This window comes from Neofelis nebulosa, chromosome 3 (assembly GCF_028018385.1).
Source record: "Neofelis nebulosa isolate mNeoNeb1 chromosome 3, mNeoNeb1.pri, whole genome shotgun sequence".
In the NCBI taxonomy this organism is placed as follows: domain Eukaryota; kingdom Metazoa; phylum Chordata; class Mammalia; order Carnivora; family Felidae; genus Neofelis; species Neofelis nebulosa.
Window position 1 is genome coordinate 201,442,699 of NC_080784.1, and position 460,874 is coordinate 201,903,572.

The 460,874-nt window shown below is 47.1% G+C and overlaps 2 protein-coding genes and 1 long non-coding RNA gene across 8 annotated transcripts; 2 read left to right on the forward strand and 1 right to left on the reverse strand.

Moving 5' to 3' along the window:
* Window positions 1-6,951: 6,951 nt before the first annotated feature.
* LOC131507847 (uncharacterized) lies at window positions 6,952-11,756 on the forward strand. Its single transcript, XR_009259744.1, has 3 exons — window positions 6,952-7,429; window positions 9,492-9,577; window positions 9,851-11,756. It is a non-coding gene; the product is annotated as an uncharacterized LOC131507847 (long non-coding RNA).
* A 1,626-nt stretch (window positions 11,757-13,382) lies between these two features.
* Window positions 13,383-17,154, reverse strand: CYTL1 (cytokine like 1). Its single transcript, XM_058723110.1, has 4 exons — window positions 16,967-17,154; window positions 15,352-15,396; window positions 15,090-15,218; window positions 13,383-13,952 (listed from the first exon to the last, which is right to left on the reverse strand). The coding sequence occupies exons 1-4, from the start codon at window positions 17,114-17,116 to the stop codon at window positions 13,869-13,871; spliced, it is 408 nt and encodes a 135-aa protein (XP_058579093.1). The 5' UTR covers window positions 17,117-17,154; the 3' UTR covers window positions 13,383-13,868.
* A 25,238-nt stretch (window positions 17,155-42,392) lies between these two features.
* On the forward strand, window positions 42,393-433,489 carry STK32B (serine/threonine kinase 32B). Of its 6 annotated transcripts, none has more exons than XM_058723112.1 (12): window positions 42,393-42,553; window positions 132,497-132,552; window positions 165,543-165,694; window positions 298,376-298,549; window positions 354,653-354,690; window positions 372,744-372,833; window positions 398,858-398,961; window positions 407,487-407,603; window positions 409,625-409,750; window positions 412,730-412,861; window positions 413,556-413,620; window positions 415,809-421,054. In XM_058723112.1, exons 1-12 carry the CDS (start codon window positions 42,502-42,504, stop codon window positions 415,945-415,947), a joined length of 1,245 nt encoding a protein of 414 aa, XP_058579095.1. In that variant the 5' UTR covers window positions 42,393-42,501; the 3' UTR covers window positions 415,948-421,054. The 6 variants fall into 6 exon arrangements, with proteins under 6 accessions (XP_058579095.1, XP_058579094.1, XP_058579096.1 ...); XM_058723111.1 differs by lacking the exon at window positions 415,809-421,054 and adding an exon at window positions 431,590-433,489 and having other exon boundaries at window positions 42,395-42,553; XM_058723115.1 differs by lacking the exons at window positions 42,393-42,553; window positions 415,809-421,054 and adding exons at window positions 50,523-50,625; window positions 431,590-433,489.
* Window positions 433,490-460,874: the final 27,385 nt, after the last annotated feature.

Here is a 460,874-nt window from a genome sequence, read left to right on the forward strand (position 1 = left end):
TCAGTGCACAGACTGTAAGCAGCACAGAAGGATCCCTGCTTTTTCTTATCCACACCAGCGGTTGGTATTATGAGACTTTATCTTTTTCCTCTTTGGTGGGTATAAAATTGTACCACGCTGTAGTTTTCATGTGTCCCTGTGGTCGGTAAACACACTCAGCATCTCTCCATATAGTGAAACAGCCATTGTGATGTTCTCCTGATCACACAGTACGAGTTCTGTCCGTTTGTCTCTCGCTTTGTTATTGATTTACAGGCAATGGCAGAGTTAACACATTATGCTTCCCGTTGCTTGGGGGTTTATTTTAGCTCTGTTTCTTGTGTCTGTTAAAGCCTTACCCCATGTTCATCCATGTTTCTCTTTATCGGAGGCACTCTTTGGGTCTTGTTGAAGAATTCTTTCCTTATCCTTTCCTTCCTTTCTGCCGGGTGTTCTCAGCATTTGAGAATATTGCTTTATTTATTAAGTCTGTCAACCCTCTCAAATTTATTTTTGAGGATGGTATAAGGAAGGGATCAAATTTCCATTGTTCCTAAGTGGATGTGGGTCATTCTGGCACCTCCTATCACGTTGTCTATTCCTTTCCCACTGATTTGTCGTGGGTTCTCAGAAGCTTGTCACATTTCCATGACTTGGTTTTTTGGGCTCTCTCTTCTGTTCCACACTGGTCATTTACCTATTTTTACTTCTACAGCAGTATCCCAGCACATTAATTTCTATGACTTTCTAACAAGCCATGATACCTGTTAGAGAAATTCCCTTGCCCTCCATCCTTCTTTTTCAAAATTTACTGACCTTTTATATTTTTCTATACATTTTAAGCTCATAATATCAAGAGCCGTCCTGTTGGGATGTTCACTGGATATGATCAACTTATGTTAATTTAAGATTCATAGCTTATCTCTATTTATATAAGGTATTCTTTTATGTTCTTTGATAAAGTTGTGGAATTGTCTCTATGATGTTGTAAACTCTTTTTTTGAATTTTTTTTTACAGTCCACGGGGCGCCTGGGTGGCTCAGTTGGTTAAGTGTCTGACTTTGGCTCAGGTCATGATCTCACAGTTCATGGGTTCGAGCCCCGCGTCCGGCTCTGTGCTGACAGCTCAGAGTCTGGAGCCTGCTTCAGATTCTGTCTCCCTCTCTCTCCGTCCCTCCTCCACTCATGCTCTGTCTCTCTCTTTCTCTCAAAAATAAATATTTTAAAAAATTTTTAAACTTTTTGCAGTCCAAAGGTCTTATTTTTTTTAACTTTTTTTTTTTAAGTTTATTTATTTATTTTGAGAGGGACAGAGACAGTGCAAATGGAGGAGGGACAGAGAGAGAGAGAGAGAGGGAGAGAGCGAATCCCAAGCAGGTTCCACACTGCCAGCACAGAGCCCAACGTGGAGCTCGAACCCACGAAGCTGTGAGATCATGACCTGAGCTGAAGTCGGACGTTTACGTTTAACCACCTGAGCCACCCAGGTGCCTGAATGGGGTTGATTTTTAATTGTACTTTCCAATTATTTTTAGATGTTTTATGTGAATGCTATTTATTTTTATTCTTTATTCATTATTGACAAAGTTGTGTGTGTGTGTGTGTGTGTGTGTGTGTGTTTCTGAAGAGTGACAAAATATTGGACCCCCTTGGGGCGCCTGGGTGGCGCAGTCGGTTAAGCGTCCGACTTCAGCCAGGTCACGATCTCAGGGTCCGTGAGTTCGAGCCCAGAGCGTTTGAGCCCAGAGCGTCAGCGTCAGGCTCTGGGCTGATGGCTCGGAGCCTGGAGCCTGTTTCCAATTCTGTGTCTCCCTCTCTCTCTGCCCCTCCCCCGTTCATGCTCTGTCTCTCTCTGTCCCAAAAAAAAAAATATATATATATATATATTGGACCCCTGGGAACCCACCGCTTAGTTGAAGAAAAAGCACGTATTCTTTTCAAAGGCCCCTGTATCATCCTTGTCCTACCGTCCCCTTCCTCCGCTCCTCAGGGGGATTAGCTCCTGTCCTGATTTGTTCTAAACACTCTCTTGAAATTCGTTAAAGCTTTATCCCATATGCTGCTATCCCACAAAATATCCTTTAGGTTTTGCCTATTTTTGTTCTTAGCATAAATGAATCGTACCACATGTTTTCTGCTCCTCAATGTTGTGTACCTAGAATCAGCTGTGTAATTACACGCCACTGGGATGTATTGACTGTCATTACCATTAAAGGACCCCAACCACTTATTTATCTGTTCTGCCACAGATGGACTTTTGCATCGCTTCCAAGATGTTCCATAAACATCCTGTCATGAACATCCTTAGGCATATTTGTTGGGGGCACATGTGCAAGAGTATCTCTAGGATATATTCTAGGGTTGGAATCGCTGGGTCACGGGTCATGTGCATCTTCAAATTTCCTAGGTGATGCCAAATCATTTTTGCAGGTATTCCCCTACCGTGAGCAGTATGTCAGCTGCTCTGTGGCCTCATCAAGGCTGGGTGTTGTCAGAGTTTAAAATGTTAGGCATGTTTGTGGGTGTAAATGGTACTTAATTGAAGCTTTGCTTCTAAATCTGTAAATGGAGACAAATATCTTCATCCACCCATTCGCTGATGTCGGCATAAGGACTGAAATGAACAAAGGGAAAATCAGACACGGGAGTATTTCGTCAATTGCAAAATTCTCCACGTGCTGAAGACGTCAGGCACATCCGTGAATTGAGAGCATCTCGGAGCATCAGTGGACAAGGTCAGAGCGCAATTCCAGATCCTTCCTCTCTGGGCTGAGCGATTCCCAACATCAGAATGTCCATAGCACGGGGGCCAGAGGAAGCTCACTGCGCTGTGAGAAACGCGGTGGTCTGAGCCCGTCTTCTGAAGAAGGAGCAGCTTCTGATTTCATAGCATCTTGAGCTGGGTTGACGCTGGAGCCCTGGGACCAAGACAAAGGAAATGAAAAAGCTGTAACCAGAGCGGGTCTCCCTGTCTGTTGGGCAGCCAGAAAATTCCCGAAGAAGTAGAGCTGTGTTTTAGGCGCTCGACCGTGAACGTTTTAGAAATGGACATCCTTCACTAGGAAGGGATGACAGCGGACTGGCCCGCTTTCTGCACGGCTGTGCTCTACTTTTCTATTTTTTCCTTCTCCTCCGGCACCTCATCAATTTCAGGGCAGTCCCTTTCTCTTTCCCGTGATCTCTACACCTGACCTGACAATCTACAGATCCGAACGTTCTGCAAATGCGGGAGGCAATTTCACATCATCAGCCCTTTTGCAAATCAGGTAGGCTTAATCTCCAAGGATTTTCGCCTAGTAATTCTGTGGGTTTAAATCGCCCCTGGGTGTGAAGGCGCAGGACTGGCTTCAGCAGGCCAAGGGCTCCAGGACAGCCGAAACCCATGATTAAGCTTTTAGGTGTTCTCAGGAAGAAGAGATAAACGTTTTGTTCCGGTCTCTCCACTGCTGGCTGAGGTCCAGACAGTCATGTTTTAGGAAGGGCTGAGTCAGAGCACTGTGAGAACAAGCACCCATACGATATGGGTCTGTGTGTGTCACTGTGTGTGAGAGAGAGCTACCAAGATTTAAAAAAAATTTTTTTTGATGTTTATTTATGAGAGAGAGACAGAGCATGAGCGGGGCAGAGAGAGGGAGACACAGAATCCGAAGCAGGCTCCAGGCTCCGAGCTGTCAGCACAGAGCCTGACTCGGGGCTCGAACCCATGAACCGTGAGATCATGACCTGAGCCCAAGTCCAGCGCTTAACTGACTGAGCCACCCAAGTGTCTCTGGAGTTACCGAGATTTTGACGTTGACCAAACCTGTAAGAATCGGCCATTCCTGAAAACAGGAATGAAGACAGGTATGCTCCTATAAGTTTAGGAGCCTGTGCGTATAGTGTGTATTTTATGAAGACTGAATGGACCCCGACCCCTTGGAATCACAAGATCTCGGCCTCTCTTGGTCTTCCTGGGGAGCAGTATCCAGTATCCATTAACGTCCAAACTATAGTTATGGAACATCCACTAAGTGTCAGGCACTGTTAGAGGCAGGAGACAAAATGTGACCCAGAAGGGCATGGTCCCTGCCTCCCTGGAGCTTATACTCGAGTCGGGGAGACACAGCAGGTAAGTAGGCAGACCAGTGAGCCCTGGATGGAGAACCACAGTGCCCCAGGGTGCCTTGCGGAGACTAATGGCAGAGGCCGTCGGGGGTAGGCAGGACTTTTGCAGACCCAGGTGAGAACTTCAACTTTCCTTCGGAGTGGGAAGTGTTAAAAAGAAAACCACAGGCCCAAAATAGCACTGCTTGGGCCAGGCCAAGTCACTAAACCTGAGCTTAATACCTAACCTAATTGCTAGCACCCTTCCCCGGAAATACGGGTCTTTACCTGCCCGTCAGGAATTTTCTGTTAAGCACAGTGAGGTAATCCCTCACAGGCCTTCTCCATCTCCCAAAGAAAGAGGAGGTAAGCTGCATAGTAAAACCCCTGTCCTGCCTCCTAAGTTGGGGGAGGGGGGTGTGGTGATCTTCCAGAAACAATCCTTTCTCATCTTTTCCTTATAAGGCCCTTGTCCCAACCTCCGTCGTATAAAGACCTTTCACTTTGTACAGCTCACCAGCGTTCCCATCTACTTGCTACATGGGGTGCCGTGTTAAATAACGTCAATTAGGTCTTCAAAATTACTCTGTTGGGGGCGCCTGGATGTCTCAGTCGGTTCAGCTTCTGACTTTGGCTTAGACCCTTGGTGAGTTCGAGCCCTACATCGGGCTCTGTGCTGACAGCTCAGAGCCTGGAGCCTGCTTCAGATTCTGTGTCTCCCTCTCTGTCTGCCCTTCCCTGCTCATTCTCTCTCTCTCTCTCTCTCTCTCTCTCTCTCTCTCTCTCCCTCTCTCCCTTTCCCTCTCTCAAAAGTAAATAAGCATTAAAAAAAATTTTTTTTAGCTTAAAGGTACAAAATTACTCCATTGAATTTTCTTTTTTAACAGAAGCCATAGGACATTTTTCAACAGGGGAAGGACACAATCTAATTGATGTTTAAAGCAGATTATTCTTGGGGCGCCTGGGTGGCTCAGTCAGTTGAGCATCCGACTTCAGCTCAGGTCATGATCTCACAGTTTGTGAGTTCGAGCCCCGCATCGGGCTCTGTGCGGACAGCTCAGATCCCGGAGCCTGTTTTGGATTCTGTGTCTCTCTCTCTGCTCCTCCCCGGCTCGTGCTCTCTCTCAAAAATAAGTAAACATTAAAAAAAAAATAAAATAAAGCAGATTATTCTGGCTGCTGTGTGGCAATAGGATGGGAGGGGCTAGACTGAATGCTGGGAGCCCAGTAAGGAGGCAGGTGAAGACAGTGCTCCAGATGGGGGCTCCTGATGACCTTGGCCCAGGGAACCGGCAACAATTATGGAGACATGAACGCAGGTTCACAGGACATGGTCAGGCTTCTCCAGTGTATTTTTTTTTTTTAATGTTTATCTATTTTTGGGAGAGAGAGACACACAGCGTGTGAGCAGGGGAGGGGCAGAGAGAGAGAAGAGGGAGACGCAGAATCGGAACGAGGCTCCAGGCACTAAGCTGTCAGCACAGAGCCCGATGCAGGGCTCGAACCCACGAACTGCGGGATCATGACCGGAGCTGAAGTCAGATGCTTAACAGACTGAGCCACCCGAAAGCCCCTGTAAAGAGTTTTATTATCAGGAAATGGCTCACCAGGTGATTAGGACTGAGAAGTCTCCTAATCTGTTGTCTAGCTGGAGACCCTGGGAAGCTGGTGGTGTAGTTCTAGCCTGAGTCCAAAGGACTGAGAACAGGAGAGTCAGCGGTGTAAGTCCTGGCCTGAGGGCAGGGCAAGGCCGATATCCCTGCAGGCAGTCAGGCAGAGAGAACAGAATTTATGTTAGAATTCGGTTGAATTGTGACATCACCCCCACCCCGGGGCTGATGTCAGAGAACTGCTCGTTGGTGTGAACTCTCCCCCCACACAACACATGCACCTTGGAATTGGGTGCAGAAGCTTACCAGCCTGCGGTCTGCGTGGAACCAAATGGTGCAGGACGGGACCATGTTATTGAGACAAGAAGAGCCCACGGGCAAAGTGGAAGGAGAGGTGACAAGCTAATTCTGGGCCACGTGGCAGATTTCAGATAACAGGGTAGTTGGGGAAATTAGTCTGAGCCTCAAGGGGAAGTCTGAGCGGAGGGAGACGTGGGTTTGGGTGCCGTAAACATGCTGACAAAGTGGCAGGGGCAGATGAGAACCGGGGAGGAAGTGCAGGGAGGGGCGCCGGTCCGGGACAAAACACGAGCGGAGGAGAAGGAGACAGTCAACCAGAGGAAAGTGCAAAGCCAGGGAAGTGTGCGGTGCAGCCATCCGGACAGACACAGAGATGAGTGAAGGTGAGACAGAAGCGATCGCCTCACACCTGTCAGAACGGCTGAAAGCAACGCAGGGAACGACAGGTGTTGGCGAGGGGGCGAGGGGGCGGAGAAAGGGGAGCCCTGGGGCGCCGTTGGTGGGAGTGCAAACTGGTGCAGCCGCCCTGGAGAACGGTCTGGAGGGTTCTCAAAAAGCCAGAAAGAGAATTACCCTGTGATCCGGGAGCCACGCTACTCACCCAAAGAGTACGACAAGAGTAATTTAAAGAGACCCATGTTTACAGCAGCACTATCTGCAGTGGCCAGACTATGGAGACAGCTCAAGTGTCCACCGACCGATGAACGGATAGAGGCCGTGGTGGAGGTATGCAGTGGAATATTACTCAGCCGTAAAAGAGAATGAAATCTCGCCGTTCGCAATGACGTGGATGGAGCTGGCGAGTGTTATGCTAAGAGAAGTAAGTCAGAGAGAGACAAACACGTGATTTCACTCCTATGTGGAATTTAAGAAACAGAACAGCCAAGCAGAGAGAGGGGCAAACCAAGGAACAGACTCTTAGCCCCAGAGAACAAACTGATGGTCACCAGAGGGGAGGGGAGTGGGGGGATGGGTGAAACAGGTGATGGGGACCAGGGAGGGCACCTGTCATGATGAGCTCTGGGTGAGGTATGGAAGGGTTGAATCACTACATTGCATGCCTGAAACCAACGTCACAGTGGATGTTGACTAACTGGAATTTCGAGAAAAGGAAGAAAAAGTGACCTTGGATTTGACAGCATGGAGCTCACAGATGTTTTAAATTTTTTTTTGGCTTTATTTTTTGAGAGAGAGACAGAGACAGAGACAGAGTGCAAGCAGGGGAGGGGCAGAGAGAGAGGGAGACACAGAATCCGAAGCAGACTCCAGGCTCCGAGCTGCCAGCACAGAGCCCGACATGGGGCTCGAACTCACGGGCCGTGAGATCATGGCCTGTGCCGAAGTCGGGGTGCTTAACCGACTGAGCCACCCAGGCGCCCCATGGGTGCTTCATAGGAGTGGTTCTTTGGGTGTGATGGTGAGAAGTCAGACCGCAACGTTTAAGGAATGAATTAGAGGTAAGAAAACTGGATTTTATCCCAAGGGCGGTGGGGAACCGCTGATGAGCTGTCCGTGGGTGTGTTACCTGCTCAGATTTGCTTGTTCAGGTAGTGCAAGGACAATGGGGTCGGGGGGGGGGACAATAAATCACAGGTGAACGTGCAGAATCAGAAGGCACGTCGATGGAAGGGAGAAGGGCTCCACAGTTTGCGCCTGTACCAACCCCCCTTCCCCCTAGGATGTGATGTTCATCATGACCAGGACGAAAGTGAGGATAATAGTAATAACAGCTGCATTACTGAGTATTTGCTAAATGTCAGGATTGTGCTCGGCACTTTACGTGACTTACTTTACTGAGTCCTCAGCACTGTCTTCTGGGGCGGGCACTCTGACTGTTTTCCAGCTGAGGCCAGGAAAGTGAGGACAAATTGAAAGCCCGCAAGTCATTTGAAGGCCACACTGGCAGAGGGGAGATGAGGCCAGAGAGACAACAGAGGGGGTGGGGGCAGCTGATGAAGGGTCCCGTGACCTTTGTCAGGACTTCGGCCTTTACCCCGAGTGAAATGGGGAGCCAGCGAGGGGTCCTGAGCGGAAGAAGGGTGTAAGGCCACTTGCATGTTAATGGACCACTCTGGCCGACGTGCCAAGAAGCTCGATGAGGCTATTGGGGGGAAGCAGCTATTGCGATAGGACATAAATGGGAGTGACTATGGGCCAGGTTGCTAGAAGTGGAAGTGGTCAGATTCTGGGTCTATTTGGAAGTCAGAGAGAGCGGGAGTTTTGATGCATCGGATGTCGATTAAGTGAGACAGAGAAGGGCCAAATTTGATTCCAGGCTTCTTGGTTCCAGCGTAAAGATGGCGTCTACAGCCGTGACACCAGGATGGTCCCCAAGATAGTGAGAGCAGACGAAGGAGAGGGAAGGATGGGGGCTGAGTCTGGATCTCACTGCCGCAGAGTAAAGAGGAGGAGAGGGGAAGCCCCAAAGGAGATGGAAGAGGGGGCCGGTGAGATGGGAGGGAAGAGAACCCGGGGGCGGGGTCCCGGGCTCCTAAGTAAGGAAAGCACGACAAGGAGGAGGAAGTGGGCAACTGGCTGGAGCCTGATGGCGATCGTGATGAGTATAAAAGCATAAAATAATTGCACGCGCGAGATGTCGTGCGGAAACAAGTTGCTCCTTCCAACCAGGGCTTCATAGAAGTTGCACTTGAGTGGATGGAAGAATTCTACAGGTTTGCAAGACAGCTCAGCGTCTGAAAAGATTTGCAGCATTTGGGAAACGCTGAGGCGCAAAACCTAAGGAAACGTGTGTGCGCGCACGCGCGCGCGCGCGCGTGTGTGTGTGTGTGTGTGTGTGTACCAGGGGGTGGTGCAGAAGAGCAGTGGGTGAGGCCAGAGAAGATCAGGATCAGGAGTACCTTATGGGGGGGGCCACTGGGGGGGCACCCAGAATAATGGAAGTAGGTTTTGTACTTCATAAACACCACTCTGGCTTGTGGCAGAGGGACTTGGAAGTAGGGAGGGGGAAGTCAGGACACCACTGGTGTGGTCTGGGAGAGGGGCTAGGAGAAGCGTTCATCAGAAACTGTGGTTTCTTCTTGGGAGAGGGAGTACTCAGACTTTCGCACTGCAAAGTACTCTGATGAGCAAAAGTTCGTCGGTTTTTATGTTTCTAAAATTGTTTCAGAAGTTCGTAAGTTCTTAAGCAGTGACTGTATTTGCTTTTTTTAAAAGTTTATTTCTGAGAGAGAGAGAGAGAGAGAGAGAGAGAGAGAGTGAGTGGGGGAGGGACAGAGAGAGGGAGAGAGAGAGAATCCCAAGCAGGATCCACGCTGTTAGCACAGAGCCCGACTCGGGGCTCAAACTCACAAGCCATGAGATCATGACCCAAGCCAAAGTCAGATGCTTAGCTGACTGAGCCATCCAGGTGCCCCTGTATTTGCTTTTGATGCTATTAGGGCTAATTAGAAGTAAGTAGAAACCTTACCAGGGGCCAGATAAGTGCTTTGAAAGCGTGAATTTGCATTATCCCCTAAACAAGCCTATGAAGGTTTTATTAATATCATTCCCATTTCACAGAATGGAAAACCGAGGCACAAAGAGGCTGAGTAAACTGCCTACTGACACACAGCCAACACGAGAGCGGCTCTGCTTTGTTTCCCCAGGTGAGTGAAGTCAGTTGAGGAAACAGCACACGGGCTCTGTCCACCAAGATGTCGAGGCTGTAAAACAACCAGAAGCGTTTATTTGAGGTTTTAGGGATTGCAATCCAGGAGAGAGAGTCAACAGACACGGCAAGTGTGCTGCCATGAGGGGGTAGTGTGGGCTTAGGAAGGCAATACCCACAAGGTTACATAAGTTGTTTTGAAAGAATTATGATTGGTGCTGGCAGTCTTTAAACTGACCATCTAGCACACGTTGGACTATTTGGCTAGCAGGCGTCCAAAGTAGAAGGATGCGTTCCAGGAGGTGGTGGAGCTTGCGACTGACCAAAGTCAAAAGTTCGCGGTGTTCCGAGAATTCAAACAGGAGAGGTGAATACGCCCTGCTTCCTCAATATCCTCTCGACTCCCTCCCGACTCTATTTTGGGTGACTCTCCGAGCCATGCTTACTCCATTCAGAATCTCCTTTCACAGCCATAAGCATTAACAAGTCCATGAGGAAAAAATCTCTTCTGATGGGGAAGCCTCAGGGGAAAGGGCCAGTGACAGCCAGACTCTGACCTGGGACCCAAAGAGCCCATAATGGATGAGACCCGACAGCGGTCTGAGTCTTGAGCAAAGACTGTGTGTCGTGTTCTTAGAAGGTTCTGAACTGATGCTGAGGTGGTAAAGAGGAAATGGAGAAGTCAAGAGCTGCGGAGAAGATCGGGTTGACCAGTTGGCTGTGGAGAAAGAAGGAGAAGGACGGTGCCCTAATATCTGGCTTGGCGTTGGGCTGGCGCACAGTGGGAGTAGCAGTGTCCTTGATTTGCTATTTTTGAAATCCAAAGCAAAAGGATCCCTTCTGGAATTGATAACTCCCAACCACTGGGTTCCAGTCTCTCCACCTTGAAAGGAATTCTCCTTACGTGACCCTGGTTATACAACTGGTGTGGGATAGACACCCCACCGAAGTGTCCCTGGAAGACCTCCCCATAATGAAAGTCATTTCTATTCTGACCCCACAGCGTCTTCGGCTTTATTTCTCATCTTCCCCAACCACACGTTGGGGTTGGAACCATCTGACTCCAACTCCATTCTCGCCTTTGGCTGTGCTACGTCTTTCTTTCCGCATAACAAGCTCCCAGTCATATTTCAAGAGCCTGCTTACTTTCTGAACCCTACAGAAACCTTTCTGCCCCATCTCAGGCAGAATTATTTACTCTTTTCTCTGCCATCTTCCTAGATTTTGCAAAGGTCTCCTCTGCTAATCAAAGGGGAAGAATTCTTTACTTTTCATCTCAGTATTTGCTGAGTTTATAAATAAGCACTTGGTAAACATTGAAGACATAAGCAAACAAATGAATGTCTAAAATGCGTAAATTAGTCCTTGTCTTCAACGGCTTATTTTGCTACTTAGAAATAGCAAAGGGTTAGTAGAGCCATGAAATGAAGGCTTCTAGCACTTGGCTATTTGTCTGGAATGCCTCCGTCACCACTTGCCAGCTGTCAGGGGAAATCACATCACCTTTGAACCTGAGTGTGTTTCCTCCGCTGTAAATCTGGGTGGATGACACCCAACCAGGGGTGACATCGTTGTGAAGGTTCAGCTGGTAAGCGTGTGCAGGGTGCATGGCGCCATGCATCAATACTGGGTATCTGTCAGGAAGTGGTAGATGGTGGCGGTGGTGACAGGGATATAGTTGCATGATTTTCTTCTGTGAAGGGGTTCTCTCTTAAAAGAATGGTTATCGTAGGTTGAAACCTATCTCTCAAAGATATACGTTGAGGCCCTAACCCCTCAAATGTGTGACTGTGACCTTATTTGGAAACAGGGTCTTACAGATATTGTCAAATTAAGATGAGGTTATCCTCCACTATGGTGGGCCCTAATCCAATAATTGGTGTCCTTGTAAGGAAAGTGGATTTTCTTTCTTTTGTTTTGTTTCTTCAGCTTTATTGAGGTGTAACTGACAAATAAAACTGTATGTATTTAAAATATATAAGATAGAGGGGTGCCTGGGTGGCTCAGTCAGTCCAACATCTGACTCTCAGTTTTGGCCCAGGTCATGATCTCAGGGTTGTGGGATCGAGTCCCGCTCAGCATGGAGCCTGCTTGGGATTCTCTCTCTCTCCCTCTGCTCCTCTCCCCTGCACTCTCTCACTCTTTTCCAAATAAGTAAATAAATAGAGTGAGAAATCCCTGCTTTGTTCAAGCCCTGTTGCTAGTACTCTGTGCCATCGCTCAGACTTCTTGTCTACATAAAAATAAAATATATAATATGGTGATTTGATATCTGTTATACTTTGTAAAATATTTACCACAATTCAGTTAATTAACACATCCATCACCTGACAGAATTACTTTGTGTGTGTGTGTGTGTGTGTGTGTGTGTGTGTGTGAATACTTAAGTCCTACTCTTAGCGAAGTTCAAGTATGCAATATAGTATTATTAACTAGGGTCACTAGGCTGTGCATTAGATTCCCCAGAGCTCATTCATCTTGTAACTGAAGCCTTGTACCAACATCTCCCCCATCTACCCCCTGGCCCCAGGGCCTGGTAACTACCATTCTACTCTATCTATGAATTCAGTCTCCCCCTTTCCCAAAAAAGTTCATATATAAGTGATATCACACAGTATTTGTCTTTGTCTATCTGGTTAATTTCTCTTAGCGTAATGCCCTCAAGTCAAGGTCTATCCATGTTGCTGCAAATGGAAAGTTTCCTTCCTTTCTCATGGCTGGATAGTATTTCAGTGTGTGTGTGTGTGTGTGTGTGTGTACATATACATACATACACACATCACATTTTCAGGCATTCATCCATGGATGGACACTTAGGTTGTTTCTGTATCTTGGCTATAGTGAATTTGCTATAGTCAGCATGGTGCAGATATCTCTTCAAGATATTGATTTTGTTTCTTTCAGCTATATATCCTGGGATCGCTGGGTCGCCTGGTAGGTCTACTTTTAATTTTTTTAGGAACCTCGATACTGTTTTCCCTAATGGCTGCACCCATTTACGCTCCCACCAACAGTGTACAAGGTTCTGCTTTCTCTACATCCCCACCAATTCTTCCCTGTTGTCTTTTTGGTAAAAACCACCCTAAGAGGTATGAGGTGATGTCTCCTTGTGGTTTTGAGTTGGATTTCCCTGATAACTCGTGAGCATATTTTCAGGTTCGTTTTGGCCATTTTATGTCTCCTTTGGAGAAGTGTCTATTCAGGTCCCTTGTCCATTTTTGAAATTGGATTACTTGTTCACGTTTTGTTTTTGTTTTTGTTTTTGTTTTGCCATTGAGTTACAGAAGTTCCTTCCTCAGTTTGAATATTAACCCCTTATCAGATACATGGTTTGCAAATATCTTCTCCCAATCCCATAAGTGCCTTTCATTTTGTTGATGGTTTCCGGTGCTGTGCAGAAGCTTTTGAGTCTCGTGTAATCTCACGTGTTTATTTTTTCTTGCTGGTGCAGCAATCAAGGACCCAATGACCTAGTGTTTGTGATAAGTGCCAGACATTGCACTACCTGTGGGTATAATACAAGGTACAGTCTGCCCCCAAATGTATATGGTGGGCGTGTCTCAATGCTTTAAGGACAGACATTCATGCAGGTGGATTGAAACAGACCCAGAAACACTATGCTTGATGGAAAGAGGGAGAACAGTGCACCTCGCGAAGAGCGGCAACTTTCAGAAAGTCCGCGAAATAAACAATTTCATGTCCACCTTGGACAAATACTGCAGGACACGTGTTTCTCCCGGTGAAGATAGTGTCTATTTGATTTTCGTCACCTTTCAAAGAAAAAGTGGTCCCCATCAGCACTATGTGATTATGAACCTTGCAGATACACTTTATTTGGCAGTGAAATTTCTTTAAAAATGAAAGTTGATGGTGGGAGAGGGTAAGAAATAGAAGATTGGCTACATGTACGCAGATACCTATCAAGAAGGAAAAATGTTACTGGTACTACATTAAAGCAGTAATACAAACCTACTGTTTTGCTTGCTCTCAAGCTAGACGTTCATACAAGAGAAGCTGGTTTCCCCTTTCCTTCTCAGTGATCAAATACACATCCTTGTGCATCTAACCATCCTGCCAAGACAAAACCAGGCAGAAATGAAAGCAAGACTTCTGTCTTCAAGGTAGGTTCTGGGGGAGGCGCACGCACCTTGCTTTCCAGCAGGTGGAGAGACGTGACAGTTTCTGATACTACAGTGACAGAGAGACCTGCCAGGGCGCCTGGCTTTAGCCCACTGAGTCTGGGCAGCTGACATAACTGTGGTCCCCTTGGGCTCTCTTTCTGGATTGTCCTATCTCTGACGGCCTGGCAGGACCGTGGTCACTGGGACTGGGTATTCCAAGGCATCGCAGTCATCGGAGAGGAACACCAAATCCTGAAAAAGATGTGCAATGCGCAAGAATGTTACCGAATGTGGCCCCAGAGCTCGTGCATGACAGTAGGACTCCTGGTTATCTTCAAAGGCTGTTCGGTTATTTCTTTTTGTGTGAAAACTTCTCGTCCCTTATTCTCCCAAGGAGAACCGGCCACGTCTTCACGCTCCCAAAGAACGTGATATAATACTGCATTAGAAATATAAATAATCCTGTATTATAATTGTACCTTCTCCCTGTCTTCCCCCACCCCACCCCACAGACCAAGGGCAGAGGGGAATGAGGACGGAAATGGGAGTGGGGAGGAAATCCATGGCAAATCTTTGATTCACGAACAAATGGAACCAAATAGCTAATCATGTATCCTGAGAACTTACCCTGGGCCCAGGCCTGGTGCTAGGAATTCTCTGAGTGATCACTTCGCTAACGTCTTAGGACCAATGGAGTTCCTATAGCGACCCACACCCATGGTCGGGGAGTCGTTATTACCAGTATCCTTCCAATGATGGTTTGAGGTGGGCATCATTGTGTCTCTGGTTCACAAATGGGGAATGTGTGGCTGAGAGCAGGGACGAGTGGCTCCCATCTGGGAAGCAGGAAGACGGACCCGAGCTCAGGTCTGTCTGATGCGGAAGCCTGTGCCCCCGGGGATCACATGACTCTGCTTTCTACGTCTAGTGCTCAGGCTTTGGTGTTCTACGTTTTCTGCATTTTTCTGCCTCCTTCCCCTCTCCTACCAGAAGCCTCCTATCACAGAGCATCTGAAGCCCCTCTTCTGGAAAGTCTCCTCTGACCCCAGTGCTCGGAGCTCCCCGAATTCATAGCCTTCTCTTCCCATCCCTGCCCCATTTGGCTCCTGGCCGAGTCTGTCTCATAGGTTTAGCATACGGCCCTGGATGTTGTCCCCATACCAATGTGACTCATGGAGGGGACTGCCTTGTCCTGAGTGCCCGTCACTTACCAAGGGTGGCAATGGTAGAGGAAGGGCTTTGTGAACTGAAAGCACCCCATAAACGTTTCTCCTCCTTTCTCCTCATCTCCGGAGCACCCCCGTCCCCCGCCCTCCTCTTCTAAGAGCCCTGGGCTGAGCATCTTGGCTGATCACAAGCAGAGAAGGAATTTTCAATAGTGCCACCTACTCTCCTGCAGAAGGAGTTCATGATGGTGTAGAGTTTCCGCACTTTGTCCTTCAAGGCATCCACCTGGGCCACTTTCCAGCACTGGGGCGAAGCCACAAAGTCCCGCATCTTGGCCAGCACGCAGTAGTTCTGGGAGCAGACAGCAGGGGTAGGGTCACGGAGGAGTCAGCAGCCAGAGGGACAGGAGTTGCTGGCCCCTGCGCCCTTCTGCACAGGCTCTCTCCCCACCCCATGCCTCCCCCAGGCAGGAAGACCCTCTTACGTGTATATCCAGGTATAGCCTGGGCAGGTACCTCACACACGCCTCCTGCGGGAAGGGATACGGGTTACCATGATGCCCACGGGCACACAACATCGGCTGGTCACAGAAGGCTCCCTGCCACCCTCCCAACAGCCATACAACCCCATACACACCTTCCTTGATCTGATTTTACACACACACACACACACACACACGCACGCGCGCGTGCATGGATTTGATTACCTATGCATGGTCAGAAAGCTATAATACTATCCACGAGAATGTTAGGGCAGTTGTTACCGCTAGTGGCAGAATGGCAAGTGATATTTATTTTCTTCTCTGTCCTTTGTGCTTTTTCCAACTGTTCTATAAAGCACAGTATTCCCCCCCGGCCCCACTTATACGTGGGAGATATATGCCAAGACCCCTGTGGGTGCACAAAACCGTAAATAGTACTGAACCCTATAGATCATATTTTTTTTCCAATACATAAGTACGAGCCCAGATAAAGTTTAACTTATAAATTAGGCTCAGTGAGAGATTAACAGTTACTACGAATGAAAGAACAATGACAACATACTAGAATAGACTGACCCTCTGACCATACGTCGGAAGGGGGATCGTCTGCTCTGGGGCCGCGGCTGACCGCGGTTGACCGCAGGTAACTGAAACCCCGCAAAGCAAATCCACGGATGAGGGGGAATCTACTATATATGCCTTTTATAACTAGGGAAAAAATACACATTATTTAAGTTTTAAAATAAAATAAAATAAAATAAAATAAAATAAAATAAAAATAAAAGGTGTCAGGGTTATCATCATCCCACATCTGAGAAACATTACATTTTGTTTGAAGTGTTTACGCTGGGTGAAGAGACACTTTATATTTTTTCAAAGCTCTTAATGAGGTTTCATTTGTTTCTCTACCGGACAAGCGGTCAGGGGGCCCGGGTTCTAGCTCTGGGCAGCTCTTCTGGAACCTCCTGCCCCCACCGTGCCCTGGGTCTGCCTGTTGAAACAGCAGTGATAACAGCACTAACGTTCCCGGGGCGACCCCCGCCCCGGGCACTGCGCAAGCCTGTCTCATTCACGCCTTTACCCTTGCAGTGCCCGAAGAGGGTGGCGGGCTCTCTACCCGCCCCCCCCCCCCCCAGCCCATCACACTGAGATTCAGGGGCCGAGCGATTTGCCCAGGGTCCTGCAGCAGGAACCCGTTCTGGGGGTCACCCCCTCAGCCCACGCTCACCATTGCCAGGCTCGGTGAGGGCAATGAGCTTAGTTCTGTGTTCCTCCTCAACTCCGGAGCTCTAGGCTCCTCGGGGAGCTTTTATTTCATTTTACAACAGATCCTCTCAGTGTTGCTGGCAACTTACAAACAAAGACCTTGTGAGGTCTCGGACAGATTTCCCTTCTAGTCAAAACAAAAGAGATGCAAACCACTGTTATCTTACTTAGTAGGATGGGAATAAAATGCAAACCCTTGAGATAAACATTGACCAGAAAAGAAAAAAAAAAAAAGAGCGTGTGTGTCTGTGTGTGTGTGTGTGTGTGTGTTTTCCTGGCCCAAAGGCACGTTTTGGGAGACTGGGTCTGCAGGGAGCCTCCGGGCGGGGGCGGAGGGCAGGTGGGGACTCACCGAGGGCTCCATGGCCTGCAGGCGCCGGGCGTCCCCAGTGACCTCCCGGCTCAGGCTCAGCATCCTGGAGTAGCAGGTCGGGGGAGCGGGCTGTGCCGCGGGGGGTGCGGCCAGAAGCAGCAGCAGCAGTGGGAGCAGCCGGGGCGTCATGGTGCTAAGGCAGCCTCACTGCGCCCCTGTGGCCGGCAGGCGCCCCTTTAAGCGGCGGCTTGGGGGTGGTCCTCCACACCTCCTCCACTTCCTGTGGGCCCCCGCCAAGGCCACGGAGCACGCCCACCTGGCCCTGGACACTGGATCCTTTCAGACCTGAAGCCCCCCCCACCCCCCACCGCCTTGTGAGAGGAGCGGCCGCCTGGGGACACCTGGAAAGGATGGGGGTGGGGGGGCCCTTCTTCTCCCACACCTTCTCTGCTGGCAGGGGTGCTCCTGAAAAGGCAGGGCCGGTTGGTGAGGGGGTGGGGGAGCACAGGAAGACAAGGACGGAGTTTCCCTCGGGGTGAGGGGTGGGCATTCGGGGCTCGTGGTTGGGGTGGGGACCCTGTTGTTAAACCAGAGCAGAGCCGGGGGAGGGAGAGGGGCCGGAGGTGAGGGATTGAGCACCAGTGATGCAGGGGCTTGGGGTCAGGCAGCCCGGTGTCGATGTGTCCAGCCACCACTGACCGCCCAGAGGAAGCCTAGGGGGTCACTTACCCTTGGAGTGGCTGCGCCTCTGTGTCTGCAAGACGGGCTCTTTCCGTGCCTGTGGTTGGGGGGATGTGTGAGCACCCGCAAGCCGGGAGCACTTCAAGCCCCTGGCTCAGGCCTCGGTACAGAGCAGACCCTCGGGAAGCGTGGTTTCTCCAAATGTGCAGTGGCTCCTTTAGTGACAAGGCTCTACGGGTGACGCTCCTGTACGGAGACCCGGTTAAGGATGAGCTCTCCCCTCAGAGAGGGGCCCACTTCCAGTGACGCCCTTGGGCAGGTGTTTTGGCTCTTGCCTCCCTCTCGTTGTCTGTGAAATGATGACTGAGCTAATGTCACTGTCTCTACGCACACGAGTGTCCCTGTGGGGGCGCGGGCGCCGAAAACAGTCCCATCTTCCAGGTGGGAAAACTGAGGCTCAGAGGATTCCAGCAACTGGCCCGAGGTGGCAAAGCTGGAAGCAAATGGGTCCAGGCGGGACTTTGTGCCCTGTCCTCCTGTGAGAAGCAAGATCCTCGCGGTCAGAGATGGACTTGGGGCCCTTGGGCTGCCCAAGGGGGACCAGAGAACAGGCAAGGAGAGGAGTTGTCACAGAGAGGAAGGTACCTACTCGACACCGAGCGTCACTGCACACCGTTTCTGTGACAGCTATCCCGGCTGTTGTCACAAGTGCCATGAGCCCCGCGGAAAGTCCCTCAAGTGGGTGGGGTCATTTCCATTTCCCAGACAAAGAAACAGAGGTCTCAGGGGACATGAGACTGGTTGAGGTCACAAGGCTCATGAGGAACCCGCGCCTGTGTCTGTAGGTCTCCCAGGGCTCTCGGGCTGCAAGGGAGGGCACAAAGGAGTGTGGTGTCCCGCCCCAGCCTCTCCCTGCGGCATCCGCCCCGAGAAATCCCATCCGGACCGGTACCCGTGCATCCCCTGTCCATAAACAGAACCACCCCCATCCCTTCCAGGCCCGAGGTCTTGTTTATCTAGCTTTCCGGTGTGAAAGCCCTGGGCTGGGATCACAGCCACGCCTTCCTGTTTTGCAAGTGAGAGTGGATTCTCTCACCACTTTTATCGACATGACCTGGGGACAGTCTCTTGGGCACCCTCCCGGACAGGACGGGACTGTGTGGGTTTGGAGCTGGGCGGGCAGCAAACAGAGAGGTGGTTTTCTTCTGGATGAAGGAGTCCCTCACTCCCCGCATGGAGTGCCTACGGCGTGGGCCTCCCTGGCAGACCAGCAGGCCCAGCCAGGGACGCCAGGCCTGCTTTGAAAGGCTCCAGGGCTTCTGGATGGGTCCATCGAATGAGCTTCAGATTCAGAGCAGGGAAGAAAAACAAGCCCAGGCACCCAAACAAGTCCTTGGACCATTCTGGTGGAGAGGACGGTGTGCTGGAAGACAGGAGTCGTCAGTGCGTTTGAAGTCCAGATAAACATGTCCCTAGGAGATCCGCCCTTGTCTCACCCGGGACGCGGTGAGCGAGCGGTTGTGGATGGGGCCCCTCGGGCAGATCAGAAGCTTCTCCTGCACCCTGAGCTCCAGATGCTGAGCTCACCTTCACCCCCTTCCTGTCAAGTGCGCCTCCAGAGTCTGCTTGCATACCTCCCTGGATGGGGAACTCATTGCCTGATGGGGCCAAGGGGGAGGTGAGTTGTGATGACTCCCCTGTGCCGCCATCTTTGGCTTAAAACTGCTTTCCCTTCTTCCGCAGAACAGCCCTGACCCGATCCTCAGGCCACCCCGTTCTTCGGTCTGTGCTCAAGCACCCATCCTTGCCCCTCCAGACAGAGTCGGCTCTCTTTCAGAGCAAACATCTCCATTTCTTGCACCCTTTCCCGCGGAAGTGGCTTCCGGATCTTTTCCCACAATCGCATCATGATTAACGTCTTTCTGCCTGGAGCAGAAACCCTCTCTCGCCAGCCCGTTTCAAGGGCTCCCCTGGGTCCCCGAGGCCTGGAAGACCGTCTGAGGTCTCCGGCCACCTCTCCAGTCTCTTCCTGGTGGCGATGATGATAACTAACTCTGGAAGTGCTGCCTTGCTCTGAGGCCAGGGCAAATGTCAGTGCATGTATTTTACCGTCGTCACTTGAGGGCACCGAGGCCCAGAGAAGCCGAGTGACTTACTCCAAACCACACAGCATTAGTAGTCACAAGGGTCTGTAGTCACCATACCCAAGTGGCCTTTATCTTTCCAATATGCTGTTCCCTCTTCTTGGAACACCGTTCCCTCACCTACTGTCCCGGTTTGCTACTTCTCACCCTTCCATTCACAGCTGAAATGCCGCTTTCTCCAGGAAGCCTGCCTTGACCCACAGAGGCTGGACTGGGTCCCCTCTGCCCGACCATCTCCCACAGACCCATCACCCTCCCCTGCTCTGCCACGGCATTGCCCACTCTGGGTGCTGTCTGTCTGCTTACCCATCCCCCGTGGGCAGAGCAAGTGTCCACTGTGCTTTATGTCCACAGCATGGGGCCTGGGGCCAACACGGAGCACGTGTTCGGTAAGCATCTTCCTCCAAGTGGAGACGGCCACCCCTTTATTCACCCTGGTGTGTGTCACTGGGTTTCATACCATCTGGGACGCAGACTGGAGCAGCCCTTCTTGAGAAATTTGATCAAAATGAGGCTATCACCTCCTTATTTTGGGTCCCTCTTGGGTCAGTTAGGACTGTAGGTGGCACGTTACAGAAGACACAGCTTGAGAAGCCAAAGGCTAAATTTCTGGAAAGTGTACCTGGAAAGTGCGATGGTAGCATGGAGCTCAGGAATGGTTTGATCTAGGGACTCAATGACGTCATTAAGAAATCATCTTTTCCTGCTTCCCTATTCCACACTATGATGGCCTTCTGATGGGTCAGCTTCTTGAGGCTACTGTTCCCAGTTATTCAGTCAAACACAAAACCAGGTGTCTCCGTGAAGATATATGTGGATGTGATTAAAGTCCATAATCAGTCGGCTTTAAGGAAGGGACATTGTCCGAGATATTCTGGGTGGCCCTGATTCAATCAGTTGAATGATATCAAGAGTAGAATGGAAAATGAAGAAGAACTTTCCTGAAGAAGAACAATTTCTGCCTGTGGAGCAGCCTCAGCCCATCCTGTGAGTTCCTCTTTGCCTTTCCTGATGGCCTGCCCTATCCCTTTTGGACTTTCTTGTCTGGCCTCCACAAGTGTGTCAGCCAATTCTTTATAGTGAATCCCTTACTATGTCTTTCTTCTGCCTCTTTGGTTAAACCTTTTCTGACACGCATATCGTCTGCTCCATCCTGAAGCCAGGCCCCCGCGTGGTCACAAAGTGGCTGCCGATAGAGTGCAGGACACATGGTACGTCATCCCTGTCCAGAGATGTAACGTCTGCCCCTGACTACTAAAGAAAGGCTGGAGCTGGTAGCCGACCCTGCCCTCGCTTGTCTTGTGACCTAGCACCTTGATAGCCTGGGGCCCCTTTTGTAGCACTTCTAGATAAAAAGGATGTAACCTTTTCCTTCTCGCTGTTCAGACTGGCAGATTCCGATAAGTGATGCAGGTAATAACCAGGGGAATGCTCTTTGTTCCTGGCCCCAGGGCTTATGGGAGATTCCTGAGCCAACTCGCTGTTTTCCTGCCCCCTTGTTACTTGGCTCTGATGCAGAATCGCACCTTTCCTGAATGTTCCCTATGTTCCTGTCCTGTGTCTGCGACGGCAGCCGAGGTTGAAATGGCCGTGGCCGTTCTCAAATCCCCGTTGCCTCGCGTCCAAAAGGAAGTGCCCAGGGACAGCTTCTTCAGAAAACAGAGTCTGAGATGCTAACTTCAGAGGCTAGCGTTGGAGGCCACTTCTCTGGCAAAGGGGCCACCTCTGGGTCTCCGCGCTGCCTGCCTGCGTTCTGAGGTCAGAAGCCAGGATCCGGGGACGCCCGTGCTGCCCTGACCCGGCAGTGACAGCCAGGAGGTATTTGAGGTGGGGGTAGGTTGAACGACTAGCCAGGACGTTACCCCCAGCGTTCCTGTTGATGTCAGTTTTCCTTTGATTAAAAGCAACACTTGTCCCCCTGTTTAGGTGATGTGTTTTTGAGCGTGTTACTGGTGATCTTGGCAAACCCGAGAGGAAAGTTGGCCCACATGGTCCCGAGTGAAGGAATGAAGACAAACACTAAGGCAGGGCTTGGCTTTTGGGCAGTGAGTATAAAAAGAATCCCATGTTTTAGACAACAGGCTCCTCTATAAGCCTCCAAGACACGGAATCAAATTTTAATGGGATCCAGTGTACCGGACGAGTTCTCCCAGATGTTTTCCCCGGGCCTGTTTATGCAGAAGGGACTCAGAAGGAGTCTTTTAAGGAGAGTCCCGGTTGGCTTAGCGGAAAGAGCAGAGGCTTTGGAGTAATACAGACTTTCAGTCTCACTTCTGCAATGATGTGAACAAATGGCATTATGTGTGCAAATCTTGTCATCCCTCGTCTGCCTCTGACGCGTGGGATTTATAACATTTACTGCCGAGTTTCCGTGAAGATTAAACATGAAGCAGCTGGGGTGGCTGTGGGGGCCGGGCTGTTCTTTTTCTTTATCTTTCCTTTCTTTTCTGCTTAGATAGGCCTTGCTCTTTCTCTCCGTCTTGGGCCAGCTCCTACTTCGCCGCCCTGGCGCTGGTGATGGGCACGGGTGATGGGCACGGGACCCACGTGCTTCCCTGGGCTCGATGGTCGGGGACAGGGAGAGAGCTTCTCTCTCATCCCACCGAAGTTTCCACTGTGGCCGCGGCAGCTGTGTCTCCCGCCCTGGGGCCGGGGTCTCCACCAAAGGGGCAGGTGTGGCTAGAATGTGCATGAGCAGAGCGGGCCGGTGGACGGAGGAAAAGTCTGGACGGAGCTACATCCCTGATCCGGGTCCAGAGGCAGAGTCCTGCAATTCCTGGGTGGACTCTGTGAGCTGCCTGGGCTCATTTCCGGCTACGGACCAAGTATCGGGTTTTGCTAGCACTGGCTTCAGTGAGGCTTCCTCTCTGTCTCGCAGATGGAAGCATTCTGGCTAACACAGTCCCGACCCGAGTGCCCAGCACGGCGCCGATGCTCACGACCATTGCTCTCTCTCCATGACTCACTACTTACGGCTGTCATGGGTGCTGGTCACCAAATCCGTCCAGGCTCCTCTCTCTCTCCCAGACCCACGCTGGGACTGAGCGTCCTGCCCCCTTCAAGTTGCGCGTGGCCATGTGAGTTATTGGGTGCGTTGGCACAGAAGAGGACGTGATGGGCTTTACTTCTGGGCAGAAGCTTCAGAAGCCGGTCCATGCTGGGTGACACTCTTCCTCTCTGCTGTGGGACCGCCTGAGTCATAGATGGACGGTGGCTGTTCTCTCAGGCTCACCCCAAGGTGGAGAGGACCCAGGGCGGCAGCCCAGCCCACCGTGGTGTGGACTAATGCTTGCTTGTTACCACACAAGACCTGGCCCAGCCTGACCACGGTGGGTGGGCAGAATCCTACGATGAAACCCGGCGACACCTAGGCACCCCCTCCCTTGGAGCCCGGGCAGAGCCTGGGCATAGGACCAGGCGTCACTCCTGTGGCTAGGTGAGTTACAGGGCCAAACAGGTCTTGTCGGTGTCCTGGAGGGGACTAACCAGTAGACTGTGAGCTCATCAAAAGGAAGATTACCCAGGCGGGACCGATCCAATCACATGAACCCGCTGAAAGCAGGGAGTGTCCTCTGGTTGGTGGCCGAAGGGGAGGTCAGAGAGGTTCCAAGCGTGGGAAGGACTGGATCTGGCATTGCTGGTTTGAAGGCAGAGAAGGAACGTGGTGGCCGTTAGGAGCAGATGGCCGCCGTGGGTGATGGACAACAGACAAACAGGAAGCTCAGACCTACAGCCACAGGGACTTGGGTTCTGGCAATAACCCGAATGAGCCTGGGGACAGCTTCTTCCTCAGAGGCCCCAGATGTGAGTCCCTGTCTGCGAGACCCAGTGAAGAGATCCCAGCAGATTCCACCCAGACGTCTCTGTCCTCCTGAGCTGGGAGCTAATAAATACGGGTGTTGTTTTAAGCCTTCGACTTTGTGGGAATTTATTGCCCAGCAACGGGAAGCAAAGACACTGAGCAGGACACTATTGTTGAAGGCAATTCGTAGGGTGTTATAATTTTTCACTTAGTTACACACGTGTAATATTCCCCCCTGCTGCCTTACGATGCTTTTTCTGTCAACGTCTTTGCCAGACGCGGGCTTCCTGGTGGCCCGAGCGGAGCTGGTTCTGTCTATATTCCCCGGGCGGAGCGCAGGCCCGGACGGGAGGCTTGGAGATGTGAGGGTGACCCTCGGCAAAACCACAAAGCTGATGCAACTCTTCCGTCGCCTCCCACGTCCCATGGTGCCTGCGGTGGGGACCCGGGAGCGACCAACAGCAGACAGCTACAGAGCTTGCTGAACGCCCGGTGCCCGTGTTAGGGCATCGTGACACCACGGCGATCCTCGTAAGAATCCTGCGAGGCCAGTTCTGGAATCCTCACATCCCCATGTTACGGATGAGACACTGGCAGGCGAGAGGTTAAGCAACTTGCCCAAGGTCACATAGTGAATGAATCGTGTGGTCCGCGGGCCGGTTCGGATCCGTGTTCCTACACACCTCCCTACGCCACCGCCCGAGAGAAGGGCCTTGGTAAATATTTGTTGAGGGGCAGAGAAAAGGCAAGAAGGAAGAAGATTGTTTACTGAGATGCCAACAAGCTGTGTGGCATGGGGCAGCCCCCACCCTATTTTGGAACCTCGATTTCCTCGAGAAATGACGGGTGACTTCATTTAAGGTGACATTTGGGATTTTTCTCCATTCCAAATGAGGTGATTCACTGCTTACCAGGGACCTCTCTGCCCCAGGCCGTAAGGCTCCTCTCCCCCGCCTTGCAAGGCGATTGACCCCCCGGCTGTCAGTGTCCTCAGCCCCCACACAGAGGCGGACGTGAGGATTCAGGCACAATGGGGGACACTCCCTCAAGAGTCCTCTCCCTCCCCAGATGCTGTCTCTAGAGCACTTGGAAAATTCCCTGCTGCTAAAGGACAGCACATTGTATGAGAGCACGTTGTGTTACCTTCAGAGGCCCGGATTTTCCCCCGTGGTTTTGTTGGTAGGACCCTGAATGCTTCACTTAACACATTCCCCCCCCCCCCCCCCGCCCCAACACATGAACAGAACTGACTCAGCTAGACAGTGAACTGGTTATATCAAGGGCTCCCAGTCTACGGAAAATCTATACCTCAGTTTCCATCGCTAATGATTCCTTTTATAATGAAGGAGGACCCATTGCCTGTGCAATGCAGCGAACATTTCTAGAGCTACGCTAGATTCCCCTGTACCTGTGAAAAAAAAACTTTTTCTATTGTGATAAAATCTACCTCAGGTAACTTTTTTACCCTTTTAACCGTTTCAAAGCGAGCGGGTCAGTGGTATTAGGCGGTTTGTCACCGTGGTGCGGCCGTCCACCTCCAGAACTTACTTTCCCAGCTGCCCAGACTCAAGCTCCGAGCCCCCAGGGGGCCCTCCCTACCAGCTCCTGGTACCCACCACTCAGCATTTCTCTGAGAGGCCCCGCTTGATTTGGAGGTTTGAACGCAAACCAGAGGGCCCGACTCCGGGCTCACACGCTAGAACTGGGGGGCCCGGCACGTTTCTGGCTCGCAGAGGGGGCTCCGTGCCCCGCGTGGCTTTTACTCTCCGGCTACCTGACTCGACCTCTCTGTTTCCTTGCCTGAGGACAACACTGGTGGCCTCCAGGGCTAAGAGAGGATTAAATGGTCAACTATGCCAAGCCCTTAGCCCGCCGTAGAGTAAGCAGTGTGGGTTGGCCACAGTTATAATTTATGGGACTTTCAGCTCCGGAAACACAGTGTGCATGCAATACACGCGTACAGCTGGGACCCCTCTCCACCCCAGGAAGCGGCCAAGGACGTGGGCCTAGTGGAGGACCGAGAATACGGGGGCGCTGAAGGAATACATGATGCCCTTTATTGCGCACACACTCCCCGCCCCTGCCCCGACGTGGCAGGCCACTTGGAGTCCCGCGTCCCCATCGCCAGCAGGAGCCTGCATCACCAGCCGGGCCTGGGCCCCCACACCCCCTCTGCCGTCCAGTGTTCCCGGGGCCTCCAGCTTCTGTGAAGTCAGTCTTCCTCCCTCGGGAAGCTCTCTGAGTGCTTTGGCCTGTCTCCCTTCAGGAAGCCTCGCAGCCAACACGGCCCAGGCAGGAAGCGAGTGAGCATAACTCAGCTCTGGGGCGGAAAGTGTTCCAGCCCCTTCAAAACCATTTCAGAAACTGGCTGAGCCTCCTGGCTGCTGGCACGGGGAGCCCACCGGTGAGCCATGTCAAGGATGCCCGCCTCCTTTTCCTCTTTCTTTTGAATAGTTCCCTTTTTCCTCCACGACGAGGCCCTAGTCTCCGCGAGCGGGGCTTGCTCAGGGCACAGCGCGAGGAAAGGAAGAGGGCAGACGCCGTGTGTGAGGCTTTTGGATGCTTCTCCGGGGCTTTCTCCCTCCACAGCCTGCCTGAGAGCTGAGCACCCGATCCCCGTCGACACTCAGAGCTCTGAGGCTCAAAGTCGCGCTGGTGGCGACCCGTAAGCTGCTGACAAAACCCGGGCCTTCCGAATCCCAGAGTTGATGCTCTTTATGGGTGGTCTATGCACTGTCTTCATTTGCACGCGGTGTCTACGCATCACTGGCGTCTAAAAGGCACGGGGTGTTTTGTGAATTGAGAAAAAGTCACTGTGGCACAGGAGAGGCAGGGCCCTAAGGACGCTATAAAATTGTACCGTCGAGACGTTTCGGAACAAAGATGGGAAAGGCAAAAAAGGCAGATTGAGGAATATGTTTCCAGACCGGTCACGGAGATCTCACACTGTTTACGTTGCTTTTCCTAAATGCATTTCATCTTGCTGGGGCGTCAGACTCTTGTTTGGTTGCTAATTCATTCGTTCAGTAGGTAATTGTTCCATAGCAACCATGCCTCTTACAACTACAGAGTTGGTCTTTTTTTTTTTTTTTTTTACATTTATTTATGAGAGAAAGAGAGGGAGAGAGCGAGGGAGGGGCAGAGGGAGAGGGAGAGAGAGAATCCCAAGCAGGCTCCGTGCTGACAGCGCAGAGCCCGATGCGGGGCTCGAACCCACACACCGCAAGATCATGACCTGAGCCAAAATCAAGAGTCGGACCCTTAACGGACTGAGCCACCTAGGTGCCCCCAGAATTGGTGTTTTGAGAGAGGAGCCAGAAAATGTATGGAAATTATTAGTCTTACGGAGGGCACTATAATAATATCCTCTTATTTAAAAAAGATTTTTTAATGTTTATTTATTTTTTTGAGAGAGAGAGAGAGAGACAAAGTGTGAGCAAGGGAGGGGCAGAGAGAGAGGGAGACACAGAATCCGAAGCGGGCTCCAGGCTCCGAGCTGTCAGCACAGAGCCTGACGTGGGGCTCGAACCCACGAACCGTGAGATCATGACCTGAGCAAAAGTCGAATGGTCAACCGACCGAGCCACTCAGGTGCCCCATTATACTATTCTCTTATACATGGGTATCAAAAGTGTATAAAACACACCTCTCAAAGGTATCATTTTCCCTCTGACACCTGGGCTTCTGACATGCTGTTCCTGTGCCTGGAAAGCCGTTCCCGGCAACCAGACTCAGATTCCTGGGCATCTGGATCCTCCTTTTCCTGACAAGGCATTTTCTGACTTTAAATAGGACGAGCCACCTGCTGTGTTCTCCCCTAGATTCGGGCACTTCCCTGTCCTAGTGTGAGTCATGGACCTTTTCTTGTTTACAATTCTGTACCAGCACACCTACGCTGCTCCCAGCTGGGTTCTGAGCACCCAACACAGGGATTCACCCCAGGAATGGTCCAGGTGCTCCCTCCCTGCCAAAGAAGAATGAGTAACAGAACAGGCTTTACCAACAGCCTTAGGAAGCACCACGCCCCTACGGGGCTTCCCCACACAGCTTTCTTGTTTTCGCTACCCACGTCGCCCTGGTTTCCCCTGACGCTTGCTAAAACTTGATCCTCACCCCGATAAACAACTTGGTGTCGTGTCAGGTGTTCTCCCGGGGGAGCTTCACATTTTCCTGCTCGAACCATCCTTCACACACACACAAAGCTGTCCTCCTAGGCGCATACTGCTTCAGCCGGTTCTTGAGTTGGCCGCTGCCCTTGACCTGACGCCAGAAGGGACTCCTGGGTTCTCCTCCCAGGCCCCATCCTCCGACTCTGTTTCTAGACGCATTTTGCAGCCTCATCACGGGAGTCTTAACAGTAAGCTCGGAAGCACGGGGCGTAGTGAACTTTTTTGTCTGCTGGAGTCAGCTTTCTTCCCACTGGCCAGCAGTGGCCCCCTTCCACTGACGCTAAACGCACACCTTTGTGGTTAGACATGAATTCGGTTAGAGAGTCCCAGGAGCACCTCCACAGACCTCTCAAAACTTCTGCTTCCCTTTACAGATGCCCCCGGGGAGAGACCTGAGCGCACGGCTGAGCACGGGGTGGGGGGTCGGGACCCCGACAGCCTGGTCTCCATCACTCGCCAGCTCGGGGATTTCAGAGCAAAGCTCCTCATGTCACAAGCAGATTGCGAGCCCCACGCCTTTCCCTCTTGATCTGATTTACAGGAGCCGGCAGGGGCCGCTTCACGGTGGGTCACCATCCTTGTTCACCGGAGAAGTGGCGGGTGAGCCGGTTCCTGAGTCACGCTGTTCACACCTTAAAGGTGGGAAAGCAGTCTTTTTACAGGACGGTTACGACAATCACGTGAATGTTCTTAACGAGCTTCTTATGATGCTCAGCATGTGATGCTTGCTCAATGAATGGGAAAATGGTGGCTAATGTTCTCAGTTCCTTGTAGGGACCGGAGCAGTGAGAGCATGCCAGGCAGACAGGAGGGAGAGGGGACAAGGCTCCCCGTGTGCCTTGGGCTTGACTGTGGGGTGTCCCCACGGCTGCAGGCAGGTAGAGGAGGAAGTCTGCACGTTGTCAGCGTAGGGGAGTAGAATGGGGGCATTTCCAGATGGCTGAGCTGGGCCTTGGGGGGTGGGTAGGGGTCCCTGGTGGCTTGCAACCCTCTTGGGAATTTCCCGCGTGTGATGTGAAACATGGAGGGAGGGGACAGATGGAAGAAAGAGGCGGGCCACTCCAGGTTTTGTTTTAGGTGGCAGGATTTTGTTTTTTAATGTTTATTTATTTACTTGGAGAGAGAGAGAGAGAGGGAGAACATGAGTAGGGGAGGGGCAGAGAGAGAGAATCCCAAGCAGGTTCTGTGATGTCAACCTAGAGCCTGACACAGGGCTCGAACCCATGAACCATGAGATCATGACCTGAGCCAAAATCAAGAGTCAGACACTTAAGTGACTGAGCCACGGAGGTGCCCCGGTAGGCGTCCATTTTAATAAGCCGGGGAACTTCCATACGATGCTTGTCTTGGGCAGCAGCAAGACAAATGGACCCCTGCACCCACCCTTCAAATCTTAAGTTTATTTAACTAGGTTCAGTCACATATACCGTGCAGGTATTCTCAACACAGCATCACTATGTCAAAGCTTTATCCTTGGAGTAGCCTCTGGGAACACAGCAGGGAAAGCAAGAGGAACCCACATTTCAAGGACAGGGGAGGGGGTGACAAGCCTCTGAGTGTCCTGGGCCAGTTCATGGGCCAACAGTGATCATTCTTCTCAGCAACCTTCCCTACGGCCCCCCCAGTCAGGGCAGAGGGGCTGGCCATTCCCAGCAGATACTTGGACTCATATACACTGAGCTAAGCATCTCTGAAAATATTTGTATTCAAAGTATACAAAATTACCATGTATTTGCGTGAGAAACACAAATTCATGTCATTGTAATTTTTTATTTATTTCTTTTATTTTTTTAACATTTATTTATTTTTGAGAGACAGAACAAGACAGAGCACAAGTGGGGGAGTGGAAGGGGGGCGAGACACAGAATCTGAAGTGGCCTCAAGGCTCTGAGCTGTCAGCACAGAGCCCGAGGCGGGGCTTGAACCCACGAACCGCAAGATCATGACCTGAGCCGAAGTCAGATGCTTAACCGACTGAGCCACCCGGGTGCCCCTGTAAAATTTTTAAAAAATTACTCTCCATGAATGTTTTCAAAGTTTTACTTTTCTTCTATAATTCTCAAAATTGTCTATTAAAACTAAAAGGCAGAAAGTCCATTAAATGAAAGAATAAAATTTTTATTTTTTTTTTTAAATTATTTTTTAAATGTTTATTTAAGAGAGAGAGAGAGAGAGCACATGAGCAGGGGAGGGGCAGACGGAGGGGAAGAGACAATCCCAAGCAGCCTCCGCACCACTAACACAGAGCTCGACTCGGGACTCGAGCTCATGAACCGTGAAATCATGACCTGAACTGAATCAAGAGTTGGACGCTTAACCAACGGAGCCACCCAGGCGCCCCAAGAATAAAAATTTTAAGTAAAAATTTTGTCAATCAAAATTGATTCATTACTTTGAAAATGTAACAAAATCTCACTGAATACATTTATAAAACGAAAGTTTTCGGTAGGTAGCGACTCAAGCGTTCAATGCCCATCTAGTTGCCAATATAAAGAATCTGGATCACCCTTCAAACAAATTATACCTACACTTACACATACCCGGATATAAGCGTAAGATGAATTTTAATAATGCAAAATGTTCCTGAACCATCCGGCCAGTTGTGGCTCGGTCCTGGCCGATGCATGAGTGCTTCTGGGTCTGCTTCTTGGAACAAAAGGAAGCAAGGAAAAGTTACCCCGCACTGAAGGAAAACACTGCTTTGTTGGACAGGAACCTTGCATTCGTGCCCTCCAGAGAAGAGAGTCCGCACGTTAACTAATTTATCTTTTCTTGAGACAAAATCCTTAGGCTGCTCCAATCCTCCTTACACTTCAAAGCGGTCTCTGCCTCTTACAAATCTTGGAAGCATTTGGGTGCAGCCACACTTTGTGTTTAGGAGACAACGCTGGAGATGCCCAGAAGCGTTTCCAGGTTCATGCTGCGGCATGCTGTGCCAGATCCTGAGTGACCGAGGCCCCCGCAACTTCTTTAACACGCTGAGAGTGTGTCTGTGATTTGCAGGCCCTCTGAATGGGGGGGGGGGGCAGTGCAGGAACCCCTCTTGTCTTGGCCGAAGGGGATACCTTCTTTTTTACTAGATTCTGATTGAGGGTAGTTACTGTATCCCTAGATCAGTCTATTTCAGCTTAACTGGGTGATAAGCGTGATTTGTTTTTCAAAAACAAACAAACAAAAAAGACTGCTTTATTTTCTACCCTCGCCTTTAGAGTGTAAACTCTAAGAAGGAAGATTTTGTTTTGCTTTCTTCCCCCCCTTGAACAGCCTGTAGTAAGACCTTGAAGAATATACAGTGGATGACTGCACAAATACACAAAGTATCTCGATGGCCCACCATGTGCCAAGGTGTGACGGCTGCTTAGGACCCCACGCAGAGCCTGGCATAGCCCAGAATGTGAGAAAGGGTCAAATACATTATCCCCACCGTGGAGGAGTTGCCATTTTGCTTGTCTTGTGCACAAAAGAGCCATGGAGGTCAGGGTCCTTCCGTTGGAGGGGAGACGCGGTCCAGCTGCCCAGTAGAGGACCCCGGCTCAGCACACCTCTCTGAGGATGTCACCTCTCCGGGCTGACCTTGGCTTTGTAAGTTTCACTTTCTCCAGTAAGGTCTGTTCCTTCACCCACACCATGTAGCTTTGTGGAACTTGTCCAAACCTGGGTACACAACCTTTAGGATCTACCTGGTATAACGGTCTGTCCATCATCAACCCCCCCCCCCCATCTTATCTACCGTCTCAAGAATTGAAGAAGCAAATGCTCTTCAAGAACTTGGGCTCTTGGGCTAGTGGTTCAGGGGGCAAATGTGTAAGGCTGCACATTCTAGACAGCATGATAAATTCTGTAATATGGAGGTGAGCACAGTCTGGGGGGAAGCCATGAATTGGAGATAAGGACTTACTCTGTCCAGGTCAATCTGAGAGGGCCTCACCAAGGGGGTGATATCTGAGTGTTCGCACCTGGACACCTTCTTTTCCTTGGTTCACTCCCTTATTCCTTTGTGAGGGTTTTCTGGGGTCACCTCCCCAATAAAACACTACATTCACATCCTCTTTTCAGGATTGTTTCCTGGGGAACTGGCCTAAGACTTACTGTTTCTTAAACACCAAATTGATGTCATGGCCAACAGAGTGCCATCATCGAGAGCTGTGCTGCAGAAATCCAGTTTGGAGAACACCTCTAAAGACCTTCCTGCCTGTAACACTTCTTACTGTGCAAGGCAGGGGACCAGGCCATGCTAAGGGGCTGGGTTTAAGTTCAGACTCCGTATCCGACCAGCTGCGTGACCTTGAGTGATGTATTTGTCTCCAGTGGCTGCCATAAAAGTACCCCAACCTGGTATAAAAACTTATTTTCCTGCAGTTCTGGATGATGTGAGTCCAAAATTAAAATGTCAGTAGAGTTGGCTCCTTTCGGAGGTTTCTGAGGACGAATCTGTTGCGTGCTTCTCCCCCAGCTTCTGGTGGCCGTTGGCAATCTTTGATATTTGTTGGCTTGTAGATACATCACTCCAGTCTCTGCCTCTGTCTTCACACGGACTTCTCCCTGTGTGTCTCTGTCTCTTAATTTCCCTCTTACAAGAATGGTCATTGGATCAGATCTCAATCCAATACAACCTTAACTTGACTTAATTACAACTGCCAAGACCCTATTCCCAAACAAGGTTACATTTATGGTTCCAGGTCCTAGGACTCGACCATACCTTTTAGAGGGCACGATTCAACCTTTAACAGGCAAATTGCCTAACCTCTCTGGATTCACTTTCCTGTTTGGTAAAACAGGGATGAAAATAGGCTGTTAAGAGGATTGAATGCTAAAATATGTGTCAAATGCTTAGCTCAGATCCTGGCACACATTAAGCACTTGGTCAGTGGCGGTCGGGATCACTGGTGAGCGAAGGTGTCAGCCAGAATGTCCAGGGCCCTGGTTCTGCCAGATGGTCCCAGATCTTTCTAAGGCTTTGCAATAAATGAGCTGTCATATCAGGGGCTGTCACACAGACATGTAGCTCGTATAGGTCAGCACTGTCACTAATGATGATGGAAAAGTTCAGGGGTTCCCTTCTTTGAGTTGGGAAATGGGGTTCAGGAAGGAAGAGCTGGAGTTCGTTCCCAAATAGTCTTGGAGGCTTAGCCGAGGTCCTCATGGAGAGAAAAAAAGGCATAGAACTGGGATCACAGTGGTCAGGGTTTGAACTCTGTGCAGCCATTTACTGGGTTTGTGCACTTGGGCTAAAAGCACCCCCGGGCCCTGGTTCCTTCCCCTCCCACACCTGTGATACATCATCCATTTCATTATTCTCAGGCGGCCATCAGCCTATACATTGTTCTAATTACTTCTTTCAACAAACAGTGCCTTTTCAGATCAATGAAGAATAAGGAAAATAAAAGATTTTGTGGGTTTTTTTTTTTTTATCATTCGTTCCTTCTTCAATCTTCTTCATTTCTTTCTTTTTAAAAAAAATTTTTATGTTTATTCACTTTTGAGAGACAGAGGGAGACAGAGCACAAGCAGCGGTGGGGCAGAGAGAGAGAGAGGGAGGCACAGAATCGGAAGCAGGCTCCAGGCTCTGAGCCGTCAGCACAGAGCCCAACCCGGGGCTTGAACTCACGGACCGCGAGATCATGACCTGAGCTGAAGCCGGACGCTCAACGGAGCCACCCAGGCGCCCTTTCTTCATTTCTTTATGTAGAACTGGGTTTCTGACCTATAACATTTTCCTTCTCCGTGAAGATCTTCTTTTAACATATTTTGTAGGGCAGGTCTGCTGGTGACGAATTCCCTCAGTTTTTGTTCGTCGGAGAAAGTCTACTTCCTTTGCTTTTGAGGGATGATTTTGCTAGCTATGGAATTCTTGGTCGGTGTGGGTGGGAAATGCAGAAAAGCGTGAACAAATTGGAGGCCATTGCCGCAACCATCTACCTACTTAACCCCTAATGGCCCGTGCCTTGGTCATCACAGGATTTGGGGCTCTGCGTTGTGGATGTGCCCTGCAACTCGACCTATGTCATAGTGGTAGCTGCCCAGGACCTTTTGAATGGGGGCAGGAAACTTCCCCTTTATGAATCCTGCTTACGTCTCCAGCAGAGAATCAGAACTCCATTTCCCAGCTCCCCTTGCAGCTAGGATGGAGGCATGTGACCAGATCCCACCAATTAGGACCAAGCAAAGGAGAGTTGGCTTCAGGAGAAAGAAAATGGCGGCAGTAGTTGTACCTTCTGCTCAGCGTCTCCAATGCCAGAGCCTGGACGCAATGGGCTCGTGTTTGTAGCCTGTTCAATGGCGTGTGACAGTCATGGCTCCTGGCTGCTTGGTGCCCTGTTCAATTCTCTCGGCATCCCGGCCGTTACGAAAGCTAATGACTATCCCTCAATACTTTCCTTTTATGCTTATGGGACCTTGGGTTCGCTCTGTTCTTTGTGACAAAGAATCCTGATAGTGTGCTTGTCTGCAAGTGTAACTTTGTCACCTGTGACAAATACCCTCCCTGCCTATCTCAAAGGTTTGTGTAATTACAATAACGCATGCTAAAGCCACCTGGAAGCAGCTAGGTGCAAGAAGCCAAGGGACCGTGTGTGTTTTATTCCTCACCGAATGCCCAGCACTTAGCATAGCGCTTGGAAGGTGTAGGTGCCCCATGAATACTGGCTGAAAAAGAAATGCCATAACCCCCACAACTCACGCCGGTAATAATCATCCTGAACACCCTGCTTCTTCTCCACACAGCAGGCCCCTTACGGCTCTGATTATGTGAATCGGGTCCAGGGGTCTCTGAAGTCAGAAAATAAACTCCCCAAGTGTGGGCCAGACTAGAAGATGGCAATGTGTCTTGATGAGCAATCAGGTGGACCTTGAACGAGGAGGATCAGGTTCTGCCAGCACCAATTCATTCAAGGACAGAAGGAACTGAAGCTTGCGGCTGGCATTTTGAGGCGAAAGCTTCTAAAATTCCCACTGATGGTCACGGAAATACTGGTTTACGGTTATACATTCAATACCACGGCAAGGGTGGCATTTTAAATTGCGCACTACAGATCCCTAGCAGGAATGTGAATGTATCGTGGTGAAATTGGTGTTGAGATGGACATAGCAGAGTCACCCAGTGATGGGGGCTGTCCTGTGCTTGTAGGGTGTTGCCCAACGTCGCCGGTCCCTCTCCACTAGAAGTCAGTAGCACTGCATCCCCCCACTCAGGACAATCAAAAATGTCTCCAGATGGAGACAAATGTCCCCTGGTGGGAGATCACCTCTGTTGAGAACTGCCGGACTAGAGTAATATATTTTTTTAATTTCAGACAAATGTGTCTTATAATTAAAAGGAAGGGCTGTTCCCAAAGGTGTAAAAAGTGGCAAGCCATTTTGTTTCCATGTGTAATGTTCTTAGACGAGACGTGCCATTTGCTAAAGTATGCATATTTAGATCTGATGGATTGTGCTCGTATATTTGTATCACCCTCTTATCTCACACATAATAGCCATGGCTACTTGCTTTTTACATGTTATATCAGAGTATTTGCATGTTTTTTTAGAATCATGGGGTAACCGAAAGCGTTTGAGTGAGCTTCCAGATTATCTTCCAAGTGTTATCAAAATACTTTCACTAATATATCGATCAGTATTTCAGCCTGTTCCATTTTCCTGACAAGCCCATCAAAATGTCATCAAAACTTGAAATCTAAACCTCCTTTGTTTTGAATCCATTTCTCATTGCTTATTCATAAATAGTCGTATCAAGAACAGCTGACCTCTTTTACTCATCTTTGGATATACTCTTTTTTTTTTTTTTTTTTAAACCAAATCAGGAGCATGTGTATGTCTTGAGCCTTGGGAGGTAGCAGGACTCTCCTGGGTGTTTTGGTTTGAAGTTCACAATGATGTTATAAGATAGGAAAAGTTATCCCCACTTGGCAAACAAGCTGAAAGGAAATGACTTGCTCAGGCTGAATGATGGAACCATGAATGAGCGGCCCAGCAGCTAGAGGTGGGTCTTACTCCAGCCTGGAACCCTGACCCTGCCAGAACCCCAGGCTCGCCGCTAACAGGTGAGCAGTGCAGAGAGAAGGAGCGGAGCCAGACCCGGATGCTTTGAGGATTCTGAGAATGAGGTGAACTTCCCTAAAGCGGACCAGGAACTTCTGGGTGGTTCTTTTCTAGAGACCAGCTCTGGGGAGGCTCTGAAAACTCAGAGCTGAAAAACGTCTCCACGTTTCAGCCTGTTTCAGCTTGTACTCAGTCATAGTAACACTGCTTTTCTTTCGTGAGGGTTGGTATGGGGACTTGCCCCTTTCGGTACCTGCCGGTGCCTGACAGGTGTTTGTCGAGTGAACGAATGAATAACTGAAAAGGCGCAGGACAGATAGTGAGGGAGAAGAGCGTACGTGCCGTCTCTTTGGTCTCTCTCAGAACCTCCCCTCCCTATCCTTCATCTGAGACGATGCCAGTCGCTGCTGTGTTCCCGAGTGATCCTCAGTTCTGAGAAACAACATAACAGAATTCTAGCATTGGAAGACTACTTAGACATGACCTCATCCACGTTCTACCCGGTTCGTGAATCATCCTGTAGCGTTTCTGACATGCCCGTTAAACCCATTCCCCGGTTCATTTGCTCATTGAATCTTTCTGTTTGTGGGATGCCTGTTATGTGACTAGCTTGTTCTGGATGTGAGGATGATGATAATGACGATGACCTTGGCATTCATCGCGTCTATATTGGTTAAGTAATGAGCTGAACCAAAAGAAACCCTTCAATTAATTTAACTCTGATAGTGGACTGTCCAGGAGTAGGCAGGCCATCCAAGTCCAGCAGGGCATTTGGACCACATGAGGTTACCAGAAACCCAGGCTTCTCCCGTTTGCTCTCTTACTTCCTAGGGCGTGGTCCTCCCCTGAAGCTGAACTTGGCTCAGGCTACCATGTCTCCATCACAGCCTACAAGAGGGCAAGGGGGGGGTGCAGCGGTTATGCACATCACTTCTCACATCCTATTGGCTGGACCCTAGTCACACGGCCATTCCTACCTGCAAGGGAAGCTGGGAAATGTAGTCTCTTGCCTGGTAGCCACGTGCTTAGCTAACACTGGCTATGTGTGTTGTAGTTTTAAGAAGAAGGGACAGATGGATGCCAAAGATCAAGTCATAGTCTTGGCCATACAGCCCGACTCCTTCATTCTTTCCGTTTACCCATAAGGAAACTGAGGCCCCCGGAGGGGAAGTAGCTTATCTGAGGTCCCTCAGTAAGGTAGTGGCCTGTTCCCTGCCTTGAATGCCACACACTTTGGCATTCTTTGGTCGGAAGTGGTGGATTCGTGGAGCCTTTGGAGTAACTACAGAAGATTTTAACTGTCTCCCCATAAAAATACTCAAACGTGTGCCTGCACACACATAGGTTCAACGTCAGCTTCAGAGCGTTCGTGTTGACTCCCCTGAGCCTCTAGGAATCCCTATAAACCCACGTGGGAACACAAAGAAACGCACTCCACGGATGCTGCATCTGGCAGCTACGGGGCTTCCTGATTCGGCCTGGCTCACATTACAGCTAGAACTCTCTGCAAATGCATAATTCGAGGTCACCATGGAACTACCATGCAAATTGTTTTAACACGAGGAGGAGGAGCTCGGGCTTGCTGGTCTACCACGTTCCAAAGTATGAAAATGCCTGCAGGGAAGTTTTGCAATGCCAAGAACTGCAGACGTCACCGCATTAGTAGCAATTTACGGACCCTTATTTTGTGTAAGCGCACACAGACACACACCGAGACTCTTAACGATAAAAAGGTTACTCTGGAAATTACTATTTTTTTTTTTTTTAATCATTAGGGATAATTTGCTCTCTGAGTGAGATGGTTCCCAACAACGGAACGGGGTGTGCAAACCATCCCTTATCTTGGTGTGCCACAAAACAGCCTTTATCATTCTTTTTTTCCTTTATAATTTACAATGCTGCCAAGCAGAACATATTGAAACAGAGAGCAAGCAGACGGTATTTACTCTAAGTGAACCAGAATCAAGTTTTAAATAAAATAGGCTTAACAGAAATGATAACAAAATCTGATCTAGCAGACTCTAAAAAAAAATGGCTTGGCGCAAAAAACACATTGCCCCGGGGAATCACATTAGCCTCTCTAGCACGATCGTGTTACATAAAATTAAAGGTTACAGCCGCTGGATCCAACTATGAATGCTTAATCATGTTCTCAATGAGACGAATAGCAGCCTCAGGAATCTACTCATGAAAATTTAAGGCAGAAAACGAATCCCAGTTCTTATTTCTGTGCTTATATTCGGGATTCGAGAAGTAACATAGACTCGTGTGCTCAGCCCCTTGTCAGGTTCACGGGAGCATCCCGAGGACCGTAACCGTCATGATCTTTTCACAGCTGACCTTCTGGGAGAGCCAGATAGGCTTGGCACAGAGAAGCAGATGGCTTTTATTTCATTTATTTATTTTTGCACGGAGTCAGAAGACCATACGAAGCCTTATCAGTCTGTGAGCCAGGCCAGAGGCAATACCCAGAGCTGGCTTCCTCTGGAACACAGCCGAAACCGAGTTCAGCCATCCTCTCTTGAGGGGACTGGACGGCACTCGACATTGTACGGGAGGGGGACGAGAAAAGTGCTCGCCCCAGAGTAATTCAGCCAGACCGTGTCGGTCGTACGTGACCCGTTCCTTCGGCGATGGAAGAGTCCCGACTAGGGTTTCTGGAATCTTCCACCCTCAACTGTCTGTGGGGAACTGCGGGCCCAAGGCCAAGAATGCCTGCGGCCGCCAGAGGCTCAAAGCCCCCCTCGAAGCCTCCAGAGGGATCCCATCCTGCTGACAACTTCATTTTGGATTTCTGGCCTCCAGAACGGTGAGAGAACGTATTTCTGCTGACTGAAGCCAGCGAGATTGTGGTAACGTGCCCCGGCAGCCGTGGGGGGTGAATGCAATAGCTGGGGCATTGTGGATGAGCCATCTGATCCTCCCAGCTCCCCCTTTTTTGGTCTCTCTGTAAAGCGGGATGACAGTAGTGCCTCCTGACGTTACACACTAAGTGCCGAGATCGGCTCTGAAACACGTCTTGCAAAGTCAGGTGCGAGTTAGCGTTTGCAAGACTGTTTTTGAAATGAAAATAGTGTTTTTGTTTTGTTTTGTTTTTTTTACTGCTTATTAAAACAGTGTGATTATAGAATACTTCTTCATAATAGCAATTATACAGTAATACAAAAGCCCTTAAAAGAGAAAATAAAGGGGCGCCTGGGTAGCTCACTCGGTTAAGTGTCCGAATCCTGATCTTGGCTCAGGTCATGATCTCGCAGTTCGTAGGTTCGAGCCCTGCGTTGCACTCTGCGCTGACAGCGTGGAGCCTGCTTGGGATTCTCTCTCTCCCTCTCTCTTGGCCCCACCCCCCTCTCTAAATAAAGTTAAAAAAAAAAAATAATCTGCTACGACTCCAGAAATAACCACTGTTCCATAGGTCCTTTCTCTTGGTTTTGATGTGACGTCAAACTTATAGATTTAAACCTTGGGGGCACCTCTTTGCGACCGGTGGGCCTTGGCATAGCTTCTCTGTCCTTCAGTTACAGGGATGACGGTAACGTCCACCTGCCAGGTTTGCGGCGAGGACTGAAACGGGGCAATCCACAGAAGAACTTGACATAACAGGGCCTGCCACCTTCCCCGCCAGTGGGGAGAGGAACCGGGAAGGGCTGGCCCGGAGGGCCGAGGCTCCTTAAAGTGGAGGCTCAGAGCACGGCAAGCCGAGAGCGCTCGATACAACACGTGCAGTTGTTGTGATCCTGGCCATTCTGCATACTGAGGCCGTGTTCCAGCGACGTGCTCGCAATTTCTGCAGGATGCCCTTCTCTCTCGGCCACGGGGACTCTGCAGACGCCGCCTCTCTCCTTCCCCTGTGGCCTTCCGGACTCAGCTCGTGCACCATGTCTTCTGGGATGCCCTCTTTGACCTGGAGTATGCTTCAGCTGCCTCCCTCGTGGCCTCACAGCCTATGGTTCTATAGCCTCTGCACTGCCCCCCATCAAAGCGTGACCCACTCTGCCCTTGTCCTTGCCCCACACTAGACTTCTAAACTTCAGCTCCAGGAAAGCAGATCCCCTGTCTGACTCATATCCCAAGGCCCGGCCCATAAGAGGTGCTCAGAAAGTGCCCACTCGACAGAGGTGGAAAGGGGAAAGAATGATGTCCTGACTCCTCTCCGGGAGACCTTCTGCCTTCCCTGGTTCTCAGGGCTGGAACAAGTGCCTGCTGTGTTCCCACAGCCTCCTGGGCTTCCTTCCACCACAACACAAACCCCAGTTGCAGCCTTTGCGTGTGGGACCATTCGTATATGTATTAGTCAGCTCTCTCTGTGATAATGCTGTGGCACAAACATCCCTCACACCCAAATCTCAGTGGCTCACAGAAACACATATTTTTCTTACGAGCCTTGTGCTCTGCTTTGGGGATACGTGTGGGGTTCAGGCCTATTCCTTGGGTCTCTCATGCTGGGAACAGAGGATCCCAGGACCAGCTCTTCTCATGATGGATAGCAGCAGCACGAGAGAGCTGAAACATGGGCCATCTCTTAAGGCCTTCACTCTCTCAGAACTGGCACACTGACACTTCCTCCCATATACCATTGGCCAAAGCAAGTCCTATGGCAAACCCCACATGAGCAGTGTGGGAGAAGTAGGAAACACCTTATCCCAGCGAGCCACGGAAAGGACAGGAAGAGCAGGAAGAATTGTGAGTAGTCAGTATTTACACAATAGCTCATTACTGGAGATAGTAAACACCTCTTGTGCTTATTATGTTTCAGGCACCAACATCAATTCATTTATTCCCCATAATAACCCTAGAAGGGGCAGGTAATATTGTCAGTACCCATTTTACAGATGAACAAACCGAAGCCAGAGGAGGCTAAATAATTTACCCAAGTTAACTCCCCAGAGAGTAGCAGAGTGGGATAAACCCTGAGCGGAACAGGGCCCGGAAGCCAGGCCTGTGAACATTTCCTCCGCTAGCCTGTTGACCTAGATAGAGGCTGTATCGCTTTATGCTGCATTCAGTCTGGTGCCTGGTTTAGACGGGCCAATCCGTGCTTGTTGGCAGAATCAAAGGCAAGAAATGTTTACTGGTCATTTATTACATACCAGGTACCGTTACCTGCTTTTATAAATAGTTTCTGACATAATCCTCGCAGCAATCCTGGGGAGTTAATATCAGTCTCCCCAATTCACAGATAAGGACTCCAAGACGAAAATGAGGCTTGTCTGACCCCAAGGCCTGGCAGTTTGGGCCAATCTTAAATCTAGCCGGGTCGTGCTGGATGGGGCGGGCTCCATTTTTTCAGCTTTTGGCTCTTGTCTCTGGGGAGTTTTTCGCTGTATTAGAAGGGAGACAGCCCCTGGCCCCCAGAACGCCTGCCAGAGAGAGAGACAGAGCGCGAAAGATGGGGGTGGTCGGGGGAGAGAAGATTGGGGGGGGGGGGGGAGTCTCAAAAAGAACCCATTCTTTCTACCAAGGCCCAGACAGTGACTCAAGGCGGCCAGCAGATGGCAGGATGTGGCCAAAGATCCCCCGAAGCCAGGCGTGCTGGGCGGGCTGGCTTGCAACGCGCGGGTAACCAGCTCGCCCCTCAGGGAGGCTCCCCGGGGGTCTGCGCTCTCCCTACGAGCCTCGGGGTGCACTCAGAGCACCCAGCACTTAGCACCCTGGTCCCAGGCTCGTCTCCTTCCCCCATCTGGGCTCCCCAGCTCCCGTCGCCAGGGACCCACGCACCCCGATGCGAACCCGCCCTTTCATCAGACTCTGAGGCCGCGCAGTCCTGGGGAATCCCGAGGTGCAAGCCCGGGCACGCGTAGGCAGAATGGTTTGGGGCAAACCACGCCCCTGTGGGGGCCTCAGTTTCCCCATCTAGAACGAAAGGGGCCCTAACGGGTCTAGTCTTTACTTCCGTTTATTAAATATTCAGAAACACATGAAGAGGAAAGGCGTCTGTTGGGAGAGCCGGCAGACACCCCCACCGCCCGTGTGCCAGCTCGAACGGCAAAATAAAGCCCAACGGGGCGTCCCGGGGGCTCCCTTCGCGGCCAGGACGGACCGAGAGCTCCTCTCCCTCCAAACCTCAGTCCACCTGACTCCACAACTGGCGGCAACGATTTTTCTAACCGTTGGGGTGTTGAGAGGTGACGTGGAGCGGTGTTTACGAGGCGAACGGGCTGGGCTCGGCACACAGTAGGCGCTCACAAACCACTCAACGGCGCGTCGGGAGCGCCCCTCCCCCGGGATCGCGATTATTTCCCCCGCCCGACCCACCCCGCACTCCGCTCCGCATCCCCCGCCCCCCGGCTGCGCACCTCCGCCCGGCCGGCCGCGCCCCTTCCTCTGGGCGCCCCCCCCGCCCCTCCAGGGGGCTGCGCTCGCCCCCCGCCCGCCCCGCCCCCTCCGCCCGCCGCGCCGCCTCCCGTTGCCCCCGCCCGCCGCAGCCGGCGAGGGGCGCGGCTGGGCGGCGGGGCGGCCTCGGGGAGCTCCGGGTTTCCGGGCGGGGGCGGAGGGGGCGCCCGCAGGGGAGGGGGCGCGGCGGGCGCGGTCCCGCCCCTGCGCGGCGCTCGGCGCCCCCCCCCCCTCCCGACCCCTCCCTCCGGCTGGCGCGCGCGGCTGCAGCCTGGGCTGGGCGCTCGCAGCGCGTCCCGCGGCCGGTTCCGCGCTCCCCGCTCCGCGCTCCCCGCTCGGCGCCCCGCGCTCCCCGCCGCCCGCTCCCCGCGGCCGGGCATGTAGCAGCGGCCGGCGCCGCGGCGGAATATGGGCGGGAACCACTCCCACAAGCCCCCCGTGTTCGACGAGAATGAGGAAGGTAAGAGGCGAGGGGCGCATCCCTCGGTGCCCCTTCGCGGCGCGGGGTTTTGGGGGGGGGGTGTGTGTGTGCTCGTCCCGGGGGCCGCTGCCTCCTTCTCCTCCCCTCCCCCCTCCCCCGGGGCCCGCGCGGACGGGGTGTGCAGCCGGGCTTGGGGAGCCGAAGAAGCTGGACGCGGGTCCCGGGGGTGCTCGGCTCCAGCTTCCCAAGCCCAGGTCTCCATCAGAGCCTGAGGCAGAAGGAGGCGGCCTGGGTGTGTGTGTGTGTGTCCACGACGCGTTTGGTCCCTGCGCGGGCAGGTTCCACGCTGCTTCCCTCCCTCGCCCAGGACAGCCTAGGGAAACTTTTCTTGCTTAAACTCCGTGGTTCCAAAGAAGGCGTCTCGCTCGCGGCAGCCTCCCTGGCGGGGTTGTTGGGGGGGTGGGGGGCGCTGGTAGAGGTTGTCCAGTCTCATCTCAACTCCAGGGCTGGGCTTCCTTGTGGCGCGGGGCCGGAGGGCTCCGGATGGGAGCCGGCAGAACGCCTGTTTCCAGTGCTGTGTGGCCGTGGGCAAGTTGCTTAACCTCTCTGAAACCTTTGTTTCCTCGCCTGTGAGATGAGAGTGATGTTACCACCTCCCACCGTAGGATAGAGGATAGTTTGAAGCTCAGCCAGTGGTCATCCGTGTGCAAAGTGCCTTAGAAATATAATCAGCACAGTAGGGTTGGTGAGCTGTTAACTCTGCCTTTAAAACCCTGTGATGGTTTTCTCCAGGCTTGTCCGTGCCCCAGAAAAGAGCTAGGATGTACAGAGCACATACTATGTGCCAGGCACTGCCCTAGGCTTTTCTGTGGGTTCTCACAGTTTTCACAGCAACCGTATGAGGTAGGTACTTTTGTTCCATTTTGCTCTTGTAGAAAGGGATGTGGTCTGGTTCCTAAGGAGCGGAGCTGGCTTGGGGGGTGGATAGTCTGCCCTGGAGACAAGTGGATCTCATCGACACCCAGGCATAGGCTTGTGTGCACAGATCGTGGTTTCTAGAATGGCCAAGGCTATGTGGGTGGTAGTCACATGCTGGTCCAGATAGCCCCTCTCAAAAGGATACGTGAAGACAGTTAACATGAGTTCAGGGGGTCAGGCCTATTTGGTCCTTTTCTGAAGGAATTCCTCGTCTAGTGGCACTGAATGATCCATGACCATCCGTGGTGATAAGGGCAGGGAGTGGGGCTGGTGTAGGCACTTGGGCACCCAAGGACACCTGAGGCCTTCCCGGTTCTGTAGTCTGGGGCACAGGCAGGCCAGGCATGGACAGAGGAGAGGTAGGCAGGGAGGTGGCGGAGGCCCTTGGGTGTCCCGGGAAGAGTCTGGACACCAGCTGAACCCACGCCCCAGCCAAGTTCACACTGACCCTGAACTTCTCCATGGAAGTCAAAGGATTCTTGACACTCAAAGTGATTTTGACACTGTAGGAGTACTGTGCTGTGGGGCAGCCTGCTTGGGGTGGCTGTGGGACAGGCCTGTCCCCTTTTTGGAGCACTTTTGTCCTTCGAGATTATATTCGGGGCTGCTCACATCTGGGAAGATATATACTCATTGACAGGTGGAGAGCATGACTGGCGTCAGAAACCTTCTATTTGCAACAAGTCAGAGCTCTCCCATCTGTTTTGGTGAAGGGATCTATATTTGTCTGCCCAGGCTGCCATCACAAAATACCACCGATGCTTAAACAACAGAATTTGTTGGTGCTGGTGGCTTCAGTAACAGAAATTTGTTTTCTCGCTGTCCTAGAGGCCGAAAGTCCAAGATCAAGGTGCTGTCAGGGTTGGTTTCTGGTGAGAGCTCTCCCTGGCTTGCAGATAGATGGCTACCTTCTCCCTGTGGCCTCGCATGGCCTTTCCTCCGTGTGCTTGAGGAGCTAGAGAGAGATCTCTGGTGTCTCCTTCTCTTCTTTTAAGAATGGCAGTCCTATCAGATCAGGGCTCCGCCTTTATGACCTCACTTAACCTCAGTTATCTCCTTAAAGGTCCTGTTTCCAAAGGTAGTCACACTTGGAGGTTAGAACTTGAACATGAAGTTTGGAAAGGACAACAAATGAGCCCGTACCAGGAGCCTTTCACGAAAGCCATGAACTTCCTACATAGAAGAAAGCGCAAACTTAACACATCAGCTCCAATTATAGGGGTTCGTGGTTCTGGCCTGGATCAAAGCTTGTACTTGAAGTAAGGCTGTACTTTAGGGTTCTTAGCATGTTTCTGTCTTTTTTTTTTGTTGACGTCTGTGTCTGTCCTTTATCCCAGAAAATGTGCTGTATACTATTGATTGGCAAAATAGTTCTATCTGGTGTAACCAACCTTTTGATTTTCCTGCTGTTGTCATTCCTCGTTCCAAAAGCAGATTGGGCCCAAGGTCGACTGCCTGTTTCAGGGCTTGTTGAAATACAAGGTTAGGACTCTCCTCGTTTTGCCAGCTTCCAGCCCAGTGAAACATTAACTTGTTTGATTTTGCCAATGTATGCCTCAATTATTTTCCTGTGCAAATAAAGCACTGTATTTGCCACCGTTTGAGTCAATTATCCTGGAGGCATTTACTGACCATCTTTTCTGCACCCACCCCTATGATGGGCACCAGGAATATGAAGAAAATGAAGGCAAAATCCTAACCCTCTGGGAGCTTCTAGGGCAAATAAATGGCCAGGACGATGCAGGGAGCTCAGAGAGCTATGGTATCTTAGAAGAGAGTCTTTAACCCCGGGGCAAAGGGGAGAGGCAAAGAAGACTTTCTTCTGTTGAGTCTTGTGAAAATGGTAGGTGTTACCAGTAAGGGTGGGTTGGTGGAGCAGGGAAGGGTATGTTAGAAGGCTGGAACAGGATGTGCTAAGGCAGAAGGTGAAGAGTAAGCATGGCTCAATGGGGAGGTTGTGGGGCATGGCTAGTACTCCTGCCGTGTGGCCTGGGAGGCTGGGAGGCACAGGAGATATGAACCCCGAGTGCTGGACCAGCTTTAAAGGGCCAAGTGGCCATCGGCTCGGGCTTGATCATTTAGGCATCTGGAGTCACTGAAGAATTTTAAGCAGGGAGCGACATGGTTCAGTGAGTGAACACGCTGTCCCAAACCAGAGCTGGTGGGTGGTTGACGACAGTAACACCTACCCAGGCGAAGCAAGTCCGGTTTGTAAGTAATTTAATGCTACCCCCTGGCTGAAGCTTTGCCATTGCATAATTGTCCCACGGCTCGCTACATTCTGATGGCAAAAGTTTAACTCGCGTCTAGGTAATATTAACGACTGTGACTTACTAATGCCTTGCACGGACTACTTTTCTTACCGAATTGAGAATCCTCACCAACTCGGCCCGGGAGGTCTCAGAATCTGCATTTTACTTAGAGAGGTAAGTGAGGACCTCAGGAAAATCCCCTGGCCTGTGTGTGTGGGGGGGAGCTGGGACTCACACCCAGGTCTATTTACTTCTAGAGTCTGGCACCTGACCGCGTTCCCTGTGCCGCCTGGAGGCCCAGGGGAAACTTCGCTCTCCCAGATACATACGGCCACACGGAATGAGTCCAGCACTCAGATCAGGCTTTGCGACGGGGCTCTTTGTACAGACGTTGATAGGAAGATAGTAGCAGTGTATTCTGACGGTACTTGCTTGTTTACAGTAATCATCTCACGTATGGTCTTTGCAAAAAGCATTTGTTGGGCAGTTACGTCACAGTACAAATTCTGGGAATGGAAACAAAATCCTCCCCCGTTCCAAATTCATATAAAAATTGCATTGAAGTTGTTTTTCCCCCCTCGCTATCCTTATCCACATCTAGACGTTTTTGTATAGGAGTGTATCTGCCGCAGAGACCAGGATTTCTGCTTTTTCTCCTAGCCTTGTGTTTAAAGAAGCTTAAATCGCAACAGTGTCTTCAAATCGATATTTTAATGGGCTGTGATATCCCACCAAATGGAACTATTATAATTTACTTAAGTATTTTCTTTTTGTTAGACAGTGAGGCTACTTTCATTTTTCCATCTTTATAACCTAGTTCTTGAACATTTTGCACATTTTTTCCTTCTTTTAAACGAATTTCTTAAAATAAAGCATAAGGGGAGAGATTATGGGATCAAAGGGACTGAATACTTTTTGGAACTCCAGAAACGTCAGTTATGTTTCCGAAGGGTTTTTATCAACGTGCTATAAATTTATGGCCAGCATTCACATTTGCGGGGTATCGATTTAGCAACCTCATAGCCAGCTCTGGGCATTCTCATTTTAGAATGTCATAAATTAGAAGGTCATTTAAGAATAAGCGTTACTTCGGGGCACCTGGGTGGCCCAGTCGGTTAAATGTCCGACTTCAGCTCAGGTCATGATCTCGCGGTCCGTGGGTTCAAGCCCCGCGTCGGACTCTGTGGTGACGGCTCAGAGCCTGAACCCTGCTTCGGATTCTGTGTCTCCCTGTGTCTCTGCCCCTCCCCCACTCACACTCTCTCAAAAATGAATCAGTGTAAAAAAAAACAATTAGAAATAATCAGTGTTATTTCTATATTATTGGGTCAGGTAATTTCACAGGCAGCTTAGAACGTGAACACATCTTGGTCTAACTAAATACACAGCAAAAGTTGCTCTTTCTTCTGGAAATATTCAGACACGTAAGGCAATTAAATAATCACCCCCTAGAGTTACAGTCATGCTTTAGCTGGAGACACTCTTTTGAACCTGGGGTGTCTCAGTCATGTGTGCTTCATCAAGTATCCGATGTCTTTGCTGCGGGGTTCACTCGTGAATTTGCCTCAACTTTCTTAGTACTTTAGGCCAACTCCTTCATGTTACAGCTTGGTTTCCATACTTGTAACAACGGTGGCTTGGGTATGAGGTGGAAACCAAAAAGATTCCGAGAAAGTTCAGCATTGCATGCAATAAACTTTGCTCTTCTAATTAGAGTCTCTCTAGAGGTGGAGGCTAGACAGATGCCATGTAAGGGATGTGGGTTTAGGGGCTCCGTGTTCATACCTGTATCTGGCAGGTGCATATTTAATGCAGGAGTCTAGGATGTAAACCTTAGACTTGAAGGTTTTTAAGATCCGGACCTCACTTGAAAATGTGTTTTGATTTGTCTTCTACATGGGGGATTAAGAAAATAGCCATGAACCCGTATGAGGTGGTTTAGTAGAAATGAACATTAGGGTCCACCTCTACCTCACAACACTCATAGAAAATAGGTATGAATTTTATAAGCTTAAAACAGGTGTCAATCATCTCGATAAAGTCAGATGTATGTATGCCAACTATCGTATTTCATTGCTTCTAAGGCATTCGTTTTTCCACGTTTTCAGTCTCTGAAATTGGGGGTGCAGTTTGGCTAACGTGGTATTTGTGATGGAGCGCCTGCATTTTTTTTTTTTAACTTTTATTTATTTTTGAGAGAGAAAAACAGTACGAGTGGGGGAAGGGCAAAGAGAGGGAGACACAGAATCCGAAGCAGGCTCCAGGTTCTCTTGAGCTGTCAGCCCAGAGCCCAGTGCGGGGCTTGAACCTACGAACTGTGGGATCATGACCTGAGCCAAAGCTGGACGCTTAACCGACTGAGCCAGCCAGGTGCCCCTGTGATGTGGCTTTCTTATGTGCATGGGGTCGTAGCTGTTCACACTAGTGTGGTACATAATAGGGCTAACCGAGCTTTTTCAAGTGACTAGAAAGATTCACATCGTAGATGAATTGGCCGCATTTCCTTCTTGGTGGCACATAAAACCATGTGTACGTTGAACGTGGATGGCACCTGAGATCGGGTGGAATGTGGCACGGTAGACGAGCCTCCTTCTGTAGTAAATGACAGAAAACCAACACGAGGTCCTTTGAAGGGAATGGATCGGCTCTGGTCACTTGTCACCACCTCCATCACTATCATCTGGTCCAAGCCTTGGGCTGGGCCATTACAAGAGCCTCCCTCACTGGTCTCCTTGCTTTCGCTCCTGCCCCCCTGAACATCACCTCAGTGCAGCACCAGAGTGATCCCCTAAAAGTGGGCGTGGGGCACGTCGGACCCTGCTCAGCCCCCTCTCCTTCTGCCGCAGCAGCAAGAAGCAGCAGAAGGTCTTACAGGTGCCCATCAGGCCCGGCCTCTCTGACCCCATCTCCCTCCTTTCTCCAGCCCACTTGCCTCCCTGCCGCCCCTCGGACGCACGGGCGCCCTCCTGTCTCTATTCTGTCTTCACACAAATGTCACCTCCCAGTAAGGCTGTCACTGACCACCCTGCTTACGATGGCACTCCCAACCCACCCTCCTGGCCTTGCCTTGCTTCACGGCAATTGTCGTCATCTGCTGTACGGTTTATTTTACTTCCTTCCTTAGGTATAGTCTGTCTTCCTCCGCGCGGTCACAAGCCCCCTGAAGGTAGGGACATGATGGGATTTATTCACTGCTGTGTGCCCAAGACCTAAAAGAGCATCTGATACACAGCAGGTGCTCAATACATTCTCGAAGGGTGGATGAATGAAGGTGTGCGTCTCATGGCGGAACGAGGTTCTCAGCTGATGTCATCAGGGCTCTGGCTCCTTGGATTCTCTGCTCTCTTCTGCATGGCTTTGGGCCGGCTCTGTCGTCATGGGGGCCCTACCACCTCTGGGCTCGGAGCCTCACGGAAGAGGGAGCATCTCTTTTCATAGCTGTTGCAGAACAAAATCCCAGGGTTCATTCTGACCTGTTGTGGTTAAGTCCTGAGCATTCTGGAACGAATCACTGTGACCGGGGAGAATAAGGCTCCACGTGGCCAGACTGGGTTCCTTGTCCGACCTCAGGGCGGGCGTTGGTAGCACTTGGGGCATCTGGGTTACGAAAGTACGTGAAGGATTTTCCCAAGCATTGCCGGCTGTCAGCAGCAGCAGAAGGGCAGCTGGACGAGGGGCAGGCAGGTGAAACGGCCAGAAGCACCTGTTATTAGCGTGGTCTTTGAAACAGGTGTGGGACCCTCTGGCTCATCTCATTTAGTCATCTGTCTGATCCCATGAGACCTTCCGACGAGCAGCAAGCACTTCTTTTTCCCCTTTGTGCCTGCAAGGCTGAGGACAGGGCCAGTGAAGGCGCATAACAGCTATTTGTTGAGTGAAAGGTGGAAGGTAGAGGGAGGGGAGATGGCTTTCCCACAACGTGCGCTGGAGTGAAGAGGGTGTTAAGACGGAGACAGGGTTTCTGGCGAGTCTTGAGGGAAGGGTTTAAATGCCTTGAGAGAAAAAGGATCTGTATTTTAGGAGGATCAAACAGCATAAGCTAGCACTGAGCTTAGGCATTTTCCTGAGAGAATTGGGAGGAACAAAATATTCCTAGCAGTTGTCTAAAATCTGGGCTCGGAACAATCGCAGATGGAAATGGAGAAAATGTTCTAGAAGGAGCAGCGAGGCTAGAGGATCGTGACACCCTGGAGGAGTATTCTCGTACAGAAAGCAACGGGGCTTCCTCTCCCTTGCGGCATATCTGGGAGTTCCTCGGGACCCAGCCCTTGGACCTCTTCCTTAGCCCCTTGTCCTGTCTCCCTGCTGATCTTGTCATCGCCTGCATGCCTGTATCAGTCACCCCGTATCATTCCAGGTACAGTCGGGAGACCGAAGCCACACGGGTTTTCAGAAAGGAAAAATGTACTACAAAGGATGGCCATCTAGTAAAAAGGCTAACTACGAGAAGCAGTCAGAGAGGACTCTGGGAGTCCGGAAGTAGCAAGTTCAGCAGGACGGCTGCTCCCTGCAGGGCTGAGGGTGAGGGAACAGGGAAGGGACTGGAATCCCAGAAGCCTTGTCTGGACAGGCTGTGTTTCCATCTTTGGAGAGGGCCCGGGGGCCAGAGGAACGGGCAGCCTACTGGGGGGCAGAGGACCTTTGCGGAGGGTGCAGCTCATCCTTGAGGGCCACCGAGGGGAGGGCCGCCAGGCCCCCTGCACGCTGGCCTGCCAGTTGCCAGGTGTGGACAGTGGCTGCAACAAGGAAGGAAGCCCCTCCCCCTGTTCCGGTCTGGCAGTGCCTCTCGTGCGCCCTCTGTTGGCGGTTCCGGGCGCGAAGCACCACCCCCGCGTCACAAAGCAGTCGATTTGGAGCCGAGAGACAGTACATTAATAACTGGTGTGCATTTCTTTTTTTTAACGGTAACTCAGTAATTTATTTCCTTCATTCATATTTCTCCTCTGGGCTCCAAGTCTGTGTTTCTATGTAATCCCACTTGGATGTCTGGAAAGAATTAATGCCTTAGATTCAAAATAGCCTCAGTCGAACTCACGTGCTTCCGGAGTTTCCCGGCTTACCGTGTAGCGTTATTATCTAGCCGGTTGCAGAGGCCAGAATATCTTGGCTTGTCCTTGACTCTTCCACCCGCCTTATCTCTCTCCCCCCCCCCCCCCCCCGCACGTCCAGTTAGGCACCTGGCCGTGTCGATTTTACCTCCAGAATGTCTCCCAAATCAGCCCCGTCTTTCCAGCTGCACCCCTGCCACCTCCCGCTCAGACATCGCCCCTCATCGGGCCCCCATGCCGCCTCCTAATCTACCTCTTGCCTTTCAGCACATCTTCTACCAGCTTCCATGACCTAGAGCTGAGACTTCAGGTCCCAGCTATGATGGTCAGCCCTCTTCAGTGGCTTCCACGTGGTCTCCGAGGCCCTGTGGGGGCCTGAACCTGTGTCCCTCTCCCGTCGCGTCGTGCGCGTGCGTTGTCCCTCGCTGCAGGAGTTAAATCGCTCCGCACCCTTAAAGGTCTCAGCCCCAAACCCGGCACTTGGTTACTTTGTTTTTTTTAATTTTTATTTCTTATGTGAAACTCATCGTCAGATTGGTTTCCATACGACACCCCGTGCTTATCCCAACAGGTGCCCTCCTCAACGCCCATCACCCACTTTGCCCTCTCCTCCACCTCCCATCAGCCCTCAGTTTGTTCTCAGTATTTAAGAGTCTCTTATGGTTTGCCTGCTTCCCTCTCTGCAAGGTTTTTTTTTTTTCTCCCTTTTCCCCTCCCCCCTGGTCTTCTGTTAAGTTTCTCAGGACCATGCAGATTGCTACTTTTCTTCTGCTTGTAGTCCGTGCTGTTGTTTACACTCCTGGGCCATAGGGCATCCTTTCAGTCTCTGATAAGTTTCACTGCCACTCCTGCCCCAGGGCCTTACCACGTGCTGTTCTCTCTGCCTGAAATGCTCCCCCAGCCCACCCCCCCTTGGCTTGGTTATCTTCCACTCAGTCCTTCTGCAAGGTTCCTTATCTGATTTCCCACACGGGGGGTGGGGGGTGGGGTAGGGGTCACAACCCCCCTCAAATTACCGCATGCTCCTTTGTGGCATTTGCCACAGTTGTAATTCTACCTTCAGTGTCTGGTCCAGGTCCCACCGCTTTCCGAAAGGTCTGTCCTCATAGCTGCTTGTCCTTAGAAAACACAAAGAGAAATCACTGTTGTAACTTAGGAAAAGCAACAGGTTCCCTCCTGGTATGTGAAGAACAACGCTGTAAGAGAGGGATGGTTGGCTCCGTTTCATCCCTGGGGATGTTGTGGTTTGGAGAGGTTAACTCGGTGCCTTATGTGGTAACATAAGGGCTTGGTCTCGCTTCTTTCTGTGTCACTGGAAAGCTGTTTCCCTGATACCAGGCTTTCCCCAACTCGATCATTTGCATCCCACTTGTGGAATTATTTAATTTTTTTAATGTTGATTTATTTTTGAGAGCGAGAGAGAGACAGAGTGCACTCGAGTGGGGGTGGGCAGAGAGAGAGACGCATAGAATCCAGAACAGGCTCCAGGCCCCAAGCAGCAGCTATCAGCACAGGTGGAGACTTGGGGCTCCAACCCACGGACTGTGAGATCGTGACCGGAGCCGAAGTCGGACGCTTAACCGACTGAGCCACCCGGGCGCCCCAGCTGGGGAATTATTTTTTACCATGGCCGTATTGAGCTGTACTGTCAGTGTGGAGGCCGATGCTGTGGGGGCTCGAACCCACGAACCGTGAGATCATGACCCGAGCTGAAACCCCAGAGTCGGATGCCTAACGGCTGAGCCACCGAGGCGCCTCATACTATCTTCTATCTTGACTGGTTTTACTTTAACAGAACCTTTTGCGCAGGAACTTTATATTTCTAGCTTACATTGCAAACGGATTAAGACTTCTATAAATAGGAAGCAAGATAGAGTAGTGGATATAAAACAGTGGTGCTCAGAGTAGCAAGACACGCGTACCTTTTGTAGATCCTTAGCTTGTGACTTGCTCGCTGGAATTTGAAAATTTGTTTTTAAATTCTTATTTATTTTTGAAGGGGAGAGAGAGAGAGAGAGAGAGAGAGAGCAGGGGAGGGGGCAGAGAGAAAGAAGGAGACACAGAATCCGAAGCAGCCTCCATCCAGGCCCCGAGCTGTCAGCACGGAGCCCGACATGGGGCTCGAACTCATGGACCGAGAGATCCTGACCTGAGCTGAAGTCGGAATCTTAACCCACTGAGCCACCCAGGCGCCCCTCTGTGGATTTTTCTAATGGATTTATAGTGGATGGATTTTCAGCGGTGCCGGACAGCGGCTCTGTGGATGCAGGGCCTGCCCGGCTCAGGTGCTGGCAGGTTCGTGGGAAGGTTACGTCAGGCCCCCGAGGACAGATGAGCACCACAGTCTGGCCGTCAGGCTGAAGCTCCAGCCTGATGCTCTCTCTCTCCGTCAGTTCTCCTCCCCTCTGGAGTCATGCCCCAGCTTCCAGCCCAGCGCAGAGATGGGGCGTGGGCCTCTGGGCTTGTGTGTGTGTTTCTGGGACACCAGGCCCCCTGCGCGGCTCCCTCGTGGAGTCTTCCAGCAGGGACGCCCCTGGCCTAGCATGGTGGTTAAGAGCACAGACCCAGGGTCAGCCTCCTTGGAGCCCTGAGCGGCTCTGCTACCTATGGGCTGAGTGACCTTGGGTAAGTTTCTTTTCCTCCCGGTCGGTTTCCTTGTCTATCAGATGGGGATTAAATGAGCCTTGCTCCATAAATTGTTTTGAAGGATAAATGAGTTACTCCGTGTGAAATGCATACGACATCGTCTGGCAGATAATAAGTGCCGTATAAAGTTTAGTAAAGAAGGTTACACTCCGTGACCGAGGAAGGTCACTACCCAGAGGTTAAAAAGCAGGGATCGGGTGGGTACACGGGTTGAGACCCCGAGTTTCCTGGGTATTGTCTGTGTGACTGCGGGCCGGGGACTTCACCTCTCTAAGCCTCAGTTTCCTCCTCTTGAGAATGGGGCTGCAATGTGGGGTTGCCATGGGAATGGCGTGAGGTGATGTCAGCACCGGGCAGCGTAAGATAGGACGAGTCTGCGTAGGGAAGTCAGGTGAGAGCTGCTGCTTCCTGAGCCCGAAGGAGGCGGTGACTTCATCCCTGCTGGCTGTCCGTGCCGCTGTCAGGACCCTCCTTCTCATTTCCATTCTCCTAGGAAACAGCCCATTCCGACAGCCTCTGCCCTCAAAGCTCCCTTGCCCGAGTCCTTATTACATCTGTCAGGAAGGGCCAGGCCTGTTTTCAGAAGCCTGGCTCTGGCAGGTCGTGTGGAACAGCGACCGCGGACCAGGCCCCTCTTGCTGGCGGTCAGGGCCACTGACGTGGGTCAAGCCGCCTTTCAAGTCTTCTGTTGGTTAAATCCCTACAGAGGGCTTGGGGGCTGGAGTGGGGTTTTAGGGAGATTAGATCTTGGGCCCCTGCCTGGTAGAAAACATCCATCCTCTTAGGCATTTGAGGGGAAAGAAGAAAAGATTTCTGGAGGCCTTAGTGGTGTGGATTGAATGGAGTCTTGCAAAATGAGTAAACTGAAGCCCCCACTACCTCAGAACGTGACCTTATTTGGATGCGGAGATGCGATTAAGTTAAGACGAGGCCTTTAGGGGCGCCTGGGTGGCTCCGTCGGTTGAGCGTCCGACTCTTGGTTTCGGCTCAGGTTATGATCTCATGGTTTGTGAGTTCGAGCCCCGTGTCGGGCTCTGCGCTGAGAGTGCGGAGCCTGCTTGGGATTCTCTCTCTCTCCCTCTCTGTCTGCCCCTCTCGCACGCTTTCTTTCTCTCTCAAAATAAATAAACTTTAAAAAAAAAAAAAAAAGAGATGAGGCTATTAGTGTGGCCCCTAATACAGCAGCATTGGTGTTCTTATAAAAAGGGGATATTGGGGCACACAGGCAGACACGCACACGAGGTTAGAAAGCCACGTGAACTGAAGGCAGAAGTTGGGATGTTGGGTAATGTACGTACCAGCCAAGGGGCACGGAAAATGGCAGGCCGTCTCCCGGAAACTAGGAGAGAGGCAGGGATGCGATGTTCCCTCACAGCCCCGGAAGACATGGCACCTCGATTGTGGTGCCTGGGAGGGAATACACTTCTGTTGTTTCGAGCCTCCTCAGTCTGGGGTGTTTTGTTATGGGGGCCCTGGGAAACAAATACGCCTAGTTTTACCATTAGGTAGTAACTTCAATGTGTCATTTCAGATAAGGCCCCAAACCACGTCTGGGAAGCGTTTCCAGAAAAGCCAATTCTGAGACCAGTCCTGAGGGAGGGACAGGTAACTATGGGAAGGAAGGAAACCACCGGGACCACTGTGCCGGGAGAGGCCCTTCCAAGGCAGACAGGCAGCAGGTGCAGAGGCAAAGTGGGCAGAGAGAACTGGGTGTTCGGTACCCCAGAGTTCATGGGGAGCAGTGTGAGGGGGTAGGGGGACGTGGCCTTAGAGATGGAGCTGGAGACGACGGCCAGCACCAGGCGTTTAAGAGCCTACAATGTGTCTTAGCTCCAGCTGCAACAACAAATACCCCACACTTGAGACATTTGTTTCTTACAGCTCTGGAAGCAGGGAGTCCCAAGATCAAGGTGTTGATGAGAGTTCTCTTCTGGGTTGCAGACAGCTGTCTTCCCCGTGTGTCTTCACTTGGTAGAGAGGGAGGGAGAGCCTGTCTCTTCCTTTTCTAAGGACCCTGATCCCATCCTTGGGGCCCCATGTTCATGACCTCATCTAATCCTGATTATCTCCCAAAAGCCCCACCTGCAAATACCGCCCCATTGAGGGTCAGGATTCCCATATATGAATTTTGGGGGACACAATACGCACAGATCCATAACACTGAGGAATCTGACTTCTATTCTTAGTCGGGAGGGCTGACTACCTAATTTGTGGGACTCAGTGTGGAAGAAAAGGGTGGGGTCCCTTGTACAAGAACCACAACATCGCCATTAAAGGTACAAAAATCTGAAGCTTTTTCCTTTCTGTCATGGCCTCTCTTTCTCTCAGTTTGTTGTGATGTGTTAAAAAAGATTTTTTTAATGTTTATTTTTGAGAGAGAGAGAGAGAGAGAGAGAGAGAGAGCGGGCGCATGCGAGTCGGGGAGGAGCAGAGAGAGAGGGAGACACAGAATCTGAAACAGGCTCCAGGCGCTGAGCTGTCAGCACAGAGCTTGACACAGGGCTTGAACTCACAAACCGTGAGATCATGACCTGAGCCGAAGTAGGACGCTTAACCGACTGAGCCACCCAGGCACCCCTGTGGTGGTGTTTTTAATCTGCTATTTAGTAACTTTCTAGGCAAACAGTATTTACAATTTTAAATTGTCACGGAAAGAATATTGTGTAAGGCGGGTTTTAAATGCAAATACGCACTTTGCCCATGGGTGGAACTGTGAAAATTGCACAGTTCACGTTTCAAAGCATGTGCGTGCCTCTGTGTTTCGTTCTTAGAACAGTGGAAACACTATGCAACATAAGCTCAACAGTTTCCATCTCACTCCTGGCTGTGTGCACGTGTGCTGGCCCTCTCCGCCTTCAGCCTACCAGCGCGGAAGGAGAGAGAGAAGAAGGAACCTTGGCTGTCCCCTCTTTTCCTTTCCTTTCGGGTCTTCATCTCAGTGTCCGTGGTTGGCTCACGCGTGGACGTAACGCGGGGAAGAGGGTATGATGGCGTTCCTTAGTGGCTCATGCTCCTCAGAACTGCTTCCTTTCCGCCTCTGAAGCAAGGTAGTTCTGGTGGGAACAGAATGCGTGGTCTCAGGGCCGTGAGTGCCCCTCACTACTCAGGGGTAGACCACACACATCTACCTGGGTCCTGCTGAACCCGCACACATTGTGGTTCCATCCACGGAATTCTGTGCCCGTGTGGCATCACAGGTGCTTGGTGTGCATGGGAGCGGGGGCGGAGTGGGGGGGGGGGTGGGTCCACATTGGGCGCGTAACCTCTGCTCACGCACATGAGCGTGAGGGTCGTAAATGCTTGCGTGAGTGTCGATGGTGAACTTGAATCACTGCGTATTGATGTACATGTTAACAAAAGTACAGCTAAAGATGCTTTACAGATCTTCTAGCCCCGTCGCCCCGTGGAAAGTGCCAGTGAGTTCCTGCTTCCAGGTGATGTAGCTGATCAAAGGTAACAAAATCGTGGCACAGCTGAATTTCCTGCAGTTCACTTAAGTGGTCTGAGATATTGATGAATTCCATTTAAAATGTAATTATTTTTAAGCACACTTTTTAAACAAAATCGAAAAAGTCGCTGCATGCCATGTTTAATAAGTTCCAACACAGTTTCTTAACCCTCCTCTCTAGAGTATAATTACTCCATCAATCTTCCCGGAGAATCAAAGGGAGCTTAAGGGAACACACCTCTCATGCGTTAAACCAGAATTGTGCTTGCTTTGGATTTGCATTTGAAAGTGATTTGCATTGGCATTATTTCTTCCCGAAAATAACAAATGTTTCTGTTCTTCCCTAGGTATCATGGTCTTAAACTGAGATCATAAATCTTTCAGAGCTGCTATTTGTCAATCCGTTTAATTTCTGTGGGGTGGTGGGTGGGGAAGGAAAGAAAACTATGATTTAGGATTATTTTTCTTTCTGAGCCAGCAAATAAGATACAAGATTACAACCCCCCCCCCCCCGCCCCCAGGCTCAGGCTCTGTCTTGCAGACTTAAATTTTCAATTGCCAACCCAACCTGAGGGTTTTACGGGGTTGTCTAGGAGGACCCCTACCCTGAGTGCTTCTCAGTTGAGCTCTTGCTTCCTTGCCTGATCCCCAAATCCTCCTCTTCCCGACTTCTCTACTTGAGCAAATGGCACTTCCATTCTTCCAGTGGCTCAGGCCAAACCTTTGGAGTCGTCCTTGACTTACACCTGCTCATCCTTGACTTTTCTCTTGTTGGCACATTACACCTGCCCGCTGACCCATAGTCCTGTTCTGTGCCCACCATTTCAACACCAAGCCACTGAGAAATCTAGAGCAGGAACCCACCAAGACTCAGGTCTCTCATTTGTCTGAGGCTCCCGCTCCCAGTTCTGTTTTTCTCAGTCTTTTGGAATTTATTGAGACGTACTTTGGTGAACTTGCCACGTGTTCTTGAATACGTGTCCTGAAGTGCTTGCTGCCGTGCTCTGGAAGTGTCGCTTAGGGACGTTCACATCTCTTGTATCTTTAATGAGTTGTTGCTTTATAATAAAAAAAAAATGATTGCTGAGAGAGGAGTGTCAACATCTCTAGATATGATGGTGAATTTTTCTATTCTCCATAGTTTTGTCAGTACATATGACTTCTGAAGTATGTTAATAGTTAGATGCACATTGAGGATTATTTTGGTTTGATGAACGGATGCATTCTGTCTTAAAGTGCTGCTTGCTTTGACTTCTGTGTGGTTGCGATTAATATAATCAGACCAACTTTCTAGGCTCAGTGTGTGTGTCATAAATCTTTTTCCATCCTTTCATTTTTAATTTTCTGTATCTTTGAATGTAAGCATCAATTTAAACAGTTTCTAGTTGAATCTTCCTTTTGTTTTGTCTGAAAAACTATGCCTTTTACTTGGGGTGTTTAGCTTGCTTACATTTAATGCAATTTTTGGTGAGGTTGGGTGTAATTCTGTCACGTTGTTATTTATTTGTTCCTCCTGTTTTTTGCTCTTTTTTCCCCTTTTATATTGTTCATCTAGTATTTTAATATTGTACTCTATTTTGACTCTTGGTTTTTTAGCTAACCCTTTTTATATTGTTTTAAGTAGTTGCTGTAAGGACTACACTATGTATTCTTAACTTATCACAGCCTAATTTGAATTAACATTATATAACTTCATATATAACGTTAGAATCTTAAAGCAGTTTGATTCCATCTTCTGATTTTTGTCCTGTTTTTATCATATGTTTTTATTTCTGCATATAATATAAAAACCATGGTACCTGGTTATTATTTCTGTTTATGTATCGGTTGTCTTTAAGAAAAGAAAAAATGTTTTGTGTTTGCCTACATGTGTACTGTTTCCAGTGTTCTTGGTTAGAACCAATCATGTAGATTCAGAGTTTTACCTTATGTCGTTTCCTTTCTGCTTGAAAAATTACATTTACCCCTCTGGTAATTCAGGTCTGCTAATAACAAATGATTTTCACTTTTATTTAACTAAAATACCTCTATTTCACCTTCATTTTTGAAAGGTATTTTCATTAGACACGTAATTCTAAGTTGACATTTTTGTAGCACTTTAAGGTATCATTCTATTATTTTCTTGATTCTTGTTTCTGATGAAGAGTCAGACATCATTCAGATCCCCATTATTCTGTATGTGATTTGTCTTTTTATCTCTGGTTGCTTTGAGTATTTTTCTTTATTTTTGATTTTATAGTTTGCCAGTGATGTGCCAAGATATACTTTTCCTTGTATTGATTCTGCTTAGGGTTCACAGAGCCTCTTGCATTGTGGATTGATGTTTTAAATCAAATTTGGAAAACCTTTGCCCAATATTTTTTCTGTTTTCCTCTTTCTATTTTCTAGCACTCATATAACATGCATATCATGCCACTTGATAGCATTCCACAGATTGTTGGGGAAACTGTTCATTTTTTTCCTATGTGTGTATTAAATATGTTTTCTCACTTTGTTTTGCTTTGGGTAGTTTTTTATTGGTCTGTCTTCAAGTTCACAGACTCTTCCTTCTGCATTATCCAGTCTACTCTTTCAGTTAAATGAATTTTGAAAATTAAGATACTGTATTTTTCAGTTCTAGGATCTTCATTTGCTTTCCCAGGTTTCCCATCTCTCTCCTGAAATTCCTCACGTGTGTGTTCACCATATTCATTTTCTTTTCCTTATAAATTCTTTAACAGTTCTGCCAATTTCAACATTTTATTTGTGTGTGTCCACGTCTATGGGCATTGTTGTTTAGACCATGGGATACATTCTCTTGTTTCTTTATGTACCTAGTAATTTTCTTTATGTGCTAGGCATTGTAGATGGTACATTGTAGAAGATGATACATGTAAGACACTAAACTTCTCTCAGGCACAGTAAATAGGAGCTAGCATTATTATTTTAAAATGTTTTGTGAATACTACACCATTTTATTCAATGAACTTTTTATTTCAGATGCTGTGTTTTTCATTTCTAGAATCTTCAGTGGGTTACTTTCTTCCCGTGAAGAATATGAGTTTTGTTACATCAGTACAATAAATTGCTGACTGTTCATTTTGATCTTTAGAGTTTTGATTTTAGGCTGTGTTAGGATGGGTGTCTTTTGGTTTCATTTTTCATTCTGGAGTATAGCCTTTGCTTCTGGGACTCGGTGCTTACTCTTCCTGGACCTCTCTGGAACTCCAGAATTTGTGTCCTCACCTCTGGGAAGCTTCTGGAATTTTTTATTCCACTCTTTCAGTTTTCCACCTGTTGTTTCACTGGGCTCCTTGGAGTCTCACTCCTGCCCATGTTGAGAGTCATCCAAGGACTCCAGGCAAGATGTGTAGGTACATTGTGGGGCATTGCAATTAATTGTGTTGTCTTATTTCTTTTTTTTTTTTTTTTTAATTTTTTTTTTCCAACGTTTTTTATTTATTTTTGGGACAGAGAGAGACAGAGCATGAACGGGGGAGGGGCAGAGAGAGAGGGAGACACAGAATCGGAAATGTGTTGTCTTATTTCTTGAATATAAATTCCCGGTATGATGATTGAAGTAAAGAGCTTGAATGTCTTTGGAACTTTATAACTCGTAAGACGTTGGCATTCCAGAGCATTTGCCCTAAGTTTTGTTGCTGGGAGCACAGCACAAGCATAGCAGTTCCACCAGAATTTCTCTCCAAAAAGTGTCAGCATTGTTAAATTTGTTTTCTCAATTTAGTAGATTTGATACGGGACTTGAGAGTTTCGTGAAAGTCCATGGTATTGATGCCTGAGAAGAATGAACCCCTTTTTCATGTCTTTATTTACTATTTATAAATTCTCTGTGAAAATTGTCTTTTTATATGTTTGTCCATTTTTTTCCTGTGGTATTTTTGAGTGAAAAATACATCCAAATAGGCTCTTAATTCATGTAAGTTACTATTTTTTGTCCAATTTTATTTTGTCCTCCTTTTAGGATTAGATTATCATGGGATACATTGAAAGCTAACCCAATTCTGTTCTGGTGCATTATTTTAATTATTTTTACAGTTAATACATGCTCATCATAGAAACATTAAAAACTTTAGAAAACTTGAAGAAATGGTTAGCAATCTTTATTTCGATGGATTTCCTGGTGTTTTCTTTCTGAGCACAGGGTCCCCTGTCCTCCACGCTCAGACTGAAATAGCCATTTTTCTTCCACTTTTCACTTAACAATGTCTCATAAACATTTTTCTCATCTTTTGACAAATATTTACTACTGCATCGCTCCCTGGCGCGGTGCAAGATTCCACGCAGCTACAAGTTTGCTTAATGTTATCAGTTTTTATGGTGTAACATGCCAACCCATCATTCAAATGCATACAGCAGTAAGCGTTCGGAATTCTCGCCCGTATTTCTGACGCCAAGGCTGGAGATGCAGGAGCAATACGGGCCAAGCCCTCATGGCAATGGCACGAGGGTAAGAGGTCAAGCTCAACGGTACAAGTGCTTCATGCTTCTGCTTGTTTAGGACACCTGTTACTATCTGCTAGCTGAAGCAAGTCACATGACCAAGCGAACCCAAAGTCAAGGGGTGAGGGTACACTCTGCTAACCATGAAACCAACGCATCGCATCCACGTGTGTCTAATGCGACTGTGGGGGAGTGAGAAATTGAGACAAATAATCCAACTTACAGCAGTAAGAGATAAATGTTATATTTCGACCAGTGTATATCATCCTGCTTATACACTATATCATGTGTATACAGTATATCATGTGGATATACTGTGATTTTCTTACGTTGTCTCTTATTTTTGGGTCTTTAGGGTTTTTTTTGGGACTGGGTTTTTTTTTTTTTCTTATTGACTAGTAAATGAAATTTACTTGCATATTCACGAGGCTGATCCGTACTGACATAACCTGCATTCGCCATCTACCCCTAATGCTGTGGGACAACGTGCTAGAAAAATGTTGAATTTTAAGCCGGTGAACTGTGTACACAGTCATTGCAGGTTGCAAGATGGTAATGATGCTCGCCTCTGCGTGTGTAAACCTTTGCCATGGTTACAGTGGCCACAGCCAGGGGAGGAGATATTGGTATCATGGGCTTCGTGGAACTTTTTGATAATTAAGTCTGGGTCCGAAGGGAAATCTTTATTTTTTCATCATTCACACTTCTCCTGGGCAGTCATTTTTCTTTCTCGGAATCGTTACGGGAGGGCGAGGTCCCTGGGGGAAGCAGGTCAAGGGGGAGAGAGAAAGGGGGGCTTACTTGCTCAGACCTCACCGTCGCCACCGTCTGATGCTGGAGGGCGCTCGTATTTCTGGGCTGCGGGTCTGGACTCTCACTCCACCTCCGGACAATTGGCAACTAGAAAATTGTGTAGTACTCTACGTAGTAGTCCCCATATAATATTCATTGAAAGGATCAGTGAGCCTCCTCGTGTTTGTTACATACACATTTTTATTTTTTTTTAGAGAGAGCACGAGCATGAGCGGGGGGGAGAGGGCCAGAAGGGGAGAGAGAATCTTAAGGGAATCTTACGCAGGCTCTGCTCAGCACAGAGCACAACACAGGGCTTGGTCCCATGCTCCCCGGGATCATGGCCTGAGCTGAAATCCAGAGCCGGACGCCTAACCCACCGAGCCACCCCGGCACCCCTAGTATTTGCTATATTTAGTGTGGTCCCCCCATATCAGTTTACCGATGGCATGAGAACGTCACGGCTGTGAGACAGGACACCGAGTGTAGGCAGAATCCCAGCGAAAGTAAGAGAATGTGTCACTGCCCTGTCTGTTTTCCTGTCCTCTTGTTAGTCCTGCCTTACTTCCCAATCCCACCCCAGCCACCAAGAGTCCTTGTGTGCCAGCTTCCCCAGCCGGCTGTGAGGGCAGACACCCCTAATTAATTAGGGCACCACTCTCACCGAACCCACATCAGCTGCAGAATCTTCCCCAAGACATCTCCAGGGAGCTTCTCTCCAGGGACCAGAGAAGGCACTCCTGGTCGCGAACCTCTCCCTGGTTGATCCATTGTTCAGCCTGCACTGTGGGTACACCTCTCAAGCTGTCTTCAAAAGATCTCCTCTCTTCTCCCTTCTGCCCATGGTTAAATGTTCAAAATTCCTCTTCCCGACCTATTTCTTCGCCTAAGACATTGAGAAGCTTTGTACAATAACCAAAATTTCGTGCAGTGCTTAGCAGGGAGGCTGCTTAGAAAACAGGAAATGGGGTTCTTTTCTAACATCTGGGTGTCTTAGGGCCCTGGAGGACCCACACCCTTGTAATAGTTTCAAGCCTACTTAAAAAAAGTTTTTTCATGTGTATTTACTTTTGAGAGAGAGGAGGAGAGAGAGAAGGAGAGAGAGGCGTGAGCAGGGGAGGGGCAGAGAGACGGGGAGACAGAATCGGAAGCAGGCTCCAGGCTCCGAACTGTGAGCACAGAGCCCAGCGCAGGGCTCGAACCCACCAACCGCGAGCTGAAGTCGGACGCTTCACCGACTGAGCCACCTAGGTGCCCCTCAAGCCTACTTGAGAGCAGACTCTGTTGGGAGCTCCTTTTACTAAAGAAACCAAAAATATTCAAAGATGCTTGTTAAATACAGTGAGGAAGACCTTATTCCAGGGGAGCACTGTGAGACGTGGAGGTACCATTGCAGTGGGGTCTTGCAGAGAGAGAGAGATTGGACTCAACTCTGAATGTATCGCGGGCAAGCGGGAAGTGACAGCCAAGGAGCAGGGTGGGGGTCAGGGGACAGAAAATTACTGAGCGGAACCGTGCAGGCTGAGCGGGGGGTAGTCTCACTAAACCAAGCTAACAGGACTCTTGCTGGAGGCAGGCCAAGGGGGTCAGACGTGCCCTGGAGGATGCTGGCAAGTGAGGAACCCCGTCAGGTACTGAGGGTGATCAGACGTGTGGAGGGTGGGGGATTCTAGCTAAAATTGGATGCTGCAGACATGAACGTCTCAGCTCAAAAGTCAAGCGTCAGTGAAAAGTTCAGAGGTGCCTGGGAGTTTGGCGAAGGAGAGAACCTTTGTCCAGTAGGATGCTTGTTAAGTAAGGAGAACTCAACAAATGTTAACTAGAACTGTAAATACATCTCTCGTGTTATTTAAGGGGAAGTCCAGAAGGATGTGGCCCACGATACAGTGACGTCATTGAGATCCCGGCTCCTTCCGTCCTGCCCCCCCCCCCCCCCCCCCCCGCACTCCCAGCTCTTGGCTCCTTTTCACGGTCTCGTCTCTCAAGGTCTCAGGATGGTGGCTGAAGTGTATCCCCACATGACCTATCCCCAAATGGCAGTGTCTAAAGCAGAAGAGAGTGAAGGAGGAAAGGGGGCTTTTTCTCCTCTGGCCTCTTATTAGGGAGGACAACCCATCCCAGAAGCTACCCGCACATTTCCCTTTGTAGCTCACTGGTCATAAGTAGGCCACATGTCCATACTCTGGATCAGTCACTGGCCCAAATGCCATATTGGTCCTGGATTGACAAGGATTCACTCCCCAGGGCTGGCTCACGAAACTGGAACTTTCTTCCAGGAGGGAGATTGAATGGCCTTAGAAAAGGCAAATTATTATGTCTGGCACAGTCTAAAAAAATATACTGTACCTGCCATGATGTGAAAAGTGGAGGCTAACAATTTAACTGAGTCAAACGTAAGGCCACATTACTGTGAAGTTTTCCATTAGCTATGTAGTGGGAAGTTCTGGGGGTCCAAATTCTCGGGTGGGGGATCCCCTCGGTCTGTGTCTTTCCAAGCTCCAGATTCCGTTTGCACCCCCCCCCCCCCCCCCCCGGTGGCTTTTGTTTCCTCTGGATGAAATATCAGCCGGGACACTTCCTGCTGTCAGAGTGAGGGCCAACACTGGGGGTGTCGGGAGGCACTTTCCACCTCCCAGTCCCAAGTCAGGGACACCAGCATTCCCTGCCTGGCCTCAGTCTCCCCTCCAGGTCCCCCTGCCACCCAGTTCTCCCAGGAGGTCAGGCCCTCTCTGCCTTTGAGATGAGGGCCAGCATAAGGAAGGAAGCTGTAGTGGAGACGGGATGACCATAGTTTAGTGTGCTTTGTTTTATTTGACAGCAACTTCTGAGATTAGAATAGCTCTCTCTGGGGGGGCTCCGTTGGTGAAGCATCCGACTCTTGATTTCAGCTCAGGTCATAATCTCACGGTTTGTGAGGTTGAGCCCCTTGTCTGGCTCTGCTCTGAAAGCACAGAACCTGCTTGGGATTCTCTCTCCCTCTCTCTCTGCCCCTTGCCTGCTTGCACGCTCTCTCTCTCTCTCCCTCTCTCCCTCTCTCCGAATAAATAAGCTTAAAATGAAAGACTATCTCTGTTAACAATGAAATGTTTTTCCTTCGTGAAGTTAAAATAATGAAGAGACTGCAGTTAGAAGGAAAAGACATTCTCATCACCCAGAGACAACTGCTATGCCTTAGTAATTTTTTGCCAAACTTCTTTTTTAACTGGTCTTTTAAATAATGTTTTTTACACTGTGGCCATACTGTATTACTTTTTATGCTGCCATTTTCTTTCAAAACTATGCTTTAAGCTCTTTATACAAACTTTTGATGGCTTCACAATATTTTATCGTGTGGCTGGGCACAAAAATGTGTTTCACCACATCTCTATTGTTGGACATTTGGGCTCTTTCCAGTTTTTTGTTTTTAGAAATAATAATGTATACACAGGGTACCTAAATCTTTGCATTTTTTTTTTTTTACAGTTTTCTTAGAATAGATTACTTACAGGAAAATTAGCAAGGTGAAATTCACGAACATTGCTAAGAGTCTTAATTTTTATTCCCAAACTATTTTTCAGAAAATTTAAGCCGGTGGTTTGTTTATCCCATCTTAGCCAGCAAAGAAAATTATAGTATTTTACATCTTTGCTGATTAAAAGGGCAAAAATTCAATCTCCGTGTTTTAAATGGAATTCTCTTGCTCAGTGAACTAGAATATTTTTACACACGGTTGTTGGCTGTGCATCTAAAAATTGGAATTTTGATCTTCACCCCTAAACAGCCCCTGTCTGCAGTTCAGGGCTACCCCCACTCTTCTAGATGCTTCGTCCGAAATGTTGCTCTGATCCTTGGCATTTCCGTTTTCTGTCCCAGACCTGAGCCTTCAACCAGTCTGCAGCAAATCCTGCTGTCCCGTCCCCTCCGCTGCCACCTGGCCCAGGCGTCCCACCTCTTCTCTCAATCGCTACAGCTCCTGATGGTTTGCCTGCGGTCAGGCCTCAGCACGGCAGCCACAGTCATCCCGTTAAACTGCAACTCCAGCGCACAGAGCCCTCTGTGGCTCCCCATTGCAGTCAGTGACAAAGTCAGAGGTTCAAATCCTGCAAGACCCTTCATGAATCAGACGACCTGCCACCCCTCAGACATCATTGTCTGCTACTCTCCCATCATTGTCTTTTTGGCCCTTGAGTATACCAAGGCCATGCCTACCTCAGGGTCTTTGCTTTTACTGTCTCCTTCTGCAACATTTGCTTTCTTGTATTTAAACAATCCAGCACAGCCTCAGGACCTTTGTACCTGCTGCTCTGTCTGCCTAACATGCTTTTTCCCCAGATACCTGCATGAGTTGGTTCCCTTGCTTCCTTTAGGCCTTTTCTGAAATGTCATTTTCTCAGTGAGACTTTCCTGGCCTTCTTTTTTAAACTTCCCATTCCTCCTGACACTGGCCTTACCCTTATCACTAACTGGTATATGATTTACTTATGTTAATTGTTGTTGGCATTCCCACCAAAACTAATTTACAGTAAGGCAGGGATTTTTTTCTTTCCGATACGCCCCTGGATCCCAAGGATCTAGTGGCTGGGAATTTACTAGCAGCGCTAAGTATTTGAGTGAATGCATGTGAATTTCCTCTCCAGTGCATTGTCTACTCAGATCTTTTGCATTTGTTTGTTTGGGGTCCCTGTTAAAATTTTTTTCTATCATAAAATTAATACATGTTCATGATAAAAAAAAATTGGGAATAGTCCAAAATTCACAGGGGAAAAAAATTACTGCTGTGATCCTAACTTTGAGAGGAAGCCATTGTTAATTTTTTTTTGCTATTTTTATTGAATTTATTTTTTCAACTTACATCCCAGTTAGTTAGCATATAGTGCAATTTTTACTTTATTTCCTGGGAAGATTTTTTTTTCTCTGCATAACTATTTACAATTTTTTTAATGTTTATTTATTTTTGAGAGAGAGAGAGAGAGCATGAGCAAGGGAGGGGTAGAGAGGGAGGGAGACACAGAATCCGAAGCAGGCTCCAGGCTCCGAGCTGTCAGCCCAGAGTCAGACGTGGGGCTTGAACTCACAAACCGTGAGACCATGACCTGACTTGAAGTTGGACGCCCGACCGAACTGAGCCACCCAGGTGCCCCTCATTTTGTCACTTTGAAGGCATCCCTTGGGGAGTTCAGGAGACGACTAAAATTCAGCTTCAAGTAATAGTTCTCTTTCAAAACATATTTAGAAATCTGTATTCTGGGGCACCTGGGTGGCTCAGTCGGTTAAGCATCTGACTCTTGATTTCCTCTCAGGCCATGATCTCATGGTTTATGAGATCGAGCCCTGCGTGGGGCTCTGCAGGGACAGCGCGGAGCCTGCTTGGGATCCTCTCTCTCTGCTCCTCCCCCGCTCGCTCGTGCCTTCTCTCTCAAAACCAAACTTTAAAAGTTCTGTATTCTGTTTGCTTCAAGTGCTTTTTTGAAAAAAAAAAAAAATGTTTATTTTTAGAGAGAGAGGGTGCAAGCTGGGGGAGGGACAGAGAGGAGAGAGAGAGAATCCCAAGCAGACTCCATGCTGTCAGCGTGGAGCCGGACGTGGGGCTCAGTCCCACAGACCGTGAGATGATAACACGACTGAGCCCAAATCCAGAGCCGGACGCTTAACTGACCGAGCCACCCAGGCACCTCTTGTGCTTTTCGAGATGTTTTCATTTCTCTTTGTGGAGTTTGTCAAAGAGAGGCCACTTGGTGTTGTGGGAAGTAACAGGCTCTGGACCGAGATGTGTTTTCGGCGTGGACTTTGTCACTTGTCACCGAGAGACCTCGGGCCCGTCCCTCAACTTCTGCATCTCATCTTGTGCCTTAGTCACTTGTGCGTTAATTCTATCCGCTTTGTGGTAAGAGTGAGATGAGATGACCAATGAGTGACCGAGAAAGACAGACGGCACATTCTCGACAAGTAGACACGAGCCTCTCCACTTCAGTTTAGACAGGTAAGGACGAGACTTAGCCCACGTCCGGAAATGATAATTGGAACAGTGTTTATTCAGTGTGTATTTAAATAGCGAGAGGAGGGGCTGGCATCCCTTTTGCTTCCGTGGATGTTGAGACCTTCCGTTCTCTTACCTGGTTTGTTGAAGTTTTGTGTGTCCATTTCTCCAAAAGACTATACTTTTCAGTAATAGACGCCACCCCCCCCCCCAACCTCTGCTCTTAAATCCTTGTGGTTTTGTGGGGTGTGTCATGTATCAGTGGATTCTTTAAATATTTTCATAAATCTCTCACTGGGCTGCATTTGTCCTTTCTTCCTTTCACTGTGGCTGGAGATGTGGCCGCCACCTGTCACTTAGCTGGCATTATTGCGTGTGCTTTACGTTGTACCCGCTGCCTGGACCAACCCTTTGTGTCATTCTTAGATGCTTGTCACAGCATTATTTAAAGCAGTGAAAGATGGGTAACACCCTAAAAGAGTCAACATTCGTGGAGGGATTCTGTAAATTAAGATACTTGCCGGTAATAAAATATTTAGAAGGCATGCAAAAAAGATATTTATGAAGACTTTTAATGGTATGGAAAATAACTATAATAATGACAATTATATTCATGGCAAGATTCCCAGGATGAAATGAAAATAAGATACACAAAATGCTAGGGAAACCTATGCTGACAAAAATTGCACCTGAGTAGACGGAATTAAGATTTTTATTTTCTATTCCTTTTACCTATTTTTATTTTCTTTTTAAATTTCCCTGTGTTAACAAATTATTTTCTTGGAAAAAATAACGTGCAAAAAGTTGAAGAAAGCCCGTCTTTTTAAGATGGACTCAGTTCACTTAGTTCTTCTCCAATTTCATCAATTAAAAGTATGTTCTTAAACCCTGCCTCAGGGTAGAATCTTCTGGTTTTGTTTTTGCTTTGCTTTCGGTGAGGGTCGACTTTAATGCCTATCCTGGAGGACACAGTAAAATTCAGAAGCTCCTATGTATTGATAATCTGTAGTGTGATAGCAAGGGTCTTGTGGCATGATTTATGACAACAGAAGCGTCGGGAAAAGCACAGACTGAGTCCCCGTTTATTAAGTGTGCTTTAGCTCAGCATTTTCCATAATGTGTTGTGAGCCACACTAGTTCTTCAAGATTCGCTGTTTCTCTGGTCCAGTTAGAGGAATCCTTCGGTATGGTTTACTCACTTAGGACACATGCGGGAAAGTGCTTGGATTAAGTGCCCAATTCTGGCAATTACTAGTTGGAATAGTTTGCTTAAATGTCCTAGGTCTTAGTTTTCCATGTCTGTAAAATGGCAATAATACATATGATGGTGGGACTCAAGCGAGATGATAAATAGAACTGCCTAGCACTTTTCTTGGTTTACACGTTACCTGCCGTTATCATTTTTTTAATATCCTCCAATCTCCTATACGTGCAGCGTCTTTAGGAGAGTGTGTTACAGAAATCTGAGGAATCCTGAGGTCAGGAGCCTATTTAAGCAGCCTGTCCGCAGAATGTAACACCGGCTGCCCTCCCGTGGAGCTGGTGTTCTGGGGAACATACATTGGAGACATAGCTCAGGATAATTCTGTGGGAACAAACTGTAAAAGCCCAAGGCCACCTTAGCCACGTTCAGAACAAGCGCCAGCGTGTCATGAGTGAAGGTGGCAGAGTCAGTTGGTGCGAATGGGCACTGGCGCAGCCGCTCTGGAAAACAGTCTGGAGGAGGTTCCTCGAAAAATGAAAAAGGGAACTAGTCCATGGCCCAGCAGTTGCACGACTAGGTATTTCTCCAAAGGATGCAGTAATGCTGATTTCAAGGGGCACCTGCACCCCAATGTTCATAGCACCACTGTCAACTACAGCAAATTATGCAAAGAGCCCAAATGTCCATCGATGGATGAATGGGTAAAGGAGATGTGGGATATATACACAATGGAATACTACTCGGCAACCAAAAAGAATGAAATCTTGCCATTTGCGACAACGTGGATGGAGCTGGAGTGTATGATGCTAAGCGAAATAAGCCAGTCCGAGAAAGACAAATATATGACTTCACTCATATGTGGAATTGAAGAAACAAAACAGGTGAACATAGGGGGAGGAAAGGAAAAATAAGATAAAAACAGACAGGGAGGCAAACCATCCGAGACTCTTAATGATGGAGCACAGTGGGGGGTTGCTGGAGGGGAGGTGGGTGGGGGGATGGGCTGGATGGGTGACGGGCACGGAGGAGGGCACTCGTCGGGATGAGCCCTGGGTGTCCTAAGGAAGTGATGAATCCCTGGGTTCGACTCCTGAAACCCGTACTACCCCGTATGTTAACTAATTTGAATTTGAATTTTAAAAAGTGGCCGAGGAAGGAACTCTGAAATTCTGAAAAAAAAAAAAAAATGGTCAAAAGCGTCCAACTTTTTGGAAGTCTGGAAATTAAGCAGAAATCTGTAGAACCCATGGGGGCGTTTATTCAAGAAAAAGAGTTGAATCTCAGTAAGAACAGCAAGCTCTGTCGTGTTTTAACTTACCATAGCCCCATTTCCCGCTTCCCATCTCAGCGCTAGCCTGGAAAATATCAGCCCGTGTTCCTAGTGCTGGAGGGAGCAGTCCAGACCTCATTTACAAAGAATCGTTATTTAAATCTGCTTTCTCCCCGGAAGAAGACTGGCTGGGATGCCTTATCTTTATTTTACTTGACTTGGAACTTTCCCATTGCTACCTGGGGTGTGATCAAAATCATTTATAGGCAGATGTTGTAGTCGTGGCTGCATGAGGCAATGGAAAATGGAGTGAATAATAAAGATTAACCCAGAGTCTTGGGTGGAAGTGCTGGACAGTGAAATGCTTTGGGAATGAGGGCTTTGGAAAGCTCCTACATGTTCCTGGGACTCTGGAAGGCCACACGCGCTTCCAGAGCTGTGCACATGCTCGAGGAGGACACGAGAAGGTCCTAAAACTCTTAGGACCTTCAGAGTCTGCACCAGCAGGAAGTGAAGGCTCAGGGAGCATCGTCAACTGCATGGCTGGGTGTTGCAGCTGTGCTTCAACACACACACGGGGGCCCGTCTGCAGAGACGGAGAGTTTTTTTCAGTCCAAGAGTGTAAGGAAATATTTTCCAGTCGTTAGCTGACCACTAAACTAATGGGACAGAGATTTCATGCCCACACATGACGAACGATAGACTTTACAGAACTCGTTCAGAGGAGTTGTGAAACAGACAACTAAAACAGTAACAAAAACAAACCTTAAGATGGTGAAAAGGGTCTGATTTCCAGTGTTGCCACAACATAATATTTAGTGTCCTGTTTTCCACAAAAATTAGCAAGGATCGTGAGGAAGTTAAGAACGTAGAGCCCCTACACAGGAAAATAAACAACGTAATCAATAAGAACTGTTCCAAGGAAGCCAAAAGATTGGGATTTCTAGGTAAAGGCTTGATTTAAATCCAGCCTTTAAAATATGTTCAGAGAGCTAAAGAAAACCACACCTAAAGAACTACAAGGAAGTATGAATATCATCACCAAACAGAAGTATGTTTCACCAAAGAGCATGTCAATAAAGAGAAATTATAACAATGAACCAAGTAAAATTATGGAGTTGTGTATTAAATATAAAAATTCACTAAAGGGGTTCAACATTGAATTTGAGTAAGTAGAAAAAAGAAACCATGAATTTGAACATAGGTCAGTTAAGATTATCTGGTCTGAGGAATAGGAAGAGAAAAAAATGAAGAAAAATGAACAGAGCCTCCGAGACCTGTGGGGTGCCATCAGGTGTATCAACGTACTCATATAATGAGAGCCCCAGAAGGAGACAAGGGAGAGGAAATGGCAGAAAGAATATTTGAGGATCTGGGGCGCCTGGGTGACTCAGTCAGTTGTGTCTGACTTTGGCTCAGGTCATGAATTTGTGGTGCATGAGTTCGAGCCCCGTGTCAGGCTCAGTGCTGACAGCTCAGCGCCTGGAGCCTGTTTTCAGATCTGTGTTTCCCTCTCTCTGTGCCCCTCCCCTGCTCACGCTCTGTCTCTCAAAAATAAGTAAACATTTAAAAAATTAAAAAAAAAGAGTATTTGAAGGTCTGATTGTCAACAGTCTTCCAAATTTGATGAAAATTTTTTTTTCAAATTTTTATTTAAATTCTAGTTAGTTAATGTATAGTGTAATATTGGTTTCAGCAGTAGAATTTAAATGGTTCATTACTTACATGGAACATCCACTACTCATCCCAACAAGTGCCCTCCTTAATGCCTATCACTCATTTAGGCCATCCTCCACCCACCTCCCTCTATCAACTCTGTTCTCTGTCATTAAGAGTCTCTTACGGTTTGCTTCCCAATCTCTCTTTTCTTCCCTTACCCTGTATTCACCTGTTTTGTTTCTTAAATTCCACATGAGTGAAATCATATGGGATGTCTTTCTCTGCTTGATTTATTTTGCTTACCGTAGTACACTCTAGCTCCATCCACATCATTGCAAATTGCAAGGTTTCATTTCTTTTGATGGCTGAGAAATATTCCATTATATATATACGTATGTGTGTGTGTGTGTGTGTGTGTGTGTGTGTGTGTGTATACCAATATATTCCACAGTTTCCATGCAACTTGATGAAACTGTTAATCTACACATATAAGAAGCTCAAGAACTCTAAATAAGATAAATTCAAAGAGATACATCTTAGGTTAATCAGACTGTCAAAGGTTTAAGATGAAGAGGGTCTTGAAAAGGGAAAAGTGACTCATCGTAGGCAAGGAGTCCTCAATATTAACAGACAGTTTGATCACAAACCATGGAGGCTTAAAGGCAGTGAGATGAAATATTCAAAGTGCTGAAAAAAACATGCTGTCAACCAAGCATTCTATATCCAGCAAAACTATCCTTAAAAAATGAAGGAGAAATCAAGATAGTCCCAGATAAACAAAAATTGAGTTTGTTCCCAGCAGAACTACCCTTCAGGAAACACTAAAGGGAGTCATTCAGAGTGAAATGAAAAGGGACGGCTGGGTGGCTCAGTCGGTCAAGCGTCCAACTCCTGGTTTCAGCTCAGGTCATGATCTCATAGTTTGTGAGTTTGAGCCCCCCCCCCCCCCATTGGGCTCTGCATTGATGGTGCAGAGCCTGCTTGGGATTCTCTCTCTCTCCCTCTCTCTCTGATCGTCCCTGGCTTGTGCGCTCGCTCTCTCTCTCTCTCTCTCTCTCAAAATAAAGCAAAACAAACAACAACAAAACAAAACAAAGTGCAATGAAAAGATGCTAGACAATAACTCCAGTCTACGTGAAGAAATAAAGAACACCAGCAAAGGTAACTATATAATGGAATACAAAGTGTAGTATAAATATATTTTGTTTGTATCTTTTTATTCCATCCGTACTAAAATACAACTACACAAACCCATTATTATAAATCTTTGTTGGTAGACACACAGTGTTTAAAGAAATAATTTGTGGTAATAACAACGTGAAAGCATGAAGGGGCAAGTGTATGAGCAAAGGTTTTGTATATTTAAAATTAAATTGGTATTAATCTAAGCTAGACTGTTGTAAATTAAGATTTTAATTATAATACCTAAGGAAACCACTAAGAAGTTGCTTAAAAATATATAGGAAGCAATGTTATCTTGATGACAGTCAGACCTCCAGGATCCTGTAAGTCTTCTTTAACATATGAAAATTCCTTTAGAGACTTCTTTATCTCTATCTTCCTAACTTAAAAGTATATAATCACTCACTCCTCACAATTGCAGTGCAACTCTTTCCTCCCATGGGTCCTGTCCCCATGCTTTACTCAAAACACCTTTTTGCACCAAAAAAAAAAGTATATATATGAAAAGAAATGATAAAAAAAGTAATTATAGTACACTAGGAAAATCTCTTTAACAAAACGAATGCAGTAATGGAGGAATTGAAGAACAAAAAAAGATATAAGAGATATGGAAAACAAATATTAAAATGGCGGAAGTAAGTCATATCTTGTCATAGTTATATTAAACAGAAATGGATTAAACTCTGCAGTTAAAAGGAAAATATTGGCAGAATGCCTAAAAGATATGATCCGCCTATCTTCTGCCTCCTGCTTTGTATTCAAAGACATAAATAGATTGAAAGTAAAAGGGTCAGTCCAGCAAGAAGATTTAACACTTGTAAACATTTATTCATCTAATAATAGAGACTCTAGATACATGAAACAAAAAGGGGCATAACTGAAGGGACAAAGAGGCAATTGAACAATAATAGTGGAGACTTCAGTACTCTCTTTCAATAATGGGTAGAACAACTAGACAGAATTAGAAAGTGAACTGAAGACTTGAACAACACCGTAAAACAACCACACCTTCGAGGCACATATAGAACACTCCACCCAACAACAGCAGAATACGTATTTTTCTCATTGTCTATGCAACATTTTCTGACATACACCACATATTGGGCAAAAAACAAATTTCAGTAAGTTTAAATGTATTTCAATCATACAAGTATGTTCTGGGACCACAACAGAATAAAATTAAAAATCAATAAAGGAGGAAATTTGGAGAATTCACAAATACAGAAAAATAAAAAAATATACTCCTAAATAACGAACATTGGAAAATAGTTTGATATGAATGAAAATGAAAGCCCAACATACTAAAACTTATAGGATGCAGTGAAGACAGTGCTCAGATGGAATTTTAGAACTGTAATACCTATATTTAAAAAAAGAAGAGGGGCACCTGGGTGGCTCAGTCGGTTGAGCCTCCGACTTCGGCTCAGGTCATGATCTCACGGTCTGTGAGTTCGAGCCCCACGACGGGCTCTGTGCTGACAGCTCAGAGCCTGGAACCTGCTTCGGATTCTGCGTCTCCTTCTCTCTCTGACCTTGCCCCACTTGAGCTCTGTCTCTTTCTGTCTCTCAAAGATAAATAAATGTAAAAAAAATTTTTTTTTTAATTTATTTTTGGGACAGAGAGAGACAGAGCATGAACGGGGGAGGGGCAGAGAGAGAGGGAGACACAGAACCGGAAACAGGCTCCAGGCTCCGAGCCATCAGCCCAGAGCCTGACGCGGGGCTCGAACTCACGGACCGCGAGATCGTGACCTGGCTGAAGTCGGACGCTTAACCAACTGCGCCACCCAGGCGCCCCGAAAAAAAAAATTTTTTTAATAAACTAAAAAAAGAAGAAAGATCTCAAGTCAGTAGCGTAAATTTCCTATCTAAGAAAATAGACAAAGAGGAGCCAACTGAACACAAAGCAAACAGAATGGAAATAAGTGAAATAGAGGATAGAAAAATAATAGAGAAAATCAACAAAAAAAATTGTTCTTTGAAGTGATCGATAAAGTTGTAAAGACTTTAGTTACAATGACCAAGAGAAAAAGAGGGAAGACTCAAATTTCTAAAACTGGGAATGACCTTATAGAAAGAGGATTATGGGGCAGTACTATGAACAATTGTATGCCACCAAATTAGAAAATCTTGGTGAAATGGATAAATTCCTGGGAACACGCAAACTATAAAACTAACTTAAGAACAAATAGAAAATCCAGCTAGCCTTATAACACACAGCATTTGGTAGTAATCAAAAATCAGAATCTTTGAATAAAGAAAAATTAAGGATCAGATAGCTTCACTGATGAATTCTACCGAACCTTTAAAGGAGAACTTATACAGTCCTCTCAAACTCTTTGAAAAATGTAAGAGGAGGAAATACTTCCCAACTCATTCTTTAGGATCAATGTATCCTAATATGAAAGCTAGACAAAAACATCACCAGAAAAGCAAAATACAGACTAATAACTCTTGATGAATATAGATGCAGAAATCCTCAAGAGAATACTAAAACCTGAATTCGTATAAAAAGAATCATGTACGACAACCAAGTGAAATTTGCCAAAAGACTACAAGTTTGGTTCAACATAAGAAAACCAATTAATGTAATATGCCATATTAATAGAATAAAGAAAAAATGTCTCACAGTCATGTCAGTAGACGCGGAAACATCATTTGCCAAAACCCATACTTGCTCATTATAAAAAACATTCAGCTTACTAAAAGCACAAAAGAACTTCCTCAACCTGATAAGAGGCATCTATAAAAAACCAAAGCTAACATGGTACTTAATGGTGAAAGATCACACGTTTTCCTCCTAAAATTAGGAACAGAAAAGGATATCTGCTCTTACCACTTTCTTATTAAGATTTTATTTTTAAGTAATCTCTGTGCCCGGTGTGGGGCTGAAACTCACAACCCCATGATCAAGAGTCACAATATCTACCCGCTGAGCTCTTACCGCTTCTATTGAGCATTTTCTGGAGATCAGGGCATTTGGGAAAGCAAAAATAAATAAATAAATAAATAAATAAATAAATAAATAAATAAATAAATAAATATTAAAGAAGTAAGCAAGTAAATAAATGGCATCCAGATTGGAAAGGAAGATGTAAACTTATCTCTGTGGATGACATGATCTTATATAGAGAAACCTCCACAGAATCTACAGAAAAAGCTCTTAGCATAGTTGTATAGTACAAGTATGGTACCATGCGATGCATATTAAAACGTCCTTTGTGCTTTTGTACACTAGCAATGAACATTCCAAAAATGCATTTTAAAAACAATTCCATTTAGGGGCGCCTGGGTGGCTGAGTCGGTTGAGCGTCCGACTTCGGCTCAGGTCATGATCTCACGGTTTGTGAGCTGAGCCCCATGTTGGGCTCTGTGCTGGCAGCTCAGAGCGTGGATGGAGCCTGCTTCCGATTCTGCGTCTCCCTCCCTCTCTGCCCCTCCCCTGGTCACACACTGTCTCTCTCTCAAAAATAAACATTTGAAAAATTCCATTTACAGTCACATCAAAAATATAAAAACACTTAGGAAGAACTTTAATCAAAGAAGTATAAGATTGCATACTGCACACTACAAAACGTTGAAAAAATTAAAGTATACCTAAGTAAATAGAAAGGTGTTCTATGTTCACGGATTGGTATACAATATTGTTAAGATGGTAATAGTTACCAAATCGATCTACAGGTTAAAGGCATCCCGTATACAAAAATCCAATCGCCTCTTTGGCAGAAATGGAGAAACTGATCTTAAAACATGTGTGTCGAAAAGTGAAAATTTGACTTATTTGCCATTTTCACTTTACATGGAAACCCCAAAAGGCTGCACCAAAAAACTGCTAGAAGTGATACATGAATTCGGCAAAGTTGCAGGATATAAAATCAATGTACAGAACTCGATTGCATTTCTATACATCAATAATGAAGAAACAGAACGAGAAATCAAGAAATGGATCCCATTTATAATTGCACCAAGAAGCATAAAATACCTAGGAATAAGCCTAACCAAAGATGTAAACGATCTGTATGTGTAAAACTATAGAAAAAGTTATGAAAGAAATTGAAGAAGACGCAAAGAAATGGAAAAGCATTCCATGCTCATGAATTGGAAGAACAAATATTGTTAAAATAGCAATACTACCCAAAGAAATCTACACATTCAATGCAATTCCAATCAAAATTGCACTGGCATTCTTCTCAGAGGTAAAATAAACAACCCTAAAATTTGTATGGAACCACAAAAGACCCCAGATAGCCAAAGTAATGTTGAAAAGAAAACCAAAGTGGGAGGCATCACAGTCCTGGATTTAGCCTGTACTACAAAACTGTATCATCAAGACAGTATGGTATTGACACAAAAATAGACACATAGACCAAGGGAATAGAATTGAGGACCCAGAACTGGACCCACAAATGTATGGCCAACTCATTCTTGACAAACGGTGCTGGGGTAACTGGACAGCAACATGCAGAAGAATGAAACTGGACCACTTTCTTACACCATACACAAAAATAAATTCAAAATGGTTGAAAGACCTAAATCTGAGACAGGATACCATCAAAACCTTAAGAGGAGAAAGCAGGCAACAACCTCTTTGACCTCAGCTGCAGCAACTTCTTACTTGACATGTCTCTGAAGGTAAGGGGGAAAAAAAAAGAACTTTTGGGACCTCATCAAGATAACAAGCTTCTGCACAGCAAAGGGAACAGTCAACAAAACTGAAAGGCAACAATGGAATGGGAGAAGATATTTGCAAATGATATATCAGATAAAGCGTTAGTATCCAAATTCTATAAAGAGCTTATCAAATGCAACACCCGAGAAACAAATAATCCAGTGAAGAAATGGTCAAAATACATGAATAGACACTTTTCCAAAGAAGACATCCAGATGACCAACGGGCACATGAAAAGATGTTCAACATCACTCATCATCAGGGAAATACAAATCAAAACTACAATGAGATACCGCCTCACAACTGTCAGAATGGCTAAAATTAACAACTCTGGAAACAGCAGATGTTGGCGAAGACGTGGAGAAAGGGGAACCTTTTCGCACTGTTGGTGGCAATGCAAATCAGTGCAGCCACTATGGAAAACAGTATGGAGGTATCTCAAAAAACTAAAAATAGAATTACTCTACGACCCAGCAATTGCACTACTAGGTGTTTATCCGAAGGATACAAAAATGCTGATTCAGAGGGGCACATGCACCCCAATGTTTATAGCAGCACTCTCGACAATAGCCAAAGTATGGAAAGAGCCCAAATGTCCATCAACTGACGAATGGATAAAGCCGATGTAGTTTATATATACAATGGAGTGTTACTCAGCAATCCAGAAGAACGAAACCTTGCCATTTGTGACGATGTGGATGGAGCTAGAGTGTATTATGTTAAGTGAAATAAGTCAGTCAAAGACAAATACCGTATGATTCCACTCATATGTGGAGTTTAAGAAACAAAAGAGACGGCAATATGGGAAGGGAAGGAAAAATAAGATAAAAACGGAGGCAAACCGTAAGAGACTCTTAAATACAGAGAACAAACTGAGGATTGCTGGAGGGGAGGTGGGTGGGGGAATAGTCTTGATGGGTGATGGGCATTAAGGAAGGCACTTGTTGGGATGAGCACTGGGTGTCATAAGGAAGTGATGAATCACTGGGTTCTACTCCTGAAACCAACACTACCCTGTATGTCAATGAACTTGAATTTAATTAAATAAATTTGAAAAAACAAAAACAATCAGCTATTTATTTATTATTCCTTTTTAAGAATTTGAGAGTGGTTGACACATAATGTTATATATTAGTTTACTGATGTGCGGCACAGTGATTTGACAGATTTATACCATATGCTGTACTCACCTCAAGTGTAGGGGCTCCCGTCATCTTACGATGCTGTTTCAATATCGTTGACTATATTCCTTGCGCTGTGCCTTTTATTCTCGTGACTTACTCATTCCATAACTGGGAGCCTGTGTCCCCCCTCTCCCTTTCACCCATTTTGCTACCCCCTACATTAAATATTTTTAATAGAAAATAAAAAGTGTCAGTAAAGTGTGGAGAATTGGAGCCCTCGTAAATTGTTGGCGCGATGTAAAATCGTGCAGGGGCTATCCAAAACAGTTTGACCGTTCCTCAAAACCTTAAACTTACAGTATGGCTCAACGATTCTACTCCTAGGTATATACCAAAGAGAACTGAAAACACATGTTCACAGAAAAATGTGTACATGGGTGTTCATAATAGCATTATTCTTAATAGGCAAAAAGTGGAAACATCCAGATGCTTATCGGCTGCTGAATGGATAGACAAAATGTGGGCTATGCATATGAGGAAATACTATTCCAGCCTTGATGAGAACAAAGCACTGACCCACACCATGGGCAAACTTTGAAAACATTGGGCTAAGTGAAACAGATTGGTCACAAGAAACCACATCTGGTATGATTCCATTTATTTAAGTAATCCAGAATTAGCAAATCCATAGAGACAGAAAGTACTGAGGGTTTGCCTAGGGAATGGGGAAAGGGTTGTGCAGGGGGAGGGGAGGTCAGGAGTGACTGCTGACAGGTACAGGGTTTCTTTTTGGGGTCTTGAGATTCTCTGGATGTAGAGGTGTGGTTGTACAACGTTGTGAGGGTACTCCAGTCCATGAACTCTATACCTTAAGATGGTGAGTTTATGTTGTGTGAACTATGTCTCAATAAAAGTATTGTAAAAAATAATCAGACGAGCATGATAGTTAATTTTATGTGTCAACTTGACTGGTCATGGGGTGCCTGGGTGTCTGGTTAAACATTTAAACATTTACTTCTGCGTGTGTGTTGGTGAGGGTGTTTCCAGAAGAGATTAACAGCAGTGGAGTGAGTATCGTGCATTGCCCTGCCCTACGTAGTTTGGGCAACATCCAATCCAAGGAGGACGTGAATAGAACAGGAGGATGAAGGTAGGATTTGTCCTCTCTGCTTGACTGCTAGAGTGGACATCAACCTTCTGGCCTCAGGGTTGCAGGTGCTCAGGCCTTCAGACACAGACTGGAATCTATGCCATCAACTCTGTGGGGCTCAAGCCCTCCCACTATATTGCCAGCCTTCCCGGGTCTCTAGGTTACAGAGAGCAGATTGTAAGACGTCTTAAACTCCATAATTGTGTGAGCTAAGGCCTTATAATAATAAAATTTTGTATAGATACGAATATAGACCTCATAGATTCTCTTTTTCTGGAGACCCTGATGAATGCAGCCAGAACAAAGAAAAGAAATCAGCAGCGGCCATATAGTATTTATTTTCTGCTCCCAATTATTTCTGAATCAATAGTGCAATCTTAGGGCAAGCCTTGCAATTAATTCCTTCATCCGGCCTGCATTTACTGCACCCACACTAGCTTCTAGCCCCTCTAGTGTAGACAGAAATGAGGCTTGGGCTCCCCCTGGAGGGGCTCACTGCTTGGCAGGTGAGACAGACATAAGTTGGGTCTCGTGGCCTCCAGGGCGGTGCTCTTGTTGACAGAGACCAGCTTTGCTTGGGTGGGGAGGGCTTTGGGAATGAGGAGTAGGGGCATTTTCACCAGGAGTGGGCAGTCTGAAGGCATGTGAGTGGTGTGGTTGGGGTCCACGCAGCCGTGGCTGAGGGCCCACTGGGAAAACATCATCCTGACCTCAGATGCCAGGCTGGGGTTTGAACTATAACTTAATGCTAAGTTGAAGGTTATATGGCTTTAAGAACATTAACAGATACGGCGTTCTGAAAACATAATGGGGTTTGTTTATTAAGATAGTATGTATTATTCTAGGCCTCCGTACTTGGTTTGGGTAAACACTGGTGAGTAAACGAGGCATCATCCTTTTCGGGACAGCATGATGTATGATGGGGAATATGAAGAATATGTTTCAGTAACCCATGTTTTAGTTTTTTAACTTTTTAATGTTTATTTAGTTTTATTTATTTTTTTAATTTTTTAACGTTTATTTATTTTTGGGACAGACAGAGACAGAGCATGAACGGGGGAGGGGCAGAGAGAGAGAGGGAGACACAGAACCGGAAACAGGCTCCAGGCTCCGAGCCATCAGCCCAGAGCCCGACGCGGGGCTCGAACTCACGGACCGCGAGATCGTGACCTGGCTGAAGTCGGACGCTTAACCGACTGCGCCACCCAGGCGCCCCATCTATAATTTTTTAAGTAGGAAACTAGTTTCTATAACACGTGCAGTCACATAGTTAAAAAAAAAATCCGTTAACTCACTGAGAATACTCCTAAAAAAGCTAGATCTTTGGATCTATACTACAATACTCTTCAAGAATTTTCACATGGCTGGTTTGAAGGATGGAGAGTACTGTCTTTGCACTTTTGAATTTTTGTACTTTCCTGTAAAAATAAGAATAAGATCTCCTCTCCTCTCTCAGCATGGTTAGCTGTTTGTGATGCTGGAGGAACCAGCAGGTGATCCGCATTTCTGCACACCCACCGTTGAGAGTGACCACGTTATCCAAGAAAATTGATCTGCGGGTTTCCCTCACTCCAGATGGCATTTTGACAATAAAGATAAAACATCCACACCGTCACGGCACACATCCTGCTCAATTACTCTCCCCTGTCTCACCCCGGATCAGTTGAAGGGGCTGCTTTATTTTTAGATTTTTCACTTTGAATTTGAGGAGTGCCTTATTTATTTATTTTTTTTAAATCAAGCTATAGGCCTGAGTGGTGTTTTATTGTGTCATAGCTTTTGGAAACTTGGCATCTTTGGCACCTGCAGAAGCCAGTTGGGAGCCCCCTGTGGTTTATCTGACACTGTGGGAAGAGGGAGGGTAGAGTACATGTGTCAGCCCATGGTCAAGACTCTGACCCCTTTGGAGATGGCCGCTTCTGGGCCACTGTGTAAAAAGCCTGGGTGACTGCCAATGGGCAGGAAAATAGCAAATATGAACACTCGTGGCACCTAAAATTACTTCCACAATGTTAGTGATTTGTGAAGGGGGAAGGACTAACATTTATTGAGCTCCTGCTAAGCGCCAGGCACATTGCATGTGGACGCTCATTTAACCATCACAGTGGCCCTACAAGGTGTTTTTATTCCCACTCTATAGAAGGTGAAATTGAAGCTGAGAAAATAAGGAATTTACCCACCTCGTAAGTGGCAGAGCTGAGATTTGAACCTCCATTCTTTCAATTCTAAAACCCTGTGTTTTCTTCTTATCCAGACTGTGCTTTATGTATATGAAATCTTAGTTAATCCAACTGGCTTTCTTACCCAATGGTACTTTTATTGTGGGATGGAAAAGGGAACATGAAAACCATTGTGTCGCTAACTGGGGAAGGCTGCCTGGTTTCTGCCTTAAGTGGATGTGGTCACACTCCATCAATGTTTGTTGAATGAATGAATGATATACTTCAAAGCATAACCCATAAAAATGGTACAAATGTTCCTTCTTGTTATACTCATATACATACGTATGTATGTATGCATGCATGCATATGTGTATTTAATTTTGTTGTTGTGATAACACTTCACATGAGAGCTAAATTTTAAACAAAATTTTAAGTGTATAATATACTACTGGTGGCTCTAGGTTCAATGTTGCATAAAGAACCCCAGAGTTTATTCTTCTGCCATAAATAAATTTTATGCCCCTCGCTTATAACTCCCCATTTCTCTCCTCTCCCAGCCCCTGGCAACCACCATTCATTCTACTCTTTGAGTCTGTGGATTTGACAATTTTAGATACCTTCTAAGTCAAATCAGTCAGGATCTATCTTTTTATGACTGGCGTGATTCACTTAGCATACTGTCCTCAAGGTTTATCCAGACTGTCACATATTACAGAATTTCCTTTTTTTTTTTTTAAAGGTTAGTATCCAAAATACATAAAGAACACATACCACTCAACACTGCCAAAACAAATAATCCAGTTAAAAAATGGACAGAAGACATGAATAGACGTTTTTCTGGAGAAGACGTACAGGTGGCCAACAGGCACCTGAAAAGATGCTCAGTATCACTCATCATCAGGGAAATTCACATCAAAACCACAATGAGATACCACATCATACCGCTCAGAATGGCTGAAATCAACAACACAGGAAACAATAAACGTTGACAAGGACGTGGAGAAAGGGGAACTCATACAGTGTAACTGTTGGTGGGAATGCAAACTGGTGCAGCCCCTCTGGAAAACAGAATGGAGGTTCCTCAAAAAGTTAAAAATAGAACTACCCTGTGATCCAGCAATTGCACTACTAGGTATTTACCCAAAGAATCCAAAAATACCGATTCGAAGGGATGTATGCACCCCGATGTTTATGGAAGCATTATCCACAATAGCCAAATTATGGAAAGACCCCAAGCGTCCATTGACTAATGAATGGACAAGGTCGATGTGGTATATGATATATATATATACACACACATATAATGGAATATTGGAATATTACACATAAAAGAATGACGTCTTGCCATTTGCAGTGATGTGGATGGAGCTAGACAGTATGATGCTAGGTGAAATAAGTCAGAGAAAGACAAATACCTTATGATCTCACTCGTGTGTGGAATTTAAGAAAAAACAAATGAACACAGAGGGGTGAAAAAAAAAGAGAGGCAAACCAAGAAACAGACTCTTAACTATAGAGAACAAACTGATGTCGCCAGAAGGGAGGTGGGTGAGGGGGATGGGTGAATTAGGTGATGGGGACCAAGGAGTGTACTTGTGATCAGCCCCGGCTGTTGTATGGAAGTGATGAATCACTGTATTGTCCACCTGAAACTAGTATTATAATACATGTTCACCAACTGGAATTTAAATAAGAATTTGCAGGAAAAAAGTCTGAATAGTATTCCATTGTACTTATATACTACATTTTAGTTTCTCATTCATCACTTGATAGGCATTTATGTTGTTACTGCCTCTTGGCTACTGTGAATAGTGTTGCAGTGAACAGGAGAGTGTTAACATCTCTTTGCGATTCTGCTTTCAATTCTTTTGGATCAGTGCCCAGCGGTGGGATTGCTGGGTCATATGGTAATTCTGGTTTCAACTTTTTGAGGAACCTCCATACTGTTTTCCATAGCAGCTATGCTGTTCTGCGTTCCTACCAGCAGTGGCCAGAGGTTGAAATTTCTCCGAATCATCACCAGTCTTGTTTTTTGCTTTAGTGTAACGGCCATAGTGACAGTTGTGAAATGGTATCCCATTGTAGTTTTGGTTTGCATTTACCTCATGTTTAGTGATGTTGAGTATTTTTTCATATATCTTGTGGACATTTGTATGCCTTCTATGGAGAAATGCCTACTCAAGTCCTTTGCCCATTTGATAATAGGGTTATTAGGGGGGCGCCTAGGTGGCTCAGTTGGTTAAGTGTCTGACTTTGGCTCAGGTCATGATCTCACGGCTCGTGAGTTTGAGCCCCGTGTCGGACTCTGTGCTGACAGCGCAGAGCCTGGAGCCTGTTTCAGATTCTGTCTCCCTTTCTCTCTGCCCCTCCTTTGCTCACACTCTGTCTGTCTGTCTGTCTCTCTCTTTCTCTCTCTGTCTCTCAAAAATAAACAATAAAAAACTTTAAAAAAGAAATAAAATTGGGTTATTAGAGTTTTTTTTTTTAACTATTGAGTTGTAGAAACTCCTTATATATTTTGGAGACGAGCCCCTTATCAAAAATATATAGTTTGTGATATTTTCTCCCATTCTGTGGGTTCTCCCTTTTCACTTTGTTGATTATTTGCTGTGCAGAAGCTTTTTATTTTTAATGTACTCCCAATTGTTTATTCTTACTTTTGTTGCCTGTGCTTTTGGTGCCATATCCAACATATCATCTTAAAGATTGCTGTTAAGAAGTTTTCCCCTATGTTTTCTTCTACAATCTATGAGTTTTATGTTTATGTCTACAGTCCCTTTTGAGTTGATTTTTGTGTATGGTGTAAGATAAAGGTCTAATTCCATTCTTTTCCATATAAATATTCAGTTTTCCTAACATCATTTTTTTTTAAATTTTTTTTTAACGTTTTTATTTATTTTTGAGGCAGAGAGAGACAGAGCATGAATGGGGGAGGGGCAGAGAGAGAGGGAGACACAGAATCAGAAGCAGGCTCCAGGCTCTGAGCCATCAGCCCAGAGCCCGACGCAGGGCTCGAACTCACAGACTGTGAGATCGTGACCTGAGCCGAAGTCAGACGCTTAACCGACTGAGCCACCCAGGTGCCCCCTAACATCATTTTTTTTAAGAGACTATCCTTTTCCAATCTCCATCTATTGAGATATCATAGATGTGTACTCTTGTCCTTGTCAAAGATCAGTGGATCATATGTATGGAATTACTTCTGGGTTCTCTATTCTGTTCTATCGTCTTTATGTCTGTCTTTATGCTAGTAAATTCTAGCTTTGTTCTTATTTCTCGAGTTTGATTTGGCTGTTTGTGGTTTCATATGAATATTAAAATTGTTTTTTCTAAAATTATTTCATATGAATATTAAAATTGTAAAAACTGCCAGTGGGATTTTCCTAGGAATTTTATTGAATCTGTAGATTGCTTTAGATAGTAAGGACATTTTGATAATAATGTCTACCAATCCATGAAACAGATGCTTTTCCATTTGTATCGTGTTTTATTTCTTTCATTCCGTGTTTTGTAGTTTTCAGGATACAAGTCTTCCACCTTCTTAGTTAATTTTATCCTAAGTATTTTATTCATTTTGGTACTGTTGTAAATGGGATTATTTCTCGAATTTCCTTTTCAGATAGTTCATTATTAGGGTATAGAATCACAACCGATTCTTGTATATTGATTTTGTATTCTTTAACTGTACTGGATTTATTAGTTCTAAAGGTTATTTTTACTATATAACCATAAAACTGTAGTTTACAAAACTTAAAATCTGTAAAACTTCGTTTTTTTTTAAATATATTTAAGAGCATGTCATCTGCAAACAGGGACAGTTTTCTTTTTTTTCAGTTTTGATGCTTTTTATTTCTTTTTCTTGCCTAATTGCTTTGTCTAGAATCACCACTACTCTGTTGAATACAAGTGGTGATGGGGGGTATCTTTGCCTTGCTCTTGATCTTAGAGAAAAAGCTTTCAGTCCCCCCCACCCCCCGCTTTATGTATGTATGTATCTTTTATTGAAGTATAGTTGTCACACAGTGTTTCATGTGTACAACATAGCAATTCAACTTTATATATTATGCTACGTTTACAGGTATAGCTACTATCTGTCATCATACAATGCTATTATAATACCATTGACTATATTCTCTATGCTGTATCTTTGATCCTCATGAGTTATTTATTCCATAACTGGAAACCTATGCTTCTCACTCTCCTTCACTCCTTTTTGCCTATCACCCACCTGTGGCAACCATGAGTTTGTTCTCTGTATTTATTGGTCTGTTTCTGCTTTTGTTTGTTTTGTTTTGTTTTTTAGATTCCACATATAAGTGAAATCCTACGATACTTGTCTTTCTCTGTCTGACTTATTTCACTTAGCATAATACCTACTGAATATTATGAGGATGATGTTAGCTGTAGGCTTGTCATGTATGACTTTTATTACATTGAGGTAGTTTACTTCTGTTCCTAGTTTGTTTATCAGAGCGTTTATTATGAAAGAGTGTTGAATATTGTCAGATGCTTTTTCTCCATCTATTGAGATATCATGTGATTTTTATCTCTCATTCTGTTAATCTGAAGTATCACAGTGGTTGATTTGTTTATGTTAATCCATTCTTATATCTCAGAAATAAAACCACTTGGTCATGGTGTATGATCCCTTTACTGTGCTGTTGTATTTACTGTGCTATAGTGTTTTGTTGAGGATTTTTTCATCCATATTCGTCAGGGATATTGGCCTGGAGTTTTCTTGTGGTGTCTTTGTCTGGCTATGGTATCAGGGTAATGCATGACTCATAAAATGAATTTGGAAGTGTTTCTTCCATTTCAGCTTTTTTGAAGATTTTGAGAAGGATTGGTGTTAATTGTTCTTTAAATGCTTGGTAGAATTGACCATTGAGGGGCGCCTGCATGGCTCAGTAGGCTAAGGGTCCAACTTAGCTCAAGTCATGATCTCACGGCTCATGGGTTCAAGCCCCACATGAGGCTCTGTCTCAACAGCTCAGAGCCTGGAGCCTGCTTCAGATTCTGTGTCTCCCTCTCTCTCTGGCTCACAGCACTTGTGCTGTCTCTCTCTCTCTCTCTCAAAAATAAAAAAAAAATTCAAAAAATAAAAAAAAAGGAATTGACCATTGAAATCATCTGGTCCTGGGCTTTTCTTTGTTTGGAGGTTTTGATTATTGATTCAATCTCCATATTAGTTATAGATTCTGTCGATTTTCTATTTTTTCATGACTTATTCTTGGTAGGTTGTATGTTCCCAGAAATTTATCCCTGTCTTCTAAGTTTATCCAGTTTGTTGATGTATGATTGTTCCTGTTGGTCTCTTCCGATCTTTTTATTTCTGTGGCATAAGGTGTTATGTCTCTTCTTTCATTTGTGGTTTTTTAATCTGACACTTCTCTCTGTTTTCATACTTAGTGTAGCTAAAGGTTTGCCAATTTTGTTTATGTTTTCAAAAAACAAATTTTAGTTTCATTGTTTTTTTTCCTGTTTTGATCTATGCTTAATTTCATTTATTTCTGCTGTAATATTTGTTGTTTCCTTCCTTCTCTTAAATTTGGGCTTCATTTATTCTTCTTTGTCTTGCAACTTGAGATGTAAAATTAGGTTTTTACTTCAGAGCTTTCTTCCTTTTTAATGTAGGTGCTTATTACTATGAACCTCAGTCTTAGTACTACTTTTGCTGCCTCCCATAAGTTTTGATATATTTTCATATTTGTCTCGAGGTATTTTCTAATTTCCTTTTTGATTTCTTCTTTAACCCAGTGATTGCTCACAAATATATTGTTTAATATCCACATACTGGTGAATTTTCCAGCTTTCCTTCTGCTATTAATTTCTAGTTTTCCATTTTTGTCAGAAAAAATACTTAATATGCTTTCAGTCTTCTTAAATTTGTTAGGACTTGTTTTATGACTTAACATGGGATCTATCCTGGAGAAAGTTCTCTGTGTGCTTGGAAAGAAACTGTATTCTGCTGCTGCTGGGTAGAACATTCAGTTTATGTCTGGTAGGTCCATTTGTCTACAGTGTTACTCGAGTCTTCTATTTCCTTAATGCTCTTTGGTCTCAATTTTCTGTCCATAATTGAAAGTAGAGTGTTGGGAGTCTCCTACAATTATTAGATGGCTGCCTATTTCTTTCTTCACTTCTGCCAATGTTTGCTTTCCGTGTTTAGGTGCTCTGATGTTGGGTGTGTATATATTTATAATTGTATTTTCCTTGTGGATGGACTGTTTTATCATTGTATAGTATTTAATCTTTATCTTTTGTGACAGTCTTTGACTTAAAGTTCATTTTGTCTAAGCACAGCCACTCCTGATTTCTTCTGCTTATCTTTTATATGGAATATATTTACCCATTTCTTCACTTTTAGCCTAAATGTGTCCTTAAGTGTAAAGTGAGTTTCCTATAGGCAGCATATAATTGTGTTTTTTTAAATTATTCTAACTGAAATAGGTCAGAGAAAGACAAATACCATATGATTTCACTCATACATGGAATTTAAGAACAAAACAGATGAACATAGGGGAAGGGGGATAATGAGGAGAGGGAAACAAACCACAAGAGACTCTTAACAAGAGAGAACAAACTGAGGGTTGATGGAGGGAGATGGGTGGGGGATGGGCTAGATGGGTGGTGGACATTAAGGAGGACACTTGTGATGAGCAGTGAGTGGGTGTTGTATGTAAGTGACGAATCACTGAATTCTACTCCTGAAACCAATACTCTACTGTAGGGTAACTAAAATTTAAACTAAAAAATTTAAAAAATCATTCAGCTCCTGTGTATCTTTTGATTGGTGAGTTTAATCTATTTACACTTAAAATACCTATTGATAGGAAAGTATTTATTATTGAAAGTTTGTTGGTTTTCTGTCAGTCTGGCAATTCATTTACCTGTCTTCCTCTCTTGCTGTCTTCCTTTGTGTTGTGTTGATTTTTTTTTGCATTGATCTGCTTTGATTCTCCTTATCTGTTGTGTAACTTCTGTAGGTATTTGTGTGTGATGTAGTTACCCTGGGGACCAGATAAACTATTTTACAATTATAACAGCGTTTTAAGCAAACGACTTAAGTTTAAGTGCACATCAAAAATGCTATACTTTAATTTATCCCTCTCCATGCTTTATGCTATTGTGGTCACAATCTGTATCTCTTCATACTGTTTACCTTTCAAGATGTTTTTTCATTATAGTTGTCTTTAATACTTTTGTCTTTTAACTATTGTACTGGAATGAAAAGTGATTTACTCACCGCTGTGTCGTAGTGCACTCATCTGTATATGTCTATGTATATGTCTATGTATTTACCTCTACTGACAAGGTTCATATTTTCTCATGCCATGGTGCACTCTTAAGTGTCCTTTTGTTTTATCTTGAAGGACAAAAGACATTAGTATTTTCTGTAAGGTAGTTCTACTGGTGATGAACCTCCTTAGCTTCTGTTTTTTTGGGGGAAAGTATTTATCTTTCCTTAATTTTTGAAGGACAATTTATAGTACTTTTGGTTGGAATTGTTTCTTTCCTTTGGACACTTTGAATATACCCTGCCACTCCCTTCTGACCTGCAACGTTTTTGCCAAAAAGTCTGCTGACTGTTTTATGGGAATCCCCTTGTACATGACGAGTCACGTTTCTCTTGCTTCTTTCAAAATGGTCTCTTTATCGTTGACTTTTGACAATTGGATTATAATGTGTCTCAGTGTAGATTTCTTTGGGTTCCTCTTATGTGTTATCTTTTGGGCTTCTTAGATCTGGATGTTCATTTCTTTCCCCCAGAGAGAAATCTTGGCGAGCTTTCAGCCATTGTTTCCTTGAATAATCTTTCCGGCCCTTTCTTTCTTCCTTCTGGGATTCCTGTAATGCATACATTACTTTGGTGTTATCTTATGAGTCTGTAAAGCTTGGGGAACCTGGGTGGCTCAGTTGGTTAAGCATCTAACTTCAGCTCAGGCCATGATCTTGTGGTTTGTGAGTTCGAGCCCTGCATCAGGTTCTCTGCTGTCAGCATGTAGCCCACTTCAGACCCTCTGTCCGCTTCTCTTCCTGTCCCTCCCCCACCTTGTGCATACATGCTCTCTCTCAAATAAAAAAAGTTATAAAAAAAAAGAACAAAAAATGGCAAAAATAAATCCCTAAGGCTTTATTAATACATACTCTTTTTCTTTTTTGCTTCTCTGATTGAATTATTTCCAATGACCTGTCTTTGAATTCACTGATCCTTTCTTCGGCTTTATCTAATTAAAGCTGTACCCCTCAGGTGAATTTTCAGGTAAGTTACTGTGTCCTTCAGCTCCGTGATTTCTGTTTGGTATTAAAAAAAAATATTTTCTGTCTCTTTGTTAAAATTCTCACATTGTGCATATGCTATTATCTTGACCTTGGTGAATATATTTATGACAATTAGTCTGATTTCTCTGTCAGATAAATCATCTCACTCTGCCTCATTATGGTCAGATTCTGGAGGTTTATCTTGCTACTTTATGTGGAACATCTTTGCCTGATTCTTTATTTTCCTTGACTCTCTGTTGGTGTCTGTGCATTACACAAAGCAGGCAACTCTCCCAGTACTTACCGACTGGCCTCATACGGGTAGGAGACTTCACCAATCAGCCTAGCCAGATAATCTGGGGGTTTCTACCCATTCTTTCCCTCGACAGGGAGAAGCTTGCAGCTGTGGCTTTTGTCCAGTTGGTCTTGTTGAGCCGGGAGATGTTTACCAGTCCAAACCACCGACTCTGTTCCTAGGTAACTACACTATACCAGACCTGTCAGGGCTTCAAGACTGGAAGGTCAGATGCCTGTTCTTTGGGGACCCCTGGAGAAGTTGGTGCATTTAATGCACACATCAATTGTTTCTCTCCCCAGGAGGAAGCAGAGAGATGGGATGCTCTGTTTGCACACTCTGTGCTGAGCAGAGGAGTGGGTCTCTGGTATCTACCAGCCCAAACCATTACCTTTATTTTCCCTCAGGTGGCTAGACTTGCCAGAGTGGTATTCAAGACTGGAAAGACAAAAGCCAGTTCTCCAGGGACCCCCTCCCACCCCCGCCTTGAGAAAGTTGGGGCGCTGGATATGTGAGTCAACCCTCCCATGGAAGAAACTGGGAGCTAGGTGGTCTCCCTGATCCTGTGGCGCCGTGGGGGAGGGGGAGGCATTCTGGGAAGAGGATGTTTCAAATCTCCCTGCCTGTTTCAGTGATTGTGGTGTCGCTTCTTCCCGGGGTACAGTAGCCTTTCAGTTAGTTTTTGGATTTATCAGAAAGGCAGTTTGCCATGAATTATTGATGAGTTAGCTTGTCTGTGGGCAGAAAGATCCAGGGAAGGATGCAGGACTTGCTATTCTGACTTGATGACATCACTTGCCGCGATTGTAGAATTTAAATGGTACCGTCCGACTCCTCCCTTGCTCAAGAAGACACATTAGCTCCACCTAGAAGGGGGCCGTTTCGGTGGGAATTCGTCATATCCACAAAGGAAGAATCTCCGACTGCCCCCCAGTGGACTGTTAGGGTCTTCCCAGGCACCCCCTGTTCCTGCCAATCCTGTTTTTGTCACCGATGCTCCAGACTCCAGGCACTAAAGTACAGGTGGAAGGGGAATCTGGGAGCTGGGCCTATTTTCATGAAGCGATACGTGAATTTTCGTCTCTAATGTGGTTGATTCTGATCAGATTCTTTTCAGAGGAGTAGTTTTTATAGTTTCTAAAGGCTTTAAAGGTTCGTATGCCAGTGGCACCCAGTCACTCAGTCATTAGTCATCTGGATATGCGATTTAGATGCTTCTCTAGTCACTAATGAGTAAGAAAGCAATGTGTATCAGTTAGCTATTGCTGCATAACAAACCTCCCCGAAACTCAGGGGCTTTTCACAATAAACTTTTATCATTGTGTAAGAATCTGCAAGTTGGCTGGTCATTCTTGCTGATTTGGACTAGGCTCAGCTCATTTTGTATGGGTTCACCCAGGTGTCTGCATTCAGCTGGAGGCTCAGCTAGACACTGGCTGGTCTGGGATGGCCTTGGCTGGGGTGAATAATCTATTTTACACGGTCTCTCATCTGTCAACTGGCTAGCCTGTGTTTGTTCATAGATCATGCAAGGTCCCAGGAGAAAGGGCTTTGTTGTATAAGGCCTCTTGGCCCAGCCTGGTGAGGGACACACTATGATTATCACCACATTTCATTGGCTGAATCAAATCTTCAAGCCCTCTCAGATGCAAGGAGGGGGCAGATGGGTTCCATCCCTTCATGGGAGGAGCCAAAAAGTTGCAGTGCAAAAGGTGTGCATGGCGATGGGTACAATGGGTGTTCAGGTCAGTGACTTAGAGCAGAGAGTTATTTTTGTCACAGTAGTGTAGGACAAGAGTCAGGGCGTTAAGATCTCCAGGTATTACTCATGTAACAGAAGGACCCATGGAATAAGTACAGCCCCAGGGCTAATCCACCACTCGAGCACGTCTTGGTTGAGAGGCAGAAATATTGCCCTGGTTACAGAACCCACTGTCAGCAGCAGAGAGTGGGTTGAAACGCTATCCTAGGAGTTTACAATGAGTATGTGGTGTGTATGTGGACGTGTGTGTGAAGCATTTGAAATAGATTTCATGGGTGTGCCAGCTACGTATCACAGTAATTCTCTAGGGAGTGCTGCTGGCCCCCTTTTACAGGCGAGGAGACTGAGACTCACCAGGGAAGAAACTCGACCTGAGGTTACCATAGGTATGACACGATGGGCCAAGATTCTAGCCTCCATCTTCTGAAGCCACATTGCACACACTCCTCCTGTTTTCCGGCTGCTCCCTCTGTTCCGAGTAGGTTTCTCATTAGTTCACTTGTGTGCCCTGGTGAGTCAACAGTGTGGGGTGAGGGCCGAAGCATCCTTGTCTTTGTGGGATTCTGGGACCCAGGGGAAGAAGATGCTGTCAGATTCAGCATCTGTAGGCGTATATTGAGCACCTACCATGTGTGGAAAGCGGGTGTATCAGGTTCCTAACAAGTTACCATCACCACTGACTTAAAGCAACACGAGTTAATTTTCCAGTAGTTCTGGTCATCAGGCGTCTGGAATGCGTCTCGCTGGGCTGGTATTAAAGCGTCAGCAGGGCTGCTGCCTTCCGGAGGCTCCAGGGGAGGATCTTGTTTCTTGCCTTTTGCAGCTTCTGTGAGTTGCCTGCATTCCTGGGCTTGTGGCTTCGTTCTCTTTTCAAAGCCAGCAGTGGCCGGTTGAGACCTCTCATGGTACGTCACTCTGACTTCCCTGCTTCCCTCTGTACATTTTAGGATCCTTGTGATTACCTCGGGCCCGCCCGGATAATCCAGAAAAAATATCCCTAACCAGATGTCAGCCGATTACCAACCACAATTCCACCTGCTACATTAATTACTCTTTGCCTCGTAAGGCGACATTCATAGATTCCAGCAGGTAGGATGTCATTATTCTGCCCACCATTGACAGATTGTGCTATATTGGGGAACACAAATGAATTAGAGCCTGTACTGTCCAGAAGCCTGTAGTCTGGTGTGTGTGTGTGTGTGTGTGTGTGTGTGTGTGTGTGTGTGTGTGTGTGTTCGTTCACGGTTAGGTGGGAGGTGAAAAGGGGCATAGCAGTGTTGAGTCTAGGAGTTAGAGGCAGTGAAAAGAGGGAGACTGCCTTGGATCTGGGGGTTACAGGGATAGAGGAAGGCAGTGTGGAGGAGGCGGTCCATGAACATGGTCTTGAAGGATGGCTATGCTTTCAAAGAGTAAAGTTAGTTGGAAGAACATCCCAGACAAAGGGATTGGTCCAGACACCCAGCTACTACCAACAGGATGAGGGTCGAGTGTATGTCACAGTCCCCAGCTCAGCTGCCCTCGGGACGGCACTCACAGGAATGAGGGGAGCCTCCTTCCTGGTGGTTGGTGCCTTTGTTTTCTGGAGGCATCTGTCCCAGCCGGGGCAGGCGGCCACCACCCAGCTCCGGCACATTGTCGCCCCTGGAGGAAACTGTCAAGGGTGGCCAGATCGTTGCTCTTCTGAAGAAGCCAGGAATCTGGGTTTTTATGTGAAGTGTTTGGATCTTACAATTGAATGTCTAATTCAGTTTTTTAAAAATGAAAACACCGAGGGGCGCCTGGGCGGCTCAGTCGGTTGAGCGTCCGACTTCGGCTCAGGTCACGATCTCGCAGTCTGTGAGATCTGCTCGTGCTCTGTCTCTCTCTGTCTCAAAAATAAATAAAAACATTTTTAAAAATTAAAAAAAAAAAATAAAACCACTGAATAGGCCAAAGAGAAGTCAGAGGGTTTCCATGTGTGTCCTCTGAGGTGAGGCACAGAGAGGTTGAGTTATTTGCACAAGGCCACACAGTTGTGAAGTGACAAGGCCGGTACAGCCAGTGGTCCCTGGGTTCTTGCTACCGAGGTCCATATTACATGAGCGGAGCTAAGCATCCTCTGGAGAGCTGGAAAGACAACTGGCATGGGCCACAGGAAGTGTCCAACCCAGAATGACCACTGATCAGAGAGGCGGCATTGCAGGAACACGGGTGCAAGAGGATGAGATTCCTCTCAATCCCGAGATGCTGTCATGCCAGGAAGATTCGGGGCATGCCCTGTGGCTTCCCAGGAGGGTCTGCACCTTTCCGCAGCAGGGGATCCGGTGCACGGATTCCGGACTTTATGTATTCATGTTGTTTCTCTGAAAAGTGGGGGGCGGGGAGGGAGGAAAGAAGGAAGAGAATGAAGAAAGAAAGAAACTAAAATTCCCTCTTTTGTGTATGCCGAAAGAAAAGGCATTTGGCTCACAAAAAGGGAATGAATAATTAAGACCATTATTGATATGAACGTTCATTGGAAACTCCGTTATTGTTTTCAAGAATGGAGCGATAGAAATGACTCCTTTATCATCATCTCTGATAGAATACAAATTTTATCCCATCTTGTACCCCAATTACAGATCATAATGACTTAGCCTTCTCAAAGAGGTTTTTTTAAAAATTGTTTTTCTTTAATTTACATTTCCACCCTCTTGAGCTGAATAACTGTCTGTGCAATGGTAGAATTGCAACAGAAATTCCTGTCTGATGGGAACTGCTGTAGAAAAGCCAGGAGCAGGCTTTTCTAGCAAAAGCCCCATGTGTTTGCAAATCCATCTTGCTAAGTGCTATGTGGTGATTAAGCTCTATACCCTCAAGTAGGACAGGTCCGAGTTCATTTCATTTGACAGATACTTGTTGATAAAGTAACCTTACTTTACTTAGTCCCAGTGTGCCCAGAGCTGCACTGTTTTTCCAGTGTCCCCTCAATGCAGTGTCCCTTTTTATTATCGTGAGTGTTCTGCTAACACTAAAAAGCACATGGCCAAAAAAAAAAAAAAAAAAATTAAAAACAAAAAAAGAGAAAGATCAGTCGGTCAAGCATCCGACTTCGGCTCAGGTCATGATCTCACGGTTCATGGGTTCGAGCCCCACATCCGGCTCTGTGCTGACAGCTCAGAACCTGGATGGAGCCTGCTTCGGATTCTATGTCTCCCTCTCTTTCTGCTCCTCCCCTGCTCCCGCTGTCTCTCTCTTGTCTCTCAAAATTAAATAAATGCAAAAAAAAAATTAAAAAAAATAAAAAGCACATTGTCCGTGGTAATGCTGGAGTTCCTCTGTGCCGCAGACAGCATCTAAGCCCAGAGGGAAGGGGTAGACAGGGCAGACGCATCCCTGCCCTTTGCCAGTATAGTCGCCCCACCGCTTTGCATGACTCTGGGCAAGTTACTGAAAGTCACCGTGACTCAGTTTCCTCACCTGTAGAACACAGCTGGTTGTATTTAACTTGCGAGGTTGTCATGAGAATTAGATATCCATTCCTTGCAAAACTCGTAGCAGAGTCCCTGGCACAGAGAGAGCGAGCTGGAAACATGTTAGTTGTTGTTGTCATTCAGTACCTGTCTTGGATGGTGGGGACTGTGCCTGATCCAATGTGTGGAGGAGAGGAGGGAACACAAAGACGTTCTGTCAGCCAGTGAAGGAGAAAGGAATATGCACCCAAAATGACAGAATCCAAGGCATTAAGACCTTTTTTTTTTAATGTTTATTTATTTTTTGAGAGAGAGAGAGAGAGAGACAGAACCCGAAGCAGGCTCCAGGCACCGAGCTGTCAGCACAGAGCCTGACGTGGGGCTTGAACCCACAAACTGGGAGATCATGACCTGAGCCGAAGTCGGACGCTCAACCTACTGAGCCACCCAGGCGCCCCTGCAAAGGCATTAGAAAACATTTACTCATTTGTTTAGCAAACAATTTACGTGGTTTCTACCAAATCCAGGCTTTGAACTGGGTTCTGGGGACTCACTCGTGAACAAGCAGCAGTCCCTCGTTAACATGGCCTGACCGTGCTATGATGTAGCTGAGGCCCCCATGCAGTCTCTGCTTTAGTCAGACAAGTTAGGGGATGTGTTGAATCGTATCCTCTCGAAATCCAAATGCTGAAGTCCTCACCTCCAAGGCCTCAGACTGTGACCTTGTTTGGAGATAGGGTCTTTACAGAATAGGGTTAAAGCGGGATCGGCAGGGTGAGCCCTAATCTGATACGTCTGTGCCCTCACGAACAAGGGAAATTTGGGCACAGACACGTACACAAGGGGAACCCCATGCGGAGATGAAGGCAGGGATTGGGGGGATGCTTCTACAATCCCCCAAAACACCAAAGATCACCAGCCACCTGCAGAAGTTGGGAGAGAAATTTGGGACAGATTCCCCACCCCCACCCCCAGCCCCAGCCCACACAGCCTTAGAAGGAGTGCATTCTGGGGCGCCTGGGTGGCTCAGTTGGTTGAGTGTCCGACTCTTGGTTTCGGCTCAGGACATGATCTCATGGTTCATGGGTTCGAGCCCTGTACTGGGTTCTGCTCTGATGGTGTGGACCCTGCTTGAGATTCTCTCTCTCCCTGTCTCCCTGCCCCTCCCACGTGTCTCTCTCTCTCTCTCTCTCTCTCTCCCTCTCTCTCTGTCTCTCTCTCAAATAAATTTTTAAAAAAAGAGAAGGAACTCATTCTGCAACACATTGATCTCAGATTTGAGAGAGTAAAGTTCTGTTGTCTGAGCCCCCCCAGTCTGCGGTACTTTGCTGCCCCAGGGCACTGACACACCCTCCCAGCGGACCCAGTGTCCAGGCAGGTGTTGCTGGAGGAGCCAGGAGCGTCTTCGGTGACGGGACCTACGACCTGCCACTTGGCTAGCATTCCTGTGGAGCTAGTCCGCTCTCAGAGCTGGAGTCCGGCCCGGTCCCTTGACTCGACTCCAGATCAGTGTTCCAGTGTGACGAACGCAGAAATCAGGCTCCAGACGTGTGTTCTGAAGGAAGAAGATGTAAATGGCTTTCCACAGGCAAGTGATACCACGGGAACAGCTGCGGGAGGAAGCAAAATCGGCTTCAAGCGAACCACAGAGTTGGAGTTCTCGGAAATACACCTGCTCTGTCCTAATAAGCCTTCGCCATTTTGGGCTTCTGTTCCCTGTCCTTTACCCTTTCCGGCATCATCTGGGGTTGGCTGTGGTTCCACCGACTGGCTGACTGCTGTGACCCAACTCGCAGAAGGGGAGATGCTCAAGGGTGTATGTACCACTCTCTCTCTAGACCTGTGTGAAAACTGTGACGCCTAAGAGATGACCAGATACAGCCGAGCCCGGACATTCCCAAGGGGTCTGTCTAGGGTCCTTCATGAACTTGAGGGCTCAGGAACAAGGTCGCTCTTTTGCTATTGATTTTTTTTTTTTTTTTTTTTGGTGAAATGTGTCAAACACAGGTATGGAAATAGTATAATGCACACCAGTTTCTCCTTCCCCAGTGTAACAAGCGAAACGTGGTAGGCACGTTTGAAGCCCCTTGCCTGTCACACTGGACAGCTCCTCACCTGCCCCACAGATGACCGCACACATTTCCATGGGGGTTTGTATAATTCGCCTAAGGTTATGTAACCCAAAGCAATGTATCCTATTTTTAAACTCCACCCAAATGAAGTCAGATCCCTCTGCGTCTTGCTTTTCTTACTTCCCATTATGCTTTATGTTTATTCATATGATGCAGTTCACTTATTTTAACTGCTTTACAAGAGTGTTCCCTGCGATTATGCTACAATTTATTGACTCATCCCCTTATTGATGGGAGATGCGAGCATTCTTCCTTGGGTTTCCTTGTGCGCACCCGTGGGAGTTTCTGAAAGACACATTCCACAGGATACGCACTGAAGAATTCTAGGATTGCTGGGTCGTAGGGTTTGCCATCTTGGAATTTTTAAGGTATTAACAGATCATTCCCCTGAAGGGTCATGGGCACTCCCACCCACAAGTCTTGAGAGTCGCCTACACCTGTCAGCACTTGGTATTATCAAACCCTAAATTTTTGCCGGTATGGTGAATTTTTTTAAATGGCATGTTCTGACGCTAGTGAGGTTGAATCTGTTTTGAGATATTTATTGTTTCTTCAGATACCCAAAATGAGTAAGTACATTGTCTATTCATACCCTTTGCCCGTTTTTCCCCCAATAGGTTGAATTGTTGCATTGCATCAGTAATAGAGGGCATTCTTTAAATTTTTTTTTTAACGTTTTATTTATTTTTGAGACAGAGAGAGACAGAGCATGAACGGGGGAGGGGCAGAGAGAGAGGGAGACACAGAATCGGAAGCAGGCTCCAGGTTCTGAGCCGTCAGCACAGAGCCCGCCGCGGGGCTCGAACTCACGGACCACGAGATCGCGACCTGGCTAAATTCGGACGCTTAACCGACTGAGCCACCCAGGCGCCCCGAGGGCATTGTTGCTAATTCCTGACTTCAGTGGAAGTGCTTCTAAAGATTTCACAGTAAGAATGATGTGTATTGTGGACGTTTGATCTTAAGTATGGCCGGGTTAAAGAAGTTCACTGTATTCTGAGTTTGCTAGGACTTCCATAAAGCTCTATGAATGGGTGCTAATTTTAACTTTTTAAGATACGTTGGGGCACCTGGGTAGCTCAGTCGGTTGAGCATCTGACTTTGGCTCAGGTCATGATCTCACAGTTTGTGAATTCGAGCCTTGCATCGAGCTCTGTGCGGACAGCTCAGAGCCTGGAGCCCACTTCCGATTCTGTGTCTCCCTCTCTCTCTGCGCCTCCCCCGCTCATTTTCTCTGTCTCTCTCTGTCTCTCTCTGTCTCTCTCTCTCTCAAAAATAAACAAACATTAAAAAATTAAAAACAAAGAAAATTTATTTATAGTAATTGCTACACCCAACGTGGGGCTAGAACTCATGACCCTGAGATTGAGAGTTACATGCTCTTCTGACTGAGCCAGAAAGGGCCCCTAAGTTTCACTTTTTAATTGAAATGTGAGACCTGCAAAAGTGCACAAGGCCTAAGTGGAAAGCTTGATACGTCTTCAGAAAGTGAACACACCCATGTGATCAACAGCCAATTAAGAGTAGAATATCAACAGTAGCCCTTAGGACCCCTTCACGCCTCTACCATGGGTCTGCCCCTCGAAGAGAATCCTTATTATGAATTATAAAGCTATAGCTTGGTTTCTCCTGTTTCCGAACCTTATGTGCATAGACTCAAGAAAGAAGTTATTTTGTGTCTGACGTCATTTCCTCAACATTGTTGGTAATTTTCATTCATTGGGCTTCATGTAGCTGTAGTTTATTTTCATTGTTGCCATGTTCCATTGTGTGGCTGTTCTACTTTATATCTTTCTATTCTGACTTGATGCACATATGATAATAAGATAATACACTTAAGATAATGACAGCAGTCATTGCCTGTCAGTTTTGATTTGGGCTGTTCTGGTACGTGTTCAATGACATTTCATTGCAGATTGAATTTACATCTTCTGTCATTCGCGATACGATTTTCTCATCTTTTTTATGAGTATTTTCTTCTAGAGAGCTTCTTTTGCAAAATACCTATTCAAGTCTCTTTGCCAATTTTTTTTTTGATTAAATTTGTCTCTTGCTGACCAATAGGTCATATACTCTGTATACTCTGGATATAAGGCTCTACCACGGAGGTTTTAGCTCTCTTACAGAAATAACTTCCCCATTCTATATTGTGTATTTTACCTCTTAATGGCATCTTTTGATGAATGGACACTCTTGAATTTAATCTAATTTATTAGTCTTTTTTTATGGCTAGTGCATAAGAAATCTTTGCTTACTGTAAGGTCATGAAGATATTTCAGATGGCAAAGGCTATTGACCATTGATATCCTTTGTCTTTTTTTTCTAGTAGATTGAATTATTACATCAGGGATAGAGGACATTTTTGTTTTGTTCCAGACCTCAGTGGAAATACTTCTTAAGTTTTAATATTACAATTTATGTTGTTTAAAGTTTTTAAGTTTATTTTTGAGTGAGAGAGAGAGGATGGGGGGGGTAGGGAGAGGGACAAAGTTTTTAAAAGTTTATTTTTGAGACAGAGGGAGAGAGGATGAGGGGGGAGTAGAGAGAGGGACAAAGTTTTTAAAAGTTTATTTATTTTTGAGACAGAGAGAGAGAGAGAGGATGGGGGCGGTGGTAGAGAGAGGGAGAGAGAGATAGAATCCCTAGCAGACTCTGTGTGTCAGCTGTCAGTGCAGAGCCTGACATGGGGCTCAAACCCACCGACTGTGAGATCATGACCTGTGTCAAAATCAAGAGTTGGACGCTTAATCTGCTGAGCTGCTCAGCCCCCCTAAAGTGTTTTATTGTTAACCTGTGATCACATTAAGGAAATTTAGTATAGTCCCAGTTTTCCTCTAGAAAATGTATGGTCTTACCATTTATGCTCAGATCTACAAGCTACTTGGAACGAATTTTTGCATAAAGTGGAAGATAGAGATCTTTACCACACTTAATAAAATTAACAGTCAGTACTTAATATCATTCAGTCCATATTCAGATTTCCTCCATTGCCTAAAAATATGGCTTTTGTAGATTGTTTGTTGAAATCAGGATCCAAACAAAGCTCCTCTTAAAAAATTACTTTTTCATGCTATTTACTCTTTGAAGGCGGTGAGTTGTCCTGAAAAACGTTTCGTGTATCAGGTTTTATTATTGCTTCATTGTGGTGTCATCTAATTTTTCATTTAATTCGTTCCCCCTAATAGGTCCCAAGTTAGATAGGAAGGGTGGATTAGGCATAACTCTCATAATTTCTGGCATGGATTGTTCACCGGTGGTGCTATGCCCCGTATCCAGTTTGGAGTTATGTCGTGTTTAGTGATGCTGAGCTTCGTAGGTGGGTTGGGTAGTGACAGTCTTATCCCTTCCTTGTGAAAGTCCTTATTAACTGTCTGCCTGGTAATTTTACCACCTGTCCATGACCATTGCCGGAGTCAACTATTGACTGACGAATTGCGAAATTGTCAATTTTAGGGGCGCCTGGGTGGCTCAGTCGGTTGAGCATCCGACTTCGGCTCAGGTCATGATCTCACAGCTCGTGGGTTCAAGCCCCGCGTCGGGCTCTGTGCTGAGAGCTGGGAGCCTGGAGCCTGCTTCGGATTCTGTGTCTCCCTCTCTGTCTGCCCCTCCCCTGCTCATGCTCCCTCCCTCCCTCTCTCTTTCTCTCTCTCAAAAAGAAATAAACGTTAAAAAAATGTAAATTTTAATTTGACCACTCCTTCTGTATTTAGTAAGTGAAAGAACTTTCCTTCATTCTCTTTCATACTTGGTTACTCTGAAGTAACATTCATATTAGATGGCAGACGAAATGTGTAACTCCTTCCCTCTAGCAAATCTCAGAAGAGTTGGTGTCTTTGCAAGTTTCAGTGTTGTCCTTCCCGTGAGTTTTTTTTCTCTCTCTCCATTTTTATTGAGGCTCATTATGAACTCACTGCTTTTCATATATGCATGGACAAAATGCATGGGCCTTTTGTTCATCGCAGTCTTATTTTTTATGGCTTTTTTTATCGAAGCATAATCTACACCTGGGTGGTTGCGTGAACCATTCATGTACAGCTCAAGGTGTCTTCACAAGGTCAACACACCTGTATGACACTGTTCATGTCCAGAAATACAAAATGGGAAGGCATCCTGTGTTCATGGGTTAGCAGGCTTAATGGTACTGAAATGTCTGTACTGTCCAAAGCAACCTACAGATTCGTTGTTATCCCTGTCAAGATCCCAAAGACATTTTGTACAGAAATAGAAAAACGACTCCAAAATTCATGTGGAACCACAAAAAGCCACAGATAGCCAAATCAGTCTTCTCAAGAACAAAGCTGGAGACATACTTTTTTTTTAATTAAAAAAATTTTTAATGTAATTTATTGTCAAATTGGTTTCCATACAACACCCAGTGCTCATCCCCACAAGTGCCCTCCTCAATGCCCATCAGCCATTTAGCCCCTCCCCTACCCAGCTCCCCTCCAATAACCCTCAGTTCTCTATATTTAAGAGTTTCTTATGGTTTGCCTCTCTCTCTGTATTTATCTTATTTTTCCTTTCCTTCCCCTGTGTTCATCTATTGTGTTTCTTAAATTCCACATATGGGTGAAATCATATGATATTTGTCCTTCTCTGACTTATTTCACTTAGCATAATACCTTCCGGTTCCATCCATGTTGTTGCAAGTGGCAAGATTGTATTCTTTTTGATTGCTGAGTAGTAATCCATCGCGCGCGCACACACACACACACACACACACACACACACACAGACACACATCTTCTTCACTCATTCATTCGTCGATGGACGTTTGGGCTCCTTCCATAATTTGCTCTTGTTGATGGTGTTGTTTTAAACATTGGGGTGCATGCGCCCCTTCGAATTTTTTTATCCTTTGGATAAATACCTAGTCGTGCAATTGCTGGGTGGTAGAGTAGTTCTGTTTTTAAATTTTTGGTTTCAAAATGTTATAAAGCGACAGATCCAAATAGGATGTTGATTTTCAGAGTTCTGGTCTTTCACCTCTTCGGTTAGGTTTATTTCTAGGTATCTTACTGTTTTTCGTGCTGTTTTAAATAGGATTGATTGCTTAATTTCCCTTTCTGCTGCTTCTTTATTGGTGTATGGAAATGCAACAGATTTCTGTACGTTGACTTTGTATCCTGCAACTTCACAGAACTCATTTATCCATTCTAGCAGTTTTTTTTTTTTTCCTTTGGTGGAATCTTTCGGGTCTTCTATGTATAATATCGTGTCATGCACAAATGGTGAAAGTTTTACTCCTTCCTTGCTGACTGGAAATGTCTTTATTTCTTTTTTGTTGTCTGATTGCTTTCAGTACTGTGTTAAATAACAGTGGTGAGGGAGGCATCACTGTCTTGTTGCTGGTCGTAGAGGAAGAACTCTCAGTGTTCCCCCATTTAGGATGATATTAACTGTGGTTTTCTCATATATGGCTTCCATTATGTTGAGGTGTGTTCCCTCTAAACCTCCTTCGTTAAGGGTTTTCATCGTGAATGTAGGTTGTACTTCATCAAATGCTTTTTCTGCGTCTATTAAAAGGATCATAGGGTTCTTACCTTCTCTTTTATTAATGTAGTGTATCACATTGGTTGATTTGCAATTTTTGAACCACCCGTGAAACCCAGGAGTAAATCCCACTCGGTTATGGTGAAAGATTTTTTTCATGTGTTGTTAGCTTCGTTTTGCTCGTATTTTACTGAGAATTTTTGTGTCTGTATTCCTCAAGGATATTGGCCTGTAGTTCTCTCTTTTTTTAGTGGTGTCTTTACCTGGTTTTGGTGTTAGGGTAATGCTGGCCTCATAGAATGAATTGGGAAGCTTTTCTTCCTTTTCTATTTTTTTGGAACAGTTTGGGAAGAATAGGTACTAACTCTTCTTTATAAATGTTTGGTAAAATTCACCTGTGAAGCCATCTGGTCCTGGACTTCTGTTTGCGTGGAGTGTTTTGATTTCTGATCCAACTTCTTTCTGAAAACTATAAAACACTGATGAAAGAAATTGACGACACAGAGACACGGAAAGATACTCCATGCTTGTGGATTAGAAGGACAAATATTGTTAAAATGCCCATATTACCCAAAGCAATTTACACATTTAATGCAGTCCGTATCAGAATACCAACATTTTTCATGGAACTAGAACAAACAATCTTAAAATTTGTGTGGAACCACAAAAGACTCCAAATAGCCAAAACAATTTTAAAAAAGAAAAGCAAAGCTGGGGGCATCACAGTTCCGGACTTCAAGCTGTGTTACAAAGCGGTAGTGATTCAGACAGTGTGGCACTGGTACAAAAACAGACACATACACCAAGGAACAGAATAGAGAACCCAGCACTGGACCCACACGTACATGGTCAACTAATCGTCAAAGCAGGAAAGAATCTCCACTGGGAAAAAGACAGTCTCTTCAACAAACGGTTCTTGGAAAAGTGGACAGCATCATGCAGAAGAATGAAACAGGGCCACTTTCTTACACCATACACAAAAATAAACTCAAAATATATTAAAGACCTAAGTGTGAGACCTGAAACCATAAAAATTCTAGAAGAGAACAGAGTAACTTCATTGACATTGACTGTAGCCAATCTTCTTACTAGACATGTTGCTAACGGCCAAGGAAACGAAGTCAAAATGAACTATTGGGACCTCATCAAGATGAAAATCTTCTGCAGAGCAAAGGAAACAATCAGCAAAACTAAAAGGCAACCTCTGGAATGTGAGAAGATATTTGCAAATGACCAATCGGATAAAGGGCCAGTCTCCAAAATCTGTAACCAACTTGTAAGACTCAACAACCCAAAGCCAAATAATCCAGTTAAAAAATGGGCAGGAGACGCGAATAGGCATTTTTCCAAAGAAGACATCCAGATGGCCAACAGACACGTGAAAAGATGCTCAACATCGCTCATCATCAGGGAAAGGCATGTCAAAACTACAATGAGGTATCACCTCATACCTGTCAGAATGGCTAAAATCAACACCACAAGAAACAGCAAGCGTTGACGAGGATGTGGGGAAAGGGGAGCCCTCATGCGCTGCTGGTGGGAATGCAAGCTGGTGCAGCCACTCTGGAAAACAGTATGGAGGTTCTTCAAAAAGTTAAAAATAGAACTACCCTATGACCCAGCAATTGCACTACTAGTATTTATCCAAAGAATACAAAAATATGGATTCGAAGGGGCACACACCCCCCGATGTTTACAGAAGCATTATTTACACCAGCAAAATTACAGAAACAGCCCAAGTGTCCACCAACCGATGAGTGGATAAAGAAGATGGGGCACACATATATATATACTAGAATGTTACTCAGGGGTCATTTGTAACAACATGGATGGATCTAGAGAGTATTATGCTAAGCAGAATATGTCAGAGAAAGATAAATACTGTATATTTTCACTCACATGGAATTTAAGGAACAATGAGCAATGGGAAAAAAATAGAGGAAAACCAAGAAATAGACTTTTAACTATAGAGAATGCACTGATGGTTATGAGAGGTGAGGGGAGGGGGGGATGGTGAAATAGGTGATGGGGATTAAGGATTATACTGGTCATGATGAGCACCGGGTGTTGTATGGAAGTGTTGAATCACTACATTGTACACCTGTAACTAATATTATACTGTATGTTAATTAACTGAATTTAAATAAAAACTTAGAAAAGAGTAAGTGGTTATTAGGGATTGTCAACAGATGAATAGATACAAAAATGTTGTGGGGGCGCCTGGGTGACTCAGTTAAGTGTCCGACTTTGGCTCAGGTCATGATCTCATGGTTTGTGAGTTCGAGCCCCACATTGAGCTCTACGCTGGCAGTGCAGAGCCTGCTTGGGATTCTCTCTCTCCCTCTCTCTCTCTGCCCCTCCCACACACTCTCTCTTTCTGTCTCTCTCTCAAAAGAAATAAACTTTCAAAAAAGTTAAAATGATCTGTATACATACATTTGAATTCTATCGGCCTTAGAAAAGAAGGAAATTCTGTAATATGTAACAGCATGAATATACCTTGAGGACATTATGCTAAGTGAAATAAATCAGTCACAGAAAGACAAATTTTGCCCGATTCCCTTTATGAGTTATCTAACATAGTCAAATTCATAGAATCAAAGAGTGGAGTGGTAGTTGCCAGAAGGTGGGAGGAGGGGGGATTTGGGCGTTACTAATCAATGGGCGTAAAGTTTGACTTTTGCAAGATGAGTTCTAGAGGTCTGCTACAACGTTGTGTTTGTAGTCAACAACAATATATTGTACATTTAAAAATTTGTTAAGAGAGTAGATCTCAGGTGAAGTGTTCTTACCACAAAAAATAAAAACAAACAGAAGAAAACTAAGTTGAGTCTCTGGCACACCAAAAAATAATAGCATAAATATAACGTTACTGGCCCCAAGAACCCCCCCCCCCCCGCCTCCTGCTCTCTTCCACTCGCCTGCTCCAAAAGGTGACCATTGCTCTGACCTCATCACTTTCATTTGGACCTTTCCAGGTTCGGAACTTTGTGTGAAAGCACACCTGTCCACTGTCTCCTTTTGTATGTGACTTCTTATTCACCATTATGTTTCTGGGGATCACTGTTACTGTTTCACCTAGTGGTAGATTGTTTATTCTTGTTGGTGGGTAGTATTTCAGTGTTTGAGTATGTTACAATCTGTTCTATTGAAGGGTTTTGGATTGTTTCCAGTTTGGGGCTGGAACAAGCCTTGTATATGTCATGCACCTGTGTTTTGATGTTTCTGCAGCTTCTTGGATCTTTACTTTGGAATGGAATTGGTAGGTCACATGCAAACGCTTAGCTCTGGTTTTCCTGAGTGTTTTACCAATTTCCACTCCCAGTAGCAACCTGTGAGAATTCTAGTTTTTCCACATCTTTGCCAACTTTGAGTGCGGTCATTCTTTATAAGTTCAGACATCCTTATGAGCATGTCATAACAGTCCACAGTGATTTCCATTCATAGCTCCCTGATGCCTAATGAGCTTGAGCACATTTTTATATGTATACCGACCATCTTTTTAAAAGAATTTTTTAACGTTTACTTATTTTTGAGGGGGGTGGAGAGACAGAGAGAGAGGGAGACACAGAATCCGAGGCAGGCTCCAGGCTCCGAGCCGTCAGCACAGAGCCCGATGCGGGGCTTGAGCTCGCGGAGTGTGAGTTCAAACTCACACAAACTGAGTGTGGGCTCAAACTCACAAACCATCGGATCATGGCCTGAGCCAAAGTCAGACGCTTCACCTACTGAGCCACCCAGACGCCCCCGGACTCTACTCTTTTTTATTCTGTGTGTCAGTCCCTCTGCCAATAATATAAAGCCTCAGTTCCCCTAAATTTCAAAGTTTAGATGTGTCATTTTAACTTCTCTCGGTTACTCTTCAAGATCGCAGTGGCTCCCCTTGGCCCTTTACATTTCCACAGAATTAGAAGAGCAGGTTGTCCATTTTTCTTTCAGAAATGGCTAGGGTTTTGTTAACGGGGTGGAAAAGTTCGGCAGTCGGTTGGCATGTTTAAAATGCTGAGTTTTCCAGTCTGTGAACATGGCATGTCTGTTTTGAAGTCTTACGGTATTTTTCCCCACGAGGCTTGTAGAGAGATCTTGCCCATCTTTTGAAAGATGTTGAATTAGTTAATGCTCCCTCAATGTGATTTTAAAGTGATACATAGGAATATAATTGCTTTTTTGCCTGTCGATCTATTCTCTGTCCTTTCTAAGTTTGCTCACTAAGTGTATTAGTCTGTAGATTATTTTTGGGTTGCTACATATTATGACTTATGTGAGTGAGAATGTTTGATATTTTCTTTTCCAAACCTGTACCTTTAAAAATGTCGTTTAATGTTGTTTTTTTTTTTTTTTTTTTTTTTTTTTTTTTGAGACAGAGAGACAGAGTGCTAGCGGGGAAGGGGGCAGAGAGAGAAGGGAGACACAGAATCTGAAGCAGCTCCAGTCTCTGAGCTGTCAGCACAGAGCCCGACGCGGGGCTCAAACTCACAAATCATCAGATCATGGCCTGAGCCAAAGTCGGATGCTTAACCAACTGAGCCACCCAGGTGCCCCCAAACCTGTACCTTTTATTTGTGTGTGTGTGTGTGTGTGTGTGTGTGTGTGTGTGTGTGTGTGTGTATGTGTGTCTGAGAAATTGTCTAGGACCTCTAGTAAAATATTGAATAGAAATGGTGGTGATAAACTTTTTTCTCTTTTCTAGCGTCTTTAAATGCATAACCATTAAGCATAATGTTTGCTATAGATGTGTTATAGATACTCTTTATCAGATTCAAAGGCAACTCTTAGATTTACTGTTTTACCATGAATGGGTATTGGCCGTTAGCAAACATTTTTTATTCATCAAAAAAAAATTCGTTCAAATGCCTTTTCCCCCTTCAGTCTGTGAGTGCTATCTCTTTCATTTCTGGGATAAACCGAATCTGGTCATGATGTAATAATTCTTTTACATGTTGCTGGATTCAATCTGCTAATATTTTGCTTAGAATTTTTACATGTATATTCATGAGCCAGATTGACCTGTAATTTTCTCCTTGTAATGTTCATCTCATGTTTTTGCATCAAGATTATGCTGATGTCATAAAACACATGGGGAAATGTTCCCCCTTTTTCTGTTCTCTGGAAGAATTTACATAATTTTGGTGTTCTTTTATACTTCCATGGAATAATTCACCATTGAGGCCATCTGGACCTGAAGTTTTATTTGTGGCAATATAGTTAATTGTAGATTCAGCTGCTGATAGATACAGGACTATTCAGATTTTCTATTTATTCTTTTGTCTGTCAACCAGTCAAGTGACTTGCAGAAGGTGTGATTCAAGTTCATGTTCAAATTCAAGTTCATGTGACATTACGCTTCTTTACATGCCAAGGCTTCAGGATCACCTGCAAACCTGAAATCTGCCAATGCTGATGGTGGTTGACTCCCAGGAAGCACGGTCATCTTTCTACCTCCTCGAATCACAAGTAGAAATCATGAGGAAAAAACAGGAGAGCGACCAAAACAGTAATTAGTAGAGAATAGTTATGTTTAAGTCTGAAACACTCATTAGTCTTGAAGAATGGAAACCTTAAAAGGCAATTTATATGCAAACACTCCCAGTGTTCCTGCTCCACACGCCTGCACTCCATCATTAGCCACCAAAGACCACCTCGAAGGAGGGTTTTTTTCCCCCCTCTCTCTTTTTTCCCCTCCTGATTGCCATCCCTCCCCCCACCCCCAGCTTCCTTGTCAAATTAATGCAGACGAAGCCACGTTCTTATCCAGAGTCTTGTCCGGCAACAACACCACGTGCTTTCTTGTCTCGCCAGCCCCTGACATCTCAGAGTCTCAGGATGCGAAAGCCAGAGCCAACTTCCAGATGCCACGTGTGACTGTCTCATTGTCCTAATGAGGGAGCCGAGGTCTGGGAAGAAGGCACATGTTCAGGCTTGATCCTTCCTTCGTTCACTTACTCGACAGATATTTATCAATGTGTATTGAACAACTAATTCACCTCGGGCATGAGAAAAACAAAAATAGGCAGTGTCCTTGTTGGGACAGTGAGCTGAGAAATACTTAAAAATGAGAGAATATGATACATGTTAGGGAGGAGATACACGGGGTGCTGTGATAGAAAATGGTGTGTATAGACCTTCTTGATGGGGCGTGGTTTAGTTTGGGTTTCTCTAGAAATTAACCCTGAAAGGAGGAACCTTGTGCAGGCGGTTCGTGTAGGAGATGATCTCAGGAAACCTGGGAGGGAGGGAAGGAAGGGAGGCGTGTTATTGAGCAAGTTAGCTACCACCGTGGGCACCTGCAGGCGTTGGGGAGCAGCATAGCCCGTGCCTCAGAGTCGTCCAACCCTGTGTTGAAGGGACGCGGGATAGTGATCCGCCCGTGCCCACCAGTTGTCGGTTGAGGGCTGCTCAGTTCTGGGCACTCCCCACCCGCTGTGCAGGGCAGGACAGAGTCTCCTCGCCCGAGAAAGCCCTCCAGCCAGATGATGCGGCTGTTTGCAGTGTGGACGTTGTGATGGTAAGGACTGAAGGGGAATGGGTGGGGCACCAACAGGGTCTGCTACAAGGTTGTATAATTCGGGGAACACAGAGCCCCAGAACCAATAGGATGGATGGATAGATAGACAGACAGACAGATAGATACAGGTTGGTAGATACATAGAGAGACTTATAAGGAATTGGCTCATGCAGTTATGGAGACGGAGACGTCCCAAGACTGCGGTTAGAAAGCTGGAGAGCCGGTGATGTAGTTCCAGTCTGAGTCAGAAGGCCCAAGAAACCAGGAGAGCCGATGGTGTAAGTTCCAGTCTGAAAGCCGGCGGGCTTGAGACCCAAGATCTGATGTATCAGTTTGAGTCTGAATGGAGGAAGGACTGATTTCCCAGTTCAACACTGTCATCAGAAGGAGTTCTCTCTTACTTAGGTGAAGGTTGGCTTTTTGTTCTAAATAGACCTTCACCTGATTGGATGAGGCCCACCCACATTAGGAAGGATAGGCTGCTTTACTCAGTCTGATGATTTAGTTGTTAATTTCATTCAAAACCACCCTCACAGACACACCCAGAGTGATACTTGACCAAATCTCGAGGCACCTCATATCCCAGTCAGTTTAACACGTAAAGTTGACCATCACAAATGTGGTCCAAGAAGGTTTTTCTGTGAACGAGAGATCTAAGATGAGACTGGAAAAATGAACCATAGGTGGAGTTCTCAGAGAGCTGGAGAAGAGGAATCTGGGAGTAGGAAGGGAGGAGCTTGGCTGGTTCTAGGGGCCAACTAATGACTGTGACCCACCGAAGTGAACAGGATTAATTTATTTAACAGATACAGTAGAATGCCTACTGTGTGCCAGCCACTGGGAAGAAGGGAATGAAGGAAACATGCAAATATGCTAGTTTTTAAGGACAGACGCAGACAATAGTGAAAGGGGTAGGAATAGAGTAGGTCAGACGCAGCTTCTGTCAGCCTAGGTCCCTGAATGAGTGCAGGAAACAGAGCCACTGGCTGATCTGTGTGGACACATATAAGTTAAAAAAAAACCCCACCCATTCATTGTTATAAGACATCAGGATTTGGGGTTTGCTTGTTACGCAGCAAAACCTAGCCCATGCTGGTGCGTGAGCCATCTTGCTAAATGACCGTTACTTCACTCCATCCCTTGAACACACACGCACACACACACACACACACACACACACACACACACACACAGCCCCCTCTGTCACGTAAAACCCTTAGGGTTTCCCATCACCCTCAGGATGAGGAACAGCATCTTTGTCCAAGCCTTGAAGATCCGGCATGTCGGTGCCTGCCTCTTCTCCACGGCCGTCTCTCGCCACTCCCCCCATCTCACTGTCTTTTGAACCCCCTGTTCCTTCTGCTTCCAGGAATCCCCTACTCTCCCCAGTCCCACCCCTCCTGCCTGACTTTCACCACTGCCCAGCTCCATGTATCCATCCAGTCTCGGTTTTAAATTCACTTCCTCGTAAGAGCCTTCCCTGCCCCTGTGTATATTCCTTCCCACAACATGTCTTACACCACTCGGCACTTCTCCGAACTACAGGTGAAATCCCTATGCAATGTCAGGACTCCTGTTGGATTTTAGGCTCCTGGAAGATGGGGATGATGTTTGTCTTATTTCTTCTGGCGTCTCAGCACAGAGCACAGAGCCCTGACAATGTCGAATAATTAGCGCCCAGTAAACACGTATTGAGTGAATAAATAAAACATCTTCCTGACCTTTCCCCCCAGAAAGCTTTTATTAAACGCCAGATTTTCTTCCAAAAGGAGGCTCGAGCAGAGACATCGGACTCCCTCTTGTTCTGTTCACATCTTTTCAAAGAACTCCCTTCCGGCTTCCCATAAAAAGACTTTAGTGTCTAAGAACCACATCCTCAGAACATGCTGTTCCTCTTGCAGTGGCCGGTGGGCGCTCTAATTGGGAGCAGCGCAGGCTCGTTGTTACGTGGGCTGGTGGCATGCTGCATGTCACAGGTCGGAGCTTGTCATTTGTCTGGGAATAATTGGCATCCCCAGCTCTTCCCACAGCCCGACGCCGTATTAATGAGCCACATCAGGGAGAGACCCAACCCTTCAAGCAACTTGGTGAGGCCACAGTCTGCCAGAAACATACTCTGCAAGTAAGAGAGTAGCTGGGGATCTTCCCTGAGCCGCTGTCACATGTTTTCAGGGATCATTATGCTTTAATTTGGTTGGGAGCGCAGGGATTTGGGGAGTTCTCAAGGCCACCTCTCTGTGAGTGTCTCATTACAAGCCGTCCTGTGTGGCTGGTTAGCTTTGTCATGTTGCTTTGCTGTCCGAATGGGCTCTTCTTGTGCCCCCCCCCCCCCCCGGCCTCTCCTGTTGATTTGCACACAGTCATCCAGTTGAGCCAAATCCAGTTTCAATTCCTGGACCACCAGATCTCCCAGACGGCCCCCTGCCCTGGGAGGAAACCGTGTGTAAGTCTGAAAGTTGTGTTCCTGGCTGATTCTAGAAAAGATTTAAGTTGGCTCAGCCGGCACCTGAAGTACAAGGGGATGGCAGCAGTGAAAACATAAGTGAAGACCAAGAAGAAAAACGAGGACGGGGCAGAAATGGCACCAGGGGCCAAGCTTGAAATGTGTACCTTCAAGGCCCCCATGCAGATTTCAGCTCCCTCATGGCCAGTGGGAAGGGTGCAACCAGGACTGGTACCCATTTCACAGATCTGTATGGGGAAACCAGACGTGGTGCTGAGGAGAAGCACAGGGGCTCCTGGCCGGGGGCGGAGGGCCGCCGGGCTCTCACTGTGGTGCTGTGGGTTTGCTGGTCACGGGAGCCTGGCCAGGTTGCCTGATTCCCCGTAAATCAAGGACAAGCATCTCTGCTCTGTGCCCCTCCCAGGGCTGCCATGAAGGTCAGACAAGGGCGAAGACACTTTCTGAAGCAGAAACAACCATACGTGCGTGAGACATCATCATCTATGAGAAATTGATGGTATTGATTCGCCTCTTCAGTTATCCTCATGTAAAATCAGTCACCATAATAATAACGTCAGTGGGTTTTTTGAAGGATGTAAATGGTCTGATTCATGGCCTGACTTCACTCATCTTAATTCTGTCCCTCCCCAGCTTTCTCTCATGAAGCAGGAGGGTCAGCCCCTCAGATTGAAGAGGCGAATGCATCCACAGTATAAGGACACGGTTTCTACATCAAACGTTGATTGATTCCATCACTTCCCCTGGCATTCAGGTTCACTCCAACCTGTATACATGGTGGCTGGTGTGGCCTGCGTGGACCTGCCTTCCTGCCTGTTGGATCTCGCCTCTTGCCTGCCCTTCCCACCACTCTGCTCCAGACACACATGCCTTTTGTCAGGTCCTCGGGAACACCAAGCTTGTTCCTGCTCTGGGCCTTTGCACATGCTGATCCTCGAGCTGGGCATGAATGTGCTTCCTTGTTTCTGGATGCCTGAGGCTTCTTTCCCTCTGGGTCCAGCGTCAGAGGCCACCTGCTCAAAGTTGGCCGCCCTAGCCACCTGGAGAATCACTTCCTCCGTGACTGGCTGACTGTGCCCTTGCTCTATTTTCTTTATGCAGCTTTTTGCCACTGGCAATACTCCTAGTTATTTGCTCGTTTCCTCTCAGTCTTCCTGCTTGGAAGGTCAATCCCACAGGGGTGGGGGCCCTGTCTGTCCTGGCCACTGTTCTTTCCCACGCACCCGGACTGTCTGCCTGTCTAAGGACTTGTGCCCAAAGAGCTAGCGTGACTTACGGACGCCTGGCCAGATGGCACATAGCTTCCCCTCCCCCCACCCCCCCGGACCATCTGGTCTCCAGAGGCCTGTGCGTCTCTACCTCTCCTGCACTCTCACTTCCTCACCCCTGCCTTTTGGACATTTCAGAGGCTTTTGGCACGTTTGCTTCCTGAATCCCCTCTCCTACTCTCAACGTCTCATGGAATGTTGGTACCACACATGTACCGCAAACCTGCCTATGTGCTGTGTACCGGCCGCGCTTTGCACGTGCAAGAGTAGGACTCTTTTGCCCCCAGAACCAACTTCACCTTGTGGGGATTGCATGCGGTAGGCCTTGCTGGGGGCGGAGCGCTTCTGCACCTTCGGCGGGCTCCATGCTTCCGTAAGCTTTTTTTGTGTCCTGTATAGGACGTCCTGTTGGCATTAGGAATGAGAAGTCTCATGCCCTGTTAGCTGGGAGAGCTCATGGAAGGAACAGGAGCACCTCTAACCACTGGGGCGTTAGGGAGATTTTATGCCAGGCGGGAACGGTTTCCATTTCCATGTGGCCAGAAAAGGAAATAGTTGGGTCTTTTTCTTAGCAGCTTTCTAAAAAGAAGGGCTTTGGAGCTCTGCTCGACAGTGGGAAACATGAGAAGTCCAGAGAGCTTTCCTTTTTTTTTTTTCTCTCAAATATTGTCCGGGTTTTTTTTTTTTTTTTTCCTTCCTGTCTTCTGTTCTCAAGGTTTTATCTCCTTCCAAGAATCTGACACAACCCAGGCGTAAGCTCAGCAGTTTGCGTTATGGCTGTGCGATTCTGTTACAAAATGTTCCATTTTTAAAATAAATTAGGTAAGGACACTTTCAGTTCTGAAGGAATGCACTCAGCTTATCGCTGGGAGGCAAGAACATCGTACATGAGGCGACCACGTCCCGAGTAATGTTTTTATATGCTGGAAATAACGTGGTGACTTGAGCACAGAAGTTGCTTTTTTTTTTTTGCACAGACTCCATAATTTCCTTGAAGTTTTAATGATGCCTGCATCCATGTGTCCGTGTTGCAATATGCAGTCGTTTGAGAATCCCCACACGTCGAAATGCGGGACTCACATATGCGTAGATGCTCGTTGACTGGATGCGTGTAATGTCTAGGGATAATGTGTGAAATCAGGAGAAATTCTGAGATTGCCTGTCTGTTGGTGACAGAACAACTAAACGGCTAGGGACAGTGATTGGGAACCCGCCGAGTGCTATGCTTGGCTCTGAGTGGCCTATAGATAGTAAATAATTTGATCTTATGACAACCTATTGTATACCTGATGCTCTCATTCCCCTTTTATAGAGGAGGCAGCAGGCCCCAGAACTAGGAAGGGAAGCGCTGGCTTCACATTCTGTGTGTGTGGTCACATCGTTAGAATAATGAGTATCAAGGGGGCGCCTGGATGGCTCAGTCGGTTGAGCACCGACCCTTGATTTTGGCTCCGCTCGTGATCCCAGGGTGGTGGTATCGAGCCCTGAGTTGGGCTCTGCACGGAGTATGGAGCCTGCTTAGGCTTCTGTCCCTCTCTCTCCCACCCCTACTTGAGCTCTTCCCTGCCCCTCTTCCCTAGTAATGATGCCAAGAACAAAGGACAACATAGAACAGGTCCCATCAGTCAGGCAGGATGCTGGATGTCAGCTTCCTAATTTTCACCGTGAGTTTGAAGGTAAATGATCTTATTTTGCAAACATGGAAACAAAGCCCGCAAAGGTTAAGGGAGCCCCAGGCCAAGCCGTGTTGATGGAGGGGCTGGGTCTAGGGGTTGTGCCTGCCTGCACCTGAGTCTGTGCTGGGTCGCCTTGTGAGAGCTGAAGAGGCTGAGCACCGCCCCCCACCCCCCGCCCCGCCACCGACCACAGGCAGGAGACCTCCATCCGCTCAGGAAATGTGTCCTACACACCACGTTGTGGCCAGCCACATCAAGGGGCCAGGGCAGCTGAGAAGGACATGCCCAGGCCTGTCTATGCAGATCTCCTGGGCCAGTGGAAAGGCCAGCAGGAGAAGAGAGAAGCATCCACAGAAATGTGCCAAAGTGGCTGTGTGTTCCCTGTGGCTATTCATTCATTCATTCATTCATTCGTTTGTAGGTCCATTTACCATCATTTGACCAGGGATGCTGACCAGCTCATGCCTTTGGCATTTGGCTTGATGGACCCTTCTGTGGACCCTCCTCCCCTGGGGTCTTTCATGGACTGAATCGTGTACCCCCACCCTGACCCCCAATTCATATGTTGAAGCCCTAACCCCTAATGTGATTTGGAGGTGGGGTATGGGGAGGTGATTAGGTGGAGATCAAGTCTGGAGGGTGGGGTTCCATGGTGGGATTAGTGCCCTGGTAAGCGGAGGGAGAGAGGAGAGCTCTCTGTCTCCACCGTGAGGCCATATGTGAGGCCGTGGTGAGGAGAGACCTTTCCCTGAGCCAGGGAGAGAGGTCTCACCAGGAATTGAACCTGCTGTCCTCCTGGTCTTGGACTTCCCGGCCTCCAGACCACGATTAGTAGATGTCTCCTATTTGTGCCCCCGAGGCTGTGGGGTTGCTTATAGCTGCCCAAGCTGACTACGACAGGTCCCATGACACTCTCCCGATTCTCTCCCACCCCTCTGGGCTCTGTTTCTCCTGGGGGTTCCTGCTCTCCATGCCTTTAGCTGTCAGCATCCTCCAGGTTCTGTCCCCAACCCCTGCTCTCGACTCAGAGTGCCCCACCGGGGACCAGCTCATTCCTTCCAATGGTGCTCGGGCTCCCTTCCAGGTGTGTCCTCCTACCGTTCTTTATTCCCACAGGGATCCCCAGGTCAGCGTCCCCCAAACCAAGCTCACTCCTTTCCCCTCACGTGGTCCTCTTTTCTCCCCCGGTCTCTGCCTCCTCTGGAGCCTTCGCTGTCTGCACCTCAGCAGTGCTGTGGAGCCAGAAATCATCATGGATCCCTCACCTGCTTCCCCTCTGGCCACATCCAGGGTTCTCATGATGTGGGTCCTGTGTCTTTCTCAGCTCTCCTTTTCTCTCCCCCTGTCCTGCTCCCGTCAGGCATGCCACTCCACTCCCTTGCCTGGGTGCTGCATGACTCCCTGCGCTCCCGGCTCTCTTCCTTGGACCCACTGTGGTGGGCATAGAGGATTACGGAATGCAGTTTCCCTTCCGTAAGCCAGAGTCCCTCAGGACGCCTCGCCCCGCGTCTTGCCAGCAGCAGCATCCACGTCACCATCGCTGTCGTACTAGCCTGCTGGGACCACCGTCGCAAAGCACCACCGACTGAGCGCTGAAGCAATAAAAGTCTATTCTCCCCCGGTCTCAGAGGCTGGGGAGCCCTGGCCCAAAATGTGGGCACGTTGCTTCCTTCTGAGGCCTCCCTTCTCGGTGTGTAGATGACCATCGTCACTCTGTATCCTCACGTGGTCATCCCTCTGTGCCTGTGTCCTGATCGCCTCTTCTTACAAGGACACCAGGCCTGTAGGATCAGAGCTCACCCCAGCGACCTCGTTTTATCACCCTGTCTCCAAACGTGGTCACATGTGCGGTGCTGGGGGTCAGGCTTCAACCCCTGGATTTTCGGGGGGCGTGGTTCAGCCTGTAACCATCACCATCGTCACGATCATGCCACCTTTGTCACCATCCCCTTGCCTCCCCCACGACCATTGATGGGTCGTGTAGTACGAGCTGGGCCTAAAGCTTTTTATGCACGATCTCATTGGATTTTCACGGCACACCCATGACCTACGTGCATTTTTCAGGGATGGAGAAGAGAAGTGAGACCAGTCCCCCATGTTGCCTACTCAAGAAGGTAGCTGTCTCGTGCCCCAGCTCTGTCAAAATGTCATTATCTCCTCAGTCTGTAGGCCGGGGGAGCCGCCATGCAGCCCATCAGCTTGGAAACCAGACTCATTTTTCCGACTTAATGTAATTTGGCTCTGTCAGAGGGAAACAGTTCTGAACTTTTGACTACGTTCACGAGATGTCTGAGCGAGCAAAATGTTTCCCTGTGCTTTCAAGAGATGCACAATCTCTATTCCGCTCCTTTAAAAATTTTTTTAAATGTTTTCATTTATTTTTGAGACAGAGAGAGACAGAGCATGATCAGGGGAGGGGCAGAGAGAGAGGGGGAGACACAGAATCCGAAGCAGGCTCCAGGCTCCGAGCTGTCAGCACAGAGCCCGACGCAGGGCTCGAACCCAGGCACCGTGAGATCGTGACCTGAGCCGAAGTCAGACGCTTAACCGACTGAGCCCCCCAGGCGCCCCTCTTTTCTTCTCCTTTAAACCAATCAGCACTTTCTTGGCCCCTCCCTGCCCCCACCCCAGAGCCTCCCAAGTTCCCCCTCCACCCCATTCTGGCACTTAGAGGGTGCTTGCTCACTCTCTTGGTAGGGAGGCCATGGTGACTAGCATCAAGTTTGTTTGTTTCTGGTCCAGGGCCTGGAATAGAACCAGACTTCCAAGAAGGTCCAGAAGGAAATAACAAAATAAACAAAGATCTTGTAAACCCAGAGGCCATGGGTTTACACCCAAGAGTGTCAAGGAGGCTTCTCATCTCATTATTCTGGTTTGTGTTAGGCTAATAAGGAAGCAAGACTGTGCACGTGTGTGTTTGAGGGGACATCACTACTCTTTAGCTGTTCATGATGGTGAAGTCATCATTTATTTGGCCCTGTAGGAGGCAGAATTTTACGATGGCCCCATGACCTTCTTACCCCTCCTCACTTCCATGATTATGTTACATTATATTGTAAAAAAAGGATTGCTTAGATGGATCTAACCTAATCCCACGAGCTCTCTAAAAGCAGAGAGTTCTCTCCTGACCGGTTGCTGAAAGGAAAGTAAGAGAGATTTGGTGCATGCGAAGGATTTAGTCTACTATTAGAAACCTCTGGATGCGGGGCGCCTGGGTGGCTCAGTCAGTTAAGCATCTGACTTCGGCTCAGGTCGTGATCTCACAATTCGTGAGTTCGAGCCCCACGTCGGGCTCTGTGCTGACAGCTCGGAGCCTGGAGCCTGGTTCGGATTCTGTGTCTCCCTCTCTCTCTGCCCCTCCCCTGCTCGCACACTGTCTGTCTCCCTCTCTTTCTCAAAAATAAATAAACATTTAAAAAAATCTTGAAAGAGCCAGGAAAGAAAGAAGAACCTCCATCCTACAACCACAAGGAACTGAGTTCTGCAAGTCTGCCTCCAGGCCACCCTTGCCCTTCCTCACACCTCCCTGCAGGGCCTGCCTCTTGTTCCTGTGCAGGCAAACCGCTCAGTGATCTGACCACAGCCCTTTGCCAAAAGGCTCTTGCCTTGCCTCAGACGGAGGGCCAGGTTTTGGCCTGTGGCCGTCCAGTTGGAGCTGTTTTCCTCCAGTGAGTTGCTTTTGCACGTTTGTCAAAAATCAGTTGGGCATATTATGTGGATCAACTTCCGGGGTCCCTGTTCTGTCCCTCTTTCACTACCACCTGGTCTTGACTTTTGTAGCTTGATTTTGTGGTAGGTCTTAACATGGGATAGACCGAGTCTTCCCACGTTCTTGCTCTTTATGAAGATTGCTTTCGCTGTTCTATGGCCAACACACCTCACTCCTCTTAGGATAGTCCTTGGTCCTGTATCTCTCTCCCTCCCTTCTTGCCTTTTTTCTTTCCTGTCCGCCTCCCTCCCTCCTTCTGTCCCTCTTGGTTTCCTTGTCAGTAATGCCATAGAGCCAACTGCCCCCAAACCGGTGGCTTCCACCAGCAAGCCTTGAACGTCCTCGCTACCCTGCAGGTTGACTCCGTTCATCTCAGCTGGTCCCTCTCGCTCGTCTGGGGATTGGCTGGGTGTCACTCTGGGACAGCTTCACCTGGGTCCTGGGCTACTGGCATCGCCAGGGTGTCATTGTTCGGAAGGTAGGCCCGCGTGTTCCTCTGGTGGGGGTAGATGAGTAAGGGGGAGGCAGATATGCACAAGCACTTTCTCGAGCCTCAGCTTGAATCAAGCCTGCTAACGCCCCGTTGGCCGAATCAATCCACGTGCTGTGGCTGAATGGAGAATGAGTGGGTGGAGAAGGACACTTTACCTCGTGAGCCAGAAGGTCAGCTTGCAGAGGACATGGGTACAGGGAGGGGTCAAAAGTTGGGTCAGTCAATGTCACTCTTCTGGAGCCCTCAGCTCCTCCCTGTGCTTCTGCCTTCTGAGAGCTATCCTGCACCTGCCCACCAGACCCTCCCAGCCCAGCCAACTTCGCCATTAAAAATCGGGCCCCAGGAGTTGGAAATTTAGAGTCTTGCCGTGGTGAATACCCAACAGAGGCACTGAGGACATTTAAAATTTCCAGGACCTCAAAGATATGCCCATGGAGAATGTTTGCTTACGTTTAATGAGAAGATAAATCAAAACATAATCAGCTGAGTACAAATATTGGCTTGTTTATTCCTCCTGTCTGGGGAAGTTCCTTTCAGTGTTCATGATGAGCAAAGCAGTTAGGCAGAAGCAGTGTCCAGGGCGCCTTTCTCTCAGCATTGAGCATTAGATGAGTAATACTATCTTCTGTGCGAAAAGGAGAGGCAGCAGACATTTTCTTGATTATTGGCTATCACCCCCTCCCCATTCTGCTGGTTAGTAGGTAAGTTGAAAAGTATCAGTGGACTCTCAACCACAAGTTAGGCTTGTAATCCTGCACTGTTCTTTCCCTAAAAAGATCAGGAAACTGGTAACTCTGTTTGCAGGAGAAATGGTCGTGCTTTAAGTACTTGGAAAGCGCCCTCTGTGGAGCATTGCCCTGAGAACCGGCATGGACCTAACAGATGATCTGGTGGTGTCACATCTTCCCAGGGGATTTGTTCTAAGGTTGCACAGCTGGAAGTTACTTTGAGAAGTGACTGAATCCTGGTTAGCTTTGATTCTGCCCTACCAGACTGAAGAGCCAGATGACACAGTGTGCCCAAAATATATTTTTGTTTCTACAACTCAGACAGATACAAGTGTGTAGGTACGGGTACACATGAATGTGGGCTCATTTGTGTGGTCATCCATTCTTTCATCCATCCATCCTTCTTCCACCCTTCCTTCCATCCATCCATTCATCCTTCTATCCTTCCATCCATCCATCCATCCATCCATCATCCATCCATCTCCCTTCCTTCCTTCCATCCTTCCATCCATCCTTCTATCCTTCCATCCTTCTTTCCATCCGTCCTTCCTTCCTTCCATCCATCCATCCTTCCATCCATCCATCCATCCATCCATCCATCCTTCCTTCTATCCTTCCATCCATCCATCCATCCATCCATCCATCCATCCATCCATCCATGCATCCATCCATCCATCCTTCTGTCCTTCCTTCCATCCATCCATCCATCCATCCATCCATCCATTCATCCATCCATCCATCCTTCCTTCTATCCTTCCTTCCATCCGTCCATCCATCCATCCATCCATCCTTCTGTCCTTCCATCCATCCATCCATCCATCCATCCATCCATCCATCCTTCTGTCCTTCCATCCATCCATCCATCCATCCATCCATCCATCATCCATCCATCTTCCTTCCTTCCTTCCTTCCTTCCTTCCTTCCTTCCTTCCTTCCTTCCATCTCTCCATCCATCCATCTATCCTTCCTTCTTTTCTTCCTTCCTTCCATCCATCTGTCTGTCCGTCCATCCATCCATTCATCATCCATCCATCTATTCAGCCATCATTTATCCTCTTCCCTGGGCCAGGTGCTGTTCTGGGTGCTCTGGGTTGAATATCATCCCTCCAAAATTCATGTCTACCCAGAGCCTCAGAATGTGACAGTCTTTGCAAGTAGGGTCTTTGCAGATGTAATTAGTTAAGATGAGGTCATATTGGACTAGGGCCCTAATTCAATGACTAGGGTCCTTGTAAGAAGAGAAGAAAGATGGAGACAGCAGCAGGAAGGCCATATGACAATGGAGTCCAAGCCCAGGCACGAGAAGGGTTGCCCGAGCCTCCAGGAAGCTATAGGAGGCAAGGAAGGATTCTTCCCTAGAGCATTTGGAGGGAGCACAGTCCTGTCAACACCTTGATCTCAGACTTCCAGTGTCCAGAACTGTGAGAGAGTAAATCTTTGTTGTTTTAAACGCCTCGTTTGTGGCTCTTTGTTATGGTGGCCACAGGAAACTGACACTGGGTGCAGAGGAAGCAGATTGTCTGAGACAGTACTGCTTTTGAGGAATTATTAAGCTGGCTCTTAGTCTCCTCTCTCAAACGCGTGTTTGACGCTTCCCTTATCACAGATTCCACATTTCCACCAGCATCCAAGTGAGCTTCTGTCCTGAGATTATTGCCATATAATATTTTCCTGTATGAATTAGGGATGTGATTTCCTAAATGTTTTTCGATACAGTGTTTTTGCTGATAACAGTGCAGAGTGAGGGAAAAAAAAGGCCTTTGGGCTTTCTGAAACACATTTATCAACTAGAAAACAAAACAGTTTTTAATGAGGCTAAAAGCAGTGACTGTAGCTCAGTTTAGCAGATGCCATCATCACCTCTGTGCTGGGGACACAAGCAAGAGTGTGTGAGAAGTCTGTGGGAACAGCAGAATGTCCAGAGCGGATACTGGCCAGGACCTGGGTCTGTGTCTTAAGCTGACTATGAGTCCTCTGCGTAACCATGGCTGAGACCTGCACCTTAGGGACGAGGAACCAGGGTGGCTGTGTACCAAGACGGTCCCACCCAGGCCCTGAGTGTTGGGACACACCCACGAATGGGATGCCATGAGAGTTCCCAGGAGCAACCAGTCGTCTTGGGTGTTTAGAGTGAATTATGTACACATGGTTCCTCAGTATACTCTTTCTGGGGAGGGGGCTGTCTGTCCCAGCCCTGGTGCAGCCTGTGAGCCTGTGGCCTTTGAATAACTAGCTTACCTGCTGGCGGAGGAGGTCACGCACCAGGGTGGTCGCCTCCTTGAGTTATGGGGAAGAGGGGAGCCTGGTATATCCACCAAATGTTTCCTTTTCAGGCACTGAGCTTTATCGTTCGGGATATTGTTACATTGAACTCTGATTTGCTCAGAATATTATTTGGGGATCTAGTGAACAGAGAGAGGTACTCATTTGATTTTTAAAAATTAGAAAAAAAATGTTTTTTAATGTTTATTTATTTTTGAGACACAGAGAGAGAGCCAGAGCATGAGCAGGGGAGGGACAGAGAGAGAGGGAGACACAGAATCAGAAGCAGGCTCCAGGCTCCGAGCTGTCAGCACAGAGCCCGACGCAGGGCTTGAACCCACAAACTGTGAGATCATGACCTGAGCTGAAGTCAGATGCTTAACCAACCGAGCCACCCAGGCGCCCCTAAAAAACTATTTTTTAATGTTTATTCATTTCTGAGAGACAGAGTGCGGGTGGGGGAGGAGCAGAGAGAGAGGGAGACACGGAATGCGAAGCAGGCTCCAGGCTCTGAGCCATCAGCACAGAGCCCGATGCAGGGTCTGAACTCACTGACCGTGAAATAATGACCTGAGCCAAAGTCAGATGCCCAACCGACTGAGCCACCCAGGAGCCCCAATTTTGTTTTTGTCCAGTAAGTAACCAATCCCTCCAGTACTGCTAACAGAATAGCTGTTCTTGTTTCTACTGGAGGCCAGCCAGTGTGTGTTAACCTGCAAGGCTGTGTCCCTCCCTCCAACCCATCCTAATTCCTTGTGGACATTCTTGTGACTCAGTTTCTAGTAGATTGCACATCACTAGGGATTATGTCTTTGCTCGCTGTGGGCATCTTGTCATGAGCAGCGTCTATTTGTGGGAGGAGTGAATACACGGTGTATTGTTATATCTGCCAGGAGAAGGCTTTGTTTCTTCAGAACTTATCTCATGGGACCTTTTACCCTATTCTCACCTATTTATTCTCCTAAGAATGACTCTGTCAATTTTGGGGAACAGCCTCAATTATGATGATGTTACGTGTGAACGTGAATTTGAGAAGGGTGTCCTGCTACCTTTACTGTATTATTGTCCCATTAACAACTCTACAAGACAGGTAGCATTGTGCCCATTTCGCAGATGACTGTGGGAGATGCTGAGAAGTGAAGGGCTGCCTCTTCCTGGAAGCTGTGCCTACTCCCCTGTCATTGTTCATGTACTCCCATGGACTTGTCCCTTTCAAGACTCATCTGTTCATGGTCAGTAGCTATTTACTGAGCACTTACTATATGCCAGGCACCGTGCTAGGCTCCAGAGATACTGTAGCGAGCGAAACAGGCAAACGCCTCAGCCCTTGGGGAGTTGACCTTCCAAAATGGGGGTATGGGCAACGAACAGGTGACACAAGAACAGATATTTCAGTTCTTGAGAATTACTAGGGAGGAGGTGACCATGGGATGAGGTAGGGACACCCGGGGGGGGAGGTCACCCAGGTGGAGTGTCAGGGAAGATCTTTTACTTCTCCAGGGGGGAGACACCTGAGGAGGGGAGAGAGCTGGCGTTGGGATGAAGCAGGACCAAGCATTGCAGCAGGAGGAACAGCAGGACAGTGCCTGGGTGGGTGGGAGGCTGACGTGCTTCTAGGGAAGGGAGAGTGCACAGGGGAGGCCGGGAGGCAGGTGAGGCCCAGGGTGAGGGGTGGGGATGTGTTACCTCTGGGATGCCCGTGAGCAGCCTAAACAGGACTTGGGGTGGGAGCGCTCGGGATGGCGGGCAAAGGAGAGAAGAAAGCACTTGTTTGGCTCTCGGGCCTGCGTGGCTCAGTTTAGTGTCTGGCTCTTGATTTCTGCTCAGGTCACCGTCTCGCGGTTCGTGGGTTCGAGCCCTGTGTCGGGCTCTGCACTGACAGCGTGGAGGCTGCTCTCTGTCTGTCTCTGCCCCTCCCGCACTCCCTGTCTCTCACACACAAAATAAATAAACATACTTTAAAACACCCCCCGCTGGGGCGCCTGGGTGGCTCAGTCTGTTGACGGTCTGACTCTTGACTTCGGCTCAGGTCATGATCCCGGGGTCGTGGGATCCAGCCTCGCATTGAGCTCCATGCTGAGTGTGGAGCCTGCTAGAGAGCTCTCTCTCTCCCTCTGCCCTCGTGCCCCGCTCTCTCTTTCTCTCTAAAATAACATAAAATAAAATACGATAAAATAACATAAAATAATGCAAAATAACGTAACATAAAATAACGTATCATAAAACAACTCCTACTGAACGCCCTGTGAGCCCGAATCGGCCCCTGGGAACCCCTGGTAAACAAGAAGATTTGGGCCCTTTGGAGTAATGCTTTTCCAGCCTCTGCTCAGGCCTGGTGCATCCTTGTCCTGAAGAAATGTCCAGTGAGCTAGTGCGTTAACCACCCTCCTCGTTCGTCTCCACTCACACCCTGGTCCTGCTGTTCTGGGGCCTCGTCCTGCTGGTTCATGCCACTGGGTTCTTGCTTTTCTGGGAGCTTTTCCTGGGATCTTCCCTTCTCCTTACCCCCTGCAGAACGCTTGTAATCCCTCAGACCCACACTCAGGGTCTTGTGCTTTTGAAAACTTGCACAGACCGTCCCTGCAGCCCGGAGCACGTCCCTCCCTAGGGCCTGGTCCTCACCCTGCTACTGCCCCGGCGCCTCCGTCAGTGTCGTCGGGACCTGGCCGTGTCCCCTGCTGGGCTGCGAGCTCCTCGTGAGCCGAGTGTGTCCCCCCCGAAGTCTCTGCTCCCACCAGGGCCAGCGCACCATAGACACAGAGGTGGACCTAGTAGTGGACGCACAGTGGGCCAGAGTCTCGTGACAGGAATGCCCCTGTCCCTGGTTCCCACGTGTGGACAGGCTGCTTGCTTGCTTCTCCCTTTCCTGGGCTGTTGGCTGACCACCCACTCCATCTGGTTTTTTGTTTCGTTTCAATAGACCTTTTAAAGAAGCAGGATGGAGGTGCCTCAAAAAATTAAAAATAGAGCCACCTTGTCACCCGTCACTTGCACTACTAGGAAGTTATCCAAAGGATGCAAACATGCTGATTCGAAGGGGCACCTGCACCCCGATGTTCATAGCAGCACTCTCAACAATAGCCAAATTATGGAAAGAGCCCAAATGCCCACCGACTGACGAATGGATAAAGATGTGGTTTATATATATAATGGAATACTACTCGGCGATCAACAAGAATGAGCTCTTGCCATTTACAACAATGTGGATGGAACTGGAGGGTGTTATGCTAAGCGAAATTAGAGAAAGATAAAAATCGTACGGCTTCGCTCATACGAGGAATTTGAGAAACGAAACAGATGAACAGAGGGGAAGGGACGGAAGGATAAGATAAAAACAGAAGGAGACACACCGCAAGAGACTCTTAGATACAGAGAACAAACTGAGGGTTGCTGGAGGGGAGGTGGGTGGGGGATGGGCTAGGTGGGTGGTGGGCACTAAGGAGGGCACTTGTCGGGATGAGCCCTGGGTGTCGTATGTAACAGATGAATCCCTGGGTTCTGCTCCTGAAGCCAAGACTGTGCTGTATGTTAACTAACTTGAATTTAAATTAAAAAAAAACAACAGTTCAGGTTCACAGCAAAATTGAAGGGAAGGTGCAGAGGCTTCGCACATGCCCCCTGCCCCCACACATGCGGAGCGTCCCCATCACCAGCATCCCCACCAGGGTGGCACCTTTGTTGCGGTTGATGAGCCTGTATGACACATCGTCACTCCGAGTCCGTAGGTTATGTGAGGTTTCCCTCTTGCTGTCGGGCATCCAGTGGGTGTGGACAAATGTGTGACGGGTGTCTACCCTCATGGCATCCTGCGGGGAATCTTTGCTTCCCTGGAAATCCTCTGTGCCCACTGCATCTGCCGGCGAAGCTTGCTTTAATTTAGCAGGGCTGTGACAGCTGCCGGGACCCCATGACCTGGATTACCATCATGTGGCAGGTTGGTCTCTCTGGGTTCACAACTAAATTGGGATCTTTCCCAAAGCCCTTACCGCAGCCCCGGGTGACCGGCTCCCCCACTGCCTCTTCTCCCCAGGCTGCGCTCCGCCCAGCCTTGCCTGCTTGCTGTGCCCGGGGACCGTCACGCACATTTCCCCCCAGGGCCTTTGCACTTGCTTTTCCCTCCACCGGCGGTAACCGTCCCCTGGGTATCCTCGGGGCCAAAACTCCAATGCTGACAGGGTCAGGCAGGAGGTAGAGATGTGTGAATGGAGCTGGCTCGGACAGTGGTGAATCAGAGAGGAGGCTGTTGTTCTCTTGCCAAAGGGCATCACAGGGCCGTTTTTAGTAGATCTTCAGATATTTGAAACGATGTTGGAAATCAGCATTTCTGGGTGAAGGCGTACGGCCACCCGTTTAGCTTTTCAGGGAGGCAGGAAAGGGGACGGTTTCTTGCTGTCCCTGCCTGATGCGTGTGATACCGAAATGCATATATTTTTATGGGATGGTGATTGGGGGTTACCTGCCATTAGAGATCGTTTGAAAGAGTAATGAGCCATCTTGAAAATTCACATTTGCCTCTGAATAAACTGCCTCGTGAACATAGCGTGTTGAAAGAAAAACGTGACATTCCTTAGAAATAATCGGTTTGATGGGAATGAGGAAAGAGCCCACTGGCTTGAAAGGTAGATCAACCAGGTTTACCCGGGGTGCTCGTCACGGTCAGTAACTAATGGGCGCTAATACAGCTCTGGCTTCATCACCCCTGTGATGTTTGGTCATGATTTAATGAGAGTCGTGTCTCATAAAAGCGAAAAATGGGGAAAAACCTCGCATGCAGAATTCTAACGGCGATAATAGCTAACTATTGGTTGCCTTTACTTCAGGGCCAGCACTATTCTAAATATTTTACCTGTATGGATTCGTTGTATTTTAGTATATCCATTTTATAAGTTAAGAGACTGAGGCACAGAGAGGTTAAGTGACTTCCCCAAGGTCACCCAGCTTGTGAGGGGTGGAGTCAGAGTTCATATCCAGGCAGCCTGGTCCTTATGTTTATACCACAAACAACTTTCTTCTTCTGCCTTTTAGTAAAATTACAATGAGGCTGGAAATCCAACAATAAAATAGTTGGCATATACCAAACCCCTGTGTGGCTGGCTTTGTGTATCAGAAAAGAATGCTTCTGGCTTCCATTAGTAGCAAACTTGACTCACAGGCACTTGAACAAATAACAGTGTATTTTTTTTTAACGTGGTAAGTCGAGAGGTAGGCAGTTGCTGGTATGGCCTCAGGGACTTTACAACAGGGAATGGCTTCTCTGCACCTTTGGCCTTTTGCTTGTGTTCGTTGTCTCATAACCACAAGGTGGCTGCTGCAGCTCCAGACCTCACATCCATATTCATGGCAGGAAGAGGCAGGAGGGCTGAAGGGCCACTCCACTTGTAACGGTCCCTTTTCATCAGGAAAAAATGCTTTCCCAGAAATACAGCGGAGGATTCTCTGCTGAGATTTTGTTCACTAGGCCTGTGTCACAAGGTCATTGCCAGTTGCACGAATGTCTGGGAAAGTGGGGTGCACCGTTGTCCAGATAAATGTGGTGGCCCCTGGACCATCCGTATCACCTGGGAACTTGTTAGAAATTCGGATGCTCTGGCCTCTCCCCAGAAGCTCAGGAGTGGGGGCATGATCTTTCTTGAGAAGCCTCCCCGTGATTCTGATGAACACCACTGGACTAGGCCTGTTGTGACTCATTGCCTGGGGCTGTCCACACTGATCCCTTGACAGACCTGAGGTTTCCTTATGAAGGAAGAAGAGAGAGTTGAGCTGAGCCGGGCAAACAATCAATTCTCTCTTTTTTAAAGATGTTTGTTTATTTATTTTTGGGACAGAGAGAGACAGAGCATGAACAGGGGAGGGGCAGAGAGAGAGGGAGACACAGAATCGGAAACAGGCTCCAGGCTCTGAGCCGTCAGCACAGAGCCCGACGCGGGGCTCGAACTCACGGACTGTGAGATCGTGACCCGAGCCGAAGTCGGCCGCTTAACCGACCGAGCCACGCAGGCGCCCCAGACACTCCTTTTTTAAGAGCGTACCTTACCGTCTCCGAGCTGGCTCCAGCAATGCTGTGACTTCTTTGGGGGGGGGGGGGGTGCAGCTTAATGATCTAGAAACGTGACAGGTGACCCAGCTATGCTGGTTTTCCTAGGGATGTGGGACTTTCAGTGCTGATACCAGGCGGGTCCCAGGCAAACCAGGACAAGATCTGAACTCGCTCGTCAACCCCTCCCATCCCCCGGCCAAGTTCTCCTGCTCTGGGCCAACAACCCTACATGACAATGCAATTTCTAGGCCCGTCTTTGGCTTGACACGGTCCCTGCAGCCATTTCAGACTGCTCACCAGCCACTGCAAAGCCCTCCCTTCTTCATAGTGTGTTCACGTAGGCACTATTTATGTAAGCACCAGTATACCAGGCCTCAGGGAAACGCCAGATAAATGGAGAACACAGGCCATATGCTCAAAGCCATTTAAATCCAATCTAGTCCAATAAGCAAATAAACATTAAACGAGTACCTGTTTGGCTCATGTTATTATGTTGGAAGCCCCCACAGAGCACCTGTGTTTGCAGGGGATCCGGATGAGTGAGGTTATTTACAGCACGATTAACACTGATTATTAAAATAATAACGGGTTTTGGCATTTGCCAGTTGGCTCAGTAGTGAACACCCCTCTCCAGTTAGGAGACGCGACAGAAGGAGAGGCCGGCGGAGAATCAAGTCTTACCTGGGGTTGAGGATTGCGGCCCAGGAGGGCAGCCGCGAGGGCTCCCTGATGCCAAAGCCCAGAGTTAGCCAGACTCCTCCCCCGCCCACCCTTGAGGGGCAGTTCTGGACGCTGCGGGCCCCTGCACATGGGGGCTGGCCCTAAGAAGCTTCTGGCAAGAAGGAGCAGAGGAAAAGCTTGCTCCCTGAAGACAGTTTCCAAAGAGAGAGCAGGATAAGCAGAAATACACAGGGGCTGCTCCTTGTCTAGCACAGCACTGGGCTCACACCACCTTTGATGGGCTAGGAGGCGGGGGGTGTGCAGGGAACAGCCTTCCTAGGAGGGCTTGGCTCTTTGGTCTTGTCCCCTAACCGGAGCGGGGTGTTCATTACTGAGCCAACTGGCGAATGCCTAAACTTATTATTATTTTCATAATTGGGGTTATCGCGCTGTAAATAATCTCACGCATCCGTACCCCCTACAAAAAAATGCGTGTTCCGTGGGAGTTTCCAACAGAAGACATGAGACACATCGGTACTTCTTTGCTTATTGGACTAGGCTGGATGGGAGGGAGGACCGCCCTTTGTCCCCCAGCACAAACAACGAGGGCTTCTTGAGACGTTGCACTGTGCTGGGCACGATTCTCTGCTTTTGTGGGAGGTGGGCACTGTCGCACCCACTTAACAGGTGGGGTAAGTGAGGCACTCGGAGGCCATGTGACTCACCGAGGGCTGTGGCAGAGCCGGGGTTCTGGACCTAAGCGGTGTGACTCGGGCTGGGTTCTCCTGATCCCTGGACAGACCGGTCTGCGGGAGGTCCAGAGAGAAAGGGCTGCATTGGAAGAGGGAGAGGCTTCCTGAGAGAGCACGTGAGCCACGTGCAGGCAGGAGTTACCCCCCAAATGAGGGGTGTTGTCCTGACGTCTCAGGGAGCGCTCGGGGAAGCAGGGACGTTTCCTGCCAAGTGGGGGGCGGCTGGCGAACCCTGGCAGCGATGCCTGCCCCGTGGGGCCTCGGGGCTCACGAGAGGATGCGCCCATCTCCCAGCTCGCTGCTGGGCGCCTGGCAAACACAGTCCAGGCACCTTGTTTTCTCTTCTTCGACTTTTGGTGAGGGGGCAGGAGGTCAAAGCGTAGGCTTTCCTTTCCTGACAAGCTATACGCAAAGGAAGCCAATCCAGGTCCAAGAAGCGAGGTTTTGCCAAGTTGACCATTGACTCCGCCTCTCTATTCCAAGCACGCTGGGCACCGGAGGGCACGCTGGATTCTGACTGGGGCTCTGTAGGGACACGGTTCAACCTAATTGTCCTCCTTGGCGTCCTTTTCATACACAGGGAACCGTGTTCATTCACTTCCCCGCATCCTCGCCCCCGCAGCGGAGTGAACGAAATCAATTCACTTCATCTTTTGTAAATGACGCGTCTTTCCGACTTACCGGAAACTGGCTGTAATTCAGCCTCATTAAAAACTGTTTCCCGAACACTCCTGATGCACGAGCAGTCGTGGCTGGTGTGCAAGTGGACGTCTGCTTTCAGTCAGCCCTTGAGTCGACGAGTATTTGTCGGATACTGACTGTGTGCTCGCACCGTGCTAGGTGCCGGGGACGCGGTGGGAGATGCAAACACGGCTTTTGACCTCAGGGGGCTTAGCGTCTAGTGGGGAAGAAGTGATCTTAATCAAATCCATGTAAAGTAATACAGAACCAGGTGTTTTGGAGGAAGGCCCCGCTGGGAGAGTGGGCCAGGGGAGCCGAAAATCTGGCGGGTGAGCCCAGTTGGCTCTGGACGCAGAAGGGTGAAGAGAGGGCAGAGTTAAGAAGCGTGCAGTCAGGAGAAGAGCGTTAAAAGCCCAGGGGATGACTGTCGTAGGCACAGAAAAGAAGCTTGTGTGTCTGGAGCTTGGAGGGTGTGGGGAATGCGGGCGGTGAAACAGAAGAGGCAAGTGTCTGGATGGTGTAGGAATTTGCTCTTTTGCTGGAAAGCAGCGATGGGGCATATTGGAGGGGAGTAGAGGATGGGCGAGACCCCCTCCCTGCAGCAAAAACATATCCCGGGACGGGAGGGTCAAGAGTGGAGGAGGACTGGACCACGGGTGGACAGATGGGAGAGAGAGCCAGGAGGTACAGCGGACCTAACCCGATGAAGGACTAATGGGGGGTTGAGAGAGAGGGGCAGGGGGTGTAGGATGAGTTCCAGGCTTTGAGCGCGTGAGGTCGGGTGCATGTTGAAGCACTCCTCCCATGCTCCATTTAGGACCTGTTGGGTTCAAAGTGGCTTTGAAGCTTCAAGACTTGCTGTGGGGTAGGTATCCATCAGTACGTAGAGCCTGGAGGCCAGAGAAAAGGTTCCTTGGAGAGTCCCTGGCAATTAGGTGGTGACTGAAGCCTTTGGAACCGGTGAGAAGAGGAAGGTGGTAAATGGAGGCTTGACAGACTTTCGTACTTCGTGGCTGGGACGGCGCGTGAAGCGTGAGCTGAAGCATGAACTGGGAAACCGAGAGGGTGCATTTCTGTAGGAGCCGAGCAGGTGCTTTGAGAAGGACAGAGTGGCCAAATAAAGGAGGACAGAAAGGTGTCCGTGGCCATGTGTTGTTGGCCTGCTGTGCTGTAGGGATAGGGTGGAAACCAGACCAGAGTAAGGCAGTAGGGGTAGCAAGAATGGGGAGACCCCCCCATAACTAAGGCAGGGTGCTGCCGTGGCAAATATAAGGCAGATGAAACCAGAAGCCGTTCGGAATAAATGGGTGGGAATGTAGGGCGGACTTTCGAGAACCAATGGCAAGGTGTGGCAAACCTGATCTGTTTCTTTCTTTCCCTTATTTTCTTTTGCAGTCAACTTTGACCATTTTCAGATCCTGCGGGCCATCGGTAAAGGGAGTTTTGGAAAGGTAAGAATGATGGATTTTTAAAAACTTCATTAACAAAATGTGAAAGTCCCGACCACTAGGCGCGTGCGCACGCGCGGGCCCGTGTGTCTGTTTCTGTGTTGGTTGCTGGGCCCTGGGAATTTCCTGCTTGACGGAAAGACGCGGGCTTGCCAAGTTTGAAATGTGAAAGGAAGTCTGAAGAGTTTCCTTTGGATCCGCTGTAGGTGGATTACAATGGTAATTATTTCAAGATTGCTAATGCTGTTTCTTCCTTGAGGACCCAAATGAGGAAAGCGGAAAAACAAAAGCCACGAATTTAGGAGATGGCCAACATCAATGCTTTCCTGCAACGTAGGCATTCTGTAAGGAAATTTTCTTGTGGAAGGAATACTGGACATGAGATCTACCCTCCTAACAAATTTTAAAATGTGCAGTATATCTTTGTTGACTGTGGATACGATGCTGCACAGCAGATCTCTAGAGCTTATCAGTGTTGGGCAACTGAAACTTTATGCCCCTTGATGAGTACCTACCTCCCCACTTCCTCCGCCCCTCAGTCCCTGGCGACTACCACTCCCACTCTTCCATTCTATGACTTTGACTTTTTAGATACCTCGTGTCTACGGAATCGTGCAGTATTTGTCCTTTTTTGTGACTGGCTTCTTTCACTTAGCATGATGTCCTCAAGACTCATCCGTGTTGTTGCAAATCGTAGTGTTTCTTTCTCTTTTAAAGGCTAAATGATATTTTATTGTACCTATAAACCACAATTTTTTTTAATTCATCCATCTGTTGATGGACAGTTACATCGTTCCCCCCATCTTGGCTCTTGTGACCCGTGCTGCACTGAACACGGGAGTGCAGATATCTCTTTGAGATCCTGATTTCAACTACTGTGGATAAGTGTCTAGAAGTGAGATTGCGCAATCATATGGAAGTTCTAGTTTTCGTTTTTTGAGGAACCTCCGTGCTGTTTTCCACTGTAGCTATGACATTGCCACCATCAGTGTGCAAGGGCTCTGATCTCATCACATCCTTGCCAATATTTTTTTTTTTTTTTTGCTAGTGGCCTTCCTGATCACTTGTTGAAGTTTTGACTTGCATTTCCCTGATGATTAGTCCTATTCAGCCACCTATTAACCTACCTATTAGCCACTTGTACATCTTCTTTGGAGAAATGTCTATTCAAGTCTTAAAATCAGGTTCCTAGTTGTGGGTTTTTTTAAACTATTGAATTATAGGAGCTCCTTACATATTTTGGAGTTGAGCCCCTTATCAGATAAATGGTCTCCTAATATTTTCTCCCGTTCTGTAGGTTGTCTTTGCACTCTTGACTACTTCCTTTGCTGTGCAGAAGCTTTTTAGTTTGATACACTTGTTTATTTTTGTTAGCTGTGCTTTTGATGTCATATCCATGAAATCATTGCTAAGACAGTATCACGAGGCTTTTTTTTTTTTTCAATGTTTTCTTCTGGGAGGTTTATAGTTTCAAGTCTTAACATTTCAATCTATAGCCAACTTTTACTTGATTTTTGTATATGGTGTGAGGTAAAGCTCAATTTCGTTCATCTTTGTGTCAATATCCAGTTTTCCAGCACCATTTGTTGAAGAGACTACCTTGCCCCATTGTGTATTCTTGGTACCCTTGTCAAAGATCAGTTGACCACGTATGCATGACTTTATTTTCGGGCTCTTCATTCTGTTCCATTGGTCTCTGTGTCTGTCTTTATGCCAACGCCATGCTGTTGTGATTAATATAACTTTGTAATATAATTTGAAATCCATAAGCGTGATGCAACCAGCTCCGTTCTTGCCCAAGATAGATCTGGCTGTTTGTGATCTTTTGTGGTTCCATGTGAATTATAATTGTTTTTTTTTTTTTTCTCTTTCTGTAAAAAAAAAGTCATTGGGAGTTCGATAGGGGTTGTGTTGACTCTTTAAATTGCTTTGCTATTATGGATATTTTGATAATATTAAGCCTTCCAATCCATGAAATGGACGCCTTTCCATTTGTGTCTTATTTAATTTCTTTTGTCAGTGTTCTTTAATTTTCTGTACACCAGTCTTTCATTGTATTATTTGAATTCTTTTTGATGCTATTGGAAATATGATTGTTTCCCTAATATCATTTTCAGATAATTCATTATTAGTATATGGAAACACAGTTGATTTTTGTATGCTGGTTTTGTAGCCTGCAACTGTACTGAATGTATTAATTCCACTTTTTTTATGGCATCTTTAAGATATTGTATACATTAGATTACGTCAACTGTAAACAGAGACACTTGCTTCTTCTTTTCCAATTTGGATGCCTTTTCTTTTCTTTTTTCTTTTCTCTTCTCTTCTCTTCTCTTCTCTTCTGTTCTCTCCCCTCCCCTCCCCTCCCCTCCCCTCCCCTCCCTTCTCTTCTCTTCTCTTTTCTCTAATTATCTTAGTTTGTTTTAGTTTTTCGACTAAGTGCTCTGTCTAGGACCTCCAGTACTGTGTTGAACGGAAGTGGCGAGAGTTGGTATCCTTGCCTTTTTTCCTGACCTTAGAGGAAAAGCTTTCAGTTTTCCACTATAATATTAATTGTGGGCTTTTCGTATATGCCCTTTGCTGTGTTGAGTTAATTCCCTTCCATTCCTGGTTTGTTGAGGATTTTCATCAGGAAAGTGTGTTCACTTTGGTCAAGTGCCTTTTCTGCCTCTATGCAGACAATCCTGTGACTGTTCTTTTCTTTTGTTACCGTGGGATATCACGTGAATTGATTTCCCTGTGCTGGGATTTCCCTGTGTTATGTCCCAGGGATAAATTCCACTTGTTCGTGGTGTGCGATCTGCCTCAAGTGAGTGCCTTCGGATTTGATTTGCTGGTAGTTGATTGAGGATTTTTATATCCATGCTCATCAGATAGATTGGCTGGTAGTTTCTTTTCTTGTGTCTTTGCCTGGCTTTGTTATCGAGTTCATTACGGGCCCATAAAATGAGTGGTTGTGTTCCCTCCTCTTCCGTTTTTGGAAAGAGTTTGAGAGCATCGATTCTTCTTGAAATGTTTGGTAAGATTCAACGGCGAAGGCAACTGTCTTGGGCCTTTCTTTGTTGGGAGGTTTGACATTTGTTTGTGGAAAGTACGTGTTTGTAATCCTCAACTGTTTCCAGTGACAGGCTGTTGGGACACAATGAAAAGAAGGCAAGGACTTTCAGAAAACAAGAAAGGTTCCCCAGGCCCAGCCCGTGTGTTCCCACTTACTCAGAAATTTCCTTTGGCAATATTTGCTTTGAGTGCGTACTGAGTGCCAGGTATCCTTATACATTCCCAAGTAAATATTATTGTTTCCATTATACAAGTGGAAAAATCTAGACGGAAATACCCAGACTTGGTAACTCCAGAAGACAAGGTAGTCCACCCATTGTCACACAGGCCAGCAGTGTCCCAGCTGGGATGTGAGCCAAAGCCTGTTTGATGACCAGGCACCTGCTGTTTTAACAGCTTCACACTCTTGATTAGACCATTCAGAACTCAGAGTTAAACTGAGATATTGATCTAAGAAATTGGATAGAATCAGCCTTTTCTCCCTTGTTCCCTCTCTTCCTCTCTTTTTCTCTGTCCCTCCCTTTCCTTCCTTCTTTCTTCCTTCTTTCTTCCTTCTTTCTTCTTTCTTCCTTCTTTCTTCCTTCCTTCCCTCCTTCTTTCCTTCCTTCCTTCCTTCCTTCCTTCCTTCCTTCCTTCCTTCCTTCCTTTCTTTCTTTCTTCCCTCCCTCCTTCCCTCCCTCCCTCCCTCCCTTCTTTTCTTGGACTTTCTTTTGTTCTTTAATTAATTCAATGCATGAATATTTAAAAAAATTTTTTTTTTAATGTTTATTTTTGAGAGAGAGAGAGAGAGACAGAGTGAGAGCAGGGGAGGGGCAGAGAGAGAGGGAGACAGAATCGGAAGCAGGCTCCAGGCTCTGGGCTGTCAGCACAGAGCCTGACATGCGGCTCAAACCCATGAAGTGTGAGATCATGACCTGAGCTAAAGTCAGATGCCCAACCAACTGAGCCACCCAGGCGCCTCTCAATGCATGAATATTAACTGAGTGCCTATCCAGTGCTGGGCACTGGATTTTGATCCAGTCCTGACCTAAACAGACCCGAGTGTTTTCCCTTGAGGAGTTCACATTTAGAAAGGAGAGGGATGGCAGACAGGTAAATATGGGTATCTTTGGTAAGATAGTAGTAAGCACATTACAATATAGGGGGGTATAGTGTTCTGGGAGGTAGTGGCAGAGAGAGGTTGCTGATTTACGGAGCTGAGCTGTCATAGGGTGGTCCCTAACCGCATGTGGGTATTTAAATTTAAATTAACTCACACTAAATGAAATGACAAAAACTCACTTCCTCACGCACATTCGCCACAGTTTGAGTGCCTAGTGGCCACATGGGGCTGGTGGTTACTGTGTTAGACAGCTCAGGTTATAGGTCATTTCCACCATCCTGGACAGTGTTCTCACAGAGGGTGGCAGGAAGTCCTCCATGGTAAAATGATGTGTGAGCACAATCCTGAAGGGAGTGAAGGAGTAAGACACGCAGGTTCCAGGCAGAGGGAACAGCAAATGCAAACACTCTGGGAGTGTGGTCGGTAGTTTTGAGGAGCTTCAAGGTGGGGGGACTGCTTTAGCTGAGGTCGATGATGTTAGTAAGGACCGAATCACGTAGGACCTAGTGAACTGTGGTGAAGGTGGAGAAGGGAAGGCCCTGGGGTTTGGACAACGTGATCTGTTTGTAAAGTTTATAGGTCATTTTGGCCGCCATGCTGAGGGTACCCTTTGGCCACCATACCGAAAGTACCCTGTGCTGGGCCAAGGTACATTTACCATTGTTGACCATTTAGACAGGTCACTGAAGGCAAGGGAAATGAAAGCGAAAATGAGCGATCGGGGCCTCATCACGATAAAGAGCCTCTGCACGGTGAAGGAAACAATCAACAAAACGCAAAGGTAGCTGACGGGGTGAGAGAAGATATTCGCAGATGACATTTCTTATAAAGGGTAGTATCCAGAGTCTACAAAGAACTTCTCAAACTCGACACCCAAAAAACAACCCAGTTAAGAAATGGGCAGAAGACACGAACAGACACTTTCCCAAGGAGGACATCCAGATGGCTAACAAACACATGAAAAGATGCTTGACATCACTCATCATCAGGGAAATACAAATCAAAACCACCATGAGATCCCACCTCACCTGTCAGAATGGCTAACATTGAGTACTCAGGAAACGACAGATGTTGGTGAGGATGTGGAGAAAGGGGATCCCTCTTGCACTGCTGGTGGGAGTGGCAAACTGGTGCAGCCACTATGGAGAACAGTATGGAGGCTCCTTGATAAATGAAAAAGAGAACTACCCTATGATCCAGTAATTTCACTACTAAGTGTTTGCCCAGAGGATACAAAAATACAGATTTGAAGGAGTACATGCACTCCGATGTTTATAGCAGCCCTATCAGCGATAGTCAAACTATAGAAAGAGCCCAAGTGTCCATCGACTGGTGAATGGATAGAGATGTGGTATATGTATACAATGGAATATTACTCAGCCATCAAGAAGAATGAAATCTGGCCATTTGCAATGATGCGGATGGAGCTGGAATGAATTATGCTAAGCAAAATAAGTCCGCCAGAGAAAGACAAATACCGTGTGATTTCTTTCATATGTGGAATTTAAGAAACAAAACAGATGAACGTATGGGAAGGGGGGGGGAAGAGAAGAGAAGGAAATAAACCACAAGAGACTCTTAACAATAGAGAACAAACTGATGGAGGGAGGGGGTGGCGGATGGGCTGGATGGGTGATGGGCATTAAGGAGGGCACTTGTCATGAGCACTGAGTGTTATATGTAAGTGATGAATCACATCACTGAATTCTTCTGAAACCAATATTGTACCGTATATTAACTAACATTTATTTATTTTTAACTAACTAAAATTTAAATTTAAAAATGCCAAAAATAAAAATTTGGTCATAATAAAAAAATAAATCGTTGACCATTTACATTATCAAGTGAACTGGGTTGTTTGGTAATTTAACAGACACTCAAAAATAAAGATTACGTTTCAATATTAAAAAAAAAAAACATTTTTAACAGACATTCATTGGGCCACTGAGCAGGGTCATGTGCTGCATTATATTGTGTTCCTGGCAACACTGGGGGTTTCCTGAGGACAGAAATGTTGTTGAAAAAGCGGGTATGGAAAACAGTAAATTATGACATGGTGTGGGATGGCTAATTTTATGTGTTCCGTGGTTAAGCTGTGATACCCAGATATTTGCTCAAATACCAGACTAGATGTTGCTGTGAAGGTAATTTTTAAATCAGATTAGCCTTTAAATCAGTAGATTTAGAGTGAAGCAGATGACCCTCCATAATGTGGGTGGGCCACATCCAATCAGTGGAAGGTCTTAAGAGAAAGACTGAGGTTCCCCTAAAGAAGAAGGAATTCTGCCTCGATCCAGGTGGCAACTCCAGGTCCCTTGGGTTTCCAGCCTGCTCACCTGCCCTGCAGAATTCAGACTTATCAGCCACAATTGTGGAACCAAGTCCTTAAAATAAATCTGTCTGTCTGATCTCACTGGTTCCATTTCTCTGGAGAATCCTGATTACTACATGGTGTAGTAAGAAAGGCAGGAGCAGGGGCAAGCGGTAGCCAAGGTGGGGAGAAGGAAGGTTTGGGAAGAACTTACTAGCAAGAGGCCAGAGCAAAACTAAAGCCATAGGAAATGGTTTTAGAGGCATTTACTCTGCTTGGGGCACTCTGAACCCCATCTGACCCTGTGAATGATTATTCGGACATAGTGCTCCAGATGTGACATGTGCTGCTTTAGAAATCCTGGTGAAACCCTCCGTTCCTGCTTTTATTCTGGGGCTCACCCCCTCCCCCGTCCCCCCCCCCCAGGCCCCCTTTCCATAACTTACACTTCAGGGCAGGCCTGCAGGAGGGAGATGACCGGTCCCCCAGGCCTGGACTGTAGGGTAGAGTGTCACTAAGGTTTGTGCTGTGTCATGGGGGGAGCCACGTGGTCCTTCAGACTGACACACGGGTCACAGGCCAGTTCTCAGATGCACCCCTGGACTCCTCTTTGGCCCGTCCCCACGCCCCTGCTCTCAGCCTGCTGTCTCTCTTCTGGTTTGCCTCCCTCCCTCTCTGTTTGAAACTATTTTTTCCCCTCCCCCTCCCCCATGGTCTTCTGTTAAGTTTCTCAAATTCCATGTATGAGTGAAAACATATGATATCTGTCCTTTTCTGACTTATTTCACTCAGCATTATACCCTCCAGTTCCATCCACGTTGTTGCAAATGGAAAGCTTTCATTCTTTCTCCTTGCCAAGTAGTATTCCATTGTATATGTAAACCACATCTTCTTTATCCATTCATTAGTTGATGGACATTCGGGCTCTTTCCATAATTTGGCTCTTTGAATCACGGGAATCTACTCCCGAAGCCAAGAGCACACTGTATACACTGTATGTTAACTAACTTGACGATAAATTATATTTTTAAAAAATAAATAAAGTACAGTTATCTCCGGAAAAAAATCTTAAAAAAAACAACAATAAAGTTGTCATGAGAAAAAAATTACAACAGTATATGGTGATGGATGGTAACTTGATTTATTGTGGTCATTTTGCACTATTTACAAATATGAAATCATTAAATTCTATGCCTGAGACTAATATGATGTTCTATCAATTAAAAAATTTTTTTTTAATGTTTATTTATTTTTGAGAGAGAGAGACAGAGCATGGGCAGGTGAGGGGCAGAGAGAGAGAGGGAGGCACATAATCCGAAGCAGGCTCCAGGTTGCGAGCTGTGAGCACAGAGCCCGACGCGGGGCTCGAACCCATGACCTGAGCCAAAGTCGGACGCCCAACCGACTGAGCCACCCAGATGCCCCTGTTCAATCAATTTTTTTCAAAAGGCTGGGCTGGGCTCAGAGAGGGGTGTTCCAGGGCTGACTGATCCGTCTGTGTGCATAGGGAGCACCCCATCCTTGCACGACATCCTCGGGCAAACAAGGATCTCCCCTGGGATGGCTACCACCCCTGGGACGTCAGCAAGCCAGGGTTTCTGAGTGCACAGGGCAGCTCAGCGCAGACGCTCGGGAGTCAGGCACACAGGGTTCAAATTCCAGCCTTGTATGGTCAGGTCCTCTGTTTGCTCGTGTGAACTAGGCGTGTCGTATCTTCCGTGTCAGGCTGTGGGAGGTCTCAGTGGGGTGGCACAGTGGAGTACCTGGCACAGAATCCCAAATGCTGCTTGGTAGACGGCGACCCCTCAGGACTCAGGCAGTGTTCCTCCGAGGCGACGGGAAGTCGAGTAGGGGGAGCTTTAAGCGAATATGCTTTTTTGGAAGTAGGTGACACGGTTCTTGCATGAAGGGCCATGTGTTGGGACCTAAGTGTAGCACTAGGGCAGGCAGGGCTGGGAGGTACACTCACGTTCCCAGGACATCTCACCGTGCATGACATCTGTCACTGTTGACCAATGGCGGGACCAGGCTTGGCAAGGGTCATGATCTTGCCCGGCAGTCATTCTCCTGGAAACGGTCTAGATCTGGCTCTAACATGACCCTTGTCATTGAGTTTTCTCTTAGTTTTCTTGTCCCTGAGTCTTGTCCAGTTGTTGCCAGTTGTCTGGGGCTGAGAGAACCCTAACCAGCTTAGGTCTGTTTCTCCCGTTCATCTGTTCACTCATCCGCTCTCCCACCAATCCACCTGCCCACCCACCCATCATACGGGGGATTCGTTCGTTCTGGGACCTGGTCTAGATTCCGAGGTCACAAAAATGGACCAGATGTGGTGCCTGCTTTCGAGGATCTCTCGGATACATGCAGGATGCAGAGAAAGAAAGCGATACTAAAGGTCCAGTCTGAAGAGCACTGATGGAGAAAATCCCGGGAGGTACAGGTGTACAGGGGTGGGTTTGGAGGGTGCCGAATCCAGACTTCAAAAAGTACCCTTTCTGTAAAGGACAGGGTTGACTGGATGCCTGTATAATATTTTCTATCACTTTAGTATGAAAATCTGCAAAAAATACAGCATAGCCGAAAGAATTTTTTATTTTACTTTTTTTTTTTTTTTTGGTTTTCTAAATTTATTTCAAGAGAGACCAAGAGAGTGCTGGCGGAGGAGGGGCAGAGAGGGGGGAGACACAGAAGCCGAAGCAGGCTCCAGGCTCCGAGCTGTCGGTGCAGAGCCCGACGCGGGGCTTGAGCCCACAAATCGTGAGATCATGACCTGAGCTGAAATCCAGAGTCAGATACTTAACTGACTGAGCCATTCAGGTGCCTCAGGCTGAAAGAATTTTATAGTAAACGCTCATAGCCACCACATACGTGCAACCAGTAACATTCCACCAAACGTATTTTAGGAAATACCTCTCCTTCCATCCATTTATTAATCTGTCTTGTTTTCTTATGTGTTTCATAGTCCATTGCAGATATTTGCATGTAAAGGGCAAACCTAGCTAGCCTCCTGTAGCCCGGGAGTAAACTATGACCTGTGTAAGCTTAGAAGGACCCCAGAGTATGAGATGCTGAACCCGAGTTTGTTTTGGGCTTTCCTAGAAGTGCTGTTTCTGTTCCCTGGGTATTAGTTCTGCTTAAAACCACATTTGCTGAGTTACTGAGAAATAGAACTTCCTCTTAACTGCTTGTTTGAGCTTCTGTAAACCTGCTTGGCGTAATCACCCTTCCCCATTCTCGGGCACCGCGTCTTGTTCGAATAGATAGAAGACTAATATCGTAAACCACATGATTCGGCATTCAACTGGCTAGAGTCAACAAGTTATATTTTAAAATTCTTCAGGACTGGGTGGTGCCCGCCTTATATTTTAAAAACCTACAACATTGTGTAATTGGCGCCCACCATGTCCAGCTGCTGCCCTTTGCAACCCAGTTGGTCGATACAGCCTTTGCAAGACATTCCCAAAGCTTGTTCAGGGCCAGACTGCTGGGACCTGTTGTATTTCCCTGTCTGGCCCGGCCGTAATAAACTTGTTTTGATCCTGTTTTTGCTGTCCGGAGTTCATAAGCGATCGCGACCTACAACCCTGCACCCTTCCCCAGTTATTTCAGCCAAGAGATGTGTCTAGTTTTTCTTCTGATGGAAAGCGTACGTACAGTGAAGTGCACAAATCTTGTGGGCGTTTGCCAAAGTCTGAGAGAGGCATGTATCTGTGTAACTTGAATCTCCCCAAAGATGTAGAAGATTACCACCGCTCAGAATTCCCCCGTTGACCGCTTCCAGTCAAAACTCATCTTCACCCGAACCACTCCTCCTCCATGGATTAGATCTGCCTGTTCTAGAACTTCCTGCAAATGGAGTCCTACCATAAGCGCTCTGTTGTGGAAGGCTTCCTAACGTTTTGCGCTTTGCGTAACGACGTTGCAGCGTCACTTCGTGAGGTTTACCTGTGTTGCTCACAGCAGTGCTTTCTTCCTTTTATGGCAAATTTTTGGTCCACTCTATTCATGGATCAGTTTGGTCATCCATTTTCATCATGCTAGACTCTAGGACTGTTCCTAGCTTTTTATTATTTTTCATGCAGTTGCTGTGAACGTTTGTGTCGTCTGTTTTGGGAAGCATACAGCCTCATTTGTCTTGGGTAAATATTTAGGACTGGCTTGCTGGGTCATAGACTAGGTGTACGTTCGGATTTGTACACAGCAGCCAAAAGGCTTTTTCCAGCATGGCCGTGCCCTTTTGTATTCCTCCCAGAAGCTCCACTCATTTTATATCTTTGCCAACACATTTTTGCTTTCTCTCTTCTGACGGGTGTTTCGTAGTATTCAGGGCGCCTTCAGTTAGCATTTCCTGATGACTAATACTGATGAGCATTTGTCTCATGTGCTAATGGCCAGTCTTGTATCTTCCTTTGTGAAATTTCTTTTCAAAACATTTTGCTGTTAAAAAAAAAATAGGTTGAGGGGCGCCTGGGTGGCTCAGTCAGTTAAGTGTCTGACTTCAGCTCAGGGCATGATCTCACAGTTTGTGAGTTCGAGCCCCGTGTCGGTCTCTGTGCTGACAGCTCAGAGCCTGGAGCCTGCTTCGGATTCTGTATCTCCCTCTCTCTGTCTCTGCCCCTCCCCTGCTCGCGCTGTCTCTCTCTCTCTCAAAAATAAATTAATTAGGGGCGCCTGGGTGGCGCAGTCGGTTAAGCGTCCGACTTCAGCCAGGTCACGATCTCGCGGTCGGTGAGTTTCGAGCCCCGCATCAGGCTCTGGGCTGATGGCTCGGAGCCTGGAGCCTGCTTCCGATTCTGTGTCTCCCTCTCTCTCTGCCCCTCCCCCGTTCATGCTCTGTCTCTCTCTGTCCCAAAAATAAATAAAAAACGTTGAAAAAAAAAATTAAAAAAAATTAATTAATTAAATTTTTATTAAAATTATTTTATTAATTAATATTAATTTTTAATTAATTGTTTTAATTAATTAATTAATTAAAATATTAAAATATTTATTAAAAATAAAAATAAAATAAAAAGACTTTAAAAATAGTTGAAAAAAAAGTTGATTGTCTTTTTCCCCACTTCTCCAAGTATCTTTATTGCATGTGGTGTTTTAAGAAAAATTTATGGAGATATAACTGGCATATAACATTGCGTAAGTTCAGGGTGTACATGTTGATTTGATACCTTCATATATTACATTGTGATTACCATCTAGCGTTAGCCAACGCGTCTGCCATGTCACATAATTATCATTTCCTTGTCGTGATGAGAACATTTAAGATCTAGTCTCTTTGCAACTTGTATGTGCATAATATTGTTGACTATAATCACTATGCTGTGCATTAGATCTCCAGAACTTACTCATCTTCTAGTTCAAAGTGTGTACCCTTTAACAACATCTCCTTAATTTCCCTACCCCTAGCCCCCTGGCAGCCACCATTGAACTCTGTTTTCTACCAGGTCACCTGTTTTAGATTCCACGTGATCTCCTCCAGTATTTGTCTTTCTCCCTCTGGCTTATCTCACTGAGCATGATACCCTCAGGGTCCATCCATGTTGTTGCAAATGGTAGGATTTCCTTCTTTCTCAGGGTTGAATAATATTCCATTGTATTCCACATCTCTTTTATCCATTCATCATTGATGGGCATTTAGGTTGTTTCCACATCTCTGCTATTGCAAATAATGCTACAGTAGAAATGGGAGTGCAGATACCTTTACGACACTAACATTTGACAAAGGAGCCAAGAACACTTAATGGAGAAAGGATAATTTCTTCAAATGGTCTTGGGAAAACTGAATAATCACATGCAGAAAAATTAAATTGGATGCCTATCTTATATAGCTCACACACAAAAATAACTTGAAACAGATTAAAGACTTACGCGTGAGACCTGTTACTGTAAAACTCTCAGAGGAAAACGTAGGGAAAATCACCTTGACACCAGTCTTGGCGACAATATTTTGGGTAGGACACCGAAAGCAAAAGCAACAAAAGCAAAAATCCGCAAGTGTGACTACGTCAAACTAAAAAGCTTCTGCGTGGCAAAAGAAACAATCAACAAAATGAAAAGGTAGCCTACAGAATGGGAGAATATATTTGCAAATCATATATCACATAAGGCGTTGATATCCAAAACCTATAAAGGAACTTCTACAACTCATTGACAACAACAACAAAATCCTATTAAAAAATGGGCAGAGGGTGGGGCGACTGGGTGACTCAATCGGTTCAGCGTCCTACTCTTGCTTTTTTAGCTTGGGTCATGATCTCTCGGTTCGTGGGTTTGAGCTCTGGCAGCATGGAGCCTGCTTGGGATTCTCTCTCCCTCTCTCTGCCTTTTCTCTGCTCATTCTCATTCTCTCTCTCTCTCTCTCTCTCTCTCTCTCAAGATAAATAAATAAGCTTTTTTAAAAAATGGGCAGAGGAACTAAATCATCATTTTTCCAAATAGGACATACAAATGGACAACGGGATCGTGAATAGGTGCTCAACTAATCATGAGGAAAATGGAAATTAAAAGCATAATGAGGTGTTACCTCAGTCATGTTAGAATGGGTTTTGTGGAGAAGACAAGAGGCAACAGGTGTTGGCGAGAATGCGGAAAAGAGAGAACACTTGTGCGCTGTCTGTGGGAATATAAATTGGTTCGACCACTATGGGGAACAGTGTGGTGGTTCCTAAAAAAAATTAAACATAGAACTGCTATATAATCGAGCAATCCTATTTCTGGGTAAATATCCAAAGGAGATGAAAACAGGGTATCAAAAGGGATTGATTTCTTTTTATTATTGAGTTGTGGGGATATATATACAGATACCAGTCCTTTATCAGATATGAGACTTTTTTTAAACCAGAATATGGTTTTCCTATTACTTCACTAGCGGTGCATTTTGAGACACAGAAATTTTAAATTTTGATGAAGTCAGCTTGTTAAGTGTTGTAGTTTATGAGGTTATTACTTTATGTGACTTGCGTAAGAAAACGTGGCTTAAGAAAACATATTTAAGTCATGAAGACATTTTACTGTCTTTATTTTCTAAAAGCTTTATGGCTATAGTTCTATGATTTATCTTGAATTAAACTTTTTGTATGTGCCAGGTAAGTGATGAGGTTCATTTTCTTTGTCGATGGATGTCCGTGTCTTGGAAAGACTTTCCTTTGCTCACTGGATTGCTTTGGTGACCTTGTATAAAATCAGATACCTTGTATAAGTGGGAGGTCTACTTGTAGGCTCTTTATTTTGTTCATTTCACGTATTTGTTGATCCTCATGCAAGCCTTAATTATTGTAGGTTTATAGTGAGTCTTGAAACCAGGTAGCATATATCCTCCAGATTTTTTCTTTTTTTAAGATTGCTTTGAATATTCTAGGTATTTGGATTTTCATAAAAATTTTGAAATTGCTTGTCAATTTCTACAAAAAAAAACCTGGTGGGATTATAATTGGGATTACATTAAATCTAGTATCAATTTGGAAACAATTGACATATTAACAGTGTCAAGGCTTTTAATCCATGAATATGGTATATGTCTTTATTTCTACTTACCACTACTTATTATTAGATAATCTTTACTTTCTTTTAGTAATACTTTGTAATTTTGTGGGCAGGGGCTGCCGTTTTTTGTATTAAAGTTATTAAAATTTTCCTGAAATGGTTCATGAGGATTTTTTGGACACAATTTTAATGGGATTGTTTTTAATTTAATTTTTAATTGTTTGCTGCTAGATATAAACATACAATTGATTTTTATATTGTAATCTTCTATCCTGAAATCTTAGTAACTCAATTATTAGTTGTGATAGTTGCTTTGTATTTTTCTGGGGATTTCCTGTGTCAACAATGATGACATCTGCTAAAGAAGTAGTTTTAATACTCCCCCTCCCCAACGTTTTTTTTTTAATCTTTCCCTTATTGTAATGGCTATAACCTTCAGTACATTGACGAGGAGAAGTCATGAATGTGAACATCCTTGCCTTGTTCTTAATGTTAAGGGGTAAGAATCAGAATGTTAAGGGGTAAGAATGTAAGGGTTTATCAGATAAATATCTCTGGAGATATTTATCATATATGGTTGTTGAATTCTGTCAAATGCTTTTTCTGCATCTATTGAAATGATCATATTGTTTTCTCCTTATTTTGTTATTAAGATGAATTGCACTGATTGATTTTCAGATTTTAAACCAATCTCCCATTCCTCAGCTCAATCTCACTTGGGTATGTTTTATCCTTTTACATATTGTTGAATTCAGTTTGCTAATACCTTAGTAGAGAATTTCTAATTTATGTTCAGTTGTTCAAAAGGCATATTAACCTGCAATTTCAGTTTTTTGTAATGTTTTTGTCAGCTTCCTTTAGGATTATACTAGTCTCATAAAATGATTCGGGACATTTTCCTCCTCTATTTTTGAAAGTTTGTGTAAAATTGATGTTACTTCCTTAAATGTTTGGTAGGATTGATGAATGAAGCCATTGGGTTTTGGGGTTTTCTTTGTGGAAAGGCTTTTGACAACAAAATCAATTTCTTTCTTTAAAAAAAATTTTTTTTTAATGTTTATTTAGTTTTGAGAGAGAGACAGAATATGAGCAGGGGAGGGGCAGAGAGAGAGGGAGACACAGAATCCGAAGCAGGCTCCAGGCTCCGAGCCGTCAGCACAGAACCCGACGCAGGGCTCGAACTCATGAACTGTGAGATCATGACCTGAGCTGAAGTCGGACACTCAACCGACTGAGCCACCCAGGTGCCCCCCAAAATCAACTTCTTTAATAGATATAAAGCTATTCAGATTTTCTGGGTTTTTTTCCTGATGTGGATTTTGTTAAGCTGAAATATTCAAAGAATTTAGCAACTTTCTCTAAGTTAGCAAATTTGTTGGCATAAAGTAATTTATAATATTTTCATTATAATCCTTTAAATTTCTATGCCATCTGTAATGGTAATTCCTCTTTTATTTCTAATATTAGTAATTTGTGTCCTTTCTCTTATTCTCTTGATCAGTTTCTATATTCTTAGATTGTTAAGATGGAACTATCAGTTACAGATTTTAGACATTTTAAAAAATATAACTTTTTAGCTATAAATTTCCCTCTAAGTACTACTTTAGCTATATCACACATAATTTGTGTGTGATATGTTTGAAATTTGAAGTACCATATTTTCATTAGTATTTAGTTTATAATATTTCCGAGTTCTGTTGTGATTTCTTTGACCCATGAATTATTTAGATGTGTTTCCTTAATTTCCAAACATTTGGGTTTTTTTTCTGAACTTCTTATTTTTCTTGATTCTAATTTACTCCATTGTGGTCTAAGAACATATCTATCTATCTATTTATCTATCTATATATGGATAGATAGATATGAACATATATATATATATGTATCAACATACACATATGTCTAAGAACATAAATATTCACATATACACATATATATGTTTTTTTAATCCATTTACATTTATTGAGACTCGTTTTATGCTCAGTCTATGACTTATTTTAGAATACACCGTGCCTACTTGAAAAAAAATGTACCTTAAAGTCACTGGCAGTGATAGTCAATAAATATCAGTTGAAGTGGTTAATGTTGTTCAGTCTTCTGTGTCTTTACTGATTTTTAAAACCTTGTTGTTTTATCTGTTTCTGAGACAGTTGTGTAAAATCTCCGAGCTTCATCGTGGAGATATTTCTGCTTTCTTTAGTTCTGTCGGTTTTGCTTCTTATACTTTGAATGTGTTGTTAGACACACACACGTCTGATTGTTATGTCCTTATGATGAATTGACCCTCTTATCGTTGTGATATGTTCTTCTTGTCTCTGCTAATAGTATCTAGTATTTACTTTGAAGCTTATTTTCTCTGAGATTAATATAGCTGTTCTATCTTATTGGCATTCACTGTTTCCATGACATAAATTTTTTTCCATGCATTTATTTTCAGGTGTAGAATTTAGTCATTCATCACTTACATATTACATCCAGTGCTCATCACAACAAATGCCTTCCTGAATCCCTGTAACCCATGTAGCCCATCCCTCCTGTCTGTGTTTTTATATTTAGCATATAGTTAGGTCTTGCTTTTCTTTAAATCCATTCTGGCAATCTCCATTATTCAGTTGGAGTATTTAGTTCATTGATAGTAAATGTCATTACTGATATGGTTTGATTTAGGTCTTCCATGATTTTACTTGTTTTCTGCTTCTCTCTGTTTCTTTTTTCTCATTGTTTTGGATTAATTGAATATAAAATCCTCATTTAATTTACCTATTGACTTTATAGCTTTACTTTATTATGTTTTAAAATTATTGCTCTAGGGATTATAATATATATCCTTAATTTATTTCAGTCTGCTTAGCGTTAATATTTTACACTTCATATAAAATGTAAAAATCTTACAATTATTTATAAGTCTACTTACCACCCCAAACTTTATACTATAGTAACATGTATTATAGTTTCTTAAATTATAAATCTCCAATATAATATTACATCTTTTTGCTTTAAATATAAATATGCATATATATAATATTAAAAACATGGGTAATTTTGGTTTTTTTTAATTAGGAGGAAAAAAGTCCTTCATATTTACTTATATCTTTCATGAAAGCATGAATTTTTCTCTAATGTCATTTCCATTCAGCCTGAAGAATTTCCCTTAATATTTAATATGGTGCAAGTCTCCTGTCAATGCATTCTCTATTTCATTTTATCTGAAATGTATTTATTTCATTATCTTTTATGGAGAATATTTCTACCGAATACAGACTATTGGGTTGACAGTTTTTTTCTCATTACGGGAAAGATTTTGTACCATTGTCGCTTGGCCCGCATAGTTTCAGCCGAGAAGTCATAAAACTTTGAATCATTACCATCTGGTATGTTGTGTGTCTCCTTTTAAGATTCTTCTTCAGTCTTTGACTTTCAGCAGTTTGACTAGGATGTGTGCCTAAATGGAAATTCCTGAGGTTTTAAGAAGTAATTTTTCTCTCTTTCTTAGATTTTCTGTATTTTTATTTATTTCGACTGTATTGCCCTTTGCTTTATGCAGCATGGCCACCGTAACTGCTTTAATGTCCTTTATTCTAATTCCAGCATCTTGGTCATCTTAGAAAATATATGGTTCACAAGCAATTAATTTGGTTTGATTCATGTTTGTCTCATAGGAAGGCACACAAATCTCAGTCTGCCCGTTTTTTTCCTTCACTAGACTGCTTACAGCCTGCCCCATACAGCGATCCTTTGGGGTCGGCAGAGATTTGGACAGACCTCACGTGCCGTGTTTGAGGGTCCCTTTCTCTGGATTTCTCAGAAGATGAGTCGTGGCTGAGAGAACTTAGGAGTTTTGCCTGTAATCTCATGGATAGTGGCTGAACTTCCATAACAACAACAGGCGTTTAAAAATCCTACTGAACCTTTACTTTCGGTGGTTTATCATCCTTATGCTGAGCATTTAATGGCTTTATGAAAAAGGAAGCATAGCACGGTGGGCGTAGAAGCATATCATTTTTACCTTCACATTATTGACAGTTTGGTCTGGAATTGTCCGTACCCCTTCATGGCACCCTGCCAAATCTGTATGCGTGTGGCCCCATGGTTTCTGAATTGGTCATATCCTGTCGTCATCCTTGAAAGTTTTGTCTACATTTTCTGCCTACGCCTGTGCTGCTGTTTAACGCCTGCTGGTTTGGTTCTCTGAACCTGTAGTGCAGAGCATAAATGTATTAAAATAATGGTGATCGTGGATCTTTTGGAAAATGCAGGCTTTCTAGAGGCTCAGTTTTGAAGTCATTCTTGGGTTGCCTCAGTTTCTTGATGATACCCAAATTCATGCAGAATGGTACACAAACATCCAGGACTCAGGATGATGTGGGTTTACTTTCAGGCAATAGAGCCTAGCTTTGTTCTGCTCAAAATACCGAATAATCAGTGCCTTTCATGGTAGACGCAGATGAAGTCTGTGTGACTTATTAACCTCAATATGGAGGTGGACTGGTGTAGGATAGAGAAAACCACCCTCCTCATATTGAATGGATATTTTGGCTTTGCTCCCTGCCTTTGGCAGCTTCGAGATCTGGCATTAAGAGTTTTCAAGCAAGACGTTTCATTGTTGAACTATGTCAATAGCCTTGGTTATCAGGAGAGAGCACATGTGAATGCACAGAAATCTCATTTTACTTTCATGCTGGGAGGAGTTGTGCTTCTTCCGTGCGGTACCAAAGTAAACAGCTGTGGCTGGTCCATTGATTTTAGTGAGAATTTACAGAGATTTTTAAAAAATAATAATCCTTCTGTGACTGAATTCTTGGACAGGGATGGTGCAACAGATTAATTTCTATGTACCCAGTGGAAACACTTTAGGTTTAGGGTCATGCTGACTCTGATATGTATTAGTTGTGGGTCCTGGAGACAGGAAACACTCTGAAGCTTTGTTTTCTCATCTGTAAGATGGAAGGAGAACAGAGAACCATAGAGAACTGTAGGGGCTGGAGTTTCTGACCGTCAAGTGTGCTTTTCAGCCCCCTCTGTTGCCATCCTAACATCCCCTTCTCTAAACGAGAACACCTGCCCACTCCACGTGCAGCCAGGGCACCCCGCTCACCGTCCGAGAGGGGCACGTGATGTGGCTGTGCCATCCACACGGACCATCTTCAGCTAGACCAGTGCTTGCTCTGAGGAGTAGCCTTGGGACCAGAGACCAACCATTCGTAACCGTGGAATCAGCGATGAAAGGCTTGTGCTTTGCCCCTCGTGAATGACGTGATGTAAGAAAACACGTCTGTGTTCGCTGGTGGTTGGTGGAGGCGAAAATCTATCTGCAGAAGGAAAGAATGAGGCCTGCGGACAACGAAACAGATACAAGAGGTGGGTGGAGAAGAGAGGGTCCTCCTTGGGTAGGGTCCAGACTAGAGTGAGCAAGCGAGGCACCTGGGTACAACGTTCAAGGAGGCATTGCCCCCAGGGCCCTGAAAGTGCAGGTGCTTACTTGCGTCCCATACTTGGTGCTCTAGGCTCCTTGCTTTCCTTGCCCTCGGTGGCCCTGCTGGTGACTGTCTGAGCTTGAGTCCTTCCAGTAGCTCATATTGAAGTGCAAGCAGGTTATCGGGAGGTGAACCCTAAAAAAGACCTATAGGAGAAGGGGAGTGAGACATGGAAAGAAAGGCAGCCAACGATGAGTGGGATGAAGCCGCTTAACTGCTCAGCACCTGGACTCACCTCCCCAGGGGATGACCGGGAGACAACACAGAGTGTGCCCTGGGGGCAGCTGAACGTAGGGAAGGTAATGTTTTTTTTTATGCACAGTTCCTCCTTCTTCCTTGGTGGAGGGCTGCTCCAAGATGCATTACGCCTCCTGCACTTCTGGCTTGCCCCATTCAGAGCAGAAGCCCCCCCTTCCCCCCACCCCCGGAAGAGTCATAGATGCTCACAGTGAGCAGCCTGGAGGGTGTGAAGGCAAATGAGAGGGGACACGGACAGGCGCTATCTTCTGGACTCTCCACTGTCCCGACCAGCTACCAAGACTGGCATCCTGTTTCGTTTACTTGAGATCATGTTGGGTTCCCAGCGTTTGCCACCTGCAGAGTCCAGGCTGGTCAGAAACTTGGAGTCATTGTCCTGGGAACCGGACACCTGCTATCATCCTGTTCCCCCAAAGGCCAAGTGCGCTGGGCATTATTGTCTCTCCCCTTACATATGGGATGAATCGGAAGCCTGGAGAGGATACCACGGCAATACACAGCCTGTCTTGTTTCCACATGTCCCTCCCCAACACTGAAGTTGGATTGAAACCTGCTTGCCTCACATGCACACCAGCAGGAAACCATGGCGGTCGAGAGGGGAGTCCCCATCAGTGTCCAGCAGCAATGATGTTTTTGTTTTGGAAGCAGCAGAGCATAGAAGAAGGAGTGAGCGAGGTGGAGAAGTCTGGGCCTTGCTACTTCTGGCCATGTGAACTTGGACCCGTCACATAGCTTCTGCAAACCTCTGTTTGCCCCAGGATGTCCAGAGCGTTCTTAAAGGTTTCATGTGAAAATAAATGACAGAGACCGTGCAGCCCCAGCACCGTGCCTGGCACGTGGTTGGCATTTTCAAATGCCTTTTGTGTCTTCTTGAAGCCAGCATGCCTGGAATTTTCCTGTGTGACCTGGTGGGTTCTGGAAGGTTTGGGCAGCCACCTGGAAGGACATGTCGGGGAGAAGACCTGGTTTTCCTAGCTGTGCCTGGTCATCGCACACCACATCTGCCTTCACCATCAGACTGAGATTCCTGAGAAGTTGGGGCTGGTGGTATTCATTGCCCCGAGCTGTCAGCACCTGGCTCAGTGCTCGGCAAGCGGTAAGGGCCTGATAAGTGCTGCCTAGTGAATGGATGAGAGAGAGAAGAGAGAGCCTGTCCACATGGCAACTGGCAGGGTGTGAAGCATGAACCCGATCCCGTGGTCACTGCTCCAAACGTCCAGCAGCTGCCCTTCCGCTCAGAATGCACAACCAGTCTTTCCACGCCAGCCCGCAAGGCCCCACAGTCTGGCTCATGCCTATTTTTCTGACACCCCTCTCTACCCCTTCCATCTTCTTGCTCATTGCACTCAGCCCTTCTTCCCTTCTTCTTGTCTCCGGAGCTCGCTGAGCTTAACTCTAACTCAGCATCTGTACGCTTGCTGTCCCCTCGGCCTAACTGCGCTCCACGGGTCTCTGCAAACCTCACTTATACCATACAGGTCTCTGCCTAAGTGTGTCCTCCCTTGGGGTCTTCCCTGAGCACCCACCGTACTTGACCACCCACCCCTGAGTTTTCCATAACCTTTACCTGTGTCCCATATCCTTTACCTGTTCCAGTCCCTTTGCTTCCGAGCACCTGTTGCTACCTGGGACTCCATTGTGTATTTATTCATGTGTCCTCTTGGTTATTGGTCTCGTGCACGAGAACATAAGCTCTGTGAGGGCAGCAGCGTTTTCCTCAGTTCACTCTTGTGTCCCCCAGCACCTTCTAAACAGTATATATACACATACATATGTTCATGTATACACATGCATGCCTAATGCATAGACATACTATGCACACCCACTAAACAGTATGTATGGATACGTATGCACAGGCACTGAGCAGTGTATATATGCACACACATAAATGTACACGTGTGTATATATATATATATATATATATACACATACACAGATACCAGTAAGCAGCATATATGAACACATTTGCACATATAAGTGCATATATACATGTCTATAAATACATATGCATATATACACATGCAGCATATATATGCACACACATGTATGGACATGGATAGATATACACATACACCCAGTAAGCAGTATGTGTACACACAGGTGCATATACAGACACATATACACACATCTGTAGATACATATGCTTATATATACACACAGTATATATATATACACACAGACATAAAGTATGTGAATATATACACACATGTACAGATATATACCCTTTAAGCAGTAATATATACTGCTTGACGTGTATAGATATGTGTGTATATACATATATGTATGTGTGTATGTATATACTATACATATATATATATACTGCTGTATGTTGTACGTTTTAATACTGTATATGTATACTGATATATATACTATAATACTTAATATATATACTAATATGTTTAATATAATTAATATATATTTATTATTATATTATATATAATTTTATATATTATAGTTATATCTTTTAGACATATATAGGACACATAAAAATATATAATATATAATTTTAATACTATATATAGTATTAAAATGTACAACATACAGCAGTATATATATATATATATATATATACATACGCGTCTGTATGTATGTGTATACTATACACGTATACACCTCAAACAGTGTATACACATATATACCCACATATATCCATAAACATATACACACACCCACCAAGCAGTGTGTATATGCCTATACACGTAGGTGTATACATCTATACCTATATGTTGTGTATATGATACACACATACGCACGAATACATATAAGTGAATGAGGAACTTGGCAATTAGCCAGACGACCGATGAGGTTGGCTGACTGTTTATCTGCTTGTCTCTGGGTTGGGGTCCTCGGATGTGTCTCTGTCCCCCCGGCTGCAGATCTGCGTCTCACGTCTGGCCCTCCGGCTGCGTCGGGTCCCCTGCAGCCTCGCTCCCTGCCCTCCGCATGCTCCCCTGACGCCTCAGTGGTGGAGCGAGCACAGGCTCTCTTCTGCAGCAGCAGAGAGCGTCCGGAAGCGTGTCGAGAGAGAGAGGGTGAAGCGTTCCGCTGTGAGTTCACTTCGAAGTCAGTGGGGCTTAGCTGTTTTCAAGGAAGGAAGAGGAACCTTTGGCAGACCCTTCTGAGAAGTTTGCTTCAAAAGTGTCTTTCTCGGGTTGGCCCTTGGGCCCTCGGCTTGAAGAACCGCAGGGATGAAGCAAAATAAACAGGAGTTGATTAAAATCCACGGAGTAGCCAGAGGCAGTCTGTGCATAAAATAGCAGAAGGTGGCACCGAGTTATATGATAATAGCTCTCTGTGTCCCTCAAAGGAAGGTTCTGGAGAAGACCGGGCAGGAGAGGCCCATGATGAGTCCAGACTCCGCCCTGCCTTACTGTGCAACACTGGTCCTTTCCATACCCAAGCACGTTATTAGTTGTCTCCTTCCACATTCCACACTTTCATCTACGTGTACATTCGTGGTGTAAAAAAATATATACATCCGCTTGTTACCAGACTAACCCCTTTAGTGACCAGACTGCAATAAATCCGTGCAGGAATTAAACAGATGAGATTTTCTGTATGTAAACTTGAATGTGTAGAAACATCTGCCTTAGGTGTTTTTTTTGTTTGTTTTGTTTTGTTTTTTTAGTGTTTTAGATTTTTTTTTTTTTTTAAATCTTTTAAGGTTGCTGGGCCTCCAATATAATGGTAGCACACACAGCAGGAATCCAACGGTAAATGTTTACGGTAACTGCTCTGTCCTGGCGTTATGCCACTTGTTTGTGATGGTTCGCTGAACAAGCTGGACAAAGACTAACACGCAAACATGAAACAAACACGGTGAGGTGGTGACGATAATTGTTCTGCGGAAAATGCACAGCGCAGCAACCCGGGGCGGGGGCGGGGGCGGGGGGTGAGACTGCTTTCCTGGGAGGAGAGGACAACAGGGAGGGGTGCTCTGAGAAGGAGACATTTAAGCCAAGACCTGCCGAGAGGAAAACAGACCATGTGAAGATCTGGGGGAAAGAACATCGTAGACAAAAGGGACAGCAGAATGCAAAGGCCCTGTGGCAGGGACAGCGGGCAGTGGGGCAGGTAACAGCAGATGTGTGTAAGATGCCCAGCCAGCACCGTGGCTGCCTCCATGAGGACTCGGAGTATATGGTTGCTCTCTTTAGGAAAATGCACAAGTTAATCAATTTACAGCACAAGGGGGTTAGAGAGATACGACTCCAGGGTCTGACAGAGCTGAGTTGGAATTCTGGCTGAAGCAGGTGATTCTGGGCAAGCTGCCTGACTTCCTGCGCCCGTGAGCTGTCCCTCTTATGTAAGAGTCATTTTTAGAATTCTAAAACACGATGCTTTTACTAGAAGCCTTTATTGTTTGTGCCGACATCTTTTATAAAAGATGGAATCCATTTCTTTTTAATGAAATATTTAGTCATTTCTTATTAATTAGGTCGTGTTTGGCTTGAAGCATACGTTGGAGGAATTTGCCGGCTCCTGGGGATCGCTTTATTAAGAGCTGAATATCGCAGGAAATGCAGGCTCACTCATGAATGGCTTTCAAGCATCGACCAGAGCAAATGATCCATTACTGGCCCATCAGACAGCCTTCCCAGCTATCTTGCACTTTCTGACATCTTCCCATAAGGATGTCTCATTCCGTCCTCTGGATGAGCGTTTTCCGGCCTTCTTCATCCATGGAGTGGTTCCAAACTTGCTTCACCCGAAAGGCCACGTTTCCAGCAGTAAGGGTGTCCTGGGGCACTTGTTCCCACGACTTTTTTTGGCATTTCCTGACACTGTGGTCTCCCCTGTCACTCGTGGCGGGGGAGGAGGGGATCAGCGAATATATAAGCAGTGACATTCATTTATTTACAAAACACAGGATGCGCTCTTGGAATTACCTCCAAAGCCTTCTCCGCCTGCTGTCAGAAAGACTCCCCTCCTCCCCAAACCCAAGTTTTCCACGTGACTTGCTTGTTCTGTCCCTCATTCAGCTGGTCGCAATTGTATCCCCAGGATCCACTTTTGAGTTTTACCTTCAGGAGCACCTTCACCGGAGGATCCAGAATAATGTTGGACCACATACCTGGGCACCATGGCCCGGCCCGGCTGACACATAAAGTTCCCCATCATAACAATTGTGAAATTGTTCCCGAGGCCCTTCTTGGACCACTTCTGCCCATCCTCCCGGTGTTCTCTGCTTTTACCCTCAGAACACATATGAATGACGATCCTCATCACATTAGTAAATAATGTAGAAAGCGATTACCATGCAGCCTTCATAACCACTCTGTAAGATAAGTACACTCCTGTCCCCATTTTGCAGACAAGCAACTTGAGGAAGTTGCTGTCATATGCTAATGTGCGCCGAGACACGTGCCGTTTTTTTACACCCCCAGAGGAGCTGTGGTGATACAGTTCCTCCTCTCTCCCTCACTATCCTCCATTCTCATGAAGCCAGCCCCTGATGGCTGAGACACAGCCTCTTCCAGAATGCCTTTCCCCAGTCCCATAACCTGGTTAGGATCCCTCTTCTGGGTCTTTTGGCCTCATAACCTCCCCCACATCACTGCCTTTTCCTAAATAGTCATTATCTATCCATTTAGTCCTTCAGCGGGCCACCCATATCAACCAAGTGCCTGCCGTGTGCTGGGCACCGTCTGGCCATGAAGACAGAGCCGTGAACAAAAGAGAGAAAAGTCCCCGTTAGCCTGGGGTTTATGACACAGGAGTGGGGACTGACCATGGATGAACCAATAAACCAAGATGCTTGTTCAGCGACAGGAGCCGGGCAGGTGGTAGAGGAAATGGGGACTGAGGAGGGGTCTGCTCTGTCACAGAGAGAGGTCTGGGATGCCTGCCTGATAAAATGAGTCGTGAGCAGAGCCTGGGGGAGGTGAGGGCCCAAGTCTGGGATCTGCAGGGGAAGAGTGTGGCCCATCCAGGAAGGGCAGGGAGGCCGGGCGGGGAGTAGAGTCACAGACGTGCTTGGAGAGAAGGTGGGGCTAGGCCACGGAGGGCCCAGTGGCTAATGGTGAGTGACTTTGGCTGTTGTTGTTGAATGTTGTCTCCTGGTCCCGTTTAACCTCGAGTTTGTGGAGGGTGCCACATCTTCATAGCTGGCATGGTACCAGGCCCATGGCAGGCATTTAATAACTGTTATTCATCCAGATGAGTATTTTTCTTGAGGCCAACTTTTGGTTACTCCAGTGAGGCCGCCATTGGTGAGACGCCACATGGGCCTCCTGTGCTGTGAAAAATGTCCGCATCGTTTGTATAGTAGATGGGAATGTTCTCAGCAGCAAGAAACAGAAAATCTGCCTTCCGGTGGTTTAAACAAAGAAGGTGCTGTTTTTGTGTGTGTGTTTTTCTCACATGACAAGAAATCTGAAGGTAGGTGACCCCATGATAACAGGGTTGGCATCTCTGAGATGCCCTTGGCCTCATGATCACAAAGGGCTGCTGCAGCCCCAGACATTACGTATGTGTTCAAGGTAGGAAGGACAAGAAAAGTGGTGAAGGACAAGAAATTGGGACCGTCTGTAGCTATTTCCTGTTATCCCCAAAGCAAGACATCCTAGAAGCCTCCGGCAGACTAATAATATCTAATTGGCCAGAACTATGGCATCCACTGGCTGTGAGTGTTTGTGGATCACACTGCCTCCTTGAAGAAAATTGTTGTCCTATTATAGAGGAAGAAGGGGGAGGATGCGTATTGTGTCGTTCGCCATCATTGTCTGCCAAAGATCGTCTTCTTGTCACGTAGGGTATCTAAACAATGGAATCCAGCATGATCACTGTCTTTAGTGAATGTATTTCATCCTGATTCTTTTTTTCTTGCGTTTCCCCAAATTGGTTGTTTCCCAGAGTGTCGCTTCTGCGAGCATAGCCAGTGTGCTTTAATGCACTGTATAGCAATTTATTCACTCCACGGCGTTTACTAAGCGCGGTTTAGCTGGGGGTGGGTGGGCACATAGAGATTAGCCGAGTCTGGCCGGGGACTGAGGTGGGGGGCGGCTTCAGGGTGGCTCACGGAAGGGCAGTGCCAGCCTTTGTACCTGCACAGCTCAGAGTTCCCAGCTCGGTTCGGATCTCTGATTCTGGAGTCACCTGAACGCCAGAGGCTGGCTTGCCTGAGCTGTAAAGGTAGAGGTTAGAGTTGCTGACCACCAAGGTCACTGACGATGCAGCCAGACAGGGACTTTCCTGGAGTCCAGCAAGGGGATTCTCCACCAGCCTGTACCTCAGACTTTCCGGGGGAGCTTTTTAAACACCACAAAATCCCAGGACCCTCCCAGACCTCTGGGTTTGCTGCAGAACCCACGTCGCCAGCACTCTGAATGGGAAGTCGGGCTGTGGACCCCCAAGCCGGGGCTGTGGAGGTTTCCAATACGCATCGGCCCCCTTCACCCCCGGATGGAGATGGTCTGCCTGACACGCGCCTTTCTTCCAGCAAGTCCCCTGAGATCCAGTCTAGCCTGCATGTGTTTATTTGTCTCGATAAATTGTGATTCACAGCGATAACATCAGTTCCTAATCAAATTAGAATAATGAGGAATGTTAATTGGGTGCTTGCCTTTTGGCAGCTTGGGTGGCTATGGCCAGATTGCTCACTCTCTGCCTCATCAGCTGTCATTTCTCCTGGAAAGGGTTCTGCGCCGCCCTGAGAAGGAGCACTGGTGCCACTGGGGACCCACCTCTTCTATTTTGAAGTTGGAGGTTCTAGGACCCTGGCAGTCACATGGTGGAGAGGAGCGCCCACCTCTCTTCTGGAGCACCTGCCATGAGCTCATGAGGCTGAAATGCTGGATTCAATAGATTCCTGCCCCCCCCCCATCACGTGGTTGCCATGGGATTCGGAGCTGGGAGGAACAGAAGCCCCTTGTCTTACGCTGCAAATGCAGTGGCACAAGAAAGCCAACCTGCTTGCGGCCACATGGGGCGGGGTGGACACAGTGGTAAATGAAATCCAGCTCCCTTGTGGACTCTAACTCCGGCCTGGAGGTCAGGGCCAGGGAGGCCTTCGGATCAGGAGGTGGTGATGCCTGCAGGGACTGAGGCGATGGAGGGCTTGGCTTGCAGGAGAGGATTCTAAGCACAGGGAATACAGTATGCTCCTGCTGGGAGTAGAGGGCCAAGATGACAAGTTCACATGTCCGAGCCCCTGAGAATTTAGGGTTGGATAGGGAACCGGGCAGCGTGGCCCCTGCCTTCATGATGCCTGGGTTCTGACTGTCAGACAGTGAACACGGATTTATAGTCCCCTGTATGGGGGCATCTGGGCAGCTCATTGGGTTAAATGTCTGACTTCAGCTCAGGTCATGATCTCACAGTCTATGAGATCGAGCCCCACGTGGGGCTCTGTGCTGACAGTTCAGAGCCTGGAGCCTGCTTCGGATTCTGGGTCTCCCTTTGTCTCCACCCATCTCTCTCTCTCTCTCTCTCTCACTCACTCAAAACTAAATAAACATTAAGAAAAAGAGTTTCCAGGGTGCCCGGGTGGTTCAGTCAGTAAGCTTCTGACTTTGGCTCAGGTCATGATCCCACATTTTGTGGGTTTGAGCCCCGCGTCGGGCTCTGTGCTGATAGCTCGGAGCCTGGAGCCTGCTTCGGGTTCTGTGGCTCCCTCTCTCTGCACCTTCCCCCCACTCCCTCCACTCGCATTCTGTCTCTCTTTCTTTCAAGAATAAATACACATATGTATCTCTATCTCTGTCTCTATCTCTATCTCTATCTCTATCTCTATCTCTATCTCTATCTCTATCTCTATGTCTATGTCTATCTCTATCTCTCCTGTATGAAGGACCACAGGATTCATAATCCCATGTAGGACTCAGCACAGGGTTCATAATCCAGGGTGTGGGGCCACATGTGATTCCTAATCCAGTATATGAAGAAGCAGCACAGGATTCGTAAACCAGCGTGTCAAGTAGCTTGATAAAAACAGGGACTTTGGGAGCCCATTGGGAAGAGTGCTAAATACAGTCTTTAAGGATAAAAGGAAGCTTCCTGAAGAAAGCAATGAATGGGCAGAGTTAGCAGGGGAGACGGTAGGGGAGGAGGCAAGAAGGATAAGACGATGGCAGCTGGGGTGGAGGCATTCTTCGAAGAAGTTCTAAAGGGTTTGGGTCAGTTGGGTGGTGTGTGTATTTGTGTGTGTCACACGTCAGTGGTCACGTAGGCAGGGAGGGCTAGGAATGCCAAGATACAGACCTTGAGAATCTCCCGAAGGTGAAAGAAAGCCCTTGAAGGGCTTCGAGTCCCATTTTTCAGAAGCCTCCACTAGGCAGAAGGACGTCTGCAGAGATCAGAGCAGAGGTGGGACCGACCGGTTAGGAAGCTATTACGGTGAAATTTTCCTGTCTGAAATGTCACGCGTTAAACTCCGAACAGCAGGAATGGCTCTGGTCACAGGGACTCATGTACAGAGGACGCAGGCCTCGGGGTCGGGCTGGAATGTGGGGCGCTGGGAAGCACAGACTTGGGGAGCTGAGTGCACTCGGCCCCTCCTCTTTCTCCAGGGCTCAGGGTTGGATTCCAGGCGTCAGTCTGTCCGTCACCCACCAGCCCACGTTTACCGGGCGCCTGCGTGGACCACACGCTCTGCTGGGCTCCTTGGGGAGCTGCCTGGAGACCTGGTGCGGTCAGTCCTGATGCCCACGGGCGGGAGAGTGAGGATCACAGGGGTGCTTGGCCGAGTCGCTCAGCCACAGGTGGATGGCCGTGAGGGACATGTACAGACCGTTTCGTGTCCTCTGGTTGCCATAACAAAGAACCACGGGCTGGGTAGCTTAGAACAAAAGTGGATCTCACTGTTCGAGGGCTCAAGGGAGGGTCCATCGTGTGCCTCTCTCCTAGGGGGGAGTCAGCAGACCTGTGTGTTCCTTGGCTTGTTCACATGTCACCTCCCCAAGCTCTGCCCGCACGGGCACATCGCCCTCTCCTGTGTGCCTTCTCTCTCCCTTCTCTTCTCTTACCGTAAAGACACCGGTCGGATTCAGAGCTCGTCCCGATCCAAGGAGATTAATTATCTCTGCAAAGACTCCCTTAGCCACATAAGGTCCCATTCCCAGGCCCTGGGGGTGAGGACACAGCCTCTTGGTGTGGACATCTCTTGTCCAGAATAGCTGCTCAACCGGTAAGTGAGCTGGTTCTTCCCTTCCTCTTTGGTCTTGTGGATTCCAGCCCCTGTGTCTCCTCACCTGCCTGAGAGAAAGCCTGGGGGCTGTCCCCAAGTGTCCCCACTTCCTTGGCTCTGCCGCGGGAAGGGCTCCACTCAGCCACCACAGCCGGAGGAGGAAATGTTGCCTCGACCTGCCCGGACGTCCCACCGGCACCCCTGCCCTTCCTTCAGGTGAATCCTCTCTGGTGGTTTTGGTGAAGGCCTGGTGGTCATAATAACAGCTGCCATTTGTGGAGCGTCCCTGTCCCAGGAGCATTATTTGCTACAATGCCGTAAAGAAGTAAAGAACGCGAATCTCGTTCAGCACCTGTGCCGTGTGGCACCACACTGCGCCCTTCAGACACATCCCCTCCCGTGTCCTCACAGCAGGTCCTGGAGGTCCCATTTTACTGATGAGCAGACTGAGGCTCAGGGAGGGTGGGCGACTTACCCACGGTCACACGGCAAAGAGCTGGAATATAAGCCCCAGAGCCCAGACTCTCTGCGTGTCTGTGACTTCCCAGCAGATGTTCATCTCTACCCGGTGCATGAGCCTTGCCTTACGTCTCTCGTTTCAGCCTCGATGTCCGGGTCGGGGCGATTCAGTTGTTGTGATCAGCCTGGCTTGGCCAAGGAGGAGGTGAGGCCAGAGATAGGTGGGTGGTCCCACTCACGGTCAGCAAAGAGGGCTGGGAGCAGAGCCCAGCTCTCCTGGTCCTGGGTCCAGCCTCCTGAGCGCACATAGACTGCTTCTATGAGGTCTTAGAAAGTAGATCCAAGTCCTCAGTTTACCTAGGAGGGACTCAAGGCACAGCCACGCTCGAGTATTCATCAGCGTTGAGCCGACAGGGCCTTCCTCCCTTGACCCCCCTTCGTTTGCTTGCGAAACCGAACTTCGAAGCTGTCCCCAGCCTCCTGTGCCGGCCACCCTTCTCTGTCTTGTTCTGGAAAGTCACAGTTGGCAAGCTCCATTCAGAGCCCCGGGTCTCTTTGAAGGCTAGGGCTCTAACTGCGCTTGGAAGAGCCTTCTCCAGTCCCTCCCCTGTCCCTGTGTCGGAGCAGTGGTGAGAGCCATGCTTCCCCTGCCCAGGAGGTGACGGCCCTCTCTTGGCACCTTTGCCCTCTGTAACTGAGGAGGGTCACGGAGGTCTTTATCTGCCTGGCCACGGAACCGGGCCCTTGCATGGACTCGAGCTAACCACAGCCTAAGCCTCCTCAGCTGATGCACACGGCTGGACTTGGGGGCTCCCAGCAGCGCCTGCCGAATGTCTCTTGGGAGACGTCGCCGGAGGAGTAAGTGATGGGAACCGCTGTCCGCTGCGTGTCTGCCTGCACGTGTGGGCCTCGGGGACTTGTGTCCAGGGTTCTGGAAGTTCTCTGCTAGGATGCCCGCAAAGCCGGGGGGCCCTGTGGTGCTTTTGTACGGCACACCCTTGCCTCCTGGTGTTTTATAGTTTCAAGTTCACCGGAAAGGAGCTTCCGTGGGCCTTCAACCTCACGCCACTGACTTTAGTGCCTGGAGGTCATCCTGGTGGAGGGTAAGATTCGGACATTCATCACCGTCTGATATGCCAGGCACTCCTCCTTCCTGGGTCTCATTTAGTTGCGTGTAGTTTCCCTCCTCCGGTGGCCCAGGGTGGGCTTGGCGAACTCAGTTCGTACGGAGGCCGAGACCGGGGCTCAGAGAGGCAGAACCGAAGCGTGAGTTGGAGTCCAGGCTTTCCCCACTGTCTTGTATCTGCTCAGACAGATTCGCGGCATGGCGGAGCTGAAAGGAGTCCGCTTTCCAGCAACGTGGCGTGCCAGAGAAACCCCCGGGCTCCTGAGCCGGGTGCCCAGGCCTTCTGTCTCGAGCGCCCTGTCCTCGGGGAGGAGGCATGCTGGTGAGGAGTGCCGGCTGGGGAGGCGGAGTCTGGGTTTGAGTTGCAGCCGCGAGGAGGTCATCAAGCCTTCCTTTATCTGACAAATGAGGATCATCATGGGAGCTACCCGTACTGGGTTGAATAGTATCCCCCCAAATTCGGGTCCTCCTGTATACCCCTCCGTTACCCTATAAGCCTCTTCCTTTTCCATCATTCCATCTGTTGGTGCTCGCCCTCTGGCACTAACTCCTCCAGGGAGCCCTCCCTGATGGCCTGTTCTCCCACTAGCCCCCCGCTCCCCCCGGTAAGGGGTCACTCCAGAGTCAGACTGTCTGGCTTTGACTGTCCGTCCTGACACTTAGGGGCTCGTTGGACGCTGGGTGTCCTCATCAGTGCCCTCGGGGCACTCCATCCCGCTCGAGGGAAGTTGGAGGCTTTACTGGAGAGGCCCTCGAGCAGATTACCAGGGAGAGCGTTTGCCCAGCGTCCGGCCTGCAGTCCAGCGCTCGGCATGCGGGAGCTGCCGTCACTGTGTCACGCTCCACCGTCGCTCCCCCAGTGCCCACGCACCTTAGATTGGGGGTCGCCAGGAGCAGCCACCGAGGCTCTTGAGTCCGGGGCACAGGAGAGGTGACAGCAGCACGGGGCAGGTGGGTTGGGAGGTGAGTCAGGGGAGGAAAGGCAGCAAACTGCCTTTGACATTCCATCGAGCTAGGTGCCCTGTGGGCCAGCTCTCCCTCCGACTCCGGGAGCCTCAGACTTCCCCCACGGGACGGTCAAGGGGCCTGGGGCAGGGATGCTGCTCCTGCAGGACTTGACTACCTGGCGTCGCCAGTCTGCTGCCTGGGCAGCAAAGCAGGCACTTTTGGCGGAGAGCATCCTTGAGCCCGGAAAAGCAGGGCTGGCCGGCAGAGGTGCGCACGGAGGCGGGGAGGGCCCGGGGGTGCGGGTGGGCAGTGACACCGCGTTTCTGGGGGCTGCAGGCATTGGTGCGTTTGTCTGTTGTCCTCCCGGTCTGTGCGCTCCTTGAGGGCGCTCCTTGAGGCTGCATCCGCAGCTCCTTTGCCAGCACACAGCCCTCGCTCGGTCTAAGTACCTGCTCAACAGGTGCTTCTGGTCCGGGTCTCGTCTTACAGGTGCGGAGAGGAGAGGTCGTGGCCTGGCCAGCCCTGCTCCGCCAGCAAGTTTCCGGAACAGAGACTCAAGCCCAGAGGGAGGAGTGTGGGGAGGGGCTGACTTTTTTTTTTTCCTTCCATTTTGGTAAACGTTGGCCTGAATGTTCTTCCCGTTGGCCGTTGCTCAGGTATGCATCGTGCAGAAGCGGGACACAAAGAAAATGTACGCGATGAAGTACATGAACAAGCAGAAATGCATCGAGAGGGATGAAGTACGGAACGTCTTCCGGGAACTGCAGATCATGCGGGGACTGGACCACCCTTTCCTGGTCAACCTGTGGTGAGTGATCGCACGCGGGGCTCCTGTGCCAGCCTCGCTGTGGAGCCACGTGCTCACGGGAAGCTTCTGCCTGGTGGAGGCATAGCGAGGACACTTTCTGTGCTCGGATATTCTTCGGGGTATTTTGCGGAGCGCATACTCCGATGGCTGTCTTGTGGGGTACCTGCTCTCGTGAAATCTGGAAGGATCTGCTTGCTGTTCTTAATATGTATTTTTTTTTTTTTTAAATTTTTTTTCAACGTTTTTTATTTATTTTTGGGACAGAGAGAGACAGAGCATGAACAGGGGAGGTGCAGAGAGAGGGAGACACAGAATCGGAAACAGGCTCCAGGCTCCGAGCCATCAGCCCAGAGCCTGACGCGGGGCTCAAACTCACGGACCGCGAGATCGTGACCTGGCTGAAGTCGGACGCTTAACCGACTGCGCCACCCAGGCGCCCCTTAATATGTATTTTTAAGTTTATTTATTTTGAGAGACAGAGAGAGCGTCAGCAGGGGAGGGGCAGAGAGACGAAGAGAGGAGAGAGAGATTCCAAGCAGGCTCTGTGCTCTCAGCTCGGAGCCCGAGGTGGGGCTTGAACTCACGAAGCGTGAGACCATGACCCAAGCAGAGACCAAGGGTCAGTCGGACGCTTAACTGACTGAGCCATCCAGGCACCCTAGCACCTGCTCACTTTAATTTTAATTCTGTTCTCTTATGTGATGAATCAGAGTTGAAAATAGATTTCGAAGGGAAGGTTTTTGTATTTCCGAGAAAACACGTGGAATGTTGTAAGAGAAGCCCAAATAGAGGGGAATTGAACTCTAAAACAATATCTCCCGTAGTGTTGATGGCAAAAAAGCCTCAGGAGGGTTGCCCAGTGTGGATGTGCTAAACTCCAGGTTCCGAATATGGCGCCCAAGGCCTGCCATTATCCATGTTCTAGAACTTTCTCTCCATCCCCTCCCTGGCTACTGTCTCTGCTTTTTTTTTTTTTTCTCAACTTTTTTTTTTTTTTTTTTAATTTATTTTTGGGACAGAGAGAGACAGAGCATGAACGGGGGAGGGGCAGAGAGAGAGGGAGACACAGAATCGGAAACAGGCTCCAGGCTCCGAGCCATCAGCCCAGAGCCCGATGTGGGGCTCGAACTCACGGACCGCGAGATCGTGACCTGGCTGAAGTCGGACGCTTAACCGACTGCGCCACCCAGGCGCCCCTACTGTCTCTGCTTTAAATTGGCATCCTAGAAATGCCACCTGCTCGTAGTTTCCTGCCCCTGTGTCTTTGCAGTGGTAACTCCTCTGCCTAAAATTTCCACGTGCATCTCACCCCCGTCTGCCTCTAACCAAATCCTGCACATTACTTTCATCCTGCTTAGAGGTCACTTGGGGCGGGAGCCTTCCCTAACCCACAGGCCAGCTCAGTGCCCCTCACCGTCTCCACCTGCTCTGTGCTTGACCCACTGGCACAGCCTTTCCCGCAGTGAGCCCGGATCCAAATCGCTGGCTTACTTGTCTGCTTTCCAAGGAATAGCTTGCTCCCTGAAGGAGGGGGTGCCATCTCTTGGTTCTTCGTCTCTGAGAGTCTCACACGGTTGCAGACGTGTTGGAGGCATTTGGTCAAGGTTCCCTGAGCGGGATTTTGTTGAAGGGACAGAACAGGCTCTTCTAGGAAACACATTCTGCACTTCCATTGGACATCCTAAGTGACCCCCGATGGGAAAGTCGAGTCTAGCTCATCTTCCTCCTACGGTATCACCCATTATGTCCGTTGTGTCTCACGCGCAGAGCCCTCTGAACAAGGGTGATGGAACAAGGGGACATCAGCTGTCCTGCTTGAGAAAAACATGCAGGCCAATGCCGCACATCTCCATGGGGACAAGCCTACCTGTGTGGTACACGCTAGAGCCCCAGTAACAAGTACAAGTCTCCAGGGAGGGATCCAGACACTTCAGTCGTTTGGAAACAACCAGTGAACCCCCTCGTGTTGCAGTCACTCTAGAAGGAAATTTTTCAAAAGGAAATTTCTAATTTTGTTTAATGTTTACTTTTATTTTTGAGAAAGACAAAGCATGAGCGGGGAAGGGGCAGGGAGAGAGGGAGACCCTGAAGCAGGCTCCGGGCTCTGAGCTGTCTGCACAGAGCCCGACGTGGGGCTCGAACTCACAAACTGCGAGATCATGACCTGAGCCGAAGTCGGACGCTTAACCGACTGAGCCACCCAGGCGCCCCTAAAGAGTAAATTTCTAATCAGAAAAGCAACATACGTTAATTGCAAAACACACAAAATAAAATCCATATGAAGGCAACAGTGATTCAGAATCCCACCTCCCCTAGATTACATTTTGGTGTGTAATTCTCTTTGTATTTCTTTTCTCGTATCGATATGACCATACATGTTATTGGTATAAGAACAAATGCATGACAGGGTGCCTGGGTAGCTTAGTCAGTTGAGCGTCCGACTTCGGCTCAGGTCATGATCTTGCAGTTGGTGAGTTTGAGCCCCACATCGGGCTCTGTGCTGACAGCTCAGAGCCCGGAGCCCGCTTCGGATTCTGTGTCCCCCTCTCTCTCTACCCCTCCCCTGCTCACGCTCTGTGTCTGTCCGTCTCTCAAACATGACTAAACATTAAAAAAAAAAAAAAAGGAATGAATGCATGACAATTTTGTGTTCTGCTTTCTCAAATTAATAGTCCGGTAGGAGCGTGATCTGCTTATTATTGCAAATTCTTTGTAAGTGATTTTTAGTAGTTACATAAACGTTGCATAACATTCCACCATGGGCATGTTCAGTGGGACGTCTAGCCTGTGTCCTGGCACAGGGGCGATTTAGGGCTGTTTCCAGTGGGAATGATGCTTAGATGGGTAGGTCTGAGCTGAAGCCTTTCCAGGGGACTCCTTACAGGGGACCACAGGGGTCGGATGGACGCCTGGACGCGTGATACATGTTAGGTTCGGCCCCTCGGAAGGCACCACCTTTCCATGCTGTGTTTATGTGCTCCGAGTCCCGGGTAAATGTCACACCCCCACGATTACGTGAATGCGCAGGTGAGAGAGGGAGCTCTGTGCAGTTGTTGGGCGTTGGTGGCGTTGCATTTCCATTGGGAGCAAGAGGCGGTGAATGGCTGCTGGACTTCGGAGTCACATCTTGAACTATGTCCCATTAATGGCGATAATAAATGCCCTGGCTTACTGCTAGGACTGTTTGGAGAATCCACTGAGCGAGCGCAGCGAAGGCGTGTTTTCCGTGCATGGAAACACCGCTGACAGTAAGAGAATACGTGCACGCGTATGGGAATACGTGATAGAAGGATGATGGGTGGGCAGTGCCCCTTCAAGCTCCGAGTGAAAAGGAGTGCCATGCCCACCAGTCCGTTGGGCAGGACGGAGTTCCGAATGGCTCAGGATTCATGCAGAAACTTAACCTTGCCCCCGCGCGCGACAGAATCGCGACAGAAGTCTAGAATTCCCACTGCCTGTGGCCTCTACGTCTTGCTTTCCCCTGGCTCGTGCTGCCCACGGGTTGCCCCGACTTCTGTCAGTGGAACTGCCCAGCAGAGGGCCGAGGTCATGGTGGGATTGACCTGGCTCGGGTCCTGTGCCCATTCCTGAAGCCGTGGGGCGGGGGGAGGGGGTGGGTACGTCTGGGAAGGGAGGACGAGGGAGGAGCTATGGAGACCTGCAGAGGGAGACTGGCGCCTGGCTCCAGGGAGCGGTAGAGACCATGCCTGCCGCGTACAGAGCCTGCCACCTGTGCCTCCTGTCAGCAGGCTCCCGTCGTCCTAACGTCCTGCAAGGTGAGGGCTGTGGGCTCCCTTTGTCAGAGAGGGAGAGCAGGGCTCAAAGCAGCTCACTACCTCCCGGAATCCATCGAATTGCAGTTCAAACTCAAGACCATCCCGCCGTGCCCTGAGGTTTTCAGCTCCTGCCGGGGAATGACCACGAGCACGTCTTGAGGAGTTTCCTTAACTTTCCCAGTCCTCCGAACGGCCTCTTTGGTTTCCGACTATCATCCTGACACTGTCGTCCCCATCATACAGGTGGGGTAACTGACTCCTACCGCCAGTAAGTGGAGGAGACAGGACGGAGCCCGGGGTGTCTGGTGTCAGCCCAGACCCCACAGCGGCTGTGAGAAGGCCCCGGCCCCCTGCCCGACACCCTCGGGCCGGGGCCTCTGTTTGGCTGGCTCTCTGGCCCCCGCTGGAAGGGAGCGCAGTGTGGAGTTGCTCGTCGGGGTCCTGAGGCCGCCGCCGCTTTGTATCGATTACAGGTCAGCTTTTCATCTCGTTTACGAGGAGGGTGAATTTATTGCAGCCTCGGAAATCCTCACTGTGCCCCCTTCTCACTTGCTGGCGTGTTCCCGACCTGGTGAGGTGAGGGCTGGGCACGGATTCTTTGCATGGCAGTTTTGCCTCTGAGGAATGAAGAAGGCTGTGTGCTCCCGAGCCTGGGATGATCCAGGGTGCTGTCCGGGGGTCCTGAAGCGATGCTGTTCTGCTCTCTGGGGCAGGGCAAAGGGGAAAGGGGACGAGAAATGACACTGGGGAGGAGGGTGTGGGAGGTGTGTGAGTGGGAGGCCTCAAGAGGTGGGGAGGAGAGAGACGGGGAGCCGCGTTTGGGCACCTGGGCCCCGGATCTGACCTCCCGGGTTCTTGGGGCGGCCCTGACTCTTGCAGGCTTCGAGGCTGCAATGGACTGAACCGTGTCCCCCTCTCCCCCAGCCCGTGCACTGATGCCCTGTCCCCCAGTGTGACCGTATGTGGAGACAGCCTTCAGGTGGTTATTAGGTGACATGAGGTCATTAGGGTGGGTCCCTGGACAGAATGGACCGTGGCCTTAGAAGATGAAACTTGTCTCTCTGCCATGAGGACACAGCAAGACGGCGGCTGTTTGCAAACAGGGAGGAGGGCGTCACCGGAACCCAGCCACGTCGGCATCTTGATCTCAGACTTGTCTCCAGAACCGCGAGAAAATGACCTTCTGCGGCCGAAGCCTTCCAGGTCCCGGAATCGTGTTGCGGTGTCCCTGGCAGGGGAATACGGAGCCCTTGAGAGCAAACTGACTCTCTTCTTTGTGTCTCAGTTTCCTTACTTGTAAAATGGGGAAGGAAGGATAACTATGTCTTACGGTGGTTGTAAGGGCCAGTGGGGGTCCTCCCGAGCAGGTGCCCACAGGCTCTGGGGCGGGAGGCGGCCACTGGGTCTCGGGTCTCGGTTGGCGTTGATGTTCTTAGCACCTGCTCCCTCGGGTTGGCCTCCGCCGCTTGGACTGCTAACCTGTGCCCTCATTCTATTTTCAAAACCCGTTCCCTCTCACCCGGTTGCCTGTATTTACTAGAGTGGCTGTTAAAATGGGGCATTTACGATGTCTCCGGTGACTCCCCTGCCCATTTTACTGCTGACGTCACTGTGGGAATGTCCTGGCAGGACAGGATGAGGACAGGCAACCTACAGTTATGTTACTTTACTTCATTTTTTAAAATTTTGTTTTGAGAGCGAGAGAGCACACACGAACTTGGGGGAGGGGCAGCGTGGAGCCCGATGCGGGGCACACTCCCACGACCCTGAGATCGGACTCAAAATCAAGTCAGACGCTTAACCGACCGAGCCACCCAGGCGCCCCATTTTAAACAGTCCTCGTAGCAAGTGTGGATTTCTAGAACCTTCCCTGAGTAGCCACGGACTGAGTCAAGACACAGGTCTCTGTGCACCACTCGGAGCCAAGAAAGGACCACTTGAAGTAGAAGCTGATACATCTTTGAGTGTTGAGACTTCGACCGAAGTGAAACTGTGCAAGGTGTTTACATGTGGAACTGCTTTGGCTGAAGCAGTGGGGCGGGAAGGACTTTGCGGGGGGTGGGGGGGGAGGACAGAGACTGGAGGCACCCCCCCTGCCCCCACCGAGAACTTCTGGTGAAGGATAAAAGCACTTTATAGTCATCAGTTGCTGAACAGCCTCATTTCCATAAAAATAATCATCCTTGGCCTTGACTATTGCTACAGCCTCCCAACTGGCATTTTGGCATTTCTCCGTTCAGCCACGGTTATCCATCACCACTGTGCCCTCCTGGCGTGTCTTAGTCCTGTCAGGCTGCCGTCACAGATTATGACAGACGAGGCGGCTTACACAACAGAACATATTTCTCGCGGTTCTGGAGGCTGGAGGTCGCGGTCAGGGTGCCGACACGGGAAGGTTCTGGAGAGAGCCTTTTTCCTGGTGTTTCCATCAGTGTTCTAGCTGGGTCCTCACACGGGGCGAGGGGGAGAGAACACGCTCTCTCTTGTTTCTTCTTAAAGGGCACTAATTCCATCATGAGGGCTCCACCCTGATGACCTACTTGACCCAAAGGCCCCATCTCCAAATCCCATCCTGCTGGGGACTGGGTGGGGAGGACACGATCCTTAAGTCTATAACACAGGGCAAATCTTATGCACGTGCAAATCTGAGGTCGCCATATCTCTGCGCAGAAGCCAGCCATGGCATCCCAAACCCCACAGGCTAAATGTCTCCCCGTGACCTCGTGACCTGGCTTCTGACACCGCACCAGCCTCCCCCGCTGATGCCAACCTCTGCTGCCATCTTGGTCCATTTCTGTTCCAGCCAAACCTACCGAGTAGTGACACCTGTCATTCGTCTTGCTGTTTCCGTGTCTCCGGGCCTTTGCACGTGCTTTTTTTTTTTTCCTGCCTGGACCATCTCCCTTTGTTCACTGTGAGAACTGCTTATCTTCCCCCAAGTATCCGCTCACGAGATGGGTATTAATTGGACCCTTATTGTGTACGAGGTACTATCTTACTTTCTGAGGGTCCAGGGATGAAGAAAATCTTGCCCTGTTGGATCCTGTAGGCCAGGCATCAAGCCTCCTCGGCACTGCCGGCCACACCCACAGCTGGTGTCCTCCCGGACGTTGTTACAGCACAGGACAGCCCTGTCCCATTTGTGTGCTTGTGTGTCTGTTTCTGCCACCAGCAGCCAGCTGCCTGGGGAATGGGCCACGCCTCTCCCCAGCACCTGAGGCTCGCTAAGTTCATTCATTCAGTGTCAAGGGCCAACATGCAATACAGCCAACTCTGTGCCCGCCTTGGTGACAGAACAGTGAGTGAGAGTCACTCTGCCTTCTGCCTTCACAGAACTTGCAGACGAGAGAGGACAGACATCAAGCCCACGGCTGATGTGCTCCCCTGCCCTCTTCCTTACATCTTGAGTAGCCACTGTCAGCCTTTGGGGTCCTGGGATAACTTTAAAAAATACAGATTACTCATGTCCCCCGTGTGCTGGAGTCAGGTGATATCCTGGCCCACCTGGGACACGCAGATGGAAAATGTTCACAGTAGCTTCTTCAGTCTCCATCACCATGGAAACTCCCTTAATAAAAGGGGGCAAGAGGCGATGCTGTCTCGTCCTGGATCCTTTTCGCAAACTTTACTGTTCTTGGATTTGTTAACATCGCTTGTAACTTTGGTTTGTGCTTTCGAGGTGACACATTTCCCAGATTTTATGTTTAAGGGCCACAGGTTTGCTCTTCTTAAGGGGACAGAGTTGGGGTTGTGCCTGTGGATTGTAGGATGGCCCAGGCTGCTTTCGGACGTCCAGAGGGTGGGCACCGGCCTGTGGAGAGGGCGGAGTGAGGAGACGGAGGTCTTGCTGTGCAGACGCAGGGTGCAGGCAGGGAGGAGCCGGGCCCGGGACGCTGGCCCTGGCGTCTCAGACAATCCCTGTGGGTGAATGGGGGATCCTGCAATCCACCCAGAAGGTCAGGGGGTTGCCCAAGGTCATGGGAAGAGCGAAGACATGCCTCATACCTGCTGATGGTCTTTGGGGTTCTCTGCTCTCCCCACCTTCTGACCCAACAGACACCTTCATGTGCCCATGTCTCTGACTGCCCCTCACGTGTTTTTTTGTAATTAGGAGTGTCCTTGGCGCGTGCGGGAGTTACGAAATTCAGCCCACACTTCTTCAGTGCCTGATAATATCAGTAATACCGGCTTTATCAGTCACGTATGGTGCATGGCTCCTTCCCTATTATACCTTTTTTTCCTAATGTTTATTCATTCTTGGGAGAGCGAGAGAAGACAGAGCGCCAGTGGGGGAGGGGCAGAGAGAGAGGGAGACACAGAGTCGGCAGCAGGCTCCGGGCTCCGAGCTGTCAGCAGAGAGCCCGACGCAGGGCTCGAACTCACGAACCGTGAGATCATGACCTGAGCCAAAGTTGGGCGCTTAACCGACTGAGCCACCCAGGTGCCCCCTGTTATATCTTCATTAATCCTCAGCACCCTCTTGCAGGGTGGATGTTACCCTGCCCCGTTTAAAGTTCGAGAAACCGAGGGCTAGGGGCCTAAATAACTTACGCAAAGCTACAGAGCCAACAGGAGGCCGCGTTGGGACTGGAAGCAAGAATATACCAGTAAGTGCTTGACAACCTGCTTTCCACGGGGAAACAGAGCAAGCCGTGCATTGCAGCGTTCGCTGATCTCCGTGATGTCACGGCGTGCTGTGGACTGAATGTTTGTGTCTTTCCCAAATTCGTATGTTGAAGCCTGATGCCCAGGGGGATGGTAGCAGGAGAGAAGGCCTCGGGGCGGTGATTAAGTCATGAGGGTAGAGCCCTCACGAATGAGACGACTGCCTTTATTAAAAGGGGCCCCACAAGAGCCCCCTTCCCCGTCTGCGTGAGGACGCCGTGAAAAGACAGGTACCTATGAGCCGGAAAGCTGACGCTCAGCAGACACCAGATCTGTCTGCGGCTTGAACTTCTGGCCTCCAGGACTGTGAGAAGGAAATTTCTATGGTTTATAAGCCACTCGTCTGTGATATTCTGTCATAGCCACCCGAACGGACTAAGACATGGCTGATGTTCAAGCTGACAGCATGAAGTCAACCAGCTTGCAAAACTGCTGAAAACGTAGCAGTTCTCGTGAGCCGGGATAAGCCAGCTCCAGCGCGATCCCGAGAGTCCCAGATCTCACAGCAAAGCCGGTGCCCTCTCCAGACCCAACTTCTGGGATCTGGGACGGGGGGTAAGCCTCACACACAGGAATGAGTCAGTGGCGAGCCCCACCCTCAGGGAAAGGGATGGCATAAGAGAATTAGGAAGGGGAACGTGGCGGGGTGTATACTGGACAAAAAAAATGGAAAGCGGCCACACGTCCTTCCCCTCCTAGGATGGTGTTCTTGGAGAGCCTCAGTTTCCTCATCTGTGAAACGGGGACGGTAGCTCCCTCCCTTCCCTGCTTTGTGAAGGCCAAGGCAGATGAGGTCCGGCGGGTGAAAGCCCGGCAATGGTGTGTGCAGTTCACATCCCAGAGAGACACAAACACCGCCTTGCGATGTCATGCACGTTCGTGGCGGCGGTGGGGGGAGGGGGGTACTCACCTGCTGCAGGGAGCGTAACTAAGTCGGAGGCTGTGGCTCTCTAGCTCCTCACGTCTGGGCAGGTCATGTGGCCTCCCCCCTGTTGTCCTTCCAGCAGCCGGGGGCCGCCCACCCCGCCACCCCAGGTTTTTGCTCTCCTGGGACAATCTCCTCTGGACACCTGCAGGCACACTTCCTTCCGATCTTGATCGCCGTGACCTCCTCTCTGAGTCTTTCTCAGCCCGCCCTGGCTGTCCCTGATCCACTAGCCCTCTTCCTTGCTTTACCCGCTATGGCACGTGTTTCGCCTTACGACACAAAATGCATGTGATGTCTCTATCTTGCTGGCTTTCCGTGTCTGCGTCACATGCACACGGGAAGGAAGGCTGGCTCCACGGGGCGGGGGGACGGCGGGGAGGACATCCGTCTGCATGTTCCCTGCTCTGTCTCCAGCACTCGGAAGCCTGTCTTGGCGTCCAGTAGGTGCTTAGTAAGTACTTGTTGAATGGGTGAACTGCATGAGTCAATGTCCCCTTCTCCCCCCGAAATCCTACACCGAGAGCCATAGGTGGCCAGCTCCTTTGGTTTTTCACTGACCCACCCTGACCTGGAAACCAGAATCAACGGTGAACACTTCAGCCCTCCAAGCCCAGCAGGAATTATTTTGCTGATCTGTGCACCGGCTGAACACATGATGTTTCCACCCCCCTCCGGAGGGTGATCCGGAGTAAGTTTGTGGAGCTAGGGAAGGAAGGTGACCTTTTTCCATTCTGGTGGGTAACGCTGGTGGCGATTCGGAGAGCTGACATCTATTAAGCGCTTGCTGGATACCTGGCGTTGTGCCAAGTGCTTCACGTGGGTTATTCGTTCTTCCCCAGGACCCTGTCTGGTGGGCGTGCTGGTGATAACGTGCAGAGCAAAATAGACACGACCTCGCCTGCGTGGAACGTTCCCTTCCCCAGTCTACAGGGGGACACGAGCAAAAATCAAATAATGATAAAAGTATGCGTAATTCAAGATTCTGGCAAGCGCTGAGAAGGAGGCTCAGGCCACTGGGACTGAGAAGTGAGGGGATATTTGGCATCCCTTGGTGGCATCAGGGATGCACCCCAAGGAGGTGGCAGCTTTGGGGTTTCATGGCCCTAAAGACTCACAGCAGCTCTCCCTGGCAGGTATTGTTACAGATGGGGAAACTGAGGCTCAGAGAAGCTGAGCGGCTCCCTGTGCAGGCCCCACAGTTCCCAGGGGGTGGAGCCGGGATTCACGCCCAGCCAGTCTGACTCCGGAGGCGACACTGTCTAGAACATGACACTGCTTTCCTTTTTCTGGCTGGTGCCATAAACGTTGCTTGACGCCCTGAAGGAATTTTGAGGGGAAAACAGACCTGCCATTGGGATCTTATCCACTAACTGGAAAACTGATGTTCTCCTCCTCCGGGCTGCAGTCTTCTCCGCTGTGGACTGAAAGCCAAGGGCTCCATCCACTGGTTTTCCCTTGGTTTCCACAGGGGGTCCAGGAAGTCCCTTAGGGGTCCTGGAGCTGATGGGGTTGAGTGTGTAGGGACCAGGCTCCATCCTGCCACTTTCTACGTTCCTAGCCTTTATTGTTAAAGTTTATTTATTTATTTGGAGGGAGAGAGAGAGAGTGCAAGTATGAGCACGAGCAGAGGAGGGACAGAGAGAGAGAGAGAGAGAGGGAGAGAGAGAGAGAGAATCCTAAGCAGGCTCTGCACTCACCCCGTGGAGCCTGACGCGGGGCTCAAACTCACGAACCATTTGAGATCATGAGCTGAGCTGAAACCAAGGGTCCCACGCTTAACCACTGAGCCACTCAGGCGCCCCTGCTTTCCCTATACTTATGTGTTACTGTTTTACCTTTGGTTTCAGTCAAGGAAGGATTTTTGCTGCTTAATCATTTGACAGCCAGGAGTCTAGATTGTGTGTCTTGCTCTGTGAGTCAGCTTTGACAACCCACAGGCTGCTTTGTGGGCTAAGAGCTGGGCCCAGGCGCAGCCAGCTTTGATAAGCAGAGAGGCATGACCCAGACTATGTGTTCAAGTTCACAAAAGAACGGGTTTAATGAAAATGCATCCCAACTTGTAAAATCAAAGGCAGCTCGTCAGTGGTTGAAGAAGCGTGTTGTGTTCTGCACCCATGCTAGGTAATGTGCCCCAGGCCAGTGGCAGAAACCACAGGGGACAGGAAAGGGCCACTGTGCGTGCTCCCCGCTCAGCCGGGTGCCCCGTGGTGCCCAGGAAGTCAAGAAGCAAGTGCGGGCAGTAGAGACCAGAAAACAGATTGTGATAAACGTCTGCTCTCAGGAAAGTGTGTTTACTGATAAACGGTGTTGGTGCTTCTGCTGGGGGAGCAGTTTCAGGGGTGGCAGTAAATGAAAATATCAGTTTAAAAGCCGCACAACCCACGGAGGGCACAGTGGGGATTTACAGGGTCTTCCGTCCAAAACGGCGCTCTTTTCTTAGAACGCCCATCCCCGGGAACCGTGAGGGTCGTTCCTCCTGCTACTGGATCCCCATCCAGACCTCTGTTCCGCATGCCTGCTGTGGGACCATCGTGTCTCCACACATCTTCTACAACATAACATCCTGGCCCCCAGGGCCCCGGAAGGTCAAGGTCGAGCCTTTTGCTCTCCCCTGCTCCCCACCACTGTGTCCCCTGCCTGGCTGATCCTGAAGAAGCTGTGCTCACAGCCGCTGCCCTTTCTAAGACTCTGGCTGTGGTTCCCTGGCTAACAGCCATAGGGTGAGCCCTTCCCAGGTCTCTGGGGGCCATTGTCCCCCTCCCTGCCTCCTGGCCTCCACAGTGCTGATGGATCCTGCTCTCTGCTCGTGTCACTTCACCTCTGCAAGACTGGACCTCATTCACCCTCCCCGCCTCCCGAGCCCCTTCCCTCCAGTAGATCATGAACCTTCTTCCCATGCAAAAGAGAAAAGAAGGACGCAGTGGTTGGCTCGGTCTGTACATCTGTAGATGACATGACGGAGATAGGGTGGGTACAGTAACGTCCCCGGCATCGTGGGGCCAGTAAGTGGAGAGTCAGTGTTTCGAGCCCGGTCCATGTTAGCTGGATTGTTGATACACTGAACGGCAAACTTATAAAAGCAGCCACTTTCAGAAAGCCTTATCCTTCAGGGCCATCCATCCCTGCCGAGCACCTCCTCTCAGAAGGAGAAACCCTTGTTCCCGCAGCACGTGGCTCCTGCTCGTGTGGCCGTGTCATTCTTCCGTCTGAGCATCTTGAAAGAGGGGTCCGCGGCTCGTTGGTTCGTACACGGGAGGCGGGGCCAGACCGTGAGCTTCATGTAGCTCCAGGCTTTGCCTGTCGTGCTGTCCTGTTTTGTTTATAAATAAAGAAATATTCTGTCTGTCTGTCTCTGATGTTAGCGTGTTTGCTCATTTCTTTGGAGACTTTCTGTTTTTCAGAATGTCTAAAAGGACCTAAACCGGTTTTAGGCATATGTGGGCGCTTGATAATAATTGGTTATGTTGAATTGGATGTTTGCACCCAGTCCATGGCTTGGGGCATAGTGGATTCTCAAGGGATTGGAAGAGAAAAGAGGGAGGGAAGTTTGCAAGGAAGGAGGGAGCCACCTGTCCTCCCCAGTGGGTCCTTGAGGACAGGGATGAGGCCTTTTCATGTCTTTACCCATAGCTCCTAGCAGAGTGCAACACGCTTTGCACGCATGATAAATTACCCCCCTCACATGCTGAGTTTAATACACAAAGCATATGGGCCACAGCAGTAGAACAATGCACTTAAATGCTTCTCACTCTCAGAAATCTTTTTCCGCTTTTATTTTTAATTATTTCCCCCCCTCATTCATTACAGAATGGTATTTTTGTGGTCGGCAGGGCATGCACGTTTGATCTGCCACTGTGGTTTCTGAAAGATAGGTCTGAGGCCGTTAGCTCACACTGAAGAGGGAGATGGGGCATTTGTAAAACCTATTTCTACCAGATTCGTGTTCCTCCAGCCCCTGGGCTGCTGTCGCCCTGCCCCCACGACCTCCTTCCTATGCTAGCAACCTGGCATGTTCCAGGCACGTCGCAACCGGTAAAGCAGTTGTTGAAATGCCCCCGCAAAGCGATTATCCACTTTCTGGCGGGTAAATTGATTCTGTGAGGTCACGGAGAAGGAAGCAAAGGCCTCGTGCTGGTTCCTCATGGACCCTCACGGTCACACGCACACCATCTTTGTATCGGAGGACCGTTTGCGTGCATGTTGCAGACTTAACATTTTCATATCCACTCGATTTCTCATGTAATGGGAAATATATACCATGAAACTTACACGCTGTCCTTAAGTTATGGCTAAGTACTGTCGTCTGCCGAGGGTGTGAACTCCAGACCAGGTGTTTTGTTGTTTGACTGATGGGTAGGGGCAGAGTGGTGGAGACAGGCCAGCGTCGAAGCCAGTCTTTCTCCCCGTGATGATCAGGATGGAAGCGCGATAGGAGTGGGACTGCGTGGGCTTCCTGTTCCGCCTTTGACGGCATTCAGTGCCGTGCCAAAGGCACTGGGGTCATCTCAGTGGCGGCACCTGCGATCCACCGCCCACAGCCTCCGTGACACTGGATGTTGAGAGCCTGCTGTGGGCCGGGTACCGCTCTGCAAGGGTCTTCTCTTTCTTTCCCCCCATCCCTCTGTCTTCTTTCTTTCATTCGTTTCCCACCCTATGGTTTTGTCCCCCAAATGGATTAAAGCCACTAACACCAACTCTTAGAAATTCAACGTAGGCTATGCTGTCAGGGAGTGAGAAAGCAGAAGGAAGAACTCCTGTGGGGAATGCAGGCAGCGTCCCGGAGACTCCGTCCGGGGCAGACAAGCAGCCCGCTCCTCTGCATGGAGTCGGGCTGGGGCAGCATTGCTCTTCTTCAGGATTATCTGCAACACCCACAGTAACGGTGGGTGCCAAGGCAGGCATACTTCTCCCTACGCCCCATTCAAACCTCTTTAGAAGCAGCAGGCACCCAGTCCCCTGGGACCTCAGTTGGTTTCTTCCCATGAACAAGTGGGCTTGAGAAATGGTCTTACCCTCAGGTTCTTGGGGCCAAGAGCCATGCCAAGTCAGAACTTACACATTCGGATGCCTGCATGGGTGGGTACATAAGAAATGAATGAAGGAATCGGGTGTGGGTGGGGGGATAGGGAGAGGTGGGGAGTGTGGCAGGCAGAGAGCTCGTACTGCTGATGGGCCTTGGTGCATTGTCGCCCTGTGCGAATCACACAGGGCAGGGCTGGTAGGGGTGCCCGGCTCTGTAGATCACCTGCTGTCCGGGGCTGACCCTCTGTCATCACTGGTCTTCCTCTCGGTCGCACTTGGCTACAAGGCATGGGGGTAGGTGGACTGACCCGTGGTTTTCACGCTGAACTTTGGGGAGCCCCTTTGGTCCCTGGAGGGAGAGGGAGAACGTGCAGTGGGGAGATTCCACTGTGGCTGGAGTCCTTTGGTCTCTTTCTCACCACACTCTACCGCTTTCTTCTGGGCATTTGTCACCGTCGGAAACTATCCTGTTTATTTATCTGCTCTGTTGTGTATTTACTTCCTTCTCCAAAACGAATGCATCATTTCTCAGCCACGAGAACTTGATCACAAAGAATTCACCCCGGAAATATCATGAGAATGGATGAATAATTGACTGAGAAGTCAACAGAGTCTGGTTTTCCAATAGTTGTGCCTCTTGACTAGTTCGCGTCTTTGGTTGCATTGATGGCCTTGAGGATATTATCCTTTCATTCTCGGAATCGATTTTGAATTTCATCAGATGCCTTTTGAAGAATTACCGAGATGCTCAGATATTTGGTTTTCTTGACCTAGAGGTATGGTTAATTGTGTTATTAAACTTACCAACAGTGCGTGATCCCACCTGGGGGAAGTCCTGCTGGGTTATGTTCCGTGGTAGAACACGTGTCGTTGTTTTCCACTCGTGTCCACGAGTGACAATAATAGCCATGTCTAAAGCACACTGCATTCCTGCTCATGTCAGTTTCTCTTTAAGGTGGTGACATGTATTCGTCTGTGTCATCCTGAGCACTTCTCAGGATGGAGAGCTCACAAACTCTAGGTATAATGAGGCATGGTGCCCAACAATGGTTAAATCCCAAAGTTAGCTGTTACTGTGATTATAAAACATGGCATCTCTGATGGTTTTCTTCAAATACTAATTCCCAGAAGTGAGCACACTGGATTGAAAGGTTTTTGGAAAATACTGCGAAATTACAGTTCATTCTTTACGTATTTATTTTTAATTTTTTTAATGTTTATTTATTTTTGAGAGAGAGAGAGAGACAGAGCATGAGCAGGGGAGGGGCAGAGAGAGAGGGAGACAGAATCCGAAGCGGGCTCCAGGCTCCGAGCCATCAACACAGAGCCCGATGCGGGGCTCGAACCCACGAACCACGAGATCATGATGTGAGCTGAAGTCGGATGCCTAACCAACTGAGCCAACCAGGCGCCCCTGTTTGTATTTATTTATTTATTTATTTATTTATTTATTTATTTATTTATTTATTTTTATTTTAGAGAGAGAGTGCATGCATGACTGAGGGAGGGGAAGAGGGAGAGAGAGAATCCCAAGCAGACTCCACGCTCAGTGTGGAGCCTGACACAGGGCTCGATCCCGTGACCCCGGGATCATGACCTGAGCCCACATCAAGAGTCGGACACTCAACCGACTGAGCCACCCAGGCGCCCCCCATAACTGCGTTTTAGCGTGTGCCCTCTTGATAAGCAGTCTGCAGGAATGCCTCCTTCACCTCCTTCCCTGCAGCGAATTGGATGGTACATTGTTTGAGTACACGTCTCCGATTCCCAGTAAGACTGATCTTTTTTAGAAGATTATCGATCATGATTTCAGTAAAGGTTTTCTGAGTATTTGAGGTGGGTCCTGCAGGACAAGTAGAAGAAAGCATTGAAATTCACCCTGTGGGGGAATGGTCAGTGTGGCAAGAGCGGGGGTAGGAATGGGCCCCACACTCCTACCCCAGCACGGTCAGCTCTGTGGTCCACGTTTATTCTGACAGTCCGGGGGGTGACGACGTTGCACTCCATCCTAACGACGAGGCAGGATTTCAGGGAAGCAGAAAAGAGGAAGAAGGAAGCCCCGGGCGCAGGGGCAGCGTGAGCACAGGTTCCAGAGCTTGGGCTTCACGGCACGTGCACACAACACAGCATGTCCTCACTTGGCGTTTAGGTTGAGTAGGTCATGTGGGAGACACAAATGGCAGATCTCGGCATCAGGCTGGTTGGACGTTCCTGCCGTGCGCCGCGTTGACACAGAGGTGGTTAATCCTGCTTCCCCTCCGAGTTAACGCACTTTCGTATGAGGTGCAGCGAGAGGGAAAATCAGCCTAAACCACTCTGACAATTTCCATTTTGCCCACACCCTCAAGGTCTGTACTGGGAGTAATGAGATTTCTCATGAACCATGAGCCAGTCCCAGGTTTTGTGTCTAGGTGTTAATCTCGAAGGACTCTGGGGCCTCCGGAGATCCTTTATGGGGCGGTAGAATTCAGATGCGTGGCGTGTGATACCTGTCTCTACCCCAGGCCCAGCTAAAGTCGGGGGCATGCAATGCGTGTCATTTTACTTAAGGATGCAAGGTGGTTGTTTGTACAGAAAGAGCCCCAGGGAGGCAGACCTACGTACATCAGCAACGTGCGGAAAGTAGAGAGCCTAATAAGGTGTAGACAGGAGCGGTAGTATGGGGACCTCTTTTAATGAATATCTTAAGTGTTTGTCATTAGCATATCTTTGTTGCTCTGTGACCGTGCACTCCCGGATATCTGACAACCAATTACTAGTCTCTGCGGCTTTGAACCGGTGCCTCCAGTCTTGCTTACGTTATACGTCAGCTCTATCTCCGATCCTGCTTACGGTATAAATCAGCTCCTGAGATGCTCCGTTTTACCTCGCTGAATGACTGCCTGTTCCAAATTAGTGGAGCCTGCTGTAATAAGATTTTATTCCACTCCTTTAAATTAAATTTTCTCTCCGCTCCTCTTTGGCTTTCCAACCCGACTAGGCTTTACGACGTTATTAAATCAGGTAACGTCACATGGTCCGCCACCAGGGCTGGACTCCCCGGAGCCACGCGCCAGCATCGGGCGGTTCCAGACAGCTGTCCAGGTGTTTGTACGTGCTGTTCCAAGTCCCCGAATCCCTCCTACGCCTGTTCACCGGGCGAGCTCTCTTTTGTACCACAAAACCGCGCCCGTGGCTCGTTGGTGAAGCCTTCCCTGACTCTACCCGAATGATGCCTTTTTTGAAGTTAGTGCATGAAAAAGATATTTGCTTTTACCAAGGAGCTGGAACGTTCCCTCGTTCTGGTAATGAAAATTGTGCATCATCCTCTTCCCTCTGACTAAAAGGAAGCTCAGAGCTAAACCACGTTAGGGAGGCCACGTGGTGCCATGAGAGTAGAGAACCCCCAGACAGGCAAGCCTGAATTTGAGTCCCAGTCACTGGCTTCAGGACAATCTATTGAGACTCAGTGTATCGTCTGTAAAATGGGACTAATGTCCAGTTCTTGGATTTTATTTTATTCATTAAAAATTTTTTTTATGTTTATTTTAGAGAGAGACAGAGCATGCGCAGGGGAGGGGCAGAGAGAGAGGGAGAACAGAATCCAAATCTGGCTCCCAGGTCTGAGCTGTCAGCCCGACGCAGGGCTCGAACCCACGAACGGCAAGAACATGATCCGAGCTAAAGTCAGAAGCTTAACCGACTGGGCCACCCAGGTGCCCCTAGTTCTTAGATTTTAAATGTACGTTAGTTAAGTGACACAGTGCCTGAGCTCTTGACATGTTGACGAACATTCATTCTCCAGTGGTTGTGTTCATTTCCTGCTCCATTTCGATCTGTATTTCTCCAGTCTCCTGTTAAAAATTGTCTTGCTTTCTCCTCGACATTAAGATTCCTTGGTCCCAAATCTCTATTTTTACCATTTTGTTTTACGCATTTATGTTGGAAGCTACCTAAACTCACCTGTGAAACTGGCCAAGACTCTCCGAAATAGGCTGTTCTGTTTTTGAAGGGGTTGAAATGGTCCCACGCGGTTTGCGAGCGAGTCACGGTGCCCAGGCTCCTCCCACGCTGTTTTTCTCCCTCCAGGGCTGGGGCGATGATGGAGCAGTCCACAGGGATGCCGAGACAGATGGACGAGTGCTGCTTTATTAATATGTTGGCAGAAGCCCCGCGACTTGTCACATGGTACTGTGAAAAGCAGGTTTGCGAAGTTGGGCTTGGACTGGACCAGAGGCCAAAATGGGAACCTCTTTCTCTAGCTCGTGGAGATGTGGGGATCCGTGAGCTCGGACGTAGCTGCAGAAGTAGGAAGAGTTGTGGTGGGCAGACCCTGAGTATACTTGCCCAGACAGTCCCTCTGAGCATCGGATCGTTGAGGCGGCTTTACCAGCTGTGGGTGCTGGGACCCCACTCGGCAGGCTTTCAGTTGACCAGGACCCAGACTTAAAGGGTGATTCTAAGTCCAGGCAGGGTTGAAATTACTGAGCCCCTAGGCCCCTTAACACTGCGTGGTGCGTATTGAAGGGGTGCAGGAAGCAGAGGCCAGACCCTCTGTGGGACTCTGTGGATGGAGGAATAATCAAAAGGAGGATACACACAGGCTTGCTTTTTTGAGACCCATCGGATGAATGTCAGGGTCTGACCAGTTAGAAGGAGCCTCCCCACCTTTTAAGGAGATGGGAGTGAGTGGGGAGGAGAGAGACCAACGGTGTTCTTTGAGACATCCTGGAGTGGCAGGGGTGTGAGCTTGCTGTCCAGAAAGGTGACAGTGCTCAAGGGGGACACCTGTGACTGAGGGTGAAGCGAGCATTCCTGCACCCACCTCGCCGCCAGCCTTGGGAGATCTCAATCCTGTGGTTGCCACCGAGGAAGCTGTCAGCCCAGCATCTTGCTTGAGGCAAAGTTCTGTTTGATGTCCACATGTGGCTTGGTGATTATTGGGGGGCCAACTTTACCCTCCCAGCTGATTGTAGCCTGGTCGTAAAGTACGAGGAAGGGCGAGAAAAGGAAGCAAAGTTCTCCCGTGCAGGACGCTTTGGGGCGAAAGCCAGTGAGTGTGGCTGTCCACCTGCTTCTGTTGCTTAAGCTGACTGGCGGGAAACGTGGCGCTGTCCCTACGTGTGGTGCTTAACGTTCCCCGAGTGGAGGATCTGCCAGGTCCTGCACTTTAGCCACAGGGCTGTTTGTTCCTATTTGTCCCCCGATGTCTGTTCCTTCAGGACCCTCCTCTGCGTCAGTTAGCTCAGCTTCAGCTATTACTGTTCATCTTGGGAATGAACACCTGAGCTTAGTGCCAAATTAGCGAGGCCGATGTCGACGTCAGCTTCCGGCTCTGTGGCTCCTCATGGGACTGACTTATGTATTCTTCCCAGGCACACACAGATCGTTCTCCAGGAGGACCGCATGTTGGGCCACGAAGCGAGTCTCACAAAGCTAAGAAGATTGAAATCATACGAAATACCTTTACCGTCCGTGATGGTATGAAATGAAACTAGAAATGAATCACGGGAGGCAAATTCGCAGCTACATAGACGTGAAATAGCATGATCCCAGACAACCGGTGGGTCCAAAGAGAAACCAAAAAGGAGATAAAAGAATATATTGAGACAAATGAAACACAGCAAACACAGCCAAATGTAGGTGATGCAAGCAAAGACAGTTTTGTCAGAGGGGAATTTTATGGCAATAAATGTCTATGCAAAGACCAAATTGAGACCTCAAACCATTTTAACCTCAAGGAACTAAAAAAAGAACAAACTAAGCCCCAAGTTTGGCAGAAGGAAGGAAATAATAAAGGTCAGAGCAGAAATTGTTCAAGTGGACACACACACACACACACACACACACACACACAGTGGAATATTCTTCAGCCTTTACAAAGGAGGAAAACCTGATGTTGGTGACAGCATGGACGGACCCGGAAAACATTATCATGAAATTAGCCAAACACAGAAGATTAAGTATGTATATTCTCACTCGCGTGTAGAATCTAAAAGTCAAACTCATAGAAGCAGAGGGTACGATGATGGTGCCGAGGGCTGGGCCAGGGGGAAAGGAGCAGGTGATTGTCAAAGTGGATAGAATTTCACCCGTGAAGATGAATAAGTTCTGCGGATTCACTACATAGTAAAGCACCCGTAGCCAGCCATACTGTGTTGAAGACTTAAAATTTGCCGCAAGGGTAGGTCTTACGAGTTCTAAACCCACATCGTCATTGTCTTTGTTATCACCGTCATCCTCCTCGTCATCATCATCATTATCATTGCAGTAGGAGGAAACTTTGGGAGGTGATGGACACGGGTATGTTCCTGATGGTGGAGGTGATATCACGGGCGTATACTTACGCACATCCTTGTCCAGTTGTGTACTTTAAGTGTGTACAGCTTTTTACATGTTGATTACACCTCAGTAAAGCGATTACGAAAAACACACACATGAGCTTGTTTTTAGCCTCGGCTTAGCATGCCCCCGACTTGCAACAATGCTTTGGTTTGGAATTGTGGAAAGGGCTTCTTGGCCCTTTGGCACATGGGAAATGGGAAATGGCATCCTAGCTCTACTACGAATCAGCGTGGCCTTGGGTAAGTAGTTCAACCTTTCTGGCTTCAGCTGCACTTGTCCCTAAAAAGATGAAGCTGTTGTTGGGATGAATAAATTAAGTAATTTATACACGGCGTATCCGACCTTAGACAGAGGGGCTTCGCAACCCGTAATCTCCCCGCCTTCCCCAGATGCATCTGTTCAGATGATCTCTTAGTGCTGTTTTTTCCTCCTGAACGATTCAGTGACCAGGAGTTCGGTCTCTGACGGCTTCTCGCTCAGTCTTTCATGTAACAGGTCGCCCGCTCTGTTCCCTCTGCCTGGAGGGTTGATCTGTCTCTGCCCACTGCGGTTGTGCTTGTTTAACACACCTCTTCTCTCAAAAGGGAGGGTGCATCGCCTGTTTCCCCTCCCCCCTTATGTGTTCTCCCTACACGAGTTTGCCTCTTCCTTACGGTACTTAACCGCTGTTATGACTTTACACGCATTTAGGTCACGCTTTCCATTAGTGCCTGCTTCTCAGTGTTAAGCTCCGTGAGGACAGAAACAAGATCCTTTTGTTGCCACGTCTGTATCCACAGTGCCTGACACACTGCTGGGATACAGTAGGTACTGAGTAATTTTTCTCTGCAACCTACAAATTCTGTGTTTCCTTTCTAACTTTTGTATTTATAGCCCAATCTTGTTGCTCTTCACCCCAGTTTGAGATCATTCTTGTCCGTTCTGTCTGCCCCCCCCCCCAGTTTCCTTATGCGTCACCTCCAACCTTCTTCAGAGGGCTGTCCTTGTCCTGGAGTTGCTGTGGTGGCTTGCAGAGCCAGAAGTGCCTCCCCGGTGGCCCTGTAGCCTGTGACTGATGGTCCCAGGCCTGTGAGCGCCCAGCTCTCTAGCACTGAGGTATGATGTGCCCTCCGGAGCTTCCCGTGGGATCAGGCTGGGACCGTACGTGCCTGATGTCACCTTGCCTCCCGGTCCTGCTGGTTTTCCTCGGAGCACTCCTTAGTGAATCACCTGCGGATGAACCCTTATCTCAGGGTCTGTATCTGGAAAAGCCCAATGAAGACAAACGTGTATCTGAAAGGGTAGAATCATGTGTAGAAACCTAGAAGTCGAGAGCTGGACCGAGTCCTAGATGTTAACCGGTGAGATTCCCATAATCCATCTCTTTGGACATCTTCTTAAACATGTGCCCTGGGCTGGGACTGTCATGGGCTACAGATGGGTAAGCTGAGGCCTAGAGAGGGGATGTGGACCACAGAGCACATGAGTGGTAGTGGCAGGACAAGAATCTGAGTCTCCTGCTTCCTGGGAAAAATACAGTCCTTGGCTCTAAGTTCTTCCTCCTCCTTTAGGAAACTCTGGTGGCTGTAGGTTGGGGGTGGGGCTCTCAAGATTCCTCCCCTCCCTCCCTCTCTCCAAAGGCAAGTCAGTGTCCGGGCCCCATGGAGACATGGAAGAGGTCGGGTGTTGCCCATGGTCCCAACTCAGTGGCTGGAGCCTTGAGGGCTTCTCCGGCTGGCCGCTCTCTGCCTCCATGGGCTCTGGTGATGGCGGGAGTGGTTTTTCATCTTAGTTGAGTTGTGATTTCAGAGGTTTGAGTGTGGAGAGATGGATGTGACCGTGGGGGACCTGGGGGCAGAGACGACAGTAGACTGTGTGCCTCTGGGTGGCTTGAATCCTCGGGAAGCCTAGGACTATACAGACCCCTCACCCTCCACCTTGGGCCTTGGGGAAAATCCCTCCTGCCTTAGACCAATTCCCTCCTGATGCTCTCGCCATCAGAAGATACTGGGATACAAGGTTAGGGTCGGGTTGGGGGCAAAGGCTTCATTCAGGCTACCTGGGTTGTCTCTACCTAGGCCAAAAGGAATATTCTTAGCTCCCAGTGGCTCAGCTCCGTCCAGGCCGTGAGGGACCGGGACTTTCCCACTGGGGGGTTAGATCAAAAGCGCTGTGGTGTTAAGCCAAATGATTTGTTCTGGAGTGTCCCCTTTGCTGTTTCCTTCTCAAGTCTGTGACAGTGATACAGAGCCGTTAGAGACTCTGAACCAAAGTCTTCTCATGCCATTGTGCCCAGCAGAAGAACAACCACTCACACGAACAAATCCCTTATATTCCAGTGACAGCTCTGACCTTCTTCTCTTGTAGAAATTCACTGGAATCTTCCTTTTGATCTCGACATTTTCTCAACAAAAGGATAGCCTTAGCTGTAGGGCAGGCGGTGGCTTCCCATGTGCATGTATTTTCAGGAACATCCTATCAAATATGCACCTCCAGCATCCCCTGCCTCTGTGCTGCATCACACAGCTGCTTCTTGGAAACAGCACGGTGGTCAGTCGTTTATGGTGGTTATCGCGTGCAGACGTCACCACAGTTCTCCAGCCCTGAGCTAACAGCGGAGGCATGTCATCTCCCACCACAGTGATTATCTCTCAGTGGTAGTAGCTGGTGGCCTGGCGAGGAAGGGCCCTGGCAGATGGAGGGGCTGGAGGGGCTGGAGGATGGGGGCCTCGGGAATCGAAATGACCGACGGTGAGTCATACGCACACGAGCAGAGTGGGAGCAGCTGTGGAGGGGGATAGGAAAAGGCCCATCTGTGGAGCATTTTCATAAACCCAGATCTGTTTCTGCAGAAATAAGGCAGCATGAGCCAGAACCACTCTGTACCTACATGGACAGGGACACATGTGAAGGGGAGACAGAGCCAGGGGTCTAGGAAAGGAGCAGGTTGGGGGGGGGGCGGTGAGCCTGGAGCACCTCTGTCTTTGTTCCTTGGCCGCCTTCTCTCCCGTTCACAGGTTCTTCTGCTCTTTTCTTCTTAATTATCTTTAAATGTTTCCCACTCTGGCCAGCTACTGCCGGGGCCAAAGTGCTATTGTAGACTCAACTCGTTCTTGATTCCAAACTGCTATAGATGTTTCTGGTTTTCAGTCTGGGTATGGTCAGCCAACTGTGGCTCACAGGCCAAAACTGGAGTGCCTCCTGTGTTGGTAAATAAAGTCCTATTGGAACACAGCCATGTTCATTTATCTGTGTATTGTACGTGGCTCCTCTCGCTTGACACAGGCAAAGTTAAGCAGTCATAACAGAGACCGTATGGCTGCAGAGCCTAACATATTTGGCCTATGGCACCTGATCTGGCCCTTCCCCTCCTTCCTCTGTCTTCCTTCTCCACCTCGTGGAGGCCTAAAGCCCTTTGGATTATCCCCGGGCCTAGGACCCAGCCACCCTGCCACTTATCCCAACCCAGGCTGGTGGGAGTAGACCCAAGAGGGAAACGGACCTGTTATTTTTCTAGCCAACAGCAAAGGGCTGGTCTTAGCCTGAAGCACTGAGAAAAGGTCCACGTCTACATAGAAAGAGGAAAAGAGGATGCTGATCACTTTTTCCTGCCTGTTCTGGGAGTTTGAAGAAGATGTCATGTGACCTTTGTCATACATTTGTTGCCCTTCATCTGGACATTTCCTTTCCTTTCCCTCCCGGCTCTTCTCTTGTCCCCGATTACTTTAATAGATATTTATTCAAAAAGAACACATTCTGATTTGCTGTTATGTTACAGGCACTGCTGTATCAGTCAGGAGGGGCTAAGCCAGGCTGCAGTAACAAACAACCCCCAGTTCTCAGTGGCTTGAAACAGCAAAGCCCTCTTGGTTGTTCACGCTACAGTAATCCAACCCGGCCTAGCAGAAGGTCCTGGTCGTCACAGTGACCCAGGTCTGTAGGTCAGTGGCACATCTTGAGCATTGTCCACGTCGGGGCCAGAGAGGGAGGGCTCAGCCCAGAAGCGACATACACCCATTTCTGCTGATAACTCAGAATTATCGGGCTCCTTTCCACCACAAGGAGATCGAAAATGTATTTCTGCCACGTGCCTAGAAAGGAAGGAGGACCAGATACTACTCAGTAGAATGAATGATCACCAAACACACGTGATACAGAGATAAATATGAACAAACCACAGTCTGTGCCCTAGAGCAGAACCAAGTTTCGTATGTGACTTACTGAGTTTTTACTGCAAACACAACACTCTGTCGTTGTCATGACGTCTGATCTTCACACAGCCATGGGGAGTTTTCTTGCTTACAGGTGATAAAACTGAGCCCCAGCAAGACTAAATGACCTGACTGGAGTCACTCAGCTCATAGGTCTAGAAGGCATAATCTTGACTTCAGAGGGAGAGCTCTGTCCGTGATGGCACAAGGCTACTCGGTCTCACTGTCTATAGCTCTGGCTTTGGATTTCTGCCTGTGGTGTCCCAGCCACTGGCCGTGGAGGTGGTGCAGGGGGGGAAGATCCCCTTAGGAACTCACTGATCATGGTGGGTAATGATGAGAGAGCCGAATCCTGGCTCGACTCACCTAAATCATCCCATCTGGTAAATATCATTTTGTTCAATGTCGGATAAATCATCGTAATGCTTCACAAACATCCTTCATTAAATTCCAGTTTTAGAAACCACTTCCTTCCCTCTGTGAGAACTGTTCATGACTCCCAATTACCTTCAGGAATAAAATCTAAATGTCTTTGTTTGGGTTTTGAGGTCCTGCTCAGTGGGGCACTCCTCCTCCTCCCCTCCCCTCCTCCTTGTTCAGGGTGCTCTGTCTCTGTCCCAGCCTCCACCCCTCCATGTTTCTTAGATGCAGAAGTTCAGGGCAGAGAAGATGCAAGGTAGGGCTGAGACATTAGCGGTGGGATGGGTGGAGAGAGAGAGAAACTGGGGGGCCTCGTATGAGGAAGTGGAGTGTGTATTTCTTGACTGGGACAACAGGCAGTTGAAATGCTAAAGACAATGAAGAGAATTACAGGTGCAGGAGAGTGAGCTCATGAGGCTGTTTTATCTTTGCCTTATTCCCATGTCCCAAGGAGGCAGGGACCCACCTTTGCTTCCCCTCCTCTCTTGTATACGTGCCTGGCACATAATTCATCATGCCATTCGGTAAATAGTTGTTGAAGTGAACTGATTTGATTAGGGTGAAATGACAACAACCATAGCAGTCTATGTTGAACACCTACTGTGCTCTAATCTCCATGCTCGTTCCCTCATCTACATCATCTTACCTAATTACCATCCACCCCCCACTCCCCCCGGGGCAGGTATAACACCCCCAGTCTGCATATGAGAAAATAGTTTGGAAACTTAAAAAACCTTCTCCAAAGAAACCGAGTCAGAATGTGACCCCACCACTGTCTACTTCCAAAACCCAGACCCTCTCCCCTGTGCCATTGCTTCTCCCAGGACCATATGTTTCTTGTTGCTGATGCAAGGAATTCAGGTCAAATATGTGAATTTTTAGAGGCCAACTCCCTGGTTTGCATGTAACAGCAAAATTCCTAGAAGGCTTAAATTATGCATCACTGAAGCAGTTCCATTAGAAAGTTAAAATGTCAAACACACACCCACAGCTCAGCACATATGCACTCTAGCAGCCATTTCCTTGAAAATAGCATCTTGTTACAAAGGCATAATGTCGCAGACTGAATCCCCAGCCTACATATGCAAATTCAGGTGCATCTGAGGAAAGGAATGCAGTCTGGTCAGGACCAATGACCCTGTGAGGACTGAGGCACCCCTCCTTCCATAGCCACAGGCGTGTGGTGCCAGGGAAAGGGGCCTCATTCATCGGGGCAGCTCAGTAATGGGAAATATGGGCGTGCCCCCCGGATCGCTCTTCAGCGAGCCATTTCCTTCATCTCAGGATGGGGAGCAGCTTGGAGCTGGACTCATTTCCTCATGTGTTAAGTGGATGTAATAACTGCACCTACTGAATTGGATGGTTGCTGAGATTAAATAAATACACGTGAGGCGCTCGGGGCAGTGAGCAAGCTCTCAGTGCCTATCGGCTGTTTGTCGTCGTCGTCCTCGTCACCATCGTCACCACCACAGTGCAGAAAGCTCACCGTGGGGCGAGCAGTGACTCTGGAGTCAAATGCCCACTCTCTCGTTGAGGAGCTGTGAGACCTTAGACAAGTTGTTCATGCTGTCTGGGCTTCTGTTTCCTCCACCAATGCGCGTTGATCTAGGACTTTCTAAACGTCGGGTACGTTGCTGAGTGCTTTCGATATATTATCTGGCAGCTTCCAACAATACTACGCAATAGATAACAGACCGTGTCTCGTGGAGACCGAGGTCCAGAGGAGCTAAGCGCATCGTCCCATGTCATCGTCAGTAAATGGCGCAGCCGGGTTCGAGCCCAGGTGTTTCTGTTTCCAAAACCCATACTCCTCACCACCACAGGGGAGCCCGTCCTACCCCAGAGGGTTCTTGAGGGCTCTAAACGGGATCGGAAATTGTCAAACGCCTGTAACAGGTGTGGACTGTGGTGGGTGTTCAAACATAGTAGTGGCAGCACTTTTATCGTTATGGTTATCAGCTGCTCCCCCTCCTCCTCTGCCCCCTCCTCCATGTCTCTCCCCTCCCTCCTCCTCCCCCTCCTCCCCCTCCCCCCTCCCCATTCCTCTCCCCCTCCCTCCTCCCCCTCCCCCTTCCTCCTCCTCCCCCTCCCCATTCCTCTCCCCCCTCTCCCTCCTCCCCCTCTCCTTCCCCCTCCTCCCCCTTCCTCCTCCTCCCCTCCCTCTTCCTCCCCCTCCTCCCCCTCCCCCTCCCCATTCCTCTCCCCCCTCCCTCCTCCCCCTCCCCCTCTCCCTCCCTCTCCTCCCCCTCCCTCCTCCTCCCCCTCCTCCCCCTCCCCCTCCCCATTCCTCTCCCCCCCTCCTCCCCCTCCCTCCCCCTCCTCCCCCTTCCTCCTCCTCCCCCTTCCCCTCCCCCTCTCCCCCCTCCTCCCCCTCCCCCTCCTCCCCCTCCCCCTCCTCCCCGTTTCCCCTCCTCCCCCTTCCCCCTTCTCCCCCTTTCTCCTCCTCCCCCTCCCCTTTCCCTTCCTCCCCCTCTCCTCCTCCTCCCTCTCCTCCTCCCCCTCCTTCTCAGCATCATCAGGCTTTCTCTAGAATGCCCTTGACCCATCGTGCATACCTTGCCCCTCCTCGTGCGGCACAACCACCCAGGCCCTGTGTTCTCCAGTCCTCTTGCCCTTGTCTGTGCTGTTGTTCCCACTTCCCTGTCTTTTCCCGTTCCCACCTTAGCCAGATCACCTTTCATCCAGATCGCAAATACTTCCCTTCCACGGAAACCGTGTTTGTCCCGCCCTCTCTGCAAACTAAGCCTGAACTGTGGCCCATTTGCATCCTTCGTGCATGTGCATTATGAACTCCACTTGTGGGTTTACTGATTTGTCAGTCATGCCCTTACTAGACCTCAGGCTTCCCGAAGGCAGGGACCACCTGTCGAGTTCTCTGTCACGTCCCTAGCCCAGCAGGAGGTACCACAGGCATTCAACGGCAGTAGATGGGCATTTAATGCATTCTTATATCAGTTCCTCGGAACACTGTTGATCCACAGCGTGCAAAACTGTATTCTACCGAGAGGTGTGTGCCTGATCAAGTAAGCTTTAGAAGCACTTCTTATATTCCCATTCCCGAAGAGCCATGTGAATAGTGACATGCCAAAGGCTCTGACAAGTCCTGCAGTGAGAGAACCCACTTTGATATTCCAACCTAGGAAACTTAACTTGCCTATTAATCTCTTTTCCACAGATGCCCATTACTCTGCAGACCTCTTCCTTGTATATGTTGTAAGAAATTAAGCAGATAAGGCTTTTCAGGTTCAGTGCTAATGGAGAAGGTTGGTAATTCTGGTGGAGAGAGAAAGAGAGGGCTTCCTTCACCTTCAGCTTTCTGGCAGTACAGCTGTACTGTGGAAAGATTCATATCAGCACCCATCAGAAGTGGCCTCATCAATAGTGGAATGACCCGAAGAATTACGTCCCCTTCAGTGATTTGAGGTCAAACCATGGGGGTCACTAGGAGGGAGGAGGGAGGAGCAGGGGACCTTGGGTCCCTGGCTTGTGGGGCTCAGTCATGGGAGGGAGAGAGAGAGGGACATGGGGGGGGAGAGAGAGAGAGAGAGGGAGAGGGAGAGAGGGAGAGAGAGAGGGACAGCCGTGGTTCCCTGGAGGACACTGTCTCTTGGTTTGTTTTTTGGGAAGGAGATACTGCTCAATACACAGCATCTCCTACCTGCCTGGCTTCTCTTGTGTTAATTCGCTTCCTCTGCATAATGACCCCATGAGGTAGGCATCATCCCCTTCCAGGGAGAAATCAACAAAAACAAATGAACACACAATCTCTGTGTCACGGTTTAAAATGCAAAGTCTGCTGTTTGGAAAGTAAACAGACTTGCGTTTTCAACACTGAATCAGGCAAGCTCTCAAGTAACCGAATGGCAGGTCTCCCCGATTTTGTTTTTAGTTCCGCGAGTGGGGCTTTTAAAGTCCATTTTATAAACCACCAGGTATTTGTTACCTGCCACGTTCTTTCCCCGTTCCTCACTACCTTGGGGGTTAATGTTACTACTCCCTTTTACCAGTGTGGAAACTGAAATTGAGAAGGTCATGATCATTCAACCTCCGTGCAATAAACCATTGCTTGGCTCCTACTGGGTGTCAGGAGCTGTCATAGAATATGCCCTGGGTGGAGCTTCTTTAAAGATATTACCTGCTGGGGGCGCCTGGGTGGCTCAGTCGGATGAGCTTCTGACTCTTGATTTCAGCTCAGGTCGTGATCTCCGGGTTCCTGAGTTCGAGCCCTGCGTTGGGCTCTGTCCTGACAACTGGGAGCCTGAGCCTGCTTCGGATTCTGTGTCTCCCTCTGTCTGCCCTTTCTCTCTCTCTGTCTCTGTCTCTCTCCCTCTCTCTCAAAAACATTAAAAAACTTTTTTTTTAGAAAAAGATATTACCTGCTGGTCTTTGTTGTGCATACACGGGTATCAGGCACTCTTTTGATATGACTGACTGTGTCCCTCCAAAATTCGTATGTTCAGACCTAATCCCCAGCACGATGGTGTTTGGAGGTGGGGCCTCTGGGAGGGAATTTGGTCATGAGGGTGGGGCCCTTGTGAGTGGGATTCGTGCCCTTATAAAAGAGGCCCCAGTGAGCTCCCTTGCCCCTTCCTGCACCTGAGGACCCAGTGAGAAGGTGGCTGTCTATGAACCAGAAAGCAGACGTCGCCCAGACCCGGAGTCTGTCGGCAGCTCGATTTGGACTTCAGCCTCCAGAAGTGAGACAAGTAAACGTTTCTTGCTGAAGCCCCCTGGGCCGGGGTGTTTTGTTATCACAGCTCAAAGAAGTGGTGTTTTATATATAGGTCATCGTTTTTAATCCTCACAATCCGTAGGCACGCACATGGGATTCGTGTTGACGTGTAGCAGATGGAGAGACCGAGGCATGAGATTCAGAAAAACTTGCCCGAGCAGACACAGCTACCGGGTGGCAGACCAGGATCCAGGCCCAGGGGTTCAGGGTCATGTGCCCAAGGAACGCTCAGCGGTGACGCCTCTCAAAACGAACGTTCCTTCTCTACAGCCGGTGGCCTTGCCGTCAGCCTAATAAAGAGCTCTCAGGACGTGGTTCACGATTCTCTGCTCTGCAGGGGTGATGTGTAGGTGGCACGAAGGGTGCAAAAGATGCGGGTGAGCCCCAGCCCCTTCCCCGTGGCCCCTCTGAAGAAGCCACACAGTGGCTGCTTAATCAGTTAACTGGCATCTCCCCAAGTCAGAACGCCCTTCCTGTGATTTAATCCCAACTTTACAATTTTGTTATCTTAGCAAAGGCCACTAGGCAATTTCTCCCACATTTGTCATCGTCCCTTAAAACACGATATAATTGGAAGTTGCTGTGCGGGGCTGAGGGTAGGGTGACATTTTATGCACATTCAATTTGGGCATAAATGTCATATTTGCACTAGACCGGGGCTGCTGGTTGTAAGGAGGAAACGTTCACGAGTGATGAGCAGACCCACCAGAGATTTTGGTGAACGACAGGAAAGCAGCTTTTGGTGACCCGGGCAGAGAGACGTGAATTACTGCAGGCAGAAGGTTCGCCCTGGCTCTCTTACAAGCAAATGCTTCCTCTCTCTGCCCTTTCTTATTCTGTATCTACAAAGTATTTTCTATCGCCCTGCTCTGACAGATCAAACCAGAGCAGTATTCATTCATGCCTTCCCTATACACAATCCGTATATTATATATGTATAGATGTGATTTAAAAGCTATTGTGAGTTAGCACCTCTGTCTTCAGATGCTTCGTATCCGTGATTTTGTTTGGTTTTGATTTCCGTCCAGAGCTCATCCTGGATGTTGCTCCCCTCCCCCCCGCCCCTCCCCCATCCAATGCCCCAGCAAAGCCTCTTGCCTCTGACAGGTTATTACTCCCGCACCTGTGTCACAAAGCCACCCTCACACCTGTCCTGGGTTGTGGCGAAAGCCGACTGGTGATCTTTGGGCTTCCACGATTGCCCCTGCGGTCTCTTCTCCGTAGAACCACCAGGATGAACTTCAGAAAGAAAGCTAAAGCCGGTCATGCCATCCCTCCTTGTTCAAAACCATCCAGACTAACACCCAGATTCCTTTCTGTTGGGGTTTGAGGCTAATAAATAGTACCACTGCCTCTCTTTTCCTGCCCTGGCTTAGAACCAATTGAGAAATGAAGCCAGAAGTGAGACTGATGAGATCCGACCATCATGTTTATTGCCGATCAAGAGGTCGTTGTTGAAGAGCGTAGCTGGCGTCTGCTCAGTGATGGACTTCTAAAACACCCCCCAGCTCTTTCTCTCTGCTCCTGGAAGCCTGCCTCATTAAAATCACAGGGCCGCCTTGTCAGGAAAGCCTTCTCTGTCTTGTTTCTGACTGTAACCCTCCCATCTATGTTCATCCCATTTGCTCATTAAAATTTTTTTTCCTAATGTTTATTTTTGAGAGAGAGACAGAGTATGAGTACGGGGGGGGGGGCAGAGAGAGAGAGAGAGAGAGAGAGAGAGAGGGAGGGAGACACAGAATCGGAAACAGGCTCCAGGCTCTGAGCTCTCAGCGCAGAGCCCGACGTGGGCTCTCGAACTCGGCAACGGCGAGATCATGACCTTGAGCCGAAGTCGGACACTTAAGCGACTGAGCCACCCAGGCGCCCCGCCATATGCTCGTTTCTAACAAGATCGTCTATTTCCTTATTGATGGATGGGGAAGGGGTCATATATGTTGAATATCTTCTTAACGTGTAGCTAGTTTTTACATGTGATGGTGACTTTTGAAAAGTTGATTTTAGGTTTAATGGAATTAAATTGCCAATCTCTTTCCTTTTTAAAGTTAGCGTACTTTATGTCTGCTTTGACAAATCTTTCCCAATCACAGGGTCATAATGAGATCTTATATTTTCTTCTGGAACTCTGAAGGTTGGCTTTTCACATTAGATACTTCAAGCTAAGAGGTTTCCGTGTATGGTGTGAGGTACTGATTTCGGATATGCTGGTATTTAGATCCAGTGACATTTGGTTCCTTATAGAGAACCTATTATACAGCGTTGTTTATTATAGTCCCACATGGATAGAATGTCTGTCTTTCCCCCAGTGACCTGTTGTCCCTTTGTCCAACCCTTATCTCAGTCACATTGTATGAATTATTATAATCTGATAATAATGCAAGAAGATTAAGAAGAAATTACATCTTTCATGAGCCCACAGATAATGGCTGTCTGTATCACAGGGCTTTTTAGCATTTCTTTTTGGTCTTTTGTTTATGGATTTTTCATACGTTCAGGAGAGACTGTGTGTGTGCGTGTGTGTGTGTATTTGAATTTTCATTTCTTTCTTCACATTTGAATTTTGGTTTTTCCTTATGTTTTGCTGCATATTGGCAAATGCTCCAAATTTATGTTTTTATTATGAGAACGATGTGAAGGAAGGTTAAAATTTTAAGGGGAAGCCAGAGAGTATTTTCAAGTCGAGAGACCCCACATCTCGAAAGGCCTCATTACATAGTACTTTTCTTGTTGGTTCATGAACTGTAACAATGCACAGAAGGGCTTGGTTCATCCATTGAGAAGCTTGACACTGAGGCATATGGGGTAACAGATGTACTCAGGTCTCAACATCTTTCAGATCCTTTCGGTGGAAGCAAGCCATTCGTTGTATGGGACCATCACTGAACTATTTATTTCAGAAGCAACCAATGACACAAGAAGATGCTGAAGCCTCTTCAGCAGGGGGGTCAAGAACTCTGGAGAAGCAGTGTCTCAGCTGAGTTCTGAGTCAGCAGGGAGCCATCCCGGAAGCTTCAGGGGCAATGGTGTGAACTGTGATTTCTAATTAGGGAGTTGATGTGTTGGTTGTTATTGGGGGGGGGCAGTTTAAAGGTATTAGTCATGTCAGTCTGATTTTACATCTTTCTCTAATTTGACTGCGGGGCTTCCAACATCATTTCGTCTCCAAACGATTAGCTATTAAGTCCGCTCCAAATAGGAGACGAAGTGTAAACTCGGAGAACCTCTCATGTGGGAGCGCACTCCTTTCGGCGTGTGGGGTTTCTGGAAGAGGCAACTTCTCTCCTTCAAGTCTCCTGAACACAGGGCTTCCTTGTTCTGTCGGGTAGTTTCCTTCTTGGATTTAATCGGGGTTTTTATTTATGGCCGTTTATAAAATCTTCATTGCCTGGTTTCTCCCGGGGTAGGTTGGGCCAGCGTTGGTGTTTTTGTGATCTCCATTCAACCGTAGATGTTTTAACCCAAACGACTCCAAGCTTCGCGACATTCCTTTAAACCTTCAGAACATCACTGTGGTGTCCCTGAGAGTCTCCAGGGTCTTAGAGATGCTAGGAACTCAGAAAGTAGCTTCTCTTACCTAACTCAGGAATCTCCTCTCCAGCGCTCAAGCCGACATTTACTGAGTGCTAATTCCAAGCCAGAAAAGACCCCTGCACAATTAGGGGCCTGTTGTGCCCCGGTCACTTCCTCAGGGGCGTTCTGTCATGAAACTTTCCTCACTACGAGAAATTCCCTCCCGGCCCTTATCCAAAATCAGCAAAGACTATCCACGTACTGGTTCTAGTCTGGCCTTTTGTGGTTGCACAGGTGGGAGTCTCACTTCCTGGATTGTGAGCACCTGTCGTGTTACAGACCCACTTCTCCAACTTCATGTGATTCAGAGTCTCCTGGAGGATTTGTTGAAGACTGCTGGCTCTCACCTCAGGAGCCATAAGTCTGGATGGGACCAGAGAAGTTTCATTCCTAACACATCTCCAGGAGATTCTAATGCCACTGGTCTGGGGACCACACTTGGAGAACTTCTCTTAAAGACAAAGCATCCCTTCCTCTAGGTGCTCGGCATCTTGTTAGCTGCCAGGGATAAGCAATAAACAGCACAGGTAGAGCTCTTACACTCATGGAGCTTATGGTCCAGTGGGACTTACTGGAAATACGAACAGTAAGGCGAGGTGTGTGTTACGACAGAGAAAGGTTCAGAAACTCTGGGAATATAAAGTGGGGGACTTTACCTAATGTAAGGATCAGAGTCAGGGAGGCCTCCTTGCAGAAGTCAGTTTTGAGCTGTGACCTAAAAAAGAAGTTGGGACTTGTAAAACTGAAGAAAGAGCTTGGGGCAGGAGAAAGAGGGGTTCTCTGGAGAGAGCACAGCATGGGGGAAGATGGGCAGTGAGATGTGTAGACAGCCAGGGCCGTGGACACGGAGAAAGGAAGGGGAGGGCTACAGGAGTTGGAGATGCGTTCTGCACTAGTTCACGGGGCTGTTTTTATTCCAAGGGAAATAGGAAGCCATTAAAAATGCCATGGGGTTTTAAACCAGGTGGAGTGGGTGTGATTTTGTTTTCATTTATACAATCAAGTCTTATTTGGAACTCTTTTCCAGTAGCTAATGTAGGTTCATGGAGAAGCTTAGATGCTCTTTGTGCGTTGAGAGTAATCCAGAAATATCAGTTCCCCAAAGGTGGTGGATGCATGCATGCGTGCGTGTGTGTGTGTGTGTGTGTGTGCGCGCATGCGTGCACGTATGTGTGTGGGTGTTGAACACTGCAGCTGTTTCGGACATCTCTATGTATGTGTGTGCCAATGACACGGTAAATAAATACGTACAACAAACCCGGCTTACATAGTAGTGGGAACTGCTAATGCTCAGGTTGCTTGAGGCTGATTGTGTTGTTCCATTAATAACACCATGGCACTGGTGCCGTTAAGCGGTCACTAATTCAAATTATAGGAGACATGGTTTTGCATTCTTTCAGATTTAAAGGCAAGATGATGATTGTAGTGTAACTTACAGCTCATAACAATATTGCTGACCTACAAAGCCAAAATATTTTTTATTCTCTTACCGGGAGGTCGTTCTGCATTTTATGAGAAGGAAAGGGTGAGGAACATGAAGGTCATGGGGCGTGGGGAAGGAAGCATTTAAGAAGGTGGCACTGACCACAGGTTTTGCAACTGAAGCGATATGGGGATGCCAGTCCCTTTCTACCTCGTTAGTGTGTTTTGAAAAGCAACAAAACTTGGAAAGAGGGGATGTGCAAATGTGTTTAGGGCATTGGTTAACATATGGCTTTAATTACAGGATTTGGCCCTTGTACTTAATGGGGAGTTTCTTAGGGTAGGACAGAAATCACAGGCATACCACGTGGCATCTGAAATATGGTTTTAATAATTTGGAGAAAATAAGATCTCATCAACATTTGGGCTCGCCTCTCTTTTTTTTTTTTTATGAAATTTATTGTCAAATTGGTTTCCATACAACACCCAGTGCTCATCCCAACAGGTGCCCTCCTCAGTGCCCATCACCCACTTTCCCTTCCCTCCCACCCCCCATCAACCCTCAGTTTATCCTCAGTGTTTAAGAGTCTCTTATGGTTGGCTCCCTCCCTCTCTTAACTTTTTTTTTTCCTTCCCCTCCCGCTAAGTCATACAGAGAAAGACAGATACCATATGTTTTCACTCTTATGTGGATCCTGGGCTTGTCTCTTAATGTCACTGTCCGGACTTGGAGAGAGCATTTGCTAATAATTTTTAAATAGAGAGGAAGAGTGACCTGAGAGCTGCTCCTTCAGGTAGGGAAGGTGGAAGGAGCTAGAGTGTCCGTGTCAGTTAGCCTTAGATTTGAAAATTAGTCTACTGAGCCACAGCCTTTGCTTTGAAAAGCAAGGAAAGTACTACTAAACTCACAAGATTTTAAGACATAATGAAATTTGTATATCTGAGAAGGTCTGGGCTCTTCTGAAGATCCTTCTTAAATGGAAATTTTTATTATTATTATTATTGTTACTATATTTTGTTGTTATCTTTTCCCCTGCGATGTATCAGTGGGTCAAGTGCCTTGTCAGCAACCTTTCAGGGCTCTGTAACCTGCTTAAATCTATATGACTGTTCTTTTTTGATTACTTTAATTCCAGTTAACAGACAGTGTTATATTGGTTTCAGATGTACAGTATAGTGATTCAGCATCACCCGGTGCTCATCACAACAAGTGTACTCCTTAATCACCATCACCTATTTCACCCATCCCCCCACCTTCCTCCCCTCTGGTGACCATCTGTTCTCTATAGTTCAGTGTCTGTTTCTCAGCTTGTCTCTCTCTCTCTGTATTTTTTCCTTTAACCTATATGACTTCTTTAACACGTAGCTCTGGAAGTTACGCAGAGACATTTAGGCTGCATTCTGTTAGTTAACATAAGCCAATGGACCAGCCCGGACTCAAGGAAGAGGAAACGTATCACACCTCTTGATGGGAGCAGTGACAAAGTTGTGTCCATCTTTAATTCACCACGCTTATTTGTATTTTTAGAAGATTGCTCTGGCTGCTGTGTGGAAGACAGATAGGGATGCCAAAGCAAGCAGTCTATTTAGGAGGCTTTAGGGAGAGATGATTATGTCTTGGATTAGGTGTGTAATAAATAAGTTGAGAGGACATACATTTGAATGTAGAATCAGATAATGGATTCGGTCTCTAGGTTAAGAACTACAAAGGCCAGTCTACGGGATGTGAGGGATTCCTAATAATTGAGAATCCCAAAGAGAAGATAGGATTAACCCCAGAACTCTCGATATTCAGAAAGCATTAGAGCTGAAATGCTCCCTGGGAACTGAAGAGTCCAGAGTCCTGAAGCACTCCCTCCATTGTTCATCCATTAGTGGCCTCGGTCTTTGTGCCAGGTACTGTGATCAGCACTGGGAGTACAGACACCCATAGACAAAGATCCTACTAGAAAGGAGAATTACAGGCCAATATCCCTGATGAACACGGATGCAAAAATTCTCAACAAATTATCAGCAAATCGAATCCAACAGTACATTAAAAGAATTATTCACCACAATCAAGTGGGATTTATGCCTGGGCTGTAGGAGTGGTTCAATATTTGCAAATCAATCAATGTGATACACCATATTAATAAAAGAAAGGATAAGAACCATATGATTCTGTCAATAGATGCAGAAAAAGCTGTATTTGACAATATATAGCATCCATTCTTTTTTTTTTTTTTTAATGTTTATGTATTTATTTTGGGAGAGAGAAATAGAGGGAAAGAGAGCACAGCAGAGGAAGGGCAGAGAGAGAGGGAGAGAATACCAAGCAGGCTCTGCACTGTCAGCACAGAGCTCAGTGCAGGGCTTGACTCCATGAACTGTGAGATCATGACCTGAGTCAAAATCAAGAGTTGGACAACTGAGCCACCCAGGTGCACCTAGCATCTGTTTTTGATAAAAACCCTCAACAAAGTAGGTATAGATGGAACACACCTCACCATCATAAAGGCCATATACCAAAGACCCACAGCTAATATCATCCTCAATGGGGAAAACCTGAGAGCTTTTCCTTTGAGGTTAGAAACAGGACAGGGATATCCACTCTCACCATTGCTATTTAACATAGTACCGGAAGTCTTAGCCTCGGCAGTCAGACAACAAAAAGACATAAAAGGCATCCAAATCAGCAGGGAAGAAGTCAAACTTTCACTATTCGCAGATGACATAATACTATATATCCAAAACCCAAAAGACTCCACCAGAAGATTGCTAGAACTAATACATGAATTCGGCAAAGTTGCAGGCTATAAAATCAATGTATACAAATATGTTGCATTTCTATACACCAATAACGAAACAGCAGAAATAGAAATCAAGGAATTGATCCCATTCACAATTACATCAAAAACAGTAAGATACCTAGGAATAAACCTAACCAAAGAGAGAAAAGATCTTCACTCTGAAAACTGTAGAACACTTATGAAAGGAATTGAAGAGGACAGAGAGAAATGGTAAAACATTCCATGCTCACGGATTGGAAGAACAAACATTGTTAAAATGTCTATACTACTCAAAGCAATCAGCACATTTAGCACAATCTCTATCAAAATAGCACCAGAATTTTTCATGGAGCTAGAACGAGCAATCCTAACATTTGTACGGAACCACAAAGACCCCAAATGGCCAAAGCAATCCCAAAAAGAAAAGCTGCAGGCAGCATAATTCCAGACTTCAAGCTGTCTTAGAAAGCTGTAGTCCTCAAGACAGTATGGTACTGGCACAAAAACAGACACATAGATCAGTGGAACAGAACAGAAAACCCAGAAATGAACCCACAACTAAGCAGCCAGCTAATCTTTGACAAAGCATGAAAGAATATCCAATGGAGAAAAGGCAGTCTTTCGAAAGATGGTGTTGGGAAAACTGGATGGGAACATGCAGAAGAATGTTGAAAGTGGCCCACTTTCTTATACCATACACAAAAATAAATCAAAAACAAAGATGAAAGACCTTAATATAAGATAGGCAACCATCAAAGTACTAGAGGAGAGAACAGGCAGCAACCTCTTTGACCTCATCTGGAGCAACTTCTTACTAGACATGTCTCTTGAGGCAAGAGAAACAAAAGCAAAAATGAAGTATCGGGACCTCATCAAGGTAAAAAGCTTCTGCACAGCAAAGGAAACAGTCAACAAAACTAAAAGGCAACCTACAGAATCAGAGAAGACATTTGCAAATGACACATCTGTCAGTATCCAAAATCTATAAAGAGCTTATCAAACTCAGCATCCTAAAAAAAAAGCAATTCAGTTAAGAAATGGGCAGAAGGTTCGAATAGACATTTTTCCAAAGAAGACTTCCAGATGGCTAACACACACGTGAAAAAGATGCTCAACATCACTCATCATCAGGGAGACACAAATCAAAACAACAATGAGATACCCCATCACACCTGTCGGAATGGCTAAAATTAACAACACAAGAAACAGCAGAGAGTGGTGAGGATGTGGAGAAGGGAACCCTCTTAACACTGCCGGTGGGAATGCAAACCGGTGCAGCCACGCCGGAAAACAGTATGGAGGTTCCTTAAGTCAAAAGTGGAACTCCTCTACCACCCAGCAATTGCACCACTGGTTCTTCACCCAAAGAATACGAAAATACAGATTCGAAGGGGTGCATGCACCCTGATGTTTATAGCAGCATAACCAACAATAACCAAACTATGGGAAGAGTCCAAATATCCATTGACTGATGAGTGTGTAAAGAAGATGTGGTATACAAATGCAATGGAATATTACCCAGCCATCAAAAAAAGTGAAATCTTAACCATTTGCGACGACGTGGATGGAGCTACAGTGCGTTATTATGCTAAGTGAAATAAGTCAGTCAGGGAAAGACAAAGATCATATGATTTCACTCCTGTGTGCAATTTAAGAAACCAAACAGATAAACATATGGGAAGGGGAAAAAAGAGAAGAGTGGGAAATAAACCATAAGAGACTCTTAATGTTAGAGAACACACTGAGGGGTGTTGGAGGGGCTGTGGGTGAGGGGATGGGCTAAATGGGCAAGGGGCATTAAGGAGGGCACTTGTGATGAGCACTGGGTGTTGTATGTAAGTGGAGAATCACTGAATTCTACTCCTGAAACCTATATTGCACTGCATGTTAACTAGAATTTAAATAAAAATTTGAAAAACAATATGATAAAGACTCATAGGACATGGTTCCAGCTCTCAGCAAGTTCACAGTTCTTATGTGATGATTCACAGATATGCAAGAAATCCCAGGACGGTGTGATGAGTGTGATCAGATAGAAGGTACAGGAAGGGGACACCTAGGTCACCCTGCTGAGGCCAGATGGGGCTTTCTGGTGAAGATCTCTGAGCCGAATACTGAACTACTTACATTTTGTTACCTTAAAATCCTTTAATCTGTCTTGAAATTTAAGTGGCCCTCATAAGTATGCATGATTTTGTAACATAACACATTGGTAATTTGGAAACCTGCCACTGGTTTATTTAGAATCGCCGTGTGTTGGCACACTCCATTATATAATATTTAAAAATCACGTTTATTAGTTTCACTACTAAACTCATCAGCAGCATCTTTAACTATTGGAAAGCTGTCAAACATGTGACGGACGCAAGTCTCTCAAAAGTCTAATTTTCACTTGAGAATTCAAGTTTTATCATCAGCAACAAATACAGTCAGACATTTTTTTCCCCTGCAACGACAGTTACCTCATTCCTCCCCAGTCTTGTAAGTCAGTCAGTTTCCAAAGTAAAGGCGGTGTCCCTTGAAAAAAGAGCCTAGTTCAGCTTGCGATTGAGTTGCAGAAGTGTTCTGTTTTGTTTTTCTGGGAAGAAATGTATTACACATACTTCCCGTTTGTCACACAGGATATTCAGAAGATGTATCAAAGATACTTTAGTGAGGTTAATATTTTTTCCCTGCTTCATCAGTGCGTTCTTAAGTGAAATTGGCTTTTATTTGTGAGTGCATGGCAGTGAGAAACAATGAGAACGACTACAGTTTGGTGTCGCTTTGATTTGTGCCAAAGTGCCATCGGTTCTACACATCATTACATTCGCACGGTCGGTGAGAGTATGTCCCAGGATTCAAAAGTGTTCCAGGGCTTACGATATTTCAGGACCACCGTTGCGAGGTCTTTACATCAAAGACGTTCTTGGATGATTAGTTGGTGCTGATACCAGAGGAATAGAAACAAAGCTGTTTAAGTCCAGCCGTGTCTATCGATCTCAGCCGTTTGTAAGACAAAAGTACAGTCCTACAGTTGGTTGGTTGACTCCCGTCTTCATGTTTGCAACTAAATATTTAATTCAAAGGGTTGCTGTGTTGTTGGAAACTGGAAATGCTGCCTTTTCGGCCAGCAGGTGTTCAGTAATGTCAATGGCCTGAGGCTCCGTTAGCCTCTGAACCCTCGTCTGTGTTTCCCCAGCCAATGAGATATGTTAACATATCCCGTAACATGCCTCCGGGGCTTTTTGATTTGAAGGTTTGGAGAACTTTAATAAACAGCCTTTTGGCTTTTGCGGAACTTTAACATAATTAGTTTAAAATAATTAGTTCTTTCTTTCAACTCTGAATGAGTGGTCTGTAATGATTCCATAGTTTGACTGGCACCACAGTACTGTTCTCAAAATACTGTATTCCATCAAACACAATAAGATGCATGATTGATACCTATGAACTTGAGGGAGTGAAAGCAGTTTTTTTTGTTTGTTTTTTTATTTTTTTTTTAACATTTATTTATTACGGAGAGACAGAGAGACACAGAGCTTGAGCAGGGGAGGGGCAGAGAGAGGGGGAGACACGGAATCCGAAGCAGGCTCCAGGCTCCCAGCTCTCAGCACAGAGCCCGACGCGGGACTCGAACTCAGAAACTGCGTGACCATGACCCGAGCCGAAGTCGGTCGCCTGAGCCACCCAGGCGCCCCACTTTTGTTTGTTTTTATTCTTGCCTCATTCCTTTCCAGTAGATTTTTTTTCTTCCATGAGTCAGAGCTCTCTGAAATGACAGTTTCGTCTTTTTTGGTGTCTTTAGACCTAAATGATTTAGCTAGGGGTTGAGGAGATGAGTAGCCTAAACTTTTTAAAGCTAATTATTTATCCTTAAACATAAGAAAAATACACAGCTGACCCTTGTACAACACAGGTGTGAACTTGTGTGGGTCCACTTACACGTCGATTTTTTACAGCACAGGACTATAAATGTATTTCCTGTTCTTTATGATTCTCTTAACATTTTCTTACTGTATTGTAGGAATACAGTATGTAATACATATAACATGCAAAATATATGTTGATCAAGGTTTGTGTCATTTTTTTTGAGGGGGAGGGGCAAAGAGAGAGAGAAGGGGGAATGGTTTTTCTTCTTTTTTTTCTTTTTTTCTAAATTTAAATTCAAGTTAGGGGCGCCTGGGTGGCTCAGTCGGTTGAGCGTCCGACTTGGGCTCAGGTCATGATCTCGCGGTCTATGGGTTCGAGCCCCGCGTTGGGCTCTGTGCTGACAGCTCAGAGCCCGGAGCCTGCTTTGGATTCTGTGGCTCCCTCTCTCTCTGTCCCTCCCCCACTCGTGCTCTGTCTCTCTCTCTGTCAAAAATAAATACATATTTTTAAAAATTCAAGTTAGTTAACACATAGTATAATAATGATTTTGGGAATAGAATGTAGTGACTCATCACTTACATGTGACACCCAGTTCTCATCCCCAAAAGTGCCCTCCTTAATGTCCATCACCCACTTAGCACATCCCCTCACCCAGCTCCCCTCTAATAACCCTCAGTTTGTTCTCTGTATTTAAGAGTCTCCTATGGTTTGCCTCCCTCTCTGTTTTTATCTTACGTTATTTTTCCTTCCCTTCCCCTATGTTCATCTGTTTTGTATCTTAAATTCCACGAGTGAGGTCATAGGATATTTGTCTTTCTCTGACTTATTTTGCTTCGCATAATACACTCTAATTCCATGCGCATTGTTGCAAATGGCAAGATATCTTTTTTTTTTTTTTTGATCGCTGAGTAGTATTCCATTGTATATATAAACTACATCTTCTTTATCCATTCATCAGTCGATGAACATTTGGGCTCTTTCCATACTTTGGCTACTGTCGATAGTGCTGTGTCAACACTGGGGTGCCTGTGCCCCTTGGAATCAGCATTTTTGTATCCTTTGGATAACTACCGAGTAGTGCAGTTGCTGGCTCATAGGGTAGTTCTGTTTTTAATTTTTTGAGGAAACTCCACACTGTTTTCCAGAGTGGACATACCAGTTTGCACTCCCATGAGAGAGACAATCCCAAGCAGGCTCTATGCCCAGCACAGAGCCTGATTCAGGGCTCAGTCTCCCAACCATGAGCTCATGAGCTGAGCTGAAATCGAGTTGGAGACTTAACCAGCTGAGCCACTCAGGCGCCCCTCAACTGTTTATGTTATCAGTAAGGCTTCAAGTCAACAGGAAGCTGTTAGTAGTTAAGTTTTGGGAGTATCAAAAGTTACACAAAGGGGCGCCTGGGTGGCTCAGTCGGTTGAGCGTCCAACTTCGGCTCAGGTCACGATCTCGCGGTCACGATCTCGCGGTCCGTGAGTTCGAGCCCCGCGTCAGGCTCTGGGCTGATGGCTCAGAGCCTGGAGCCTGCTTCCGATTCTGTGTCTCCCTCTCTCTCTGCCCCTCCCCCGTTCATGCTCTGTCTCTCTCTGTCTCAAAAATAAATAAATGTTAAAAAAAAATTAAAAAAAAAAAGTTACACATGGATTTTTAAGTGCATGGGGGCTGGTACTCTAACCTCTGCCTGTTCAAGGGTCAACTCTTGTAAATTCATGTTCCTTTATTTTAGAGCAAAATATTACAAAGTTACAAAATAATAGTTATAGATAAGGTTTAGAATTTTATATTTTTTATTTTCTAGAAACTACATAGAAATCATTTTCTAAATCCTATTCCAAAACAGGACAACAATGTATAGTGGTTTTTTTAATGTTTATTTTTGAGAGAGAGGGATAGACAGAGCACAAGTGGGGAAGGGGCAGAGAGAGAGAGAGAGAGAGAGAGAGAGGAAGAGAGGAAGACTCAATCCTAAGCAGGCTTCAGGCTATGAGCTGTCAGCACAGAGCCTGATGTGGGGCTTGAACTCACGAACCATGAGCTCATGACCTGAGCCAAAGTCAGATGCTTACCCGACTGAGCCATCCAGGCGCCCCCAACAAAGTACAGTTTTTATATTTCCAAATATAAGGAAAAGTTCAGGATTTCAAATGAACAATTTATTGAATGATAATGAGTTGCAGATTACCCAAAAATGGCTAATAAGAACATGGTAGAAATTTTAAAAACAAACTGAGACCATCTCTGAGAAGGAACATATTTCTACATCAAACCTATTGCCTTAGAAAACTCTAGAAAACATGAGAATATTCAAGCACACATTCATTTTGATTTGGCATCACTGCATGTCATAGAGCCTCTGGAAAACCACCATATGCTCATGAGAGTAAAATTTTAATATTATGAAAATAGTTTTGACCTGAACAGACCCTGAAAGGGTTTTGGAGGACTACAGTTTGAGAACGGCTGGTGCAGAGCTTAGAGAGCTTGTTTGGGATAGCGATACGGGATTTAAGAAGCGTCTGTGGGAATGCAAGCTGGTGCAGCCACTCTGGAAAACAGTGTGGAGGTTCCTCAAAAAACTAAAAACAGAACTACCCTACGACCCAGCAATCGCACTGCTAGACATTTATCCACGGGATACAGGTGTGCTGTTTCGGAGGGACACGTGCACCCCCATGTTTATAGCAGCACTATCGACGATAGCCAAAGTATGGAAAGAGCCCAAATGTCCATCGATGGATGAATGGATAAGGAAGATGTGGCATATATACACGATGGAGTATTACTCGGCAATCAAAAAGGATGAAATCTTGCCATTTGCAACTACGTGGATGGAACTGGAGGGCATTATGCTAGTGAAATTAGTCAGAGAAAGACAAAAATCATATGACATCACTCATGAGGACTTTAAGAGACAAAACAGATGAACATAAGGGAAGGGAAGCAAAAATAATATAAAAACAGGGAGGGGGACAAAACACAAGAGACTCCTAAATATGGAGAACAAACTGAGGGTTACTGGAGCGGGTGTGGGAGGGGGAATGGGCTAAGTGGGTAAGGGGCACTAAGGAATCTACTCTTGAAATCATTGTTGCACGATATGCTAACTAGTTTGGATGTAAATTTTAAAAAATAAAAAATAAAATTAAAAAAATAATAAAAAAAGAAACTCAAAAGCAAAAATAAAAAAAAAAATAACTGTAGTCCAATAAAGAAAAGAAAAAGAAGCATCTGTACGCACGTACGTATGTAAAACACTGAGAGCAGGTTCGGGCACGGAGCACTCAAGAAACATTAGCTGCTGTTATTTCAAAGGATAGATTAATCCACAGAAAATTTTCCATAAGATTACTTGACAATAAAGAAAGTACTCAGAATGGAACCTTCCGGATGCTCAGTGTTTAAGGAATTGATTAACTAGAAGATTCTGGAATGGCAGAGGTAGAGGACACTAGGAAAGAGTGTTTGGCTGTCACAGGGATGGGTGGAAAACTGCCAACCGACACATCGAGAGTCCATGGAAAAGGGTATAAAAACTTGTGGAGACAGAGAAAAAAGTAAAAGGTAATCAAGCAAGCCTGCTGACGTAGGCACAATTTCCCAGACCCTCCAGAGTTCCCTGTGGGGTGTGCAGCAATGAACATACTTGCCAGAGTGAGGACCCGCCACCCATGAAACTCTCTCTCTCGCAAGGGTTTTATGCCCGTCTTTCGTACCCCTCATCGCACCTGCCGTCCCTGGTTTCATTTGTGCCTTTCCGAGCTCCGAGAAGTGAAAAGCTCATAAATGACTTCTGCTGTGCTCGAGCTGCCTTGCCCCCCGCACAGGAGACACTCGGTAAATATTGATCGATCAGAGGAATGGGTGGTTGTGACCTTAGAAAGACTAGTCCTTGATGGAATGCCCATGGGTGGAAAGGAGAAGCCGGATTAGAAAGCGCTGAAGACTGATGGTCAGGGAAGAAGCAGAGGAAACAAGTGTCCACCAATCTTTAAAGAATCGTGACTGGGAATAAGAAGAGGGAGAGAAATCAGTAGTCTTATGAAGATGCAGGGACAAGAGAGGATTTTTTAAGAGGGGAGGGACCGGTAGAATTCTATCTTGAGACAAACGAGCTGAGAGAGAGAAAGAACAAAGATACAAGGTAGAAGGAGTCCTTTAATAAGGGTGGTAAGCATTCATTCATTCATTCACTCCTCAGATATTAACTGAGCGCCTGCTATGTGACAGGTCTTGTGCTGATTGCTTGAGAGGGCGTGGTAAAGGATGGGAATGTGTCCCTGTCACGCGTGGATGTGGAGGTGAGGTAGACTTAGTGCCATCATTTAGTAGTGGGCAGCTTGGGGCCAGAAGCTCAGCCTCTGTAAACGTCAGGTTCCTCCTGTATGAAGTGGGTACTTCGCTGCCTGCTGTGTGAGCTTGTTTTGCAGGCTGCTGTCTATGGCGCCTGACATCCAGCCGGTGCGGGGCGGCCTAGCCTGGCGGTCACGAGCCTGTTCTCTGGAACCGTAGTACCTGATTTTGAATCCCAGCTCTGCCTTTTTTGTTTCCCCTTGGAAAGGGAATGATGACAGCGTGTCTCGTCTTAGTGTTCACGGTAGCGTGTGGCAGGTGCTTAGGACGGCGGTAGGTATGGAGATAGCACTCTATAAGTAACTGACCTTTTTCTCGTGCCTTCCTCTCTCCTCTTAGAGGTTTTACCATAACACTGTCCAGTGCCCTTCTGGACCATCTGAAGGGTAGCCACAGTTTTTGAATATTAGTGTAGAAAAAGAACATTGTCCTCCTTTTTTTTTTTAATATTTATTTATTTTTGAGAGAGACAGAGACAGAGCATGAGCAGAGGACGGGCAGAGAGAGGGGGAGACACAGAATCCGAAGCGGGCTCCAGGCTCCGAGCTGTCAGCACAGAGCCCGACGCGGGGCTCGAACTCAAGACTGTGAGATTGTGACCTGAGCTGAAGTGGGACGCTCGACTGACTGAGCCACCCAGGCGCCTCTGTCCTCCTTCTTTAGATTATTCATCGTAGACTCCATGTCAAACAACTGAGCAGATTTATCTGACGTCTTGTCCCCACGACGAAGATTAAAGACGCATGGAAGGTGACACCTTAGCCAGATAGGTCAGAGATTTGCCCACACTTGGCATCATTATCTTATAAAGCCAACTTATAACACAACATGTTATTTTTACTGGATACAGTATTTGTCATTGTGGAGGAGAGTCTGTGAAGAACAGTCTGCTCCCATCTAAGTTTTCCTAAAAATAGAATCTTCAGTTTGAACCTTTGAACCCAACAGCACTTCAGATTCTTAACCAGACTCATCACATCAGGTCCTGGGTACATAACTTCCTCCTCTTGAAAGGAAGTCTCTGGAAGGGAGACAGAGAAGCAGCTGGACACAGAGGAGAGAAGACGGGCTGTTGGCAGGCGGACGTGGGCTGGAGCCCTGTCCTTGTCACACACGACTGTTCCAGTGGGCAGGGAGGGCTGAGCATCCGACAGGACACCCAGGAGGCCAGTAGGAGGAGACAGAACAGAAGAAGACTCCAGGAAGACGGGGATGGGACAGGGTGACTCTGGGGTCATCTGCACTCTTACTGGCCGTCCGGTATGGTGTGGACAGAACCACCTCTCAGGGCCACCTGGTTCGTACTGAGGAAGTTGTGATTCTCAAAATCTACACTTATCCTCAGCTGCAGCCTGTCTCCGGGCCCTTCACCTTGTTCCATGTTCACTGTCCTGAACCTCATGCTGTCTTCTCCCTGGCACTCCTCTCTCAGATAATGTAAAGACCTACAATTGTGCCTCCTCACCAACTCTCCCCTTTTCCCAGACGAATAGCCTTTGCTCTTTAAAACTGTTTAGCCTGGGGGCACCTGGGTGGCTCAGTTGGTCAAATGTCCAACTCTTGATTTTGGCTCAAGTCATGACCTTGCACTTTGTGAGATCGAGCCCCACTTCGGGCTCTGTGTTGACAATGTGGAGCCTGCTTGGAATTCTCTGTCTCTTCTCTCTCCCTCTCTGCCCTTCCCCCACTTGCGTTCACTGTCTCTCTCTCTCTCAAATGCAAATAAGCTTTAAAAAAATCAAATCAAGCTGTTTAGCTTTTAGAAAAATTAAATACATAACGTGTGCCCATGATAAGTTTGTAGCTCAAAGAATTTTCAAAAACTGAACAACACATCCGTATAACCAGCACTCAGAACAAGAAAGGACATATCAGCACCCCCCAGGATCCCTTCCGGGCTCTGTTCTCCAAAGATAGCTGCTGTCCTAGCTTGGAAAAGCATAGACTGGCTTAGCCTGCCTTTGTACCTTCTATAAGTGCAGTCATACCGTGGGTATGAGACGGAGACTAAGTGCCCACAGCACCATGCCTGGCACACAGGACGGAGTCTTGTGTCTGCATCACTTCATTCAACACTGTGTTTTGAGGCTCCTCCAGGCTGGTGTAGGAAGTCTCAGATCACTCGTTCTCACTGCCACGTAGTATTTCGCTGTGTGGGTATACCATGATTTATTTATTCATTCGACCATTGATGGGCTTTTTTGGAGTTATTTCCAGTTGGGGGCTATTACAAACAGTATTGCTATTGTCTTCTGCCACAGTCTTTTGGTGCAAACATCTACACGTTTCTGTTGGGTACATGCCCTGAAGTGGAATCAGTGGGTCACGACACATGGGTGGAAATGTACTCATGTTCAGTTTCAAAAAAATGCATAGGGGCATGTGCACCCCAGTGCTTATAGCCGCGCTTTCGACAATAGCCAAATATGGAAAGAGCCTAAATGTCCATCAATTGACGAATGGATAAAGAAGATGCGGTTTATATATACAATGGACTGCTACTTGGCAAGGAGAAAGGATGAAATCATGCCATTTGCAGGAACGTGGATGGAACCGGAGGGTATTATGCTAAGTGAAATAAGTCAGGCAGAGAAAGACAGAGACCATATGTTTTCACTCCTATGTGGATCTTGAGAAACGTAACAGAAGACCATGGAGGAAGGGAAGGGGGGAAAAAAGTTACCAACAGAGAGGGAGGGAGACAAACCAGAAGAGACTCTTAAATACAGAGAGCAAACTGAGGGTTGATGGGGGGTGGGAGGGAGGGGAAAGTGGGTGATGGGCATTGAGGAGGGCACCTGTTGGGGTAAGCACTGAGTGTTGTATGGAAATCAGTTTGACAATAAATTATATTAAAATTTTTTTTAATGTTTATTTACTTTTGGGAGAGAGAGAGAGAGAGAGAGAGAGAGTGAGTGGGGGAGGGTAGAGAGAGAGGGAGACACAGAAAGTGAAGCAGGCTCCAGGCTCTGAGCTGTCCACCCAGAGCCCGACGTGGGGCTCGAACCCACAAACCAGGAGATCATGACTTGAGCTGAAGTCGGACACTTCGCCGACCTCACCCAGGCGCCCCAGCTTAAAGAGATGCTCTTACGCACTTTGTCAAAAGCAGCTGTACAACATCATCAGTTCTCTACGCCCTTTGGTAGGACTGCGCTGCCCAGGACGCTCCCTGGTGAACCTGGTTTGTCGGAGGAGACGTGGAACACATAAGCGGGAAGAAGAAAAAGAATCCCTCAGAACCTCCAGGGGTTGCCAGGGACGTCCAGCCTGAACGAAGGCCCAGTCCTGCAGCCCTCAAAAGGGCATTCTCTGGCCGGCCTTGGTCACGTGCCTTGGTCACCTCTGGGCCGGGCCCTGTGGCCAGCGGGATGGGATCACCCGACTGGCTAGCCGTGCTGTCCTGCCAGCTCCCTGCTGCCCTGCGGGGGGCCGCACCCTGTGCCTGGCAGCCGCATCAGGAGAGAGGACTGCTGTCTCTTCCTTCGCATTAGCAACTAGCCAGAGGCGAGTAGGGGCTGTGCTGAGCAGACAGACCTCTTCTGTCACAGCCACCGCGGCCTCAAAAGGCCAGGGTCCTCCGACACCGCAGCGAGCCTGCGTCAGGCTGCCTGGGGTGGGGGGCACCCTCGGGAGCATCCCAGGAGGGACCGGATCCGAAGATGCTGCGTGAACAAGGAGAACATCCGAAGGCGTTAGTGATTAACGTCCTGCTTCCATTCCGTCCGCGACCGTGAAGACTTTTCCTCCCCGGGAGGCGCGTAAGAAAGAACCTGGCTTTTTCGGGGAGGTCTGCAGGCCCGGCTGGGTTGAACCGTCGGGGAGCGAAGGGCGTGCACCTGTTTTCTCAGAGGCCTTGCCGGAAATTGGAAGACTGCAAATGTAGGTGGAGGGAAAGGGCATCTTCGAAAGAAAAAGGAAATGCGGGCGGGATCCAGATGTGAGGGTTAACGAGAGATTGCCTCCATGGAGGGGACCAGGCAGCGGCACGCTTCGACCAAGGACGTGTCACAGCAGAGTCACCTTGCCCCCCAGAGATGAGCTTGTCGGGGTGGGGTCTCTGCTGGCTGTCTCTACTGCCACGTGGCGTGTTTGGCGATGTTGGGGAATTAAAGTGAGTTTTCTGGTGAAGGGCCCCCTGGAGTCTTCCCGGGACAGGATGGAAAGAGAACCAGAATGACTAGGTCCACATCAGAGTCACGGGGCGTCCCATACCCCACAGATTTCTTGTTCTAGGTCGTGGCTTTCTCAGTAGAAAAGCAAAGAGTTTAATATAGAAATATCCAAGGTCGGGGCGCCTGGGTGTCTCAGTTGGTTAAGTGTCTGACTCTTGATTTCGGCTCAGGTCCTGATCTCACAGTTCATGGGTTCAAGCCCTGTGTCGGGTTCTGCGCTGACAGTGCAGAGCCTGCTTGGGATTCTCTCTCTCTCTCCCTCTCTCTCTCTCTCTCTCTGCCTCTCTCTCTCTCTCTTTCTCTCTCAGAATAAATAAACTTTAAAAGAAACAGTTTTTTTTAAAAAAAAAAATATATCCAAGGTTATGGAGCGCCTGGGTCTTTCAGTTAAGCAGCCAACTCTTGGTTTCGGCTCAGGTCATGATCTCACGGTTTGTGAGTTCGAGCCCCATGTCAGGCTCTATGCTGACAGTGTGGAGCCTGCTTGGGATTCTGTCTGTCTCTCCCTCTCTCTCTGTCCCTCCCCTGCTTGTGCTCGCTTTCTCTCAAAACAAACAAACAAACAAACAAACAAACAAACAAACAGACTTTAAAAACTATCCGAGGTGGTTTTAAGTTCACATTCTGTGAATGTGGGAGTCTTTGATGGAAACGTGGAAGGAGACTTAAAACATTGGGTTGGTTTCCTCTGGCTGCCATAGCACAACCCGGATGTTGTAAAACAACAGACACACGTTCTCCCACAGTTGTCAAGGGCAGAGTCCGAAATCAAGCCTTCAGCACAGCTAGGCTCCCTCTGAGGCTGCAGGGGAGGCTCCTTCCTGCCTCTCCCAGCGTCTGGAGGCTCTAGGCACTCCTGGACTCGTGACCACACCTCTACAGTCTCTACCTCCATCTTCCCATGGCTGTCTCTGTTTCTTCTCTTCCCTTTTTTGTCTCTTAGGAAGATACTTCATTGGGGCGCCTGGGTGGCTCAGTCGGTTGAGCGTCTGACTCTGGCTCAGGTCACGATCTCACGGTTCGTGAGTTCGAGCCCTGCATCGGGCTATCTGCTGTCAGCACAGAGCCTCCTTTGAATCCTCTGTCCCCCTCTCTCCCTCTGCCTCTCCCCTGCTCGTGCTCTCTCTCTCAAAAATAAATAAACATAAAAAAAGATGCTTCATTGGATTTTGAGCCCACCCTAATTCAGGAAGATCTCACCATGAGATCCTTCACTTAGTTAAATCTGCAAAGAATCTTCTTTCTGCAATAAGTTCGTGTTCACAGATTTCATGTGGACATGTCTTTTTGAGGGCCCTAATTCAACCCCCTACAGAAATTTTAAGTGACACCCTTTTTAAAGGAATTGTTTACGCCATGGCTAGAAAAATCGAGATTCACTTGTGCCTGCTTGGCTTAAGTCCTGGGTTCAAACCCAGCCATTTAAAATTTCATTGTGATAAATATAAAGTTCAGCACTTAGAATCAAACAATTAATTGCCCAGAAAATGGTGGGGAGACCTGACTTGGCAATAGCTCATAAAACATTTAATTTAACAAAGACGTCATCGCACACAGTCCTTGCCAAGTAGGTGTTTGTTGAGTCATTCATTGAGCAAACGTTCTGATGTCTGCTCTTGCCAGACACTGGTGACCTTCTAGAGACAGAAGAATTACATGTGAGCCCTACCTGCCGTGGAGGGGGGAGCAGGCACCCAACAAGGCTTCTTGGCCGTGGATTAAATTAAGGAGCCTCGTCTGGTGATGGATGCGGACGGGTCAGCAAACAGGTCAGCACACATCTGTAGCTGATGTTGCAGGAGGCATCGTAAAGGCTCATACTTGTGCACAGAGGAGGCAGGTATCTATCCTCTGGGGAAGGGGTAGGGAAGTGGCCAACAAATCGAGGTCAGTGACTGTGCCCACAGCGTTCTGCTCTGTAGGGACCTCCATGGCAGAAATAGAGTCAACTCTAGGGAGCCTCATGGTAGGACATTGCACTGAAGGAAGGTAAAGTGTGACGAGGGGCTACAAGCTAAGAAATTGAACCCTCTCTTTTAATAACGGGAGACTGAGGCAAATCAGACGGCATGATAGCGGGAGGGGATGACCAGAACACCTGGTCTGTGGGCACAGTGGCCTCTTGGGCCAGTGTGAAGAGAGGAAGGCAAGCCTGGGCACCCAGGATGGGGTTGGGGAAATGGACATATGTCCGTCACTGGTCCTGGCGGTATGCAGTGAGAGTCCCCTGGATGTCACAGCTGCAGGCATGATTTAAGCAAGTGGGAGGAGGTAGCGTCCAGAAAGTGGAGCAGAATAAATCATTCATTCATTTATTCGTTCACTCAGCAAGTGTGTGCTCAGCTCTAAATGTGTGTCTCAGATTGTGCCAGCATCAGACGATGCGGATAGGAACACGCCCATGTTCCTGATCTTAAGGAGTTCAAATAGTGGGGAATATAGATGAGTAAGTAATTATGAGGAATAAATTGAGTGCGATAACAGAAAATGACAAAGAGACTATGGAAAACAGGTAAAGAACTGCTAACGCTTTGGGGGAAAGTTTGGATCTGTCTAGAAGAGATGATGTTTATCCCAAGTCCTGAAGGGTTGGGGTTACTGAAGCCAAGCACCGAGGACAGAGAGAGGGAGGCAGAGAGCAGGACAAGTGAGCAGGGATGGCTGTCTGGATTTTATTCTGGGAAACCATTGGGGGGGTTTAGCTAGCAAAGAGAGAAGATCGTATTTTCTTTTGAAAAGCTTTCTCTGGCTGCTGGCTGAATGATGGATTGGAGTGAGTTGGGGTTAAGGTTAGGTTTGCCGGGGGGGACAGATGTCAAGTGACTGACAGGCCGGAAGGCAGCATCATTTCTTTCCAGATGACGTATCCTCTCCTGGTAGAACTGGGCTGGTAGCCTGAGGATGGGGGGACGGTTAAGGGTAACAGAGCTCAGCCCCATGTGGAGCTATGGCCATCTTGAAGTACCAGCCTGTGAGTCCTGCTAAGCATCCTGGCGATAGGAGGTCTGGGGAGAGAGACTGATTTCAGGGCTCTCCAGATGGGATGCCGAGCACATGCAGGGGACATCCTGTCCACTCGTCTGCCAGGCAGGGCTGAGTCTGGAGGGGGAATCCATTCTCAGGCTGTCCCGAGGGGTGACGCAGGTGCTGTGGGAAAGAGACTCGAAGGCAAAGTTAAAAAGACAAATGCCATGCTTGTGTGATATCTAAAAAAACCCCACAAATGAACAAACAAAGTAAAAGCAGAAACATCGATAAATACAGAGGACACACTGGTGGTGGCCAGAGGGGAGGGGGTGGGTATGGGAGCGGGGGGTAAAGGGGAGGGGGAGATACACAGGCTTCCAGGCGCGGAATGAGTAAATCGTGGAGACAAAAGACGCAGCACAGGGAATAGAGTCAGTGATCCCGTAACAGCGCTGTGTGGGGACAGGTGTAGCCACACTTGAGGTGAGCACAGCATAACAGAGAGAGGTTGAATCTTGTACACCTGAAACCAGTGTAACATCGTGTGTCAACTATACTCAGATTTCTTTTTTTCTTAAAATTTTTTAAAATGTTTTATTTATTTTTGAGACAGAGGGAGACAGAGCATGAGCAGGGGAGGGGCAGAGAGAGAGGGAGACACAGAATCCGAAGCAGCTCTAGGCTCCGAGCCATCAGCACAGAGCCCGACGCGGGGCTCGAACCCACAGACCGCGAGATCATGACCCGAGCTGAAGTCGGACGTTTAACTGACTCAGCCACCCGGGCACCCCTATACTCATATTTCTTAAAAGTATATCCAGTCGTGGGGCGCCTGGGTGGCTGAGTCGGTTAAGCATCTGACTTCGACCCAGGTCATGATCTCACAGTTCATGGATTCGAGCCCCATGTTGGGCTCTGTGCTCACAGCTTTATTTTCTGTGTCTCCCTCTCTCTGTTCCTCCCCCCTCATGCTCTCTCTCTCTGTCTCTCAAAAATAAATACATGCTAAAATTTTTTTTTAAAGTATATCCAATCGTATAGTTTGTTTAATATCATAGACGAATATCCACAATTATCTGAAAGGTAATTTAAAATACTCATACATATTTATGTTAAGCTGGATTTTTTTTCAAATACATCAACCAAAATAACAACTTAAATACAAGCAGATATGAAAATCCAGCAAACTTATAATGAGACAGCCAGGAATGCAATTTGCATAAATGCAAAATGTTAAAAAGATCCACTCTTCTCACTACATAGTTTTATTTTGGAAGATAGGTATTTTTTAAATAAAAATAATTCGATTTCTGTTAACATGTAAAAAAAAGTATATACAAAATATATAATAAAGAACGACACAAAATAGAAACCAAAACTGCCCTACAATTGAATTCCTAGGAAATAACCGCTATTAAAAGATTGCTTTAGGGGTGCTTGGGTGGCACAGTCAGTTAAGCGTCCAACCCTATCTTGGCTCAGATCATGGTCTCGAGGTTCATGAGTTCGAGCCCCACATAGTGCTCACTGATGGTGCAGAGCCTGCTGCGGATTCTGTCTCTCCTTCTCTCTCCCTTGCTTGTGCTCTCTTTCTCTCAAAAATAAACATGAAAAAATAAATTAAAAATTGTTTTATAATTATAGATTTTTGTATACCTATATGCATACCCATTTAAAATGTTTAATATGAAGTGGGTCATAAAATAAATATTATGCTACAGCTTAAAAAAAACGGGTGCTGTCAACTTTATTTATATGGCTATAATAAATCAGAGGCAGGGTTTTCTTTTTCTGAGTGACCCTGAAGGTTAGACCCTGATCTCTTTTTCTCCAACTTCATTCCCCAACTGCACATCTCGTCCCAGCAATTTGAACTACATGGTCTGTTCTGATGCGTCATGACTTTTCACACCTCTGCACCTTTATCTTGTCTGTTCCCTCTGTCTGGACTCCCCCATTCTCTGTAAGGCTAACCCCCCACTCTTCACCTCCTCCTGGAGGCTTGCTTTCCCTCAGGCTGCTGCATTAGTTTGTGTCCTTGATCTGTGTATCTCTCCTTCACATCACTTACACAGTATTGCATTTGTCTACTTTGTAAACTGCTCACTGGAGACAGGGGCCATGGTTCATGGAGACTTCCTTTTGTGGCTGGAACAGTGATTCAAGCGTAGACTCCCGTAAATGTTTTTGAATATGGGAATTAGTCTATGAAAATGGTGTATCTCTCCATTTATTGAAGCCTTATTTGGTGTTGTTCAGTATTTTTTTTGTAGGAGGAGACCTTGCACATCTTTTTAAAATTTACTCCTATTTTCATGTTTTTAAAATTGTTGTTATAAGTCCTCTTTTCCTCATGTCTCGGGAGGCAAGGGAAATAAAAGCAAACATGAACTGTTGGGACCTCATCAAGATAAAAAGCTTCTGCACAGCGAAGGAAGCAATCAACAAAACTTAAAGGCAACCGGCGGAATGAGAGAAGATCTTTGCAAATGACATATCAGATAAAGGGTTAGTATCCAAAATCTATAAAGAACTTAATCAAACTCAACACCCAAAAAAACAAATAATCCAGTGAAGAAATGGGCGAAAGACATGAATAGACACTTTTCCAAAGAAGACATCCAGATGGCCAATAGACACATGACAAGATACTCAACATCACTCACCATCAGGGAAATACAGATCAGAGCCACAGTGAGATACATCCTTACACCTGTCAGAATGGCTAAAATTAACAACTCAGGAAACAACAGATGTTGGCGAGGATGTGGAGAAAGGGGGAACTTTTTGCTCGTTAACTTATTAGTTCTAGTGTTTGTTTTCATGCTTTTTAATTTCTGCGTGGTTTTCTACACTACATGTCATCTGTCACTAAGGACGATTTACTACTTTTTTTCCAATCTGTATGTTTTTTTTTTTTTCCTGCTCCCTTTTATTTTTTTAAATGAATTCATTTATTGAAATTCAAGTTAGTTAACGCATCACGTAGTCTTGGTTTCAGGAGTAGAACCCAGTGATTCATCTCTTACGGAAGACACCCAGGGCTCATCCCAACAAGTGCCCACCTTAATGCCCATCACCTGTTTAGCCCACCCCCCTTCCCTCCAGCAACCCTCAGTTTGTTCTCTGTATTTCAAAGTCTGTTTAACTTTTATTGTAGTAGTCGTGGTGGTGCCAGTGCTGGTGCTGTTTTGCTCTTTTGGACTGACGATAATACTCAGGCAGTGTTAAGGTGGTAATAGCAGACATCCTTGCCTTGTTGTTGATACTGGGGAAAACCTTCAGTCTTATACCCTGAAGGATGGCGTCAACCATAGGTTTCTCATGCATGCATTTGATCAGATTGAGGATGGTCCCTTCTGCTCCCTGCTGAGATCATGACTAGATCCTGAATTTTGACAAATACTGTTTTCTGCATGTACTGAGATGATCATGCAGGTTTTCTGTTTTAGCCTGTTACTATGGCGAATTGCACTGATGAGAATTTGAATGTTAAATAAACCTTGCGTTACTAGGAAAACCACCCTTAATCTTGGTGTATTGTCCTTTTGGCTAGATCCAGTTTCCAAACATTATGTTAAGTATTTTTGATTTTTTTTAACGCTTATTCATTTTTGAGACAGAGAGAGACAGAGCATGAATGGGGGAAGGTCAGAGAGAGAGGGAGACACAGAATCTGAAACAGGCTCCAGGCTCTGAGCTGTCAGCGCAGAGCCCGACGCGGGGCTCGAACTCACGGACCGCAAGATCGTGACCTGGGCCGAAGTCGGATGCCCAACCAACCGAGCCACCCAGGCGCCCCTATGTTAAGTATTTTTGTATTATGTTCATGTGGATGTTTACCAGTAATTTCTTGTCTTTTATTTATTTATTTTTTAAAAATTTAGGTTTTTATTTATTTATTTTGAGAGAGACAGAGGCGGGGCGAGTAGAGGAGCGGCAGAGGGAGAGGGAGGCAGAGAATCCCAAGCAGGCTCTGCACTGCCAGCACAGAGCCTGATGCAGGGCTTGATCTCAGGAGCCATGAGATCATGACCTGAGCCAAAATCAAGAGTTGGACGCATAACCAACTGAGTCATGTGGGCACCCTCAGTAATTTCTTGTCTTTTAACATCTTTTAAAGTTCTGATACCCAAGTTATGCTGGCCTCATAAAATTAATTTGTAAATGCTTCCTCCTTTGTTTGCTAAAGAATTTGTATATGACTGGTGTTGAGTTTTGCATAAATATTTGTACAGATTTACCTGTGAAGCCATCTATTCCTAGAAATTTCTTTGCAGGATTTTTTTTTACATTAAAAAATAAATTTATTTATGGAGATTCTCCATTTCTTCTCGTGTCAGTTTTGGTAAATTGTATTTTTAAAGAAATTTTATCTAAGTTCTCAAACTTATTGGCATAAAGTTGGTCATAATATTCCCTTATTATCTTTTTTAAATGTTTCTAGGACTTGTAGTATTCCCGTTTTTATTCTTGATGGTAAATTCCACTTTCTGTCCATTTTCCCCTCTTGATCAATGTTGCTAGGAATTTTTCAATTTCGTTAGTCATTTCAAATAAAGGTCTTTTGATTTGCTTTCTCTATTTCATCTCCTTTATACTTAATTGATTTTTAAAATCTTATTTTTGCTATTTCCCTTCTCCTCCTTATGCTGGACTTAATTGGCTCCTTCGTTTCAGCTTCTTGTGGAAACAGCACGGATTTCACACCTTTCATCTTTGCTAATGCAAGGATTTAAAGCTATGCATTTCCCTCTAGACACTCCTTTAGCTACACCAAGTAATGTGTTGGTTTTCATTTCATTTAGTTCAAAGTGTTTTAACTTCTTCCTTATAATTTCTCCTTTATATGATGGGTTGAATAGTTGATGACTGCCTAGGTGCATTGTTTAAGTATTTAGTTAGTTAGTTAGTTAGTTAGTTAGTTAGTTAGTTAGTTTTTTGGTTTCTTTTTTAACATTTATTTAAATTCAAGTTGGTTAACATGCAGTGTAGTCTTGGCTTCAGGAGTAGAACCAACCCGTTCTTTTCTTACATATGACATCCAGTGCTCATCCCAAAAGGTGCCCTCCTTAATTTATTTAATTGAAGTATAATGAACATGCAGTGTTACATTAGTTTCAGGTGTACAATACAGTGACTCCACAGTTCTATACATTACTCAGTGCTCATCATGATAAGTGCACTCTTTTTTTGTTTGCTTGTTTTTCATTTGTTTTTAACATTTAGTTTTTTGGTTTTTTTAATTTTTTTCAACGTTTTTTTATTTATTTTTGGGACAGAGAGAGACAGAGCATGAACGGGGGAGGGGCAGAGAGAGAGGGAGACACAGAATCGGAAACAGGCTCCAGGCTCCGAGCCATCAGCCCAGAGCCTGATGCGGGGCTCGAACTCACAGACCGCGAGATCGTGACCTGGCTGAAGTCGGACGCTTAACCGACTGCGCCACCCAGGCGCCCCAACATTTAGTTTTTTTGAGACAGAGAGAGACAGAGCATGAGCGGGGTAGAGGCGGAGACAGAGGGAGACCCAGAATCCAAAGCAGGCTCCAGGCTCTGAGCTGTCAGCACAGTGCTGGACATGAGGCTCGAACTCACGAACTGGGAGATCATGACCTGGGCCGGAGTCAGACGCTCAACCGGCTGAGCCACCCAGGGCCGCACTCTTAATTACCCTTTATTTTACCCCTGCCCTCCCCACTCCCCTCTGGCAACCACTCTCTCTATTTGCGTCTGTTTTTTCTGTTTGTCTCTTTTTTTTTCTTGGCTTGTTCATTTGTTTCTTAAATTCCACATATTCGTGAAATTACGGTTTTTGTCTTTCTCTGACTTACTCCTCTCAGCATTAATAACCCCCTGGGTCCATCCATGTTGTTGAAAATAGTTTTCCAGAGAACTCTCTGTTATTGCCTTCTCACTCAGTCTGTGGTGATCAAAAACATAGCCTATTGAATTTCAACCCTTTGATATTTATTCAGCCTTGTTTTATGGCTTATGATGTGGTCCATCTTGGGGGATATTCCACGTGCACTCGGCATGAAGACGTGTTCTGAGGTGTCAAACACAGTATTCTACAAATGGCCATCAGGTCAACTTGGTTAGTTATGATGTTCAAGTCTTCTAATCCTTGATTCTTTTGTCTCTCTTTTAAAAATTACTGAGGAAGGCTGTCAGAATCTCCACATATATTTGTGAATTTGTCTATTTCTTTCATTTTGTCAGATTGTTTCATGCATCTTGAAGCTCTTTTATTAGATGCATACAGGCTCAGAATTGCCATGCTTTTTCTTGAAGAATTTATCTTCTTATCGTTGTGAAATGTCTTCTCTATCTCCAGCAATATTCTTTATCTTAACGTCTGCTTTGTCTGATATGATTAGATCTGTTCCATTTATTTTAAGGTGACGTTTTCATTTTATGTGTTTTCCTACCCTTTTACTTTAAACTTTTTTGGCTGTTCATACAAAGTGTGTTTCTTATAATCACCATGTAGTTAGTTTTGCTTTGTTGTTCATTCTGACAATTTCTTCCTTTTGACTGGCATGTTCAGTGAAACTTGCATTTAATGTAGTTATTCATATGGTTGGATTTAAGTCTCCCATTTTGGCATTTGTTTAATATTTATTCCATTTGTTATTATCTTTTTATGCTTTCTGTTGGGTGAATAACTTAATTTTTTATCCCACTCTATCATCTGTTTTTTACCCGTAGCTCCTTTTAATGGTTACTCTAGAGATGATACATTTTTAAGTTATCACCGTCTGCTTTCAAATTTTGTTGTAGTCTGAATTAACAACATAAGAACCTTACACTATTAAATTATTGCTGACCCCCTCCTGCCCTTGGCCTTTGTTGGCCTAGAGTATATTTCCATATGTGGTCTTAAGTCCCACAGCCATTGTCATTTCATTTTAAAGTAGTTGATGGCTTTCAGGGTGCCTGGGTGGCTCAGTCGGCTAAGCCTCCAACTTGGGTTCAGGTCATGATCTAATAATGGTCTGTGAGTTTGAGCCCCGCATCTGGCTCTGTGCTGACAGCTCAGAGCCTGCGGCCTGCTGCAGATTCTGTGTCTCCCTCTCTCTCTGCCCCTCCTCCACTCATGTTCTCTCTCTCTCTCAAAATAAATAAACAAAAAATAATATAAAAAAATAGTTGATGGCTTTTAAAGAAGTATATCCTATTAGACAGGTAAGTATGCGATTATTTTGAAATTTTCCTTTATATATTTTATATTTACCAATGTGTCATTTTTTTAAGATTTAAATTCAAGTTAGTTAACATACAGTGTAGTCTTGGCTTCAGGCGTAGAACCCAGTGTTTCTTCTCTTACACACGATACCCAGTGCTCGTCCCAAAAAGTGTCTTCGGGTGTTCATCCTTCCTTCTTGCTGATCTGGCCCTTCCCTCTGGTATCATTTCCCTGGAGCTTTCTTTTAGCTCAGCTTCTTTTAGTGTTTCTTAGGTGCAGGTGTGCTGAGGATGAATTCTCTCAGCGTTTTTCTGGGAATGTTTTCATCTCACCTTTTTTATGAATGGTCTTTTTATTGGATGGGGCTTTAGTTGACTTAGGTTTCTTTTTTTGCCACATGAAACATGCCCTGCTGTCTTCCGGGCTCCGTTTTTCTTGGTGAGAAGTCAGCGGCCCTCGTGGGAGAGTTAACTGTACTGAGTTGCCATCCTGTCTGCCTCCCCACCTTCTCTGACATGTTTCTCTTTATCTTCGGCCTTGAGATGTTTGACTCTCTTGTGCCTCGACCTGGTTTCTGGGGTTTTTCTCTTTCTTTTTTATTTGTGCGTGTGTGATTCTGAAGTAATTTTTTTTCATTTTCTTTCTTGTTCTTTCTCTTTCTCTTTTTCTTTCTTTCTTTCTTTCTCTTTTTCTTTCTTTCTTTCTTTCTTTCTTTCTTTCTCTCTTTCTTTCTCTCCTTTTCTTTCTTTCTCTCTTTCTTTCTTTCTTTCTCTTTTTCTTTTTCTTTCCTTCTTTCTTTCTTTCTTTCTTTCTCTCTCTCTCTTTTTCTTTCTCTCTCTCTTTCTTTCTTTCTCTTTTTCTTTCTTTCTTTGTTTCTTTCTCTCTCTCTCTCTTTTTCTTTCTCTTTTTCTTTCTCTTTTTTTCTTTCTTTCTTTCTCTTTTTCTTTCTTTCTTTCTTTTTTCTTTCTCTTTTTCTTTCTTTCTTTCTTTCTCTCTTTCTTTCTCTTTTTCTTTCTTTCTTTCTCTTTTTCTTTCTTTCTTTCTTTCTTTCTTTCTTTCTTTCTTTCTCTTTGTCTTTCTCTTTTTCTGTCTTTCTCTTTTTCTTTCTTTCTTTCTCTCTTTCTTTCTTTCTTTCTCTTTTTCTTTCTTTCTTTTTCTTTCTTTCTTTCTCTTTTTCTTTCTTTCTTTCTTTCTTTCTTTCTTTCTTTCTTTCTCTTTCTTTCTTTCTTTCTTTCTCTCCTCTCTTTCTTTTCTTTTCTTTTCTTTTCTTTTCTTTTCTTTTCTTTTCTTTTCTTTTCTTTTCTTTTCTTTTCTTTTCTTTTCTTTTCTTTTCTTTTCTTTTCTTTTCTTTTCTTTCATATAATTTATTCTCCAGTTGGCTAACATACATTGTATGCAGTGTGCTCTTGGTTTCAGGGGTAGATTCCCGCGATTCATCGCTTATATACAACACTCAGTGCTCATCCCAATAAGTGCCCTCTTCAATGCCCGTCACCCATTTCCCCCTCTCCTCTGCCCCCCTCCCATCAATCACCTACACGAAACCACACCCCTCCTCACCTGGTAACTGCATAGACCTGGTTTCATCGTATTTGCCCTTCGCAGGGTACTTGGAACTTCTTATTCACTTTCTTTTCCAATACTTCTTTCCTGTTCTCTCTCTTCCTTTTCTGTGACCCCTATTACATGTATGTTAATCCACTGACGTCGTCCCTCTGACCTTGAAGCTTCTGGTGGTATTTTAAAAAATTTTTTATCCCTTGTTTTTGCACGTGTGTGTATTTTAGTCTGGATCTTCCTGTTGCCCTGACTTAAACTTAACTTGATTCTTTCCTCTACCTAGTCAAGTTTGTTCCTAGGCCCGTATAATGGCCTTTTATTTCTGACGTTGTATCATTTATATCCAACTTTTCCATTTGGCTCCCTGTTTATGGTCCATACGTCTGTTCCAAGTCCCCATCCCCTCACACACATTGCCTATCTTTTACGTGAAATCACTGAGCACTTTGACCATAATTATTTTAAAGTGTCTCTCTGATACAACCAGCTTCTGGGCCGTGTTTTATGTGCTGCCGTAGACTATTTCCCCAACCATAAGCATTTTTTTATTTTTTGTGTGTTTTGTAGTATTTATTGCATCCAAAGAAATTTTACAGGAGCAGTAGATACTGAAAGTATTTACAAGAAATTGTTCCAGAGCAGGAGGTACTGAATTAACTAATATTTATGTCCGGAAAGGTGTATGCTCTTATGACAGGCCATAATAAGTACAGCCTGGGTGGCTCCGTCAGGAGTGTCCGACTCTTGATTTCGGCTCAGGTCAAGATCTTGCGGTTCATGAGTTTGAACCGTGCATCAGGCTCTGCACTGACGGTGTGGAGCCTGCTTGGGATTCTCTCTCTCCTTCTCTCTCTGCCCCTCCTCACTCTCTCTGTCTCTCATAAATGAATAAACTTAAAAAAAAATTACAGTCTGAAGTAATTTGGTCTATAGCTGAGTGGGATCTCCGCTTTCTCAGAGTTTAATTTGGCTCAGTGCACCCCTGGCGTCGGATGTTTTGGCTGCGGGATCAGGACTTGCCTTTCTGTTGTGCTTGGCAGCTGAGCACTAGTGAGATTCTGGAAACCTCTTTCCGCTTCAGCAGAGCTTCCAGCTTTCTGGACAATGGGAGAGTTCTCTCTTTGCTTCACAGCCTGGCTTCTAGCTGTTTGTATCCCTGGGAGGTTCTCTTCCTCCGCCATGGCTGTCCCGAGCCCTCTGTACTTAGGGAGATGTCCCTTCACCCTGAGTGCCCGAGAAGGGCTTCCCCCACCCCAGTCCCTCATGTCTAGGAGGCCTGTGACCTGTCTCTGGAGGTTCTGCTGCCCTGCCGCCTTCAGAGAGCAATGGTAGTGAACTTGGGGAAGGCCCTGTGTGCCTCATAGAGAAAGGGCCTTGCAGCCCCCATCCTTTGCTGTCCCCTGAGCTTGATGTAACCCCCTGGGACAGAGCTGGCGGGTAGATCAGACACGCTCGGTGGCTGGTGCTCCTTAGGTTGTAATGCATCGTACCAGCTCACACACACGGCTGTTCCAAGTTCCCTAAAGCTTCACTTCATTCGCCCCGACTCCCATCTGTGGGGGGGTCTTCCTCCTCCTGGTGCCCTGCCAGGCGTGAGCACAGCTGTGCTCTTTGCCTCTGCAGTGCTGACTCATCACTTTCTGGAACTTGGTTCACGTACGTTTCTTTACACCTCAGCTCTTTCTCACAGTTTAGAAAAGCCATGATGTTAACCGCGTCGCAGGATTATTTCTGACATTTGAGTCGAGGGAGGTCTCTTGGGAAGCTCTATATCCTACCGACCAAAGGACCTCCAAGGCTGACCCCTTTGTGGTATACACCTTTTATACTTTAAATTCTTTTTCTAGACCATTGTTTTTGTTTTTCCTTATTAACATAGAGTTCTTTATACAACCTGGATATGGATCTTTTGTCAGTCAGGGGCACTCCAAATACATTCTTGAAGAATGTAACTTATTTTTTTAACTTTTTAAAAAATTTTTCTTTTAATGTTTATTTCTGAGAGAGAGAGGGAAAGAGAGAGAGAGAGAGAGAGAGAGAGAGCACAAGTGAGGGAGGGGCAGAGAGACACACACACACACACACACACACACACACACACAGAATCCCAAGCAGACTCTGGGCTCTGAGCTCTCAGCACAGAGCCTGATGTGGGGCTCGAACCCACGAACCGTGAGATCATGACCTGAGCTGAAGTCGAAAGCTTAACTGACTGAGCCACCCAGGCGCCCCTAAACTTTTTTACCCTGCATTTTGACACATAGAAATTTCAGGGTTTGTTTTTTTTTTTAAGTTGATTTATGTATTTTGAGAGAGAGAGTGAGGGCATGTGGGGGAGGGACAGAGAGAGAGGGAGAGAGAGAACCCCAAGCTGTGAGCACAGAGCCCAGTGTGGGGGCTCGATCCCATGAACCATCAGATCGTGACCTGAGCCGAAATCAAGAGCTGGACGCTCAACCTACTGAGCCACCCAGGCACCCCGAGAAGTTTCCATTTCAATATAGTAAATTAACCAGTCTTTTCCTTTGTTGGTTGTACTTTTCCACATCTGGCTTCACTGACCTATAAGTGTCACCTTTGTCCCTTGTCACATTTCCATACTGCTTGGGTCTGTTCCTCTGGTCTGTTTGTTTATCCCTCCGCCGGGCACTCACTTGCTTTCTCATTAGAGCTTTATTTGTAGGAAGTTTCAGGTTCTGCTTGGTAAAGACTTTCCGTCCTGTCCATCTTCAGATTTTATCTTGGATATCATCATAATCCCATACAGACTTACAGTCAATTTGTCAAGTTCCGTTAAAACTGGTTTTGACAGGAAACACATTGAGTTTATAGATTAATTTGAGGAGAGCTGACACTTTTATGTTACTGAATCCATGAACATGTTCTTTCTCTCCATTTATTTATGTCTTTTGTAATGCCTTTCATCCAGCGTTATAATTTTCTCCGTAAACAATTTTCACCACAAACAACTGTATGCCAATTGTGGAATTTATTCCTAGGTATCTTATATTTGTGTATCTTTTTAAAACTGTATATGTTCGAATTGCTTGTTGCTCGTGACAACAGCGCAATTTACTTTCCTTCATTGATCTTGCATGCAGAAATAGTCTAATAATTTATATTCGATGATCTTGGGTTTTTCTAGGCAAGCAATCATATTACCTGCAAATAATGATGATTCTCCTTCACTAGTTTTTATAGTTTTTGTTTTTATTTCTCATTATACTGTTCTTGGCTGGGATCTTTGGTACAATGTCTTAATCTGATCTTAAATAGAATGATTGTAATATATTACACTTGTAGGTTCAGAAGAAAGAAAACCCTTCATCAGATAAATTCCTAGTATATGGTTTGTGAGTATTATGAATGAGGGTTGGATCCTACAAATTTTTCCTGCATCCATTAAATCTCTATCATAGTTTTCTCTTTTATTCTGTTAATATGGCCTATTGCATTGATTGATTTCATTGTTGTCTGTTTTATAATAGTTTCACTGAGATATCAAGTCACACATTTAAAGTGCACAATTCGGTGGCTTTTAGTGTATATAGTTGCACAACCATCATTATAACATCATTTTTTACATTTATTTATTTATTAAACATAATTTATCGTCCAGTTGGTTTCCACGCAATGCCCAGCGCTCATCCCAACAGGTGCCCTCCATTGAGGAGGGCATTTGTTTATTTATTTTCATGGAATTATGGTAGACCTACAACATTATATTAGTTCCAGGTGCAGTGCAGAGTGATTTGACATTTATATATGTTGTGGAGTGATCACCATGATCAATATCATCATCGACAATAAATCAACAGATAAGCTAGCTGCCATGTCGCCATAGGAAGTTCTTACAGTATTATGAACTATGTTGCCTGTGCAGTATGTTGTGTGCCTGTGTCTTCTTTATTTCCCCTCCACCCTCCTCCCCTCTGGCAACCACCAGATTGTTCTCTCTATTTTTGAGTCTGTTTCTGTTCTGTTTTGTTTGTTTTGCGTTTCACATGTAAGTGAAATCATGTGGTATTTATCTCTCTGTCTGACTTGTCACGCCTACTATAATACCCTCTAGGGCCATCCACATCGCTGCAAACGGCAAGGTTTTACTTTTTACGGCTGAGTAATATTCCATCGTATATAATATGTATAATATATATGAACCACATCTTTATCCATTCATTTATTAGGACACTTAGGTTGCTTCCATTTCTTTATTGTAAATAATGCTGCAACGAACATAGGGGTGTACGGTCTTTTTGAGTTCGTGGTTTTGTTTTCTTTGCATAAATACCCAGAAGTGGAATTTCTGCATCATATGGTGGTTCTGTTTTCCACTTTTTGAGGACCTCCCACACTGTTCTCCAGAGCGGCTGCACTGGTGTGCATTCCCATCGACAGTGCAAAAGCGTTCCCCTTTCTCCACATCCTCACCAACGCTTGTTATCTCTTGTCCTTTTGATAATAGCCACTCTGACAGGTATAAGTTGACTGTGTGGTTTTGATTTGCATTTCTCTGATGATGGGTGACATCAGATATCTTTTTATGTGTCTGTGTACCTTCTTTGAAGAAGTCTGTCTTCAGGTCCTGCCCATTTTTTAATCAGAGTGTTTTTTTGAGTTGGAGTGGTAGGAATTCTTTATGTATTTTAGATATTAACCCCGAATTGGATGTATCATTTGCAAATATCTTCTGTCCTTCTGCAAGGTGCCTTTTCATTTTGTTGATGGTTTCTTTTGCCGTGCAAAAGCTTTTCAGTTTTATGTAGTTCCATTTATCTGTTTTTGCTTTTGTTGCCTTTACCTGAGGAGACAGATCCAAAAACATAGTGCTGAGACCATGTTCAAGTTTAGTGTCTGTAGGATCTGTAAGGATGCCTCTTTCATTCCTGATGTTGCTTGGGTCTTTTTCCTATTTTTAAAATAAATGTTACCAGAGGTTTATCAATTTTATGTGGTTTCCAAAAACTAACTTTTGTTTTCATTTGTCTTTAACATCGGGCATTTGTTTCTGTTTCACTGATTCTGCCTTTTACAAAATTATTTCACAATTGTGACTTCTCATGCTCTTTTTCTAATTTCTTTAGCTGTATAGTATATCATCGATTTTTAGCATTTGTTTCCCTAACAATGCACATAAGGCTGTAATTTTCTTCCAAGCATTGCTTTATCTCAATCACAAATTTTATTATTCTTATTGAAGAATAATTGATAATATTGTACTCATTTCAGGTATACAACATAGTGATTCTGTATTTACATACAGTATGAAATTGTCACCACGATAAGTCTAGTTACCATCTGTCATTATACAAAGTTGTGACAGTTTTATTGACTATATTCTCTATGCTGTGCATTACATCACCATGAATTTTCGTAACTGGAAGATTGACCCTATTAATCCCGTTCGCCTATTTTATCCATTCTTCCACCTTCTCCTTTCTGACAGCCATCAGTTTGTTCTCTATATTCTATATAGAATATTCTCTACCTTCTAGACAGAATATTGTTTCATTTGTTCATTTTGGTTTTTAGATTCCACATATAAGTGAGATCATATGGTATTTGTCTTTCTCTGTCCAACTTATTTCACTTAGTATGATACTCTCTAGCTCTGTCCATATTGTTGTAAATGGCAAGATCTCATTCTTTTTCATGGCTGAGTAATATTCCCTCGCACATACATACTACAGCATCTTTATTTATACACCTACTGATGGACACTTAGGTTGCTTCCATATCTTGGCTATTTTAAATAACACTGTGATGATAGAGATGAATATGTCTTTTTAAATTAGTGTTTTCATTTCCTGAGGACAAATGCCTGGAAGTAGAATTGCTGTATTGTATGGTTGTTCTAGTCTTAATTTTCTGAGGAGCCTACATACTGTTTCCCACAGTGGCTGTACCTATTTTCATTTCCGCCAACAGTGAACAAGGGTTCATTTTTCTCTACAACCTTGTCAACACTTGTTATTTCTTGTCCTTTTGATACTAGTCATTCTGACAAGTGTGAGATATCTCATCATGGATTTGATTTGCATTTCCCTGATGACTAGTGATGTTGAGCATCTTTTTATGTGCCTGTTGGCCATTTGCATGTCTTTTGTGGAAAAATGTCTGTTCAGGCCCTCTTCCCATTTTTTAATCAGATTGATTTTTTATATTGAGTTATATGAGTTCTTTATATATTTTGGACGTTAACCCCTTATTGAGTGTATCATTTGCAATTTTTTTTCTCCCGTTCAGGAGATTGCTTTTTCATTTGGTTGGTGGTTTCCTTTGCTGTGCAAAAGCTTTTTCGTTTAACGTAATCCCAGTTGTTTATTTTTACTTTTGTTCTCCTTAGCTAAGAAGATAGAACCGAAAAAATCACTAAGATATTACTGCCTAAGTTTTCTTCCAGGAGTTTTATGATTTGGGATCTTCCATTTAAGTCACTAATTCATTTTAGTTTAATTTTTGCATATGTGTAAGGAAGTGGTCCCGTTTTATTCTTTAGCATGTAGCTGTCCCGTTTTCCCAACGCCATTTATTCAAGAGACTATCATTCTCCAGTGTATATGATTGCCTCTTTTGTCATAGATTAATTGGCCATATAAGCGTGGGTTTATTTCTGGGCTGTCTCTTCTGTTGATCTCTGTGTCTGTTTTTGTGTCACTCCCATACTGTTTTGATTACTATAGCTTGGTAGGATTGTCTGAAATCTGGGAGCATGATACCTCCACTTTGATCTTCTTTCTCAAGAATACTTTGGCAATTAGGCTTTTTTGTGGTTCTGTACAGATGTCGCGACTATATGGTCTAGTCCTGTAAAAATGCCATTGGTATTTTGAAAGGAACTGCACTGAATCTGTAGATTACTTTGGGTAGTGTGGACATTTTAACAGTATTAATTCTTCTAACCCACGGACCATTACGTATCATTCCATTTGTTTGTATCATTTTCAATTTGTTTCATCAACGTCTTATAGTTTTCAGAATACAGTTCTTTTACCTCCTGGGTTAAATTCATTCCTAGGTATCCCATTCTTTGTGATACAATTGTAAATGGAACTGTTTTCTCAATTTCTCTAAGTTCATTCTTAGTGTATAGAAATGCAACTGATTTCTGCATATCAATTTTGTACCTTGTTCATATGTTTTTGGTGGGTGCTTTAGGTTTTTTACATACACAATTATGCCATCTGCAATAGTGAGTTTTACTTCTTCCTTTCCGATCTGGATGTCTTTTATTTCTTTTCCTTGCCTAATTGCTCTGGCTAGGATTTCTAGTACTATGTTGAATGAAGTGGCAAGAGTGGGCATCCTTCTTAGAAGAAAATGCTTTCAGCTGTTCACCCTTGAGTAAGATGTTAGTTGTGGGCTTGTCATATCTGGCCTTTATTATGTTGAAGTATGTTCCCTCTAAACTCACTTTGTTGAGAGTTGTTATCATAAATTGCTATTAAATTTAGTCAAATGCTTTGTATTCATCTATTGAGATGGTCATATAATTTTTACCCTTTATTGTTTAATGTGGCAATCACATTATTTGATTCACAAATATTGAAACATCCTTGCATAAATGGAACAAATCCCACTTGATCATGGTGTGTCATCCTTTTAAGGTATTGTTGAATTTAATTTGCTAATATTTTGTTAAGGAAGATTTTTGCATCTGGATTCATTAGAGATACTGGCTATAATTTCCTTTTTTTAATAGTGTCTCTGTCTGGTTTTGTTATTGGGGTAATGCTGGATTCATAGAATAAGTTTGTAAGCATTCCTCTTCTTTAAGTTTTTGGAATAATTTGAGGTGGATAGGTATTAACTCTTTATTAAATGTTTGGTAGAATTCACTTGTGAAGCCATCTGGCCCTGGACTTTTGTTTTTTGGAGTTTTTTAAATTACGAATTCAATTTCATTGCTAGTAATCAGTCTGTTCAGATTTTCTATTTCTTCCTGAGTTACCCTTGGAAGATTTTATGTTTTTAGGAATTTATCCATTTTTTTCTAGGTGGCCCAGTTTGTTGGCATACAATAGTTCATAGTACTCTCATGATTCTTTATATTTCTATGGTATTGGTTGTAACTTCTCTTTTATTTATGATTTTATTTATTGGGGCCCTCTCTTTTCTTAATGAGTCTGGCTAACGGTTTATCAATTTTGTTTATTGTTTTGTTTATTGTTTTAACCAGCTCTCAGTTTCATTAATGTTTTTTCTTGTTTTTTTTTCTTTTAGTCTCTATTTCATGTATTTCTACTTTGATACTTGTTACTTCCTTCTTCCTATGAGTTTTGTTTGTTCTTTTTCTTGTTCCTTTAGATGTAAGTTTAGAGTGTTTATTTGAGATTTTTCTTATTAGTTGAGATGGGCCTGTGTTGCTATAAGCATCCCTCTTAGAACTGCTTTTAACTGTATCCCACAGATTTTGGAATGTTGTGTTTTCACTTTCATTTTTCTCCAGGTATTTTTTGGATTCCTCTTTGATTTCTGTGTTGACCCATTGGCTGTATAGTCATCACATATTTGTGCCTTTTCCAGGTTTTTTTTTTTTGTAATCAATTTCTAGTTTCATATCATTATTGTCAGAGAAGATCTTTGATATGATTTCAGCCTTCCTAAAATGTATTGATACTTATTTTGTGGCTTAGCAAATGATCTCTCTTGAAGAATGTTCCATGTGAACTTGAGAAGAATGTGTATTCTGCTGTTTTGGGGTGGAATGTTATGTATTTATCTGTTAAGTCCGTGTGGTCTAATGTGTCATTTAATGCCAATGTATCTTTATCAGTTTTCTGTCTGGAATATATATCCAGATGATGTAAATGGGTGTTAACATCCCTTACTATTATTGTATTACAATTTCTCCCTTTGCGTTCATTAAATTTGCTCCTATTTATGTGCTTCTATATTGGGTCCATACACGTTTGAAATTGTTATATCCTCTTTTTGGATTCATCTCTTTATCATTATGTAATGCTCTTTGTTATCTCTTCTTACAGTCTTTGTTTTAAATTCTCTTTTGTCTGTTATAAGCATTGCTACCCTAGCTTTTCTTTTTTTTCATTTGCATTTACATGGAATATTTTATTTCCATCCCTTCACCTTCAGTCTGTGTGTATCTTTAGATCTGAAGTGAGTCTCTTGTATGCACAAAGGCACATGATTGGAGCATTTAGTCCGTTTACATTGAAGGTAACTATTGATAGATATGTATTTATTTATTTATATGTATTCATTGCAGTTTTGCTAATTGTTTTCTGGTTGTTTTTATAGCTCTTTACTGTTCCTTTTTTCTTCTCTTGCTCTCATCCCTCATCAAGTGATCACTTTCTTTAGTGTTAGGTTTGGATTTCTCTCTCTCTCTCTCTCTCTCCCTCTCGTATTTCTGTTATAGGTTTTTGGTTTGTGATTATCGTAAGATTCATATGTAACAACATATTATATAACAGTATTCTCAAATTTTACATATGTAGAAAAATTACTTCAAATATAGTATTTACAGTTGAATTGCCTTTGTGAAATTGAAATCATTCTTAAATAATGGTGTCCAGTACTTTCTCAACTAATCTAACACAAACACTAGAACAAATAGTCTATTTTAAGTTGGAAATCACTTAAGTTCAGACACATTATAAAAGCACTACATTTTTACTCTCTCCATATCGTATGTTTTTGATGTCATATTCTATATATTTTTATTTTGTGCATTCCTTAATTATTGTAGATATAGTTGGTTTTACCACTTTTTGGCTTTTACCCTTCATATTAGCTTCCTAAGTGGTTGAACCACTGCCTTCACTGTATGTTTATCTTTCGCAGTGAGATTTTTTCTTTCATATGTTTTCTTATTTCTAATAATGGGATTTTCCTTTCTACTTAAAGACATACTTTTAATATTTCTTATAAAGCCAGTTTAGTGATGATGAAGTACTTTAGCTTTTTGCTTGTCTGGGAAACTCTGTGTCCCTTGCAATTCTAAATTCTAGCTTTTCCAGGTAGTGTATTCTTGCTTGTTTTTTTCCTTTTTTTTTTCTCCCTGCACTTTGAGTATATCATGTATATATCCCTTTTGGCCTACAAAGTTTCTGCTGAGAAATCAACTGACAGTTTTATGGGGTTGGCTGATACATAACTACTTGCTTTTCTTTTGCAGCTTTGTTTGTGTGTGTGTGTGTGTGTGTGTGTGTGTGTGTGTGTGTGTGTATGTGGTGTGAAATCAAAATATTTACTCAGATTTATGGACTCAATCCATGGAATTTACTTAAGAATCACTGACTTTATTTTTTTTTTTTAGAATTTATTTATTTATTTATTTATTTATTTAATACAATTTATTGTCAAATTGGCTAACATACAATGTGTAAAGTGTGCTCTTGGTTTTGGGGATAGATTCCCGCAATGAACCACGGGAATCTTGCAACTTTTAATATTCTCTTTGTATCTTTAATTTTTGACATTTTAATCATTATGTGTCTTGGTGTGGATCTCTTTGGGTTCATCTCTTTTGGGAATCTTTGTGCTTCCTGGACCCAGATGTCTGTTTCCTTACCCAGGTTAGGGAAGCTTTCAGCTATTATTTCTTCAAATAAGTTTTCTGCCCCTTTCTTTCTCTTCCTTGTCCTTCTGAGACCCTATAAATGTGAATGTTCTGTGCTTGATGTTGTCTCAGAAATCCTTCAAACTATTTTTTTAAATTTTTATTTCTCTTGCTGTTCAGTTTAGGTGATTTTCACCACCCTGTCTTTCAGATTGCTGATCATTCTTCTGTATCATCTAATCTGTTGTTTATTCCCATTTCTGTTGTTACATTTTTCAGGTCTGATTGGTACTTTTTTATGTTTTCTCTTTGTCTGAACTTCTGACTCTGTTCATCCATTCTTGTCCCAACTTTAGTAAGCATCTCCACAACCATTGCTTTGAACTCTTTACTGAGTATATTGCTTATCTCCATTTCATTTACTTCTTTTTCTGAGATTTTGTTTTATTCTTTCATTTGGAACATATACCTCTATCTCCTCATTTTGCCAGACTCTCTGTATTTTTGTGTGTTAGCTGTTTAGCTACATCTTCTAATGTGGAAGGAGTGGTCTCATGTAGGAGATGTCCTATGGGGCCCAGAAGCACTATCCCCTCTGTCCACCAGAGCAGGGTGCTCCAAACATGTCTCTTGTGTGGGCCACATGGACCCTCCTGTTGTGAGGGAGTCATGAGTACTGTGGGTATGCTGGTGGGCAAGGGTGACCCATGACCCAGCTGGCTGCAAGGCCCAGCTGTGGCTGCTGTGGGCATGCTGGTGGGTAGGGTTATCATCCTGTTGGCTGCAAGGCCTGGCCAAGGCACAAGGTCTGCAGGGCTCTCAGCAGGATGCACTCCTGGGCACTAGCAGTGGGAGGATTTGGAATAGCATCTGCCACCTCCGAGATCAGCAAGGCACAAGATAACAAAAATGGCAGCTAAAATGGCTGCTTCTGGAGTCTCAGTCCCCAGAGAGAGGCCCACTTGCTTTCTGCCTCTTAAGCAGGCACTTCAAGATTAGTAGGTACTTCTCCTTCACCTATAGCCTATGTACTTTTTGATACTTGCACTGGTTTCTGGGTCAAGTGAATCTCTGCACAAGCCCTTGAAGAGCAGGATTTTCCTTTTCCTTATGTTCCATAGTTTTCCTGGACATTCTCCCCACTGGTTTTCAAAGCCAGCTGTTGTGGGGGCTTGTCTCTCCTGTGCAGGATCTAAGGGTTGGGGTGCCTACTGTGGATCTTGAATCTCTCGCTCCTCGGGGGAAAGTTCCATTCCTTTGAGATCCCTCGTGGCCATGGAATTCGGGGCCTGTGGTTTGGTTTTGTTTCTTAGCATGACTGTATCTCTGCCTCTTCTACCCGTGTTGGTCTGCCCCTTGTGCTGGGGGCTCTGTTCATCAGTTTCTGTGTTCCCTTCAGAGGGAATTGTTCCATACGTAGTGTTAGGTGTATTCTTTCTGTGGGAAGGGGGGAGTTCAGGAGCTTCCTGCACGACCATCTTGAGTCTGCTCTTCCCACACAAATTTTAATATGTCATATTTTCATTATTATTCAGTTCAAATTACTCTATAATTTCCATGGTAATTTCCACTTGACTCATGAATTTTTGAGAAGTATATTTTTACATTTCCAAACATCTGGGGGTTTTCTAGTTAATATTTCCTTATTAAGATTGAGCTTAATTTAAGCGTAGCCAGCATGTGGTCTACATGGTTTCGGTAGACTTAACCAGAGTCGGGTCTTGCCGTCTGACCTCACATGTGCTATGTTCTTTGATAGAGTTTTTCATATTTTTCCCCATTTTTTAAAGATTACAAAAAATAAAGGTAAAAGATAAGACTCATGAAATGAAATGGGTGTTATGATCCTGGCTTTTCTTTAATGTTTTGTTCAAGCCTCACTAAATGTTCCATATATAGACTTCTCAGTTTATTCCTAGTTGCCATCATTCACTAAATACATATTTATTGAGCATCTTCCACACCGTAGGCACTTGGTAAAGAGGTTGGAGATCCCAGGGAGTAAAATCAGACGTCATCCCAGATTTCACAGCCCAGTGGGGCAGACTGACATTAATTAAATAATCAGCATAATGGTGTGCTACTTTAAACTGAGGTAAGAGCTCTGAGGAAAATGCACACAGTTCTCTGGGATCATATACCAAGGGAATATCGCCTGTTCAGGGTTGGTTGGGGAGGGGCAGGTCTGTTACATATCAAGTTGTCATTGTGTGTAGAAAAACTAATGGGATTTGGAGTGTAAAAGACAACATTAATAGCTTGCATCAGCAAAGGTTTTGTATTATCTTGAGACCATTACAATCATATGATTTTCTCCTGTTAATTAATAATCACCTTATAGAATTTTTTTAAAAATTTACTCTTAAGGGATAGCAGACATAAAGCAAACTACGTTAATCTTAATCATACAGCTGAATGAATTTTTACATCTGTATGTACTTCAGCGACAGTCACCCAAATCAGCATGTGGAGTAGGACATCTGGGAGGCTCAGTCGGTTAAGCGTCTGACTTCAGTTCAGGTCATGATCTCACGGTTCATGTGTTTGAGCCCCTCATCAGGCTGTGTGCTGAAAGCTCGGAGCCTGGAGCCTGGTTCGGATTCTGTGTCTCCCTCCCTCTCTGCCTCTCTCTCTCTCAAAAATAAATACAAAAAAAATTAGAGAAAAGATGTGGAGCCTTATCACCATCCCAGAAGTTTCCCTCAAGTTCCTTTCTAGTCAATACCCCACTAAGAGGTTATTGCTTTCCCAGTCTGTATCATTAGATGTTTGTGTGTCCTCTTTTTTACACTTATATGATAGAATCATGGGATACATATTCTTTTGTTTGCTTTTTTCTCTAAACATAATGTCTTTGAGATTCATCTGTCACATCACAGTTCTTTTCCACTGCTGCGAACTGTTCTTTTGTATGATTATTTGTTTAATGATTCTACTACTGATGGAACTTGGGTTGCTTATAACTTGGAGCTGTTGTGAATATTCTCATCCATGGCAGACACGTGTGTTCATGTCTCCTGGGAGATTTGTACATCATAGGGTGTTGTTGAAAGGAGTGTCGTATGCATGGTACGTAAGGTGTGTGAGGATGTTGTGAGCCCCAGTGTCATGTGGTATGTGAATGTCACTGCAGTTGCCTATTACTCTGAGATTAGAGGAAGAAAACTGGAGACTTTGAGCTCTGGAGATGACATTGGATCTCATTAGGCCTCCCATCCGTGTTTTAGGTGCAGTCATGGAGCCAGAGAGAGAACGTGCCAGCCCTGGGAACACCCAGGAATTTGCCGATGGTTCACCTCGCAAACTTGTCCTTTGTGAAATTTAATTGACAGAAAGTTTTGCAGACTGAATACTATTGACAGAGTGTCCATACTTGGACTTCCAGGAGGAGGACTTGAGGTTTTCTAGGGAAGTGGGGGGCATGGAGCAGGAAGGAGTTTGATACATAAAAGAGTGGACCCATGGTGAGCATCCATCAGGGGCCCTCCTTCTGACCCCACCCTTCTTTCCCACCTCCCCGCCAAATCCTCCAGCAGTGTCCTTTGGTGCAGACTTAGATTACCACAAATTCTCTGGTGGCCCAGTTGCTCTCTGTCTGAGTGCTTGTTCACGACTTTTCTAACTTCACCTTCAGACATGCTGTCCCCTGAGTGAGTGACTCTCTCATTGGGTTCCTACAAGCCGTATGTTAGCTGAACTCAATTTGGACACACAGTGGATTGGCTCCCCTGATGCATGCCCCATTGAACCTGACCTCCTTCAGAATGCATGCATGTAGTCGTTAGTTTCTTGTCTCCTTCCTGGTGAGGTGGTTAAGACCCGTGAGGGTGCGGGTTGTGCCTGTCTTTACCCCTTGGCTAGACATCCTTGGCTGCTAGTACAGAGCCTCAGGCAAGAGGGAATGGAACTGCCTCTATGAATGGCCCAAAGCAGACACCCAAGGAATGAGTGAGTGAATGAATGAATGAGCAAGTGAATGAATGCCAGGTGCTGCCCAGAACATGCAGCTCCTCTTCAGTCCACCATAACCATTCTCTTCTAGGCACCATCACCTCAGCCTTTAGTGGTCTCCCTACTTCTGTCCATGGCCTCCTGCAGTCTCTTGTCAACACCATAGCCAATGGGACCTTTTTACCTCATATCATGTCAGTCTTTTTCTCAGAGTCCTCCAATGGCTCCCATGTCGTTGACCCAGCAATAGCACTGCTAGGAATCTACCCAAGGGACACAGGAATGCTGAAGCATAGGGGCACTCGTACCCCAGTGTTTATAGCAGCACTTTCAACAATAGTCAAATTATGGAAAGAGCCTAAATGTCCATCAACTGATGAATGGATAAAGAAATTGTGGTTTATATACACAATGGAATACTACGTGGCAATGAGAAAGAATGAAATATGGCCTTTTGTAGCAACGTGGATGAACTGGAGAGTGTTATGCTAAGTGAAATAAGTCATACAGAGAAAGACAGATACCGTATGTTTTCACTCTTATGTGGATCCTGAGAAACCTAACAGAAGACCATGGGGGAGGGGAAGGGGGAAAAAAAGTCAGAGAGGGAGAGAGCCAAACCATAAGAGGCTCTTAAAAAACTGAGAATAAACTGAGGGTTGATGGGGTGTGGGAGGGAGAGGAGGGTGGGTGATGGGCATCGAGGAGGGCACCTATTGAGATGAGCACTGGGTGTTGTATGGAAACCAATTTGACAATAAATTTCTTATTAAAAAAAAAATATATATATATAATGAGGAAGAATGTGGGCCAAGGGGTCAGACTTTGAGTTCAAATACCCGTTCCTCTGTATTGGCTGTGTGACTGTGCTAAGTTACTTTGCGTCTCTGTGCCTACGGATGAGTTCACTGAGTATACTAAATAGGAAGCACTTAGAGCAGTGCCACAGCATAGTTAGTGCTTAATAACTGTAGTTATTGGCGTGGTGAGGGTGGAGTCAGAGACGAAAAACAAAAATGGTGACGTTATTGACAAGTATCAGAGCTTCAGGGTGAAAAGTACAGGCCGTACAATGCTGGGCTCAAGTCCTGGTTTGCCATTTACCTGCTGTGTGACCTCAGGCAGGTTATGTAACCTTGCTGAGTCTCAGTTTCCTCCTCGCACTTTGGAAGAATCCTAGTTTGTTCCTTGCAGGTTTGGGGAGAATTGTGTAATTTGAACAGTGCACAACACACACCCAGCTCTCAGTAAGTGTTGTTGATTTGTGTCTGTTTTACTAGCTTTCGTATGCTAGCCGGGCTTACAGAACTTGCCTCCCCGCCCCCTCCTGGTTTCCTGTCTCAAACTTTACATACATAAGATAAATTCTTGAACTTCTACTGGAACAGTTTCTTTTGAAGGCATCTTTCTCTCAATAGAGGCAGCCTTGACTCCCCCATCTGAGGCCCCACATGTCAGGCTTATCCTTGATTCTTTTCTTTCGCACCCCACACCCAATCCATAGGAAACCGTGTCTTTCTCTTTATGATGTCCAGAGTCCAGTCACTTCTCGCTGCCTCCAAGCTCCCATCATCCAAACCACCATCATCTCTCTCCCCTCGGTGGTTGTCACAGCCTCCTGCCTGTTTGTCCTGATTCTTCCCTGGCCCGTGTCGGTCCATTCCCAATGCAGTGTGCAGAGCAATCCCATTAAGACCTCAGCCAAGTCATGTTCCTCCTCTGTTCGCCACCCAACGAGCTAAAGCCAAATTCCCTGCAATGCTCCGCAAACCCCAGCGTGATCTGGCCCTGCGGTCACTCCGGCTCATCTTCCATTTTGCCCAGTCTCTTCCAGGCTTGCTGGCTTCTGTTCTTCAGGCAAGACAAGCACATGCCTGCTGCAGGGCATTTGCACTTGCTGTGCCTTCTTTCTAGAATGCTCTTCTCTCAGTTGTTTGCAGGGGTCCCCCCCACCTTCCTTCAGGTTTTCACTTAGATGGCACCTTCTCAAGGAGACCTTGCCTGGCCACCCCAGCTAAAACGGCAACCCCAAAATTCTGCACACACCCCTTAAATTTTTCTCTATAGCACTTAATAATGACATATTTAGTTTCATCTTTTTACTGACTGTCTACCTTATTTAGAGCGTAAGCTTCAGGGCGCCCGGGGGACTCAGTCATTTGAGCGTCCTGCTTTGGCTCAAGTCCTGATCTCATGGTTTGTGGGTTTGAGCCCTGTGTTGGGCTCTGTGCTGACAGCTCGGAGCCTGGAGCCTGCTTTGGATTCTGTGTCTCCCTCTCTCTCTGCCCCTCCCCCACTTGTGCTCTATCTCTCTCTCTCTCAAAAATAAAACATTTTTTAAAAATTAAAAATATATATAGTGCAATCAACACTGTACAGAGACGTAAACAGGCCTTCCAGACTCAGAATTTAACTCTGCCTGGGACAATCAGGAGAGGCTTCTCAGAGGAGGTACCGTTTGTTCTGAAGCTATTGGAGGAGTTGGAGCTCTCTAGGCTGCCAAGTTTCTTTCTTTCTTTTTTTATTTAATAGTGTTTATTGTGTGTGGGGGGGGGGGAGAGAGAGAGATGGACAGATGGAGTGTGAGTGGGAGAGGGGCAGAGAGAGAGGGAGACACAGAATCTGAAGCAGGCTCCAGGTTCTGAGTTGACAGCACAGAGCCCGACACAGGGCTCGAACTCACGAACAGTGAGATCATGACCTGAGCCAAAGTCAGACGCTCAACCGACTGAGCCACCCAGGTGCCCCGAGGCTGCCAAGTTTCAAGGGGCCTCTGGTACGGGTGAGTGTTATGATGTAACAGCAGAGAGTTGGGGAAGCAAATGGCTTATTTGGAAGGAAAGATGTTTCACACATGTCAGACAGCAGAGGTGGTGCACAAGTCAAGAGAGGTAGTCTGTGTTGCAAGTTGTTTCTTAGGACACGGAGTCTGAGGTAGAAATTAGCAAGGGGAAGCTTTACTAGGGAGCACCTGATTAGGGAATGCCCTGGGGATCAGCATCTGGGGAGGGGAACAGATGGAAGGAAGGAAGGAAGGAAGGAAGGAAGGAAGGAAGGAAGGAAGGGAAAGGAAGGAAGAGGAAGGAAGGAAGGAAGGAAGGAAGGAAGGAAGGAAGGAAGGAAGGAAGGAAGGAAGGAAGGAAGGAAGGGAAAGGAAGGAAGGAAGGAAGGAAGGAGGGAAGGAAGGAGGGAGGGAAGGAAGGAAGAGAAAGGAAGGAAGGAAGGAAGGAAAAGAAAGAAAAAAAGGAAAGAAAGAAAGAAAGAGAAAGAAAGAAGGAAAGAAAGAAAGAAAGAAAGAAAGAAAGAAAGAAAGAAAGAAAGAAAGAAAGAAAGAAAGAAAGAAAGAAAGAAAGAAAGAAGAAAGAAAGGGCTGAACAGAGGAGCATCTGGCTTGGGTGCAGTCCTAATGAAGCCTCACGTGACCCCCTGGGCATTCTGAAGCTGGTCAGCTCTTCGGAGGTATCCCGAGTTGGGGGTGACAGGGCCAGGATTTTATACCCACGCTTTGGCCCGTCAGTGGTTGTGGGCTCCCCCAGCAGGGGTGACTTTGGTTAAAGCAGCTCTTTTTAGCTGAGGCAATTCTAAAAACAGCTGATGGTTGGTGGCAGACAGCAGTTAGAGGGGAGAGTGCTGTCCTCTGTGGGGGTCTGTGTCCTGGCCTCCATCACTGCAGCCTGGTCCTGCACAGGAAGACTCTGCCCTGCAGGCTGCAGAGAGCCATCAACAGCCTGTGAACATGGAAAAGACATGCTTCCAGATTTATTTGTTAGAGCCTCTGTGGCTCAGGTGGAGGAGAGAGGAAGGAAGCAGTGAGATCGGTTAACAACTTATGGCTTCTTGGGTGAGTGCTGATGAGGCCCTTAGCAACGCTGGCTCCAGTGGAAACACAGGTTTCTGGATAAATGAGAGTAATAAGTCACCATTCCTTAAGGGCCTGCCGTGCATCAGACCCTTGGACCTGTTGTCAACTTTCACAGTAATTATGCCAAGTATGCGTTTTTACACAGGATGAAATTGAGGATCAGAGTGGTTCCGTTTCTTTCAAAACAAATCACACCGTAGTAAAGAACCAAGCTAGGATGTATACACCCGATTTTATCGCGCTTAACATGCCTCACTGTTTCTTACGAACCAGCACCTAGGACAGCTCCCCAAACAAGGTAGCCGCTCAGAGTGGTAGTCACTGTATTGTTCTCGTCACTGCTCTCGCCAGCGCGTTTTCTGCATAAAATGAAGGCCCTGGTAGCAAATCTGCATCTCATTAGCAGAACCAGCACTGAGGATTGCTGGCAGCTACTGATGATCCTGCCGGCATTAGCAGCACACATGTTCAAATGCAATTAAAAACTACAAATATAATAATCAAATGTAAATGAGCAGCACCAACAATTACTCGTGCATATACAATTAGTACATGCAGTAATTTAGCGGAAGGCATAACGCGATCCTTCTCATCGCCTCCAACAAATTGCTGATTCCCCGTCCCTCCCGCCTCCTTACCCTCCTCTTCTCTGCTAACAGTTTCCTCTCAGTATTTGTCCACTCTCTCTGTTGGCAGACACGAGTCTAATTAGCTGGACTCTTTCAGAGCCAGGAGGCATCCTGTCACAGCTCAGAGGAGGGGCTGGCACTGTCGCCTGCCTGGAGCTGGTGGACAGAAGCACTGGAGAACGTAGTATCCTCTCTTGCTGGAAAGTAATGCTGCTCGTGGAAAATGTTGACCATCTCCCTGAGCAAATATTTGTTGAACAACCCCTGTGTGCCAGGCCCTGCGCTGGGTACCAGGAAGGCGGAGGTGCATTGATTCATGTCTTTGGTTTTTTATCTGCTAATTACTTGCTGACCTCCTGGTGCATGTTAGCATCTGGGCCAGGCGGCGGGGACACAGGAATAAAATAAGGCTGATGTTTTTAGTGAACTCACGGTCTTTTGGAGGAAAGCAGAGAATCAAATAGGTAACTTCCACACAGCATGTTGCGTGACCAGTAGAGGTTAGGATGAGGTACTAAGGTGGTGTGTGCGGTGCACCTGCCAAAGGCTTGAGCTGCCTGTGATAGGATCCTAGAACTTCCTCTTACAAGTTGGGTGACAGCGGCCACACTGACTACCCACTCTGTGCATATTTACAGTAGTGATGTCAACAGAACTGACTCATAAAGGTGGGTGTGAGATTAAATGAGTCAGTACTCAAACAGCACTTAGCACAGAAGCCAGCACATGACAAGCGCTCAGTTAATGTGATCATGTCCTTATCACTGCTTTTGGAACTCAGAGGAAGGAAGGGCTGCCCCTCTACCCTGGGAGTTACTGAGTTCAGAAAGGCAAGAGAACGTCTGAGACAGGGTGGTACCTTGCGCTTGTCTTGTGGAAGGAACATACTTTGCCACTTACTGGGTCCGTGTCTGAAGCAATTTGACCCTGAATTTGTGCCTGTGTAAAGTGTGGATGAGAATACAGGCAATCCTCATTATTCATGGATCCTGTATTTGCAAATCTGCCTACTCACTAAAATTTATTTGAAACCCCCAAACCCTTATTTATGGCACTTTCATGGTCTTTCATGGATATGAACAGAAAGAAAAAAAAAATTGAGTCAACCTGGCATGCAAGTTCCCAGCTGAGGTTTAACTAGGGGACACTCTGCTTTGTTTCAGCTTCCATACTGTCAACAAGTGTCCTTCTTGGAGTCTCCTTTGGGCCACACTTTTCACAGGTGTATGCTTTTTATTGTTGCCGTTGTTATTTTAAACGGCCCCCAGCCTAGTGCTGCAATGCTGTCCAGAGTTCGTGATCACAAGAAGGTTAAGATAGGACTGACAGAGAACACGCCTGTGTTAGAGAAGTGTCATTCAGGCATGAGGTATGGTGGGCTTGGCTGTGAGTTCAAGGTTAATGAATGATACATATTTGAAAGGTATCTTTAAACAGAAACTCACAAAAGCATGGTTTATGAATTGATTGGTTGCTGAGAATGTTGTGACCAGAGGCTCACAGGAACCTAACTCTGTAGAAGCAGTGCTTTGGTATTCATTAATTCCATGTTGACAGCAACTTCATAGAACATAAGGACGAATGATGACAATCGGCTACATCTTCTTTGCCGCCATATTACGGGGACTAGTGTTGTACAGAAAGCACCCAGCACAGTGCCTGGCTGGGATCAGGCTCTCAGGGAGTCTGTTTAAACTGACAATAGCTTTACACATAAAGGAACTGAAATCCAAAGAGCCAGTGGAGTTCATAATAGCTTCCAAGCTGGAGCTTCTTTCCCAGCTCAGTGCTGGTTGGGGAATCTATTATATGCTTTATCTATTAAAATCTATAGTTTCCAGCGACATATAATTTGTTTAAATGTTTTAGGGAAATATATATATATAATTGCACCTATTGTAAATGTACAGCTTGATTAATTGAATACATTCATGTAACCAGCATTCAGATCATGAACGAGATATTACTGGCATTGTGGGAGCCCTTCTTAGAGCCCTTAACCTCGCTGACCCTTTCCCAAGGGCACCATTAGCCTGACATCCAAAGCATAGATAACTTCTATCTGTTCTGTGCACTTTATATAAAATGGAAGCACAAAGCATGTTCTGTTCAGTCTCTGGCTTTTTTTGTTTAACACTATGTTGGAAAATCCACCCGTATTGCTGCTTTAACAAGCAGCATTTTGTATTTTGTGCAGCAAAATGTATTCTGTGCATTTTTATTGCTGAGTAGTGTGCTATCATGTGAACATGCCACAGTTATTTTACTATGAAAATTCTATAGGTGGTTTCCAAATTTGGGCTACTAACAGATAGCACTGCTGTGTGCTTTCTGGTATGTCTTTGATTGAACGTAAGTACAAACAAAAAATCCCAGTATAAATGTCGAGACTTCTGGTCCAGATAAAATGGCATAGACTCATTTGTTCCCACTTAGCAAGGACTAAGTACAAGTATAAGTCCTTGGAATAGTAGAAGATAATTAAAAGATATCTCTGAAAAGTGGTAAGAAGAAGGAGAACTGGTTTGGGAGCCAGGGAAAAGGAACAGCACAGCAGCAGAATGTCTTTTGTTCCTCATCCAATGAACAAGGTGACCCAGACTCTGTCTCCTGACCTCCAACCTAGAAACAGCAGGCATTCCAGGCTCATTTCCCTCCTGGGCTAAATATACACAGTAACCACAGCAGAACTGGTGAGGAGGAATCAATCACCAATCAGAAGCCCCACTAAGATAAGTGGCCAGGAGAGGTGCTTTCCTTCACTGCAAGGCCTGAGACTCATCCCTGGAGGAGAAGGACCAAACTGCTGGGAGCAGCAGGTAGTCTGGTCCAGTAAGTCTCTTTATCTTTGTGGGCCCAAGGTTCCCTCCCTCACCAAGAGACACCCAGTTTCTGGTCTAGAGAAGCTCCTTCTATCCCCTCAGGAACCACAGCAAAGAACCATGGGAACCCCAGCAGCATCAGATGAACCAGGCAGACCCAAACATTGCAAAGCCTCTGAAAACCAAAATGTCACTGGAATCACAGTCTGAAAAAGAATACCAAGACCCGCCTGCATGCTAAATCTAAACAGGGTGACGATCTCCCAGAATAAAATATTTAAATACAACCCAGAGTCTCCTAGTAAAAGATGACAAGTATAAGACAACATGCCCATGATACAATCGGAATTCTCCCATTGTACCAAGAACCAGGAAAATTACAACTTGAATAAGAAAGACAATCAAATTATGCCAACAGTGAGATGAATCAGATGTTGGCATTATTAGATAAGGATATTAAAGCAGCCTTCATAAAAATGCTTCAGCAATCAATTACAAATTCTCTTGAAACAAATGAAAAGTAAAATAGAAAGTCTTAGCTAGGAAACGGAAGTCATGAAAAAGGACCAAAATAAATTATAGAACTAAAAAAATACAGTAACACAAATTACAAAGACACTGGGTAGACTCAAGGTGTCAGAGATTAGAATCCCTGAACTTGAGGACAAATCAGTAGAATTCACCCAATCTAGACATCAGAGAGAAAGTAGACTCAAACAATGTTTTTTAAAGAAGAAAAAGAAAAGGTTCCAGGAGGAAAAGGGAAAGAGAATGTGCCTGAAGGAATAATTGAAGAAAAAATGGCTGATTTTTTCCAAAATTTGACAAATGACCTAAACAATGAAACTGTGAGAACCTCCAAATAGGATAAACACAGAGAAACCCACACCAAGGCACATCATGAATTTCTGAAACTAAGACAAAGAAAAAATCTTGAGAGCAGTGAGAGAACAATGTCATATTACCTATAGGGAAGCACTGATCAGAGTGTCATCAGGTTGGTCCTCTGGAACCATGGAGGGGAGAGGGAAGTGGCACAAGTTTGTTCAAGCGAAGAAAGGAAAAAATGGTCACTGCCAATTCTATAACCAACAAAGCTGTCTTTCAGGAATGAGAGGGAAAGAAAGCCTTTTTCAGATGGAGTAAAACCAAAATAATTGTTAATGAGCATTCATTCCCTTAAGAGTTAGTTTAAGAAATTCTCCAAACATAAAGGAAATGATAAAAGAATTTTTGAGCACCAGGAAGAGTTAATAATGCAGAAATATGGGTGTGTATAATGGGTTATCCTTTTCCTCAGGAGTTTTATAAATCATATTTGGTGATTATAGCAAAAATTACAACACCATCTGACACTCAAGACAATGATATTTAAAATGGGTAAGGTAAAGGAGCCTAAAAGGAAAAGGTGAGGTTTCTACCCTACATCAAAGTAGTAAAATTATGATGACAGTAGACTGTGAGAAGTTATGTATGTATATTATACTAACCAGAGCGACCAGTAAGAAACTATGCAAAGAGGTACATTCTTAAAAACCATACATATAAGTAAAGATGAAATATTTAAAATGTTCAAGTAAGCCACAGGTAAGCAAGAAAAAAGGTAAACAAGAACCAGAAGTAACCCAAAAACAAAAATGCAGACTTAAGCACGAACATCTCAATAATTACCTTAATTGTCAATAGTTGAAGTACACCACTGAAAATGAAAAGGATGACAGAGTGCATAATAAAACATAATTCAGCCATCTGCTGTTTTAAAGAAACTCATTTTAAATACAGCAAAGGTTGGTTGAAAGTAAAAGCATGGCAAAAGATGTACCTGGCAAACATTAATTAGAAAAGAATGACTATGTTAACATTTGACAAAGTAGACTTTAGAGCGAAGAATTTTTTTTTCGCGTCAAGGAGGAGCCTGACATAAGCATAAAAGAATCAATCCAGCATGAATACATGACAAACTTCAATATGTATGCACCAAACAACAGAAACTCAAAAAACACGAAACAAAATCTTATGTAGCTGGAAGGAGAAATGTACAAATCTATAATTATAGTTGGGGACTTCCACATCCCTCTCTTACTATAACTCCCCTTTCAAAAATCAGGAAGGACGTAGAAGATATGAACAAAACATTTGATCAGCAGAATCCAATTGATGTACATAGAACATTCAACCACTAACAACAGCAAAATATGCTTTTTTTTTCAAGCACTCATGGAAAATTTACCAAGATAAACTATACTTAGGGCAATGAGGCAAATCTCAATAAAAAAGAATTACAAGCATTTTGAGTATAATTTGATTGTAATAGAATGAAACCAAAAATCAATAAAAAACACAAAAGGAAAATCTCAAACACTTGGAAGTTAAACAACAAACTCATTTATAACCCGTGGATCAATTAGTGAGTCTCAGAGACAACTTTTAAAATACATTTAACTGCCAATCCATGAGCACGGAATGTTTTTCCATTTCTTTATATCTTCTTCAATTTCCTTCATAAGCTTTCTATAGTTTTCAGCATACAGATCTTTTACATCTTTGGTTAGGTTTATTCCTAGGTATTTTATGATTCTTGGTGCAGTTGTGAATGGGCTCAGTTTCTTTGTCTTTCTGTTGCTTCATTGTTAGTGTATAAGAATACAACTGATTTCTGTATATTGATTTTGTATCCTGCGACATTGCTGAATTCATGTATCAGTTCTAGCAGACTTTTGGTGGAGTCTGTGGGGTTTTCCATGTATAATATCATGTCATCTGCAAAAAGTGAAAACTTGACTTCATCTTTGCCAATTTTGATGCCTTTGATTTCCTTTTGTTGTCTGATTGCTGATGCTAGAACTTCCAACACTGTGTTAAACAACAGCGGTGAGAGTGGATATCCTTGTTGTGTTCCTGATCTCAGGGGGGAAGCTCTCAGTTTTTCCCCATTGAGGATGATATTAGCTGTGGGCTTTTCGTAAATGACTTTTATGATGTTTAAGTGTGTTCCTTCTATCCCGACTTTCTCGAGGGTTTTTATTAAGAAAGGATGATGAATTTTGTCAAATGCTTTTTCTGCATCGCTTGACAGGATCATATGGTTCTTATCTTTTCTTTTATTAATGTGATGTATCACATTGATTGATTTGCAAATGTTAAACCAGCCCTGCAGCCCAAGAATGAATCCCACTTGATCATGGTGAATAATTCTTTTTATATGCTGTTGAATTCGATTTGCTAGTATCTTATTAAGAATTTTTGCATCCATATTCATCAGGGATATTGGCCTGTAGTTCTTTTTTGCTGGGTCTCTGTCTGGTTTAGGAATCCAAGTAATGCTGGCTTCATAGAATGAGTCTGGAAGTTTTCCTTCCCTTTCTAATTTTTGGAACAGCTTGAGAAGAATAGGTATTATCTCTGCTTTAAATGTCTGGTAGAATTCCCCTGGGAAGCCATCTGGTCCTGGACTCTTATTTGTTGGGAGATTTTTGATGACTGATTCAATTTCTTTGCTGGTTACGGGTCTTTTCAAGTTTTCTATTTCTTCCTGTTCGAGTTTTGGAAGTGTGTGGGTGCCTAGGAATTTGTCCATTTCTTCCAGGTTGTCCAGTTTGTTGGTATATAATTTTTCATAGTATTCCCTGATAATTGCTTATATTTCTGAGGGTTTGGTTGTAATAGTTCCATTTTCAGTCATGATTTTTATCTCCCTTTTCTTTTTGAGAAGCCTGGCTAGAGGTTTATCAATTTTGTTTATGTTTTCAGAAAACCAACTCTTGGTTTCATTGATCTGCTCTACAGATTTTTTAGATTCTATATTGTTTATTTCTGCTCTGATCTTTATTCTTTCTCTTCTTCTTCTGGGTTTGGGGTTTCTTTGCTGTTCTGCTTCTAGTTCCTTTAGGTGTGCTGTTAGATTTTGTATTTGGGGTTTTTCTTGTTTCTTGAGATAGGCCTGGATTGCAATGTATTTTCCTCTCAGGACTGCCTTTGCTGCATCCCAAAGTGTTTGGATTGTTGTATTTTCATTTTCCTTTGTTTCCATATATTTTTTAATTTCTTCTCTAATTGCCTGGTTGACCCATTCATTCTTTAGTAGGGTGTTCTTTAACCTCCATGCTTTTGGAGTTTTTCCAGACTTTTTGCTGTGGTTGATTTCAAGTTTCATAGCATTGTGGTCGGAAAGTGTTCATGCTATGATCTCAATTCTTCTATACTTATGAAGGGCTGGTTTGTGACCCAGTATGTGATCTATCTTGGAGAATGTTCCATGTGCACTCTAGAAGAAAGTATATTCTGTTGCCTTGGGATGCAGAGTTCTAAATATATCTGTCAAGTCCATCTGATCCAATGTATCATTCAGGGCCCTTGTTTCTTTATTGATCCTGTGCCTAGATGATCTATCCATTGTTGTAAGATGGGTATTAAAGTCCCCTACAGTTACCACATTCTTATCAATAAGGTTGCTTATGTTTGTGATTGTTTTATATATTTGGGGGCTCCCGTATTTGGCGCATAGAAGAATAAATATTGCTAAAATGTCAATACTACCCAAAGCTATCTACACGTTCAGTGCAATCCCAATCAAAATTTCACCAGCATTCTTTTTGAAGCTAGAACCAGCAATCCTAAAATTTGTATGGAACCACAAAAGACCCCGAATTGCCAAAGTAATATTGAAGAAGAAAAACAAAGCGGGAGGCATCACAATCCCAGACTTTAGCCTCTACTACAAAGCTGTAATCATTAAGACAGACTGGTATTGGCACAAAAACAGATACACAGATCAATGGAATAGAATAGAAACCCCAGAATTGGACCCACAAAAGTATGGCCAACTAGTCTTTGACAAAGCAGGAAAGAATATCCAATGGAAAAAACACAGTCTCTTTAACAAATGGTGCTGGGAGAGCTGGACAGCAACATGCAGAAGAATGAAACTAGACCACTTTCTTACACCATTCACAAAAATAAACTCAAAATGGATAAAGGACCTGAATGTGAGACAGGAAACCATCCAAACCCTAGAGGAGAAAGCAGGAAAAAACCTCTCTGACCTCAGCCGCAGCAATTTCTTACTGGACACATCTCCAAAGGCAAGGGAATTAAAAGCAAAAATGAACTATTGGGACCTCATGAAGATAAAAAGGTTCTGCACTGCAAAGGAAACAATCAACAAAACTAAAAGGCAACCAACGGAATGGGAAAAGATATTTGCAAATGACATATCAGACAAAGGGCTAGTATCCAAAGTCTATAAAGAACTCACCAAACTCCACACCCGAAAAACAAATAATCCAGTGAAGAAATGGGCAGAAGACACGAATAGACACTTTTCTAAAGAAGACATCCAGATGGCCAACAGGCACATGAAAAGATGCTCAATGTCACTCCTCATCAGGGAAATACAAATCAAAACCACACCGAGATATCACCTCATGCCAGTCAGAGTGGCTAAAATGAACATATCAGGAGCCCATAGATGCTGGAGAGGATGTGAAGAAACGGTAACCCTCTTGCACTGCTGGTGGGAATGCCAACTGGTGCAGCCGCTCTGGAAAACAGTGTGGAGGTTCCTCAAAAAATTAAAAATAGATCTACCCTATGACCCAGTAATAGCACTGCTAGGAATTTACCCAAGGGATACAGGAGTACTGATGCATAGGGGCACTTGCACCCCAATGTTTATAGCAGCACTCTCAACAATAGCCAAATTATGGAAAGAGCCTAAATGTCCATCAGCTGATGAATGGATAAAGAAATTGTGGTTTGTATACACAATAGGATACTACGTGGCAATGAGAAAGAATGCAATCTGGCCTTTTGTAGCAATGTGGATGGAACTGGAGAGTGTGATGCTAAGTGAAATAAGTCATACAGAGAAAGACAGATACCATATGTTTTTACTCTTAATGTGGATCCTGAGAAACTTAACAGAAGACTGTGGGGGAGGGGAAGAAAAATAAAAGGTTAGAGAGGGAGGGAGCCAAACCATAAGAGACTCTTAAAAACTTAGCATAAACTGAGGGTTGATGGGGTGTGAGAGGGAGAGGAGGGTGGGTGAGGGGTTTTGAGGAGGGTACCTGTTGGGATGAGCACTGGGTATTGTATGGAAACCAATTTGACAATAAATTTCATATTAAAAAAATAATAAAATAAAATATATTTAAGTGAATGGAAATAAAAATGCAGTATATCAGAGCATGTGGGAAGCAATTAAAGCAGTATTGAGAGGTAAAAGCTTATGTTAGAAACAAGGAAAGATCTTGAGTTAATAATATCAGTTCATACCTCAAGAAAATAGAAAAAGAAGAGCAAACTAAACCCAAAACAAACAGAAGGAAGGTAATAATAGAGATCAGAGTAGAAATAAATGAAATAGGAAAACAGTAAAAAAATAAATAAATAAAACAAAAAGCTGATGTTTCAAAATAGTGAAATTGAAAACCTCCAGCAAGACTGGAAAGAAAAGAAGAGAGAAGACAAATTATGAATATATGAAATATATGAAACTGAGGCTGTCACCACAGATCTTGCAGTCATTAAGAGAATGATAAAGGAATACTTCAACTTTACACTCATAAGTTCTAGAAGAAATGGAACACTTCCTTGGAAAACACACACTGTCAATACTCAACTAAAATGATATAAATAATCTGAATAGTCCTACAATCATGAATAAATTTGCATTCATAATTAAGAAGCTCTTAAAAAATCAGTCCCCATGGGGCTCCTGGGTGGCTCAGTCTGTTAAGTGTCTGACTTCGGCTCAGGTCATGATCTCACGGTCTGTGAGTTCGAGCCCCGCGTCAGGCTGTGTGCTGACAGCTCAGAGCCTGGAGCCTGCTTCGGATTCTGTGTCTCCCCCTCTCTCTGCCCTTCCCCCACTCACACTGACTTTCTCTGTGTCTCAAAAAAGGAATAAATGTTTAAAAAAAAAATTTTTTTTTTTTAAAGAAGTCCCCAGGCCCAGAAAGTTACACTGGAGAATCCTACCGAACATTAAAGAAAACTTAACACCAACTTTACACAGTCTTTTCCAGAAAAATGAAAGAGTGTAAAACACCTCCCAAGTGACCTTATGAGGCCTGTATTACCCTGATACCAAAACCAGACAAAGACAGTACAAACAAAGATAACTACAGATCATTATCGCTCATGAATGTAGACTCGAATGTCCTCAACAAAATAGTAGCAAATTGAACCCAGCAACGTCTAGAAAGAACCATACACTGTGACTAAGTGAAATCCATCTCAGGCATGCACAGTTCAGCATGCATTAAATTAGTCAATATACCTTACCATGTAAAGGACCTAAAGAAGAATAATTTTATGATCTTTCAACTGATACAGAAAAAGCACTTAAGAAAATCTCATATTCATTCATAATAAAGACCAACAGCAAGTTAGGAATAAAGAGAAACTACTTGACTGGATAGGGAACATTTATAAAAAACCCAGCATCTAACACCAAACTCATGGCAAAATGGATTCAGGAACCCACACATAGAATAAAACTATATAGAACTAAATATACACACAGATGAGTACAAGTAAAGTAGGTGGTTTATATCAATGTCTTTACCATGTTTTTATATCACACTGTAGTTTTGTAAAATGTTACTATTTGGGGGACACTGGGTAAGGGCCACATAGGATCTCTCCATATTTTATCCCTTAGAACATCATATGAATCTAAAATTATTCAATAAACTTTAAATTAAAAATTGCAAATGTCATCTAATGATAGAATTCTCTGGAGAAGACTCTGGGTTTGTATTGTATTGAGAAGAAGCTATTTCAAATTTAAGAACAGAAGAGGCTGGGACATCAAGGACTTAGTTTTGCTTAAGAAGGTGTGACTAAGCAATCTTGATGAAATTCTTGTGAAACGAGCACTTCTCCTTCATGCCTGCTCAGTGTGCCCTGTGTCATACCCATGCCACCAAATATCCCCCTGTTTTTCACTCACGGGCTGTAAATGTATCACGTATTTAATTTTATGTTTGGTCAATGTACATGTCCACTGGTCATAGTACAGTCAAGTGGCATTGAGCACTGCTGAAATTACTTTTTATGTTTGTTTCTTTGGGGTCGCCCCCTCCTAAATGAAGGCTCCCTGAGGACAGGGTTTTGTCTTTTCTGCTCAGAGATGTATTCCCATCATTCAGAACAGTGACCAGTACAGAATATGGGCTATTTCTCTATCTTTCAAATGTATTTGGATTTTTTTAAATCCTCAATTTCTTTCATTTTTTGGATGTATAGCTTCTATTCTTTCTTTAGTTTTTTAAAATATTTTGAAAATACCTATCTTCAGCTCCTTTTCAGATCGTTCCTTTATCTCCATTTTCTGGGATGCTAATATTTTCCAATCTGAGGTGCGGCTGAGGTTTGTGATAGGCAATCTGCAGATTCTCTCTGTGTCTCTGAGATGTAGAAATGTTTCACCTTTTCTTTTGCTGATGTCTTAGAGTTTTCACTTGTTCAAGTTTTTATGTTAAATTCCTGTGAGACAAATAGTGTGAATTTAGGCTTCCAACTACATTTGATACAGACTTTTTTGGTTCTTGCAGACTTTTCCCACTTTTCCAGAGTGGATGGCAAGGTTTTTGGGTTTTGTTTGTTTGTTTATTTTATTTTTCTGTTTTTTGTTTTTGTTTTCATTTTTGTTGGGTTTTGTTGTGGGTTTTTTTGTTTGTTTGTTTGTTTTTTTGGCATTTCCCCATGTGTATGGGAGGTGATTTAAGTCTGTTTTCCTTAAATCACGCAGCCCTACAAGACTCCCTGCCTCATGGAACACTCCATCCTGTTTTCTTACATTTAATGTGGGCCTAACACCCCATCTCCCTCCCCCATTTGGACTAATTCTACCTTACCTTGAAGGTCTATTCTTTGTGAGCCTTTTGACTTCATCTCCCACTCAGCCCTCTGACGTGGAGATCCCACTCGGTTTCTGGCATTTGCCTTCTTTAACTTTCTTCCTCTTGAGCTTGTGCAGATTGTTTAGAAGTTTGGGTTATTTTTTTTTTATTCAGAACGTACATCTCCTTGGGTTGGGAGAACATTCACCCCATGTCACCTTAGTCTCCTGGCTCTTTCTATCAGTCTTACTTCTTACAGTTGTCCCCTAACATAAAGAGTGTCAGCCAAAACCACATATGCCCAAACCTCCAATACATCTCTGAGCCAAGCAACCCGTGAGCCAGGTGCTCAGGCTTAAGGAAAAAAAGCAGAAAACTGAGCCAAGCCCCAAAGTACAGCTGTTCAAAGGCCAAGATGTCCACAGGGAACAAAGCTCAATGAAAGGAATTGTTGGCTGCCTCTGGCTTATGTTCAGTGCCTATGGTCTTGAGTGGGAGGTGTTTCCTGAACTGATGAGAATAGATACCCAGGATTTTAATTAGTACATAAGGCAACAAAATTCTCAGCAAGGAAAGAATGACCTTTTAAAACTCAAATATGCTGGTGTCCCTTCACTGATTCAGATTTTTGATTCACTCCCCATGGCTTTCAGGATGTGGTACAAATCCCTAGATGGGCCATGAAGGCCCTTCATGTTTTGACCACATCCACCTCTCCTGTCTTGGCTCCTTCACTCCACTGGCATCCTGTGCCCTGGCCTCAGAGGATGGCTGGTGTTCCCCAAATGCCTGCCCTGTGCCTTCTCCCCATGGCTTCATGTCTCCTGTCCTTTCTGCCTTTCCCCTCTCACGTCGTAAGGAAGCCCCCCTTTCTCCAAGACCAAGCTAAACATGTGTAATAATATTAATGATTTTAAACAACTTAAAACAATTGTGAATGACCCATGAGGTTGGTTAAACACAGGATATAGCTTCTAGTGTGGAATCCAACACAGCCATTAAAGATGGCCATGTGGACTCATAGAGAGGCAGGAAGACCTACCAGCAATATCTGGTTAAGTATTTTTTAAGTTTATTTATTTATTTATTTTGAGAGAGAGAAAGAGAGAGAGAGAGAGAGAGAATGAGAATATCCCAAGCAGGCTCCACACTGTCAGTGCAGAGCCCGACATGGAGCTTGAACTCACGAACTGCAAGATCATGACCTGAGCCAAAATCAAGAGTTAGGTGCTTAACAACTGAACCACCTAGGCGCCCCTCTGGCTAAGTGTTTTTAACAGCATGTGTAATATGATCCCATTTCACATCAAACACATGGAAAGCATGTCGGATCGGAAGATCTGACAAGAAAGACACAATCATAATGGTTACAGAATGTATCTCTAAATGGTGGGGGCTAAGTTCATGTTCACTTAATACTAGGTACTTTCCTATTTTCTGTTACTTTTTTTTCACAATGAGCCTCTGTTATTTTACTAACCAGGGTAAAGCCATTGAGTTGTACTGTTGTGCAGACTTAGCACAAAGATCAGTTTTGCCCCGAAGCCTTCCCTGACCACCCCACCTGCCCTAAATTGTTGATGATTTCCTACCTACACCCCTATTTTAGACTTTGTCTCATTAAATTGGATTGTGGAGATCTCTTTCCACTAGACTGTGTGCTTTTAAAGGGTAGTACCAGCATCAGTAAAGGTCAGAATATGTATGGGGCGCCTGGGTGACTCAGTCAGTTAAGCGTCCGACTTTGGCTCAGGTCATGGTCTCACGGTTCATGAGTTTGAGGCCCTGCATCAGGCTCTGTGCTGACAGCTCAGAGCCTGCAGCCTACTTGGATTCTGTCTCCCTCTCTCTCTGCCCTTCTCCCATTTGTGCTCTGTGTGTGTCTCTCTCTCAAAAATAAACATTAAAAAAAATGTTTGCTGATGTGAGTTGGTGCTCATTAGGGTAGTCAAGAAGGGATCCTCTCCCTAGAGGAGGGTCCATGGGCATCAATTCAGGCTCATCTATTTCATCCATATCCTCATGGAGTGCCTCAGACTTAGTTTGGCTTCCACCAGGCAGTGGTTCTGGCCAATGACAAGATCATATTCTGTCCAGCTTCCTAAGGCCATGGCAGGTCTCCTGGCCGATGTGTGCCCAGCAGCCTCTCACTGCAGATATCCAGCATTCTGCTGGAGTGGTGTTCACGTCCACCTCTTCAGAGGCATGCAGAGATGGTATCCCACTTTCTATCCCTAACACACGAGCATCTCAGAACTACCTCCGTCCATCTGTGCAAAAGCACTCAGACTAGCAAATCACCACATGATGGAAAATGAAGAGTTATCAGGAGAGCGTGTCTTTGTAGGGCATGACTTGTTATTTTTCCAGAGAGTAGATTTTCCATATGCTATATGCACATGTCTTAGGGGCACTGTTTGACTTTGACACATGAGCGAGTTTGAACAGTTTTAAGAAAAGTGCCCACGTAGCCCACACTTTTATGAAGATATAGAACGTTTCTATAACCCCCAAATTTCTTTTTTGTACCTCCCTTGTCAATCCCCATCACTGCTTTGCAGCAAACCACTGTTCTTATCTCTGCCTCTATGGATGAGTTCTGCCTATTCCAGAATTTCATGTGAGCAGAAAGCGCCTGGCTTTTTTCAATCAATGTTAATGTTTTTGAGATTCAGGCATATCCGTGTGTGTAGCTGTAGTTCATTCCTTCTTGTTCCGTGCAGCACTCCACTGTATGAAAATACCACACTTGATTGTCCATTCTCCCGTTAGTAGACATTTGGGTTGTTTTCCGTTTGGGGCTATTATGAATTAGGCTACGATGAACATTCCTGTAGAAGTCTTTTACTGAACATATGCTTTTGTTTCAATTATGTAAACACTCAGAAGTTGAATTACTGAGTTGTAAGTAGGTGTGGTTAACTCTGCAAGAAACTATCAAAGAGTTTTCCAAAGTTATAAAATTTTACACTCCGCATGGTAATTTAAGAGAGTTGAGGTTGCTCCACATCCTTATTAACATTTAGGGTTGCCTGTCCTTTTTAATTATAGCCATTCTAGTCAGCGTGCATTGTATTTCTCTGTGGTTTTAATTTCCTTTTCTCCAACGAGAAATGCTAAGATGCTAAGAACTTTTCATCTACTTATTAGCTTTTATATAATTCCTTTGTGACGTGCCTGTCCAAGTCTCTTGCCCATTTTAAAAATTAGGATGTTTTTTAAAAAATTGTTGGGGCTCCTGGGTGGCTCAGTCGGTTAAGCGGCCGACTTCAGCTCAGGTCATGATCTCGCGGTCCGTGAGTTCGAGCCCCACGTCGGGCTCTGTGCTGACAGCTCAGAGCCTGGAGCCTGTTTCAGATTCTGTCTCCCTCTCTCTGACCCTCCCCCGTTCATGCTTTGTCTCTCTCTGTCTCAAAAATAAACGTTAAAAAAAAAATAAAAAAAATTGTTGCATTGTAGGAGTCCTTTCTAAATTCTTGGTGAAAGTTCTTTGTTAGTTCCATATTTTGCGACTATTTTATACCAGTCTGTGGCTTGCTTTTCATTTTCTTTATGGTGTCTTTGATGAGTAAGATTTAATTTGGACCAACTACAGTTTACCAAGTTTTCTTTATGTTCATTGCTTCCTGTCCCCTCTCTAAGACTTTTTACCTACTCCAGATCACAAATGAGAGTCTTCTGTGTTTCTTCTATGAAATGTATTCAATTCCTAGAACTGTTACCTATCTCAAATGATCTTTTGTGTATGGTGTGAGTCAGTAATTGATATCTCATCTATCTCCTGTGGTGGATAACAAGTTCTTGTGGTCCTAAATGTTAGAAGAACATTTCTCCAATGACTTTCTTTGGTCTTTTGTTAGAATCTGAGGAATGATGCAAACCAGCCATCTCAGAATTATACCACCTGAGAACGTAGGAACATTTGTAGGACTCTACGGGTACTCAAGAGCTACTCCTAAGAAAGTATTAATTCTTTGGTTCTTCCCACGTGTTGCGTACATGGCCTTCTGCAAGTCCAGATCCATGTTTTTTGGCACAGAAATGTAGATACTGGCAATTAGAAGTACCTCAGAACTGAATTGGTGGCTCCAAGGTTCATGGGCAGACAGTGACACCTTTGCTATTGAGATCTGCTGCTACAAACATCCTAGACCACACCACGAACACTAAGGTACTTCTGAAATATTTAGAGCTGGGGCACTGTTACTTTTTTTTTTTTTGGTATATATACTAACCTTTTATTTTAAACTCTCTCAATGTATTTATTTATTTTATTATGTTTTTTATATATAATTTATTGTCAATTTGGTTTCCATACAACACCCAGTGCTCATCCCAACAGGTCCCCTCCTCCATGCCCATCACCCACTTTCTTCTCTCCCCCACCCCCCATCAACCCTCAGTTTGTTCTCAGTATTTAAGAGTCTTTTATGGTTTACCTCCTTCCCTCTGTTTTTTTTTAAATTCTCTCAATGTGTTTATTTATATTTTTATGTATATATACTAACTTAAAATTAAACATGCATTAAGCCTTTCCACAGTCTTGTGACTCTAAATTAACTGTCTTCACTTTTTTGCTTCTGGTCATTTCAGTCTTTGTCCGTACTGACCTATTTCTATATAATGTAATTGTTGTAGATTTTGCATTTTTTTTGTCCTCATTATTTTCCACTTGGTGTCATACCCCAAGTGTTTTCTCTGTAATTACATAGTGCTGGTTTTAATAGCAGGATAATATTCCATAATATGGATGTACCAAAATCTATTACCCATTTTCCTATTGTTAGATAATAGAATCAGTCCAATATTTCATAATATATAAAATGGTGAACATCTTTGTACATAAACGTTTTCTCCTTATTTTGACTTAGTTCTTTAAGGTAACTCTCTGGATCTTAGATTGCTGTGGGAAAGGGATAGGTGGATAGGTAATTTTTGTTTGCTAATATACATGTAGTCCCCTGATAATACATATGTATTAAATACGTTTGGGGTTTAAACCAAGAGGATGCTACAGTGAATTATTTAACAATTTTTCTAATTACCTAAAATTAGTAATAACAAAAGCAACAACAACATATAGAGGCAATTTCTTGTGTTTGGATTTTGACAAAACATGTTCAGAGCTGGCTCACAATCTGTCCCTGGAGAAATTAACTTTTTGAGATAGTGCACTTATAAAACTCTCTTTTGCAAACTGAGCATATAATGTGGGGTTAAAATAAATAGTTATCTTCAGAGCTGTTGAAAGTCTCTGGGGGATGGCCGAGGGTAAAGGGGTTAGGTCTGGTTTCAAAGAAGATCTTAATTAATGATCTGGAAGACTGGGACAGCAGCTGGTTAATTAAATTCACAGATGGGACTCAACTGAATGGTGGTGTGAACTCTGGGGAAAGGTGAAGAAATTAGATAAAGAACTCTGTTGTAATCACCACGGATCACAAAGTGAAAGTGAAAATTTTCAGTAGGCTACATCGAAATAATATGGTCTCATATTAATCTAGTGTTTTACCTCAATCACAGCTCGCTCCTAGCATGGCTTGCTTAGAGGACGTTGAGTTTGGAATGGCTGTCTGGGTGTGCATCCTTCCCCTCTGTCTTTGTGACCTTCCACAGTTACCCTTGACATTTCTGAGGCTCATGTCCTGTCTGTAGATTGGGAATAATAGTTATACTGACCTTGTAGAGTGAAGTAAATGAGACAAAGAATGTGAAAATGCTTGGTCAAGTCTAGTTACTTTCCTTGTTAATCATTATATTGTATACCCTAAAACTAATATAACACTGTATGTTAATTATACTTAAGTAAACATTAAAAAAACTAAAGTTACTTGTAATTCTTTCAACCTCCAGCATCTTTTGCCTGAACTTGGATCATACATACACTTTTAAATGTAACAACTCAGGAAACAACAGATGTTGGCCAGGATGTGGAGAAAGGGGAAGAACACTTTGGCACTATTGGTAGGAATGCAAACTGGGGCAGCCACTCTGGAAAACAGTGTGGAGGTTCCTCAAAAAGTTAAAAATAGAACTACCCTATGATCCAGCTATTGTGCTACTAGGTATTAATCCAAAGGATACAGGAGTGCTGATTCAAAGGGGCACATGTACCCCAGTGTTTATAGCAGCACTTTCAACAATACATAAATAATGGAAAGAGCCCAAAAGTCCATCCACTGATGAATGGATACAGATGATGTGGTATATATATATATATATATATATATATATATATATATATATATATACACAATGGAATATTACCTGGTGATCAAAAAGAATGAAATCTTGCCATTTGCAGCAACATAGATGGAACTATTATGCTAAACCAAATAAGTCACTCAGAGAGAGACAAATACATGATTTCACTCATGTGGAATTTAAGAAACAAAACAGATGAACGTAAGGGAAGAGAAGGAAAAATAAGATAAAAACAGAGAGAGAGAGGCAAACCGTAAGAGACTCTTAAATACAGAGAACAAACTGAGGGTTATTGGAGGGGTGCTGGGTGGGGGGATGGGCTAAATGGGTGATGGGCACTTGTTGGTATGAACTCTGGCTGTTGTATGTAAGTGATGAATCACTAAATTCTACTCCTGAAACCAATACTACACTATATGTTAACTAAGTTGAATTTAAATTAAAAAAAAAAAAAGTAATTTTGCCCACTGCAGAGCAGATTAAATAAAGGCCAAACACAGGGGCCCCCATCTCAAATACCCAAACTCCTAGGGGCCAAGATAGAATCCAGGGGATGGGTCCCTGAATCATGAAACATTGAGGGCATGGAATGCTTGGAAGGAGGCATTTACATGGGAAATATGTCTTGTTGGCAAAAGAGCAAACCACATTTTCAGTCATCTTGTTGAAGTGGAAGGAGGAAAATCTGAACGATTCCTAGGGAGCAGTGGGTGGTAGATGGGAAAGAACTGCTCAGTATCTGTTACGGTGGAATCAGTGGGTGCAGTGCCATTGATAACGCTCTTAAATTCAGGTCAGTCTTTATATTTTTAGAATTGAATGAAAGGAAAAATATTTGTTACAGACTGTGACTTTGATTCCTTCCCTGTCCCCCCCCACCCCCTTGCCCCTAGTTTTCTCAGCTTAGCAACACAATTTCTTACGTGGAGGATTGTGTGTGCCTAAGCCTTAAGTCTGAGTAGGGAAGGATCCTGTACCTTGAACATGCTTAATTAACAGCTCCCCAGGGAGAGAGTGGGAAGATGAGAGCATCCTCATATCTCAGGACGGAAAAAATATATTGAATGACTTTGAATGACTTGTCCAAGGTCACAGAGCAAGTAAGTCCCATGGCTGGGACTAAAATCAAGTTTATTCACATATTCTGGTTGTGTAGTTCCCTGGATGTCTCATCCGTTTCCATAGCCAAAGTGTAGAGAGAGAGAACACATTGCACCAGCGTGTGGGGAAGGAAACTGGAAAATGGTTCTGCTTGTTATTGTAAACGGCAACCTACTCCAAAGAGATGCCGTTTGCACCTCTTTTCCTAATGAGAAGAGAACACTTGAATACCTCATCCACCCTGAGTTCCATCATCTTTGGGAGGAAATGTGGCAGTTGCCAGACGGCTTGCATCTCTGCAACTTCTCTCTTGGGATGGAGAGTAGGAGCGTGGTGATGGGCTCCGCGGGGACAGCTTGCCAGCTGTGCTCAGGGCATGCATCGGGAGGTTGCCTTGGCTGAGGTGCAGGACAGCAGTTGCTTTAGGAACCGTTCTATCCTGACTGCCAGCAGCCTGTGGGCTGAAAATGCTCTGCAGCCGCAAGGAAGAGTGAGCCAATTTCACTGCTGTTTGCTGTTCATCATTCTAGAGGGAGGAAGGTAAAGAAAGCTTCACTTTGATATTTCTCTGTGTGCTGGAGCCCTCCACTCCACACCTCCCTCCCTTGTGTGTAAGACTCCAGCTGATCTGGCCCCTGCCTGCCCCAGCCATCTCACAAGAGCCAGCCCTCTGACATTCATTTTGCACTGCAACATGCTAAGCTAATTCCCCACCCGGGCCTTTTGTACTTGCAGCCTCTCTGCCTGGAATTCTCTTCCCCAGGATCTCTGCATGGTTACCTTCTCTTCAACACTCAGCTCAAATCCCTCCACCTCAGGGATGTATCCCCAGACCTATATCTATGAAGCGTTTTCCCTCACTCACTCTCAGCCCCTATCATATCACTGTCATTTGCTTAACACTATCTGAAATGGTCTCATTTCCATAATTATTTTTTCCTTCGTGTTGATTGGCTGTCATCTCCAACCAGACTGTAAGTTCCATGAGTGCAGGAGTCTTTCTGTTCTGTTCACTCTACCTTCCTGGCATCTAGAGAATTTTACAATTAATTCTATAAACATTTCTTTTGGAAAATATATATTATCAGAAAGTAGACTAAGGGCTTTGGCCACAGTGCAGTAACGGGGACCAGATTTATACTCTTCCCCAAAACAATCAAAGATAGGAAAAATGATATAAAGCATAGAAGGACATTAAAAGTTATAATTGTATTCACTATGTTCCACAAGTTAAGTGGACACATGGAAGATATAAAAAAGGCCTGTTTCAAACTTCTAGAGATGAAATCTGTAGTATTTATGTGGAAAATACATTGGATAGAACAAACGGCAGATGAGACATTGCAGGGAAAAGGACTTAGAGGAATTCAAGATATAGCAGTAGAAGAATAATTCCCAGTTTATTCTGAGTCCATCTTTACCCTGATATGAAAAATAGACAAATACATTATAAGAGAAAGCAGAAAATAAATAAATAAATATATATATATATATATATATATATATATATATATATATATATGAGCAGACCACTATTCCTCAGTAATATAAATGCAAAAATTCTTCACAAAATTTTAGAAAATCAAATCCAACAATATATGAAAAGAACAGCACAATATTTCCAAGTGATATATATCCCAGGAATTCAAGATAGGTTTAATATGTGGAAACCAATCAAGCAATCAGTGTAATCCACCATATACACAGACTAAAGAAAATATGATCATCTCCTTGCATATAGAAGAAGCATTTGACCAAATCCAACATCCATTTCTGGTAGAACCTCCTAACAGACTTGGAGTGGAAAGGAACTTCATCAAGCCAATAAAGGGCATCTACAGAAAACCTACATATACCATATTTAATGAACAGTGATTGAATGTTTCCTTTTAAAATCTGGGACAAGAAAATCCACTGTCACTACTTCCATTAAACATTGTGCTAGAGGTTTCAGCCAGTGCAATAAGGCAAGAAAAAACATACATAAAACATTCAGATTGGAAAGGATGGATAAAACTCTCTTTATTTGCAAATGACATGATTATATTGTTTATATAGAAAATCTGTTAGAATCTACAAAAAATTCTAGAACTAATAATTGAACTTAGAAGGGTTTCATACAAGATCAAGATATTAAAATTAACTATATTTTTATATGCTAGCAATAAATAATCAAAAATTTAAAAATAAAAAATTTAAAAATGTATAATATCAAAATGTGAAATACTTAGAGATGAATCTGAATAAGCATGTAAAAGACCTAACACAGGACAACACAAAACATTGCTGAGAGAAGGGAAAAGACTTAAATAAGTATACCTTGTTCATGGATCTTAAAATTCAATATTGCTAATTGTCAGTTCTTCCCAAGTTGATGCATAGATAATACAATCTCAGTCAAAATCCCAGCAAACTCTTAGGGTAGGAATTGACAAACTGGTTCTAAAATACACGGGGAAATGCAAAGAACCTAGGATAGTGAAAATAACTTTAAAAATTAAGAACATAGTTACAAAGCTAATACCACCTGATTTCAAGACTTATTATAAATATACAGTAATCAAGACAGTGTTGACATCAAGATTGACAAACAGATCAATGGAACAGGATCAAGGGTCCAAAAATATATCTGCAAATACAGGGTCAACTGATTTTTACAAGGCCCCTGCCCTCATGAAGCTAGCTTTCAATGGGTGAGGAGGGACAATATTCAGAAAAAAGAAATAAATTAGGTGCTATTAAGTGGTGATTAGTTGCTGCTGCCTATCCTTCATGTTCTTTCATTATCACAAAGAAATAGAGTGAATTGGTTCTGTTCCAATTTGTCAGATCATATTTTATGGTAGATTGTTGCTTTCCAGTTATGACTTCAAGAGTCTGTCGTTTTCATTTTATTTAAAACTGCCACTAATCAATTTTTATGCAAGTACCTTCTAATTGCAAATACTTCTGGCTCGGTACCTGAGCTCTCTAACCAGCCTGTACAGGGGAGTGAGAAGATGCCTTCTCAGAGAAGGCACACTCTCTTCCAGGATTGTTTTGCCCCCTCCCCATCTCCTGAACACCCATGAATCCCTTGTTAGCTCGTGTTCCCTCTTCATGTTCGTGTTCACTCCTCAAATCTTAGCTTTGATGTTTTGCTGACTGCAGTCATTGTCCCTCCATCCATTTTGGCTTGCGGGCTGAAGTGAAGCCCTTCCCTGTGGGAAGAACCGCATGTGAGGGGTTCACACTGAGTATAGCTGGGGCCCAGAGCACTGGTCGTGTGAGGACAAGAAGGCAGTGCTCACATTCGAGAAGTCAAGAGGGGCCTCGTTAAAGATTTCAAGCATTTTAAATAGGACCAGTTTTGTGGCCATGCGTTGGTCCCCCCCACCTCTTCTAGGTGCCCCAGCACATCATATCAGTCATCTGTTGTAGTGGTCTCAAAGCATCTCTTTTCACCTAAGAACAAAGTGAGAACTCAGTCAGCCTACATTTTAAAAGACATTTTATAGTTCTTATCAAGTTTGATGCCTTTGAAAAATTGAACGCACTTGTTAAAATTCACATCCTACCTTGGGGAGTTCAGGGAGGGACCCTCTCTTAATATGCTGTCTTGTCACAGAAGAGTTCTGTTTCTCTGGGGCTGCAGCTGGAAAACAGATAATTTGATGTTTCCAGAGTCTCTTATGTCAAATCATGGAGGAACTCAATGAAAGGATTGTTAGACATTATACTTCTTTGCTGAGAAGGACTTAAAATGCAGGCGAATTCTTTTTTCTGTCATTTATTGTTTTAATGAATAGTGATCTCATCTGTTTTTCAGACTATCTCCACATATGCACCTTCTCATATGTTTCTCATAAGCACACTGTGATTTGTTAATATTTTTATAACAATCGTACTACAAATAAGGGAAATGCAACTCAAAGACTTGATGTACTTGGCCAGAGAGGTACAACTGGCAAACGGTAGGCTGTGATCTCCCCCTTTGCTCTATCCAAAAGCCCAGCTCTGTGTTTTTCTGCAGCACCACCCCTTGCCTCACAGTGAGAACAGAAGCCTGTGGGGGGTTTCCAATTTCCTTGCTAATTGACTCATATAGAGGATTCTCTATAAATACTTGTTTAATTGCCATGCATTTGGACTAGTTCCCACTGAGTATGAGTGCCAGACTTTGGAATTGGCATGGATTTCTCCAAACTTTTATCTCACTGAATTTCTTCTCTCCAACTCTAAATCCTTGTAATAAATGTGGGGCATCAGAAAGCCAGCAGGTTTACTTGTTTTTGTTTTTAAATAGGGTATAACACACACGTTCAGTTTTGTACTGGAGGACTGTCATGTTGTATATGCAGAGTGTGACATCGGTGCTCATTCCAGGACTGGCTTCAACCTGATGACTTCATTTGAATTATTGTTTGTACAAGTGTATATCTCAGTTTTTATTTTCAGTACAGGGCATCAGAGGAACTACTAGGAAACAAGTCATTTCCAGACCAAAAACAAAACAAAAAAAACAACCTGTCTGGAGTTTTTAGTCTTTGTTTTTACTCAGTTAATTCATTCTTCTTAAATTGCTTTCAAAGCATGAGAGCATCACAATGAGACAGTAATAATTTTAGTGGAGTGCCAGCAGATTTGTTAAAATGGACGTTAAGATGGTGACTTTGATTCTTCATTTGCTCACAAGTCCATTCTCAGACACACTGTCTTCCATTTGTAACGTGGATGAATCTCTTTTCACCTGCCTACCTGGCTGTGATGCAAAGATTCACATGAGGTGTTTTACTTGTCCAACAAAAAAATGATATAAAGAGCTGATATGAATTTTCTTATTGTAGTAAAATACACCTGAAAGTTACCATCCTAACCACGGTTAAGTGTACGATTCAGTGGTATTAAGTGTATTCACATTGTTACACAGCCATCACCACCACCATCCATCTCCAGAAGTCTTTCCACTTGCAGAACTGAAACTCTTTCCCCATTAAACACTATATCTCCATCCCCTCTGCCCTAGCCCCTGGATCCCAGCATCCTTCTTTCTGTCTCTAAGAATTTGACTACCCTAAGTATCTCTTTTAAGTGGAATCCTATAGTATTTGTCTTTGTGTGACTGGCTTACCTCATTTAGCGTAATGCCCTCAAGGTTCAGCCCGGTTGTAGTAGGTGTCAATATTTCCTTCCATTTTAAAGCTGGCTGATAAGAAGGTATTTCTTTGTATTATTTTGGTATTTGCTCTCTATGTGCCTTATAGCTCTTTGTGTCTTCTTTGGCTGTCTTCTTTTGTGTTTAACTTTTGTAGTAAACATTTAAGTTCCTGTTTCATTGCCTTTCGTGTGGTTACCGTAGGGGCTACATTTAATATCCTAGAGTTGTACTGCTCTAATTTGGGTTCATACCAGTTGACTGTAGGAGCACACACAAAGTCTGCACCTTTACACCCTCCCCGCCCTGCCCCTTTCAGGTGTTGATGTCCCCAAATCACATATTTATACATGGTGTGTCCAACAACTTAATTTAATATTTTTTAATGTTTATTTTTGAGAGAGAGAGACAGAGTATGAGCAGGGGAGGGGCAGAGAGAGACGGAGACACAGAATCCGAAGCAGGCTCTGGGCTCTGAGCTGTCATCGCAGAGCCAGATATGGGGTTCAAATTCACAAACTGTGAGATCATGACCTGAGCCAAAGTCAGACACTTAACCAACTGAGCCACTCAGGTGCCCTTTAAAGTAATATGTTTTTAAAATACATCGGTCTCTGAAAATATATAGAATACAAAAGGTGGAATTACCAATTCCAATTGTAATAATACTAGCTTTTAGGCTTATAATTGCTTTTCAAAAATGTATTAATCTCTTATATTGTTTAGAAAACAGAAGTAGGGGTGCCTCGGTGGCTCAGTCAGTTGAGTGTCCAACTCTTGATTTCGGCTCAGGTCACGATCCCAGGGTCATTAGACTGAGCCTTGTGACAGATTCCATGCTGAGCATGGAACATGCTTGGGATTCTCTCTCTCCCTCTGCCTGTCTCCCCAGCTTATGCTCTCTCTCTCTAAAGTAATTAATTAATTAATTAATTAATTAATTAATATTTTTTAAAAAGAAAACAAGAAGTAGAGTTACAAACTGTTACAACAATACCAGCTTTTATACTTACGCATGTATTTACTTTATTGAGCCTTCATTTCTTCATGTGGGTACAAGTTACTATCTAATGTCCTTTTATTTCAACCTGCAAGACTATCTTGATCATTTCTTGGAGGAGAAGTCTAGTGGTAATGAACTCTCTCAGCTTTTATTTATCGGGGAATGTCTTATTTTCTCCTTTACTTTTTGAAGGATTGTTTGGCTGGATATAGGATTTTTGGTTGGCAATTTAGTGTTTTGTTTTTATTTATTAGCACTTTGAATATATCAGCTGCCTGACTTCTGGCCTTCATAGTTTCTGCTGAGAAACCAACAGATAATCTTATTGAGGATCCTTGTATGTGGCAAGTTGCTTCTCTCTTGCTGCTTTCGAACCCCATCCTTATCTCTCAACAATTTATAATGAGTCTTGGTGTGGGTCTCTTTGAGTTCATCCTACTGGAGTTTGTTGAGTGTTTTGGATGTTTATATTCCTGTGTTTCATCAAATGTGGGAGGTTTTCAGCCATTACATCTTGAAATATGCTCTCTGCCTCTTTTTTCCTTCTCTATCTGGGACCCCCACATTGTGTTGGTCCACTTGATGGTAGCCCACAGGTCACTATGTTCTGTTTGCTTTTCTTTTACTTTCTTTCTGTTTCTTAGACTCCATAATTTCCGTTGTCCTATCTTCAGGTTTACTGATTCTTTCTTCTGCTTGCTCAAATCTGCCTCTGAATCCCTCCAGTGGATTTTTCATGTCAATTATTGTATGTTTCAGCTCCATAATTTCTTTCTGGATTCTTTTTAGGGTTTCTGTCTGTTTGTTGCTATTTCCATCTTGTCGTATAGTTTTCTTGACTCCACATTTTCCTTTGGTTCTTTGAGCATCTGTAAGGCCTTATTTTAAAGTCTTTGTCTAGTAGGTCTTCCACCAGATCTTTTTACAGGGACAGTTTCTGTTGTGTTTTATTTTTTTCTCTTTTGATGGACCATAATTTCCTGTTTCTTCATATGCCTTGTGATTTTTTGTTGTTGAAAATTGGACATTTCAGTCTAATGATGTGGTAACTCTGGAATCAGATCCTTCCCCTTTCTCAGGATATCTTGTCCCCCCACCCCCACATAGGCTGTCTCTGTGCCAACGATCAGCCCCAGGTGTAAACTTAAGGTTTTCTCAGGTTTGTTTGTTTGTTTGTTTGTTTGTTTGTTTGTTTCTGAGCCTGCACCTTTCCCTGTGCATGCATGGTGACTTTTCAATGTCCCCTTGCATGTGTGGTTTTTAAATGGCTAGTCTTTAATCTGTGGATCCCAAAAGAGGAAAAGAGAAAAATAAAATGGTGGGGGGGAATGGGCACTGGCCCTTTGAGTCCCCTGTAAGTCACTTCAGTCACTGGGGGGCAGGGGGCAGGTGCTGAAAATAATGGGGGAAGGGGCAATAACAGTGCCACCCACCTCTTCACACCTCTCTGATTTGAAGCACCAATCAGCAGTCAGAGCACAGATCTGCAATATTTGCAGAACAGGCTCCTTGTTGCCCATCTTGGTTTTTGCAAGCCCTGTGCATGTCACTTCTGGAATGTATGAGCAGTGGGGTGGGGACTCTGGGGTTGGGGCTAGGGGATGGGTAGCTACTACTATGATAAGAACTAAAATTCACTGAAATTAACCACAATTTACCATCCAAACCTTCTCCTGGAAGTTGTACATTTTCATGAGACTCTAGAGTTCCAAAATAGTTCCATCAGGTGGATTCTCCCATCGCAACTGTTGTCTGGGTGGGGATAGAGGTTTCTGGTTCTCCATATTCTACCATCTTCCCAGAATTAGGTTCTGTTTCTTTTTTTTTTTTTTTTTTTTTTTTTTTTTTTCAACGTTTATTTTATTTTTTGGGACAGAGAGAGACAGAGCATGAACGGGGGAGGGACAGAGAGAGAGGGAGACACAGAATCGGAAACAGGCTCCAGGCTCTGAGCCATCAGCCCAGAGCCCGACGCGGGGCTCGAACTCACAGACCGTGAGATCGTGACCTGGCTGAAGTCGGACGCTTAACCGACTGCGCCACCCAGGCGCCCCTAGGTTCTGTTTCTTAAGGTGGGTAGTGGCTACATGGTTTATTATTCACCAATCACAGATACATGTGGTATATATATTTCTTAATTATTTGAAATATTTTTATGTGATGAAAAAATTGAACAAGATTAAAATAAAAATAAAATTTAATTCTAATAGCTAGACTTTTAAAACAGACTAGGTAACAATAGTATAAAGGATATAGAGGAAGAGATAATTATAGTGAAGCTACTTCATATAATTCAGTGTTTTGTTAAGTAAGGTATGGATGTTGAATTTAACTGTGAGCACTAAAAGTTTAGAAATAGACCATATAGCCAAAAGCAGAAATAAAGAAAATCAATAAAGTTCAAAGCAGACATGGAGAAGAAAAAAGTATGAAAAAAAATGATAGAAAACACTGTACGAAAAGATCACAATAATTCAAAATGTATCAGTTACTACCATAGTTAAAAGCAAGCTGAACTCAGTAAAAATTCCCTAACTCTCCATTTGGACATTTAAAAATTTTATGTATAGCCTATTTACAAGAGTCACAGAAAAAACAAATGAAGACCGTAAAAAACTGAATATACTAGGATATAAAAAGACCAGGAAAAGAATATAGGAAAAAATTGATATCCCAGCACAAAGCATTTTTTTAAGGATAATGGTAAGAAACGTTCACGTTTCTGAACTTGTATGCTCCTGATATAAAACTGAAAAATAACTGAAGCAAAAATTGCTGAATTTACAAGGAAAAATAACAAACCCAACATTTGGTGAGAGACTCTTAGCTCACCTCTCTCATTGGTGAATCAATCAAAGGGTTAGTAAGACACAAATTAACAAGTAGAGCTAATGCATAGAAATAGAATTCCGCAGGAAACAAAGGGAAGAGCCAATGCATTGGATGGAATAAGGCACTATCCATGTATGTCCATATCACGAGGTTGGTCTCCCTATATAAATAGCAAAGGAAAGATCAAAAAGTCCTGTAAATAAATGGGCAGCAAGTAAAGACAGTGCACAGAGGACAAGGCCCAAGTGGCAGATGAATCTGTGGATAGATATCTGCTTCATTCGTTGTTATGGGCTGACTTGTGTCCACTCAAAATTAATGTGTTGACGTCCTAACCCCCATTATCTCAGGATGTGACTGTATTTGTAGATGAAGCCTTTGAAGAAGTAATTAAGGTTAACTTAGGTCATTAGGTTGGGTTGGTATCCTGATACGATGAGGCAGTCTGGAAACAGACATACGCAGAGGGATGGCCATGCAAAGACCTAGAGAGAAGATGGCCGTCGACACACCAAGTAGACCCCAGAGGAAACCAGTTCTGCCCACACCTTGATCTCCTTCTTCTAGCCTTCTAAATTGTCAAAGAATAAATTTCTGTTGGTTAAGCCACCCAGTCTGCAGTATTTTGTTATGGTAGCCCTGCAAACGAATACATTCATAGCCATGACTTGCCAATTAAAATGACATTGAGGACCATTGCACAACCAACAAATTGGCAGTAAAACTAGAATGTTTAATCACATCAAGTGATTCATAAGATGTGGGAAAGCAGAGAAATTAACATAAATTTTATTCAAGTATAAGGCCTGTGAAGAAGCACACAAATTTTGTCCACGTTGATTTTCACATGAGAATGTACCTTGACTCTGCAGCCCTCCAAAGTCCTGTTTCGCTTCTAGTTAGTGTCCCCTTCCTCAAAGGCGACCACTTCGTGGACTTCTAAATTCAAAAATTAAATTGCCTGTTTCTTAATTTTTTAGAAACAGAATTATGTACGTATTCTTCTTGCTTCTTTTTCTTAATATTATATCTGTGAGATCCAGTAATTTTGTTGTGTGTAGCAGTATTTCCATGATATATTTACACTACTATTTATTGGGGCATTCCTCTGTTAATGGACGTTTAGTCTATTGAAATAACAAAAATGAGACTGTTTCCCTCTTCTGGCATTTACAAATACTCTTGCTGTGAACATTTTGGTGCATCCATTTTGGTACAGACAGGTAAACATTTTGCTGGCACATATGAAGCAATGAAGCTGCTGGATCATTGGGCTTATGTATGTTCAACTTGAGCAGTTCTCCAGCTTACACTATATTAATAGTATGAGAGACAGCATTGATCCACATCGTCATCAACTCTTAGGTCTTAATATTGCCAGCAGTTCCTATTTTAGCCATTTTGTTGAGCGCGATGAGATGTCATACTTTAATTTCTCTAATGAGGCTAAACACTGTAACATTATACACACACATACATATATATATATACATATAATTATATATAAAATACAATAGTTATATATATATGTATATATCAATTATATAGTCTCACTTTTTTTGAAGCACCATTTAAGTCTCCGACCCATTTTTACTTCCACTTAAATGGATGAATATGATTTTATTCATTTTCTTTTTAAATTAAAAAAAATTTTTTTTAATATATGAAATTTAATGTCAAATTGGTTTCCATACAACACCCAGTGCTCATCCCAAAAGGTGCCCTCCTCAGTACCCATCACCCACCCTCCCCTCCCTCCCACCCCCCATCAACCCTCAGTTTGTTCTCAGTTTTTAAGGGTCTCTTATGCTTTGGCTCTCTTCCACTCTAACCTCTTTTTTTTTTCCTTCCCCTCCCCCATGGGTTTCTGTTAAGTTTCTCAGGATCCACATAAGAGTGAAACCATATGGTATCTGTCTTTCTCTGTATGGCTTATTTCACTTAGCATCACACTCTCCAGTTCCATCCACGTTGCTACAAAAGGCCAGATTTCATTCTTTCTCATTGCCACGTAGTACTCCATTGTGTATATAAACCACAATTTCTTTATCCATTCATCAGTTGATGGACATTTAGGCTCTTTCCATAATTTGGCTATTGTTGAAAGTGCTGCTATAAACATTGGGGTACAAGTGCCCCTATGCAGCAGTACTCCTGTATTCCTTGGGTAAATTCCTAGCAGTGCTATTGCTGGGTCATAGGGTAGGTCTATTTTTAATTTTCTGAGGAACCTACACACTGTTTTCCAGAGTGGCTGCGCCAATTTGCATTCCCACCAACAGTGCAAGAGGGTTCCCATTTCTCCACATCCTCTCCAGCATCTATAGTCTCCTGATTGGTTCATTTTGGCCACTTTGACTTGCGTGAGGTGATATCTCAGTGTGGTTTTGATTTGTATTTCCCTGATGAGGAGCGACGTTGAGCATCTTTTCATGTGCCTGTTGGCCATCCGGATGTCTTCTTTAGAGAAGTGTCTATTCATGTTTTCTGCCCATTTCTTCACTGGATTATTTGTTTTTCGGGTGTGGAGTTTGGTGAGCTCTTTATAGATTTTGGATACTAGCCCTTTGTCCGATATGTCATTTGCAAATATCTTTTCCCATTCCGTTGGTTGCCTTTTAGTTTTGTTGGTTGTTTCCTTTGCTGTGCAGAAGCTTTGTATCTTCATAAGGTCCCAGTAATTCATTTTTGCTTTTAATTCCCTTGCCTCTGGGGATGTGTCGAGTAAGAGATTGATACGGCTGAGGTCAGAGAGGTCTTTTCCTGCTTTCTCCTCTAGGGTTTGGATGGTTTCCTGTCTCACATTCAGGTCCTTTATCCATTTTGAGTTTATTTTTGTGAATGGTGTGAGAAAGTGGTCTAGTTTCAACCTTCTGCATGTTGCTGTCCAGTTCTCCCAGCACCATTCGTTAAAGAGACTGTCTTTTTTCCACTGGATGTTCTTTCCTGCTTTGTCAAAGATGAGTTGGCCATACATTTGTGGGTCTAGTTCTGGGGTTTCTATTCTATTCCATTGGTCTCTGTGTCTGTTTTTGTGCCAATACCATGCTGTCTTGATGATTACAACTTTGTAGTAGAGGCTAAAGTCTGGGATTGTGACGCCTCCTGCTTTGGTCTTCTTCAAAATTACTTTGGCTATTCGGGGCCTTTTGTGGTTCCATATGAATTTTAGGATTGCTTGTTCTAGTTTTGAGAAGAATGCTGGTGCAATTTTGATTGGGATTGCATTGAATGTGTAGATAGCTTTGGGTAGTATTGACATTTAAAAAAAAAGTTTTATTTTATTTTTTATTTTTTAAAATTTACATCCAAATTAGTTAGCATATGGTGAAACAATGATTTCAGGAGTAGATTCCTTAATAACCTTACCCATTTAGCCCATCCCCCCAGCCACAACCTCTGCAGAAACCCTCTGTTTGTTCCCCATATTTATGAATCTCTTCTGTTTTGTCCCCTTCCCTGTTTTTATATTATTTTTGTTTCCCTTCCCTTATATTCATCTGTTTTGTCTCTTAACGTCCTCAAATGAGTGAAGTCATACAATTTTTGTCTTTCGTTGACTGACTAATTTCACTTAGCATAATACCCTCCAGTTCCATCCACATAGTTGCAAATGGCAAGATTCCATTCTTTTTGATTGCCGAGTAATACTCTGTTTTATATATTCCATATTTTCTTTATCCATTCATCCATCGATGGACATTTGGGCTCTTTCCATACTTTGGCTATTGTTGATAGTGCTGCTATAAACATGGGGGTGCATGTGTCCCTTCAAAACAGCACACCTTTATCCCATGGATAAATGCCTAGTAGTGCAATTGCTGGGTCATAGGGTAGTTCTATCTTTAGTTTTTTGAGGAACCTCCATACTGTTTTCCAGAGTGGCTGCACCAGCTTGCATTCCCACCAGAAATGCAAAAGAGATCCTCTTTCTCCGCATCCTTGCCAACATCTGTTGTTGCCTGAGTTGTTAATGTTAGCCATTCTGACAGGTGTAAGGTGATATCTCATTGTGGTTTTGATTTGTATTTCCCTGATGATGAGTGATGTTGAGCATTTTTTCATGTGTCAGTTGACCATCTGGATGTCTTCTTTGGAGAACTGTCTATTCATGTCTTTTGCCCATTTCTTCCCTGGATTATTTGTTTTTGGGGATGTTGAGTTTGATAAGTTTTTTATAGATTTTAGATACTAACCCTTTATCTGTCATTTGCAAATATCTTCTCCCATTCTGTCGGTTGCCTTTTTGTTTTGCTAATTGTTTCCTTCACTGTGAAGAAGCTTTTTATTTTGATAAGGTCCCAGTAGTTCATTTTTGCTTTTGTTTCCCTTGCCTCCGGAGACGTGTTGAGTAAGAAGTTGCTGTGGCTAAGATCAAAGAGGTTTTTGCCTGCTGTCTCCTCGAGGATTTTGATGGATTCCTGTCTTACATTGAGGTCTTTCATCCATGTTGAGTTTATTTTTGTGTATGGTGTAAGAAAGTGGTCCAGGTTCATTCTTCTGCATGTTGCTGTCCAGTTTTCCCAGCACCACTTGCTGAAGAGACTGTCTTTATTCCATTGGATATTCTTTCCTGCTTTGTCAAAAATTAGTTGGCCATACGTTTGTGGGTCCATTTCTGGGTTCTCTATTCTGTTCCATTGATGTGAGTGTCTGTTCTTGGTGCCAGTACCATACTGTCTTGATGACAGCTTTGTAGTAGTGAAGTCTGGGATTGTGATGCCTCCTGCTTTGGTTTTCTTTTTCAAGATTGCTTTGGCTCTTTGGGGTCTTTTCTGGTTCCACACAAATTTTAGGGTTATTTGTTCTAGCTCCGTGAAGAATGCTGGTGTTATTTTGATAGGGATTGCACTGAATATGTAGATTGCTTTGGGTAGTATTGACATTTTAACAATATTTGTTCTTCCTATCCAGGAGCATGGAATCTTTTTCCATTTTTTTTCTGTTTGTGTGTGTGTGTGTGTGTGTGTGTGTGTGTGTCTTCTTCAATTTCCTTCATAAGCTTTCTATATAGTTTTCAGCATATAGATTTTTCACCTCTGGTTAGGTTTATTCCTAGGTATTTTATGGTTTTTGGTGCAGCTGTAAATGGGATCGATTCTTTGATTTCTCTTTCTGTTGCTTTCTTGTTGGTTTTTAGGAATGCAGCCAATTTCTGTGCATTGATTTTATATCCTGCAACTTTGCTGAATTCATGAATCAATTCTAGCAATTTTTTGGTGGAATCTTTGGGGTTTTCCATATAGAGGATCATGTCATCTGCGAAGAGTGGAAGTTTGACCTCCTCCTGGCCCATTTGGATGCCTTTTATTTCTTTGTGTTGTCTGATTGCAGAGGCTAAGACTTCCAATACTATGTTGAATAACCGTGGTGAGAGTGGACATCCCTGTCTTGTTCCTGACCTTAGGGGGAAAGCTCTCAGTTTTTCCCCACTGAGGATGATATTATTGTTGGGTCGTTCCTATATGGCTTTTATGATCTTGAGGTATACTCCCTCAATCCCTACTTTCTTGAGGGTTTTTATCAAGAAAGCATGCTCTACTTTGTCAAATGCTTTCTATGCATCTATTGAGAGGATCGTATGGTTCTTGTCCTTTCTTTTATTGATGTGATGAACCACGTTAATTGTTTTGCAGATATTGAACCAGTCCTGCCTCCCAGGTATAAATCCCACTTAGTCGTGGTGAATAATTTTTTTAATGTATTGTTAGATCCAATTGGCTAATATCTTGTTGAGGATTTTGCATCCATGTTCATCAGGGAAATTAGTTTATAGTTCTCCTTATTAGTGGGGTCTCTGTCTGGTTTTGGAATCAAGGTAATGCTGGCTTCATAGAAAGAGTTTGAAAGTTTTCCTTCCATTTCTATTTTTTGGAACAGCTTCAAAAGAATAGGTGTTAACTCTTCCTTAAATGTTTGGTATAATTCCCCTGGAAAGCCATCTGGCCCTGGACTCCTGGTTTTTGGCAGATTTTTGATTACTGATTCGATTTCTATATGGGTTATGGGTCTGTTCAAATGTTCTATTTCTTCCTGCTTCAGCTTTGGTAGTGTATATGTTTCTAGGAATTTGTCCATTTCTTCCAGATTTCCCATTTTATTGGCATGTAATTGCTCATAATATTCTCGTATTATTGTTTTTATTTCTGTTGTGTTGGTGGTGATCTCTCCTCTTTCATTCTTGGTTTTATTTATTAGGGTCCTTTCCTTTTTCTTTTGATCAAACTAGCTAGGTTGATCAAACTAGCTAGTGGTGTATCAATTTTGTTAATTCTTTCAAAGATCCAGCTTCTGGTTTCATTGATCTGTTCTACTGTGTTTGTTGTTGTTGTTGTTGTTGTTGTTGTTGTTGTTGTTGTTGTTTTGACAGCATTAATTAATGCTCTAATCTTTGTTATTTCCTGGCTTCTGCTGTTTTGGGGTTTTTATTTGCTGTTTTTTTTCCAGCTCCTTAAGTGTAAGGTTAGGTTGTGTATCTGAGATCTTTCTTCCTTCTTTAGGAAGGCCTGGATTGCTATATACTTTCCTCTTATGGCCACCTTTGCTGTATCCCAGAGGTTTTGGGTTGTGGTGTTACCATTTTCATTGACTTCCATGTACTTTTTAATTTCCTCTGTAACTGGTTGGTTAGCCCATTCATTCTTTAGTAGAATGTTCTTCAGTCTCCAAGTATTTGTTACCTTTCCAAATTTTTTCTTGTGGTCGATTTTGAGTTTCATAGCGTTGTGGTCTGAAAATATGCATGGTGTGATCTCGATCTTTTTGTACTTAACTTAGGGCTGATTTGTATCCCAGTATATGGTCTATTCTGGAGAACGTTCCATGTGCACTGGAGAAGAATGTATATTCTGCTGCTTTAGGATGAAATGTTCTGAATACATCTGTTAAGTCCATCTGGTCCAGGGTGTCATTCCAAGCCATTGTTTCCTTGTTGATTTTTTGATTAGATGATCTGTCCATTGCTGTGAGTGCGGTGTTGAAGTCTCCTACTATTACGGTATTTCTATCGATGAGTTTCTTTGTGATTAATTGATTTATATATTTGGGTGCTGTCACATTTGGCGCATAAACGTTTACAATTGTTAGGTCTTCTTGGTGGATAGACCCCTTGATTATGATATAATGGCCATCTGCATCTCTTGATACAATCTTTATTTTAAAGTCTAAATTGTCTGATATAAGTATGGCTACTCCCGCTTTCTTTTGTTGGCCATTAGCATGATAGATGGTTCTCCATCCCCTTATTTTCAATCTGAAGGTGTCTTTAGGTCTAACGTGGGTCTCTTGTAAATAGCATATAGATGGATCTTGTTTTCTGATGCATTCTGTTACCCTGTGTCTTTTGATTGGAGCATTGAGTCCATTGACATTTAGAGTGAGTACTGAAAGATACGAATTTATTGCCATTATGATGCTTGTAGAGTTGGAGTTTCTGGTGGTGTTCTCTGGTCCTTTCTAATCTTTGTTGCTGTGTGTGTGTGTGTGTGTGTGTGTGTGTATATATATATATTTTTTTTCCTTTCATCTTTTCTCCCCTCAGAGAGTCCCCCTTTAAATTTCTTGCAGGGCTGGTTCAGTAGTCACAAACTCCTTTAATTTTTGTTTGGGAAACTTTTTATCTCTCCTATTTTGAATGACAGCCTTGCTGGATAAAGAATTCTTGGCTGCATAATTTTCTGATTCAGCACACTGTATATATCCTGTCACTCCTTTCTGGCCTGCCAAGTTTCTGTGGATAGGTCTGCTGCAAACCTGATCTGTCTTCCCTTGTAGGTTAGGGACTTTTCTTTCCTTGCTGCTGTCATGATTCTCTCCTTGCCTGAGTATTTTGTGAATTTGACTATGATATGGCTTGTTGATGGTTGGTTTTTGTTTAATCTAATGGGGGTCCTCTGTGCTTCCTGGATTTTGATGTCTGTGTCTTTCCCCAGGTTAGGAAAGTTTTCTGCTATGATTTGCTCACATAACCCTTCTACCCCTATTTCTCTCTCTTCCTCTTCTGGGACCCCTATGATTCTGATGTTGTTCCTTTTTTTTTTTATTTTTTTTTATTTTTGGGACAGAGAGAGACAGAGCATGAACGGGGGAGGGGCAGAGAGAGAGGGAGACACAGAATCGGAAACAGGCTCCAGGCTCCGAGCCATCAGCCCAGAGCCCGACGCGGGGCTCGAACTCACGGACCGCGAGATCGTGACCTGGCTGAAGTCGGACGCTTAACCGACTGCGCCACCCAGGCGCCCCGATGTTGTTCCTTTTTAATGAGTCACTGATTTCTCTAATTCTTAAATCATGCTCTTTTGCCTTAATCTCCCTCTTTTTTTCTGCTTTGTTATTCTCTATAAGTTTGTCCTCTGTATCGCTGATTCTCTGTTATGCCTTGTCCATCATTGCCGCCACTGCATCCATCCGTGATTGTAGCTCAGTTATAGTATTTTTAATTTCATTCTGGCTATTTTTTACTTATTTTATCTCTGCAGAAAGGGATTCTAATTTATTTTCGACTCCAGCTAGTATTCTTATTACCGTGATTCTAAATTCTGGTTCAGACATTTTGCTTGTATGTGCATTCGTTAAGTCCCTGGCTGTCGTTTCTTCCTGCTCTTTCTTTTGGGGTGAATTTCTTCATTTTGTCATTTTGAATGGAGAAAAGGAATTAATGAGTTAGAAAAATTGAAATTAAAAAAATTAAAATTAAAAAAATTAAAATTAAAAAAATACTAAAATTAAAAATTAAAAACACACCCACACACAAAAATTGAATAGGTGATGCTAGATTCTAAGTGTATTTTGATCTGGGTGTTGAAAGTGGTTTGACAGATTACAGAAAAAAAGGGGATGGAGGGAAAAAAAAGGAAATCATTTGAGAATTTGAAAAAATGAATGCACTGAAGTAGACTAAAATGCGATGAGGGGGGTAAAATAGAATTTGAAAAAAATATACACAAAAGTAAAGAATATAGTAGAAACAAAATAAAAATATTTTTAATAGAATTTGAAAATAAATATTAATTTTTTCTTTTTCTGTATTTAAGAAAAATGAAAAGAATCAAAAAAATATGAAAAAAGAAAAAAAATCACTTGAAAAAGTGAATACACCGTAGTGGACTAAAATAAAATGATGGAAGTAAGATAGAATTTGAAACAATTTACATAAAAGGAAAAAATATAGTACAAAAATTAAATGAAAATATTTTTAATAGAAATTGAAAATAAAAATGAAGTTTTTCTCTTTCTGCATTCAAGAAAAATGAAAAGAATCAAAAAAGAAAAATATTTAAAAAAATCGTTTGAAAATTTGAAAAAGTGAATACACTGTAGGACTAAAATGAAATGAGGGAAGTAAGATAGAATTTGAAACAATTTACATAAAAGCAAAAAATATAGTACAAAAATTAAGTGAAAATATTTTTAATAGAAATTGAAAATAAAAATGAAGTTTTTCTCTTTCTGCATTCAAGAAAAAGAAAAGAAACAAGAAAGAAAGAAAAAAGGAAATTGTTTGAAAATTTGAAAAGGTGAATACACTGAAGTAGACTAAACTAAAATGATGGAAGTAAAATAGAATTTGAAAAAATTTACACAAAAGCAAAAAATATAGTAATAAAAATTAAAGTATTTTTAATAAAAAGTGAAAATGAAATGATTTTTTTCTCTTTCTGTATTCAAGAAAAAGAAAAGTGTAAAAGAGAAAAAGAAAAAAAAAAGAAAGCAAGCAAATTGAATAGATGAAGCTGCTAACAGATTGAAGTAGGACTGCAATTGCTTCGTTTTCCCCTAGAGGTCAGTCTATGTAGCTCTTTATAGTCCATCAATTAAGCCGGTGGTGAGGCTTGTGTTCTTGAGGAGAGAAGTTGGCCTCGTTGGGTGGGGCTCCGTGTAATGCCTCCGCTGTCCAGTAGATGGCGCTGCTAGCCTCCTGGGGTGCGGGGTTGCGGCCCTTGTAGGTGCCTGTGCGCATGCGCAGTAAAAATGGCGCCCCCCAGCCCCCCAGTCTGTTCTCCCAGATCACCAATCGAGCCCCAGTCCTCTGTCCTCAGCTGTCGTCCACTCCCCGCTTTTCCATTCTCCGTGACCAGGCCCCAGGCAGTACCTCTCTCCCGAGTCCCGTCTCAGACGCGGCTGTTTTCCCCGGCCCCTTACTCCCGAAGGACTGCGGCTTTGACCCGCTCCGCCCCTCTGCGGGAGGGTCTCACCAGCAATGGCCGAATGAGCAGGGGCCAAATATTGGCTGCACCCAGGCATGCCCGCTGGACCCTGCTGCTGCCGGTGCCCCGAGACTGCGGCCAGGTGCCGGCCCGGCCCAGAAAATGTTCGCGACACAGTGTAGCAGCAGCGTTTCAGGGGTTATGGAGAATCACAACATACGTCGGGCACCAGGCTTTGCCCTCAACGACCTTGCCCCAGCACCAGCGAATGTGGCCGCCTTTCTGGGTCTGCTGGGAGCAGGTGGCTTCAGCAGCCTCTACCAAATGTCCTTCCAGCGGTGGAACCGCTTCTCCCCGTGTGGCCCGAGAACCTCCCGGACCCCACTCTGCTCCTGGGGATTCGCCCTTCCCCCCAGAGCACCGCCAGGTTTGAAGCTGCAGAGTTGCAGCCTCTGCGCGTCCCTCGTTTACAGTCTTAATGGAATTTAAGCCCTCTCCTTTCTCCTTTCTCCTTTCTCCCTTTTTAGTTTCGTCCCTGCGGCTGTTTCCAATTTTCCACTTTCTCTCCACCTGCTTTTGGGGAGGGGTGCTTTTCCCGTATTCTCCCCCCTCCCCAGTCTCCGTCCTCTCTCCGCCTGCAAAAGCGGTTCCCTACCCTCCGCGGCTTGTTGCTCCCCCAATTCACCTCTCCACACCCCGTACCTGCTCAGGAATTGTCTTCTTGACTTCATTTTCAGACTCTTCATTTCCAGCACGTAGAAATACATTCTTGTTGTTGTCTGCTGATCTGTTTCATGTGACCTTCGTGATCCCGTTCATTCTGAAAGAATTTCCTTTTTGTAGATTCTTTAAAATTTTCCATGTGAGGTATCAGGTAATTTGTGAATGGAGATAATTTCACTTCCTTTCTCATATAGGTATCTTTTTTCCTTTCCTAATCGTCCTGACTAGAGCTCCAGTACAGTGCTGAATAGACGTGGTGAGAGCCGATGTCCTTATTCCTTAGAGGGAAGGCGTTCAGTCTTGCCCGGTTAAGTCTGATTTGATTGTGGGTTTTTGGCAGATGACTCTTATCACGTTGAGGGAGCTTTATTCTCTTCCTAGTTTGTTGACCACTTTTATCATGAAAAGGTGTTGAATGTTGTCACATTCTTCTGTGGCTATTGAGATGATCGTATTCTGTTAATATCCTATTTCATGTTGACTTTTGTATATGAAACCAACCTTGCATTTCTATCATAAATTGTATTTGGTCACGATGTATAATTGTGTATGTGGCTGGATTCTGTTCATAGTATTTTGTTGAGGATTTTTGTGTCTGTATTTATAAAGGATATTGGTCTGTAGTTTTTCTTCCTTGTGATGTGTTTGAGTTTAGTACCAGGATAAAACATGCCTCCTGCAATGAGTTGAGAAGTATTCTCTCCTCTTCTATTTTTTGGAAGAATCTGCAGAGCATTGTTGCTCATTGTTCTTTAATGTTTGGTAAAATTCACCAGTGAAGCCATATTATTCTGAACTTTACTTTGTGGGTGGTTATCATTACTATTGCTAATCCAGTTTCTTCACTTACTAAAACTCTAAATAAAACTCTGAATAAAAATGTTCAGATTTTATATTTCTTTTTGAATAAATTTTGTACTTTACATATTTCTGTGAATTTGTCCATTTCATCTAGGTTATCTGATTTGTTGATATAAAATTCTTTATTAAGTTTTTTTTAAGGTTTATTTATTTTTGAGAGAGACAGAGACAGAGCGTGAGCAGGGGAGGGGCAGAGAGAGGGAGGCACAGGATCCAAAGCAGGCTCCAGGCTCTGAGCCGTCAGTATAGGGCCCGATGCGGGACTCGAACGCACAAACCATGAGATCATGACCTGAGCTGAAGTCGGACGCCCAACCGACTGAGCCACCCAGGTGCCCCGATATAAACTTCTTTATAGTATGCTTTTATAATCTTTTTATTTCTGTAAGGTTGGTAGTGATGTTTCCTCTGTCATTCCTAATGTAATACTTTGTCTCTTTTTTCTTTCCTTCCTTAGTCTAGCTAAGGATGGCAATTTTGTTGCTCTCATGAAGAACCAATTTTTGTTCCTGTTGTTTTTCTCTATTGTTTTTCTACTTTCCCTTTCATTAAATCCTGCTCTAATCGTTATTATCTCCTTCTGCTTGTTTGGGGTTTATTTTGCTTTTCTTTTTTCAATTTTCTTAAAGTAGAAGCTTGGGTTATTGATTTGAGGTTTTTCTTCTTTTTTAACATAGATGTTTATAACTAAAGAGTGTTTAAGCTGCATCCCAATTTTTATATGTTGCAATTTTGTTTCCATTCATCTCAAAATATTTTCTGTTTATAAACTTAAAGATAAACTTCCTTGTGATTTCTTCATTGAACCACTGGCTGCTTAGCATTGTGTTGTTGACTTTCTACGAATTTGTGAACTTCCAAACTTTTCTTCTATTTATACCTAAATTCATTTCTTTGTCATCATGGAACATACTATATGATTTCAGTCATTTCAAGTTTATTGAGACTTGTTTTATAGTCTAACACATGGTCTAGCCTGGATAATTCTTCATGTGTACTTCAGAAGAATGTATATTTGGCTATTACTGCCTGGGTGTTCTATCAATGGTACTGGAGTTTTTTTGTTTTTGTTCTTTGGGATGTAATGCAGTTCAAGTCTCTTATTTCTTTATATTTTTCCTATTTTGTTTATTCACTAACGTTTTTTTAAGTTTGTTTATTTGTTTTTTATTATCTTAAATTTAAATCCAAGTTAGTTAACATGTAGTGTGATAATAATTTCAGGAATAGAGTTAGTGATTCATCTCTTACATATAACACCCAGTGCTCATCCCAACAAGTACCCTCCTTAATGCCCCTCACCCCTTTAGCCCTTTTCCCCACCCAACACCCCACCATCAACTCTCAGTTTGTTCTCTATACTGAAGAGTCTCTTACGGTTTGTCTCCCTCCCTGTTTCTATATTATTTTTGCTTCCCTTCCCTTATGTCCATCTGTTTTGTGTATTAAATTTCACATATGAGAGAAATCATATATTTGCCTTCCTCTCACTGACTTATTTTGCATAGCATAATACACTCTAGATCCATCCACATTGTTACAAATGGCAAGATTTCTTTCTTTTTGATAGGTGAGTAATATTCCTTTGTATATCTATACCACTTCTTCTTTATCCATTCATCCACGGATGGACAGTTAGGCTCTTTCCATACTTTGGCTATTGTTGATAGTGCTGCTATAAACATTGGGGTGCATGTGCCCCCTCAAATCAGCACCCCTGTATCCTTTGGATAAATACCTACTAGTGCCATTGCTTGGTCGTAGGGTAGTTCTATTTTTAATTTTTTGAGGAACCTACGCACTGTTTTCCAGAGTGACTGCACCAACTTGCCTGCCCACCAGCAGTGTGAAGATCCTCTTTCCCCTCATCCTCACCAACATCCATTGTTGCCTGAGTTGTTAATGTTAGCCATTCTGACAGGTGTGATGGGGTATCTAATTGTGGTTTTGATTTGTATTTCCCTGATGATGAGTGATGTTGAGTATCTTTTCATGTGTCTATTAGCCATCTGGGTGACTTCTTTGGAGAAGTGTCTATTCATGTCTTTTTCCCATTTCTTCACTGGATTATTTTTGAGGAGGATGTGGTCTTTGATAAGTTCTGTATATATTTTGGATACTTACCCTTTATCTGAGATGTCATTTGCAAATATCTTCTCCCATTCTGTCAGTTGCCTTTTAGTTTTGTTGATTGTTTCCTTCACTGTGCAGAAGCTTTTTATTTTGATGATGTCCCAAGAGTTCATTTTTGCTTTTCTTTCCCTTGCCTCCAGAGACATGTCAAGTAAGAATTTGCTGTGGCTGAGGTCAAAGAGGTTTTTGCCTGTTTTCTCCTCGATTTTGATGGCTTCCTCTCTTACATTGAGGTCTTTCATCCATGTTGAGTTTATTTTTGTGTCTAGTGTAAGAAAGTGGTCCAGGTTCATTCTTCTGCGTGTCGCTGTCCACTTTTCCCAGCACCACTTGCTGAAGAGACTGTCTTTATTCCATTGGATAGTCTTTCCTGCTTTGTCAGAGGTTAGTTGGCCGTACATTTGTGGGTCCAATTCTGGGTTCTCTCTTCTGTTCCATTGATATGGGTGTCTGTTTTTGTGCCAGTGCCATACTGTTGTGATGATTACAGCTTTGTAATACATCTTGAAGTCTGGGATTGTGATGCCTCCAATTTTGGTTTTCTTTTTCAGGATTGTTTTGGCTATTTGGGGGGTCTTTGTGGTTGCACATGAATTTTAGGATTGTTTGTTCTAGCTCTGTGAAGAATGCTGGTGTTGTTTTAATATAGGTATTGCATTGAATATGTAGATGGCTTTGGGTAGTATTGTCATTTTAACAATATTCTTCCAATTCAGGAGCATGAAATATTTTTCCTTTTTTTGTGCTTTTTTTCAATTTCTTTCATAAGATTTCTATAGTTTTCAGTGTATAGATTTTTCACCTCTTTGGTTAGGATTATTCCTAGGTATTTTATGGGTGCAATTGTAAATGGGACCAATTCTTTGATTTCTCTTTCTGTTGCTTCATTATTGGTGTATAAGAATGCAACTGATTTCTGTGCATTGATTTTATATCTTGCCACTTTGCTGAATTCATGAATCAGTTCTAGCAGTTTTTTGGTGGAATCTTTGGGGTTTTCCATATAGAGTATCATGTCATCTGCAAAGAGTGAAAGTTTGACCTCCTCCTGGCCAAATTGGATGCCTTTTATTTCTTTGTGTTGTCTGATTGCAGAGGCTAAGACTTCCAAAACTATGTTGAATAACAGTGGCGAGAGTGTCCCTCATTCTCCTAATCAGCATGCCTTAATGTCTCCTATGGAGATCTCATGGAGACGGGAACATGGTTTCTGTTCTGTATGTGCATTATCTAAAACACCTAGACCCGTGACTGACTGACGTGTCTGACGTGTCGTGGGTGCTCAGTGAATATTTGTTTAGTAAAGTATCTTGTGTCTATAAGCACAAGAAGAAATGTATCGAGAGCCTCGTTGTAGCATTACTTACAACAATGAAAAAGCAAAAACAATTTATGCATGATAATATGATGTAGGATGATACCATATTAAAAATGAGCCAAGTAAGAATGAATTGTAAATGAGTCAAACATCACAAGTTCAAAATACATGAACCACGAGTTGATAGAGCTGAAAGGAGAAGCAAAAAATATCCACAATTTTCGGCGGGGACTTGGACATTCATTCCTAGGTAGAAAGTCAGTGAAGATATAAGAACTGAAACACTATCAATCATTTAGCACATGACTGACATTTACAGGTCATTTAACAGTAGGATATGCGTCTTTTCCAAGGGCCCACGGATCATTCATACAGATATACCAATTCCTGGGCCGCAGAAGGAACCTTGACAAATTTTAAGAAATGAAATGACAAAGCGTGTTCTCCACCCATGACAGAAACAAAGTAAAATCAGTAACAGAAAGACAGCAAGCAAAGATCCAAATCCTGAGAAGTTAAGCACAAACCTCTAATGATTCTTGGGTCAAAGAAGAAGGCTTAAAAGAAATAAAGATACATATATGTATGAAAATGAAAACACAACATATTAAAATTTGTGGAATCCATCTACAACAGGGATGGCAGTGTCAATAGCTCTAAATGCTTGCATTAGAAGAGGGGAAAGGTCTCAAATTAATCATCTAGTGTTGATCTCAAAAAAAAAAACAACAACAACAACAACTTAAAAACAAAGAGAAAAATAAACCCAAAGCAAGCAGAGGAAGGAAATAATCAAGAGTGGAATCAATGAAATTGAAAATAGGAGAGCCATAGGAAAAAACAAAACAAAACAATGGAACAGTCAGCTGGTTCTTCAAAAAATAATTAAAAAGACTGATAAGCCTCTGGCGAGACTGACATATATAAGCTGAGGGAAGAGACAAGGTACGAACATCAGAAATAAAACACAGGCGATCACTGCAGATCTCGCAGCCATGAAGAGGAGAGTTAGAAGTACTGGGAACAATTTCATACTCCTACATTGGACAGCGTAGAAGAAATGGACCAATTCTTCAAACCCCACAAAGTACCAAAACTGAACCCAGAAGAAAAAATTAACCCCATAATCCTGTAACGAGGAAATAAATTGAATTCATAATTTAAAAGCTCCTGAAAACAAAATCCCCTGCCCAGATGGTTTCACTGGAGAATTCTATTAAATATTTAAGGCATTAGCAACAATTTTTTATGCGGTCTCTTCCAGAAAATGGAAGAGAAGTAAATGCGTCCCAGTTCATTTGATGAAGCTTGTATTTCCTCTGACGCCCAAAGCAGATGAGGACAGTACGGTAAGAGAATGCTGCAGACCATTTGTGAATACGAATGTATATGGGAAGCCCCCACGGTGTGAATTACCATAATTCACTTCCCATTCTTTTCCTCAATGCCCCTTTTAAAAAAAAATGCAGGTTATACATTTCTTTTGGAACTCCCCTGAGGGAGAGGTTTGGGTTCTGCTCTGCTCTGTGCTTGCTCGCACTGGGGAGGCCAGGGCTACCTGCTCTCGGCTTGTCCGGATGCTCAGCACACGTACTTCTCCATTGCTCCACAGTTTTCCTCTCTATCTCTTCCATCAGTCTTGCTTTGTTAGCCACTGGCAAACCTTGAGAATCATGCGGGATACAAATGACATGAAATGGAATAAAATTCATCCAGCTACAGCAACAGTGTTCTGCATTTACACAGGTAGACACACGGTATGGTCTGCAAAGCTCTGATGCTTCGCGGCAGCTGGTAGGAAACCTGGGCTTCCCTTCACCTTTGCATGGTCCTAGGAGTCCTCCTGCCCCAAACTGCCTGGACCTGGGGAGCCGGATGGGGTTTGAGAGTGTCCCCTTGCTGCCACTTGGCCCGCAGGGGGCAGGTGGAAGCCAACCAGCAACACTGGCTTCTGGGAAGGGGACAGGGACAGAATCAGCTTGATGTGGAGAACAATGGGGGCCAGGATGTATGAATGGCTTGAGCTCTTGTGTGGCTCAATTCAAATTTTTTTTTTTTAAAAAGGTTATTGTGGATGTTATTAAAGACTTCTGTGTATCAAGCACAATTCAGATTTGATAAGCTCCTTGTTATGTGTACAGAATGAGCGGACGGAAGGCCCAGCATCCCGTTATTGGATTCCTGAGCCTAAGACGGTATTTTTAGCTCTTCTCTTGCTGCACATTCAATCGCTGAGAATCACCGGCAGTGAGCGTGGTCGGCGAGCCCTCCTCCCTGTCTGCTCCCCCTTGGAGATTGGACTGCACAGGAAATGGTCTGAGAGATGCTCAGCTCCTTGTCCTGGCAGGTGCCACACAACAAGGACGCAGGAGGTAAATGTCAGAGACACGCAACTTGTCCCGGCCGCTAGGGCTTCCAGAAGACCAACCCACAGGGCGTCTCCCGGCTTGGCCCCTTTAACCCAGGGAAGAAAAGTAGAGAAAAGCGTGTGTTTTATTTATTTATTTATTTATTTTTAATTTTTTTAATGTTTATTTATTTCTGAGGCAGAGAGAGACAGAGCATGAGTGGGGGAGGGTCAGAGAGAGAGCGAGACACAGAATCCGAAGCAGGCTCCAGGCTCTGAGCTGACAGCACAAAGCCCGATGCGGGGCTTGAACTCACAAACCGTGAGATCATGACCCAAGCCGAAGTCCGTCGCTCAACCGACTGAGCCACCCAGGCGCCCCGAAAAGCGTGTGTTTTAAATGGCTGAGTGGCACCATGGTGCTGGGGCACTAAGAAAGGTTTATGACTTCCTGCTCTTTCCTTCCCATGCCTCCCCTGCCACCGACAACACGTGGTTGGCTGGTGGCCTCCTGGCGCCAAGTATGAGCAAGGTTAGCTGAAACAAGAGGAGGGGGTGCCTGGGGGGCTCAGTCGGTGGAGCATCCGACTTCAGCTCAGGTCATGATCTCGCGGTTCATGAGTTCAAGCCCCACATCGGGCTCTGTGCAGACAGCTCGGAGCCTGGAGCCTGCTCCAGATTCTGTGTCTCCCTTTCTCTACCCACCCCTCCCTCACTCCCTCTCTCTCTCTCTTCCTCTCTCAAAAATAAATAAGCGTTAAAAAAAAAGAAAGAAACAAGGAGGAGCTGGGTCAGGTGTTCCCACTCGGATTTCCCCCTGGACACAGCAACTCTCGTATGCACTCATGTGTCTTCTCACCATGGTTAACGTGGCTGACCTTCAGTGCACAAGCTTCCCGACACCGGTTCTAGAGGACCCGACGTGCTATTGAAGAAGGGGTGTCACCCAACTGGGGACAGGTCAGCCTCTCTTGGCCTTGGCTTCCTCTGTTGGAAAAATGAGGGGCGTAATGCCCACCTTGCATGGTTAAATGGGGTGAGGGCTGAGGGATGATGGGAGGTCCGTGGAGAGCACCCTTCCTTCCCACCTGAGTGTGGGACCACTCAAGAGACGCCCTGGGGCTCAGGCACGTAGAAGTGAAAGTATCAGCTTTGTTGCAGACACAGTTGATTGAAGAACTTGGCTTTGGCTCTGCACCCAAAGGCTTGCTAACACTTTGGCTTTGAAATGGAATCACCCTAAGGATATGGGGTCACCTTGCAAGCCCCCTCTCCATTGGCCAGGTCTCTGGCCATTACAGGGAGCAGACCGAGTGTAAACCCTCTGTGGGAAGACCCAGAAGCCCGGCGGGAACCCAGAAGGAGCCGAGCTGAGCCCACTGGCAGCTGCTTCCCAACAGCTCACCAGACGGTTCACTTCTGCTCCCTGCACAGGAGTGAGGCTTTGGAGGGAGACTGGGAGAGTCGCTCTCAGGCCAGTGGGAGGTCCTGGTCTCTGTGAGGAGGGGGGAGGCCAGAGCAAAGGAGGCTCCGATAAGCAATGACTTCGACCAAATGCAGAGCCCAGCACCCAGCAGAGACTTGCCTCTAGTCATCCCTCCACCTTCCCTGTCTCCTTCCGTGCTGCCTTCCCCCTCGCCCCAGCCTCCTGTGGAGGGAGTAACAGATTAACTTAACGTGCCACCCAGGCCACGGGTACTCTGTTTGTGACCCATTCATTCCGAGTGTATGATGCTCTGGGCAATGTGCTAAACGCAGGGGGACAGTGTCAAACAGGCCTGATCCCTGTGCACGGAGATGGCTGGCTGGTGGGGAGAAGAGACCAGGAGAGAGAGGGTCCCCGAGCCACGAGGAAAGTGCTGCCAGAGCCTCAGGCAGGGATTCTAGATTCTGGAGATGGGTTGTGTTAGTTCAGTTCCCAGCTCTTCCATTTCCTGGGGAAATGTTCTTTAACCTCCCTGAGCCTCCGTGTCCAGGTCTGTCCAGGATGGCTCCTGCTAGTACCTACCTCAAAGGGCTGTTGGGAGAATAAAATGAATTAACACGCATAAAGCACGTAGAACAGTACCTGGCCCGTGGTAGGCGCCTTATCAGTGCTATTATAGGGCACCAAGGACCAAAAGGAGTGTCCCCCAACTCAGTCTTCCAGGGTTAGGGAGGAGGGCTTCTAAGAACAGGAGCATGAATCTAAACCATGGTTTCTCAACCACAGCACTGTGGACATTTGGGGCCAGGCCATTCTTTGTGTGAGGGGCCACCCTGTGCCTTGGAGAAGGCTTAGCAGCATCCTTGGCCCCTACTCACTAGATGCCAGTAGCACTCCTCCCAGTTGTGACAACCCAAAGCATCTCCAGACGTTGTTCTATGTCCCAGGGGAGCAGCGTTGCCCCTGGTTGGGAACCGCTGCTCCGCACTGAGAAGAGAAGGGTGGACGAGAGCAGAGAGGTGGTGGCAGGGACCATATTGAGCTCCTTGGGAACGCGGGAGCGCGGGGTCCACGTCCAGGGTGAATCTGGATCCGCAGCAGTGGGTTGATCCAGGGCACTAGTCATGGTCCATGACATCAAATCCCAGCCCCCTTCTGATGACCCCACACTCAGGCGAGCCATCGAGGGCGACCTCTTCCACGGACTCCCAGCTTCTGGCACCGGGCTGATGCGTGAGAGAAGCCTTCTGAGGATTCGTGGATGCGTGGGCCATCCCACACTTGGGACGCGGTCCCTGAGGGCATTCACCGGGTGTCTCCTCTAAATGTATCCTTCGGTTAAGAAAGCTCCTCCGTGAGCATGACACCAGACCACCTCTCTTCTCTCCCTGTGGTGCTGCTTTTACAGACTCGGACTTTGATGCCTTCAGTGTCTCTTGAACATCGTACAAAAAAATCCCTGTTAAGCGTGTTACTCTGTAGAGGTACTTCATGCAGATCGTTGTTTGCCACGTTACAAAATGCCATCGTTGTAAGAATCTAGTGGGAGAAAGTTCCTTCTGGCTTCGTACCAGGAATAATCATGCTTTTCCTAAACAACTGATTCCTTGTTTCCACGTTGACCCTGGATCATAAGGCTGATCGTGTTTCTCTGCTTGCCGGAAAGGTTAGACACACATTTATGGCCTGTTTGGGGCCAACACACGAGCTCGCTGACCATGAATTGGGGTATTTTTGCCTGCTTACAGTTTCTTGAATCCCTTTTTTATTCTTTGACCCGACCTATGGCTTACTTACTTTTAATTTTGTTAAGCGATACGTATTTTGCAAGTAACCTTTAAAGCTTTTTGGAGCAAGATTGGAAATTAAGGAACAAATTTTTTTTAAACCAGACACAGGGTTCTGCGTGCTGGTATATTTCCGCATCCAAGCCAAAACTGGTGCCTTCCAAACTCCTGAACTTCTTTGATGTTGGAAGGAGAGCCTAATTGATTTCTCCATGGCTCAGGGTTACCAGGATAGAGTGCAGGTTTCTCATTTGTGATCTCCATTTCCATGACAATGTGCAGCATTATTGTGAGAACATACTTATCATTCCAGCCCAAGAGGAGGCAAAAAGGAAGCATTGCACAAAGCTGCAGAGATAAATGAAAGGTCATTGTCTGTTCTCCAACAACAGTGCTGAGTCTCCTTGGGGATGTAGAGTCCATGGCCCAGGGCAAAAAAAACTGGATCTGTGGCGAGAGAAAGCCACAACAACCTGAGTTATTGCTTAAATTTCTGTTCTCTTCGCATGTTGGATTTCCTCTTAAAATTCACTCCGGTCTGCAAGTTTCTTTCCTAGAAATTCACGTTGCCCCTCCAAAGAGTTCTGACGGAATATCGAATGAGATGCCCTTTGACAGTTTAGCTGTGAACAAGGGTGCAGAACTCAACTGGTTATTCATGTGATGTTTCAATAGTCCTTCAACTCTCAGAATACAAATTGGGCATCTGTAGGAGGCCTTTAGAGCTAATTCCTGTGGTTCCTTTTTGAGCATCTGAACCCTCCTCTCCAGTAGCAAATACGCAGAGAGATGTACCAGCTGACTCTTTGGGTTCCAGATGACAGAAAGACCATGTCAAGTAGCTTAGGTCACAAGGCGCGTCATTGTGCATGGTAAGTGTAAGGTTCAGGCTTCTGTCCAGGCTGGAGCCAGCATCTCCAACAAGGCTCCTGTGTTTAGCCCTCAACCTGTTTGACCCTCTGCCGCTTTCCGCTGCAGGTGGGTTGTACCCCCATTTGGGGCAAGAGGGTTTCACAGCGTCTAGCCTGGCAAGCCCAGAGGAGAAGGCTTTTATTTCATCCGTCCCAGGGAGCACCCCAAGGGGTCCTGATGAACTGACACCAGCAGCAGCCAGGGGACGTGTGTCGATACCTCCTAGTCAGCCCGGGCCATAGATCTGCTCATCTCTTTGCTGAAGGGGAGGAGCGGGAGTCATCAGACAGCGCCAACAGGAGCCCCTGAGGTGAGAGGGAGAATCCCCAGCGAACCCGAAGTGTGGGCATGACAGGCATTTTGAGACCAGAGTTTCCACAAACTAGCGATGCTTTTCACAGACGCTTCTTGAATGGAGACAAAGAGCCCCACTTCATTGTAGAGTCCGGTATTACCATGATGCCAAATCTGGGCTAGCGCAGTGGCAGGTAGGAAAACGTGGACTAGTGCTATCGGAACACTATGCAAAATCCTAAATGAGATATTGGCCGCTTGAATCCAGGAAACACACCCAGGTTGGGGGAGCACAGTGCGTGCGTCACAGCACCACCTAGTGGTGTGTGGTTGTAAATGCGCTGGGGAGAGACTGGGTCTGGGGTTCGTGTGCCCCTCTTCTTGTTGACTCGCTGGGTCCCTTCTTCCCTCTGGGCCCCAGTTTCCTCTTCTGTCGAACGAGGGGAAGAGCCTGGATGGCCCAGGTCTAACCTCCGAGGGTCTGAGTCAAAGGTCTAAGCCCCATGAAAACAGTCTGTCATTCTGGGTTATATCTCAGGATTCCCTTAACTTCCCACGGTTCTGTATGGAATGTGAAAACATTTTACAAGGGTGAGATTCCTCTTTCGAGGTTTGAACACCATCCTGAGGTTCTATATATTGGCTCTTTAGTCCTGAGGAAGCCTGAATGCATTTTGTAAAAACGAATTGAGTAATGTGTCATTCTCTGTTGCTGAAACAAGCAAACGGACAACCCCCGCCCCCCCCCCCCCGAAAAACTCCCAAGCTGCCGGTCGCTGCTGGCTGTCCCTGGTTGCTCAGCCAGGGCGGTTGGCTGGAGCTCCTGTTTTCTTTCTTGTGGCCTCTCTGTGGGGCTTGGGCTCTGGCCGGGTCCTGGAAGGCAGTTCGAGTAGAGCCTGGACGCAGACTTGCCAGAACATCGCTGCATTCAGTGGGCGCAGAACCAGGCTCCGTGTGGGGAGTCGCGTGTGGTGGGAGGGAAGAGAGGGACGTCGGGGAGGGGGGTGCAGCTTTGGAGAGCACCTACCTCAGGTCCCAAAAACACCTAGTTAAAGCAGGTACTAAAGACAATGTATACACTGGACTATTACTCAGCCATTAAAAAAAAAAAAAAATGAAGTCCTGCCATTTGCAACAACATGGATGGATCTAGAAAGTATTATGCTAAGTGAAATTACTCAGTCAGGGAAAGACCAGTACCATATGATTTCACTCCGATGTGGAATTTAAGAAACAAAGCAAACAAGCAAAGGAAGGAAAAAAAAAAAAAGGGAGAGAGACAGACCAAGAAACAGACTCTTAACTGTAGAGAACGAGCTTACGGTCACCAGAGAGCAGGTGGTGGGGGGGCTCGGGGAGATGGGGATGGGGATTAAGGAGGGCACTTTGTTGTGATGAGTACCTGGTGTATGGAAGTGTTGAATCACTAGATTGGACACCTGAAACTGACACTACACTGTATATTAATCAACCGGAATTTAAATAAAAACTTTAAAAATTTTCTATTCGATTTTTAAAGTTTATTGATTTATTCTGAGAGAGACAAGAGAGAGTGCTCAAGCAGGGCAGGGAGAGGGAGACAGAGAATCTGAAGCAGGCTCCGGGCTCCGAGCCGTCAGCACAGAGCCCGACGCGGGGCTCGAGCCCACGAACCGCGAGATGGTGACCTGAGCCGAAGTCGGATGCCCAACCGACTGAACCCCCCCAGGGGCCCCTAAAACATCTTAAAACTTCAAGTCATGGGTTGATGTCCGGCATCGGTTAAAATGCCATTTGTCTGCGAGAGCCCTGTGACTTCGGTGACACCAGTGCCTCTCTCTGAGCCTCAGGTGACGCTTCTGTAAAACGGGGGCATCGGTCCAGAGGACGTTGGAGCACCTCTGTCCCCTAACCTGCTCTGTCCCTCTGCGCTCCTAGGTACTCCTTCCAGGACGAGGAGGACATGTTCATGGTGGTGGACCTGCTCCTGGGCGGAGATCTGCGTTACCACCTGCAGCAGAACGTCCACTTCACGGAGGGGGCGGTGAAGCTGTACATCTGCGAGCTGGCGCTGGCCCTGGAGTATCTGCAGAGGTTCCACATCATCCACAGGTGCCTGGGCTGCCGGAGGGGTGCCTGGGGGCCATGGCCCGCTGGGAGGCCGGGCGGGGCATTTCCTCGCCGACGTCTGTCCGAAGGGGCAGCAGGTGGAGCTCAGGAACATGAGAACAGCCTCTTCCTGCCCTTACCTCCTCTACAGTCGGCCCGCTCCCTTGTCACCTGCGTCCGAGGCCACCACCCCGCCACAGAGAGACGCGGCTGGTGGTTAGCCTTTGCTTCTCCGTTGCAGCGTGACTTCGGGAGGCTGGAATGTTCTGGCCCCCCAGTCTCACGTTAGAGAGGTCATGTGGCATTAGTTGGGAGTCTGAGGGAATCTACTGTCTTCCTTTCCATACGTGAAATCGGTGCTGTGCCGCGGGGAGGATTTCTTTCTCCTGGGAACGCCCCGGGGCTGGCCCTGGGCTCTGGGTATAAGCTCTGGGTTTCTGCTCCTTGCTCAGAACCCTTGCTTTCCCCTTCCCCGGGCACAGCTCTGCCACTCCAAGCAGGCCGGCAAAGCAAGTTTGTCTGCAGAGGCAGGAGGCCAGCCAGAGGCTTCCAAAAGTGATGGTGTCACAAGCAAAGTCTTCTCGCTCTTTCCAGAGGAGGGGGCTGGCGTGAGTGGCTCCAGATTTGTTCACCTTGGGTCTTGCGCTGTGCCTCACTGCTCTTCTTATGACATATGTGATTTTGGAAGACAAGGCAAAGAAAGACTTGACCTTCTAGGTAAAAATGGTAGATTAAGCATGCACACACACACACACACACACACACACACACACAAACACATCTACAGTTTGTTCCTCCTGGAACTCCGGTAAAACGGCAGCAAGAAGATTCGATAAATGACAAACTCACAAAGATGGGGAAGACTAAAGAGGAGACTAGAGAAAAACATGGCGGGAGGAGGTTCTGAAAGAAAACGGAGAGTGGTGGATGATTAGTGTCCAAGAACGTAAATTCCAGGTTGTCACTGGGGACAGCTGAGCGCCGATGGATGCTGAAGAGTGCTCCCTAGGGGCAGGGACTGACAGTCATCAGTATATATGGAAGGAAGAAGGGAAGTAAAAAGGAGGCTAAAGTAAGGTGAACTGTTTGAAAGCCTTTTAGGAAGTATTGAGAACCCAGAGCTGCTTGTCCATTGTGAATAACTCGATGGCTGAGGAATCGTCTGAGTAATTTTGCCCAAGCAGACAAATAATGTTTGCTCCCTAAAGATGCAAAACTTAGCGAGGGTTTGCACTGAAGTACACCAAGCTTACTTGAGTTAGGACATTGTAATGAAAAGAGTGTATCGGGAGACCTGGTGGCTCAGTCGGTTGAGCGTGTGGCTCTTGATTTCAGCTCAGGTCACGATCTCGCCCTTGGTGAGTTCAAGCCCTGCGTCAGGCTGTGTGCTTGACAACGCGGAGCCTGCTTGGGATTCTATGTTTCCCTCTCTCTCTGCCCAACCCACTCGTGCTCTCTCTGTCTCCAAATAAACAAATAAGCTTAGAAGGAAAGAGTATACCAACCAGCTGCTAAAATACACAACCTCTCCCCATGCCAGCTGGGCTCCAAGAGTGGCATGTCCAGACCTTCCTCCAGGCAGGAAACTGTGATTTCAGTGAGGGGTGATCCAAGAGCAAAGAGACCTGACTTCACAGCTTCCCCACCACCACTTAGCACGTAGTTCACGGCCAACAAGCCCCACTCATTTGTCGTAAGCTGCCAACTAGGTAACCGATGACCAAGGGTTATAAGACATATGGAAATCTCCTGGCACAAACAGTGAGGTCCAAACAACGAAATGGAAAGAGGAAAAACAAATCTTGGAATAAATAGACACCATGCGAGGAGGAGAAAATAGCAAAATAACCGTGATCAGTATTTCCAGAGGGATAAAAAGATTTTTGCAATTATATAATAAGAAATGTGTATATAATAAGAAATACATAATAAGAATCACCATGTTTATTTAAAATTTGGAAGACATTGGAGCTCTTCTAAATTAAAAACATGACAGTAGAAATGAAAAACTCGAAAGATGTGTTAGAAGACAAAGTTGACATCCCTCACACAGTAATATAGAAAGATAAATAGAAAATACGAGAGGGGCACCTGGGTGGCTCAGTTGGTTAAGCGTCTGACTTCGGCTCAGGTTATAATCTCACAGTTTGTGAGTTCAGGTCCCACGTCGAGCTCTGTGCTGACAGCTCGGAGCCTGGAGCCTGCTTACGATTCTTTGTCTCCCTCTCTCTGCCCCTCCCCTTCTCTCTCTCTCTCTCTCTGTGTGTGTGTCTCTCTCTGTCTCTCTCTCTCAAAAATAAATAACCATAAAAAAATTTAAAAAAAATAGAAAAGAAAATACAAGAGGAAATAGAAGAAAATGAGACAACTGTCTGGTAATCCTAACCTCAGATGAGAGAGAGACAAGAGAGAAAACATAGTGGGAGAAATGATCAATGAAATAATTATTGAATATCTCTTGGACCTGAAAGAGCCGAGTTTCCAGATGGAAAGATGCCCATCAGGACAAACCCCAGGTCCCATAAGCTTCCACAGATGAACAGCAGGCTATAAAGGCTGAGGAATCAGACGTGTTTGGGGTTTATCAGCGGCTAGAAGGCAGCGGATACATGCTCTCAATCAAGTGTGAGGGTGTACATTTCCAGAAGTTCAGGGTCTCCAAAAAACGTACCTTACATTCCCTTTTTCTCAAGGAACTATCAGAAAAAGAGGTGGACTCCACTAAAATAAAGGAATAAATCAGGAAGGGGGAAGGAACGGAAAATGTGTGGCTCCAGCAGAGGAGAGAGGCATAGGGAGTCTCCAGGATGGTGATAAAGGGAGGTCCCAGGATGTCGGTTGTGCCCACGGTGTAGACTCTGACCAGTGCTGACTGGAGTGGATCGAAATACCCTGGGGCAGACTTCTCCAGGAATCATGGGCTGGTGGGATTCCTGATGCCTCTGGATGCCTTGAGAGGAACTTATTTAGTTGGTGAAGCATCTGAAGTTGAATAAATGAGAAGTTTAGGAAGAAGCTCAACAATACATAAAAGGCAGTTATTAACTCTAGGGAATGGAGGCATTGTACACGATGTTGTCTGTGTGTAGCATAGCTTATTACGTGAATTCGCTCCATACAGTCATAATCAGTGCAGCCCTGAAGGTCAGTCTAACCAGAAATACAAAACTCCACTGGGGAATGGCTGGAGGGGAAGATGACCGTGTCTTCTGGGGGCCGGGGGGATGGGGGGGGGGAAGAGTGTTACATCCTCATTTTCCACAGTGGGAGGCCAATAGGTGGAGCCTGAAATGCAAAAGTTATCTATTATTTAGAGAAAAGGAGCTATGTCTACCAAAATTGTCACCTGGACAAGATGGATGGATGGATGGATGGATGGATGGATGGATGGATGGATGGATGGAGAGAGAGAGATGGGGAGAAAGTGATAGAGGTTGTTTCTATATTAGAACACTTGCAGAACCACTGATTCCTTGGATTATTTGCATCCGTAATTTTGATACAAATGGCTAACATCACACAATGAACAAGATCAGGAAGGAGGAAGAAGAAGTTATGATAGTAGTCATATGTAGTCGTAAAGGGGTTGTTCAGTGTAATGCCGCGTGTTCGCTGCGGGCCCGCTGTCCATTTATGTGGCCATTCATCGGCCTTTGCACGCAGCAACCCTGACTCCAGACTCTGTGTCTGTAAGCGCTGTGCTGTATTTGTTGAGGAAGGTCACCCCATGCCGCCGTCGCCTCTGTGCACCGGCAGGGTTCTTTGAAGGTGCTCAAAGGACCACGTTCTTTGCCGGTCCGTTTTACAAACGTCATTCGTGAATTATCACAGCCGCTGCTGCACTAGTGTGCAAAAGATGGTCAGTTGGCCTCGTTTGCCCCAGACACGGAGTCACGTGGACGTTGGTGAGATATGGGTACCAGCCTCCCAGAGCAGAGCCAAAGATAGGCAGGAACTGGAACTGTGCCATATGAGCGTGATGGCGGGAACCACGTTTTCATTTCAGCCAGTGTTTCTAAGTCACTGTACGTCAGATCATCTGCCCTCAGACTCCAGATCTACCCTGGAGAAAAGGAGCGAGCTCACAACTTAGAGAAATGTTTAAAAATCCACCTACCTTACCATTTCTAAAATGGTAGACTTGGCAGGGATTTGAGTCTACTTTTTTCCCTCCCGTGTAATTCAACAAGTCCCTTCATCACCGTGCGTTCAGACTTGAAATTATGGGCTGTACACGCTGGGCATAAGGATATATGATAATGCTGTGCAATGTGTTGCGTTCATTCAACAGATGAATTTATGAACCTCCCGCTCCTTCCGTGCTAGGCATTGCCATCGCCACATTTTTTTAAGTAAGCTCCCCACCTAGGGTGGGGCTCAAACTCATGACCCTGAGGTTAAGAGTCGGCAGATGCGCTGCCTGCCAGCTGAGCCAGCCAGATGCCCCCTGCTGCCATATTTCTACAGACAGATGGGTGTCGCTTTCTTGAAAGTTGCCACACGTGAAAGTTGTAGCATCATTCTGCCAATGCAGGCCTCGGTTGGATCACCAGAAAGTTGTGTCTTCCGTCTTGGTGGTCTTGGGCAAGTTACTGAACTCCAGCTGCTTATTTGGACCTCAGTTTTCAAATCTGTAAAATGGACCTGATGATGCCGCCTTCATTGGGCTGTTGTGCAAGTTCCGTGAGCAAGAGGTCATAAAGCATTTAGCTGTGCCTGGCATCTTGTAGCGGCTCCACTCTCTTTCCTTTGTCTGGAGAACTGACTATGGAACCTGCTGTTCACTCTTTGCTCATATACTCGGTGGTGACAAATCTCCCACCTTTGAGGATGGCGTTAGGGATCTATAGAAAGCACAAGGTATTTCGGGGTATACCCCTTGAGTTTGAAAGTGTCTGAGTAGGGGAGTATCATTAAGTGTTGAAAATAAACCGTTGTTCTCAAGCAATTAGGGATCTACTTTTCAGAGTGTATGTGTCAGTCCTTCGTTCTTCAACCAGGAGGATGGCCAGCCCTTGGGAAAAAATGATGAGCAGCTCTCCTAGGTGGAAGAGGCAACCATTCTGGGGGTCAAATTATTGCAATTCGAGATGGGGACCCACACCAGGGGGCCACACAGTGGCTACGGGAGCCCTGAGGAAGGCACCCAGCCCAGACTGGGATGCAGGGTGGGGCAGGGGACACAGAGGAAGCTGGGGAGGCTTCCTCTGGGACATTCGACTTGTAGTGATTTGAGGACAAGGAGGGATTAGCCCCAAGGAGGAATACAGGAGGCACCGGGCAGAAGCACCCGGACGTGGGAGGCCTGGGCAGAGGCGGGGGCGGGGGGGGTGGTGGAGAGCCTGCCCTGCTCAGGTCGGTGAGGAACACACCCTGAGGCCCTTGCCGGTGTCATCCACAGATGGGCTGAAGCTTGGCAGTGACGTGGTCCAGCTGGTAATTGAGAATGACCTTTCTGAAGGCCCCACAAGCACTTCCCAAGAAGGATCTTCAGCCAGAGCAGGGTCACTGGACGAGGTATCCAGAAGGACCAAGTCATACGAGATCAAATGAATGGCAGAAGTCACAATGAATCAAGTTTATTGAACTTCTGTATGTCGGTACATATGTACATATACACGCACATAGGCACACACGTGTGTTTACGTGTACGTGTGCATGTGTATGCAAATGTGTGTGTTGGATAGATAGATAGATAGATAGATAGATAGATAGATAGATAGGGAGATAGAGCACACCCAAATATCAGCTTATTTAATCCTGGCATCAATCAAATAGGCTAGGGGCACCTGTGTGGCCCAGTTGGTTAAGCACCTGACTCTTGGTTTCAGCTCAAGCCATGATCTGAGGGCTCGAGGGTTTGAGCCTCGCTTTGGGCTCCGTGCTAACAACACTGAGCCTGCTTGGGATTCTCTCTCTCCATTTCTCTCTCTCCCTCTCCCTCTCTCTCTCTCAAAATAAACTCTTAAAAAAATAGAACGGGCTAGGTACTACAACCGGCATTTTGCAGAGAGATTGGGCGATTTGCCCCCTGCCCCCAACTGAAGATGGTGGGACCAGGGATAAGCCAAGACGGTCTGAGCCCAGATCCCATGCTGATCCCCACCAAGCCACTTATTGTCCAAATTGCCTTGAACTGCTGACAGCGTGCTGGTATGAATGAGTGTCCATGCACGCATGAGCGTGAACATAAGCACTTGAGAATCTAACGACAAATGCCCCCAAGGCAGGCTCTGTTCCATGGGTGTGTGAAGCTTCTGGTGGTTGAGGTCCCACCCCCAAGTCACGCTGTCAAAAAGCAGCGGGATTGTGGTTCGAAGTTGGAATGTGGCTTGTAGTCGGAGCCTGTCTCCATCACACCTTGCTGCCGTCCCAGACGCAAAAGGCAAGCTAAGGTTATGTCCTGACTAACTGATGTCCTGTCTGGGCAACCCCTAGACAGAGCCAGAATAAGGACCAGACCCTCCTTCCTCAGAGGGCGTCCCCACTGCCTTTATCCTGTGCCCCACCCTGCTAAGCCCACTGTCCACTTCTTTCCTGGGATGCAATCCCAGCTGGGTGACTGAGTCATTTACCATGTTTCCAGGTAACCAGAGAACAAACCTGCCTGTCTGCCCACTCCCTGGAGGCAGATATCTTTTCTCCCTTGTTCATCTTTGGATTTCCAGCACCTGACTCGTTGCCCAGCGTGACCACTTACTGAATCAGTGAAGTAATGAAGAAAGGAAGGAAAGACAGACTTCCTTGAAATCACTCACAAATACAAGTTCACATTCGATAAGTCCGTCTCCACTCCTTGCTCTGTGTCCTGTAACTTTTCTGCCCGTGGGTCCCTTGACATCTGAGACGCCAGCCTCTCCAAGGTCTCTGCTGGGGCCCAAAGTCGCGGGCCACAGACGTGCAGCTCCTTTGAAATCTCATGTTTGAGGGTAAAAACGTCTTGATGTTTTCCTGTCTACCCCATTATGTAGTCGTGATTCTTTTGATGTATGATACTTTACTTTTCATCCAAAAAAAAAAAAAAAAAAGGAGGAAATGAATAGTAATGGCTTCTTAGAGTCTCCGTGGTCCGTGGTAGGAGCTGTGGCATTCCGTCCATCCACTCGGGGAAAATGAGCCGATCGGAAGGGAACTTGTGGCTCAGGTGAGGGTCAGGTCACCAGGAATTCTCTCCTCTTCTGGCTGTTTTAGATCCAAATCACAAATACGAGCAAAATACGAGCCTATGAAGGGCAACCGTTTGATTGGTGTTTTGAACCAAGAGGTAGGTAGTCTAAATGCTGACCAGAGTGGGTTTGGGGCAACATCTTCAAGCTCCTTTTGGAGAAAATTTTCTCCAGTGGGGTGACTTCTATCAGATTTTGCTCTGCCTGCCTGAAACCCCCAGGACAGGGGGTTTTCCTCCCTTGGGAAGCTCTCCGGATGAAGTGTGGCTGGCCTGTACTGTGCATTCCTGTGCTTTCGGCCCTGATTTTGCCTCATGTGTAAATGAATGTACAGTCTCAACACTTAGCGGTCCCAGCGATGGCTCACCTCATCGGGCCCACAGTTGTCCTTCCTCCCAGGACAGGAGTCCCGTCAGGTGCTAGAGAAACCTCTCCAGACTTGCCTTGGAGTGGGGGGCTGAATGGACTCAGCCTTAACAAAATATCTGCTTACTGTCAGATTTTTCCCAGGAATAATTTGTTTGTAAAGTTTTTTACCTTGGGAAAAAACTTTTTATCTCTAGGACCAATAATAGTTTAATCCTGAAACACCAGAAAGCTTCTTCCTTTAGTTAAACTAGCATTATCAACCCTTTTTGCTACAAATTGCCTAAAAGTATACAAATACTGATTTTTACCAAATGTATCATTTTGTGTCACTTCATTGAATACACTGAGGAAATAAAGAAGTGAATACTTTTTTTTTCAATTTTTGTTTTTACTTATTTGTTTTTGGTGTGGAGCGTAGGGTTACACCCAGATCTTATTTTTTTAATAAATAATATGTGTAATAAAGTTCAAAAGATTCAAAAGAATGTGAGTGAAACATAAGGGACAATCCTTCCATTAGTGTGAGCATTTCCACTGATTTAAAGCACATGCCTTGGGGCACTTGGGTGGCTCAGTTAAGCATTCGCTTCTTGGTTTCGGCTCAGGTCATGATCTCACAGTTAGTGAGTTCAAGCCCCACGTTGGGCTCTGCGCTGACAACACGGAGCCTGCTTGGAATTCTCTCTCTCTCTCTCTCTCTCTGCCACTCCCAACTCGCTCTCTCTTTTTGAAAATAAAGAAACCATTAAAATAAATCACACGCCTCAAACTCCCTCTTTAAGTTCACCATTCATGTTCGCCACGGACAATTTTATCTTAAAAATACTAGCATGTAAGAAGGCACACACCCATGGGATTTTTGACATTTTGTGTCTTTGGGTGGGAATAAGATGAGAAAGTGAGTCCTTTCCAGGGCGGGGCCTGGAACTGAGCCTTGTTCACATTATGTGCAGTTAGCATTTAAATGTAGTGGGTAGTCCCCATATGTAGAACAGGTCGTTGGAAGTTACAAAACACAAATCAACGTGCTTCTCGGATGCAACCCCCATCATGGCCATCAACATTTGCCAGGCGCTTTGCATGTGCCAGCTCTGTTTAAAGTGCTTTGCAGGTGGGGCCACATCTAATCCCAAAACAGCCAACTGACGTGGGTCCCGTCATCAGCTGCCTTATACAGGCGAGACCACTGGGTCTCATGGAGAAAAAGTAACTTAACCCAGGAGCAAACAGTAGGTACCCCCTGCCCCATCACCACACTCTCACTGATAGTCCACTTCTCCACTCATTTACAAGTAAAATCTGTCCACTACCCAAGCTTTCATGAAGGAAACGTCCTGTGACTAACGGATAGAAAGGTGAAACTCTTTGGCTGTTGCTCGCACATGCAAATAAAACTTTTACTTTAAGTGACCGTATGCAACCTCCTTCCTCCTTGAAGTTCTTGGCATTCCCTGGCGAGTTGCTTATTTTCTTGTGCACACGGCACCAGCATCCAGTAGGTTTTGCATGAATTGATGGGGAGAGAAAGTGTGCCCTTAGTTTGCATTGCTTGTGTGTTTATGGTTTAAATTTTTTTTTTTTTTTTTTTTTTTTTTTTTTTGGTAAATAGACTCAACGGTCTTAGGTTTATACCTTCTGAATTCTGTAAAGGTGAACTGAGAATTTGGGAAAATTGCCCATGTGCCTTTCCCAAGAAACTGTTTGCAACATGAGGCTGGGATGATGCTTTTCGTCGGCCAATCCCAGTGAATTGGGAGATCAAGTCTGTCCAAGTGATAGGAATAGAGATTATGCCAAGTGTGGAAATATGGCTGGGCTGCTCATCCCATGTCCTCCCTTGGCAAAGGCTTGTAACTCATGTCATGGCAATGTAGGTGAAAGATTGGAAGAGCCAAGATTTTCTGAATCAGTGGCTTCAGGGGCTTTAGTTGAGTTGTGGGCAGTAGACTGCCCTTCTTGGCTCCCAGTTTGGGTCATATCTGATGACCAGTGGAATTTGTAAACAAACAAACCAAGCTTCTGACCTAAGCTTGCCAAGTGGTTGGACGTGGGAAATGCGATTGTGAGGAAGAGAAACCCAGACTCTGCACCTGACCGTAGGGTGAGGGGTCAAGGGCACCCCATGTGTAGGCAGGGTCGTGGTCCCCCACTCACCACCGTGAGGGCTGGCGCCGAGAGGTCTTGTGTCGTGTGCCAGGTGCAAACAACCTTGGGCAAGTCCATTACCTCTCTGATTTGAGCTTGTCTCTCTTTTTTTTTTTTTTTTAATTTTTTAAATCTTCATTTTTGAAAGAGAGAGACAGAATGCAAGCAGGGGCGGGGCAAAGAGAGAGGGAGACACAGAATCGGAAGTAGGTTCCAGGCTCTGAGCTGTCAGCACAGAGCCTGACGCAGGGCTTGAACTCACCAACCATGGGATCATGACCTCAGCTGAAGTCAGACACTTAACGGACTGAGCCACCCAGGTGCCCCAGGGCTTGTCTCTGTTAACAGGAGGGGTGATCTCCTCCCACAGGGCTACTGGGAAACTGAAAGATGTGGGGCTCACCTTAAACCCAGGGCAATCACATCTCGAATTACTTAATTGAATTGCATCTTCAAAGACCTTATTGCCGAATAAGGTCACATTCACAGGTACCAGGGTTGGGACGTGGATATGCCTTCTGGGGGCGGGAGGGCACAGTATAACCGACCACAGTCACGTTCCAGCTCCAGGCCGCTCCCGTGCGAAGACCCCACCCTTCTCTGGGTGACTTCTCCTCGGGGCATCCACGTGAGCTCTGTTCATACTTCAGTGAGGATTTTTCTCAAGATGCTTTCAGAATCACCTCTTTCCTGGTTACCTAAAATAGGTCCTGGCACATAGTAGGTATTTATAAGTGTTTATACCTTCAATGAGAGAGTGAGGCCCAAGGAATTGAAAGAACATATCCCGAGACTTGGTTCTTTCTGCCCTGGCAGGCTTTGAAGTACATCGAATCTCTGGTTGACATTCATTGAGTTAGTAAGTACAGTAAAACCTTGGATTGTGACTAACTTGTTCTGCGAGTGTTCCGCAGGACGAGCAAACATTTCTAATAAATTCTAACTTGATAAACGAGTGGTGTCTTGTAATACGAGTACTACGTGATGCCGAATGTCACATGACCACAACTGAGCCAATGATTCTCTCTCTCTCTCTCTCTTTCTCTCTCTCACTTACCGTGGGATTGTGGGTGATCGTCTCCCATGCTTGGATGCTCAGTCTCAGGTGTGGTGTTTGGCAGAAATCAGTGATTTTTCAGAGCGTTGGAAGGTGCCCACAACTGACACTCGTGTATTTTTTTTGGTCACTTCAAAGCACCTGTGGACAGTCCTTTGCTTTTCCAGACAAGAGTGAGCTTAGAAGTGCTTTGCCCCGTTCTAGGTCAGGCTGCCTGCAGATAGAGACCCTTTCCTCTGCTGCCTTATTGCCAGTTACATTAAATGCAGTGCATGACAAGAGTTTATTAATACTGTAGTCAACATCCGCGAGAGCGTAAACAAGGGCCCCCATGCAGAAGAAGATTCCATTGAGCTAAAATGCTGAAAGTCGTCCTACACAGTAACCCTCCTCTCTCTTGTCTCCCTCGCACCAGCCACGAAGGTTTTCAAAGGTAACTGCAGGTCAATTTATTTTTCTTTATATTTTGTATTTTCTTTATTATTTTGTATTGTGTTACAGTATTGGAACCATTTTTATGTGAATATTTTTGGGTTATGGGACGAATCGTCTGAGTCTTCATTGTTTCTTATGGGCAAATTCGCTTTGGTATACAACTGCTTTGGATTACAAGCATGTTTCCAGAATGAATTACGCTCGCAAACCAAGGTTTTACTGTATTTAATTGGCACTAACTGTGTGCGGGACAGTGCGATAGAAACCCTGATACATGAGTATGTGGTCCCTTTCTTCAGAACCCAAATGCTTCTTAATTATGCACTGAGCACCTACTGTGCGCCTGCCCCCCTGGCTCACAGCTGGATTAGGTGACAGACATAAATAATGACCATCTCAGCCAGTGTGGGAAGTGCTCGGTGAGAGCCATGTGGAAAGCGATTCAGAACACAGACGAGCCAGGATAAAATTTGTCCCTGAGGATCATCCAGACTTTTGGGGAGATGATGGTACCTAGGTTGGGCTTTGCTTTTGGGTATTTCCCAAGACAAAGCATTCTAGAAAAACGTTCTCTGGGAAGTCTGAATCTATATTTGCTGGTGGCAAAAACTGTAACAACCCTTTTGGAAATATATTTGAGAATAAGTTTCAAGCACTTTGTGAATATTCATACACTTCAACCCACTGATTTCACTTCTTGGAATGTATGGTATGGCTCCAGTCTGGCCTGCATACGAGGTGTGAGGATATTTAATACAGCACTACTTATGATAATTGATCGTTCTAAAATAACCCAAAGGAAAGAAATTGGCTTCGTAAACGGTATACCTCCCCTTTGAAGACTTGAGACGGTTGTGCACCCGTATGTATAACACTAACTATGAAAACCCCGCAGTACTGGGGAGCCTGGGTGGCTTAGTCGGTAAGTGTCCGACTCCTGATCTCAGCTCAGGCTTTGATCTCAGGGTCGTGAGTTTGAGCCCCGTGTTGCGCTCCACACTGGGCATGAAACATACTTAAAAAAAAAAAGAAAAGAAAACGAAGCAGTATTAAAAGCAGTTATTGTTATGATCTTTAGAGAAAATTTGTAGCTTATGAAATTGCGTAACACTGTATCAAACAGAAAAAGATTCGAAGAAGGTTTCCCCTTGTGCTGGCATTGAAGGGAGATTTCATCAAATCCCTTTCCTTCTTTTCTCCATTTTGAAATTTTCTGCAATGAGCTGGTTACCCTTCTTTTTTTTTATTTGTATCTGGAATCTTTTTTTTAATATGAAATTTATTGTCAGATTGGTTTCCATACAACAACCAGTGCTCATCCCAACAAGCGCCTTCCTCGATGCCCATCACCCACTTTCTCCTCTCCCCCAGCCCCCATCAATCCTCAGTTCTCAGTATTTAGGAGCCTTGCGGTTTGCCTCCCTCACTCTCTAACTTTCCCCTCTTTCCCCTCCCCCATGGTCTTCTGTTAAGTTTCTCAGGATCCACATTAAGAGTGAAAACATATGGTATCTGTCTTTCTCTGTATGACTTATTTCACTTAGCATCACACTCTCCAGTTCCATCCACGTTGCTACAAAAGGCCAGATTTCATTCTTTCTCATTGCCACGTAGTATTCCATTGTGTATATAAACCACAGTTTCTTTATCCATTCATCAGTTGATGGACATTTAGGCTCTTTCCATATTTTGGCTATTGTTAAGAGTGCTGCTATAAACATTGGGGTACTAGTGCCCCCATGCATCAGCACTCCTGTATCCCTTGGGTAAATTCCTAGCAGTGCTATTGCTGCTCATAGGGTAGATCTATTTTTAATTTTTTGAGGAACCTCCACACTGTTTTCCAGAGTGGCTACACCAGTTTGCATTCCCACCAACAGTGCAAGAGGGTTCCCTTTTCTCCACATCCTCGCCAGCATCTGTGGTCTCCTGATATGTTCATTTTAGCCGCTCTGACTGGCGTGAGGTGATATTTCAGTGTGGTTTTGATTTGTATTTCGCTGATGAGGAGTGACATTGAGCATCTTTTCATGTGCCTGTTGGCCATCTGGATGTCTTCTTTAGAGAAGTGTCTATTCATGTTTTCTGCCCATTTCTTCACTGGATTATTTGTTTTTCGGGTGTGGTGTTTGGTGAGTTCTTTATAGATTTTGGATGCTAGCCCTTTGTCTGATGTGTCATTTGCAAATGTCTTTTCCCATTCCGTTGGTTGCCTTTTAGTTTGTTGATTGTTTCCTTTGCAGTGCAGAACCTTTTTATCTTCATGAGGTCCCAATAGTTCATTTTTGCTTTTAATTCCCTTGCCTTTGGAGATGTGTCCAGTAAGAAATTGCTACGGCTGAGATCAGAGAGGTTTTTTTCCTGCTTTCTCCTCTAGGGTTTGGATGGTTTCCTGTCTCACATTCAGGTCCTTTATCCATTTTGAGTTTATTTTTGTGAATGGTGTGAGAAAGTGGTCTAGTTTCAATCTTCTGCATGTTGCTGTCCAGTTCTCCCAGCACCATTCGTTAAAGAGACTGTCTTTTTTCCATTGGATGTTCTTTCCTGCTTTGTCAAAGATTAGTTGGCCATACTTTTGTGGGTCTAATTCTGGGGTTTCTATTCTATTCCATTAGTCTCTGTGTCTGTTTTCGTGCCAGTACCGTGCTGTCTTGATGATTACAACTTTGTAGCAGAGGCTAAAGTCTGGGATTGTGATGCCTCCCGCTTTCGTTTTCTTCTTCAATATTACTTTGGCTATTCGGAGTCTTTTGTGGTTCCATACAAATTTTAGGATTGCTTGTTCTGGCTTCGAGAAGAATGCCGGTGCAGTTTTGATTGGGATTGCATGGCATGTGTAGATAGCTGTGGGTAGTATTGACATTTTAACAATATTTATTCTTCCATGAGCACGGAATGTTTTTCCATTTCTTTGTATCTTCTTCAATTTCCTTCATAAGCTTTCTATAGCTTTCAGCATACAGATCTTTTACATCTTTGGTTAGGTAAACCCCACAGACTCCACCAAAAGTCTGCTAGAACTGATACATGAATTCACCAAGTCGCAGGATACAAAATTAATGTACAGAAATCAGTTGCATTCTTATACACTAATAATGAAGCAACAGAAAGACGAATAAAAAAAACCGATCCCGTTCACAATTGCACCAAGAATCGTAAAATACCTAGGAATAGAGCTGGTTACCCTTTTAATGAAGAAAATCAAGATGTAAATAACTTTCTCCCTAAAGGGAAGGTGCTTCTCAAACAGGAGCTTTATTTTTTGTTAGTTGTATTTTCATAGCAGCAATGTTTTATTTATGCATATGTCAATCTGTGAATTCAAATGCAGTGTCCCTTTTTCCTATAGAAATTAGTGTATTTTTAATGCTGATTAAAATTATGCTTCATATACATATATTTCCAGTTCTTTGCTGAAAACTACATGATTGAGGAGAGGCAGTATCTTGGAAGGAAAGAAAATACATCTGATAAAAATTCAGAGCTATAGAAATCACTGTAACATCACCCTAAATTTTGGCACTTTGTGCTTGGACTCAGCTCTGTCCCGTGTCGTGTCTGTCACCCATGCGCGTTGGATTGGACTGCCCAGTTTGGAGTAAAAGCTCAGAAAAATTCATCTCGTCACGCCTCAGTTTTGTCACCTTCAAAATTGGCTTACATGGAAATGGAATGAACGAGCCATTTAGAACTCCTGACATAGTGCCTGTCTGGCACACTCCAAGCCTTCGGTGAGATCCACAATAAAACAATAATGACCAATAAGCCTACGATAAAACCGATAGGACCTATTTTTGTCCGTCTAAGTGTCCTCCCAACCCTCCCCTGCCGTCACTGTGCCAAGAACAACCTGCCACCCTCCTCAGGTCCAGGAGGGCCCACATCAGCCGTGCCTCTTCATTACCGTGGTACTGGGGTCTTAGCAACTGGCAAGAAATCTTCCGATGGAAACAACTGGAAGGCATGCAGAAGTGTCACTTGGGATGGAAATTCCAATTCAATTTCAGGAGTAACCTGGTTATTTCCGGGCACGGAGCTTGGTTTCCCTTCTGTTACAGGCCAGCATTGTGAGAATTTATGGCTCCGTGATGATATAAAAGTGATGTACGAGAGAATCTAATTTATCCCTTAAAGGGACTCTTCCATCTGCTGGGTGTAAATTGCTCCTGCAGTTGGGCAGAGAGTGTTTATGTTCGATAATAAATTTTTGAAATAAGGACCTGGGTCTCAACTTAACGTCAGAGAAACTGGAATGAAATCTGGGAGCGGAATATGAAAGCAGAAAGCAAGCCTCCAAATGGATTCAATAAATTAGAGGCTGTTTTACAGAAGAAGTTCAAAACCAATTCAATGAATGCAGTGTCAGGAAATCGGGTCAGCATCGTTGGAAATGTCAGCACGCAGCAAAAACACTAAGATTTCTGAAGCCTTGTTCCCATGCTGTTCCCCTCGGCTCTGAGTCCCTTCCCTAACTGGTATCCTTCATTCAGTCCGTCAAAAAACAGTACCAGAGAAAGGTCAGAGCCTGGGCATTAAGGACAGAAACAAAACTCTGAAGAAGCCTCAGTCCTATGGGAGGAGCACATTGTTATTAGTAAGAAGAGTTAGCACGTTTGGGACCTCACCGCCATGTGCCAGGATATATGTACGTATGCATATATGTATATGTACAAGCACACATATACACACGTACGTACGCACAGTTGCCAGTGTATGTATCTTATTAAAACTCAGTGCAGTCCCTCTCCCCTTTTACACATGAGGAAAAGACAGGGGTGGGAAAGATACGAATCATAAGAGAGAGAGGTGGGGACACAACGCAATAGTCCTGAGAAGTGGGAGATCACGTACGCTTTATGCCTTGCTCGGGTTTGGGGAGGAAATGGGCTTTGAAGTCTGAACGGCATTTTAACAATAGGGACAGATGGCGGAGAGCATGTTTCCAGGAGGACTTAACACAGAAAACGGGTTGGTTTACTCCAAGTCTCTTTGTGCGGGACCTTGAGCGCAAGATTATTACCTGTGGGCTCCGTCTTGTGACGGTTACCACAAGGGTTGTTGAAATCGTTCCTTAGTGTTATGTGGGGATTGAGATAAGGAAGCAAGAGAGGAAGACGGTGCAGGTTTTCCACATTTACAGGTTGGTGTCGCATCGGGCCCTTGTGCTAAACCTGACAGCTGTGCAGTCACCACAGGCATTCATCCACCCATCCGTCCATCAGTCCGTCCTTCCTTCCTTCCTTCCTTCCTTCCTTCCTTCCTTCCTTCCTTCCATCCATCCATCAGTCCATCCGTCCATCCATCTGTCATCCATCATCCATCAGTTCATCCATGTATCCTTCCTTCCTTCCTTCCTTCCTTCCTTCCTTCCTTCCATCCATCCATCCATCCTTCCATCCATCCATCCATCCATCAGTCCTTCCATCCATCCATCCATCCTTCCTTCCACCCATCCATCAGTCCATCCATCCATCCTTCCTTCCATACACCCTTCCTTCCTTCCTTCCTTCTTTCCTTCCTTCCTTCCATCCATCAGTCCATCCATCCATCAGTCCATCCGTCCATCCATCTATCATCCATCCATCATCCATCAGTTCATCCATGTATCCATCCATCCATCCATCCATCCTTCCATCCATCCATCCACTCAGTAGTGACTTACCAAGTACCTACATCATGTCGGGCTATGGATGCAGCACTAGCAGTGCACTTGACCTGATCAAGTTTCTGCCTTCTTTGTGCATGTGTTCTAATGGAGTGATGCAGAAAACGAATAAACAAATACGTATGTAACATGTCAGAGGATGCCAAGTGCTGTCAAATTCTGTGGCAACACCGAGTGAACCACGGGTGGGGGTCTGGCTTGCTTCGGCTTTAGGAGAGTGGTCAGAGGAAGACATCTCTGATACAGGGACGTGTGAGCAGGGAGCTGGAGGAAGTGAGGGGTGAGGAGTGGCAATCCTGAGGTACCCTTTCGAAGGCAGCGGCATGGAGGCCCCGAGATGACAGTGTGCTGGGTGTGTCTCAGGAACAGCGAGGAGATCGGCATGACCAGAGCAGTGTGAGCACAGGGAGAGTGGTGGAGGGGAGGCCAGGGAGAGAGGTGAAACAGAGGGTAATGGGATTTAGCAGCTTCAGCTTTTATCCTGAGAGAGTGGAGAGCTATTGCCGGGCTTTCAACATAGCAGCGGCATGACTTGACTTATATGTTCAGTGGAGGTGGGTGCTTGCTGCTCTGTACAGGATCATTCTGGTTGCTGTGTGGGAGCTGGACTGGCGGGGGAGGAGGGGCAGCCTTCCCTCCTATAGACAAGGAGAAGGCGAGGCTCTTGTTGGACATCAGAGAAACATGTCGATGGAGGCTCAGATGATCTGCCCTAATACCCCTGTTGGCCCCACCAAGCACAGTTCAGTTACCTGGAAAGAGACTCAAAAGAACACTTGTGGTCCATTTGGCAAGCCCTGCTTCGAGATGCCAGATCCAATGCCTCGTTCTGGGGTGACAGAATTGGGGCAGAACCACGCCAGTCCTCAAAGTACTCCACACCCAGTGCGGGGAAGATCCGACAGGCTCACAAATTACAACAAAACAAGGCAGCGAGCTCCGCATGCTTTGCAAGAAGCCCTAAGTCAGGGACAGTGTCACTGTGGGCCCACCCTAGGGAGGAGGTGTCGGCTGAGATCAGACAACCCTTTGCGCAGTAGGAGGGGGTGTGCTCTGCTGCGAGGGGCCGGCTGTCTTCTGATAATTGCAGCTGTTGTGTATGGGAGGGCGCCCCAACGCAGGCAGAGCGGGATCAAATGTGCTTGGAGGCTCCGGGTACATTGGGTGGGTGTCAACCAGATAGCTTTAGAGCCAATAGAGGGTGAAGCTGGAAGGCTGAACTAGAGTCCTTTCCATGGTTTTTCTTTCAGTCGTAAAATACTCAGCATGTAAAGTTTACCATTTTAGCCATTTTTAGCTACACAGTTCAGTAATGTTAAGTACGTTCACACTGCTCTACAACCAATCTCCAGAACTTTTTATCTTCCCAAACTGAGAATCCGGAGATGTCCATTAAATACCAACTCCCCATTCCCCGCCCCTCCCCCCGCCAGCCCCCAGCACCCACCATTCTACTTTCTGTCTCTACGAAGTCGACTGCTCTGGTTGGTATCTCATGGGAGTGGGACCACACAGGATTTGTCTTTTTTTGAGTGGCTTACTTCACTTAGCATAATGCCCTGCGTTTTCATCCATGTTGTAGGAATTTCCTTTTTTTCTTTTTTTTTAATGTTTATATTATTTTATTTTTCTGAGAGAGAGGGCACGAAAGGGGAGGGACAGAGAGAGGAGGAGAGAGAGAGAATCCCAAGCAGGTTCCACACTCAGCACAGAGCCCAGTGCAGGGCTCGATCCCACAACCGTGAGATCGTGACCTGAGCCGAAATCAAGAGTTAGATGCTTAACCAATGGACAGAGCCACCCAGGTGCCCCCAGGAGTTTCCTTTCTTTTTTCTAAGGCTGAATAATATCCCATGACGTGGGTAGACCACATTTCGTTTATCCATTCATCTGTCTGCGGACATTTGCTTTGCTTCCATCTTTTTTGCCTATCGCTAACAATGCTGCTCCGAACAGTTTTGAGAGATGAGGCCCAGAAGTGGAATTGCTGGATTGTGGGGTGACTCTATTTTTAATTTTTTTGAGAAACCGTCTGGGCTGGAGTTTTCTAATGAGGAGCCTCACTGCTGGGCTGAAGGATTCAGGCTTTCTTCTGTAGACCCTGGGGAGAGGAATAGCACACTCAGGGAAGATGTGTGTAACAGCCACATGCAGCAGACATTCTAAGAGAGAGAAGCTTAGGTCCGGGCAGCCGGGGATATGGCCACGAGTGTTAAAGTCATGTGATACTTATGTGAAAGGAAAACTTGAAATCAGTGTGTCAGTTTGCAGGATACTAACCATTAGAATTAACTTCTGGTACTCACACTAATGAGATTGCTTCCTTCTACCACCGTGGAAGGAACTTGCAAATTCTCAGTGGTTTGAGGCAGGAACCGGATTTTTTTTTTCCTCTGCGGTGGTAAACAAACTTCCTTTTAACGTGACAGATTTCATCGCCATCAAGATATATGGAGCCCTGTGAACTATTTTTTCGAAAAGGCAATAAAAATTGTATATCGCAGGGAGCAACTTTCAGAGCTGAAAGCAGGAATTTTACGTGGGTTCCTTGACTTCAAATGGGTATCTCAGATACGAAGGCGCAAACAAATCATACACGGTCAGTGAAGCCCCAGAAGTCGAATGGATACATTTAAGCCCCTATCTGCTCATGAGCTGTTTGCACATTAGCAGGTACTGTCATTGTGGGAACCCCCCCCCCCCCCCCCCGCCGAATCTCTCTTCCATGTTCACTGAGGTTCAAAATCCTGGTTCACCTGTCTGCCTCCGTCTGTTATCATTGTTCACTTGGCCTAACTGATACATACATACATATATATGTATATATAGGTCAGGATGCAGGCAGAAAATAGAGACCACCTGAGTATCTCAAACAGAAGGAACTTAGTTCAGGGAATTGGTGACATGGATGTATTTCTTCTGTATTGAGGGGCAAATGGATGATGAGGCAACATGGAAATTAATAGCAGCAGGAAGTGGCTACATACCCTGAAGCTGGACGGACACAGGGACAGAGGGACGGGGAAGGTGCTGTCATGGAGCCCTGGATCCAGATCTCTGCAGCAGCTGGGCCCTCAGAGGACCCGCTCGGTGAGAGCTGGAGCTCAGCAGTACCATTGAGGCAGGGACTATATGCCACAGGCTGGGATGAAAACACAGAGAGAGGCAGCTCTGCCCAGAGTGGTATCCTGGCTTCTCCCCAACTCCCACCCTCCAGTTTTCCCTAGAACATTGTTGTTACAATGTCACTTCCAGCTCAAGTGTTATCCTTTCCACAGTGGCTGTGACGTTGGAGGGAAGCACGTGGCTTTGAAGCTCCATGTTTTGCCCTCTCTGCTGCCAGAGTACCTTGTACAGTCCTCCACTATCACATGTCCATCCTCACAGTTGGTTGATGTCTTTCTCCCCCTTGGTTTCTGTCCCCACAAGCTTGGAGCCATGTTCCCATTATCAGTGTAGCCCCAAGGCCTAACACAGTGCTTGACTATCAAGAATGTGTGACACATGACCCTAGAATCCCTGAATAAGATTGTACACATTTTCCCACCAAAAAAACCCACTCAAACTGATAAATGAACCCAGAAATGTTGCAAGATACAAAATTAATATACAGAAATGCATTGCATTTCTGTACAGTAATAAAAGCAGAAAGGGAAATTAAGAAAACAATCGCATTTACAGTTGCACCAAACATCATAAAATATCTGGGAATAAACTTAACCTGTACTCTGAAAACTGTCCAACATTGACGAAGGAAATTGAAGATGACACAAATAAATGGAAAGATATTCCATGCTCATGGATCGGAGGCACCAATTAATATTAAAATGTTCAAACTACCCAAAGCCATCTACAAATTTAATGTGATCCCTATCAAAATACCAACAGCATTTTTCACAGAACTCGAACAAATAATCAAGTTTGTACAGACCCAAACAAAGTTTGTATAGACCCAAAGTTTGTATGACTCCGAATAATCAAGGCACTCTTAAGAAATAATAACAAAGCCGGGGATGCTGCGGTCCTCTATTTCAAGATATACTACAAAGCTGTAGCAATCAAAACAGTATGGCACTGGCACAAAAATAGATCCATGGAACGGGATAGAGAGCCTAGGAACAAACAATTATATGGTCAATTAATCTATGACAAAGGAGGCAAGAATATGCAGTGAGGAAAAGACAGTTTCTTTAACAAATAGTGTTGGGAAGACTGGACAGCTACATGCAAAAGAATGAAACTGGACCACTTTCTTACCTCGTTCACAAAAATAAACTCAAAATGGGTTAGTGACCTAAATTTGAGACCCGAAGCCATAGGCAGGAATTTCTTTGACATTGGCTATCGAAACCTTTTTCTAGGTGTATCTTCTGAAGCAAGGGAAACAAAAGTAGAATTAAACTACTGGTACGACACCAAAATAAAAAGCTTTTGCACAGTCAAGGACACCATGAACAAAACAAAAAGGCAATCTACTGAATGGGAGAAGGTATTTGCAAATGATATATCCGATAAGGGGTTAATGTCTGAAATATACAAAGAACGTCTACATCTCAACACCAGATGAAATAAATAATCCAACTTAAAAATGGGCAAAAGACCTGGATAGACATTTTTTCAAAGAAGACATCCAGGTGGCCAACAGACACATGAAAAGATGCTCAACATCACTCATCATCGGAGAAGTGTAAATTAAAACCACAATGAGATGCCGCTTCACACCTGGCAGAATGGCTAAAATCTAAAACACAAGAAAGGACAAGTATTAGCAAGGATGTGGAGAAAACGGAACCCTAGTGCACCGTTGATGGGAATGTAAATTGGTGCGGCAACTATGGAGAACAGCGTGGAAGTTCCTCAAAAAATTAAAAATAGAACTCCCATATGATCCAGTAACTTCTCTACTGAGCTTACCCAAAGAAAACTAAAACACTAATTGAAAAAGAAATAGGCACCCCTATGTTTACCTCAACAACCCAAGTGTCCATTGACTGATGAATGAATAAAGAAGATGTGTGTGTGTGTGTGTAATGTATATATATATAACATATAATGTGTATATATAATGTATATTGCATTGTATATATATATACAGTGTGTGTGTATATATAATGGAGTGTGTGTGTGTGTGTGTGTGTGTGTATAATAGAGTATTAGCCATAAAAAAGAATGAAATCTTGGCTTTTACTACAACAGGGATGGACCTAGGGTGTATTACGCTAAGTGAAATAAGTCAGAGAAAGACAAATACTATATGATTTCATTCATCTGTGTAATTTAGGAAACAGAAAACAAAAAGGAGACAAACAAAAAACCATACTCTTAAATACAGAGAACCAATTGGTGGTTGCCCGAGGGGAGGTGGGTGGGGGGAGGCATGACGTAGGTGAAGGGAAATTAAGATTACTCTTATGATGAGCCCTGAGAAGTGTATAGAATTACTGAATCATTATACCATACACCTGAAACTAATACAACGCTTGGTGTTAATTCTACTTGAATTAAAAAAAATTCTACACCTTTTATATAAATACATGCTTTACATAAATGTTTTCATAGCTTGAATTTTAACTTTAGAGAATCTTCTATTATTTCATCTAATTCATGCAACAATCCTTCAGCTTGGGCTAAATGTTATGATTCCGCTCATTTTGCAGATAGAATGGAGGTTGAGGGAGGGGCTGTGACTTGCCACGACCACGGAGTTAGCCAAGGCTGGAAGCAGGTCCTGCCACTCGTGTGCCGGCTCCGGGTCCAGGGCCTCGGTGACGTGTCTCCTGTGGGCTCTGGGCAGACTTTGCACAATAAACACGGACTCCAGCCTTGGAGCCAGCCCCATGGCCTTGGCTCGGGTTCTGTACCTGGCATTGCCTCTTTTAGAAACTATAAGAGTTGTCAGAGGTTGAGGCTTTTAGGCCAACACAGAATGACTTCCGGTTCAAGGCTCCGAAGAAGAAATCATGCAGAGCAGAGCTGCTGCAACCAGCCAGGGTTAGACGTGGAGAAATGCAGTGGGCCAGCCCCCCTCTCGTGACTGTTCTTTGTTTTCTTTATCGGTTGTTGTGCTTGCTAATTGTGACACATGTCCCATCACCTGCGAGCTTTTGCGGTGTGAGAGACGTTGCTTTGAAGTGTTTACTCCATCATTTAACATAGAAAAATTCCACATTCATTGCTAATTAAATAATCTGTTACTAAAGTGGAAAACTGCGTCCTGGCACGAATCAGAAATTATCAGTTTCAAAATACGCATCCTTCTCTCTCCACCCCATCTCGGTAAGTGGAAGCTCCCACAATACTTGTGTGAACGAATGAATGAATGAAAGATACCCTGACTCATCCCCCTGCTGGAGATGTCTTTTTAAAACAATAGAACCGTGGAGGTGCCTGGTTGGCTCAGTCAGTTGAGCAACTCTTCATTTTGGCTCAGGTCCTGATCTCCCAGTTCATGAGTTGGAGCCCTGCATCCGGCTCTGTGCTGGCAGCATGGAGCCTGCTTGGGATTCTCTCTCTCTCTCTGTCTCTCTCTCTCTGTCTCTCTCTCTCTCTCTCTGTCTGTGTGTGTGTGTGTGTGTGTGTCCCCCCACCCCCACTTGCGCTCTCTCAAAGTAAATAAAACTTAAAAAAAAATTTAAAATAAAACAAATAGAACTGTGTGACTGTGCTTCTCAAAATCGTTCACTGACTCCCCCTGCCTTCAGAGTAAAGTCTGAATGTCTTGTTACCGTCATGATTCGATCCTAATTCGCCTTTTTTCTTCTAGTCCCGTTAAGCCCCTAAGGTATGGCAACTTGTCAAAGTTGCTTTGAGTTCAGACTGATAGAAGCCCAAACCCAACCAGTTTGAGGAAAAAATGGAAATTTGATTTAAAAAATCTGGAAGTTCAGCATATCTGATGTTGTTGAGGCTCATGAGAGAGAGGGAGAGAGACCGACAGAGAGAGAGACAGACAGAGAGAGAGAGAGAGATCTTGCTCTGTAGGTCTCTGCTAGCTTCATTTGGTGAACTGGCTCTTTTCCATGGGCAGCAACCCCATACCTACCATCTGCCCAGCTGGACCACCACAGTGCAAGTGGGTCTTCTCTTTTTTTTTTTTAATTTTTTAATTTACATCGAAGTTAGCATATAACGCAACAGTGATTTCAGGAGTAGATTCCTTAGTGCCCCTTACCAATTTAGCCCATCCCCCCTCCCACACCCCCTCCAGTTACCCTCTGTTTGTTCTCCATATTTAGGAGTCTCTTATGCTTTGTCCCCCTCCCTGTTTTTATATTATTTTTGTTTCCCTTCCCTTATGTTCATCTGTTTTCTAACGTAAAGTCCTCATATGAGTGAAGTCATATGATATATGTCTTTCTCTGACTGGCTAATTTCACTTAGCTTAATACCCTCCAGTTCTATCCACGTAGTTGCAAATGGCAAGATTTCATTCTTTTTGATTGCCAAGTAATACTCTGTTGTATATGTGTACTATATCTTCTTTATCCATTCATCTGTCGATGGACATTGGAGCTCTTCCCATAATTTGGCTATTGTTGGTAGTGGCGCTACAAAAAATTAGGGTGCATGTGCCCTTTCAAAACAGCACACCTGTATCCCTCGGGTAAATACCTAGTAGTGCAATTGCTGGGTCGTAGGGTTGTTCTATTTTTAATTTTTTGAGGAACCTCCACACTGTTTTCCAGTTTGCATTCCCACCAGCAGTGCCAAAGAGATCCTCTCTCTGAAAGTGGTCTTCTCTTTTCACCAAATTCATATATTAATCCCAGAGAAACATCTGATTGGTTCTGCTCGAGTCGCATGACTATCCCTAAGTAATTCTGGTAGCCAGAGGGATGGAAGACTGATGCAGCCAACTTGAACCATGCATCCACCCCCTCTGAGCTCTGTGGGCAGCCCCTCTGGGGCCACAGTGGGAGGGGTAGAAGCTCCCCAAAGCAACCAGAAGAAGAGGGCAGGAGGCCATGCTAAGCAGAAAACACACGGCTCTCTAGTCCACACGCACACACACATACATACACACAGATACACACATACATACACACAGATACATACAACGCACACATGCACACACATACATACACATTCGCACATATGCACACACGCACACACACATATGCACACACATACACACCCATACGCACACATACACATGCGCACACATATACACATATGTGCTCACATACATTAGCACATATGCACATACCCACACATACACGCATGCATACACACATATACACACATACACACACACATATGCACACATACACGTACATACACACACAGACCATTAGGGCTTGTTCACAGTGTTCTCAGCCTGAATGCCTCTCTTCCATGAACGCTTCCTGGGGAAAAAATACTGCCTCTTCTGGGAAACCTTCCAGACTCTTTTCAACAATGTAGTTATTCCCTCTTCTGTGTTTCCACTGAACTTTTGCATATTTCTATGACAACAATGACTTATTTACATATCTGCCTCCTCCACCAGACTGGGGGCTTAGTGTGAACCCTTTATGCACCTTGCTCCCTTCAGGGTAGAACACAGTGCCTGGTATACAGTAGGTTCTAGAAAGACCTAGAAGGAGTGAATGAATTGAACAGTAAGACTCTCAAAGATTTCTTGAAATTAAATCCTAAGTACAAGCTATTTTCATTCTCATTGAAAGATTCCTTACTTGCCTGCACCATTCAGCTTGCTTATGTGCATTCTGAAAAAGCTGCATATGAAGTCACATTCTGTTCTCTACAGCGAAATTCGATGCTGTGCTGGGGAGAGATTTTCATGTTTGAAAACCTTCCACTTCACCAATTGCATGAAAATCCAGAGAATTCCCATGGGGGGGGGGGGGCGGGCAGCAGGTGCCATTCCTAACGTTTTAGCACAGATGTCCCTGGAGCGTATTGGAGCGTGAACCTGGGAGCTCCTCCCAAGGTTGGCACTGCTCATTTTTCGAGATGGATTAGTGAGTCAGGGGGGAAAGAGGAAGTTCTTAAGAGTGAGGGAAAGAGTGGGCGTGTGTGTGCGCACGTGTGCGCGCGTGTGCTCACTGCAGAGGTGTGTTTCTACACATTAGACCGCAGAGGGCGTGGGACTGTAAAGGGCAGCATAACAGGTCTTGATTTAGAACTTGGGACTCCACACCGTCATGCTCAGCGATGTTCGCTGATGTGTGCTGACTTTCTGGACAGCTCACGGTCATACGGATGTGGACGTATCCTCTTGCTGTGTATTTATTTCTGTAAGACGTATGCATCCCCCGAATCTATTTCCAGAGGAGGCTGGGTGGCTGATAAATGGGAAGAGAACATGAGAAGCCATGAGCAGGGGATCCAGCCTCGGAGACTGAACCCGGTGGTGCGCTCCATGGAAAATTGCTTCAGTCCCGAGCCTCGAGCCCATTTTCTTCCTCGAAAGCGGGTATGGTGCTGGGAACCTCAGGGTTGCTGCAAGAACATCCCTAGCATGTGTCCTGTCCGCTGCTTGGTCCAGTTGTTGAGCTAAGCCACCTGTTACCTTCCTGAAGGCTTGGACAGGCAGATAGATTAAAGCAGAGTGAAATCTTTATTAAAGAAAACTGAGTTTGGAGGTTGGTCTTCCAGTTTCTCCCTGGGTCACGGGAACAAGTTTATCAGTCTCTTCAGCCCTCGTTTTCCTCATCTTCAAAACGGGGTGAGTATTGGTCACTCCTGGCTGGTGGTGGAAATGAAGTGAAATCGTGCGTGAGAAGATGCTCAGTGCCTGGGAGGTACCCAAGCAACACGTGCAGGAAAAGGAGATTCTCATGTCAGTCCCACTAAAGGGGACAAGAAGCACAGATGGCCCCCTCCCATGGCCCAGGTGACGACTCAAATGGCATCAGCTGTACCTGACTTCCTGGCTGCCTCTTGGAGTGTTTTGCATTGAGTAGAAGCACCTGGCCTTTTACATGGATGGACCGGGGGCCAGATCCTGACCATGTCTTTGTCGAAGTTGATGCCAAGTTCCTGGACTACTAATTTCAGAAGACAGGTTGCAATAAGCGATACAGATGGTGGTCCTGGTGACAGCTGCCCCTGACAGCACACCCGGTGCACCACGGGGTCTGTTGGCTCTGTTACGCGCGCCATCTTGTTAACCCTCGCGCCCACCATGTCCGTTGGGCGTTAGTTGCCACTCCCCTCCCTCAAGGAGCTTTGAGCATGGAGGTTCAGGGAGCTTAAGTAGTTTGTGGGAGGTGATGAGGCTAATTTAAGTGGGGGAGGAGTTTAAGCCCGCATCTGCCGATTTCAGTGCAGGGACTCTGCCCTTCCCCTTCCCTCCATATTTAGATTGTAATTTCAGAAGAATGAAGAAAAGCACCCTTTTCACCTGGAAATAATTCACATTTCCCCTAGAACTAAGATTTAAAAAAAAAAAAAAAGCAACACATGGGCTTTTTATAAGACATTGACAATGTTTATTTTGTCGATGCCCGTCAAAAGGCCCATGATTCAGGGGCGCCTGGGTGGCGCAGTCGGTTAAACGTCCGACTTCAGCCAGGTCACGATCTCGCGGTCCGTGAGTTCGAGCCCCGCGTCAGGCTCTGGGCTGATAGCTCGGAGCCTGGAGCCTGTTTCCGATTCTGTGTCTCCCTCTCTCTCTGCCCCTCCCCCGTTCATGCTCTGTCTCTCTCTGTCCCAAAAATAAATAAAAAAAAAAAAAAAAAAAAAAAAAAAAAAAAACGTTGAAAAAAAAAAGGCCCATGATTCAGAAATGCTCCAGGGGAGCCCCAGGATAGCTCTTTATGCCCTTCCATTTGTCAAATGGAAGATGCTTAAATTGTGTGGTCCCAGGGGTCAGAAGTGGAACACGACAGTGAACATGGCAGGAGGCTGGTTGGATTCTCCATCATGTAAAGAAGGATTTGGAGTTGTCCAGCCCTGTGGCCGGTAGCCTCACCCAGCAGTAAGTATGTAGTTGGCTTTCACTGACCCCATTTCATCGGGGGCTGGAGGACCACTGAGTAGGATGCTGGAGAGAAGGTGCATCCAGGGATAGAGACCTAGGCGGGAGGGCTGGCAGCCCCCCTGTACCAACAATGAAATGCCAGGTGACTTGTCCATACCCACACACTTCAACCACAGATTATGTAAGTTCCTTCTTTGATCCCACAAGCTGGAGACCCAGGAAAGAGAGGAACTGGGGGTATATCAGAGGCAGACCCTTCCCTCCACCCTCACATTCCTGGACAGAGAGGGAAAACAAAGGATAGCACAGCTAAGCCCCTTCATACTTCTGTGTCCTTCAGTCATGCCTACAGTGATGGGGGAAGGCAAAGCTCTGAATCTTATATGAGAATGGAGTTTTAAACTCTAGGTTGGACTTTGATTGTCACCCTTTCCTGGGACGTAATGGAGTTTCCCCAAAATGGGAATCTGCTCTCCAACAGAGAAAGGACATTCGCTATGGCACAAATGGGCAAGGATTTGAGAATAAAGACGACCTGATTTAAATAGCCTGATAAGCAGAGATAACATAAGACACTGGCCGTGCTCACATTTCCCTCCAGAAGTTGACTTGTACTTGGCCAAATGCAGCTCATGGCAGGAGAGGAAAAAGTACAGCTCCCTTCTCCATGCAGGCATGTTGCACCTGATGACTCCCCCACTCTGCTCTCTTCTGTTGCTTATGTGAGGATTTGGTGAGCCCAATGGCTGTTGGTGATCAGACCAGTTGTGCCAACGGGCACATCCGCTCCTTGGGCCTGGTGGCCATTTCTCATGGAGGATGAAGATCTCAATCCTGATCCCATTAGGGGAATTCCCCAGATATGGGCCAAGATTAATGCCTATGTAGCTGCGAACCAGCACATTGAATAGGGTTGTGTTAAGCAGATCAGTGGTGGTTCTTACGGGCATCTTCTCCCTCACTGGGGCACTCTCATGGCTAACTCAGCACCTGCTATATTAGAGGCATGCCATGTTTCTGAAGGAATAACAAGTGAAACCCTTTGGAAACCCTTGAGGGAGAGTTAAATCCCAAAGAGTGACTGATGGCATCTGACGGTAAAGATTGTGATCTGGAGAGTGAGTCAGAGGTTGGCTTACACTTCTGGGGTGAGAAACAACCTTTTATTCAAGCAGAAGTGACCCTGCAACTCAATTCCATAGTTCAGGATGTGCAAACAGCTTCTGAGCTTGGATTCCTACCTGGAGAGGCAGGTGCCACAGGGTAACGTCACTGGACTGGCCGCCGTAGAACCTGGGTGGGGACCCTGGAGACACCACTTACTGGCCGTGGGACCTCAGGTGAGGTGTTCATCTCTGTGAAAGAACAACACACTTGTTAGAATGGTAGAAAAGACTCTGGGCAGGTCTTTTGCAAGAGGCCAAGGCTATTGCAATAAAGAAGAAGGATTGGGCTTAACTCCAAATACAGGAAGGGACCGATGGGGACTTCTAGCTAAGAAGCAGAATGGAGGATCATGGATGAAAATTTGCTAAGAGGAAACATTAAACATAGATTTCTGTCTGAACCAACTCAACGATATTTTCGCTGAAGACAGATGAGCATGATCAGATATGAGGGGTGGGCATGAAGAGTTGGATCAGCTTTCAAGGATGGGAGTTATTGCCAAACTGTCTCAGCAGAATTCCTGCTGAAATAGGGCCCCGTGGGCCAAACACAGGGCCCCAGGACAAGGTCTGGTGCAAAAGAGGGCTCAGAGGAGCCAGTCTAAAGTTGAGTCAAGAAGACAGTCTTCGTCACTCTTGGGCTGTCTTACGGCCCTCACAGGCTGGCTGGGAAGATAACACAAGGCGGGGCAGTAGACAGGAAAGAGGACGCTGGATTCCAGCCCTTAGGTCGGAGGGGCTTTGTCATGACCACTCAGCGCCTCCACTGTGCTGTGGAGATACTCATAGACCACCTGACAACTGGTGGAAGTCACTACATTCCAATAAACCTTGATGTACAGAAACAGGATTTGTGCTCCAAGAGGTAGGTTGCTGACCCCTGTCTGTAGAGGGAGGGGAGCCTTTCTAATTAATACAAAAGTGCTGTGTAGGTGCAGTGTTCATAGGGCTCCCATTCTATTTCCCCCACATTATCATGATTATCAGTATTTCTTTTATAATCCAGTCCTAATGTATGTGTAGTAGAAGCCACTTCGCAAAGCCTTATGCAATACAGTGGATATAAATTTTTTCAAACATATTATCTTGTGGGATGATCCCAGGATTCTGGTCTCTGGAACTTGGGGCAAGGAGAGCAGGGAGGGGCAGTGTCCCAAGAGGTGACAGTACCGTATAGGGATGACATCCCCTCCATGCAGAACACAGCCAGATGATGATAGACCTGTCCTCTGGGAGCCACAAGACACTTCTCTCTGTCCTTGGAAATAGGCCACCAGGTGGCTTGTACTTGAGTTGACCCCACTCATCCCTGCAGACAGAGAAGCAGATAGAGCAGGTGGTCCAGAATGAGAGGACTGACCCCACTGAGGAGAGGCGAGCACCGGTGGTCAGAAGGACTTACATTTGAGAATGGAAGACAAAGCACCGGGGACCATGGTAGCCAGCATGAGGCGGGAAATGTGGAAGCAAAGGGTGGGGGGCCGATCTCAGTGAATTTCTGGCTGATGAACAAGACTTTGAAACTGCCACCTGGTCCTCCACCCCCACCCCACCCCCCAGGTTCCTGCCCCCTCCGTGCAGCCAGGTTGTGCGTGGACTTGGTTAATTTGCTGAGAACACCGCGGTGCCATCCATTCTCTGTGCAGGAGCCTTGAAGCTTCGGGCAGGCCAGGACTCAAGGCATCTTGCTCTCTCAGCTCTAGCTCACATTTGAGACCTTGTCATTGCTGTTCTATATTGGCGTCCTATGGAGGGAATTGTCACTAATCTACTGTTTCATCGTATGCTAGAGCAGAAACTTGGGAGTGTTGAGATGGGAGAAGATGATAGCTCTGCTCTCATCTTTTCTGGGTCAGTGGACTATTTAATAAGGTTTCGGCTCATCCCTATCATTGCTGCAGTAACTGCATCCGAACTTTTAGCTCAAGCCTCTAGCAGGAGAAAGGAGATTCTATCAGGCTAATATCCCAGCTCTTCCTCTCCACCACACATCTGTATTTCTTTCCTGAATTCAGACTGATTTTTGCAGGGCGTTTCATGCTCCAGAGCATGAAAGCACAGGGGTTATTTTGCAATGAGCCCAATAAAGCGTAAGATTGGGTTCAACAGAGTTGAGCTCCTTCAAGACATGAGACCCACGGCTTGTGTGGTGAGCCCTCGTTTCACTCACCTGAGGTCAACAAAGATGAACTGAATGCTGCCTAGTAGACCCACATTTTGTTCACACCAACTGAGAGATGTGATTAGAGCTTCAGTAGGGTCAGCCCTGGGGACAGGGAAGGCTTTCTTGGCGGGGGGTGGGGAGCTTTAGCTGTGGCTTGAAGCATCAGCAGGAATCACCCAGAAAACAGAGAATCATAAGGAGGCCTCAGTTTGTGAGTACTCTTGCATATAACTTGCCCATCTGTCTCAGTCAGGGCTCCCAGAGAAACAGAGCCAATAGGATGGATGAATGGATGGATGGATGGATGGATGGATGGATGGATGGATGGATGGATAGATAGATAGGTAGATAGATAGATAGAGAACTGGCTCACGTGACTACAGAGGTGGGCAGGGCCTCACATCCATAGGGTTAGTCCTCAAGCTGGGCAGCCAGGAGAGCCAGTGGTATAGTTAGCGTCCAGAGGTCAGCAGGTTCAAGACCCAAGAGAAGCTGATATTTCAGTTCAAGTTCAAAGGCAGTCAGGTGGGAAACCGTTCTCTCCTAAAAGGTCAGCAACCTTCTTGCTGTAGTCAGGCCTCCACCTGATTGGAGAAGGCCCTCCCACATTGGGGAGGTAATGTGATTTACTCAGCGTATGGGTTCAAATGTCATTCTTCTCCAAAAACATCCTCACGTGCACACCCAGAATATCTGGGCACCAACTATCTGGGCACCCCATGGCCCAGGCAAGTTGACACATAAAATTAATCATCATAGGCCCTATAGCCAGTGACTGGTGTCCTTACCAGACAGAACTGGACACACAAAGACACAGGGGAGAGAAGGCCATGAAGACAGAGGCAGGGAGTTCAGTGATGCAGCCACAAGCCAGAGAACACTTAGAGCCACCGGAAGGACCCTCCCCTAGAGCCCTGCTGACCCCTCATCACCTGCTGCGGAAGGCAGTGGTCCTGCTCTCTGCTCTTTGTTAAAGGGAGATTAGCAGGTATCTGATGTTAAAAAGATTCCAGATCCAACTGAGAAAGCTTTTTGACCTGAATGAGAATTGGTAGAGAATAACTTTATCACCCCGTGATCCAGTGCAACAGAATGAGGTCACGTGTGCACCTGAAGTCACCACCCAAGGCCTGTGGTCCTCACAGCCTTGTGTGGTGGACGTCTGGGCTGCACTGGCCCAGCCTACACCATCCTGCCTGCCCATTTCCAGCCTCAGTGCCAGCATTCTGCACCCGCATCGGGCCTCTCTGCCTGTGCAGATCGTTTATCTGCGGTCCCACAGGACACCCCCCTCCCTCCCTCCCCATGCACACCTGTTTCCCCAGCCTCCTCCCCAGGAGAACCAGGTTCTCCTGTATTCGCCTCTTGTCTTCCTGGAACTCCTATCAATTATTTGGGTGTTGGACTTGCTAGAATTATCCCCTCTGCTTCTCTTTCTCCCCTTATTTTCCATCTCCAGGACTTCTTAGGCTCCTCCCTGGGAAATGTCCTTGACCCCAGAATCTTCCGAGCCCGACTCTTGGTTTGTTTTGCAGTTCTCCGACGAGAGCCTCTCTCATTTTCTGATTGTTCCTTTTCCGTAGCATCTTGTGTTTTATGGGCGCAATATCTTCTTCTCCCTCTCTGAGGACATTAGTTACGGTTATTTCCAAGTTCCCTCTCCCCTACATTTGTTTCTCTGTCCTCTGAGGGCCTTTTATCTGTTTATTTTGGTCATTGTCTTTCATTTTAAAGGTTTTCCTCTAATGACTGCTGGCCACTGGTAAGTGCTCCCTCATAATAAAGGGCAAGGTGGGAAAAGGCTGGCTGGTGGCAGGGGCTGTCAGGGGGGGCCCCACAGTGCAGCACAGACAGGTGCCTCCTGGGCCTGGTTAGGCAGCAGCTGGCCATGCCCGTGTCTGCAGGTATCACCCCAGCCCACTCCTCATCCCGACCCCTCCCCCATTGCACCTGCCTCCCCCTCCATCCCGCCCACTGCTCATGGGGCTCCCGGCATCCTCCCAGTCTACCCAGAGTCCCCTGCCCCCCTGCTTCCAAAATGCAGCAAGTCTCCTCTGAGTTGTCCACCCTCGGAAGGGGCTGTGAGCTCCCATGTCCATCCTCAGAAGGGCTGTGAACCCCCCAGGCACGCCCACAGCCCCTTTGCCTCCCGCCAGCTTTTGGCATCTTTGTGCTGATGGAGCATGTGGATTACGTTCCCCTACGTGCCGCGGTCAGGCTTCATTCTAGGAGGTCGTGGGACTTCTGTGTGGTGTGGGGTGTTCAGAAATACCTTCAAATTAAAAAAATATCTGTCCTCGGGGTTCCTGGGTGGCTCAGTCGGTTGGGCGTCCGACTTCAGCTCAGGTCGCGATCTCGCGGTCTGTGAGTTCGAGCCCCGCGTCGGGCTCTGGGCTGATGGCTCAGAGCCTGGAGCCTGCTTCCGATTCTGTGTCTCCCTCTCTCTCTGCCCTTCCCCTGTTCATGCTCTGTCTCTCTCTGTCTCAAAAATAAATAAACGTTAAAAAAAATTTAAAAAAATATCTGTCCCCGATGCCTAAAATTTCACCATTAAAATTCATATTTCTTATTGAGGCATAACAAAGAGTTCTCAAATTTGAAACAGCAGCAAAAGGGGTAAAACATTAAGAGCTCGGCTTCGTGGGGTTGAGCTTCTCAGACTGCATTCCAGGCTGATAGAGAGACGGTTCCCAACCCCAGATCCAGTGAGTGTCCTGTCACACCTCCCACCAAATGCCTCCTTGGTATTTTTCTTTGCCGATTCTTTGTCTTTCATTTAATGCATGTATTTTTGAAAAGACTTTACATAAGTATCTTAAATGGCCAATATTACTTGCTTTTAATATAAATGTAAAGAAAATAAATGAAAATTAAATAGTACTATAAAGTTTGGGTTAGATTGGGAACCCACCAAGAGTATAAGCAGAGTCCTACTCTCTCTCCCTGTGTTAAAAGGGCACAGGGTGGCACCTGGGTGGCTCACTCAGTTAAGCATCAGGCTTCAACTCAGGTCATGATCTCATGGTTCATGAGTTTGAGCCCTGCATCGGGCTCTGTGCTGTCAGTGCAGAGCCTGCTTTCAATCCTGTCTTCCTCTCTCTCTGCTCCTCCCTGTCTCTCTCTCTCTCTCTCTCTCTCTCTCTCTCTCTCTCTCTCTCCTCTGTCTCTCATAAATAAATAAACATTAAAAAAAAACTTTTAATACTGAAGATATAGGGCCGCCAGGTTGAGTCTTGCTTCTTGACATGATCAGGAGAATCTGAAGAGCTAAAATGTCTGGTAGGGTCCTGTCCACATAGCACCCAAAATAATCATACTGGCTACTGGGAATGTTACACACTTTGTGAAACACTGACTAAGTGGGAATGGAACACAGGTAAGGAAAAAAGTGGTGAAGAGGAGAGTAGAACCAGAGGTCATTGTGATGGTTCTCAAACTTGAGGGTGCAAATCCACGCCAGGAGAGCAGGCCACCGGCCAGGCCTCCAGATCCAGACTTCCTGTGTCTGGGTTGGGGTCCCCGAGTGTGCATGTGTGATCAGCATGCCTGCAGCTGGTCAGTGGAATCTTCTTTGAGAAACACTGGTCCAGCAGGTGGGGTTGTGGCTAGGAGTCTCTGTGGAGCCCCATTCCAAAGCCCCAGGCTTCATTTCCGTCTCTGGCCCTCTCCGGCATGGGCCCTCAGCACCTTGATGCCTGTCCCCAAGTGGAAGATGCTTCCCCTACAGGAGTATGACAGTTCTGCCCAGCCATTGGGAGATCTGGGAGACGGCAGGTGATAGGCTCTGTGCAGCCAAGTGAAACCACTGGGTAGCTCTGGGCTGTGCTGATAGACCTCAAAGAGACTTCAGGGGTCAATGCTAAGGTCAGTAGGAAAGGAACACCAAGAGGAAGAAGCCTCTGGATTCAGCCCGAAGCAAGCTCTCTCCTCCCCACGTTTGCTGGTCAGTGATAACCCTGAGGCTGAGAGTACCCAGTTATTGGGATGCTATATGGGTCTTTCACTATTCCTTATGAGATAATTACCAATTATCATTACCTTATGAGATAATTACCAATCTCGTGGGCTGGATTCAAAGCAGCCTGTGGCGTTAGCTTCTCCGCTAGCCTGGCTGCCCCCCACTCTCTGTTCTCCATCTTCCCAGACCTCTCACCAGGGTCCCCTTGGACTCCACTACTCAGTCTACAATTCTCTCTGACATCTCTATCCTTAGAGCTCACTGCATGCCTCCTCCCTGACTTCAGGGAAACTGGCTCTCCCTGAACCCCTATTCCTCTCACAACTGTCCAGAGTAGGCAGCTCCCACCCCCACTTCTGTACCCCAAGGTCAAGAGGGCTCTCTCCTCCTCACATAATCCCATGAGAGGGTGTTTGGGGCTGAACTGTGTTCCCTACAAAATTCATACGTTGAAGCTTTAACCCCAGCACCTCAGAATATGACTATATTTGGAGATCAGGCCTTTAAAGAAGTAACTGAGATAAAATGAGATCTTCAGACTCAGCTCTAATCCAGTCTGACTGGTGTCCTTATGAGAAGAAGATATGTAAACACAGTTGCACACAGAGGGATGACCATGTGAGGACACAGAGAGAAGACAGCCATTTATATGCCAGGGAGCGATGCCTTAAGGAAGTCGACCTGCCGACACCTTGATCTTGGACTTCTAGCCTCCATTCAATAACGGGGATATGAAGACACTCCATTAGGAGGACATAAGTTTCTGTTGTTAAGCACCCTGGTCTGTGGTGTTATGTTGTGGCAGCCCAGCAGACCTAGACAGAAGGCTGGTGGTCCTCTGATGTATCCTTAGGATGATCTTGGAGCTGAATCTGATGCTGGGAACCGCTCAGTGCATGTTCCAGGGACTGATCACGTTAGCACCACTGGGAGTACAGCGGGAGCCACCATCGTCCCAGCGGAACGTCGCGAAACTGCTCACCGTGAGGCTGCCTGAGTCACAGACCCACATTCTCATGCCCAGGGCATCTCCCAAGCCCACTTCTTGGTTTTCAAGGACAATTTGGTTATGTTTATTATTCTAGTAAAGCCATCCCAAAATAGATCTGTCCTCCAGCTGGTCACGAGCGATTTCATGGGCTCTTCTCTTATCAAGTAAGATAGAAGATGGAATTAGGTAGGCTGCTTCTGAGCCACCGTGACCCTGTGGCCACACGTCCCTCCCCTATGTGTCTAATCCAGACCCTCCTGGCCCCTCCCGAAGTTCTCCAGTGCTAGTCAAGAAAACAAAAGAGGTTTGGGGCGCCTGGGTGGCGCAGTCGGTTAAGCGTCCGACTTCAGCCAGGTCACGATCTCGCGGCCCGTGAGTTCGAGCCCCGCGTCAGGCTCTGGGCTGATGGCTCGGAGCCTGGAGCCTGTTTCCGATTCTGTGTCTCCCTCTCTCTCTGCCCCTCCCCCGTTCATGCTCTGTCTCTCTCTGTCCCAAAAAGTAAATAAAAAAACGTTGAAAAAAAAAAAAAATTAAAAAAAAAAAAAAATTATAAAAAAAAAAAAAAAAAAAAAGAAAACAAAAGAGGCCAAACTTATGCACTGAAATTATACTATGAGATAGAAGGATGTTGCTCTGAAGATACATGGGAATTGGGGAATTGTACTGATGGTTTGTCTAATTGTGTGAACAGATACTGTAGAGAAAAGCCTCATGTCTAAGGTGAGGGCAACTTCGGCAACCACTCACTAATCAATATGAATTTGAGCCAGCAACTACTCGCCAAGCCTCATTATTTCATAGGAAGCAGGAAGCGCAATTCCCACCTCACAGTGGGACCGGCATCGACTGAGAACCTACTACGTGCAGGTGCCTTTACCTAGGGATGGCTGGGCCACCCGGGGCACCATATTCAGTAGTGTCTGTGCTTGGTATAACATTCTGCTGTAGCCACCTTGAAATTCTTGCTAAGATTTGGACAAGGGCCTTGCATGTTTCTTTTCACACTAGCCGCCACCAATTACGTAGCTAGTCCTACTTTTACCTCCAGTCATGTAATCCTCACAGTATCCTGCAAAGTGGAGCTTAAGATCTTTGTGGTAAAGAACTTGAGACTTGGAGAAGTTCAGAAGCCTGCTCAATAGCCCAACAGCCTGTTGACAGCATCACCATCATCACCATCATCATCACCATCATCTCCACCATCACCATCATCACCATCACCATCACCAGCATTATCTCTGGTAGCTCATGGTCCATAGCTCATCATCATCATCATCATCCCCACCACCACCACCACCACCATCATCATCATCACCATCATCACCACCATCGCCATCATCACCATCACCAACATTATCTCTGGTAGCTCATGGTCCATAGCTCATCATCATCACCATCACCAGCATTATCTCTGGTAGCTCATGGTCCATAGCTCATCATCATCATCATCACCATCACCATCATCACCATCATCACCACCACCATCATCACCACCATCGCCATCATCACCATCACCAACATTATCTCTGGTAGCTCATGGTCCATAGCTCATCATCATCACCATCACCAGCATTATCTCTGGTAGCTCATGGTCCATAGCTCATCATCATCATCATCACCATCACCATCATCACCATCATCACCACCACCATCATCACCATCACCGCCATTGTCATCATCACCGTCATCTCTGGTAGCCCACCCCTTCCCCAGCTCTCTGCCCTATTGCCCAGGACAGATCTTGAACTGCAGTGACACAATGTGAATGACCATATTTATCACCTGTTTTTATTTCTTGGCTCTCTCTACTGGCAGGCAACCTCCATGAGAGTAAGAACTTGCCTGGGTTTTGTCCATTCTAGTCCGAGTAGAGAGCAGCACCTGGCACAGAGTGAGCTCTGAACACGTGTGGTGAGTGCAAGGAATCAATGATTTCTCAAGACTCCATTGCCAGGAACTGTGCTGTCACTTCAGGTCTTTGATCTTAATCTTTACAGCCATCCCTCAAGGAAGGACAAATGTCCCCAACTGATGGGTGAGGACTCTAAGACTTAGAAAGGTTAAGTCACACTTCTCATCAGTGGCAGAGGCAGACTTTGAACTCACATCTCTCTGGTGCTCGTGAAGGATCAGTTGCTCGTGGTATGCTGGGTCACCTGGGGTCACAACGAGCAGCAGCCTTGTCATCTGTAGCATGAACCCGAGAACAATCACCCCACCCCCAAGGGATTTTAGACTAAATGAGATGATGTGTGTGCAGCATGTAAAAGGTGGTCAATACAGGTTAGATGCTGACCACCTTTGACTCCTGCACCCTTCCCACCATCCTATACGGAACTCTTACCTCACACCTGCCTTGCCCAGAGGTATAGATTTTAGGAAATGGCACCTACCTGGATTATTTGTAATCAAATTCTGAATTCTTTTTCTGAGAGCTTCTGTGCCCCTGCCTGCCACCACCTTGTGGCTCCCCGATGTCCTTGGGACCTTGCTAATATGGTTACTGGCACAGGTTCTGGCAACAGGTGCCTAGATTTGAATCAGGGGGCTAATGGATAGATAGATGGATAAACAGATGATAGATAGATAGATAGATAGATAGATAGATAGATAGATAGATAGAAAAATAGATAATGTATATATTTTAAGGGATTGCCTCACACAGTTGTAGAGGTACAAGTCCAAAATCTACAGGATGGAGACTCAGTGAAGAGTTACAGTTCAAGTCCGAAACTGTTGTGGAATTTTTTTTTTTTTTTTTTTTTTAGCCAGGGGAAGTCAGACTTCATTCCATTCAGGCCTTCAACTAATCGGATGGTTTTCTTATTTCTAAATTACTTAAAATTTTTTGATATATTAATTAAGCTCTCACCATGGTGTCCAGATTAGGCTAATTCTTTTGTATCCATTTTCTTTTTTTGAGAGAGAGAGAGAGAGAGAGAGAGAGAGAGGAAATCTTAAGCAGGCTCCATGCTCAGTGCAGACATGGGGCTTGATCTCACGACCTTGATATCGTGACCTGCGCCAAAATCAAGAGTTGGACGCTTAACCGACCGAGTCACCCAGGTGCTCTTACCCTGTGGCATTTTCAATCCTCACAGCAATCCCGAGAGGGCATGATGACTGCCCAACCTTACAGAAGAGGAAACTGAGGTACAGAGAGGTTATGAGCCCCAGGGCCAGCTTGTTTCAAATAGATTTAGGGTCCCTTCCAGGGGTGGCAGACTCAGCCCCTGTGGCTCTTAACACCTTTTGACTGTATGCCCCCTTGGACAAGATACAGAGAGACTGGGCCCTAAAAATAGTAACTTTTGAAATGCTAATTCACTGTAATGCTCCTTGTGTGTGCTGCTTTCTACCCAGGGCTCCCATGTTCCTAGTGCAACCAGGGAAGGGAAATCCCTCCTCCTTTGTTTCCACCCTGAGCCCTGCCCTCCCCTGTGGGTGGGTGGGTGGGTGGGTGGGTGTCAGTGCTGTATGCTCGATTCCTCTGCCAGCGGATCAGCATTGCTTTAGAGCTCTGGGAAATCAGTCACTCCTGCATCCACTGTCACTAGTGCACCCCTGCCAGGAGCCAAGGATCGCCTCCCCAACCCCCAGCCCATCAATCGAACTGAACATTCCTGCTCCCAGCAAGCCCCAGGGCTCAGCAGCTGTAACACCAGCATCCCAACTGGTCCCCAAAGGAATCAGAGTCCACCACCGGGGCCCTGTGTTTTAGTGACCCTATGCCGACACGCCAGGGCTTGTAAGACTAAAAGTTCCCCCACAACCCTCCCCTGAACTCAGCCCCCCCCCCCCCCGCCCGATGCGAGCCAATTCAGATATCTGAGTTGCTCCTTTAGCAGAGCAGGGCTTTCAAGCCCCAGGAGGCATCAGACCCCCCCCACACACACTGGGGCTTGTCCCCCAAAATGCAGGTTCCCAGGCCCCGCCCTCGGAGGCTGAGGCTGCGCCTGGTCTGGGATGGGGATGGGAGGCTGCGTTGGTCCTAAGGATCCTGGTTCCCAAAGTTGCCAGGCTGAGGGGCAGTGGTGAGAAACGAGGAAGGGGAATCCGCGGAGGCAGGTGGTTGGGAGCGCCGGGGCTTGCGTCCGCTCCGCCATACAGACAGCTGTTAACCGAGTGCGTTTTGTGGCAGACGCTGTTTTAGGTGCTGGTGACATACCAGCATGGGGCGAGGGCGGGGGGGGGGGGGGGCGTCCCTGCTGTCTGAGGTTTACATCGCAAACAGGAAAGGCACACCGAGAGCAAGTGGGTAAGGTCAGGTGGTGATGGGGTATGGAGAGGAATCAAGGAGGGTGAGCGGGAGGGGCCGGCAGAGGGGGGGAGTCACAGGGTATGGGGGACGGGCCTCCAGGCAGGGGACCGCAAGGCCCAGGCTGGGTGGGACCTTGCTGGGCAGGCAGCCCCCCTGGCCGAGTGCAGGGAAGGGAGGGGAGGGGAGCGGGGCGGATCCTAAGTGGTCTTGCGGCGGGGGGAGTCCGGAGAGGGCGGTGAGCCGAGAGCGCCCCCTGTGGCTGCTACGAGGAAGTGCGTGGGGAGGCGGGGGCCTCAGGGTTGAGGAGGCGCTCACGTTGGGGGCGGGTGTGAGAAACCGCAGAGCCAGTGGCGTCCCCCCCTCCCCAGGCTTTGGGGCAGAAGGTGTTGGGGGTTTGAAGAGAGAAGCATATAACGTAGCCCCCGAAGAGCGAGAGGGAGCAGGTGGGGAGGGTGCCATCAGGGGCCAGGGGGACGTGGGAAGGGAGTTGAGAGCCAACCCTGGATCGTGGTTGCGCTTTCCTCCAGCCGTGTTCAGCCGGACGGTGCGGGAGGGCAGCCGTCAGAAAGCAGAAGGTAACTAGGGTCTGGTTTTGGCCTGCTGTACCGGGATCGGGAACCGAGGGTTGGGGGAGTTGGTGTGGATGAGGACGGAGGACTTCTGGCTGTGAGAGCTGGGGACACGGGGCCTGGCGGGCGGACAGTGAGGGGGCAGCGAGATCATGAGACTGCGGATGCGGTGGGTGAAAGACCGAAGACTCCGGGCACCCGGCCAGAGTGGCAGGTGCGCTGGAAGGTGGCCGTGGGTGGTCTAGAGCGCGGTGCCCGAGAGGTCGGGGGCGTGACTGTGGGGTGAATGGTGGAGGCAGAGTGGGCACCGAGACCTTTGCGGGACGGGAGGTCAGGGACTGAAGACTCTAGGCGCCCAGCCACGTGGCTGTTGCATCACGAGACTCACACCTGGGGTGCGTGGCAGGGAGGCAGGAAACCAGGGACTGAGTCCCACGCAGGGGCCTAACGCAGGGAAGGGAGGAGACAGAGTGGTCAGATGGCCCCAATTTCAATGGCGGTGGAGTTGAGGCAGAAGGAGGGACAGGACAATGGGGAGCCAGGGGACACCTGCTCTCCTCCAGCCTGGAGCCCCCAGGGGTGATGGGAAAGTGTCCACTAGAGAGGACTGGGGTGGGGACAGTGTCCCCGGTGGATAGCCCTTGGGGTTACGCGGGCAGTGAAGGACATGTTCCAAGGAAGAGCTGAGCTGTGAGTTCTAGAAGGGGCAGCGGAGGGACTGGGAGCCAGGCAGGTTCTGGGGCTCCCTCTCCACTCTTACAAATGGGGTGATTACATCAGGGAAGAGGGAATTTTCCAGAGGCCCGCCATACTCTGGGCAACTTACCAAACGTTATTAGGTTCCATGTTCTTCAACCAGAAACTGGGAATAATGACCCTTGTCCCAGGGCTGTGTGGGGACAAGCTGTGAGGCGCAGTCAGATCACAGCCTTCTTGTTCTCGAGGATCCCCGGGTCATTGCGTCACACTGAGAGTAAAGATAGGAGGTTCTGATCCCCCCCACCTCGCTGCATCCCCCCCATGCCATCCCCCCCTGTTGTCCACAGTCTCCAGAGACCCCACCCAACTGTCTCTGTCAAACAGGACCCTCCACTGCTCTCCCCTGATTTTCCCCCAGTGCCATGGTGCACAGTCTGACTCTGCCTGTTTACCTCCTTATGGCTACAATGTAAGCCATTGTTTATTGACTCTGGGTACCTTGTTTTGTTCACTGCCTTACCCTCCGCACCCAGACCATTGCTGTCAGAGGGGGATGTCGACAAACGTGCTAGAATGCCCACAAGAGCTCACATCCGGTGTGACCCCAGAGCCCGGCCCGCTGCGCGGTGGTAAACTGTGGTCTGCAGGGAGGTGGGCTTAGGAAAAGCAAGTTCTCAGCGGTACAGAGAGCACTGGCCTTGGAGACAGATCAACCCTGACCTGAGCCCCATTGAAGTGCACCTATTGGTGATGTAGAGAAAGCAGTTGAGCCTCTCATTACAATAAGCAACACAATTATTTCTTAGGTGTCTTTTAGCCCCGAAATACCTTTGTCAGTGACTCAGATAAAACCCACGCTATTAGTTTTATGACAGTTGGGAAAATAAAGTTCAAATCCCACTCGTGGTGCCCTTCACGGGGGGACCCATGGAAGTCGGCAGGCAGAGGGCTGACCAGGCGGAGACTCAGCAGTGCTCCAGGCACGGGAAGCGTGTGCAGACACGTGGGCGGGTGGGTCAAGAGGCTCTGCCTCACCCAGAACGTGGACCAGAAAGAGCCAGAGGTGGGCATCAGAGGAGCTGGGTTCAAATCCAATTGCTGCTTTTTAAAATTTTTGTTAACACTTATTTATTTTTGAGAGAGAGAAAGAGAGGCAGAGCCCACGCAAGCAGGGGCAGAGGCAGAGAGAGGGAGACACAGAATGCGAAGCAGGCTCCAGGCTCTGAGCTGTCAGCACAGAGTCTGACGCGGGGCTCGAACCCACGAACCACGAGATCGTGACCTGAGCCGTACGAAGGGGGAATTGCTGGTGCCCTCTAGACTTCAGTTCCTTGTTCAGAAAGAGAAGATAATGCCAGTTCTCTAGGGCTGTGAGGTGGATTGAGTGAATCACGGAAGGGAAGGGCTCTCATGAACTGTAAAACCGCGCACACCCGAGAGATGCTCCTGATCGTGGTGGTCCGCTCTGCTGTCTTCCTTTCTGCCGCATCCTGTTTCCTCTGAACTCCCTCGGGGTGGGGGTAATCATCACCATTTATTGAGCACCTACTATATGCTAGGGACTGAGCCGGGTCTTTTGCGTCTTTTTATCCCCATTTTACAGATGAGGAAAACTGAGACCCAGGTGGTAACAGAGTAAGGATTTAAACCATTGTCCGGGCCCAAACTTTTATCCATCGGCACAGGATGTCTGGGCAAGCGTCCTGTCCTTTTACGCGCTTTTCTTGTTTTCCACTTGCCGTGCAGTGGCTCTTGCCTTGGGTTGGCAGTCTGGCGGAGCGTGCTGACTCCGGGACAGACTGTTGCAATTTGAATTCTGGGAGCAACTGGAAAGTGGTAACGCTGGGTTGGGTGGGTCTCCAGGGTCTTCATGGACCCTTCCTGACCTGACCGGGAAGGGGACCCCCTCAATGCGTCTAGGGTGGCATGTTGGGTATGTTGTCAGGCTCACCCGTCCATGAAGGAATTAATTGAAGCCGGTGCATCCTTGACCATGTTTGTGAACGCTGAAAGCTTCAAAAACCTCCACGAGATATACTTGGGGATAATTAGCTGGATGCGATTGCCGTAGTAACCGAGTTTACATCCAGGCCCCATGGAGAGACCCGGCTCTTGAACTGGATTAATCAATGTCAACCATGCCGGTGTTTGTTCTTTGCAGGATTAAAGGGAAACGAACAACCCCCACGCACGGTTTGACCGAATGCTCTTTCTCCCCCAGATAATGAAGAGAAAGGAAAATGGCTAGGGTCGCAGCATGAAGTTTTAGCTAGATGCAAGACAGAACTCCCTTACGAGGCTGTGTGCACATTTAAAAAATGCTTCCGTTAAACCAAGACGTGGGTCTCTAACTGGTCTATCCGGGCTCTACCACGGACTGACTGTGGCTCAGGGAAACGTCTCACTGCGCTCAGCCTGTTTGACTATCCGGGATCAGAGGATCACAGTATTGCCCATGTGTATGAGTTCGTGGGGGCTGCCATAGCAAAATGCCCCAGACAGCGCGGCTTTAAAAAAACAGAAATGTACTTTCTCACGGTCCTGGAGGCTGGAAATCTCCTGGAAGATCAAGATTGGTTGTCCTGAGGCCTCTATCTCTGGCGTGTACATGGTTGTCTTTTCCCCGTGTCTTCATAGGATCGCCCCTCTGTGCATGTCTTAATCTCCTCTTCTTATAAAGACACCAGTTCAATTGGATTCGGGCCTGGCCTCGTGACCTCGTTTTAACTTAATTGTTTATTTACAGACCCTGTCTCCAAATACAGTCACACTCTGAGGTCCTAAGGGTCAGTGCTTCAACACCTGACTCTGCAGGGGGACACGATACAGACTGAATCATGCCCCCGCCCCCACAATGCCATGTCTTAATCCCCCCATACCTGTGAGTGTGACACCTTTATACAGCAAAAGGGACTTTGCATGTGTCACTAAGTTAAGGATCGTGAGCTGGGAAAATTATCCTGGATGGTCTAGGTGGGTCCAATATGACCGCAGGTGTCCTTATGAGAAGGAGGCGGGAGGTTCGGAGTCAGGAGAAGGGGGTGTACCTGCGGAACAAGAGGCTGAGGGGAGGCGAGGAGGGGGAGCCAGCTAAGGAACGTGGGTGTCTCCAGAAGCCGAAGGGCAGGGAAACAGCTTCCCCCCTAGAGCTTCCGGAAGGAACACAGCCCTGTCGACACTTGATTTCAGCCTCTGAAGGCTCATTTTGGACTTCTGGCCCCCAGAACTGTACGAGAAAAAAATCCATTTTGTTTTAGGTCACTAGGTTTGCAGTAACTTGTTACGGCTGCCCCAGAAAGCGCATCGGGTTTGTGAGGGCAGATGGGGCCGCACGTGCTACGTGCCCGGAAGAGGCAGCCAGACTGACATCAGTCTGGGGCACGGGGCAGCAGGGAGGGGCCGTGGGCCAACGAGACACTACATCCCATAAACTGGGTGGCCTGAGACATGAATTGATTCTCTTACGGTTCAAAGTCCAAAATCGGGGCGCCTGGGTGGCTCAGTTAGTTAAGCATCCGACTTCGGCTCAGGTCATGATCTCATGGTTCATGAGTTCGGGCTCCACGTCGGGGTCTGTGCTGACAGCTCGGAGCCTGGAGCCTGCTTCGGATTCTGTGTCTCCCCTCCCTCTCTCTCTGCCCCTCCCCCGCTTGTGCGCTCGCGCTCTCTCTCTCTCTCTCTCTCTCTCTCTTTCGCTCTCTCTCAAACATTAAAAAAAAATTTTAAGTCCAAAATCAAGATGTCAACATGTTTGTTCCTTCTTGAGGCTGAGAGGGAGAACCCAGCCCCTCCCTCTGTCCCGGTGCCTGGCCGTCCCGGGCGACCTTGGCCTGCAGATCTCCTCTGCAGTCTTCACCTCTGTCTTCACACGGCCTTCTCTGTTTAGATGTGAGTCTTTCCCTGTCTGTATACGGACACCAGTTGTTGGGTGTGGGGCTCTCCTCAAGCAGTGCCCCTTCCTCTTCATGACCTCTGCAAAGACACCATTTCCAGATGGCATCCCATTCACAGGTAGACACGAACTTAGGGGACACTCTTTGATCCACGGCAGTAATGCGGGAGGGGATTGCAGTCGAACCGTGTCCTAAAACCTGCAGGTTGCTGGGTATGGGGGAGGCTGTGCCACTGAGAGACAAGACCAGGGACAGCTGGAGGACACAGGGCGCCACAGGGGTCTGCTCTGCTGGGCCCTGGCCTCTGGCCTCTGGTAGGGCGTGCTAGACGCGTATCCACGCGTGGGCCTGGGTCTGTGACAATCACGCTGTAAGTTGTGTCCTTAGGACTGACTTTTCTAGGTTAAAATGTCTCCTCTTCTCCTCCTCCTGCTGTTCAACTACAGTGGGGTCCTTGGTAGTTTTCTTTAATGCCCTCGGCTGATGGATGTCCATGTTGACAACCACATCTCAGTGTTCACCTTTTATTTTTGAGATTATGTTAGAACTGGCCAGTGGCACCGGAGGTACCAGAGGGCCATTAAGGGGATTTATGTCAGAAGGGACAGAGTCAGATTTATGCCTTGTAAAGCCATTCGGGTCATAGTAGAAAAGAAGTGCGTCCTCGTGTGCGGGCGTTGTTACAAGGAAACGTATCCTGCAATACCAGTAACGTAATCGTATTTATCAAATCAGATGTTTATTACGCGCGTGCTTCTCCGGTTATTACTTACTGCTGCCTAGTATCAATTCTGGAAACTCCTGCGTGTTTTTTTTTTTCTTGAGATTTTTTTTTTCTCTCTCTCAGGCAGAGAACATTGATCTAGAGACCAGGCCACATGCAACTGGGGTCTTATCTGCTAACATGTGAACTCTGACCTTCTGGGAATAGTTCTTTCTTCATCAGTACGATGGGAGCAGTGACATCCGCTAGAGATGTGTCAGAACTAAGTGAGGTGACATACGAAACGCTGCCATTGTACCGATGCAGAGTAAGCACGGTCCGTGTTAAAGCCACGAAACGTGCGTGGAATTGCCCCCGGCACACCGCTGGCTGGGGGGTGGGTGCAGGCTCTGCTCAAGCCGGCTAAGACAGAGGTCAGCAGTCAGGGTGACCCCCACCTACCCACCCCGAGCCCCAAAGATGGCTCCTTATCTGCCCCCAGGGCCTGTTGTGTTAGCCCAGCCTGACCTTCGAAGCATCTGGGCCTCCCTCTGCTAACAAAGAGCATGGCTCCCATGGGGATGGCCCTGTGCTGACCACTCCCCTGAATCCCCACCGAAATCAAGCGGGTCACGAGTGTCCGGCCAGACCAGAAGGAAAGCCCAAGAATTCGCTTTGCGTCCTAACCACCTAAAGTTGGCTTCTTCCTCAAATAATGCCCCTCACGGGCGGCCCCCGCCTGCCTCTGTAAGCTCGTCTCCCCTGACCACAGCCTCTGCCGACCCCCCCACCTCCCGGGCCAGGCCAGGTCTGTCCTCCCTGTGCCCAGAGCTGCCCAGATGTCCTCCTTGGTGAACAGCGGGGAGTCACAGGAGTTTCTGGATCAGACGACGGGCTTGTTGAATTTGGGTATTACAATAAAGGGCAGTTCCTACAAGAGGATGTACATTGAGTTGCTTTAACGACACCAAGAATGAAGGTGACTGAAGCAAACAAATCCTTCCCATGACTACGCGGATTGTGTGTCATCCGACTTGGAGTGAGGAAAAGCGGGCCCGCGGTGGCGGGTGGAGCGCCGGGGCCACGGGGCCGGCGAGAGGGGCGCTCAGGACTCGCTTCTTCCCACCTCCACCTGCCACCTCCATGCACACCTCCCGTGTCCGCCCCTGGTGGTGAAATAGCCGCAGCTCTCATTCTGAAACGTGGCCCTTCTTCCATCTGGTTTTTCTTCGTTGCCGCAGAGGATTGCTGACAGAGGGCCTTCTGAAGTCCCTGCAGAGGGACACATGCAGAAATGTCCTTTCCGCCCTCCTTTGCAGTCAGGATCAGAGCCACTTCTGGTGCTGTTTTTTTTTTTTTAAATAGACAGTAAATTTCGTATTAAAAAAATAAATAAAATAAAATAGCCCAGCTGACATTTTATGCTTTGTTTTATTTGGGGGCTGGAGAATAATTCAGGAGCAAGAACCAGGTTTTATAGCCTCGTCTGCGTCCTTTCCATCAAAGTGCCATTTTGCCCGGCTCTGAAATTATGGGCCTGTCCTCAGAAAACATCGTCACGGCCTTTCCATCCACGCGGAGCTCCTGATGCGCGTTCCGAACGCCCGAGCCCAATTGGAAGGGGATGATGTGCTGGCACGGAGATATCATCAACGAGAAAAATAGAGCGGGAGGGAACGGCCCTGAGTCCCGCGGCCCTACGGCTCTGATAAGATGCTCTGCCCAGAAAATGCTCTTATTAAATCCCAAGTGACTCGGGCTCTCTGGCTCCTCTGCGTGGCTTTGCCAGAGTCTGCCTGGTGATGCTCCTATGAAAGAGATCGCATTCACCTTCCCAGAAGCCAGGCGATGGGCCCGAGTGCTCCCCAGCGCCATTTAAACAGCAGGGATAGTGACCTGTCGCTTATTTCTGCACTCCTTCAGCACAGGGAGGCCTGCCGTCAGCAGGACCACGTTGGATTTTCCCAGGAGCAGCCAGAGAGGGGGCGATTTCCATTTTCCCGGTGAGGGAGCGAGGCTCATGTTGCCCTAGATCATAGTGTGTCGGTTTTCCATTGCCGGCTAACAAACAGCTACTAATTTAGCAGTTCACACGGTTCACATTTATTCCCTCAGCTTCCGTGGGTCAGGCCCCCGGCACGGCTGAGCTGGCCCGTCTGCTCAGGGTGCCACAAAGCTGCAGACTAGGTACCCACGGGCTGTGCTCGTTCCTGGACCTCCGCCAAGCTCCCCCGGTCATGGACAGACCAGAACGCGTCCCTGCGGCTGCAGGCTGAGCTCCCATTTTCTCTCTGGCTCTCAGCTGCTGGAGGTACCCGCGACTCCCGCCCTGGGTCCCGCGCACATATGACAGTGCCCATCCTCAGAGCCGGCAAGGGAGGATCCCTCACTCCAGCCTGATGGAAACGGAGTCAGAGAGAATGGAATCTTGGGGGTGACACCTGTCTCCTTCGTCACATTCCCTTGGCTGGACCCGCGTCATAGGTCAGACGATCCGCTCTCTCTCGGACAGAGTCGGCCACCTCACCTGCAAAATGAGGGCTTGCTCCCAGGTTGCCCGTGACTGACGCTTTCTTGATGTCACTCTAACGTCAGCTCTTCTGGAAGTCCTTCTGTGACCTCCCACCAACAGCAGGACCGCTTTTGGTTTCTAGATGTTCAAAGCACTCGTCCCAACTTGTGACGGGTCATTTATCCACGAGCTTCCTGGCCCGTCTCCCTTCCTGGAGCTCAAGCTCCATTCAGCTGGATCTGTCTTGTTTGCTCTTGTGTCCCCCGTGACCACAGACGGGACCCCCCATAAATGCTGGAGAACCGTTGATTCACCCCCAGGCTAAGAGCCGGCACAGAGGGAACGTGTGCATGTGTCAGATTTACCCCGCGGCATGAAGGGCGCGGGAGCACAGGCAGGGGTCACCCTGGTGGGTGGCCCCAGGGGGCAGGGCTGGGAGCCCAGGCTGTCTGCTCCTGAGAAGGACTCACCGGACAGATAGCCTCTCTCTCTCGTTTGCCAGGCTGCTCACCTCTGTGCCCTGTTCGGTCCTCTTGATGTGAGAGGCGGTGAACGGGGCTTTTCAGGGGTGGCGGCAGACTCTGGGCAGGGGCCTGTCTGAGGTCACCCTGTGGTCTGTGGGGGACCCCGGCTGCCACTGGAGATCGGCCAGCCCCCTCCAGCAGCAACCCTTCTGCCGGTAGTGTTAGCTTCCTAATTACCACAAAATCTGTGCCATAAAACGACATGAATTTATTATCTCACACTTCTGGCCAGAAGACTGAAATTAAGGTGTCAGCCACACCGAGCCTCTCCGGAAGCTCTGGGGAGACATCTTTCCTGCTTCTTCCAGCTTCCGGTGGCTCCTGGTGCTGCTGGGCTTATGGCCACGTCTCTCCAAATGCTGGCCATGTCTCCACAAGCTCTTCTTCTGTCCTTCATGTCTGTGTGTCCAAATCTCCCTCCCCTCTCTCTTGTAAAGACAGAAACCATTGGACTGAGGACCCACCCGAAACCCAAGATGGTTTTATCTTGGGATCCTTAACTAATTCCACCTGCAAAGCTGGTGTTTCCAAATGAAGTCACATTCTCAAGTTCTGGGTAGATACGAATATTGGGGGGACACTATTCGCCCCACTCCACGAGGTGACATCTCCTTAGGTCTGCCCCCATCTCGCGTTGACTCTGACACCCTGATCCCCACTGTCTGAATGCACCTGGCTGTTGCTTCTCCAGCAGCCCCCTTCAGTCTTCCCCTGGCTTCGTGGCCTCACTCACTCCTGCACTACAGCATCTATGCTGCTGAGGCACGTGGCACCCAGCCCACACGTGTCTCAGCCCCATGGATTCTGAGCTTCGCGTGGGAGGGACTGTGTGCTGAGTCCCTGCAACCCCAGCTCTCGGGCGTTTGCAAGATGTTGGTGGGAAGAAAAGGAAGAGGAGGAGGAGGAGAGAGAGAGGGAGGAAGAGAAGGGGGTAGGTGCAAAGCCCCGAGAGAGCACCTTTAGCATCAGAGGAGGCCATGGTCCCTGCAAGCGTTTTGGGGCTTATGCTCTGTGAGCCACGGCCACCTCCTCCCCCATCCCCACCCCCCAAACAAGGTCACGCCAGGCCTTACAAGATCGCTTTAACGTTCGCTGTTCTGTCTCCTTTTTTTTTTTTTAATGCTTATTTATTTTGGGGAGAGAGAGAGTGTGAGCGGGGGAGGAGCAGACAGAGAGGGAGACACAGAATCCAAAGCAGCTCCAGGCTCCGAGCTGTCAGCCCAGACCCGATGCGGGGTGCAAACCCATGAACTGCGAGATCATGACACAAGCCGAAGTTGGACACTTAACTGACTGAGCCACCCAGGCGCCCCTCTCCATTCTTGACAAGTACTTAGTTCCCCTTTTCTTTTTTTTTTTTAACATGAAATTTACTGTCAAATTGGTTTCCATACAACACTCAGTGCTCACCAACAGGTGCCCTCCTCAATGCCCATCACCCGCTTTCCCCTCCCTCCCACCCCCCCATCAACCCTCAGTTTATACTCAGTTTTTAAGAGTCTCTTATGGTTTGGCTCTCTCCCTCTCTAACTTTTTTTTTTCCTTCCCCTCCCCCACGGTCTTCTTTTAAGTTTCTCGGGATCCACATAAGAGTGAAAGCGTACGGTATCTGTCTTTCTCTGTATGATTTATTTCACTTAGCATAACACTCTCCAGTTCATCCATGTTGCTACAAAAGGCCAGATTGCATTCTTTCTCATTGTCACGTAGTATTCCATTGCGTATACAAACCACAATTTCTTTATCCATTCATCAGTTGATGGACATTTTAGCTCTTTCCATAATTTGGCTGTTGTTGAAAGTGCTGGGGTACAAGTGCCCCTATGCATCAGCACCCCTGTATCCCTTGGGTAAATTCCTAGCAGTGCTATTGCTGGGTCATAGGGTGGGTCTATTTTTAATTTTCTGAGGAACCTCCACACTGCTTTCCAGAGCGGCTGCACCAATTTGCATTCCCACCAACAGTGCAAAAGTGTTCCCGTTTCTCCACATCCTCTCCAGCATCTATAGTCTCCTGATATGTTCATTTTGGCCACTCTGACTGGCGTGAGGTGATATTTCAGTGTGGTTTTGATTTGTATTTCCCTGATGAGGAGTGACATTGAGCATCTTTTCATGTGCCTGTTGGCCATCTGGATGTCTTCTTTAGAAAAGTGTCTATTCATGTTTTCTGCCCATTTCTTCACTGGATTATTTGTTTTTCAGGTGTGGAGTTTTGTGAGTTCTTTATAGATTTTGGATGCTAGCCCTTTGTCTGATATGTCATTTGCAAATATCTTTTCCCATTCTTTCGGTTGCCTTTTAGTTTTGTTGATTGTTTCCTTTGCAGTGCAGAACCTTTTTATCTTCATGAGGTCCCAATAGTTCACTTTTGCTTTTAATTCCCTTGCCTTTGGAGATGTGTCTAGTAAGAAATTGCTACGGCTGAGGTCAGAGAGGTTTTTTTCCTGCTTTCTCCTCTAGGGTTTTGATGGTTTCCTGTCTCACATTCAGGTCCTTTATCCATTTTGAGTTTATTTTTATGAATGGTGTAAGAAAGTGGCCTAGTTTCATTCTTCTGCATGCTGCTGTCCAGTTCTCCCAGCACCATTTGTTAAAGAGACTGTGTTTTTTCCATTGGATACTCTTGCCTGCTTTGTCAAAGATTAGCTGGCCATACTTTTGTGGGTCCAATTCTGGAGTCTCTAGTCCATTGGTCTATGTGTCTGTTTTTGTGCCAATACCATGCTGTCTTGATGATTACAGCTTTATAGTAGAGGCTGAAGTCTGGGATTGTGATACCTCCTGCTTTGGTCTTCTTCAGTATTACTTTGGCTATTCATAGCTGAGAACTTCCCTGATCTGGGGAAGGAAAAAGGCATGAAATCCAAGAGGCACAGAGAACACCCTTCAGAGGTAACTTGAATTGGTCTTCTACACAACATATCATAGTGAAACTGGCAAAATACAAGGATAAAGAGAAAATTCTGAAAGCAGCTAGGGATAAACGCGCTGTAACATATAAAGGGAGACCGATAAGACTAGTGGCAGACCTATCTACTGAAACTTGGCAGGCCAGAAAGGAATGGCAAAAAATCTTCAATGTGATGAACAGAAAAAAATATGCAGCCGAGAATCCTTTATCCAGCAAGTCTGTCATTCAGAATACAAGGAGAGAGAAAGGTCTTCCCAAACAAACAAAAACTGAAGGAATTCATCACCACTAAACCAGCCTTACAAGAGATCCTAAGGGGGATTCTGTGAGTGAAATGTTGCAAGGACCATAAAGGACCAGAGACATCACTACAAGCAGGAAACCTACAGACATGACAACGACTCTAAACCTGTATCTTTCTATAATAACACTGAATATAAATGCACTAAATGCTCCAATCAAAAGACATAGGGTATCAAAATGGATTTTTTAAAAAAGACCCATCTATTTGCTGTCTATAAGAGACTCATTTTAGACCTGAGGACACCTTCAGATTGAAAGTGAGGGGGTGGAGAACTATCTATCATGCTATTGGAAGTCAAAAGAAAGATGGAGTAGCCATACTTATATCAGACAAACTAGACTTTAAAGACTGTAACAAGAGATGAAGAAGGGCATTATATATTAATTACAGGATCTATCCATCAGGAAGAGCTAACAATTATAAATGTCTCTGTGCCGGATACGGGAGCCCCCAAATGCATAAAACAATTAATCACAAACATAAGCAACCTTATTGATAAGAATGTGGTAACTGTAGGGGACTTTAATACCCCACTTACATGGGATCTAGATGGCTAGATCATCTAGACACAGGATCAATAAAGAAACAAGGGCCCTGAATGATACATTGGATCAGATGGACTTGACAGATACATTTAGAACTCTGCATCCCAAAGCAACAGAATATACTTTCTTCTCAAGTGCACGTGGAACATTCTCCAAGATAGATCACATACTGGGTCACAAACCAGCCCTTAATAAGTATAAAAGAATTGAGATCATAGCATGAACACTTTCCGACCACAATGCTATGAAACTTGAAATCAACCACAGCAAAAAGTCTGGAAAAACTCCAAAAGCATGGAGGTTAAAGAACACCCTACTAAAGAATGAATGGGTCAACCAGACAATTAGAGAAGAAATTAAAAAATATATGGAAACAAAGGAAAATGAAAATACAACAATCCAAACACTTTGGGATGCAGCGAAGGCAGTCCTGAGAGGAAAATACATTGCAATCCAGGCCTATCTCAAGAAACAAGAAAAATCCCAAATACAAAATCTAACAGCACACCTAAAGGAACTAGAAGCAGAACAGCAAAGAAACCCCAAACCCAGAAGAAGAAGAGAAAGAATAAAGATCAGAGCAGAAATAAACAATATAGAATCTAAAAAAAAACTGTAGAGCAGATCAATGAAACCAAGAGTTGGTTTTTTGACAAAATAAACAAAATTGATAAACCTCCAGCCAGGCTTCTCAAAAAGAAAAGGGAGATGACCCAAATAGATAAAATCATGAATGAAAATGGAATGATTACAACCAATCCCTCAGAAATACAAGCAATTATCAGGGAATACTATGAAAAATTATATGCCAACAAACTGGACAACCTAGAAGAAATGGACAAATTCCTAGGCACCCACACACTTCCATAGCTCAAACAGGAAGAAATAGAAAACTTGAACGGACCCTTAACCAGCAAAGAAATTGAATCAGTCATCAAAAATCTCCCAACAAATAAGAGTCCAGGACCAGATGGCTTCTCTGGGGAATTCTACCAGACGTTTAAAGCAGAGATAATACCTATCCTTCTCAAGCTGTTCCAGAAATTAGAAAGGGAAGGAAAACTTCCAGACTCATTCTATGAAGCCAGCATTACTTGGATTCCTAAACCAGACAGAGACCCAGCAAAAAAAGAGAACTATAGGCCAATATCCCTGATGAATATGGATGCAAAAATTCTCAATAAGATACGAGCAAATCGAATTCAACAGCATGTAAAAAGAATTATTCACCATGATCAAGTGGGATTCATTCCTGGGCTGCAGGGCTGGTTCAACATTCGCAAATAGTTCCCCTTTTCTTGAGAGCCCTACTGGGAGGCGCCGTGTGTGGGTACCAAGTGTTTGTTGGTTTGAAACACAAACCCTTGACCCTGGGTCTTCTGCCCTTTGTTTTAATTTCATAAGTTTTCAAGCTTATCCTTCCCATGGGGACTCAATGAATCATCTCTGTCCACTGTGGATGTTTTGTGAACTTGGCAGTGGTGGGGGCAGGGCTGTAAATTCCATTTTCAGAATGCTCATCAATATTCAAGGCTCGAAAAGTCACAGTGGAACTAAAAGTTTAAATATATAGGTTGAGTGTTTCTTTCATCCCCAAAGCCATAGACACTGCACTGCATGATTACAAATAACCAGCGTCTGTTTTCAGGTACAGTTACTAGTTGATAAACTCAGGAGCAAATGTTTTCTATTTTGAAGCAAGTTGTAATTAGTCTCAGAGGATTGGACATTTATTATAAATGAATGAGTGGGGTTTGCATTTCTAAAGGCTGTGGTTTTAATACCGAGCTTCGGGGAGTGTATGCATGTTCATGATAAGTACATCGGGGCTGAAGATGTCAATTGAGTTTCTCAAAGGCTTTTGTTGTTGTTGTTGTTGTTAACATTTATTCTTCCATTCCCCCCTCATCCGTGTTTCCTGTGTGTTGACAAAGACTCCTTCTCCTCAACCAAACTTCATGCAGGCTCTTCTGAGTTCTTCTGCAACTCGTCCTCTGCTTTCGGGCTTTGTTGTTCACCTTTGCATTGTCCAGTCTTAGGGAGGACCGTGATGTTGGTTTTGCCAGAAGCGTCCATCCTCCACATCTGCTCAGGTGCCTCATCCTCCAGGTGATGTCCAGTGCCCCAGCCTGCCTTTGGCAAGAGTCCTCTAGCGGGTGGCTTTACCCAGAATCCCCCTCCCTTGATGTTTCCAGTTAGTAACTTTGCATCCATGACCCCCGCCTGCTCCTTGGCTGTAAATTCCCACTTTGTCCGTGATGCGTTCGGAATTGAGGCCAGGTCTCCCCTGCTGCAGTTGTCGTGAGTATAGTCTGTTCTTGCACTCTGACTACTGTCCAGCTCTGATTTTTCTCTGACAGAGTCTACTGACGACAGGCATCGTGCTAGGCACGTGGTGCAGAGGTGAAGAAGGCAAGCTCGTGCCTTGAATAAGCATGACTTGGAGTAGGAAGCCCTCCGCTCTAATGGCGAGGTTCGGCAGAACTTTCCAGAAAGTCGCCCGCCCCCACCCTAAAAAAGACCAGCAAACTTTCTCCCCAGAGGATCAGATAATAATTGTTTTAGGCTTTCGGGGCCACATTAGTCTCTGTAGTACATCCTTTTGTTTTTGCTTTTTGTGCGTGTTTTGTTTTTATGACTCCTGAGAGATGTAAAAGCCCTTCTTAGCCTCGCAGGCTGCACAAAAACTGGCTGAGGGCTGGGTGTGGCTGATCTCTGACCTAAACAAGTTGACAGTCTTCCTGAACCTCCTTCCCGTGTCTGTAGAGCAGAGACCGTCACCCCCAGGGGGGTTACATAGCAAGGTGGGAGGGCCACAGTCCATCAGGAGGGGGGAGCGTCTATGCAGGTGCTCAATGAGCAGATACTCCCAGGAGTCTCAAAACCAGAAATTGTCAAGAACATTCAGGAAGAAGGTATTCCCACAGTCAACTTGCAGTTCCAGGAAACGAGAAGGAAGCAAGAGCACAGGTGCTCTATCATCGTAGTAATTACTCCCCTGCCCCCTGAGATGTCGTGCCAAGGGAGAGACAGGCACGCTGGGTGTTGTCAGGCGTTCGTCCCCAAGTGTCATGTTTGTTATGTGCTCATCAATAGACTCCAGGAATCACATTTTCAGCCTCTTTGTTTTCTCTTACAGAGACATCAAGCCAGACAACATACTGCTGGATGAACGCGGTAAGCCTGTTACGTGTGTTTCATAGGGACACTTGCAGCGGGGAGTTTGAGGCTCTGGGAAACCGCGGTCCTGGGGCGTTGGACTTGAGGGTTGGCTAGAAAGCCTTTTTTTGGGTTAATTCTGGTGGGTGAACATCTGTGTGATTTCCGGCCCGTGTCCTGAGCAGTGAGCCGAGCCCAACGTATTGGAAGGTTTCATGGCCGACCGCATAGCTGTTCTTGTCCTGATGTGAGGAGGACGGGGCAGAGGTGGGAATGAGATGTAGGGCTGGAGAGCTCCCCCACCTGTGGACCTGCGGCTTCAGGAAACGTGCTTACCTCTCCGAGCCTCAAGCTCGTCTTCTGTAAAACATAAAATGGTGTCCGCCTTCCAGATTCTCACGGAGATCAAAGGGCATCATGTGTGCCTCGCAAGCCAGAAATCTGTAATCCACCACGCTTTCCCTTATCCTGGCTTCTCGAGCTTTCATGTGCATGTAGACCCTGATTCAGTAAGTCTCAGGTGGGGCCCGGATTCTGCATTTTAAGAGCTCCCGGGTGAAGCCAACGCTGCTGGTCGGTGGACCCCATTTGGAGAAGGAGGGCTGTCTATGTCCAACTTTGGTCCCTGGGAGTCTCTGCGGAGACTTGGTAAGAATTAAAGGCCATTCCCTGTCTTGCTTCGGCAGGCCTGGGCCTCTGTGCTTTGGCTCACTCCCAGGGATGTGACGCCCATCAGAGTCGGGCCCGTAAGTCCAGGGCGTGGCCCAGCAATGCACAGTTCGGCCGATCTGACAGTCACCTGTAGCCTTGAACACTGACTTTGCTGACATGGCTTTGGGGGCTCAGCCCCCAAGGGCTTTGGGGAAGACGGGGTGGAGTCAGCAGCTGGGGAGCTTTCTGAGATGCTCCTGTGTCGTGCAGGAGTGAGACTGCTGCCTCTTCTACGCAGCTCCTCCCAGCCTCCCTCCCCGACCCCAGGAGTGGGAGGCTGTGGCTCCTTCTAGAAGCCTCTCTGGAAGCCTGTTTGTGTCACCGGTGAGGCTCAGGGAATCCTACCTCATTGTGTAAGCTCCTTGGTATCAGGAGGTGGAGAGCAGAGCAGGAGCGGTGGAACCTGGGCTCGAACCTCCTGCCAGAAGCTGAAACCGGCCTGGGTGCTTTGGGGCGGTGGGTTGAAATGCCTGTGCTCCAGACCGGAGGGTCAGTGATGACCTCAAGACACCAGGGGGCCTGGGCAGAGCTGAGGATACAGATCGCAGCTGCAGTTAGTGTATACCAGTCAGGATCCCCGGATGTGGAGCTCAGCTGACCCCCCGGCTCTCCGTGTGTCTTCGGCAAGTTACTCCACCTCTGTGAGCCCTGGCTTTCCCAGCGGTGAGGCAGAAGCAGGGCGGCGTGGCGGGCACGGTGACCGTGGAAGACAGACAGTGAGGGTCCGCCCCTGTCACGCCAGCAGGACCTGAAAGTTGCTCCCTCATCCGCTCCCTGCCCCTTCTCTGCTCAGGGCAGGGTGGGTGGGATCACAGAGGCAGGTGAACACGACTTAACCGGAAGAACTCAGCCATTTTATCTGTGAGGAAATGAGACCCAGGCCTGTGCGACTCCACAGTTCATACGTGATCGGGCCACTGGTTCCTGTAGCCACTGCGCGCAAAGACACAGGCGTGCAGCCTTCCCTGTGTCTCCTTGTTCCTGAGCTCTGGATCTCCATCCATCCCTCTCCTCCTTCCCTTTGGCGCTCATTCTCAGCTCTCCACTCGGCCCCTTTCCCCTCTCCTTCCAGACCAGACCTACCCCCCCCCAGATCTCTGAGCGCCCCATTCTTCACCCCTCCCACATGGTTTCACGTGTCCTGACCCTGCCTCTGGCTTTGCAGCATCCCACACACTCCCCAAGGGCCTGTGGACTGACCTTCTTGACCCTTCTCTAAGCTCCTGTTTGACAGGGCCGTCTCCTCTTGGTGTTGAGACCCAGCGCTGAAACACTACTTCATACTAAAGAGTGAATGACACCTTCCCCCACCTCCAACTTTTAACATTCCTTTTAACTGCCTTTTCAGGCAGTGCAGGAGGGAAGTCGAGGAGCGGGGAATTCTCTACAAAACACACAGGACTTCTCCCTCAGAGCCTGTGGTCATGGTCCCTCTTTTCCTGATTTACATTAGGAGCCACTCGTCAGCTTTTTTTCCCTCTTAGTTATTGTTGCCTTTAACTGTACTGAGGTGTGACTGGCAAAGAAGACTTGTATATGCTGAGGTTGCACAATGTGATTTTTTTAAAGGTGTACAACATGGTGCTTTAATGTAGGTATACATTTTGAAATGATTAGCCCAATCACGTTACTTAACATATCCATCACCTCATCTTTGTATTTTGTGTATGGTAACATTTAAGATTCACCTTCTTAGCTGAGTTCAAAAATACAATCGAGTGTTCCGAGCCACAGTCGCCAGGATGAACATTGGATCCCCTAACCTTGTGCTAATTGCATTACAAAAAAAAGTTTACAAAACGGATGCTCGTGTTGCTATTTAAAGAGTCTGACCGTGGATCTCATCGACTGTCTTCCCCGTTGGCTGTGTTTACAATGGAATATAAACATAATGAAATACACGCATTCACAGTTTCTTAATAACGTTCAAGTTCTGCTGGTTACACAAAATCCGAGGCTCTCATACGAGCTTTTCTGCTCCCTCAGTGTCTCCTATGCTTTCTGATCCTTCAGACTGGGTTTAATCCTTCCAGACAGGCACTGGCATTCTGTCCTGAGACTTGGGGTCTCTTGGCCAGCAGCAGAGGCCGAGACAGATCATACCTGGAGCAAAATGAAGTTCAAGGCAGGTAGAACGTCTTAGGGGAGTGCGGGGAGGAGTGTCGGGCGTGCGTTAGGCCTGAGGACAAACAGCTCAAGGAAATGGGGTCTTAAAGTTGCAAAGGGGACGGGGAGGGGGAGGGTTACGTCCTTTTCTATTGGGAAAATAATGCTGCGCAATCAATAACCGCATGACTTTAATGCACAAATAGGAAGCATCTAGTAAGCTCCCAGGTCTGCGGGGGTTAAGCTCTTACAGGCAGGGCTCCATCCTAAGACTGAGGTCAGGTGGGGTCAGCCAGGCTGGTGACGTTGGCCGTGCTCACGCCTGAGGGTTGCCTGCTTCCGGCTGGCACATCCGGCCTTGACCTGGCAACTCAGCCCTGCCCCTCCCGGCTCTCCCTCCAGCAGCCCAGCCCCGCGTGGCCTCTCAAGGCTGCAGTAGAAACAGGGGCACGGAAGGCCCGGCCCCTCGAGCTCACCCCTGTGTCACATTTGCTCCCGTCCCGGTGGGCAAAGCGCGTCATGGGCCGACCTAGAGGAGGGGTGGGGGCACCGCACGGCGCATGGCTACATGGGTGAGACAGCAGGGGAAGAGCTGTGTGAACCGATGCCACCCTCTGGAGGGAGCAGGTGGAAACGGGAAAGCTGCCGGCACAGGTGGGCCAGTGAGTCTTGCCACCTGAGTCTTTCCCGGCTTCGCCAAAGACGAGCAAAGAGTCAAGCGTCAGAAAACCCTGCCTTTCTGCCTGGGTGGCCCTGAGGGCCCTGGTTCGGCATTCGCTGCTGTTGACTGAGTTCTGGAAAGCGACACCTTCACTTTTGCGCACCTGCCACAGGCTGCCCGTCGAGCCAGGTGATCCAGAGGATGTAGGCCGAGCCCCACCCACGGAAGTGATTCCTCTTGCAGGAGACGGTGGTGCGTGGGGGGATTTTCAAGGTACCTGGTGGTTCTGAGGTCAGTGCTGGGCCAGGGCAGGGGCCGGGCCGTGCGAAAGCGGAGGGACTGGGCTGCGGGCTTCCTGGGTCCTGCTGTGTGATGGGGGTTTCACAGGGCACTTGGGGGCGAGTGGGGACGCTCCGCTGCCGGAGGCCATGAGACCCCACACAGTTCACGCTTTCACAACTGGCGGTGGAGGGTGGAGCTTGCGTGGGCAGGAGACACCTGCCCTCAATCTTGGGCATCAGGTGACAGCAGCCACGGCAGCCGAGTTTGCTTTCCTCTCCTTGTATTAACCGTGCCTTTTCTTCCTGACTTCTGATGCCCGACTTCTTCACACTCAGGGCCACTATCACCTGCCCCAGTCACCCCAGGGCCAGGCCCCAGACGAGCAGAGACGGTCCCTGCACCCCAGAGCTGCTGAAATCATACAGGCCGACCAGTCCCAGAGCTGCTGAAATCATACAGGCCGACCAGTCCCAGAGCTGCTGAAATCATACAGGCCGACCAGTCCTAACCCTGCCTGCCCTGCCTCACTCACTCCTTCCCACAGAAACCACCAGAAAGCCCCCTGCCCATGTTTTCGCCCTTCTCCCTCAGCCTCGCGGCCGACCCTGATCTCCTCCACGCGGCCCCCATGACGCGGTGGACCCCCTTCTCTTGGGTACGTCCAAGAACAAACTATCCTTTCAGTGGCAGTTGTCTCCTGGTCTGTTGGCCTTACTGTACCTCAGATGTCCCATTAATTGATGTATTTTAGAGCAGTCCTGAACTGAACTCGTCTCAAAGAATTCACCCTCCATTGTTGACATATTTATTGATGATTGTGAGGGGCAGTCCCCGAAACGGTAGCAGGCAGGAGCACAGACTCTCCCTCTCCCTTGTCAAAACGCTTTCCAGGCTTCCTCCGTCGCCCCTGGAGGCAGAGACCCCAGGGCAGCAACAAGGTGGGCGCACGTTGTTTCCGAAGCCTCGGATCTGGAGACAGGAAAGCGGAGAAGGAAGTGTGGGGGGCCGGGGGTCTTTCCAAGTCGGAGGGGCCACAGCGTGTCATTATGTAGACAGGGTCCCGAGCGTTTCAGGACGGAGTGCGGGAGTGGGGTTGAGATCTGCTCTGGGGGTCCTTGGGAGGTGGTAGGTAATGCGGTTCTTTTCAGAAGGGCCGCAGGGAAGGGTCGGTCCTCGTGCAGCACGATGCCAGGGGAGAGTCGTTTAGCCTCAGCGCGGGAGTCTCTGAAAGCCCCCAGTACACAGCCCTCGTCTCAGTTTCCTACGGCTGCTGCAACAAAGTCCCACAGATGGAGAGGCTCCAACAGCAGAAATGTATTTTCTCCTACTGTTGGAGGCTGGAAGTCCAAGGTCAAGGTGGGGATGGGGCTGTGTCCCCTCTGAGGCACCAGGGACGGTCCGTTCCTGTTCTCTCCGTGAGCTTCTGCCGGTCCCCGGGCTGGGGCAGCGTAATTCCAAACTCCACGTGGCATTCTCCCCAGGTGCATGTCTGTGTGCAAGAACACCAGGCTTACTGGATCAGGGGCCCACCCCACCCGCTTCCGTGTGACCTCATCTTAACCGGTTACATCTGCCATGGCCCTACCCAAATGGAGTCACCTCCTGAACTAACGGGAGTTAGGACTTCAACATACGAATTTGGAGGGCGGGGGAACATCTCAGCCCCATCGTCTCCATATGGGATTTTAACAAATGAAAAATAAAGCAAGGAGGTGGCAGATAGGGGCCAAGATATCACCTCTTTGCTGACAAAAGCTTGACTTTGTGTGAGTCAAAAGGGCTTCCTTCTCCAAGACCCCAGCGAGGGGAAGATTCACCTCCCAGATCCCCACCCACGTGGGGTAAGAGACTGTTCATATAAGACCAGCAGAGGGGCCCGCATCTGCCCGGGCAGAGCTAAACTGAGTAAACCTAGTTTGCTCATCCCAAAATGACCGTTCACATAACGTCTCTTCCTCCCTTGGGGGACAGTGAGGAAGGGGTGGAGAAGGGCCAAGGGTCTACGGACGTGAGATCCTTCCTTGTGAAATCATGAGTTTCTAGGTCTCTGGGGACACGGAGTCCAAATTCCTGCTCTGCCTGGTGATCCCCCTAATTGCTCCTGGTTTCCAGAACAGTGTTGGACACCGGGCTGAGGCCCACGTGGCCTGGCCCCCGGCTTCAGGGTGCACATGTGTGTGGAGGGGAGGCTTTCGTCCTGGAGTGAGTCCAGGAGGGTGACCTGTGGGGATAGCGGCGACCTGGCCATCCCCTGACCTGGAGGGAAGGCAGCTCCATCACTGGCCAGCAGCACACCCCTTGTGCACACACCGGTCTGGGCGGCAGTGCCCTCGAGAGAAAGCGGCTTGGTGAAGAAGGGGGGTGGTGAGCCTCGGGGTCAAACCCGCCTGGGGCTTGGATTCTGGCTCTAAGACCTCGGACTGGACACTCAGTTCCTAGCTGCTCACACCAGTGATGAGGCCACCTTAACAAAAGTCCTGCCTCCGCGAAGACCCCTGTCTATCCAGCTCGTCCATCCTTTGGCTTTGCCCCAAACAGCTGACCTCTGCTTTCTTTCCACCTTCCAAACCTCTCCTGAGTGCAGCTCGCTGGCAGAACACAAATCTCATCCAGAACCCAAGGTGTAAGAGAGTCAGGAAATGTGGATCTCCCCTCTCTCTGGCCCTTGGGATGCAGGAAGTAGCAAAGGACGGAGTGGAACGTGGTGAGCGTAGCACAATGTATGCGCTTGGTGAACCGCTAGTTGTACACCTGAAACGAATGGAACATTGTGTGTTAGCCATGGGGAGGAAGGGAAGTAGGGAGGGAGGAAAAGAGAAGGGAAGGGAAGGGAAAAAGAAAAGCAAAGGGAAGAAAAGAGAGAGGGAGAGAGAGAAAGGAAAGAAGGAAGGAGAAGGGAGGGAGAGAAGAAAGAAAGGAAAAGAAAGAAAGAAAGAAAGAAAGAAAGAAAGAAAGAAAGAAAGAAAGAAAGAAAGAAAGAAAGAGAAAGAAAGAAAGAAAAGAAAGAAAGAGAAAGAAAGAAAGAGAAAGAAAGAAGAAAGAAAAGAGAGAAAGAAAAGAAAGAAAAGAGAAAGAGAAAAAGAGAAAGAAAAGAAAGAGAGAAAGAAAAGAAAGAAAGAAAGAGAAAGAAAGAAAAGAAAAGAGAAAGAAAGAAAGAAAGGAAAGAAAGAAAAAAAAGAAAGAAAGAGAAAGGAAAGAAAGAGAAAGAAAGGAAAGAGAGAAAGAAAGGAAAGAAAGAAAAAAGAAAGAGAAAGAAAGGAAGGAAGGAAGGAAAGAAGGAAGGAAGGAAAAGAAAGGCTGCTAAATGTCAGGAGATCATCGCCAGCCTGGTCCTACAGAGTCGTACAGAGCAGATCACAGCTGGAAAAGCACTATGAAAACCTCCCTATGAATGGTGTTCATTGTAATTAATTTATGTGATTGCATGAAATTACATGCCCAGCCAGAGTGTGGAAGGAGAGTGTGTTGGCCAAGTAGCCTTGGCTACCCTGCAGGGACTCACCCAGAAACCTGGTGGCGGAGAGAAAAGAAGAAACAGAACCACGGAGAACCCCTCCCACAGAAGCCTTGGGCGAGGTGGATTCCCTGGGGCATCAGATGAACCAGGCTGCAAATGCCGGGGAAGGCTTTACGAAGTCCCAGTCTATCCTGGGGGAAGTCCCTGAACTGGTCGGGGCGTGAGAGGGCCCCACATCTCCGCCACGGGCTCAGGAAATCCCAGAAGGCTGTTGGCTGCGCACAGCAGGGCCTGGAGCACACAGAAGGTTCTATGGCCCTGAATCCCCGCCCCATGACCAAGACACGGGAGGAGGTCAAATCAAAGAAGAAGAAAACCACACTTTCTTCTCATCAGGCAGACATGCTCTGAAACAGTCAGTCTTCCTGCTGCCGTCAGCCAGATGAAGCTGGATAAGCTCGTGCCCTGGGATTTGATTTGGTTTCTTTTTCTCCCTTTCTTTCTTCTGTTGTCCTGCAGTAAGTCCGCTATGATCTCCGTGAAGATAAGGAGGAGGGGAGAGCGTGCGGGGTGTGTGATCCCAAGCGAAAGGTCAGGGCCAGCGTTATGTCACAGTGACATCTCAGAAGCACAGTTATGATTAGCGGGTGCACCGGAGCCTGCCCTGGGGAGGGGGCTGCAGCCCACGGCCGTGGCTTCATCCGGCGGCTTCTGTTCCACAGCCCCAGTCTGGCCTCTGCTCAGGCATGATGTAGACCTTGCAAACCAGCGAAGGAAGAGACATGTTCACAAGAGACTTTGCTCCAAATCCAAGTCTCATGAAAGGGAAACGGGGGGAGGTGGGGGGGTAATGTGGAAGGTGGTCCCCTCTTGTGGACTGGACTGCCTTCCATTGTCACTCCAGGTCTAGCTCCCCCTGGTGGGCACTGCCTTAACACCCACTCCCGGGAAATTCACAGGGAGGCGTGACGTCCAGGAGACAATCTAGAGAGAAGTCACTGTGCTCCCAGACACAGCCTGCCATTCGGGGGTTGACTGTCCCCTCTGAGCAGCACCCCCAGGCGTGGGCTCATAGGTCCCAGTGAGATGAATGTGCTGCCCGGGTGCATTTGGTTAATACCCACGTGGGGTCACTTCATTATAGGGGCCGAGAGGGGAGAAGGGAAGCAAGGGGCATGGCGGAACAGAAGTAGAAGTTTGTGCAGTGTAGCTGCGGAGGGTGTAAATGAAAATGCAGGGCATTTCACGAAGACTTTGGGTGGCTTTCCCCGGAACGGATCGGGAAGGTGCCAGAGCCGGCTTGCGAGCGATAGTCATGGCACTGGTAACGCTCAGGTGACTCTGGGTGGTGACAAGGCAATTATGGCCCCAGTGAGGGACTGTGGGTGGGACGTCAGCACCGCTGACCATCCCCACCCCTAAGTTCACGACACAGATAACCGACATTGGGGTTTCAAGCCCCTCCCCGAGACATGCAGGCAGGGTGCGGGCCATAAACAGTTGCTGAATGAATAAAGAAATGAGTGAGACTTGAAAGTGGCTTGAAAGTCACATGGCTGTTGTGTATTTTTATACTCAGAAAATAGCCCCGGTTACAACTCCTTATAGCACCAGCTCTGACATTAGCACTTGTGTTTACGGAAGTCACGGAGGGGGTGGCTGGTCCCACCAGCTGAGGTCAGGCTGAGAAAGTGACATTACTACAGTCATAGCAGCCAAAAGTTGACAGGGAATGTCATCTCCTGTAAATATCACTCTAGGCAGTAAGGGGGGGGAAAGGGAACAGGATTTACTTACCGTATCTCTTTCATTCAGTCTCTCATTTGGTCAGTCAGTCAGTCAGCAAACACTTGATGGGTTCCTTTCCCAGGACAGCCCTTTGCTAAGGTACTGGGGGCGGAGATGAACAAGGCAGGATTCCTGGCCTCAAGGGGTCAGACAAAGTGACAGATACAGTGTGGTGGATGCTAGGATGGACGTGACATTGGAGGGCCGTGGAGGACCGGGGGGAGAGGCCTGAACCCGTCTGCTATGGACGGAATGCTGTGCCCCCCACCCCCTGCTTAGAATTCATATGTTGAAGCCTTAACCCCAATGTGATGATACTCAGAGCTGGGGCCTTTGGAAGGTAACTGGATCTGGATGAGGTCATGAGGTTGGAGCCACCACCATGGGATCGGTGCCCTTATAAAGGGAGGAAGAGGACAGAGCTGTGCCTCTCCACCATGTGAGGTTACAGCAGGAAAGCAGCCATACAAACCAGGAAGAGGGCCGTCACCCTCGCCTCAGATTTCCAGCCTCCAGGACTGTGGGAAATAAATGTTTGATGTTTCAGCCCACCCCCCACCCCCACCAGCCTATGATATTCTCATAGCAACCTGAGCAGACAAGACACAGTCAGAGATGCCACCCCCTGTGGTAGTGAGCTTCCTGCTGGTGGAAGGATACAAGCAGAGGGTAGATGCAAAGTCTCGGGGCAGGTTTTGAAGGATGAATGGAGGTCTGCCAGGCAGAGGAGAGGGCCGAGCATTCCAATGGTGTCAAATGTGTGAGCTCCCTTGCATTCAGAGAAAGGAGGGAACGTTGGCTGCAGCATGGCTGCCGGTTGTTGCTGCCACCATTAAAACTTTGCTAATGGGCCTCACACAACATCTTGAGCTCCTTCTCTTGCTGAGTTTTGAATGTTTTCGATTTATGGAAAGCAAATAGCCTGAAACTCAGTTCATATTTGCCAAGTTTCTCGTAAATTTCCATTCTCCTGGGAAGGAACCCATAGGAGACCTCATATGGCACTAATTTTCACTTTCCCACATCTTTACTCGTTTGTTAAAGGAAGCCCAGTAGGGAGTTACAGCTCATCAATTAGCACTGTTGGGGGTGGGGGGGAGGGACCAGAAAGTGGAATTTGCTGTCTGTCGCACCTGCTGTGCGTGAGTCCCAGGTGAACCCCAGCAGGCCTGCCCAGAGCCCTGGCCCGCCCTGCCCCTGCAGAGGGCTGTCTGGTGCAGCTCTGCAGGGGGCAGCGTGGGGCAGAGGGAAACGCTCACCGACCAGGATGAGGCCTGAGACCAAGTCCAGCTTCCTCCCAGATCAGCTGTGTGACCTTGCACAGCACACTGGCCTCTGGGACTTAAGGTTACTCTCCTGTTAAAAAATGTAGTCAGACCTTCCTGACAAGCGTACTTCAAGGCTTACCGTGAGGTTTGGCACCAAGTCTGTTCCAGTCACGCGACCCTAAAAACCAGTGGCTCAAACTAGACAGGCTGCATTTTTCTCTTCCCCACTTTGGTGCTTGGCCCCATGTCCATTCACAGCAAAGCGATGTTCAAAAGTGAGTTGGATATGTGGCTCCTTCTCAAAACTCCCTCACTTGGAGTAAAAGCCACTGTCGTCTCCCTGGCCCTGGAGTCTTGCACAGTCTGCCCCACCCTGCCCTGTCTGAGCTCCTGTCCCCCTTTCTCTCTCTGGCGTCCTCGCTGGCCCCTCGGAGGGGTCTGTACGTGTCTCAGCTTCTGCCAACTACGGTCTTCCCCTGATGGTCCAATGGCTTGCTTCCCCCTCAACCCCTGTCTTCTGGCCTTGTTCAAATGTCACGTTCTCAGTCCCTAACTGCTCTGTTTAGTGCTTACAGCTACCCCATGATGTACTTACTAATATTAGTTCCACTCACCAGATGAGGGACTGGAAGCTTCCAGAGTGAAATAACTTGCCCGAATCTCATAAGTGGCTGTGTCAACCATGATGCCCAGCCAGTCATGTATGGCAAAGAGGAACTCAAATAGTCCCAAGCAATGAAGGGTGTTTTTTAGCTTATACAGCTGAAATCCAGTGGAATGCGGCTTCAGGCAGGGTTTGATCAGGCTCTGGCACCATTTCTCATCTATGCTTGCAGCTCCACCTTCTCCATGGGTAGGCTTCATCTTCAGACTACCTTTCTCTATGGTAGCAAATAGCTTTTAACAGTTCTGGGGGTCCTATCCCCACCTTACACTGGCCAAAGACAGAATATTACTTTAGGTACCTCCTGAAAAAAAAAAAAAAGAACTGAAAAGTTTTCATTTCTTGAACTCCCTGGAAAATTATCTCCCCAGTTTTTAGGTCATATGCATAATCCTGAGTCAAATGCTAAAGTGGAGGGTAAGGTCAACTTGACCCAAAGCCAGATGTACCGGGACCAATAATTGCTAAGACAGGAGGTAGGAGTGACCACAAACAGCATATGCCTACCAAAGGAGCCCAACCACTGGTTCTTAGGCAACCCAACTCCCAAGGCTGTGTTCTTAACCACTCTGCTCCAAGCCTCTTAACAAGGGAAAGAATGCCATCATTGTGTGCAGATAATGTGCTTCTATGCCTACAAACACCAAGACTCCAAGAGCTATCATTAAGAGACAAATGAACTGCTTTCCAAAGACTATAAAATAAAAGTAAACAAAATGGAAGTTCTTTTTTCTCTCTGTTAGAAGTCCATGATGTTCAGAGGGGCGGAGCCTCCTTCTATCTTGTTCCTCATCTGTGTGGCAAAGGATGTTCTCCCAAACCCACATAATAGGCAAATGGAAGGAAGGTGGGAGGAAGGAGGAAATGAGAATTCTTTCAAAGGAGATATCCTGGAAGTTCAAATATCATTCTGCTCGCCACCCTTTGGCCAGAAGCTGGTCCTGTAACCACAGCCAGCTGCAGGGGGGCTGGAAGTCAAGCCTTTAGCGGGGTAGCCCTGAACCCAGCTACCAATCCTAGTGCTGTCTGAGAAGGGAAGATGGGATTTTGAGAGATAACCAAAGCTTTTGTGATGGAAGATTAACAGAGAAGCCAGTTGGAGATGAGGAAGCAAAACCCAGTAGCTTTTCATTCTACCGAAAACAGCCAGGGAGAAAAAGAAATGGAAAATATCCTTGTTCAAAAAAGTGACCAAGACTACGTAATATCTGTCTACAAGCAAATGTACCCAGGAATTTACAGAGCGTAAATGAAGAGAACACTCAACATATTTTGAAGGAATCAAGCAAGATCTGGATGAAAAGCCGGGCATGACCCTGGGTGGAAAAACGACGTGTCCACACTCCTCAAATGAATGTATACGTTAATGGAATTCCCGTCACACTTCATGGAGGGATTTCCTAAAACCGGGCACAACTCGTCTCAGAAGAGTAAATGCCTGAGAGTCACTACAAAAACACTGGAAGGAAACATGAGTGCAGGTGAGGCACTCCTATCGAATACTGTAACAGCCTACACATCTACTGTAATTAAACTGATCGAGTCCTGGCCCAGCGGTAAACAGTAGGTCAGTGGAACACGAGAGAGAATCCATAAGCCTATCTTTGTATATGTAGAACTTGATAGAAAATGAGGGTCACATTACAAGTTATTGGGAAAAGTGAAATATTTCAACAAATATTGGTGAGACAACTGACCATCCATTTGTAAGAAATAAAATTAGACTGTTATAACAAATTATTCTATATGATTGGGAGATTTTTTTAATGTTTACTTATTTATTTATTTAGAGAGAGCGCAAGTAGAGAAGGGATAGAGAGAGAGACACACACAGAATCTGAAGCAGGCTCCAGGCTTCGAGCTGTCAGCACAGAGCCCGACGCGGGGCTCTAACTCACAGACCACGAGATCATGACCTGAGCTGAAGTCAGACGCTCAACCGACTGAGCCACCCAGGCACCCCTGGAAGATTTCAACACAAAAGATCTAGAAGTATTCTAAGAAAATATAGAAGTTGTACAAAATATTTGGGGGTGGAATAGGTTTCTGGAAAATTATAAGGACAATATACTCAAACTATAAAATTAACTTATTATTATTTAAATTTTTAAAACTTTCATGTGGCAAGAGGGACTGTCAGTAGAGTCTAAAGACAAACAACAAGCTAGGAGCAAATATTTGCAGTACACAGAGCACAGTGTAAATGTGTCTAAGGGACACAGCTCTTGCTGAAAATTGATTATTGGGGCCTGGATGGCTTAGCCGACTGAGCGTCCGACTCTCTGTCTCAGCTGGGGTCATGATCCCAGGATCATGCGATGGATGGAGTCCCACATCAGGCTCCGTGCTGAGCGTGGAGCCTGCTTAAGATTCTCTCTCCTGATCTCACAGCTCGTGAGTTCGAGCCCCACATCAGGCTCTGTGCTGACGGCTCGGAGCCCGGAGTCTGCTTCGGATTCTGTGTGGGTCTCTCTCTCTGCCCCTAACCCACTCTCATTCCGTCTCCGTCTCTCTCAAAAATAAACATTAAAAAAAATTGTTTTGAAAGACTCTCTCTCCCTCTGCCCCTCTCCCTGCCTCTCTCTCAAAATATTTTCCAAAAAAATTTTTAAAAAGAAAACCATTCAGAATTCTAGACATTTCCCAGGGAGTTGGTAACTGATCATGTGAGAAATGTTCAGTGTCAGAGCGCCCGGGCGGCTCAGTCAGTTAAGCATCCAACTTCAGATCGGGTCTTGATCTCACCATTCGGGAGTTCGAGCCCAGATCGGGCTCTCTGCTGTCAGTGCAGAGGCCTCTTCCGATCGTCTGCCTCCCTCTGCCTCTGCCCCTCCCCTGCTCATGCTCTCCATCTCTCAGAAATAAATAAAAACATTAAAGGGAAAAAAAACCTTAAAAAAATGCGCAGCCTCATCTGCAGTGAGATACTACTATTCCTTGCCATGTGATTTGCAACAAGTAAAATCATTGAGAACAGTGCTGGTAACAATGCACGGAAATACTCACTCCCATATCCTGTTTAGAGTACCATAAATGACAACTTTAGAACATAATATGCAAACCCTTTGATCCTGCAGTCCCACTTGTGGGGATTTATCTGGTCAAATGAAAGTATCTGTATGTATGTAACGCTATGCTCAAGACCGCTAGGGCCGGTACAGTCACAAGACAAACAAGTAAGCGACCCAAACTGCAAACCTATAGGGCGATTGGTGAATAAAATATGATACAACCACACTATGGGATGCTTTGCAGCTATAGGGCCACAATTTCTTATTTGAAACTCTTGGGGCCAGGTATGTTCTCGTATCTCGAAATTTTTCAGCTTAAAAATATATTTATGTTAAATAACATATACCTTAGTAATATGAAAAGAATATATGTCTAATAGATAAAAATACTTAAAAGCAACACATAGTATATATTATGTAACACCCCCATGGGGTTAAATGAATCACCAACGGGGGGTCAAATATATTTGGTAATCAAATATATTAACATTTTATAGCAAAACATGAATATTCACCGTAAGTGGAATAAATAGAACTATGAAGGGAAGTTTCAGGTCAAGTTTTATCACCGAGTAATCACCAAAATTATTGGATCTCTTTCCACTGGAGAACAAGGGTAAGGCCGTTGAGGACAGACCTATGTACATAGACCTTTGAAAGGAAAGATGTCATGATGCATGGCTAAATGCACAAGTAACTTCTGGAGCAGCCCATGGACTTTGATCTCATGACTGTAAGGACAAACCAATATGTGTGGAGACACGTATGCAGAAAAGGGAGAAAGGACAGAGAACCAGGTGACTCCGTGTGGTTACGAGCAGGGGTGGGGGAGCGGCTCAGATGCCCACTTACAGTCTTTGACTTACTCTAATCAGCTGGTGTCACTTTCATAATGCAAATACTAATATTTTTTAAAGAAAGGGAGAAGTGAAGGAAAACCAAATAAAAGCCATACTGGAGGGTTTCAGGGTCCTCTCCGTGTGGTGGCTCTGCATGGAAGCCTACAGGTGTGCGGGCAGAAATGACTGAGACCCTCCCGTGCCTCACTGTCAACAACGGGACTGTGGATTCGTTTGTTAGTATTAGAAATGGGCCTGGGAGGGGGCGCCTGGGTGGCGCAGTCGGTTAAGCGTCCGACTTCAGCCAGGTCACGATCTCGCGGTCCGTGAGTTCGAGCCCCGCGTCGGGCTCTGGGCTGACGGCTCGGAGCCTGGAGCCTGTTTCCGATTCTGTGTCTCCCTCTCTCTCTGCCCCTCCCCTGTTCATGCTGTGTCTCTCTCTGTCCAAAAATAAATAAAAAAAAAAAAAAAAAAAAAAAAAAACGTTGAAAAAAAAAAAAAGAAATGGGCCTGGGAGGGGCACCTGGGTGGCTCAGTTGGGTGAGCGTCTGACTCTGGCTCAGGTCATGATCTCGCGGTTCGTGAGTTCGAGCCCCGCGTCAGGTTCTACACTGACAGTTTGGAGCCTGGAGCCTGCTTCTGATTCTGTGTCTCCCTCTCTCTGCCCCTTCCCTGCTTCTGCTCTTTCTCTCTGTCTCTGTCTCTGTCTGTCTCTCTCTCTCTCTTTAAAAAATAAATAAAATGTTAAAAAAAAAAAAAAAAAAAGAAGAAGAAACGGGGCCTGGGCAGGTGCGGGGGACGGACTGGCCCTGGCTGCAGAAGGTGGGTTTGAACCACACCGAGGCGGGATAACACAGCTATGAGCAAACACATACGAGAAACCACCCAACGTGTGTGCCAGCCGCTGTAGCATTTTGCTTTTCTTTTTTTTTTTTTTTATTTTATTTATTTTTGGGACAGAGAGAGACAGAGCATGAACGGGGGAGGGGCAGAGAGAGAGGGAGACACAGAATCGGAAACAGGCTCCGGGCTCCGAGCCGTCAGCCCAGAGCCCGACGTGGGGCTCGAACTCACGGACCGTGAGATCGTGACCTGGCTGAAGTCGGACGCTTAACCGACTGCGCCACCCAGGCGCCCCTCATTTTGCTTTTCTTAATCCCTGCTTTTCTTAAACCCAGCCGCTCTCTGGGATGGGTATTTCGCTGCCACCCTCCCCACTTTACAGACGAGGAAAATGAGGCCCAGGGACACTAAGTGCCTTGCCCAAGATCAGACAACTAATCACAGCCCAGCTGAGACCCAAAGCAAGTCAGTGTGGCTCAGAGTCTGTGCCCACCGCTAGGCCGCGCTGCCTCCCTGCGGGTAGGACGTGGCACGGACGCCAAGTCCAGCCCCAGAGGCTGCGGCAGCTGCATGTTCTAAGGATGCCCCCTGGGTGGGCACATGCTGCGTCCGGCCTCAAGGGGTTCCCAGCAAGGGCCTGGCTAGATGACTTAAGCTTCACCCACAAGCGCCCGAAGGGAACTGGACATCCTCACGGAGTACCCGGCTGCCGCATCCCACCCAGGAGCTCTGGACACAGCGTCTGGCAGAAGCCTGCCCACACATCAGGGCTGGCAGCTAAGCCTGAGATTGGGGATTTGCACGTGAACCCACTGGTGCTCTCTCTGTCCACTGCGTCCAACGCTATCAGGCACGCGTCTCGAGTGAGCCTCATGGCACCTGCTCTGGCGGGTGTCTGTGCACCTCCTGGGGGTTCCCTCTAGGCCCTCCCAACAGTTTTCTGTACGCAAGCCACTTGGGTGTTTAAGTCCCGGCATCCCGAACACAGCTTTCAGGTGTGCAAATCCAACCATTTTCACATGATGTGATGACAAACAGAGAAATGTGATTGCGTTCATATCTGGTATTCAGGGGTCTCAGGGTTGGCTCTGGTATGTACCAAGTTCCCCGGGAGGCCAGTACCAACTGTCAGAATGCTACTCTCTCCCTCTCACCCCCTTCCTTCCCTGCTTCTCTTCACCCCCTTTACCCCACATCTCCTGTCTCCTTCCTTCTCGGTCCTTCTTACTTCCCTCTCAGGCTTCTTAAACATTTACATATGGGTGCGCCCAGCCTCTCTGTGTCCCGTCTGCTGCCATTACTTTAGGCTCGATGGAAGGTGGTCTCAAATCCCCAGCCGCCTCCCCACTGGATTCCTCAGGCCCCCACTGACCATAGCAAACAGCAGAACAAGAGTGTACTCTGGGCATGAAAACCTTCTCTCCACCCTCTCTCCTCACCATGGCCACTCAGCTTCCTGGGTGAGGGAGTCCAGACTGACCCCTTTCATTTATTTACCGTGAGCTTTTACTCTGCGGGTCAGTGCCTCCAAACTTTTAATCCATAAACTTTTGCATCATGTCCTCATTAGATTTGTTTACTTAAAAGTAATATGCATGTATCACCAAAAACTCACATTGTAAAACTGGCAGAGGGGCGCCTGGATGGCTCAGTTGGTTGAGCGTCCAACTCTAGCTTTTGGCTCAGGTTGTGATGATCCCAGGGTCGTGGGATCGAGCCCTGCATCAGACTCCACACTGAGCATGGAGCCTGGTTGAGATTCTCACTATCTCTCTCTCTCTCTCTCTCTCTCTCTCTCTCTCTAAACGAACAAGAAAAAAAAACTTGCATATCACTGAGATATTTTTTGTGTGTATGTGTATATATACCTACACATTCAAATGGTATTAACTGTCTCCATGTTATTAATTAAATTCTCAAAACTTATTCATTTTACAGCTGAAAATTTATACCTTTGAACAAACTCTCCCTATTCCTCCCAACCCCAGACCCTGGCAACCACTTTCTATTCTCTGCTTCTGTGAGCTTTTTTTTATGTAGATTCCACACAGATGTGATACATTCTGTATCTGTCTTTCTCAATCTGGCTTATTTCATTTAGCATGTGATATCCTCAGATCCATCCATGTTGTCAAAAAACACCAGGATGTCCTCCCTTCTCATGGCTGAATGGTACTCCATTGTTTATACACACCACATCTTCTTTATCCTTGCAGCCATTGGTGGACCTTACATTGTCCTAAATTTGTCTAAGTTTGTCTACTGTGAATAATGCTGCCCAAACTAGACATTTTCAAAGTATCAGATAAAAATACTATTCTGTGTAGAAGTTCTAATATGTTCTTGTACCCACCATACAGCCCACAGCTTTAAGTAGACAAGGAAATAGTCCAGCTGTCTGCAGCTCTTGCTAACTGGGGTTTCTGTTTCTCTATCTCCAGGACATGTTCACATCACAGACTTCAACATAGCGACGATCGTGAAAGGAGCAGAAAAGGCTTCCTCTATGGCTGGGACCAAGCCCTACATGGGTGAGTGTTCCAGGCCCCTTTGGGGTGTTGTAGGCCCAGTGCCTGAGGCATCAGCGTTCCTGTGCTTCACCCCCACCCCACCCCCACGCCTACCTGCCACCCCCACACCAGGCCCCATCTCCTCCCGGTAGGTGCCAGGTGCTCTCACACTTTTGTCTTTGCTGTCTTCCCTGCCAGAAAGACCTTCTCCTCCTGTGATTTCTAGAGGACTCCTACCCAGATAGAAAACCTTGCTTCAGGGAAAAAAAAAAAAAGGCAGACAAAACCATTTTTTTCTTTTTTATTAATGTCCAGTGGTGTTGCCAAAATATAACTTTGGTATTGGTCATGTGGGGTCTATATTCTTAGGTACACAGTGTTTTTCCAACATGTTTTTTCAGGTTGGTTTTTCTTTAAGACCTTTGATGGAAGTATCATTTTTAGTAAGCATGCTATCTCCTTACTTTGTTTTCTCCAGGGACACCTACTGTCTGAATGTGGGGCCTTTACAAATCTTCAATATTTTGTGATTTTCAAATATTTTGTATCTCTTCCTTTCTTTGTTTAAAACTTTCCTCATATTTCTCTTTCTCCTTCTTTTAAAGATTATCTGTTGTGTTTATTTGCTTTGTGTGCTTTCTAGAAAAATATTTATTACAGAAGTAATTTTCCCTTTATTTCTACTTTTTTCCTGAATTTTCTTGCCTGATTTCTGAGTTTTTTAAATTCCAATTTATGTTGTTCTTTCATGTCTTGCATAGTTTTCTTAATGTCTATATTAATTATTAATTCTTAGTGTCTATATTAGTTATTGATGACTGCGTAACAACGCAAGTCAAAACTTAGTGGCTTATATTATGTTCACGGATTGGAAGAATTACTACCATTCAAATGTCCATACCACCCAAAGCAATCCACAGATTCAGTGCAATCCCTATCAAAATACCAATAGCGTTTTTAATAGAACTAGAAGAAATAATTCTAAAATTTGCAGGGAACTACAAAAGGCCCCTGAATAGTCAAAGCATTCGTGAAAAAGAAGAAGAAAGCTGGAAATATCACAGTCCCAGATTTCAAGCTATACTGCAAACTGCAATAATCAAAACAGTATGGTACTGGCACAAAAACAGACACAGAGATCAATGGGATGGAATAGAGAGCCCAGAACTAAACTCACACATACACGGTTAATTAATCTATGACAAAGGAGGCAAGAATACACAATAGGAAGGTGACAGTCTCTTTAACAAATGGTGCTGGGAAGACTGGACAGCTATGTGCAAAAGAATGAAACCGGACCCCTTTCTTACATCATTCACAAAAATAAACTCAAAATGGGTGAAAGACCTAAATGTGAGACCTGAAACCATAAAACCCTTAGATGAGAGCACAGAGAAACACTGGCCATAACAACATTTTTTTGGATAGGTCTTTTCAGGCAATTAAACTATTGGAATTACATCAAAATAAAAAGCTTCTTCTGCACAGTGAAGGCAACAATGAGCAAAATGAAAAGACAACCTACAAAATGGGAGAAGAAATTTGCAAATGACATATCTAATGAAGGGTTAGTATCCAAGAACTTCTATTGTTGTATAATAATAATTCCATTAAAAATGGGCAGAAGGCATGAACAGACATTTTTTTCCAGAGGAGACGTCCAGATGGCCAACAGGCACATGGAAACATGCTCATCATCACTCATCATCAGGGAAGTGCAAGTCAAAACCACAATGTGATGTTACTTCACACCTGTCAGAATGGCTAGTAACAAAAAGACAAGAAATAACAAGTGTTGGTGAGGATGTGGGGAAGGAGTCCTCGTGCACTGTTGGTGGGAATGCAGACGGGTGCAGCCGCTGTGGAAAACAGTATGGAATCTCCTCAAAAAAAATTAAAACTAGGACTACTATATGATCCAGTAATTCCAGTACTGGATGTTTACCCAAAGAAAACAAAAACACTAATTCAGAAACATATAGGCTCCCTTCCTGGATTGCGACATTATTTACAATAGCCAAGATACAGAGGCAACCTAAGCGTCCATCGATGGATGAATGGATAAAGAAGATGTGTATATACACAATGGAGTATTACTCAGTCATAAAAAAGAATAAGATCTCACCATTTGCAACCACATGGATGAGCCTAGAGGGTATTATGCTAAGTGAAATATAGAAAGACAAAGACCATATGGTCTCATTCATATGTATAATCTAAAACACAAAACAAATAAACAAGCAAAAAAACAAGGCAGAAACAGACCCATCATTCAGAGAACAAGCTGATGGTTACCAGAGGGGGAGGTAGATGGGGGGAGGGGGAAATGGGGGAAGGGGAGGGGGAGGCACACACTTCTACTTAGGGAAGAAATGAGTCACGTGATGAAGGGCACAGCATAGGGAACATAGTCGATGGCACTTTCGTAGTGTTGTATGGTGACAGGTGGTAGCTACACTCGTGTGAGCACAGCATAACGTGTATAGCGTTGTGGAATCACCTGAAACTCATGGGACACTGGGTGTCAACTATACTTCCATGAAAAACAAAGAAAGGAAGTTTTGAGATGACAAAAAATACGTTTGGAGAATGATAAATGAACATTGTTTTAAAAAACACTTAGTGGCTTAGAAGAGTGACATCGTGCTGTGTCTCACAACCCACCATTTGCCTGAATGGTTCCTCTGCTGGCTTAGGCTGGGCTCACTCATCCACTGGGCCGGGGGGGGGGGGGGGGAGGGGGAGTCCACTGGGGGCGGAGCTCAGCTAGGACAGCTGAGTTCAATGAGTCTTTCTCTATGTGGTCTTGCATCACTGGGGGGACTGAGTGAGCTTGCTCACGTGGTGGCAGTGGTTTCCAGAAGGAGAACCCACTTCCCACATGCTTTCAAGCTTCTGCTTGTTTCACATTTCCTGACATCCAGTTGACCAAAGCAAGTCACATGACCACGACCAGAGACCTTGTGGGAGGGGACCGCAGGGGGCATGGATACCAGAAGGGCTGACTCATTGGGTAACCATTAATGAAACAACCAATCACATCTTTTAATGCTTCTGAAATAGTAGGTCACGGTTTTCCTCTGTTTTGAGATGGAGGGTTGTGCATCTTTCTGATCCATCGTCATTGTTAAGTGAGTTATTCTGCTCTTTATTTTCTTTCCTCTTAGGATAACTTTGCATGGAATTTGACTTCGATACCTTTCTGTTTCTTTATTTTAATGTGAAATTAGTTTTCCTGAACTTTTGGATGATGATGTGGTTCAGGCTAACTTTTCTTTTCTTTCTTTCTTTTAATTAGATGTTTATTTATTGGGGCGCCTGGGTGGCTCAGTCGGTTAAGCATCCGACTTCAGGTCAGGTCATGCAAGATCTCACAGTTCATAGGTTCAAGCCCCACGTCAGGCTCTGTGCTGACAGCTCAGAGCCTGGAGTCTGCTTCAGATTCTGTGTCTCCCTCTCTCTCTGCCCCCCCCCATCCTCTGTCTCTCTATGTCTCTCAGAAATAAATAAAAACATTTGAATTTTTTTTTATTTATTTTAAGAAAGACAGCACAAGCAGGACAGGGGCAGAGAGAGAGGAGAAAGAGAATCTTAAGCAGATTCCGTGCTCAGCACAGAGCCTGATGCAGGGCTCGATCCCATGACTCTGAGATCACGACCTGAGCCAATATCAAGAGTCAGACACTCAACCGACTGAGCCTCCCAGGTGCCCCCAGGGTAGCTCTTCTAATCGAACATCTTCTATTGTTTTCAAGAGTGTCCAAATCCACTGGGACTTGCTATCTGAGACTTCCTGATCTGTTCTCCCTCCCCACTTTGATCTGGAACATCTCTTTCTTTAGTCTATGGGGGCCCCTGTCCCACTGAGCTTTTGATTCCACTTTCAACAGTTTCTCCTTGGGACTCCTTCTAGAAGGGAGCTCCAGGGGCGCCTGGGTGGCGCGGTCGGTTAAGCGTCCGACTTCAGCCAGGTCACGATCTCGCGGTCCATGAGTTCGAGCCCCGCGTCAGGCTCTGGGCTGATGGCTCGGAGCCTGGAGCCTGTTTCCGATTCTGTGTCTCCCTCTCTCTCTGCCCCTCCCCCGTTCATGCTCTGTCTCTCTCTGTCCCAAAAATAAATAAACGTTGAAAAAAAAAAAAATTTAGAAGGGAGCTCCAGCTGGACGACAGACTGACCTGCCCCCACAGAGCACTGGACTGGACAGGCTCTTCCAGACTTTAGCCACTGTTCTCAAACTGGCCAGCTAGGCCTTCCAGCAAATTCTTGCAGGCTGTGTTGGCGCTCTCTGTTCTCTAGCCCGTCATATCCGGTCCTGTGTCTTCTCTGTTTCCCTCTGTTCAGAAATCACTACCACAGGAGTCTCGTCACTGTTGCTGGTTTGTTTTCACGCACTTACACTTAGGGACTTGTGGGGAGACAACTTAGTTTTGTAGGAAGTGTCACGCATGGGTTTTGGCTTAGCTGTTTATCTGCTCTGTCAGTTCACATGCGTCAATGTGTAGAGATTGAAAACTATGTCATCGCCTCCGAGAACTCACTACGTGTGTCGTTCATCTTTTATTTATTAAATAAGTGAAGTTTGGCCACAAATAATGGTAAAAATAGTCCTTCTTAGTATTTGCTACGTGCCCAGCCGTTGAGCTAAGTGCTTTCCATCCACAGTCTTATTCAATGTCACAAACAGGCACAATTATTCATTCCCATTTTAGAGCTGAGGAAAGACATCGGTGATGAGAGTCAGACCCACGTCCGCGTGAACACCAGAAGGCGTGCATTCAAGGGAGCCTGTTCACTTCAGATAGTCCCCTTGGGACGCTGAATCTTTACACTGATATGGCTTTCACTGTTGAAGGTCTTTCTGAAATCCCTTTCCAGAAGGTTCCAGAGCTGAGGCCAGTCTGTCCAAGGAGGCCACTGACTTAACAAATGGGTGGGAGAACAGGAGTGGGAGGGACGTTAAGGCTGCCTCCCAGGCTTCCGTCTTGCACAGTGATGTAGACTATAGTGATGTCCTCTGTGTGGGAAGCACAACAGGGCCCACAGGTGTGTGGGGTTCCAGGAAATTGAGTTTGAAATTGAGGTGTCTGGGAAATGCTGTCCAGGCTCCTGGAGTGGTGTGGACAGGATTGTGGACTGGGGAGTTACCAGCACTGAGATCCGGCAGAGCCGAGGCAGTGACAGGGTCCCCCAGGGAGGACGCAGAAGAGAAGAAGAGTGCCAAGCCTGAGGCCCAGGGGACACCATGCCAGGAGCAGCCAATAGAGCTGAGCAGAAAGGACATAAGGAGAAATGCGTCCCGTTTGGAGCCGCCTTCGTAACCCTGTAAGTTAGTTCTGACTTCCTTCAAGCTGTTCCCCAAAAAGCAGACTGATCTCCAGGAGTGTAGACCGTAGGCCACAGGAGAAATTCAGGTTAGTGTTGTACCAGCCCTTTCTTCTCTGCCTCTGCTCCATCGCCATGCATTGCTTCCAGGTGACTTTCCGGCACCTCCTCAGAGATGCCACCGGGCCTGCCCCAGCCTCATTCCCTGGCTGCCCAGTGATGTCCTGACTCCCAGCCTCTGGGGAAGCCGACAAGTGGTGACCCAGCTGGCCACTCTCCACAGGGGCCCCACATCCAAAAGGGAGAAGAAAACCAACACGTATTGTGACCCTGCTACATGTTTGTCATTGCAATTATCTATTTATTTTGAGAGAGAGCGAGCACAAGCAGGGGAGGGGCAGGGGTGGGGAGAGAGACAGAGAGACAGAGAGAGAGACAGAGACAGAGAGAATCCCAAGCAGGCTCTGCACTGTCAGTGCGGAGCCCAATGCGGGGCTCAAACTCACAGACCGTGATATCGTGGCCTGAACCAAAACCAAGAGTTGGACGCTTAACCACCTGAGCCACCCTCAGAAGATCCATGTGAGGTTTCTACATTTCTCCATTGTATAGATGAGGAAGCTGAGGCCCAGGGAGGTTGATTCACCTACCCAGAGTTACACCGCTGGCAAGTCAAGGAGCCAGAATTTGAAGCCACGTCTGTTTGGATCCAAAGTCCGCACTTTTGCCACATACTAAGCTGCCTTTTGACCTGAAGTTCCTGCGTTGCAAAGCCGTATTTCTCAGACAAGACAAAAGTCTATTGTCCCAAATGTACGTGGGATTTGGGGCTCCTGGTTTCCTTCTATTTAAAGGAGCTTCAGCCCTATGTTAATGAACACGTGAACAGGAGAGAGTTTTACGGGATTTAGTGGGCACAACTGATTTACCCAATGGATCTATTTTCAGACACCATGGGAGTTTACTGGGGAGGACGGGGTGAGGGAGAGCTCTCTCAATAAATTCAAACCCTACAGCTCCCACGGCTGTAAACTCCTGAGGTCAAGTGGCAGCTTGGTCGATTTTGTTCACTTGCGTGATTCAGTTCAAAGGCCCAATAACAAGCTCCCAGAATGTTCCAAACACAGATTCAGAGAACAGGCTGATGAGTAAGCTCCCAGAGGTTGCTCATGAAGGATGATCTTGGAAGAGGCATTTGCATGGAACTGAATTTTCATTAATTAAAAGAGCAGATGGCACTCACAATCAGAGAAAAATAGACATCTCTCTGAAATGTGCCAGATTAGAAGTCAGAAATGTTCCAGCGGCCGCCCAGGGCTTCAGAGTTTATTCATCTGTGGTGAAATGAAGAGTCAAGTGTTCATTCAGCGAATATTTACAGAACATTTAGGAGATGAAGGGCTCAGAGATGAGTGATGTTCTCCGGGGCCTCAGAGGCTCCCCGGCTAGTGGGGCAGACAGACGCGTGGGCACAGGTGTAAACAGGACCCTGTCAAGACAGATTCCTGGAGAAGGTGACAATCTGAGTTAGACTCTGAGGGTGTGCTCTGAGTTTGCCTGTTCGGTAAGGACAAGGAGAGGCCATTTCAGGCAGGGGCAACAGCCAGGGCAAAGGCACAGAGGAGGCAACAGTATGGTGTAGGGGGGAAATACACAGTTTTATTTCTTTTATAGCTTATGGAAAAAGACGGGGGGGGGTGGGAACCAAGATGAGGGTCTTGAGTTGACAGTACTCAGGCCAAAGATGAGGGTCTTGAATGCCATGGGTAGGGACTGCGGAACGAGCTGAAAGCCAGGAGTGGGCCCAGGTGAAGTGTGGCCTCAGCGTGGGGCAGTCTGGGTGTCTCACACTCGTGGCCGATCTCGTTACCCAACATATGCACGTTAACATGCTCAACACGGCGAGTCCTCAAGAAGTGTTGGCCGCCAGACCAACTGATAGTTTCCTCATCTGAGAGATGGGGTGGATGGTTCGCAATCTGCCTTAGCAAGTTGTCTGTGAAGATTTCGTGCCATGGCTGTAGAAGGCACGTAACGTAATGCCTGACAAACGGTAGATGCAGACAACTGGTAGCTGGTAGTGTTATTGTTATTATTTCCATTATTTCTATCGTTATTGTTTAGATGGTTGATTATTTGGTATCAGCTTAGCATTGGGAATCCAGAGCCTGGATTGGGAATCCCCTTGCCTTATGGAGCTCACAGTCTAGCAGGGAAAACGGACCCTAAACAGCTCCGGGTTCACGATCAGAGCAGGGTTGGCTGGAGGACGCTGGATGCACGGGGGGACGAGTGCCGGCACTCACCAAATGTTAGTTCCCTTCCCCAGGAGGCTGCAGTGAGCAGACAAGGGTGGCTTTGGAGCCATCATGATGATGGGATTATGTCTCTTGTTGAAATGATTGAGGCTAGTGAAGTTTGCGGACTCTTGTGTCAGAGGGAGTAACAGAGCCAGCATTCAGACCCAGGCCAGTGAGGCTCCAGTGCCCAGTGTCTTTCCTGAGAACCTGTCATTCATTTATCCATCCACCCATCCGTCCATCTACCCATCCATCCATCCATCCATCCATCCATCCATCCAACAGAAATCTATTGAGCACTTTCTTTGTGCCAAATAGTGTTCTATGGCTCCAAAATACATCTGAGAACAAACAGATAATTTTCCTGCATACATTGGCTTGGCTATTTGTAAGGTAGATAATCATTTTAAAAATCATCAACCTGATAAATCTGTAGTTCGAGATGCTTACTTTTGAGTAACAATTTTCATGCAGGAAAATACACTCTTTTAATGTACAGTTCTGTGAATTTGGACACAGACAGTCATATAAGCACCACCACAAGAGAGTCTAGAACAGTTCCATCACCCCCAAAATTCCCTCATCCCAGTCCCTGGCAACCAGTGATCAGTTTGGACTATTCCAGAAAGTCATAGAAATGGAGTCGTATTGTCTATAGCCTTTCGAATCTGTTTTGTTTTCCTTTTTTTTCACTTTAAATGATGTATTTGAGATTTATCCATGTATCAATAGCTTTCCTTTTGATTGCTAAGTAGAACACCACTGGATGAATATACATGATTACTTCATTCACCAGCTGAAGGACTTTTGAATTGTTTCCAGTTTTACATAATTATGTATAAAGCCACTGTAAACAATGGCATTCAGGTTTTTATATGAACTTAAGTTTCCACTTGTCTAGAATAATTAGCTAGAAGCAGGATTGCCGGGTCATATGGTAAGCGTATGTTGAACTTTCTGAGAAACTGGCAAGCTGTTTTCCAGGATGACTGGACCATTTTACATCCCACAAGCAATGTATGAGGGCTCCAGTTCCTCTAGATCCTCACCAGTGCTGGTTATTATCCTGTGGTTATTGTTGTCCTATTAATCACTCTGTTACGGAGGTGGTGGTTCTAATTTACAATTCCCTAGTGACTAATGGTGTTTTACATATTTTCATTTGCTTATTTTCCACCTAGACACCTTCTGTTCAAATCATTTGGCCATGATTTGGCCATAGTGATTTTTCTTAATCAAGCTTTTTTGAGAACTCTTTATATATGCTGCATATTAGTCCTTTATTAGATATCAAGTTTTACAAAAATTTTGGCCAGTCAGTAGCTTGTCTTTCTATCACCTTAATAGAATCTTTTTAGAAGCAGAGCTTTAAATTTTGATACAGTCCAATTTAAAAAAAAAAATGTGTTGATTGATTGTGTATTTTGGTGTTGTATCTAAACATCTTTTCCTCACATGAGGTCACAGAGATTTTTTTTCCCTTTGTTTTCTTGTAAACATGTTATACTTTTGGATTTTCTACTTAAAGCTACATGCATTTGTAATTTAGTTCTTCATATGGTGTGAGGTGTGAATCAAGCTTCATTTGCATCCAGCTGTCCAATAGTTCAAGCATGCTTTGATGAAAAGACTGTTCCTTCTCAACTGGGTTGACTTTGCAGTTTGTCAAAACTCAATTGGCCGTAAACACGTACATCCATTTCTGGATTCTTTCCTGTCCCATTGGTCTATTTGTTTATGCCCTACCTGAGATCATACTTTTCCCCATACCTTTACAATAATCCTTGAAATCAGGTAAGGAGAGTCTTCCAACTTTTTTCTTCTTTTGAAAATCATTTGGCTATTCTGGATCCTTTCCCTTTTCACTAAAACTTTAAGAATACACTTGTTAATTTCTACAAAAACAAAACAAAGGAACCTCTGGGTTTTTGTTAGAATGGCACTGAATCTACAGATGAGTTTAGACAGAAGTGACACCCAAACAGTGTGGAGCCTTCCAACCACAGAATATCTCTCCATAGATTTAGGATTTCTTGGATTCTTCCATCAATACAGTTTTCAACGTACAGATTTTGTACATATTTTTTTACACTTATACCTAAGTATCTTATGGATGTTGGTGCTATCCAAATGGTACATTAAAAAAAAAAACTACTTACCATCTGCATTCATCAGCAGACGGACACTTGGGCTATTTCCATAACTTGGTTATTGTAGATAATGGTGCTATAGACATGGGGGTGCATGTAAGATGTGGCATATATATTTACAATGGAGTATTACTCAGCCATGGAAAAGAATGAAATCTTGCCATTTTGCAATGATGTGGATGGAGCTAGAGAGTATTATGCTAAGTGAAACAAGTAGGTCAGAGAAAGACAAATACCACATGATTTCACGCATCTGGAATTTAAGAAACAAACAAAAGAGCAAAGGGAGGGGAAAAAAGAGGGAGAGAGGCAAACCAAGAAACAGACTTTAACTACAGAGAACTAATGGTCACCAGAGAGGAGGTGGTTACGGGGATGGTTGAAATAGGTGATGGCGGTTAAGGACTATACTTACCATGACGAGCACCGGGTGTTGTATAGAATTGTTGAATCACTATATTGTACATCTGAAACCAATATTATGCTGGATGTTAACTAACTGGAATTTAAATAAAAGCTTTAAAAATTAGTTATCAATCATTAATTACTGATCAATAGAGATACAGTTGAGTTTTGTATGTTGACCTTGTATCCTGTAACTTTGCTGAACTCACTTCTCAGTCCTAGAAGCTTTGGCAGTAAATTCTTTGGGCTTTCTATGTAGATAATCATGTTTGCAAATCAGGGTCGTTTTATTTCCTCCTTCCTAATCTGCATGCCTTTTATTTTTCTTTTGTCTTGTTGCTGTAGCTAGAACATTCAATACACTTGGCCTTGATCCTGATCTTAGAAAGCATTTAGTTTTTTTACTGTTACGTTGGTATTAGCTATAAGGTTCTTTGTAGTTAGTTATTCTTTACCAGGTTAAGGAAGTTCCATGTATTTCCAACTTTCTTGGGGTTTTTAAAAATCATAAATGCATGTTGAATTTTGTGAAATATCTTTTCTCAACCGAGACACTCATGTGGTTTCTATAATCTGTTGAAAGATATTGACTGATTTCAGAAGGTTGAACTTTCCTTATATTTCCATAATAAATCTCACTTGGTCATAATGTATTTTCCTTTTTATATAATGATGGAATCAGTTTGCTAATGCCTCATTTACAGTATTTACCCCTAGCTTTATGAATTTTTTAGTTTTCTTTTTCTCGTAACATTTTTGTATGATTTTGGTACCACAGTAACACTGGCAGTGTAAGTTGGGAAATGTTCTGTCCTCTTCCACTTCTGGAAAAACTGTGTAGCATTGGTATTCTTTCTAACATATAGAATTGGTAGAATTGGCCAGTGAAGATATTTGGGCCTAGAGTTCTTTACAGGAAGCTTTTAAACTATGAATTCAATTCCTTTAATAAAGATGGTCTATTCTGTTTATTTCTCCTTAAGTCAGAAGAAGAAAGTAAATATTGGTTAGGATTTGGTCATTTGAAATTTCTTTCAAGAAATTTCTCCATTTCATGTAACCTTGCAAATATTTGGGCTTACAGTCATTTGTAATATCCCCTGGTTACCTTTGTAATGAGTGTAGATTCGGCAGTGATGTCTCCTCTTCCATTCTGGAATTGGTCATTTGTGTTTTCTCTGTGATTTTCCTGGTCATTTTGGTTAGAGATTTATCATATGTATTCATCTTTTTAAAGAACCAGTTTTTAGTTTCATTGATTTTCTCTGTTTTACTGATTTCTGCTCTGATCTTTTTTATTAACTTCCTTCTGCTTGCTTCGGGTTTAATTTGTTCTTTTTATTTTTTATTTTTTTTAATGTTATTTATTTTTGAGAGAGAGAGAGAGAAAGCATGAGCCAGGGAGGGGCAGAGAGAGAGAGGGAGACACAGAACCTGAAGCTGTCAACACAGAGCCCGACATGGGGCTTGAACTCACAAACTGCGAGATCATGACCTGAGCCAAAGTTGGATGCTTAACCAACTGAGCCACCCAGGCACCCCTATTCTTATTGATTTTCTGTCTATTTATCATTAAGTGTTGAAATCCCCAACCGTAATTGTGAATTTGCCTATTTTTCTTTGCATTACAGTTTTGTCTCACATAGTTGGATGCTCCTTAGTAAGGTGTATACATTTTTAGGATTACTACATCTTCTTGCTAAATTGTTGCATGTGTCATTACATAACATCTTCTTACATGTTCTGAAGTCTGTTTTTTTTTTCAGTTGGCCTTAAATGAACTTTTTAATGTTTGTTTATTTGTTTATTTATGTTTAAATGTATTTATTTGAATTCACGTTAGTTAACATATAGTGTAATAATGGTTTCGGGAGTAGAATTTAGCGATTCCTCACTTCCGTATAACACCCAGTGCTCATCCCACCAAGTGCCCTCCTTAATGCCCATCACCCATTTAGCCCATCGCCCCACCCTCCTCCCTTCCAGCAACCCTCAGGTTGTTCTTTGTGTTTTTTTTTTTTTTAATTTTTTTTTTTCAACGTTTTTAATTTATTTTTGGGACAGAGAGAGACAGAGCATGAACGGGGGAGGGGCAGAGAGAGAGGGAGACACAGAATCGGAAACAGGCTCCAGGCTCCGAGCTATCAGCCCAGAGCCTGACGCGGGGCTCGAACTCACGGACCGCGAGATCGTGACCTGGCTGAAGTCGGACGCTCAACCGACTGCGCCACCCAGGCGCCCCATGTTCTTTGTATTTAAGAGTCTCTTTGTGTGATATTAATATAGCCACTTCAGCTTTCTTTTGTTGATGTTTGCATGGTATTTCCAGTGGGGTGCCGGTAAATGTTTAACAACTAGCTCTCTGGTAAAGAGGAAGAAAGTCACTGATTTGTAGATTTTGCTGATTTTTGTGATGTAAGTCCACCCACCACGATTGACTTCAAGTTATCAGTGTGACATCATCGAACACAGAGTAGGAGAGAGATGAGCTGGGATAAGCCTGTTCCAGAACACCCCTGATAATATCTCTTTCCATCCATTCATGTTTAACCTGTATCTTTGTATTTTAAGTACATGTTATGTAGGCAGCCTTTTTTAAATTCCAATCTAGTAATTTCTGCTTTCCATTGATATTTAGACCATTTACACTTAATGTAATTAGTGATATGGTTGGATGGAAATCCATCACCTTGCTTTTTCTTTGTTCCATTTGTTCTCTGTTCATTTGCTGCTCTTCTGCTTTATTTTGGATTCGTTCACCATTTTGTATGATTCCACTTTAATTCCCTATTGGTTTACTATTCCTACCTCTTTTTAAAAAATCATAGCTAGGGGTTGTCCTATATTTATAATATACACCATTAATTAATCTGCGTCTACCTCGAAATCATACTGCTTCATGTGTAATGTAAGAATCTTACAGTAGGGGCACCTGGGTGGCTCAGTCAGTTGAGCGTCTGACTTCAGCTCAGATCATGATCTTACAGTTTGAGTTCAAGCCCCACGTCGGGCTCTGCGCAGACAGCTCAGAGCCTGGAGCCTGGTTTGGATTCTGAATCTCCCTCTCTCTCTGCCCCTTCCCCACTCATGTGCGCGCGCGCTCTCTCTCTCTCTCCCTCCCTCCCTCAAAAATGAATAAATGTTAAATAAATTTTTTAAATCTTACAATAATATACTTCCAGTGCCTCCCACCTATCTTTTGTTTTATTGTGCTGTAGATATATTATTAATTGATTTTATTTTTGCTTCAGACAGTAAATTATATTTTAAAGTGGTTAAAAATGAAAAATACTGATTTTACATTTACATTCCTTTTACCCACTTCCAGTATTTTTTGTTTCTTTGTGCAGCCTCAGTTTCTACAGGATATCAAATTCATTCTACCTGAAAGGCTTGCCTCACCAATTCTTATCGTGAAAGTTACTGGTAGTGAATTCCTTCATTTTTTTATTGTTTGCTGCAAAAAGTCTTCATTTGTGTACATTTTAAAAAGAGATCTTGGGGCGCCTGGGTGGCGCAGTCGGTTAAGCGTCCGGCTTCAGCCAGGTCACGATCTCGCGGTCCGTGAGTTCGAGCCCCGCGTCAGGCTCTGGGCTGATGGCTCAGAGCCTGGAGCCTGTTTCCGATTCTGTGTCTCCCTCTCTCTGTCCCTCCCCCGTTCATGCTCTGTCTCTCTCTGCCCCAAAAATAAATAAACGTTGAAAAAAAAAAAAAAAAAAAGAGATCTTAATAGAATTCTGGATTCAACTTTTTTTTTCTCTTTCAGTGCTTAAATATGTCACTTTCTCGCTTATGGCAATGTTTCCGACGACAAATTTGCCATAATCCCTATCTTTGCTCTCCTGTGGGTCATATGCCTTTTTTCTTCAGCTGCCTTCAAGATTTTCTCTTTCTCTTCGGTTTTAGATACGATGTGCTTATGCGTGTTGTTTCTTTTGTCATGTTGTGTTTGTCCTGGTTGGTGTTCTCGGAGCTTCTTAGACATGTGTGGTTTGGTGACATAATTCTTTGGAAAATTCCTGATTATTATCTCTGTAAACATTTTTTCTTGACCCGTTCTCTCTCCTCTCCCTCGCTCGCTCGCTCGCTCTCTCTCCATTTCTGAGATTTCAGTTACATGTATGTTAGACTTTCCATATTTCCCCATAGCAGTTGGATTCTCTGTTGTTTCTCCCACTTTTTTTTCTTTTATTGTGCCACTTTGAATAACTTCATTTGACTTACCTTCAAGTTCACCTCTTCTGTCCTTGGCTGTTTCAAGTCTGTTGGTGAAGCATGTTGGAAGCATGCCTTATCTCTGGCACTATGTTTTGATTTGTTTTTATTATTGTTAGAGTTTCCATCTGATTCTTTTATAGGTTCCATCTTTTGGTTGAAATCCCCATTTTTTAAGGTGCACTGTCTTTTCCACTAGATCTTTGAGATGTTTTCGGTTCCCTGTCAGTTCTCCCATCTGGTTCATATCCGAACATGGTTCTGTTGAGTGCTGTGTCTCTTCACACTGGGTTTTTGTTTTTTCTTTCCATCATGTGTCTTACAGCTTTTGGTGAAAGACTGGACATTTCATGTAGGACAGTGTTTATACCTGGAAATGGATGTGTCTCTCCCACGACTGTGCCTTTAGTGTTGTGTGTATGGAAGAACTGAGTCAGTCTAATCAGGGGTTGAGCTGAGTCAGGGTCGGTATGGTTACTCTCAGCACACCTCCTCCCGAGTTAGTGTTCCCTCAACGTTCCTGTTCTACCTTCCGCGTCAGGCTTTCTCTGTGGGCCAGTGCCTTAGAGAAGGTCTCACTCCTGTTCCTTCTCTTCCTTCTTGTTACTCGATACTTGGTCTGGTCGGGGGCAGCAGGGCACAGGGGACTACATGTTCCCTGTTGTCTTGGCTCAGCCAGTCTTCGCTGGGCTCTGTTTCACCCAACATCTTGTCTCAGGGTTGGGTCTTTCTCATTGACCCTGCCTCTCTCCCAGCAATGGGAAACCATGAATTGTCTGAGCCCAGGATGATTTTCTGTCCCTTCCCAGAGGTAGAGATTTTATTTTTCTGTTCCTTGCCTCTCACGCTCAGTGAGTATTCACCTGTGCCCTTGTGGTCACAGAATCTTCCGCCCTTCCTGCTTTATAAGGCTTTTGTTCCAAAGGGGCATGGGCAGCTGGACCTCGGAAGAGCTCTGTGCCCTCCTGAAGCAGTTGCTTTCTCTTCCCCAATCCTGCATCAAGGCAAGCTTTCAACAGCCTCCTAGTCTCTTCATGAATACACAGTGAGGTCAGCAGGAAGAGCCTGTGAGGAGAGGTGAATTCCCCTTGCATCTGGACAGCGGTTCTATTCTCTTACTTAAGCCTGCACACAACCTTCACCAATTCGGTAATCACTGTAACAGAAGTCTCTCACCCTATGGCAGGTTCAGGGGGGAATTTTAAAGAGCATTAATTTTCAGGGCGCCTGGGTGGCTCCGTCGGTTGAGCGTCCAACTTTGGCTCAGGTCATGATCTCAAGGTTCCTGAGTTTGAGCCCCGCATCGGGCTCTGTGCTGACAGCTCAGAGCCGGGAGCCTGCTCTAGATTCTGTGTGTGTGTGTGTGTGTGTGTGTGTGTCTCTCTGCCCCTCTCCTGCTCGCACAGTCTCTCTCTCTCTCTCTCTTAAAAATAAATAAAACATTAAAAAATTTTTAAGAGCATTAATTTTCGTGGATAAACAGAGAATCTTGGAATCCTTTAAGAGACAGACACTATATAAATGAACTTTTCTTAAGTTTATTTATATTTTTGAGAGAGAGAGCAGGAGGGTCAAAGAGAGAGGGAGAGAGAGAGAGAATCCCAAGGAGGCTCCAAGATGTCAGCACAGAGCCCAACGCAGGCTTGAACCTACAAACCATGGGATCATGACCTGAGCCAAAGTAAAGAGTCAGATGCTTAACCGACTGAGCCATCGAGGTGCCCGTGAACTTTTCTGTCAGCATAACGTGCTGTGAGATCCCCAGTTTCACATACTGACTGTGTAAAATGCCCTGAGTCTAATTCTGTGCTTCCAGTTAGAACACCATTCTCTAGGAAAACTTCCAAAGTCCTTTTTCGTTTTAAGCGACTAGTTTAATCTGACATGTTTTAGCATGAAGTCGTTTTCTGGTTCTGGCACGTCATTTATTTTCATATTTCCTTATTAGCCAATCCCACTTCCCTTCTCTTCCTCTTCTTGTGTAGACTTAACGAAGTCCTAATGGTCAACACCTGAACAGTGTCTCACATGCTTTCATTTCGGTTGCTAATAATGCTGCTGGTGTTTCCAGAAGGAGAGAATTGATCAGACTTGACGCCGTAGTTTCGTTTCTTCTCCAAGTGTGTGACACCTGACTTCATCTGGCTAGCTAGAGAGCCAAAGAAATATAAATGACCCCTAAGGGATCCAGGCAAAAGCCGGGGATGCTGCTTATCTCTGCTTCTCACAGCTTTCAGCACACTTTAATGCAAAGAATTAGGAGGAAGCTCTTGAATCATTTGGGGAACACGTAAGACGTGGGACCTCCATGAGCTGGGCTTTCACTTACACAAGCATTTCATTGCTCATGCGATAATGAATTGGTATAGCGATAACTGGGTCCCGTCTGTTAAGAACTTGCTATGTGTCTGTCCCTGTATTAAATGCATCGCATATGTTAGCTCACCGTGGGTAGGGGCTTTTATTATTCCATGGAATCTGAGACTCATACAGGGGTTGAGTCCTCGCCCAATGACAAACAGCCGGCAATGGTAACCACTGAGACTGGAAGCTAGGACTCTGACCAATTTCTTTGCTACTCGCATGCACTGAGCATCCACTTCTAGACCAGCTCCGTGCTAATCCCTGAGCATCAGGGGCTGACTTAGTCATATATCCCTGCCCTCCAAGGGCTCACATCCCAGTGAGGAAGGTGGAAATGCATGCCATTAATTAAAATATAGCATGATCAGTGCTGCGGGGAGGTACAGACCAGGGTTTGCCGAGACCCTAGAATAGGAGAGGGTAATAGGAGAGAACAGAGGAACGGCATGGTACTCAATGAACATTCCACAGGGGGAGTCAAATTTGGTCTGGGTCTTGAAGGATAAGTAGGAGTTTGTGAGTATAAAAAATAGAATAAAGATTATGAGACAAGCCACAGAAAATTAAAAATAAAGTATATCCTATTTTTTGCAGTTGGGCAAAATGAGCAGAATCAAGACAGGGCCCCAGGACGAGGTCGGGGCCGGATTTTAGGAATTCTCGTGCTGGGACGCTTGAACTTTATTCTATAGCAAATAGAAAAACTTGGAGTGATATTAATTCAGAGATTTGAACTCATGCATAACGACAAGACAACAATAGTAAAATTAGGTGGCATTTATGGGCACTTACTCTGTGCTCAGATGAAACTTCATTCTGTCATCACGATAAGATTATGGAGCAAATACTGTTTCTCCTTGTTGCCGATGAGGGACGCTGAGGTACAAACAAGAGGGTGATGTAGCTTGTACAAGGCCACTGGACCCATAAGTGTGGGAGCCGAGGTTCATTGTCAGGCCTGAAAAATTTCTACACTCACACCTTTAACCCCTCTGCTCCGTTGGGATTCGAATGCCAGGCTGGAGTGGGTGAGGGGCCCTGGTGAGTCCCTGTAGAGACAAAACAAGAACAGAGTAGAGAGGAAGTTTCTGGAAGAGAAAGTGGCAAGTCTTGAGCCAATCAAATGATCAGAAGCAGAGACTGAAGGAGGCGCAGAGCCCGGGGACTCTGCGGTTCTGACTCGTGCAACTGAGCCGACCGTGGGCTGGAGCTAAGACCCCAGGAGGAGGGCAGTTGGAGAGGAAAGAGCTTGCTCAGGTGGGTTGAGTGTGCAGTGCCCGTGGGACCTCTAGGTGGAGGTGTCCAGGAGGCAGTTGACTGCACAGATCTGGCCATGCCACCAACCAGGACCTCCAAGCTGGAGACGGGGTCTTGCCAACGAAGAAAGGACCAGTGGGCAGGACACCTGGGTTCTGGTCCCAGCTGGACTGGAAGTCACTGAACTCCTCCAACTGGCTTCACCTCCTTCATCTAGAAAATGTAGGGGAGGGAGGAAATTACCGCGAAGATCCCCTCTTGGCAGAAACGTGGCAATTGTATGTTCCCAGTCAAGGAGGCAGTTGGGTTTAGGAACAGATCCCCGAAGCCCGTCGGCTTGTGGGCTAGACATTGGCTGGTGTGTTACACTCCAGGACAGCAATCCAAGCCTTCAGCCATACCCACAAAGCTAAACCAGCAGGGTGATAATTATAACTTAGGAGGTTATGGTATTTTTTTTCCATATTTTTAGTCTGCGTGGTTCTCATGGGGTGACAGGTCCCACCACATGCGTGTTTACATTGCCGGGGAAGGGGAGATGTTAGCGGGAGGTGAGGCTGATCTTTCCGAGCCACTGGGCTGCGTGGCTCCCCAAGCCTGCCCAGCGTGCTTCTTTGTGCGCTCACAAGTGTTCATGGAGTGTGCAACACGCTCTGGGCTTGTGAAAGCTCTGGGGGATGTAACAGGAAAGGAAACAGACGCTGCCAAGGAAGGTGATTCGAGGATTTTAAGTCCTTTTTTTATCAACATGCAGGTTCACGGTGAACCATTTATTTATTTTTCTTTCGGGTGAAGTTGTAACCCTAATTTCCTCAAACATAGAATCCCAGGATCTTCATAAACGCTCTTGGTTTCAGTCCCGGTTGAATTAACGGATTTAATGCAATGACCTTGTAGAGATTTTGGAATATACAACACATAAAGTAGCAGCACCTGGGTGGCTCAGTCGGTTGAGCGTCTGGCCTTGGCTCAGGTCCCGATCTCACAGTTTGTGGGTTCGAGCCCCACGTCGGGCTCTGTGCTGACAGCTCAGAGCCTGGAGCCTGCTGCGGATTCTGTGTCCCCCTTCTCTCTCTGCCCCTCTCCCACTCACGCTCTGTCTCTCGCTCTCAAAAAATCAATAAACATTTTTAAAAATTAAAAAAAAATGTTTTAAACATAGAAAGTATACGTTATGCGTGTGGATGTATGCATGTGGATTATTTTTTTTATTTTAAATTTTTTTTTTAACGTTTATTTATTTTTGAGACAGAGAGACAGAGTATGAATGGGGGAGGGTCAGAGAGAGAGGGAGACACAGAATCTGAAACAGGCTCCAAGCTCTGAGCCATCAGCACAGATGCCTGACACGGGGCTTGAACTCATGAACCGCGAGATCATGACCTGAGCTGAAGTCGGACGCTTAACGGACTGAGCCACCCAGGCGCCCCTCATGTGGATTATTTTTATTTTCAGCATATTTCAGCATAAACATGGTGTAATTTGGTGGAAGATGTCTGGATGTTGAGGGAGACCCAGCAAGGTTCCGATCATCGTTCTGGATGACCCCGGAGAAAGGGGGAGGGGACGCTGGGTTCAGATAAGGCTCTGAGTCTCCCGGCTGTGCCCCCAGGCCTGTTACTTAACTACTCCAAACCCCAGCTTCCAGGATTGAAGATCCTAATAGCACTGCCTCCCAAGGCCCTTCCGAGGATCAAGTGGAGTGTGAAACCATAGTTCACGCCCTGTAAATATTAGCTTTGCTGAGGAGTAAATAATCTATGTGAAAAACCTTGAAGAACTTATAGCGCGTGGTCGATGTTCAATAAATGGCCACATCAGTATTGCAGCTCTCGGCGTCGTACGTAAAATCACAGCTCATGGTAATAAACAAACAGCTGTACTGTGCCCTGGGCTGAAAGTGGTAGGGAGGTGGTCCCGTCCGGGCTTTTCCACTCACCATCTCCACGGCCCTGAAGTTACCCCTTTACCCACTCAGTTTCTCCATCTGTGGCTTGGGTGTTTTGGGGCTGGGTGGGGATAACGTGTGAAGGAACTTTGCACCCTAGAAAGCTCTGCGTGACTGATTTGTGCATCACGATGGTGGTTAGAGGTGTCGCTTCCAATGGCTGAAAATAGATTTGGGGTTGGCCCTTCCCCCACCAGGTCATTGCCAGAAGTTTTAATCAAGAAGGACTTGAGGAATTTCGTTCATCTCTTAAAAAAAAAAAAAGTTTATTTATTTTGAGAGAGAGAGTGAGTGAATGAGAGCAGGAGAGAGGCAGAGAGAGAGAAGGAGACAGAGAATCTCAAGCAGGCTCTGCGAGGTCAGCACGGAGCCTGACGCAGGGCTCGAACTCACACACCGGGAGATCGTGACCTGAACTGAAACCAAGAATCAGATGCTTAACCGATTGAGCCGCAGAGGCACCCCCGTTCATCTCTAATCCAATATAGGGGTACTCAGACTTTGGATCCTGGACATCCTTTCTAGGCAAGGTCATAACCAACTCCTCTCACCTGCTTGGTTTGTCATTTGCTGTTCCGGGGAGGCAGGGCTGCCCCTCCACGGGGCTGTCATCACTCACTGTCCTCCAGGGAAACCCCAGTCCTGGCTGTGGCAGCGTTGACCCATCCCATTCCTTCCTGAGCCAGACTCAACAGCAGCTAGCTCAAATTCTGTGCTGTTTGAAGATTAAATAACTTTATCCTTGCCAAATTCTTAAAACAAGGCTTGTTGGGCGTGCCTGGGTGGCTCAGTCGGTTGAGCGTCCGACCTCTGCTCAGGTCATGATCTCGCGGTCTGTGAGTTCGAGCCCCGAGTCAGGCTCTGTGCTGACAGCTCAGAGCCTGGAGCCTGCTTCGGATTCTGTGTCTCCCTCTCCCTCTGCCCCTCCCCCACTCATGCTCTGTCTCTCTCTGTCTCAAAAATTGACATTAAAAAAATTTTTTTAATAAAAAAAAATAAATAAAACAAGGCTTGTTGGTACAAGCAAATCTTCTGTAAAGGTTAGCCGCTTTTATTAGCAATGTTTTGAGAGCTTAGAACAGTGCTTGGCCCGGCGCCTGGGTGGGTCAGTCAGTTAAGTGTCTGATTCTTGATTTTGGCAGCTCAGGTCATGATCTCAGGGTTCATGAGTCCCAGCCCCGTGTCGGGCTCCACACTGATAGTACAGAGCCTGCGTGGGGTTCTCTGTCTCCCTCTCTCTCTGCCCCTTCCCTGCTCACTCTCTCTCAAAAATAAATAAACATAAAAAAAAAAAAAGAACAGTGCTTGGCACATAGCAAGGTACATAGTTTGCTGTTTGTATTATAATAGTTCCTTTATTTGGTCAGTCAACACACCCTTCCCACATGTCTTCTCCACGCCCGAGATACAGGAATACCAAGGCCAGAGACCGTGACAGGCCCTGACCTCGGGGAGCTCACAGTCTCCTGAAAAGCAGACAGATAAGCAAAAATGCATGGCGGGTGGGAATGTTGTCATGGAGAGATGCCTGGGGAAGGTGGGGTGAAGAGGAAAACCACATCTAATCTGGGGGGGGGGGGTCCTAAGAAAGAATGATATCAGAGAGGTGTTTTGAGGAGTACAGGACGCATGTAAAGAACTTTGCAGCATCTGGTACTTAACAGCTTCCTGGAGGCAGTGTCTCTGGAGCTGCACCCTTTGTGAGAGAGCCTACTGAATGAGGGGAGAGAGCAAGAGACAGACAGACAGATGGGGAGTTCTAGGAACATCGAACAGCATGCGGATGAAGGCCAGGGTGGCGTGGGCAACCCCAGGGCCATGGTACAGCTCAGAAGATCTCCGGGCAGCACTAAGGACCCTGAGTGCCAGACCCCAGAAGTCCGGCTCACCTAACCGCACAGGTTCCCAGCCCTAGTACCTTGTCTCGCTCCACTAAAACTTAAAAAAAGACTCCAGGATCAGGTCAAATTTCCAAGCCACGTTTGCTATTGAGTTAGTCCCCTTCGAGAGCCAGTAAAGCACGTGAGCCCATTAAAGGCTCTGAGAAGTCCAGCAGGAAGGAACGCGGTTGAACCTCGTCTTTTCCCGGACACGTTTGACCTCAGCATCCTTCCTCCTCCAAAATGTATTCGCCTCACGCGGAGCTGATGGTATTCCCAGGAGCACAGATCATAAAACAGCCGTGAGGTCAGGGAGACCTTTGAGCTGGGTGCAACCGTGGCCTGCGTCCCGGATCAGAAAGCCAACTCCCCCGTCAGAATTGAGAAGGACAGACTGGAGAAGACGACTCTGGAGGCCTGAGGACTGGTGGGGAGGCCGCTGCAGGAGATCTGAGCAAGGGCTGTAAGTCCACACAGAGGAGGAAGCGGGTACAGGAGCTGTGCCTGGTGGAATTTAACTGTTACAGTGGTGCGTCCCCTGAACCTGGGAGTCAGGATCAGGGTTCTAGACTTAACAGCAGGGCTAGCGAGGGGGTGGCCGAGGCAAACCATTCCTCCCCCTCAAGCCCTGTGGCCAGTTCCAAAAGGGAGGGGACGATGCAAGGTGGTTTCCAAGGGACCCTTCGCTTCTGTCGTGCTGACACTCTAAGGCCACCAGCCATCTCCACTTCTGAGGCATGGTCCGGCTTTATGGCATCAGGGGTGAAAGAGCCAACGGATGTGCATTGTTAAATGCCTACTGTATACTTGGCTGAGCGCCAGGCCCTGGGAGGGAAGGAAGGCGTAAGGGAGCATCAGGACCCGTCCTCACATAACTCCTGGCAGTCACCTTAGTACAGGAGAAAGGACTCTGGAGTCAGAAGACTGAGGGAGGCGAAGCCCAGCTCTGCCACACCAGCTAGATGGCCTGGGGCAAGTCCATGGCCCCTCTTAGTGATCTCCTTGGGCTGCACAACAAAGTACACAAACACAAGAGAAGGTCACTCCCTCGACGTTCTGGAGGCCAAATCCTTACCAAGATGTCAGCAGGGCTGTGCTCCCTCGGGAGACTCTAGAGGAGGACCCTTCCTTGCCTCTTCTGGCCTCCATTGGCTCCAGGGGTTCCTGGGTTTGTGGCCTCTCCAGTCTCTGCCTGCTCCCACGACCCTCTCTGTGTCTCCAACCCCCTTCTTTTCTCTCCTATAAGGACGTCAGTAATTGGGTTTAGCGTGGGCCCTACAATTTATCTTGAGATGATTTTATCTTGAATCCTTAATTATATCTGCAAAGAGGCTGCTTCCAAATAGAGTCCCATTCACAGGTACCAGAGGTTAGCACTTGGATATAGCTTTGGAGGGATAGTATTCAACCCACCACACCCCTTCATGCCTCTCCTGTCTCCTCTGAAAATGGAGATCATTATAGCACCTGCCTCACTGGGTGCCTGGGGCATCATAAGACCCTCGGCCTGGACCCTGGACAGCTGGTTGTTCTTTTTCCTCCGTCCACATTCGGGAGGAGTCTCGAACGTGACCTCCAGCTTTATACCTGCCCGATGCTCTCGCTTCGACGCACTGTGATTCCGGGCCACCAAAGCGCTCATTTCGGTGGCATGTGGATTATGACAAAAATGTTTTTCATGTTGTGTCGTCAGCCCCAAGTGTGCACGGGAGGCAAGAATGTCACCGTCTCTGGGAGTGCAGTCACGGGCCACAGACATTTGTCACTTGATGGCTCATGACAGCCAGGATGGAGTGCTGATTGTACCCTGAATTCTGAACGGGCTGGGGCTGCTGGACCTGTCAGGGATTTATGGGGAGCACGTCCGTGCACACAGCCATCGCTGCAGTCGTGGGCACGTCCCTGCCTCCTGCACTCACTGCACCCATGGGCTGGGCCGGGAGCTGTCCAGGCCCTGGGAACGCACAGACAGCACGATGTTCCAGAACACTCAGCACAGACAGAAGAGGCCAGGTGCACAGACTGAGAGGCAGGGAAGGAAGTCCCTCGAGATCGGAGCCCAGCCTCAGGCTCATGGTCGGATCGACACAAAGATGCTAAAAATGTGCAAGTCAGGGTCTGGAGACCAGTAGATCATGAGGATGAAGTTTAGGGTGGCCCCCAGGCTTCGGGGTGACGGGGTGGACGGCGTTGAGGCTAAGCGTGACGGGGGAAGAGATTTGAATGCCAATTCTAGCAATGCAAGCCATGCCCGAGATTTCCGGAGCGCTCCCTCTGGACCAGCCAGGCATCGGGCTGAACCCTTGGCACATAGTATCTTATTTAATCCTCATCACGGCTCGATGAATAAACCGTTCTTATTATCCGCATTTCACCAAACTGAGACAGACGCTTAAGTCACTTGCTAAACTCCTTTCCAGCCACACCGACCTGCTTTCGGTTTCCCAGCATACCACATCAGTTCCCTTGTGAGGCTCAAATAACCCAAGGGGACATTTGCTCAGATTCCCAGTCCTGCCTCCCCCCAATTTAGGCTGAGTGACTTTTTGTGCTTAAAGAAAAATTGATACAAACGTTACTTCAAACAGGGATTCTGCCAGTGTACAAGGCACACCTCAGCTTTGCACCTCCTGGCTGTGGGACTTCCTTCACGCCTCCGTCCCTCTCTGAGCCTCATCTGTAAAATGGGCCCCATGCAAACGTGACCCTGGGGGCTCTTGTGAAGAGGAAAGGAGAACCCGTGGGTGAGTGTGCCCTCTAAGATACGAAGCAAGTGGAGAGCATCGCCGGGGCGGCCGGTGTGTGGCGGCTGGTTGGGGGCAGGTGTCCAGCAGCCCAAGGGCGCAGATTCCAGCGTCCGTGTCGCCTGCCTCGTCCAGCCCTCCCCGTTCCCATGCTCACTGAAGGCCATTCTGAAAACTGAGTCGCGACCTCTTTAATCACAGCACATTGTGGTTCCAAGGGACAGATTTCTGCTGCTGTGACGACTGTAAAATGGAATTATGTCTGCAAATTAATTTGCTGGAAAGGATCCACATTTCCCAAAGTTTTTCTGGAAGCCGAGACGAGCAATCGTTGATTTTGGGGCGAGGCAGTGAGATGACCCCACCACTCGGCACGTCAGGGCGTCTCAGGGCCAAGGGACCCCCCAGCACCACCGCAGTGCCCTGAAGAATAAGAATCAGGGCCCAGCACACTCGGCCGTCCAGCCTTCACTTTTCGCTCAGCTGAGGTGAGATCGATTCACAGACCAAAACTCGCCGTTTTAAAGGAGCAATTCTGTGGCATGGAGTACATTCTCAGCACCACCCAGCCACCACCTCTGTCTAGTTCCAGAACGTCTTCGTGTCCCCCAGAGGACACCCATTCAGTGGTCACCCCCCCATCTGCCCCTCCCCCAGCCTGGGGCACCCGCAATCTGCCTTCTGTCTCTGGATTTTCCAACTCGGGGAGGTCCTCGTAGATCCCACCTATGCTAAACTAAAACGGTTTCCTGAGATTGGCAGCAGACTCAAAGGGTCCTAAACGTCCCCGGTTGTCGGCATGCCTGACCCGGCGTCAGTGCCAGAAGCAGAGTGACATTTGTCAAGGTGCAGTTTCTTCCTCTTAGCTGAGATCTTACCCCACCCGTGTTCGTGCTGCCTGGGATTCCCGCTCCCCCAACCCACCTCCCCCCAGCAGACCGCCTCCACCCCGCACTTGGTGCACCCCATTTGGTTTTTAAGTTTTTTTAATGTTTCTTGAAAACTCCTTTTATTTAAAAATGTTTTTTAACGTTTATTTATTTTTAAGAGACAGAGCACGAGCAGGGGAGGGGCAGAGAGAGAGGGAGACACAGAATCCGAAGCAGGCCCCAGGCTCCGAGCTGTCAGCACAGAGCCCGATGTGGGGCTCGAACTCACGGACCGCGAGATCATGACCTGAGCTGAAGTCGGATGCTCCACCGACTGGGCCACCTGGGTGCTCCAGAGCACCCCATTTGGGTGCCTCCCCGGGGGACACACCTGTGTTTCCGGGGATGCCTGAATCTTGTTCTTGAGCCCGCTTGTGGCTTACAGAGGGCAGGAACCACGTGGCGCAGTGGACCGAGTCCTGGCTCCGCCCCCCGAGAAGCTGGGTTACTGTCCCCACGTCCCCTCTCTGAGGGCTGGTGAGTATAAACTGTGACGCACAGTGACATCATCTTTGTCCTGTCTTTGGCAGCCCCAGAAGTGTTCCAGGTGTATGTGGAGGGAGGCCCCGGCTACTCGTACCCCGTCGACTGGTGGTCCCTGGGTATCACGGCCTACGAGCTGCTGCGGGGCTGGGTAAGATGTGTGCCTGCACAGGGAGCACGGGGAGCACGGGGAGGAGGGGCTCAGGTCCACCCGGACTGGGGTGCTGTCGGCCAGACATTCGGCTGGGGAGGCGCGCACGCGTGAGGAGTCAGAGGCCCCGTCCTGATCGTCTGTGTGCCTGGGGTCCCTGAGCATTAGAGGGGCCCTGAGCGAGCTCCTGGTCCAGCCGCCTCACTCTGCTGGCGGGAAAAGGACGTCCCAGCGGGGAAGATCTTCCGTCAAGGCCAGCAGCTCGAATGCCCCGAGCACCTCGGCATCGTGGTTTCAGACGCTGCCGTCTTTCATCCCACGACACTGCATCCGTGCCTGACCCTCCAGCTCATTTCGAGGCTCTTTCAGTATAAGGCCATGTTCCTTTCCTCTTTATGTGTTTTCCCTGTATCTGCCCTGAGCACAGAGGTAGATGTCCCATAAAATCGGGGCGTTTGGTACATACTTTTGTTTGTATTTCACTGAATGCGATAGCCAAAGACAAGTAATGGCGACTAAGAACTCATTTTTATTTTGGCAGAAAGAATTATGACGAGCTCATTTCGAGGCATTTGTTCTCTGCACAAGAATCGTTTGCAAGCAATGCCCCTTGACCTTGGTTTCCCTGTGGGTGCAACGGGGTAACAGCCTTCGGTCGGTTTCATGGAGCTGCGGTTACCGCAGGGTCTCTTGGCGCTGCCGGAAGGAGACGTGGGATTTGCGTGTCACTTGCCTTGTCCAGCAACAGTGTCCCTGCCCAGAGCCACGATTTTCAGTGCGTCACAGTCATTTGTGTCCACGCACATCCAGGCCAGCGGAAGTGCACTCCCCGAAGGCAGGGGGCACCAGTATGTGTGATACAGGGTGAGGAAGGAAGGAAGGAAGGAAGGAAGGAAGGAAGGAAGGAAGGAAGGGAGGGAGAGAGGGAGGAAGGAGGAAGGAAGGAAGGAAGGAAGGAAGGAAGGAAGGAAGGAAGGAAGGAAGGAAGGAAGGATGGATGAGAGCGGTTTGCAAGCTGTCAAAGCCATGGGAATGCAAATATTATTATTTTCCATCCTGTAGTTTAAGCAACTATTGTGTGCTCCCGATCTCAGTGACCTCTGAATGCCTCAAAAACATAATTACTACATGTGATGTGTCTAGAATTTAAAAAATATATATGTGAATATATATGAACTTGTTAGTCTTCTCAGGCACTGAATGAAAAAAATCCATCTTATTCTTGGGTGGTTCCTTGGTCATCTGCCGGTTTCATTGGTGCTGGTTTCATTGAGAGTCCCTAACGCTGTATGACCACAGGACAGAGGCATCCTTCAGATGCTATTTGTCTGATATCCTCAGTCACACAGATACCCTGGGTGAGCGGTTGCCCCAGGCATGACTGGGTGTTCACCAGCGGAAAGTCCATTGTCTTTGTGAAATAAAAATCAGTCGGGTACATTTGCAGATGTAATTGGCTTTATCGTTTTCTAAGTGACAACATTTTGGGCCCGTGGGGTTTTTTTGTTGTTTTTCTTTTTGTTTTCATTTTTGTTTAACATCTGTCTTTCCTCATGGGTCAGAACAGTCAAAGATGAGGACTTGACAAAAAGGCCCAAGGATAGAGTGGCTCTTGCTGGTTCCAAAATGAATTGTGTCACTTTTAATTGACTGAGTTTTCTACTCAGAGATTCAAATGCCATGTTCAGGAGAAGAAGGACAGACACACAGTGGGATTGGAGCCTTCGGCACGGGGACAGAGTGGTTGGTTCAGTGAAAGGACACCTGTTATGTGCTCGTGTAAACCTTTCTCACAGATGTCTTGGTCTGGCTTCACCTTGGACAGGTTTTGCAAATACTCGGCTGTTTTTCTTTTTTTTTTCTTTTTCCATTTTTATTTATTTTTTATTTATTTATTTAATATGAACTTTATTGTCAAATTGGTTTCCATACAACACCCAGTGCTCATCCCAAAAGGTGCCCTCCTCAATACCCATCACCCACCCTCCCCTCCCTCCCACCCCCCATCAGTTCTCAGTTTTTTAAGAGTCTCTTATGCTTTGGCTCTCTCCCACTCTAACCTCCTTTTTTTTTTCCTTCCCCTCCCCCATGTTTCTGTTAAGTTTCTCAGGATCCACATAAGAGTGAAACCATATGGTATCTGTCTTTCTCTGTATGGTTTATTCACTTAGCATCACACTCTCCAGTTCCATCCACGTTGCTACAAAGGGCCATATTTCATTCTTTCTCATTGCCACGTAGTACTCCATTGTGTATATAAACCACAATTTCTTTATCCATTCATCAGTTGATGGACATTTAGGCTCTTTCCATAATTTGGCTATTGTTGAGAGTGCTGCTATCAACATTGGGGTACAAGTGCCCCCATGCATCAGTACTCCTGTATCCCTTGGGTAAATTCCTAACAGTGCTATTGCTGGGTCATAGGGTAGGTCTATCTTTAATTTTCTGAGGAACCTCCACACTGCTTTCCAGAGCGGCTGCACCAATTTGCATTCCCACCAACAGTGCAAGAGGGTTCCCGTTTCTCCACATCCTCTCCAGCATCTATAGTCTCCTGATTTGTTCATTTTGGCCACTCTGACTGGCGTGAGGTGATATCTGACTGTGGTTTTGATTTGTATTTCCCTGATGAGGAGCGACGTTGAACATCTTTTCATGTGCCTGTTGGCCATCTGGATGTCTTCTTTAGAGAAGTGTCTATTCATGTTTTCTGCCCATTTCTTCACTGGGTTATTTGTTTTTCGGGTGTGGAGTTTGGTGAACTCTTTATAGATTTTGGATACTAGCCCTTTGTCCGATATGTCGTTTGCAAATATCTTTTCCCATTCCGTTGGTTGCCTTTTAGTTTTGTTGGTTGTTTCCTTTGCTGTGCAGAAGCTTTTTATCTTCATAAGGTCCCAGTAGTTCATTTTTGCTTTTAATTCCCTTGCCTTGGGGGATGTGTCGAGTAAGAGATTGCTACGGCTGAGGTCAGAGAGGTCTTTTCCTGCTTTCTCCTCTAGGGTTTGGATGGTTTCCTGTCTCACATTCAGGTCCTTTATCCCTTGTGAGTTTATTTTTGTGAATGGTGTGAGAAAGTGGTCTAGTTTCAATCTTCTGCATGTTGCTATCTAGTTCTCCCAGCACCATTCGTTAAAGAGACTGTCTTTTTTCCATTGGATGTTCTTTCCTGCTTTGTCAAAGATGAGTTGGCCATACGTTTGTGGGTCTAGTTCTGGGGTTTCTATTCTATTCCATTGGTCTATGTGTCTGTTTTTGTGCCAATACCATGCTGTCTTGATGATTACAGCTTTGTTTGGCTCTCTGTTTGTCATACCGGGAACAATCACATTTAGTAAAAAAAGCTATCCCAGAAAACACTCCTAAGTTTACCTCTGGGGTGTGTAAACATAGGGGTTGTCCTTCCTTCTCAAATTCCAACACTGTGTCAGTGTCAGTGACACTGTCATTATCCACCTGTTTGTTCCTTGATGGCCTCCAAAGCCAGGGAGTTTTTCACCTCCAAAAGATGGAAGTCATGATGGGAACTTTCCGGTGTGTGCTCTCCGATCTTAGAGCTGGAAAGGATGAGATATGTGGGTGGGAAATGGATAAGACCAATACAGCCTGCTGGCTAGGGACCCAGAAATACTCTAGACCCAACCTGGGAAACAGCTGTCTCTCCCCCAGTGCTCTGTAGGGAGAGCCCAGGAATCGAGTGTCATTAATCGAGTGTCATTCTCTGCCTAAATGCAGAGCATCTGGGAGCCTGGTTGGATCTTGCAGCCTGGACCAGGGTCATAAAGAGGCTCTCTCAGCCTGATCCCAGTCCTCACCCTGCAGGCGCGCTAAGTGAAAGAGAGACCAAGAAAGTGTCACCCTCTTAGAGCACAGGCACCTTGGTCACCCCAGACGGTGACCACACCCTCTGATTAGAACAGGGGGAGGAGAGGTGTGAGAAGGAGGTTTCCTGCCCACAGGCTCAGAGAAGGGACTGGGGATCTCAGCATGGCCGATGTCCCAGGCATCCCTGACAGGTGATTACCACCTACGGGCTGATTCCCCTCTGCATCCAGGGAGCTCATAGAACCGGTTTCATTTTTTGACAGCTTGCAAGGCTAGAAAGTGTTTCCTCTCACCCACCTGAAAGCCGCTTTGTCCTAGCAGACAAAGAGGATCCTAGAGGAATTCACAGGGTCACACCCTGGCCCTGCCAGGTGCCTCAGTCTGTGATCTTAACCAAAGCCAATAAACAGATCGGGTGCTCAGAATCCTCATGTCTCAACTGGGAAAAAAGAAATTAATAATATCTACCCAACAGGGTCGCTTTGAGAATTAAGTCATTCCGATGATGCAAATTACCCTGCGTGTGCCTGATGAATGTCAGCAAGGTCTGCTTCTTGCTGTGATTCCTGCCCCGGGGGCGGGGTGGGGGGGCTGCCAGCAGCAGGCCTGCGTCCTCTCTGACTCAGCCCCTTTACAGCTGGAGACCGGGCACGGAGAGTGGAGGCTGGGTCCCGCCTGGTTGGTGAGCCCCGGCGGGAAGGCCCAGGGGCCTGGGGAGCAGAGGTCCGCGTCCCTTCCCCACTCTAGGCGCCTCGGTGCTCTGATTCCGGCTTGGTCACTTCGCTCCTCTGAGTCCCAGCTTCCTCCTTCATCAAATGGGGATTATGAGGCCGACCCACAGGGTCACCGCGGGGATGACGTGAGAAAACGTGGGCAGAGCACACGCAGCGTCTGGCACCCAGGAAGCTTGCTGATTATCAAATAAGTATGCTCTTGAGACAGGTCGATGAAGATAAAGTGCTAGGACTTGCTCAGAGGAGCGTGGGAGAGTGTGTGAGGGAGCAGACGCTTAGGCCGGGTCACATAGGAGCCGCTGGAGGGAACAGTGTGAGTATAGATGGGGAAGGGCCACTGAGGTGGACACAGCGAACATCTCTGACTGACCAGCAGTCAGGACGGTCAGAGAACGGCCCATAAAAGACCCCGAGAACAGCCGGAGGCACTGGGCTTCACCCTGTAGGCATCATGGTGCCGTCTGTGGCCGCGTCAGCACAACGGTTGAGCGAGGGTGTCCTTCGGAATCACACGTTGCTGGGCTCACCTCCCGGCTTTGCCGCGCAGTCTCTGAACGATTGGCAGTGAGCCCGTTTCTCATCTATCGGATGAGGGGACAGGGTTCCTCGACTTTGTCACTGTGGATGCTGGGGGGCTGGGAATGCTTTGTGGTGGGGGCCGTCCTGGGCAGCGCAGGACGTTCAGGAGCACCCTGGGCCTCCACCTACCAGAGGCCGGCAGAAACCTCCCCTCTGCCTCACAACAACCCAAAATATCTCCAAACATCAGCCAATTTAAATCGCTCCTGTTTGCGAACCTCTGCCGTGTAGTAACCGGGACCGAATGAGGCCCCGCATGCACTGCATGGCACAGAGCAGGGCTCTCGATGTGGACAAAGGGTGAGCCCCCAAACCCCCCCCCCCCCATGGTGCCATCCCAACCACCTCCCTGACCTTGTCTTTGACCCCAGTCAGCACTTCTCCCTGCGGCCGGGTAGAGAGAGAAGGTTGGGGGTGCAGAGAGGGGATGAATAAAGAGGGAGGGTGTGTGGAGCTCCCCTAGAGGGCGGGGCGCAGAACTAAAGAACTTGGGGTATGTGGGATGGGCAAGCTCAACTGCAGAACCAGGGAATTATTGGCACGTGAACCTGACGGAAGGAGGGAGGTGGTCCTGGGGTTGAACGCTGACGCCTTGTCCCTTGGTAAAGCAGAGAGAGCACTGTGCCAGGAGTCAGGACCTGGGAGGAAACAGACTCTGTGACCTCACTCTCCAGGTTTTACGTCTCCATTAAGGGAGGGGAAGGAGCGGGGGTTGTTGCGTGGTTTTCAGGCCGCGTTTCCTGGGCCTCTGGCACCCAGCACAGGTAGTTCAAGAGTTCTGAGGAGGGGGACGTGATGTCTCTGGCTTTGGACGTTTCATAGCCCGAGGACCTGTTCTTTGCTTTCATCTGTTCCGCGTTTGAGATCTGGAGGGAAGAGGTGTGGGACACACACACACACACACACACACAGACACATCAGATTGGACGGTCCCCAAAGCCCAGCTCAGCTCTGGCTGTCCAAATAACAAGTCTGCAACAATTCTGTTCCCCCGCTTCCACTTCTCGGTCAATTGGGGTTTTCTGTAAACCGGGGGTTCTGGAATGGAGACACACATGCGCTCCATAATGAGTCTGTCCGGTGTCCCGCTGAGAAAATCACTTTTGCCAGTGGTTCACGTGATTCTTTGCCTTAGAAATGCCACTTGCTTTCTGGAGTCAACACATCCTAAGGCCGGTGCGTGCGAACTAAGCTTCCATAGAATTCTTTACCCCAAGCAGATGGAATATCGATCTGAGTATTTGCCGATATCCTTGTAGAGGGAGCTGGGTTTCTCTACAGCCGTCCGAACGGACGAAGGCTGAACCTAAAGCCGCTGAGCGTATTCTGCGCACGGTGTTCCGTGCTTAGCTGGGAACGTATTTAACTGCTGTGTTGGCCTCGTGGCTTGTCAGGGTTACCATTATTATTGGTCTGGCTCCCTCCAGAAGTGGAGAGAAGGACAGAGCTAGAGAGTGGCCGGCTTGGAGGTCGGGTGGCGAGGCAGATGGATCACGCTTGTCGCTGGCTGGTTCTCCGGTTGGGCACTCGGCATGGTGAGCTCTGGTGGCATCGAGGAAAGAGCGGCAAAGGAGATCCTGCATCTCTGTGGGACGCGGCAAGGTCCCCGTGCGTCTCGCAGCCTCAGTGTCCCGACTCCTAAGATGCGGAGGTGGGAGTGCTCCATCACCTGAGGTCCTCCAGCCTCCAGCAGCTGGTTTTCCAGGTGCGGCTGGGACAGGGTGGGAGGCATGGTTTTCTCCAAAGGCAAAAAGATGGGAAGAAGCGATCCTGAACCGCCCAGAAACTGACATCTCCGCTCTCAGTTAATGCTCATTCCTGCGACTTCTAATCATGGTAGCCGTTATGGGGGCAAAGGCAGAGGCAGGCAGCAGCCTCGGGAGGAAATTCTGAAACGTCCATTACTGGAATTATCCTCCACTTCCCATTAAATTGGAAGACAGTGTTTGAAGACATAGGGTAAATAATGTTAGCACATCTAGGTAGCCGGCCTTTCTAGGCAGCCCCAGGTTTTGCTTTTGATCTACATGTTACAGGGCAAAAGGGAGAGTTCCCAGCTTGATTGGCAGATGAAGGAGGAGGCAGCCAGTCCGGAGGAGGTGCCCTTCTGGGTGGACACATCGCAAGTCACGGGCACGCTCCCATGGGCAGGCGTGTGCCCCAGGGGAGCCCCGTTTGGTGAAGATAAAGACGTTCCAGGGAAAGGTCATGCACCCAGGGCTCAGGACCCCCTCACCTTCTTGGCTGGTGGCTCCTAGTGGCAGCAGCCCCGTGGGAATTCAAGTTCCACGGGATTGGAGCCCACACCCTGTGAGCCCAGTACGGGCTCTGACCCACAGCCGGTCTCTAGTCAGTGTTTGTGGATGGACAGGCTCATCATGCCCGTCACTGGGCTCTGAGGTCTGCTGGACGGCCGGGGCCCACCTTCAAGGACCCCACCCCTACAGGAATTCCACAGCAGTCAGGTTCACGGGGACGGCGATGAGCTCCTTGCTCTCGGTTTGTCTAGTTGTCACGCCACCCGTGCTCCGAAGTGACTGCCGATGCCAGCCCTGAGCCTTTGACTGTATGCAAACCTCAGAGCATCTTGGCCCATGAAGCTGGGGGGAAGGTAAAGAAGGGGAGGGAATTGGGAGGGGGCCGAGGCAGAGGGAGTGAGCTGATGTTCAGACACTGTCCCAGCCATGTCCCCAGGGTCCCACTCAAGAAAGACTAACCAAGTTCCAGGTCTTGAGAGGTTCTTAGAAGCAACAAACTGCCCAGGGCAATGTTTGGAAAACAGGTCAGGAGGTTTAATGCTCTGCTGAGCTGGCCAGTCAGAGAACAGAGTTATGCCTCCTCACTGTCGGGGTGGTGCAGGGGGAGGGTGGTAGATAGAAGCCCTGCCTCCCCACATCCATCCATCCCACCAGACCCAGACCTGGGTGATTCCAGCCCGCTCACTCCCAGCTGGTTCAGCCAGCGCAGGGAAAGGTGGAGGTGAGGCCCACCGGCAGGCAGGGATTTCGACCGGAGGTGAGGCTGGGAGTCCAGTGGATGATGAGAGCCACCCCACCCCCAAGCCTGGAGTCGGGACTTGGGAGTTAGGCTGTTGGATGCGGATCCTGCCTTTGTCACTTTGTGGCTATGTGACCTCGCCAAGTCATTTAACCTCCTGTGGCCATAACAGAGCACCCACCTGCCGGGTTCGGGCACTACCCTACAGGTCTAATCCCTGTTGGCTCGTGGGTCTGGGCCACCTGCTCTGCCGTGAAAGAGGAACACCCACTATTCCCTAAAGGGAAAGAATAAACCACCCCCTTGTAAATATACAGGTTTAGCCACATGGGTGGCGTCTTCCGGTTGGCCCTCTCTCTGATTCCCTCTCTGGTCCTTTGGTTGCAGAGACCGTATGAAATCCACTCGGCCACGCCCATTGATGAGATCCTCAACATGTTCAAGATGGAGCGTGTCCACTACTCCTCCACGTGGTGCAAAGGCATGGTCGCCCTGCTGAAGAAGGTAAGGGGACAGCCCCCAGCCTGCCAGTCCCGGGGGCTAAAGTCATTTAGTGCAGAACCAGGCATCCCACCAAATTCTGAAAGGAGGGAGGGAACAGAATGCCAGTGGTGGAGTTGATCAAGTCAGCAGAGCCCTAACGCCACATCGTGAGCACGGGCACCCATCCAGTGAGTCGGAGAACTGCTATCCTGAATGGGGATCTCCCATGCGGCACTGGAGTGAAGTATCCGTTTAAAGTTTATGTATTTATAAACATTGGGGTACAAGTTATTTGACAGTAAATTTCATATATTAAAAAATAAAAAAAGAAAAAAAAAAAAAAGAAAAAAAAAATAAAATAAAATAAAGTTTATGTATTTATTTGGGGTTTAAAAAATTTTTTTTTAAATGTTTATTTATTTTTGAGCGAAAGAGAGAGTGTGAATGGGAGAGGGGCAGAGAGAGAGGGAGACACAGAATCTGAAGCAGGCTCCAGGCTCCGAGCTGTCAGCACAGAGCCCGACGCGGGGCTCAAACCCACAAACCGTGAGATCGTGACCTGAGCCGAAGTCAGACGCTCAATTGACTGAGCCACCCAGGCACCCCTATTTATTTATTTTGAAAAGAGAGAGAAAGAGAAAGAAAGAGAGACAGAGGGAGCACAAGCAGGGAAAGGACAGAGAGATAGGGAGAGAGAGACAGAGAGAGAGAATCCCAAGCAGGCCCCGTGCTGTAAGCGCAGAGCCCGACTTGGGGCTCGATCTCAGGAACCGTGAGACCACGACTTGAGCAAAAATCAACAGATTAATTGCTTACTGACTGAGCCACCCAGGCGCCCCTAGAGGCTCTGTTTAAATCTGCACCCATCGTTTGGGGCAGCCCTGAGGAGGAGGCTGCCACGACCAGCAGAGGTGACCCTGCCAGGTGCCCTCACACTGGTGTGACCACAGCCCACCGGCTGGGCGCAGCTGGGACATTTCTGCAGCGTCGGGGGCGGGGTGGGGCGGGGCAGGCGGCAAGCCGGCAGTGGAGTTCCGACTTCCAGCTCCCACCTGTGGGCAGCCGGGTGCCAACCCCCCCCCGCCCTTAGCACATGCCACGTCCTTACCAATCCCCTGGGGTCCCACCCTAATCGTGATCTGCAAGTGGAAGAACTGTGTGTCTTTGCTCTTCCTAATCTGAGAGGAGGAAACAGGCAGGCAGCCTCCCGCAGCCCGCTGGAGTTCTTTGTGCAAGGCAAGCCGGAATGTTTTTGGAAAAGCTGAAAGCCCCGCGTGGGTGCAAGGTCATACTCTGGGGCTGCTTTTTAGGTCGCACCACCCCTTAGTAGTAGAAACTCTATTTGAGGAGACACTAAAAATTATACCCTTGGCCACAAATGAGGCCACGCCATCAGGCCACAGAGGTCACCGCTTAGCCATCCGGGGATAAATTTTATTACACTTTCAAACGTTCTACCACCAAGCTGACCCTCTCAAGATGAGGTGGCCAATTCTCCTTCTATTTAATTGGAAGCCTCTGCAGACATCAATGAGCATGGGCTGTGATGCTGTGATGGGGCGCCAGTCCTCGAGGACAGCGCGGTGGCTAAAATCCAGTCCCTGCCAAAGAGCCTCTTGCTGGGTGACCGTGAGGAAGCAGCCGGACCTCTCAGTTCCTCCCTGTCACTCAAAGAGGTGAGTGTAGGTGACGCTCCCGGCAAGAGCAACCCAGAGCACAGTGTTGATGGCACATGAAAAGCAGAAGCACCTGCAGGGCGCCTGGGGGCTCAGTTGGACACGACTTCTGCTCAGGTCATGATCTCAGAGTCAAGAGATCGAGCCCCAGGTTGGGCTCCACACTGAGCGTGGAGCCTGCTTAAGATTCTCTCTTTCTCTCTCTCTCTCTCTCTCTCTCTCTCTCTCTCTCTCTCTCAAAAAAAAGGAAAAAAAGCAGAGGCACCTTCATTTTCCCAGGATTCCTACCTTCAGAGTCCCCGCTAACCTCAGCAGGGCGCACACCTCAAGCAAACATGTTTAAGCACTTCTGCCTTCTGCCTGCAGCTCCTGACCAAGGACCCCGAGAGCCGTCTGTCCAGCCTTGGTGACGTCCAGAGCGCGCCCTACTTGGCCGACATGAACTGGGATGCGGTGTTCGAGAAGGCGCTGACACCCGGCTTTGTGCCCAGTGTGAGTGAGGGTCTCATCCCATGCCACGCCGTCCCTCTGCAGGGTCCCCTGCCCTGCTCTGAAGGAACACCCAGAAGCTGGTCCGGGAGGCCTCTGCCGGCCGTGGCCACAGGAGCGCCGGAACGTTCCCATTGCAGTGAGACTTAGTGTGGATTTGGACCTCATCTGCCAGGTTTCTCTCCTGGCAGAAGGTCTTTGTGGGCACGGAGTGTTCTTTGTTTTATGGAGTCACACCCACCGTGTGCGTCACCTACCCATTCATCCGGCCACCCACCGCCCCGCCAGCCTGTACTCGCGGAGCGCCTACGGACGCAGGCCGTGTGTGTGGCTCGAGGAGGTGACTGGAAAGAAAACACTCTTGGTGCCTGTTGTCAGGGGCTTGCAGATGAGAGCAGGGCTCCTCAACTGTGCTGTTGGGGGCATTAGGGCCAGATGATTCTTTGGGGGGCGGGGGTGTGGGGACCGTCCTGTGCATCCCTGGACTCCATCCACAGATATCGGTAGCATTCCTCGGCTGTGACACCAAAAACATCCCCAGACCTTGCGGGGCATCCCCTGGGGACAGCTGCCCCCCACCCCCTTGACAGCCAGCGGGCTAAGGGTTTGTGCAAAGAAAAAGCCAATAAACCTACAAAGGCACATTTAGTGACCCAGAGCTGGGTCCTGGAGGGACAGTGCGGGGTCTCGGCCGGGAGCACAGGCTGGAGACTTGGGTTCACTACCGCGTCTGTGACCTCGGGTGTGCTCGGGAGTGGGGTTCTTCACCTAAAATGAGGAGACGAGAGGGATTCATCCCACGCTTGGGCGGAGTAAATGCCAAGAGGCCTCCAAAGGCTCGGAGCAGCGAGCCCTCGGTCCACACCGCCCTCGGAACTGCTATTTTATTAACAGATCCGCCGGGATTCTGCTCTCGGCTCCCTCGGTTGGCTCCCTCAGAACGTTCGCTCTGGATGTGCCAGAGAAATACGCTGGCATCCTTGGTGGTCCCCTTCCGCCATGCTCAGGCCAGGTGGATGAAACCCAGGGATCTTGATGTGGTCCTTTATACGGAGCACAGATTGCCTCAAACAGCCTCCCTGTTGCCACGTGAGCCGTCCCCAAGGCTGCACGCAGGATGCCCTGGTGACCCTCGGGGCCAATGGCTGCGATCGCCTGTCAGCCTTTGTAGACCTCACCTGCTGCCCTTCCCCAGCCGCACACAAGCACGGTCGTGCACACTCACCTACTCACATGCACGTTTACACTCGCGCATACTCACATGCACCCTCGCACCCATGCACACTCACACTCGCACACACTCGTGCAAATCTCATACTCGTGCACGCTCACACTCGTGCGCAGTCACGTCCACACAATCACAGGCAGAGGACCCTGCTTCAGCCACACCCAGACGCCTGTGGTTGTCCCCTCTGGCCACACTGTTTCGTAGCTGTGAACCTGTGCTCACGCTGCTTCCTCCTCTTGGGGGGACAGGGGCTCCTCTCCTTGTCCCCCCGGCAGTCTCCTGTCCCTCCTTCCAGACAGCATCAAACCCAGGGACTGGCTCATTTGAGGGTCTCAGTAACTGCCTTCTGGAAGAGAGAAAAACTGAAGCATTGTCTCCGATGGGACATCCCCCAGGCCAGTCCCCCTCCCCCCCCCCCCCCCACTTACCTGGAGTGAATCGCAGCCTCCCTGGTCCTGCACTACACAGAGGCCTGTCTACGCTGGCCACTAATATCATTCTATTACAGTGACTCTGCCGTCCCCCGAGAGCTTCAGAGGGCAGGGCCCACTTGCCTCGGCTGGCCTCTGCCTGAGACACACTCCAGAGCAATGGGTAGCCCTAGAAGGCACTAGAAGCTCTCAACGTGTCATTGTCTTAAGTGAATGAGTGATCATAATCCTCCAGGACCCAGTGTGCTGTGTGTTCCAGGCACCGGCCTAAAGTTTCGCAAGCATTATCTCATACAGACTCCATAACAGGGGAGTGGTCTTACTAGAAGTATTCTCATGTTGAGGAACTTACCCACGTTTACTCTGTGAGAAATCCAGAGCCTGCATTAGAATGAATGAATGAACGAACGGATGGCAGATAAATCAGGCCAGGAAAGACTTGGGCCTAAAATCCGAGTGGCTTTTTGGGGAGAAGTCCCTGTGCACCTCCAGACTGTGGATGATATAACCACTAGGCCGTATTGCCTGACGGGACTGGCGTCCTGAGCGACAGCCACCAGCTGGATCTTGGGTCCATGGCCCAGAAGTCAGGGGCACAAAACTCCTCCTGACCCAAGTGGGCGGAGCCCCGCCTGGCTCCAGTGGAGGGGCAGGAGGGAGCCAGCTTGGGGAATTGGGCAGATATGGGCCAGAAATAGCATTTTAAAATTAAATTATTAGGGCGCCTGGGTGGTGCAGTCGGTTAAGCGTCCGACTTCAGCCAGGTCACGATCTCGCGGTCCGTGAGTTCAAGCCCCGCATCAGGCTCTGGGCTGACGGCTCGGAGCCTGGAGCCTGCTTCCGATTCTGTGTCTCCCTCTCTCTCTGCCCCTCCCCCGTTCATGCTCTGTCTCTCTCTGTCCCAAAAATAAATAAAAAACGTTGGAAAAAAAAAATTAAAAAAAAAAAAATTAAATTATTAAAAATTATACTTATAGAAGAGGTAGTCCTGACATGAAGATGTGTGTGTGATACGTGAATAGCATCAGATTGGGAGACTGAACTGGGCCCTGGAAAAACACGAAGCTTCGTGGGAAGGAGGCTGAGGAGGAGTGTGGATGTTAACAGGGCCGGGGGAGGAGATACGGGGATAAATGAACCGTGTCTGCCGCGAGAAGGTGTCGCTTCTCTTCCCCAGAAATAAAACGGAAGCGGCGCACCCCACAGTGGTAGTTAGCCGTTACTTGTTGAATGAGCGATCGGTTGAATGAACGAATGAATGAACACAATCCAGTGGTGGGTGCAACCAAGACAGACCGTGTTTGCTTTTCCGCTTGCTCTCAGAAGGGGAGATTGAATTGTGACCCCACATTTGAACTTGAAGAAATGATCCTTGAATCCAGGCCACTTCACAAAAAGAAGAAGAGGCTGGCAAAGAACAGGTCCAAAGACGGCACAAAGGACAGCTGTCCTCTGGTGAGCGGATCCCCCGGGGGCAGGAATCGCAGGGTCCAGGGAGCCTAAAGGAGGGAGGGGCTGCTGTTTAGCCTAACGGAGGCAACTCACTTCGTCTCTCCAGATACCTCCGTTTGCAGTCACTAAGATGCCTCCGCGATTGGGTGGCTTTTCATAGCACAAAACGGAAAGATCGGGCGCCTGGGTGGCTCAGTCGGTCATGCGTCCAACTTCGGCTCAGGTCTTGACCTCACGGTTGGTGGGTTCGAGCCCCGCGTCGGGCTCTGTGCTGACAGCTCAGCATCTAGGGCACCAGGAAGAGCGCCCCTGTGAGCACAGAGCTGTCTGGCATCTGTTGTCAAAGAGGATGGGCACCTTGGCAGGACGTTCTTGAGATTCTCTGCTCCGCCCGCCATCCCGCTTCTTCATCAGGTCTCATGAGCATTCAAGTGATTAGGAAGCCACTTCATGATTTTCCACCCATATTCCATTCTAACGTGACTTTCAGGTTGGATGTAATGGCTGCAGACTGAGGTCGAGGGTTCCCTTCGGCACAGCCGCCCATACAGTCAGGGCCCCTCCAGGCACGTCGCTCGTGCCCCGCCCCCGGCATCTGCAGCCCCATTGAGGTCAAGCTCTGGTCGTCACGGCCTTTGTCGTGTGGCTCCCTGGATGGTGCCCCGTCATTTACTCTCACCTCTCTGCTCTTTGACAGAACGGACACCTGCAGCAGTGCTTGGAGACCGTGCGGAAGGAATTCATCATATTCAACAGAGAGAAGTAAGTCCCCCTCCGGCAGCTGCTGGGCAGAGCCCTCCCAGATGGCACGAGGGCTCCCCGGAAAACGGTGGTCCCTGGAGCCCAGCAAAGCCAGCCACGGTGCTGGAAGGGAAGCAGCAGGTGGCCCCGAGTTCCAATCCCGCCTCCGCCGTGCGAGCCAGGCGCCAACTTCACCTGTCTGGGCCCCGGGGTCTTCGCGGGAAGTGGGGGGGGGGGGGGGGGAGCGCGCTGAGCTGGCGCACAGGGAGGCTGGTGCGGAGGGCGCAGCCTCTCCGACGGTTCGGTGCCCGAGCTCTGGATGGAAATCGCCCCGGGCCCGCCACCTCCAGAGTAACCCGAGGCAAGTCTACACCTCACTGAGCCTCATCGTCAGCACTGACAAAATGGAAATGCCTCCTTTGCGGTGTGGTTGTTGGCAGATTAGATGAGATTGTGGATACGATGCCTGACAAGGTCGGAGTCCTCATGCAAAGATTACCGTTACCGTTATTATTCAGTGGGGTGAGCTGGTGTGGGCCGGACGGGGACTCTGGCATCACGGGCTGGCGGGAGTCGGGACGACACCAGGTTAGGAGGGGCTCGGGTGGGTTCTGAGCTGGCGGCCTGACCGGGGCCAGTCAGCAAAGGACGCAGACGGCTCAGGCTCGATCCCAGCAGGATGCTGTCAGGAGCTCATCCAACTGGGACTGATTAAAGCAGGATTTGGGCAGGAGTGGGCTCGTGGGGTGGGGACTGAAGCCCCACACGTGGGACTGGACGCAGACCCGTTCCATGTGACCGACACCAAACGAGGCGTTGGGCTTGCAGAGCCTAAGGGACGCGCTTCCCACGCTCCAGGAGAGCCAGGTGGGGAAGTGCCAGCTTGAGCCCTGGACATCACAGGACGGCGCCACGTTTGCTCCCAGCAGGTGACAGCAGCAGGAATGTGTGCCAGAGGGCAGCCCAGGCAGTGGCTCTCACACCAGGTGCCAGGCTCAGCCGGGCGTCGGGGAAGCTTCCCAAGCTGCCATCCCCCGCTGAGTCCTGAGGTGGGGGGGGGGGGGGGAGGGGGGGAGGGGAACGGCATGGGGCCCCAGGAGTGAGGACAGTACACAGAAAGGCAAAACGGAGGGACACAGCTGGTGAAGAAGTTTGATCTCCTGGGACGTCAGTGTTGGTGGAAGGTGAGGGACTCCGTCCAGGATTGTGTGGGTTCCGGCCAGTGGGCCGCTGGGCAGGGCAGGGCCCCATCCTGCACGGGGCACTGGGATGGGCGAAGGAGCAGCAACCGGACATTTGTCCCGGGCGGCCACAGCTCTCCGACTAGCGGCCGGGTGCCCAGGTAGGCCCAGGCGGGCACGCCAGGCCAGAAGAGCAGGCCTCGCCACTGGGGGCCCATGTCTGTCCGGTCCCCCTGTTCTTGCCGGCAGGACGAGAAGGGCCTCTGTGACCACAGTCCGTCAGACCCGGGGAAGGTGGCAGCCGATGGGTGGGTGCTTTCCGAGCTCACCACCCTTTCCCTGCGGTCCTGCCACCTCCGGGGCTCAGGGTCCCTTCCCCGGCCTAGAACTCTGGCCCCAGGAACTTCTGCTCACACCAGCTCGGGCACATTGGACCGGGGCTCCAGGCAGCCTCGTTCTGGACCCTTCCTCCACTCAAGCATGGACTGAGGCGTCCTCAGAGAGCACCCGATGGCAGACGTGAGCCTGTGAAAAGGCTGAGCGGTGACGGACCCGAACAGGCAGCCGTGGCGGCCGCACTGTCCCGTGTGCCGGGAGACGCTTCATCTGGAATCCAAAGAACCCAGATCATTTCCTTTTAAATGAACATGAAGATGAGATACCCCTCCTTGGGTTATTTACGGGTCGCATCTGGCTGCTCTTAGCAGAACCACCACCCTATAGTGGCTTTGACCAGTAAGCTGTTCTTTCTCACGGGGAAAAGTGAATTGATGGGGGAAGTCGCCCGGCCATGCAGAAGACCCCTCAGAGATTTGTGGTCATGCATTTAAAGGGAGGCTGGCGCGGCTGACAGGAGTTGGCAAAGCAAAGAGAGAGCATAGAGTCGTTTTCCAGACGGGGCGGGTGGGGGGGGGGGCGCGGATGGGCATGTGCAGAAGCAGGAGACAGGAAAGTAGACGGCTGGCCTCAGGGGTGGCTGCATCCCTGCCTCCCTGCTCACCTGGGCTGCCCACCCTCTCCCTCCCCAGGCCCCGAAGGCTCTGCCAGGCTAGCTCCCACCTGCCGTGTGCAAGCATCCAGATGAAGGGCCCGGCTGCGTACCCCGGGATGCTGTCTGCGCACCGCGTGGGCCCCTCCGGGTCCAGCCGCATCCCTGCTCCACGATGAGCGTGGGAAGGGGACCACGTTGCATCCACCGCCACCCTCTCTGCTGCGGTTTCTCATCTGTACGATGTCTCCGTTGGCGAGTGCGGGGTGCCCCAAACCAAGAGTTTTCCTTCTGAACCAAGAGAAAAAAATGGGACCTGTCTGTCGCCCACCCCATTCTGCGACCCCGTGTTTAAAGCACCTGCCGTGTTGGCACATAGGACCTTCCTATCTGACATCAGCCAGTGGCCAGTGGCCCGACTGGGTAGGGGACCCGGAGATGCTGAGCCAGGCTCCCCGTCACACTCCCTGGGGCCTCACCGACCCCGGCGGCCTCCGGCAGCTAGCGGCTGTCGCGTTCCTTGTTCGCAGACCAGGCCAGCCGCTCACAGCACACTGGGCCAGGCTGCCGCTGTGCGGAGGGCTGCAAAGGGAATCAGGGAGCGCGTGGTCACATCAGAATCTCCCGGCTGGGGGGGGTCGGTGAAGTATCTGACTTGGGCTCGGGCCCTGATCTCATGGTTCGTGAGTTCGAGCCCTGCGTCGGGCTCTGTGCTGACAGCTCAGGGCCTGGAGCCTGCTTCTGTGTCTCCCTCTCTCTCTGCCCCTCCTCTGCTCATGCTCTTTCTCTCAAAAATAAATAAACATTAAAAAAATTTTTTTTAAAAAGTCCCCCAGTCGGGGGTAGGGGGTATTAGCATGTAGGGTTGCCACACCTGTTATGTGTTGAATTGCACCCCGCAAAAAGATATGTTGGAGTTCTAGCCCCAGTATCCTAGAACGTGGCCTCATTTGGACCTAGGGTTGTTGCAGATGGGGTCAGCTGAGATGAGGTCATGTCAGAGTAAGGGCCCCATCATCCAATAGGACTGGTGTCCTGATAAGACGAGGCGCAGACACAGGGAGAAGGGCACAAAGTTTGCCAGCAGCCTCCAGAAGCCAGGGGAGGGGCCTGGACCAGACGCTCCCCACAGACGCTGGCGATGTGTTACAGCTGCCTTAGGGAACGGATACAGTGCCCTCTGAGCCAGAAGCTGAGAGAATAGGCCTGGCGATCTGCGTTTTAACATGTTCTTGGTGTCATGCTGATCCGTACTTTGAGAACTTCTGCTAAGAGAGACCAAGCATGCCCAGACTGGGCCTCTTCTGGTTGGTTCTGAGCTGGCCACAAGAATCCCGATCTAAAACTGCAGACCTTCCCAGCCGTCTGTCTCCCTTGCTCTGGGGTTGGTGACCTGCATCTCCGAGCCCTCACGGGCTTAAGGGCGCTCCCGGGGGCCTCACCCCTGCACGGCTGCCTGGTGTGTGACGTGTGCTTCGTCAGCTAGAACGAGCTCTTGAGCAGAGAAAAGTTCCCCTCCCGCCATGCGATGAGGAAGCTGTCCTCAGCAGGCAGCACCCGGGGGCATCGGCCAGCTCCTGGAGGAGATTCGCACTCAGTCCTTTAACAGATGTGCCCTAATCTTGGCCTGGACCCTGAGACGCCAAAGTGGATCCGGCGGGACCTGTGTCCTTGCCTGCTCGTAGCTAGCACAGGCCACCGTGGGGATGCGGAGGACATGCCCCTGGGCCTGACCTCTCTGGGCCTCAGTTTCTAAAGAGAGGGCAAAATTCAAATTAGCACTGCCTAATATTCTAGAAACACAACTTTATTGCTGAGCTGAGACCTCAACTGGCAAGAGGCCGCCAAGCCAGGTGGAGCATCTGTTTCAGGGACTGGTCCAGGGATGCGAAGGCCTGGGCAGCTGAGGCTTCCATTAGTTTGAGAAATGGCGCCGTGGGTCCTGTCCTCCTATTTCTGGCCAGAGATTCGAGCGCAGTCTTTCCAGAAGGTCTTTTCAATAGCATTTGGCGGAGGTTTGCAGAATAAGGAGCCCCTGGTGAGAAAGGAGTTTCAGGAGCTGAATTGCCTGTCTGTGTAAAGAAATCAACATTTTAAAAATCACATTAAAGCCACGTCTGGAGGCCCTAAAAATGTTGTATTTGAAAGATGTGGGCTACTGCATGTGTGGTACTTATTAATACTGTTAACGATGGTCAGTGACGTTGGTGTAGGACTTTATGGTTTCAGATCATGTTCCTTTAATCCAGATTTGTCAGCCTCGGCCCTGTCAACGTCTGATGACTGCTGACGTCAGTTGTTTGATGTGGGGACTGCCCTGCCAGCTTTCGTGGCCTCTGCCCATTAGACACCAGTAGCACGACCAAAACTGACCCCAGACACGGGCTGATGTTCCCCAGCAGACCAGCTGCCCCCAGTTGGGGGTCACTGCTTACTCACTCCTTACTTGCCACCCTTTTCCTGAGGGGCATATTAGCGTTCCCAACGTCTGCAGCTCTGAACTGGGATACGAAGGATTTGAAATCTGATCTTCCAACCCCAGATCCTGGGCTCTTTCTGCTGCGTGTGTGTTCATCCAGCTGTCCGGGAGAGGTTTACTCAGCATCTCCCGGGGGTTGGATATAAGCGGGCATAGGCGGGAGCAAGGCCCTGTTCTCGTGGGGCTCACACTCGGGTGGATTGAGGACCTGAAAGCAGGGGGTACTTTCCCTAAGTGGCGTCTTTGAGGCGGGCCTCCAGCGTGTCCAGGCGGTGCAGCGGCTCGAGTGTAGCGACACCTTTTTATTGGGCACCCGCCCCATGCGATGCAGTCAGTACGTCCATCCTGTGGGCCAGGCGCTTTTACTCCCCCATGTAACAGGGGAAGAGGGGCAGACGAAACGTGAGTTGAGGGCACATGACTAGGAGGGCTGCGGTTCCATGGAGGTAATCAGGCTCCAGGGTCCAAGCACTAAATCGAAATGCAAGACGGTCCATCGCCCTGCACATTTGCTGTGGAACAAGGAGTCTCCACTGGCTCTGTAGATGGCGTCTGTTGGTGAATCCGGACACGTTCCAGGTGCGAGATGGTACAAGTTAACATGACAGCGGTCTGTCCTGCTTCCCCATCCTGAGAAAACACAACAGCGAGCCACTGCAGGCTCGGCTGAGGACGAACGTGGGAGGCCTGGAACAATGACAGATGAATGATCAAAACACGATTAAAGTTTGGTGACCTCATCTTCCCCGGGGAGGGGGGGGGGGGCTCCCTGGAGACCCCAGGCAGTGAGATAGGGACCCTCTATTGCAGCCTGGAACTGCTGGGGGAATGGAGGTTAAGCAGCGTGAAGTTACGATTCACTTCAGGCTCGGGAACTGGGTGAACGGGGCAGGCCCTGGTCCTGCTGCCCTCGGGGCTGTGAGCAGGGGGGGCAAGTGGGGTGGGGCGGGTCCCAGCCTCTCTGCCCCTCGGCCTCCACATCAAGGGCTGGCCTTGACTTTACAAGGTCCGTGCCATTTGCGGAGGACTTTGACTCCCCTCTGACCTCTCCCCCGTGGGGAAGGCAGGAAAAGGTTATATCTGCGTCTCGTGGATGAATCAGTAAAGGAGGAACCTTCACCTTCACCACTGGCATGTCCTCCACCCCCTTTGCTAGGAAGAGGTGAACTTCAAGGACCCCGCCTTCCGAAATCAAGGCCAGTGCATTTTGGTTCTCTCTAGTCTTTGGTCCAGTCTGTGTGGCCCCAACGTCATTTATAGGTGAGCACAGCCAGGACAGGGAGCCAACAAAGAGCTGAGAGCACCTCCTTTCTAAACCGTGGGGTGGCGGGAGCACCCGCAGCCCTCTGCTCGTTCCGTTCTCATCACGGCTCCATTCATAGGATTTTTTTTTTTTTTCCTACCATTTCACAGTCAGAGAAACCGATTAAAGCCTAACTCTGACTGTCGTGGCATCTCTGAATCTCAGAAGAGTCTTGAGGCTTTACTGCCCACTGAGGCAGAGAAGAAGAGCACAGACGACTGTGGTGGGTGAGGCCAGGCTTTCTGGGATCGCTGCTCCGTGAAACAAGGTGGCGCCGTTCCAAAGCCCAGGAGGATGGTCAGGGAAGATCAGCTCAGCGACCTGGAACAGCGGGAGGAATTTCAGCCACAATTGAAGGGGGCTCGCAGGTGCTTGGATTGCAGAATCCTGACAGTTGCATGAAAACTCTGGATCAGGAAATCACACGGAAGGCGGGGCCCTCTGCCAAATCCTTTAAGAGAAACTGAAGCCTGGTTTAAAAAAGGGCTACTGATCCTGGGGCATGTGGGTGATGCAGTCCATTAAGCGGCTGACTCTTGATCTTGGCTCAGGTCATGATTTCACTGTTCGTGGGTTCAAGCCCCGGGCCGGGCTCTGTGCTGATGGTGTGGAGCCTGCTTGGGATTCTCTCCCTTTTTCTCTCTGCCCCTGCCCCACTTGTGCTATCTCTCTCTCTCTCTCTCTTTCTCTCTCTCTCTCTCTCCAAAATAAATAAACATTTAAAAAAATTTTTGAGGGCTACTGATCCTGACACATTCACCCCCCAGTGAAAGACCCCGGAAAATACAGCATGGCAGCTTTCCAGTGGGCCAAGAGGCAACACACGGTCCCTCACAGATAGCTGAGTCCATACAGCCCTGTTTCTCTTAGAAGCACATTCTGTCACTGGTCTGCTCAGACTTCGATTATTTAAAGTCCCGTCTTCTTTCACCTGCAATTAGTTCTCCAGAGTAAAATATGCCCATTTTGTATGGGAATATTTATAGGCCTTATTAAGTCCTTTGTGAAAGGAGGCTGTGCATGAATTTGAAAATTAGAAACAGGGATCTAATGGTCTGTTTTGAAGTAAATACCGTTGTTGTTTTAATCCTGGTCTAATTTTCTCTCTGTGCCATCTAAGAATCTCATTGCCAGCCGATTAAATGAAAGAATACTATCGCTTTGTGAATATATTGAAAACCTGTTATATGCCATGCGCTGGGCTTGGTACAGTTACATTTCATCCGAAATAAATCCTCACCATAACCTTGATTTGTAAATATTGACATCTAGAGAGAAGGAGTCAGGTGCCTGAAGCCAGCAGTCAGTGTTTTTGCAGAGTTGGGATCCCACATAGCCCAGAGCTTCTCAAGCTCGTATTCTTTCCACTGACTCTTACCTTTAACTGTTTTAAATGTCAGAACTTTAATTAAAATATCCAAGGGAAGCAAACAAATGGTGTCACTCAGAACGTATGTAAAAAACAGAATACAATGGAGGAGGGCACCTGTTGGGATGAGCACTGGGTATTGTATGGAAACCAATTTGACAATAAATTGCATATTCAGAAAAATAATAAATAAATAATAAATAAATAAATAAATAAAAACAGAATACAAACAGTAAGATGGTCTGAAATAAGTGCTTAGAGGCAACTGGCAACTTCTCTGCGGGTCCTTAATGTTAATGCCCTCGGCTTTCTCTAGCTCTGGGCCGCCCCCAGAATCCTTATGAAAAATCCTCATGTTTTCCACCTGAAATGGTTCTTTTGTTGGTTGCCTTGTGTCCCCCAAAGGGATATGATGAACTCCTGACTGCCCCCCCACCCAGTACTGTATTTGGAAATAGGGGCTTTGCAGAAGTAATCAAGTTAAGATGATGTCAAACTGGACTAGGTATATCCAATGACAGGTCTCTCTAAGGAGAGGGACATTTGGAGACAGAAGTGGCCACAATCTAAGGGATGCCAGGGATCGCTGTCAAACACTGGAAGCCCGAAGACACAAGGAAGGATTTACCCCAGGCCCCTGCGGACACCTCGGTGTTAGACGTCTGGTCTCCGGAACTTTGAGGGAATATATTTCACGCAGTTGCTGGTACATCACCAGGGAGCCGTGAGGAGCACACACACCTGCCAGGGACCAGTGAAGGCTCCGTGCCCGGCAGTCATTAACCCTTGATTCCTCCCAAATTTTAACCAAAATGTTAAGCGTGCCTATTAGTCTCAGAAAAGTTATTTTACAAAGAGTGCAAACTAAAAAGTGTAGTGACTTCTGAAGTATGGACGTTTGCCATGTAAATGAATTAGTGATATTTTAATACATTTAATAACCATACACACATGTGCCGTTGCTTCCCCTGGAAGACTTGTGGCCCTGGGAGGTCACAAAGACACCAGCATAAATGGTGAATTCTCTTGAGGCCCTCGTGGCTGCTAGGGTTGGAGATAAAAAAGCAAATGGCTTAGGTGAAATGGGACTCTCGCTCGTTCCTCCTTCCAGCGAGTCCTGCTTCTCTGTACATTGAGGTCATTTTCTTTTACGGTAAACCCGTTCTTCCCACACAGTGGAAGACACAGTGCGGAGACCTCGAGCCTCCCACCTCCACCACCAGACCCAGGAAAGCAGACAAGAGAGGAAGCTTGAAGGAAAGTCACCAAGGAGAAAGCTTGCTGGATCTCAAACGCAAGAATCCCAGGAAATGGCTCTGCTTGGCCCCACTTGGGTCAGGTGACATTCCCTGGACCAATCAAGTCTGGCCACTGGAGGAGGATTCTGATGGGCACTGCTTGCATCAAGTGCCTGCCCTCACCCCATCAATAGCTAAGAGGAGGAAGTAAGGTCTGTAAAACGGCGTCGGCTCCTGTCTCGGCCCAGTCGTGCCAAGGCAAAACAAAGGCAGTGCTCTCCACTTGGAAAATGGATTGACAGGGTCGAGTTAACTGAGGCCGGCAGAGGAGAGAAGGAGTGGCGGATGTTGAGGGCTAGGGCAGATTAACAAAGAGAGGGCAGGTGATCCCCCTTGACTTCCCATCTGACCTCCTCTTCCTCTGGGAAGGTGGAAACATGGCGACCGTGCATGGATGGGGGTGGGGAGGATAAGCGGACAGACGGGGCTGACGGCCCAGGCAGGCACGGAGGTGAGCGGCCCCAAAGTGTACCCCTCCCTCGGGCCCCTCAACTGTCAAAGAGTTCACTCCTGTCTGGAGCCACAGGGTTTCCCCATGGCAACTCTCTGCAACCCAGAACCAGACTGAGGCCATTATTCACCAACAGACCAGTGGCTGGACCTCCAGATCCCCTCTCTGAGCCTACACCGCATCTCGGCGGCTCATAACGGGTCTGTTTCTTATCTGCGCCGCATGTCTACGCCAGGTCGGGGCCGGGGGGCGGGGGTGCTCCTCCCACAGCGCCATCACCCTCCTTACCCAGGACCCAGCCAGCAGCAGCATCGCAGGAGCATCACAATGACAGAGGAAAGAGACTCTGAGGGTCTGGCAACAGCGCTGCTCTAGTCTGTTGGCGGCAGTTTCTACTCACACTCATCGGCCAGAATGAGTCACACAGCCCGCCCAGCCCCGGGGAGCCCCGAAGCGAGATCCTGCCAGGCGCCTGGAAGCGGGCAGATCAGAACGTTTGGTGACGGTCCATCCACTAGGCTGCTGGCCCAGGCCTTTCTTGTGCACCCAAGCCAGTGGGGACCCAGGAAGTCTCTCCCGTCAGCCTGCTCAGACACAAAAGATCAACCTCACCTCTAGACCCAGAGAGGAATCCGCTCGGGCAGGAAGCAGCGCGGGGCTGGGAAGGCGGGAAGAGCGGGGTCCTTCACTGGAGTCTGGGCTCAGGTCTGAAAAGCGTGTGACCTGCCACCAGCTGCTATATCTTGACGGCCCTTTCTCCTCACCAGGGGTGCTGTTGGTTCTTCTCCAGAAGGTGGACGCAGGCACTAAATGAGGAGGTGTCGAATGAGAACGCACACCCGATACACCCGATACATCTCAATCCCCGTCACTCCCACGGGATGGCTGTCCCTGCTGTTTGCCCCAAGCCGAGCTACTTGCAATGGGGTGGAGAGAGGGGGAGGATAGTAAGACAATCCGCTCAACTTTGCTATCTCACACCCTTGGTGCACACCCTACGTTTGCTTCAGGCAGCGGCAGATAAAACAGAATTGTAACGCTTCTGGCCAAAGGCTGTTATTGAATGTGTGAGGTAAGAATTGCATAGAAGGCTGTCTTCCCAGGAAGTGATGAGGTTTCAAAGTAGAACAGCCAGTTACGCTGAGTTTTTACCGAAGGAAGAGACACCTTGCAGAGACCGCAGAGCTGTTTTTTCAGCCCGAATCCCAGAGGAAATACTCCCAGGAGACTTATTTGAAAAGGCCCCTCTGTATGTCCCACCGCTCACACAGTGCGGCGGATTGGGGCTACACGGAAGCCACCGCATTTCCACCTGGACACTGGAAGAAGGGGGAAGAGGGGACACGGCCACCTCAGCTGGAACAGTGACCTTCTAGTGTTCCCAGTTGCTCAAGGAGACGGTGCAGGGAGCCCCTGGGGAACAGATACCCCAGCTTGACTCCCCCTGCTCCTGATCTCTGCAGGCCCCCCCCCTTTGGCTAAGCTCGTTGAAGCCAAGGGTGTGGGAGCCTTCGATAAGCACCACCCCCACCAGTCAGATTCCTAGGCTGCAGATTCCCAGGCTCCCAGCTGGGTTGAGTGGATCTGGGGGACAACGGGAGATGGTCAGCCCCGGGGGCTTCTAAGAATTGAAGACAGAGAATTCCAGAGAGCGCACCAACGGCCAAAGGAGAGCAGCTGGCATACAGCAGATTTGTCTCGGTTCTAGGTTGGACAAGGTTCTTTTTTAAAAAAAAATTTTTTTAACGTTTATTTATTTTTGAGACAGAGAGAGACAGAGCATGAACAGGGGAGGGTCAGAGAGAGGGAGACACAGAATCTGAAACAGGCTCCGGGCTCCGAGCTGTCAGCACAGAGCCCCACGCGGGGCTCCAACTCACGGACCGCGAGATCGTGACCTGAGCCGAAGTCGGCCACTCAACCGACTGAGCCACCCAGGTGCCCCTAGGTGGGAGAAGGTTCTAAGGGTCTGAGCTATTTCCCCGTGTGGGAAATCTCGGGCGGGGCGAGCAGCAGGGTCCTGCCAAGAGTGGACTCTGCCAGGGATGCCAGAGAAGGGATTCTTGTGGAGTACACGCCAGTGACGGTCTTCCTTTCCACATCCACCTCCCAACCCCACCCGATAACCTTTGTCCGGTTTGGCATGGGCTCTTCCAGAACTTCCCTGGAACTTCAACTCTGGTTGTTAGGAACCACAGAGAGGCAATATACATAACAGCTAAGAGCACAGGTCCTGGAGTCAGACTCACTGGGTCTGAATACTGATCCCTGCTAGCCTTGTGACCTTGGGCCTCATGCCAGGGCACCAGTGTCCTCATCTGAAAAATGGGATGTAAATGCCAACTTCCTAGGGTGGTTGTTAGGACAAGTGAGTTCACACGTGTTAAGTACTTAACGGCCTCTGCTACGTAATCCGTGCACGCTACACGAGTGCTGGCTAATGTAATTCATTATATACAGAATTATCAGCCCGTGTCCATTAAGTGCTGGGTCAAACATGATTTTGCCATAGTTTTTAATTCACACACACACACAAATAACAACCTGTCCCAACTCCCTCAGCTACAAGAAAAAAGAGCTTCATGCATGTTAACTCAGGTGAACTGTTGCCCACAAGGGCTGAGACTCACCAGTTCTGCAAATGATAATCCAATTTGTGTCCCGTGAGGACACTTGTTGTTTCATTTAATTACAACTGGCCTTCTTTCCCCCTTGTTGATGGTGACACAGAGCCTGCCAACCTCTGGGCAAGCACCCTGCTAATGAAGGGTGGCCATTTATTCCTTTGTTTGGCCCACCCATCCTTCCGGCACGTTGACCGTGTGCCGGGTACTGTGTAGACACAGACGGCCGTTTCCAGTGGATGAGAGACAACATAACAAGGCAGGAGACCTGGTTCCGGTCTCTGGTTCCACACCCTGGTCTTCCCGGGTTTGTGGACCCCTCTGCACCCCGCCGTGACTCCTGGGCCTGGATTCTGTCCTACTCAGCCCATTGTCCTGTTTCACCCACTTTCTGGGTCCTGACGCTCAGCCATTCCGTGTGTACCCCATCCCAGTACCCTCCACTCCTCCAGTTCTTCTGCCCTGACCCCCTCCCCACCCAGGACGTGGCCTACAGAACCATCTCTGGGGGCCTCCATGCTTGGAGACTTCCATCAGAACTATGACAGGCAGTTAACTTTTACTTCCTGATCCTCAGTTTCCCGATCTGCAAAATGAGAGTATCTCCACAATGCGATCATCATCATCATCGCAAAAATAGCTGCCCTTTAGGGGCACCTGGGTGGCTCAGTCAGTTAAGCATCTGACTTCTGCCCAGGTCATGATCTCGCGACTCGTGAGTTCGAGCCCCACGTCGGGCTCTGTGCTGGCAGCTCGGAGCCTGGAGCCTGCTTCTGATTCTGTCTCCCTTTCTCTCTTTCCCTCCACTCCTCGTGTTCTCTCTCTCTCTCTCTCTCTCTGTCAAATGTGAATAAACATTAAGATTTGTTTTTAAATAGCTGCCCTTTATAAAGTAGCTGCTATGGGACAGACGGATGGCACACAGTGGTTCATCTTCTCCCGTCCCTGTGTTGCAGATGAAGAGAGAGAGACTTGAAGAAGTTGCAAGTCCCCGGCCACTCGGCCAATGATGGCGAAGCTGGGCCTCTGATCTAATTCTGCCGAGACTCCTAAGCCTGCACTCTCCCGATACACCCCTTTGCCTCTCCATCCACCTTTCTACACAATCCAGGAAACATACACGGGGAGAACCAGTGGGATGATATCAATAGGTGTGAAAACGCTTTAAAATGGTTTTCTTTTTCGAAGCTGATGGCATAAACGAAAACCCGGCTCTCATGTCAGAGGCAGGGCCTTCCCTGCGGAAAGCCCGTACTGGTTGGATGTTGGGTATTAAGCCGACTGCATCCTGCCTGTGTGATATAGCTTGATTTTAAATTACTTTGATTGCTAATCATTTTATTTTACTCTTCTCAGATGCTTTGCCTTTGAAAAATGCCTCCAGCCCGATTTATTACGAATTTTAATGTGTGTCCTCCTCTCCTTGGGCAAGGTTTGCTATCCTAGAGTGCTTCCTTCTAGCATCTAATCGTGGAGTTCGGCAGTGGGGGGGGGGGGGGGTTGAGGGAACTTGTGTCTGTCACTCGGAATTCTGGCCACAAAGCTGACAATTAATTTGATAAGTTGGCTGAGAAAATTAAATGTTCCTGCCATTGCAGGGATAACCAGCCAATTTGCATCAGCAGACTTGAGCTCTGCCTAGTAGGATATGTAAAAGCCTTTTTCATTTCTTCCCATTACAGATAAAACTGGGCTGTGGGCTAGTCATAGAAGTGAGCTCTCAGGGCCACAACCATATGGTTTCGTATCTCTTTCTCGGTTCACGGATTCCTATTTCAGCAACATGAGCCATTCTAATTCCTTCAGAGCGTGGAAAAATCATTCCACGCTCTCTTCCCTCCAGGTCCAGATTGGATGGCATAGGAGTCAATGGAAAGAGCATGGGTCTTGAAGAACGATAGCCCTGGGAGTCCAGCCTCCCAAAGTCACGTAGCTCGTAAGTGGCAGCCCCAGGGATGGAGGCTGGCTCTAAGCCCAGACCCTTGGTGCTATGCTGTGGCACTTGCTTCCAGCAGAGACTTCATCACAGTGAATGTTCGCTGTTTTCTCTCTGCCCTGCTCCACAGCCCCTTCAACTGTGAGCCACAGACAGTGCCAGTGGAAGGGTAGGGGGATGCATGGGTTGGTGGTGGGTGGGTAGGTGGAAGTGTATTGAGCAGATGGGTGGGTGGCAATGATGAATGGAAGTATGGGAGTGGATGGATGAACGGATAGGCAGGAGGGTGATGGGTGGATGGATAGTAGATGAATAGGAGATAGATGGGAGGGGGGTGGATGGGGAAATGGGGGTAAATCAGGAGATCGACAGATCAGTGTATAGTGAATGGATGAAATGGATGGATGACTAGGTAGATAATTAGGTGGATGGGGGGATGATCAATGGATGAGGCAGATGGATGGGTGTTGGGTGTGTATATGGGAGGTGGGTGGCTGGGTGGTAAATCGGTAAGTGTGTGAGGGGTGGACAGGTGAGGAGGCATGAATAGGTGGGGTTGGAGGTGGGACAGATGGGTGGACATAATGGAAGTAGATGGATGGATGGATGGATGGATGGGGGATGGATGGATGGAAGGATGGATGAATGGGGGGATGGATGAATAGATGGAAGGGTGGATGGATGGATGGGGGATGGATGGGGGATGGATGGATGGAAGGATGGATGAATGGGGGATGGATGAATGGGGGATGGATGAATAGATGGAAGGGTGGATGGATGGATGGGTGGATGGATGGATGGGGGATGGATGGATGGGGGATGGATGGATGGAAGGATGGATGAATGGGGGATGGATGAATAGATGGAAGGGTGGATGGATGGATGGGTGGATGGATGGATGGGGGATGGATGGATGGAAGGATGGATGAATGGGGGATGGATGAATAGATGGAAGGGTGGATGGATGGATGGGGGATGGATGGATGGAAGGATGGATGAATGGGGGATGGATGAATAGATGGAAGGGTGGATGGATGGATGGGGGATGGATGGATGAATGGGGGATGGATGGATGAATGGGGGATGGATGAATAGATGGAAGGGTGGATGGATGGATGGGGGATGGATGGGGTAGGTGAATAGGCAAATGAGTAAATAAGTGGATGAATATATGGATCGGTGGGTGGAAAATGGATGGATTTTGCTGGGTGGGTGGAGAATGGATGATGAATGTTGGTGGGTGAGGGGCATTGCAGATGTAGTTGGAAGAATGCAGGCTTTGGTGTCTCCCAGAACTAGAGTAGAATCCCAGCTCCACAGGCTCTAGGTGGATGGGGGGATGCCCAGAGAAGGGTCCCTCTTTCTTGATTCAGCCACCTTGGTTCACAATGAATCTGATGGTAGGTTGCCAGGGGCATGCATGACCCGTACTTCATTTAGTTAGTGCTGTAGGGTCCGGGACTCACGGTCATAGTATTTTATGTATGACGCTCCACAGAAGAAGGCGGACTTGAAGCTGCTGGTTCTACTCGTGAAATAACTTCTGGCCAAAAGAAGGGGCCAGAGTGCCTAAACCATCAGCTCCAGAGAGGAGGCTGGTCCACACAGCAGTGTTCTGTTTGTTCTATTTCTGTGCCTTACCTCACTCCTGTCCCTTCATTTCAGAACCCCTGCCTCCCTCCCGCTACCCCCATTCCATTCAAATCCTTAAAGCCCAGCTCAAATGCTGCCTCCTGCAGGAAACCTTCCCTGCCCCAACAAGATTTCCAAACCCACCTCTCCCTCATCTGCTCCATTCTTTATTGTGCAACTTTTGAAGCTATATTTTGTGTTATAATTAGAGAAGGACTGGGGTGTAGAGACAGCAATGCTACCTCTGCTGTGTTTGAACATTTAACAGGAAGTGTTAATGGCATTCATGTTTATCTCGTGATACACCCAGAGAATTACATGGTATTATAGTTATGAACCAAAGAGGAACGTCCTGCTTTGGAAGTGCAGGCCTCTGCCATTTAGTTTCCTAGCCATTTGAGTTTTCGACTTTTTCCTAGTTTTTATCGGATTTTCTTTCCAGGAGTGCCTGAGAGAGTCCCTTAAAACAGAGGAGAGGAAAGAGGAGGGACAGGGGAGGAAGGTTCCCGGGAAGTTCCCAGCCCTGCCCAGGAAGTCTGACCACCCCCTCTCCTCATCCTAGAAAGACTCTCCCTCCAGACCCCAGGCCGCCCTCTGGGTGCTGACGCCTCCTTCAATAGGATGATGAATGCGAGCCCTAACCATCTTTCCCAGGTGTGCTAGCTGGACAGCTGCGAGCCACAGGGGCACAGGGACCGCACACCTGCTCCTCGGCCCTGCGGGTGGCCCAAGGGTAGGAGGCAGTGGCCACCCAGTTTCCCGTCTTAAAAATACTGTGTTGGGGCGCCTGGGTGGCGCAGTCGGTTAAGCGTCCGACTTCAGCCAGGTCACGATCTTGCGGTCCGTGAGTTCGAGCCCCGCATCAGGCTCTGGGCTGATGGCTCGGAGCCTGGAGCCTGTTTCCGATTCTGTGTCTCCCTCTCTCTCTGCCCCTCCCCCGTTCATGCTCTGTCTCTCTCTGTCCCAAAAATAAATAAAAAATGTTGAAAAAAAAAATTAAAAAAAAAAAAAAATACTGTGTTGTTGCTGGTACTTCAGCATTGCCTGAAGAGCTCACTCCAGCCCTCACATTGTTGCGGACACTAGAAGATCCCACCAAGCGTGCGCGCGCACACACACACACTGTGACCTGTCAAGGCCATGACTGTGTTGTAGTCACATGCATGTTTGCCGAGTGAAGTGGCTGTCGTTTACATCTTTCATAGGTCCACAGTCTGCTGGACGGAAGCTACTAATGTTCAAAAATAAATTCACTCTGAAACCTGCGTCCTTCAGAACAAGAATTGTGGCAATATGGGGCACCTGGGTGGCTCAGTCAGTTAAGTGTCTGACTTTAGCTCAGGTCATGAACTCAGTTCGGGAGTCCAAGCCCCACATCGGGCTCTGTGCTGACAGCTCAGAGCCTGGAGCCTGCTTTGGATTCTGTGTCTCCCTCTCTCTCTGCCCCTCCCCCTGCTGACACTCTGTCTCTCTCTCTCTCTCTCTCTCTCTCTCAAAAATAAACATTTAAAAAAAATTTAGAGGCACCGGGTGGCTCAGTCGGTTGAGCGACTGACTTTGGCTCAGGTCATGAACTCGTGGTTCATGAGCTCGAGCCCCACATTGGGCTCTGTGCTGACAGCTCAGAGCCTGGAGCGTGCTTCGGATTCTGTGTCTTCCTCTTTTTCTGCCCCTCCCCTGCTTGCACTCTGTCTCTCTCACTCTCAAAAAAAAATAAACATTAAAAAAATATTTTTTAAATAAAAAATTTAAAAAGAGAGAATTGTGGCAATATTATTATTTCCAGCCCCATAGTGGATATTTCACATACATGCTCTCTGATTCCCTTAGCCTCCTGCCAAGTGAATGGGATAATCCCAGGTTTACAGAGGGAAACTGAGGCCCAGAAGAAGACAGCAGCTTGACCCACGGTGCCCAACTAGCAAGTGCTGAGAGCTGTGTTCTTCCTGGTCTCAGACTTCTCCCTCCCTCCCTCCCTGAAGGTCTCCATTTTATTTTTTGCCTGCACCATGCACGCGGTGACAGTTCTAGGATCATGCGTGAACGTGAACTCGCAGGTCACAAAGAGAAGGATGTTGACGTCTTAGGTCCTGTGGAGGGCGACCAGGTGGCCAGCTGTGAAGAAATGCAGGGCTGAGACTCACGCCCCCTTAACAGTTTGTCGTGGGCCATTTTGTAAGGCTGGGTGCTCATCTGTTTGGATATGTATTTGGGGTATAAGTTTGATTAGTGGCCATTGCCCGTTTAGAGGGTAAACTCCGTGAAGACAGACAAGAGGACTACTTTGCTGGCCAGGGTCTCCCCTGCTCCCCTGCGTGGTGGCTGGTACATCAGTGGGCATTCGATTATAGGCGTGAATGAATGATGTGCGGGGGCTCATCACCGACACCGACGGTGTGAGCTTAGCAAATCGCAGCCATGATCTCCCGCAGACTTTGCAGGGAGTCCTAAGGCAGGAATCATTATCCGCATTTTCCGGAGATAGGGTAACTGAGGCTCTGTGTGTTAAGTATCTCACCGGAGTGCACCTGACCCAGGCTTCGATCCCAGGCCCGCCTGGGCTCCAGGGCGCCACACTCTGGGCCTGTAGCAGCCGTGCCTCCCAAGCCAGGGGACGGCATGGGCGGAAGGCTTCCCAGTTGCCCTGTTTGTCCAAATGCGTCTCCCGGACCTCCCGCCACCCTCGGTTCTGTGCCACCAACTCAGGTCTGTGCTGTGTTTATTTGCAGGCTGAGGAGGCAGCAGGGGCAGACCAGCCAGCTCTTGGACACAGAGGGCCGAGCTGGGAGCCAGACCCAGGGCAAGCTCCAGGACGGCTGCAACAACAACATCCTGGGCCACGCCTGCTCCCGGGGCTGCAGCAGCTAAGCCACCGCCTGCGGCCGCCTGACGGGACTGTGCGCATTCCCGTCCTGCCCACCGGAAGCCCCTCTCTGTGCCACGATGGTCCCTATCTCACTCCTGGTCACACCAGATGCAGAGACAGCCCTGGGCTTGGAGCTGGGAAGCCCGGGTTCTGGTCGCAGGTGCCTGACGGATTCTCTGCGCGACTTCGGACAACCTTGCCCTTCCTGTGCCTCAGTTTTCTGCATCTGCCAAAGGGGTTAAAACAGCTGTCTGTCCCACTTCTACAAGGTTATTGGGAGAAACCAAATAGGTAGGAGACGTGCAAAATCTCCGACATTTATGAAATTGTTTACACAGGCAAAATAGAACCTTGATATTCGAAGTCCACTCCCATCCCGCAAGGCAACTAGGCACCCCCTCCATTCCCACGATTCCCACATCCTGGAGCAAAACCGGAAGTGTCTTCATTTGCCGCCTCTGGGAGGCCAGTCTTTCTGACCCGCTAAGGTGGCGTGGCCGCGCACCAGCCTGGTCCCCTAGGTCCTGATGCTACAGGTGCATGTCTGCCCTTCTTCCCAGAAGACCGCCTCCCACCTGTAATCCCAGCAGGTCCCCACCCCACACCCCGCACTGGCGTGGCAGGTGGATGCCCTTCAGAAGGTCAAGTCACTGACCACCATTTTGAGAGTTCCTCCCAAACCCAGTCCCACCGCCAAATTCTGAGTCCCCGTCCCCTTTCTGGGCGTCTTTCCTGTGAAGGGTGGGAAGTGGCCTCCTCAGCATTGTCTTAAAGAGGGTCCCCAAGTGCCACGGATGAGGTGGCTCTGTATTGAGGAACAAAGAAGCATGGGTCACCAGGAAGTTGAGTCTAGGAGGACAGTGGACTCGCACAAGGAACAAACGGCTGTGGGACCTGTGCGGGCAGCGCTCTGCCCTCTGGATGGGGAGACGCCGTAGCACCGGGGACCGAGCTTCGGCGCGGCATCAGGCTCGTGCTCGGAACCCAGCCCTGCTGTTTACCAACCGGAAGACCTTAGGCAAACGGCATAATCACTTCGGTGTCGTTTCCTTGTTTCAGAGCGGCGGCGATGAAGCCAGCCTTGCAGGGTGGTTACGGGAGCCGGTGGCATTCTGTGTGTCCCGTGCCCAGCACACGGCACCCACTGCATGGTAGGCACTTTGTGCCCACGTCACCGTCATCGTTTGCAGAGACTTCCCTACGTCACTCGTTTGGCAGGTCACTTTCCGCAGAAACGAGTCCGGTGGTTTGGCTTCCTTGAGCTTTTCTTCCCGGAGTCTTGGAACTCCGTCCATCCCTGTCGACGTTCCGCTGTGGTTTTAGATTTCCTTCCAACTTCCGGTTTTTACTTTTTACATCATCAGTCCACCCTCGGGGCCGTCCATGCCATCTCTCCGAAATCTTAAGAGACGTTTTAACGGAGGGTGTGGTTTTCTGTCTTTAACCTTCAAAAAGGAGATGCTCCTAAGAGTCCTCCTTTCAGCCAAGCCTACTCCTCGATTCCGTTGCCCACGTCAGTCTGCTTGTCTTGCGCACTCGTCGTTCTCCATCCCCCACCAGCACTGTCCTGTTCCCTCCAGGCAATCGCAGGGCTGCTTCTCTCTTCACTGTGACCCGGGCAGCACTTAGGATTTCTTGCTGGGCTGAGTTCATGAATTAGGGGGCAGGAGCTAGAAGTAAGCCCAAGAGACGCTAGATTTCCTGGCTGTGTTTAAGTTGATGTTGTTTCTTGTTCAGAATAAACTATTTCTTGGGCATTCCTTCTTGCGACTTTGTTCTTGTTCGGGGTTGGGTGGGGAGGGGCCGTGTTCCTCTTAGAGCCAAAAGGCTCTAGTTGAATTGGAAACATAGCGACAGGAGGGGGAAGGACACCAAGTTGGTGATGTGTTTACTTGACTCCCAATAAAATCAAACTCGATCACAATTTGTATTATTATCATCGTTATTACTCTCATCATCACCATCATTATTTTACACTATAAAGGTGCAGTCCGTTTACCAGAGAAAAAATACCGAAAGTTTTCCACCTAGAGCAAAAAAACTCTTAAAATTTCAAATTACACAGCTCAAACCTCTATACGGCACACGTCCAGGTGCCGATAAACCATGTGCTCTAAAGCACAGACTTCTGGATTTCCCGCCTCCCTGCTTTTGCCCACCCCGTTGTCCCTGCCTGGGATGCCTTTCGACTCCCACGCCCGCACATCAAAATACATGCCTCTCCGGGGTCAATTCCACCCCTTCCACGATGGCTTCTGGTCTCCTGGTCTCCTGACCACACTGACTAACCCGAGCCAGACATGACCTTTTCCACGTGCTTGCTCACGCACTTTCACTTTCCCTTGGCTCTGACGGCCATTAATTGCACAGTAAGGCGACTTTTGCCCATGGCTCATCCTCCTTCAAGCCAAGAGGGGCCAAGACCTATTCATGGCTGTGTCTGTGTCTCAGCCTCCATATTCCAGGCCCAACTCTGCTGGCTCATAAGAGGTAATCGGTAATTTTGGAATGAATGAGATGAGAGCAAGCCCAACGCTAAGTGGGGTGGGGTGGTGAAGCTTGCTTTGGGCATCCTCCTGCCTGCCGCCTGGCCCCACTGTACTTCCTGGGTATTTTTCTCTCCACTCTCCAGTGCACTCCCAAGGGCTGCCCTTCTCCACCCTCCACCCAGTGGAGTACGCAGTCCCTACCCACCCCCTCAGAGCCATCTCCCCTGAGTTCCAAGTTCCAAAAGACTTTTCCCTTCTCCCTCATGCAAACACCCATTCCCAAGGAGTAGCCTAGCCCAATACTGCTGAGCAAGCAATCTGATCAGAGAAATTTGCACCGAAGCAAGAATTTGCAGGAGGATCGTGATTTGCAATCTGGGCATAATAGGACAAGCTGGAGACGGGTGGTGGCAACAGGATTTCCTTGCCTCCATGGAAATACATCGTAGGCTTCTTGTGCCAGTGAGTAAAAATGGTGTGTATTTAGAGTAATTGTAAACCCAAAGCTGGATGGTGTGAATCCCTTCCTGTTCACTGGCAGATATTACAGTATCTTGTCCCCAACCCTCTTTCCCACGCCAGGTTCTGAATCCATCGGGGCGGGCTGTGCTCTGCCGGCCCCCAGCACCGAACTGCCTTTCAGCAGGTTCTCAATGGATGTGGAAGGAGTGCAGACGCTCCCACTTCGGCGCCCAGCTCTGGCCACGTTTAGCAAATGCCTATCACTCTGATGATTCAGCCCATGCACTGTGTCTCTCACCATTTCCTCTTCCTACCGGGAGCATGAAATCATGATGAGGCCTCTCTCATGTTTAATTACTGACTGTCAACAAAACACACACAGCTTTTTCTTCCTGGGTAAGCACGGACAAACATGATTAATGGATTTCCCTCTCAGTGTCTCTGCACCTTGTGTTGATTCCACATTCCCCACACACTTTCTAATCCTTTCCTCTCCGCAGCGAGAGTGACACATTACACGCAGACTCTTCCCAGGCGTCAAGGCCGCCATTTTGTATTGTCCTGATTCTTGGAAGCTATTTGAACAACCATGTTCTATACTTAATGGCATTTCCTAATAGAAATTCATTTCACATGTCACATTTAGCCAACTGTTAACAATTAAAGGTGAGAGTGGGGCGCTCTCAGATGATGTTCTGGGCAGGGTGAGAAATACCTGAATCCTGTTGTGCTGACAGCCCTTTGCCATGTCCCCAAACCCCATTATAACAGGTTCTTAAAGGAGCTCATGAAACAATAGCAAAATAGGAATCGGTGAACAAGCGTCCCTATCAACACCAAAGCCCCAGTGCAGAGCCCTGTGAGAAGCTCAAGTTGAAGCAAGAAGACCAGGATTAGGGTCTTAGCAAGACCCTCGACTCTTCTCATATGTTGACCTTGGCACCATCCAACTCAAGGATGCCAAGCACAGCAGCTCCAGCCATTAGTAACAGTGGCCCCATCAGTGACTCAGATTCTAACCATTCAGAAGAGAAATTCCTCCTTCTTTGTGGGGGAAATGGGCAGGCTTCGATCACAGCCACACCTAACAGAGGAGAGTATGTGAAAATCACCTTTGGACAGTCCTACTCTATCGGAGACCAAAATCCAATAAGCCCAAGTTTTACTCACTAGCCTCCTCCACATCTCTTTTGATAGAATTTCCCCACTCTCACCTACTTCCCACTCTTGGAGGTCGCAACCAGAATGTAATGGCGGACCTGCTTTCTTGCATTACACTTTATGTCCATACCTCTTGAAGAATTAGTTCCATGTCCTATAGGTTGTTGCTAAGGTCTTTTTTGCCAAGTCCCAAAGGCATCAAAGAAATCTGGTCACCTCCCAAGAAGAGCAAGTAATTCAATATGGCTTAAGCAGGAAATTACATTGCCACAATAGGTGATTTCCTCTTTCCAACCACTTTTAATCCACTGGGTGGTTGCCACAGTGACTGGTAATGATTCAGCTATAGGCTACTTCGTCAGTCTGGGTCCCAGAGAGGAGACGTGTAGCAGCACGGCAGTCCACCCGTGATGGATGTGTGCTGTGTGTAGGTCTTTGCTGTTTGAAGCCGCTGAGATTTGGGGGATATTTGTTACCGCCGCACAAGCTAGTCTATTCTGACTGGTTCGGTGCTGTCGCCTCTCATCAGTCCTGGTCTCAGAACAAGGATTATCGAGAACAGAGACCCAGAAGCTCAAGGAAAAGCAGATTTGTCAGAAGGACCAGGAGGAATCCTACCGATGCCATCTGGAGCACTTCAGATGCCCTCATGGGAACTGGGGGGTCAGCCGGCAGCCACAGTTGCCACCTTGCTCTCTGAAGCTGCAAGAGCTCCCCCCTCAGCCCCACCTCCACATACGCATGCTGTGCTCTTGCCCTGCTCTGCACACTTGCTTTTCCAGCCGTTTCATCACCCTGCGCAGCTCCCAAGATTCCTCATCTCACAGTTTCGGAGCCTATGGCCACCTGTCTGAATCCTCTGTATCCCTTGGTACAAGTTCCCCAGCGGAAGAGTGTGACAGTCCAGCTCAGTTCAGAGACTCCTGGACCAGTCAGATGAGGCTGTGTGGGCACGAAGGACAGATCTAGGACACTGTGACATTTACTAATGGCTTTATTTAGCTAACGGGGACCCGAGAGACAAGATTGGGCTCATTTTTGAGAACAGCGTGGCGTTGAGTATCTGGTGTTGATCTTGTAACTTAATTTCACCATTTCTCTATTTCTCATGTTTTATCTTGTAAAGTCTATTTTTTAAGCGATTGGGTTTCTTCCGTATGAGCCCCCTCGAAACCTTTGTGGAACAGATGAGCAAGACACAAATGCAGAGCTCTTGCACACTTGCTCACGCATTCAGTAAACCCTTACTTGAGAAACCAACACGTGACAGACATTGTCCTGAGCACAGGTGACTCGGTGGTGACAAGTTCCTGGCCCTCATGGAGTCAATATTCTCCACAGGGGGAGTCAGTCAAGGAAACAGTAAGAAATAAAATAACTCAAGTTGAGATGGAGGTAACCGATGTAGTTAACAGGGTGCCACATGGAGGGGGCTACCCTGCTGTGCTCAGTGAGAGCCTCCAGGGTCAGCAACTGCAGGTTAAAAAAGGGTCAGCCACGGGGTACCTGGGTGGCTCAGTCGGTTGGGCGTCTGGCTCCTGGTTTGGGCTCAGATCGCGATCTCATGGTTAGTGCGTTCGTGCCCTGCATCAGGCTTTGCGCTGGCAGTATGGAGCCTGCTTGGGATTCTCTCTCTGCCCCTCCCCTACTCATCCCCCCTGCCCCTATGTCTTTCTCTTTAAAAATAAATACAACAAGAGTGTCAGCCATGCAAAGAGATGATGGATGATGACGTATTCCAGGCAAAGAGAACCAACTGGGCAAAGACCCTGAATTAAAAATGATCTGGGTTATTCCAAGAAAAGTAAAGAGGCCAAGGAGGCGGGGGCTTGGTGGGTGGAGTGAAGAGTGGTACAAGGTGTGGCTACAGAGCCAGGCAGGGCCCGATCGCCCAAGTGCAGGGGAGCCACCGGGAGGAGTTCGGATTTGCGCGGTGAGATCCCCTTGAGCTGTTTGAGAGAGGAGGGTGTCGGCCGTGCAGACGAGAGACCATGGCAAGTGGGAGCGAGGGTGGCAGCTGACAGGATACCGGTCAGTGGATGGGCAGCAGCCCAGGAGAGACGCTGGAGCTTGGGTCAGGGTGGTGGTCCTGGAGATGGGGAAACATGGATGGACTCGGGACGTTTCTAGGGGACTTGAAGGACTGGATTGGGTGGTAAAGGCATGGGGCAGACCTTGGGGTCAGATTTCAAGACGCTTGAAATCTCTGAGTCCCGGGTGTAACACCTCAGAGAGCCATCACGGTGATAACACAAAATCACGAATGCATTGTTCCAGTCGCCTGGCGTATGATGCACACTCAGTGAAAATCGTCTTCTCCTCTCCTTCCTCTGGACCCTTTCGGTTGTGCTCATTCCTATCTGCTTCCCTTCCTGGTGAGCTGCCCACCGCTCTGTAACCTGCCCCTCACACACAAGCATGAGTGCACACACGTGTGCTCACTTTCCCTCTGGGACACACACATCAGACATGTGTAAAGGACATCTCAAAGAGTCTTTGGAAAGGTATTTTTTAAAGGCCGCTTGTTTGCGGGAGGATTTTTCTAGAAGTATGAGTTTGCTTTCTGCCATGAGCAAGAGGAAACCCGACTTTAACCGCCTGGCACACAAAAAAGTACTATCCCCAGGGAGTCCAGGGGAGGGGAACTCCTGGCACAGAACGGTCCACAGATCAGCGATACCACCAGGGTCCAGGTTTCATCCGGCCTTCTGCACGGATATCCCTAATGGGTTGACATCATCTTCAGGCTGGTGACCCCACAGTTGAGCACATCATACCAGACACAAGAGCATTCAGGGAGGTAGGATGGATCCTGTGTTCCCGGAGCTTTCTCTCAAAAAAGGGAAGTCTTTCCCAGAATCCCCCAAGCTTTCCCTGATGACTCATTGGTCAAAATCTGGTCTCATGCCCATCCTGAACCAAGCGTTGGCATGGGCGAAGGAAGTGCTGTGAGTGGTTTAGGCTGGATGAAGGAGTGAGCGACATGGGTGAACAAAAGGGAAAGTCCATTAGGAAAGAGGAGGGGGGAACAGGTTTGGGCTAAGCACAGGGCTCTTAGCAAAGGGAAATTCAAATTTCAGTGGATTTGAAGAAAATATTATAGTTTTAATATTTTAAAACACACACACACACACACACACACACAGAACTTTCTGGCTCTGATTTGCCAAAGAGAGACAAGAGGGGGCATAAATAGTGATCTCATATTTCATTCTTCCATATGAAAATTCTATCCTATGAGGGGCACCTGAGTGGCTCAGTCAGTGGAGCATCCAACTGTTGATTTTGGCTCAGGTCATGGTCTCACGGTTGGCAGGTTCATGCCCTGCATCGGGCTCTGTGCTGGCAGTTCGGAGCCTGCTTGGAATTCTCCCAGTCCTCTATCTCTCCCTGTCCCTCCCCACTTCTCTCTCTAAATCGATAAACAAACATTAAAAAAAAGATTGAAAAAATTCTATCCTGTGAAAAGCACTCCTCAGAGTCGTCTGTCCTCTGCGGTGACAGTAAACTGCAGGACTTTAAAATGTTAGCGGTGGTAGACAGCGCTGATGGCTGGGGCAATGGGGGACCGGCATCTGCTGAGAGCCGACCACCTGCCAGGCCCCGGGCCAGCCACTCTGCCCACACCGTCCCACCGGGTCCTCAGATCTCTGCGAGGCCCAAAGCGTCAACCCCTTTTCAAAAGAGGCAAACTGGGCCCCAGAGAAATCCTATTTTATGGCCTTTCCCCAAATCACAGAGTAGCTTTCCGTGTGATGAACTGAAAAAGTGCGCCTATATATCTCCAATGCTAAAAATGAGTTGGAGGAAGAGGTTGCCCTGACATTCTGCATCCCCCAAGCCCCAAAGCTCTTGAGAACGCACCAAACTTGGCCGAGACCCCAGTCTGCCCCCAATGAAGACAGCGGCCAGGGGTAGGTTATGGGTAAGCATGGCCGTTATCCTGGAGCCTGATGCCCTGAACCTAGAGACTCACTTCTCACAGGACACGGAAAGGGAAAGGCAGTGGTGTGGTGGAGGAGAAACCCGACAGGCACCACCTAAACCAGGGGATTAGAGAACACCCGCAAAAAGTCACACCGGTATCAGGTGACACTGACGGGACGTGATGAGAAGCGCACTCCATTCCCACACTAGACTTCCCCCAAATCCAGAACTCCAGTCTGTCGCAGACTTCGAGTCTGGAGTTGTCTCTTGTCCGGCGAGAGAGCGGACGCAGAATTAATTGCGAGAGAGGCTAATGTCCAGGGGGAGACGAGAGCCCAGAGTAAGGGTCCTTGCTCTGTTTTGATTAGGATCAGAAGGCTTACAAATGTGATGGACATACTGAAAGAGACAACGAAACAGTGAACGTTAACTCGTGTGTGTGAGAGAAGGGGGGTTTCGAAGATATCCGGTGAGAGGGTTTAGGACAACACAAAACAAAAGCGCAGCGCCCAGCAGATGGTTGTTTACGGCAGGCACGAGATGCCACGTCTGTTTACCTTAACTTGCCCGGGGAACAAGGCAGATAGAGCATGCTACCTCAGGGTCCGCAAGGCTCCCTTCTTTCACTGATCAGCTCTGCTCTGGGCAACTTTGCCCTGCCGTGGTCTCTGGCCCTGTTTACCTGTTTACCTATTCTGGACCCTCCGTCCTGTGAAAGCAGCTTTCTGCTTTTGTACTATGCTGGGGACGCTTCCGCCCTGTTTACCTAATCTCGGATGCTTTCATCCTAAGTCTTCTTAACTCATTGGTGCAAGCTCAGAGAATTCCTAACTTATTCCCCGCACCAGTCTAGTCATAAAAAAACACCAGACAAACCACAACTGAGGAGCATTCTACAGAATGCCTGACCATCGCTGGCCAAAGCATGGTGGCCGTGAGAAATGGGGAAATGTCACGGATCGCAGGAGACAAAGGATACGGGGTGCCCTCAGCTGGCCCATGGAACAGAGAAAGGACATTAGTGGAAAAATTGGTGAAATCCAAAAAAACCCCCAAAGGCCTATAGTTTCGTTAATGGTAACGTAGCAATGCTAATTTCTTAGTTTAACAAATGCAGCATGCGTGTGACATTAGGAAGAGGCAAACGGACAGTATACAGGAATCCTTTTATGTTTACCATCGAAGCTCTTCTATAAATCCAAAACCATTATTTGAAAAATGTTTAGGGCGCCTGGCTGGTTCAGTGGGTTAAGCGTCCGACTTCAGCTCCGGTCACGATCTCACGGTTCGTGGGTTCGAGCCCCACGTCGGGCTCTGTGCTGGCAGCTCAGAGCCTGGAGCCTGCTTGGGATTCTGTGTCTCCCTCTCTCGCTGCCCCTCCCCCACCCATGCTGTGCCTTTCTCTCTTAAAAATAAACATTTAAAAATGTTTTAAAAAATGTTTAAATATGTCAGCAAAAGAGCTGGGTATCAGCACCCCCAGCATTGTTACCTCCACACCCACCCCACTAATCGCTGCATTTATTTCCAAACTGCAGCTCAGTTCCACTTTCCAAAGAAACAGAAAAGCCCGACGAGGCTACACCTCCTAATTGCAGACGACCGGTGCTTAGGGTAGAGTTTGCCTCCGGAAGGAGGGCGCTCTGTCTGTACCAGTGCATACAGACTGACGTCAAGCCGCTGGCTGACAGACCCCACGCACAGGTGAAAGCCCACCTCAACCTGCCCTGCGTGGGGGAAGCCGAAAGATCAAACACAGTCACACACGCACCCGGCAGAGAGCCGCGGAGCCCCCTCTATCCGCCAGCTCGGTCCTTCACGGATAAACCAGAAGGACAGGCGGGGATCGGCAGACCTTGGGGAAAACATCACTCCGGGAGGGGGGGGGGGGCGGGATCAACACAGAACCCCCCCCCCCCAAAGGAAAGCGCCCACTCAGAGAAGAGAAGAGACCCCTGAAAGGCTGAACTCGTATCTTCAGAGATGTTTGAGATGGTATCGCAGCCACAGACCTTGAGAAGAAGCTATTCCGAAAACACGCGAAGAATACGGAAGAGTTCCTGGAAAAGAAAAATCATTGCCAAAATAATAAATTCAACGGGGGGCTGGAGGAGTAAGCGGAGGAAGCCTCCCAGAGCTGAGGGTAAAGAGAATTGGAGCAGGATCGGGTGGAGAGGCTGTGACACACGGGACCTGTCACTGTGGTGACAGTGAGCGTGCAGAGCGATCCCTACACGCGGGACAGCCTGCCGAGCACCCCGCGCCCGCACCCTCCCCGACACACGCTCACACAGCTTTTACAACCCAGTGAGGGGGATGCAGTCACTTCCTGTCTTACGGGCAGGGAAACTGAGGCACGGGAGGGGGGCGTGACTTGCGGAAGGCACGCAGCCAGCGAAGGAGAGAACCAGACCTCAGACCGAGGCCAGAACCCTTCCCCCCCCCGCCCCTCCCCCTCGGCTACTTTCGCAGCTGGTCGCCAAACCACGTGGCCTCATAGGACGTTACAGTCACAGAAGCAGAATCAGCGTAACTGCGTTGGTTTACAGATTTTAGAATCACACCACGGACTGAGCACAGCCGCCTTCCCTACATTCAGTCAAGACAACCGACTGTGGTGTAGCCGACAGAAGTCGGACGTGCAGCTGGGGGGGGGGGGGGGCGCAGGGAGAACTGCAAGGGGCTAATCAGCTCATCTCCATAATGAGAGTCTCCAGGCACAGTTGAACATCGATAAAATAAGCAATAGGGCTTATTGGCATCCTCGCTACGGTCCGGCGACGACATCTCAGGATAGTTTATACTCGCTACATACGTATACGTACGTACGTGTGCGTGCGTAACAGATACCCCGTGAGGCTTAAGCGGGGGTGACGCAAGCTAAGGAAACACGCCGGAGCCCCGGGGAGTTCCGGCCGCCCTACTGTGGTTTCTAAGGCGTTGCTGTCACTGTCCTTGCGGCCGATGTGCCGGTGACGGGGCCAAAATACCCTTCCGCCTTCCCTGCCTCTGCTGCCGACTTCCGCACCGACCCGCGTTCCCCGGGATTTGCTGGCTTTGCAAGGGGTTGATGCCCCGCGCCTGGTGTTTGCACGGGCAAGAGAATTTCTCTCCCACTTCCCAAGAGGTGACGCTATGACAGCAGAGTCCAGCGCCTCTCCGCCTCATCCCTGAACCAGGCAGGCTTCCCGGGGACCTGAGCTGCCCACGGTGCGCCCTCCCGACAGCACCGCTGACCGGGTCTGGGTTAAATGCACACCCGTCTCAGATGTGTGAATGGCCGTGTAACGTGGCCGGTAGGGTAGGAGGAAACCCGTGGGGCCACTCAGCTCAGGGACACGGACCAACCCGGCCTTTGAAGACACGTTCTCCTTGCCACCTGTCACACTTCGGGAGCTTAATTCATTCGAAGTTGGATGTGAATTTTGTCTTCAAGACACCTACAAACTCATCATGATATAATTCAGTGTAAGTATCACCTCCCCAAAGAGGCTCTTCCCTTATTTCTACGGCCCACAGGGATCTCACCTACCTGTGAATGTTGATAGCAGCACACTTATTTGTATACCCATATATACCGTGAGATACGGGAGCCCAGCTACAGGAGGAGCTCCCTCAGGCTGAAAGCATATGCTAAACGTCATCTGTCCCTTCATCTGCTACCGGAAGCAGTAGGTGTTCAATAAATGCTGATAAAATAGGGGCGCCCGGGCGGCCCAGTCAGTGAAGTGTCCAACTCCTGGTTTCGGCTCAGGTCGCGATCACAGAGTCATGAGACCAAGCCCTGAGTCAGGCTCCGTGCTGAGTGCGGCGCCTGCCCAAGATTCTCTCTCTTTCCCTCTGCCCCTCCCCCACCTCCTACATGCGTGCGTGCACGTACACACACACACACACACACACACACACATTCTCTCTCTCTCTTAAAATAAAATAAACGCTTATAAAATAAAATACACTGAGAGCCTAATAGTTACAAACATTCTCACATGGCTGAGTTTTTACACCACTCTGCTTCTTTGAAAAGAAAATATTAATTGAAATATGCATTCCAGAACTTCTATAGGATGCATGGATGCCCTCGATGGAGACAGAAACGGGGAAAGCTGATTAATGCTTCATAAAGATGGCCCTAGGCCATCTTTCAAATAAATGTAAAATTCTTTTAGTTTTCAAGATCCATCAAGTCCCCCGCGTTTGATATTAACTTCTTGCCATTACATGCAATTCAACAGAAGCGTAAGTCCTTCCCGTAGGACGGGCACCGGGCTGGGTACCAGGATTCGAAAGCTGAACAAGATGAAACCCCCAGGGGCTGAAGGTCCATTAATTCTCCGATGCTTTACTTTACACACGACACTGATCCCGCAGCCTGGGGGCCCAGGGACCTGAATACCTTCCGGGACGCTTCCCACAGAACCGTTTCTCTGGCTTTGGATTGTGTGTTCCCGGCTCCCCCTGCCCCCCATTTCCCTAGGATCTCTCAATTCCTGGGTTTGCCAGGAGGTTCCACGTGACTGAGGTTCCCAGGCACCTGGCCACCTCAAAAAGTAAATTCCTATTTTAAAAAGTGTGTTAGACGTCTAACGGTCTGAGCTACATTTATGCTCATCTTGTGAATCAGATCCCACCAACTGACAAACGTCGACGATGCCATTGACGGGCACTGAGAACTCGCAGGGAGCCTGCCGCCCTCACGTGCTCTCCGCCACATTTTGTGGTTTCGTGCACTATCTCAGGCCCCACGCGCTCGGGGGCGGCCCTATCCTGCTGGTAGTGGCCCCCGCATCTCCGGCCGCTCAGCACGCATGCGCACCAGCTCCCAAGGGCTCACGCTAACCCCGCGAGGCTTACCACGATTACCCGCCCTGTTTGCAGAACCTGAGACACCCAGGGGGGAGAGAGAGAGACAGAGACAGAGTGTGAGTGAGTGAGGAGCCGAGAGAGGGGGAGTCACAGATCCAAAGCAGGCTCCAGCCTCTGAGCTGTGAGCACGGAGCCCGACGCGGGGCTCAAACTCCCGAATGGTGAGATGGTGATCTGAGCCGAAGTCGGACGCTCCACCAGGCGCCCCAAAGTCCACTGATTTAAACGTCAATATCATCCAAAACTCACCCTCACAGAAACATCCAAGATAATGTTCAACCAAATACCTGAGGACGTGGCCCAGCCGAGTCGCACATAAAATTAACCGTCACACCAGATGTCACATAGTAAGATCTAGGACCCAGGCTCCCGAGGCACAGCACAGCCGTGTTCTTAAAAGCTGCACGGGGCGTTGGGGGGCAGGGGGGAGCCTCTGTTTTCACCGATTCTGCTGCCCAGCCGCTCCACAGGTGAACAGGGATTGATTATGTCCTGCTTCTTTCTAAAGCAGAGTGTCCCTGTCCTTTCTCCCCGGGGGGGGGGGGGGGGGGGCAACGTCCGTGTGACCAGTGCTGTCTCCGGACTAACCTAGTGGACTAACTTCAGCTGCTCATAGTTATTGGCCTCAAGACTTTTTCAAACACAGCCCTTGGGCCGCTCAAGGCAAAGAGTGTCAATCAATCTGTTTCCTGGGCTGCTCGTCCTGAGTGGGTAGCCACGCCTGCGAACCGCACGGGGCGAGCCCCGAGACCGCCAGCTCCTGCAGGCGTGTGCCAGACACTTTAACGACTTAAGCCCTTCCCTCCTCACAATCCAAACGCCGGGGAGGGGCTCTAATCGCCCACCGTGCAGAAGAGGAGAAAGCAGGTGAGCCCTGCTCACTCATTCACTCACCGGATCTGCATGTGCCTGTGTTCCAGCTGCCAGAACACCCTGGTGACGAAGCATCCTTTCTCACGGAGCGGTCACTGTGCGGAGGGGAGACAGGCAAATAAGCCCACAAGCCAGCAACACAGTACGTTGCAAGCTGACGAGTTCCGTGGGGAAAAATAAAGCAGAGGTGGGTATGGAGGAGGTAGGGATGGGGTTGCAAATTTCAACCAGGGAAGGTTTCACGGAGATGACAACATTTGAGTGAAGTCGTAAAAGGAGTGAGGGAGCAAACCATGTTGATGTTCAGAGCAGAGCCTTGCAGAGAGCATGATCGGTGAGTGCAAAGGCCCTGAGGCAGCATTAAGTCTGACTGCGACAAACTGACTGGAGCAAAGTGAAAGGGAAACCATGGAAGAAGAGGTCAGGCAAGAAATGGTCCAGTTGGTATGGCTTTCGAGGGCAGAGAAAGGAGCCTGGCTTTCTCTCTGTTTGAGATGAGAAGGCTTTAGAGGACTGAGCAGGGAAAGCACGCGTCCTGACTCACATCTTTATAAGATCAAAGAGATTAAGAAACTTGTCTCAGGCCATTGCAGCTGGTAAGGGACAGAACAGACCAGTATGCCTAATTGTGAAGGCTGATTCCCTCCTCACCACAACATCAGCCAGAATCGGTTTCCATTGCTTGTGACTAAGAAAGCTGATTGGTAGCGCTATGTGAAAAATCAAACAAACGTTGCAGGAAAGAACGATGGGTGTGAGTTCATTTAAGGTAAGGTAGCCAAGTCTCAGAAGGCCTTCTCGCAGAGGTAGTATTTGAACGGAAATCTGAATGGTAACAAGACAATTCATGGAGGGTAGAGTGTTGACGAACAGGTGGTGCAAAGGTCCTGGGGCAGGATCCAGCCTGGCACACTGGAGGGATAGAGGGAAGACAACCGTGACTGAATTATGGTAAGCAAATCGGTGAGAGGTTCAAGACGAGGTCAAAGAGGAGCCAGATCCTTCAAGGCCTCACAGCCCATGTTAAGGAATTGGGATTTTACTCTTACGAGTGATGAGGAAGGAACTGGGGCGCCTGGGGTGGCTCAGTCGGTTAAGCGTCCGACTTCAGCTCGGGTCACGATCTCGCGGTTCGTGGATTTGAGCCCCGCGTCGGGCTCCGTGCTGATAGCTCAGAGTCTGGAACCTGCTTCGGATCCTGTGTCTCCCTCTCTCTGCCCCTCCCCTACTCACGCTCTGTCTCTCTCTCTCTCTCTCTCTTAAAAATGAATAGAAATTAAAAAAAAAAAAAAAAAAAGAATGATGAGGAACCAGTGGAGGATTTTAAGCAGGCAGTGATTTGCAGTTTTTAACAGATCGGTCTTGCTGCTCTGCGGAGAACAAGCTGGGGAAGGGCTTACAGGCTGCCTGACCTGAACCTCAAGTTTCCATAAGGAAAATGGTACATATTTAAGGGAACTGTTTGTGGTGTGAGAGACTGATGTGAGTGTGTTAACCCCACGCAGGGAGGCAACTGTAAGCGGTCTCCATTGCCGTTCACGGACTCTGGGGCAGTGCCTGGCGTCCCTTAAGTATTGGTTGAAGGAATGGATGAATGTAGAAGCTTTAAATATACAGGCGCCAGGTAACGGTGAGAGGACCGTTAAACCCTAAAGCCTTTCCCAAGAGACCCTAACCCTTGACAGCAGAGCCAAAGCGTTCCGGGGATATCACTTCCAGGGACTTCTCTTCTGTGAAGCATTCCCGTTCAGGGCTAACAAATATCCTGTGATCTTGTCGGGGGGCTGGAGGGAATCGCTTCCCACTAATTGATCAAATTCACATGTTCGGGCTTCATGTCACGTCAAATACCCCACCCTGCGCACCCCGCCCACAATTGACCGCACGGAGTGGGGGGTGGGGGGCTTTTGTCGTTTTGATAGCCTCGCTGGTCACCGAGTTTTGAGATCCCGGTTTTCCTCCTGCATCTCACGATCATCTGTCACCAGGCACAGCATCTGGTGCGGGGGGGGGGGGGGGGGGGAAAGGCTGGACTCCTATTCCAATGAACAAAGGGAAGCGTTGGTGGCCATTAGCACAATGGTTTCGCCGTCTGCCAACCCGATTCTCTACGGCAAACAAGGAGAGATGTTGATTTCCCTCCCCTCCCCCCCTTTTGCCAGCTGTGAAGAAGCTGTAAGTTTCAACCGTGTCTCCCTCCCGCCAAGCCTGAAAAAACAGACAACAGCCAGAGGTTCCCCCAGCACCAGTGTAAAGGTATTAGGGACCTCCCGGACGAGCCCCCACAAAGGGCCTGTGGATCAGGGGTGGCGGCTAAATGTCCCAGTCCCCCCGCGGGTCACCTCCAGTGAAGGTCCCCCAGTGCCACGTCCACGCTGAGCACAGACATCTCGGCTCACAGGGCGGACGGGGGAGGCCGGGCCCCGGGACCCCGGCACCGCTCTTCCGAAACGCAGCCTCGGCTGTAACTCTCACGCGCAAGCGGATTTCCCACAGCGCGTGCCTCCTCCAATCACTTCGCTCCTCCAAATCAGGAGGTTGCGTCCGTGCATCTGATTGGTGGAGCCGGATCCCACGCCTGCCCTGAATCGCAAGGGGAGCTGGGAAAGCGAGTTACTGACTTCCACTGCGGGGAGGCCGGGGTGGTAAGGAGGGAGGGTTTCCGAGTTTAGGAACGGTGTCCCCAAGACGAGGCAGCAGCAAACAGCACGATATCCGCTGCATCCGATGCAGCCGTTCTCTTGGACAGACGTCGTCGTCCACAGTGGCTGCCACATAGCGGGTGCTCAATAAACGGTGGCACCTCTTTCCCCTGGCCGTGCTTCCCTGCTCCCACACGGGGTCTTAGCTGGATGGGAATCTTCTGCTTCCCTTCCCGCGCTTGGGGTTTCTTCCCGGGGACTAGTTCTCCAAAACTAGAGCTTGGAGGTGATGAACAACCGAATTCAGCATACGGAGCTCCACCTTACCCAACTTTAGCAACTGATTTCAAATATAGACACGTGCAGATCATCAATGCAAGTTTATTTCAAAGACATTTTCCCTGAAAAAAAAATCTGGGTACTAAGAGTCTGGCTATTAGGTCAGAGCCTTAGTGCCCCTCACCCAAGGTGGGGGGGGGGGGGGCTTATAAAGCTCATCTGTATGGCTTGATTTCCACCGAATGTGTTTATTTATGTTGTTTGTTTATTTTAAAAATATATCGAATCATTTAGACACAATAAGGGAAAGTAGTTTTACATAAAAGCCATTTTTTTAAGAAATACATTTAATAATTGAGAAGCAATTAGGGAAAATATTTTTACATAAAAATCAAAAACATGTGCATGACAAAACCCATAAGAATTAAATGACAAATGTTATACTTGGCAAATATCTGGAATTTAATTTCATATTAATAACAAAGAGTTATTATCTCTAGTGTATAAATCTCTATAGAGTTCACCAAAATTAGAGGAAGGAGAAACACCCTAGGGAAAAATGAGCCAAGAGATGAATATGTAATTTACAGAAAGACAAAAAGAATCATAATTGTATGAAAAGATGCATAATCTTGTTGAGATGAGACAGGTAAATGAAAGCTACTTTAGTCGAAAACTTACAACCAGGCTATAGTAACAAGGACCAGATTAGCCTACTCGCTTGGAAAAAAAAAATTAATAGGCAAAAGGTACAAATAATAGTTTTCAAGGGCCACCTGGATGACTCAGTCCATTAAGCGCTGGACCTCAGCTCGGGTCACGATCTCACAGTTTGTGGGTTCGAGCCCCACGTCGGGCTCTGTGCTAACAGCTCGGAGCCTGAAGCCTGCTTCGGATTTTGTGTCTCCCTCTCTTTCTGCCCCTCCCCTGCTTGCGCTCTCTCTCTCTCTCTCTCTCTCTCTCTCAAAAATAAATAAACATTAAAAATGTTAAACCAACAAACAGACAATAGTTTTCAAGACAAGGGACACTAGGCAATGAAGGACAGTGACCTTGACAGGAAATAAATGAAGCTAGCCCTACAATTGCCCTCAATTTCTGCCTTGAGAGACATTCTGGGCACTGCTGCAGGGAAGGGAATCCAGGTGGGGCCCTGGGGCTCCCCGAGTTAAGGAGGCAGTGCTCAGAAGCCAGACGCTTCAAGGTGTCCACAGATTCTGGGAGGAGTAGAGGAGAGGAGAAAACTCCAGAGATTTGCAAAAGGTCACTTTCAACTACTCAGTACAGTGCTGTCAGCAGGTGCCTGTGAGAAAGCTATTTGAGGCCAGAGAAAGAACCACCCAAAAGGATTAGAGGGATTAGCATTCAGTGCCCACAGGGGGCTGGGAATAGTGCCAGCCAGACTTGAAAACTTTGAAATTCAGGAATCATCCTGTAGAGTACTTACATCATATGATGTATTCCCAATGATATGGGAATAATTAACCCTAAACTAAACACCATTTTGGCCCCATCCAATGGATCTTAAAAAACAGATGGAAAGGATCAAAATATTTCCAAGTGCGTAACTGCATCTTAGAACAAAGCCTAAGGGTTTTTTATATGAATACAAAAATATTTAGCACCTAGCAAGCTAAAATGATTGTCATTCAACTAAATAACACCAGGCATGTAGAGAAGCAGGAAATGTAAAATGAGGGTGAGAAGTAAGAAATCAACTGGACTCAACATTCATTAGGGGGGAATTTATAGCGCTAACTTCCTAGATTAGAAAAGAAAAAAGATCTCTACTCCAAATCTCCCTTAAGGAACTGGGAAAAAAAAAAAAAAAGAGCAAATTAAACCTGAAGTAAGTGAAAAAAAAAAAAAAAAAGGAAAAAAGAGAGAGAGGGGCAAACCATGAAACAGACTCTGAACTGTGGAGAACGAACTGATGGTTAGGGGGGTGGGGGGTGGGTGAGACAGCAATACCTTGGTTCCAAAACAAGAAAGGCACTATAAGAAAGGCACAGACCAATATTTGTTATGAACTTAGATGCAAAAGTTCCTAGCAAATAGAAACCAATAATATATTTTAAATATATATATATATATATATATATATTTTTTTTTTTTCATATATCATGTGTGGGTAACTCAATCGGTTAAATGTCCAACTCTTGATTTTGGCTCAGGTCATGATCTCATGGTCCTAAGATTAAGTCCCATGTTGGGCTCTGCACTGAGCGTGGAGACTGCTTATGATTCTCTCTCTCTCCCTCTGCCCCTTTCCCCTGCTTGCACTCTCTTTCTCCCTCTCTCTCTCAACAACAACGACAACAACAAATGAATAGTAATATCATGACCAAGTTGGGTTTATCCTAATGATACAAAGTTGATTTAATATTTAGAAATAATGTAATTCATCCTATAATAGAATGAAAACCAAAAACCGTATGATCATCTTGATAGATAAACATAAACCATCAGACAAAATCCAACATCCATTTCTTGTTAAAACATTTCTTTAAGTTTTTTTATGTATTCCGAGAGACAGACAGAGAGAGCAAGTGGGGGAGGGGCAGAGAGAGAGGGGGGAGAGAATCCCCAGCATCCTCCACGCTTGGCGTGAACCCGGGCTGGAACTCACAAACAGTGAGATCATGACCTGAGCTGAAACCAAGAATCGACGCTTAACCTATTGAGCCACCCAGGAGCCCCCAGTGTCCATTTCTGATTAAAACTATTAGCAAAGTCGGAATTGAGAGGAAATTCTTCCATATGACAAAGACCATCCATGAAAAACTTGCAGCTAACATCATACTTCAAGGTGGAAAACTAGAGAAGGAATCACTCGTATGTGCTCTGACCACTTCTATTAAACATGGGGCTGGATGCTCCGACCAGTGCGATGAGGCCATGAAAAAAATGAAACGTATCCAGGTTGGAAAAGACCTAACACTGTCTTTATTCACAGACTCCATGACTGTCTAAATAGAAAAACTCATGGGACCTATGAAAAAGCTGCTAAAACTCATGAGTGAGTTTAGCAAGCCTGCAGGATACAAGTAAACAAAAAATCGAATTTCTATATGCTATCCGTGGGCAAAAAACCCTACAAACTGAACACTTAAACGGCAATATGATTTACAATAGTCTTAAAAATATTTGCCACCTATGGGTAAGTCTGACAACGGTACACTGAGCACTGTAAAGTGCCCCGGAGAGACAGCCCGGAAAACTGTGATAAGTGGAGAGCCACGCTGTACCCACGGGTCAGGAGACTCCACCTTGTTGAGATGTAAATTCTCCCCGGGCTGATCTACGGATGCAACACCACCCGGAACCCAAATCACAGCTGGCTTGGGGGTAGAAACTGACAAGTAACTTGAGATTCCGACGGAAATGCAAATAACCTATTGTAGCCAAGCAACCTTGTAAAAGGACAACAAACAACAAAAGACCACTAACCCGATGGAAAGTAGTTAACGTGTAGTGATTAAGAAACTGCCATTGGTATCAAAATAAGCGAGTAGATCAATGGAGCAGAAGGGAGAGGACACAAATAGACTGACGCATTCGATTTCTGACCCATGAGAAGGCAGTTCACGGAGGAGAAAGAAGAGAGCCTTTTCGAAGAAACAAGGCTGGAACAACTGGACCTACAGGTGTGAAAAACGAAAAAGAGAACTGTGGTCCGTTGTTTGCACTGTATACAAAAAAAAAGCCCCCCTCAAAATGTTCCATAGATGTAAAGGCAAAGTTATAAAACTACACACACACACACACACACACACACACACACAGACTTCTGGAAGGAAATAGGATTTGTGATGCTGTTGAGCAAAGATTTCACAGATACCTCTCTAGGAAAGGTGTCTGTCGAGGAAAGGTGTCTGTCTGGGAAAGAAAAGTTCGACAAATGTGACACCCTTCAAAATGAATAGCTCCGCTCTTCCAAAAGTCGGTGTTGAGAGAGTGAAAACACGAGCTGCAGGATGAGGGAAAATATTTGCAAACCGTACCTTTGATGAAGGATTTGTAGCCGGAATATACGACGAGCTCTTGAAACTCAAAACGGAACACTAACCACGAGAAGCAACCCGGCAGAAAACTGGGTAAAAGATTTTGCAGGTGCTTCGCCAAAGAAGATGGAGGGTTGGCAAAGAACCGCGAAATCCTAACTAAAACCGCAACAAGCCACGCCAGCCCTCCCCTGTCAGAAGGACCCGGACTAGAGGCTGATCACTCCCATTTGGGTGAGGGTGTGGAGGGGCTAGAATATCACACAGCGCTAGTTGGGATCGTAAGGTTGGCACAGCCGCCTCGGAAAACAGCTTCCCAGATTCTTACAAAGTTTCCCATCCGCTTAGCATGGGATCTAGCCATCCACCTGCCGACACATATCCAAGACAGGTGGAAGGATACGTCCCCGCAAGGACTTACGCCTGAACGTTCACAGATTTGCTTTGCGAAGAGCCCAAACCTGGAACAGCTCAGATGTCCATCAGTGGAGGCTGATGCAGAGACAGCTTGGGGTGTGTCCGTGCAACTGAGCGCTACTCTGCAATGGAAGGGATGAACCCCTCGTGTGTGTCACGACACGGATGAGACTCCGAATAATCATGCTGAGTGGAAGAAGCCGAGCAAACGGACAGACAAAACCCTATGTGCTGCTTGGCTCCGTTTATGCGAAATGCCTTGAAATGCGAACTGATCTATGAGAATAGGACAGATCAGTGGTTGCCTACGAGTCGGGGGGGGGGGGTGGGTGCCTTTGGAGGGAGGGTTACAGAGGGATACAGGGAAACTTTTCTGGGGGCTGCATGTGTCCACTCTCTTGACTTCGATGATGGTATAACAGCAGTGTCCACATGTCAAAATGCACCAAACTGTACGTGCTAATGAAGTTCTAAATTTCAATCTCAGCTGTCCCGGCTGCCTGTGACCTTTCCAGACAGCGGAGCTCCAGCCCAGCGGCCGTAATAAGATTGCTCCGCGAGAATAGATGTTTAAGAGAGGAAGCAGCATATGAGGAAGGTGCAAGCTTTTGTTCATTTTGCATTGACCCTGCAACTTTTGATTGAGTGCCGCCTAGGTGTCAGGCTCTGTTCTGGGCACCAGGGGATAGATGTGGCTGTGAAGAAACCCGACAGAGTCCCCATCCCCCAGAGTGACACGGCAGCGTCACGTTGCGGTCTCAGACGGCCCATCAGGCACCCGGGGAGTGTGTGAGACGGTAGTGAGTACACAGAGAGGAAAAAGCAGGGATGGGGAGGGAGAATCTCGGGAGGAGTTGCTGTTTCTTTTCTTTTTTCTTTTTTTTATTTTTTTAACGTTTATTTAATTTTAAGAGAGAGAGACAAAGCGCGAGCAGGGGAGGGGCAGAGAGAGAGGGAGACGCAGAATCTGAAGCAGGCTCCAGGCTCTAGGCTGTCAGCCCAGAGCCCGACGCGGGGCTTGAACCCACAAACCGTGAGATCATGACCTGAGCTGAAGTCGGAGGCTCAACCCACTGAGCCACCCAGGTGCCCCTGGAGTTGTTATTTCAAAGTAAGGGCCCCGGGCAGGTCTCTGGAAGGTGATGGCTGAGCAGACACCTGAAGTGATCGAGTACAGGCTCAGATGATCTGGAAGGGTTGAAAACCAGCTCCTGTTCAAGCCTGCGTTTTCTTTTCCCTTTGGACGTGTTCGGAACGCAGCAATGATTTCCAAGTCTCTTCTTCCCAGTCTCGCTGCCTTCCCACCGCGCTTTGAAGCAAGCCTTCCCGGCACCTGTTGATGTTTTCGGCATCATAAGCTCAGGGGCTCAGGCCTGGCCACGCCTCTCCCGCCAGCTGGGTGACTCTGAGTGGGTCACTGCGCGTCCCTGAGCCTCATTCTCCTCCTCTGTGCAAACAGAGATGCTAACACTTCACTCACTCATCCAACAAGTGTGAGCTGAGCAGTTATTAGGTGACTGGCCATGCGTGAGGTGCTGGGGACGTGGTGGTGGATAGGACAAGGTCACGGCCTTCCCCGGGTCTGTCCAGCCAGGCACACTGACTTGGACAGACCACCAGGGTGATGGGTGTTTTAAACAAGACGCGTAGGGGCCACGGGAGTCGAGCTAGCTCTGGACGTCAGACGATGCTTCCCGGAAGGGACGTGTAAAAGGGATCTAAAGGGGTTAGCCAGACAGAAGAACAGGGACAGCGTGTACGTGTGCAAGTGGCAGGGAAGGGAAGGGTTCTGGGAAGCAGGAACTGTCAGGTAAAGACCCTGAGGCAGAACCAGCACTGCTACTTTTCAGGGAACTGGGAAAGGCCGGGACCAGCTTTGCTGGAGTCGCATGTTTGTGTCACAAGGTCACGAACGTCAACTATGATCACCGGCGACAACCCGGCTCCCTCCCTGGGCTGCCTCACACACGTGACTCCTTTTCTTTCCTTCCTGGAGCTCTGAGCCACCCCCGGTGTGCAGGACACGGTCCCTGCACCTGTCACCCGTCTAGGAATCTGAGGTCCTGTCGTTGCCTGTAATCTACACACACCACGCTGGGCAAGCACAGACTCTTGTGTTCTTTCTGTAGATGAGGAAGCTGAAGACTTGGAATTAATAGCAGCTCCCATCAGTCAGTTCAACAAATGCCAACCGATTGCTACACAGAGCAGCTTCTGGGCGGATCCGGCACGGACGCGCGATAAGAAAGCGGCTCGTGCCAAGGAAGTCTCCAGCACTTACATCCGGCGTGGGCATCTCAGCTTCCTGTAAGGAGCCCTCACTTTCCAGCACCCACAGCTCTTACGGGGACCTCCTAAAGGAGCCGACAGGCCCGCCCCGCCCCCCCCACCCCCCGCCCCGGGGCCACTACTCATCCTTGTAACCTGATGGGGTGCAGGATCAGAGTGTCAACAACCCTGGGTTCTAACCCTGGCTCCATTGCCTACGAGCTCCTGAACCTGCATGCATCACTCAACTAGGGCACCTCAGTTTTCCATCTGCAAATGGGAATGGCATTAGCACGTACCTTGCGGAGCTGACGTGAGACACAAATGGATTATGACACGTGAGTGCTGGAGCAGCCCCAGGCACACGGTGGGCCTGGCATTGGCTCCTCGCAGCATTCCTTCTGGGCGGAGGGCCGGGGCGTGGTGGCGGGGACAGCTTACGGACGGCTGCCGCCAGGGCAACGAGTGCTCTCCCAGGACCTTCCCCGGTGTCCCCGGGGCCACTGCCAACCCCAGCTGTACCGACAGCTCGAGGCTTTCGCTGGGCCACATGTAAACTCTTCCTGCCCACGTTGCACAAGTGAGGTAGGCAGTGCAGAGCTTAGAGGCTCTGACAGTTGAAATTCTCAGTCCAACGTCAACTGGGAACTTTGTTCTCCCTTTGCACACATCTGCCCCCTTAGCGAGCATCCCTGAGGTCTCCACCAGAGACGGATACCTGGACGCGGACGAGAGAACATTCTGGGCTAATCAAGATCTCCTCACCCCACCCCATTTCTTCATACTGTTGCCCGAACAGGCAGCAACTTTCGACATCCATGGTGGTCACCTCTCAATCATCTGCAGAGATCAGAGTTAAAGTGGAAGTAACTGACTTCCGAAATAATCTCTTAAACACCATAGAAGGCATAGTTTTTCTTATTACATCTTTATTTTCTTATTAAATCTTTATTTTCTTATTACTTTTATTTATTTATTTTTTTAAGTAGGCTCCATGCCTAGTGTGGGACTTGAACTCACAATCCTGAGATCAAGAGTTACCTGTTGTACTGATTGAGCCGGCCAGGCGCCCCGTTGCATTTTTATTTTAGTTCCAGCATAGTTAACATTCAGTGTTATATTAGTTTCAAGTGTATAATAAGGTGATTCAACACCTTCCATACAACACCCAGTGCTCATCATGACAGGTGCACTCCTAAATCCCCATCACCTTCCTCACCCGTCACCCCCCACCTCTCCCCTCCGGTAGCCCTCAGATTCTTCTCTATAGTTAAGAATCTCTTTCTTGGAGGCGCCCAGGTGGCTCAGTCGGTTGAGCATCTGACTCTTGATTTTGGCTCAGGTCATGATCCCGGGGTCATGGGATCAAGCCCCGCATAGGGCTCCACACTGAGCATGGAACCTACTTGAGATTTTCTCTCTCTTGGGGCGCCTGGGTGGCTCAGTTGGTTAAGCGTCCAACTCTTGATTTGGGCTCAGGTCATGATCTCAGGTTCGTGGGGTTCAAGCCCCACATCAGGTTCTATGCTGACAGTACAAAGCCTGCTTGGGTAACTCCTTCCCTCTCTCTGTCTGCACGCGCCCCCCCCCCCCCCCACTCGCTTGCTCTCTCAAAACAAATAAAATAAAAAAAAAGAATCTGTCTCTCTCCCTTTGTCCTCTCCCCCACGCACACACTCTCTCTCTAAAATTAAAAAAACAACAACGAGTCTCTTGGTTTCTCTCTTTTTTTCCCCCTTTGCTCATTTGTTTTCTTTCTTAAATGCCACATGAGTGAAATCATATGGTATCTGTCTTTCTCTGACTTACTTTGCTTAGCATAAAACATTCTATCTCCATCCACATTGTAAATGGCAAGATTCCATTCTTTTTTCTGGCTGAGTAATATTCCATTGTATATATACCACATCCTCTGTATCCATTCGTCAGTTGATAGACATCTGGGCTCTTTCCATGATTTGGTTATTGTAAATAATGCTGCTGTAAACATAGGGGTACATGTATCCCTTTGAATTAGTGTTTTTGTATTCTTTGGGTAAATGCCCAGTAGTGCAATTCCTGAATCACAGGGTAGTTGTATTTTTAACTTTTTGAGGAACCTCCCGAGCGGCTGTACCCGTTTGCATTTCCCCCAAGAGGGCAAGAGGGTTCCTTTTCCTTCACATCCTCGCCAACACTCATTGTTTCTCGTGTTTTAGATTTTAGCCATTCTGACAGGTGTGAGGTGGTATCTCTTTGTAGTTTTGACTTGCGTTTCCCTGATGATGAGTGATGTTGAGCATCTTTTCATGTGTCTGTTGGCCATCTGGCTGTCTTCCCTGGAGAGATGTCTGTTCATGCATAGAAGACACAGTTTTAAATCCAAAGGTTTTAACTAACTGCACGAGGCAAACTTTGAGAGGGTCGTAAGTGCTTCTGGAATCTGGGAGTTGGGAGGATTCTGAATGTAAATAATAGAGTTGGCAAAAAAATATTATGAATAAAAGCCAGATTTCTGGGGCGCCTGGATGGCTCAGTCGGTTAAGCATCGGACTTCGGCTCAGGTCATGGTCTCGCACTTTGCGAGTTTGGGCCCTGCGTCGGGCTCTGTGCTGACAGCTCAGAGCCTGGAGCCTGCTTCCGATTCTGTGTCTCCCTCTCTCTGTCCTTCCCCTGCTTGTTCTCTGTCTATTACTCTCAAAAATAAATAGACATTTAAAAAAGGTGGGGGCACCTGAGTGGCTCGGTCAGTTAATCATCTGACTTCGGCTCAGGTCATGATCTCACGGTTCGTGAGTTCGAGCCCCGCGTCGGGCTCTGGGCTGACAGCTCGGAGCCTGGAGCCTGCTTCCGATTCTGTGTCTCCCTCTCTCCCTGCCCCTCCCCTGCTCGTGCACCACCCCCCCACCTGCTCCGTCCCTCTTTTTCTCAAAAAGAAATAAACATTAAAAAAAAAAAATCTCAAAAAAAAAAAAAAAAAAAGAAAGAGAAAGGATTTTGCTTTCACGGGCCCATCTCTGGAAAACACTCAGCTCCGTTCTCCAAGGTCCTTCCTCCACACACACCCCTGGCCTTGGCTTCCAGAGGTGCAGCTCTCAGGGAAGCGTGGCCCACGGTTTCAGTCTCAGAGCTCCGCAGCCAGGGCGTCACAGGAGCCGGGAGCCCAGGCGAGCCCACGGACACCTCCTTGGCCATCCACCCTCACGGCTCACCAGCAGGGCCGAGGGAATTCACACCCTTCGCAAAATTCAGAAGCTGCAGTGCAAACCACCGGCATGTCCTGGACATTTCATTGGGTGTTCCCTGCATCGAATCCGGAATAGATGCGGACGAGGGGCCGTAAATGTGCGGTGGAAGCCGACTGGGTGCCGGCAGATACCCCAAGACCCGGCTCGACCGGCAGGTCATTCCCTCCAAGTGCTCTTCCCGTAGGGCACAGAGCCTCTGGAGCATTCAGACCAGCCCTGCCACCCTGCCCCCTTCTGCTCGGGTGTCTCCTCCCACCGTCTCCCCACCTGCACTAAAATCCCTTCGTGCCCAGGCTGCACCCTTCCTTCAGCTTGCCCGCCCTGTCCCAGCACTCCGGGCTCAGGTGCACCCTCTATCCTTGGTGATGTTTCCCTGGTGGTCCCCAGAAAGAGGGGGGCCCTTCACAATGGCCTGGAGACGACCCTGTACGGTCCCGGTGGATGTCTGCTCTCCACTAGAGTAAGCGCCCCTCGTTCATTCATCCCCTGGACCAACACTTACTAAAGATCTATGTGGGTCAGGACGCAACGGCACGTATCAACGGTTGAAAGCATAAATGAATGGTGATGCCAACTGCAGACGGATGAAGTCAGGATGACGTAGCGGGAAGAAGTCAGACAGACATGCGTCAGACGCCCAGCTCTGGAATCTTCTCAGCCGGGTCGCCCTGAGGGAGCTACTTGATTTATCTGACCTCGTAGGTAAGTGGGAATAACAGTATCTACCTGTGACATCTACCACTAATTACCTCCCCGGAGTTCTGAGGGGCAAACGAGGATCTATGTGGAAGAAAGGCACACAGAAGGACCTAGCTTTCTCTCCCTGCAAGAAAAAAGGCCGGGCCATATCTGGTCCACTGGCCACATGAGAATTTGGCAGAGATTTTGAGCTGCCCACCTAAGCCATGTCTCTCCTTCTACCTCACTAGAGAATCTCAATTTGGGGGATACCTGCTAAAAATGACATTTCCCAGGCTGCCTGGGTGGCTCAGTCGGTTAAGCGTCCGACTCTTGGTTTGGGCTCAGGTCATGATCTCGTGGTTCGTGACATCGAGCCCTGCATTGGGCTCCGTGCTGTCCGTGTGGAGTTTGCTTGGGATTCTCTCTCTCTCACTCTATCTCTCTGGCCCGCCCCTTCCCCTGCTCGTACTCTCTCTCTCTCTCTCAAAATAAATAAATAAACTTTTGGGGCGCCTGGGTGGCTCAGTCGGTTGAGTGCCGACTTCGGCTCAGGTCACGATCTCGCGGTCCGTGAGTTTGAGCCCCGCGTCGGGCCCATGTGCTGACAGCTCAGAGCCCGGAGCCTGTTTCGGGGATTCTGTGTCTCCCTCTCTCTGACCCTCCCCCATTCATGCTCTGTCTCTCTCTGTCTCAGAAATAAATAAACATTAAAAAAAAATTTAAAAAAAAATAAATAAACTTTAAAAAAAATTTTAAGAAGTTTTTTTTAATGTTTATTTATTACTGAGAGACAGAGAGACACAGAGCGTGAGCAGGGGAGGGGTAGAGAGAGGGGAGACACAGAATCCGAAGCAGCTCCAGGCTCTGGGCTGTCAGCACAGAGCCCGACGCGGGGCTCGAACTCACGAACCGTGAGATCGTGACCTGAGCCGAAGTCGGTCGCCTAACCAACTGAGCCACCCAGGCGCCCCTGAAAAAAAATGTTTTTAATGGCATTCCCCAACGTCCCTGGCAGCTGAGGTGGTCATGTGACTCGGCTCTCGCCAACGATCTGTCAGCAGACGCCAAGAGGTGGGGCTTCTAGAAAAGTGCCTCGAACTGTACGTTTTGTTCTTCTACTTCCTTCTGTTCTCAGTCTAGAATGAAGATGGGAAGATCTGAGCGCGGCAGCCCTCTCGCCCTCTCAGGACCATGAAATAACTGCGGGGGTGGGAGCCGGGCACCTGGCATGGCGGAGCTCAGAAGTGGCATTGGTGACGCAGAGCTCCCGTCCCAGCCTGGACTGCCCACTTCCAACTGCGTATAACCCCCAAAGAAAATTAAACTCTCATGTTCTTTTCTTTTATTAAAAAAAATTTTTTTTTAATCTTTATTTTTGAGAGAGAGAGAGACAGAGTGTGAGCGGGGGAGGGGGCAGAGAGAGAGAGGGAGACACAGAATCCGAAGCGGGCTCCAGGCTCTGAGCTGTCGGCACGGAGCCCGACACGAGGCTGGGACCCACGGACCGCGAGATCATGACCTGGGCCGAAGTCGGTCGCTTAACCGATTGAGCCACCCAGGCGCCCCAAACTCCTATTTTATTTAAATCACTGATATCTGGGTTTTTCTCAGTCTCTGAAACTATGATTGTCTACAGAGCAATCACATCTCCCTATGCAGTCCACGGTGCAAGAATTGGTAAGAAGACTTAATTTTATGATTTATGATTGTTATGGGAAGTGGGTTTTAGATACTCATAAACCAGGAAGATGATTAGAATGCAAATTATGGAAACTATTTTCTTTATCCCAACTCTCTGATTTTAGATACCATTTTTGTACTCTGAGCTGATTACAGAGGCAAGAGAGGCAAATTT

Bases quoted from the DNA above. Each gene is read 5' to 3' on its own strand.
- STK32B (XM_058723112.1), top strand. From the start codon at position 42,502: ATGGGCGGGAACCACTCCCACAAGCCCCCCGTGTTCGACGAGAATGAG. The intron at 42,554-132,496 runs GTAAGAGGCGAG...TTTCTTTTGCAG, and splicing joins GTTCGACGAGAATGAGGAAG to TCAACTTTGACCATTTTCAG. The intron at 298,550-354,652 runs GTGCCTGGGCTG...TTTCTCTTACAG, and splicing joins AGGTTCCACATCATCCACAG to AGACATCAAGCCAGACAACA.
- CYTL1 (XM_058723110.1), bottom strand. From the start codon at position 17,116: ATGACGCCCCGGCTGCTCCCACTGCTGCTGCTGCTTCTGGCCGCACCC. The intron at 15,397-16,966 runs GTGAGTCCCCAC...CCCTTCCCGCAG, and splicing joins TGCAGGCCATGGAGCCCTCG to GAGGCGTGTGTGAGGTACCT. The intron at 15,219-15,351 runs GTAAGAGGGTCT...GTCTGCTCCCAG, and splicing joins GGCTATACCTGGATATACAC to AACTACTGCGTGCTGGCCAA.